This window comes from Mauremys mutica, chromosome 6, assembly GCF_020497125.1.
Source record: "Mauremys mutica isolate MM-2020 ecotype Southern chromosome 6, ASM2049712v1, whole genome shotgun sequence".
In the NCBI taxonomy this organism is placed as follows: Eukaryota; Metazoa; Chordata; order Testudines; family Geoemydidae; genus Mauremys; species Mauremys mutica.
Window position 1 is genome coordinate 86,361,870 of NC_059077.1, and position 507,624 is coordinate 86,869,493.

Here is a 507,624-nt window from a genome sequence, read left to right on the forward strand (position 1 = left end):
TGAAAACCTCTACTTTATACATCAGGAAGAATGAACACCACCACAAAAGCACTCCCCTTGACCAAGCAGAGATAATAGAACACTAGTGACATTCAATAACTTGTAGAAGTTTTGGTAGCATCAATGTGCATAATTTTGTTCAGTGATCTTGGGTCACTAAGAATCTCTTCTGCATAGAGATAATAATGAAACCACGCTCACTCCTTGTATCCTCCAACCTCGGATTCTAGCCACACTTCTAGCAGAATATTATATATCAGAGGGGTGGCTGTGTTAGTCTGGTTCTGTAGAAGCAGCAAAGAATCCTGTGGCACCTTATAGACTAACAGACGTTTGCAGCATGAGCTTTCGTGGGTGAATACCCACTTCTTCGGATGCAAGTAGTGGAAATTTCCAAGGGCAGGTATATATAAGCAAGCAAGAAGCAAGCTAGAGATAACGAGGTTAGATCAATCAGGGAGGATGAGGCCCTGTTCTAGCAGTTGAGGTGTGAAAACCAAGGGAGGAGAAACTGGATATTTAGAGAACAACTAGCCCCCTGCCGGCAATACCTGATGATGCTCTCTTTTCTGGAGGATGTTGGGCACTTCTTAAGGTAACTCGCTCCAAGAAAATTCCAAGATGGGCTGCAACTGAGCTGTGCATGAATAGAGAATACAGCCTTTGATATGCTGGGCAACCCTAGGCTGGGACAGCTGCAAGGAGCCAGCTCCTGCCTTTGGCCGCAGCTCTTTCTTTCAAAATAATGTAGGGGAGAAAATTAAATCTTCTGGTTTAAGAATTTCTGAAGCCTTTGGGTCCTCTAGATAATATTCATTGGGTCACCATGAACACAGTTCAAAGTGGATATGAAGATTTTCTGGTGAGGGTTCCTGGTAAACAGGATTTTATTTTATTTTAAAAAGTTCCAACACAAAATACTCTCCAATTGATAAAACTTATGACAAAGCAAAACAGGAAGCTATCTGTCAATTTACCAATGGCCATAATCAAGTTAGAATTTGCCATTTCACTTGCTGAAAGATCTCATTGAAAAGAAATGCTCTGTGAATTTGTATCTCTGAATGCCATGGCACTGACTCTCTCCCTGGAATATTGCTGAGTCTGTAATTTGTATATTCAGATCATTTTAAGAACTGGGAAGAAAAGATAAGTGTTGCTGAAGCTTGCATCTCTGTTGTTGTGCCAGATGTTTGTGCTTTGAACATGCACTTATGCATTGAAGTTCCTGCAAAAGGCATAAACAATGAAAGTCAAAATAATGAACTCTGATTCATCATGCTTCAGCCAGACTGAGTCAGAGCCAGGAGATGGAGTTGCTTGTGTCCTCATGTTAAAGTATATCTCAGATAACAACCGGTATGTGGAGCTCCTGGGCCAACCCCTTAGAGGACCTGAAGTCACCACTTTCCTCCAATTGTGTGGATGCAGAGCTGTTATTTTATCTGTAAAGGCCACGGGGTATAGACTAGTGCAAGCAGAGTGCTATCAGGTTTATCTATTGCAAAATTATTCCTTGGACCCCCACCACGCAACATGCCCTCCAAGAAACTGATCAGTCCTGCTAAGGAGATCTACATGGATCATTAATTATTCCACCCATCTCCCTGCATTTTGGGTTTTAAAATGAAATTTACTGATAATAAATGTGTGGCTGGTTGTGTCTGTAGTAGCAACAGAGTGATTGATTTAATCTAGAAGCTATAGCAATTGCAAGCAGTAACGATGAATTTATATTGAAAATAACTAAAAAAAATACTTGTTTTTAGTTATTTTATATTTGATAGTTTCAAATGACTTCCATATTTACAGACTGGATACTCCCAAGGGCATGAAGACACACAACTTTGTGAAATGACAAAAAGGACAGTAATGCCTTAGGATTTACTAAAATCTTAACAGATGATGCTCAGAAATTTCTTTTTGATATGTAATTCCCAAACCTAACAAAAGGCTGATTCCTCAATAAGCACTATTTCCAGGCAGTGTGGAATGTCTGGCTGTGATTGTCACAGGAGTTAGATGTCCAACTTCTTTGAATTTCAATAGGAGTTGGGTATCCAATTTCCTTAGGCTCTGAAATCTCAGGCTTTTTGTTCAGATAGTTTAAGTTACTGGTGAAGAAAAAAACCAAAAACAAACTAAAAACCATTTTTTTTTTACTCTGCAATAATTAAACATTTTGTCAGAATGGAATTTCCTCAATTAAAAAAACCAAACAAACAATGTTGGGATCACACCAATCATAAAAAGTTTCAGCCTCAGATCAGAATTTTTTAGAAAGTTACCAGCATATGAGATCATAGTGACAATCCCAATGCAACTTTAACTATAGATTTCAAAGTTGGGAAAGTTTGACTAAGAATTATCAGTGTGAGAACACTAGGTACCCACAGTGTGGAAATTGGTAGGAAATGCTTTGCTTTGTCATGAGTTTAATAATTGGAGAGTATTTTGCATTAGAACTTTTTAAAATAATAACACTATGAAAGTTGTGTGATGCCAATGAGTAGCATTCATTTTTTTGTTTTACTTAGAAGTAGATAGGTATGTCCAGTGGTGAGCTGGAGCCGGTTCCCACAGGTTCCCAAAAACCGGTTGCTAATATTAGACCTCCGTGGAGAACCGGTTGTTAAAGGGCCAGGGGGTGGGCAAAGAACTCCGGTCCGTGGGCCGGACCATCCTGTTGCTCCCAAGATTCCCAGCTGGGGAGGCTGAGGCCCCTTCCCCGCTTCCCCCCAGCAGCAGTGTGGCCAGCCGCCGGCATCAGCTGGGCAGCTCAGCTGAACTCGGGAGTTGTCCTGCTGCCGCTTTTTGAGAGGCCCGGCAAGGTGTGCGGGGGGTCCTGCTGCAAGCTACAGGGCTGGCCAGAGGGGAGGGGAGGGGAGGGGGGGGGCAAGTGGGGCAATTGGCCGGGCCCTGCAGGGGCCCCTGGCCCCACAAGGATGTCTCCTCCGGGCCCTCCCCCCTTCCCCCACCCTGAAGAGCCGCAGCATGGCCAGCAGCTGAGCAGCTCAGCTGAGCTCTGGGCTGCCAGCAAGGTAAGGGGGCTGCAAGCTCCAGGGACGTGGGGGGGAAAGTGGGGCAATTTGCCCCAGGCTCCTGGCCCCATGAGGATGTCTCCCCCCAGACACCCCCGCCCTCCCGCAGAGCTGCAGCATGGCCAGCAGCTGGGCAGCTCAGCTGAGCTCCTGAGTCATCCTGCTGCTTTGAGCTGCCAGCAAGGTAACGGGGGAGGGGGCTGCAAGCTCTAGGGTTGCCGGGGGGGGGGCAAGTGGGGCAATTTGCCCCAGGCCCTGCAGGGGCCCCCTGCCCTGGACCCTTCCCCGCTCCCCCCCTTAAATCAGAACTTTTTATAGGGAACCGGTTGTTAAGATTTTGGCAGCTCATCACTGGGTATGGCCAAGATACCACATCCATTTCAGTTACTCCTTTTTCATCCTCTCCCAGCTTTGTATTATCTCTTCTCCTCTTTTCACTTGCTGTACTCTTTGACACTTCTTTTCTTCTTAGGGTGGCCCCAATTTTAACTTTCGCTGCCATAGGCCCTATAAGCCTTATGGTAGCTAGCTAGTAGCTGGGGTGTAGGAATGCCCTGGCTATGCCTTTTCCCACTCCCAAGTCCTCCTGTGCTCTGGGGATCCTGTAGACAGGGTGGTTCAGAGCCAGTGTCTCTCATAGTCAGCACAAAGTGGTTATTAGACATGCATGAATTAGCTGCTTAGTGTCTCTCTTTCTCTCTGAAAGAAGCAGACTGGCTATGACTGATGTGGTGCTTGAGGCACAGGGCCTTGGCCACTTCAGTGCATCTGTTCTTCCCCCTACACACATTTCTCTTCTTCCCCTCCCCAGCTCCACCCTAGCTGCCACGCCCCATTTTGTGTCTTCTCCCCCCCTTCCCCCCCCCAAGTGAGCATATTGAAGATGAATGAGGCAGCACTAAAGCCCAGGATGATATCCAACAATGATAGCATCAGGAGAGCTGCTGTTGTGGTCTGATGTGAAAGGAGGCAGCTTTAAAACAGCCTTCTATTTGCATACCATTGATCCATTGACTTGTGGCATTTTAAATTCTAATGTTTCTTCCTGGTGCCAAAGGTAAAACCCGTTGCTGCTTAAACAAAGTTTTAGCCTTGCTTTATTTTGGCAAAGACTGTCAAGCTTATTCAAGCTAATTGTTTTTACAGATGCCACATTAAAAAGCAATGTAATGGCATACAATCTGGGCCATGGCATTGCCAGTTAAGTGGGGCTTTTGGTTTGCATAACTTGCTGATTATGACATATTATGATAAACGTTCTTAGCCCGAATCTTCAGGCATCCTCCTGCTACATTTCCATTAGGAGAGCCAATGTGGCTTCCAGTTAGTCCACCCTGCAAAAGAAAGAACAGAGAGAGATCAATAGCATTTACATTTTCCTGGTTGTAAGTATAAGAACAGCTCTATTCATAACGTCATATTTTTTGTAATGGTCGATGGGTTTTTCTGCCCATCCATTATGTCAATGTTACTATTAATGTTGTCCTTGCTAGCACTGTGTTGGAACTGTTTATAGCAATTTAGGGTATTTATGGGAGTAGTGACATTTATGCTGCCACCAGCATGAGTTTATGTCAGTGTTCATTACATTTCACATCCCATTGTTCTTGTCAGTATTCTCTCTGTCAGTGTCACCTCTGCATGTGAAAACACACATTTTATGCTGGTGTAGCCACATTTAAAAGATGGAGTGTCAATAGGGAAAGTCTATACTGCAGGGATTTGGGCTCTGTAGGCCACTGCCCCATTCCCCATCCAGCTCCCCCAAAGCTTTATGTCAGCAGAGGGCAGGAAGTATCATCTGTGACAGTGGTGCTCCTCTATGCCCACTTGAGGTGTCCTGCAGTAAGAGGCAAAGAGCGCATGAGGTTGGGAAGGGATATAGAAATGCCCCTGTCCTCCAAGATAAGTCTTTGCTGCAGTGATTTTTTTAAGACAGATCTGGTGGAAGAAAACTTGAGGAAATGGGAAATCTTGCCCCTTCACTACCCTTTTTCCCCCACAATGCGAATAATAAACGTATGTATTCACTTACATTTTTAAACAGCCTGTAGCTACTCATGGTCATCATTAATTGCAACTTAAGTCCTACGTCCAATGGTTTTGCCCATGACTGGGGTGGCTCAACCTAGGGCTCCAGCATCTGGACTGCATCATGGGGGCCCAAGGCCAATCACCCATCTCCTAGACTTCCAAGCACTCTCCCCAAAAAAGAGAGTGGTGCGGTGTGGGAAAACTTGACTGTCCAGAGGACAAAGTCAGCCCGTGGGATTGTGGAATACTTTTGGTGGCCTCCCAGAGCATGAATCCAGTGGGACTGCATCTACACTGCACAGTCCTAAAACTTGAACCTTGGGTCCTGGTTTGACTCAGGCTCAGACCCTCCACTGTTGTGGGGTCCTGGGTCCAAGTCTTGAGTGTGTAGATAAAAGGAAGGTTAGGCTTGAGCCTGAGTTCGAACGCTGGGCTAACATTGCAGTGTAGACATATCCTAAGGGTATGTCTACACTTCAATAAAAGACCTGCAGCTGGCCTGGTCATCTGGTCATCACTCCGGCTCATGGGGCTCAGTCTGCAGGGCTATAAAATTGCAGGATAGACGTTTAGGCTTGGGCTGGAGTCTGAGTTCTGGGACCCTGAGCTCTGGGACCCCATGAGCGGAGAGGGGAGGGTCCCAGAGCCCAGCTCCTCCAGCCCAAACCCAAACCCACATGTCTACAGTGCAATTTTACAGCTCCATAGCCTGAGCTCCAGGAGCCCAAGTCAGCTGACATGTGCCAGCCACAGGTGTTAAATTGCAGTGTAGACATACCCTTAGAATCTGATTCTTCTAATAAGGGCTGACAGTGTGGAATTGCTCTGTACTCAGCACAGTCTGAGAATACAGTTTACTAAGAATCCCACTCCACTTCAGGCACATGCAAAATGAAATAGCTGAATTGATCTCTTTATTTATGGTGTTGCTACAATGTATAGAACATCTGAAAGCACTCACTTTTCACCATGTTTACGTTCACAGAATCATTTACCACCACACTGGATTCCGGTTGATTTTCTCATTAGTTTCCAAAGCTCATCCTCTCTTCCTGATACCATTTGCTCTGTTCTGTATTTTAGAAAGGAGATCTAATTGCATGTAAACCCAGCTCCATCTCTCCACCACAGCCTTCATAGCTTTATTCCTAGGCATGGTAACTGTTAATAGTAGGCAATGTATGTGGCAGGCACTAACTTATCCAAGGGAGTGCCTTGTTTTCAAGTCCTTTCCACAATTATATAACCACTCAATAACTACTGAAATTGCAGCTATCACCTAAAGGGTGCTTCTGGGATAGCTCTGGGCAGACTTCAAGGTTATCTTACCTCCATGAGACCCTTCATTAGTTAGCCCTGGAGCAGTCATCTCCGGTTATTGATCTTTTGTGTCCTCCCACTGAATTTAATTGCAGCTAAATTACAGGAGCTTAATGATTGTATGAAGGGAGATTTTTTTTCTGTGTGTTTGTGTGTGTGTGAGAGAGAGAAAGAGAATGAAATCACTATGGAAAGCCACCTACCAAGAAAATCACATCTAATAATAATAATAACTACTATTCCTGAACACTTCAACCTCCCTGGCCACACAGATTTAGCAGATTTTAAGGTAGCCGTCCTGCAGCAAAAAAACTTCAGGACCAGACTTCAGAGAGAAACTGCTGAGCTTCAGTTCGTTTGCAAATTTGACACCATCAGCTCAGGATTAAACAAAGACTGTGAATGGCTAGCCAACTACAAAAGCAGTTTCTCCTCCCTTGTGTTCACACCTCAACTGCTAGAAGAGGGCCTCATCCTCCCTGATTGAACTAACCTCGTTATCTCTAGACTGATTCTTGCCTGCATAATTATACCTGCCTCTGGAATTTACAGATCCAGACTAACACGGCAACCTCTCTGATACTATTCCTCACATTCACAAAGTCAAAGTCACTGGTCAGGAAAATGCACAGCAACCTGATCTCCCTGGACACATACTGGAACTTGGCTTCAGATTTGGCTTTGACAACAACCAACTACCTCCTGCACAGGCATAGAGCTATAGTCCAGTGCAGTGGTTCTCAAACATTTTACCTCAACGCCCCCCCCCCGACCTTTACACCTGTCGGAGGGGGGGATGTGGGCAGGGGTAAGGAAGCCAAGGCTGGGGCCACAGTTGGGGGTGAGGGTAGGGCCAGGAGCAGAGCCTCAGCCAGGGGCTGAGTCTGGTAGCTGGGACCCTGTGCGTGGGGCTGGCAGCAAAGGACCCAGGCCTGGGGAGCTGAGGCCAGGAGCAGAGCCCCAGGTGCAGGGCTGGCAGCTGGGGCCAGGAGCAGAGCTGGGTGATGCTTCTTCCCCACCCTCCAAGGTGGCTGGCCCGGGCCCAAGCCATGCCCTCCAAATGTTCCTCCATGCCCCCCTAGAGGGGGGCACCCCACAGTTTGGGAACCTTTGGTTTAGTGACATGGTTGCAGGGCCGGCTCCAGACCCCAGCGCGCCAAGCGCGCGCTTGGGGCGGCGTGCCGCGGGAGGGCGGCAGGCGGCTCTGGTGGACCTCCCGCAGACATGCCTGCGGACGGTCCGCTGGTCCCGCGGCTTCGGTGGAGCATCCGCAGGCGTGCCTGCGGGAAGTCCACCGGAGCCGCGGGACCAGCGACCGCCAGAGCGCCCCCCGCGGCGTGCCATCCCACTTGGGGCGGCGCAATTCCTAGAGCCGCCCCTGCATGGTTGGAGTCAGAAACAGCAACAGTAATATAATCAGAAGGTTAATTACCACAATCTGTAACCCACTGCCCTTACCTCCTCTCCCCTCCTCCATTTTTTGTCCTATGACTGCAGAGGTGTTAGTGGGCCACTTTACCTTGAATGGTCCTTTAGAATATGTGTTAACTACTTATGCCAAACAATCTGTTCTACCTTGTATTTAGCAGTGACACTCTGAGTACCTTTCCCAGATGTGAAGGAGAGCTGTGTGTAGCTCAAAAACTTGTTTTGTTTATCAGCAGAAGATGGCCCAATAAAAAATATTACCTCACCCACCTTGTCTCGCTAACTATTGTATATGTCTAACCTACACATATTTTCATAATACTCTAGATTCAATGGTCAAGGAACCATGTGGGGATAACTACAGCATTTTTCATGAACTAGAATTTCACTCTTCTAGTGGCTACCCCCAATACTAGGGTCCAGTGGGGTTGTCATATTATTGATGACATGGTTGGTAAGAGCTGTAACGTTTTTCATTCCTCTTTAGTGCAGAGACAAGGATTTGTTTGTGGACTTTGTCTTCACTACTTCTGTTAGGCCAGTTCTTTCTCTCATAGCTTTTGCATATTTATAATATGATACGGTGTATTGTCATCTCTAACAAGAACACTGACCTGTGCACAAGTGTCACTGAATTAAAAAAACTACTTGCTAGTATATTTCAAAGGCTCATTCTGCATGCATAGGCAATTACAATTTAAAACCTTTTACCAAGCAGATTAAATGATAGTGTATGTACAAAAGCTTATAAATGGAGAAGCATTACATTATGAATTCATGTACATTTACACACTATGCAGTACAAACTATTGGCACATAATCTACTGCTCCTGATACACAACTTTCAGTGGGAAACTGATCTGGTCAGCAAATTTCAACTGAAAATACAGAACACTATTATAATCACTTGAGAGATACTTCGACAATTAAGAACACGATGTCAAAACACTTCATGTTAGTATATTTTTAAATGCTGATATTCCCCATTTTTGCCACATGCTAAACAGCTTCATCATTTCTGAAGGAAAAAAAAAGAAAAGAAATACTTGCCCAGGTAAAACCAATACAAATCTTTTAATACATTGTCGTTTGATAGCTTTGACCAATAACCACCATGCTAATGTGTTGAAATTAACTTAAACAGTAAAACTGTAAAGAGACAAGATGAGTGAAGAAATATCTTTTATTGGACTAATATCTGTTGGTAAGAGAAACAAGGTTTTGATCTTACACTGAGGCCTGGTCTACAATACGCGTTTAAACCGATATTAGCAGCGTTAAACCGATTTAACGCTGCACCCGTCCACACAACGAGGCCCTTTATATAGATATAAAGGGCTCTTTAAACCGGTTTCTGTACTCCTCCCCGACGAGAGGAGTAGCGCTGAAATCGGTATTACCATATCGGATTAGGGTTAGTGTGGCCGCAAATCAACGGTATTGGCCTCTGGGCGGTATCCCACAGTGCACCATTGTGACCGCTCTGGACAGCAATCTGAACTCGGATGCAGTGGCCAGGTAGACAGGAAAAGCCCCACGAACTTTTGAATTTCATTTCCTGTTTGCCCAGCGTGGAGCTGTGATCAGTACGGGTGGCGATGCAGTCCCAAATCCAAAAAGGGCTCCAGCATGGACCGTACAGGAGATACTGGATCTGATCGCTGTATGGGGAGGCAAATCTGTTCTATCACAGCTCCGTTACAGAAGATGAAATGCCAAAGCATTTGAAAAAATCTCCAGACAGAGGCCACAGCAGGGACTCAGCACAGTGCTGCGTGAGAAGCGTAACGGAAAGCCAAAGAATCAAATGGACGCTCATGGAGAGAGGGAGGGGGGACTGAGGACTCCAGCTATCCCACAGTCCCCGCAGTCTCCAAAAAGCATTTGCATTCTTGGCTGGACTCCAAGTGCCTGAAGAGTCAAAAACATTTTCCCGGGTGTTTCAGGGTGTATGTCGTCAATTTACACCCTTCCCCCCCACCCCCGAAAGAAAAGGGAAAAAAATCGTTTCTCTCCTTTTTTCAATGTCACCCTATGTCTACTGCATGCTGCTGGTAGACGGGGTGCTGGAGCGTTAAACAGCAGCATCCTCTCCTCTCCTCTCCCTGGTGGCAGATGGTACAGTGCAGTAGGACTGGTATCCGTCCTTGTCATCAGCCCGTGAGTGCTCCTGGCTGGCCTCGGTGAGGTCGGCTGGGGGCACCTGAGTAAAAATAGGTATGATTCACGGTCATTCCCAGCAGATGGTACAGAATGGCTGGTAACCGTCCTCATCATAGCAACTGGGGGCTGAGCTCCATCAGCCCCCCCCCCGTCATGTCTAAAGAAAAGATTCTGTACTGGCTGGACTATCATAGCAGCTGGAGGCTTCCTCCCCCTCATTTTATCTCACTAAAAAGTCAGTGTTTCTTATTCCTGCATTCTTTATTACTTCATCACACAAATCGGGGGACACTGCCATGGTAACCCAGGAGGGTTGGCGGAGGAGGGAAGCAACGGGTGGGGTTGTTGCAGGGGCACCCCCTAGAATGGCATGCAACTCATCATTTCTGTGGGATCTCAGGGGCTCTGACACAGAGCGGCTGTGCTCTCTGGTTCTCTAGTACACTTGCCCCATATTCTAGACAGGACTGACTCTATTTTTAGACAAAACATAGGAAGGGAATGACCCAGAGGGTCATTCCCATTTTTGCCTATGCGCCCCCGGCCAACCTCAGCAAGGCCAGCCAGGAGCACCCATGATAGCAGCAGAGGGTACAGAACGACTGATAACTGTCATCTCATCGCCAATTTACAATGGCATGGTAGACGGTACAATATGACTGGTAACCATCTCTGCTATCTTTCAAAGGCAAATGAATGCTGCTGTTTAGCAGTGCAGTACCACGTCTGTCAGCAGCATCCAGTACACATACGGTGACAGTGACAAAAGGCAAAACGGGCTCCATGATTGCCATGCTATGGCATCTGCCATGGCAATCCAGGGAAAAAGGGCACGAAATGATTGTCTGCCGTTGCTTTCCCGGAGGAAGGATTGAGTGACGACATTTACCCAGAATCACCCGTGACACTGTTTTTGCATTGGGATCTCAACCCAGAATTCCAATGGGCAGAGGAGACTGCGGGAACTATGGGATAGCTACAGTATAGCTACTCACAGTGCAACGCTCCGGAAATCAACACTAGCCTCAGTACATGGACGCACACCGCCGAATTAATGTGCTTAGTGTGGCCGCGTGCACTTGATTTTATACAGTCTGTTTTACAAAACCGGTTTATGTAAAATCGGAATAATCCCATAGTGTAGACATACCCTGAGCTGTTCTTCAGCTCTGTGTAAACGCAAAAGCTTATCTCTCTCACCAACAGAAGTTGATCCAATAAAAGATATTACCTCACCCAACTTGTCTCTCTAATATCCTGGGACCAACATAGCAACAACAACACTGCATAGCAAAAACTGAAGTCATAGGTATGTTGCAGTGTTTCTGGAACTGTGCTAAACTGAAATTTTGGGTACCATTGTTTTATCTTGCCTACAGGCTTACAGCATTGACAGATTCACAGCATACCTCAACTAAACATACATAAAATAAGTTTTCAAATGATATAGGATGAGGGTATGTGTAGGGTGGATACATTAAATTCCAAAAATATTTGGAGAATTGCTGCATGCTTATAAGGACAGAATGGAGACAGACAGCGAATGATCTATTTGCATTGTAGTTTATGCCACTTGCTACTTTCTTAGTGGTAGTAGGGGATGGGGACAGGTGCTCTTACCCATTTAAAATGTTTTTGATGAATCTAAGTTCACCTGCCTTTGTCCCATCACGTGGCCCATTGTTAAGTTCTGTCTTTCATCATTCATAATGTAAAATTGCTTTTCTGTTTAAAGATCCCCAGCCACCTCCACTCAGAAATTGCCATGATCTTATGTGTGTCATACTAGTGATGGGAAAGGTCACCCACCAACTATGCAGGCACAATACATCCTATTGTTAAGCAATTTGGGTGCTCGTTGTGAATATATCATAACAGCATGGGAGCATGGTAAACAAACGTCAAATTCTGAATTTCTTTTATGCTTGTGACTGTAACAGTCATCAAAATTAAATGATACACATGAAGGCTAGAGGCATTTCATATGTGTTGCCAGTGGCAACTACTGGGTATAAGATGCTATGACTTTATCAGTAATAGGGATGTATCATTGAGAACTGGCCATGAGAGGGCTGAAGTAATCAGTGGCCACCACCAGCTGGCCCTTTTTTGGTCATGCTGCTCACCTCAGAGACAAAGTCCCCATGCTTTGAGCTCTGAAGATCGGACTTCAGGTCAGGAGTGGACACTGCCCAGCCACAGACTAGTGGCAGTCACCCGTAATTAATCTGGTTGCACCAGATCAGTAATAACCCTGTGGAGCAATTAGATGCCTGGAAGAAAGCTATATAGTGTGGTCATGAACACGAGGCACTACGGACCCTGCTGTGTAAGTGCATTGTTGTGGTAATTGCATGAATCCTGGACTGATACAAAAGTCATTATGGGCCAGATTCTCCCACTCGTATGTCAGTCAATGGGACTGATAACACAGCAAGGCCCTACGCAAAATGAGTAAGGGTTACATTCCGTGTAATTTTGTTTTGGGATATTTAATTCTTAGAAGAAACTTCCCTGATTCCTGCAAACAGCGTGCTATATTCAACCAGCAATGCTGACACTGGGGGAATGTGATGTGAATGGCCAAGCTGAGTTCTGTAGGCAAGCAGACCTCAGGGAAATGGTTACTTAGGAGCCAGCACATGCCTGAGAGGGCTCTCCAGTCTGGTGGATGCCATTATGGATGTTTAATTTTGTCTCCTTTGGTTGTGTGATGGTCTTCAGCGATAATCGCTTATGAAAAGTCTTCTCATATGCTCTGTGCAGAGATTAGCTTTTCTGACCATGAAAGAATATTTGAGGATAAATCACTGCAATAAATCCAATTATTCTTTGGTGTAGTATGTTCTAATGTCATCAGTATAGATTTCCCACTCGTCCATTATCATCAAGGGAGCAATTTTTAGACTTTTTCTTAATCATCAAAATGAGAATTTTAAATTGTAAAATATTATGCCGTGTTAAATAGGGATGTAAATGTCTGATTTACCAAAACCAAAACATATTTCATTTTAAAGCCACAGTTGTAATTTACTGTCTAATTACCTCCAAATGCAAAATTATATAATAAAAGTTAGGAGACCATTTTAAAAGCAGTTTCTCCAATTTTTTATAACCTCTATTTGCTTTGTGGCAGGAATGATCTAAATTTGTACATATGTATATAGTTAGTTAATAGACAATGTGCCAATAAATGACTTGAGATTATGTAGCATAATTCCTCAATTTTTTAGGACCAATAAAATTTGTCATCAGTAATGAAGTGCTTTATCAAGACTGCATTTCACAAACCAAACTCTCTTCCACTCTTAAGTAAAGAGAGGAAGCTGAGAATATATAATACTTTGGTGGTAAATTTTCTGAGTTGTGGGCTGAAACACGGCCCATCACTGATAAGATTAAAAAGAAGTTGAGCACCATTCAAATGAAGCATTGCCAAATTATTAAAAACATCAAATGGTACAAATTCAAGTCAAATGACGAGCTCCATTTTCTAACTAAAAAGGTCTCACTCTCTCAAAAGGTCACCCAACACTCTCGAAGGGGGTATAGTCATCTGTTCTGAATGCCTACCTGCGAGAATCACCTTCAACTTTGACCTGAGTGGGATGGAAGAGACCCCTCCACCCCAAAAGACTAAACCACAACGGCTGGATGATGTTAGACACCCATCTCTCACAGACATCCTACCACATAGCACACCAGATTCAGCTCAGGACAGAACATCATGGAGGCACATAACATGATTGGTGGCCTCTATGTTGGTCAGATGACACAGCATGAGAACTAACCAATGGATTAACCAATAAAACTTGTAGTATACAGCAAATGGCTTCCTCTGGCTGCTCTTTACATCAGCACTCAATAACATACCTTATTTTTAGGCTCTGATTCTGCAAATGTATACACGTGTGAAATTTGCAGTCAATGCTGCTATTTACATGAATAAAGTTAAGCACATGCATGAACCTTTACAGAACCAGGGCCTTAATGCTCAAGTGTAGTGGACTTCAAGGAAGTCAAATTGTTGCCTCATGACAGTGGTGTATATTATTCATTCCCATAGTAAACTCCACCTTTCTGGGACTTATAACTCTGGCATTTAGGCTCAGAATACAGAATGTCAGACCAAATGTTTGTATTTTTTCTAGAAAAAAGAATTTAATGCAGTTACACGTTCTGTAAAACTACAAAATAGCATCGTTTTAGATTGAAATTTTGCAGCCATTTATAATAACACTTTGCATTATTATACACTGTTTTTTCAAGGAACTCAGAACACTTTACAGATATTAAGAGCTAACTGGTGGTTTTGCACTTTGCCCTGTGTAAGGGATGATGCATTCCAGGAACACCCCAAGGGAATGAATTGTACCTCAAAGACCTGTTGTACTCACACATGAAAATGGATGAACTCAAACTGTCTAATTTATTTTGGCATGGTTGCTTTTTCACTAAGAGGAAATATCATCAAGACATAACCAAGATCACTCTTATGTTTCTCAATGTGTTCCAAGTAGTTTAATTATCCACATCTATCAATCTGATGTGGTTTATGTCTAGATTTCCCTTGCAGCATGTTTCAGAGTAGCAGCCATGTTAGACTGTGTATGGTAACACCCATTGCTGCATGTTCTCTGTGTAGGAATATATATATATTCCTACTGTATTTTCCACTGTATGCATCCGATGAAGTGGGCTGTAGCCCATGAATGCTTATGCTCAAATAAATTTGTTAGTCTCTAAGGTGCCACAAGTACTCCTGTTCTTCTTGCAGCATGTGTATTTCTATAGTCTCTCATACAGTTTTTAATTTTTTCTGTCATATTCTCAGCAGTTCCTCAGAAGCATATCAAGGTTTTCTGGGATACAGTGCCTGAGTGATGCAGTTATATGTGCATTTTCTTGGGTGCCAATTCAAGACAACACTTAAGCATATGCTTAAATCCCATTAACTTAAAGTGGCTTGGCTTCAATGTGCCAAAAGTGTGTGTGTGTAAGAGAGAGAGAAAGTGTAATATAATTTCTTAAGATTTTTCTCTTTTCACCTAATTATTCCTGCTGATTTTAATTGCTCACTACTGCTCCCAATGTTGCTAATTTGAGGTTAGAAATACCAGCTATGAAAGAAATATTTCTTTGTAAGAGTTGGAAGACATGAGGATGAGAGACAACATTTTCTTCTGCATTATTCTAGTTTACACTACTCAATGCTCAAGCTGTACTCAACCCCAATCTCTTTTCTTTTCTGTTTCCTCCCTTTCCTCCTTCTCCTTTCTTCCCTGCTGTGCTAGTAGTAATTTGATGCCTATTGTGCAGGCATATCTTCCACCTTAGTGCATGCTTATCTTTCAAGTGGAGCAGATGTTCCCATATGTGTGCCTTCCTTTCCTCTACTGATGCTTTTTCTGTGCAAACAGCAGATTGTATTTCCATTGCCCTTTGTATCTAAAAGGGAAAGTATAGTTGCTTGACTAGGAATTTTTTCCGGCTGATTATCATTGGTACCTATGGACAACAGGACAGACATTTCTCTTCTGCCTTCTTCCCACTCCCCACCCCATCATTAGTTCTGGATCCAGGTGTCTTTTGTTGGTCTTCCTTCTCTAGCTCCTGTCTCTTCCTATGATTTTTACTCCCATGGTTTGCTGAACTATTTTCTACAACTTTTCAGTCTCACAATATTACAAGAACATGCATGAACACAGAAGATATTTAGCCCATTTTTGTCACATTTTACTTATTACATTTTCCTCTGTTCTCTGCATCGCCTCCTGCCACTGACAAGTTCTCCCCGCAGTAGGAAGGCTATGTGCAGCACATGAAGCCTAAGGAACGATACTCAAAGGGACAGATTTTGCCTGGGCCATAGATAGGTTTATGGCAGGGAGATAGTGTATGGGTCTGCCATATTTACAGTTCATGCTCTCAGGTGAGCACAGGGATTGCTTCCTTAAGTGCGCCCCAAGATCAGTGCTTTGGCTTCACACTGCCCTCAAAGCTGTCTGGCTGCACTGCTTGGGACAAGTGGTATCATCTTCAGTCTCCCTGCACACTATGCTGAGGGAGAAATTGTGTCACAATCTCTCCCAGAGCTCCCCAGTGGGTGAAACAGCTCTGCATGACCCCTACTTAGCTAAATGCTACAGTTTGCCCTTGAGCTGTTTCAGCTCTACCCCCTCCAAACCCACGGTTAATGCACACATTATAGCTTGAGAGAGCAAAAGACGGATTCCTGATAGCAAAATGGACTCCTGCTTGTGGAGCAATTAGCAAAATTGTCTGAGAAGAAAACAGATTGTTTTCCCTATCAACATGGATGGGCTCAATGGAACTGCTCATGTGAGTAAAGTTAAGCACATGCTTAAGTCTTTGCAGGACTAGGGCTTTAGTTTCTCACTGTTTTTATTTGTCATTGAATTCTGTAACTGTATTATTTATCTCCGTAAAGCATTTTGGGATACAGTTTGCATAAGTATACTGGACAAACTAAAGATGTATTTGAGATTTAGGGACTTCTCTCCAAACTGGAACATGAACCCAATAACATTCACAACTGAGTTAAATTTCCATACCTATGGTATTCAAGTGGGTTCAGAATGACTTCCTCCACCCTTAGCTTTATTCTGCTGAATATGATTAGATGGTATGAGCTCACTGGGAATATGTATTCAGGACTGGCCACCCCATCTCAAAAAGGATAGTGCAGAACTAAAGGGAGTTCAGAGTAGGGTAAAGAAAATGATTAGAAGCATAGGGAAATAGTCATATGAAGATAAATTGAAAAGATTGTGATTGTGTACTTTATAAAGTCGACAAGTAAGAGGGGACATGATAAAAGAATGAATGGGTCAGTAAAGTAGATAAGGAACTTCTCTTCCCCCTGTCTCATAACACAAGAACCAGGGGACATTCAACGACCTTAAAAGGTGATAAATTCAGAATTGATAAAAGGAAATATTTTCCCATACAATGTGTAATTAGGCTGTGGAACTCATTGCCACAGGATGTCCTTGAGGGCAAGAATTTAATAAAATTCAAATACAGATTGGATGTTTCTATGTATAACAAGAGTATCCAGTTATAACAGCTAATGAAACAAAAGAAGTTTTGGAAGGGATATAAAAGCTCATATTTCAGGGTTTAAGACAATCATTATCTATTGGAGTGTAGAATAAGATTTTAATGGGGACAGATTACCCCACAGCTGCCTATAGTGGGGTTTTGTGCACCTTCCTCTGAAGCATCCAGAACTAGTGAATATGAGAGACAGGATGCCAGACTAGATGGACCTTGGGTTTGATCCAGTCTGTTCCTATAAAATTGCAGGCATTTAAATATGAAGTGTGAACAGAACACACTCTTTTGCTTTTCTCTTTCTCTCTCTCTCTCTCACTGCAGACTAAGCCTCTCACAAGCTATTCATCCATTTAGTCAATAGCCACTTCATACATATTTCAGAATAACACAAAGGTCTTCTCCACCCTTTTTTTGCTGACCTTAGCTGAAGGAGAAGCAGAGTTGTTTTTTCACAGATTGGGATCCTTCAGTACAAGGGTACCTTAAAATAGTCTCGGGAACATCAAGACTGTATCCTTCTACAGCTCAAGGACAGGGAACAGAGGTTAAGGTTTTTTTCCCTCCCTTTTAGCTAATAGCTGTAGCTGAAATCATCTGGACACCACATCGGATAACAGCCATGGGTATTATTACATATTGCAATGATCTTGTAGATTTTTATTAACTATGGATTAATGCAGCATTTTATAGTGTAATACTATAATCTAGCTAAACCCATCACTAGCTCTGTGACTGCAGAAGAGAGAACTTATATGGCAAGGGCGGGCAAACTTTTTGGCCTGAGGGCCACATCGGGTTTCGTAAATTGTATGGCGGGCCAGTTAGGGAAGGGGATTGTGCCCCTTCTGGGACCCCTGCCCCATCCACACACACCCCACTCCCTGTCCCCTGACTGCCCCTGGTCCCCCGCTGCCCCATCCAACCCCTCCTCTCATTCGTGACAGCTCCCCTGGGACCCCTGCCCCATCCAAACACCCCTTCTCCCTGTCCCCTGACTGCCCCTGGAACCCCTGCCGCTGACTGCTCCCTGCCACCCCATCCAACCCCCTCTCCTTCCTGACTGCCCCCCTGGGACCCTTGCCCCCATTCAACCCCCTGAACACCCCTATCCACACCCCCACCCCTGACCACCACCCCAAACTCCCCTGCCCTCTATCCAACTCCTCCTGCTCCCTGCCCCCTTACCGTGCTGCCTGGAGCACCGGTGGCTGGCGGCACTACAGCCGCGCCGCCCAGCTGGAGCCGGGCCACGCCCCACCACCGCGCAGCACAGAGACCGGGTCAGGAGCTCACAGCCCCGCCGCCCAGAGCATTGCGCTGGCGGCAAAGCGAGCGAGCTGAGGCTGCGGGGCAGGGCGGACAGCGGGGGAGGGGCCGGGAGCTAGCCTTGCGGCCAGGAGCTCAGGGGCCGGGCAGGACGGTTCCATGGGCCAGATGTGTGGCCGTAGTTTGCCCACTTCTGATATATGTGCTTCCTTAGGTACTGGTGTTCTACCACTAATTCAAACTATTTCCTGGAAACAGAACTAGAGCATATGGCATTCAGCCACAATAGCCTAAAGTCACCTTTGCATGTGGCAATAACAATCAGGATTTGTGGTGCTCGTTAACTGATTTTTCATAGCTATGGAATCACTATGGAATTTAGGCCATTTTTTGGCTGAATTTGTTTTTGCTGAATTGAAGTAAGCATCCCTTTGACCATTACTTATACTGCATGACTCAGAGTATGAGTGAGACTGTTATAAATATATCTGTCACAGAGGCCATTGAGAAAGCCAATTTTTCCCCTGGAGCAGCGTGAGATATTGAGGGGAGTCCTCTGGTGGCCCAGTTTCCTCTCTGACAGAAAGAGGCTCATCAGAAAAGACAGGCAGGTTCCCCCCTCAGGAGCAACAGGAAGCCTTCAGATAAGGTAACTAGTCTCCCACATCCTGTATGAGTGCTCTAACCATTAGGCTAATGGCTAGAAGCGGGGGCATCAACTTCTCCTCCTCAGTTTTTTGAGAGAAAGGGCTTAGGCCTGGTCTACACTAGGACTTTAATTCGAATTTAGCAGCGTTAATTCGAATTAACCGTGCACCCGTCCACACCAGGAAGCCATTTAATTCGACATAGAGGGCTCTTTAGTTCGAATTCTGTACTCCTCCCCGACGAGGGGAGTAGCGCTAAATTCGACATGGCTATGTCGAATTAGGCTAGGTGTGGATGCAAATCAAACTTAGTAGCTCCGGGAGCTATCCCACAGTGCACCACTCTGTTGACGCTCTGGACAGCAGTCCGAGCTTGGATGTTCTGACCAGCCACACAGGAAAAGCCCCGGGAAAATTTGAATTCCTTTTCCTGTCCGGACAGTTTGAATCTCATTTCGTGGTTGGACATCGTGGCGAGCTCAGCAGCACTGGCAGCAATGCAGAGCTCTCCAGCAGAAGAGTTCATGTAATCTCTGAATAGAAAGAGGGACCCAGCATAGACTGACCGGGAAGTCTTGGATCTGATTGGTGTGTGGGGCGAGGAGTCTGTGCTTTCGGAGCTGCGCTCCAAAAAACGGACACAGAGTCCCAAAAAGGAGGGATGGCAGGCTCTGTTGAAACAACCAGTCCAGCACTGCAGACCGCTCTGGGAGCAGGAGCCTATCATTCCTCGAGTTTAGAGGCGGTCTTTACATCACCGCACACCCTACCCAGCACAGTCCGCGTCCCAGTTTCAACCTTTTAATGCAAAGTCATCAATAAAGAAACCTTTGTAAAGTTACAGTGGAACATGTATTTTATTTTTAAACGTGTGTTGGAAGTGGGGGAAGCAGGGTGGACGGGGTATGTAACTGCAGATGCTAGTCAACAGTAACTTGGTAAAGAAACAGGGGCAGGTTCAGCTTCTCTGTAAAGAAACTGAACAGTCACAGGTCACGCTGCTCGCTGGTACTTGAAGAGTTCCTTGTCGCTGTGCAAGGCGCCTGCATAGGGCTTCACGAGCCAGGGCATTAGCGGGTAGGCTGGGTCCCCAACGATCACTATAGGCATCTGCACATCCCCAAGAGTTATTTTGTGGTCCGGGAAGAAACTAACTTCCTGCAGGCGTCTAAACAGAGCAGAGTTCCTGAAAACACGCGTGTCATGAACTTTGCCTGGCCACCCGACGTTGATGTTGGTAAAACGTCCCCCATGGTCCACCAGTGCTCGCAGCACCATTGAAAAGTAGCCCTATTTCTCAGCAGCTGACTGTGGAAGAGGTGGACGATAAGGTGCGAGGAGTTGACAACGGCCATAACTGCAGCGGGCTCCGTGCTCGCAGTGCTGTGGCGCCCGTGCTGTCACTGAGCAGAAAAGTGCACGAACAGATTGCCCGCAGGCGCTTTCGGGGAGGGAGGGAGGGCGTGATTGACGGTTCAATGATGACAGTTACCCAAAACCACCCTCGACACATTTTTTTCCCCCAGCAGACATTGGGGGGAAATCCCAGAATTCCAATGGGCAGCGGGGAGTGCGGGAACTGTGGGATAGCTTCCCAGAGTGCACCGCTTCCAAAGTCGATGCTGGCCCCGTTACTGTGGACTCACACAGTCGAATTAGTGTATTTAGTGTGGATACACAACTTCGACTTCATAAGGTCGATTCCACAAATTCGAATTAAGTTGATTCGAAATAGTCTTGTAGTGTAGACATACCCTTAGTCACCACACTCAGGAGAGGGTTCACAGGTGTAAATCCCAAACAGAGAGCGGTGCCTCCCTCCAGCCTGCATTTAGGCACCTAAATTCCTTTGAGGAGTAGGGTGAGGACCCACCCCTCAGCATTTTCTATTGTGCTGACTTCTCTGGATCCCATTCTTAGGCACCTAAGCCCTGGTCTACACTACAGAGTTAGGTCAAATTTAGCCTCTAAGTCGATTTTATAATGAATCTGTCTACATAAGCAACCCCGTTCCGTCGACCTAAAGGGCTCTTAAAATTGACTTCTGTACTCCTCCCGGCAAGGGGAGTAGCGCTAAAATTGACCTTGCTGGGTCTAATTTGGGGCAATGTGGATGCAAATCGATGCTATTGGCCTCCAGGAGCTATCCCAAAGTGCTCCAATGTGACCGCTCTGGACAGCACTTTCAACGCCGATGCACTAGCCAGGTACACAGGAAAAGCCCCAGGAACTTTTTAATTTCATTTCCTGTTTGGTCAGCACGGCGAGCTCAGCAGCACAGGTGGCCATGCAGTGCCCCCAGAATCGCAAATGAGCTCCAGCACTAGGGAGACACTGGATCTGATTGATGTATGGGAGAAGAATCTGTGCAGGCCAAACTCTGATCAAAAAGAAGAAATGCTAATATATATGCCAAAAAGCACAGGGCATGATGGACAAAGGCTACAACAGGGACACACAGCAGTGCCGTGTGAAAGTCAAGGAGCTCAGGAAGCCTACCAAAAGACAAAGGAGGCAAACAGTCGCTCTGGGTCAGAGCCCTATACATGCCGCTTCTCTGATCAGCTGCATGGCATTCTAGGGGGGAACCCTACTGCTACCCCACCACTGTCTGTCGACACTTGCAAGGGGGGAGTCTCACATAACACGGAGGAGGATTTTGTGGATGATGATGAGGAGAATGTGCAGCAGGCAAGCGGTAAATCCATTCTCCCCGGCAGCCAGGACTTTTTCATCACCCTAGAGCCAATACCCTCCCAAGGCGGGATCCCCGACCCTGAAGGCAGAGAAGGCCCCTCTGGTGAGTGCACATTTGTAACTACAGTACAGGATTTTAAAGCAATAGTGCTTAATGTTTGATTTGCCCTGAAGACTTGAGATGCATTCGCGGCCAGTACAGCTACTGGAAAAGTCTGTTAATGTGACTGGGGAATGGAATGAGAATCCTCCAGGGACATCTCCATGAAGCTCTCCTAGAGGTACTCTGAACGCCTTTGCAGAAGGTTTCTGGGGAGGGCTGCCTTAGGACACTTTACCACACCAAGCCAGTAGCAAGTAGTCTGGAATGATTGCAGCACAAAGCATGGCAGCGAATGGTCCTGGGTGTTGGTCACATTCAAGCAACATTCGGTCTCTATCTTTCTGTGTTAGCCTCAGGAGAGTGATATCATTCATGGTCACCTGGTTGAAATAGGGGAATTTTTGTAAGGGAACAGTAAAAGGACCCCACTCGTGCTGGGCTGTTTGCGCTTGCCTAAAAGGGATCATCCCTGAGAATAGCTAAGCAGCGGGGGGAGGGGTGAAGGGATCATCCCAAATAGCCACACGGAGGGGTGGGGGTAGGTGTGTTCTGCACATCCACCCAAAAACCACAGCCTCTCCTTTTAAATGGCAAACCCAACTGGCATTGCTTGCTATGGGAAAGGAGGATGCTGCAATCTGAAAACATTCCCACATGTTATCAAGGAGTTAGAAGCCAAATCCATGTATCCTTTGGCTTACCATGGCTGCCTGGAAATCGAATTCTGTTGCCCAGCCGTGTGTGATGTGTCACCATACAGGCAGATGCTCAATATAAAAGGCAAAATGCAACCTTGTACCTAAAGCACATGTGCTGTTGTGAATTGCTTGATTCACTGTGAAAGAGACTCCCTTTTGTTCTCAGAAATGTATCATCTTAAATTTTACTCTCCCTTTTTTTCCTCCCGCAGGTGCAAATGTTTCTATGCTTCCCCTATCATCGCCGTCCCTGAGGTTATCGCAGATTAGAAGGCAAAAAAAATGCACTCGCGATGACGTTTTTCAAGCTCATGCAGTCCTCCCGTGCTGATAGGGCAGAGCTGAATGCATGGAGGCATTCAGTTGCAAAGTCCAGGAAACATTAAGTGAGTGCAATGAGAAGAGGCAGGATGCAATGCTGAGGCTAATGGGAAGCAAACGGACATGCTCATGCATCTGGTGGGACTGCAGGAAAGCCAACAAGAGCACAGACTGCCACTGCATCCACTGTACAACCGCCTGCCTTCCTCCCCAAGTTCCATATCCTCCTCACCCAGACACCAAAGAACATGTGGGGGGAGGCTCCAGGTACCCAGCCACTGCACTCCAGAGGATGGCCCAAGCAACAGAGGGCTGTCATTCAAACAGTTTTGATGTGTAGTGTGGCTACTCTAAGCAATGTGGCCTTCTCCTTCCCTCCTCCCCTACCCCACCCGGGATACCTTATCAGTTATCTCCCTTTTTAAAAAATTAATACAGAAAGAATGCATGCTTTCAAAACAATAGTGGCTTTATTTCCTTTGCCAGCTGTGATCAAAGGGGGAGGGTGGTTGGCTTGCAGGGAGTTAAAATAAAAAAAGGGGGCGAGTTTGCATCAAGGAGAAACACACTCTACTGTCACACCGTAGCTTGGCCAGTCATGAAACTGGTTTTCAATGCCTCTCTGATGCGCAGCATGCCTACCTGTGCTCTTCTAATCGCCCCAGTGTCTGGCTGTTCAAAATTGGCAGCCAAGCAATTTGCCTCAACCTCCCACCCCACCATAAACGTCTCCTCCTTACTCTCACAGATATTATGGAGGACACAGCAAGCAGTAATAACAATGGGAATATTGGTTGTGCTGAGGTCTAACCTAGTCAGCAAACAGTGCCAGCGAGCTTTTAAACGTCCAAAGGCACATTCTACCACCATTCTGCACTTGCTCAGCTGACAGTTGAACTGCTCCTTACTGTCCAGGCTGCCTGTGTATGGCTTCATGAGCCAGGGGAGCAAGGGGTAGGCTGGGTCTCCAAGGATAACTATTGGCATTTCAACATCCCCAACAGTAATTTTGTGGTCTGGGAAGTAAGTGCCTTATTGCAGTTGCTCAAACAGCCTGGAGTTCCTAAAGATGCAAGCGTCATGCACCTTTTCCGGCCATCCCACATTGATGTCAGTGAAACGTCCCTTGTGATCCACCAGTGCTTGCACCACCATTGAGAAGTACCCCTTGCAGTTTATGTACTGTTTGGCAAGGTGATCTGGTGCCAAGATAGGGATATGTGTTCCATCTATCGCCCCACCAGTTAGGGAAACCCATTGCAGCAAAGGCATCCACTATGACCTGCACATTTCCCAGAGTCACTACCCTTGATAGCAGAAAGTCAGTGATTGCATTGGCTACTTGAATCACAGCAGTCCCCACAGTAGATTTGCCCACTCCAAATTGATTCCCGACTGACTGGTAGCAGTCAGGCATTGCAAGATTCCACAGGGCTATTTCCACTCGCTTCTCCACAGTCAGGGAAGCTCTTATCTTGGTATTCCTGCACTTCAGGGCAGGTGAAAGCAAATCACAGAGTCCCAGGAAAGTGGCCTTATCCATGCGAAAGTTTCGCAGCCATTGGGAATCATCCCATACCTGCAACACTATGCGGTCTCACCAGTCTGTGCTTGTTTGCAGGCCCAGAATCAGTGTTCCACTGTATCAACCTGCTCCACTGCCACCATGATGTCCCAATTGCCATCTTCTGTGCTTTCAGGAACATCTGTGTCCATGTCCTCCTCACAATCATCCTTGTACTGACGTCTCTTAGCCAGGTTCTGCACATACTGCAGTATAATGCATGAGGTGTTTACAATGCTCGCAACAGCAGCGGTGAGCTGAGCAGACTCCATGCTTGCCATGCTATGGCATCTGCACGGGTAGAGTTTTGCCAGTAGTTTTGCCTGCCACCATCAGTGACAATGATTCTGAAAAGGAGCTGCCCCAGAGCTGAGTGTAGTGCAGGAAGTGAGAAGGAAGTTGCCCTCACCAGCAACGCTCCACCAGCCCCAAGCCTTGCTCCAGGAACCCCCACAACCTTCACACCCAGAATACTTATATTCAGAACCCACCAGGCCCAGCATTGCTCCCCTGCTCCCAGCAGCCTCACCAGTGCCCCACACCCAGGGCCGCCCAGAGGGGGGGGCAAGAGGGGCAATTTGCCCCAGGCCCTGGGCCCAGCAGGGGCCCCCACGAGAGTTTTTCGGGGCCCCTGGAGCAGGGTCCTTCACTTGCTCCAGGGGCCCTGGAAAACTCTCGCGGGGCCCGGGCTGGGCCCCCAGGGCTTCTTCACTGGTGGGGGGGTCCTCCGGGACAGACGGACCCCCCCGCCACCGAATTACCGCCGAAGCGGGACCCGCCGCCGGAGTGCAGCCAGATCTTCGGCGGTAAATCGGAGGCAGGGGGGGTCCTTCCGTTCCGGGACCCGTTGCCGAAGTGCCCCGAAGACCCGCGGTGGGGGCTGCACTTCGGCAGCAGGTCCTGCTTCGGCGGTAATTCGACGGCGGGGGGTCCCCGCCGTGGGTCTTTGGGGCACTTTGGCGGCGGGTCCTGGAACGGAAGGACCCCCCGCCGCCGACTTACCGCCGAAGCGGGGGCCCCCCGCCGCCCAAGACCCTGGGCCCCCGAAATCCTCTGGGCGGCCCTGCCCACACCTTGCCAATCCAGCACCACTTAAAAAGCCCCAACACCACTATCAGTAGTACCCACTAATCCAGCACCATCACCATCTCCTAGCAACTCCACAAGCACCCCCCCAGACTGACAATCCAGCAACTCTCATAACAGCTCTGCCAGCATCCACAAGCCCCAGAAGCAATTTGTAGCTGAAAAGGATTGTGGGATTTGAGAGGGTGTGGCACAAAATAATGGGTCCTGGATGGAGAAAAGGGCTATAGTAGGAGAGGAAGTAAGTCAGAACTTTTAAGAAACACTTTGTCTAGCCATTTTTTGGGTTGTATTTTAACAGATGTTTTCTATTGACCTCACTGAAGTTAAACTAATGTAAATCCTCAGTGTAAGTGAGATTAGAATCAAGCCTAGTGAGACAGTTAATCTAAAACAAGTTTAGGGCTAGAAGCAGAGTCAGATATAGCCTCCTGATCCAATGGGTGCATTATACTAGGGAGAGGAGTAGGCCAGAGAGGCTCTTCCCTGCATGCAGCTAGGGAGCATCTAGTCCCGCCTCTCTCTGAGCTCCGGCCCCTGTGCTTGTGGCAGTGGTAATACCTATCCACTCCTACCTCTGGGCTCTTGGTCTGGTGGGTCACCATGGGCCTGGTGTGATGATGCCAGGCGCAACGATGGTGGAATCTGAGCATGGTCAGGGTGGGTGAGGCACTTCCAGTATTATCGATGGTGGGTGCCAAACCTGAGTGTTGGTGTGTATGTTCTGAGGGTACAATTAAAACCATGAACCCATGCGGAAGCAGCCTATGACAATAGGGTTAATAATTTTTTGCTTCTTCTCATGTGGAGGCATTAATCAATTGTACAGTACCTTGATGCCACTCGAACTAAAGCTAGGGGCTGGCTTGTGCCAGGATGAGAGTAGTGTAACCGTGCTTTACAACTACATTTGCTTCCAACCCTCTAGCCTTCCACCGAGTGAAATCCAGCTGGATCAGAGAATCTGAGCTAGAACTGGACAAGAAATGGTTCTCTTGTCCTGTGAACATTTTCAGAATTTCAGATAAGCTTCCCATTCTGCATCAAAATAAAACTAAGACCTTTTGATTTTTTTTGCTGTGAAAAGGGAGAGTGCTCCCAGAATAGCCTGGTGGTTAGTGCATGCACTTGAGACAGGGAAGACCCATTTACAAGTCCCTGCTTTCAATCAGGCAGAGCAGGGACTTGAGCCTACACTCCCAATCCCAGTTGAGTGCCCTAACCACCAGGCTCTCACGCTCTCTGAGTTTGACTAGAAATTTCATCCTGGACCTGAGAACTTTTCCTGATGACAGCTTCATCACACTGATATGATTCCATGAAAAGTTTTAGTTTTGACAAATCTGCATGAAAACACCATTTTGATGAAGGCATGCCGGTGAATATAATAGGCTTCATCAGTGATCAAAAGGAGGACTAAAAAAATCTTTCATTTTTATGTGTGAATGCTTAATGATTGGGTGGCCTGATCAGAGCTGGGATTTTTCCTTTCTGGAAACGGTAATAGAAACCTTTGGTTCATTCTATATCATTCAACACATTTGAGTTTGGACAGCACTGATTTCACTGGAAGTGCTCTGGGTTTACACCAGCATGACTGAAAGCAGAATTTGGTCCATTAACTTCCAACCTACCTTAGGTCTGATCTGCATCTAAAAATTAGATCGACCTAGTTCCCTTGCTCAGGGCTGTGAAAACATTTCACACCCTGTAAACATAGTTAGGTTGGCCTAACCCCCACTGTAAATGCAGTGAGGTTGATGAAACAGTTCTCCCATCAACCTAGCTGCCCCCTCTGGAAGAGGTGGATTAACTACATCAGTGGAAAAAAAACCCTTCTGTTGCTGTAGGAAGTGTCTACACTATGGTGTTACAGCAGCCCAGCTGCAGTACCAGAGCTGTGCTGCTGTAGCCACTGTAGTGTAGGCATAATCTTTGCTTTGACTACATTAGATGCCTGCATTTTGGCCAATTTCCCACTCTTGAGTAGTTTCAGTGATGGCTAAATAATTGCTTTATAGATTTCATCTATTAAAAATCCATAAGGTCATTATTGTCTTTAAAAATAAAAAAGCAATATATCTTTAAAAAACCATACTAAAACAGAAAACACTACTTCATTCATAACATTTAAGAGACAATTTGTTTATGCATTCCATCATTTTCTTTGCATGCCAGAAACATAAACCCATCTGAGTCTCTTGCTTGGCTCAAAATGAGAGGTGAGTAGGCCAGGGAAAATTGGTCTCAGCCATATGGTATGGCATGGAAAAAGAATTATTTTCCAAGCCAATCTAAGGAAATTGGGCTGGAATTCAGGCTGTCAAAGTATAAGTTCAAATGAAGATGGAAGACTGTGTATTAAAATGCTGTTTCTTAGCAGAGACTCTGAGTGGCTGTTTTTTAATAATATTGTCTCTTTTAAAAATATATTTTAACAAGATAGAAGAGAGTGTGCTGTCCACTGTGTCATTTATGGCAAGTACATATCAAACTTTCATTGCAAGAGTGGTGCTGACATGTTTTCTCACTAATGAACAATAAAGAGCTCTATAGGAGTTGAGCCCATGTAAAGTTACTGAAAGTACTTAATGGTTGTTTCCCATTTTAATTCAAACAAGTCAGATTCTTGCATGCTGTAAGCCGCTTCATTGTTAAATTTTCCTATATTAAATTGAGTCACAGTTTCCCGTTTGGGCTCTCACTATCTGTCGATGTTATCAATATGCAGACTTTTGCTGACATAACTCAGAATGGAATATACTTTATTTTAACTTTTAGAAAGTTTGATTTCCTTGTAATACAATAAGTAGGATGCATAAATGTGGTAATGCTATTATTTCTAGATCCAACAATTTACCCATAGTTTCTCTTAAGTAATAAAAAACATTTCTCCTAGTACCTAACCTCACACTCACATCTTTCCAAAAAAAAATAATTATAATTGTTGGGCCTATGCCACTTGGCAGCATCCTTTTAAAGAATCTTCATAGTACATTTTCATACCTAACTGGAGAGATGGACTTCCTGGAACATTTTATTTGTTGAGCTATAAGTGCAAGGACAGAGTATAAAAGACATAGTATTCTTTTAGACAATTTCTTCTTGTTATGATAACATCATCTTTTAAGAAAAATAAAAAAGTCCTTAGTTTCTGTTGACTCACATTCCTGGATTAGCTGCATAATTCAGACATCAGTTTGAAAAAAAACCACCTCTGTCTGCACACAAACACATAAACACAGTGGTTGTCATCTATTGTTATAAACATTTTGATAACTTTGGAAAAAGTTAATATTGAATTAAGTCAAGAAATGACATGAAAGGAAGCCCATACCCAGCAGCATGTCTGTGATTTAGCAGCATGTCTGTGATTTATTTATTTCTTTGATGCAGTTGCCAAAGCTATTAAAATAATGCCAAGCATATAATGATAAACTTCAGTAAGATATCTTTGACAATGGAATAGCACCTAAAACAATAAAATGTCATGGTAAAGTGCATTATGTGCTCTAAAGTGCCATGAACAGCGGTTGCATGCCAGCTATGCCGAGAAAGGAAGACAATGGACCATCAATGAAACCCTTTCATACACTCAGAGTGGCCTCTTCACCTTTGAATCATCACAGACTCGCATTCAGGGATAGGCAGATGGACATTTTCATGAGGCTAGAAGATTGCTCCCCAAAACTAGCAGTATAGTTTTACTGGGGGCAGACTGGGAAATAAAAAAGATTGTGTGAAAATTTCACCTGGCAGCCCAGCTCTTTACTTACAGATTTGGGTCACAACATTTTTCTCTTTTTATATGTAGGAGACATTGAGAATATCTGAAACAAGCCAAACATTTTTTGCCTTATTGTAGTTTAACATTTCAATATTGCTAGAGCAGTAGTACTTTGCTGTCTCCTTCTCAACAGTGTGACCTATAAGGTTTTCTTTGAATTTACCAGGTTTAACACATCATCAGAAATTCAGTAAAGTGCATAGACCTATTGGCCCCATTCCTCATACATCTCTCTTCCTCCCATCTTCCTGGTGAATTGTACGGATCTGCCCTGGATCTCCCTTGGCACACATGAGATATAAATTGCCCCTGTGTGGGATCTTCGCTGCTTTTGTTTTGCCAGGCAGAAGACATGCAGTTTTTTTAAAACCTCTTTTGGATCTTAATTACTCACATAAAGCTGCTTAGGATTGTCACTTGAGACAGCAGCAAAAGCTGTAGGTAAAAACCTAACAGTTGGAAGAGTGACTCCTCAGTTTAGTGTAAAACAACAGCATCAGCTAGACACTTCTTAATGGCTTCATTAATGGGGCACAAGTTTTCTGAAAAATCAGACAAAGCCTGACACCTATTGCATCAAGTTCAAACTTCTTGTCCTCACCTTCAAAGCCCTTCATAAATCTATTCCTCCCTACCGGTTCGGTCTTTTGTGTTTTACCGCAACACCCTCCCACCCCGCTTCCTCTGATCCACCAAGAACGTCAGCCTAGTCTGCCCATTTGTCAGCATCTCACACAAATATAGCCATGTCCTTTTCCATGCTGTTCCTTACACAAAGAACGCTCTCTTTGAACTGGTCCATAAGGCCACGACCTCCTCCTTCAACATTCTCCTCAAGACATACTCTGCAACATTGCCTAGAAAAAAAAAAGCCCACCCAATTAATGGTAGCTAGATTATGGGGCATAAGGGGATAGTTGGCACTTAGTCTATAACAATAAAAAAAATGCATATGTACATATAGATATAAACATTTTGTATATATTTGACTGTATATCTCTCTTTCACCCATGACAGCTACGTCTCCAGTTTTCTAAGTCTGTAAGCTCCCTGGGGCAGGGGCGATGTCATCTTATATGTGCAGTGCCCAACATTGTGAGGTTCCAACACTGATTGGGGCTTTCAAGGCAACTGTAATATAAGGATGAGATTTTCAAAGTGCTCAGCATTGGTCTAACTCTGCTCCAGTGAAAGGTGAGTCCAGTTACTGATGTCTGTATTGTATTGTATCCTTCTGTCCTGGTCCATTTTTGATCTACTATGAGCCCGTAGAGTCTTTCTAGCTCTAGGATTGCTGTCTGCATCTTTAATAGCCCTCCTCAGTTCAGGGTTCGAAAATGCTTCTCACATTTTTCCTCACTGTCTCTCACACGTGAATAAGACTAGGGGTTGGAAGGAGAGCGCATTGGTAGGAGAGGTCTGGATTCTCTTTCTGCTGCCAGTTGGTAACCAGCATCTTACTGACTATTTTTATAGTATAGGAGAGATCCAATTTGCTCCAAATATGATGCTAGTACTCCTATTTCCCAAACATGTTATGTTATAACAGTATAGTTAGAGCAATCCCCAAGGAGTTTTTATATGCATGCGAAGTAGGTTAATTCCAATGGGGCCATAGGCAATAAACACAGCCATAGTTTTACAAGTGTAATGAATTTGATGGAATTTGCCTAGTCCCATTACCAAGACTGAACTCTTTTGCATGTGGCTCTCACAACTTGGAACGAGCTGCTGTATCTACTCAGGAAAGCCCAGCAGGGAAGATAGTTGGGTTGCTATGGCCCAAGACAGATGCTTCACAAGAAGTGGGCAGGAAAATGTTCCCAGCCTCTGCTTTCCCTCTAGGAAGGGCTGTCACTCTTTCACTTTCATAAGCAACAAAGTTGCACCTACATTTTAAAGCAATACAGTTTTATGAGAGAAAAGGAAAAGACATGTGGCATATAACAATACTATTGACTGTGTAAGTAATTTTCCTCTAATGTGGCCAAATAGCATTTTCAGGAGGAAAGCATAATTTAACCAACTAGTGACATTCATTGAGCTTTTGATTAGAACCAAACCACTCCTTAAGTTCCACACTCTCTAAAAGGCATTATGAAAATAAATATTCACACAGCACATTTGACATGAGCTACAAATGTTACAGTCACATAGCAAATAGATCTTATGAATAAGAGTTATCATTTCTGTCTAAAAACTGTTTGCTGGATTTGTATTGAACATGACACATAATTTGTTCATTTCTAAAGTCCTCTGTTCAATAAACCAGCAAACATTTTGTGTTCCATGGTTTCATAACATGCTTTTGTGTTTTGGTAACCAGCATGTGAAATCTAAGAACATGGCCTTTAGAAAGAGGCCTGTTTTATATAAAAATTGAGGTGAGCAAAGCTGGTTCATACTGAAGTTTCAGTTCACTGAAAAAAATAAGCTGTTTTGATGAATATGAGCTAAAGCTACTTTTGCTAAGTTTACTTTTTGTTGCATTATGGCTTGATCATATGTGATGGTATGTTGTTAAGCAACTGAATCTGTGATATAACTTTAGAAATTAATGCCAGGAAAAGAGTAAGAACAGGGGTGGGTTTTCCCTTTTCCTCTGAGGGTATGTCTATATTGGCAAGTTTCTGCACCATAAGTTATACCACTTTTATTAAAACCCTGGAATTAAACCGCTGTTGCGTGTCCACACTGTGCTCCTTGTGATGCTGGAGCGCATCCACATTAGCAGCTCTTGCAAGGGCAAAGACTGCAGTGCATTGTGGTAGCTATCCCTCTGTACAACTGACCGCAGGGTGCTTTGGGAAGGATTTGCAATGCCTCATGGGGCAGGCACAGCATCACATGATGCAGGTTTCTCAATCCCATTCTTCCATGGGCATCCTACTACATTGCCAGCTGCTTTTCAACTGAAGGTGGGGGAAGTGTGTGTCTGTCTGAAGTTGGGGAGAGAGACAGTGTGTTTTGGGGGACAGAGAGTGTGTCAGTATGATGTCTTGTAAGTTCAGACAGCGGCAGGAAGCAACCAGTCCTGAGGCAGGGGAAGGGAGATACCCCATCAGCTCCCACCTCCCTCCCATGGCTCTCTGCAGAGCACTCTCTCTCTCTCTCTCTCTCTCTCTCTCTCACACACACACACACACACACACACACACACACACACACACACGCGCGCGCCTCTGTGTTCAACAGCGGGAGCATTCCACATTAATGGTTTGCTGTGTGTCCCAGAGCATATCAGCACAGCATGCAAAGGGGTACTTTGAAAGAGGAGGGGCGCATGTCTCCAGGGCAGCTGAGTTCAAAACAATGAGCTGAGCGGTCACTTGAGGCATTACGGGACAGATCCGGAGGCCAATTACACTGGCAACAGAGTGCTGGAGCCTCTACACAAATAGCCTTACGACTCTTGTCGAGGTGGGTTTTTTGCAGCGCTGCAATTGAGGAGTTTCTGCACACAAAGTGGCCTGGCAGCGTGTACACGTCTGCAGCTTGAGCGCAAAAAGCTACTTTACTGCGCAGAAACTTGCCAGGGTAGACAAGCCGTTAGAATTTTGGTACTCACAAAGGAAACCAGAGTGAAAGATCCAGCCTGCAAATGTTCTCATCCAGTACAGATGTTCAAAATAATGTCCTTTAGGCACAATTCAAAGGCTCCTCGCTGTTTTTTCATATAGTGGCCCTGAAGGTGGTATTGGAAGGATCAGCTCAGTGTAAGGCAATCCTCTGGAGGCTCGGAGGTGGTGATGGTTCCCACACCACTTGTGTTCTATGTAACTGGCAAAGGGTTTATGGCTGGGTAAAAGATGGTGTGGTCAAGGCTTCCCTGCATCCAAGCATTACCTTGAGGCCATTGGCAACAGGGTAAGTTATATCAGGCTTCAGGCTGGTCTAACTTATGCCAGGAGACTAGCTGGGTCCAGACACCCCCAGAAGCATAAATTTGTCTTAAAGCCCCTTTTGCAAAAATCCTTTGTGGGTTGCACTGTGTGCTCCTCAAGGATCTGGGCCAAACATTTTTGACTTGAACAATCAAATTTAAAATGATCCCTGTTTTTTTTTAATAAGCAATCCTGTGTAGGAATAGTAATATAGAACATTTCAGACAATGCCATTTATTCTATACTGCCAGGATTTGTTATGACTGCTTCACACTAACTCATAAATTGGATTAAATGGCCATGAGAGATGCTATAAAGTAACAGCTTCAATAAGCTTTTTTTTTGACCCTTCATTTGCACTATCCCTGAATGACTCTTCCAGCTATTGCTGTAACTCAGACCCATCATTTGTGAACAGTGGAGGGAAGTAGAACAGAAGGGCTGAGGGACAGTCTCTTTTTTGCCTGCCGAGATCTCTTTCTGTTCTAAGTAGAACTCACTGAAAAATTTCAACTAGTCCTAGTTCTCAGGCTACATCTCTAGTTTTCTACCAGACAAACACACCTGCACTACTGATTGGAAGCTCCAGAGCTAGTCAAGAATAATTCCTCAGGCCTAATTCCTCATGCATGTACTTCCTCAGGATGCCGCCACCAGGCATGCACTAATCATATTTGCGTGAGAAAGATATTTAGTAAATAAGACCCTGATTCTGCAAAGTCTTACACATTTGCTTAAATATTTGCAGAAGTTTAACCTAATTTGGAGTAACAAATTTTTTGGAAGCCGTAAGAAGGGTCCTGAGAGGTTACGTATCCTTAATGTCAGTCTCAATAACTATTTTGCTAACATCTTAAATTGTGAAATACTGAAGTTATGCTATCGGTGGCCACAAGTTTATTTTAGTTGTATGTTTTAGACTGCGAGATGACCAACATCAAACCTGGCGCCTTGGTAGAGGTGTCTTTAAAAACAGTTCCTTTTATAAATAATTGGAAGGTCCCAGTCCTGTAAAGAATGACACACGTACTTAATTTTACACACGAGTAGAATATTTGATGGGATTACAGACATGCATCATTAGGCATATTCATAAATCTTTGGAGGATGAGGGCATAAGGGACCGGAAGGATTATCAAGTGGTTAGGGCCCTAGTCTAGGACTCAGGAAGACCTACATTCAATTTCCTGCTCTACTATAGATTTCTTGTGTGATCTTGGGCAACTCTCCTTGGCTCAGATTTTTAAAGGGATTTAGGCAATGCTCTGCTCGGTGTTCACCACCTAACTGATTTAGGAGCATAAGGCTCATTTTCAAGTGATTAATGATCCTAAGTCCCATTGATTTTCAATGAGATTTAGGCTGCTAAATCAGTTAAGCATTGCAACACTGAATACCTTTAACAATCTGAGCCTCAGTTCCTTATCAGTAAACGGGGACAACAGCATTTCCCTACCTGACAGACAGAAAGGAAATATTGGTGACATCATGTCAGTAAACATTTTATGTGGTTTCTACCAGCTGCAATCTCTGTATTATATGTTCAGTCTCTATTCTTTTTGTAAGGGTGACAAGTGTGGAAATCATTCCAACCCCACTGAAGCATGCAACCAAAATGAAATGGTGTAATGCTTGGAATGACCTTTCTGTCTAAACTCTCCCTTCTTGCTGACAACAATAATTGGATTCATAATCGTAAAATAATATGTAATTGGAATTGATTTTAGCTTTTAACTTTTCTAATACACACCAGGAGCTAGCTGTGCTGTTCAATTCATTTCTTGGATCAGTTTATAAGGATTTTTCTCCATTGCTGTGGAAATACGTCTATGCCTCACTTCCAGCCTCTTCAGAGTTGACATTTTTGCTATTACTAATAATTTAGATGAAAAATATAAATAATATCATCAGAGTGAAAAGTACACTTGTTGATGCCATTCCAGCTGTATACACTGCAATTATGAATCATGGATTCCACTGGGTCTTCATGCTTCATAGACAGTCAAGAAAATGCTCATGTTTCTTTGTCTCTTGGAATGGTGATTTCACATCATCTTCTATTTATCATTCCAAGTTGGAAAAAAAAAACACTTTTTTTTTTCCAGGACACAAACTGAGTGGAATCCTGGCCCCATTGAAGTTGATGGAAGTTTTGCCATTGACGTAAATGGGTGAGGATTTCATTCACTGTCTTGTAGAGAATTCTGTAAACTTTCTCAAAAAGAACAGGCGTACTTGTGGCACCTTAGAGACTAACAAATTTATTTGAGCATAAGCTTTCAGGTAAACTTTCTGTAACTATCTTTCTCTTCAAGACATTTTGTCCAAACTGAGTCAATCTGAGTCTCAATTGCAACCACAGGCAGTGAAATCACTTAATAGTACATATCAATAGTATGTTTGGAAAGTACTTTGCTTTACTCTACTGAAGTTTGTATGATTGCAGGGTCAAACTTTAACTGCTGGGATGGGTTTTACTGGTTATTCCAATGAGTATTGCTGAGGTTCAGAATGCCCTGGTTTTTTACACCTTAAAACATTTAAGCCTTTCCTTTAAGGAGCAAAGTTCTGTCTATATGTCTCCAGTGAATGTTTTTATTGGTAATTTTTTCTTTTCTTGAATCTTTCAGATCTTTTCTTTTATGTCCTTTGCTGTGGTTTCTCACTCTACATGGAGTAAAAGTCACTATTGTATATAGGGCTGGTATGAGTCCTAATCACCATTTAAATTCTATTTTCAGGGTTTAAGTGGGTTAAGTGGCACATAGACCTTTTGCTGGCCCTTTACAGGGTGAATTTCACCCTTAAGCAGTTTCTTCTGGCAGCCCCAAGACCAGAGAACAAATAGTAATCTAAACAACTTTTCAATGTTAATATTTTCTCTGTCCCTGTCTGTCTCCTCCTTCAGTTTCTGACTATAAATGAAAATACATTCTTCTGACCATGTAGAGTCATTGGTGCCAAAGACCATTCTGCAGTAGTACCCACTCTAGACCCCAAATTTAAGCCCTGATTCAGCAAGGTACTTAAGTATGTGCTTAACTTTAAGCATCGGAGTAGTCTTATTGACTTCAATGAGACTACCTGTGTTTAAAGTTAGGCATATGCTTATGTACCTTGCTGAATCACAGCTTTACTCCTGGATGAGCAGATGCAATTTCCACTGAAGTACGCCAGCTGAATTTGGCCCTCTGTCACTGTAAGAATCTCTCTCTACATCCCACTTTTAGTTTTTACTTCATGACATAATCCCAAAGGGCAGAGTAGAGTTTGCCAGTTTCAGAAAGGTATAAAGGATCAATTTTTAATATTAAAGCTGCATTTGACAATACAGGGTTCCAAGACAGACCCTAGAATCCTTTTGCTCACACTTCAAGATACCACAGCACCCAAACTTCTGGGGCCCTGGGAACACAGCAAAGTAGACCAGATAATGTCAAGACTGAAGTTAATGAAAATTTTCTCCTTCCATTTTGATCTATTGCATTAATATATAGCAGGTGCTGGTTAGAAGGCAGCTGAAAGACACATTTTTAAAAAACAAAATGTGCCCCTTCCGCTATTTTAAAAAAGTGCTTTTCAACTGAAGTAAAGAAATAGGATGCTACGATCCACTTGCTTCAGGAAGTCTATTAGTTCATCATACATTAACACTTTTTAAGGGGGCATAACTTACCACCCACGCTTATAGTATTATGTTGTTCTGAACACCTGATACTATAGTAACAGAGAGCTATAGTATCTGTCTATTACTATATACTTGGACACTAAAATTGGCTTTCTAAGCCACCAGTATTCACTCTTATCTTCAGGGCAGTTTGCAAGGTCCACTTGTTTTCCAAAGATGGGAAAGAATGGGAAGGTTCTGCTAGGAGTCCTTAAACATGTTTTTCTGCTGTTAGATTATTGGTTAATGTGAAAGGGAGATTACAGGAGTGGTCTGTCCAAGATTGTTTAATTAAAAATTCTCAAGGAGCTCCTAGAGCAAGGGACAGGTGCTCCTTTTTAATGATTTATATGTATAATCTAAATAAATACATAATGAGAAACCACAGTATCTTCTTCGATTCAGGTTAGGAGCTATAGTACCACTGTCACTAAAGAGTGGCAATGATGAATTATTAATGTTGCTCATTGTAGCTGATTTAGTACTCAAATTCACCCTCCTGGCTATGTAAAGAGACAATCTGAAACTGAACAAAAATCGGAAAAGAAATTAGGACATTTTAAATGCATAAACAATATGAAAGGGTTCAAAATTCTGTAATCAACAGAGGTTATGAACTGCACATATAATGGGCTGCATCAAAACTTAACTGAAACTTTGTTGTTACTGAAAAAACAAAATAGGCTAATTCATCAAGAAATGCAAACTGCTTCAATTGTGGCAGCCTTCTGAAACCATGGGATGACACTCAGCATGAAATCAACCCAGCTCTATTTAACTGGGCAAATAAAGTTATTATATGGGGTGCGTGAACCTTTGGCCTTTCATCAGAAGGAGAAAGAAGAAACAGGGAAAGCATTTGACCTTTCTAAACACAAGTCCCACAAAGAAGACATTATTTCTGGAACACAGTTCAGACTTTCAAGTCATGTTTAAAACACACACACAAAAAGTGCTCCTTTGGGACTCATAAGGTTTGACACTCGTTTGAGACCAGACAAGCAGAAAGAGGGAGAGTCCATTAATTTAACTCCAACTTTTACATTTTCTAGATGAGAAAAGAGCCAAATGCTCAGAGCTTAGGCATTGTGTTTGTTTCAAAACAGAGCAAATTGTAGATCCAATTATATTACAGTGTCTGAGGAAAGTGCCATTGGTCAAGTCATTAAGCATACATTTAAGCAATTTTCTTTTTCCTGTCCCCCAATCTTTTTTGAGGCATTTTAATTCTAGATTCAAAGCTCAAGTTTGTGAACCAGAACAAGTCAAGTACTGAAGTGCTAGGACTATGCTCAGAAGGGCTCAAGGTAAGGCTGGTCTTTTCTTTGCTGGTAAGAGTTACATCATCCATCTCAGTCCAACACAAAACAGGCATCATGAAAGAAGAGGAGCAAAATGAATAGCAAAGTACATCTTAGATCACCCAGAGTCCCCAAATACTGGCCTTCTAAGAGACGAATCTGTGCCCTTGTATTTCCCTGCCATATTCTTTTTACATCACAGAGGGAGGGACTGAAATGAATCTGGGCAATTTTGGTCCCATATCAAAATCTTTTTGGAACCTGCACAATGACAAATCAGCATGACAATGTATCCAATTTATTAAAATAAGCAGGAAACCATCATATTTAACAAGCCAGAACTATCACAATGTGTCCACTTAATTACTCTTTTTCATACAAGATGAAAAGCGCTTAACACTGAGCCTCACAACAACGCAGCAGGTGTCATTTGAGGGGAAAAAGAGGATCACCCACCTCAGGCATTGGCAGTAATTTTTGAAAACAAGCTGCACTTTTTGCATCTCTCCATTTAATAAAACTTACTCAGCATCCCACATGAAAGCTTACGGGACAAGTAATTGCATGGTTTACCTCCTAGGGTAGCTCTCATTGTTTTATCACTAGTGAAAGAGCCAAATTGATCACAGCACCATGAGATATCTCCTTCATTCATGTGCCATGCTTTATAGAATGTCAGGACCTGCTGGTACATGGATTTCCTGAAGACTCAGGCTAGTTATAAACATTTGGCAGAAGCTTGCAAAATATGCACCTATTTTACTCACTTGGTGAAGTTAATAAAGGCTGATATTCAGAATGAACTGCAGGTGTAAAGTAATCTAGTCCTTGAACATTTTCAGGTGAGAAGAGCTAACTCAATGGAATTCCACTCACAGAAAGTCTAGCAGAGCAGACAATGTATACAAGGGCTTATATCGGGGTGGCCAAACTTATTGACTCTCCGAGCCACATACGACAATCTTCAGAAGCTTGAGAGCTGGGGCACAGGGCTTCAGCCCTGTGGGAGGCATCTGCCAGGGCTCAGGGCTTCAGCCCACTCCTGCTGAAGCCCCAAGACTCCCCTCCCCCCCAGGCAGAAGCCACTACCCCGCTGCCAGGCAGAGGTCCTGAGCTCCCCCCGCAGTCTGGTAAGTGGAGAATGGGGGCTCCATAAGCTGCACTTTAACAGTAAAAGAGCCGCATGTGGCTTGAGAGCCACAGTTTGACCACCGCTGGCTTATACACTAAGGGCAAAGGGAAGGTGGTGCTCTAAATCTCTGGACAGCAATTGTCTGTTGAATATTTATTACCAGGTTCAATTCCTTTGCAGAATGCAAGATGAGAGATGTTGTGAACTTTGCTGGTATCCATTAAATAATCTACCTAATTCCCCCTCCCCTCCCACAGCCCCCCCATGCATAGTGTCCTTCCAATTACTCTTTGGCTAGCCATCATCCTCACCTCCTTCAAATCCACCCTATTTCTTATGACCAGAAATAAAAAAAATCATTTCTGGTAGATTTGCTAACATAAAAGGGAAAATTAACTTAGAAGAATTTATTCACTTTAAGATTTAAATTTATTTAGTTACACTGGATATATACCTGTTGCTCAGATGGGTTCTTCCACTAAATTAGACTTGGGGCAATCACATTTTTAAATGGACTGCAATTCAGTTAGAGGGCAACAGGCTAGCATTAATACTTGCAGTTAATTGTAGGTTCTAAATTGGAATCTTTACACACAAAAAAAGAAACAAAGGCCTGGAATGTTATTCTATGTCACAGATGCAGAATAAGAAATTAGACAGAAAGATTTTTGTATGGAGCTTTGGAACCTGAGTTTGATATATGTCAGTAAAATACCCAAACTCTGCTAGGCTACCCTTGCTACAATGCAGGATTACAGAACACTTTCACCCCACCAGGAAGACATTTGAGTTCCAGCATGCTGTATAGCAGGGGTTCTCAAACTGGGGGTTGGGACCCCTCGGGGTCCCAAGGTTCTTACATGGGGGTCACGAGCTGTCAGCCTCCACCCCAAACCCTGCTTTGCCTCTAGCATTTATAATGGTGTTAAATATATAAAAAAGCATTTTTAATTGATGCGGGGGGGTCACACTCAGAGGCTTGCTATGTGAAAGGGGTCACCAGTAAAAAAGTTTGCGAATCACTGCTGTATAGTATACGCACAGCTCGGGGAAAAATCCAATACTTATAATCAAGGAAAGCTGAGTGTTTGTATTTCCATTTGAGCTTTCTTGAGGAAATCATTAACAACACAACACTTACAAAGGAGGACACATTTAAGACATTCTTTGTAAACTGAATAGTATTAATGTTAACAACAATTCCACTGGCCTACATAGTGTTCTTTACGGGTGAAACAAAGCCATGGGATTAGGCCAAATATTGTCATGGCAACAGAAAGAAAAAAATCATTCTAAAAGGGTTTCCAATAAGCAAGAACAGCCAGCATTCAGTAAGTAGCCTTCAATAGAAGTTGACATCTGTTATTCATTTGTTGTTTCTAGGTCTGAAGAAAAGCAGGATAATTGGAAATAGTACCATGTTCTGGGAACATATTGAATGAAAGAGGTCTTAATGCTTTTTAAAATATTGGTCTATTTATCCTTAAAAACATTTAGCATGTACCTTTTTTGTCCATTTATGAACTGGACAAGCTAGGTGGAAGTTATCTAGATTCACTTATTTTCAAGCAATGGAAGATCAAAGCAAGTTTCTTGTGTTTAATAAGGAGAAACTACCTCTCAAGCTGAGCAAGGAACATCTTTTTGGACACAGAGGGGTGGAGAAAGAGAAAAATGACAAGAAAAGAAATGGAATGTTCCAGTGGTAAATGTTTAGTATTCTGATTATTATCCCCAATCCAATAAAGGAATTAAGCATTTGCTTACCTTGAAGCATATGAAGCGTTCCATTGACTCCAAAGTCGGACTATTCATGTGCTTCAAGGTAAGAACATGCTTAAGTAGAGCTAGATGACATTTTTTTGAGAGAAAGCTTTTTCCACCAAAAAATGCAGATTCAGGTCAACCTAAACAATTCACTAATTCAGATCAAATTCACAAAATAGTTTTGGTCTAAAAACAGAACATCCTGAGACACTGCCAAACCCCCAAAACAAATCTAAACAATTCATTTCAACATTTTCAACATGAAATGTATCAATTTTTCAATTCAAAACATCATTTTAGTTAAAATTTTACTGTTAATTTGTAGCAGGGGAAAAAAGGATAATACCCATCCCCCCATGAAACATTTAATTTTGGGTTGAATTAACCATTTCGTTAAATACAAAACTATTTTTTTAAACTTTTTCATTTTGATAAAAATATATAAAAATTTGTTTTGGGTCAACCTAAATATTTTTGTTTTCTGGTTTAATAGCCAAACCAAAAAAGTTAGTTATTTACATAGCTGTAGGCTTAAGAGTTTTGCAGGATGACCTGCGTTAATAACTATCCAAATGTCATCTACGAGAAAAGGATTGAAGGGGAAGGAAAATGAGGGACTGCGTAAATCCCTGGGGGACGCCTGGAAGTGTAAGACATGGAGTAGTATTACTGGGCTAAATCCTGAAGTCCCTGACTTAGTTTTTACTCCTGGAAAGCTCTCTTTGATTTCAATGGGTCAGATATTGAGAATGCACAAAGAAGTCAATGGACTTGTAGGATCTGGTCCTCTGAGAATTTTGCTGAATAAGTAAAAACTAAATGAAGACTTCAGAATTTGGTCTGACCCATCTAATGAAAATTTGAGGCCATTCAAGACATTTTAATAGTTTTAAAATAAAAATGATTGTGTCAAAAAACCTCTCATACATTATTATTTATATCAATCAAATTCAAGCCTCCATTGTACAAGGCATTGTACAAATTTAGGGTGAGACATGCGGCCGGATTTGTAAAGGTATTTAGGAACTTAAAGATGCAGATTGGCACCTAATGGGATTTCCAAAAGTACTAGGCACCTATCACCATTTTAGGCACCTAAATACCTTTAAAAATCTGGCCCACAGTCCCTGCCCTCATGGACTCTACAATAGATACTGAATATCTAACACAAGTTGCTGGGTTTTTTTGTTTCTCGTCTACCCCACTTCCATCAAACAAAGAGAAATTTTGTTTTTGAGTAAAATAAATTCCTTACAGTCTAACCATCCAGTCTCACTAACTTAGCCCTAAAGACAATCAATAAAAGGTGCCAATCATTGTATATAACTATGTGGCTAAACATCTATTATTAATCGTTATATATTCTTTTTGTATAATGTACTGGGATCAATAACTATTATCATGCAAAAATCTCCTATGGCATGTGATAGAGTGATTGATCAGAACAGCGGACAATAAATTGATATTTTTTCATTTGGCTGGCTCCTCTACTAAAACTAACAAAGGCATGGGACAGCTGACAAGGCAGTTAATAAGCCCCTGCAAAATAGCAAACACACACACACAAAAGAAAAACGAGAGAGAGAGAGAGCATGAGCCAAATCCAAGGAATTAAAATGCTGATGGGTCATGGGAAATAAGATGCAAGTATAAAAAGATGGAGAGATTCTGCTCCATTTTCCCACCAACACGTTTCAACTAGAAAAGGTTTCTGAGTTTGCAACATGTTGTTCACCATTAAAATCTGATCTTCTCTGCAGCCTGTTTAAATGCCATGTTTAAATGATATTAAACAGACATTTTGTAAGGATCAGTACAATAGTGTTACTTCTCTCCACCGTTTTGTAAAGTTTCCATAAGGCGGCAATGGTATATAAAATAACCAAGGAAAGTACAAGCAAAGAGCCATGTATTAAATAAATGTCTTGGGTTTCAGTTTGTAACATTAAATATAGACACAACATGCAGCTTTTATTTGAATTTTCAGATTATTGTAATTTGGCCCCACCTTTAAAGTCCAATATACTGCTCTACCTCTTCCTTCACTCCAAATTGATAAAAACAGAGATAAAAATTATTAACACTGTTCCTCCTTTTTCCATCCCCAAGGTAAAGCAAACTCTGAGGCAAGAATAAGATGTAACAGTTGGATATATAATGTGCTCTATGCAATGCCAAGTTTGACTCCATTTTGTCAGAACACTCATCCACCTGGGGCCAAAGTTTCGAAGAGATTTCAATTCAGCCTCTGTTGTGTGCATGCAATTTTTCATGCACACTCACTTGTCTGTACAAATGAAATATTTTAGGGGCTTGATTTTCATCTCTGCTTCAGTCCAGATTTTAATTTTGGTGTTCAATTTTGCACCTGCAGTAGCTATACCTTCAATAAACTGCAAATGCAAGTGGTAGCACTTAGACATTTACCTACCTATTTGCAATAATAAGTCCTTGGGACAGATTCCTGGCTCCAGAGGAGCTGTGCTTGGCACAAGCTACTTCTCTGCTTCACTGAATTTGGTGCCAACCTGGTCTATAAATTATGCAGCCTAATGTTTTAACTTACAGTGATTTGAGTGTTCCCCTAAGAACCACTATACTGGCCGGGGTAAATGCAGCATACAGCACTTCATACACCCCCTTTTTCCCCCAGCCAGGCCCCTGGGCCACACACAAACTCCCCCTGTGCCTGGCCGGGAGAATGTAGATTACAGCTAGCTGACGGCTTTTGACATCTGGGGAATCTTCTATATTAGGGCAGATGTCCTTCCTTTGTGACACAAAAGGGATGGAACTGGGGGCCAGGATCTGTCCTACTGAGTCTGAATGCTACTATCTGAATGAAAAAGTGTGGACACAATATTTAAGGGTGCACATTTGCACTTGAAAAATTAGAGACCATTACTGAAAATCAGATCCTATATATAAAAAATATTTGTGCTGAGTGTGCATTCAATTTTAATGGGGTTTGCACTCAGTTTCTATGTAAGTAGTCTTGACAATTGATGATACAAAGCCATGAATTAATGGTTGTGTTCATAAAATTGTATGCATAGAAATAGAGACTAATATGGCTCAATTGTTTTTGTGACTCTTCTTATCATTGCAAGGTCAGACTTAAAATATTTCTGGTTTTCACACACTTCTGTTTCAGTATTCTGCCTCATTGTATTTGTCAGTGTTTGGCTATATAGCAACTTGATATAGGAAAAGAACTGTATTAAACAATTATTACTATCAACAAGACCAAATTCTAAGGCACTTAGGGTGGAATCCATAAAGCTGTTGCAGCACTGAACATCACAACATCTAACTTTTAGGTGCCTAGAAGATCATAGGAACAACACTGAGATCCACAAAGCTGAGTTAAGTGCATAGGCTGCCTATACATTGAATGGCAAGAGAGAGGAGCCTGAGAATGCAATCCACAAAAGCCAACATGGTAGGCGACTCCTAGCCTAAACTAGCCTGTGGGAGATACCGATGTGTAAGCCATTTCCCTTTTTCAAGGTTAGGTGCCGAAGACTGCAAGAACGCACTGAGCTCTGCTTGAGATATACAAACAGGAGCTCATCTCCTGGCTTAGGCACCTATGTAGTTTCTTGTGGGAATGAGCTAGGTGCCTGCCTTGCTCCACACAAAATGGTTGGAGAACGAAGTGCCCACCTTATAACTTTTAGGCCAGTAGTTACAGGGGAGAGCCAGGTTCAATTCCTTCCTCCCTGGCAGAAGAGGAGAAAGATTTGGAACTACAGTCACCCTTCCTCCTCTCAGGAGAGGGCTCTAACCCAACAGATCCTGGGACCCCTGTGTCTCTCCAGCTGAAGCTGTTCTACTGTGGATAAATAAAAAGTGAATGGAGCAGGGGAATTGGCCCCAAAGTCTCCTGCCTTTCTCTCCCCCCCTCCAATTTAGGTACTCTGACCAGTAGACTACAGGATCATCCCCACTCTCTCTTTACATATCTGGCTCAACTATTCAGCCACAGTGGAACATCTTCAACAGGAGACCTTGAGGGAGTCCTATGTCAGAATATCAGAGGTTAGAGCTCTCTCCTGAAAGGTGGGATACCCCAATTCTAATCGTCCAATGAGGGAAGAATTGAACTTTGGTCTTCCACATCCCAGCTAAGTGCTCTAATCACTTAGCAAAAAGTTGTAAAGTGGGCAGCACCACCTCTGGGTTGGGCCCCTGGGGCGAGCCACCAGGGAATTTCTACTTTGAAAAATGTAGGTGTTGGCTGAGTTTAAGTGCCCACAATGTTCAGTGGGAGTTTTGTGGATTTCTGTGGGAGACTTAAGCACATAACTCTGGGGGTATGTCTACACTATGAAATTAGGTCGAATTTATAGAAGTCGGTTTTTTAGAAATCATTTTTATACAGTCGATTGTGTGTGTCCCCACACAAAATGCTCTAAGTGCATTAAGTCGGCGGACTGCGTCCACAGTACCGAGGCTAGCGTCGACTTCCAGAGCCTTGCACTGTGGGTAGCTGTGAGTAGCAAGTAGCTATCCCACACTTCCCGCAGTCTCCACTGCCCATTGGGATTCTGGGTTGAGATCCCAATGCCTGATGGGGCAAAAACTGTGTCGCAGGTGGTTCTGGGTACATGTTGTCAGGCCCCTGCTCGCTCCCTCCCTCCGTCCCTCCCTCCGTGAAAGCAACGGCAGACAATGATTTCGCGCCTTTTTTCCTGGGTTACCTGAGCAGACGCCATACCACGGCAAGCATGGAGCCCGCTCAGCTCACTGTCACCGTACGTCTCCTGGGTGCTGACAGACGTGGGACTGCATTGCTACACAGCAGCAGCTCATTGCCTTTTGGCAGCAGACGGTCCATTACGATTGGTAGCCATCGTCATCATATTCCTGGGCGTCGTCATATTCCTGCTCTTTTAGCCGGCTTCAAAGAGATCGGTCAGGGGCGCCTGGGCAGACATGGGAGTGACTCAGCCAGGTCATTCCCATCTTCTGCCGAGCACCCAGGAGATGACGATGGCTAGCAGTCTTACTGCATCGTCTTCTGGCGAGCAGCCAGGAGATGACGATGGCTTGCACTCGTACTGCACCGTCTACTGCCAGCCTAAGATGTAAAAGATAGATGGATCAAAACAAGAAATTGACCCAATTTGTTTTGTGAAATCAATAGCCTGCTAAACCCAGGGTTTTGAGTTCAATCCTTGTGGGGGCCATTCTACGTGACAGTTGTTTGTGTTTCTCCTTGATGCAAAGCCACCCTTTTTGTTGATTTTAATTCCCTGAAAGCCATGTCATCAGTTGCCCCTCCCTCCGTCAGAGCAATGGCAGAGAATTGTTTCTTGCAAAACCAGGCGAGGCAGCGATGGCAGCGTGGTGACGAGAGGGACATGGTCATAGACTTCTTACAAAGTACAGGCCGGGCAATGTGCCCCTGCAATGTGCACATCATGCTGATGAGCTCTGCAAACACTCTGGCCAAACAGGAAATGAAATTAAAAAGTTCACGGGCTTTTTCCTGTCTACCTGGCCAGTGCATCTGAGTTGAGAGCGCTGTCCAGAGCGGTCACAATGGAGCATTCTGGGATAGCTCATGGAGGCCAATACCGTCGAATTGCATCCACACTATCCCAAATTCGACCCGGCAAGGCCAATTTCAGTGCTAATCCCCTCGTCGGAAGTGGAGTAAAGAAATCGATTTAAAGAGCCCTTTAAGTCGAAAAAAAGGGCTTCGTTGTGTGGACGGGTCCAGGGTTAAATTGAGGTAACGCTGCTAAATTCGACCTAAAGTCGTAGTTTAGACCAGGCCTGGGTTTAGGTGCCTAAGTAGCTTTGTGGATTCCACCCTTAGTTTTCACTCAGTCAAAACTCTCATAGACTATCCTAAAGGGCAGCTGTTGTTTCTAGGACCGAAGCCAATATAGACCATGCCTAGCGTGGACTGACTCCAACTACACAGCTAAGAGAGGTTGAGGAAAATGTCATATAATAGATAACTGGAATTTAGAGAGAGTAAAAGTGAGTGAACTGTAGTTGTCTTTTTTTTTTTTTATCTGAAAGATTTCCAAGTTTTAATATGCAGCATAGAGGTGATTACCTTACACTGTGTGCTGTGGAAATCACCTCAGATAACTATAGATCATATAATAGTGCTTGAAGTGAAATAGGAGGTTGATTTATCTTCATTGTCCATTACTGCAATTCAGTGCAATTTATTTAGGACCACTGTCACTCTGAGGGAAACAGAGTACAAACACATTAATCTTTGGTGCCTGTATCTTGGATACCAGCAGTTGGGATAATTTGTTTGTTACTCTCTGCATGTACAATCTTTTAATGTGCAGCAAGATAGATCTCAGTCTAATCATCTGTAGTGCACTACCTCATCAGCTATTCTGTATTTGTGTATTTGTGTCACATACTGTAAGCATGTGGAAGCTTGTTAAGGTTTGGAAATAAGTGACACCATAGGGCTTTCATTTAGGGCCAGATTGAGGCTCTTCAGACACTATGAGTGTTGGGGAGAGTTTGTCGTCACACCACCGCTTTGAGAGCTCCTGGAATCATGCTCCATATGAGTATTATGCCTCCTACATTGCAGGAGAAGCAAGGCTACTGTGACACTCTTTAAAAGGATGCAGCTTATCATATGACAAAGGTAAAAAATCACAGGAAAAGTCACTTCCTTCTAATGCTGAATGAGGAATTTGATCAGAATAAAGAAAACCGGTCTCCCCTGAAGCTACTTTGTTCCTGTGTCTGCTTCATGATAGGGCTTTTGTTGAGACCCTTTGCCAGACCCTTTCTCTTCAGCTTCCTGAAATAGTTGTAAAGAAATAGCACACATCTTCACCCATCAGCTGCTCCTCTGCGCCCTCACAGGGCAAATTTAGCTGGCTTGCCCAAGGGGGAGGGACTCTTGGCTGTTCCTTTTCCCTCCCCACCCTGCTCACTTTTCATGTAGTGCTTGTAAAGACTGAGATTAGGACAAAATATTTACTGAATCTAAAATTCATGGGAGTTTTAACATGTTTTTTTGTGACATTTTAGATAATTTATTTCCCACTGTTTCCAGCTCCTGCTTGATCCTCTGGGTTAGGGGCAGGGATTAGAGGTACTACTCTGACTGCACTGGTGTTGTCAAAGCAGCAGGTGGAAGACAGGCTATCCAAGGACAAGAGGTCCACCCCAGTCCCCTAGAAGTGTTCCCCTGTGATATTCAGCCTCTGATACTGGCTACTTATAGAAATCCCCGATCCTCTGCCTCCAAAGGAGCAGTGTTTCTCAGTTTCACCTTAAATCACCTCAGCTGTATAATGCACAGCACTCAAAAAAACAAAAAAGGTTTATTTAAGAAAGAATAGAGATGCCATTAGAAACAAAAGTGTGTGATGGAAACATATGCTCACAATACAAAACAAAAATCATAAAATGCAAACTAGGCTCTACACTTAATACTTACCTTTCCTAGCTAATAAAGTAGGTTCCCCTCCCCCACTCACCAAAATTCAGTCTGTTGCAGAGCTGGCTAGATTAACAGGAACCAGAATCCATTCTTTCATGAAAAACACCCCTGCTCCCCAAGGTGTCTCCTCAGTGCATGAATGCAGATTGCCTCTCCCCACTCTGGGTTATCAAATCTCTTGACTTTATTCACAGACAGGATGTTCCCCTGTCTGTTATAAAGTTCCTATTTACCTCCAAGTGGTTTTGATTGTTTGCCATTGTCTTTGGTGGTTTTCCATTGACTGTTCTGTGATGGGGCAATGGTAGAGAATAAAATCTTGCCTTACCTCGTCAGGTGACCAGGGAGGGATGGCAAGTCCCTCCTATACAGATAGGCCATCACCAAGTAATATCACTCCCTGGTGACTCCTTTTAACCATAAGGGCATAAAATGAAATATAGTTACATTGTTCCTTAAATATTACACATATCATACCATGATTATGAACTTTGATCATTTGCATGTTTTCAATAGATACATTACATGTTACCCTTTATGGGCAAATACCCTGTAAGTATGTGATTGTTATAGTGAGATTGTCAGGTCTGAGACAAGTTGTTTGCAAAGAAGAAGGGACTCCTTGCCAAGGAGCTGATGGGTCACAACCCCAAGCATCTATCTACTGCCCAAAGTAGGCTGAGAACCTACAGGGGGTCACTGCTGCCATCAAAATGAGCTGAGCGGGGAAAGGTAGAGAGCAAAGAAGCAGCTGCCTGCAGCTATGAGCTGTGAGAACCAGGTAAGTGCTTTTCTCCTCAGCACTTCCTTCCCTGCTAGTGTTACAGAATTTGATCATATGCTCCTGGCCAGTCACAGCTGTTCTCATCAAGTTCCATTCTATCTGGGTCTCAGGTAGAGAAGGGCAGGGACTCTCTGCACCAAGAACCTTTGTGAACATATAGGCAATTTTCACTCTTGAAGTCTTACTGAAATGAAAGGGTGATATCAGACTGCCACAGCAGGAGGGGTTTCCTCAGCTGCTCTCCCACCCACCACCTCCACTTCAGTCATTTGAAAAAGTAATTTTGCTTTACATGCAACATGAATCAGGTGGAGTGAAGTAGAAATTGACCATTCCTATCCTATGGTGTCACTGGTGCTAGAGGTAATTTCCATTGAATTTAAGTGCCAGCAAGCAAGATTTAAAGTGAATCACATAGGGAGACTATTTGTAGATGGCAGCTCTATGTGTTAATGTGGCATTAATAGCACAGACATAACACTGTGCACTAATGATGAAGAACCTTCATCTTCATCATATAAAGGCATTTCTCTCCATGATGTAGCTCCCATCACATGAAAAAAAGGCTAATTAACCTGCCAATGTAATAAAATTAGAAGCAGGACATTAATAATCATCTAGACTAAGGATCACTTCCCCATATCTGCTGTAGCCAACCTTTCTTAAGGCCTTAACCCAAAAGGAGTTGAGAATCTTCAACTCTCATTGCTGTCAAAGGGTGTAGAGGATGCTTAGCACTTTGCAAGATCAGGCTTTTAGAAAAGACTGAATTTCACATTCTAATCTTGGTCTGATCTGCCAACAGGATGAGAAAAACATGTTTTCAGGGACACAAAGGATATCTTATGGAACAGCATATGCTGAGTGACAGTCATTCCACTCCTCCCCCATTCCTACCTTTTAACCTTGCAAATGTAAAGGATGTAATGGCTTTTGTTTCATTTAAATTAAGCCCCACTGCACTGGTTTCACACCAGGTCTCTAAACAGAACCATTTTAATGTTCTGCCATTCCCAACTGGCTGTCATTTCACAGTCTGTTGTTTATTCTCTAAGACAATATGGAAGATTAATAGTTTTACTGTAAAGGGCTCACAATTACAGTACAAGATCAGTAAAGCTCAACACCAGCTCAACACCTTAATCTATAATAGCCTCTTGTGCAACTTGAAAACACAGGACAAGAAAATGGGAAACCTGAGGTGAGATGTGTACACATTTAGAACTTACGCTTTTCCTTTTATCTGTCTGTCTGCCCAGTCCTCAGTTGTCCTGAGTCCTCCTAATTCTCTTCAACCTTTAGAAACCAAAGAAAGAATCTGACTTGACTCATAGCATTACAGAGAGAACCAATAAATTGCAGACAGTGTTTGTAAAAAGCAGTAAGCTGAGCTAATATGCACAGGGTAATAATAATAATAAATAATAAATAGCAACTTTATAACACTCTTCATATGAAGATCCATAAAAGGTTAAACTCTGACTATCCCTTTGCAGGTGCCAGCTGAGGGAACAGTTCATAGTACCTCTTTCCCTTGCACACCAATGAGGGCCCAGGTAGAATGCTACTGATAGTGCCCCCCCAAAGCATTAGGGGTGGGGACAAATGCTATTCCCAGTGGTGCTTCACCGTTCCAATGGAATGTGCCCAGCTTGGATCAGAGCAGGACTAGGCCCCATCTGCTCACAGCATCTGACAGCAAGCACAAAGGAAAGTTCATGCTATGCCTTTGTAGGGCAGAAGTGCCAGTGCCCTTAACATCTGTGCCTGACCTGCACCTGCCTTTGGCAATTCACAGGCACTTTTCCACACCCTGCCAGCAGTACTCCTACTAGAAAAGCCAGCATTTGGCCCTAATTAATCACACCTGGCAGCACACCTGTGAAAGAGGGAAACATTAGGAACCATGGCCCAGATCCTCAGTGGGAATTAGGTGCCTAAATACTTTTGAGTAGCTGGGCCTGGGTAAATGTTAGGAACCAGATCATCAGCTGGTATAAACAAGTATAGCTTTATTGGCTGAAATGGAGCCACTGTGATTCACACCAGCTGAGAATTTGGCCCTTGGTCTATTTTACTGACATTTACACTGAGGCACAGGCAGTGGTGTATTATTGCCTACGCCAACAAGACCTAGGCCTAGGCCGGCAAATTTGCAGGGGCAGCAAATTTGCTCGAGCCCCCTCCCCAACTCCACCCCTTCACCAAATCCCCGGCCCGTCTCCCCCCCAGGTGCACCGCACTTCCCTCCTTCCACCTCCCTCCCAGGCTTGCCGCACAAAAGCGCTGGGAGGGAGGGAGAAGCGAGTAGTAGCGCACTCAGAAGAGGCAGAGCAGAGGTGAGCTGGGGCCCGTGGGCGCAGGGAGTAACCTAGGGGGGGCTGGGAACCACTCCCCGCCCCAGCTCACCTCCGCTCCACCGCTGCCATCCCCAAGTGCACTGCAACTCCCCTCCCCGTCCTCACTCCTAGGCTTGCCGCAGGGGAGCGGAGGTGAGCTGGCAGGGGGAGGCGAGGGGCGGCAATTTTTTGAGGGCCTAGGGGCGGCAAATTTGTTAATCCGCCACTGGGCACAGGGAGGAATAGTAATGACTTGCTGAACACCACATATAGTAAGTCATTTTGTGGGGAGTCAGGACTAATATCCAGGGCAGGATTCTCCCCTTCTGTCTGACTCCCTGCTATAGCCTCTAGACAAGGATGCCTCCCTCTACCTTCCAGTGGATGAAGATGTGCAGACCTTGGCCGTTGTTCACTACCACATTGCATCCCCCCCGACAGGGAAATGAACACATCACTTTGTTACAGCTAGTGCTTGACTCTTGTACACATCTGTTTTTTTTAATTTTGTTGGGGGACAAAACCCTGTAACAAAGCCACCTTGGTGTCCAAAATAGATTTGCAGAACCACAATGAATTCAGAACAGTGATAATTAGTAATGGTAATTTTAGATTTGCTTCTACACTTTCATAGGCATCTGCCCTGTCTAGTCCCCCACCCCTCTCTCTTTGCCTGCCACACAACCTGTCTGTGCTGTGCAGCGAGAGCCTATGGATCCCCCAGTTATGCGGCATGTTCGAGTCCTGCCTAACCTGTTCCGCCTGCAGCAGATCTGCTGTAGTTTTACTCCTTTCAGAGCTCTCCTTGTATACGGAGCTGGGAAGCAGTATTTGGCCCTACAATCTTTTAGCTAAAGGCCATTATTAATTTCCTAATCTGTGTGTGTGTGTGTGTAACTAGTCTTAAGAGAAGATGATTATTTGGATGTGTCTCAATCTATTTGTTGTCTCGCAGACAAAGGCTGGTTGTTGTAACCTGTTATGAATGAACATGTCAAGGACAGATTAATCTGTCCAACTCTCATATTAGGAAATAAAGCAAAACAATGAAAGAGGAACCCTGATCCCATTGAAATCAGTGGGAATTTTGCCATTGACTTCAATGTGGCCAGGATTTCACCCTGAGAATTTTCCATAAGAAAAGCCAGATTGGACTCACGGTTAATGTGCCTGAGTTTTCTTCCAATGTCAGTGAATGAACCTAGCAAACTGAACCAAACATATAGGAAATAAATAAGCTTTGCTTTGTGACAAGGGAATAGATTATTAATGAATTTGGTGCCCCACTTTGGAACTTGTACAAATGCAAAACACAACAACTCTTGTTTTCATGAGGGACTAGTGTAGCATTAGGGAGAGGGATCATGAAATGGAGAATATCTCCAGTTAACTGTTTGCTTGTCCTGTTTAGCTGAGTAGATGCTATCTGCAAACAGCAACTTTTTGCAATGTTGCCAACTCACACAATTCTGTCACAATTCTCGATGTTTTATTTTTTAAAGTCTTAGATCCTGGATTACATGAGAATCTCAGGTCATTTTTGTTTTTTTGTTTGTTGCTGGGTTGCTATTATTTTGTTTTAAGAAAGTTTCTAGTTGCTAGGATTGAGGAGAAAAGCCTTGACTATATGACCCAAATGCACCCCAAAGACTCAAAACTCAGAATGAAAACAACAAGAACCCCCAAACTATTTTTAATCTCATTATTTTGGATGGACTAACTCATGATTTTTGAACATTTGGGGTGGGCAATACTTGCTTTTTAAATTAAATAAAGAACCCCCCCCCGAAATTGCTATGATGCATCCAGTAGATATTCTTGTAGCTCAGTAAGATTATTTAAGGACTGGATGATTGTGATATATTATAAACATGATTATTCGTTGTTAACAATTTTCTATCCCACTAAAAATAAAGTGTTTTTACAAAAAAATAAGGTAAATTTGAAATATGCATATGATCAAACAGCGTCTCAGATTTTTTTTCCTTTTTGAAGGACATCCTTTTTTTACAATGCATCTATGTATCAACAGCAAAGTGCATCTTAATATCTTTTTTTTTTTTGGAATGGCCCTATTTGTGTCTTACAATGATGTCTGGTTATAAAATAGAATAACAGAGGCAAGAAGAGAAGACAATAAAAAATCTCCCTTCCTATTCCTTGTAGAAAATGAACAGATTTTGGGATGGAAATCCCAATAGATCTTGTCTGTAAAATTCTACATGGAATATTGTTAAATGTTCATAAGGAATCTTTTCCATTAAACAAGAGCAGTGGTTTACTATACAGTTTAAGGGTAGGCCACACAGACAATATAATATGAAATTTTACTAAGCAAAAGGAAAACTAAGGCACAAAGAAACGTTTAGGTTTCATTTGTTTTTTTTAACATTAATTCACCTGAACATTTTTCCAAAAGGCTGACTCTCCCTGAGACTTCTTCAATGTGATGATTACACATTTAGGCATACGGTGCAGGATGTACTGCATCTGGTCTTGCTTAACAGGCACAGACTGAAATACATAAATTAAGCTGTAGTCAAAGACCAATGAGGTACTTTGCTTCTATCCCTAGCAAAGCAATGAAACAAAGATTAAGAAAACAAAACAATAAGATCTAGATTTTTAGCATTGCAACCCGTCCTGAGTAAAAGGAAGCATGCAGTTGCACATCCCTGGAGACAAACAGTGCAGCACTGTGTGAAGAATCATAATTCCTTTGCTGGTTCTCCCTTTGCTCCAGGGGAGAAGTAATTTGCTACAGGCTTCTACCAGTTTAGGTATATGGGGATCTATACCAGCAGCAGAGTACTTCCTTTTTGTACCAGCTCAGCCTTACTGGCATGCACACTGGGGAAAATGGGGTGGAGACAAGGCTCTGCTTATTCCTCACCCAAACCAACCTGAAAGGGGGTTGGGAGTGGGGAAGAGAGATGGCCCTCCATAGGCAGTTCTTCATGTGCAATGAACCATAGTGTGGGTATCCTATTTGGAGGATTATGGAAATGCCCCCTTCTTACTCTGTGAACTATCATAAAGGCAGGTTATAATCCCGCTTTAAATACCTATGTATAGTTATATGGCCCCCATTACTGGAGTAGCCGAGTGTGATACATCTTCACAGATGTATTTATCTTCACATCTATCTGTGAAGTTGGGAAGTACTATTGGCCCCATTTTACAGATAGGGAACAAAGGCACAAAGAGACTAAGTGACTTGTCCAAGGTCACAGGAAGTCTGTGGCAGAAGAGAGAATTGAACCTTCATCTTTGGAGTCCCAGGATGTAGCGTAAGAGAACTACAAGTAATGAACTGCAGAAGTTTATAAAGAATACATTTTACTAGAAAAATCATGATTGCTTCCCCTCCCAGAATTATATAATTATTGGCCAAAGGGAACATAGTTCAAGTCATATTCTGGGATTTTAGTAAAACGTTTCATAATATGTCTCCAGAAGTTGGGCCCATTCAACAAAATACATTTTAATGCAGCCAAATACAAGGAATGAGGGGGACTGTAACCTGGAAAGCAATGACTCTGAAAAGGACTCAAGGGCCATAATAGGCAAACAACTCAACAGTGAGATGCTGTGGCGAAAACAACTGATTGTTGTATAAACAGGGGAGTATTGAGTAGGAGTACAGTTTACCTCTGTAAATGGCATTGGTGAGATCAGTACTGGAATACTGCATCTAGTTCGGGTGTTCACATGTTTTTTAAATATGTTGAAAAAGTAAACAGTGCAGAGAAGAGCCACCAAAAATTATTCATAGGCTGGAGAGAATGTCTTACAATGAGAAACTTAACAAGCTCAATCACTTGTTCTTATCAAAAAGAAGATTGAGAGGTGATTTGATTACAGTATCTAAGGGTACATCCACACTACCCACCGGATTGGCAGGTAGTGATCGATCTATCGGAGATCGATTTATCGCATCTCATTTAGACGCGATAAACCAATCCCTGAATGCGCTCCCCGTCGACTTCAGAACTCCACCAGAGTGAGAGGCGGAAGCGGAGTCGACGGGGGAGCCACAGCCATCGATCCTGCACCGTGAGGACGGGAGGTAAATCGATCCAAGATTGGTCGACTTCAGCTACGCTATTCTCATAGCTGAAGTTGCGTATCTTAGATTGATCCACCCCACCACACCCAGTGTAGACCAGGCCTAAGTACCCTAACTGGGAGAAAATATCAGGTACTAAAGGGCTCTTTAATTTAATGGAGAAAGGCATAACACAAACCAATGGTTGGAAGCTGTAACAGGATATAGATTTTAATGGTGAGGGTGATTAATCACTGGAACAAACTACCAAGGGAAGTAGTTGATTATCCAACCTTTGATGTATTCACATCAAGACTGGACACCTCCCTGGAAGGTCTGCTTTAGTGAACCACAAGTTATTGGGCTCAAAATGGGGGTAACTTGGTGAAACTTAATGGTCCGTGATATGCAGGAGGTCAGACTAGATGATCTAGTAGTTCCTTCTAGCCTTAAAATCTAAGATTCATAAATTCAATTAATTGTTCTTCTCAAGCTGCACTAATGAGTTAATTTTCAGACTAGAGATGTCCCTGAGCTTTCTGCATTGGCTCCACAGTGAACAGCAGAGATCAGGTCATTCTGTGGACAGAGGAGAAGTCCTGGTATAAGAAAACCAAGGATCTATTCCTGACAGTCACAAAATTTGCTGTGTGACACTGTGTAAGTTACTTAACCTCTCTGTGCCTCTATTATTCCATCTGTTAAAACTGAGGCTGCCAATGGGACCTTATTCCTAACTCACTTAGGTGCTTCTGAAAACCCCACTCTATAATTACAACAGGTTTATTTTGATAGAGACATTGTCCATTTAAGTTATTTTGTTTCATGAGCAATTAATGGGAAGAGTTCTCATTTTAGGCAGGCAAATACTCAACACCTGAGGAATTTTCCGGGGTTCAGAATGAACTGGTCATTTTCCACCCTTTCTTCTTTCTGCCAAGTTCCTTTGTACTTGTATTTCTGCATAGAGCTGGCAGACTTGTTAAGAGATTCAGTTTCTCTGGGCATCGCAACAAAGACAGACGATCATCAAGTTTGTTAGAAATTAGCGGTTTCCTTTCATTCAAATTTAATCACCAATGGAGTTTAACTTGCATTTGTGAGGGATGAGGCATTTAAAGATGGCTTTATGGTTACAAAAAACATATAATGATTTTGAAGCTGGAGCCAAAAGGATATCATCAGACAGGAAGAGAATTGTCTCTTTGGTAATATTTAAAATACTTTCAAATCTAAGTGCCTTGGATTGGAGCTTTCTTTCCCAGCTCCTGAATGGCATATTTAGCCCTCTAATGTACTGGGAATTATATCTCTAAACATAATCAGCACAGCAGCTAGTATAGTTTATTTTGAGATCAGCCTGTGTAATTCTGCACCCTTGTTCATATTGCTTAATTTCACTTCGGTCTCTCCCTCTCATTTATTTAAATAAATAATACCATCTTGTTTTCCATATAGATCAGGGGATAGCAGATGACTTAGTTATATTCAAAATCAAAATTTTGAATTTTTTTTACTGAAAAATAAACACTATTAAATTATTCTATTTGTATATTTGCGTATATGTAGTATACACATACGTGCACACATGCACATACAAATTCAAAATCAACCTGAACTATAGAACTTGCAATAGACATAAACACGAGTTACATATACACACAAACTTTCTAAATATAAATTTTCAGAGACAGTTTTTAAAAATAAGCAAATATTTCATTACTTTTAACTCAGTTAATACATTAAACTAAATGTTTCACTGCAGTAAATTGTAGAAATTGTAGAAATGGTGTACGTATGAGCACATATATGTGAATGTGTGTCTGTTCCTATGTTTGTATAAATACACAGAGGGTTTGTCCCATTTTCACAGTTTCCTGCAGTTTAACATTTTAAAAAGCGAATGAGCTAAAAGTCATGTAATATTTATTTTAAAAATGCCTAGAAAAATAATGTATAATGCAAAGATACAGGTAATATATGTTACAACTCCAAAATCTCACTCTCTCTATTAATTAACCATAAAGCCACCTTCAAATACCTCATCCTTCATTGATTATTAATATCTCATTTAATTTGAGGGATAAAGACTCCCATTGATTTCCCTGGGCTTTGGATTAAGCCACTATTTAATTAAAAGCAATATTTTTAAAAAATAAGACATTATGTATCTGCAATAATTAAGAATTTACAAGAAAAATATACATAAAAACAATTAAGGTAAAGTCTATCATATGGCTAAAATAATTTCATTTTTTTTCCTCCTCTCACTTCCACTGGTGTAAATGTGGAGATATACTGATACACCAGTAGAGTAGGGAGGAGAATAAAAAAATTAGCATCAATTAATGTGTTTTGAGGCTGAAGAAATAAGACTGGTGAGTGTATTACTGAAGCATGGTACACATGCTCACATGGTACAGATAAGGTTGAGTTTGAGTTCTAATCCATTCTTAAATCCTAGTCCTGCAATCAGATCCACATATGTGGAATCTTATGGCTGAACAAAGCTGCACTGAAGAAAAGAAATTAGATTAACATGCTTTGTTTTTCCACCTAGAGTGAAATATTTTGGCAAGGTTTGAGAAAAAAAAAGTGAATTGTTTTTTTAGTTATGCTTGTATGAAAAAAGTTATACTCCTCCCTATATAATCTAATAATAAATTCTTCATATGGCTAACACAGAAGTACTAGAAAATAAATACATCAAATGTGGGTTGTTTTATAGAGCTCACTGAGATCTACAGAATAAATTAAGTTCTAAGAAAATTGCTTCCATAGTTTTAAAATATTGAACATTTAAAGTAAGATTTTTTGTATATTTGTTCATGATTTTTTGCAATATATATTTGTTATTAAAAAAAATCAGTATTTTCATCAACATCTTCCTTCTCCTCTAACAAGACTTGGAGTATTGTACTGACAGAGGAGGTGAGGATGAGGCAAAAACTAAAGAGACAAACAGAAAACAAAGATTTTCAAACTGTCCGAACATGAAATGCACTTCCTAGTGACAATGTCTGTAATACAGCTCCTTTCCCAAAATAGAGCCATGTCTAAGAATTGCTGAGGTTACCAATCAAATCTGACTACTTCTGCTAATTCAGTGATTCTCAAACTTTTTCAAACTGTGGACCATGTGGAAAAATTGTTTTACATGGATCGCTTCCCCTCTCAAACTTGATTTAACATCTCCCCTGTGGCAACTCTAGTGCTTCTTTAGAGAGTATTAAGAAGTAAAGATTAAAATAAAGTCATCACATTTGCTACACAGGCTGCTTATTTTCTCTGAGCTCTACATTTATTAGTACCATATCTTCCCTTGCTGTATGCGGCACCTGCTACTCTAATCTCTTTACGTCACTTTACATTGGTTTTGTCCACTTGTGTTTGCTGTGCTCCCAATTATGGTCTAACCTGTAACAACACAGACTAAGTAGCCATACAGTGTGCAGATATGTGCTTAATTTTATTATTTAACTTTTTTAAGTGTCTGGCTCAGCAAGACAGGGTGCTGGGGCCCCGAGCTGGCAGGGAAAACAGGAGCAGAGGTAGTCTTGGCACATCAGTTGGCAGCTCCCAGAGTGGTTTCTGTGATCCAACCCATCACATGGGGTTTCTCAGAACAACTGCATTCACAGCTTCAGCGTTGGCACTCCACCATGTCCCTGAGAGTGATTTGGGCACTGGGCATCCCTTTGGTAGTGAATCTCTAAGAATCATCCAATGACTGGTTGATGCAGAGAAAAAAATTGTACAATTCTTGGACAAATCCAAAAAAAGAAATACTTCAACACAACAATCCATGGCAGACTGGCCAACCAGGTTGAGTGAGTGTGCAGGACATAGTATGTAATCAACAAAAGCATTGCACTCTTTTATCTTTGCCTGCATCCCTGGTCATGACAAAGACTGATGTCAATCCCATTTTCGGCAAGGAAATTGAGTAGGTACAAAGCAAGTTTCTCCCCTGTGTGGCTGATAATGTTTATGAAGGTCATGAAATGCTCATCTGGCCTGTTGGGTAGCACATAATGCAAAATGACAGTCAGCTGACCTACATATGGCACCTCTGGTGCTGAGTCGACGGACACTGAAAAATATCCCACATCTTTGATCTCATTTACAATGGCTGATAGCATCTTCTGGGCCATCCTGATTATCACTACAAAGTTTTTTTTTCTCCTGTTGATAATAGCCCACTTAACTGATTATTCGTGTTATAGTTAGTATGGCAGCACCCATTTTTTCATGTCCTCTGTGTATATATATCTTCCTACTGTATTTTCCACTGCATGTATCTGATGAAGTGGGTTTTAGCCCACAAAAGCTTATGCTCAAATAAATTTGTTAGTCTCTAAGGTGCCACAAGGACGCCTTGATTTATTTAGAAACACAGTGACCATCTACTACCTTGCAAAAACAAACAAACCAAAAAGCCCAGTTCAGTGTATAGGTGGGCCAGTAACAGAAACATTTCCATTATTGTTTCTGGGAACAGGCAACTTGTTAAGATGACCAACACTATGATTCTGACTTCTGATGCTGCTGATAGTTTTCTATCAAGAATGCTAGCTACTAGGGCAGCAGTTCTCAAACTGTGGGTTGGGATCCCAAAGTGGTCAACTATTTTGTTCCATCAAAGAGGAACAACTATTTTGTCGGGAAGCTCTAGTAGCTGGGAGGGGAAGGAGAGGGGAAACAGGGAAGGGAGGAGGGATGACCAAGATAGGATAAGAGGCCTAGTGGGGAGATAGGGGACTGTCTAGGCAGAGAGACTGGGGTGAACAATATAGAGTGAGAATCTGGGAGCTGGGGTAGGCAGAAGATTGGGATTCAGACAGATAGCCCCAAGAGGGAGATTGGGACTGGCTAGGCACAGAGTTTGGGACTGAGGCAAGAAGTTGGGGTCAGCGGTGGGGGGAGACTGAGATGAGTTTCTTCAGAGTCCATGGAGGAATGGGACAAGGACAGGCTAGAAGAGACAGGGCAGAAGGGGTCAAGTTTGAGGTGGAACAGGGGCAGAAGGGAAGCACAGCACAGTCCCCCCAAGAACCTGGAATGGAACCCAAGATTCCCAAATCTCACTGTTCCTTTGTTGTCAGTAAATATTTGCGTAACCCACTGGCAAAGTGTGTGTTCCCTCCCCACTAGTGCTGATCCACATAGAGGATGCCAACCTTCTATTGCTATCAGTACTTCAGTCACTCAAATGGCAGAGATCTGTGCTATGGATCTAAAGGTGCCGAACTTGCTGATGGCCACGTGGATATCAATATGATGCTACATAATAAAATGTGGATTTTTTTCAGTTTACTTTTTTAAAAACCTAAGTAGTTACAAACTACATTATGAGAAGGAAGTAGAGTGGTGGTTGGTCCACCCTCAGTTCATGAAGAGAGGAAAAGCACAGGTGCAGATTAACAGGAACTACTTCCAAGAATCTTTTGGTCTCAGGCACATGAACTGCATGTGTACTCCACAGTGGAATACACAGAGACCAGCACTCAAAGAAGAACTGCTCTTTGAGTAAGGTCTTTCAACCAGTTATGCACCAACCTTACAGGAGTATTATCTAGACCACATGTCTCAGGACATCTCAGACAGTTGAAGGGTGGGACACAAACATACCTTAAGCATACCGAGGGTTGTGCGGGTAGTTAACAGAGTTCTAGGCAGTTATTAGGGGGACAAAATATAAAAAACCCTGAGTAGATATGATGAGGAAAGAGAGCTGCATTACACAGGAATATAAACACAGCCATACTCGGTCAGACCAAAGGTCCATCTAGCCCAGTATCCTGTCTTCCGAGAGTGGCCAATACAAGGTGCTCCAGAGGTAATGAAAGAACAGGTAATCACCAAGTGATCCATTCCCTGTCTCCCATTCCCGGCTTCTGGCAATGGGTGCCTCCCATACTTCTTTGTATCTGGGGAGCCATGACAGACATGGGACTATCACAATTGTTAGACACACACACACACACACACACACACACAAAAAATCACAGTTTTAATTATCACAACTCTAATGGAGTTCTTCCTCAGTTCTAACCTGGCTGTGTCATTTACGGGATTTTCAGGCAGGCAAAGCTTCACATGAGCTGGTATCTCCCCTTGAGTGAATTTCCAGAATAGTCAGGGTCAAGAAGCAATGCCTTTAGACCATCTAGCCTCTTGGCTGTGTAGGAGCAGACCTCAATATTGATGCAATAATGGCTATTAAAATTATTATTATTGTAATGTTAGGTTATTACAAATTGCATTCACCATTACTGAATTTTAATTCTTGGGGAATATGGTAGCTCACATGATGATGTTTTGCTACAGTTGTTGCGTATTATATGAAATGTCAAAGCTAATTAAGGAAATTCCTAGGAAATCTCTGCTTTTTGTAAACCAGTAACAAGCATAAAAAGTGTCAAAGAGGATGACACCTCCATAGTCATAAAACCATATTTATTACTTCCATATGTATTTACAATTTCTGGGATGCAGCTTTACAATGCTATGCTGGAAGCTATTAATAGCAACTAGCAAATATAGACCTGGTTGAAGCTGATGGGTGTATTAAGCACATTTCATTCAGGCTAAAGGAAGGAGCAATTCAATTTTCCTTTGTGTAGTGACAGCTGAAACAATTGAAGCCACTGCCCAAAAGACTGGACAGCTTGTCAAAGCCTGAGCAAAAGCTAAGTCATTTGTGCCAAGGAGGTTCCTTGGAGACTGATTGCAAATACAGAGGCTAGGGCATTGATTGGTTTCAGCTGTGTATGTCTGTGTGTCAGAAGCAGATGGGAGCAGAAAGCCAGGAGAAAGCCAGCAGACAGTGAGAGAAGTCATTGTGAGTGTGGCCCTGAGCAGGGCCAATGAGTGGGGGGAAGCTGATACAAATTACTGGGGCCCCGGAGTCCGGAAGGAAGCCCAGCTTCCCCGGCTTCGTCGGCCCTGTTTAGCTGGTCCACCCTTGCTGGGGGGCCCAAATTTTTTTTTTCACCAGGGCCCGAACCCGCTCTCGGCAGCCCTGGCCCTGAGGGGGAACAGAGACAGAAGGAGGATTTGGAAATTGTGAGCAAGGAAACTGCTTGTTGTTTCTTCCTACTGTGTTCAGAGAAATGGAACTTTGTGTAAATTTTTTGTAAATAAGCAAGGAAGTAAACAAGGACAGAAATTAAGGATTGCCTCAAAGAAATAACTGACTCATATCATCCATTTCTCCTTGTAACAGAAACAATCTGGCAAGACATTGAATATTGGCCAACCATTTGGGCCAAAGGCAAGAATAACTTCTATTTTTCTCTATTTTCTTGTATAGTATGTTTTGAAAGATGTTTATGAGTGATAATTATTCATGCGTTGTACAGAATATTTGATGGGAGTCTTTAAATGCAGGTTGAAAATGTGCTACAAATGATAAGCTGCAACTTTAGGAACCATTTTACCAAAAGACAAACAACCAGTACGAGTGACTTCTCAAAGAACAGGGCATATCCCCTTTGCACAAGACACCAGCTTGGTACACACACAATCATTACCTAAAAAAAAAAAACAATCCCCCACACCTCAAGCTGCAAGATATTTATGTTTTAGAAAAAGCCGAGTTGTGTAAAAGAATGTGAGGATATTCTTCAGAGAAAAGTGATGTTGTCAAAGCTGTAAATTAAGTCATAAAAGTATGCGTCTTTGCCCCTCTTTGCAAAGAGAAAAACCTTTAGTTTTAAACTCACACAAAGAATTCTAGAAATATCCTTATTGAAACTGATTTCAATTCTTCAAATGTTAAGGATAATAATTGTGGTCGGAAAATATTTTACAGACTATATTAGATACTTCTAACTTACGTTTCCTCATAACAATTCCTTCATTGTCCCTCAAATGCTTAAGATACTGTAGCATATTTCTGTTTGTGGTTTTTTTGGATGTATATTTGCAAATATTTGGTATCTAAATACAAGCCCTTCATATAATAAATTTCCTGATGCCATTATTATGTGACTAGTAAGAAGTTTTATGTACACATATAGCTGATTATTAATGTAAGAAGCTCTGAGTATAAAAAAGTTGATATTAATTGGGGAATTAATTATCTGGTAATGTTTAAGCAGCTCCTTATCAAACTCAGGAAGACAAGAAAAACCTCTCCATGGATTGCTAAAAAGAAAAAGACAATAAATTGTTTGATGACCATTTCAGTTTAAAGTTTCTCTCTTTCAGAATCTCTTAAGTTAAGGCTGTTTGAGAGAGCTGAAAGACTCAGGGTACGTCTACACTACAAGACTATTTCGAATCAACTTAATTCGAATTTGTGGAATCGACCTTATGAAGTCGAAGTTGTGTATCCACACTAAATACACTAGTTCGACTGTGTGAGTCCACAGTAACGGGGCCAGTGTCGACTTTGGAAGCGGTGCACTGTGGGAAGCTATCCCACAGTTCCCGCACTCCTCGCTGCCCTTTGGAATCCTGGGATTTCCCCCCAATGCATGCTGGGGGAAAAAATGTGTCGAGGGTGGTTTTGGGTAACTGTCATCATTGAACCGTCACTCCCGCCCTCTCTCCGTGAAAGCGCCGGCGGGAAATCTGTTCGCGCCCTTCTCTGGTCGGTTACAGCTCGGACGCCACAGCACTGCGAGCATGGAGCCCGCTGCGATCATCGCTGCACTTATGGCCGTTGTCAACTCCTCGCACCTTATCGTCCACCTCTTCCACAGTCAGCTGCTGAGAAATCGGGCGAGGAGGCTCCGTCAGCGCGGTGAGGACAGGAAGTCACAGAGTGGCGCAGACCTCTCACAAAGCAGGGTACGCCGCGCAGTGGAGATCATGGTGGCAATGGGTCAAGTTCATGGTGTGGAACGGCGATTCTGGGCCCGGGAAACAAGCACGGACTGGTGGGACCGCATAGTGCTGCAGGTCTGGGATGAATCACAGTGGCTGCGAAACTTCAGGATGCGTAAGGGCACTTTCCTTGAACTCTGTGACTTGCTGTCCCCTGCCCTGAAGCGCCAGGACACCCGGATGCAAGCAGCCCTGAGTGTGCAGAAGCGAGTGGCCATAGCCCTCTGGAAACTTGCAACGCCAGACAGCTACCGGTCAGTAGCGAACCACTTTGGCATGGGCAAATCTACTGTAGGGCTTGCTGTGATTCAAATAGCCCACGCAATCGTTGAGCAACTGTTCTCAAAGGTAGTGACCCTGGGAAACGTCCAGGTCGTCATAGATGGCTTCGGCACGATGGGATTCCCAAACTGCGGTGGGGCTATAGATGGGACTCACATCCCTATCCTGGGACCGGCCCACCAGGCCAGCGAGTACATTAACCGAAAGGGCTACTTTTCTATGGTGCTGCAAGCACTGGTGGACCATAGGGGACGTTTTACCAACATCTACGTGGGGTGGCCGGGCAAGGTTCATGACGCGCGTGTGTTCAGGAACTCTGGTCTGTTTAAACGCCTCCAGGCAGGTAGTTTCTTCCCGGACCACAAAATAACGGTTGGGGATGTGCAGATGCCTACAGTGATCCTCGGGGACCCAGCCTACCCGCTAATGCCCTGGCTCATGAAGCCCTATACAGGCGCCTTGGACAGTGAGAAGGAACTCTTCAACTACTGGCTGAGCAAGTGCAGAATGGTGGTGGAGTGTGCTTTCGGACGTCTCAAGGGGAGATGGCGGAGCTTACTGACTCGCTCAGTAAGTTCCGCCACCTCAGCGAAAAAAATACCCCCGTTGTTATTGCTGCTTGCTGTGTGCTCCACAATCTCTGTGAGAGCAAGGGCGAGACCTTTATGGCTGGATGGGAGGTTGAGGCCAATCGCCTGGCTGCTGATTACGTTCAGCCAGACAGCCGTGCCGATAGAAGATCCCAGCGGGAAGCGCTGTGCATCCGGGAGGCTTTGAAAGATAGGTTCCTCGGAGAGCAGGGTAACCTATGACTCTCCAGTTGATTTACAGAGAAGCTGAACCTGAGCCTGTTTCAGTGACTGTTGACTTCGATCTGCGGTTACATACCCCGTTCTCCAGGTTTCCCCCCTTCCAACACACGTTTTAAAATAACTTTAATGGAACACTGATTATTAATAAAGTTTTCTTTAATTATGAATTCCTGTTCAAGGGTTGAAACATGGACACGGACTGTGGTGGGTACGGTGTGCACTGATGTCCAGACCGCTTCTACACTAGAGGAATGACAGGCTCCTGCTCCTACAGCGGTCTCTGGGGGGAGGACGGTTGCAGGTGGGTGTGCAGGAAGGGGTGGGTTTGCAGGAAGGGGTGAGGGGTGCCGTCTTTGGGACGGAGTTTGGATGCAGGCTCTGGACTGGGGGTTGGGGCGTAGGAAGGGGTGAGGGGTGTGTGGGAAGGGTGAGTATGTGTCCGTGGATGAGGGCTCTTGCTGGGGCTCAGGGCATTGGAGAGGCTCGTGGCTAGGGGGGAAGGGCATGGTAAGGGCAGCCTGCCTTGCCATTTGTGGCTGTCAGGCGCTAGGACCCTGGGGCAGCATACACCTCACAGACTGACCCGGGGCAGCATTCACCTCCCAGAATGACCCTAGTGCCTAGTGACTGCAGTCTGTGTGTGTCCTGCTGTTGATCCTGCCCCCAAGTCTGTACCCTGGTAATGGAGGCTGTCCTATGCAATTAAAAAACCCCTCCCCCCCTTCACACAAAGTCTTCTGACAAGGAAAACGTGACGGAAACAGTGAATAACAACAAACTACTTTTAATACTCAACTACACAGTGGGGGGATGAAACTTGGATTTGGGACTGGGTGATCCAGGAAGGGAAGCACTTCTCACACTTTAGGGAATGAGAGCTGTTTGGTACATGAGCGCTCTGCTGGGGTGGAGTGACAGTTTTCACGGCCCCTAGCGCCCCTTCTTCTTGTGATTTTGGGTGAGGGGGGACAGGACTTTGTGGCGGGGGAAGGCGGTTGCAGATACAGTTCAGGGGGGCTCTCTGCTCCTGCCTGCGGTCCTGCAGAACATCTACAAGGCGCCGGAGCGTGTCCGTTTGTTCCCTCATTAGCCCAAGCAGCGTTTGAGTCGCCTGCTGGTCTTCCTGCCGCCACCTGTCCTCCCGTTCGCTGTGTGAGCGCTGCTGCTGACATAGGGTCTCCCTCCACTGTCTCTGCTCGGCCGCCTCGGCTCTGGAGCAAGCCATCAGTTCCGAGAACATGTCGTTCCTAGTCTTTTTCTTTCGCCGCCTAATCTGCGCCAGCCTCTGTGAGGGGGATGCCGGGGCAGTTCGTGAAAGAGCCGCAGCTGTGTGATGGGAAAAAGGAAGTGATTTCCTTGAAAAGATACATGTTTGCGAACACTGAACACAGTCTAGTCAGTTTCTGTGAACAAGACCATACAGGGCACCTAGTCTCACGAGCTCTGAGGACAAGTTCGAGATTTCGGAATACGCTTTCATTGGCTGCGGTCTTGCACAGGAGATCGGACAAGCGGGGCGGTACAGCTGAATCCGTGTAGCAGCCAGGCCTGGTAAGCACTACACTATAGGCTGCTTAACAGTTAATGGATAGCTGTGCCCTCCCGCTGAAGGCAATCTGTAAAGCATAAAGTCTGACCCTGTTCCAGCCCCTCGCGGCTGTGCACGGGAAAGATCACTGTATGCTTTTCCTCTGTGGCCTCCAACACGTGGCTGTTAAGCGAAGGTCATTGCTATGCAAAGTAAAAGTCAAGCATTCACAATAGTAACAGTACACTAATTGCCCTAATTAGATGCAGCAGTCGCCGAACGAGATTAGCCTGAGGCGGGTCACTCGGAGAGAGAGAGAGAGCGGATGCTGCTCGAATCCCTGCACAGACCAGGACCGTACGCTGCAATGCTGGTGGAGGCAATGATTCCGCTGTACATTAGGATGGCCTGGCACGGAAGAGTGTGCTTCCATGGAGCACCAAATAAGGCACCTCTCCCCAGGAACCTCCTGCGGAGACTTTTCGAGCTGCTCTCCAAGAGCTTCGTGGAACTGTCCCAGGAGGATTTCTGTTCCATCCCTATCTGTGTGGACCTTCTCTTTATATAGTTTTTTAAGCAAAAGGTTTTATATAGTTTTTACATATTTTTTATTCCTGTTTTTTAAAAAATAAATGTTTCCATGTTTATAGCACTTACCGACTGATCCTTCCCCTGATTCTGAGTCCGGGTTAACGGCCGGGGAGGGTTGGTACGGGATCTCTGTGAGGGTGATGAAGAGATCCTGGCTGTCGGGGAAAGCGGTATTGTAAGCGCTGTCGCCTGCGTCGTCCTCCACAAACCCTTCCTCATCTTCCCCATCGGCGAACATCGCCGAGGAACTGCCCCTCGACACTATCCCATACTCAGAGTCCACGGTCACTGGTGGGGCAGTGGTGGCAGACCCACCTAGAATGGCATGCAGTGCCTCGTAGAAGCGGCAGGTCTGGGGCTGTGCTCCGGAGCGTCCGTTTGCCGCTCTGACTTTTTGGTAGCCTTGTCTCAGGTCCTTGATTTTCACGCGGCACTGCGTTGTATCCCGGCTGTATCCTCTGAGTGCCATGGCTTTGGAGACCTTCTCGTAGGTCTTTGCATTCCGTTTCATAGAATCATAGAATTCAAGATCAGAAGGGACCATTATGATCATCTAATCTGACCTCCTGCAAGATGCAGGCCACATAAGCCGATCCCCCCACTCCTTTAGCAAGCGACCCCTGCCCCATGCTTCGGAGGAAGGCGAAAAACCTCCAGGGCCACAGCCAATCTATCCTGGAGGAAAATTCCTTCCCGACCCCAAATATGGTGGTCAGCTGAACCCCGAGCATGCGGGCAAGACTCTCCAGCCATACCCTCTGGAAAAAGGTTAAGAATATCATATCATTGACCCATTGTACTATTTACCAGTATGGCACTTAATTAACCTATTGACTAAGCCCGGTATCCTATCATACCATCTCCTCCATAAACTTATCTAGCTTAATCTTAAAGTCATGGAGGTCCTTCGCCCCCACTGTTTCCCTCGGTAGGCTGTTCCAGTATTGCACTCCCCTGATAGTTAGAAACCTTTGTCTAATTTCAAGCCTAAATTTCCTGACTGACAATTTATATCCGTTTGTCCTCGTGTTCACATTAGCACTGAGCTGAAATAATTCCTCTCCTTCCCTGGTATTTATCCCTCTGATATATTTAAAGAGTGCAATCATATCTCCTCTTATCCTTCTTTTGGTTAGGGAAAACAAACCGAGCTCCTCAAGTCTCCTTTCATACGACAGGCCTTCCATTCCTCGGATCATTCTAGTGGCCCTTCTTTGTACCCGTTCCAGTTTGAATTCATCCTTCTTAAACATGGGAGACCAAAACTGCACACAATACTCCAGATGAGGTCTCACCAACGCCTTATATAACGGGACTAGCACCTCCTTATCCCTACTAGAAATACCTCGCCTAATGCATCCCAAGACCGCATTAGCTTTTTTAACGGCCACATCACATTGCCTGCTCATAGTCATCCTACGATCAACCAGGACTCCTAGGTCCTTCTCCTCCTCCGTTACTTCCAACTGGTGCGTCCCTAGCTAATAACTAAAATTCTTATTAGTCATCCCTAAATGCATAACCTTACACTTCTCACTATTGAATTTCATCCTGTTACTAATACTCCAGTTTACAAGGTCATCCAAATCTCCCTGGAGGATATCCCTATCCTTTTCCGAATTGGCAATACCTCCCAACTTGGTGTCGTCCGCAAACTTTATCAGCCCACTCCTACTCTTGGTTCCCAGGTCAGCAATAAATAGATTGAATAAAATCGGACCCAAAACCGAACCTTGAGGAACTCCACTGGTAACCCCCCTCCAACCCGATAGTTCCCCCTTCAATACTACCCTCTGCAGTCTCCCCTTTAACCAGCTCCTTATCCACCTCTGGATTTTCATTTCGATCCCCATCTTTTCCAATTTAACCAGTAATTCCTCATGCGGTACCGTATCAAACGCCTTACTGAAATCCGTTTGTTGGAGCGCAGCTCCGAAAGCACAGACTCATCGCCCCACACAGCGATCAGATCCAGGACTTCACGGTCTGTCCATGCTGGGGACCTCTTTCTATTCTGGGATTGCATGGACTCCTCTGCTGGAGAGCTCTGCATCGTTGCAGGTGCTGCTGAGCTCGCCCCGATGTCCAACCAGGACATGAGATTCAAAGTGCCCAGACAGGAAAAGGAATTCAAATTTTCCCGGGTCGTTTCCTGTGTGGCTGGTCAGAGAATCCAAGCTTGGACTGCTGTCCAGAGCGTCAACAGAGTGGTGCACTGTGGGATAGCTCCCGGAGCTAGTAAGTTCGATTTGCATCCACACCTAGCATAATTCGACATAGCCATGTCGAATTTAGTGCTACTCCCCTCGTCGGGGTGGAGTACCGAATTCGAACTAAAGAGCCCTCTAGGTCGAACTAAATGGCTTCCTGGTGTGGACGGGTGCACGGTTAATTAGAATTAACGCTGCTAAATTCGAATTAAAGTCCTAGTGTAGACCAGGCCTTAGATAGTCTCGATACTTCTATTTCCTAATTTGAAACAAAATTTCAACTCCTATTCTACCCTGAAAAAATTAAAAGATTATTGCAGAAAATTAAATTAATACAAGAAAAGAGTTTTAACTCTATCTTTAAAGATGCTTTGAGAATTCCCACCAAAAAAAGACAAAAGGAATATAACTATAAAATTAATGATACAACCCTGCTGCGTATTGTAGGATAGTTTCCATTAAGAAATAAATAGAAATTAGGATTTGGCCTAAATTAGCCTAACTGTAGAGTAGTATGAGAAATTAAAACTGCTAGTGTGAGCCAGTTGGAGACAGTAAAATGGGGAAATTGAAGTTAACAAGGACATGAGCCAGGATTATGTTGCTGCTGTGTTTTGGTTAAAACTGGTTTGAGTAAGTTTTTTAATAATTGTTTTAAGAAGTTTGGAATGTTTTATTAAAATGTTATCCATAGACAGTATGGGAAAGATAATCATGCTATTAATTTAAACAATGTGTAATGTAAAGAGTCAGTAAAGAGGTGGTGGAAATATAATTATGGTTAAAGGTAGTTTAATGTTAAGTAGTTTTATAATGGATTATAAAAGGAGTAGCCTAGCTAAACTGCAGGGGAAGCTCCAATTAACATCCAAAGGGTGCCATTAGGTTCCAGGATTATAAGGCTGCACCTCAGTCTGTTGTCAGTGGACTGATCACCCACCCATTGATATACTCCAAGATGAAAGAGTGTAAGTATAATTGTGGTATTGTATTAGTGGTAGTGGCATGTCTATTTGCTTAACTAATCATTTTCCTTTTAAACAAAGTTTGGTTTTTATCACTGAAAGTGTCTCCTTATGGTCCTTTACTAAATATATTTTCTGTAATCGACCTAGATGCTTGAATCTGAAAACTAAATTGGGTTTTATTTCACCCTTTTCTTTAACAACTTGATATTAGTTAATATTCAACATAAAGGTTACAATATGCAGTAGCAAACTGCATATTCATAAGCTGCAGATGCTGCCAAGACCATTCTATGGGGTTGTAGAGCCAATGAAAGTTGACAGCAGCTGACATTTTAATCCAGCCAAGCCCCTGAGAGAGGTATGCCTTCCACCTTCAGTGAGACTATGGAAAAGGAAGAGTATAAATTCCTCTGAAACCTTTAAGCACTCTTACACATGCTTGCTTTCTTATGATCTCAGAACTCTGCTTAGCCTGTTCATCTCACCAAGCAAGCAACAAGACAGATAAGAAGAACCAAAAAGCCACAACACAGCATCAGGAAGACTCAACCTTCAATCCTAGCACTGCTTCTGTTACATAGCAACATTGCTGAAATCTCAGCAGCATTAAGGAGATGGAGTTTGTAAAAGCACTACCAAAAGATTAGATTTAAATTGTTCTTATAACAATTTTAATGGGATATTAAAATGCTTTTGCAATCTAGGATATTAACAGCGTCTCCTGTTAAACACCAGATAGTTTAGATTGTGTAGTCCTGGAAAGGAGATATAAGATAACCTTGATATACAGAGAAAAAATTGTGGGATTTGATATTCATTAATTTGCATGTCTAAAGATTGCTCCTTGAACGGTTTCTTTTAAGTGAGTTCTCTGGGTAAGATTACTTACCTCTGCCAACTTATAAACTATTTATGTTATCCATGATAAACCAAACAAGATTCACAAATCCTTTAAACAAATTCCTTTGCCCATCTATAAACTGTTTTAATTATCTGTGATTCACTGAAACAGGACTCACTACTGATTTTGAGAAAAATATACTTTGATCTTAATTTACCTAAAGAAGTATCTCCATCAGTGAAGGGGAAACTCTTAAAGTATAATTTCCATTGAAAGCTTTCCACAGAGACATACCAAAGAGATTATATCTGAAGTAATCATTTGTATGCTTGTGTACTGCTTGGTTTTATTTATTTTTCTTTTTTCTTCCCCTTTCTTTAATAGTAAAATAGTCATTGTTAGTAATAGTAAGTATTTTGCTTGTCTTTAACTATGGTGTCCCCTTAGGCATTGCAAGAACCTAGGTGACCAAACATCCCTGAATTGGCATTTGGTGCCCTTTGTTCCTTGTTTCTCTAGACTAGAATTTATTTATTTTATTTTTTTCATAATTTGGGGGATAAAATTACTTGGAGCGTCTCTCTCTCTCAATGTCTTTTTCACACACAGACATACACACGCACACGGTAGAGCTCAACCGCTGGCTGGGGACTAGACTGTTGTATTTGGGGCCCACTTCACTGAAGCCTCCTGAGTGTGAACAGACTCAAGACACTGTACACGGCTTAGGTCTTTAGACACACTCTTGGGCAGGGGTGGCTCCAGGCCCCAGTGCTCCAAGCGTGTGCTTGGGGGCGGCAAGCCACAGGGAGCGCTCTGCCAGTCGCCGTGAGAGTGGCAGGCAGGTTGCCTTCGGCGGCTTGCCTGCGGAGGGTCCGCTGGTCCCGCAGCTTCGGTGGACCTCCCGCAGGTGCCTCGCCGAAGCCGCGGGACCAGCGGACCCTCCGTGCTTGGGGTGGCAAAATGTCTAGAGCTGCCCCTGCTCTTGGGGTGAAGTTCCTCTGTCTAACACCCCCTTCTGAGACTCTGTGGACCAACTGCCTAGCCCCTGGAACTACTACAGACCCTTCAGACTCCACCACAGCTTAAGCACACCCTTTCCCAGAACTCTCCAACAATGTAAGTGCTCTGGGTTTACAATTTAACTCTGACAGTGAAAGCAAACAGACAGACTTTGCACAGGATTCTAAACACCATTACTCTTTACTTGGCAATAGAGAAGCACAGCTGTATGCAAAATAAACACACCTGTTTGCCTTTTCCCTGTCTCATTTTCCTCACCACTCTGCTCAAGCCCAAAATACTCTTCTAGAGTCTCCTGGAGGGTCCAGGATCCTTCCCTTACAATTTATGGCTTCTTTTCAGAATCATGGAGCCTCTTGAAGTCAGCTAGCCTTCTCTTACTTTGGCTGGTCCCTCAGTGAAACAGGACATGACTGCTATAAAAGGAACCCTGTCCCTCCTGTCCAAAACTTTCTGTGAGTCCCTTAACTTTATATATCCCTATATCAACTCCTGGTTTATTTGTTCTGATGCTGGGGATTTTCCATTCCCCTGTAAAGAGAAGCTGGAGGAATTAGCTTCTCCCACTTTAAGTTGATCCATTGTCCCAAGATATTTCCACTTAAATAGATGACCATTAAGATTTAATGACTGACTAGTACCCCTACTCTGGCAGAGATGTGCAAAAGTCCCTGCCAGCAAAGAGTGGATTCCACATCCACATGGAGGTATTCCATGATACAGTACAACAATTTCATAATAACTAAGGCTTTATTTGAATTGCAGGATGATTGTCAAAAAATATGTCTGAGTTGTGGACAAGCCATGGAAAATTACAGAAAGGTGATTATGGACTTTATTATTTGTGGTAATAAAGTCCATTATTACTTTTCTGTGATTTTCTGCTGTTGGCCAGCCAGGGCTGAGAGCGGGAGCTCCTGTTCTTGGCTGCCCAGGGCTGACAACGGAGGCTCCCACTGTCCGTCCCCCCCCACGGGCAGGGCTCCATGTTGTTTGTTTATTTCAATGTAGCAATGTGAGGGTTGCATTCAGCATGCTTATTTTAAGTGGAGTCTGTGACATGACCAGGGAAAAATCCTTTGAAATAGAGAGTGTTCTTTATTGCTGTGTAGTCTGGGGAACTCATGCTACAACTATCAATCAATATATATTGTTTTTTCAAAATATCTGACTTGGTTAAAAAGGCAACATAAACTTAAAGACCCTTCTGTCAGAGAACTTTTCCCTGCCATTGTTACAATGAACACCTAAAGGTTGAGATTGTAAGTCACCTAGGGAATGGGAGTTTGAAGTCCAAATGCCCTGGGTGACTTTGAAAATCTCAGCTGAAATTACTACATGGTAACTGAAAGATTTAAGTGTTTTCACTCTTCTTTGTTTGTTTCCTTTGCATGCACTTGTCACTACCCTGCGTACAGCCAAAATCACTATTTACTATAGTGTTTCCCAAGTTGTCTGTGTGGGTCTTTCACACCGAAACAGAGCTGAGAAAGACATTTAGAACAGGAAAACGTATATTAAAAAAAAATCACAAAGATTGGTTAAAAAAACTCAGGAGCAGCTGTAGTGACTAAAAAGGCTTCTAAGTCAATTTTAGGGGGTTGCATGTTTATTGTCTCTTAATGATTCCAATCCAGATCAAATTTACTCAGTGTACAAGCAACATTTTTACTCACTGCAGCCCTGTAAACTCAGCCTGGGATCTGAAAGTCAAGCTGGATTATTTTCTGGATCACATATAATTGCAAAAATATGTATTCTATAATTGACTTAATTCTGTTAAAGAAAGAGTGTCAACATAAAGTTTTATTTTAAAGGTGAACATCCTTTACTATATTACTAACACCACCTTAGAATGTCATTAAAACTCCTATTGTTGATTTATGAGCCATAGTGGAATCCAACCCATTTTTTTCCCCACTCCTAGCTGTATTGGCTCTACAATAGCTAACAGATATAAAGAATAGTAAAATTAGTTTTGTAAGAAAATAAGACTTGGGAAGAACATAGAGAGCAGTTCTATTAAGTAGATGCTGGATCTTGCAACAAACTCCTTGTAGGATGACTCCTACACCCACCTAGAGGTTGTTGGAGAATCAGAGCCATAGTAAGTACAGGTACTATCATTACATACACTGCCATTCAGAGCCTACTGAAGCCAACAAGTCTTCCTACTGATGTCAGTGACAGCAAGTTCTGGACGAGGCCCCGAATAGTTTTTCAGGTCATATTTTGTCTTTGAGAAAATACCAGTGCGTTCATTATGTATCTTCAATATTTAGCACTGACAAAAAACCTGTTCTGTATGAAGAAAACTCACATCATACAACTATGCAGGTATGCAGCTTGAACACCAAACCATTTATCACTGTAGTACATTGTCCAACCCACCCAATGTGTGAGAAAGTTGCGGGGGAAGGAGAGACCAAAAATGTCAGCACCTCTTTTCACAGACATATTGATGTAATTTTAGTTGCTTCAATGTAATTTAAAAAAAAAATCACCTCAATCTTTTTGTTTTTCTCCTTTACCATCTAGAAAAATGTAACAAAAAAAGGGAGAAGTCATTCATTCTATCAGACTCACTGGCCAAAAGTCAAAAGGGTTCAAGGAGAAAAGGAAAAACAAAAATCAAAAATTTCAAAAATCATTTGGCTTTCAAAAACTGAAAATAAAATTTCAGTTTCATTTTGCTTTGAGGTTTCCAGTAGAAACATTTAGCAGAAAATGACATTTTCCCACAATCAAACAAACAAAACAAACCTATTGTTTTTTATGAAAATCTGTATTTCAGCAGGAAAAAATTTCAGCTGAAAATTTTTGGCCAACTCTAATTGTGAATGATGATTGATTTCTTGCACGATAACTGTTATTGGAAATATGTTTGAAATGGTACAAAAAATCTGTTGTCAAGGGCTGACAAATCCATAAATAAGAGTAGCAAGAAAATAATTTGCCACCATATGTACTCAAGCATAATGACAAAACCATGCTATGATTTTTAATCAACCCTACATAGAGATTTTATTATATATGTTAATATAGAGAACAGTGTTCTTCTCATGTCCTAGCTCATTTCAAACCTGAGTTACAACCCACTGGTTCACTATTGAAGAGGTTGCGACTAGTCACAATTCTATCACAATAGCTCAGTGGCTGCAGGTCAGGACTTGAAATAAGTAACTATATTGAGCCGTTCACAAGTTCAAAGACTACTTCTGATCCACCCCCCCTGTCTTCTCCCTCAGGACACTATAACTATAATGGACTCTTATTTGGGACTCCAGACTTCCACTCAAAGTCTACTGCTAGTCTATTAACACTTTCCACCATAGGTGCCAACCTCTCCTCTGCCCGGTGGGTGCTCGATCTGTTCCTGGCTCTGCTGCTGCCCCGCCTTTTCCCACCCCTTCACCGCCCCTTCCTGCCCCCATTCCACCCTCTTCCCCCAAGTTCTTGCCCCTGCCCTGATTCTTCTCTGCCTCCTCCTCTGAGCGCGCTGTGTCCTCACTCCTTCCCCTCCCTCCCAGAAAGTCCTAAGCACTGCCAAACAGCTGTTAGGCAGTGGAAGGGGGGAGTGCTGGGAGGGAGGGGGAGGAGCAGGGACATGGTGCACGAGGGAGGGGAGAAGGGGGAAGCTTGGCTGCCAGTGGGTGCAGAGCACCCACTAATTTTTTCCCGTGGGTGCTCCAGCCTCGGAGCACCAACAGAGTTGGCGCCTATGCTTTCCACCCAATTGAACCAGTGGTCAAAAATCCATTCTCATAGTTGTCCAGAACCAGGGGTTTCATATAAGAAAGTTTGAACTGACACCATACTTTCATCTCCCACATATGTAGTTCACTGAAAGAGTACCCCTTATAATTGTTATCCAAGAATAGCCGGGCTTTATCATTGTTCTATCTTTATTCACACCACAGTGGTTACTAGGGAGTTGTTTTCAATCCCTTTTTGATAGCACTCCAACTACTGAGCTACGAAGCTATAACTTTGTAAGGTAGCAGGAGTAGGAACGTGAACAGGAAGTCTTACCTATGTTAATTGGAAAAGGAGAACATTGTGGCTTACCATTGTGTCAGTGAATGTACAGAAGATGTGATCACTAAGGTCTTGACTATTAGACCCTTACTCAAAGGGCTTACATGCATGAATAAATGCTATTCAATGTGATTAAGGGCTGAACAATTGGATTCAAAAGCACTATTATATAAATAATTCTACCTATCTAATTCACGTGTATTAGAATCAGTACAGTAATACCTAACCAGGCATCAGCCAACTGACTACTTAATTTGTTAATCAACACAAATATCTGCAATATTCACTCATATGAACTAAAGCAAATTATTCAGGTGGACATCAGAATGCCACATATTAATTTCACCCATACTGGAACTAGGGTTGAAATCCTGACCCCACTGAACCAATAAAGATTTTCCCATTGACTTCACTGATGCCAGAATTTCACCCTAGATCACAATCAATCAGAAACAGTAAAGTACTGAGCAACAGTAACCGTTATTGCTATAAGTGCCAGAGCATAATATTTTCTCTTTTTCACTCCAAATCAGGCAGGACTATTCCAGTAAACTAGTTCTGGTTTGGTGTTAGTGAGAGAACATTTCTGAGATGAAAGACATACAGTTGCCTGAAAAAGTACTATATTGGGACTGTGGTGACCGTGTTTCACATCATGTTTTGTTCTGAAACCCTACCAATGGTTGCAGAGATAGGACACTCCACATATCCTCTGTCACATACTGGACATGTTTGTCACTTTTTTTGTTTAATGATCTTTGAGCTTTTCCTACTTCTGGGAGGATCTCCTTGTTGAGCTAACTCCACCTGGAGTGCACCAATGGACTTGGTGTAAGACGCTGCATGTGCTCTGGGATGGTTGGTGAGACAAAGACTTGGTACTTTGACCCTGCATTTTGTTTCTCAGCAAATTAGCTCAAATGGTTCATGCATCTCTATGATGAGCCTAATCCAGCTCTCAGTGAAGACAAATAGAGCTGGATTAGCCCTTATACGAAGAGCAATTTATTAGTAGCTTTAATTTAGCAACAAGTGCTCTGTCTTGTTATTCACACAGCTCCCTTGCTCTGCTCCAACTCAAGCACAGAGCATTTCCGATTTGAAGAATTGCTTTCCCATAATTAAATGAAAAAGAGTTAGTTGCAGCCCTCTGCACAAATTACTACCCACTGAATGCAGAATAATGTATTATAAGTAGTACTACTTTATTCTATTTATTGTACAGGCATTGATGTGTATTGGATTTGTTCTATTTTAGAGACAGTGCCATGGTAACTAGTCTCTCTTGACAAAGGCCTTATGTCAGAGCAGAATAGGAGTACGCAGAAACTGAACTTCAGGTAGCCAGTGAAATCAAGGCTGCTAGCACGAGGCTCACCCCAGAACCACCACAAAAAAACAAGCTGGTGTTGTGTCTGTGTCCTTTTGAATGTATTGCTCACTGGAGACTCATGGATTAGTTGTATGAGAACAAAGGCAAAGGGGAAATAACATTTTCTTATTCTAAGGCAGAACTGATCAAATCTTTGCTGCATTTGCTTGCAAGATAACAGTGTGCATAATTTCTAACAAATTATGAGTCAAGAAGAGGGATTGTTGACATAGATTAGTTATTAACAAGTTTTAAAGGGACAATATCCACATAACACATTTATTTTAAAAATTAATATCCTTGACCAATGTTGCCAATAACATCTGAGGTAATTAACAATGAGAGACATGTAAAATCAAATATACTTTTCCATCTTTGTGTGGTTACAGCACTCAGTTTAGACATCAGTCAGTTTCATTATTATTTAAAACACTTTCTACTGACTTTCATTTCTGGTTGTCAAAGTTTGGGTTTCACAACACTACAATTGAATACTTACATAAGAATGGCCATACTGGGTCAGACCAATGGTCCATTTAGCCCAGTGTCCTGTCTTCTGATAGTAGCCAATGCCAGATGCTTCAGAGAGAAAGAAAAGACCAAGGTATGGGGTTGCATCCCTGAAATCTTGGCTAATAGCTATTGGTGGATCCATGCTACATGAACCTATCTAATTATTTTTTGAACCCAGTTATACCTTTTGTCTTCAGAACATTCCCATGGCAACAAGGTCCACAGGTTGACTCTTTGTGGTTTACACACTGGACTAGGGCTCAGGAGAGCTGGGCCACAGATTGTTTGTGAGATTTTAGCAGAGTCATTTAATTTCTCTGTGCCTGAGTTCCCCATCTGTAAAATGGGGATAATAATACTGCCCTTGCCCCACCTTGTGGCTTCTTGTATATGTAAATGGTTCACTCTACTGAGCAGGGAACTGTATATTTGTACAGCAGTTAGCATAATGAGACTGATCTCAGTTTGGGCCACTGGGTGTTACTGTCATACAAATAATGAATAATATTTATATACATTTTTTACATATACCTCCTGCTTTTCAACCACACTCTAAGTTCTGTGACTACAGTTAAGCCTCCCTTTCAAACATGCTTTCGACGGGACAATCAGCCACACCCAGTTCAGTTTGTAGCCCTTTCCTCAGGGCACTGTTTTAACCTCAACACACAATCAAAAGACAATATGAAATAATGCAAAAAAGCAACAATCCTATTCTTAACTGAGATTGTGGGGTCCTTTGGCCTCTGGTAGTGAACAGGTCTAGATCTTCCTGCTGAGAGGGTCCCCAGGGCCTGCTTGCCCTATCACAGCTTTCTGCTGCAACCACAGGAGGGTGTACTCTCCTCCTCCTCGGCTTCCTCGGGGCACTGGGTCCCTCATTTACCCCCCCCCCCCCCAGCTGGGAATCAAACCCAAACACTAGACGATATCCAGCTGGCTCAACTGCCTGCTGGGCTTCTCTCTAGACCAGAGAAGGCTGCTCCCAGTCCACCCTGGCCCTCAAATGGGAAGACTGCCCTGTTACAGTGCAATACTCATGCAGGAATCATTTTTTAATATTGTCTATAGTTCACAAGTGAAAGGAAGTGTAATGGCATCAGACTTGTTCCTAGCAAACATTAGTTCTGCTCCAAAATTGCCACAGAATTCTGCACATCTTTGCTGTGCTTGCAAAAAAGCAGACATATTATAACTTGCAGACAAGATTCACCACAGCTAATGCCCCAAATAGCCTCCTTGTCTCGTAACAGGAAAGCTGTGCTGCACAAGCCAAAACGGAAGTGCACCAAAGCAGCTTGCACAATGCCTAGCTCCAGGTAGGGCTCTCAGTCCTTCACTTTGAAAAACAAGGACAAAATTTACCACCATTGTGTTGTTTTAAAGGAAAGAATACATTTACTTAACGGCCTCCAAGTACCAGAGACACTGTGTTTGCCTTTCATCTGCTTTCTCTCATTTAAGCAATTTTTAGTCTAGTTTGTTAAATTACTGGTGCTAACAACATTTGTTAACATTGTTCCCAAACACAGTAACCAACAGAAAGACATGACATCAGATGACCTGTACCTATGACGTTTTTGTTTGCAGCGTTATGTTCATAAGTAACAGTTTGGCAGGAATTAGAAAAACAGTCACTTCATCCATTGAAACCTATTGTGGATGGAGGTAGGGAATATGAGCTTCGTATGCTCATCCTATTTTGCCTTTTAAAAGCTCCCACTTCCAGGTTGTGATTGCTTGAAATGGTAATTATAGGATTCGGGATGTCACAGAGCTCTTACATGAATAACTTGAGTGCAGAAAAATCACTTGAATTAAAAGCCAGTTTTAGAAATAGCAATCAAATGCAACAAAAGCAAAATGCGCAAATGTCTTACATGCAGGAATACTGCTGGGCAACCAGGTCTCTGAGTTTCATTGTTACCCACTCTGTTGCTAGGAGACGGAAGGACTATACTTTTAACATCTCTGTAATTGCTGGGGGATCTAGTAATTGGTTTGTGTATGTGCGTGTGTGCCGATTCCCAAAATATCTAAAAAAAGTGACTGATGGCAGTGTAGTCAGTTGAGTAAGATGCTAGAGGAACCGGCAAATGGTTGAGATGATTAAGCCTAGGTCAAAAACATAATTGGAGGTTGAGAAAGCGGGCAGCAGGGCTGAATCTGCATCTTTCTGAATGCTCTCACTGTCAGCTTGTGTGGTTACAAAGGGCTAACCTCAGAGTGGGATAAGTGAGTGAAAGATTGCTTGTGCCTCTGAATAGTGTTTAAATAGCCTATGGAACAATGTAGATTAAATCTGTTCACAACACAAGAGCCAATCAGTACAATAAAGCCAGGACAGATATCTCTGTGTTTTAATCTCACAATAATTAAAGTAACAAAAACCATGCCAGGGTGTGCTTTATTAACTGACTTGCAGGAATGCTGTGCCTAGCAGAGAGGGTGCAGGTGCAGGTACAGGGAGCCTTCCCTCCCCCAGCCCCCATTCTGTGGAGGGCCAGTCACTACCTTGGTTCTGGCATTCCCAGCAACCAAGCCTGGATGAAGTGCCAGCAGCCATGCTAGGAACCCTAACAAGGGCCTGGAGGAGTGAGGCTAAGGCAAGAATATGAAGCCTCTCTGCACCAGCAAAGTTGGGCTGGTGCAAGGGGGCTGAGGGGCTGAACGCTGCTGCACCCTGTTAGAGAAGGAAACAGAGGCTACTTGTATGGATACCCCTCCCCAGCACTGCTGGAGGTATTGTGCCTGCAGCAGGCACAAGGTCTCTGAGAGCAGCTACAGGTGTCCAGACCCTCTCCGACACCCCCACCCAGGGCAATAGCATAAAGCAGCACCTCAGATACAGAAGGTGTAGCTAATGAGCTACTTTATCATCAGTGGGAAATCAGTGCCTGCAGAAACAAAGCTACTGTACGTATTGTATGAAAGGCCAGCTGAAAATGTCATAACATGCAATGAGAAGACAATACAGTGTTATTTATTCACACAGGACTCAAGTCACACATGTCAGGGCTGCCCTCCCCCTCTGAAAGTCAGGGAGGTATCTGGTGCTCCCAGGCACTCATGGGAGTTTCCAGGGTTTATTAGCATGCACTCCCCTCCAAGATCATTGCAGGGAGGGGTGCTAACAGGGAGCACGCCTTACATTCATGTGACCTCTACTACTACAGTAGTGTTTAGCGATTCACAGTGCCGAGGTGTTCCCATGCCCTACTCATCTGAGAGCATGCAGGTTTAAGATGGTCAGAACCACAGGTGTTAGGTAGAGAGCTTGTTCTCATTCACCTGAGATAAAGTGGCTTCATGTGCAACATACTGAGTGCATTTATCGGGCTCAGAGAAAACTTAACTCTATTCTCCCAGTTTCAAATGCCAAATCTTGGTTCTCTCAGGAGACCATATAAAAGAATTTAAGAGCTTTTTATAACACAATTCACCAAAAAGCCACAGCCTGTCTGAGGCTGACATCAAGTCATGACTCAATCCAAACCTAGTAGAGCTTGTCTAATGTCTGGTGATCCTGTAGCTGATAACCCACAGAAGCCTCTTCATTCTTTCCATGTTCTGTAGTTTGAGTAAAAGTAAAGCATCACATGATGTCCCAATGTGATAGTTACTTTGGTGAAACATGGCAATTTATAACATAACCACACACACAGGTATCTGCACTGATAACAAATGGCAGGCCTTTTCAATTACTACACATGAGATTTGTTTCATGAATGATGCTTTAATAACTATAGATCAAATCCAAATTAATGCAATAAATAGTTTGGATCGCAGCAAGAGCTCTGTCTTGTGTCCAGGCGCCTTTCCCATGGAGAGACAGTGGACTACTGAAGAGGAAGTGCCCTTTTAGCAGCAGTGGCTGTGCTGCTGCTCTGCAGCTGCCCAGATTTGCCTCTCCCAAGGAGAGGATCAGTGAATCCACTCCCACACTGCCATAGGATGGCATGGAGGACACTGGAGAGGAGGTGGTACTTTCCCAACTTGAGGGGTGAAGTCTAACCTGAAAAACCAAAATCCTGGGAGCTCAGACAGGGAGACAAGTGGAGGTGCTAGAACTGATTGACAGCTCTGAACCTGAGTTGCTAAGCCCAGCTACAGGACCCTGTTAGTGTTGAAGGAATCCCCACTCCCAGGGCAAGCAGAGATGGAGGTGGATACTGCATAACATCCCTGGTTCTTGCCCCCACCAATCACCTTCTTTGACTGAGGCCAGACTGTTACCCCATTGTTACCTACAGGGCTAAAGGTGTGTCCAGGATGTGTGTGTGGGGAAGACAGAGGTCAGGATCCCTGGAAGAAGGGCTACCACTGCAAAACACAGGCCTATGTGTCCTGAGGACTGGTCATGCTGGGATGGAGCTTTGCTATGCAGGAATAAGGGTCATGAGGAAGCTATAGGATTTGACTAATTTGACTCCCAGTGATGAAAAAATAATAGAATTCTAAAGAAAAAGCAGTTGCGTGGACTATATTGAGTACTGTTTCCTCTCAAGAGGAGGGAGTGTTATTTAGCAGCTAGGGTGCAGGACTGGGTATCAAGCATTCTGGGTTCAATTTCTGGTTCCATTATTGCATACCTTATACTTTTCTGATCATTAATGTGAGTGTAATACTACTTATCTACTTATAGAGGTGCTGTGAGACTATATATCTCCTCAGTAATAAGAAAGGAGAAACATACCAAGAAATTAAGAACACTTACCAGCTGAAAGAAGGAGCAAAGCAGAAAGCAACAAAATGGCTATCTGAGGGCCACAACTGCTTGGCTCTGCCACATTTAAAGATCCAGCCCTAGAACTGCATGCTGGGAAATATGTTCCACTTGGAAGACAACCCTGCACTGGGGGAGTTAGCAGGGTCCAGACAGTCATAAAGGAAAGGGCTCCTACCCAAAGTGATGTTTGTAAATTGGTTTGAGGTTCTGAACTAAAAGGTGCAAATTTGTTCATCCTTATTATTCCAGCCTCAGCAATTCTGACTTTGCAGGACCGCTTTTTTGAAGTCAGTGAAGTTATTCTGTGATTTCCAGCAGTGTGGCTGAGAACAGAATTTGAACCCATGGATTTACACTGGTAACTTGTCTTCTGATTTGTTTAATTCTTGGGTTTGTTGATATCACCATTTGCTGTTAGTCATAGTTGTGTCACCAACCTCCCAGATCAACCTCTACCCTGGCTGAGTGGCAGATTCAGATCATTTTTCACTCTGTAAATGCGCTCTCATATGAAAAGACATTTCCCTCTTTTCATCAGAGGAAGCAGTAACTTTCTACATGTATTGAAACCAACATAATTCCATCATCATGTAATGGCAAAGCTGGCACGTCTTTGAGAACAATATAAGCCCTGCCTCCAGAACTACTTTGGACTAGTAGATGTCAGTCAGGGACAGGTACAGAACATCTTGCACAAGAATAAAATGCTGCTTCTCCCCATAGGCCTGGTAACATTGTAGTCTTTAGTAAGAGGCACACAAAGTATACTGAAGTGGTTTGGCCCATCTCTGCTTTACTTGCATGTTCTTATTTTTGCTTTGAGCTCACAAATTGAAGCAGTAAACATAAAGAAGTTGCCAAAAGATGCTAACATATATTAAACTGTTTTGCACTGTATTTTTAATTAACGTAGTTTCTAATTGGAACATGACTTTGAGCTCTAATCTCTCCTCATCCACCTCTTCCTCTCCCCTATGTGCACATATCATGCACCTCGTTAAGAGCTCATTCAGAATGCGCTCAAGACACGGTAAGTTCCTTCTGCTTTCAGCAGCCTTTTGGTTCCCTGTCTTGGCTCGATTCTATTTTTTTGGTGATTTGTTGTTGATGGTATATTTTTATATGCATATCATGGTCAGTCCAAGAATCTAACATTAGCAATTCCCTCTTTTATTCATTGCATAACATCTACAATACTGCAATACTTGTGATCACACACTACCCTACTGTAGCCAAAGAGGCTCCATGCAGATACAAGGATCAGTCCACACTCAACAAGTTGCAGGTCAAAGCCTTAGATGGCAAACTCTTTGAAGCAGTGATTGTGTTATGTCTTTTTATTTGCTATGTTTGCATAGATTCTAAGGCTGGAAGGGACCACTGTGATCATCTAGTCTCATCTCCTGTATACCTCAGGCCTTAGCACTTCCCCAAAACAATTCCTAGAGCAGAGCTTTTAGAAAAACATCCAATCTTGATTTAAAAATGGTCAATGACAGAGAATCCCCCACAACCCTTGGTAAATTGTTCCAATGGTTAATTACTCTCATCATTAAAAATGCACATTTTATTTCCTGTCTGAATTTGTCTAGCTTCAACTCCCAGACCATGTTATACTTTTCTTGGCTAGATCGAAGAGCCTATTATTAAATATTAGTTCCCCATGTAGGAACTTAGAAACTGCAAGCAAATCACTGATTAATCTTCTCTTTGTTAAAATAAATAGATTGAGTTCCTTGAGTCTAGCACTACAAGCCATGGTCATAGGCGGCAGGTTTGTATAATTTTTGGTGGGGCCCAAAATGGTGGTGCCCCCCCCCCCCCGCTCCCGCCCTGTAAGCCGATATAAAATGAAGCTACAACGCGTCAGTGCCACAAGATTACAAGGGTCAATTAAAAGTAGAAAGTCAGAAGCAGCACTTGCCTACTTCAATATACAGTATTATATTTTGTTGCACCTGTTGTGATGAATTGGGAATGTTCTTAATATTTTCTCTGAATACTGTGTGGGTGCCTCAGTTTTCCCTGCAAGATGCCAACTGAAGGTGTTGGGGACAAAGAGATCAGGTGGCCTCCCTGTCCGGAAGAGACACAGAGGCCAGAGGAGGGAGTGTCAGTTTGGAGCTGGCTGGGGAAATGGGGAGAGACCCAGAACTTGGTTCTGGGCTCCCCACCCCCCAAAATGGACCTGACAGAGGGGTTCTGTTTTCTGTACCAACAAGCTCTGTTTAAACTGTGTTCCCGTCATCTAATAAACCTTCTGTTTTACTGTCTGGCTGAGAGTCACATCTGACTGCGGAGTTGGGGTGCAGGGACCGCTGGTTGCCCCAGGACCAGCCTGGGCAGACTTGCTGTGGAAAGTGCATCATGTGGAAGGGCATGCTGAATGCTCCGAGGTCAGACCCAGGAAGGTGTAAGCTTCTTGCCCTGGAGACAGTATGCTCCAAGAGAGGAGGCTCCCCCAGAGTCCTGACTGGCTTTGTATAGAGTTGTTCCAAAGCATCACAGCATCCCCTTCCACACCGTGCACTTCCCAGAAGTCCGTACAGGCACTGACACTCCCTCCTCCGGCCTTTGTCTCTTTTCCAGGCATTAGGAGGCCACCCGATCTCTCTGTTCTCCAACACCTTCAGTTGGCACCTTGCAGGGGAAACTGATTTGGGAGAAATGAAGTAAAAGCTGCCCAAACCGAGCTTGAGCACTCCTGAATTTTGAGGTGTTCAAATCTGGAAGGCAGGTGCTGGGGGTGGGAGAGGGCTGTGGGCTCCATGGGGGAGCATGGCAGCAACTGTCTGGAGCTGCACGGAGCCAGACACGCTGGTCTGAGTGGCACAGTAAGCGGTTTGGGGGTTGGAGAAGAGTTAGGGGGTTCCGGGGGGCAGTCAAGGGACAAGGAGCAGGGGGGGTTGGATGGGGCAGAGGTTCGAAGGGGCAGTCAGGGGACAGGCAGCAATTGGATAGGCATGGGAGTCCAGGAGGTTTATCAGGGGACAGGTAGGAGGGTCCTGGGGGGAAGTTGGGTGGGGTCTCAGGAGGGGGCAGTTGGGGACAAGGAGAAGGGAGGCTTAGAGAGGGGCTGAGGTCCCAAGGGGCAGTTAGGGGCAGGGGTCTCGGGAGGGGGTAATTGGGGGACAAGGAACAGTGGTGCTTAGATAGGGGGTGGAGGTCCTGGGGGGCAGTTGGGGCAGAGGTCTGGGGAGGGGGCAATCAGTGGCCAGGGGCTGGGATTCAAAGGGCTCTGGGCTGCTGGCAGCCATGGGGAGCCCAGAGCCCTTTAAATCCCAGCCGCGGCCGGGAGTCAGAGGGCTCTGGGCTGCCTGCAACCGCGGGGAGCCCAGAGCCTTTTAAATCCCAGCCGCGGCTGGGAATCAGAGGGCTCTGGGCTGCCTGCAACCGCGGGGAGCCCAGAGCCCTTTAAATCTCAGCCGCGGCCGGGAGTCAGAGGGCTCTGGGCTCCCCGTGGTTGCAGGCAGCCCAGAGCCCTCTGACTCCCGGCCGGGATTTAAAAGGCTCTGGGCTCCCCACGGTTGCAGGCAGCCCAGAGCCCTCTGACTCCCGGCCGTGGCTGGGATTTAAAAGGCTCTGGGCTCCCCGCCGCAGCGGGCAGCCCAGATCCCTCTGACTCCCGGCCGCGGCTGGGATTTAAAAGGCTCTGGGCTCCCCGCGGTTGCAGGCAGCCCAGAGCCCTCTGACTCCCGGCCGTGGCTGGGATTTAAAAGGCTCTGGGCTCCCCGCCGCAGCGGGCAGCCCAGAGCCCTCTGACTCCCGGCCGTGGCTGGGATTTAAAGGGCTCTGGGCTCCCCATGGTTGCAGGCAGCCCAGAGCCCTCTGACTCTCGGCCGCGGCTGGGATTTAAAGGGCTCTGGGCTCCCCGCCGCAGCGGGCAGCCCAGAGCCCTCTGACTCCCGGCCGCGGCTGGGATTTAAAGGGCTCTGGGCTCCCCGCCGCAGCGGGCAGTGCAGAGCCCTCTGATTCCCGGCCGCGGCTGGGATTTAAAAGGCTCTGGGCTCCCGGTGGCTGCCAGCAGCCCAGAGCAGGGGAGAAACCTATCTCCAAATATTGCTGGAGCAGAGCCCCTGACTGTGAATATTCCTGGGGCTAAAGCCCCAGGAGCCCATATAAGTTGGCGCCCATGGGCATGGTTTCTAATCCTTTAATCAGTCTCATGGCTCTTCTCTGAACTGTCACCAATCTATCAACATCTTTCTTGAATTGTGGGCACCAGAACTGGATACAGTATTTCAGTAATGGTCACACTGTGTAACCAAATACAGAGTAAAATAATTTCTGTACTCCTACTTGAGATTCCCGTTTGGCCAGTGTCACACTGGGAGCTCATGTTCAGATGATTCTTCACCCCATGCCCCAAATCTTTTTCAGAGTCTCTGCTCTCAAGGATAAAGTCCCCCATCCTGGAAGTATAGCTTATATTTTCTGTTCCCAGATGTATACATTTATATTTAGCCATGTTAGTGTTGCCAGTACCCAGTTTACCAAGCAATCTAGATTGCGCTGACTCAGTGACCTGTCTTCTTCATTATTTACTACACCCTCAATTTTTGTGTGAACTGCAGACTATATCAGTGATGATTTCATGTTTTCTTCCAGGTCGTTCATAAAGATGTTAAATAGCTAATGGCCAAGAACTGCGTCTAGAAGTACTCTTCTTGAAACAGACCAGCTCAGTGACGAATTCCATTAACAGTGACATTTTGAGACCTATCAGTTAGTCAGTTTTTAATCCATTTAATGTGTGCCATGTTAATTTTATATTGTTCTAGTTTTTTAATCAAAATGGCATGTGCTACCAAGTCAAAGTGCAAGGCACTGGTGAGACCTCATGTGGAATACTGTGTGCAGTTCTGGTCTCCCATGTTTAAGAAGGATGAATTCAAACTGGAACAGGTTCAGAGACGGGCTACTAGGATGATCCGAGGAATGGAAAACCTGTCTTATGAAAGGAGACTGAAAGAGCTTGGCTTGTTTAGCCTAACCAAAAGAAGGTTGAGGGGGGATATGATTGCTCTTTATAAATATATCAGAGGGATTAATATTAGGGAGGGAGAGGAATTATTTAAGCTTAGTAACAATGTGGACACAAGAACAAATGGATATAAACTGGACACTAGGAAGTTTAGACTAGAAATTAGACGAAGGTTTCTAACCATTAGAGGAGTGAAGTTCTGGAACAGCCTTCCAAGGGGAGTAGTGGGGGCAAAAGACATATCTGGCTTTAAGACTAAGCTTGATAAATTTATGGAGGGGATGGTATGATGGGATAGCCTAATTTTGGAAATTAATTTGGCAACTGATCTTTGATTATCAGCAGGTAAGTATGCCCAGTGGTCTGTGATGGGATGTTAGATGGGTTGGGATCTGAGTTACTACAGAGAATTCTTTCCTGGGTGCTGGCTGGTGAGTCTTGCCTACCTGCTCAGGGTTTAACTGATCGCCATATTTGGGATGGGGAAGGAATTTTCCTCCAGGGCAGATTGGCAGAGGCCCTGGAGGTTTTTCGCCTTCCTCTGCAGCATGGGGCACGGATCACTTTCTGGAGGATTCTCTGCAGCTTGAGGTCTTCAAACCACAATTTGGGGACTTCGATAACTCAGACATAGGCTAGGGGTTTGTTATAGAAGTGGATGGGTGGGATTCTGTGGCCTGCATTGTGCAGGAGGTCAGACTAGATGATCATAATGGTCCCTTCTGACCTTAAAGTCTATGAGTCTATATCAACTGTGACAGATCCAGACCAGTGGGGTATACGGGAGCCTGGTCCTATTTGGCATCCAGGAAGTGGGTGGGCAAAGCCCGCCCACTGCTAAAGGACCTCCCCCCAGCCTAAGGGGAGGCTCCACAGGTCTGTGATACCAACTAATTACGGGGGACAACAAATGAAAAAAAAACAGGATCGGGAGTGAGGTCATAGGGCTAAACGAAGGGAACCTGATGGGGACACCGAGCAGAGAACCCTGGACAACGCCCACTGCTCCTCGAAGGCGTCAAGGGAGCCAGTGGACGCCGCCCAGAGGAACTCTGCCTGGATGCGTGAATGGACAGAGGAGCGGAAATAGGTCCCACAGTCACAGGAAATCCCGTCGGCCAACCTCCTCTCCCTGGTTTTGTAGATGGCTAGTTTGGCCAGGGCCAAGAGGAGGTTGACAAGGAGATTCCGCGACTTAGTGGGGCCACGGATGGGGAGTGCATAGATAAACAGGTGAGGGGAAAAGTGCAACCAAAACCGCAAGAGGAGAGCCAAGAGGAGCCGGAACAGGGGCTGCAACCTGGCGCACTCTAAATAAACGTGCGCCAGGGTCTCCTTCACGCCGCAAAAGGGGCAGGTGTTGGGGACAAGGGTAAACCGCGCCAAGTACACGCCCGTGCTCACGGCCCCGTGAAGGAGCCGCCAACTGACATCCCCGGCGGGCCTCGGGACCAGGGCAGAATACAGGCTGGCCCACCGGGGCTCTTCACCCTCAAGAGGTGGCAGGAGGTCCCGCCATTTCGTATCGGGGCGGGACGCGAGGGTGAGGTAGTGAAGAGTATGGAGCACGAGCGTGTACAGATGTTTTCTTGGTGCGGTCTGGAACAGAACCGGCTGCAGATCGGGCAGCCGGCTCGCCGTGAAAGGGCGAGGGGGCCGATTGGGTCCACAGGGCAGGGGCCCGATAAAAAGGTCCACGGGGCCTGGGATGGAAGATGGGCGGGGCGCGCCCTCTCGCAGGACCTGGTCGAGGTAGGCTCAAGCAGCAGGCAGTAAAGCGGCCTTCACCTCCTGAAGTACGCACCGGGGAGTACGAGGTCTGGAGAGCCCCATGCGCTGAGTAAGCATCAGGGGATCCAGCCAGTCTCCCCGGTCGTAGTCCAGGAGGTCTCCAACCCTGGTGACTCCCGCCAAGACCAGCCTCTGGCGCACCGTGGGGGACTCCGCCACCTGCGCACGAAGCTGGGGGTTGTGTAGCAGGGGCTCCGCGAGGAGATCAACCCCCACGGTGGCCGCCACGGACCTGGTCGTAAAAAAGAGCTTCCAGGTCTGGAGGAGGTCTTGGTAGAAGACCGGCAGCCCAGAGAGGTCTCGCGGAAGACCTCTCGGATGGAGATAAAAGAGCTGCCGGTCGTATTGAGCCCTCGGAAGCAGCGGAGGAAGGCGTGCGCCAATACGCTCCACGCCGGACTACCCGCACCATACAGGAGCCTCTGCAGGGCCTGGAGGCGGAAGACGTGGACCTGAGTGCGCAGGCACTTCAGGCCCTGCTCCCCCTCCTCCAGGGGCAGGTGGAGGACCCCTGCAGAGACCCAGTGCAACCCTGGCCAAAAAAACTCCAGAACCGCCGTCCGGAGGTTGGCCAGGAAATCCGGGGCCGGGACCAGGGTGTTGAGGCGGTACCAGAGCATGGACAGGACTAGTTGATTCAGCACCAGCGCCCTCCCTCGGAGAGAGAGGCACTGGAGTAGTCCTGTCCATTTCCGGAGCGCGCCCTCACCCCGCCCTCTAAACCATGCCAGTTCTCCGGCGGAGACGGATGCGTGGCAGAAAGGTAAACGCCACTGAAGAAAGAGTTTTCTGTTCCCTGAGTGACCAGAGCAGGGGTGGCTGCACTAGAGCAATCAGGAACCTGCTAGCACCAATTAAGACAGGCAAGCTAATCAAGACACCTGGAGCCAATTAAGAACTTTCTAGACTCAATTATGGCAGGCAGGCTAATCAGGACACCTGGTTTAAAAAGGACCTGCCATCAGTTAGTAGGGGTGTGTGCAAAGAGCAGGGAGTGAAAAGGGTTGTTGCTGGAGGAGTGAAGAGTTCAAGTGTGATCAGGCTTCAGGAGGAAGATCCTGCACTGAGGATAAAGAAGGTGCTGGGGGAAGGCCATGGGGAAGTAGCCCAAGGAGTTGTAGCTGTCACACAGCTGATACAGGGAACATTGTAGACAGCTGCTATCCACAGGGCCCTGGGCTGGAACCCGGTGTAGAGGGTGGGCCCAGGTTCCCCCCAACTCCTGATCAGACATAGGAGGAGTTGACCTGGTCTGTGAGAAAATCAGAAGGGAAGGTCTAAATTGGAAAGGGATCTGGCCTGTTCCCAACTCACTAGGTGGGACACAGAGACTGTGGGGATTGTACTCAGTTTCCCCCATGCTGTCTAGTGATGAGGTTAGCTGAGTGGATAGCAGGTTTGAGCCACTAGCAAAAGTGGCCAAACTGAGGGCTGCCATGAATCTCTGAGGCAAACAAATCTGCCAATAAGTGCAGGACCCACCAAGGCAGAGGAGGAAGAACCTTGTCACACAACATAATTACCTTCATCAACCCAATTTGTAAGCTCATCAAAAAAAGTGAACAAGTTAGTGTGACAGGATCTATTTTCATCAAACCCATGCTAATTTGCCTTAATTACATTACCCTCCTTTAGTTCATTATTAATCGAGCCCAGTATCAGCCTTTTCATTAGCTTGCCTGGGATCGATGTAAGGCTGACAGGCCTATAATTACCCAGGTCATCCTGTTTACCCATTTCTAAAATTGGCACATTAGCTTTCTTCCAGTCTTCTGAAATTTTTCCAGTGTCCCAAGACTTATTGAAAATCAACATTAATAGTCCAGTGAGTTCCTCAGACACCTTTTAAAAAACTCTTGAATGGGGTGAAAGTAACTGAGGACACTTACTGGTACGGGGGGTGGCTCTGGCCCCTGGAAGGGGCGGGGCCTCAGGTGGAAGGAGTGGGGCTGGGGGGGTGGGTCAGCATCCCCCAGACAGCCCTTGTACTGTGTGCCCGCGGCTCCCGTCTTGATTTAAAGGGCCTGGAGCTCCAGACACCGCTGCTGCGGTAGGGGCAGCAGCGTCCGGAGCCCCGGGCCCTTTTAAATCACCGGCGCCAGGGCAGCTGCTCCCTTTGCCCCCCTCACCTGTCAGAGGCTGGAGGGGTGGGCAAAAAGGGCAGGGACGTTAAAGCGCAGCAGGGACCTTTGCTGCAGCAGCGCTTTAACATTGCCAACCCCCCATCCCCCGTCAGCAGCCCCGCAATGGGGGGTGCAGCAACATTAAAGCACTGCCGCGGCAAAGGACCATACTTAGAGCACTGCCACGGCAGTGCTTTAATGTCCCTGTCCCTTCCCCTTTTGCCTCCTCTGTCGGCGGCTCTGCCGGTACGGACCCTACGGGCAGGGCCGCTGATGGAGGGAGGGGGCAGTAATGTTAAACCACTGCTGTGGCAATGCTTTAAGGACGGTCCTTTGCCGTGGCAGCGCTTTGAGGATCCTTAAAGCATTGCTGCAGCAATGGACTGTCCTTAAATCGCTGCCGCGGCAGCTATTAATGTTGCTGCCCCTTCCCCCCCGCCACCATCTGTGGCCCTGCCGGTACGGACCCTACTGGCAGGGCCCCCAACAGGGGAGGTGAAAGGGGCAGGGACATATGGGCTGGATATGGGCTGGTGCAGGTTCTTACCAGTACAGAGTGACCAGACATCCTGATAAAATTGGGACCATCCTGATATTTAGTTGTTTGTCTGATGTACAGTCGGGACATCATTTGTCCCGATATTTTGGAGGGGGCTGGAATGGATTGGTGACCCTAGCTGGAAGGTTCCCACACAGCTCCTGGGAAGTGGCTTGCAGGACCCTGTGGTCCCTAGGCTCAGGGGTAGCCGGGGAGTCTCTGCATGCTGCACCCACCACCAGCGCCAGCTCCGTTGAGGCCAATGGGAGCTAAGGGGGCAGGGCTTGCATGGTGTGGGCAGCGTGTAAAGCCCCCTGGCTGCCCTTGACCCTAGGAGCCAGAGGGACTTGGTGGCTGCACCTCAGGCAGGTCCCTCTGGTTCTTAGGGTCCGGGACAGTGAGGGGGCTCTGCGCTGCCCGCACCATGAAAGCCCTGCCCCCTCAGCTCCCATTGGCCTGGTTCCAGCCAATGGGGGCTGCGGAGCTGGCGTTAGTGGCGGTTGCAGCACATGGAGACCCCCCTGGCCACCCCGAACCTAGAAGGACCTGCCAGCTGCTTCCCAAAATCCACCCCAGGTAAGAGCTGCTGGGAGCCTCCCCTGCACCTCCTCTCCCTGCCTCAGTCCTCAGGTGAGGAGGCGAGCAGTGGGCAGGGGGCCAGCCAGGGGCAATGGGGCATGCATGACATGGTCAGACACACACTGGGCCACCTTCCCCTTCCTGTTGGGGGCAGGTCCATGCTGCACCACACAGCGCCCTCACCTGACACCTCCCAGACCCGCTATGTCCAGTGCCCCTCCCATAACCCTTCCAACACAACACAAATGCACCGTGCACTGCATACCACCACTACTGCCCAGCATCCTCCCCGCCACTCACAGCCCCACCACAACTGCCCAGCACCCCACACAGAACTCCCCCCACTCCCTAGTTCCCCAACACACAGATCTCCCCCTCCCCCACTACCCAGTGCCCTTCCCCACAGCCCCACCACAACAACTACATAGTGCGCCACACAGACCCCCACTGCCTAGCACCACAAAACACACAAATCTCCCCACTGCCCAGTGCCCTCCACCCCCTCACAGCCCAGCGCCCCACAGACCTCCCAGCCACTCACTCCCCCATGACCTGCCCCCTCCCCATGTCACACTCACTGGCCCTGCTGGGAGGTGAGGTGACTGTCAGCTGGGCTGAGCCAGCAGCGCAGCCAGGGCTGGAACTGGGATCATGAACCCCAGCCTCATGGCTTCAACTGGAGGCTGGAGCCAGGGCCCTGCATACCCGCCCTGTGGCTTCTGCCGGGGGGCTGGAGCTGCGGACATGAACCTCTCGCAGGGGCTGCAACAGGGGCCGCACGCCCCCCTCGCAGCTTCCTAGGGTTGTGCATCCCCCTGCCCCATGGCTCCGGTCAGGGCTGTTCACCTGTGTCTGCTCCCCAGCACCCAATGTGTCCTGATACTTTACTCTTGTGATCTGGTCACCCTATATATAGCAGACATCAACTAGTACCCCATCTTGTGCTATATCTGTTAGGACGTTAATCCATAAGCATTCAAAAATTTCCTTTGAGTTATCCATGACTTGGAAACAGGTAATACCATTTTGACTTACAGTACCACTCCCCCTCCCCTTTTACCCACTCAATCCTTCCAAAATAGCTTATAACCATTAATTTGAACATTCCAGTTGTGTGAATATCCCACCAGGTTTCCATAATATCATGTAGATTGAATTTATGCTCATAAATGAGCAATTCCAAATTCCTCTTGTTTGTTACCCAGGCTTCTAGCATTTGTGCATAGTCAATTCAAGAATTTCTTCTCTTTTTGTCGTTTGGTTTCTTGATTAATTTTGTTCTCAACATCTCAATTTTGTGCACACATCTCTGATCATCCCTCTTTTTATCCTTCTCTTTTGCTATTAATTTAACCCCCACCTGACTGCTCTAGCCAGCCTGTCCCTGAGGAAATTAGTCCACCTTCTACTGAGATGGAGGCCATCCAAACTATAAAATAGCCCTCTCTCCCCAAAGAAGTTGGACCAATGTTCCACAAAACCAGAGCCCTGCATCCTACACCATTTACCTAGCCAGAATCTTCTGCCTTGCTTTGCTAGAGGGACAGGAAGGCTCTCAGAGAAGGTTGCTTGGATGATAACTGCCTAGCACATATTTGGACCCAATGCATAATAAGTTAATTTTTATAAGTGATTCTGGAGGATCTAGTTTGTCAGAGTATGATTGGTCCTCTTCTAATTATTCAAATATCTTTTTATTATTTCACAGGCTTTTATTATTCTTTGTAACATGAACTTTTCCACTGACCTCAAAAGAAATTATGTCCATTAAAAAATACTAACAGGAATAATCAATAAGATACTGTGAATGATTTTTTTAATAATACAGTTGTCAAGATTATTGATTTTACAGTTATTTGAAGCATTTAATACTCAGGGTTGACAGTCTTTTTCAGCACAAAATCAATTGTGAAAGTTTCTAAAACCATAGCAGCCACAGCAGTTGGGTTGAACATTCAATTCCCCTCCTCCCCCCAAGTTTTTAAATAAGTTTATGCACTCTAAAGAGAAGAAAGAAACAGGAAAGATAAAGGGATTTCTGAATACATTATTAATATGTCAAAGACACTGCTGACAATCTTCCGCAAACCATCATTATATAAAGTCACACATAGGTGAGTATGCTTGGCTAGCAGTTTGTGATAGGGAGATAACAAAAGGCTTTAACAAACCATTACAGTTTGTCCAACACTCACTGAAAAGACTGAGATGATCTGCCCGCTTGTTAGCCTCTCTATGTGCAGTCAAAACCAAATTTCATCATTACAGTTGCTGGGGACCAAAGATAATAAAAACAATGCCAGTAATATGAAAATATTAAGTTAAACCTCTCATTTGTGGCGATACTCTAAGTGTGTTGTGCATTTATTAGCACTGCTCTTAGCCAAGTAGGTGCTACAGAACTACAGCTATGACAATTTCTTGCTTTAGCAGAAGATCCTGGATCAAACCTTCATGATTCTGAGTAAGGACCTCATCCAGTATTCCTGTTGCTGGCAAATCTTTCACTGATCAGGTCCTAAGGGCCTCATGGTCCCCTCCACCTGATTGGCAATAAGCAAGGGTGCAGCTCTTTGCTTTATTAATTCCTGCTGCATGCCTGACATCACCGTCCTTGAGAGGGGTACTGCATAAGCTGGGTAACCAGCTGCTACATGGTACCTTGGGCCGCTGTGTTGCTAGAGAGGTGGAGGAGTCCAGTTAGCACAACTGTGTGAACTGTCACGTTGGCCTGGCCTATACTAAAGAAATTAAACCAGTTATAACCCTTAGAATGTTTGCAGAATGCTGCATATACATACAGAAATATCCCAACCAATGTAATACTCAGCTAGAAGAGGTTATCTTTCAGCGGGGTTAATAACTAGTTAAAGCTTAACTAGTTCAGTGTCAATGTGGACACAGACAAGCTGTAACAATTTAACTAGGCCTCCCACTACTGTCTCACAGTGCACATGTCTGGCCTTGCAACATCACCTAGAATGTATGGCCAGGTTTACGTGAAGTGGTTTAAGACAGCACTAGTGTGGATGAGGGGAAAAACATAAACCCACTCAGCATGGGGAGTGTGGATACAATGAATCTTTTCCACTTCAAGTGGTTCTGTGTATCCAGTTCAGTCACAACCAAGTCAGTTCTCTAGTGGAGCCAAGGCCATAATGGCTAGGAGTTTCATTTCAGCAACCAAGATTTGAGGGTATGGCAAACTCCTACTCTATCTGCATCCTGCATAGTCACCATGAAATGGTATAATATGACCCTAAGGGTATGTCTATTCAGCCCATGGAAGCAAGCTGAAGTCCGCCTCTCTCCCTAGGCTTCAGAAGCTGATCTTCAGCCTGAGCCACAACTTCAAAGAGTGCTAATGGGAGCCTTGCTGGCCCGAGTCTGTCAGCCCACACTAGGAGGCTCACTTCCCAGTGACTGAATGATACATTGACAACTAATTTACTAGCACAGATCTTGATGCTATTTTCATAGCATTAGACCAGCCTTGTGTTGGGCTGCTTTTTGCTTGATAATTTCCCCTCAGACTTTTAGAATGACAACCGGCTCCTGCAATCTCAAGCAGATCTCTTGGCAAAGCCAAACAGTTATAGCCATAGAGTAGCAAAGAGTCCTGTGGCACCTTATAGACTAACAGACGTATTGGAGCATGAGCTTTCGTGGGTGAATACCCACTTCGTCGACATGCATCCGAAGAAGTGGGTATTCACCCACGAAAGCTCATGCTCCAATACGTCTGTTAGTCTATAAGGTGCCACAGGACTCTTTGCTACTTTTACAGATCCAGACTAACACGGCTACCCCTCTGATACTTGATAGCCATAGAGTGGCTTTCCTATTGGTATCCTTTAAATCTGAAGGCCTTGTGTAATGCTGACAGACCCCAGTCATTGGCAGGCAGGATTGAATCTGGAGCTTAGTGCATGAGCCTCTACCACCTGAGCTAAAAGCCAACTGGGTGGTAGCTAAGGCTGTAGAGCAAACTCATTAATCTCACTGTCTGTCTCTCTCTAAGTGGTCTCGGTGCCACTAGATGGGACAGAACATCACACCCAGAAGGTGTGTGGATTACACTTAGGTAAATCAATAACCTACAGTGGGATCTTCAATTAGGCGCCTGAAGCCATGTTGAATGTATAAACACTGCTTTTTTTTTATATTACTATTTAGGAGTTTCAGCTACTATACAGGCTGGCCTGGAATTAATGCTACATTTGTTCACAGCATTTGAATACTACATTGGGACAAGGAATAAACCCAAACTCTAATCTTCGCTAGTTTATTAATGGTGCTGTGGATTATGAGACACATTTTGAAAACATGCACATAAATTGTATCCAGAAAATACTTTCACCTACTGATAACCACCTTATTGCAGGACAGCATATGCTATATGGATAACTGTATGACAAACAAGTATTCACATGCACATGTACCCAAATGTGCAAATTTTCCAATGGGTTCACTTTAGGACTTTTTTTTAAATAGCCCTAATTTGTGTAAATACAGGTAGCAAATTTCATAACTGTTTTGTATGTGATGCTTCTTTCATCTCATAGGAGTATAGTACCTGTATGGAACTGTTTTTTTATCATTATTTTAGATTGTAAATATGTCACATTTCCAAGCACATTTAGCCATTCATTATTACCACATTTTTTAAACAGGATTCAAATAAAAGAAAATACCACACAATGTTTCATGAAAATTGTATAACATTTTTAAAGTAATCATCATTGTATCACTTACAGTCTTTCTTTTGGATGACACTGTTTATTGAAAGACATTGTTTGTATTAAATACACTGTAGTACAAGAGACTTTCCATGTCGTGTTGACGGAAGCTGGTCACATGATTCACACACAAATCTTTTAACACTGATACTCAGGCATCACTTCAAAATCAGCCAAGATGCAATGGATCTTTTAAAGCAATGAATTTCTATAACAAACTGCAAAACAAGAACCACTGAATATCTGCACAGAGACATCACAGTAAGAAAAAGAAGGAGAAAGAGAGCTCTAAACACCAGGTCACACTTTTAGTGACAAATATAGAGATCTATATTTATAAGTAGGTATCTCCCTGTCTCTGACTCGAGAGAGAGAGAGCGAGTGGTATCTAGAAATATACATATATACATGAAGTATAGGTAGAGAGCAGGGCTGGGGCAAATATTTCATAATAAATTGAATCTTTCTCTAGTGGTGATGTAATTAAACATCCACACTGAATTGACTTGTATATAAAATTCTCAGCTGCTTGTTCAACATTTGTTTTTCTTTAAGTTGCAGAACAATACATATAAGCTGCAAGATATAGGCCTCTGAAAAGATTTGATTTGATTTTTGTTTTCTTATGCCTTCCTGTCAAACAGCCTTGCTAGAAGCAGCTTCTGCTATACTTGCCCAAAGTATTCTGTGTTTATAAAATACATTTCAGCCAATCTTCAATCAGAACTTTCTACAAGCAAACAAAAAAAATCCATAGACCTGGCCTAGAATGCATAGACAAGAAAATAATATACCCATCATTTCCCATTTCTTCTCCTGAGACATACTTTAAAAAGATGGCAAAATAGTCACTTGGTTGCTGTTGTGAAATTCACAGTGTTTTCCCTGCAACATTGTAGACTTTTTTTTGCTTCATATTTGTGATGAATGTAGCAAAATAAAATAAAAATTAACTAAGGCTCTTCAAGGACCTCTTGACTCAGAGCAGCAGTGGTTCATCCCAGCCCTGACAACAAGAAAATACAGCTTCCTGTGCTATCAAAACCTTCATCTTCAACCAGAAACCCCAACCCCCTCCCCACCCACCCCCACATTCTTACAGCAATATTTGAATTTCTTTTGCAGGCTGTAACAACCTGGAGATAGTCTTGTTATTACGTATATGCACTATAACTTAGTCAGCTAGTGACTTGATCGCTTTATTGGGGTGTTTCTTTTATCTTTAAAGTGTTCTGTGAAAGTCTATATCAAGCACAACAAAAATATCTCCAAAGAGCAGAGAGAGAGAGAGAAGTAAATGGCAGTTATTTATTGAACAGCAGATTATATATAAATATATTGGTTTATAAATCAAAATGAATGAACTCCTATGTAAAAAGAAGTTCCATCATGCATCATGGGGTGCTGTTGCTTTACAAATACTGTTCGCTACAGCTGGTTGCTGAGTTCTGCAGATTTACTGAGGGTGAAGGAGAGAACGTGGGAAATTCCCAATACTAGCTGCTGCTATTATTACTGCAGGGTTTTGGAGTTCTCACCATTGTTCTACCAGTTGAGTTGCAGTCTGAAAATTCCAGCTCATTCTTGGAATTATTTTGTAACTGAAGAGAAGTGCAAAATGCCAGTGGAGCTGTAGTACTGCTGTTGAACAATACAACAATAATAGCACAAAAACAGAAATTATTTTAAACCAAACTTTCTTCTAGGAAGTTTGAAGCCAATCTGTTCATTGCTCTGTGAGACATCATAAATATTAGACAATAACAGAGGGACTGCTTTTATACAATCATTTGGGGAAAAAAATGTTGATTGTTATTTTTATCTCTGGCACTCTAGTATTTCCTCCACCCATGCGGAACTGCATTCACATAAAAAGTTAAATCTTATAAAATAGAGAAAGAAATACCAAAGGAAAAAAGGATTTTGGTTATTTAGCGGACTTTATTAATAACATTGTACCCTAATGATCATCTGTTAGAATATATGTATATGTAAATTTATACATATACACACAATCACACATACTGTATATGCATGTCTGAATATGTATAAATCAAATATTTATAACACACATATACATATATGTATATACCATGTATATATACACACCCTATGCAAACACACATATATATAATATATATATTATATATATATGATCGGTTTGTAGCATAGTCCAGAAAGATTTTGTAATGAGCCTGATTGTCATATTTGCTCAGTGTACAAGATTTAGCTGAAGTTGCAAGCATGACAAATGTCTATACATACACTCACCCCATTGCCATTTGAACGTATTTCTTTTTCTCTTTTCCACTCATTTTGCTACACTTACACCCCTTCTTATGAATAAATGCAAAACTGGTTTAGCTTTAGTTAATAGCTAGTCTACGCTGATTATAGCTTTTGTGGACTACTGTTCACATGTGTGATATAGGCCAAGTTTATTCATATTTTTGGCTCTATAGAACATTTGGTCCTTTAAGTTTGACATACTGATATGCTGTTGCACAGTGTATTCTAACACACTATATTTTCCCCATACATGACTCTAGTCTGCTCTTTTAGTAATGAAAAAAGGATGCCACTAGAGCAACTTGTATTTTTTTTCTTCATTTTTAGTATACATTCCATTTGTTCTTGCAAAACCTACCTGTTTGCTTTTAGGTCAGGGACATTGCTCAGAGAGAATAATATCTTGGAGACAAAAAGGATACATTTTTCTAAAGGGCATAAGGAACTATGACAGAATACAACAGGTAGGAGTTTTGTACCTCCCTTCCCCAACACACAACCCTTCCCTCTTCACACTAAAAGTGTAGTCTCAGTGGACTCTTACACTTCACAATTTCTTTTCCATTTTCTGTTATATTGAAACTGAATTTCTTAAAAACATAAAACTCGATCCCTCAAGAGAATGGGTTTCCCTGAATGTTCAATCTTTTTCAAACAGGGCTATTGCTATTCAAACTTCTAAGACAGCCCAGATAAAATCTTAAAGCCCATTTTGTATGAGTCTTCCTCTTGCTTTTTTTTTTATTTCCAGTTCTAGTGGTTCAGAAATAACATCTGGTTTATTAAAGAAATACTGCATATGGCTTTATAGTTACATTGTTAAGTTTATTTTAATGCTTTTTTTTCACTGACATAGAGGAAGGTTCAACTCCATCACTGTCCAGTCAATTGTTTTATGTCTGAAAACGTTCAAAATCTCTAAGAACTGGCTTTAAAAGCCACTGAAGGAAAAAAGAAAGTGCTTTAATAAATAATATATGCAAGCAAATTATATATTAAAATATTATGGGAACACTTACAAAAATAAAATGCTGAATGTATTAAATAAAATAACCACAACACAAAAATGAAGAACTACTACTACTCTTTGATCTGGCTCATAGTATTTAAAAAAAAAAAGACAATTTTTTGCAGCAAGGCCCCCTCACAGAGGGAGGCAAATGTTCTTGAGGAACAGATAAGATTTCTTTCCATTTGTAAGAATTCATAAGAAAAATAATCCTAAATCTAAATTTTAAATCTTCAGCATCTGTTTGAAAAATAAACATAGATGCCCATGCACTTGCCATCAGCACAGTGGTCATGCATATACTGTACGCACACAATGCCTTTCCAACCAGAAATAAATAAATTACAGAACAGTGGATGCTGGGAATGACACCACTATATCAACCAGAAATTGGTGCTGAACTCAGGGTCTATATGCTATAATGTCAAGTGATAACCGCAAGATCACACCTAGCTGTCTCCAGGGCCTTAATTCTATCATCCCCTGCCATGGCTCAAACATAATCTACTATTTCCATGTTTTAGATTATTTGCGTAGTATCATATCTGTAACAATGTAAAGACATCTGAATGTAGCTAATGACCTCCATTAGCTCCCTCTAATTAAATATATGTTATACCTTTATGGATTTGCTATTCCTATTAGGGTGTACAACAAGATGAGCAATAGTTTCTGCACAAAGGGCATTAATCGACGAAGACCATGCACAATTTTGCTTGCACAGTGAAAAAACGGGACTGGAGAGGGAGAGCAGTAGGAATATGCTGCCTGACAAGCACAGTATCTACAGCTTGTCTTGTCTGATCAAAGTCCTCAGCTTCAACACTTGACCCTGAAATGCACACTGTACATTAATCAGCCTAGCTTCAGCCTGTATTACCAAAGGCTAGCTGGAGAACACTTTTATACCAGTGCTATCACAATATCCTACTCTAAGACAAGTTGAGGGATTGTATTTAGCTTATCATAGTGTTGTGTAATCTAGTGCAATGCAGGAAGCATCTTTTTCTTTTTACCATAGACCATAGTACTGGATGTGATGATGAAAAATGCTAACCAAGCACACTCTTTAAACAATCCCTTTACTCCTCAGACAGGCTCCCAGAGGAAAGCACAGAATCCTTTCCTTCCATTAAATCATTTCAGTGTTTTGAGCGGGGTTGGATGCCATCTAATCCCATGGTTCTTCCATATAGTGGATCACACAATGCTGTTTTCTTTCTATCTGGCTTTATCTCAACTAGAAATAAGCTTCCCATAGAGAACACCAATCTTCTTTTTCCACCCACACGCCGAAGCAAAAAAAGTAGAGGTGAATCAAGAGGAACTCCCGGTATCTGTACAGCAGAAGTCACAAAGTTCGAGTCAAATATTTTTTTCCCTTTTTTCATCCACATCAAAGGCATGAGTACAACAAGGCATTGTTAGTTGTGGTGGGCAATCTGGAGTGTCTGCTGATATAACAGATCAGGTTTTTAAGGCCTTTGTCTATGCAGAGTTACAATAACGCAGAAGCCAGATTGAATAGGAGAGAGAAAAAAAAGAGAGAAACAGAAAGAGAAAAGAGATACGTTTCAATAATGTCAAAAAAGTCAATACTGTGTCTACAGATGGAGAAGTGCACATTGCTTGCCCTTTGAAAGCTTCTCCGCATCTTTGTCATTACTACTGTCAGAGTTAAGAACATATTTTGATGGAGTTCAGCGGCCGTTGAACACATTCATTCACGCAGCCCATAAGAGGAAATGCTAGGAGGCTCTAGCCTAGAATATCCAGGTAAACTGGAGAAGCCTTGGCCAAGTTCTGAAGGAGGGAATGGATTTCTTTGATGTTGAGCCTCATGTGAGGCTCCCGTTGCCAACAACCCAGCATCAAGTCGTACACTTCCTTTGGGCACGTACGAGGTCGCTGCAGAACTCGGCCCTGAGTGATGCACTCGATCACCTAGTGAGAGAGCAAAGAAAGAATCAATGGAGCAATAGATAGGCACTAGCCTGTCTTAGTCGGGCAGCACCGCTGACAGGACTTTTAACGTCCCGATCGGCAGTGCTGACCAGAGCCATTAGAGTCCCTGGGTGCTGAGCAAGGCGACCCAGTGCCTTACATGCCACAACCCAGTACCGGGTCATGACCTGAACTTTGAAAAACACTGGCTTAAACCACTTCCAAAGTGACATCAGCTAAACTGGAAAAAGGCAATCTGGAATAAGAGGGTCCTCGTGGGGAGTGACACTGGTATAGCTATAGCAGTTTAAATTCATACTTTGCCTAATACTGGTACAATTTTCCTCTGTAGACAAGCCCTGAGTGTGAGTGAATTTATTTCTTATGAAAGGGGCTAAACTGGCAGCCCTGTAGACTGAAATTCTCTGTCTACAGAACTGGTATATCACGGGAAACTATGGTATAAACTTCCCAAATCTGTTCCATCAACCTGCCAAAATCCTAACTTGGAGGGACCAATGCCTTTCACCCTACTTACCAGGGTAATTAATTCTGAGGGCTTCAGTTCAGCTTCCACACCCACACAAACCTCTACTGAGACTGAGCACAAGTACTCTAACTATTGGCAATTGTGGTAGGGTTTGTGATACAGACTCCAAACCACATGCTGCATGCCCCTCTCTCACTCAGAACCATCCCCTCCCACATGCTCATAGAGGCATCACAGTGGCAGGTGGTCAGTGACTGGCGATACAAGGGGTCATCCCTGGCAGAGTTTTCCTGGGCTTCAAAGGACTTCCGGATCCCCTCAATTTGTTATACACTAGGGTGGGAAAGCATCATTGTTCTTGAGTCACTTACACACACTGGTTGATACCTGTAACAGAGACTGCCAGAGGCTGGGCTGAAGATACTCCAGCCCCTTTCCTTTGCAAGACTGCAACACCTGGCACCTCAGTTATTGCTCCATACCCCAGGCAGGTTCCTATCTACCACACAACTTTCTTGTAGTCTACTTGTATCATCCTTCTCTCTTAGTGGGAAAAATTCAAAAAGCCAGAGAAAAATGGACCCAAACCATGACACTTGCCATCATACCCTAAGTTTTGGCAAGTCTATAGTGATTTTTATAGTAAATAACATTGCAACTTGTGTGCTATCCTTTCCAATCAGACAGCGATTCCCTTGTGACATCCATATCTTTAGTTAAACTCCATCTGAAGCACATGTTGTTATCCACAGTGCATTATACACACCTCATTGTTTGAGAGCTGATACCATGGCTGTTTGCCATAGGTGAAGATTTCCCATAAAACGACCCCCAAGCTCCAGACATCGCTTTCTGTGGTGAACTTCCTGTACATGATACTCTCAGGAGGCATCCAACGAATGGGCAACATGGTGTGACCACCAACCTGATGGAAAAGAACAAACTTGTTTAAAAGAATTCCTTTGGGTTCTTTGTGAAGATGTGCACAATGAATGCCAAACTGAGGGAGTGGATATTGATATTTTCTATTTGTGCCCATTAACTTTACAGAGCCTGTAAGAACAAATTAGCAAGATACTACTGCCTATTATCATAAATTCATCTCTTAATCAATGCAAATGGATGGCAATCACTACCAAGATCAATTTTTCAATATTGTGGTACCTTCAAAGAAATTATTTCTGAATTATATACTGATTTTTTGGACTTATTTAGCACCTTCTATCCAAGGGACTCAAAGCACTACAGAACAAAACCTAACAACACCCTAACACACTCATTTTACAATACAGAGAGACTAAGGTATCACATAATGAGTTCTGTGCAGACTGTCTTGCACCAAACCCCATTGACTTCAAGTGAGCTCTACAGTCGTCTGTCCATATAGAGCTCATTGTAGAAGTAGGGCCAGAGTGATTTCTCTCTTAATTCCCAATTCCATGCCTGACCCACAAGATTTCTCCCTTCCTCCTATGAAGAACTGAACGTGACCTGGGAGGGGAGAATTGATATTCACCTACAGAAATCTGCAATTATTCATATATTTCCTTTCACTGTGTTCATGACCTTCTAGTATTTATAGTATCAGAGGGGTAGCTGTGTTAGTCTGGATCTGTAAAAGCAGCAAAGAATCCTGTGGCACCTTATAGACTAACAGACGTTTTGCAGCATGAGCTTTCGTGGGTGAATACCCACTTGCATCTGATGAAGTGGGTATTCACCCACGAAAGCTCATGCTGCAAAATGTCTGTTAGTCTATAAGGTGCCACAGGATTCTTTGCTAGTATTTATAGTTCATAGATATTCCAGTGAATAAACTTTACTATTCTGGCAAATAAATTGTCCATGAATATTTTAGTGAAGAATCCATTCCAGTCAACTAGACTTTGAGAAAAGTTAATTTTTAAGTTGAATATTTGCCAAAATTTGAATGTCAAAATGTATAAATAACAAACTGTGATTTTCAAATTGCATAAATAACTAAGCACCAATGTGAATTTCAATTTGCAGATTTTACAATTGAATCTGCAATTCAAAACTCATTCTGTTATTTAGCTACATCAGTCACCCAGTCAATATCATATGACATATCTAATTATGACCTTGATTCTGCATCCACCCAGAATTCATTGAAGGACTGGGGACTGACTAATGCCATGTGATTTTTTAAAAATATTCACAGTGAATTGCTTATGAATTATTGCAGACCAAAATTTATGCACTGAAGAAATCTATAAATAATTTTAAATAATTAAAATATAAAAGAATTCTGCAGCCTGTTTGTAGATAATTTTCTAAGAGACAAAAGTGCAAATTTTATTGAATGTTTTTTTATTACAAATTATTCATTTTCTCCTAAATAGCCTAACCCCCTAGCCCCACTCTTTTGGATTAAATAATCTGATTAATAATGATCTGTAACTACTGGGATCAGACTCTGATTCAGCAAAGTACTTAAGCATATGTTGAACTTCTTAGGAATGCCTTTCTGAAACTAGGCCTGTATGAATATTCACAAAGGATTTTTTATTTTCTTAAACAGATGCACTTTCTTAAAACTAGGATCTTCTTTAACCTTGATTCTTTTTAAAAAAAATGTTTTTATTTCCATTTTCCAAGTGATTTATTGCCTCTTGATATGCCATTTCAACTTGATCATACAAATTAATAAATCCTAACAAAGCTAATTAACAAATCTAACCCAGTATGATCATTTAATGGAATTCTGATTATCTCTGAATTGGAGCTGTTGTAAATGACTCCAAAATATTTTCTTTTTAAAGGCTATATACTTTTTGATTAATATATTTTTTCTGTCTGATAATTTATTTAGTTTATGAAACCACATCAGGACAGATTTTATACTTTTCAAGATTCCAGTCTTTCAGATGATCATTCCTCCTTCTGGGACTTTACATAAGTTGTTATAAAAAATATTTTTCTTGTTCTGATGTCAAAACAGCAAATGATAGGTGAGCCTAATAAAAGTTCAGTCAGGGTCCAGATTACTTCTAAAGCAGTTGGTAAATCTTTCCCCATATATTTATCAGTGCTTCAGTGTTAGTGTAGCACATCAAAAATACAGTCATCACTGTTAGACAGTGCAATCATGCTGCATACACTGCCATAAAAGACCTAGACCATTACTGATTCCATAAAAATACATAGAAGTGCCACAACCGACATAGGCATGTGTTTTATTAATAGACACTCTTTTGCTGCCCCTCAACCCAGATAATATGGGTGGAGCATGTCCACAGTTGGTGCTCAAGCAGTGCACCATGTGTAGCTATCCCACTGTTCAAATCACCACCTTCTGACACTAGGAGTTCTGGGAATGGATAGTAGTGCATTATGGAGGTGGGCTCACTGCCCCCATGATGCAGTTTCTTCCATCCTATCAATCTATGGGCTTCCGACTACGTTTTGTGCCCTTTTTCAACTTCCCTGTAAACTTGGCACCCGCCATCTCTGCCTGAAAGTATGGATCCTGCACTGCTCTTCAGTCTTGTAATAAACATTATGAAGACATCACAGCTGACCCTGCAGTATTTCATGACCTGCAAATCTGAAAATGAATTTGTGGTGCCTGCCCTTCTATGTGCCACTGAAAGAAACAATTCAAGACTGCTGTTGGCATTCATGGAGCAGCTGCACATGGTGGACCATCATGATTGGGCTCGGAAAACAAGCACCGAGTGGTGGGATTGAATTGTGATGCAGATATGGGATGACGTGCAGTGCCTGCAGGACTTTTGGATGCGCAAAACCACCTTTCTGGAACTGTCTGCGGAGCTTGCCACTGCAGTGCGGTGCAAGGACACCACAATGAGATCTGCCCTCACTGGAAAAGTGAGTGGAGATTGCTGTGTGGAAGCTGGCAACTCCAGAGTGCTACTGGTCAGCTGTGAATCAGTTCGGAGTTGGGATGTTCACTGTGGGTGTTGCAGTGATGCAAGTGTGCAGGGCCACTAATTGCCCCCCGCTACGAAGGACCGTGACTCTGGACAATGGGTGGTGAATAGTGGATGGCTTTGCAGCAGTGGAATTCCCTAACTGTGGTGGGGTGATAGATGGGACGCATATCCCAATTTTGACCCCAGGCCATCTTGCAACAGAGTTCGTCAACAGAAAGGGCTATTTCTCTATGGTATTGCAGGTGCTGGTGGATCACCGGGGTCATTTCACTGACATCAGCACAGGGTAGTCAGGGAAGGTGCATGACTAGGGCCCAACCAAATTCACAGCCCATTTTGGTCAATTTCATGGACATGGGATCTTAAAAATAATAAATTTCATGATTTCAGCTATTTAAATTTGAAATTTCATGGTAATTGCAGGGGTCCGGACCCAAAAAGGAGTTGTGGGGAGGGAGTTGCAAGGTTATTGTGTGTGGGGGGGGGGTGGGGGGAGGGTTGCGGCACTGCTATCCTTCTGTGCTGCTGCTGTTGGCGGCACTGCCTTCAGGGCTGGGCAGCTGGAGAGCGACGGCTGCTGGCTGGGAGCCCAGCTCTGAAGGCAGTGCCTCGCCAACAGCAGAGCAGATGTAAGAATGGCATGGTATGGTATTGCCACCCTTACTTCTGTGCTGCTGCCTACAGAGCTGGGCCCTCAGTCATGAGCTCCCACTCTCTGACTACCCAGCTCTGAAGGCAGCAGTGCGAAGTAAGAGTGTAATGGTATGGTATTGCCATCCTTACTTCTGCACTGCTGCTGGCGAGGCACTGTCTTCAGAGCTGGGCTCCTGGCTAACAGCTGCCAGTCCCCAGCCACCCAGCTCTGAAGGCAGCACAGAAGTAAGGGTGGCAATACTGCGACCCCCTTGTAACTCCCCCTGCAACTTCCTTTTGGGTCAGGATCTTCAGTTTAAGAAATGCCTGTGAAATCTGTATAGTATAGGGTAAAAGTGCACAAAAGACCAGTTTTCACAGGGGGGAGACCAGATTTCATGGTCCATGACGAGTTTTTTGTGGCCGCGAATTTGGTAGGACCCTATGCATGACACACACAACTTCAGGAACAAAGGTCTGTATAGAAAGCTGTATGCAGAGACTTTCTTTCCAGACCAGAAGATTCCAATAGAGGTTGTGGAAATGCCCACAGTAATCCAGAATGACCATTAAATGTGCATTTAGCAGATTAAAGGCTCACTGGTACTGCCTTTTTGGCAGGTTAGACCTCAATGAGGAAAATATTCCCATGGTCATAGCAACCTGCTGTGATCTGTATAACATTTGTGAAGCCAAGGTGGAAAAGTTTCCCCAGGCTCAAAGTGGGGCTGCGGTATTTGAATCAGGGAGGCTTTGAGGCAGCATTTTGATAATGAGTCCCAATAATGTGTCTTTCTGTAATGCGTTCAGCCAGGCATTATTTACTTGCTACCTTGAATGATCCCTGTAATGATTCCTGCCTGAGGTTAACTGTAGTCTGCAAACATGCCAATTGCCACTCTGTACGAATTTCTGCTGCAACAACCATGCATAGGACACAAATAAAGAATCATTTAATTTTTAAGACTAAATTTTTATTAAACAGCAATACACAGATTTCCATTTCTTACACAGGACATGACACTGAGCAGCATTCTCTCAAATGAAGCTCTCACAGCTGTGTGTAAGTCCAGCTGTCTTTATGGAACATGTCCCTAGGGGTGGAGTGCAAGGGGTACTGTGACAGGCCGGAAATATGCAAGGAATGTGTGTGTGTGGGAGTTTGAGGAGGGCATGGAATGCAGTTCTGTATGGGCTTCAGGGGGGCGGGTCGAGCATGGATATGTTCTGACTGCAGTGCAATCAGGGACCTGAGCATCTCTGTTTGGTCCTCCATGAGCTTTATCATCCGTTCCTCTATTATCCACACCTGCCCATCTCCTCTCCTAGCTATCCATTCTGAGTTTTTCGTTTATTGTCTCTCTCCATGCTCTGTGCTCACTATCAGCATGATCAGACAATAGCAAAACTTCTTGAAATATGTTCACCTCCTTATCTGATGGAGGTGCTCCGCTGATGTGTAGGAGCTGGCCCTCAAGGGCACATCTGCAGAACCTAAAAACCAATACACAGCATCAGTCCTGAATCATAAAAGTTACATATGCCTCTTTCTCACTTTCCCTTGACAAGCATGCAGTACAGCGAGAGCACTAAACGTGGTGAGGGGGGAAGGTGCAAGAAGCAGGGGCAGCTCTAGGCATTTTGCCGCCCCAAGCACGGCAGGCAGGCTGCCTTCGGTGGCTTGCCTGCGGAGGGTCCGCTGAAGCCGCGGGGACCAGTGGACCCTCCGCAGGCATGCTGCCGAAGGCAGCCTGCCTGCCGCCCTCATGGCGACCAGCAGAGCGCCCCCCGCGGCTTGCCGCCCCAAGCACACGCTTGGCGTGCTGGGGCCTGGAGCCGCCCCTGGCAAGAAGGGACAAAGGATCTGGATGGTTTCAGAAGGGGATCACTACCTGCGCCTTGGGACACTATTGTGAATACTGGCACTGTTTTCCACAGGTGGGGGTGATTGAAGCTGATATCTCACTGCTGAGGGTAACCGAGGATGCAAGGGTGCAGCTGCATGTGTGCAGCTTCAGACTGGGTCCGTATGCCACTTGTCTGTGTGCTGCTTTGGTTCCTGCAGAAGTAATTGCTGATTGGTGCAGCAAAGTTTCCTGCAATGGGGAAAATAAAAAAGCAGCTCTGCCAAGGAACCGTTGGCAGAGGATTGCAGAGTAGCTGCAGGATAGCTTTCTAGAGATCTCTATGGAAGATTCCCAGGAAATCCTGGTGTACATTAACAAACTTTTCTGCAGGATCCCCACTGCGTAGCAGCACTGGGAAATAAGAAGCAAATACAAACAGTACCTAGAGTGTTGTTAATTTCTATCCCTTCTCCCACGTGCACCGTCTAACAAAATAAAGGACACCTCCACCTCATGTCACTGTGCAGTATCAAAGCAAAATGAGTACTTGCTGGAGCTCCCCTCTCTTGCTTCAGGCATGCCAGAGCCAGAATACTGGGACTGGCTAGACCCCTCCAGAGTCAAAAAGAGATCCTGGCTCTTCACGCCTCCAGATGACCCTGTCACCTGTCCCACATCCTCCTCCAACTCGATCTCCTTGACCACCGCTTCGTCATCAGGGTTGACTCTGCTAGCCACTGCCTCCAGTTCCCCCAAAGTATCCATGGGGCTTATGGCAGTGAAGGTGGGGTCGCAGCTGCCGATGGTATGCAGCTCATAGTAGAAGTGGCATGTCTTTAATGCTGCACCAGAGTGATGGTCGGCCTCCCTTTCCTTCTGATATGCTTGCCTCAGCTCCTTAATCTTAGCATGGCACTTCTGCATGTCCCTTTCATGCTCTTTCTCCTCCATGCCACGAGCAATTTGCCTGTAGGTATTAAAGTTCCTATGGCTGGAGCAGAGCTGCGACTGAACAGCCTCCTCTTCCCACAGACCCAGCACATCCAACAACTCTGGTGTAGTCCAGGAAGGAGCACGTTTGCTGGGAAGGTGCTCTGTGAACTCTCCATGCCAAGCAAACAGGAAGTGGAATTTCAAAATTTCCAGGGTGCATGCCTGTGTACCTGGCTGCAGGGCAGCGAAGTTGAAACTGCTGACCAGAGTGGTCATGATGGGCATTGTGGAACACCCTCTGGAGGCCACTTAGGGCAACATAAGCAAGTGCAGTGTCTATACTGACACTGCGTCACTTTAAGTTTGTCTCAAAAAGCTCTATGCCGCTCATCGAAGTGGTTTTATTATGTCAGCATAGCAGGAGAATTACATCAGCAGGAGGAGCATTGCAGTGTGTACACCTTCACTGTTTTGTTGATGAAAACTGACTTCTGCCGACAAAACTGTGTAGTGTAGACAAGGCCTAGGAATCAACATACTCACATCCTTCAGTGCTCTGCTGAATCAGGGCCCATTCATTTCTGAGTCACAATATATCCATCTGGTAGTATAAGGATGTTGTAATTAATTCAATTAATTAATATGAATAATCCTTGGCTGAAAAGGCACTATTAAATCATGGGAAATATTGTTTTAAGTAAAAGTATCATTAATATCAAGATATGTGAACAAAGATCTTGCTTCCTAAACTAAACTAATGAAGCAAACAGCTCCACCCTGCCACATTTACTTACTGTACGAATGATAATTCATTGGAAAGTCAAAAATATTAGTCCCTTAGAAACACACAGTCACTTGCCAGGCCAAAGGGCAAGTGCCAGTAAAACATGATTAGTTGTAAGAAGTTTTTGGTCTCGTTAAATATTAAAGTGGCTCTTTGATCGGCTCATCATACAGCATCCATGATTGCTTTGTTTCAGCAATTTCTTTGACTTGTTCCTTAAAAATTAATGAAAGCTATAAACTGTGAAATATGGTTCTCTTATTTATTATTGTTTATTTATCTTATCAGTGATATGAAGTTTAAAAAGCAAATTAAAAAAAGAACTTTCCCACTCTAATCCCCAGGGCTAGATGCCGCAAAACCACAGTAGAGTTGTGTGGTAGAACTGTGTGCTGATTTAATTAGAATCAATCAGGAAAATAAATACCATTGGTACAATTATGATAGATGACTGTATTTTGGTGACCAAAACTTGGCTGCCACAGCTCTATCTGTCTGCCTTACCTGTAAAAGTAAGACTGATTCATCAGTCATTACGCCCGCAGAGAAGGCACTTCCTGAACTCATGCCATTCTTGCCGGCTGCATTTAGACCAGAAGGGACCCACGCTGTAAGATGTTCAGCACAGCCTCTAAGGGGCTGAGTGCCTCTGCTCCAGTTGGACCAAATCCTGAAAGGTATAGTGCACCTGCAACTCTCACAGAAATCAATGCTCAGCAAGGTACATGTTACAGTTACCTGTCAGGTTTTGGCCCAGTGGGTGCAATATATATACTTACTTCTTTATTAACTATCATTAATTAATGATTCAGCAATAAGTCCCCACTTCAGAAAAACATCATGACCTATGGCAGTACCTAAGTATGCATTTTAGCACATGCATCAGTGCTTTCCTGAACTGAGACCTACCACAGCCGTCCTTTGTCAGCCCAGTAAGAACCACTGCCAAGAGAGCTTTAAGTCTTTATATGCTTGGTAAGCTGAAGGGCCTTGTTATTACACACTGTAAATGAAAAGAAGTAGAATGCATTTTTGTTATTGTTCCAAAACTATAAAAATATCCACGCTGCTTATAACGTAACAGGATTACTCTGGTGTCTTGCTAGCTCCCCTCCTGTCCACAGGGAGAAGTGAGTTGGAGTTTTTCTGGGACTACAGGAGCTATTGGGTGACATCCTTGCCCAGCTCATAGGAACAGAGGAGCCTTTGCAGAAGACTCCTGTGCCCTTACTCATCCCTCTGGATCCTCTGTCTGGGTAAGAAAGACTCTTTGTTTATATTTGTGGGTCTTGATTCAGGCCAATGTAACCTGACTTCCATTGAGGACTCAGTGCCTCTGTAGGGGAAAGTTGTGGAAAGAGGGTTGCGTCAGTGAGGGATGCCTACAAATCCCACTCCTCTTGGAGCCTATAACTGGCCAGCAAACTGGGCAGTGCTGGCTTGGAAAGGGACATAGCCAAAGCACCTGACAAATACAATTAATTAGCATAGTTTCAGGTAGGCTCCACTGATGGGGTTTCCCATGGAGTGCCAAGGCCAGTTTAAAGCTGCCCTCCTCTGGTGAAATCCTAAAGGAAAGTGATGGTGAGAGAGCTGCCTAGTTTTCCATGGGGTGAATTGCCCCTGGTGTGCAATCGCTCTCACTAGTGCAAGGGTGTTCACTGTACATCGTCTTATATCAGAAGGGGTGAATTGAGCCCTTTGTATCCAAAATAAAGTTGATATATATTGTGACAAAGTTCCTCCTCTACCTTGGTGGGTCCTGTGCTTATTGGCAGATTTGCTCGCCTCAAAGATTCACCATGTGGGTCAAGAAACAGTTCAGAGACCTTCCCCTCTGGTAGAAGCCACAGTCCAGGTCAATTTCTCCTGTGTCTGATCAGGAGTTGGGAGGTTTGAGGGGAACCCAGGCCCGCTCTCTACTCTGGGTTCCAGCCCAGGGCCCTGTGGACTGCACCTGTCTAGAGTGCCTCCTGGTACAGCTGTGCGACAGCTACAACTCCCTGGACTACTTCCCCATGGCCTCCTCCCAACACCTTCTTTATCCTCACCACAGGACCTTTCTCCTGGTGTCTGATAATGCTTGTACTCCTCGGTCTTCCAGCAATATGTCTTCTCACTCTCAGCTCCTAGTACCTCTTGCTCCCAGCTCCTCACATGCACACTACAAACTGAAGTGAGGTCCTTTTTAACTCAGGTGCCCTGATTAGCCAGCCTGTCCTAACTGATTCTAGCAGTTTCTTCTTAATTGGCTCCAGGTGTCCTAATTAGCTTGCCTGCCTTAGCTGGTCCCAGCAAGTTCCTGCTTGTTCTGGAACTGCCCCTGTTACCTTACCCAGGGAAAAGGGATCTACTTAATCTGGGACTAATATATCTGCCTTCTAACACTCTCCTGTAGCCATCTGGCCTGGCCCTGTCACAATATATACCAATCAATATGATGCATATACCTTAAAGTATTCTATTCATTTAATCATTAATAATAATGTATCCAATGCAGTTCACAGTGCATTTCATGTAAGGATCTCAAAGCACCTTACTAACAATTTAAATCACACAAAATTCCATACCCAAAGAGGTAAACTGACGTACACAGCAGTGGTGTGACTTGCACACAATCCACAGTGATGAGTACATGGCAGAACGATCACACACCATTGCAGCAGCAGTACATTTTTAACTGACAGTCTTGATTCTACTCTTTGCACTGGTACAGTAATTATCAATATTTTTCATGCCATTCAGTAATCTAAGTAAATTTCATTTGCAACTTGTAATCAGAGCAAAAGCTTTGTGTTCTGAGAAATGTATACATTAAAGCATCCTCTTTTCCGCCCACTCCCCTCACACATCCACACCTCTATGCCACAACACCTTTGGGTAACTCTAAACAAAATTAATTGGAGTTTCCCAAGAAGGATCAATGGGTAAAAATATTAGTATAGGGCCCATTCCTGCAAGGTGCTGAGTACTTCTGAGAGGTCCTGCTTTAGTAGTAGTTGCAGGTGCTCAGCACCTTGCAGGATTGGGACCGTATTGCCTAAAGTGCGATTATAATACTACTGTATATACATCACTTTAAAATAGTCATACATTCTGTAGACTAACATTTCAGGTAAAGACCATCTTTAGTGTTCACTGTAACTAAGGTTATGACAGGTTTAAAAGCATTACAGTTTTAACTTAATAACCTATCACTTAAATATCTGTATTATAGCTGTAGCAGTACCACAAAAGTGACAAATGTATGGATAAAATTATGGTGTATTTTCTTGGGTGCTTACTTGAAGACAAGTATCAGAGGGGTAGCCATGTTAGTCTGGATCTGTAAAAAGCGACAAAGAGTCCTGTGGCACCTTATAAACTAAGAGACGTATTGGAGCCTAAGCTTTCGTGGGTGAATACTCACTTCGTCAGATGCATGAGACAGTTGCCTTATTATGGTTCATTTTTTATTTGAAATTGCACATCCATATAACCCCAATGAGACTGAAGTCCTTGTTTCCAAGTCCTAGTATATGCAACTGAGAACTCACTGGCACTGCAGTGTTCTTATATTACTGCAGTATTACTAGCATATTGGACTAGACCCTAAATCAGAATCTCCACTAATTAGCTCCTGCTACATGCTAAATATCTACAGGGACAGTATGCCAAGCCACTAAGCTGTGATGTCCTTCTCAAAAGAATCACCTCCAGAAGGAAATGCTGCCACAATGTTTCAAATATGAAATGTCACATTTTAGACAATGCAATGTCATTCCACTGGTCACCGCTTTCATCACCCACCACTTACACTTTCAAAAAGAACTTAGTTCTCCTGAAAGATGCCAGATAAGCCGTTCCTGGAAATTCCAGTCCTTTATTTATCCATAGAACAAATACCAGGCTTCGTACTGCCCCACCAATATGTCTCAGCCTTGAACGACAAGAACCACCGCAAGAGTTGTGAAGTTAGTGAACATTTTATGCTTATAGGTTCCTTATCCTTTTTGCTGAGGTTGCCAAATGATGCTTTTTGTGATGCTTTTCTGTACTGGAACTGAAAGTTGTGCCACAGAGGCTACGGAGCAGTCTTCACACAGTAACAACTTTTGGATACCTCCTACTTGGGCAGCATTGGTACCAGTTAGTTGTAAAGGGATTTATATCTAACCACTCACAGATGCTGGAACTAAGGGTGCTAGGGGTGCTGCTGCACCCCATCTTGAAGTGGTTTCCAATTATAGAGGGTTTACAGTTTGGTTCTATGGCTCTCAGCACCCCCACTATACAGATTGTTCCAGCACCCCTGCTAGCCATCCAGTCCCCAAATTTTGGACTGTTTATGAATATTTTTAATACTGTACATTTTTATCATCTACGTCATCTAGCAATGTTGCCTTTATTTGAAATAGATACACTCAACCCCTATACCAAAAAAACACATCTTTTAAGCCACCAGTTTGTTCGGCCAAGGGAAGAGTTATTGTGAACAGGATGCACCCTCAAGTTGTTATTATTGGTATGACATTATAGAAAGAGAGCTCTTAAAATTGGTTGTCTGTGGGACAAAATGGCAGATAAAATTCAGTGTTGATAAGTGCAAAGTAATGCGCCTTAGAAAAAATAATCCCAATTACACATACACTTTAGATAGGGTCTAAATTCGCTGTTACCACTCAAGAAAGAGATCTTGGAGTCGTTGCAGAGAGTTCACTGAAAACATCTGTTCAATGTAGAGCAGCTGTGAAAAACACTAACAGAATGTTGGGAACCATTAGGAAAGGGGTATATAATATGACAGAAAATATCATAATGCCACTATATAAATCCATTGTACACTTACACCTTGCATACTGCCTTCAGTTCTGGTAGCCTCATCTCAAAAAAATATATTAGAATTGGAAAAGGTACAGAGAAGAACAAGGATTATGGATGTGGAACAGCTTCCATAGGAAGAGAGAATAAAAAGACTGGGACTGTTCAATTTAGAAAAGAGAAAACTAAGTGGGGATATGATAGAGGTCTATAGAATCATGAATGGTGTGGAGTTAGAGAACAGGGAAGTGTTAATTACCCCTTTCCATAACACAAGAACTAGGGGTCACCTGATGAAATTAATAGGCAACAGCTTTAAAACAAATAAAAAGAAGTATTTCTCCACACACAATGCAGAACGTGTTGCCATGGGATGTTGTGTAGGCCAAAAGTATAACTGGGTTAAAAAAAGAATTACATAAATTCATGGAGGATAGGTCCATCAGTGGCTATTAGCCAAGTGTCAGGGACACAACCCCATGCTCCAGCTATCCCTTCACCTCCAACTGCCAGAATCTGGGACTGGATGACAGGAGTGGATCACCTGAAATTGCCTTTATCTGTTCATTCCCTCTGAAGCATCTGGCATTTCCCACTGTCAGAGATAGCATACTGGACTACATGGACCATTGATCTAACCCAGTATGGCCATTCTTATGTTCTTATAACTAGGCAGAATGATGTTACAATTGTGTTCACAGTTCTAAAGCTATTCAGAATTATTTCCCCTTTTAAGCTTTCTTGCTTATATAAAAACAAACTATTGTATCTATATTCTTTTAAAATCACATTTCTATATTTTCATTAAAATACTGTATTGCCATTACCCAATTCATTTTTTAAAGAACAGTGTTATACTCACATTTTAATATTGCACTGTCACTACAACACCTATAGCACAAGGGGGCTCTGAGCTGGTTGAAGCCTCTAAGTGCTACTACAGTACAAATAATAAATAATGTCAGCAACCATACAGTGGCCATTAATGCTCCAAAATACTGATATTGTTAAATGAAAGGGAAGGAAAAATATTTCTTAAATTATTGGAAGATATATTGGATTTTAAAAAAGAATTTAACCCCCCTTCCTGCCCTTTTTTACTCCCTTTCTATCATTTCCCATTATTTTTCTACCCCTCCATCCCCTGCCTTTTCTCCTTAGAGGCCAGCCATACTCTTCTCCCCAGAATAACTCATATATTTTGTTTACATGTTGATTCTTCTGCATTGCCAGCAACCCACAGGATTTAGGCCCTCATTCTGCATTGCCATCTGTGTGGCTGGACCATAGCACCCATACGAAGCCACACGGACGGCAGTGGGGCTCTGCGTGGGTGCAGCTATTTGCTCACATGGATCACAATGCAGGATGGAGACCTGGAGATCTAATTCAGAAAAGCAGTTAACCACATGGTTAGTTAAACTTTGATGAGACTTAAGCACATACGTAGGTACTTTCCTGAACGGGGATGAGTTAAGCAGTCGCCTAACTGCTTTGCTGAATCGGAGCCTTAGTTTGTCATCAGGCTAGTACTAATAGTCTTATTTATTTTGTCTTTTAATCTGAACTATTCACTCAACCCTAATAAAACATCCCAGGCAGTGTGCATCAGGATGATTATAGCACTTCGGGGTGGTTTGTGTCACTCATCTTTTGGTCTTGTGTCTTTTACCCCCTCCTAAAGCATGCTATAATTGCAAAAAAATGTTTTGCCTGTCATACTTATTGCTTAAACTGAAAACCTCTTGTCTCTTGATGAGCCTATCCTCTTTCCTTCTCACAAGATGTTGGCAAATGTTTCTCTTAGCACAAGAAAGATCAATAATTGTTTTTCCTTCTTCCATACCCTGGCCATGCAGACAAAGTCAAGGTCTCCTGAAATATCATCAATCCTGCCATGTCCACTTGTGGAAGAGTAGGTGGTCAGAATCCTGGTTAGAATTATGAACAAGATTACTCCACAGTGGCCTTTAACCCTATTTGTACTCATCTTTGTTCAATACAGAGCTCATTCGTAAAGCTCTTAATTAATTCTAGCAATAACTGTCAGAAATCTGAAACGATGACTGGTCAACAGTTTATTGCACTCCATGAATTCTGTTTTCTACAGAATATCTGCATAACATCAGTTCAGAATCACATGTCAATACCTTTTCTTAGGACAAAATTCTCCTCTCCATTTTGTGCTGTAGATGGGACATCCTCATTTGAAACAAGTACAGACTAGGGACTGTCAGTGTGACTAAGCCATCCCTATTGAGGAGTGGAAATAATTTTGCCAGTGGGGCAGAATAAAGTTGAAGTCTTAAATGGAACAAAAATGTTTATGATCATTTAAATCTCTTAGAGCAAAAAACATCTACCAAAAATCTTTTCAATGATTTTTAACCTCTCAGCCTTTCCCTATGTAACCTTAGAGATGTCTTTAACATCAGACCTTCAAGCAAAGGATACACCTGAGGTGAGGTGATCCATTAACAGTGTGATCCCAGGGTTTGGCTTGTATTGCTTTCTAACAATCTTTCTAAAAGTTCTCCTTTTCAAAAGCAATAATACTTTGGATTCACACTGTGAGCCTATATACAGTGGTAAAAAATGGCATCAAATTAAGTTTTGTCAGTGTGGTTGTGGTGGTGTAACTGAATGCAGGATTTGCCCCTCTGAGAAAGGAGAAAAGTCCCTATAAAACATGGGGAGTTGGACTTCTGATCCTAGACCACTGGAGACAAAGCACTCTACATTGTGGAAGGGTGAAATGTTTAGGATAGATGGAGATAAGAATTGTTTAAACAGAACTAGGCCACTCAGAATAACCATTCTCTCCATATTTAGATCCCTCCTGAAAAAAAAACTTCTTCCATAATGCTCACAAGCAGAGTTAATTAATAAATATACCTTTAAAAGTAAGTTATTCCCTTTTCTGGATTTCCCAGTGTGTTCTTTATTATCTATGCCTACCTTTTATGTCACAGTCCTACAAGCTCCTCTGGGCAGGCACAGAAGTCCTGGAGTAACTTGCAAGATCAGGGCCTTAGCTTGTAAGCTGTGAGAGCAGAAGCTGTTTCTTGGACAGCACAAAGCACATGGTAGCCCAAAAAAATAATAAATCATAACTATAGTGGTAATAATGATATGTAGGACCTACTTTTCCAAGGGACCAAGATGAGAGCCCTAAATAGTGGCATGAACAGACAGTGGCTTTGAAAAAGGCCAGGTGTTTCATCCCCCAGACTAGAAGCAAGTTTCCATATCAGCCACACTAAGGCAGAAGAACTGAAGAAATGTTAACTGAATGAAAAATGACAGTCCCACAAAGTAATATATATGGGTGCAATGGTCAGTATTTAGATGCCTCAGGGTTGAAGTGTCTGTCAATTAAAAAAAGAGGGATTTTTTTTAAATGGCATCCATTTCTAGTTTAGACTGTAGATCAGGCTCTAAACTAAAAGTAATAACTATATGGTATAAATTACAGGGGAGGGCAACTGAATCACAATATATTAACAAATTCTTGAGACACCTAGGTTTGTTTCTGGAGATAGAGGGGATTTAGGACTGTGGTGAAAAAGCAGGAAGATGGGATTAATATAACCCAGAAATGGCTGTTGTATTGAACCATATAGCCTCTTCCAGTTCCTAACATGTCCTATATTCCGTTAGCCTGCATCATTATGACATGTTGCCACTGATAACACAACACAGACACAGAAAGTTCTATACTTTTCTAACAAGCAACCACAGTGTCACTTGTACTTTACCAATACCTCCATAAAAGCATCTGGAGGCCTGCTGGTTATATTTATAACACTACTACAGTTGAGAATGGTGATCATGCAGCAGCCACCAAGTAGTTGAAACAATGCTTGTTAAAATTCAGCTGATCCTCATTAGGGTGAATGAGGGTCTAATATTAACCTGTACTTTGCAAATTCAGCCTTTGCAGAGTCTCTATTAGGGTCAAAACTCTAAACTATATTTGTTTTTATTTGTGGTTTTGAGGGTAATGTTATTTTATACTAACTGTGCTCTGTTATCAATATCTAAAAGTAACAGTTACTTTCATTCAGATGCTGAGAAGGCTAAGCAAAATGCCAAGCAAATCACAATTTAGAGGGAAATCTTTACCCCCAATGTCAAGTCTGAAAGCTGTCTTCTGAATACAAGAGATCACAACCTCCCCCATTAAACAAAGACAGGATTAAACAAAGACTTTGGCTACACTTGCACTTCAAAGCGCTGCCGTGGCAGCGCTGCTGCGGCAGCGCTTTGAAGCGCTAAGTGTAGTCAAAGCGCCAGCGCTGGGAGAGATCTCTCCCAGTGCTGTCCGTACTCCACCTCCCTGTGGGGAATAACGTACAGCGCTGGGAGCCGCGCTCCCAGCGCTGGGGCTTTGACCACACTGGCGCTTTGCAGCGCCGCAATTTGCAGCGCTGGAGAGGGTGTGTTTTCACATCCTGCTGCAGCGCTGCAAATTTGCAAGTGTAGCCATACCTAAAGACTGTGAATGGCTAGCCAACTCCCTTGGTGTTCACATCTCAACTGCTAGAAGAGGGACTCATCCTCCCTGATTGAACTAACCTCGTTATCTCTAGACTGATTCTTGCCTTCATATTTATACCTGCCTCTGGAAATTTCCATTACATGCATCTGATGAAAGCTTATGCTCCAATACATCTGTTAGTCTATAAGGTGCCATAGTACTCTTTGTTGCTTTTTACAACCTCCCCCATGTTTTCATTTACAGAAGACCATGTTTTATTAAATTTATTGCAGGTTAACATAGCATGTCTGACTCCATCGGTCATGTCAAGTTACATCATAGGAGAAGAGGGGAGGAAGGGAAAAGAGCTTGGTTCATAGCTTTACTGTTCCCCTAGGAGTCACAAAAACGTTTCTATAACCTACACAGCATGGCAGCACCACAGTTTTCAGCTGTAATGCCTCAGATGTTCTAGGCCTTGGAATTTAGCTTGATATTCTTGACCCACATCTCTTAATGGTTAATTTGTGGTATGCCACTAGCTACATAAGGCAACAAAGTGAGACACACAGGCCTTTAACTCCACAAATCTCTAAAAGATGGGGAATTGAAAAGAGACCTGCTGAGTCTCCATGTCTAGTAATGAAGGGAAAGGAATGGTCTTGTGCTTAAAGTACAAACTGGGTGGTTAGCAACATTACATCCTACTCTTAGCTCTGACACAGACTTCCAGTGTGACCTTGAGCATGTCACTTAGGGCCCGATTGTGGCCTATAAACAACTGGCTGCATTGAGAATGCAGAAGTACATCGCTTAAGCAGGCATTTCTGGAGGCAAGCACAATGCTTCATGGGACATAGAGGAAGCACAGATACTATTATACTCTTTGCTCACCATATACTCTCCCACATGCAGGGTCAGCTCTGCTGGCCTGGGGAAAGAAGGGGAAGTCCTTGCCTGTCCTCCCTGTACACTTTGTCTAGGAATCCTAGGATTACTGACCCCCTGTTCAAGCAAGCAAACAAACAAGTTTCTTTGTGATTCAGTTTCTCTAGATGTAAAATGGAAAATACAAAGGGAAAAATCCCAAGGAAGAATGGCCAGAAAAAATCTTAGTCGCCTTATATGAAAGTTTTTAACTCCTTATTTGTGTCATGACATTATGGCATGATTTGAAATAGATGTGTTAATTCCCAAATGACATGGTCATCAATCATTGAATTTGATGCTTTGGAAATATAGATGCTGATTCTGTTGTTATAAGAGCCAGCCAAATACCATTCATGATTTCTTTCCTGTGAAGTTTAAAACATGTGGGTTAGTCCTTATCAAATTCATACATTTTATTATTCTTTAAACTGTGCTTAAAATATTGTATGTACCATAAGATGACAAAGTGTAGCCCAAACAATTGTAAGTATGTTTTCAGTTTGGGGGCAACATTGGAAATGGAACAGCGCAGTTTGGCTCCATGTTTATTTTTCCACTTGTTTTTAGTAACACAGGCTTCTCCCATCAACTTTCTTGTTTTCCGTTTGGCCAATGGTGCATTGTCTTGTGTTTTCAATGGCACTGGAATTACCAAGACTGCTTTTGTTTAACACTGAGCTGAAAATTATATAGAGGACTGTAATGCCAAACAGCTTTTCTTTTGCCTCCAGAGTTGGGCCAGAACTTTTCCTCTGACATGAAAATTGGCAGGAAGGATTATTTTAGGAAGAAATCACCCCCGGAATTTCCTCATGGAGATTTCCCCACAGCATATCATTGGGGTGGGTGTTTGGCTTATGGAGTTTAAGACTGTACAATCTCCCCCAAAACTGGCAGACCTAGGAGACCTGCCATCTGTGCAGAGGTTCTGGAGTCCCATTTCATTCTCTGGCCTCCAGCAGTCCTCCCAAATTCCTGATAGTGGTGCTGCATTAGAGCCAAGCTAAGGGCCCCCTCTGACCTCAGCTGACCCTGCTCTTTACTTTTTCATGTTCCATAGAATTCAGAGAGTCGGCATGCCTTGTCGAGCATTCCGGTCCACGGAGAATAACAAAAAATGCCACATCTTACTAAGGGGTGCAGCAGGTTCCCCGTTTCCCTCCATGTGGCTAGCCAGCTCTACGGGGCAATGTGTAGGGGGACAAAGCAGTGGCTCTGCCATCTCCACCTCTTTCTGTCCCCTTGGAGTGAGATGTTCTTTGGGGAGCATCTCAGTGACATCTTTGCCCTCCTTCAAATGCAGGGTCTGCATATCTAATTAACCTTAACACTAGCTATGAAAAGTGGGAGAGGTTTCTTACTCCCTTCCCATACTGTATAAAAGCTGATCATGATCCACCCTAGAGGAATAGGAATTCTATTAAGGAAAATGTTCACTGCTTGTGAAACTTTGTAATTATATCATTCATTCCAAAACTTAGTATTAATGCAATGTTTAGGATGATAAATCACACTAAAGTAGGATATTTTAAGGCAGAAAGCTCAATATTTAGTTCTTCCCTCTTCTGTTTTTGTCTTGAAATATGGGCTCAGAGTCTGAGCCAAATTACATTACTTCAATTTTACACTAGAGTAATTAGGATCATCAGTTAGTCCTTTCTCTCTCTCTCTCTGTAAAAAATATGTGTCATTTAGTACAATTTTTAGTATAATACAAATGGGGATTTCTTACACAAATGTACATATAGTAAATTACAGCATTTGCAGTCTTCAGACTTGCTTGATTTTTAAATGTCATTGATATCTACAAAACAAGCCAAGTTTGAAAAAACACTGTTCAGTAATAGTTTGAAAGTTATGAATGAGCCAGGCTGTCAAGATTAACTTTTTTAAATTTTATTTTTAAGATCATCTCAAGATCTAGAGCACTTGAGCATTGTGGGGATTACAAAATAACTTGTAAAAGCTGGATGCAGATAATTTCTTGGAGAATTTCACACCAAAAGGAAATTAGATTGCATGCTTTTTGGGCAGAGACAATCTTTTTGTCCTGTGTTTGTCCAGCACCTAGCACAGTGGGGTATGGTTCATGACTAGGGCTCCTAGGTGCTACAGTAATAACAAATTATAAAAAATTTATCTGAGCAACTGTAAAATGTGGGGAGAGTGATTACAACAGCTGCATTTTAACTTGCTTTCACTATAGTGGTTGTGATAATTCTAATGAAGTTTACATTACTTGTCCTTCAGAATATTTTTCAGTTGCCTGAGATGAAAACTTTTGAAATATTTTTCCATACAGTCTGCATTTCCTCTTAAAGCAGGGGAGGACAAATTTTTTGGCCCAAGGTCCACATATAGTTATGGAAATTGTATGGCAGGCCATGAATGCTCACGAAATTTGGGGTTGGGGTATGGGGAGAGGGGCTCCGGCTCGGGGTGCGGGCTCTGGGGTGGGACTGTGGATGAGGGGTTGGGGGTGCAGGAGGGTGCTCCAGGCTGGGACTGAGGGGTTCAGAGGGCGGGAGGGGGATCAGGGCAGGGGTGGGGTGCAGGAGGGGGTCAGGGGTGCAGGCTCTGGGCAGTGCTTACCTCAAGCAGTGCCCAGAAGCAGCGGCATGTCCCCCTCTCGCTCCTACATGGAGGTGCGGCCAGGTGGCTCTGTGTGCTGCCCTGTCGGCAGGCACCACCCATGCAGTTCCCATTGGCCACAGTTCCTGGCCAATGGGAGCTGCAGGGGCTGTGCTTGAGGCAGGGGCAGCATGCAGAGCCCCCTGGCTATCCCTATGCCTAGGAGCCAGAGGGGGGACATGTTGTGCTTCCAGGAGCCACACAGAGCGGGGCAAGCCCCTGACCCCACTGCCCGGCAGGAGCTCGAGGGCCAGATTAAAACATCTGGAGGGCTGGATATGGCCCTTGGGCCTTAGTTTGCCCACCCCTGTCTTAAAGTCATGGCACTTTATATTGCTCTTTAGACATTTTTACAGTCCATGTACAGTATTATCTAATGCACTCTATGTTTTTATTAATGTTCTACAGTTCAGGTCATAATGAGTAATCTTCGTTTTCTTGCCAGGTAAGTATTATTTCTACTGTGTGTTGGATTTTCACAATGGTATATTCTGGAGTTCTGGCCTATATTTTCCTTTAAAAATAATAATAATTCAAACAAGAAACAAAGTAAAACAACAAACCACTGAAACTGGACTTTGTACAAAACTGGTGATTTTTCCTTCTCGTCCACACTATGCCAGCCCACTGATGGCATGCTTGGGGATGGACACTTCCCCATCTTTGACCTTGTACTAAGGCTGAAAACCCCATTCGTTTTGCCTCCTTCGGTGTCAGAGATCAGCTTCTTCCTGAGACACCTGTCAGTCACTCACCCATCTAAGAGACTCCAATTCCAGCTGTCTTAAATAAAAGCAGATGTATTGGCAAATTATCAAAACGGATAGAAAAATCTCAAAATAAAGGCATCTCATCAGATCCTACAGAAAATATCATAAGAGCAGTGTAGCTGCACTGCCCCTGGTGTAGAGCAGGGAATGAATTGTGACTGGGAGAATCACAATTTGGTCTCTTCTTTCCACAGGGGAAATAAACTGCACCTGCCCTTTTCCTGGCACACCTTACTGCCCCTCTCCATTCCAGCTCAGTTGTGCTGAGGTGGAGAACCATGTCTCAGCCTATTCCCCACCTCCATTCCCCCATTCACCTGCACAGGAGGGAACAGGAGCTCCTGTGATGACTACTCTCCCCGCATTCTGCTGCCTGCAATATGGATAACCCTTGCAGGAAAGTAAGGGAGCTCCTTACAACCTCTTGCTTCTCTGTTCAGGAATGTAGCTAGGGTCACAATCTAGATCTAAGGGAGACAAAGCTTGAGTTACAGAGTATAGATATTTTATTTACAGCACAGCAGATAAAAGTCATTTTCCTTTCATAGCCTAAAATTATGCCTGTAAGATCTGCAGCCTATCTGTACTCCAAACTCCTTTCTCAGTTATTTGGTTCATTCCATTTATATGAAACCTCTGGTACTGTGGTATTGAACCACCAGCAGTCTCTATAGACAGTCTTGGTATACCACAAAATGAAACATTTTAGGAACCAAGCTGAAGGAAGTTAAAGGTGGAGAAGAGGTGATCCATGAAATGACCTTTCTCTTGTGTAGTGATCTAAAGGTCAGAGAACCACTGTACTAAACAAGGTCCTTTTTTGTTCCCAAACATGCCAGGCATGGATATCTCAGCTTTCTATCATCCTCTGAAATCAGTTTTAGCTGACTCTTGATTCTACTTTATCTTTCATCTCTTTCACCTTTCACATAATTCCCAATACCAGTTCATGACAGGTGAGTTGAGATGGTCAAAGGAGTCTGATTAGTTAACGTGATCGTTGTTTATGAATGACGTCCATTTAAACAAGATTGGTGGGTCTGATATTTGACCTACTTTTTAACACATCTGCTTTTTAAATTCCATTGAAAACTATACAGTGAGACAGCATCAATTTGTACAAAGGAGTAGGAGCCCTATTATAGATTACCGCATTTTGTGAACTAGAAAGCAACAACAACAACAATAATAATAATAATAAAGGATTTTTTTTAAAAAAGATCATGAATACTCCATTACAAAATGCACCTCATTTATTTTGACAAGTGTAACTTAGTTTTAATTATTTATGATAATATTTCATAGCCTAGTAGTAAATGTACTGTAGTATATTTTGTAAAAGTAATTAACTCTTAATGATATGAAACCTCACTGTTGCTCTTTGCTATTAAATCTTTGCTGGTAAGTGAAATGGGGCTGCCAGTTTTTGTGTGAGAGTTATTGGGTTTGGGAATTAGTGAAGTGAGAATTAACCACCTGAGATTCTACTGCTTGTGTGTAATTTTCTAAAACAAAAAGTTTCAATGCTCATCATTGCCTAAGGGCCAGAGTTTGAAAAGACGATCAACAGTACAGTATATGACATAATATACCCAAAGCTGCTGTCCAGTATGAATTAATCTGACAATTCATGAGTTTAATGTTCTTTCTAAGGGGTTTCTTAACATGGCACCAGAAATAGCCTCTCTAAGCAGGGCAATGGAATGGAAGAAGGAAAAGGGAAGCCAATAAGCCAGTGTTTTACATCTTGGGAGTCGGGGGAAATTGTATGGCAGGCCAGGAGAGGTGTGGGGCAGAGAAGAGGAACAGGGGAGAGCAGGACAGAACAGAAGGAAAGGAAGGTGTCCTGCAGTGTATGTGAATGGCTCTGGACATCACTGGAATGCAAAATACTCATGAATAATTAGTAATAATTAGAGCTGTGCAAAGAATTAATTTTCAGTTTGGTGGCAATTCCAAAAAATTGGGCGGGAAATCATTTTGTGTCAATCCCAAAATAAACTTTTTCAGAATTTTCAGTGAATTAAAAAGTTCTAAAAAAATCATTTCAGGTGGAACAACATGTTTCCTTGTGATTTTGAGTATTTAAAACTTTTCTTAAAATAAAATTGGAAGGAAATTTCTAAACAAAGTCTTTTCAAATTAAAAATCAAAATGTTTTGTTTCAAAAATGTATAAATGAAACCTTTTGATTTTTTTGGAGTTTTGTTTATAGATTTTTTTTTTACTGAAACAATTCAGTGAATCTGATACAAATTCACAGAATGTTTCAGTTGCCCTGCATCTGCATTTTTCATAGAAAAGTAATAAGAAAGGAGAGGTGAGAATGGGGCAAGCTGTGTGTATTCTCTTTTCTCACTGCAATTGTGCTGATCTGGGTATAGTGAAAGGCAGCTTTGAAACCCACAGTCCTCCTGTGGTGGCCTTTAATACAACTAGCTATAGAAGCCACTCATGGACCCAGGAGTCTGTGTTCCACAGAGCCACCAGTGGTTGCCTTTAGTGGTAAATGGAGACAAGATTGTGGATATTTCTTACTCCTACTGGTGAGCACTTACTTACAGGAGGAATTTCATTGAACTCTGCAGAACTGATTACTTGTGTGAGTAAACATAAACCAGAGTAAGTTATGATTCTACAATGTGGCCTTGGGGAATCAGCAGGGAGCAACAAACAAGAAAAAGGGTTAAAAATAAATAAAACCAGAAATCAATAAAAGAGAAAAAAACAAGATGAGATAGAAAAAAGAATGGAGAGAAAGGGAGAGGCGAGAAAGCAAATGGGCAGAAAAAAGAAAGAGCATCTCTGTGCTATGCTCTGGCATATGAGCACACAGTGGGATGGCCATCCGTCCATCCTTCTTTCTACCACACAGGGAGTGCCAAGGCACACGGGCTGAGATCCACTGAGCTACACATTGCTGAGCACTGGATCCAATGTAACCCTCTCCTCTATTGTATTCTGTCCTCTTGTGGATGAGGGTGGATTGACCTGGGAATGTCGTTTAGTTTTACTGGGGCTGTCTGCATGGGGGAGGGGAGAGCAGGGGATGACTTTAGGTGAGGGACAGTACCTGAGCCTGTAACCTGAGCCAGGAAGGGGGGTGGGGCGAGTTGACACCTTTGCCTGGGAAGCTGGACAAAGGCAGAGAGCCTGCTGGAGAGGTTTTTGGTTTCAGTTTTGGGCTGGCTGGGAAGAGGCAGGGAACCCCAAGTCCAGGGGCGGCTCCAGGCCCCAGCACGCCAAGCACGTGCTTGGGGTGGCATGCCATGGGGGGCGCTCTGCCAGTCGCCGCGAGGGCAGCAGGCAGCTCCGGTGGACCTCCCGCAGGCGTGCCTGCGGAGGGTCCGCTGGTCCTGCGGCTTCAGTGGAGCATCCGCAAGCATGCCTGCGGGAGGTACACTGGAGCCGCGGGACCGGCGACCGGTAGAGCTCCCCCCGCGGCGTGCCGCCATGCTTGGGGCGGTGAAATGGCTAGAGCCGCCCCTGCCCAAGTCTGGGGTCTAAGATCCTTGCCCCCCAGAGGGACCTGGTTGAGGTGTCCTGGTTGTACCTACAAGCCCTGCTTGGGACTGTGTTCCAGTTGTCTAATAAACCTTCTGTTTTACTGGCTGGCTGAGAGTCACGGTGAATCGCAGGAAGTGTGGGGTGCAGGGCCCTGACTCCCCCACATTCTGTGACAGTAGTAAGCCAAGCTGCACTTGGGACTTCCAGTGCACTGGGATACTACAGCATGGTGAGCTGGTGCACTGTAGATTCATACCTTGGCTTGCCGTGCAGTAATTTCCTGTGTAGACAAGTCCTCAGGCTGTGCACAAATATTTACCCCACCTCACATGCTCCCACTGACAAACATACAAAAATACAGTGCAGTGTCCTTGTTCAGGAACAGAGCCAAGGATTATTTATTTATTCTGGAAAGGAGACAAAGTGGAATTGAGTCTCTTCTTTACAAGAGCTCCTATAGGACACAAGTGAAAAATGGCATGCTTTCCACAGTCCTGCAGGTCCCCCAAGGGCACTTAACTGCAGGAGACAATGTATTGCAGGGCCAATTTTCCTTGACTCTTCCGAGGATTTGAATCTTGTGAGTCCCTGTCAGAAGGCCCTACAGGGATTTGTACATTTCAACTATCTCCAGTGAGATTCCTGAGAAAGTTAGCCTGTGTGAAATTCACACAGAGCTCTGGGGAGTGAATCTCAGTGTCCACTACGAATGTAAATCCCAGGGGATTTGCAAAGTGCAGTTGCTGCTTCCGGACATGGGAGGAAGTAATGGACATAGCCTGGGTATATCTGCAGTTTGCCTGTGTGGAATAGCTGCTGTGTTTGTGTCCTACCGTGTGCAGAAGAGCCACCGCTTTTAAGCAGCTTTTAGTCCTCTCCACAAAGCATGGGCCCCACATTTACTAACACAGCATTTACAGCCTCTTATCATTATTACCTATGTCCTCTGTGTTGAAACATTATTATTTAAAATTTACAGATCACAGAATTAACATCTAATACAAATTATATTATTTCTGTCTTAATCTTAAATTCTATGAAAATTGACCCAGGCTATGCACCAAAGTGGAGATCCACCTCTGTGCAGAGAGCCAGCACAAGGCCACACCACTTAAGTCCCTCTTAAATTAAGGCATAGAGAGATTTAAGAGCGCTATAGACCGTGTGCTAGTCTTCTGCACAGTGATGAATCTCACTCAATAATACTTATTGTTCCTGGGATGCAGCTGCATAACAATGAATGTGTAATAATAAATAAATAAATTAAATAATAACAACAGTTATGAGTGCATATAGAGGGGAACCATTTTAAATAACTGACAGAACTACAGACTGCAAGTGGGAGCTAGGATTCAGATGACAGGACCAGAACCTTTCCACAGCATTAAGAAGAAATGGTGACAGAGGATTCTCATTTCAATATTGTTTGAAGGACATTCTGGTACAGAAAGCAGTCTGCAGGAAATTGAGCCTGCTACTGCATCTAGATCTATTTGTTTCATGTAGAAGTGTAAGGAAAAATTGCTAATAATACACTGTACAAATGCAGGGTGGAAGGGTGGGGAGTATTTAATATGTGAATGCATTAACAGAAGCTTCATAATGATGCTCTATTTAACATGCACACTATTTGTACCTAGAGAGGTCTCAAACTAGATTGTAATGACAGGACAAAAAACTTCATAAGATGCATCAAGGGTACTAATGGGAGCTAACTACCCTAAGACTGTAAAGTAACTATCCTCCTCATTCCAAAGCAGATTTCAACAAACTACCTCCTGGGTTATTAATACACTTGGACTAATCTATTCAACAAACAAGAGCTGTTCATAACACAGAATTTTCCCGTCATGACAAATTTTTGCATTTTGAAATTAATTTCCATTCTGAACTGGAACAAAATATTAAAGTCAAAATATTAAAATTTTTCACAAAATGAAACATTTGAAAAGTTTGGAATTGAAATGCTAGACTGGAAAATTTCAGCATTTTCAATCAAAATGAAATAACTGGACATTAAAATGGTATTTTTTGGTTTGAATCAACATTTAGAAAAAATACTTTTGTTTGGAATGGCCACATTGAGATAAAAAATGTGGTTTTGATTTGAAACATCGATCTGAAAAAAAAATGTAGTTCCAAAAAATAAAAAAAAAAGGTCAAAACAAGTTAGATGAAACCACATTTTTCAATGGGCATTTTTTGACCGCCTCTACACAAACCACATTTTTTAAGCGACAGCAAGAAAATTGGACCCCTGGCCACTTCTACAGTTGTGGAGGTCTCAGTGTAAGCGGTGCAATTCGGCTGCACAGGGAGGCTGGGTCATAATTTGGAGAGATCTCACATGGGGTGCAGATCCCTGTATACCAAGGAGCACAGCTCTGGGGGGACTCCCAGAGTATTGCAACACAGGTAGTTTGGCAGTGTGGCTGGGGGAGGAGCTGGAATGGGGCTAGTGGATCAGCCACTACACAACTCCACCAGCTATTGCCCCTAAGAAGGAGGAACACATGACCATAGGAGTTAGTTATTAATCATCTCTGCAGCTTGGTGGGGAAGATTTCCTTCCCTGCTGAACCCATCAGCACAAAGACAAGCTACTCAAGCTTTGTGCTTAAGGAAGGATTTGCCTTATAGAGACTCAAGGGAAAAAAATCCCTCCATTCAGTGGGATCAATAATCCATGTCTTAAAACAACTGGATATTTAATAAAGGACTGAAAGAATACTGTGGGGAATAATCCCACATTAACAATGGGATGGATTATATGACATAACAAATACAAATAAACAATAATTATTAATTAACAAGACTTTTCCATCTCAAATGTCTATGGGGCAGATTACTCTAAAAATGAAAATAATGGGGAGGAGGGAGTTACTGGAACTTGATCAATCTATATCAATCTACGGCGCAAAGAAAACCTGCCAACCACATAGGCCAATAAGTGTCCAGTGGAAACTGGGAGGAGAATTCAGGTTAGAATAATGTAATTTACCAAACTGGAAACTGGTCAAGACATTGGATCTTACACTTCTGCTCTCATGAAAAAGGGCCATGAGATCTTTAATGATTACAAGTGGCCATGATCTCAGTTTTGCATCTCATCTGAAAGCCATGGTCTGCTACTCTCTATTACCTCGTTGGTTGCCAAGAAAATATAATTTCTTAATCTGAGTTTATTCCTTTACCAGTTATCCAAGTAAATTTTGCTGCATTGTCTATGATATTGTCAAATATAACAATATCATGGGGTTTTCTTCATATTTTTGCCCTCTTCCTGCCCACTGGAGAACCAAAGAAATGTCTTCTTTTTTCTAACAGATTGAACTATTTTTGCAGTATATTTTCAGATGGGGGGTGGGGCGCAGGGAACACAGTAAATACGTAGGATAGAAGGAGCATGCGGAATCCGGTGCTCCTGTCCAACTCCTACCCTCTGTTATTGTGCATGCTAATGTTGCCATTATGGCTAACTGCCATTCAGCTTTGCATGGCTCTAGTTAAAAGCTAAAGAATCCATCTTCTCATTCATTCCATCTCTGTGCTGCTGGGACACCACAAAACACTGCCTGCTTTTGTAAGAGCATACTACAAAGGCAGCAATGGCACTGCATACTAATTGACACACTTTAATGACTTATCTCTCTCTCTCCCCCATCCCCTCCTGAAATGCATGCCCCTAGCTGATGAGGTTTGCTACCATGGAAACTGAATCTCCAAATGCGCAAAACCTGCCATATCAACATTTTGAGCAAATTCCACTGGTGAATCTGAAAAGAAGATGGTTAGAGGAAGGGCACAAAGAAAGGGGGCAGAGTAGGAAGTAGTGGCTATGGCAGTAGTACTGGTGGTGTGTGTGTGGGGGGGAGGGGGGGCTATGTATTTATTTCTAGGACATCACACACACCATGAATATAGCGTCCAGAAACATTCACACATATCCAGAGTACAATAAATGGAAAACTATCATATTCTTTCAGTGTCACATATATTGTTGTCTTTAAATAGCTGAGTTAAGCTCTTGTCCTCCTGTTTATAATTTGGAGCACGTAGCCTAATATTTTTACAGACACTACATTTCAGAGGGTGACTGCCAGTTTTTGAAAATATACGGCAGACCATCACAATCATGCTTAAAGGACTGGCGGTGGCTAAACTCCCATAAACAAACAGGATTTCTATTGTTCTGAGACACAATCTGAGCCATCATCTTGCGGGGAGAAGGGGGTTAAAGCACTTTTTTTTTTTTTTTTTTTTTTTTACTACTCATGTTCAAAGGACTTTCTTCAGCAGTCAGGGTCTGTGGCAATGGGAACCCTACAGTGCGCTCATTTCTGTCTCCTTGGGATTCCTAAACAGATTCAGGGGTGGGGAGGAGGGTGCTTTCACCTCTTCCTGAATAATTTCCAAAGGCTCTGCTTTCACAGGAAACTTTCCCCTGCTCCCTCTTTATTTGTTAGCTGTCATGAAAGCAATGTGCCATCTCTTTGGATGTAACCTTTTACGTCACAGTTCCACAGAACATGACTCATTATTGCATTGAGCCTTCATGGAACATAATGTTAGTAAACCTGTTTTGCTCACAAAACAGAACAAGAAAAAATGTTCTTCTAGGGGAATGTTCTTAAGAATTGAGATCAGTTCAGCACTTTTCTAAAGACAAACCAGAGCTGATTATGTCCCAGGCAGCCCCTCTCACACAAAGGGCTTAACAAATGTTTTAGCTCTTTTTTCTGTGTCTGGCATTACTGACAACTCAAACAAACCAGCTTAATGCTGGGAACTCATTTAAGACCCAAGTCAGAATACCTCGTGGAGTTAAGTGGTGTTTAGATTTGAAGCTGAAGTACCAAAGGATACACAACAACAGGCCCTGCTTGGCATTCTGAAGAAGCAAAGAGCACAGAGAAGAGAGGGTTTTTACTCTGCAGCACCAGGCTGGATACAACAATATTATAATTAGCAGGAAGGAGGTTCTTTGTTATGACAGATCTAGAGAGTGCAACCCCATTCCCACTGTGATTCCCCTATTTGCCTGGTACCACCAAAATGAGCCTTTTACTAAAATTTTTGCTTTCTGGGTGCTCTTCCATATGCCCCTTTGGACCTGATTTTGCATCCATTGAGGACACTGGCAAAATTCCCACTGGATTGAAAAACAACAAGATTGGCCCCTCAGAAGCCTGCAATACCCCAGGTTTGCCACAGCTAATGCTAATACTGTAAAGATTACAGGAAATACAAAGGGAGGGATTTAGAGTCACTTAGAGAAATATAACTTAAACTAGTTCCAGGTAACTGTTTTACAAAATCTGCAGAATCTGTGCACAGCAGAAAACAGAACAAATCAAATGAGATTCATGTTATCAAATAACAAATTAAGTTTGATGGCACGCAGGAGCACATGCTGTCCCCAAAGTTTAGTCCACAAAACAATTTCCTATTCAATAGCATTATCCATGTTTGAATGATTAAGTTTTAGTGGGCAGAAATAAAGTGACTTTATTTTTATGTTCCCTCTTCTCTGTTGATAACTGTAGCACTTTCCATATACTAAGCAGTGATTTAACTGGCATTTCAAGCTTTACGATATATGAACAAAGAAGGGGAAATATTTTCATAGTCTAATTATTTTTTTAAAAACCACATTTTCATCCTTAAAATGTAACTATGCTGATTTTGATCTGTAACTTGGTATATAGGGTGGTGTTCAAATATTTGCCATGTCAGATATTTCAAATCATGGACCATCACATGGCTATTTTTTTTTCAAGACACTATGAAATCAATCCTGCAGCTTTTCCTTATCTAAGAAATCGTATTGATTCCTCAGATGAGCGAGTCTGACATGCCCTTGAAACTGGAAAACACAAAAAACCAACCTCAGCAACACTCTCTTAATAACCCCATATTTCGGAGTCAAGAATAGTAGGTTACAAATGAATGTGTTTTGAAGTCATTTCCGATTATAAAGAGAATGGAGAGTACTATGAATACAGGAACTCCTCACTTAACGTTGTAGTTATGTTCCTAAAAAGTGCAACTTTAAGTGAAATGATGTTAAGCGAATCCAATTTCCCCATAAGATTTAATGTAAATGGGCTGGGGTAGGTTCCAGGGAAATTTTTTTCACCAGACAAGACTATACATATATATATACACACATACATACACACACATGCAGTATAAGTTTTAAACAAACAATTTAATATTAACACAGCGATGATGATTGTGAAGCCTGGCTGAGGTGGAGGAGTCAGAGGGTGGGATATTTCCCAGGGAATGCCTTACTGCTAAATGAGGAACTAGCATTTGGCTGAGCCCTCAAGGGTTAACTGGTTGTTAATGTACAAGGCAGCAGGCATGGAGGGAGGGGAGAGAGCATAGCAGACAGAGACAGAGACATGAGAGCGAGAGCTGCACATTTCCCCTTTAAGTAGCTGACCCCAATCTTAAGTACTCTGCCTTGTTAATTAGATCAGCTTGCTGAGATGCAGCTTCTGCCTGGAAGCTCCCTCTGTCCTGAGCCCTGTCGTGTGTCCCCCTGCTCTATGGAAATGGGGTAAGTGGGATGCAGGAGCAGGGGAGAGGGGGACACCCTGACATTAGCCTCCCACTTCCCTCCTCCCCCCGTACAGCAAGCAGGAGTCTCTGGGAGCAGCTCCAAGGCAGAGGGCAGGAGCAGCACATGGCAGTGGTGGAGGGACAGCTCAATGCTGGCAATTGCTAGCCTGCTGGGCAGCTGCAGCACAGGGGACTTAGGGGAGTGGGGAGCTGATAGGGGGGCTGCCAGTCCACCCTGGTCCAAGCCCCCACCAGCTAGTTGCAACGGGCTGCTCTTCCTACAAGCAGTGGACAAAGCAGGTGGCTATCAAACGACGTTAGAAGCAAGCATTGCACAACTTTAAACGAGCATGTTCCCTCATTGATCAGCAACATAACAACGAAACAACGTTAACCGGGACGACTTTAAGTGAGGAGTTACTGTACTGGATTTGTGTGATACAATGTTACAATGAGGAGAGCTCTGGACAAAATTGTGCTTCATCAGAGGCAGTGGGACTGTGCCTATGAAAAGTGTAATGTATCCACTGGCACTTTTGGGTAGGGAGAGAGTATGCATAGGAAGTGGCTACTGCTAAATATTTAAGTGTGATGCCAGTGCAACTTTGCTGACCTCCAGGGGGAATGTGTCCAACCAATCCATACATAGCCCATCTGGGTATGCTAATATTAATGACACTACTAATTAGGGGGCCTTACGTGTGCTCTCCAACACCTGCTGCTAAATTACAGATGTCACTTTCCTACCTCTAGTGCATTTATGCAGGGCCCTCATAATCTGACTTTAAGCGCGTGCCTGAGTGGAAATGTGAGAAAGCTCACTTAAAAAAGAAAGGCCTTTCTGGACTATTGAATAAACATCTTGTACGACAGACACTGTTAATGCATGTATACTGAAAGTACACACTTGGCTACACATAGCGATGACCTTCAAACAGTCAACTAGAGGTTACCCGGATGTGTACTAGGAGAAGGTATCTAAAGTCCATCAAGCACGTGAATAAGTGGCCTGGTTTTCAGAAGTGCTCAGCACCAGCTGGCCCAGAATAGAATCTTATCCATCATGTGCCTCATAGTGGGGACATTTGGTAGAAAATTCCACATTTGGGGGAAGAAGGAGAAAATGTTGCTCTGGTACACAGAATTAAAATAAAATGAGGGCAGCTAGAAGCTGCTCAGAGGGGCTGGAATTTTAGAACAGATCCAGAAGATGGATTAGTGGGCAGGTGGTATAGTGGTAGGCAATGGATAAATGAACAGACATATACTATATATATTTATCACATGCTAGTGTAAATGGTACATATATTATATGTATAATGTGCAGATATAGTATATCTGTACAAGATGTGCATGCATAAGTAATTCAAATTATATATAATACATTATATATATTACATTATGAATATAATACATAATGCAATATACTACCATATAATTATGTACCTAGTAAATACACTAAAAGAGCATCATTTCAGTTGCAAAATCGAGCACTGAAAAGTTAGGAAATGCCAGAATTTAGGTTGCCTGTTCAACCCTAACTCAGCCCCACTGTGCATGTGCATTATGGTACAGTCTCTAATTACATAATCACATACTGTATTTTCAAAAGGACGCCAACTTCATTTAGTGTACAGAATGAACGGTGCACAGGAATTGAGAATATCTTCAATATTTCTTGTTAGTCTCATCATTCAATATGTGGCCCCATGCCTTACTTACTATACACCTTATTTTGTGCAAATGTAACCTGTCTGATCACACACCATCCTCAGGGTTTGATTCTGGAAGCCTCTACTACTTGAGCTACTGAACTAAATACATTAGCTTCTAGCAAGAGGAGGCTGTTATTCTGTGGGGGAGGCCTCTGGGACCAAAAACTGGGTCTGGGTGGTAGATGAGGGAGGAGTCCAGCTTGGATATCTCACCTCCCATTCAGGAGATAGAAGGAGCTCCTGCCTCCTGTGGTGTCCCCAGAAGGAGTGATGGGCTACATGACCATGTGCTGACACTGGGGAGGAGGAGAACATGGAGGAGAACATGGTCAGTGTCTGTTCCTCCCAGCTGCATCCTCACCAGGTGCTCAGGCAGGAGCTGGGCTGCTCCAGGTAGTGTCTGCTGCTGCTGCTGCAGCAGAATTGCGGGCCCAGCCTCAAATTAGGTGTTCATGTTCAGTTATTATTCCGGCATGTGGCCAAAACTTTGCTGATAACACAAGCCACAGAAGGGAAGTGGCAATTTTCAACAGTTTATAACACAGCTAAACCTGAATGGAATGTCATTAGACAAAGAAAATGAACTTCTTTAGCCCCCAGGCTTTCTTCCTATCAAATTTCAAAGGCTTGTTGCAAACAGTGAAGACGTTAGAACTTCTCAAAATAAGGTTGCAAGAATCTTTTATAATGGAAATGTTAGGCAACCTAAATATAGGAGTGTCAACCAACTCGCTCATAATACTAATTACACATGCATGTGAATCCATTCACACACACGCACATATACATGTTTCACACATGCTAAATGGGCAGGTAAGGTTTATTTCAAACTGAAGCCTAGCATATTAACCAAACAGGTCACTGGAAGTAAAAGTTGTGAAGCAGAGCAATAGAACGAGTAAGTCAATTCTGCCTTTTAATTTAATGGTTTTGGCATACTCTGGAAGTAGCAAAGAAGGATTTTTTAAGTAGAAGAAAGAGCAGTGGAGTGAAGCATTGGATCTTGCAAATTATTAGCTGAATGCTAGTGAAATTTTGGAATAACAAGCAAACATTTTGTTTTGTTTGTTTTTCATGGGGGGTGGGAGATTTGCTATTCAGAGGCTAGTCATCTTTGATCTTTAAATAGCTGTCTGGTAATAACTATAATTGAACCTGCCTATGCCCAGCAGTCTCCAGATTCCTTTTAACTCTGGGTAGTTGCTCCGCAAAAGGCAGGGGAGTATCTCTATGTAATTAAAATTACAGCTGCAGAGAGCTCCTCACTGGGATTTCAATCCTGGCACAAATATACCACCACCACCTCGAGGTTACGAAGCTTGGTTCTCAAGTTCCCTGAAGTTTCCCTGTGAAGCTTGCAATGAAGACTGGTCCTAAAACATATACCCAGAGAAATGCAGGAAATAAAGCACCTGATCTGAGTTGGAATTCAAACTGCTCCAAGTCTGAGAACTAAGAAAGATGATGAAATTATGAGGCAAACTTCAAGACAAACGCCTGCCTCATGACTTCATACAAGATAGCTTTTCTGGGTGTGGTAGGGAGAGGTGAACTCGACCTTTTGAATAAGATCAAAAGCAGACTCAGTTTATTGTGGCAGCATCTCTGTGAGGTGAGTGGAAAGAGAACTCTCCCTAGCTGAGCTAGCAGGAATTATGCCGACCCTGTCTCGGGTGGAAGCCATGCACCCCTTCACGGAGGGAATTGACAAAAAAATAAAATTTAATTCTTCCCCCTTCTTGAAAGAAATGATAAAGTGAAGAAACCAGAAGTGAGATACAGACAGAGTATAAGAAGAGCTTTCCTACGTGTTTTCATGCTTGGACATTTTATATTGAATTTACAATATTTATGATATATCAGGGAGAGTGGGAAAAGATAAGGACCAAACAATATTTGCTGTGTCTGACCCTAGTTAGGAAGAACCATAACAATATTATAGATGCAGCAAAGAGTCTTGTGGCACCTAATAGACTAACAGACGTTTTGGAGCATGAGCTTTCATGGGTGAATACCCACTTCGTCGGATGCATGTAGTGGAAATTTCCAGGGGAAGGTATATATAAGCAAGCAAGAAGCAGGCTAGAGATAACGAGGTTAGTTCAATCAGGGAGGATGAGGCCCTCTTCCTCATCCTCCCTGATTGAACTAACCTCGTTATCTCTAGCCTGCTTCTTGCTTGCTTATATATACCTTCCCCTAGAAATTTCCACTACATGCATCCGACGAAGTGGGTATTCACCCACGAAAGCTCATGCTCCAAAACGTCTGTTAGTCTATAAGGTGCCACAAGACTCTTTGCTGCTTTTACAGATCCAGACTAACACAGCTACCCCTCTGATACTTGACAATATTATAGATGGGTTCCAGCTACACTGTTGGGATCCAAAACTAGATCCCAACTCTCCCAGAGTATCAGGTCCAAGATGTAAGCAGCAAGGTCTAGTGTTTGGAGCAGAAGTCAGAGTCAAACAAGGATTTGAAGACCAGGGCACCAGCTACTCTGGTGAAAGCTAAGAAATTATTCTTCTTCATGAGATTTTGTTGAGCAGAACTGTTCAGAGTGGTGGACAGACTGATAAATAGCGAATGTTTTCCCCAAATTTTAAAATGTCTCATTCAAGTATCCATTTCAGAACTAAAGATGGCGCAAACTGATTCAGATAAAACACTTTACGCACTTTTGAAACTGCTCCCAAATATGACGCACACCTGAATCAAATCTTTTTAGAGTTTTCAAACAATGCAGTCAGACTTTTAAAAATGCTCTTCCAGGTACCAGTTGGACTGTGCAAAATAATCTGATGCAGCAGAAAAAAATACTCAGAAGATTTGATAAGTAGGACAAGTTTTGCATTTGTACCCAAATATCTGGATGCGAAATGAACTGAAAATATAATGTGAAGCTATTAATCAACAGAAGCTGAATAGATGCTGAATAAGGAGTTAATATATTCTGTAAGCCTAAATTATCCAGATTTTTTCCTCTTCCTTTTTATTTGTACTGCTTTTATTTAAAAAACTCCTATGAAATTAAATGTAAAGTAATGCAAGATTAAGACTGACTAGTTAAAATCAAAAAAGTTCAGAAAAAGCTATTAATTAAAATTCCAAAAAAAATGTTAACTCAGATGTGTTGCATATAGCATTTTTATTCCTTTTTTTCTGATTAAATGTGTACATTAATATATTACTGTGCATATCATAGACTATATCTCAGGATCTGCATTATAACTGAGTAAACACTGCTGTGCGTTTCCTATCTTTTTGTGATTTTAACGGTGCAATCTTAAAGTTTCATTAAAGTTTTTTAGTGCACTTAATATAGTTGTATGTGTTATACAACCGTCACTTTCCCCTTTCTATTTCTTTGTCCTTTGTACATAATAAAGACAACAAAGACAGAAAGCAGTAGGTTTAATAATGCAAGGGATGGAGGAATATGCAAAGCCGCTCAGATCCAAATTGGCCATTTATTCCAGCTCAAAACTACCACACAAACATTTGTTTTTTAAAACTCAATTTTTCCAAACATGATTAACAGAACATAGTTTTGTCTGTATGCACGTGTGAGTGTACGCAAATAGTAGGAGTTGTTACATTGGTCTCCCGCCATTCATTCTGGGTGAAATTTACCCCTCTGTAGAGGGACAACATAAAACCCAGGCAACATTTAAAATCCATTCAAGCCTTATTTTGTAGACATAAATTGTGTTTAGGCATCATGCTGGCCTTCCATTTTGTTCTCTGGGCACTGGCTTTCCTATAGTATAAATATGAGTCTCCCAAAGACTTTCTCAGCACTAGATTCTCTTCTCCAATAAAGTCCTCTGTGGCACAAGAGTTTGGCTCTAGAATATATGAGGAAGTCAAAATGGATATGGGAAATTCACCTGGCCTAAAAACTCAAAATAAAAAGGCTCCCAGAAATCTTTTTTACTGGTACTTTAAAAGGTAGCAGATAAGATAAGCTATTCTGCCATAGTGTGAAATGAAATATTTATATCTGTTCTGATCTCTCTTTTTCTTTATGTCTACTTGTGCTAAAGATGATTTAAAATGTTGCTTGAAAAATCCAAAAAACAAACAGTTCATGCATATGATATAATACCAAAAATTCAGGACCCTGCCTCTCATCTAACTCACTAGCAAAAAAAATCTTCTAAAGAGAGATCATCATCCAGTTACACTCGACTAAATCTCATCGTATGAACTACTGCAAAAGAACTTAAACAGAACAAACTCTGGAAGATAATTCAGCACATCACCTGCCCTTTACAAAATAATATAGGCACCAAAAAAATTACGTCAGGCATCTGCTGAACCATTTTGCAAAAGAGATGTATTGTTAAGACAATATTGCATTTTACTTTGTGTAGTTAAGCAGAATCCTAAGAAAGGTCGATAGTACAGAGCTACGGGCAAATAATATGTAACCAATCATTTATTTGATGCATGTTGCTTCTTTTCCTGTTTGTAAACTGTCTGCGAAACAATTGCAAACTTCAACCTGATTGATTCTATTGGAGATTTTCAGAAAGAAAATCTAACCGTTTCCAGCAAAGCTGCTTTTTTTTTTGCCTCATGGGGCTGTTGAGAGACTGTCTCTCTTCCTACTTGGTTGTGGGAAAGTGTTGCGTTTAAAATGGGAAAACACATGAATATGCTCCCCAGAGCCTCTTCCCCCTTCCTCTGTAAGTGCGTGGGTCCTGGAGCATGGAGATTTTACCACAGGCTGAAGCAGATTTTTTTCCCCCTTAAATGTATCTATTAAACTCACAGTTGTAGATAGAACTAATACCATCAAAAACAAAATTTTGTGATTCACAGGGTCTATGGGTGAAATCCTGGTCCACTGAAGTCAGTGGGAGTTTTGCCATTGACTTCATCACTGGCCAGGATTACCCTATGAGAATATACATGACTCTTTTTGCCTTTTACCAGGAATTGTAAGGCTACACATCATATTCATTTTCAATATGTAAAGTGAGATCATAGTAAATATTTTGCATTTTAAACTGTTTCAGCTCCAAGGTCCATTGATCTTCAAAAGTCTCTTTACTATCTAAAAATAATATGTTCTTTGTTTCATGGGTATGAATGGTGTTGTTAAAGAGATTCACAAAATGTCCATTGGAGCAGGTTACCAACATTCACTATCTAATCATGAATCTTACAATGTTTTTCCTAAAGCCCCTATTCCTAGAGTTGTGTGACTATGGGTAGAGCAATTTTGGGTGGACATATTCCTGGAGATTTCATTATCTGACATAATCTTTTATTAAAGATCAATCTTACATTCCTCGAGACTCCAGGGCAATCCTTGAGGGTTGGCAAATATAGCTATACTGCAAAAAACAAAAAAACCCCAAACAAACAAAAAAAACCCAGCAACAACCACCCAGCAGCAGTGAGTCTCAGAGCCTGGTTCAACTGTCTTGGGCTCACGAGGCTCACACTACAGTGTTAAAAACAGCAGTGTAGACATTCCCTCTAGGACTGGAGCCTGGCCTCTAAGATTCACTCTGTTCACCGGGGTTCAGAGCTCCCTGAGCTCCAGCCTGAGTGGGAACAGCTACACTATTTTTAGCATCGTAGCATGAGCCCCACAAGCCTGGGGCTCTGACACTCGCTGTCATGGGTCTCTTTGCAGTGTAGATGTACCCTCAGGGAGAACCTTAACTTGCATTTTTAAAAAAAAGGCATTTCTAGTTATGGCTCAAAAAAGAGAAGGGGGTGGGAGGGGTTTCCAAAATATATTCATTTTAAAATCTCATGATTTTTAAGTCAATCCAATGATTTTGGAGGTGCCTTACTCATGACTTTTGAGTGGGTGACAATAATGTAGGAATCCCTTGTTGAAAAAATTGGCAGCACACAGCTGTCAAGAAGAATGTTTTCTATAATGGGGCTGAAGATGGTTTGATCCTATCCACACTATCAGTTATACAATTTTAGCACTAACAGGATACATATTGCTGAAAATTCTTGTCAGCTATTGTTCAGTTTCCCACTGTAGAATTGACATGGGCCTTAGTGTGCTCATGACACAATTTTGAAATGATGGTGCAGCCATAATTCTCTGAAAGGAGATTAGTCTCAAACACATTTCTGACTTCATATGATTCGCCATCTCTCTAGCTCAGATGCAATTCAGTTTCATGTGGTTCTTGGCCCAATAATACATATAAGAACATAGGTTTGAAAACAGTTCCAGGAGCAAAATCATTTTCAAATCTTTTTCCTTACTACTTTCACAAACAGGTTAAAAATGCCACAGTAGGTTAAAAAGGAATCCTTCTGGGTCACATCAAGAGTTAAAATACAACTTAAAAGCTAACTAGATCCCTCAGCAAAGGGAGCACTAGCAGAGTTATGCCTCCATAAACATAAAGCGAAAGTTAATCTACTTGGCATGTTAAACTTTTGACCCACACAAACATACCTGGAGGAATAGTTTGAAAACTGAAAAGATAATATTTATGTCTCATCAGAGAGTAGCACAAAGTTGCATTATTTAGTAAGGAAATCTTTTGAGATGCTTCACTTGCATGATCTCTCAGGGCTGGTACCTCTGTGTTAACATTTCAGTTGGCCTGCACCCCCATGAAGTCAATGGCAAAACTGCAATTGACTTCAGTGGTTCAGAATTGGGCTCAATGTTAGTTGAACTGGAACATAGGGGCACAGCCTGGCTGTAAATCAAATTTCATATAGGTTTGTCACAGAGTTTGGGGGAGACAAGGCCCTGCATCCCCGGCTTCCTGCGATTCACCATGACTCTCAGCCAGCCAGAAAAACAGAAGGTTTATTTAGACGACAGGAACACAGTCCAAGACAGGTCTTGCTGGTACAGACAACAGGACCCCCTCAGTCTGGTCCATCTTGGGGGGCCAGGGAGGCCAGAGCCCCATTTGGGCTCCTCTCCATTTTTCCAGCCAGCTCCAAACTGAAAACTCTCCAGCCCCTCCTCTCGCCTTTGTCTCTTTCCTGGGCCAGGAGGTCACCTGATCTCTTTGTTCTCCAACACCTTCAGTTGGCACCTTTGCAAAGGAGGGACCAGGCCATCAGTTGCCAGGAGACAGGGTGTCGGCCATTCCCTGTGCAGACAACATCACACTGGCCTAGACACCCGAGACAATCACACACCCCTAGACACCCGAGAAATGCATAGGGGAAACTGAGGCACCCACACAGCACTCAGAGAAAACATTAAGAACATTCCCACTTTGTCACAAGGTTCCCTTGGAATATAAATGACCCATAAACCTGAAGAGAAGCAGTTTTGTGTAGGATGCCACTAAGGGACAAACGGGTAGTAATTTCTGTGGGTAAAACGGAGGACACTGAACTAGGTAACAAGATATCCTTCTTCAAAGTGTTTCTCTGCAGTAAGTAAGAAAGAAAGAAAGAAAGAAAGTCCCCACTCTACAGGAGCTCACTGTGGCTTTTTCCTGTGGATTTGCTCCTCTCTAGTCCACTGGAGGGAAGGGAGGAGCATAAGGGTCATTGATACTTTTTCACATTTTCTTTTGGCTACTGAAAAAGAAGAAACAATCTCAGAACCCTGCTGACACCTACGTCTCCTTTAAAATATTGTATGCAGAGTATTAAAAATAAGCAAAACCAAAGGGCTGAGGTGGGCTGATCCGTATTACAAGTCTTTTGGAACACTGAGACCTGGAAAGCAGTGTTTTCACTGATTGATTGGCAGTCTGATATGTAAGGACCACTAAATGTTCAAGAACAAGCGGGCAGCAGTTGCTCTCTTAAAAGTCGTCACTTGGTAAAGAAAAACAGCAGGACAGGGCCTTCTTAAGGCCCCTGGGCAACTGGTCGAACAGCAAGAGTTCAAGTAAAGCAAAGTATACTTAGGTAGTAGGCCCTATTTACATGCAATTTGGGTACCCGTGACTTATTCTGCCAGGTATAGTCCCACCAGATAAGAAGCAGGGGGTTGTTACGAGGATCCTGCTCTTCCAGTGAGCCAAAAATTGATATAGTGAAGAGGCATAAGCCTAGTTATATATAACACACCCTCTGCTTCCTCTGTCAATAGCTTTTTTATACTCATGTATTAATCTATGTAGATTAATCTATGTAATTGATTAGACACGGTCCCTTCACCACCTCCAGCCATCCCCTTTATGTATTATATTTCAGTTTAATCATCACTGTTCCTTTTCCACACTTCCTCACTTCTGTTAGCAGAAATGTCCCCATTGTTCTTGGACCGGGAAAAATGTTTGTTTAGGAAAACTGCCTAGCAACCGTTTTCCCTATTTCAAGGAGAGAGGCTATTTGCATAAAAAAGCCCCCCTGTTGGAGGCTAATGGAGATTCTGTTGAGAGCTGCTCAGTGACCACCTCTCAAAAGAAACCTCCCTTTCCTCCTGATCCATCTGGGTGGCCTTTCTTTGCAGTGTCCACTTCATTTGGAAGGCAATGCCAATTTCCCACAAGGTGCATCAGTGTTCTGCAGTAGTGATGAGCTAATTCTAGTTCCTGACTGTGGTGGAAAGGCTCAGAAAGGTCTGATCCCTCAGGAATGGATTTTATTACCATGCTGTTCCCAGATTTTTTTTTCCATGCTGTACAACACACAAAGTGAACAACTGACTGTTAACCCCCTAAGTTCTGTCATTTTCTAGATGGCTAGCCCAAATGAATGCTTATAGGAGTAAGTACATACATTCCTGCACAGTGTCTTTCTTTTGCCCATCCCCACAATTACAAAATGCTGTAAGTGGGGTGCATGCAGATCTAAGTTTTCTCTATCTGTACTCTGTCAGGAACAGGTACCATAGGAGTCACTACTCATAGCAGTCTATGTCCACAGAATGAGAAGTAAATATTGATTGAAAATTTGCTTTGAAAGACCCTGGGTGAAATTCTGGCCCTTCGGAAATCAGTGCAAAACTTCCATTGTCTTCAATAAGCAGAATATCAAATTAACTCCTTCTCTTATATCTATAAACTAATGTGCAACAAGTTTTGGTTTGTGGTGGGAAGATTTCTGATCCAAGTCCTGTCAGATGCTGAGGGCTTAAATAGGAGTGAAGGCCTTCCAGCACCCCCAAGGAGGTGCTGAGGACCTCCCAAGATCCGGCTCCTGTTTACTGGCAGCAGGCAGACTTTCTGATCAGGATTTTCCAAGCCTCTCCAGTTCTAGGGTTCACAGAACTAATTTCAGGTTGTGAATCACTGCTTTGCTCCAATTTAGACTCACGTGAGTGCTTTTATTATTTTTTTTAAAGGATGATTTAATTTTGTAAATGCATTTTTAAAAAAGATATTCTAAGTAAATGGACATATGTGCTAAGAATCCCAGGTGGATGTCCTACACAATATACGTGCTGGGTCTGATTCTTCTCTTGTTTGTGTCAGTTGGCCGTAGCTTCATTGGAAGCTATGGTATACAATGGTACAAAACAGAACTGATCAAAACCAGAATCTATGTCCCTTGGGAAATTCTGATTTTTGACATTTGTTTTCAAACAAAACTGGAACAAAAAGTAGAAATATCAAAACTTATAGTGGATGAAAAAAATCCAAAATTTTTCAATTTGGAAATGTCACAATGTTTTCACATTATTGATCAAAACAAAATTCTTTTACATTCCCAAATATTATATAAACATTTCCTTGGGTTGAGCCAATATTAGTCTCTGTATTTGCCTGCAGTGCCTCATAAGAATTGTAGTTTGGGTGTGTCATGCCTCCCCCTTTTCCTGGCTACAGGATATCTCCCAAGAATGCTGCCTCTGCATAGCTGAGCCACTATGGTCCCTCATGGATAACCACCTCTAGTGTAAACCTAGTATAGAGGGAGAGTTTCAAAGACACACAGGGCAGTTAGGCACCCAACTCCAATGGAAAATCAAATACCTGGAAGCTGAATCAGGCCCTCTGTATTTGGCAAAATTGCTTTAGAATTTTGTGTTTATAACTCAGCCCTATATTTCACCCTATTTTTCTCTCTGCCATCCCTCTACTTTTTTTTTAAGAGTCCTTAAGCAGAATATAAGCCAGTAAAATTAGAGTTTGATTCAAACTTTCAAGTACACAATGAGCTACTGGTCTCAGAATTAAGCAAAACAAATGCCAAATGCATCCCTGAAGTGAAATGAAGACAATGGAATTGTCCAGTGAAAACAATGGAATTACACCAAGGATGTATTTGGCTCTACCTGCCTGAATTGTGCCCACAAAATGCATGTTTGTCTGTGCACAAGAACCACTTTGTGCACACAAATGAATAACTGCAGGCAGGTAGTACTCAAACACAACATTCTCTATTTCAGGATTACATTTGCAGTGGGTCAGCATGTGCAATTTTATAAATGGTTTTGAAAATGTGATGTGTCTTCTAAAATACTGCATATACATTATAATTACTCTTTCAAAATCAGTTGTGTATTGTATCAGTCTTAGAGATGTCTGTCTATAGTTTCTCTTCCTTTTTAAATCAAAGGAATTGTGTGATAGAATTTTTAAGCTCCTGAAACGACAAGTCTCCAACATCATGAAATCCAAAACCTAGATCTCTCTAAATACAATAGGTCAAACTCAGATGATCAACACAAGCCCAGACAGAGATGAGTTTATTATTGTGTTCTCTTACTTTAGCATCCATAATATCTCTGTACATGGAGGATATATGTACTGTCATGGCCTGTCATTGTTATTGTCTCTGGGCATGGTTGTCAAGGCTCTGGGCATGTGACACTCCTTCCTCTAGCCAACTGTGTTCAGTCAGGATTACGAGGCAAAAAGAGAGAAGCTCTCTGCAAAAGAGTCTTGGGCTCTCCTCCTAGGATATAATATGTAATAATATGGTCTGTGTAAATGTAGAACAGATGGAAACAGAAATAAAAATCAAGTCTATGAACCTGTTAAACCTGTGCAAAGCTGACATGTAAACCAGTATTTGAGAAATGACCACATCTGTGAATGAATAGAGATCCAATACCAAATTCAGCCCTGGCACAAGCAAGTGTAGCTCCATGAATGGTAAGGGATCTGTGCCCAAGTGTGGCAGCTCTAAACCTGGCCACCAGGATATGCCTCTACTCTGTTGTATATACACTCCTAATAACAGTCGTAGTGGTAACCTCCTGAAAGCTCACAATAATCATCTAAAATCTTCTGGGACAAATTCTGGTCTTGGTTATACAAGTGTAAAACCAGAATAACTATATTGATTTTAAGGGAGATACTCATAACTATATTGATTTTAAGGGAGATACTCCAGATTTACACTGATGTAGCTGGCCCATTATTTACAATATATAGGATTATCATCAGTTATGTGAAACCATCGGCACACTGCTGTGCATACTCCAGGGCTATCAGAACCCTCTGTCACCCTCTAGTTCTCTACGCAATGCAATGAGTACGTTGGGCTATGATGGAGGAGCAAAGCTGAAAACACCTTATAGGGAAGGAGATAATTTCATTTGAGCATTAGATGCTGAAATAGCAGCTAATAAAAAGCCTTCAAACTGTGACAATTCAATACACACACCTACGAGGATGCCTTGACAAGCTGCTTGACTCACAACTCTTTCTTGCTTTTCCTCTGTGCAGCCTCCACCAAACTCACCACCATGGGTAAACAGCTGTGTACTGACAGTAGAGAAGTGTCTGCCACTACTGCCATTTGCAAATAGAGAGACACTTGTCCTTTCCTGTAAACATCTATGCTCTGGTGCTAGCCTGGCTAGTTATAGCTCAAATAAATATAAACCCCAACTTTGTCTTTTTTTAGCATCCTGCTGTCATACGTTAATTCTCTTTACAAACACGCACGTTGTCCTGGAAATAGGCTTAGTGAGATCACCCTTGGGTGATTATTTTACTAGCATTATCTTTAACAAACAGTTTGCATGTTGAGTCACCAGAAAGCATATAATGGGCAGTTGCCAGGAATTGAACACTGTACAATGCCTATATATCTGAGATCAGAATCTGGCCCAATCTTATAGTATTTGCTAAGAATAATAGGATTTTCAAGGATAAAGATGACCTGCAAAGGATTTTTTGAATTGGATTTTATTTTTTTATTGCTTTTTCTATGATGTAGAGAGTTGTTGGGTTTTTAAAATCTGTTTGATTTTTACCACAGAAATATCAGGAATGTCAAGTCTGGTCATCTTTACCATTGCTGGAAAACTTTCTTGAGGTCTCAGAAGGGTACTGAGTTCTCGCACATTAACTGAAGGGGTAGCAGTAATGAATCTTTAACAAGGACGTCCTTTGTCCAGTGTGCTCATTTACCATTGGAGTTAAATAGGTGTTAACACAAAACAAACAGACAAAGCAAAACCCCAAATAATTCTATAGTTTTATTTAAAAATTGCTCCCATTCCCCCTTGCTCATCTGATATCGTTTCACTGAGTCGTGATATCGTTTCACTAGTTCTCCAGTCATAACTAGGCTAGACAAGACCTGAATGTCAAATGAAAAATATCAAGGGGTAAAAAACAATTTTTTTTATAAAAGTCTTCCTGGCCCTCTTTAAACATCAAAAGAAACAAAAAATGGCCCAAGCCCTGTTTTTTGGCCTTTGCAGATCACTTTTAAGTGACTCACTCAAAGTCAAGCCAGAGATGGAAAGAGAAACCGTGTCACCTGACAGATTTATTATTATTAAATATTATTGTTGTTGTTGTTGTTGTAGTATTAAACACTAGATTATACTATTAGCACGGAGCCTTTGGTAGATGGAGGTGCAGAGCTACATCATGCCAGTGGAAGCTCCTCAGTGCTCAAGGGAGGGAGGAATTTGTGATATCCCTTTTAGAGTATGTCTACACAGCAAAGAAAAACCTGTGGCTGGCCCCTGCCAGCCAGCTTGGGCTTGCGGGGCTCCGGCTGCAAAGCTGTTTTATTGCCGAGTAGGTTTCCGGGCTTGGGCCAGAGCCCAGGCTATAGAACCCTGCGGGAGTGGGAGGGTCCTGGAGCTCAGTCTCCAGCTCGAGACCGGACGTCTACACAGCAATGAAACAGCCCTGCGGAGTCAGCTGGCACAGGCAAGCTGTGGGTTGTTCTTTGCTGTGTAGACATACCCTTAGAGTGTTGTATATGCCCCACTGCATGGCCAGCCAGATTAGTTGCTACAGCTCTGAATAATTTCTGATCCTTCCCACCCTTTTTTGGGCTGGTGCTCCTGAGAAAGCGTGAACAATTCAGTAACAGCCCCTGTGCTCTTCTGAATGTGGGTCTGCAGTTCTGACTTGCTCTTTAGTGGGCTGTGCAGGTGGAGAAGAGAAGTTCTTACAGAGTGTGAAATTCTGGTCCCAGTGAAGTCAATGACATAACACCTATGGAACTCAATGCAGTAAGGATTTCACCAGAGTCACTGCATCAATCCTGCAAATCTTTGATTAGGTTGGAATGGCATTATATTTAAAACAAATTCCTGTTCGCTTATTCCTGAAACTGTGAGAAACTGACCTTCCTTGCTTCTTTTCTTGTTTATAATAAACAAAACAAAAATGTATATTAAATGTAAGTACAGAGCGGGTACCTGCAAACTTGGATTGGATGCATAAAATGGTTTGAAATAGTATCTCCGAGTACAGGAATGAATACCCAGAAAAGTGATTGTTACCATGATCCAATATCACTACAGCATGTCACAGAGTAGTGCAGATGAGTCAAATGGAGGTCAGAAAGAAAGACAGAAACTCCAAGTCTTAAGGGATGAGAGCATGATCAACAAAAAATAGACATCAGCAAAATAAATAAAAGCCCCCAACCGTTGTGAAATACAAACTCTTTCAAATCAATGCAAGGATGTGCTGCTATAAATGGAATGTAATTCTGCAGAGTGTCAGCAGAGCTCTTTAAAGCAGGTGACAAAGTAATTGCTTGTTAGTCGTCCTATTTTGACTCAGGTGGGTGACAGCACTGGGGAGGAAAAGCCATTGCAATTTCATTGTGTCCTTGGGCACATCTGGTCTGGCTTTAGAAAACTATTGCAGTTTCATTACACGTTAGCATTTGTACTAGCAAATTAAATTTCTCCCCCTCCCCTCAAGATTCCTGACAGACTCTGAAACAAACAAACAAAGGCCCATGCAGCCAATGCCACACCGCACACGCACTAGCCAACAGCTAACCATTATTTCTCTCCACAGTCATCCCTCCAGTATCTCTGTATGGCTACACTGACACAATGCAGAAGGCCATTAGCAATCTGACAGTGTGCAAGGGCTGAGGACCATCTTCATTTAACTAAACATACACAGGGCCGCCCAGAGGGGGGGGCAAAGGGGGCAATTTGCCCCGGGCCCCGGGCTCCGCAGGGGCCCCCAAGAGAAGAGCGGAGGCTCCCGCCTCCGCCCCTCTCCTGGAGCCTCGATGCGCCGAGACTCCGGCCGAGCCCCTGAGCCCCGCCCCGATCCGAGCCACGTGGTGAGGGGGCGGGGCTGGGAGCTCCAACGGGGCATGAGCCCCGTCCCGCTCAGAGCGCCGTGGGGAGGGGGCGGGGCAGCTGCCTCCGCTCGGCGTGGAGCTCCCAGCCCCGCCCCCTCACCACGCGGCTCTGAGCGGGACGGAGCTCAGGCCCTGCCGGAGACGCGCTCGGTAAGAGGCCGAGGCCGGGGAGAAGCCGGGGCCGGGGCCGGGGGGGAGAAGCGGCGGCCGGGGCCAGGCGGGGGGGGGGAGAAGCGGGACCCGCCGCCGTCGAAGCGCAGCCCGGTCTTCGGCGGCGGGGGGCCCCTTCTGTTCCGGGACCCGCCGCCGCAGTGCCCCGAAGGCCCGCGGCGGGGACCCCCCCCGCCACCGAATTACCGCCGAAGACCGGGCGGCGGGTCCCGCTTCGGCGGTAATTCGGCGGCGGGGGGCTCCCGCCGCGGGTCTTCGGGGCACTTTGGCGGCGGGTCCCGGAACGGAAGGGCCCCCCGCCGCCGAAGACCCCGGGCCCCCGGAATCCTCTGGGCGGCCCTGAACATACATAAAACAATCCTCTTTGCTCAAATCTAAAATCTCAATTGATTGACTGATGGGGAGTTGTCTCTGAGTACACTAATTCCACTGTATCGATACACCCACCTGTATGGATTTTGGCAAGCACCAAATCATTTCTTGCAGTGCATTTTGGAGCAGTGTAAATCCCTCCAGTGAGCTGCTGATATAACTGTCAAGTGCAGGGGAAGAATCACCTCCTTATATGCAATTAAACTTTAACTGTTAAAAAACTTACCTGACTATAAACAGAGGTCAGCGCCACCTCAATATCATCTATGGCAGCATCACTATCCATCCCCGCCACTGCCATAATTCTCTGGGCAGCCCTCTGGCAAATCACTACGGGCCTGATCCTTTCAGGACCCCATTATGACTAGCCCCACATGTCCCTGGGCAGGGCTGGCCAGAATCTTACTGGGGAACGTAGTCCCTGATCCTTACTAGCAGCCTCACAGGTACTACCAGTCTGAAAGGTGAGGTGAGAGGCAGGCCAGGGCCCTGTTCCTCTTCTGCATTTGCTCACAGACTGCTGGGTGTGGACCAATGGCGCTGCTTCTCTGTGTGTAGAAGAAATGACTTTAAGGGCAACATCTGTGTGTCCCATCCTCAGCTGATGTAAATTGGCGTAGCTGCTTTACACCAGCTGAGGATCTGGCCCATAAACAGAATCTCTCCCTGTCCTATTCATTCCCCCATTTGTTCTGCTGCCATCAACATTCTGTCTGCCCTTACAGTCATTCATCCCTCTCCACAGACTTACTTTCCCTCCTCATTCATTCCATACCCCATTTATTATTGCACAATTCACTCTTTTACTTTCACTTTCCCTCCTGACTCATCCAGAATTCCTCCTGGTGCTCCAATTGCCATGTGGCCTGTGCTCTCTACAGGCCTGGGGCCATCCAGGGTGGGATCTTGCCCTTTGTCTAAACTCCCATTTACTTCAGTGGGAGTTTTGCCTAAGTACAAATATGGCAAGAACATGCACTGTGGGTCAAATTCAGACCTAGTGTAAGTATGCAGAACTCTATCAAAGTCAATAAAGTTTCACCTGCTTGTGCCAAGTCTGGATTTGCCCCATTTGAGGTTGATGGCATTAGATCCATGTTTCCATCCCTTTCCCATCTGTCCTTCTGCAGCTTAGAATCATCAATTTTTGTTTAAGAGCAAGCGTAAAACAAAGGTGTTTATAATTAAAAATGGCATTGAAAATATAGTACACCTTCTATTTAAGGTTGTTGACATGCTTTACAAACATACATTATTAAGACTCACAATGGTTCTGTAAGGTAAATAAGTCCACTTGTACCAGTTTTACAGATGGGGTGACCTGAAGCACAGAGTGGTGATTTGCCTGGGTCACAGCAAGTAGGGTTGATATTTTAGATGCAAATAACACCCCCCCAGTCCTGATTCTCAATCCCCTGCTGTAATCCTCTCTGATATGAAAAAAAAATACAGTAGAACTCTGTTTATCCGACCTTCCATTATCTGGCTCTCCATATTAACTGAACCACCAGTGCACACACATTCAGAAGTGGGCGATCTCTCCTGTGGCCGCTAGACGGCACTGCAGCCTCACACTTCCCAATTCTCCGGGTTATCTGAATTTTTGATCATCAGATCTGGCCCTGGTCCCAATTGGATCTGATAAACAGGGCTCTGCTGTGTAACCAGTAACCACTACAGTACATGTTTTTTCAAGTTTTGAAATGATGTCATTCTTATATTACAATGATCAAATAGCTTGAAATACCAGATTCCTAAAGGACAAAATGTGTCAGAAATCTGGTTCAGATGTTTACTAAATGCTAGGTTTTGCCCATTGAAAAAAGGAAGAAATAAACAACAAAAACAAAAAGATTTATGGTTTTCAGCTGTTAATTAAAACAACTCAGTAAATATAAATACTACAGTATTTCCTGTGTCTAGCCTGCCCTGCCCCATCCCGCCCATACGTAATAACAGTCTCTTCTCAGGCCTCTCACAAACAACTGTGCAGAATCAGCTCTGTCCTCTTATGGAATCAGCAGCTAAATTAAAGTGGAGATGACAGAGATATTTATCACACAACACCAATACTGATCATTAACGTATACAGTATATTTCATCCATGAGGCTTTTAAAGTCCTTTGCAAATTTGAAAAATGAAACTCTGAGATAAATTCTGACTCCCACGGACGTCAATGAAAATCGTATTGGCCAGCATATGGACATATATATCAGGATTGCTTCACCCACCACTGAAGTGCAACCAACACCAGAGTGAAACAAAGCAAACACAATCAGATGAAGACAGGAAATGCTTATCGTCAGCTATGAACATTTCTTTTTGGATGCTGAGCATATCACCAGTAAAGGGTTCTGCCTTAGTCTCTGTCTCTTTCTGACTGAAATAATTTTCATAGGTGCAGTGCTGTTGCCTACAGATTATATCCATTTGAGCAATCCTCTAGTCTTAGACATTTGTAAGAACACATTTTTATAACACCTATGTGTTGGGCCAAATTTGACCAACCACGGTCCCTTTAAAGATGCCTTTTCTTTTTTGCAGCCAAGTAAACTTGCCAAATTTCTGACCTCTGAAGGATTTTTTAAACCATTTTTAATAAGAAAACTAAAGAAAAGGACTCTCCATCAACTTTTGCCAGGAGCTTCCAAATTTACCAAACTTTAAAACTCAGATTCACCCTCCATATCCAATTCTTTAAGGGTCCAGGATGTGTGGATAATCCAGTTTAAAAGTGACACCAGTATGATCAATGTGATAAGATGACTGAACAAGACCTCAGTTACTCTTGAAAGTGACAGTTCACTTACCCTATAGTAATCAGTACTGTACACATCTCTGGACATTCCAAAATCTCCAATCTTCACCAGCAAGTTCTCACCAACCAGGCAGTTCCGGGTGGCAAGATCACGATGCACAAAGTGCTGTGATGCCAAGTAAACCATGCCGGATGCAATCTGCTGGGCAATGTGCAACATCTGGGACTGGGTCAGCTCAGCTAGAAGGTTGCCTTCTGCCATCAGTACTGCATCTGGTCCATGTGCCCTGCATGGAGCACACAAAAATACGGGCTCATGAAATAAGAGGTCACTTCTAAACTAGAGTGACTGTGGAGTTCGCATTAGGGAAACTGAAAATGTAATAGTGGCTTATTTAAAGGTGATGGGCTAAATTCATGTGTGGTAGGAATGAATTTGTCTCAGTGTTTTTTTCCTTCACTGTTTTCTCTTTCTTTCAGGGTGAGGAAGAGAGGTAGTTGAATATATTGTTTGTGAAAGTAAGGAACTGGAACTAATAACAACACATCCCAACCTAATCTGCTGTGCCCCTGCTGTTCCAGCACAGGGGCCTTTCCTGGACAAAGGCTGCCAGTTGTGCTAACTGTATGGCAGCAGCAGAACATCAAAGACAGAATTTATATTTAGGTCTCTAGAAGGGAAAGGCCACTGCAGTAACACCATTTTTCTTCCCTTTTTCTAAAGCCTAATATCCCCTTCCACAGGGAGATGGGGCATGACACACGTGTGTTGTTTTTTTTTTAATTTAAGGTGAGAGAGCTAACTTTACTCTGGGGAACAAAAACAGAAATAAGAGGAATGATTTCAGATTTTCACCCTTAATTTACCATCCACATGAAGTAGCTCCACTAATCCCAGGTGCCTTTTATTGATTTTCCCATGGGTGGTGAATTCCACCTGATGCACAGGAGACAGGTCACAAAACTCATTCCAGTTGGCACGGCCGTGCCAGATCAGAAAGCTGGGTTTCTTTCACTGGTTCTAGGTTAGCTTTGAAGTACAGCAAGTCCTTAACACAAACTGATTAGCCCATTCACATGAGAAATTAAGAAGCTTTTTGGGGCAGGGATCATGCCCTTGATAGCTCATTGTGGCACAACCAAATATACATATATGACACCTCTGTTGTAACTACAGACACTGTTTTAGGGCAAGCTTTACTATCCATTCCCTGATACTGAATTAAGGCAAGACTAAAGAGGTCAGTGGACCCTGATCATCCTCCATCCTGATGTGCTTCAATATTCTGAATAGCCATTATTTTATTCCACAGCAGCACCTTCTCTCCACATTTGTAGATCTGACCTTCCAAACGGGCCAAATCCTCCCCTCTCTCCTCTTTCTTTTAAAAAACTCTCCCCCACCCAGTGATTTGCTTTCCCATAGACCCCATTCCTCACCCCAAACAAGTACTCTGGATCAATAGGGGTTATGTTTAGCCTCAATTCATCCTTGAGAAGAGGGTATAGACGCTTGGGAAAGGTTTGCAAATTAATCAAATTCTGATACTACCTACTAGAAGTATGATATAAAAATTGCTGGGAGGGAAAAAAACTTCACAGATGAAGTGACAGATCTGGGAGCTAAATGAAGGAAGGTTTGTCACATTACTGGGCCTGCAGTTGGCACTGTGCAGAAAAGCTAGCTGCACATGTTTTGTCATGGAGCATGGACAGCTGTGCAACTGGTGGTAGTTAAAGAAATAAAGGCAGGATGAGAAACCCCAGGCTAAAACCCAAATGTGAATTCATAATGAAAAGCACGGTACATCCTCATCACACAGATTTTTAATAGCCCTCCTCATGAAGGAAGCTGCAAATCTTTACTAATTTAGAAAACTATTTATCTTTCACCACATATTTATTTCTTAATTAAACTTCTGCATTTTTTAAATGTTCAACCCATCTTGCTTATCTTCCTAATTTTCCTTGTTAATCATGAAATCCTTATCTCCAGCAATGCACAGCTGTAAGAGACAGTAGCATAGACTTTGCCTGATCTACATCACCCCTCCTATGCCACAATGGTGCACACAGGGAAGCTTTTGACCTTCAGGATGCGGTCCTACTCCTGAAACGCGACACTATGCTGCAGGAAGCAGCAATACTCAGTTTGGTCCTACATTGGTTAAACTCTGGATTCAGTTTCCCCTGATGGCCTTGGGTGGCGCTGCAGGGTAAGAAATAGATGCTCTTTTACAGACCAATTACAACTAACCTTTCATCTGCAGTACAAACTGCAGCAAATGTGAGAGGAATGACAAATTTAAGATCAGATTAAACAGCTTGTCCCAACATAATCATTTTATGTTCTAAATACGTCTTATTAATAAAAAAAAAACCAAGTTAGCACATATACTGTCTGCTAAGCTGTATTACGATATGATATTTCAAAACCCGAGTGCAGGAGTTACAAAACAACATCTAATCAGAAAATACATAAACAAATAAATAAATATTTCAAATGATGACTAATAAGCATCTACAATTCCAGCTTGTTTTAATGTTAAAATTTTACAAACAGGCAGTCAAGACTGGTATCATTTGCAGAGTGGAGGCAGTGTCAATGTCTCAAAAGAAGAGGTTATAGACAGGGCGGTGATAGGCAATGAAGGGCCATAAAAGTGAAACAAGTAGCTTGCATATCTCCCCCAGAGAAAAAAATCTGCTTTATAGTTCATATAGCCAAAGTCTCTAACTGTGGAACAAAAGGCTCTTGGGTTACTTACACACTGGGGAAACCCTGTCAGATTTACCAGGGCTATCCCAACAGGGAAATGTGGGCAAGCTCCTGTGGGGGAAGGAGGTAGGATGGTAACATAGGGTCTGGAACTGGTAGGGTTGGAAGGCCTAATCGGACACCCTCAACCCTCTGGTGGAACAAGGTGCTGGAAACCATCAGGAAGACTTTACAGAATTTGCTGTCCCCTATGCAAATATTTTCATTTAAGAGCAAATTCTGTCCTTGTTTATTATTATGTGGGGCAGCATGTACTAGTGCATAGAGTACATGCATGAGGCCAACAGATTCTTGGGCTGGCCCATGAGTTATCTACAAAGTGTTTTGGCAGCGACTATTAATTTATGATAGCAGCTCTACTTAGTAAAGAGTTGATTTCAATCTTTGATACCCAGATGCACATCACAGCATATCTTTATAAATGTGCACACTGAGTCAAATCAAGAACTAGCAATATCACTGTGCCATAGTAGATCATTAGTATCATCTAATGCTTCCTTTGTGACAACACACAGGATTTAGCAATTGGCCCCTAATGGAACAGTCCTTATTCATAATTTTATTGCAATAGATAAAGGGTAAAATTTGAAAAAGCACTGAAGTGACTTATGGGACAGATTTACAAAGGTATTTAGGTGCCTACAGACGCAGGCAGGCACCAAGTGGGATTTTCAAAAGCATCTGTGTGCACCATTAGGAGCTTATCTGCATCTTTAGGCACCTAAATACCTTTGAAAATCTTGTCCTTGTGGGCCTAAGTCAAATTAAACTTAATGGCCTAAGTCACTTTTGAAAATGGAACCTAAGATCCTAAGTCACTTAGAGAGAAACCTGGGTGTTTTGATTGATCACATGATGACTATGAGTCACCATGTGATCCTAAAATGCACCAGGCAAGGCATTTCCAGTAGAGATACAGAGGTATTAATGCCATGGTGCAAGGCATTGGTAAGACCTCCTCTGGAATACTGTGTACAATTCTGGTCACCCATTTTCAAGAAAGATTCATTTAAACAGTAACAGGTGCAGGGAAGAGCTACTAGGATGATCAGGAAAATGGAGGGCCTATCTTATGAGAGGAGACAGAAAGAGCTTGGCTTGTTTAGTCTAACAAAACAAAGGCTGAGAAGGGATAGGACTACTCTCTATAAATACATTGGGGGTGGGGGGTAAACACCAGGAAGTGTGAAGAGCTATTTAATCTAAAGGTCAATATTGGCACAAGAACAAATGGATATAAACTGGGCATGAACAAATTCAGGCTGGAAACTATAAGAAGGTTTCTAACCATCAGAGGAGTGAAGTTCTGGAACAGCCTCCCAGTACGAGTTGTCAGGGCAAACAACTTAATTACTTTTAATAGAGAGGTGGACAAATTTATAAGTGGAATTGTAGGATGGGGTTGCTTGTGATGGCAAGTAGCAGGGCTCAACAGCCCTGGGGCTCCCTTCCCGATTATGTCTTACATTCCTAAAAGCTCATGTTTCATGGCTTCAGCTGGTCACCTGAAAAGGTCAGGAAGGGATTTCATCATTTCATCCCCCCTCCCCCTGCCATGTATTCTGGAATGTTTGGGTTGTTGTTTTTTATCTCCTTCCTCTGAAGCATCAGAGATGGCTACATCTGGAGATGGAACACTGGATCGGGAGGACCAGTCCTCTGAGGCATTCTCTTGGTTGCCTGGTTCTTGCACCCATACTCAGCGTCTAACTGATTGCTATATGTGGTGTTGGGAAGGAATTTTCTTCCAGGTCAGACTGGCAGTGATCTTGAGCGTTTTCACCTTCCTTTCCAAGAGCAGTATGGAGTGTGGGTCACTTGCTGGTATTAGCTGGGTATATTTATCAATTCCCTCTCATTGCGGAGGCCTTGGGCATTGTTGCACCTCAGTCACACCTATTTTCTGCCTGTGACACATAATAGTTTAGTCTGCTGGTGGTCCCTTATGGCCTTAAACTGTATAACTCTATACATCTGAAACACAAAATATGCTGTCTTATGTCCCCACCCCCACCCCCAATACTGGATCACAGTCTAGTTAAGAATCAAGGGCAACAAAGAGCAACAGAATGACCTTTTCCAATTTTGAAAAACTTAATCAAGCTTAGGGTGACCTTGCCAGTTAGGATGAGATTCTTGTTTCTTAAAAGGACATAATATCTCATTGTGCAATATAGTTGCTGTTTATAAAATGGTAGATATGCAGAGAGTAGCCGCAGAATACAAAGTATGGTACTAAAATCATGTAAATGTTAAAAATGTTTATTATACTCTTCAAAATAAAACAGTTTGTTTATTGTAATTGAGTTGCACATTCTCAGTACTAGCATCCTCTCCAAGGGCCCAATTTAAACAGATGCAATGGCACTGAAGTCTTTAGGTCTGTATTTGAGTCATAACATCTATCCAGGAACACAAACATAAATAATAAATTCCAGAGATAGGCTGAACGTGTGGATCTAGTTCTAGAGTAGGTTTAAACTGGGGTTTGAGGTTTGCATTTGAGTTTAAATCAGGGATAATCTTTAAGGTCTGATTTCTGATTCAACAGCACCAAATTTTCGTGAGCTGTTCTCATGAGATTTCAGGCCCAAGAGGTAGAAATTTCATGGGAAAAAAAGCTGTTGCAAATGTCTATTATCTTGTAACATTTCGCCTACGTCCAGCGTGGAAATCTCTAATAACCAAGAAACAAACCCAAACCCAATTCCTGGATCTAATCTGAAACAGAACCATAAAAATAGCTGTGGATTTGGGAATAAATCTTTCCTCTCTCTTGAAATTCTTGTAATTTTTTTCCATCTAAGATGTGGATCTGAGATTTCAGTTTTGGCTCATCTTTTATAAATTAAGCAATTACATTATGTGATTCTCTACACTATAAGTCACAAATACAGTAAAAGGTGATTTTTTTGAAATGTACTGACTGTCTTTTGCTCCTTAGATCTTTTATGCTCCAGTACGAGAGATTTATTTTTGGAGTTTCATGTATTCTTTCTGTTGTTATTGCATTTTCCTTTTTCCTTTGCTTGCCCCACCTAGAGTAGTCCTTTGCAGAAAAAAAGCTTGTTCAAATGCCTTTCTGCAGCAAAAGAAGCTGTGAGAAATGCTGTCAAAAATACTGTAAGTTTCAATACTGTAAGTTTACAATAGAGATTGAAAAGGGGATGGGCGGCAAAACGTAAATCTGGATCCAAACTCCCCCAAAGTTCAGAGGTGTTTCCATCCAGGGTTTTCATTTGGGCCCAGCACAGAGAGAAATAAGAAACACAAGATAAGTTGGATTTTGCCAGACTTCATTACTCAAGCTTTGGATTTGAAAAACTAAAGATGATTTGGAATCAGATCCCATTTTAGCCAAGGTCTCAAAGTTTTATAAACAAACACCATCTGCAGAATTAGTCGTGGAAAACTATGGCCAAGGAAACAGGGAACTGGGATACAATCCATGTGGTATAATGTAAAAAATGTAAGGAAATGATTTAAAGATACTTCTAAATAGGCAAAACACTTGATGAGGCAAGACACAAAATCACAAAACGTGAACTAACTGGGTGTTTATCAGGTTTCCATTCTTAGGGTATGTCTACATTGCAAAGAAAGCACGGCACTGAGAGCCTGTGTCAATTGACTTGAGCTCGTGGGGCTAAAATATCAGTGCAGATGTTCTCACTTGGGCTGGAGCCCTGGCTCCGAGACACTTTGCCTCTCCCCAGGTTTCAGAAACACTGCCCCTACTATCACCTATGCAGAATGATACACCTTCATGAATTTACCTGAGGAATTTATTCAGATCTCCGTGCTTCATGTACTCAAAAACCATGATGAGTGGATCACCTTCCACACACACGCCATAAAACTTCACAATGTGCTCATGCTGTAGGTTAGTCAGCAATTCTGCCTCTCGGTGGAAGTCTTTCCGAGCATTATCACTGGCATCTTTCAGTGTCTGGAGAAGAAATGGAAAGGGATATGTAAAACATAAAGAACGTGGTGGTGGGGGGGAGATGAAGGTGCAGTACTATGTCAGGGACAGAGAAAATACATTTTTGGTGTGACTGGTTATAAATATCAGAGCTAGATCAAAGTAAAGTACAGACCTGTGATTTTACAGTATTTCCTCTGCTATATTTCATCACATATTTATTATTACAGTAGAACCTCAGAGTTATGAACACTAGAGTTACGAGCTGACCAGTCAACCACTCACCTAATTTGGAACCGGAAGTACATAATCAGGAAGCAGCAGAGACCAAAAAAAGAAAGCAAATATAGTACAGTACTGTGTTAAACATAAACTACTAAAAAATAAAGGGAAAGTTTTAAAAAACCTGATTTGACAAGGTAAGGAAACTGCTTCTGTGCTTGTTTCATTTAAGTTAAGATCACTAAAAGCAGCATTTTTCTTCTGCATAGTAAAGTTTCAAAGCTATATTAAGTCAATGTTCAGTTGTAAAATTTTGAAAGAACAACCATTGTGTTTTGTTCAGAATTACGAACATTTTAGAGTTATGAACAACCTCCATTCCTGAGATGTTGGTAACTCTGAGGTTCTATTGTATTAATCTTTTCTGTTGCAGTAACTTGTAGAAGCTCCAGTCATGGACCAGGACCCCATTGCTAGGAGCTGGACGAACACCAAACAAAAACACAGTCCCTGCCACGAAGAGCTTAGAGTAGACAAAGGGCCTGAGTTTCTTTTGCTTTACACTAGTGTAAAACCCCACTCTTGAATTGGAGCCTGTGAGTATTGTAAGTTCTCTGAAGTAAGGACTGGTCCCCCTAAAACACTTAGCAGAATTGTAGGTGTTTTAATTAATTGTTTTATGTTGTTGTTATTGCTGTTTGGCATCAAAATTGAGTTAAGCATTTTGCAGACTTATAGGTGATCATCTCTCTGCACAACAGCTTACAAACTAAGGCCCCAATCAAAGACTCACTTTGAGTTCAATGGATCTACTCCCATGCTTAAAGTTAAGCAGAGACCAAATGTATTTCACTTAAAAAGAAATGAAATGCTACTATAATAAGGACCAGATGGAGGGACGATGTGGGATGGAAAGAGGAAGGCTGGACAGCAGCCTGAAGGTTCTACAAAGTTGCCCCTCATTCTTCCCCATAAATCCCAGGATCTGCAGATTTTGGAGACCACTTCTCTACCTCCTCTATGACCTCACAAACATTTCTTACCTGAGAGGAGCATTTCTGAACCTCATTGTGTTTTCTGAGACAAGTGTCCCTCTCCCACAGGTATTACCAGAAGAGGGTGATATCACAGTTTCAGGGTAACTGCACCTGTATTTCCCCCTCTGTGATCCCTCAAATGCACCCACTTAAGGGTTTCTGACTCCCCGCCACCACTTCTCTTTAGTGGAGCCCCACATCTCACTCCCTTCTGAGTAGGATTTTTAAGACTGCACAGCTCCCTGATCTACCTTGTGATTGTCCCAGCAAGCCAATCTGCCTAAAAGACCAGTGCTGCGCTTTGCTTTCTCTTCAAAAAGCTATGCACTGTGTACTGCCAGAAGTTACAAGTCACCACATAGCTCCTTCTCAGCAAGCACATTTGTTCTTAAGGTGAAAGCATTACTGGAAAAGCATATCAAAACAATCAAAAAATGAATGAATATTAAAAAGTTTAGCATAGATCACTCTAACTGCAGCATAGAGCTCTGGTAGGTGCTAGTCATTCAAACCTCATAATGGGGCTTTCCCTGTGGTTACAAGTTCACATCAGTCTTTAGATCAGGAACCAGAAATGAAGGCCTCAAGTCAGTTTAAGATCAGGCTATTTATCCAAAAGTCCTTTCTTTGCCTGTTGGTCTCTGGGGAATCCACTTTGAACCTTTCTGGAGATGTAATAACGTGAGTGATTTGCCTTAATCATCCCCTACTGTTTTCACTAAGGGAAGAGCTGTGCTAATCCTCCCCTCATGGAATGTATACAATCCCTGGCTCACAGTGATACATAAGCCATTCAATTACATTTAAGACAATATTGTCTCCCAAAGATATTGCAGGTAGTTGCCCTGTCACAGGTGCAATACAGATTTTAGCTGCTGCAATACCTACCCATTATACATCATCATTATATGGAGCTAAGTCATCTAATAGCAACATAAACTCAGGTTCCATCTATCGAGACAGAACAGCCATGCTATGGGACCAAGTTATAACACATTATTAGATTGTTCAGGACTTTAGAGTAGTACAGGAACTGAGCTAAGGTCCAGTCTACAGCAAATAATGGATTACAGGGGACATCTGCGTCACAATGTGGTTTCCTGTGATGATTTTATCTGTAGTGTAGTTGGGCCCTCATTCAACTAATTGTCAATATAACAGCTCTAGAAAAATAGTTCATTGTAAAAACAGATTTTTAAAACAAAGCAATTATGAGGACTACTTTAAAAAATAAAATTTGGGGAAAATATATGCTTCTCCATCACACATTTTCTCAGGAAGATTGTAAAAATGCTGACAGCTTTGTTGTCTCAAGATGGCATATTGTGTGTTTCAGAAACTATTTTTTATCTCTGAGAAGCAGCAAAATTATTCTATGATGGAGCAGTTGCTATAGCAACTACACATTTTCCGTCAACCAGCAGAATGAATAATGGCCTAAAACCTGGGTAGACTGTTGAGAGTTTCTGCTACCATGGGGGTTGCTTGAACTTCTCCCCAACTTGCATCTCATGTTTCCCCCCATGTAGCACACACAATAACTTTACTGCATTAGAGAGAGCTGACACTTGTGCATGGAGATACTGGTGCTGAGCAAAAATTAATAAGCAAACAGAATTTACATACAAATGACACAGAATACTGCATTTGACTTGTTCTCAATGTAGCAGGGAAACAGGAGAGTCTTAAAGAAATTGAGACAAAGATGTATTCATTATTAGTGACAAAGGGGCCAAATCTCTGCAAGCAAAACTCCCCCTGAAGTCAACCGGGGAAGAAGGGATCTTTCCCCACAGACAGCAGAGCTGGTCCATGACTGTTGCAAAAGCCCCACCTCTGCTGCACCCTGAATTGTCACAGATAAGAGTCTGTTTGTGTCATAAAATTAGGTTCTCCACTTACGCAGCTGACTCTCTAAGGCTACATTTACACTACGAGCGAGGGGTGTGATTCCCCAGCTCATGTACACATACTTGTGCTAGCTTGTATAAATAGCAGGATAGCCACGGTAGTGGCAGCAGAGGCATGGCTTAGCCATTCCAAATACAAACCTACCTGAGTCTTAATGAGAGCGCACAAGGACATGCACACAAACAAAGGAATCAAATCACGAGCACATAGTCTAAAATATATGTGAGTGCATCTGAGTTTCTGAGATCAGGATCAAGACTTAAACATCCAGCTGCTTAAAATAATATGAGGCATGTGTGCCCATTCCACCCCCATGGGTTCAGGAAGACCAGGAAGCAGCTGCAGACTTGTTCTCCACAGGAATTCCCTCCATCTGACTCTAGTGGGGTCAAGTGAATCCAAGACTATGCCCATGGATCTGTTCCCATGACAGTGACTTATGGAGGGTACTGCAACCCTAAGTCTGCAGTAGTGGTTTGGAGTGGCAACGTGGCATAGAGGGGGCATGTGACTATTCCTCCATTCACTCACCAAACCCTTTGGAACTGCCTTGCAGTAAATAGCCCACCCATGTACAGAGGGTCTGTACAAGGCTTATGCACCAGTTAAAGCTCACTTAAGTCTTTTGTGCATAGGATCTGACACACAGAAAGAGTTCCTGCACACAGTGCACTGTCCAAAAAACGTAGAGGTCAACATATATGAAACCTAACTGGCTCAAAAATAGTATTATTTTCAATGGAAGAAGCATGGATATTTGGATGTGTATATGATTTTATCTACAACCAGGTTTTTCTGAGTCTTTTAGCTCTGAAATCATTTGCTGAATCAATATAAAACTTTAAAATATCTGTCCACCCAAAAGGAAAGTGCTGTATTTTGAGTCAGGCCCAATTCCTTCTATAAGGCACAATAACAGCTATTTCTTAACATGCATGCACAATGCTGTTACGGTTGCCCAGCAACCAGCAGAAGGCATGTCAAAGATCCAGAGGAGCCTCCAATGAATGAAAAGAAGCTCTGACAACAATTTCACATAGGTGAGAAGATGCTCACTCCTGGGCCAACTTGCTCAGCTTCTTTGTTGCCTAAATCCTCCAGAGATAGACATATATGTCGCCAAATATGCACTTCAATTATGATGGTAGAAGCTTTTTCACAGGAACATTTTTAGTTTGTTCTCAGTCCCAAGGGTTTTTTTCTAGGTTTACTGGTGTGAAATCCTTCTAAATTATTCACAACTCTGAAAGGTAGAAATACCATAATTGTACTTTGAACCCTGCCTCAAGATACATTTCCCTTGGAGCCCAATCCTGCTCCCACTTAAATCAATGGGAGTTTTACCATTGACTTCAATGGGAGCAGGACTTGTTCTATCATATGTACAGAAGTAAAGTGGTCACCCTAATAGGAACACAAGATTTGCCATACTAGGTGAAAACTTTGGACCCCCTAGTCCAGGGATTGGCAACCTTTCAGAAGTGCTGTGCCGAGTCTTCATTCATTCACTCTGATTTAAGGTTTCGCGTGCCAGTAATACATTTTAATGTCTTAGAAGGTCTCTTTCTACAAGTCTATAATATATTAATAAACTATTGTTGTATGTAAAGTAAATAAGGTTTTTAAAATGTTTAAGAAGCTTCATTTAAAATTAAATAAAATGCAGAGCCCCCCGGACCAGTGGCCAGGACCCAGGCACTGTGAGTGCCACTGAAAATCAGCTTGCGTGCCGCCTTCGGTACCCATGCCATAGGTTGCCTACCCCTGCCCTAGTCCAACATTCTCTTTGACAGCAGGCAGTTTTGGATCATTCAGATAAAGGAGTAAGAACCCCCAAATGGGCAGTTAGGGAACAGCCTGCCCCCAAAAGGAAATTTCTTCCTAATAGTTCAGTTAGATGGTAGCTTATGCTTAGAGGCTTAGATTCTTTCCTTGGTTATCAGTCAGATGGCTAATAAGCACTACCCTAAGTATAGATTGTGATGAGGCCTTGTACCAGTCCTGGTGCTGTGAACTGACAGAATCGTGTCTGTTAATCCATGGAGACACCTGTCCCTCAAAGCCATTGTGAGCTGAATTGAGAAAGAGCAACAAAGAAGGGAGTGGGCAGGCAGCATCTAAACAGCACCTGAAGTGACTCCCTTTTGGGCTCCATTTGTTCAGGACTGACAAAGGGAGTAAGAGAATGGAAAGGTGCTGATTACGCCACTGCACTGCTAAGTGAGGGAAAAGAGAGGAAGTGTAGATTTATTAAACAATTGGTCAGAAAACAATCTCATCTCTTCCACAAAACAATGAATGAAAAATGCTATATAAAAGCTATGCATTGTTGTTATTATTCACTTATCCAAAGGCTGTAATCTCTAAACCCTCACTTCCTCCCTGCCTCTGATATATCTTTTCAGGGCTACATTTTTCTTTTTTCCCATCAATTTTATTAAACTACTGCAAAGACCTGCAAGCTTCCATAGACCCGTGAGCTTGGCAAACTCAGAGAATGTTTGCAAGAAATTATTCGTTTGACAAATCTAGCCTCCTTTCCTGCTCCCACATTGCAAGTTACTCAAATCTATTTGTTGTTTACATTTACATGAAGAAGATCTGCTGGGATGTTTTACTCTATGGATGGATCATGAATATTCAAAATTTGCACATAGTTGTTTCGTTGTGAATGTCAGATGGGTCACGTGGTATTGTTTCTGTTCCCTAACTCAGGGCTCAGTTCTGCAAAAACGTATGTTAATGAATAGTCCCAATGACTTTAATGGGGCTTTTACTTTTCACATTCAGACCTTTGTGTGTATTGGTAGGACAAAGGTGGGGGGTGGGAGGAGAGGAACTGCCTTTTTCATAAGATGCCCCCAGCAGACTCCAAAATGTGGAGTGGAAATTAGTGAGGATTAGTTAACTATGTTTTCTACTGTACATCCACAGTTGGGATTGGGAACCACCCTCAGGAGCTCCGCTGCTTGGCAGGAGAGTGCCTGTGGAGTAGCCTAGCTACTGCACAGATGCCGCAAGATCAGTGGGGATGTCCCCTTATTTCCTTCTGGAGCACGAGTGGAGTTCGGGCCTTTCTGTGATGCTGATAAACTCTTCCTCCCCTCTAAGGGGAGAATAATTCCAGATATCAGCAGCTTCATAGTTATTGATGTTTTCTCCTTAGTTTTCCTCCTCCCACTGGTTTTCGTTTGGAAGGGCAGAATGGAGTCCTATAACCAAGAATTACCCTTCCCGCATTGAAATGCAGTCACTTCTGGATTTCAACATAGCAGCTTAAGAGCACACCACAATTTTACCTAAAAGCTTAGGCCAGGAAATAATATTGTAAAATGTTGGCAGTTGACTAAGAACCACATGAACCTTTGTGAATAGTTCTTTGTTGACTAGCAGTTACATGTGTAACCTAGTCATGTAGCTGGTTATAGTTTAGGGGTTTTTTAGACATACGAACATGAGGCCCCATGTATTTTTAATGACACTTCTGCCATTATTTTTCACTCCTCGTATTTCAGATAGACCATAAAAGATTTTGCCCCATTGTGACACTGTCATTTTCCCCCACCTCTTTTCTTTATGAAACTCAGCTCTCATTTTATAACCCACAGCAAGATCAAATATCATATTCTCTTGACACTCCATCAGCCTCATGAGCCCTTGCACATATATCACAGGAGTTACACTGGGCTTACTGAACAGGCAAACAGATCATTTACAAATAAAACAGCATTAGCTGAAACCATGAATTAACAATGGAAATCCTAGACTCTCTTACCTTCACCGCCACTAAGATCTTGTCCTGTTCTGGAGAAAGGTTATAGCACTCGGCCAAGAAGACTTTCCCAAAGGCTCCTTCTCCCAGCTCTCTTTTTAGAACAATATTGTGTCGTTTGATGTGCTGAACAACTGTAAAGTGAACATAAAATGCATGTTAGAAGTGAATCTGGGGGAAAGGGTGGGAGGGTGCCCAGATGCATATGTACACTATGGAGGGGGAGGATTTTCCTGTACAGTACTGTGCATGTAGTGGAAAGAATGCCATAGATGTCATTAGAGTTCTGTCATCAGCCAGATCACTGTAAGAAGTGTGTGTTAATATAGTTATAGAGAGGGCACAGTTTATTTGCTTTACAAGACATGGCACTGAGACCCTGGCAGTCATCAGGAGAGAGGTTATCGTCAATAGACTTGGATGACTCCTCTGAATGTGAGTGTGAATATTGCTTTCCCGCAACCAAAAACAAAGGAAAAAAAAGGCAGGAAGTAGACCAAGCTTCTCTCATACCACTTCCATTTTTATTTCTCTAACAGCAGCTGATCCTTTTCATTGAGCTCCAAAGAAAAATTTGGGGAGGAGGGAGAGGGAGGAAACAAAATAAAACATTCACATAATCCAAGAAGATAAAGTATGCCCTCTTTTAATTAAATCCAATCTACTCCATGGCTCTCTGCTTATCGCTTGTTCATCTTAAATTAAACTGCCACTTGCTCTGTCTGTTTCATGCTACAGCTGGGATAAGGCAGATATTTCATTCTCACAAATATGATTTACAGTGTTGCTCGAAGGTAAAAGAAAAAAATAACACAAGATGGTCCAAGGTTTTAGTCAATGTTGCTGATAGAACCTTTCAAATATCTGCTGAAAGAACTCACTACTAATGGACCAATTCTTAAAGCCCTTAAGCATATTTTTTACTCTATCCTTTTGAACACAAAACTTTAATTAAAGGATTTAATATTTAAAAATACTGAACCAGATTTACGGGTATACTCTGGCAACTTTGCACTGTGCTAGCTACATAAAGCAGCCGAAAGCCCAATTTAACTGGTCAATTAAGTTGCGTTTCCAGCTGCTTTGTGTTGCTGGAGTGGCACAAAGCAGACAAAGTGTACTGGTGAATTTGCCCCATTTATTTGGTTTCACAGACATTGAAATTTACCCCTCTGTGGACAGCCAACACAAAGCCTATGCACCACTTCAGTCCTAATTAAGACCTGAAATGTAAATGGGACCTAAGTGGTGCATAGGCCTCTTGCAGGCTGTTTGCACAGGGGTGAATCTCACCTAAACTGTATATGTAATTGCACCCAGTTTGTTGAATCAATACACAGGAAAGTTACAGTGAGCTTTGGATAATTTAAGTTTACAGACCAATCTCTGACCCAGTGCCCGCCCATTCAGATGTTATAGAATGGGAGCAAAGTTCTTTAGAAAACAGCCTATTTACACAGCCATAGGCAGCTCAGGGATGTGCTCCAATGGATACTAGTGAAAAAACCCACATGCCCCTGTTCTTCCTCAGTGTTAGGACACAAGGAGAAAGCAGCCACAGCGTGAGGGGAAATGGACATATATGCCACACACAGCGGATGCCGACCCCTGCATACTGCATACAAATATTGTAGTCATATTTCAATTTGATGCTGAAATAATCCAGCATAGAGCCCCATGGCCACCTGTGCCTCCTCTGTGATTCTTCTGCCAGAGACAAGAGCAAGCCTGTGAAGAGTGTCTCCATGAGTGCTGGCTGCAACTCAGTAGGAAGCAAGAGAAGGAGTTCACGGTGTGGAAAAGAGCCCATGCTACAAGCCAGGATTCTCATGCCTAGCATTTCAAAAGTCCCAACTCCCCACATATAAGGCAAGGAATGCAGGGAACTCATGGCTTCTGCCCTACCACCAACAGGTTCCTACAAGCCAGTGGTGCCCAACCTTTTCTGCCTGAGCACCAAATATGTTATTTCATAAAGGTCAGGGGGCCCCAATTAAGATTTTAGGGCATATTGTCTAGCATGCTCCACTCCATTTGTGATGCAAAGAGAAGACACTTACAAGTTCCCTGATGGAGATTCCCTTAGTATGGGGGAGACCCCAGTAGGCACAGAGTTTGACTCTTTCACCTCCCTTCTGACAGCCCCTAGTGCATGGGTTATGTATAGGAGTGATTGGTATGGTCTGCACTCCAGCTATCCTCAGCTGGCATATGGTCTCTAGGGCACCACAGACAGCTGGGGCAAGTTAGAGCAGTCCTTAGTCTGTACTGGAGTATAGAATCTGGAACCCATAATTGGTTGTTGGTTCTCAGCTTCGACTCTTTTTCCTCCTCTCCTGGGTTTCTTGGTGTGGGTGAGGAGAGCCATCCTTTGGGGCAGGTAGTGCCAGTAAAGCACTCTCTCGGGCTTCCACAGCCTGTCAGGGAAACAACAACAGAGTAGCCAGAACTACTTTCCTCTCATGAAGCGTAGCTGATGGCCAAAGGGAAGCTGCTGAGCAACCACAATAGGGAAGAAACAGTAGATGCTCAGACCCCTCTGGGCCCGCACCAAGGCTGCTTCAGGTGTCCCCTCCTTCCTCCTCATATCAACAGGGCTGATTCAGACATTTCAGATTTAAAATCACAGGGTGTGGCTCAGGAGCACACTTCCCATTCATAATCAAATACACATTTTCTTCCTAACAGTCATCCTTGACTGCCACCATGTCAAGCCTCCAGGGCCAGACCACAGGTTGGACACTACTGACGCAAGCTAGGAATGGCTCCCTGTTTTCTCATGATGGTAGTGCATTGTACCAAAGGATTCCATTTCTGTGAGACTCTGGTTTCAAATCCCTTTATCAGTCCAGTCCTTTAAAGTGTGTTGTTACTGTTTGACATAGATTTTTTTGGTCCTGGTTCTCAAGTGCTGTAAATTGGTATGTTGACATTGAAATCGATGGAGCTATGACAATTTAAACCATCTGAGGATCTGACCCTTTATTTTCATGTCCTCCCCAGCATTGGGATTTTAAAAAAATAAAGGATGATAGAAAGTTATAACAAGAGCCAGGCTTAAACCTTCCCCTGACAGATGAAAATCTGTATTTACTGTCTTACATTCATCTCTATTCATATTATTAAGTATTCACCACAAAATAAATATCGAGTCTGGACTGCAGTCAAGTGTCTTGGAGAAAGCCCAAATTCAGCAAACGTGGAGCATGTTTCAAAAAGAAATTAAGCACCATGCCGAAATAGGGTGCACATTCCTGGGTCACTGGTGCATGACTTAGGCTTTGTGGCTCACAGCATGCCTGAGGTATGCCGCAATAGCCTAAGAGTTCACATCCTGTTGGATCTAATTGCTCTGCTTTCTTTGCCTTTTATTAATTGTTCCCGTTCCGATTCAGCTACTTCAAACTGGGAAATAATTGATTGAGTAAACAGTCCCTTGCCACTAACAGAAGTCTTCAATTACTGCTCATGATATAGGGATATTTTGGAAATGATGCAGTTCAAAACTCTTCAGTCATTATTTGTACAGTTCCCAATGGTTGGTATTAAAAAAGGTTGAGGAGAGTTAATAAATTGACATCATATAGGTTGGTTGGGGAGTGGTCCAATTGTGGTCAGAGAGACCAGACCGCAGTCTCTTTTGTGCCAGTAGATAAGGAGATTCTGAGGAGGCTGGGGAAGGGGTGATCTCAAAGAACATTTCAGTTATTGATAAGAGGCTGGAGCTCTCTTCATCTGAGATTTGGGTCTTTTACTCCACATCAGTTTTCTTGAATATTAGTATGGCAGTGGCTAAGGTGGCATTGGAGGGATTTGAAGCACTCTAAGAGCTACTAGACAGACTAGAATAGACTCTTCAACAGCTTTATCAGCTCAGGGATCTTGCACTTGCCAAATAATGATATTATTGCCACATTCAGGACTCTGAAGGACTGTGACCAGTTGCTCCATCTTTCATCGGGAAGGGGCTTGAAAAGTCCTCATGTCATAGCATTGGTTCCCAGTCAACCATTTCACTTCTTTTTGGGTCTTCCTCTCCCTCTCCCCCCCACATATCATTAAGGACTCTCTCATTTCCTTTCATGGATGAGAGGGACAGGTCAGATCCACTTACCATATATCACATTTTAAAAAATGTGTGTCCCACCTAGTAACTGTTGTTAGGCAGAGAATGTGGGGGAAATCCTGGCCCCATTGAAGTTAACAGCAAAACTTTCATTGTGTTCCTTTTAATATTTTCACAGAGGGATTGCTGATAAACAAATCAGACTTTTTAACTTTGTTCTTTTCATCTCCATTTGAAACACAGAGAAGCATCAGTGTTTGACCCAGTGGTGAAGAGATTTTATTGTCAAGTTTCTAAGAGGACATCACAATGGAGAGTAAAATAAATAAGAATTGTTAAATATTGCTTTACAGAGAACTCACAGCTACAGCAAAATACTCTTATATAAAATAACTATTGGGTAAATAACTTGTCCCATAACAAACTGTCAAATGCAAAACACAGCATCCCATCACTCCAAAGCCGTGTATGTCAACTGCAGCAAAATAGATCTGCACAGAATACGTATTTGCAACTTGTCATATCGTATCTATCACAGTTACCTTTCTGTGCAAAACGGAGTGCTAAATAAATACAAAATGGCAGCGAATGTGACTAAGTCGGCACAGATTAAATATAAGAACAACACACATAAATCAAATATATACAATATGATGTGACAGAAATATGAGCAGAGGAAAAATCCAGTTAGCAAACACAGGGCCCAATCATGCTGCCATTGACTTGGGTGGGAGGAGACTCTAGAAGGAGATATTCCAAAAAACTTTAGAGTCAAATTCTGCTCTTAGTGTGGTTACTCAGGAATTATCTAGGGGTAGGTTTATAAAGGCACAGGTACTCAACTCCCATTGACATGGGAGGTATGGCAGTTGAGACTTTAAAAATCTCCCCTATACTGGTGAAAAAGGTCTCATTTCACTACAGCAACAAGATTGGAAGAGCTAATATGAGTCAAAATACTTTAGGGAAAAATTAGAGATAAAATGTAAAGTTCAAGATAAACTAGATAAACCAGACAAAGCAAATTGTTCAAAACAGGTAGCAGTGTAAAATTATAGCCCCCTCCAATTAAAACAGGGGAGTAGTAAATTGGAGTAGGGTGTGGTGGGTTGGAGAAGAAACAGAGAGCTCCCATTGATATCAGTAGAGAATTCTACATGAAAGGACCTATTCTCATCTCCAAGCACATTTGTAACTCTCATTGACAATAGAGAGAATTAGGCCCCTTACAGTTATTCAGCTAAATATATTACACTCAGGAAGTCATATTTTAAAAGATGCATTGAAGGCCTCATCCTAGAAATACTCCCACTGAGCCTGATGTTTTGTACCTCAGGTAGTCTATTCTTGGTAGTAAGAGCTTACACAATCCTTACACAGCATCCTTCACACACTGGAATGAAATCCTGGCTTGAAGTCATGGACTTGAACTGGGTCAGGATTTCACCCATGGATTGCCGGACACTTTGCAATACAAAATATTAAAATTTAATAACATCTATTTTAACAATAAAAAGCAGCAGCAAATAAAAATGTCTTTTACTTAGATTTTGCCAAGAGAGCGAGAGATAGGTCCTGCTATACAGTTGTATAGATTTTAAGGCCAGAAGGGATTCATTAGATTATCTAGTCTGACCCCTGTATTACACAGGCCACAGAATTTCAGCCAGTTTCCCCTGTATTGAACCCAATAACTCGCGTTTGACTAATGCATATCTTCTAGAAAGGCATCCAGTCTTGATCTGAAGACATCATGAAATGGAGAATGCACCACTTCCTTTGGCAGTTTGTTCAATTGCTAATCACTCTCACTGTTAAAAAATGGTGCGTTATTTCTAATTTGAATTTGTCTGAATTTAACTTCCATCCATTGGTTCTTATTATGCCTTTCTCTGCTAAAGAGCCCTTTAAGTGGTCAGTATTTTCTCCCTGTGAAGGTACTTCACACATTGTAATCAAGTCACCTATCTTTTTCTGTTTTGCTAAACTAAACAAGTTGACTTCTTTAAGTCTCTCACTGTAAGGCAGTTTCTCCAGCCCTTGGATCGTTTTAAAGCTCTTCTTTTCTTCAAAGTGTGGGCACCAGAACTGGATGCAGTATGTCCATATCAGTCTCGCCAAAGCTATATACAAAGGTACAATCACTTCCCTACTCCCACTCACTACTCACATTTTACATTCAAGGATCACATTAGCCCTTTTCCCCACATTGTTGTATGGGGAACTCATGCTAACTCGCTTGTCCTATTTGACCCTTATATCCTTTTTAAAGTCACTGCTTTCCAGGATACAGTCTCTCTAATTCTGCATCCGTGTAAATCTGGAGTATCCCCAGTGAAATCAATTACATCTGTAATTAAAAACAGAATTTAGCCCTATAATGCTTTAAAATAACAGAGTAAGGAAATGTTTTAACATATTTGGTTAAGACTAGAAGTGGGAAACAATGGCTGATAAGAATTATTTTGTGACAGGCTATGCAATGTTAGAAAGATATTTTACAAAAACTTCTTTGCAACAACTATTGTGCAGTGAGATATTTCAAGGCGCTGCCCTCAACCCTCTTTTGCCATTTGAAGCAGACTCAGAATTAGTAGGTATAAGTGACTGGATTGGACTGATTTGATCCGACAGCTTCCCAAACTTGAATAGCATGTGTCACTCACCAACAGGGTTGGATTTCAGCGATAATCCTGTAATGAGGGGCTACAAAAATCACTGTGGATAGGGTAGAGGTAGAGCATCTAGCCTGATGACCTCCTGATTCTGAGGCAGCACCTGCTCTAGGGTTCTCACTGCTTTAGGCAAAGTGGAAGACTTAGCCCCCTCCACAGGCATTCACACACCAATTTAGTGTAGCTAAGCACTTTGCTGCACTTGGACATTGACTGGCTGGTTTACCTTTCTTTACAGAGCTAGCAGTGTCTTGAAGCAGAAATCTTAGCTCATCCCTGAGTTTCCATTTCTTTTCTTTCTGTTTCTGTTCCCTCCACCTATTTATTATTTCTCACCTGCACTAATTATTATTACTGTTACTGTACTATTATTGTTTAATATTTATATTATCACCCAAAACACCAATCTGGATTGGAGCCCTGTTGTTCCAGGCATTGTACAAACACAGAGGTAAAAACAGTCTTTGTCCCAACAAGATTGCAATCTGATTTGAAGCAAGATGCAACCAGGGCATGAGTCATCACCAATGAAGTCAATGGGACTTTTGCCATTGATTACAGTGGGAACCCGATCTAATCTCCAATGAGCGTAGAAAATAATCGGAGGTGAGAGAGACTGAAGGTAATGTTTGCACAGTCACATAGCTGGCTTAACACACAACTTGATGGAGGTATTATTTTGTGAAGAAATAAATAGTATCAGCTGCCCCAATTGACCATCACCTTGGCCCCCCTTAGTTGGCTGATTTCTTGTAGCTGTCGCAGCAGAAGTGAGTCTTGGGGAGGGATTTTATGGCTTAGTTGAGGAAGGGTCTTCCATGCGTAATGGGCAGCATGGAAGAAGGTGCACAGACATTTGTGGGAGAAGTGGACAAACAGGCTAGTGTCAGGACTGCCTCTGATCTGAATTTAAGTCTTTCCAATTGCACTAGACTTAAATCTTCCTGTGCCCTTCCTTTAGAACCCACAGCTTCCACTGCCTTTACAGGACGTTATGCTGGCATAGAGATGCAGCACTGCACTCTTCAAGAAATGGTTCTTGATTATGGATCTTCACCTCTAAGGTTTTAGTGGGCTAGGCTCTTGACCTCTGTATTCAAGAGCTGATAGCTAAGGTACAGACATTTACTAGAGCATATTAGTGGCATCTCTCTAGGTGAGACTCAGTGGTTGTTTTCTTTTAAGGTTTATATTTGAGAGGTTTTGGATTAGTTACTGCTTCTTGCACGGGTTGTGTAGGATTTTGCATATGTTCCTCCTCTGGTATTTATTTCATTTGGCCTACGGGGGGTGCAGGAAGTGGAGGCCAGCACATCCCTGGGCCCACGTCGCTTCCCGCAGCCCCCATTGGCCTGGAACGGTGAACCGTGGCCAGTGGGAGCTGTGATCAGCCAAACCTGCAGATGCTGCAGGTAAACAAACCGTCCTGGCCCGCCAGCAGATTTCCCTGATGGGCTGCGTGTCAAAGGTTGCCAATCCCTGGTCTGAAACAACTGGGATGTATCAGTGAAATGGAGAGCCAAATATGGCTCACCATGTTCCAAGCAGATTGCAGACATTGTGTCACTCTCCTCTCTTGCTTGATTTTTAAAGCTTACTAACACTTTTCAGATACAGTGTGGTAAATCAGCTCTAAGCAAACAATCCTGCTGGATTTCCAACCATCCCTTACCTTTGTGGGTGTATCTATGCAGCTATATGTTTAATATGCTACATAGCAGCAGATGCATTTCTTTCAACAAATGACTGATTGTAAAGCCTCAAGGCTATTGTGTGTGAGTCACTGTGCAAAATGACTGCTGGTATTATTTAATTGTGGCTAATTCAGTCACTCTTCCACGTGTAAGTTAATTGATGTGAGACAAATCTCATTTACCATCACCATCCTTCTCTTCCCTCCCTTCTTTCAGCTCAGATCAGGAAATCTTCTGCCTCAGCATGATACTAATCTTTAGGGATCTACTGTGCTGCACACAGGAAAGAATGAGAATATATCACACAGCACATCTTGTATGACAGAAGCCAGAGGGGGAGAAGGTCTAATACAGGGATTTGGCACACATCCCGTCAGGGAAATCCACTGGCAGGCCGGGATGGTTTGTTTACCTGCAGCGTCCACAGGTTCGGCCAGTCGCAGCTTCCACTGGCCACGGTTTGCCATTCCAGACCAATGGGGGCTGTGGGAAGCAGCGTGGGCTGATGGATGTGCTGGCCACCATCCCGGCCCACCAGGGACTTTTCCTGATGGGTCACATTCCAAAGGTTGCTGATCTCTAGTCTAATAAATACACTGGCTTCAAACTATTAACTCTTTTCTCTCTTAGTTTCCAGAAGTGAGGATTCTCTCTTATATGTTTGATCTCACTAAACACAGGCACCCCCAACTTTGAGGAGCAGGAAATGAAAACAGCTTCATAAATTCAGGAACATTGGGCCAAATTCAGGCCTGGTGTAAGTGGGTGCAACTTTACAAAAGTCATTTATACTATAGTTGTCTCTGCTCTCTTTTTTCTCTTTGGTTTTGAAAGGTGCAGAGAACTGTACCTCCATACGAAGTAGGACAGCAGGATTTACTTCCAACTTTTAAAGATGACTTACAAAAGAAACTTGAAAATTGAATTTAGGCCCTGATCCAGTGAGGGATTTAAACATGCTTAACTTGAGGCCAATCAGACTATGCATGTGCTTAAAATTAAGCGCATGCTAAAGTGCTTTTCTGGATTGGCGCCACAGAGCACTATCAGCTAATCTGCGACTAAACTTCTTTGACCGATGTCTGCTGGACAGTTCTGAGTTCACTGTCACAGCCCCATGAAGTCTCAATCTAAGAAATCTCAGATGTCAGAAAAGTCACAGTAGAATCAAGCCAGCCCACAGAACCCCAGAATAGTCTCTACAGGTTACCTGTAAACAATACAGTACACCACTTCTCCTAATAATTTGTACCCCATTTCCCCAAAGAAACTCCTACAATTCCCAACCAACTAGCTAGGGTTAAATACGTCTCAGTCACTAGGCTGGCTGTTAGGTTAATCCCTTTGCTGCTGAGTTGCTGCCTCCTATTAGGAAAATATAGTATTATTCACACTTCGTAACTTCATTTTCTTTGAGCTACTCCAGGCAAACTGTCATTGGATGGGTTGAGGTTTTTTTCCCTGCATTCCTTGTATTTTAACTACATTATGGCTATTTGATTACTCATTCTTATCATTTCGTCCGTGTCCTTTCCCTGGGATGGATACTGTCACAGGTTGCAGTCAGGCACAGAGGCATGCTGGGAGGCAATGCTGATATTATCTGTTGACATTCTAATGTGGGAGGTTGGTTCTTCCTGAAGAAGAATTACAAAGAGGTAATACAGACAGAAGTCATCTCCCTTGGCTAACAGTTGTGGTTTCACTGCTTGGCCAGGGAAAAGAGAGCCCCATCAGGCTAACAGTTCCACACCCATCACATCCCAACCTCTGTGACTGATAAATAAATAATGGAAACTGCAAAGCAAGAACCATTCCCCTTCACCCTCCGATGCACACTTCAACTGGTTGATCCCTAACATACACTATCAGTGGGGGGCTGCCCTTCCGCCACCCCGGTCCCCTAGTGATCAGATTCAGGAGGAAGAGCTCCCCACAGTCACTCATCAACATGGAGTAAGAGTGGGAAAGACCTTCAAAAATACTTGTGTGTTTCATTAAAAAGAAGACAGCCCATTTTCCACTTTTGGAGACAAACAAGGGGCTAACTCTAATGCTAGGGCTGTAATAAAGACCTGAGCAGAAGGGGTGATGGATGAAACCATTAAAAAAAAATGCAGTGTCTGGGATGCAGGTTCTATGAACTCTTCTCGCCTTCAGCAGTTAAACTCCCAGAGGCAGGGTTTTTGTTGTTGTTGTTTATTGTATTCTATTTTCCTTAGACAGGTTGGTTCATCACTTTTCGAGATCATGCAGCCTACTGGAGTGGGGAGCCAGGCCCAGTCCTATTGACAGGAGCCACAGGAGCGGCTGTTTCTCATTTTATGTCACTTTAATTGTGGTTTTTTCATTTTATTTCATGTTATTCTGCATTTGCAAGAAACACCGGGCTCCACTGATGTGCCCCAAATAGTAGCTTCTTCAGGGCCCTTCATGTAGTTTCAGAATGCCACCACTTACTGAAAACAAAAGCAGCTTCAACCAGCAGCACGTACAAGGTACACACACATTACACTCTCAATTATTGCTCTACTGCGCCAGGTGTATCTAGCACACACTGCAAAGCAGGCAGAGATTAACGTAGTGTAACAGTTTAATTATCCTAGTGTATATGAAATCATAGAATCTTATCCTGCAACCCTTGCTCATGTGATCCTCTAGCTGAAATCAAGTGAAGGTTTGCAGGACTGAACATGACTAAGGGTATGGCTACACTACAGAGACTATACTAACATAGTTAGGTCACCATAGCTATGCCAACATAATCCCATAGTGTAGATTCAGTCTACGCTGACTGAAGGGATTTTTCCATCAATATAGGAACACCAGCTCCTTGAGCGACAGTGGCTCCATCAGTGGATGCGTTCTTCCATCAGTAGAGCTACATGTACAGTGCAGGTTAGGTTGGCATAGCTATGCCATTCAGGAGTGTGGTTTTTTCAGGCTCCTGACCGATGCAGCTATGTCAACCTATTGTAGACCAGGTCTAAGAATTTGCAGAATCAGCCCCTCAATAATTTTAATGTACTTATTGATTTCAGTTTTGTGATTTCGTACATACCCAGTCGTAAAGATATCCCTTCCATTTCCATATGGATGTAGTACATGCTTGGTTCTTCTCAATTAAAATAATATAGTGAATGTCTTTGATACTTTGATATGTAAAAATTCAGCTGAAGAATACTGCTCCATTGACTGCCGGTGTTGTTTTGTGCCCTATGAATAGGGGAGGGATAGCTCAGTAGTTTGAGCATTAGCCTACTAAACCCAGGGTTGTGAGCTCAATCCTTGAGGGGGCCATTTAGCAATTTGGGGCAAAAAAAATCGATCAGGGACAGCACTTGGTCCTGCTAGTGAAAGCGGGGGACTGGACTAGATGACCTTTCAAGGTCCCTTCCAGCTCTATGAGATATGTATATATTTTAAGATACTGTAAAATGTTTAACTGTTTGCATGATAAAAACCTATAGGTTCTTTGTGGAAAAGGTGAGTAGATTTCTATGCCTAGGATGACTATACTCATTGGAAGTTCTGAGATTGTTGAAGCAGTGTTGATGGTCTGAAAAATCTCCCCAAAGCCTGAGTTTAGGCAGGTACGGTGGTGTAACACTGCACTTACCCCTGACTGGGGAATTTCTGTAAATACACAACTGAGTCCTTGATTAGATCATGACTGGAAACTAAACCAAACTATCACACAGCAGGATTTTAAAATACCTGAAAAGATTTCAGAGTCTCCACTGATGGCATCTGGATAGGTAACTATTTTCATGACCATTCAAAGAGGAAACAAAACCTGGCCACACAGATGAAGACAGGAAACACAGAGATGCAGCTTGACATAGGGAATAGAAGGAAATTCCCACAGGTCTCTTTTGAGAAAATTCTAAGCTTTTTCCATCCCCACCCCTCAGGTTTAGCACATCCAGGTAATACTAACCTTCCTCCCCTATAAAAGAGTTCTGGAAATCTGCTGTTTTGTCTAGCTCTGGCCACTGCTTCCTGGATCTTTGGCTGAAGTTCTGATTTCCTGATCATCAGGCTTATAACATGATTGCTGCCTGTGTCTTTATTTCACACTGAAATGCTTTATAAATGGGGAACTTTAAAGACATTATGATTAAAGATTTGAGCCTTGATCCTGCAAAGACACATGTACAAAACTTTATACACTATGAGTAGTCCACAATGGATACTAAAGTGAAGTATTGTAGCAGAAGCAAAAAGCTTAGAAGGTCATGTACAGTGGTAAATTAAGTGTCCCACTCAGACTCTGTGAACTCCAACATTGTCTTTTTGATTCATTAGGACATAGGCTTGGAAGGGACTTCCCTGGTCAGACAGTCCTGTTCCTTTCTATTTTAGACAACCCCGTCGTCATAATCCTATTCATAAATGTATCAAGCGCCATCTTAAAATCAATTAGGTTGTTTGCTCCCACTACTCCTATTGGAAGGTTGTTCCAGAACCTCACTCCTTGGGTGGTTAGAAACCTAATTTCCAGCCCAAATTTATTCATGGCTAGATTATATCCATTTGTTCTTGTGCCAACATCAACCTTTAGCTTCCAAAGCTCTTCTCCCTCCTTGGTGTTTACTCCCATGATGTATTTATAGACAGCAATAATATCCCATGCAGCCTTCATTTTGCTAGCCTCAACAAGCCAAGTTCTTTTAGACTGCTTTTGTAAGAGGAGGCTCATTAACCACTTATCCACCACTTTCATTCACCAGGTCCCACAATGGGACTATCTATAGTGTGCGAAGTGTGATTTTGTGTGGGATCAAGCGAATGGTCTATTGGATTTTTTCTTCAGACATATGATTAATAAGTTTTTTTTTTAAATTGTCATTGACAAGTATGGTATGTTTATCCTCGAGAATGAACACAAATGCACTAACAAATGCCAATTGCGTGGCAGCAGTTATATGTCGGCGGCTAACGCATTACAAAAAGGCCCATTGCCTTTTATGGGAACAGCGGCTCTCTAAAGTGCCAAAGTGACAGCGACCTCCCACAGCCACGGTGCCAACAGCCAACAATATAACCGACCCCTAAGCAGGGCTTTTGAAGCTGAGGCCCATGAGGAAGCTGAGGCCATGCTCAGTCACTGCCATTATGCTTTCAGCACCTATAAGCATCTCTTTTTTGAGTTGATAATTACAACATCCTGTGCCAAGCAGCTGTCACTAAGGAGAAGGAGCTGCCTAAACACACCATAATGCAAGTTTACTGGCTGATTTATCACACTATAATGAACTCAGTTACAGACTTCTGAAGCATGGGATAGAGAAAGAGAGAGACTGAGAGAAACAGCACTGAGCATTTTGTTCTGGTCAGTTAAAAAATGGGAAAATATCAGATTTTATCATCTATGCATGCCCACCCACAGCCGCAGTCCACCATGGCAGCCACAGTCCATCGAAGGCATGTATCCACGGAGGCAGAGAATCCAACCTCCATGTGGATATGAGACCTCCCTGAATGTCAGCATGCACATGTAACAGGGGGAAACATAAAGAGGAATGGCAGGAATGGCTGAATGAACTTTACTCGAGCTCTGACTTACTATGCCGGTATAATGGACATGAGCTAAAAGAAAGTGTTACGTTCATAAGCAAGCTGAGTTGGCAGCTCTGACCAATTATGGACAGTAATTTTTATGGTGATGGCCAGAACACATGTATTATCTTCTATAAAAGCTTCATCAGTGTTACCATAAATCATAGTCACCTCTCTCCCTTTTACTCTTCATTCCTGAAGAATAGTTGCACTTGAATCTTCTGTAACACTCAGTGCAGACTCAACTGAATGTAAATGCGACTCCTGGGTCTCTTCAAGCGAGCAAAATTTGTGAACCAGGGAAGACCTTCTCCTGCCTATCATCTATATGGCTGCTGTTGTTTTTAATACTTCCACTGCCTCACTACAACTGTTGTACAGCATGACATTACAGTACAGTTAAAGTCTCTGTAATCAGCAAGCACAGCAAATGTAGGTCTTTCTCTCTTCATCCTTTTGAATTTAAAACCATTACATACAGCAATATATACCAGCTGGGTTCCTTTACCCCATATTTAGTTACTTTGTTCTGGCATTTTATGGACCAGTAACTTCATAAACAGTAATAACTAGCTGTTATGTGTAACCAGTTAGGAGTAATGTAAGTCAATTGGGGGAGTTTATTACTAAGGGAAATGTAAGGTACTGTAGTTTTTATTGTTACCAGTAAAACAGCTGGATTTTTGGTATAATTCACTCTGAACTGGGACTTGCAACTAAGGAAATGGAATTTGCGTATTTATAGCGAACACAGACTGTACTAAGTCAAAACACTGAGGTAAATGAAGCACCTAGTTATTATTCAGTCTAACAGAGAGGTGTCATCATGGTAGTTTAATAGAATCATTTACAAAGGTTTATAAGTGATTCAGGGCTCTCCTGTCCCCTTCAAATGTTACCAGGAGTAGAAAGGGGGAGTTTGAAGTTGGCCTCAGGAAAGGCTGCTGCATTTAGCATGCTTTTTGTGGCAGTACATGATAAAGAAGCGGACACTTCATTTTATCTTTTATACTCCAACAACCAGAACGTACCTCAAACTATTTCTAGGCATGCTGTGTGTCTAGTCTGCATAACTTTCTGGAGGAAGGAGTTTTAAAGAGACTGGGAAGGGGTTAGAAGCTAAAACAACTATTTACAGACCATTTAAAGTGGTCTCTGTAACGTCCTTCCACAAACATATCTTAAAATTGAACTATAGTTTAGTGTGTTGATATAATCATTGTTTTGGTCATATTGGCTCCCTTAAACATTTCCTTAGACGTGAGAATAGTAACTCAGCTGTCTGGTCCAAAAATGCAAAATCCAAAAATATTTACTAATTTGCATTTTCCTTACAGACAAAATATAGAGAAGCTATATTGTTGACTGTGACTGTATAGAAGCCTAGACAGACACACAGAGCAGAAGATTTGGAGTCATAACTCCAAGGTTCTATTACCATCTCTGCCAGTGACTCATATATACCCTTGGGTGAATTCTTTAATCTTTCTATATCTCATTTTCCCCATCTGGAAAATGGGGATGATAATGATTCCTTACTTAGCTGACGGGAGGATGGTGGGGTTTTTTTGAGGGTTAATTAGACAATGTATATACAGGGCTTTGAAGATCTAAGTATTAAGTACTATGATAATATGAAGCTCTTGTATAACATACAGTTTTCAAAACAATGGTTTAAATTCCTTCTTGGTGAAGTGCCACTAACTTCAATGCCTTCATAGAGAAGTTTGAACATATACTAAGCTACAGTATGTGGTTTCATTCATTTTTATGTTTGTAGATCTTCTGACCTCAGAGAGACGTTTTAAATGTATTAAAATACATTCAGAAATAAGAACAAATGGAAGAACAAAATGTCTCTTACAAAAGGATTTTACAACACTGTTACCTTTTACATTTCCATCACTGTTATCTGACACAAGATGGGGCCCAATCCTGTTCTCAGTTACATGGGGTAAATCAGAAGTAATTTCCACTGAAATCTGGAGTTATTCCAGATTTACCTCCATGTCTGTGACAGGAGAATCTGGCCCAAATCTTGAAAGTACTAAGAAATTCAGAGTATCATACAAAAAGAAATCTGCCATGCATCCAAAGAAAATCATGCTAAGTCTGTTGCTTTGTTAACTGTGAAACATTATTCTCTTACTCCAGTATTCAGGTGTTGGTTTACAGTCTTTTATATATCATTCTGGGAAGAAATAAACAAGCCTTTGGGAGTTAATATTATACATCCAGCACTCCAAAAACTGTTGATATATTTTCTCTTCCATACCTTTCTAAATGTAAACAAGTCAAGATTTCTGAATAGAAGTGCCTGGAATGCTTCTCTCTCATAGTATTCCAATGTGGTAGGTCTTCAGGCTTCAGATTCTGAAAAAGTCCTGTTGTTACAGAAACTGGGAAGATGATAAATTGCATTCCAATGGTAGCAATTCAGCCTTGACACATTTCTTACAGGTGAGGTGAATCTTCTCAGTGGATGGACCTCTTCCTTTTCTTTCAACAAAATTGTTGACCAGAGTTCTCTTAAAAGTAGCAGAGTAGCTATAGGCAATCTGGGAAGAATATATATATTTTTGTGGTACTGAGAAGAGAGTGATCTGATTCTAAGAACAGCTGGGCAAGACTCAGAGCCCCGGCTCAGAATATCCCATAACTCTTCATCTCCAGAACAAGGCCTGGACTTCTGTGGTTCAGACCCATCTCTAGTAAGACAGCCTGATCCAATTTCCATTAAAATCAATGAGAATCTTTCCATTGACCTCTGTGGGAGTTGGATGAGACCCATAATGGCCAGTCTAACAAAGAATCACATGAGGTGCAGCTTGCTGCAGACAAAATATCCTGATTACCTTGAGAAGTTATTTCCTTGAGCCAAAAGGAAATAATAGAAAGAAGGAATTAACCATATGTTATTGATATATGAGGTTTGTCATTGGTCAGGCAGGAAAGTGAGAAGTCTTTTCAGCACAGGGTTAGTGTCTGCAATGAGAAGTGTCAGGGTGAATTGCTGAAGGCTGATGAGATTGAAAAAGGGAAGCAGGGAAAAGATGAAATATGGAAAGGGTGAAGTATCATGAACCCTGGATAAAAGGGAAAAGAGGATGACTAAGCCATCCCAGTTCAAAAGAAAGGAAATCTCTGGACTTCAATTGATTTGTAGCACTAATCAGATTTCCTCCCATTTTCCCACTTAAGCATTTTAGGTACTGTTAATTTAGATTCATTAATCTTGAACAGCCTGTAGCAGCTGCTCAGCAACTGGCCAAACATCTGTCTAGAGAAAGCTCCAATCTGTGAGTTTGCACACCACTCTGATTAAATACTGTCCATAATTCAACAAGAAATTGTCCATTTCCCTGCATCATAGCTAATGTAATAGCTGCTTGTTGTTGCAACCTTGACCTTTTCTTTTATGGTGGGCAACCATTTTTTTGGGGAGGAGGATGCTGTAGAAAAAAAGACAAACTTTTGCTAGCTTATTATTCACAACTTCTTAGTGACTACGCTTTATTTTTGACATGACACATGGCACAACTGCTTGCCTGACGGAAACACTTCTGCGTCCCATTTGGTTATTGATCCTACATCTTCAAAAGTCTGTGACTCTTATGGAGGTTTGGCAGGTTCAGTTCCTTCATCCCCCCGCCCCCTCAGCTGCAGCATGACAACACTTGTCAGTGCACAAGTGGTGGCTGTTGGCTTGGACATTAGATATGGATCTGGAAAGATTACAGAATTTTGCAATAAATTCATCATGATCAAGCAGTAACGGTTAAAGCATTCATTATCCTCGCCAAAGGAATAAGAAAAAACAGGTCTTCACATTTCTGATATCCTGTTGCATCAATGAACAGGCTGCAACAAGCAGAGAAAGTGTGAGCATGTGCTTCAAGGTCTTTTCAGTTGCTATGGTACAGTTTCTTATGGAAAAATCCTTGTTCTGTATGGTGTTTTTCCTGCCTCATTTGGGGATGGCAGAATCGTTCCTTGTGTCACCTGAGAAACCGGGATGTCAGTTTCCACCTATTGGTGAGAAAGAAACTGATCAACAGCAGAATTCAACTGAAAATCTCCTTGGGTAGAACTTTCTGCTTTTGAGGCCAATGGGAATGTTATACCAGAGTGGAAGGATGGTTTTGGCTGAGGTGCTGGATTGAAAATCAGGAGATCTGGCTTCAATTCCTGGGTCTACCACAGATTTCCTGTGTGACCTTGGGCAAGGCATTTAACCCCTACATGCCTCAGTTCCCCATCTGTAAAATGGGAACAATATATCTTCCTTCCCTCATCCTTTGTCTTGTCCATTCAGCCCTGATTCAACAATTTGTTGCATGCAGGCTCAACAATCTGCCAGAGGGCAAAGGACTGCAGGATCAGGGCCTTAGCTTTTAAGCTCTTTGAGGCAGGAACTACCTGTTAGTATACGTGAGTACAATGCCTAGCACAATGAGGCCCAGATCTTGGTTGGAGCTTCAAGGTGCCAATATAATGCAAACAAGAAGTAATAAATAATAAAGAATTGTGCTTTCCTCTCCTTTTAAGGAAAAGAATGCCAACACAGACAAGAAGGAAAAACCCCAGCAATACTGAATAGTCAAGCACAAGAAAATATATTTGCCTCTTATAGGATAAGTGTAATCTATTTTTCTCATAGAGTGTACCAAATATATTGCACAGAGACTCAATATAAATACTGCGTGATAGAGTTATGATAGTGGTAAAAGTAACTGGAGGGAAGGCATTTTCATTATGAGCCCTGATTTCAGGGATTAATTAAGAACATTTATATTTTGGGCTGACATTTCTCCTGCTGTAATTTCCCACCCCAATCCAAATGTAAGTTATTTGTTGTTTGGTTTGGTTTATTTTGAAAGTGTGGTAAAATTCCATCTTGTCATTTTTTATTTATTGTAATGTAAAAAACAATAGTTATAGCATTTTTTGCTATCAGATAACTCAAAATTAGTTTCCTTAAAATGTCAAACTTGCCACAAGCTTAGGTTATGACAATGGCAGATGCCTTATCTGAAGAAATTTAGTTTGAAGATAATAAATGTATAAGCACTTAAAAAAGACAGTCCCTCACTACCTTCTAACAACATTCTGGGATGCAGAGAGTTAACCCAGATATGTGTAAACACAATGAGAAGTCCTTGTGGCACCTTAGAGACTAACAAATTTATTTGGGCATAAGCTTCATGGGCTATAACCCACTTCATCAGATGCATGGAGTGGAAAATACAGTAAGCAGGTATAAATATACAGCACATGAAAAGATGGGGAGTTCCCTTACCAAGTTGGAAGTCAGTGCTAATGAGGCCAATTCAATTAGCACTGACCCCCAAGTTAGTAAGGCAAATCCCATCTTTTCATGTGCTGTATATTTTTACCTGCTTACTGTATATTCCACACCATGCATCTGATGAAGTGGGTTATAGCCCACGAAAGCTTATGCCCAAATAAATTTGTTAGTCTCTAAGGTGCCACAAGGACTCCTCATTGTTTTTACTGATATAGACTAACACGGCTACCCCTCTGAAAACTGACACAATATGCAATGGTATGATTGCCCTCAGTGGACCAAATTCTCTGCTGGTTTAAATGGACACAGCTCCATCGACTTCAATGGAGTGTCATCCTTGAAAACCAAAAGATCTGGCCCAGTATGGCATCACATGCAAATATATACAACCACATTTTTAATGGTTTCTCCTACCTCAACAAAAGAGCAAAGAAATTAAAGGAAAATAAGTGTAATAATGTGACATTAAAGAGACATTTTCTGCAGGGAAATATTGAGTTCAATTACACTTTTTGATTTTCCAGTTGAAAGAATCAAAACAAATTTTCATGTTTGGAATCAACATTTCAAAATTAAATAAGATTTTTGGTTTAAAAGGGTGATTAAGAAGAAAGAAATCCATTTCGTAATATTTATTTGAAATGAAAATTTCATTTAAAAATGGTGACATTTCAATTTTGTTGAAAATGTCCAATTTCCATGCCAACATTTCCAATTTGAAATTTCTGGGAATTTTTTATTTCACAAAAATGGCCAATGTTTCGACTTTTGTTCTGCTTTGAAGTGGAAAGTAACTTTGAAATGTTGAAATTTCCCATGAAAGGATAAGTTTGTGTTTTGAACAGCTTTACTTCTGTGCATTTAAAATCTCAGCTGTAACATATTATTAGCACACAGATTTGGGAAGAGGTTGTGCTAAATATGAAATAATACAGTAAAATCTAGATTATCCTAGTCCTAGATGAATACACAAGGAGAAAAGAAGATATAAGGAGCCTACTTCCTCTATCTCTTTGAATTTTTATGTAGGAACCAAGCACTCAAGGCTTCCAGCACACAAGGAGTGGGTGCCAAGCCTGAAAAAAGAAGCATGTAGGCAGATCTCTACACCAATATGGAGTTCCACGAACTTCAGTCAGAATGAGTTTTTCTCAATTTTATCCAGCAATCGCTACCTTTGGACTGCTAATAAGCAGAGAAAATTTCATCTCTAAAGAACTCTGTTTGGAAAATTATGTGCGACTGTAAAGGGGCTGGGAATGGAAGCCAGAACTCAGCATTAATTGTGCCAGGCATCAACAGCAAAAATTGTTAGCATGATTGGGTAAAAACAAGCGAAGGGCTTGAACCAAAACCCAAGATTTGGAATACATCTGAACGCTGATAGACTTTGTATCCACATCTGAACATTGTTACTCAAATCCAACTCCAGTGAAAATCTGTTATTCTCCACAAGTGAAAATGGAAGCAGTCAAAAAAACAGGCTTTGAAATTTAGCTTTGCATACTGGAAATATGTAATCAATATACGAGCATGGTCTTCCCTTTCACTGAGACAGTACATGGACCTGTTATTCCAATAAAACAACAGAACTTTGGTACGGAATAGTAACTTTTTGTGTTAATCCCTCTCTTTTGGCTTATGATGAATACTGGGCCTTATTGTTCCTCATTCAGTGTTGCCACTGTTTTTCATAAACATTAATAAAACAAAGAAAATCTTGCAGCAGCTCTTATCTACATTTCTATTACTACTGCAAGTCATGAATATTTTCTGAAATACCAGCTAATTAATTTAAGCATCTGAACCAATGATGTTCCCTTTGTTGTTAAGTTTCTCTTACTCCATGCCCCCTGAGCAGTCACCACTCTTTCCTCACAGACATCTCCTGTAGCATAGCTGTAGGCAGAGGGAAAATAATAATAATAAAAATAAAAAACCTGAAGAGCTTTTTGTTCCTCTGCTGTCCTGTACTTTATTGATCCTCGCATATTCCCCAAGATCAGAGACATTTTATAATCATGACCATAAATGAATGCCATCAGGGATTCAAGGGGACTTCCCTCTTTAATATTCAGAGAGACAATAAACTTCAGTTTAAAAGCTATAAAGCCATATCAACATGTGGTTGAAGCTACAGATAGAAGGCCATGCCACACTGACCTCCATTTCCCTTAATTGTGGCCTGAGTTCTGGCTCGGCAGAAAAGTGGCTAGAATTTCCTTCATAACCTGACCAGCGTATTCAATTATCTGGCTGTCAGGATGAAATGCAGGCGGGAAGGAAAGCAGCAAAGAGCAAATCGTTCCTGTGAAAGGCAATTAAAAAGACCTTTAATCAAACACTACAGCTGTTAACAAGTCAGGTGATGTATCAAAAGCAATGGTAACTCTCCCAAATTCTTTTGCTTCTGAACCCCAAATTCTTCTGTCATACTATCAGGGAGGGTAGAAAGCTATTTAGTAACTTTAATTTCCTGAACTTTGGAGTGAGACAGCTGCAAAGTATTGCCTTAATTGGAGACATAATGATACGAAGAGTAAATGATCACTAGGCCTGCCCTTTTGTCTTTCTTATCTTCAATATCCTGCCTTTCCCCCACCCCCTCCTTCCTTCTCTTTGTCTTGAAGAGGAAAATTTGTACACATCATTGTCTCATAGGATGCCACTTACTGGAGCCTTTTCTGGTTATTGCTTGGATACGTGCAAATCATGTGCGTTTGTATTTTTCCTGTAGTTTCCCTATTGTCTGAGTGTATGTGTTTCAGCTTTGTGATGTCAGTCCAGTTTTGTCCCATCTAATGATTTTTATTAGTGATTGTGCCTAAAAGTTTATATTTATTATGACAATTGCCATGAACATTGGTCACCCATAATAACATGCCAGTTGCCTTAGACAATACCTAGAGATCAAAATAATTCATTCTCTGAATATGCAGTATTAAAAGATATTCCTTATAGTAAAGCATGAGGAAATGGAGTGAATATTGTTAACACAGAGGTAATAGTATCTATTTATCAAAGCTAATTGGTAAATTTTTAAGAGTCTCCACAGTATATAGTTTGTTCTTTATTTTCATTATTATGATAACTTATCATTTTAAGAGACTAGATGTATTAATTTCTCTGTATTTATGTACCATGTTATACGCATAATTTTTTTTAAATTCACACATTATTAATATCAGATTTGTTTTTTTAAGTTTGCTTTACCGCCTTATTTCATGAGGGGAAAAATGGAGCTCTTGTCCTAGCTGAATCAAATCATGCTCTTCTGTGGATTATAATAATGGAATTATGTTGACTAAATCTCATCTGCCCAAAAAAGTAATTTTATTTATGGTCACCCTGCAATTTTCCCTATCTAAACAATATGTAAAGGGAATTTCAATAGTTCAGCTGCATCAGGCTGCAGAACTGCTCAGCTGCACAATACTAAATGACTCTTTAATTTATAAAAACTAATTCCAAATAATCTGTTGTCAGAGACAAGCAGAGTTGTCGCTGATCAGAGCTGCAAAGAAAACAGCACAAGCTCTTTTTGGCTGGAATGGGTTCAAGCAGGTTTTGATATATGACTTTCTTAGCATGATTAAATATGGTGTGTTTTTCAGACTATTAATATACTGTGCTCAGCTAGAAGTTCAGCTAGTGCCTGCAACTGTGATGTGACTTATGAGAATTTGCTAAAATTAAGACTACAGAGTAGTTCAGGATGGAGACTTGGAGGGGGTGACGGACCGTTCATGACTGTGGCCTGAGAATGTTCATATTAAAGTTTCTAAATCAAGGGGTATATTGTCTCCTTTTCCTCACCACAGAAGCCTGAGCTTGTAGAGGAGTGTTCAGTCTAAAATCTCCTCCTCTCTTGTATTTTAGACTGCATTTCCTCCAAAATAACTGTCCCTCTCCCTTCTCAATGAGGATGCAACATCTTAGGATGGAAAGAAGCTCATGCAGGAAGACATTTTGTTCTCAATACTCCTCTGATTTTTCTCTCTCTCATTGAGGAAAGTTTCAGGACACTCAGCCAACCTTTGTGTAGTCAGCTGAGGTTTTTTTCTCCTCCACTGGAGACCATGGAACAAGCAAACTGACAAAACTCAGCACTTGAGATGATTTAGCTGACAAAACACAGATTCTGACTTGTGTTTGTATATATTACATACACACACAGGAAACTCGGATACAGCATAGCAAAATATTCCCTCAAAGACTTTTATGGCTGTTTGGAAGGGAATATACAGCTGATGAGGCCAAGAATTTACTGAGGGTGGGCATGATTTTGCAACAACCACCCTATTTATATGGTGCAAAATAAGTATCATATGCTTGGGCAAAGCCCCCTTCTCTAAACCACACAAAAAAGCACCAGTAAAATTCCAAGGTTTCTGCACAAACTTACTTGGCATTATTAAAAACAAAACCTAGTCCTTTTTTAAAAAAGAATTGTATACTTTTGATGCATCAAATTTGATTAATCTCCAACACATATTCAAGGCTTGAGATGACAAAGCTTCCATTAAACTGCTGCTTGTGCATTTTGTTCTGACACCATCCTATATGACTCTGTACATTGTGATTCTTCATGCATACAAAACAAGAAAGTTTACCAGCCCAGCATAGACTTCCCACTGCAGCACAGCATGTAGAGCAAATGTACAGAATGTTTCATGGGGTTAGATTGATTAAGAATTGCTGCACAAACCCCCAATATTTTAGGTTTATTTAACTCTGCAGTTCGCTGTTTGAAATGTCCTATTTTATGCACTTTGGGCCTGATTCTAATCACACTGAAATCAGGAACAGACAGACTTCTGTTGATTTTAATGGGAAATCAGTTATGGATCAAGCCCTTGGAGAGAAGCCACTACTGCATGGAAAATTTGCAACTTCATTCTCTCTCTTTAATTCTAAAAGACCTGCCTTGGTTTGCATTATGTTTATTCACCAGCCTGGCCCAACTTCAGACTTCTCAAGAATACTGTGGCAAAAATGGGATAAATATAAAAATCATAAGCACAAAATCCTATACAAACTGGTAAGAAATATCCCCAGAAAGCATAACATTAGTTACAGAGATGGTTCCAGCTGGCAAACGAGTTGGCTCAGCTAGATAACACAAAAGACTTTTATTAGGTGGAAGAAGGTCACTTTCCAACAGAATAAGGATTGTCAGCAATAGCTGAATTAAAGTTATTTCTCAGTGTACAGCACTGTGATTTCCTACATCTGTGTGGAAAGAAGAAGAATGACATCTGCGTGATCTCCAGAGACAAAATGGCTCAGATATGAGCAATGGGAAACATTCTCCTAGGGTGTGGGGGTGGGCACTTGTACACAACCCTTTGAATTACATGGCTTGATGAGGATTAAGTCAAAGTTTCTATTTCACATCTACATGATAAAAACAACCAAAGGATACTAAGAATCCTTGGCCACGTGTTCTAAAATTACACTGAATGGCGCCATTCATCATTGAATACGTACATACAACTTTTCTTGCATCCACAGGCCAGGATTAACCACAAGGCCAAAGGAGGCATGGTCATAGGGTTGAGTTAACCATTAAGCCTTAGGGGCTAGTCCCAAAGCTCACCCTCATCCCTATCCTGCCAGTCTCACCTGGATAGTGCTATATTAGTTTGGCTTCACTATCTGCAGAGAAGGAGGAATATAGATCATAAGAACATTCATAATTATGTTACATAGGGTTACAATAAAAAAGGACATAAACCTACATGCTTCATAGAATATACTAACCTTTATCAGTTGGGGGTTAGGAAGAAATTTTCTCTATAGGCAGGTTATTACATAAATGCTCTCTTTTGGTTTCTTGTGCCTTCTTTTGTAGCATCTGGTTGTGGATACTCTTAGGATACTGGAAGGACTACTGGTTTGATCCAGTAAGGCAATTTGTACATTCCTGTACTGTGTGGAGTCTACACAGCCAACTATACAGTGGATGAAATCAATGGGAGTTTTGACATGGACTTCAATGGGATCAGCGTTTCATGTGCTGTCGCCTCTGGAGATGGCTCTTGGTCTGGTAGGTGCACTTTTTTACTCTTGCACTGGGGTGAAAAGACCTTTTCTGCTTTGTATGGGATATTGCAGCAAGTCATGGAGAAAATTATTAGACGCACAATACAATCTCAGATTCCCCACAAAAGTAAGTCTAGAAAGACTTACATCATGTAGTAGTACTAAAAACAAAGGACAAATAGCACAGGCTTTTAACAGGTATATTACACAACAAGCAGGTGCTGTGTAAGCTTCCCCACAAAACTCTTTCAATGCAGCCCAGTCCTGGCCTGCAACCCCTCTGCTGTTTCAGTCTCAAACTGCTCTTGAGCACAAACTGCCAATCATGGAAAAATGTGTTGCTTTTTTCTGATGTGAATGGGGATGAGAACAATGAACTCCTCTTGCATGGTTCAGCTGTTCATGTTATTTATTAAATGCAGGGATGGAATTCTTTTTGTTTCTTTTTGGTTGGTTGGTTGTTTCTTTTCTGTTCTTTGTTGCGCTATTTGGAACATGTCCTTTGGTTAATATTGTTTTCGGTTATTTTTTTATTAAGGCAGTCATGGGCCATCAGGCTTTGCGCACAAAAAATGAAAGCACATTATGTTTGCTGTTCAAAACTCTCTCTAAGAAGTCAAAATTACACATTGAATCCAAACACCACAATTTGGGAAAGATCACTCAAGAAAAAGATCTTGAACTATCATTGTGTATAGTTCTGAAAACATCCACTCAATGTGCAGTGGCAGTCAAAAAAGCGAACAGAATGTTGGGAATAATTAAGAAAGAGATATATAATATGTTGCCACTATATAAATCCTTGGTATGTCCACATCATGAAAACTGTGAGCAGATGTGGATGTCCCATCTCAAAAAAACATTCTGGAATTGGAAAAGGCTCAGAAAAGAGCAACAAAAATTATTAGGGTTATGGAATGGCTTCCATGTGAGGCGAGATTAATAAGACTGGGACTTTTCAGATGGAGAAAGTAAATAAGTGTTATTTACTCCTTCTCACAACACAAGAACTAGGGGTCACCAAATGAAATTAATAGGCAGCAGGTTTAAAACAAACAAAAGGAAGCATTTTTTCACACAATGCACAGTCAGTCTGTGGAACTCTTTGCCAGAAGATGTTGTGAAAGCCGACTATAACAGGGTTGAAAAAAGAACTAAATAAGTTCATAGAGGATAGATCCATTAATGGCTATTAGCTAGGATGGGCAAGGATGGTGTCCCTAGCCTCTGTTTGTCAGAAGCTGGGAATGGGTGACAGAGAATGGATCACTTGATGATTACCCGTTCTGTTGATTCCCTCTGAAGCACCTGACATTGGCCACTGTTGGAAGACAGGATCCTGGGCTAGATGGACCTTTGGTCTGACCCAGTATGGCTGCTCTCATGTTCTTATAATACAGATTCGAAACACCCACGTTTGAAAATAATTGGATCTGGAAGTTCAGGGGCGGCTCTAGCAATTTCGCCGCCCCAAGCACGGCAGCACGCCACGGGGGGCGCTCTGGCGGTCGCCGGTCCCGCAGCTCCGGTGGATCTCCCGCAGACGTGCCTGCGGAGGGTCCGCTGGTCCCGCGGCTCCGGTGGAGCATCTGCAGGCATGCCTGCAGGAGGTCCACCGGAGCCGCGGGACCAGCGGACCCTCCACAGGCACGCCTGCGGGAGGTCCACCGGAGCCGCCTGCCGCCCTCCCGGCGACAGGCAGAGCGCCCCCCGCAGCATGCCGCCCCAAGCACGCGCTTGGCGCGCTGGGGTCTGGAGCCGGCCCTGTGGAGGTTTGATAGAGATTAAAGTCCAGATACTCCATTCCTTCTTTTCAGTGCTGGGTTTAGGAAAGATTTTTAAAGTAGAAGGGTGGAGCAAAGCAGGTTTTAAGCCACCTTTACATTTCCTTAATCTGGATCCTGATCCCCAGATGCAACACAGAACAGCCCCATGGAGGCTTGTCCATTTGAATTTCATTGGGTCCTATTGTCTCACTGAATTATTGTCTTTCAATGGGCTTTAGACTTCCAAGGGGCAGATTTTCAAAGATGCTAATGAGATTTTCAAAAGCACCAAGCAGATTAGGCATCTCACTTCCATCAATTTCAACAGGAGTTTGGCATCAAATGTTGTTAAGTGCTTTTGAAAATCCCAGTAGCCACCTATTTACATTTTTAGGCACCTAAATTCTTTTGAAAACCTTGCTCTAATTGACTTTTGACAATGGGACTATAAAAATGTTTCTGTTGCATTTCACTAAGAAGTTAATGGGAATGTTGCTAGCTAGAGTCACTATAAAACCGTTCATCAACATAATGTAACAATTTAAGGCTGTGCCACAGAGTCTTGATCTCAGTTATTTGCTATTTCTTTTCCCTGTAAGGGGTCTTGTACTTCAATTAAACTAACTCCCTAAGCATCTGCAGATAACAGACTTCAGTCATTGTTGGCATCGGTGTTAACTAGAGACATGATCCAGTGAATGTTCACTTAACACAAAACCTGCATGTGTGGTGCCTTCATCCACATAATAGAAAAGTCATACTCTGTCCACATATGGTGTGTCCTGTTATACACATGGCCACACACCTATACATACCTACCAACCCTAAATGGGAACTACTTATCTGGAAGACTGACTGTCTCTCCCTGTGCATTACAGCCACAACTGTGGTCAGCAGAAATGCCTGACTCATCTCAGAGAGAAGAGATGGCTTGTAGATTGATTGATTCTATGGCCAGAAGGAACCACTGTGATCACCTGGTCTCTCTTCTATACCACAGGCTATAGAACTTCCCCAAACTAATTCCTAGATTAGATCTTTTAGAAAAACATCCAAACTCAATTTAAAAATTGTCAGTGATGAAGAATCTACCATGACTCTTGGTAAATTGTTCCAGTGGTTAATTATTCTCACCATTAAAAATTTATGCCTTATTTGCAGTTTGAATTTGACTAGCTCCAACTCCCAGACACTGGCTCATGTTATATTTTTCTCTGCTAGATTGAAGAGCCCATTATTAAATATTTGTTCCCCATGTAGATACTTACAGACAGTAAACAAGTCACCCCTTAACTTTCTCTTTGTTAAAATAAATAGATTGAGCTCTTTGAGTCTATCACTAAATGGTATATTTTCTATTCCTATAATAATTCTTGTGGCTCTTGTCTGAACCCTCTCCAATTTCTTAACATCCTTCTTGAATTGTGGGCACCTGAACTGGACACTGTATTCTAGCAGAGGTCACACCAATGCTAAATACAGAGAGGTAAAATAACCTCTCCACTCCTACAGGATCTCATTAGCACCCAGTTTATCAAGCAAACCAGGTCACACTGAATTAGTGACCTATTCTCTTCATTATTAACCACCCCCTCAATTTTTGTGTTACTTGCACACATTATCAGTGATGGTTTTCTGTTTTCTTCCAAGTCATTGCTAAAAATGTTAAATAACACAGGGCAAAGAACCTATCCCTTCAGGAAGCCATTGGAACCAGATTGATGATGATTTTCTATTTACAGTAACATTGTGAGACCTATCAGTTAGCTAATATTTAATCCATTTAAGGTGTGCCATGATAATTTTATATCATTCTGATTTTTTAATCAAAATGCTGTACAGCACCAAATCAAATGCCTCACAGAAGTCTAAGTATATTATGTCAACACTATCATCTTTATTAACCAAACTGGCAATATCATTAAAAAAAAAGATATCAAGTTAGTTTGACAGGGCCCAATTTCTATATATTCATGTAGGTTTGCATTAATTACATTACTCTTCTTTGGTTCTTTATTAATTGAGCCCCATATCAGCTGCTCCATTATCTTACCCGGGATCAGTGTCAGATTGACAGGTCAATAATTAGCTGGGTCATCCCATTTAGCCTTTTTAAAAATTGGCACAACATTAGCTTTCTTACAGCCATCTGAGTCTTCCCCAGTTCTCCAAGACTTATTGAAAATCAACATTAATGGTCCAGTAAGGTCCACAGGGGCAGTTCTTTTAAAACTCTTGGAGGCAAGTTATCCGGACGTGCTGATTTAAAAATGCCTAACATTTCAGTAGCTTCTGTTTGAGGTCCTCCAGAGATACTAGTGATATAGAGTGTCATCATCACCATATGAGATTATGTAATCTGTTTTTCCACAAATACAGTACAGAAATATTTATTGAACTTTTCTGCATTACTATTGATAATTCTACCATTTCCAACTTTTTGTTCCTAATATATTTTAAAAACTCTTCTTATTGTCCTTAACTCTGCTGGCCATAAATTTATCCTTGTATCTCTTGGCTTTCCTTTTAAATTTTCAACAATTCCTAACTTCTGCTTTATATTCATTACTATCAACTTCCCCTTTCTTCCATATATATATATATATGAATGATAGTAATGAATACTCATTACACACACACACACACACACACACTTTTTAAAGCTGCCTTCACTTCCCTCTACACCAGGACAGATTTTTAACCAGCACAGCTCTTTTACTGATTATGGAATTGTGAATTTTGGGCATCTAATAAAGTATTCATAAATGATCCCCAAATATCATTCACATTTTTCTGATTAAATTCTTCCTCCCGGTAGATTTGGCTCATAATTGTTTTCAGCTTTGTGAAACTGGCCCTATTAAAGCATCTAGTATATATATATATATAACTAGTCTGGACTTTGTTCTGCTTGAATATTATAAATGTGACCAAGTCATGATCACTTGTACCTAAGCTACCATTAATTTTTAGTTCTGTGATCAGTTCCTCTTTACTTGTTAGGACAAGATCTAATATAGAATTCCCCCATGTTGGCTATAGCACTTTTTGAGTTAGGAAATTGTCATCTATAATATTTAGAAATTCCAAGGATGTTTTAGTATTGTCAGCATGAGACCTCCAGCGTAAATCACTCAAACTGAAGCCCCCCATGATCTCGCAGGTTTTTTTCACCCTACACTTTGTAGATAGGTGCATAAGGAACTGTTCATTCTGTTCACTAGTGTGATTTGGTGGTCTATAGCAGACCAACTAGTACTCCATCTTGTGCTCTGTTAGGACATTGATCCATAAGCATTCAAGATCATTTTCTTCTGAGTTATCCGTGACTTGGAAACAGGTATTGCTATTTTGACTTAGAGTGCCACTCCCCCTGCCCCCCTTTTGACCACATGATCCTTCCTAAATAGGTTATAAATGATTGATTTGAACATTCCAATTTTGTGAATCATTCCACCAGGTTTCCATAATATGATGTAGATTTAATTTATGCTCATAAATGAGCAATTCCAGTTCCTCTTGTTTGTTAGCCAGGCTTCTAGGATTTGTGCATAGTCAATTCAAGATTTTTTTTTCTTTTTGTCGTTTGGTTCCTTAATTAATTTTGTTCTTAACATCTTAATTTTGTGCTCACTGAGTTCTCAGATTGTCCCTCTTTTTACCCTTCCCTTTTGCTATTAGTTTAATCCCCATCTGACTGCTCTAGCCAGCCCATCCCTGACGAGATCAGTCCCCCTTTTTCTGAGATGGAGGTCATCCAAACTATATAGCCCTCTCTCCCCAAAGAAGATGGACCAATGGTCCACAAAACCATAGTCCTGCACCCTACACCATTTACCTAGCCAGAATCTTCCAGAATCTTCTGCCTTCTGTCTTCTTTTGCTAGAGGGACAGGAAGGATTTCAGAGAAGACAGCTTAGACATTCTTCTTCTTCATTACTCTTCTGAGTTCCCTGAAGTCCTCTATTATCTGTGAGATATCCCATGATGTAGTGTCATTTGTGCTGATCTGAATCATCACCAATGGATCCTTGACCTTTAACGTCAGAAGCCTATCTCATCTTAGAGCGGCATTTGGTGTCTTAGCTCCGGGAAGGCAGCACACCATCCTGTTGTCCGCCTGTCCCTAGCAGAATGTTCTTTTGATTCTTCTGAGTATTGAATATCCAGCAAGGATTGTCTGTCTACCTTGGATAGTTAGAGAACTTTTTGTGGGTAAACTTGATTTTTTATAGGTTGACCCAAGCTGCCATCCACCCATGTGTCCCGTACATCTCTCAATTCCCATGGACCTGCTGGATCTTGAGAGGTATCTTCCACAGCTCCCTGCTGAGGACCAGATATTGATTTGCAACTTCTAGCTGTGTGGAATTTCTTCTACTTCTCTTTTGTCTGGTGGACACAATCTGCCTATCCTCATCTGTCTCTAGCCATGCGGCTGTGACCTTTGGTGGTTATGAACTGCCAGGCCACCTCTCTGACTTCCTCTATAACTGATTCCTTTGTGACCAGGTCCCTTCCTTCCTTGAACCTGGGGTACTGGTGTTTCCCAAACCTGGTTTGGAATTCTTCAGCTTCTCTGATTTGTAGTAGCTTCTCAACTTGCCCCTCCAAGCCAAGAATCTTTTCCTCCAGCACAACCACCATCTTGTACTTCATGCACAGGAAATCTCTTCTAGCGTCAGGCAGGAAAGAACATCGCACATCCATTGCAGGTTATCACCACTATTCCATCGTTGGGCAAAATGATATCACACATAGCACGGAGTCTCTCACAATCCCTTTCTAAACTCCCACCAAAACTGTCCTGTTAGCTGCCTCTGTTTGTGGCTCTCAAGTTCACCTAGCAATTGATTTTCTATACCAAGTCTTCCCTGCTTAGTTCAGCTCAGCTTTGCCCCTCACCCCCAGGGAGTGAACCACCACTCAGAAACTTCAAACAGGTGGGCTGATTAACACCCCAAGGCTAGAGTCTCATGGCCTTTAGGATGTTCTCTGAGGGGCCCTTCAGTTTTGAAACTCTCCCTTGCCAGTCCTAAGTAGAACTAGTTTATCGAATCAAGACATGCTGAAAGGCCCAGTCTTTTTTCCAAGCTGCGAGAAAAACTGGGAGGGCTCTGGTAGAATATCATAAATATCAGAAATATGTTTTAGCTGCTGGGCGATGATTTATGTTAATTACTGAGTGAAGAGAGTTCCTAGAATAGACTATGTGTATAAATATATTTTTAAAATGTGTCAAGGAGTGCCTACATCAAAGTACTGGAACTCCTTTATAAAGAATGTGTACACAAACTGAAATTAATTAATTAATTACATCAGTTCTGTGGAGGAGTATAGCAGTATCATTCTGACCTAACTATTGTACTGTTATGGGCAACAAGAAACTGGAGCGATATCAATAAGATTAATTCATTAATTAATGTTTGCAAAATGCTTTGAAGGTGCAAACTATTCTGTAGGCGCTAGATAATTTTTTTTTCCTGGCAACACTTTAAAAGTTACATTCCATTTTTTCTCTGACCCTCAGATTGCCCATAACTCAGGAGTGTATCCCAACCAAGCTTCATCTACATCCTGCCCTGGAATTTATTCACATTTTAGCTTGGTCTGGATTTCCTCCTGAGGATGCTGTATAATTGCCTCTTGAAATCATTTTCCACAGGGAGCAGCACAGTCTCCTGTGTGGCCATGGGTATCAGTAGAGTCACTGGCCCAAATTCCATGCTGCAGTATAGCACAGAAGGCATAGTTCAGAAGAGTTCCTGTTTGGATTCTGGACTGATGCAGCACCTTGGCATATATCTCCATAGCTGTTAATGAGCTTTTCCATAGCTCACGATACCCAGAAGACTCTAGCCATTCCCCATCTCACTTCAATACTCCCCCTTACACACCTTTCTTTCCTTTCTACACTGGAGAAATTCTGTTCTTTTCAAGGCCCATTTACTCCCTGTTGAGGTACAGAATCTGCCCCACTCATCTCAATATTAATCATCATATAGTATTAGGAACTTCATTTTCTTATAGGCATTTGTTTGACAAAAGGCATGAAAACTCTGCATAGCTTAGAAACAATGTCACTTCTACTGTAACTGCGAGAAATACTAGTCTGTTTTAATCAACATTTGTTGTGAATTATTGTACTAGCAATCAATCATTTTCTCCAAGCTGATCTTTGGAACGCTTTTGCCTGAGACCAGGCACATCAAGCAAGCACAGACTTCTTAAACGGTGATGCAATAACTGATAATGAATTAGAGAGAATGTACTGTTTGATATAGTTATGAATCATTTTGGCTCCGAGTTTTTTTTATTTGTTTCTGACTCGCTTAACTTAAGATGTATTAGACTTTTTATGCCAAAAGAAAAATATCACATAGTTGAATTCATTATGTGTTGAAATGTAAACTATATATTTTGGAATTTATTCTTTTCTTATTTTACACTCATGTTCTCTGTGTCTACATATTATTTTTTTCCCTCAAGACCTGCATTTCCGGTTGAGCCAAAACTCCCACTGGGGCAAGGAATACAGAACAGTCTGCTCCTGCTCCCATTAACTTCTACAGGAGCAAGAATCACACCCTGGCTCTTAATAATTAAGTTATTTTTATAAATTACATTTTTTCCTACAGATTTCAGAGTGGGAATCTCCTTTTTAATCCACTTAAATTATTTTACAAAATGAACATCTCTTGAATTTCTCAGATACCATGGAGTTGGAGACGGATCATTCGGTCACTGTAACACAGTGTGAGTGTATAGTATTATTTGTCAGGTGCATGTCATTGATTTAGCTACATACTTTCAAGTCAAAATGCTATACACATTTTTGACAGATCTGAATAGTCAAATAACTGAGGCAAATGGCCCAGTTCAATGGTGTCACTGAAGTTACACTTGTTTAACAGTTTTTCTGCCTGTTTTATTGATCCAATAGTGTCCCTGGCTAAGGCCCCAATTCAGAAAACCTCTTAAGCACATCCATCCATTATTCCGCATTATGTATGCGCTTAACTTTAAGCATGTACTTGGGTGCTTTGCTGAAGAGGGATGGTTTGCTTAATCAGAGTCTAATTGAACTGCCAAATTTACTAATGAAGTATCTACTTCAACTGCAGAAGTTGGCACTCTATATGCATTAGCCATTAGGCTGTACAATTCACGTTAGCTCGTTCCACACTGCTTTGCTAACCGAAATGCATACTTTCAGTTTGGATCTTTTTCTTTTAACAAACTTCCAAAAGCATGTTTCACAGGTTGAATTTTCATACAATAGGCTGTTCAAACTACACAGTTCACAAATTAAGGACCAGAACTTGCAATGCTTTTTTTCATGTCAGTCGTCCCATTCACAACAGTGGCCATCCTGGTGTGAGTAAGCAGCAGTGATTTCCCTACACCTCCTCCTGAATTTCCCCAACACCCCCCGCCCAGTTTTGTGAACTAGTTACATGTCAATTTAGTGACTGTTTGGAAATTTGAATTGAAATTGAAATTGAAACATTAATACACACTTTAAAAGAATATACAGTGTATGATAAAATACGTATATCTGAAAAAGTATAATAGATTTGAAAAGTATGAACATAGACTAGCTTCCTTATACAGCTGTTGTTTTTTATGACAATGTCAGTGCATTCATTTCGGTGATGTTGGCCACCCTAATAATTTCAAATGATGATGATTTGTAAGCAAAGTCTAAATGAGCTCTCCCTGACAGCTAGTGATGGGCTGGGGGGAAAGGCTTTAGGACCAGATTGTATTTATATTCACACCTAATCTACCTAGGTATCCAGCAAACAGAGCTGCGTTGCCCCAGTGATAGATTTTGGCTGGGGTTGGGTTACAAATCACTTGAATGCGGCGGGGTGGGGAGGGGGAGATGAAATGTTGTTGTTCTTATTGTATGAGTAAAGGGCAGTAGAACTGTACTTAGCCTGTGCTGATTGAGGGCATCAAGAGAGAGGGTGGAGACCTCTCCCTCTCCACTGTTTAAAGACAGAGCTGATTAGACTCCATAGATAGTCTTTGGTTCTGTTAAGTGACCACTACAGCTGAAAGCACTCATAATCAGGTCTAAGTGCTTAGTCCGGCTGTGGGTACAGTGTTTTTGTGTAAGAGACAGCCCGGACTGCACTAGCAGTGAGGTTCCCCCACTGAGAGCTCAGCTGAAATCACTGAGAGCTGGGTGGAACCTCAAGAGACCAACTCGCAGAGGTCACAGTGGCAGGTGGCAGCAGAAGGTGACTGCGCAGGGCCATTGGCAACAGAGTGGTGGAGTGAACGGTGGCACAACAAACAGCAGTGGCCAGAGAGAACAGTGAGCAGCTGGAGGAACGAGCAAGATGCCTTCTTGCCCCCCAAATGGGAGATGTACTCATGTGAAAGCACCTCTGAACTCTGAGTCTCCACTGACCAAGGACAACACCGGTGAGTGGGATGCAGTGGAGGGAAAAGTGAGGGGCACATTAAATAAACATTTGTTCGTTGGACTATATTCTAGTGACTTTGCTCCAGAATGCTAGATTTGTTACTTGGAATGGAAACTTATATAAATATGTTTCCTAGTAGGCCAAAATTTTTAAAATGCATTATTTGCCAAGGTTGTTATCTCACATCACTGCTATCTTGAGAGGTCATTATGTTGGGGGATTTCTATATTAAACATTTTTATTATTATAATTAATTTTTACATAAGAATGGTCATACTGGGTCAGACCAATGGTCCATCTAGCCCAGTATCCTGTCTTCCGACAGTGGTCAAGGCCAAGTGCTTCAGAGGGAATGAACAGAACAGGGAATCATCAAGTGATCCATCCCCTGTTGCCCATTCCCAGCTTCTGACAAACAGGCTAGGGACACTCAGAGCATGGTGTTGCATCCCTCCCCATCCTGGCTAATAGCCACTGATGGACCTATTCTCCAGGAATTTATCTAGTTCTTTTTTTAATCCTGTTACAGTTTTGGTCTTCACAGAATCCCCCACTCAGAGGCCTCAAAAACTAACCAAGGTGAAGAACATATCAAGAACAAAGAATATATCAACATGTCATCTGAAGGTTCAAGTGGTATATCTACATCCAACCAGCCTGAAGCAAAAATACAGCTACCTACTGAAGAAACAGTGTCTCCAAAACCTAAAGGCAGTTCTCGATGTTTGTCGGTCAAAGTGTTCCCATTTATTGAAGTTACAAAAGATGGCTACTGGTGCACCTCTTGCAAAAAAGCTTACGAAGAAGGAAAGCTTCCCAATACTATAATTGGTAAAAGTGGAGGAGCTTAGTTTGTCAACCCAATCAGAAAAGCCAATGCTGACAAACTACGTGAAAAGGTTGCAAAACACCACGCCTCTGGAGTGCATCAACATGCAGAAAGCCTTATAAGCCCACTTTCGAAGCCAATTTTAGAAGTACTTAAGGAGGCTGTTAAAAATGCTGGAGACACAACACAGTTCATGCAAACAAACATGGCTGTAGCATCCTACTTTCTATTTAAGCAAGGGATACCACACACTACAAACTGGAGGCCAATGTTAAGTGCATTCTCACTCGTTCATCCTGAAGTGGAACACTGGTTCCAAATGAGACCAGCAAATGCTCACTATCTTTCTGCAAGAAACTCAACTGACTGGCTAGAAGCATGCGATGCAACAGTGAAAGACTCTCTCACCTCATTCAAAAAATGAAGAACTCTCACACCATTCAAAAAATTGGCATACATGGCTGATGAATGCACCAATGCAAATAGGCATCAAGTATTAAGTCATTGTGTACATTATCTTGATGTCAGGGGTAGGCCAGTAGATCCATTTCTAGATGTTCAAGTTATAGAAGACACATCGGCTGCATCTGTGACAACCCACATCTTAGAAGAGTTAAATGCTTGTCAATTGGACCCCAAACAGATGGCTGCTTGTGCATCTGATGGAGCTGCAAACTTCTTTGGAAGACATGGTGGAGTACAAGCTTTGCTCAGAGAAAAGTGTAACCCTAATCTCTCCTATACACACTGAAGAGGCCATCTACTCCAACTAGCACTAGTACGAGCTGCAGAATCTTCAAAAGACATTAAAAAGCTCTAAATTTAATGTCTTCATTATATTCTTTTTTCAGCAAGAGTCCAAAAAGACTGACTATCTTGGAAATACAGAAGACACACTGGGACTGAAGTTCAAATTAGTCCAACCTGGGAAAACCTGCTGGCTTTCTTATGAGCGATCCTTGGCTGTTGTCTTAAAATTACTCCAGCCGTTGTTACTGGCTTTGGAAAGTATCTACCAAGATGGCATGGATCTAAGTAGTGAGGCCGGTGGATTACTTTTGCTAATACGTTCAGAGAAGACTATTGCCATTCTCTCTCTCATAAGTCTACTTTTGAAACCACTTGGGTCATTAAACAATGCCATCCAGGCACCTGCTACAACAGTAGTAGTTCTTTGTCCAGCAATAGAAGCTACCTTTGGATCAATCAAAGAGCTATCCATTGAAAACGTACTAAAAGAAGCAGAGACTCCAGTCCAGAAGTTGAGTAATGAAGGCATGTATATTGAATCCTTAAGTGAAGAAGACAAGAAGTGTTTGTTAAGACAACTGAAAAAGTACACAGACTTGATTCTTAAAAATCTACAACAGCGACTTCTAGATTCTATTCAACCTCTACATAGCTTTTACAGATGCCTGTCCTATAAAACACCAACAGTTGAGTGGAGTGAGACACTACCAGCAATGGGGCTGCCATGTGATCAGGACAGAATAGAGAATTTGAACACATAGTGGAATATCATACGATGAATGAATGAAGATTTGACTTCAACTTCTTTTTTATCATCACTAGTGGCTCAACCTGATCTTTGTGTTCTGTTTCCTGGGATGAAAGAAGTAGGAATTCATCTCTTGCTACTCCCAGTCACAACAGCTTAAGTTGAGCATTCTTTTTCATCACTGAGTAGAATTTTGTGTTCTGAAACAAATCCCCTTCTGCCTGATCATGTGAATGAACTAATGAGCATATCAATTGAAGGAATGGAAATACCGGACACACGAGAAGCCACCAAAGATGAACGCATTGCATTCAAGAAGTTCATTAACAGAGTTGTGCAAAATTATAACAAGAAACCAAGAAGGATGTAGACGTAGTGCTTCATAGAAGGCTTGAGTAGCCAACTTTAATTTGTGTGATGATTTTAAAACATGAGTTAAACCTAATAAAATGGTAATGAAACATTTTTCAGTTTTTACTATGGTGCCATACAGCCCACCTTCACCCTCACAGTCTCACCCCTCATTGGCCCTGACACCACCCCCTGTAAATTTGAACCCCCCACCCCATTTCAATTCCTGGGGAAACCACTGGTAAGCAGTAATCATGCAAATAAGTAGTGCAAGATCACACACTGTTCTGAGTGGTGAAATGTAATTGGACCTGGAACATTTTGCTGAAAATGTAACAACTTTCTGCTTTTCTCTTTTACTAAGTGGAAAGAATCAATTTTGTGCAGATCAGCACTGCTTCATGAATGTCTGTCTGGATCATGGTGATCTTTTAGGTTCACTTTTACAAAAAAAAATAGAAAGGAGATTAATTTCTTTTTGGTTTTGAACTTTCCATGGGGCAAAGAAAATAAGTTCTTAAGGCTGAAGACTTCGGTCTTTGGAAGCTCTTATTCCATTTGGATAAAAACTAAAGAAATTAGTGGCCTGCTGAGAACCCAGATGAACAGCAGGTGATAAACATTCTACTTTCAACCAAATTTATTTTGTGATCCATTTTTTGTGCTGGGCAAAGGAAATGTGCAGCCAGATTATTAGCAAAATGCGTAGGACTCAAACTGTGATGGACTAAAACGCGAAAATCTGCTGCCCAGTTGAAGAAAAGTGAAGCATAACTACTGGCGTGCGTAACATTTCCTTCACTGAAGTCTGCAGGACAATCAAGAAGTCATGCATCCTGTGTGGTGATGTATCCAAACAAATCAGCTGTATAAAATGTGCAGTTGAATCTGAAAATATCTAGGCTGACCATAAATATCTTCTGAGTTAAACACACAATTTGATTGGGAAAAATATAAATATATTTCCTTCCTTATATCCCACCATGATAGTTGAGGCTCACTGGAACATCTTGGCTGTCAGTGTCTGAACATGCTAATTTTGGCAGCATGATGTTCTCTGTTAAAGATTCCCACCTTTGGAAACATGTCAATCAGCTGAGTCCAAGTCTTGCAGTTTCAAATCGTGCAGTGAGGCTTTTCCATTTCATTAGGCTTTGACTGAACATTGTTTGAATTTGTTGCTATTTTGTTTTCTGTTTAGTTGGAGGATTAGGCCAGGATGGCTTTTATGAAGGGCAAAACAATTTATAAATGTTGAGCTCTGTATTTTTAATAATTATTATTCTATGGTGCCTGGGCTTGGGGCCTAGCTTGCTAAGAAACTGCCTCTCTGTGCAACAGCATCACCACTGTGACTAGCAGAGACCCTCAGGCCCCCTTGTTTAAAATGGAGATGTCTGCTGGCATCTTATTTTCTGTAAGAGGTTCTTCCTACCCACTTAGACCAACAGAGTTTGTATTTGTTAACCTGTAAGGGGTGTTGAGAAGCCTGTCTCTTCCTCAGACCTTTAGTGAGCAGAAGGGATGTTAGATATAGTGTAGTAGACAGGGGATGTTATTAATGATTATTCATTATTATTACTTTGGGCAGTATTGTTGATTGCAGGTGGTTTGATCTGGACAGTTCATTCCCTGGAGTTTGGTTTTCTTTTCACCTTGGTGTATATGTTAAGTTTTGTAAACATGCCTAGAGCCATCAATCAGTATGTGTGGGGATCTCTGCAAGAATGGAAGATGAGAGCTGCAGCAAATAGGTTTGCTGTTATAGGTGCAGAACTGGGCCTAGATCAGATTAAGCATGACTTAGCCATTGTTCAGTGCCCTGATCATGGAGGAAGAGCCTCAAGGAGGAACTGCAATTCAGAATCACAATTCCTGCTCTGCTCTCCCATTGCTCCTAGGGGGAGTAATTTGCTACCACCCTTCATTTGGTGTCGCATACTCCCCACTTCTTGTGCTAGTGTCCAGCTCTGCTGGCCAGCATGTTGGCTTAGCTCCACCTCCCTGTGTGTCCTCTCTGCTCACCCACTTAATCAGAGTTGTACCAGTCAGGTACAACCAGTCAGATTTGCCAACCTCAAACATTCTGCAGCCAGGCCACCCAGAACCATGAGACTGGCTTTAAAATCCTGAGATTTAAAAAATAATAAATATTAAGATCTTTTCATTTGCCTTTCTCCACAACCAGGAGGGCTAGAAACTTGCTTTTTTTAACTTAAACCCAAAATGATGACTTGACTCCAGGAGCTGGGGCTTTAAGAAGAAACACTAAAAATCACAAGAGTTGGCAACACTCCTTGCTCTCTCTCCTTGATCCCAGACCCACGGCCCAGGAAGTCTGGGTGTTCCCCAAGGGTCAGTCCTAGGACCAATCCTATTCAATTTATTCATAAATGATCTGGAGAAAGGGGTAATCAGTGAGGTGGCAAAGTTTGCAGATGATACTAAACTGCTCAAGATAGTTAAGACCAAAGCAGATTGTGAAGAACTTCAAAAAGATCTCACAAAACTAAGTGATTGGGCAACAAAATGGCAAATGAAATTTAATGTGGATAAATGTAAAGTAATGCACATTGGAAAAAATAACCCCAACTATACATACAACATGATGGGGGCTAATTTAGCTACAACGAGTCAGGAAAAAGATCTTGGAGTTATCGTGGATAGTTCTCTGAAGATGTCCACGCAGTGTGCAGAGGCGGTCAAAAAAGCAAACAGGATGTTAGGAATCATTAAAAAGGGGATAGAGAATAAGACTGAGAATATATTATTGCCCTTATATAAATCCATGGTACGCCCACATCTCGAATACTGTGTACAGATGTGGTCTCCTCACCTCAAAAAAGATATTCTAGCACTAGAAAAGGTTCAGAAAAGAGCAACTAAAATGATTAGGGGTTTAGAGAAGGTCCCATATGAGGAAAGATTAAAGAGGCTAGGACTCTTCAGTTTGGAAAAGAGAAGACTAAGGGGGGACATGATAGAGGTATATAAAATCATGAGTGATGTTGAGAAAGTGGATAAGGAAAAGTTATTTACTTATTCACATAATATAAGAACTAGGGGTCACCAAATGAAATTAATAGGCAGCAGGTTTAAAACAAATAAAAGGAAGTTCTTCTTCACGCAGCGCACAGTCAACTTGTGGAACTCCTTACCTGAGGAGGTTGTGAAGGCTAGGACTATAACAATGTTTAAAAGGGGACTGGATAAATTCATGGTGGCTAAGTCCATAAATGGCTATTAGCCAGGATGGGTAAGGAATGGTGTCCCTAGCCTCTGTTCGTCAGAGGATGGAGATGGATGGCAGGAGAGAGATCACTTGATCGTTGCCTGTTAGGTCCACTCTCTCTGGGGCACCTGGCATTGGCCACTGTCGGTAGACAGATACTGGGCTAGATGGACCTTTGGTCTGACCCGGTATGGCCTTTCTTATGTTCTTATGTTCTTATGTAAGTCCTCACATTGCTCTGCAGGTTTCTGGGAAGAGGGTGAGGTGGAGTTATTCCATCTACTCTCCAAGGTAGCAATGTCAGAACAAGCCACAATCTGGCTTTTAGCAAATTAACAAAATTTGTAAGTGGAGGGCACAGTAAACTAAGGCCTGGTCTACACTAGGACTTTAATTCGAATTTAGCAGCGTTAATTCGAATTAACCGTGCACCCGTCCACACCAGGAAGCCATTTAGTTCGACCTAGAGGGCTCTTTAGTTTGAATTCGGTACTCCACTCCGACGAGGGGAGTAGCGCTAAATTCGACATGGCTATGTCGAATTAGGCTAGGTGTGGATGCAAATCGAACTTACTAGCTCCGGGAGCTATCCCACAGTGCACCACTCTGTTGACGCTCTGGACAGCAGTCCAAGCTTGGATTCTCTGACCAGCCACACAGGAAACGACCTGGGAAAATTTGAATTCCTTTCCCTGTCTGGGCACTTTGAATCTCATGTCCTGGTTGGACATCGGGGCGAGCTCAGCAGCACCTGCAACGATGCAGAGCTCTCCAGCAGAGGAGTCCATGCAATCCCAGAATAGAAAGAGGTCCCCAGCATGGACAGACCGTGAAGTCCTGGATCTGATCGCTGTGTGGGGCAATGAGTCTGTGCTTTCGGAGCTGCGCTCCAACAAACGGAATGCAAAGACCTACGAGAAGGTCTCCAAAGCCATGGCACTCAGAGGATACAGCCGGGATACAACGCAGTGCCGCGTGAAAATCAAGGACCTGAGACAAGGCTACCAAAAAGTCAGAGCGGCAAACGGGCGCTCCGGAGCACAGCCCCAGACCTGCCGCTTCTACGAGGCACTGCATGCCATTCTAGGTGGGTCTGCCACCACTGCCCCACCAGTGACCATGGACTCTGAGTATGGGATAGTGTCGAGGGGCAGTTCCTCGGCGATGTTCGCCGATGGGGAAGATGAGGAAGGGTTTGTGGAGGACGACGCAGGCGACAGCGCTTACAATACCGCTTTCCCCGACAGCCAGGATCTCTTCATCACCCTCACAGAGATCCCCTACCAACCCTCCCTGGCCGTTAACCCGGACTCAGAATCAGGGGAAGGATCAGTCGGTAAGTGCTATAAACATGGAAACATTTATTTTTTAAAAAACAGGAATAAAAAAATATGTAAAAACTATATAAAACCTTTTGCTTAAAAAACTATATAAAGAGAAGGTCCACACAGATAGGGATGGAACAGAAATCCTCCTGGGACCGTTCCACGAAGCTCTCGGAGAGCAGCTCGAAAAGTCTCCGCAGGAGGTTCCTGGGGAGAGGTGCCTTATTTGGTGCTCCGTGGAAGCACACTCTTCCGCGCCAGGCCATCCTAATGTACAGCGGAATCATTGCCTCCACCAGCATTGCAGCGTACGGTCCTGGTCTGTGCAGGGATTCGAGCAGCATCCGCTCTCTCTCTCTCCAAGTGACCCGCCTCAGGCTAATCTCGTTCGGCGACTGCTGCATCTAATTAGGGCAATTAGTGTACTGTTACTATTGTGAATGCTTGACTTTTACTTTGCATAGCAATGACCTTCGCTTAACAGCCACGTGTTGGAGGCCACAGAGGAAAAGCATACAGTGATCTTTCCCGTGCACAGCCGCGAGGGGCTGGAACAGGGTCAGACTTTATGCTTTACAGATTGCCTTCAGCGGGAGGGCACAGCTATCCATTAACTGTTAAGCAGCCTATAGTGTAGTGCTTACCAGGCCTGGCTGCTACACGGATTCAGCTGTACCGCCCCGCTTGTCCGATCTCCTGTGCAAGACCGCAGCCAATGAAAGCGTATTCCAAAATCTCGAACTTGTCCTGAGAGCTCGTGAGACTAGGTGCCCTGTATGGTCTTGTTCACAGAAACTGACTTGACTGTGTTCAGTGTTCGCAAACACGTATCTTTTCAAGGAAATCACTTCCTTTTTCCCATCACACAGCTGCGGCTCTTTCACGAACTGCCCCGGTATCCCCCTCACAGAGGCTGGCGCAGATTAGGCGGTGAAAGAAAAAGACTAGGGACGACATGTTCTCGGAACTGATGGCTTGCTCCAGAGCCGAGGCGGCCGAGCAGAGACAGTGGAGGGAGACCCTATGTCAGCACCAGCGCTCACACAGCGAACGGGAGGACAGGTGGCGGCAGGAAGACCAGCAGGCGACTCAAACGCTGCTTGGGCTAATGAGGGAACAAACGGACACGCTCCGGCGCCTTGTAGATGTTCTGCAGGACCGCAGGCAGGAGCAGAGAGCCCCCCTGAACTGTATCTGCAACCGCCTTCCCCCGCCACAAAGTCCTGTCCCCCCCTCACCCAAAATCACAAGAAGGAGGGGCGCTAGGGGCCGTGAAAACTGTCACTCCACCCCAGCAGAGCGCTCATGTACCAAACAGCTGTCATTCCCTAAAGTGTGAGAAGTGCTTCCCTTCCTGGATCACCCAGTCCCAAATCCAAGTTTCATCCCCCCACTGTGTAGTTGAGTATTAAAAGTAGTTTGTTGTTATTCACTGTTTCCGTCACGTTTTCCTTGTCAGAAGACTTTGTGTGAAGGGGGGGAGGGGTTTTTTAATTGCATAGGACAGCCTCCATTACCAGGGTACAGACTTGGGGGCAGGATCAACAGCAGGACACACACAGACTGCAGTCACTAGGCACTAGGGTCATTCTGGGAGGTGAATGCTGTCCCGGGTCAGTCTGTGAGGTGTATGCTGCCCCAGGGTCCTAGCGCCTAACATCCACAAATGGCAAGGCAGGCTGCCCTTACCATGCCCTTCCCCCCTAGCCACGAGCCTCTCCGATGCCCTGAGCCCCAGCAAGAGCCCTCATCCACGGACACATACTCACCCTTCCCACACACCCCTCACCCCTTCCTACGCCCCAACCCCCAGCCCAGAGCCTGCATCCAAACTCCGTCCCAAAGACGGCAACCCTCACCCCTTCCTGCAAACCCACCCCTTCCTGCACACCCACCTGCAACCGTCCTCCCCCCAGAGACCGCTGTAGGAGCAGGAGCCTGTCATTCCTCTAGTGTAGAAGCGGTCTGGACATCAGTGCACACCGTACCCACCACAGTCCACGTCCATGTTTCAACCCTTGAACAGGAATTCATAATTAAAGAAAACTTTATTAATAATCAGTGTTCCATTAAAGTTATTTTAAAACGTGTGTTGGAAGGGGGGAAACCTGGAGAACGGGGTATGTAACCGCAGATCGAAGTCAACAGTCACTGAAACAGGCTCAGGTTCAGCTTCTCTGTAAACCAACTGGAGAGTCATAGGTTACCCTGCTCTCCGAGGAACCTATCTTTCAAAGCCTCCCGGATGCACAGCGCTTCCCGCTGGGATCTTCTATCGGCACGGCTGTCTGGCTGAGCGTAATCAGCAGCCAGGCGATTGGCCTCAACCTCCCATCCAGCCATAAAGGTCTCGCCCTTGCTCTCACAGAGATTGTGGAGCACACAGCAAGCAGCAATAACAACGGGGGTATTTTTTTCGCTGAGGTCCGAGCGAGTCAGTAAGCTCCGCCATCTCCCCTTGAGACGTCCGAAAGCACACTCCACCACCATTCTGCACTTGCTCAGCCGGTAGTTGAAGAGTTCCTTCTCACTGTCCAAGGCGCCTGTATAGGGCTTCATGAGCCAGGGCATTAGCGGGTAGGCTGGGTCCCCGAGGATCACTGTAGGCATCTGCACATCCCCAACCATTATTTTGTGGTCCGGGAAGAAACTACCTGCCTGGAGGCGTTTAAACAGACCAGAGTTCCTAAACACACGCGCGTCATGAACCTTGCCCGGCCACCCCACGTAGATGTTGGTAAAACGTCCCCTATGGTCCACCAGTGCTTGCAGCACCATTGAAAAGTAGCCCTTTCGGTTAATGTACTCGCTGGCCTGGTGGGCTGGTGCCAGGATAGGGATGTGAGTCCCATCTATAGCCCCACCGCAGTTTGGGAATCCCATCGCGCCGAAGCCATCTATGATGACCTGGACGTTTCCCAGGGTCACTACCTTTGAGAACAGTTGCTCAACGATTGCGTGGGCTATTTGAATCACAGCAAGCCCTACGGTAGATTTGCCCACGCCAAAGTGGTTCGCTACTGACCGGTAGCTGTCTGGCGTTGCAAGTTTCCAGAGGGCTATGGCCACTCGCTTCTGCACAGTCAGGGCTGCTCGCATCCGGGTGTCCTGGCGCTTCAGGGCAGGGGCCAGCAAGTCACAGAGTTCAAGGAAAGTGCCCTTACGCATCCTGAAGTTTCGCAGCCACTGTGATTCATCCCAGACCTGCAGCACTATGCGGTCCCACCAGTCCGTGCTTGTTTCCCGGGCCCAGAATCGCCGTTCCACACCATGAACTTGACCCATTGCCACCATGATCTCCACTGCGCGGCGTACCCTGCTTTGTGAGAGGTCTGCGCCACTCTGTGACTTCCTGTCCTCACCGCGCTGACGGAGCCTCCTCGCCCGATTTCTCAGCAGCTGACTGTGGAAGAGGTGGACGATAAGGTGCGAGGAGTTGACAACGGCCATAAGTGCAGCGATGATCGCAGTGGGCTCCATGCTCGCAGTGCTGTGGCGTCCGAGCTGTAACCGACCAGGGAAGGGCGCGAACAGATTTCCCGCTGGCGCTTTCACGGAGAGAGGGCGGGAGTGACGGTTCAATGATGACAGTTACCCAAAACCACCTTCGACACATTTTTCCCCCCAGCATGCATTGGGGGGAAATCCCAGGATTCCAATGGGCAGCGGGGAGTGCGGGAACTGTGGGATAGCTTCCCACAGTGCACCGCTTCCAAAGTCGACACTGGCCCCGTTACTGTGGACTCACACAGTCGAACTAGTGTATTTAGTGTGGATACACAACTTCGACTTCATAAGGTCGATTCCACAAATTCGAATTAAGTTGATTCGAAATAGTCTTGTAGTGTAGACGTACCCTAAGCAAAATACTTAACTCAACTTTAACGAGATGGTGTGACTTTTTTTAGATGTATGTCTTAATGAAACTCTTAGTTTTCAAAATGGCATATAGGAGAGTTACTCTCAAAGTTCCTGTTTTAAAAAAATTACCATCATATGTGCAATTAGCAATACACTGTAGGACTGGAGCTACAGATTGTAAACTAATTTTTGCTAGTTATACAGATTTGCAAAATCAGTAGCAATCAGTTTACAGTAATTATTTCTAACAATGGACATGTAGCAGCAGCGGCAGCAGCGCTCCTTAACAGAAACCAACCGGATGGGTGAAAACAATTCATAACAAGGATGTGGACAGCTTCTTTTGCACTAAAACAAACTCTTCTAGTGTATTTTTCCAGTTTTATCCAGTAGAATCTGAATTAAGGCACATACAGATAGGACAAATGTTACATTAATGACATTTGAGCTAAGTATCATAACTATTATTTTTCACTGGAGTCTACCCTAACCCTTCCTTATTTTTCAATATTCAATTATCAAAGAAGATGATATTTAATTTGTTAATTTCGGTTCAGATTAAACATTTCATTTTAATCTGATGAAGCACAAGCTTGTGTCATTATTTTATTTACAAATAAAAATGAATTCCATTATGTCACTCAGTTTTTTGCCTTATGTATACATCTAAACTTCCACACTCAGGCATGTGCACTTAGATGTACATCACAGCAGTACACACCTACAAGAGGAAAATGATGGTTGAGTGATTAAGAAAGGCATCAGAAATATCCTGATACACCATGAGCTTCTCGTATGAAGGGGACAGATTTTCCCACATTTTCTAAAGCAAACCTGGCTTTGTATCTTAGCCATTGGCACAAATATCCAGAGGATAAACCACACAGGAACTAGTTAACACCCATGCCAAGAATGTCATTTCGCAATAGTGAGAATGTCTTTAAAAAATAACTGGAGAGAGGAGGTTTGTAACTATGAGCCTGTTGTAACTATAAGGCACTTGAATGAGCTGGTATGGGGAAACTCAAGTCAGTGGAGTTACTTCAGATTTACACTGTTGTGATTGAGGCCAAGATTTGGTTCAGGAACCTTTACACAAGAAACCAAGAGCAAAGATCAAATTTTTCACACAGTTACATGGAAGCAACTATAGTGACATCCATGGGGTTTTCCTGGGGGTAACTCAGGGCAGAATTTGTCTCTTCCAGTCCCAAAGTTTACTTCAGAGCAGATTCTTATCCAAGCAGTGGGATAATTCTGCCCGAAATCACAACCCTTGCAATCCCATTGATGTTTTATGCATCTCTGGTCCTGAACTTTTGTCTTTCACATTACGATCAACAAGGCAGTGTTATTTACTGTGAGAAGTTCCACCCTTAATTATTAAAACATAACAGTAATAGTCTGATATATTCCAAGTACAGAGCAGCTTGCTAAGTGACAATTTAAGAAATTCAGTAGCTATGCACTACTGAATTGATAGGCTTGACCTTTTCAGTCCTATCTCAACAGCTTTGGTGTGTCAGTTTGGTAACTTCAACAATCAGGCATGGCTGCTAAACGCTAATCTTGGAAAAGTCCTGGTCTCAATGAAGGGGATGAGATTGAGGCTTACGATGTCCCTCTAGAATTAGTAAAACTCACAAGACACAAAAAATGACCTTTATAGCATGGCTAGCCATTGCACCTGTGAGGTTTTAGACAGTATAGTTGGTGCCAAGGGAGGATAATTTCTGGAAGGGTTGCCATCTATGTGAGTGTCCTACACTGAAGATTACTTCACTCAAATGTCTGGCCTCATTTCTGATAGTGACATTTGAAAGTCCCATTCCCAAGTGAGATGACTTACAGGGTGCTCCCAGTTCATTGCAACTTTGTTTAAAATGTTCTCATACCAAAGATCATTTTGTCATGTCCAGGCTCTGAGTGCTCTCACCCATTTGAAACTAGATATGTCACAGTTAGCCAGGTACCTACAAACAAAAAGGGCTGACACTTGACTTTAGTTTAAGCAGAAGCAGGTGAACAAGTTTGGTGTGCCTTAAGTTACTCAGTGCATCACAGAATGCAAAAACTCCAAGTGGAAACCCTCAGGCCTTCTGCAGAGGCAGATCAGATAAAGGCAGGTCCACCTGGGGGAGAGGAGTGGGGAGCAGTTTGCCCAGGCCCCTTGTTTGAGAGGGCTCCCAACCTGAGCAGCGTAGCAACCTAGTGCACAGGGTCACGATGGAGCAGCAGCAGGGCTTAAATTCAGCTGGAGCTGTCTGGAGCGAAGTTCCAGTAAATATTTTTAAACTCTTGGGGCTGACTCTCTGAGTCCCAATGCCTCCCGCAGAGGGCTCCAAGAAGTACTCTTTGAGAATTTAAGTCCTGAGCAGCAGCCAATTCAAACCAGTTCACAATGCCTGGAGCAGAGAGCTGGGCCCAGCCCTATCAGACAGGAGATGCTGCTGCAGGATGAATGCCTCTCCAACCATCACCCCCACACAACCTGCACTCTCAGTGGTAATTTCTTTGGAAGAATGGAGGTCCTGTGCAGTGGCGGCTTCAGGCACCAACAATCCAAGCATGTGCCTGGGGCGGCAAGCCACGGGGGGTGCCCTGCCGATCCCTGCGAGGGCGGCAGTCAGGCAGCCTTTGGTGGCTTACTTGCAGGAGGTCCGCCAGTCCCGTGGATTCAGCGGCAATTTGGCTGCGGGTACACCGAAGCCGAGGGACTGGCGGAGCTCCCGCAGGCAAGCCGCCAAATCTGTGGGACTGGGGACCTCCCACAGGCAAGCCCCTGAAGGCAGCCTGCCTGCCATGCTTTGGGCCGCAAAAAAGCTAGAGCCGCCCCTGGCCCTGTGTCAGATATTGTCACAGGCCCTTCAAAATCTCTATGTGACCCTGAATAGAAGGCAGAGGAACCGGAGGCCAACAGTAGGTGAGTGTTCATGCCATGGCAGGATGGGGATGTGAGATGGGCAGAAGCTAGAGTAGAGTCCTGTGGGCTTGCTGGACAACCAGAGGAAAATGGGTGTTTAACCACCGATGGCTGGAATGGGAAATATCACATAGGCATGGATGAGGGAGGGAGGGTCATTTTCAATTGTCTATCAGTACATTCAGTGAATGTCTAGATGAGCATCCAGAATGAAATCAAGGCCAGGACTTCACCTCCACACTTTTGGGTGCTTATGAAACTAAAACTGAAACTAAACCTCACCAGTTCTGATTTTTCATCTTGAGTGACTGTACCAAGAGGGGAAGGGAGCACTATCATGTCTAGTCTCCTCATTCCCAGACTTTTAGATGCTGGTACTTCTCAGGAATGATTTTTTTCAGTGGCAGAAGTGCTGATTTTTTGGTGATGGAATTTCAAATGGGATTTATTATGATTGCTATTTTTATAAACACACACACACACTTCTCAGAGTTGGCGTTGGAGCTTGGTGCTCTGTCTACAGGATTAGGTATTTGACGAGCGGTTAAAACATCGCTGAAGTGGAGAATGAAAAAACAAACTCCACTTGCTACTCACTGCAAACATGCTCCTTCAAATTCCATTTAAATATAGCATTAGTATTGGAAAGTGATTCCACTTAGCCCCCAAAAATGCAGCATAAAAATATTAATCACACAGAGTCCTGCATGACAATAATTTTCCATCATGACAGCCATTGACGAGGCGTCTAATACTTAGGCGACAGCTGTATTTAGGCTGGATAGGGAGTAAACATAAATGTTAATTATTTTACTTGAGATGAGAAACTAGATGACATTTTGAGCTGGTATTACTGTAAACAGGAAAACGGTATGAGAGCTTACAGCTTATAAAAGTATCAAAAATACAAATCAGGAGGAGGTTTGCAGACCAGAGAAGGACAAGTGCAACATTAATAAAAAGTGAGTGAATGAGACAGAGAAAGTATGTGTGAAATTATTCATGGGAAGACCATTTTTGTCTCAGACAATTCAAATTACCCTCTTTATTGGACATGCTCAATGTGGTAGAAGAGACCAGATTTGTCTTGATTATCTTGTGCTATAGTAGTTTACCTGGTTCTCTTTGTTTAAAATAATAAAAACCCAAATATCTCAGACACTGAGAACATTAATGCAGTGTAGCAGAACGTGGAATGACCTGATGTACAGATCTCCACCTTCCTTATCATTCAGATCATATCATGCATAGTAATGTGAAGACTTAAACCCTCATTCTCTACACATTTACACACATGCTTAATTTTATACACTGTGAGTAATTTCATCAGAGTCAGTGATATTACTGGCAATGTGCAAAATCAAGTATATGTTTAAGGGCACGTCTACACAGTGGAGTTATGCATACTGGGGTGGGGGTATTTCAAATAGGCACTATATTAAAGCATGCTAGCAAACTTTTAGTGTGCACCAGCAGAGTCTACACAGACCAATTAATGCACAACACATCAGTGCACTTTAGAAATCACTCCTGCATAGTGCGTGTTGCTGCTCTAGTTAAGGCCTCAGTAGAAAAGACCTGAGTCTTTTCAGGATCAGGACCTGAGATTGTTGACTTACAACTTTTACCGTAGTTAGTGTTGTTCAGTTGTGATGCAATGCTTCTATAGCTGAGCTCCAACCTCCTATTCAACTCAAATGATCTCTGTTTTGGAACAGAGCACATACATTTTTAAAACATTTTTGTTAAAGCCAGAGACTGTACATGCACAGAAGTTTGCTTTCAGAAGAACAATTAAAATGTGTTTTAATGTAGCTGGGGGCAGGGGTACAAGAGCCTAATATTCATACACTTGGTCCTTTATATAACTTTGTAGATGGCATGAGAGCACATTGCTCCAGTTGTAATCCCCTGATGAATCCTATTTTTCATAGGAATTGAGTTCCCAATCACAATACACACATACAGTGTTCTCCTTATGCTTATCAAGTACAAAAAAATTATTTCAGCATAGTGCATATGATATATCAGATTATTTGGAGACCCTTTGAGGATTATTGTATTATACAATAATTCTATATAACAAAAGAACATTAAGATTTGCTGGGTTGTATTCATGCAGTGTTAAAAGTTGGTGTTGCCAAGGCACCCTGACATTCTGCGGTAGATTGTGCTTAAGTGCACAATGTGGAATTATCTCAGGGTTTCACAGGAAAGGTAGGTGCCCTGGTCTTAGGGTGACCAGATAATATGTAAAATCAGGACAGGGGTGGGGTAATAAGTGCCTATATAAGAAAAAGCCCCAAATATCGGGACTGCCCTATAAAATTGGGGCATCGGTCACCCTACCTGTTCTCAGTCTTTCCACTTGTTAAAAAACACATAGCAATCAGAGGAGGGTTCCTGTTACACTCTATAAACTGTCCAAGGTTTAAGGCAAAAGCCCCAGCTTGTGCATCCACAATAAATTTTTGCTGCATAGTTACATCAATTATGCGCATCAATACACAATGTAGCATTCCTCAACCACACACATGGGGCCCGATCCAAAGCCCAGTGAAGTCAACGTGAGTCTTTCCACTGACTTCCATGGGAAATGGATCAGGCAGCCTATGAATTTAAGGAAAAGCTTATACAAAATGGGGCATGTGAAGTGTACAATGTATTAAGGCTCATAACTTGGTCAAATGAGAATAATTTTTACTGGAACACTTAAAGGCAATTGTCATTGATACGGCCATTTCTACCACAATTTTCAACCTCTGTTTAAGACTGTTCCAAAAAAAAATAAAAAAAAATTTCATTTTTTTTATAATGAGGAAAGTAATTTTTTCTCATTCTTCTCATGCTACAAAACCATTTTTTGCTGAAGCATTAAAAAATCACTAGGGACCAAGCCACAACAATTGCAATCCAAAAGGTAAAAGTTTGAGATAGCTATGAATGACTGAAAATTGTGAATTAGAATGGAAACCATTAAAAAACTCTGATTATAGCAATTACTGCCTCACCTGCTATAATATGTTAGTGTCAGTAGTTATCCACAGTAATTGTGGATGACCACAATATATTTATTATTTGCTGTACTATTATATTTAATGTTTCAATAACAGCCTCCCCCAACTTTTAAAATGTTCATTTGCAAAACTAATATTTGTTTTGGAGTTCAGTAACAGAAGCCTGGTGTGCTTTTTTAACCGCTCACTTCATATGCCTCCAACCTGATTGACTGAGAACATATATGTGACAGTTAGACTTACTGTTCATCTGAGGTGAAAACAAAACTTAGTGCTTCATCTTAAATATTAAACACCTTTTTAAAATATAAAGCCTGAACTATACAAAAAAAGCAGAAGAATAAAAGTTGTCACCCTCTGTAATCTCAACACTATTTTAGCATTACTTTTAAAAATATATATATTTCAAAGTGAATTTACATTCATAGCCACAACACAAGTAATTTGATAACAGAATGTATATAACAATACTATGCAAATATTGACTTCTGGTTCTGGCCCAAAGCAAGATTAGTCTTTTCTTGAGAATACACTGGGTCAAATTCATATTAGGTTCAATGGCCAGATCCAAAGGTCATTGAAATCAATGGAAAGTCTCTCAGTGACTTCAGTGAACTTTGTAGGCTTTCTGTGTAGCTGTCTCAATTGACTCCTCACAGGGGCTGAATTTGGCCTTTTGGCTATGACAGATGTAAAGCAGTTCATCCCATGTACAAATGTCCTCAATGACTTGAATACATTTTAAACCCCCCTCCCACTGCCCCTGCAAGTTACATCATTCCCCATTAGCTCGAGTAAAGAAACCCCACTCATGGTTGAGAAAAATAAATGACCAAAATACATATAAACATCTGTACTTACATGTGTCAGGCTTGAGCTGACTGTTGGTGATTCCGAAGTACTGGGGGTTTTCAATGACAGGAATCTTTGTCATTCCAATGATGACAGCATCTGGGCCGCCCTCAGAAGATGATGGAGTGTTACTCCCATTCGAAATGTGATGGAGGGGACTTGCCGAATCATCATCATTGCTGATAACTGAAGAAGGACCTAGAGTTAGAAACAAAGATTCCCCTGTAACTTGACAAATTTTTCCCCTCCCTCAGTCACCTGCTTTGGCTGAGCAGTCTGCCCTCAAGCACAACTAGTTAGTAGCCTTCTTTTTGCTAGTTGGCGTTTTTGTCTCTGGGATTTTGTATGCATGTTGAGGGAGGTGAGAACATATTTCCAGGGCTGGCTCCAGATCCCAGTGCACCAAGCACGCACTTGGGGTGGCATGAAGCGGGGGGCGCTGTGCCTGTCATCGGGAGGGCGGCAGGCGGCTCCGGTGGACCTCCCGCAGGCATGCCTGCGGATGCTCCACCAGAGCCGCGGGACCAGCGGACCCTCCGCAGGCACGTCTGCAGGAGGTCCACCGGAGGCGCGGGACCGGCGACCGCCAGAGCGCCCCCCACGGCATGCCGCCGTGCTTGGGGCGGCGAAATTGCTAGAGCCGCCCCTGCATATTTCATATGGGACTTAAAACAAAGGCTTAGTTTGGTGACTCCTTTATATGCACAAGGATCATCGTTCCATAGAGGTAGCCTCTAAAGCACTCAGATACTATGACTACGAGTGTGTTATAAGTACCTATATTGGTAGATTACATAGACTTGATAGGACTACATCCAATATAGTGGGATAAATACCAAAATGCAGTGAACTCCTCTGTTATTTCCAGCAATAAGCTATAACCTGTATTCATTGCTTGTTTGCATTAGTCCCTACACAGAACATACACAAGTAAGGCCTTTGAAAACAAAGCTGAGTGATGTTTTCCCTTGTCATGGCCTTATTGTGAGACAGGATATGTGTGTGAGATGCATTCTCCCTGATGAGGGAGGTTGTCTGAATTCTGAAGGACTAAGAGGGTTAAGACAACATTCAGAGCCCAGTGGACATGTAGGACCAAAGCAGGTGCTGGGCAAACACACAAGGATGGCAGGGGGAAGGAATCCTCCCAACTCCTACCCTATGCCTCAGAAGGACTGTGGAGTCACTGTGCAGGGCTGTTCCAACACAATGGAATATTTCATTCCCCTTGGCAGCCTGTCAGAACCCAGTATTTGAGTGGCCACTTCTGTTTTGTTCTCTTTGCACTTTATTAATTATTATTATTACAATTAAGCCACAGCAACAGGTGAGATAAAAAGTGATAAGACTGATTAATTAATAGTTATGCAAATTGAGCACTTCTCAGGTGGGTTTAAGGGGCTTTGATCTAATATCTCACAGCCTATGCAAGGTCAGAATAAGTAACCTAGTAATCCAAGAGCTCTCATGGTTTACAGTTTAATTGCTCGCTTCCCTTTAATTCTATGTACGCAACACGAGCTCAGAAAGAAGATCCAAGTCACTAATAAACCTTGGCAGCACTTTCCCTACTCTTCCCACTGAAGAGCCAGCGACAAACTCACATTTTCAAATGGTTTATTTTATGTGATTCTCCTCTCTTGACTGGCTCACAGTAACACCATAAAGACATCTTTATCATTCCATGAGATGGCTTGTAAGTAGGGGATGGATTTGGAGATCCCATTAGACATTCCGCCTTTAAATAATCCGACACAGCTATTTCAGCTGCAGGAACATCCCTGTCTCTCTTCCCCCTCCCCCCTTAAAACCCTGACTCTGGTTTAGCAGTCCATAAAGGAAACCATTTTATTGTTTGAAAAAGTCGTTTTTCCCTAGCCTGAAACATCAGTGGTAATTTTTCAAATGCCTTTCACTTTGCTGGGAAGTCACAGTTGACAACTTTAAGCAATGCATCTAGATCTATGCAATTTATCAAGTGAAGTATTAATACTGATGCTGTTTTTGTCATTCCTGATTTCACAGATCCTTAGAAGATGAATGCTACTAGCAAAGCTACAAGGATTATGCCTGTTTTTGGCAAAGATTTTTATATAATGAAGTCCAGAACACAGCAAACAGTTGGGAGAAAACATTCCTTGAGATGGTATATTAGCTACACATATAATGTCACAACATTATTTGATGTGTGTTTGGGTTTGTGTGTGCATCTGTTCTGCTATAAAACATCATGAAAATGTAGAGAAGAACAAGTAAAGCCTTGCTAAAGTTTTCTAGAAAAAAACACTCCTTAGTCTCATGTCTCTGAACTTGGCGTGTCTCAAGTTGATGTTACCACTAAGCTGCCAGACAAATAAAAATTTTTCTTGTAAAAAATGCCGTCCTTTTTATATTAATGTATCTTTAGTGTGAAGGGCCACATCTATTTTATTACAACAGCTTGTAAGCTTTCTTAGACCTATAACTTAATAGAGGCACTTCTAAGTCCTCTGCAGCCTCTGATTAGCATGAGAAACAAATCCCTTTGTCATTTGTTCATTCCTCGCACGTATACAGGCTTGGAAGGAAGGAGTGTACATTACACATCTATAGGAATGTAAGCAGAATAGTGAAAAGGAAGGCAATCTGCTAATCACATCAATTTTGCGCTGATCGGGACTCTGGCATCCAGTTTTATATGGTAGACCAGTTTTGAATTATTTTTTAAATCATTGCATGTTGCAAGGCATTGTGGTTAAAATGTGGCTGCTTTCTTCGTAAATGAGGTTACTAAACTAAGCCAACTAATTAAACTGGTCCTCTGTGTTATGCCAATTAGATTTTAAAACATTTCTGATATCTTTGAGCAATACCTAAAATATGAGGGTAAATGCTAGACCACAGTGATATGTTATGATCTACTTAATTTATTAGTCCACTTAATCAAGGAACCTTTTTTATACATTCAGTACAGGGAACTGACTGTAAATTACAATTCCTAATAAGCGCACTATATTTACTACCTAGAAAAAAGATAAAACAATGGGCTTTGCTTAGTTTTAAAATACCCATTTCAGTTTTCTACATATCTGTTATATAATTAAAGCATCCATCATCCAAGGGATGGCAAGTTTTTTACATAACAGGAGACAAATAAACTTACACCAATTCAAACATCCACTTCATCAGGGCCCACTGATAAATGTGAATAAACAGGTACACAAACTGTTTTGTTGCTTGCTTATTTGACAGACTAACTGTTTTACATGAAGTTACATTCCATTTCCGCAATGCACTGACTTAATTACATTACAGTCAAAGGCTAGCACTGCAGCTGACACTTCACTGTAGCAGTTTTCACTGTTGCATTTCCAGAATGCAATTTGAATGCGATCACTCCAAGCTGGCAAGAACCTGGAATGGCTCTTTCATGAATCATTTATCCAGAGCACAAATCAAAGGGTAATTTCTTAAACAGTGTCTAAGTACTGTCTCATCCTGATTAAATGGGGTCACCTAAAATTACTTGTCAAAGGCAGAATGAGCAGGGCAACCATTTGCTGACACCTATTATTGATTTTGCTTTCTCAAATCCAACATTGGCTTCGTACAGGAAGAAAATTTTAAACAAAATGTCTCCAATGGAAATGAAATCCATTGGCTGTCAATAGCCACCACTCCAAGGGACAGTTGCAGCTTTTAAGAAAACGCCAAAGAAACAGGAGTTTTCTCCATCCCAAAATGTTCTGCCTAACATCCTCACTGGGTTTTTTAAAGAATATATTTCTTGTCTTAAGAAGATGGAAGCCGGAGCCAGATAAGAAACAGCTGTCTGCCTTGGAGACAAATTATGAGAAAATATATCTTACAGGATTGAGCCTCTCTCTCTTTATTCGTTGTGTATTGTCTGTGCACAAAAGAAAACATGTAGCATGGTTGCGAGCACATTACCCATTTGCTATATGCACATCATTTCCAAGATGTAAGTATGTGGGAAGATTTAGGGAAAATAATTCTTTTCTAAGCTAACTTTCTGCGTGAGTGGGGTGGGGGGAGAAGAGAAAATGAGCCAGATTGTGACTGCTCCTCATGAGATGCATGAGGGTGGGAGGGTACAAAGAGCTTCTCTGCTCCCTGCTGTGTACCCCATAGAAGGACCAGAGACAATCACATTATCAAAAAAGGGGAAGGGGAGGAAGCAGGGCCATAGCTCACACCCATACACTCTGCACCAGCAACATGGGTAGAAGGTTGCCCCATTTGGTGCAATCCTCTGGTACCCCTTGGAGCTTCCTGATGCACAATTGCTCTCCAACTTCTCCTTGGGATAATGCATTTCTGTGCTGTCCCTTATAGTGGCTAGTGCCTTATAGGAACAATTAGGTCCAGACTGGTAATTTTATCCTGATATTTTTTTCTACAGGGTTGTAACTGCATTTTCCTTAGATTTCGAAAAAAAATGTTCTTACAGAATTATATTTTAAAGTACTTTAGATATTCTGACCAGGATCAATACTTTCATGATCATACTATAAGAATAAAGAGATTTTTTTTCTGCTGCCCCATTGTTGTGAAGCAAAAGAGCAGTAATGGATTTTTTATATGAATTCCGCTGGACTCTAGTCACACCATGATTTCTTGGCGTTGGCCTCTGGCTCTTTTCTTGCTCCATTTCTGACTTCCTGTGGTACTTAGCCTCTTGGCTTTGGAGATACGTCTGGCTATTGACTGCCATTGAAGTAATGCATATTACCGTCCCACATGTTAGAAGATGAAAAGAGGTCCAAAATTAAATAATGGCCTAAGATTGACTCAGCTGAGCATGCTCAGACAAGAACACTGACACTAGCACACAGAAGGGGAGAAGCACACAGAGGCTGAATTAGAAAAACACCGCAGCAGATAAATCTCAAAGGCAAGAACATATGGTTTTGGTTTACACCTGGCATAGCCTTGCTGAAAGACATTTTCAGGCTTTGGATCAGATGGTCACAAACAATCCCTTATGTTCATTTATTTCCATCCATTGATCTTGGTTAGAAGACAAATGATGTATGTTATGTGCACTTAAGGTACGTCTACCCTGCAATTAAACACCCATCTTTGGCCCAGGTCAGCTGACTTGGGCTTGTGGGGCTGCAGGGCTGTAAAACTACTGTGTAGACATCTGGGCTTGGGCTCCAACCTGAGCCCGAATGTCTACAGCCCTGCAGTCTGAGCCCCACGTCTGAGTCTGCTGACCCAGGCCAGCTGCGGTCATGTCACAGTGTAGATGTACCTTTGTTGTCTGCTGTGCTTCACAATTTAGCAGGGATAACGTGTTCAAAGCCTAGTGCTTCTCTATGTCCCACATGAAAGAGCATAACAGAACCCAGTGTTGACCATTTGGAGTGATATCCCTTTGACTGGTTCCTTACTTCAAACGATCATTTTGTCTTGACCTCTTTAATATTCACTCTTTGTAGTTCAGTTTGTCTCCTGGCTTCATGCTAGACTGATATAGAATGCCCTACAGAAACAAGTCTGCAATGAGAACTTTTATGTTTTTATATATAGATATAGAGATAAACCCAAAAGTAACCTCAATGGGCCAAATTCTCTGCTGGTGTAAATGATAGTCATTCTATTGTTTCCTGTTGACACTAATAGAGAATTTGGCTCAATGTGCTTCCTTTATGATCACTACAAGGCAATCAATATTTTTGGCTTTGCAGCCAGAACTGCCTGAATTTTCCATGGATTTCTTTCCTCCTGTGTTCAGGTACTGGATCCCTTTGTCACATACATCAGTGTTCATGTCAGCAGGTGAGATCAAGTGTGAGGAAAAATGTTCTGTTATGTGTCTGAGCTCCCTTTTTTGGGGGGGAAATTATAAAAGTAAGGTAGGGGTGTTTAATATGCAGGGCATGATCCCCAGGTCCTTTTTCTTGCAGATAGCCTTGAAAATACTGTAGCATCGGGGCATCTAAAGGAATGAGGCCAGAACACATTATCAAAAAGAATCCAACAGACTTGAATGCAGCCAGAGCTCTCACCCAATAGTACTCGCCTCCCCCAGAGCTGGAAACCAGTGGCTCCACCTCCCAAAACACAAACAAATAAACCAAGTAAGCAAACAACACCAACCCCCACACCAAACCACCCTACCCCATGCAGGGGTTTTACCCTGAGAAAGGAGAAGAGCTAGAGACACTATGATGTCTGCTAGAGACTTTGCTTTTGTGAGCAATTTTGTATGGAAGATGCTGAGATATTACAGTGATGAGCAACTGTATGAAACTCTAAGGTAAAAGATAAATAAAAGAGAATGCTTTGTTTCAATGGCCATTCCCCAGCCTCTCTCAAATCACCCCACCTGCACCCCAGCTATTGGGGAGGGGAAGCCTGTAACAATATAAACCAATTGTCACTAATGTTGACATTTTGTCTTCGTGATATTAAAAAAAAAATCACAGGTTATTAACAGTCCTCCCTGGAAGGCTGAGGGCTGTTCTGGAGACCCATGACACTTCCAGCCAGGGGAAGCTTAAACAAAATATCCTAAATCAGAATGTAGGCTGCTAGATAATATTGGCTTAACACCTTTGAAAATCAGATCACTTGTTCATTAGGCTTTCATGACTCTGTCTTCTCCTGTTATCTCTCATACCTCTCTACTTGCTCTTTCAGCATTTGTTTGGAGGATCCTCTAACTCCCTTCATGGCTTAGCTCTGCCCTACCTGTTATCTTGTTCACTATACACAGCCCTCAACACCGGCTCTGCCAATGATGCCAGCCTTTATAGCCTATTTTGTCACATTTTCCAACAGGCACCTTTGTACTTTCTCCCATGCAATTCCCACCCCCAATACCTGGGAAAAGCTCCTTGTAATAATCTGCAAAATCACTACATTAGCCTCCTTCAACCTCCCCTGTGCTGTGATGCCTGATTATTAGAGCCAGTAAATCATGGCTTTGCGGTTGAAGTCATGTTGTTAAAACAGGGATGGATTTTGCCCATACAAGTATTATGAAGCATTCTCATGTGAAGAGAACAATTAATATAAATGAGAGAGAGAGAGGCGGTCATGCTTGCAAGTGATCCTTCTGTATGACTCTTATGCTGGTGCATCAATTCCATGGTTCCTTCATAAGATCTGGGGTGACTTCTCACCAGATCTTGCATTGGTATTGGCTCATGTTACTTCAAGCCCTTGTTTCCATAGGAAACGTAAGCAATGGCTTGCAGTCAAATCAACCTGTGTAGAGACGTATTAATGGTACTGCAGTACCAGGCAAAAGTAGGACATGAATGCATGTCACCACTGTAACATTAGCTTTTCCTTTCACTGATTTCGTTCCTATATTGATTCTTCCCTTTTTTGTGTATTGTTAAGTATTAAATACATGGCTGTCAAAAAGCACTTACGCAAGTTTCTTTTCCCCATGAGACTCCCATATTTGCTGTAGATTCTAAGAAGTGCTTTTTTCTTCCTGATTAACAGGCAAGATTCATGCTTCAGAGAGAGCAAAGACTCAATATTTCCTGTTATTAAACTAGCATGCACGCTCGTCAAAGCATATACCCCATGGCCAGCAGATTTATTAAACCAGTGTGCAAGCTTCCCACCAGAGCATACACCCCATTTTCAGCTGACTTTTTGAATCCCTATCTCACCGTCTACTCCCTCTGTTCCATTATCCTGTAGTCACTGTTCAGCAAGGTTATCCACCCAGGTACTAAATTCCCTATTTTGAATGTTCCCTCCACATATTTAAGTTCAACAAGTGCAGGCAAACTTTGAAGCAACAATGATCTCAAATAATGTTTAAGTAATTCTATTAGAGTGAATAAGAGAAGAGAGCACAACAGAATAGAAAGTAATAGAATTACATCAACATTATTTTATATGATTGCTGTCTTATATGCTGCACTTTGAATACAGGGAATTGAATTAAAAGGCATAAATAGACCAGAAAGAAAACTAGTATTTAAGATACAAGACAAGCTGAACAGGTCACCCCAAATCAAACCTGTTTAGCACCACCTCAGAGGAGTGCAGCTACTTTCAGTAAATTCAGACACCATCAGAAATCTGTTTAGTGTGACTTCAGTGAAGCTTTTTCTGTATATATGCTTAACCTTTTACTGTACTAATGGCACTGCTAAAGGTCCTATTGCATACCATATGGCTGCCCCAGCATTTATGTGGCAGTGGCAGGCCTCCTTCCTTGCCCCGCAGCGTAGGCTTGTATAATTCAACAGCATGTGTTTCCTATCCCTCTAAATGCCTGATCCACAGAGTATGTGAGTCTGTTACCACTCCCAGCTGGATTGCCTATTTCTTTAGCTCAAGCTATAGAGACTCATGCTTTCAACTCTAGAGATCCCCAATACAATCTAATGTTGGCAAAGATATCAGCCACCATATTTCCACACAGGAAATAAACATTATGGGACTCCTTTTGTTCTCTGAGTACCAGAGAGAGGTTGCCAGAGCTTTTGCTGTCACCACAGCACCACCACCACCACTGAAGGGCACGTCTGAATGGTGTCATTAGCGTATCTGTTGCCACGCCTCCAAACTTCACTGTCAATCAAGCATTTGGAGGCAATATACGCTACCCCTTTTCAAAAGGTGAAGGAAGTGCTGGCAATCAGAGCAGCTCTGGAGATCTTATGCATGATCCAATCCTACACAGGCACAATGCCTCCCTTCATCACTGCTAAAACAGCGGATGTCCTCTACACCGACCCCCAACATGCATGGCTCTGAGTCATAATTAGGTTCTAGACACTGGGGTTTGCAGCTCAGAAGACTTATAGTTGGCAGGTTTATGTATTAACAGGGTAAGTAATTTTCTGCATATCATATTAATTGTTTGACATGGTTTGCCCTCAGTAGCATTAAGCTTGCCCTGCATCACTGCTTTTCTGATAGGATGCACAGAGAAAAGCTTTCTAGAGTTGCACAAAATGTCCAAACACTCATAAAAGTTTGATGAATATGCACCTGAGGTTTTAGCACAGATGAGGAGCTGGTGAACCTCATTTCACCCTTCCATCAGCCTATCTATTCTCCCCCTCTTCACACTCCTCGGACCCTGTCTTCTCCAAAGACATCTAACATACAGGAAGAAATGAGCTGCTCCCAGGATTGTTGAGAAAGCTGGGATGTGTTGTTTGAGATCAAGAACCCTGGAATACTGTGTGTTATTCTGGTTTCCCATGTTTAAGAAAACTGAATTCAAATTGGAACAGGTGCAGAGAAAGGCTACTAGGATGATCCAAGGAATGGAAATCCTACCTTATGAGAGGAGACTCAAGGAGCTTGGCTTGTTTAGCCTAACCAAAAGAAGGCTGAGGAGAGATTGCTCTTTATAAATACATCAGATGGATAAATACCAGGGATAGGAGGAGTTATTTAAATTGAGTGCCAATGTGGACACAAGAACAAATAGATCTAAACTGGCCATCAACAAGTTTAGGCTCAAAATTAGATGAAGTTTTCTAATTATCAGAGGAGAGAAGTTCTGGAACAGCCTTCCAAGGGGAGCCATGGGGGCTAAAACCTAATTGGCTTCAAGACTGATAAGTTTATGGAGGAGATGGTATGAGAAGACTGCCTATAATGTCACCTAACCGATCTGCAAATGCTAGCAGCAAAAATGCCCAATGGCCAGAGATGTGACACTAGACAGAGAGGGCTCTGAGTAACTACAGAAAATTCTTTCCCAGGTGTCTGGCTGCTTGGTCTTGCTCACATGCTCATGGTCTAACTGATAACCATATTTGGGGTCAGGAATGAATCTTCCCCCAGGTCAGATTGGCAGAAACCCTGGGGATTTTTCTCCTTCCTCTGCAGCATGGGGCACAGGTCATTTTCAGGTTTAAACTAATGTAACTGGTGGATTCTCTGTAACTTGAAGTCTTTAAACCATGATTTGAGGACTTCAGTAACTCAGCCAGAAGTTAGGGGTCAATTTCAGGAGTGGGTAGGTGAGGTTCTGTGGCCTGCAGTGTGAAGGAGGTCAGACTAGATGATCACAATGGTCCCTTCTGACCTTAAAATCGATGAGTCTATGAACCAAGCTGCAGGACTCAGTTCATGAACCCTGCCAGAATCACACAACTCTATTTTCATCTTTCATTTAGCTGATCAAGTTCTCATTTCATTTTACCTTTTGGCTCAGATAACAATCAATGTATTTATTACAGTGACATAAGAGGACTAAATTATGTTTCTCTGTTTTGCTTTGATGCAGAGAAAATGCATTACAGTGACAAATTTTAATCTTCCTCATATATAATAATTTAAGTAACAGGTACTATTGAGGGTAATTAAATAATAGCTACGTTAGTCAGCTTCACAGTACTCAATTTTCAACATTGTTAAGTGTCAAAAGTTTAGTCATGCTGATTTCAATGCAATTTCTCTAAAACACACATTCTTCATGTCAAAAGTCTTTTTTGTTTCAAATGCTTTGACTCCTCTAGAGAATGAGGAACAAGCCATTTTAGCCATTTCCATTGGAATTGACATACACAGACTAGCTATTCAAATCTTTTACCAGCTCTTTTGTTTTTGCTCTGAATCCAAAAGAGTCACAGCTGCATATTTGTATTTGTTTCAGTTTTATTCCCGTGTGCTGATGACAAAGGATCTTAGTTCATTCACACACACACACACACACACACACACACACACACACACACACACACCCCTCGAGCATCCCTGAAGTGGAAATACCTGCAAAGGGAGGTGATTAAAATTGGGGCAAACTCTGCCAGGATCTGCACACAGAGTTCACCCCAAATCATTCTAAAAGGCAAGGGGAATTCTGTCCCCTCTCCCAGGCTGAATAAATTGGGTTCTGCCTCTAGAACCCAGTGGAACACCTGGGTCCTACCATCCACATATATGCCCTGTGTCTCTGCACTGGGTCGGGGGCATGCTGGCTAACGAGTAGCATGGCTAGCCCTGGTATCCTACTTCAAGGGAGGTTTTCCCTGGTGCAGAAGCACTGAGGGAAAGGTTATAATGCCAGGATCTATATTACCTTTTTCTTGTAATTTGTACAGGTCTGATGAAAAAACCCTCCCTGCAGCCTGCCCTCATCCCCTGAGACTCCCCACACAGAGGAGAGGGACTGTAGTAAAGAGATTCTTGATCTCCCTTTCTTTCCAAAGCAGGAAGTATTTGCATATCAATCTCAGGGGCACAATCTGGCCCACAAGACTTTGCAAATCTATTCAATATCATGCTTTATATGTAAGTGTTGTTATTCCCATTTTCGAGATGGGGTAGCAGACACAAAAGGGTTAAGTAACTTGCTGGAAGATACAGAGGGAATCTTTGTCAAAGCCACTGCTAGAACTCTAGAAGAACTCTCACCTCTACACCACAAAGCCTCTCAAGAATTATAACATTCTTTCAAGTGCAGGTTAAATGGTAGCTTTAAAGCTGCCTACTGGTTTGTGGCTAGTGGACCACATTTATACTAGCAGCAGTTCAGATGGTGCGACCTATACTGGAATATGATGAATCTGTGGTCCGTCATTATTGGCAGTCAAATGAAACACAGATCTGATCCTAAAGTGTAATAGGCAGATGGTGTAATAATCAATACACATACATGAGTCAGAAAGATGTATGTATCTTGGGGAGCAGACAATGCTAAAGAAAGAAAGAAAATGATTTATCATTTTTAATATAGATCATACAGACCATTTATTATAGCCACCTGCAGGTTTCGGTACCCAGGGAACTTGGGTAATATAACAATCATTTTAAAATACTACACTGCAAAAATATCTGCTATGGGAATAAAAGATCAGATGAAATGTGCTTACTAGAGTCAAACAAAAAGTAATTATTCAGCTAAAATCAAATGCTTATTATTTTCATTTCATTTTAGTAATATTAATGCAATGATTTCTTACCAATGCACTCTTCCCAATGTGAATCTTCCCTTTTCCACTTATGCAAGTGCGTGTAAAAGAGAGAATTTAGTGCTGTGTGGTGAATGAGCTCCTATATATCCACATAACAGATACAACACAGAGAGCAGCAGCACAATTTTTCCCAAATTGCCTTGTCACCATGTCTTAATAGTCATCTGATAGAACTGCAACATTATTTGAAGTTATTAGCTGGCATTATCACAGATCATCTTGCAAATTCTCTTTAACAAACTTTAGGTAGCTAAATTTTGAAGAAATGCTTATTGTTAGTTGTTGTGTACTTGTTTTTATAAACTGAACATATCACTAATAAAGTTATTTCTTTCTGCCTCAATCTGTCCTTGCTGAATCATTTCTTAGATTCAGATTTACCATGCACAGGGCATTCCCACATAAGGAAAATGACCCCAAACATTATTTCATGCCAAAAGATAAAAGAAGCCAGTGGGGGCCAAATGTCCCAACCATGGTGGTCCCTAAATGGATGAGGACATTTGTGCACTGGGATTTGAATTAGGCCTGCAATTGAGCATATATAGCAATAAGACATGACTGGGAGTGCACTGTAGGATACGTGTGCATTCCTCATAGGCACTATAGGTTTAACTACTTGAGAAGTGCCCTAGTAGTCTATTAATGCACAGTTTATAACAGATTATTGCTAGTAGAGTACAGCTCATTCATTTCACAATACATTATTTTAAAAACAGCTCTGAGAAGGGATGTGCAACATATTTATTATAACATCCTTCCACTATGAAAACTAGTTCCTAGTTAAGTATAAGAAAAAATAATAGGAAAACATTATAAATGTCTTTTATTTAGTCTTTTGACTATATTTATTGTATTTTTCTACCTTTGCTCTCTTTTTCTAGGTTTACTAGACTATTTGCATCCTTCCCCTCTACTCCCCTCTCCCAGAAGCCTCACTGCCTTTTCACAGTACTTTGTCAGTCAACAGCGAACTTCAGTTCCATTTGTTTGATAACATATAAATCTGAAAGCTCCCAATTTAGGTTTTATAATAGAAAGGGACTAGAAACACCACAAACTGCTGTCTGGTACTTTGTGATATGCAGGCAATTTAAAACTGTCATTTTTTTCTCCTGCCTTTCACTTTTCCTCTCCCCGCCACATGGTGTCTAGCTGAGTATTCTTCAAATTGATGTGTCCTTCTCTCTGTTCCTCATTTAAAACAATGGATGTTGGGATTTTTTTTCTCCATATGTACATGAGCACCACTGGGATTTGGTGCACAGTTGTGACAACATGAAAAAGATTCACCCAGTTACTCAGAATGTAGCTTTGTAGCTCAATGTCTCAGCCACAGTCTAATTATTCATAATGCACCATTTCTTAATCAAATGTTGTCTCTTTCCCTGCTTGTAAAATATTTGCAACAAGACTGGCTTTTTCAAATGTAGTCTTTATAGAAAATTATTCCCAACTCCCTCCCACCTCCCCACCCCCATTACATTGATAGCTTCTGAACAGTCAGGGGAAATTTGTTAGTTACACAAGCCACATGTCATTTTTTCCTATTTTGTGACACTCAACATTTGCTTTCAGCAAACATTCAAGAGTGGGAGCTTCACATTCATTTTTCTATAAGTATTCACACTAGCAAAGCTCAGCTATTCAAATACTCACAGAATGCAAAAACGAAATGGCTCCAAACCACAGTCAAATGAAATTTCATGTTCAAATTCAAACTAATATTTGCAAAAATATGTTACTACTATTTATTCAGCTCTGAAACCATAAACTTATTTTGCACAGGTGAGCTAAACAATTAGTTACCAGAGCTGGAATGACTTCTAGCTAGAAGGAATGTGGACTGAATTCCAACCAGAAGCCTCTAAGTGAAAAAATCCTCTTTCTCCTGAGCCAACCAGTCCCCTGAGCATTCCCTGCTCTTGAAACTGGCTTGTGAAAACAGATCTAACTCTTACGCTTGCTGGCAATGAAATAGCTAATTATTAGCCAAATCAATAGTGACAGACAAATCTAAAAATGTTCAAAGGTTCAGTTTATTGAAACCAGCCTGAATTTTGAAGACTTTTCCAAAGCCTATCAGAATCTTTTTGGTTTGGAAATCTCAAAAGACCAGGATTTCTTGTGACAGTTTAAATAATTGCTGGCTTCAGCTCATGTTGAAGTGCTGCAGCATCAGTCTTCGGTGTACTGCATGGGAACAAGTAGAGCAGCGTTTGGCTAAGTAGATGCAAATAGTCCTGTACAATATTTTATGCTTGAACTGTCTAACTGCAGAGTTTACTTGGATATGAAAACCACAGAAAAAAGACTTCCTGGTGCTCCTTATATCAGCTATATATTAATGGACTCAAAGCCAGCTCATTCAGGATAATAAGCAGAGCTGAGCGAGCAATTTATTCAATGCATTTCACTTCTTTTCCTACCTGTGAATTTTCTGTGATTCTCTCAGAATTATTCTTTATTTGAAATTAGCTACTGAATAAATGTTGGCAAATAATTTTTGGTTTTCTGGATGGTACATGAGATGGAAGCTGATGGGTGATCAGCACATTTGAAAATCAGGCCACTTATTTAGGTGCCTAAATATGGGTTTAAGATCCTAACATTAGACACCCAGTTTTGAGAGTCCCAGACTAAATCTTTAAGGCTCTAATCAGGAAATCATGTAAGCACGGTGCTTGATTTTAAGCATGTTGGTCAGTGCCCTTTCTGAAAAGAGATAAGAACGTAAGAATGGCCATACGGGTAAGACCAGTGGTCTTCCAACAGTGGCTGGTGTCAGATACTTCAGAGGGAGCAAATAAAACAGGGCAATTTATCAAGGGATCCTTCCCGTTGTCCAGTCCTAGATGCTGACAGTCAGAGGTTTATGGACACCCAGAGCATGGTGCTGTATCCCTGATCATCTTAGATAATAGCCATGAACTTACCTAATTCTTTTTAATGGCTATCTGTTTTGGCCTTCACAACATCCTCTGGCAATAAGTTCCACAGGTAGACTGTGCATTGTGTGAAGAAGTGCTTCCTTATGTTTGATTTAAACCCACTGCCTATTAATTTCACTGGGTGAGCCTTGATTTGTGTTATGTGAAGAGATAAATAACACTTCCTTATTCACCTTCTCCACATTCTTCCCCAACATATTGTGTTCATCTATGTGTCTGATAATTCTGTTCTTTAGTATAGTCTCAGCCAATTAGCCTGGTACTGAAGTTAGGCTTACCAGCCTATAACTACCAGGTTTGCCTCTTGAGCCTTTTAAAAAATCAGCATTACATTAGATATCCTCCAGTCACCTGTTACAGAGGCTTATTTAAGTGAGCGGTTACATACCACTGTTAGTAGTTCTGCAATTTCATATTTGAGTTCCTTCAGAGCTCTTGGGTTAATAGAGTCTGTTCCTGGTGACTTATTACTGTTTAATTTATCAATTTGTTCCAAAATCTTCTATATTGACACCTCAATCTAGGACAGTTCCTCAGATTTGTCATCTGAGAAGAATGGCTCAGCTGTGGGAATCTCCCTCACATCCTCTGCAGTGAAAACCAATGCAAAGAATTCATTTAGCGTCTCCTCAATGGCCTTGTCTTCCTTGAGTGTTCCTTTAGCATCTTGATCGTCCAGTGGCCCCACTGATTGTTTGGCAGTCTTCCTGCTTCCAATGTTTGCTGTCTGTTTTTGTGTCATTTGCTAGTTGCTCTTCAAATTCTTTTTTAGCCTGTCTAATTATACTTTTACATTTGACTTGCCAGAGTTTATGCTTCTTCCTATTTTCCTCACTAGGATTTGATTTCCAACTTTTAAAGGATGTATTTTGCCTCTAACGGCCTCTTTTAAGCTGTTGTTTAGCTATGGTGTCATTTTTTTTGGTCCTCTTTCTGGTTTTTTGTTTGTTTATGCTTAGGGTATACATATAGTTTGAGCCTCAATTATGGTGTTTTTTCAACGTTTCTATGCAGCTTGCAGGCATTTCACTCTTGTGACTGTTCATTTTAATTTCTGTTTAATTAGCCTCCTCATTTTTGTGTAGTTCCCCTTTTTGCATTTATATGCTACTGAGGTGGGTTTCTTTGGTATTTTCTCCCCTACAGGGAGACCACTATTATCGATTGATTATAATAATAATCTATATAATAATCACTATTATTGATTTAGCTTTTTTCACCTCTTGGACCAGATCCTGGGTGCCACTTCGGACTAACTCAAGAAGTGCCTCTCCCCTTATGGGTTCCAGGACTATCTGCTCCAAGAAACGGTCGTTAATGGTGTCTAGAAAGCATAGAATCATAGAACTGGAAGGGACCTCGAGAGGTCATCTATTCCAGTCCCCTGTACTCAAGGCAGGGGTAAGTATTATCTAGACCATGCCTGATAGGTGTTTGTCCAACCTGCTCTTATGTTATCTCTGCATCTCGTCCTGAGGTGACACATTACCAGTCAATAGGGAGATACTTGAAATCCCCCATTATTACTACATTTCTGTTTTTGTAGCCTTTCTAATCTCCCTGAGCATTTTACAGTCCTGATCAGATGGTTGGTAGTTGCTATACTCTTAGCTCTGGTCTACACTACAGAGTTAGGTTGATGTAAGGCAGCTTACATTGACCTAACCATCTACACTAATATGTAGCTCCCACCCATGTAAGTCGCCCACTACATCGACTTAACTTCACCTCTGCGAGAGGTGTAGCACTTAAGTCGACATAGTTAGGTCAACGCAGTGTCAGTGTAGACCCTGTGTTGCTTACATTGACTGTTTCTGCCTTTCAGAAGCCATCCCACAATGCCCCCCACTTACAGTTAAATCGGTGCAAGTCACCTGGTGAGGATGTGCACCACCAACACAAGGAGCATAGTGTGGACATGCAAAGGCGATTTAATTCCTGCAGTGTCTGTACATCAATGTAACTTAGGTCAACTTAATTTTGTAGTGTAGACTTGCCTTATTATTCTAGCACGGAATTTCTATCAATGGAGATTCTATGGTATTGTTTGATTCATTTAAAATCTTCACAATATTTGACACTATACTTCTTTCACATGTAGTGCCACTCCCTCAACAGTGCAATCTACTCTGTTATTTCTATATATTTTGTATCCTTATATTATGGTGTCCTATTGATTATCATTGTTCCATTAAGTTTGTGATGCCTATTTTATCAATAATCTCATTTAATACCAGGCACTCAAGTTCACATATCTTAGTACTTAGACTTCTTGCATTTGTATACAAGCACTTATAAAATTTCTTAATATTTAGTTGTCTGCCTTCATGTAATGTAATTGAATTGGATTATTATTATTTTTTTAGACTCTCTCTCTTCAGTTCCTACCTGCACTTTATCAACTTCTATTCTCTCCTCTTTACTAGGATATAGAATACCCTCTTTAATAAATTCTCCCCTACCGGATGTGTCTTTCTGAACCATGTGCTCCTCCACACCTGTTCCCCCAGCTCTTAGTCTAAAAATCCCTCTACGACCTTTTTAATTTTACATGCCAGAAATCTGGTTCTATTTTGGTTTAGGTGGAGCTCATCCTTCCTGAACAGGCTCTTCCTTTCCCAAAAGGTCCCCCAGTTCCTAATAAACCTAAATCCCTCCTTTTTACACCATCATCTCATCATGCATTGAGACCCTGCATTTCTGCCTACTAACTAGCCATGTGCATGGAACTGGAAGCAGTTCAGAGAATTCTGGACTTTAATCTCTGTCCTAGCCTCCAGACATCTCTCCTACCTTTCCTTATGTCACTGGTACCTACATGTATGATGACTACCACATCCTCCTCAGCACTGCACATAAGTCTGTCTAGATGTCTTGAGAGGTCCACAACCTTCACATCCAGCAGACGATTCACCATGCGGTTCATCCAGTCATCACAAACCCAACTGCCTATATTTTAATAATCAAATCTCCTATTACTATTATGTCTCTTCCCAGTAATTGGTGTTCCCTCCCGCACAGGGGTATCCTCAGTGTGACAGGGTGAGACTGTGACATAACCTGGAAGGAGGGTCCCAACTATGGGTCTCTCAGCTCCAGCTTGATGTTCTCCTTCTTGAGACTCAACAGCACAGAGGCTGTCATTCTGGGGTTGGGATTGCTCTATTATGTCCCAGAAAGTCTTGTCTATGTACCTCTCTGTCTCCTTTAGCTCCTCCAGTTCAGCCACCCTGGTCTCAAGAGCCCATACTCAGTTTCTGAGGGCCATGAGTTGCTTGCATTGAACACACTTATGCCACCTGACCACAAGGCAGATAATCACCCATGCTGCACTCAGTGCAATAAACTGGAAAGACCCACTCTGCTGCTGGAATTCTGCCGCCAATATTTTCACTCTTTCAGAGTTTTTTGTTTGTTTGTTCTTTATGTGTGGTTTGTTTGTTTTTCTTTGGGGAGGATAGGGAGTTTTGGCCTAAGTTTAGATAATGTTTATTAGATGTATCTGGCTCTCACGCTCCATCTCTAAACTCCCTTGCAAAACCCCCATTAGCTGTTCCTGTTTGCTAGCTCCCCAGCCACTTACAAGCCAGCTTTCTAAACCGCTTTCTGAAATCAGCAACTAAAATAATAGGTGTCAGATTTACCCTCAGATTTTTCTTTAAAAGACCTAACAAAGAGTAGCTATCTTTAGTTATTTTATATTTTATACTGAGACAGAGACCACTGGAGTGTGGTCAAGTTAGCATACTCCAACCTCATTTTCCTACCACTTCCACTAGTTATTCACTGATGTAGTTCCTCTAAGTCCAACAGAGCCACTACTGGTATGCTCTGGTGAAGAGAGAGGAGAATCAGGACCTCTGTTTCCAGAGGCTAGGAAGGCCAGCATAAGCAAAGTCATTAATGACTGGAGCCTGATCCTTCTAATGTAAATAACATGTATTACACAGCACTGGAGACCTCATTAGTTCATAGTTGTGTGTGCTTATTTTATTTAAGATTTCTGATGAAACCTGACTGTGCTGGAGGTCTCTTATCAAATGTCACAAAGTAAGCCATACTAATAAACCGGTTCATATTAGCATTATTTACAATGAGCACATGATTTATTAAATACCTCCCCACTGAGAGAGATAAAGCAGCAATAAATGATAATATTTTGTCCTAGTTTATGTTAAATTACTTAGCAGCAGTGAAACTGGTTCCTGTCTCTGTTGCAGTAGCCATTTCAGTGGCTTCCTGTACAAATGTTCGCCCTAGAATACTCAGAAGCTATAGATTTCTTTTCTATACCAGTGATAAGTTCCCTGCATAGAAATTTCTGTCAGTCTGCAACAACTTCAATTCTGAAAACATTTTCTTGTGTACAGCAATCCTGAATAGCTGCAGAGAGCCACAAGATAGCCATGGGAATCACTTCTCCATCGTCCTGCGGGTAACCTGTATCATCATTACCCTCTAATACTCAAAACTCACACTGGCAGCTGGTGCTGCTGTGATTTTGGAAGAAACTGAACAGACAAATAAATAACACTTGCTTCAGTATGGCATTTAGATCATGCCCCCGTAGATATTTTTGGTCTCTGTTTAAAAAAAGAATTGTAATGCTTTTTTTGTCTGCAATGTTTGGACAAGTATTCCACCCTATATGCCCCAGGATAAAAAAAGTGGGATTGGCTCAAAGAGTCATATTTCTTGTTTCCACAAGCACAGTGCTCACTTACAATGGAGTCATCACACCCTGAAAATGCTTTGCAAATGCAGATCTGAAAATTATTCCAGCTGATTTGAGAGCATAAGTAGTATTTGCTTTGTCCCTTCATTTTCACTTAACTTCAGCCTATTTCCATGGGCTGGCCCAGTGCTGTGAGCCAAAACACTGCATGATAAGTTAAAAGAGTCAAGCCATAATGGTGATCTACTTCACCCTCGCTGTTGCTGTTTGGAGCCAACTGCTCCCCAACCACACCATCTTTCAGCTCCTCTGAGACCCACATCTCTCCCCACTTCCAAAAAATCTCACTAATGCTACAGCCAGCTGCCCCAGATGTACTGGTATGATGGCAGCCATACCATGGTCAAGATTCCAATGGCCTCTGATTTTTAACTAGATCTGGTCAGAAAACAGAATTTCCTGAAACATTTTGGAATGTCATTGTTTCAATTTTGCAGGGCTCAAAATGGAACAATTTTTTGTTTCTCAAAATGTTTTGTGAAATACTCTTACAATTACTCCCATGCTGCTCAATGCCTTTGGCAATAATCTCATGGCTATGCCAACTTCTCCCACTTGATTCTCTCTGCTCTGAAAATGTCCTCTTTCTTTCTAAACAGCTGTACAGCTCCCTCCCTGATCAACTGCCAACATCATCTTCTCCCCAACTTCATCCAGCATCCCGCCTCTTCTCTGTCTCTCTCAAATTGCTTCTTAGATTGTAAGCTCTTTGGGGCAGGACCATCTCTTCCTGTCATCTTGCACAGCACCTAGCACAATAGGTCATGATCCTGAGTGAGGCCTCTTGTGCTGATGCAATATAAATATTAAATAATTGTAATATCCATTAATGGAATTTTATCTATTAAAGTATTCCATCACTGCCTCTTCTACCAAAGGTCTGATCACTGCTGTTTCTTAGAAACAGATTAATCAAATAGACCAAATTCACATGGAAATGCAAATACTGTGTATGTGTACGATTGGATCTGTGGGGGGTGATTCCCAGCTTGAGAAGACGTACTCCTACTAGCTGTCAGTGAGCTAGAGCACTAACAACAGTAGCATAGCCGTGGCACCATGGACAGTGGCAGGACAAACTAGCAGCCCCAAGTACAAACCCTCCTGGACCCTGTGGGAACATATTTGGGTGGCTAGCATGAGCTGCTGCCCATGCTACCACAGCTACACTACTGTTTCTGCATCGGAGCTTGATGAGAGCTAGTGCAACTGTCTCTCCTCCAGCCAATACATCCCCACCTCCATGTGTAGACATGTGCACTGACAAGCAGGATCTGGTGAAGAAGATGCTAACGTGATCTTAGTCTCAGCCCTTAAAGGTTGGTAATCTAATACAGCAACACATAATATTTTTGTAATGGTATGTGAATGTGATTATCATGAAGGCATTAGCACTGACAGAAGCAAAAGCACAGTGCAAACTTCCCCAACCAGTGCATCTCTGTACTGATCTGCAATAACGAGCTGCAGAGACTGACAATCATACCAAACTGTAGAAGATCACAAACCTTCTTTTCACTTGCCTCAGTTCAAGATTTGAAACTGTAACGGCTACCTACAAACTCCCTATGAGTCTCAGAGGGCTAGATTTCAGATGTGCCCACGTGTTTCCACAGAAACTAGGCACGCAGTTCTGTGTGTATGTTCACAAATACCATATTTCGACATGCCCACCACATTTTAGTGCATGGATGTGGCCAGGTAGGCACACACCAGTGACAGAGGCCAATAAAAAAAATTCAAAATTCTAGGTTTGATACAATCTTGGAAAAGGGCCAATTTTCACAGATGAGTTTACTATGGTGCATGAATTTTCTGAGCCTTTTTTTAGCCAAATATTTACATATATGCCGTTTTTCATTCAAAAATAGCTTATTAATTTAAATTGCAAATAAAATAGAATTAGGAGAGGGGAAGAAAGGAAAAAGGAAACAAAAAATTGAGTTTGAAGCTGCATGAAAGAAAACAGTGACATGGAAAGAATGCATGTGAAGTGCCCGATTTGCCTAACACTAACGTAAATCAAGAATCACAAAGGTCTAAATCAGCATAAATAAGAGCAGAATCAGACCCACTCTCTTTTTATTAAGCACGATTACATACTTTTGCTAAATGAAGTTTTATGTTGCTGTGCCGGTCAGTTCTGCCATGGAAAGGGAACATCTCATATATATGATTGTACATGAATTACATTAGAAATGGGTTAAAATAATGGATCTACATTATTCCCAAGATACAATGACAAAAAGGTAATTACAGATATTTTGTATCACAGTTATAAAGAGTGTCAGTTTCATGTCTACATAATGTTTAACTGAAAAATCTATAAAATCCATCCTTCTTTCTTGCTGAGACATTAATATAGGATTAAAACCTGAAATTCCTACTTTCTTCATGCCCAGGCAACACTTTCATCCACTTCATTGGGAGTTTTGCCAGAGTGGGGATTAAAGACTACATGACTTGGCGCATAGCAGCAGTGATGTATAATCTGTGTCATCTATCCTTCACTGCTCTTTCATTCACACAGTTGCCATGGGCTCCAGTGGGCTTTACGCACATGTGGGGACTGTAGAACAGGCCTTTACTGGGGTGTTTTTTTTTCACTTGTCTGTGAATTCTCAGGCAAGTTGTGCCCTCAGGTCAGTTAGGTTCTACTCACCTCTCCACTCTAAGGACACGGGAACAGAATGAGTGAAGAGGGGTGAAAAAGAAACTCATGACACCAGAAGGATGGGGGTTAAATAGAGACCATGCAACATGCTGCACCCTTTCTGAAACCCATGCCTCTGCAGTGCTGGGAACATGCCTGGGCATGTGCTTCTTCAGAAAGTTTTAAATAAGGCTCTGAGCCTGCACACACAGACTTGGGAGGAGGTGGTGGCGATCTGGCAGGAAGTAGCAATGGCATCAAGGCGTCTTTAGGCTCCTTCCTGGGGGAATGGAATCCAGCAACTAAGAAAGAGGAGCCAATTATCCCTGGGGATGTGCCAGGTTCTAAAGGGTGGTAACATTGCATTCTGCATGACTCCTCACGTTCTCTAGGTTTTGCAGGTTGCTCCCATTGCGCCATTCCATGCTGTCACTAATCCTGCATTGTTTCCAAGAATGCATCAAGAACTCCACAAGTGCTAATTCATGGATGGTTTTCCCTTCCCGTAAGTTTTCTATGGGAAGCAGGGGTCAGATTTAGACCACAGGAGCCCTGCCCACAAAACTCTTCACATACCAGGGGCCATATTCTCAACTTCTGTATATTGTTGCAACCTGACTAAAGTCAATGGAGCTATGTCAGTTTACACCAGCTGAAGATCTGGCCCAAGAATTTTTCCAGAAGTTCACAAATTGGTTGCAAAAATTCACTCCTGGGCTGAAAATTGTCATATAGGAGAATGAAGATAGAGAGGTTAACAGATCTATCAACATTGTTAAGAGGAGAGCAAAACAGAACCCATTTCAGATGCTACTTTATGTTCCTATAAATAAAGCAAAACTTCATTTCAAGAATGGGATTGAAGCAATTTTTTGATATTTTATGTTGCAAGTTGTGCCATTTTGGCTTTTTCTGAAACAGCAATTATTGTAAGAAAATTAATTACTGTTCATATCCAGTAATAGTTTTTCATAATATGGATTAAAAACTTGCACAGTAATAATCAATATAATAGCAAACACAGATTTATAAATCAGACCAAAGTAGTTATGGTCTTTGAGTTCAATAGTGTCATTCAAACAAATATTTATATATATAAATACATATATATACACACACACACACACACACACTATAGTGTATACCATATAAACTCATCACCTAATGGCCCAGAATGGAACTGGTTTACTAGGTCCTTTAATTTAATAAACACATTTTAAAATGTGCATAAATCACTATTTTACAAATTCTCTAAATGATTTTTTACGCAACAAAAAATCAAACTAAAATTAAATTAAAATCCTTTTATAACTTTGTAACGGTTTTGACTAGTATTGAGTGAACACCACAAAAATAGATTAACAGATTCTAAGGCCAGAAAGTACCCTTGTGATCATTTAGTCTGATCTCATGCATAACACAGGCCACAGAACTTTCCCAAAATAATTCCTGGGACAGATCTTTTAGAAAAATATCCAATCTTGACTTAAAAATTGTCAGTAACAGCAAATCCACCACGTATCTTGATAAATTGTTCCGAAAGCTAATTACTCTTAGCATTTACACTTTATTTCCAGTCTGAATGAAACACAAACTTCAATTTAAAATTAATTTGCTTAATTTTTGTTAGCATCCCCTTTGTGTTCAATTTTACAGTCACTTAGCACAGGTGTAAATGATGACAAAAGTGCAAGGAAATGGAGACTCAGGCTGTGCGGCTGCATGTACAACTGCTCTGTGTAAAAGGTGATGTGACAAAATTTCAGATCAGTAAGTGAAAGTGGATATATTTTATTCCGGAGGGGACACTTACTGATCCTGCACAGACATCCCTCACCAGAGCCTGGAGGCAGAGGAAATTAAGGGTACATCTACACTGCCATAAAACACCCACAGCAGGCCCACAGCAGCTGATTCAGGCTAGCGAGGCTCGGGCTATGGGGCTATAAAATTGCAGCATAGATGCTTAGGCTTGGGATGGAGCCCGGGCTCTGGGATCCTCTCCCATAACAGGGTCTCCAGGCTCTAGCCCAAGCCCATATGTCTACACTGCAATTTTGCATCCCCACAGCCCAAACCCATGAACCCAAGTCAGCTGATGCAGGCCAGCCACAGGTGTTTCACTGCAGCATAGGCATCCTCTTAGTGAGCCGGACAAGGATCAGACTGCAGTCAGGACCACACAGGCAGACACAATCCTTTCGTGTCAATAACTCTGATGACAAAAACATAGACCAATAAATTCCATTGGTTTATTTTATGAAATGTTGCTTGACACAGCCAGGAGACTGAGCTATGGCACTGAGGCCACTAAATAAGCCAGACAGGGATCTGACCAGACTCTTTGCAAAAGAGCCTGCAACATGCATAGGATGTTCCTTATTGTGAGCAAATATGTCTTACAGAAACCTAATTTTTCTTGAAATCATGCCTCAGACAAGACCCATGTGTCCCAAAAAGGAAAAGTTTTACAAGTTTTTCTGAGCTTCTCTTATGCAGCCTAGCTTCCTACAGTACCTCTCCCTGAGGCATTCAAACCATTAGTAGTTAGAGGGATGACAGGATAATTCAGTCTCCATGTCTATACAATCCCTGACCTCTCTGGCCAGACTCCCAACAAGATGCCTTTTTCTGGCATGAGCACCTGTCCACTTGAGATTATTGATGACCCAAAGAATATCACACAGGCTAGCAAAGAGCCATCAGATATCTAGGAGCTTCAGTCACTTCCATCCTGGGTGGAATTCAGACCAGTAAGCAAGAGGTGAAAAATCTATAGATCCCTAAACCACACATCACCCAAAATCACTATATTTGGAAATGGGGTCTCCTGGGAGAGCTGATTTCAACATCTTCAAGTTAAAAGGATACATAGTCCTGATACAAAGCAACAATTCAGCCATGATTTCAAAGCATTACATTTTTATGGCAAGAGTACAGATTTATTCATACCAACATGTGAAGATAAGGGATGGAAAGCTGGGATCCCTTCAAAGGGAAAAAATACAATTTCGCATGAACATTTCTCTCCAGAGAAAGAAACATTTGTTTTTTATGCCATCCTAATAAAATGATTGAGAACTCTTTGCCTGCAAAGAGGCTATGGGAACTTTCAAAGGGAAACCCATGCTGATATATGAGAAGCAATGACTGCATGAGTACACAAGAAGAAGACTGGCCTGAGAATATTCCACTTCAAGAAATATATATTAAATGACTGCCAAGTTATTCTATATAGGAAATGATCTAGGAACTTACTGCAGAGCTATGTGAACTTACCTGTTTTTGATTAGTATTCTTTTACAGAAAAGGACCTTGAATCGGTGATGTCTGCATTTCTTGGTGGGTTTCTTCACTTTTCTTATGACCAACATATTAAAAATTAGAGAAAAACAAAAACAAAGAAAATCCTCCTCTACCTCCCTCCAAAATAAAAGGTAGAGATCACTGATCATCCATTCACATTTTTTTCAGGTTTAGGGCTGGCTGTTAGAAAAAGAGCGAGGACTGACATAGTTACTAATTTAGTGAACACAGGTCTGATTGTCCTGTTTGTTGCACTGATGTATTATTCATTATTTGTATGGCACCAGCGTGAGGAGCCTCAGTCACAGACCAGGATCTCTTTGTGCTAGGCACTGTAAAAAACACAGAGCAAAAAGATTGTCCCTGCCCCGAAGGAGTGCGTAATCCAAGTACTGTACCTCTAAATTATATCACAGATGTAACGCCATAGATTGCAGTGAAGTTACTTCTGGTTTAACAAAAGATATAACCGAGAGAGAAATTAGGCCCATAGAACGGGATCTCTCGTCATATATAGTGCACCTGACTGGAAAACCATTCAATACATTGAGCAATCACGTCCAACAGCCCACAGCAGTCAATGGAAGTCTTCCACTGATTTCATCGGGGACTGGTCCTCAATTGATATACTCAGTTACAAGCCAATATGTGCAGACCATCAGAGAATAGAATTAAGAGTTTTCCCTTCATGTTTCTATTTTATTGCTCGTATTTCAGGCAACATGAACTGGTTTGAAGTTCAGAACCATTAATTCAGTCTAATTTACATTTTGTGTTTATAAAAATATATAGGTGTGAACAGAACATAGTATGTATGTGTATGTGTTCTCCATGGAATCTTCTCAGCAGTTGCTAGGTGTTTAGTATAAGAGAACCTGAGTGAATCTCCCTCTCATTCCTCTGCATATTGGCTAGGCATAATCCTATAGGGAAGTGCAGATATGGCTCACCCTGTTAGCTACTGAAGAAAGGCAGGAAGGGTTGAAGTAAGCAAGGGGTTCTGACCTCCTCTCGGAAATGGATGAAGTCTCCATGCTGATTCATACAGATCTGTCATTGGCCTCAGTGCTCTGGAGAATGAGGCGGTGTTAATAAATCGGTTAACCTTTGCAGGGGTAGATGGAGCTCCTCTTGAACAGAGTTCTACTCCTTACTTTCTTGAGTCATTTCAGAGTATTTCTGAGAAATTGCTCATCTGTCCCCAAGGAGTTTCACAGGTTTCTATTCTTTCACCCTTTATATTTAATATGGGCTATTAGGAGAGTCAGAAAATATGGCCTGAGGTGTGGATCATGATACTTATCTCTACATCTCCATTTCATCAGAACAAATACTGGAAATTTTATCCGCTCCCTTGAGAGAAGGGTATGCCTGCTTTTTGGTTACTCAGGTCACAACTCAGCCATAATACTGAATCCTCTGCTGCTTCTGGATGCACAAACAAAAGCAATTCCCATGAGTGATTTGTATTGTCTTCATTTGGCAAGAAAGAATGGAGATAGATGATGTGACCTATTCTTCCAGAGATAGATCTTGCCGAACTTATCCATTTTGAGGTTGCATTACTGCACCGCACAATATCTGAGGTTTTAACTAAGAATGTATTAATTAAAGTTGTTGCTTATAACTGGAATTGTATGTAAAGTTACCATCATGAAGCATGCAGGCACAATGAAATCACTGGGGCTATGTGAACAAGGTCTGAATCACCAAAATAAGGTAGAGTAGTGGGTTACAGGGAAGGTACCGGCTTAACAAGCAAGTTAATTTTATGCAGCTACTTTGCAGGTAGTACAGCAAGTTATTCATATCAAAGGCAGCATCAACTTGTGATCAGTCATTAAATCTAATGCAAAATCATTTCCGCTCCTGTTTCAAATATGCTTTTCATTGTTTTTTGTTTGTTTGTTGAGATATTTTGTGAAGTTTAGAAGCAAAGTCTTTATCCATTTCTTGCAGTCCTTATAGGATTTTTAAATGCAGCTTTATATTTTGGGATGGATTACATTTTTTAAACACTCTACTCTCTATTTGTTTATGCACATCATCAATATTCCATCTCCTTGTCATTAAAGAGTTTCTCTGACAATGTGGATGCTAAAAGTTTGGATGGTAAACCTTAAGCAAAACTAATTTTTTTACTATCATAACTCCAAAATGTTTTCTCGGCTTCAGCACCCCAGTTCCAATACATTTGCATTAGCAATTTCTGTATATTTTATTTACTTTAACAATTAACAAATGTTTGCCTCAAAAGGGCTTTCATCAGAATAATCCGAACATCTAAGCTTAGAATTTTTTGACTTTTGGGGCCCAATTCTGTAGTTCTATGACATGAAATACTGCCAAACTCAGAACTGCAAGATTTGCTCTGTGTGTTTTAGCTATAGCCTATTAATCCTTGTGATTATTAACACAATGTAGGAATAAAGCATCAGTTACTGTACATGGGCAGTGATGATATTTCATTCCTTCCCTATATTAAAAAATAGGGAATTAAACCAAAAAAATCTATGAACTTGACATTTTATTCTTGCACTATGTTCAAAATGAAGAAATTAAACGGCACTATCAAAAGCAATTATACATATAACATGCACTTGCAAAATTTTTAAATGTGTGCAGTTTATGTTTGTGTCTAATCCCCTCTCTTATAATTTTTCTTTATAAGAACCTTTTTTAAAGAAATAACTGTTAAGATATAATTCATATATATTTAAAAGGAATCATTGCTTGTCTTTTTACCGCCATCTTGGATTATTAAACTTTAAATAACTGAAAAAGTTTAAATCTCTTTTTACTACTTATCCTGTTTACTTTCTTCACTCATCTTGGACAGTGTAATTGGTCAGTTTCACTTTTGTTTCTTGTCTGTTTCACTTTTTCATTCTCCTCCCTAGATGACACAATTCCATTGTGTTTGGGACAAACCCTGCAGCAAAATATTGCATGGCAAAACCCTAAACACTTTTCACTCATTTTTACTTCATTAAAACATTTCTATACATATGACATTTTATTACCCTTCTGATACCCCCTTTTATTTAAAAAAAAAAAGCCACTGTATATTTTGGACCTAAACTAATATGGACAATATCCCTTTGAATTACAATGGTAGAAAGTTATATATAAAGCCTTTTAAAAGAAATAAATGGGCTTTTCATCAGGCTCATTTCTTTTGGATGATGAAGCTCCATAACATTGTCTCCAATAGCACATTTTACATGAGTACTGAGAAAACATGTGTGTAAAATATGCTATTTGACATAGTCACCATGCCAACTTTAAGAAAAATTAGTCATTCCCAATGGCCATATTAAGCTGATTTGGTAAAATGTTCAGGGATCTACAGTCCTTCCAGAAGGGAAATATGGAACTGTATATTTCACAAACGTGAACAGCAATTTATCATGCAAAATCTGAATCTGCCAAATTCCAACTACAGCAATGAAATCCAGGGGAAAATATGATATGCCTATGCAAAAAGGGGAAAACTTGGGCTTGAGTTATGACATAATTGTTTCAACATTCTTAACTTGTTTTTTCTACCTCTATAGGTCTTTCAGGAAACCCAGATAGTTGCTCACAGTGAAACACTGGCATTCAAATCTTCAAAGCACATTATCGATTTTTCCTCCAAAGTTATAAAAAAAAAATCAGCATGGTTTCTCCCAACACCCAAGTAGTCAACATTCTATACCTCTATTTTAAAGGACCATATTATCTAAGGAGTCTCCAAAATAGAACACACCAGCTATGTCAATGTAAAGCACATAAGCTCTGATCCTGTAAACCCAAACATAAATGGGATCCATTTGGGTAGACCACTCTGCCTACGCAAAGCCCAACTAAAGCATTCTCTTGCAGGATCAAGGCCAATGTGCAATTACCTGATCTGACTACACAAGTGTTTGTGTTTACAAATGATATGCGCACACATTTTGTAAGCCATATTTGTAAATTTAGTCCCTCAACTCTTCTTTTTTTAATTTTAAACAGGACTCACCCTACATTGTGGGGAGGGATGGCTCAATGGTTTGAGCATTGGCCTGCTAAACCCAGGGTTGTGAGTTCAATCCTTGAGGAGGCCATTTAGGGATTTGGGGCAAAAATCTGTCTGGGGATTGGTCCTGCTTTGAGCAGGGGGTTGGACTAGATGACCTCCTGAGGTCCCTTCCCACCCTGATATTCTATGATTCAAGAATGTTTGTGTCACAAGGATTTCTGGGTTATTGTGCTAAATCCATCATTCACAAATAAACAAACACATCCATAGTCTGTGCTGATTTATAACATCTGGTACCATACAATAACTGAAGATGCACCCTATAGAATTACATGTTTTCCAATAAAACACTGTACATTACTGGTAAAATACCAAGTGCGTGCTAACTATTTATAGAAAGTACAAGACACACAAAAAATGAATTATAAAACTTTATTGGCCTGTTAAAAAATAAGTCCAGCAAGTACATTTATGTAGTCTGTTCACATTATTAATATAATATTTGAAATAAAAACAATGATTGTCAATTATTTACAAGAAATATAAAATCAGCTTTAAACATATGTTGGAAGTGGAAAATCTAAGATTCACATGTTGATGGATTACAGCAAATGTATTTTTAAAAGATATGTTAGGATGCCTCATTGTCGATAATCATTTGGAGCATTATTTCCCTTGATACATGAGAAAACAGACTTTGGATACAGAGAGGTTATGTTTTCTATACTGAAACTAAACTTTTTTTAAAAAGCTAACCATGTAAGGTTCTGAATAGCAGAGAGAGAAGTTTCAAATTTACTTAAACCTCTATTCTCATGCTTAATTTGTGATATGAGGGCCTGATTCTGCTCTCACACTGGTGTAAATCAGCAGTAAATCCAGTGAAATCAATGGCATTACAATAGTACAAAACTGGTTTAAGTGAGCACACAATCAGACAAACACAGAGGGTGAAATCCTGGCCCTACTTAAGTCAATGGGAAACTTCAGTTGACCTCAATAGGGGCAGGATTTCACCCAGTTTCCACCAATAGTTCAGTACATGCAACTCCCACACCATATACACATCTGAAATCCTACACAGCAGTTCTTGTACGTCTATATTTTTCAGCAAATGTCTGAACTCTAAAGTAACTCAGCTTTCTTGTTCAGATGTGAGCACCATTCAGTTTATTCTATGATTAAATTAAATCCTAGCAAGAGGATATGTGATAAAACGTAAGAAAATGGTAGCAACTCTAGACTCTTGCCTTCATTTTCATTTTAAAGTTTTATCTGGAGTTGAGACTACATCTAGCCCCTTCTGTTATCAGAATGCTGACACTCGGGACTGACCTCTTCAATCAACCCTAATCCCCCTGAGACTCTGCACCTTTAAGCAATGATCTATACATTTTCTGCACTGAACTCAGTGGGTCAGATTTAATTCCATTAAAATCAATGGAGCGACACACATTTACACCAGCTGAGGATGTGTTCTTGTTAATGCAACTGTAATTATTTTGTACAATACAGAAGCAATTAGTTCTGTTTCTAGTTGTGTATTTTAATTCCCACCACTACCATTATTACTTCAGCCTTAAAAAGTTTAAATTCTTATGGGGAGAGCTGCGAAGTGGCCTCAATTAATCCTCTACAGATGGGCCTAAAAATAGCACTTATGTAAGTAAACAGAGTAGTCAAACATCTTATTTCCACCTAACTAATCCATTTGCGTTTGCAGAGCAGAGGATGGTTATGGGTATTAAAGTGCTAGCAGAGACAGAGGCCACTTTTGAAAGTTTTGTCCCAGATATTTTTGTGGAAGCAAAGTAACGACATCTATAACACCAGTGTTCTCTACGTTCCCTACAATGTTGCCTCCCTGCAACAGACCACTTTCCATTTTGAAAAATCACATTATGTGCCCAGCTATTCAGGAACTCTTTCTGCTGCTACTAATTCTAAACCTTGCTCAATTTGGGGCATACATTGTACTTGCGGGCACCTACCCCCATAGTGTGCCAAAGCCCTCCAGAAAGGCATTCACAGCTACTGGGCTCTGGGATTAACTCTTCAGAATGTGTGCACACCCAGGCAAAGGGACCTGGCAGAGGGCAAGAAAGATGAAGATGGGGCTTTCTGGAGAATGACAGGGAAGGACAGTCGGGGGCTACCGAAGGCTTGAAAGGACAGGGAGAAGTCAGAGAAGTCTTTGAGGGTTGTAGGGAAGGAGGGAATGAAGCAGTCTCAAAAAACTGGAACAAGCTTCAGATTAGAGTTGGGTGGGATTTTTCAGACAAATAGTTATTTGTCAAAAATCCAGTTTAACCCAAACTAGTCACACATTTGAGTTAAATTCGACAAATAGTTTTGGCCAAAAAAGAATTGAAAATATTTTCCAAAAAGTTGTGTCAACATTTTTAAAATGAAATGTTTCAACTTTTTTTGAAACAACACCTTTTATAAATTGAGATAGATTTATTTACAAAACAAAAAGGGTAAAAAAAATTAGAAACAAAACATTTTGTTTCAGATTGAATTAAACAGTTTGTTCAGCCTGAAATTGTTTTTTTCCCCAATGCTTTGTTTCAGCCCCAAACCAAGAAGTAATTCACCTCTACTTCAGATAAGCTTTTGAGTATTCTCTGATGTGAACATGGACATCAGTTGTGGTTGTCCAACACTACATCTGCAGAAGAGGATTGCTATGACCTCAAATATTAAAGATGCAACAAAAGAAAATAAACTTCAATGAAAAAGACGTCAGGACTGAGGTTTTGTTTAATCACTTCCAATTTACAGGCCTTAAATTCCTAGCTTTTGGATCTCTACCTCACTGCATCAGAAAACCAGAGTTAGATGTCCAAATGTTGGCATTCATGCCAGCAATTAAATGCAGGCACAAAACTGACAGCTGGATGGAGGATCCTTTAAACACTGGACCTTTATGTTAGGATCAGAATCAACAGAAACTGCATCCCAATACCTGTAACTGAAGGTGCCCATAAAAAGCCTTGTAATCCTTCGGGAAATGTTTTTGGGGGCCATTTGTGGCAGGAGAGAGGACCAGATTCTGGTCAATAACCACAACGAATTAGAAATAATAAATACAGGAAATATATTAAGTGGAATGGTTTCTAGCTAAAATGTGGTTCATAGGTTTCCTGGAGACGTTTCCTTCCCTGATGGGGATGTGCTTCTATCATGAAATTCCCATTTACTTCTGTGGGAGCAGGAGCAGACCCTTATTTATTAAAAGTACCTGATTGTGCAACCCCTCGTTTACACTGGTGAGCAGTACTCCCATTGAAGTCACTTGAGCTATTTGTGTGAGTAACTGCTCACCAACAGAAGGGTTTCACCATATGGCCTTTTAATGCTCTTATCTGTTTGATCTACTAATCCTCATTTTAAAACAAATTATAGGATAAATAAACCCCTTTTAGTGTAATAATACAAATATATTTTTGATTTCCTTTCAGGTCTGGCAAACTTCTAAACTTGCCCTTTAAATGCTTCGTGAACTTTTTATTGCTTAGTGAAATAACATAAAAGCTTTTTAGTATCACATGCTGGATGTTCAGTGACTTTTACCATTTTAATGGCTCCTGCCTGATTCTTGGTCTGAATCTCACTTTATTTTAAAGAGTTGGGAATTCTGTAATTAGGTGAGCCCTTTGTAAACCCACACCATCTGGGAAGATTAGAATCTCTAAAGTGACAGGCAATGTCATTTACAATCAAGCTGAAAAATACCAATTTAGGGTGTATTGCAATCTCCCTGCTTAAAGTTCAGCTCCCTTTAGCTATAAGAGACTAATATGTTCACATAATGGAAAGAAAAGATTTTAGCAACAGGTAGCCTAGTTCCATTATTTAAACATTGTCACTGTTAAAAAAAATAGTAACTAATCACATGCTGTAATCCATAAGGCTCTGTGAATATCTGTATTAAGTAACAGTGCATTTAGTGGCTAATGTAAAAGATATAGTACAAAATACTCAATAAGGATATCTTACAGTGATTGATTGCTAGATAGATAGATATCTATATATAGATATCTATCAATGGTGCGTAAATCAGTTCTGATTTGTTAATGTCTTGGTTACATAGAATCCAAAATACTGTGTCAGTACTCGTAGAGCTATTTGAAATTCAAACCTATTATTGTTCCTTAAAGTTGAATTGCAAAGTGATACAAAATAAATCACAACAGGTGTCAAGTAAGATCCTAAATCATTAACGGAATGTATGTACTAAATTTCCAAACCAAAAATATTTCAAAATCATCTTTTCCTTAACTTAGCTGCCAAATTCTGAGTTTGGCATTTAGACTTTTCCTGGCCAAAAAATAAAGGGTCAGATCCTGATCTCATTTACACAGGAGTAAACATAGACTAACAAACTGTAACACAATGAATTTTCATGGTTGTAATTGAGATTGGAATTTGGTCCAGCAAACCACATCAGTGTTATCCTTTTGTAATTCCATTAACTTCAGTTCAGTTACCCCTGATTTACACAAGTGTCTGAGAGATTAGAATCAGACCCAGTGACATCAGAAGCAATTTAAATAAGGTTGGAGATGCATGGGCAAACAAGATGTCAGTGCAAAAGTCAGTTTAAAAAATGAGTTAAAAGGATCAGTAGGGTAGAAGAGAATAGGTATCTGCAAAACATCTGATTTGAAAGAGCGCTTCCTCATGCATTTGGAAAAGAGAAGGCCGATGTTTTCTGATTTTATTTCCAGGAACAAAAGAAAGGTTGAGCTGATATCACTCCAACTGACCGACTGTGAAGAACAGCCCTAATTGTTGCCCTCCCCCAAATGCTGCTGCCCAAGGAAAGCATGTGTAGGTTGACCTAAGACGTGGAATTTGAACATACACTGAATTCCAACTCCACCTCCATCCATTACACTGGTGAGCAGCAGGAGAAGACACCTCATTGGGAGCCTTTTGGCTTGTGGGAAGGAAAGGAAACACCCCAGCAACTCCACTTCTCATATCAGTGAAGAGGGGAAAGAAATAATTCCTTATTTGGGACAAGATGAGTACAAATGGAGCCATGTTCCCAGACTCAGAGGCAGACTCCTTCAGGGTGGATGCCTAGGGAAGAGTGAATGATGGGTGTGAAAGATTGGAGGGAATGTAAGAAGACAGTCAAAGAGTTGGGCTGAGAAAGAGGAAGAGATTGGGAAAGAGACTTAAAGGTGAAGGAAGGATCATACACAATGAAGAAAAGAAAGAACAAAGGGAAGATAGGGAAAGAAACAAGTAAAAACAAATGATACAATACAGAATATTGTAAAATAGATGAAAGCTAGACACTGAAAAAGTACAGCAAACAACAAACAATACAGAGAGTAGAAATTAAAAATGGGGTGAACGGAAAAGGGAAAGAGAAAGAAAAGCAAATCCAAATAGACAAAGTAATCTGAAGCCCTTCTTTTTTTTTCCCCAAATGTCATATGTTAAAATAAATAATCAAACAACAACATTTATTATCTAGAGAAACCATAAATGGTATATAGCATGTCCTCAACTTCTAACAGACTATGAGGAATTTAAAGTGACTGTTCATTCATTCAAACCCACACATTTGGTGTGTGGAAATGGAAACACCCAATCTTTACAATAATTTATTTCTATAGAGGTTCATCTCAGCCCCTCTTTCTGGGAATCCTCTTAACTCATTTTTTTTAATTTCAAAAACATTTTTCATTGATTTTTTTCTTCTTTCTTATACTGATGTCACCTTCTGAATAGGAAAGCTCAAGTACTGAACTCAGGATTTGGCAGGTATTTGAAATGGAAATGACTTTCAAAAATTATGTTTCAAGCCTAGGCCCTGGTCCTGAAAATGCTTATGCACGTGATCTGTGTATATTTGGTTTGCAGGATTGACACCAAAAGGTGTTATTTTCGCATCTGCATTTTAATCTCCAGCTCAAACCATCCCAGTCCAGCAAAGGACACAAACACATGCCTAAAGTTAAGCACATAGTTAAGTGATATTCTGAACAAGGATGCGCTTAAGTACTTGCTGACGTGCTTTGCTGAATCAACTTACATGTACTAAGGCCTGATCCTGAAACCCTAACTCATGTCATTCTTGCTCACCAGAATCTTCCCAATAAAGCCAATGGGACCACTCACAGAAATAAGAATTACAGGATCAGACCTACATGTTTACTGCTTTAGGATTTTAGGCCCCAATCCACTTTAAGTACATCAACAATCCCACTGAATTCAATGGGACTACTTACAAGTTTAAAGATAAGCACATGCAAAAGTGTTTGTAGAATCTGGGCCTTAAACATATGATTTTTTCATTTTTTAAATTAAAAAACTTTGCAATTCACCTTTAATAAATATTATTTCTAAAAACCAACATCTTTCCAGTTAAGTTCAAACAGAAAAACTTTTTGACAGAGAAAACAATGTAACCAAATTTCATTTAAATGTCATTTTGAAGCCACAGTAAAACCAGGATAATAAAAAAGAATCTGATAGCTTATTTCTGGGCTTTCTTGAGTTTTATAGCAGCCTGAGGGCTGATTTTGCCCTGATGTCTCCAAAACAACTAATGAGCTGTGTGTGTACGTCTAGAATCCTCCAAAAACACAACCCATGTCTAAAAGAGAAGTCCAAAGGATGTGGCAATTCACAGGACAAGAACAATGTCCACTCCCTAGTGTGCAGCTTCAACAAACAAGCTCAACAGCCCCTCTCTCATTTTTTTTCCTTATTTCATTTACCCATCCAGTGGGATCTTATGAAACAAAACAAAACCTAAAAGAAACAAAATAAAATATGAGAAATCATGCTTCACAAAATTCAAGGAAAAATTAACACAAGGAAATAAACACAGATGAACACTAGATAAAGAATAAGACAAATACACATGGAATGCATTTCAAAAGTGCAAAATAAATGTTGAATAAAAACTGTGCATGGTTTATGGAAAATGCATAATTTGCTGTGTTTTATGGGCATGTTTTTTCATTAGTTAATTAAAAATCAAATATTTCAATGCATACTGTTTTATGCTGAACACAAAGAATATTCACAATAAGATGCAATACAATATAACTAGTAGATACAGACTATAGGGGTGGGCATATTTTTATAGGCATAATTATGCTTTATTTATATGGGTATCCTCCCAGCAGTATGTTCTAGTCCTAAAAAGAACAGTATCAGAAGTAGCACCACAACATTTCTATCAAGTTTTAAATGCCTATCAATGCTGATACGCTAAATGTCTGAGGCTATCTGCAGTATAGCATCATGTATTGACTCAATAGTATTATAGGGACAGAGACTATAAATGGGAACAAGTAATGATAAACGCTAGGGATAGTCTTCTACACTGAGCAGAAGAACCTTAGTCAGACCCGCTGCCAAACAAGGAGTAGATGTCGGTAGAACATGGAAGTTTCTGAGGAATCCTGGTCTTAAGGGTGATCATCTGCATGCATCCCCCGCTCTCTCTTTTTGCTGCTGTTCTGGCTGCTTAGCAAAAGAAATTAGGCCATCACACTGCAGTGTTCTTATTAATGCAGCATCAGGTTCCCATATAAACACTACTCTTTACCTTGTGTTGATATGCACAACACTCTACACCAGCTATGCACTGGATCAAGCCCTCAGTGTCCTGACCATCTTTGATTTACTTTGTTATGAAAGAGAAAATTATAACCGAGGAGAAAGTTACCAATTTTTTCATAAAGAATTAATTACCTCTAAAAATCAACAGGCACTACATCAATGACTAAAGAAAAATTGAACATTTTTTTAAATCAGATCAATTTCCCCTCAATTTACCATCAAGCCCAATATGTGAACCTTAACCATGGTTGTCTACAGCTGAGAGCCTTCAGGAAAACCAGTTTGGGATTGGGATTAAATCCATGCACCTAATTCTAAATCATAAATACTTCCTAGCACAGCATCATTTTACACAGGCTGTTGTTGTCTGACTGAAGTTATGTTATTATATACATCACTTTTTATTGTCACCATTGTTTGTTCTAATGACGCTAAAAAAAACCAAGGAAATTATATGAGAATTGGATATACAAGCACTGTATTCCTGCAAATATACATTTCATCAATAGGTCTTTTTTAAGAGATCTTGTCTCAGTAAATTCACAATTTTGTGAAGAGAGCAAACCTTATTTAGACATCAGATCACTCCAAAGAACCAAAGGTTTAGAGCCAAATCCTGGTCCGATGTGAGTTAATGAGAATTTTGCTATTGACTTTAATAGGAGTTGAATTTGACTGTTAGAAAGTAAGTAAAAAAAGTGACTAATTCATTTACAATTCATTTTCTTGCTAATTTAAATCTTTAGGAGATAATATCTTCTGTTTGAGTGTAGGTAATAGCACACATGGACGCCAAACATGCTGGTTATGGATGCGCTACTTCACGTTTTCAATAGGGTGTGTGCAAAATTCCTTTTCGCTGAAACAATCTATGGGATTTAGCATAAGCCAACAAAAACAAAGAGAGAGAGACTTGGCTAATCCACATGCAAAATATAATTTCAGTACAAGTGTGTATCACTTCTGAGCTGCCCAGTTTCTGCACAGGCACTGTTTTTAACTGTTGTGAGAGGAAGGCTTCAGGCTAGATTGCTGTTGAGAGGATTAGTTACATAAGGTAATGTAGTGATGAGTATCTTACCTCCTCCTAACGAATACTATGTTATTGTTGGACTCAATGCTTTTATTACAATTTAGATAATTTTAATCCTGATAATTCTCCTGTTTTCCCCCTTTCAAATAGATAAAGGATCTTAAATTAAATTACTGTATTCAGGCTATGCTGCAGGTCCATGAAGAACTCCATGATGCAGAGTTCAAAGCAATATAATTGCACATTAATACCACTACACTGTATATTAAAATCACTGCAATTGTTCTGTGGTAAATCATTATCTCCGTTTGCTTTATTTTTAAATATTGCTGTTTGGGAGAGTTAACTTGTATATTAGTATTTAATGTTGCAGGATGATCATCACTGTTCTTGGAAGTTTATTGCTAGGACACTCAGAGCATCTGTATGGGCTTTTTCATTGTTAAATCAAAAGTTTCATTTCAAATTATGTACATACATACATACATACATACACACAACACCAACGTTGATTACTGTCCATGAAAGAATTACAAAGTTTTCTTTTCCAGCCTCAAACTTGTTGCTTACCTACTGCAATTCAGTCATGTTAGGCAATGAAAATGTTTGAGAGCCAATTTCATTCCAAGTTTTCATTCAGCAGTACAATTATTATTATTATTGTTAAGAGCAAATAAGTGCTTGGCACTGTACTATACACAAATAGACCTGGGGCCTGCTTCTCCTCTTAGTTATTCCAGTGTGAATAAGAAGTAACTCCTGTGAAGTCAGCAGAAATACACCAGTTTGAAAGTAGAACCAGACCAATGGCCCTGACCTGAGAAGTGTGTATTATAAGGTCCTGATTCTACAAAAATTTACACAAATGCTTAATTTTAAGCACTGGGGTAATCCCCCAAAGGCAATGGACTACTCACAGTGCACAAAGTTAAGCTAAGACCTAAGGCCTCAGTCTTGCAATCGGACTCAAACAGCCAGTCTATTATGCCTTCATGAATTCCCATTGACGTCAATGTTGCTCCTCATGGGCACAAGAGTTTGAGCGTATTGATTCACTTGCAAGGTTGGGGTCTGACAGACAAAGATCAGACAAAACCTCAGTCACATGCCCACGGTGATAACTTGGAATATTTTTCCCCAGATAGAGGTGATGGTGTTACATTGTCATGGATTATTCATAGGATGCTCACGGGAAGAGTTTTAAGAATATAGTTCAAGGACAAGAAGATGGGGGTCCTGATTCACTGAAACAAGGAGGGTAATCTAGGCAAATGGTGTGACACAGCAGATAGCACAAAGACAGAAGGAGACAAGGAAATAAAGGAAGTGGTGAGGCTGGCATCACTGGTAGAGTGACGGAGGTGAAATAGAACATGAAAAAAAAAAAGTTGTGATGTAAAGAGAGTTGCAGACACTGAATGGAAACTTTTAAGTAAAATTTGGTTTCCACTGAAAAAAAAATTGATTAGGCAGGGACAATTTGTTCACCAGTCCTCTGACTGTCGAGTTATTCAGAGTCATCAAGATAGTACTTTAAAAACATTATGCAATGTGGTAGTTAGGAGATGTTGTGTCATATCCTATCTACCAAGTCTTTGATTGGGTTTCTCAGACTTCAAAGAGAGCCAGTTAAGAAGGTTTAGGCAAACAGCTGACATTCACTTGGGCTCACAGAGCTTGGGCTGTGGGGCTGTTTCACTGCTGTGTAGACTTCCAGGCTCAGGCTGGGATCCTCCCACCTCAGAGGGTCTCAGTGCCCAGGCTCTCGACCGAGCCTACAAGTCTACACAGAAATGAAAGAGCCCCGAACCCCGAACCCCACAAGCCCAAGTCAGTTAGCACAGGCCATCCATGGTTTTTCTTTGCTGTGTAGACATACCCAAAGAGAGTGCCGTAAAAAAGCATGCTGCATACTGTGCTTTCAAGGTGGCATTGTTAAAAGCACCTAATTAGGCCAATACTGGGTATTTTTAAAATCATGCCCTCAGTTGATAAAGCACAACTAGGTAGTGCGGGGCAACTATGATCTAGTCAATTGAGCATCAGCAGTCAAGAGTTCTGGGTTCTGTTCTTGATTGTCACTCGGCTCTGAGAGACATTAGTCAAGCAACCACCTAACCTTTCTGTGCCTCATTTTCCATCTCTATAAATTGTGTAGAATAATGCTGACCTACCTTTCATAAAGCACTTTTACCTTATGTTTGAGGAGCCTCCTATACAGTAAAAATAAAGTATTATTATACTGTTATTGTTAATTCAGCTCTTCAAGCACTGATGGAATAAAGCTGATAATTTTGTGTCCAAATCATTGAGGGCCTGATTTCCCAGTTATGCCCCTAATTTTCACATACATTTTAGGCAGCAAATATCCAATCTAGGCATGCCATTGTGCTATTTTCATATACAAATAAGTTGCACAATGGCCAATCACTATTTTAAAAACCAGGCCCCTGAGTGTTCAACCAGATTGGCAATTGCATTCTCCTGAGTTTTATAAATTAGAATTCAGTATTTGACAAATCCAAAAACCATGATCTGTCATAGTCTTACTTTTTATTCACATTAGGGTTTTGATAGATGTGCCTTTGAATCCCTAAACTGCTGGACTTTGAGCCTTTGTCATTAATTTTATTACCTTCAGGGTGGCTTTGTGTTTCAATAAATATGCCAGCTCAAACACAAGTGTTTTAAATTCCAATTTCCTCCCCATTACCAGCACCGTTTTTTTAAAAAGCACTACCTTTAGCAATCTTTCTCTCTCAGGATACTCTAATACAGTGATGATTTCACACTCTTATTATTAAGAACACTTATAATACTTTACACTTGCAACATGTACTGCTTTTACCAAAGGATGCAAATGTTAATTCTCACAACAGCCTGTGAGACAGGGGCCAAACTAAACCCTCAGAACTAAACCAAACATTCTAGAGGCTTGGAACACAAAACTGGATCTGAATTTCACATTAGTCCCCATCTCTGGGCTGAACCAAAACCCCTGATCTGAACCCCCCTTGAATCACAGAGGGTGGGAAGCTGCACTGGGGTTCAAATTGTGAGAGTCCAGCCCATTTCTAATGATTATATTCACTTTACTTCTGAGGAAACCAAGGCAGAGAGCCATTTACTGACTTGCTCAATACGGTCCAACATAAAGTAAGTGGTATAACTGAGAATAGAAATCAAGAGGCTTACTCTGCCTCTGAAGACAACATGGTATAACACTACAATATCATAGGTAGTAAGACTGAGGGCTAATTAGGGTCAAATTTAAATGACAAATTATACCTTTCCCCTGTAATTCACCAAAACATTGCCAAACTTAAAATGTTTCATTCCCATAACTACTAGTATTTCTTCTACTGCTTGAGTTTATGCTCAGTAGAGATGGACATGCAGTTTATCATTTCAGAGATACTGCCACCAGTGAGATTTGCAAATGCTCTTAATAAAATTGGAGCCATTAACATTACTGTTGTAGGCAGCATTCAATCTATTTAATAGTTTGGGTCATTGATTCACAAGTTCATAAAATTAGCAAGGGTGGGGGGGGTCAAACAAAATTATATGTATTTAATAAAAGCACACTATAAAGTTGATCTCATTATAAAATGAATTAGAAGCAAAAGGTAGTAAAATCTGACCCATTTACTCAGCAGATCTGAGTGTGAAAAGTAGGTAGGGTTAATGGTCCCCTGCCCTCCCTGCTATGAACACTAAATATCTAAATGTAGTTTACAGAGGCTTCATATGTTAGAAAGGGTCTTTTATTCTATACCCTTACACTGACACCTTGAAAGGTGTGTTCCTTTTCTAGGCAGTGTGCAGAAGGGAAACAAAGCATGCTCAGCATTCTTAAGGGGAATATAGTGTGTTTCCCAAGAAGAGTCATTACTCACATATCTTCCAGGGCCATGTCCAATAGACATTCCCTTTTACAGTACTGCTGCTGATGTTGTGCTTGTTCAGATTTTTACTGAGAGTCAAGGACATTAAAAACTGCAGCTCAGACCACTTGCTCTCAGAGCTAGACAGTGGGCAGGTTTTGTACAATTTATAATTCAGGCACAGGGAAGAAAGAGGACACATAAGCAACTGATGTTGATACTGAAGATGCGGCAGTAAACCTCAGATACACCTAAAACACAGACAGACACCTCAGCAGAAAGAGATGATGCAAGGAGCCTATACACCCATGCAGGAACAGCTCACAGTGACAATCCTTGCTCATGTTCAGTCACAAGGCGGGTGAGGTCTGGCACCACTGCAAGAAGTGGGCATTAGGCCCAGAAAGAGCAGGGACGACTGTACTGATCAGCAGAACTGGTCCTGTTCAGCAGCAGGAAAACGAGTGCGTTCTGCACCCAGTTCCAGGGCTGCACAGTGGCCACACTCTTCCTCCACTCATAAGGACATTTTGATTCACCAAGACACAATGGCCCTCTGAGCTCCCATTGTGGTTATGCACTACTATCATGCTACCTCCTACTGCAAACCTCATGGTATTGCTACAACTAAAAGGTCATCCATCCTGTCTCAGAGATCAGCTTGCTTAGGGAGGTTGTGGAATCCCCATCACTGGAGGTTTTTAAGAACAAGACAGACAAACACATTAGGGATGGTCTAAGTACACTTAATCCTGCCTCAGAGGAATGGACTTGATGACCTCGTGAGGTCCCTTCCAACCCTATAATTCTATGATCATGAAAAGTCCCATTGACTCCTGATATTCCACCAGAATACTTTAGACTCAAGAAAGAATTGTGTTTTGTATGTAGCTTGTACCTATTATTACTTTTTCTATGCACTGCCCCATTAAATTTATAAGGACTGGGCCTCTGCAGGGGCATATGCCAATTTGTAAGGCAGACTGGATGCAGCATATTTCAGAGAACACACACACACAAACACACACACACACACACACAGCTCTCTCTCTCTCTCTCTCACAAACACTTTACTTCTGTTCTTTCTTATTTTGTTGCTTTTCATAATCTAAAATAAAAAAGCAACCCAGACTGAAAGTATCTGGTTGCTTCTTGTGATTAGAAAAGATGATATGAGAATTCTGAGAATAAGTATTCATCCAAAACAAGAAAGAGTCAGAGGAATTGAAGTGATGAAATGCTAAAAAGAAGGAAAACCACAGAACAGGTAAAATAGACATTTAAAGAAATATGGAATTTTTTTAATTGAGAGAACTGAACAGTATGGTATGTAAATGATATTGAAGACAATGGAAAGAAAAAAATCAATTGTTTTAACACTGGTGTGAATTCCCAATTCACAGAAAAGAGCCTAAAAGTTACTCACTGCATAGACATTTCAAAACCAGAACCTCTACAGATTATCCCACTCTTCATTTGAGTGTCTAAGAAATCAATCAAGACTTCAAGGAATGTTTTCTTAGAGCTTTCAGTAGTCCTTGAGAAGTCAATGCTGTTAAGGAAAGGGGCTGTTTACCTTCTGACATCCCAACCATTTGTGTTTAATATGCTCATCGATATGAATGTTAAACACGCAAATGCACTACAACACAGATGCAGCTTTGACAGGTGTCACTTTACTTCAGTATAAAAGGAAAATTGAAGCACATGAAGGACACAGAGTAATTATGTCTCACGCTCATGAAAAACAGAGTAATTCCTGTGTTAGAAACTATTCAGTCTCTCTCTACCTGAACAGCTGGGCCAATTCTGCCATCAATCTGGTGTGTGCAATTTCCACCAAGATCAATGGGAATTCCAGACATACAATATATGGCCTTCAATCTACAATTGCCGAGCCAGGACCTTCCTAGAAGAGAGAGTGAAGGAGTTGATATTTCTTATTTTGGTACACTCCGAATAGATCAAAGGAATTTATATCAATACAGTATTTCCAATTGTGATTGAGTAATTCTCACACTTTCCCTCAATGACATTTTACTATTATAAGTCTATGAAGTCTGAGTGCCACTTATACTTGTAAAATGCATATGCTAATCACTGATTGCTCCTAACATTTTGCTTGTGACAGCTGCTGGCTCTTCTACTTGTATTTCATTCACTTTTCCTGCCTACAGAAGACCCTTACTATTCATTCAGTTCCATTTGGCAGCCAATACACTCACCACAAGGATTGATTTAGAATGCATAAATGCCATTGTTTTAGGATGGATAAAATGTGGTCCAGTGGATTAGGAGTCAGGAGACCTGGATTCTAATCCTAGCTCAGGGCAAGTCACTTCTTCTCTATGTGCTTCTGTTTCTCCTCTTTATTTCGACTGTATCTCATTTTGTGACAATACAGTGCCAAGCACATGGGATCCTAGTCTCAGTTGGGGCCTCTAGTATAATACAGTTAATAACAATAACAATATTCAAATGGTCTCGCTCCAGAGTGGCTTCTTTCCTCTCCTTTCTCCTGACTTCCAGTAGGCAGGAGACGGGCCAGAACAGCCTGGAGAAGCTGATCTGTACTCCTTTTGCTATAGCTCAGCATGATCTATTCAGCAAAATCGCTATTTGATTCACCCATCTTTCATTGCTGTTTTGATATAACCCAGAATTGGGTTTTTTACCCCACAGAACTGCCTTCTGACAGAATAATAAAGAAAGAGCTTCTGCCAAGAAAATATTTCACTTTTTTGGAAAAAGGAAAACGCTATTACTTCTCCCTTGCCAGAGATCCTACTGGACCAGCAACTCTGTGAAGACTGAAAGAATCATAGGGGAAGCTTAAACTCTGAAGCAGCCTTTCAATACCCCTTATCTGGATTAGCGCCTCCAGTAGGAGAACATGGGGGCTCTGGGGAAGGAAGTCTCCATGAGGATCTCCTGGAATACCACCCCTCTCATTCTATTGGGGCAAGGTTTAGATTCCCAGAATAGTCAGCAGAGTTCACCCACAAACCTGGTGAATCTTGGAAGATCCACAGGCAGACAGGGCTAACCACATCAAGGCTTGGTGGCTCTGCACTGGCTCTGGCCCCGGCCCCTAATGACCTTCCCCCCCTTCTCCCAAGGCAGCAAGGCTATTTGAGTCTGTCCCCCCCCGCCACACACCACCGGGCACACCACTGGGCTGGGCTGCCCCTAGCCCTCCAGGGACAGGGGACTCTGTGGAAAGTGTTATACAACTCTAGACTATAAATCAGCCCTAGTCTTTTTGCCACAACTTTTTGGTGCCAAAGCGAAGACAATGTGCGTCCACCCCAGGGCCGGCTCCAGACCCCAGCGCTCCAAGCGCGCGCGTGGGGCGGCATTTTCCCTGGAGGGTGGCAGGCGGGTCCGGCGGACCTTCCGCAGTCATGCCTGCGGGAGGTCCACCGGAGCCGCGGGACAGCGGACCTCCCACAGGCATGACTGCGGAGGGTGCGCTGGTCCCGCGGCTCGGGTGGACCTCCCGCAGACATGCCGGAGCCGCCGGACCAGCGAACCCTCCGCAGCTGCGGGAGGTCCACTGGAGCCGCGGGACCAGCGGATCCTCCGCAGTCATGCCTGCGGGAGGTCCGCTGGTCCCCCGGCTCCGGTGCACCTCCCGCACGCATGACTGCTTGGGGCGGCCAAATTGCTAGAGCCGCCCCTGGTCCACCCCAGCCTGGCCCTTCCTCGTTCACTCCGCTAGTGGTTTCAGTTCTTTATATGTTGCCTCCCACTACATCATCACTGAACAGTAACCAAATGAACTAAACACAAACTACATCTAATAGGCTATTTGCATCTAAATTACAGCCAAAAAGCCCCTTCTGAAAACTCAGTGAGTTTCTTGTGGGAGAAAATAAACAGTTTTACTAAATGATACTATGTAATTATAAACTTAATTAACATTAAATAAATTAGAGACTTCATCCTATAATGGATATCTAGGTTTAGCTGCTTATTGCCATCCCTACCAGGGGAGGCTATTAGGAAGTAAGTGTTTAGAGTTAAGGCTATCTTCTTATTTAAAACTAATTACATCCCTGCGACAGGAGCTATTGGGCTTCTTATCCACACATCTTGACAGCATGAATTCTTTTCAAAATGTCAGTGTTTGTCTGCCGCCATTCATGGGAGAGCACCAGTGCCAGGCATGTAACTTTCTGAACTGCATGAAAAGCACAAGCGTTAAGCCCTCTGTTAATGCATTTGGACCAAACTCCTGTTCCCATCACACGGCCAAAGACATCAGCTCCTACAGATCTCCTCACAGGCAGTCTGGAGGGAAGGGATCTGGAAGGAGTGGAGCTATCATGGGTTGCTACTGCAGGCTCAGGGCTGCAGGATCCCCTGTGCCTGGTGCACTTTGTCTTTCCGGGGAGAATGACCTTACATTCTAATTAAAGCCAAAGCAATAATGGAAAAACACTTAGGGTGCTGTAGGAAGAGGGGGTAGTGATTTGATAGATGGCATGACCCTCTGGGTCAGTAATGAGCCAATGCCCTAGGTCCACACCAGCTCCATGAGTTTTTCCAATGAGTACAGATCCTTAAGCCCAGCCTCTCTATGCCCAGCTCAGCAAAGACAACATAAGCCATCTCTAAACTGCCCTAATCCTTAGACTGCCAAGCACCAGGCCAATCCTACTTTGCAACAGAGAGCAATTTAAGCATCCCAGAGTTTGCTAGTGTGCAGCAGTGCTCCAGCTATACCCCCTACACCAGGGACTGCAAACAGGCATATGTGGATTCTCTTATGTCAGGAGATTCCTCACCTGGCCAGTTATGCTTTATGGCCATATGTGCTGGCATGGCAGAAAGGAGCCATAGTGGAGCCAAGGATCAGATTCCAATCTGCCCAAATACATTCCTCCTTCTCTTCCTTTCTGAAGAAGGGTTAGCCTAGCTTGGAAAAAGTTGGAGCCAAACAGTGCTGTGAATGGCTGTGCGCTGTTGGCCACAATTGTGTGTGTGGATACAATCTGTGATAGAGCCTAAATGATTGATAGCATGCCGAAATGTCTCTTGTGCAAACAGAGCACTTGTAGTGATTCTCCTGTGTGGAATTAGGGCCCAATCCAGCACTACTAGAGTGAAGGAAGATGTTGTCAAAGACTTTAAGGAACTAGGATCAGGCCATTAAAACTTGCCATGTTTTACCACAGAAGTGAGTGAAATGATTACAATATATGCAAATCAGAATGACCAATTTACAGATAAGACAAAAAACTGTTCTATTACTGATTATTTAAAGGTGCTCAATATACTATATGTAAACATATACTGGATTTACAGCTGTCAAACATTTTTCTAAGTCATTATTTGACTAATTTTGCAGTTTTTCACCAAGTAATTTATGTGACAAATCAATTTTTCTGGAATTGAATCAAATAATAATCAGATTTGGTCAAATAAACCAGTAATGGTAGAATAGATAACATTTGAGATCTTTATGAAAGGGCATGAAGGAAGTTTTATTTTGAGAGATCTTGTGACTCTAGTCCTGTTTGTATTATGAAAATAGATCATGTTTGCAAACGTTAGCTAATGTTTTTAAACACAACATATTCACTAGTCTAGACATGGCCTCTGGGGATACACCCGGCTTTGCTTACACCCAGCAGATTTATGTTGAGCCGTGCACTACACTGTAGAGCAAATGAACAAAACCATATAGCAAACTGCAATCAGATACAATCATTCAGTCCAAACCTAAAACATATTGCAAAAAATATATAGTTTATTTCAAACCTGGCTCAAAACCCTGATATTCACGATCAAAAGAATCCCATAGATTTATTACTGAACTTAAAATGCACCGTGAACTATACACAAGTTTAGGTGTACGTGGTTTTTATTTATGAAAAGAACATATAGTGAAATAAAACTAAAACTAGTTGTAATATTGTTTTACGTTAAGACAGCTGCTCTAAGATGAAATCATTGAGTAGTCACAGAATCACAGAATTATAGATCATTAGGGTTGGAAGAGACCTCAGGAGGTCATCTAGTCCAAGCCCCTTCTCAAAGCAGGACCAACTCCAACTAAATCATCCCAGCCAGGGCTGTGTCAAGCTGGGCCTTAAAAACCTCTATGGATGGAGATTTCACCACCTCCCTAGGTAACCCATTCCAGTGCTTCACCACCCTCCTAGTGAAATAGGGTTTCCTAATATCCAATCTAGACCTTCCCCACTGCAATTTAAGGCCACTGCTCCTTGTTCTGTCATCTGCCACTACTGAAAACAGCCTTGCTCCATCTTCTTTGGAACCCCCCTTCAGGTAGTTGAAGGCTGCTATCAAATCCCCCCTCACTCTTCTCTTCTGCAGACTAAACAAGCCCAGTTCCCTCAGCCTTTCCTTGTAAGTCATGTGCCCCAGTCCCCTGATCATTTTCGTTGCCCTCTGCTGGACTCTCTCCAATTTGTCCACATCCTTTCTGTAGTGGGGGGCCCAAAACTGGACACAATACTCCAGATGTGGCCTCACCAGTGCCGAACAGAGGGGAATAATCGCTTCCCTCGATCTGCTGGCAATGCTCCTTCTAATGCACTAGTCCATTAGGTATACATAAAAACAATACACAGTCTTTGGTCTTTATTCCACAGTTTATGCGACTATATATCCTCTTGTCTCACCTTCATTATCCCAGTCTTGCAGTGAAAGCCACATTTGATCTACCACACAAACTCCTTTTACTTCAACATGAACTGGAATGGAATGCATTAACATTAATCTAATATGAAGGCAGTCGCTTGATACTGTAAATTCTATTGTACTTTTTGTTTGTAAAGATTTTTACTTGTTTTACTTTCTCTTTTTTTCCCCAGCTTAATATACAGAATAATATCCTTCCTTCCTGTTACTTTTTTAGCTGATCTTCATAATTCACCTTTGATATTCTTAACGATCAATAATATGAGGAGTATCACCTCTACTAGTTAATATTTTTATGTTACTGGATTTGGGCTATAAATACAGCACAAGCACTTATTTTACAGCTGTTTAAAGTCATTTGTATTGTTATGCTTTATATTCAGTAATTAAGAGATATGCCTACACTGGAGCTGGAGGTGCAATTTCCAGCTTAGGTAGAGACATACCCTGCTAGCTCTGGCCAACCTAGTGCACTAAAAATAGCAGTGTAGCCACAGCTGCACAATGGTGGGATGGGCTAGCTACCCCGAGTACAAACCATTGGACCATTGTGCAGCTGTAGCTACAGGGTTTTTAGCATGTTACCGACACTAGCTCTAATTGAGCTAAGACTACCCAAGCGGAAAATTGCACTTCCTGCTCCAGTATAGCCATACCTCCAGGATGATTTTGTCCCAGGGCATCTGTGTCACCTTCAGTTATGAATTTGGCTCATAATATTTGAATGATTCCCAGTAAAGTCAATAGACTAGATCCTCAGCCCTGCTATGTCCCATTTTTTATGCTGCTCCTTGGCATAGGAAAATCCCCAGGTAGCCTACAGCTAGGGTGACCAGATCACCCAGGTCAAATATCAGGACGCGGGGGGGGCGGGGGGAATGGGGGGAAAAATGGCGGCAGAGCAAAAGAAAATAATTCCCCACCCCCGATTCCTTCTCCCTCCGCAAGCGCTGGAGGGAGGCCCGGAAGACTCAGGGGAGCTCAGGGCCAGGGTGAGTGTGAGTCCGGCCTGGCCCCGAGCAGGCAGGACTCGAGCGCGGTACCTGTAGGGAGAGTAGGGAGTGGCCTGCGGGGCCAGGCGGCGGCGGCTGTTCTCCCCACCTGGGCAGCGGGACTTGAGAGCAGCCGCTGCTGCAGCTCCCACATCCGCGGGGGGAGGAAGCGGCCGCTGGCCAAACTTGGCGGCTGCGGCTTTGGTGCCCACGAACCCCCCGAGCCCGGGCCTGCTGCGGGGACCCAGCACGCACACCGCGCGCCCAGCCCCTGGCCAGTTGCGTCTGGGCTGGTTGCCCAGCTGGTACAATCCCACGGGCGGCCCTGGAGTGGGGGCAGCAGGCCCCAGCCCCCCCATCCTGCTCGGGTCCCACAGGGGAACGAACGGGGCTGGGCTGCCGATGCCTCCGCCGCGGGATTGCACCAGCTGGGCAGCCAGCCCAGACGCGACTGGCCAGTGGCGGGGCGCAGTGTGCGTGCTGCTGGGTCCCCGCAGCAGGCCCGGGTTCAGGCCCGGGCGCCACGTGCTTGGTCACTTCCTCCCCCCGCGGCAGTGGGAGCTGCAGCAGCGGCTGCTCCCGTGTCCCGCTGCCCAAGTGGGGAGAACAGCCACCGACTGGCCCCGCAGGCCACCCCCTACTCTCCATCCAGGCACCGCGCCCGAGTCCTGCCTGCTCGGGGCCAGGCCGGACTCGCACTCACCCCGGCCCCACGTTCCCCTGCATCTCCTGGGCATGGCGTGCTTGGCAAGAAGCGGGGATTTGGGGAGGGAGCCAATGGGGCGGGGATGGGGGCGGGGATTTGGGGAGGGAGCCAATTGGGGAAGGAGGAGGCAGAGTCGGGGCGGGGAAGGGCGTGAGCCCTTCCAGGCTCCGGAGCCTTTGCTTGTTTGTCCAGTGTCCCGACCTAACATTGGTCGGGACGCGGGACAAACAAGCAAATATCGGGACAGTCCCGATAAAATCGGGACGTCTGGTCACCCTACCTACAGCCAGTATAGCTGGCTCTGCACTTACTCCTGGTCCTCCCAACACAGTGGAAGTTCTGGAGGCATAGAGGGAGTAGGCCTGTAGCACTTTGCACTCCTGCAATCCTAGTCAGCAGAATGGCCCCAGACGGGCCATTAACCAGCTCTACAGTTGCTCTAATATGTCAGGAGCCAAGCAGCTGCCCCCAGGATCAAGGAAGCACAAAAGTAGCCAACCTCTTTGGGACTTGCACTAAGGGTAGCTCAGCCAGAGCTGATGGTGAGACATAATGCTTATACATAGATGACTTGCAAGATCAAGCCAGTAAGGCCAAAATTTCAGACACCAGTGTTAAGCTGTACTTGCAAAGGAACTTGTGCCTGCTGTGTTCAAATGGGAAAGTACATTAGCAAAAGATAATTTTGAGCATAACTCTTTGATCATTGCATGCATATGTGGCATTTCCATGCCCAACTGACACAGACATATTGTGTAGGCACCACTTGGGGACCAACATCTGAAAATACTGCCCTTGAGCATAATCAATAATAAATAAGAAATACATGGAAAGCTAACCCAGCCAGCTATACAGCACTCTATCCTACTCATCAACATAAAGTCTGGATTATATTCTTGCAGATTTTGTATAGCTATACATACAGTACCCATTCATGTAACTAAGAGAATCAAGCCATTTTTCCCTTAGAAATTATATTAACATTAAGGTACTGATTCCACATAGAAAAATAGATTTTCTATTACCAACATTTTATGAACAGCATAAAATCAATACAGTGCATATAAAACTTGTTTGAACCATATTAAACATAACGTCAGTAGAATGAATAACGCAAACTGTGTATTTTCTTTGACTGATTAAGGGTTATGACCCACTGCAAATTTGGATCTGCCTTGTTTAACAGTCATGATTAACTGTGCTCATAACGTCCTACAATATAGCTGAACTCCAGCAGCTCACTTCGGAAATTATGATGATAACTCAGAATTATGTCAAAACTGAAGAGCCTTAGACTGTCTGGATTTTCCTCAGTCTTTATGAACACTTCTGCCTTCTCCAAGGAAGCTGAAGGAAGAAATTATCCCTTCATTTTCTTCTCTATTCCTTGTCCAACTTACAATATATTGCACCAAATTCTTTGCTGCTGTAAACACATGAAACGCCATGGAAGTCAACTGAGCAGCAACCATTTACATCAGCAGAAGATTTGGCCCATTCACTCATTTCTGCTGCTTCGCAGTATTTTTTCAGCTGTGTTCCCAACTGTTCCACTTCTGTCTCAAAAGAAAATGTATATATATTTTTTCAGCTTGAGTTACATTTTAGAAGTAATTTCTTAACCATAACATTGAGATTTTAAAAAGCAGATCCATCGTAAGCATGACCTTAACTCATGTGACAATGAGAATTCTTACTTGTTTTTAGTCAAAATACCACATCTATATTTCATTGGAAATTTTAGATAGGAAATACCATGGCTGAGAATATATTCTATGACATTCCAAGAAGAGGCATAATTAAGATACTCTGGTGCCATTTATTGCATTTCTCAGAATTGGAAAGCTACTGTAGATGGAGACAGGTTTTCATCTCTATTGGATCACTCTTTCTCTGCCTGGAATTAAACTATTGATTCTGGGTCTACCCTTACGATTCCAACACAACTGCAAGAAGTGAGACTGGCAATTCAATAAGTGACAAACTTCTCAGTATTGGGCCATATTGAACCAATGTCCTAATAGGTTTGGAAAAGTTCAGATAACTTCTTATCAGTAGTTGTTGGGGGGTTCCTCCTACCTCAAACTCGCAGCTCTGGAAGCAGAAATGCCTCCAATCTGTACCAAGTCTTATTCTCAGTATGGAATTAGTAAATACTGGAAGTCTCAGGAGACAGCCCATTCTCATGCACAATTTCCAACTCTATTTTACAAACCTTAGAAAAATTAAATAGCTCAAATAAGCATCCAGATTTCTGAGGATTTGCTCGCTACCAGAATTTCAAAACTGGACAGGTTTTCCTATGCATAATATAGCCTTAAGTCCAAATCTAACTATGAAAAAAATATCAATGACTAATTTCAATTCCTCAGAAATTAAATCTTCCAAAATATTTGTATGTTTTGGTGCAGAAAGCTAAAGAGGGATGATCAGAAGAACAAGGAAAAGAATGAATGGTGACCTTGAAAGAGAAATATCGATTGGGTTTTGTCTTGTGAACAGAGAGAGGCGAAACTGAAACCAACCATCCTGAATCATTAATGAACTCCAGTAGCATACTCCTAACTCCATTTCTATATGCATTCAAGTAAAACCTTTCCCCAGACTTCCTCCCATAAGCACACACATGTATACTTCTCATGAAAAACACACCACATGCTCATCCAAGAAATCTTAAAATGCATCTAGGCAGCAACTTGAACGTGTTCCTTATTTCCTTTTGCATGTTTTTAAGAGTCTCTTTTGTAAAATATTATGTTTAGAAAAAGTGTCAAACAACTGATGTGTGTAATTACACATCATACTCACTAGTTCCAACTGATGAAGAAAAGGATATGCCAGTCTTTGAGCTTTTTCATGTGGCCGAGAAACCTTGGAATCAGACATTCCATCTAAAACTTACAGCTTTTCTTTGAAAAATTGGCTTTCCACTATGATGAGAAGATGATTCAAACTGTGGCATAAGTTACATATCAGGAAAGTCAATGGAAGCAAGTGTAATTTGGAGTAGTTTATGCACGAAGAGAGTGTGGAAGGGTGTGGTGAGGAGCAGGAAAACAGATGGGGTATATCTAGGTGCAAGATAAGTTTCCCCTAATTTACTTTACACATTACAACATTCTTCTTTGGGCAACTTTCTGCTACTATCCCTCAAGTAAACCCTTCAATTCTTCTTCTAAACTCTCCTCTTCTTGCTACTCAGACAGAGTATTCCCAAACTTTATCCTTTATTTACTTTCCTTTATTCTTAAAGGTAAGTTTAGCTATTAATTCCACTTTATGCACTCCAGAGGAAACGTCATCTTTTAAGTGCTCATTATTGGTTTGACTAACCCTGCTTCAGACACTGACCATGTTGCAGAATTACTTCTGTATCCGAAGAACAAAAGAACATACAAATGGCCATGCTGGGTCAGACCAATGGTCTATCGAGCCCAGTATCCTGTCTTCTGATAATGGCTGGTGCTAGATGGTTCAGAGGGAATGAACAGACCAGGGAAATTTTTGTGTGATCCATCCTCTGTCATCCAGTCCCATCTTCTGGCAATCAGAGGCTTAGGGATACCTAAAGCATGGGGTTGTATCCCTGACCATCTTGGCTGATTGCCAATGATGAATTTATCCTCCATGAATTTATCTAATTCTTTTTTTAACAAAGTTATATTTTTGGCCTTTACAACATCCCCTGGAAATGAGTTCCATAAGTTGACTGTGCGTTGTGTAAAGAAATACCTCTCTATGTTAGTTTTAAATCCGCTGCCTATTAATTTTGCCAGGTGACCCCTGGTTCTTGGGTTATATGAAAGGGTAAATAACACTTCCTTATACACTTTCTCCACACCATTCATGATTTTATAGACCTCTATCATATCTGCCTCTTAGTTATCTCTTTTCTAAGCCGAACAGTTCTCATCTTGTTAATCTTCACACATATAGAATCTGTTCTATAGTCCTAATCAGTTTAGTTGCCCTTCCCTGTACCTTTTCCAATTCTAATATATATTTTTTTAAATGAGACAACCAGAACTGAACTCAGTATTCAAGGGTGGACATACCATGCATTTACATAGTGGCATTATGGTATTTTCTGACTTCTTAACTGTCCATTTCCTAATGGTTCCTAACATCTGTTAGCTTTCTAGACTGCCGCTGCATATTGAGCAGATGTTTTCAGAGAACTATCCACAATGACTCCAAGATTTCTTTCTTGACTGGTAACAGTTTATTTAGACCTCATCATTTTGTACATATAGTTGGGATTGTGTTTTCCAATGTGCATTACTTTGCATTTATCTGCCATTCTGTTGTCCAGTCACACAATTTAAAAAGAGATCCCTCTGTAACTCTTTGCAGTCAGCTTTGGACTTAACTATCTTCAGTAATTTTTGTATCATCTGCAAATTCTGCCACCTCACTGTTTACCCCCCTTTTCCAGAACATTTATGAATACGTTGAACAGCACTGGTCCCAGTTCAGGTCCTGGGGGGAGCCTGCTACTTACCCACTCCATTGTGAAAACTGACCATTTATTCCTACCCTTTTTTTTCCTATCTTTTAACCAGTTACTGATACATGATTATTTCGCCCATCCTATTTCTTGTGGTTATAGACTGGGTGATGCGGAAAGCCACCGAAGATAGGCCAAGAGGGATCGCATGGGGACCCTCTGGTCATATTGAAGATTGTGACTTTGCGGATGACATCGCCCTGATTTCAAGCTCTCAGATGGACCTCCAAGAGAGGAAGATACATGAGAGGACCTTTCCTTTATCACATGACTGCTTACTTTGCTCAAAAGCCTTTGATGTGGGACCTTGTCAAAGGCTTTCTGAAAGTCCAAGTACCTATATCCAGTGGATCACTCCTGTCCACATGCTTGCTGACACCTTCAAAGAATTCACATAGATTGGTGAGGCATGATTTCCCTTTACCAAAGTCATGTTGATTCTTCCCCAACATATTGTATTCATCCACGTGACTGATAATTCTGTTCTTTACTATAGTTTCTACCAATTCAGTTCAGCTGTGTGAATCTCCTTCCCATCCTCTGCAGTGAGGACAAATGCAAAGAATTCATTCATGGGTGATGCGTAATATAGGCAAGAGAAGGTTGTGCCTACCCAAACAGCCACGAGTGGCCACGCCCATGCTCCACCTGAGGCCAGGCCCCTCCTACCTGCAGTGTGCAGCTACAACTAGGCCCCAGCCCAGGCACTCTGCTCTCTAGGGAGCCTGCTGGGGCCACCCCGGCATTGGGGCCATGCCGCCCACCATGTGATCTGGGATGGAGTGAGGGGGCTCAGCTGGGCACTCGGGCTGGCGCTTGGCGGGGGTGCCGGCCAGCGGGGGGGTCGGGCCAGGCAGCATGGCCTAGGGCGGCTGGGACCATGCTGGCCGGTGTGCTGGGGCCGGGGCTGCGTTGGCTGGCCCTCCAGTGCTCCAGAGCTGGGAAGACTGGGGCTGCACTCCGGCGCTCCAGGGCTGGGAAGTTTGGGGCTGCACTGCCCAGCGCTCCGGAGCCAGGGGGGCTGGTGCCACACTGCCCAGCTCTCCGGTGCTCCAGGGCCAGGGGAAAGCTGCAGGCGCTAGCCTGGGTCAGAGGCCAGTAGCCACAGTGGGAGGGCAGGCTGGGGGTGCTAGGCAGGGGCCAGTGGCCACAGTGGGGGCTGGGCTTCGGTGGGCATGGAAGGGGTGGGGCCTCAGGCAGAAGGGGCGGGGCTGGGTGGGGCTAGCCTCCCCAAGCCATAGGTTCACCCACCACCCCTGAATTCATTTATTTTCTCCACAACAGCCTTGTGGTCTTCCTTGAGTGCTCCTTTAGCACTTCAATTGTTCACTAGCCTCACTGATTGCTTGGCAGGATTCCAGCTTCTGACATACTTAATTTTTTTGTTTGTTTGTTAGTTTCTTGCTGTTAGTTTTTGTGTATTTTGCTATTTGCTCTTCAATTTTTGGGGTGGGAGGAGGGTCTGCCTAATTGTATGTTTACACTTGGCCTGCCAGAGTTTATACTCCTTTCTATTTTCCTCAGTCAGGTTTCACTTCCAATTTATAAGGATGTCTTTTTGTCTCTAACCACCTCTTTTACTCTATTGTTTAGCCGTATGGGCTTTTTTTTTTTTTCCGGTCCACTTACTTTTTTTTTTTATTTGGGGTATATACTGGATACATCTGATAATTTATTTCTACAAAGCAGGCATAATTGGGGGGAAAGAGCATTCTTGGTCCCAGAAGGTCTTTGTTAAACAAATCAGCTACCTGAAGGGACTGGGCCTACAATTATTAAAAGAGATTTCAGCAGATTTCTCAAAAACATGGCAATTTTGTTTTCCAACCTTGGGAAGACAGGCAAACAGCCAAATAACCGTTAATCCAAGGTATTTTCCACAGAAGAGATAGAATCAAATACAGGAAGGGGTAGCAGAAAACTATAGATATGAGATGATTATTCAGTTCATGAGCTGCTATGTAAAGGGAATAAATCCAAGTGCTCTTGCTCTCATTAACACATTGCAGTGTGTTTGTAGAACTCTTACACATATGTAATTTGAAGTGAGAGCTTCTTTGGTAACTGGTGTGTATGTGTGTGTGAGACTGCTTCCATCACTAATGCTATTTCAAATGTCTAGCAATCAGTAATCATTCTTAGAAAACAGCACATTAAAAAAGGGAATATTTAATTTAACCTCCGCTCCAAGGACAATATAATGCCATTGACAGAGGTGAAAATTAGTACACTTGGTGTCAAATTCAGGGGCTTTTCTACAGTAACATGACACTATTAGGCACTATAACACTGTCACCACTTCCAGTCTTAATGGTTCAGGATTCATTTAACAAATAGAATCTTAAGTAATATCTGGTACACAAATGGACTGTGTAACTGGAAGTGAATGCCTGTGATTTCAATTTATACGGTGTAAAATAGTCTCTTTCAAAGCAGAGATTATCCTTTGGCATAAACTCTGAAATATAACAGTTCTGATCTTCATGGAGATTTACAATTTTAACCCTAAAGATAAAACTGCCTAAAAAGATGAAAAGATATGCTGAAGGAACAAGTGAGCTAGAGTATGGAAAGGAAGATTCACTTACACTGTGTTTAAGGAAGAGAGCAAAAGATGAGCTGAGGATTTATTACAGTGAATGACCACAATGTCAAAGAATAGTGTAAAAACCATACTGGAAGAAAGACAAGGTGGATGAGGTAATATCTTTTGTTGGACCAACTTTTGTTGGTGAAAGAGGCACGCTTTTGCGCTACCCAGAGCTCTTCTTCAAAAGCTTGTAGCTCAAAAGCTTCTCTCTTTCACCAACAGAAAATGATCCAGTAAAAGATTTTACTTCACCCATCTTGTCTTTCTACTATCCTGGAACCAACATGGCTACAACACTAAAAACATACTAGAACAAAGGCAGATACCAATGTGTCTTAAATCATAGAAGATTAGGGTTGAAAGAGACCTCAGGAGGTCATCTAGTCCAAGCCCCTGCTCAAAGCAGGACCAACACCAACTAAATCATCCCAGCCAGGGCTTTGTCAAGCTGGGCCTTAAAAACCTCTAAGGATGGAGATTCCACCACCTCCCTAGGTAACCCATTCCAGTGCTTCACCACCCTCCTAGTGAAATAGTGTTTTCTAATATCCAACTTAGACCTCCGTCATTGCAATTTGAGACCATTACTCCTTGTTCTGTCATCTGCCACCACTGAGAACAGCTGAGCTCCATCCTCTTTGGAACCCCCCTTCAGGTAGTTAAAGGCTGCTATCAAATCCCCCCTCACTCTTCTCTTCTGCAGACTAAATAAGGCCAGTTCCCTCAGCCTCTCCTCGTAAGTCATATGCCCCAGCCCCCTAATCATTTTCGTTGCCCTCCGCTGGACTCGCTCCAACTTGTCCACATCCCTTCTGTAGTGAGGGGACCAAAACTGGATGCAATACTCCAGGTGTGGCCTCACCAGTGCTGAATAGAGGGGAATAATCACTTCCCTCAATCTGCTGGCAATGCTCCTACTAATACAACCCAATATGCCGTTGGCCTTCTTAGCAACGAGGGCACATGGTTGACTCATATCCAGCGTCTTGTCCACTGTAATCCCCAGGTCCTTTTCTCCAGAACTGTCGCTTAGCCACTCGGTCCCCAGCCTATAGCAGTGGCATCCAGATGATCAGCATCAGTCGGGCTCTCAGCCCTTTCCTCCTCTGAGCACATGCTATCCAGATTTCTTCTCTTGCAATTCCATCCAAACCCCTCTTCATTCTGGCTTCCACCTTATGAACTCCACTGAAACAGCTCTTGACCTCTTCCTGGCCAAAACTCAGAACCTGGTCCACATCCTCCTTGACTTGTCAGACACCTTTCACACCAATGAACATGTTCTTGAAATCTTCTCCTCCTGTGGCTTCCATGACAATATCCTCTCCCTATATGACCTCTCTAAGATATAGCCTTTCCTATCCATCCACACAGGCTTGTCCAGGCTCTCATCATCTTGTCTCTCAACTATGGCAACATCCTTTTCTCCAGCCTTGACAAATGCCATCTTGCTCTGCTCATATCCATTCAGAATGCTGCTGCAAAGATCACTTTCCTACCCTGTCGTTTTGACCACATCTCTTCGTATCCCTCCCCTTTCTCTATTGCTTCAAATATATGCTATTTGTCTTCATTTTCAAGGCGTTTCACAACCTCTTTCTACCCTACCTATCATCTCTCATTCACTATTGAGATGTTGACTCCTGTTTCCAACCAGCCAATGATATCCCGCATACTTGGGAGGAGCGTCCCATAAATATCCATAAAGCTACCTCATTATCCTCCATAAAACTCTCCTTTGCCACGATGCGTACAAAGACTTGACAACAGTCAGGCCGCCGGTGCATGGAGCCCACTGCCTATCATGCTGACCAATATGGTCTCAGTGTTTCCTTGTATCCCCTGCCTGTCTGTATCCATCTGTTGTCTCTTGCTTTACACTTAGATTCCAAGCTCTTTTTGTTCTGTATTTGTACAGTGTCTAGTACAAGGGGTTCTGGTCCATTCAGTAATACAACCACCACAACATTTCTCATGCCTGTCCAAAGCTTAATATGACTCGTGTTTTAGATCAGGACACGTATATCTGATTCAGCCCAAACTACTAATTTATCCTTCTCTACATGAAGGTACTTGAACCATTACTTTAGAGTCAAGCTCAGAAAATACATACAATTAATTGTCCTGCCAGACTAAGGACCAAAAGCATTGCTGTTGTAAATAGGAGCAGATCCATTTAAGAGGCTCTCCATCCATCTACACCAGTGGTGAATTTGGCCCTAAATCTTCAATCATAACAAGTAAATACTATTTTTCAGGTAGAGAAAACCAAACCAGGTGACTTTGTTAAATTGAAGTTACAAAATTAAAATTCCCTGTATTTCTTTTTCTTTCTTTTACTACTTTTGTACATATGTTTTGCATACTTAGTAGCTTTTTTAAAAAATGAGACAAAACAATAGGAATGCCTCAGAACCATAACCACATCCTAAACAGTGAATCATGAAGAATAAATCCAAAATGAATTCATCCAAAATGACGAAGTTGCTATATAAAAGATTAAAGTATGAACACACTGGAGGAACAAGAATATATCTGAATAATCAAAGAATCATAGAAATTAGGCTGGATTAAGTACACCTAGACCATCCCTGAAGGTGTTTGTCAATCCTGTTTTTAAAAACCTCCAGTGATGGGGGATTCCACAACCTCCCTTGCTAACCTCTTCCAGTCCCTAAGTAGCTTTACAATTTAAAAGTTTTTCCTAAAATTCAACTTAAATCTCCCTCAGTCTACATGGAGAACAAGCGATCACAGTCATCTTTATTACAGCATTTTATGTATTTGAAGACTTATACCGCCACCAGCCTTCTCTTGTCAAAATTAAACATGCCCAATTCACCCCAACCTTTTCTTATAGGTCATATTTCTACAAAACTCTTATAATTTTTGTTGCTCTCCTTGGAACTCTCTCCAATGCGTTTACATCTTTCTTAAGAGTGGTGCCCAAATGTAACGTCAATGTAATAATGTAAAGGTCTGTCAAATTATCAGTAGAAAATAATCCAGGGCCAAATTTTGGAAGGGCTTCTTCAATTGCATACAACACTTCTGAGAGCACAGCCATTTTTATGCACCAAAACCTGAACATGCAGGCCCAGCTACATGCATGAATATGAACAGCTCAATGCACATATACCTGAATTATGCACAAAGGCCCTGATTCAACAAGATATTTAGGCATACACCTAACTTTAAGTACCTGAAAAGCCCCATTAAGTCAACAGCACAGACTTTGCTGAATCAGAGCAATAAAGATGGATTTTTGCACATGTAAACAGACACATTCAGATACAAGTGCAAAATTCAATGCTCTAAATCACTGCAAGTATTTCAGGCAGTAAGCTATTTAAGATCAAGCACCATACTATTATACCTTTCTCATCCAGAACCATGTGTGTTCTTGGCACAATGTTGAGTTAAAAGACCAAGACTCAGATTTAGTTGTATTTAGGTGGAGGAGAGGGTTTAATTTCCTGTGCTATGCTGGTACTATATAAACAATCTCACAGATGGGTATGAAAGATGACATAACCAACCACAATGACTGTTATTATATCATGCTGGTACTATATAAACAATCTCATAGATGGATATGGAAGATGACATAACCAACCACAATGGGTTTGTCTACTGCATAAGGAATCTATACCACCTCTCCACAAAAGAGATTAACCCCCCCATCAATCTGCTCACAGAGCTTGAGTCTTATTTACAGTAACGCCTCTTTACACTGCTCTGGCAGTGTAAAGAGGCTTCAGTACACATGAAAACCAAACCCACAATCTCTATTATGAAGAGAATCTCTACTCACAGGTATGCAACCAGATATTTCACCATAACACCATCTTTAGAGACTAACAGTCTATTGTGTGCAGTGCATTAAAAAAATTAAAAAGGACCTTATATCAGTTTTAAACACTAACAACCCATCATTTTAATTATGAAGCAATAGTAAATATTAAAGGGGCTGAAGTTCCCATCATAACTGAGGTTATCCTAGTTAAATATCCTTTCCAAAATTTGTTAATATTAATTATGATGACTCTGGATATTCTTGATATAAATGTCCAATCTATTTTTAAATCTTGCTAAGTTCTTGGCCTCAGTGACTTCCAGGTTTTTTGCAACTCATTCCATTTCTGCTGAATACTGATAACCCCTAAACCTCTGACACACACCAATACCATCAAGAAATGTCAGTTGACTCTCGCTTATATCAGTGCAAATTGAAAGCCAATAGAAGTTATTCTAGTGTAAAGCCGGTATAAATGAGAGGTGTAGGCAGTGCAGAGTTTTTAACTGAAATGTTTAGGGAGTCATTACTGTAGAAACTGCCATAACTTTGTTGCATTTTACTACGCTTGGAAGAGAGTAAATACATGCTTTTTAAAAAAAAGTCATAAAAAGGTCACTCTTAAGAGAGAGTGATGTCTCATTGCATGAAGGAATTTGCAAAGCTGTATACTAACCAGCCACAATAGCCACCGAGAGATAAAAAAAATACTGGCGGTACCTATGCTTTGGCTTTTTGGCAAAGAATGTTTTATTGGTGTAAAGAATAAGGAACTTAAAGAACACTGAGATAAAGCAAAGGAAAACAGAGAAACTGCACACAGCACACTATAGCAAAATGACAGTATTAACGAGAACATAACACCATGGTGTCAAAAGAATCTTAGCCAAAGATATGTAAAGTATAGTAATGAGGGAAATTGGGAGGCAGCATTCTCTACTGTGGAAAGCGCTGGACTGGGAGTCAGGAGATGTAGGTTCTATTCCAAGTGCTGCCACTAACTGGCTGGGTGATCTTGGGTAGAGTTACTTTGCTTCATTGTGCCTCTGTTTCCCCTCCCATCTTTTATCTGTACATCTGTCAGATGTACTTAGATTGCAAGCTCTTTGGGGTTCTTTCTCTCACTGTGCATTTATAAAGAACCTAGCACAATGGGGCCCTGCTCTTGAATGGGTCCCTGATGCTTTCATGTAATAATATAAATAATAATACAGGGGAAATGGGTGCACTGGGAAAAAAGACGGTTACTCACCGTTGTAACTGTTGTTCTTCTAGATGCATTGCTCCTATCCATTCCAGTTAGGTGTGCGCGCCGCGCGTGCACGGCTCTTCGGAACATTTTTAGCCTAGCAACACCGGCGGGCCGGCTGGGCGCCCCCTTTAGTGGCGCCGCTATAGTGCTAGTTATATACCCCAGCCGGCCTGTCCGCTCCTCAGTTCCTTCTTGCCGGCTACTCCGACAGTGGGGAAGGAGGGCGGGTCTGGAATGGATAGGAGCAACACATCTCGAAGAACAACAGTTACAACGGTGAGTAACCGTCTTTTCTTCTTCGAGTGATTGCTCCTATGCATTCCAGTTAGGTGATTCCCAAGCCTTACCTAGGCGGTGGGGTCGGAGTGAGACGTGGCAGAGTGCAAGACTGCGGAGCCAAAGGCTGCATCGTCTCTGGATTGCTGCACCAACACGTAGTGGGAAGCGAAGGTGTGGACAGAAGACCAGGTGGCCGCTCTACAGATGTCCTGAATGGGGACATGGGCCAGGAAGGCGGCAGATGAGGCGTGCGCTCTCGTAGAGTGAGCGGTAAGACGGTTAGCTGGCACACCAGCCAGCTCGTAGCATGTTCTGATGCATGCAGTGACCCATGAGGAAATCCTCTGAGAGGAGACCGGTTTGCCTTTCATGCGCTCTGCAACTGCTATGAACAGTTGTGGCGAATGCCGGAAGGATTTTGTTCGTTGTATGTAGAACGCAAGGGCCCTGCGGACATCCAGGGTGTGCAGCTGTTGATCCCGACTCGAGGCATGAGGCTTCGGGAAAAAAACTGGAAGGAAAATGTCCTGATTTACATGGAAGGCTGACACCACCTTAGGGAGGAAGACCGGGTGAGGCCGAAGCTGGACCTTGTCCGCATGAAAGATGGTGTACGGAGGACCGGCCGTCAGGGCCTGGAGCTCGGAAACTCGCCTCGCTGAGGTTATGGCGACGAGAAAAGCTGTTTTCCATGACAGGTGGAGCAGCGAACACGTAGCCAAGGGCTCAAAGGGGGTTCTCATGAGCCTGCTCAAGACCAGATTCAGGTCCCAGGATGGAGTCAGAGGCCGCACTGGCGGGAACAAACCCTCTAGACCCTTGAGGAGGCGGGAAACCGTCGGATCGGAGAAGATGGACCGGTGACCGACGGGCGGCCTGAAGGCAGATATCGCCGCCAGGTGCACCTTTAACGATGAGACCACGAGACCCTGCTCTTTAAGTGACCAGAGGTAGTCCAGGATCGTTGGGATAGGTACGATGAATGGATTCATGTCTCTCTGGTCGCACCATATGGCGAATCGCTTCCATTTAGAGAGGTAGGTCGAGCGAGTGGAGGGCTTTCTGCTCTCCAGCAGGACTCGCTGGACCGCCACCGAACAAGCCCGCTCAGCGTGGGTCAACCACTCAGGTACCAGGCTGTCAGATGGAGGGACTGCAGGTCCGGGTGGCAGAGCCTGCCGAAGTCCTGCGTTATCAGGTCCGGCCATAAGGGTAGAGGGATGGGATCTCGTACCGATAGCTCGAGCAGCAGAGTGTACCAGTGCTGCCTCGGCTAGGCCGGAGCGACGAGTATGAGGTGGGCTCTGTCCCTCCGAAGCTTGAGAAGCACCCGATGTACGAGCGGGAACGGAGGGAAGGCATATAGTAGGTGACCCGTCCAGGGGCAGAGGAATGCGTCCGACAGGGAGCCCGGGGCGCGACCCTGGTACGAGCAGAACTGGTGGCACTTCCTGTTCTCTCTGGAGGCGAACAGGTCTATCCGGGGAAACCCCCACCTCCGGAAAATCGTGTGTACCACATCTGGGCGGAGGGACCACTCGTGGGACAGGAACGACCTGCTGAGATGGTCGGCCAGCGTGTTCTGCACCCCTGGAAGATAGGACGCCACCAGGTGAATGGAGTGGGCTATGCAGAAGTCCCACAGTAGCATCGCCTCCGTGCACAGCGGGGAAGATCGGGCTCCACCCTGCTTGTTGACATAAAACATCGCCGTTGTGTTGTCCTTGGAGACGGGAGCAGAAGGCTTGACAGGCGAGGCGAATCGCCCGCAGCTCCCTGACATTGATATGGAGGGAGAGCTCTCGGGGCGACCAAAGACCTTGGGTGTGCAGGTCGGCTAGGTGCGCCCCCCACCCCAGCTCTGACGCATCCGTGGTCAGAGTGACGGATGGTTGAGGAGGGCGGAAAGAGACTCCGGCACACACGACTGCTGGGTCCAGCCACCAGGTGAGCGAAGCGAGGGCCGGCTTCGTGGGCGTAACTACCATATCGATGGAGTCGCGGTGGGGCCGGTACACTGACGCAAGCCAAATTTGAAACGGGCGAAGGTGCAACCTCGCGTAGTGAGTGACGAACGTACACGAAGCCATGTGGCCCAGAAGGCGGAGGCAGGAACGCACCGTTGTCCGTGGGAAAGATTGTAGGTCCCGAACTAGAGAGACCAGAGACTGATGCCGAGGTTGGGGCAGGCAGGCCCTGGCCAAACTGGAATCCAGGACCGCACCGATGAACTCCACTCTTTGCGAAGGGGTCAACATCGACTTCTCGGCATTTATCATAAGCCCTAGACGCTGAAACAGGGCTAGGACCGTGGCCATGTGGGACACCACCAGTTGGCGGGATGGTCCTTGGACTAGCCAGTCGTCGAGATAGGGGTAGACATGTATCCGACGACGGCGGATGGCCGCGGCCACCACTGCCATACACTTGGTGAATACCCTCGGCGCTGTAGAGAGGCCGAAGGGTAGCACTGTGAACTGGTAGTGCGTATTGTTGACAACGAAACGCAGGTAGCGCCGATGAGGAGGGTAAATGGCGACATGAAAATACGCGTCCTTCATGTCGAGGGCGGCAAACCAGTCTCCCGGATCCAGGGAGGGAATGATAGTCCCCAGGGTCACCATGCGAAACTTGAGCTTGACAAGGTATTTGTTGAGCTCTCGGAGGTCGAGTATGGGTCGTAGACCTCCCTTCGCCTTGGGGATTAAGAAATATCGGGAATAAAATCCCCTGCCTCGCAGATCGCTCGGCACCTCCTCTATAGCACCCAAGCTCAGCAGAGACTCGACCTCTTGTAAGAGGACTTGCTCGTGAGAGGGGTCCCTGAAGAGGGACGGGGTGGGTGGGTGGGAGGGTGGGGGCGAAACAAACTGAAGATGGTAACCAGACTCTACCGTGCGTAGCACCCAGTTGTCCGATGTAATCTGGGACCACGCCGGGAGGAAGTGGGAAAGACTACTGAAAAATAACGGGGAAGGATCCGGGGGAGAGACTGATGGGCCGTCCTCGGGCGTCCCATCAAAACGCCTGCTTCGGCCCTTGGGGGGCCTTGGAAGGCGCCTGGGACTGGGTACGCCGATTGCCCGATGGTCTACGGCGGTTCAGTCTGCCCCTGCGTGCATTGTCAGGCCGTGACCTGGACTGATTGAACGGGCGAAAGGGCTGCTGCCTGAAGGATCTCCGCTGTGTCGCAGGCGTGTGCATGCCCAGCGTGCGGATGGCAATGCGCCCATCCTTAAGGGTCTGGATTCTGGAGTCCGTTTTCTCCGAGAATAGGCCCTTGGTATCGAAGGGCAAGTCTTGCAATGTATATTGAACCTCTGGCGGCAAGGTGGACGATTGCAGCCAGGAGATCCTTCTCATTGTTACTCCCGATGCCAAGGTCCTGGCTCCGGAATCTGCAGAGTCCAGTGAGGCCTTGATGGAGGACCTGGTAGCTTTCTTGCCCTCTTCTAGCAGGGCTGAGAACTCCTGCCTGGAGGATGTGGGAACCAACTCTGTAAACTTAGAGAGGGCCACGAAATTATCATAGGCATAGCGGGCCAGGAGAACCAACTAATTGGCTATGCGTAGTTGGAGGCCGCCAGCCGAATAGACCTTTCGGCCCAACAGGTGCATCCTGCGCGCGTCCTTGGACTTCGGTGCTGGCGCGGGTTGCCCATTTCTTTCCCGGTCATTCACCGACTGTACAACTAGGGAGTCCGGGGCCGGGTGGGTGTACAGGTACTCGTACCCAGTCGGGGGTACCAAGTACTTCCGCTCCACTCCGCGGGCAGTGGGAGGGATGGACGCAGGTGACTGCCAGAGTGTGGTGGCATTTCTCTGGATAGTCCGAACAAAAGGCAGGGCCACTCGCATGGGGGCCTCCGCTCCGACCACATTAGTGATCGGGTCCTCGTCCTCGATGACCTCTGCTACCGGGAGGTTGATAGCTTGTGCCACCCGACGAAGGAGGTCCTGATGGGCACGTAAGTCAATCGGTGGGGGATCGGATAACGAGGATCCCGCCACCGCCTCGTCGGGCGAGGAAGACGAGGAATGGCCCTGACCAATGGGAAGTGGCTGAGGCTCGTCCATGGGGTGCGAAGCCGCCGCCTCCACGGGATGTTCCGCCTGCACCGGCGGCGGTGGAACCTCAACCGGAGGCGATGGAGGGGGCCTGCTGACGGTGGCTTCCGGCACCCTGTGGTCGGAGGGCCCCTGTCGCGGGAGGGAGGGGCGCCCTGAGCCTCGTGACAAGCCCAGGGGGTCCAGAAGCCCCATTGCTGAGGACCAAGGTCTTGTCCTTGTGGGTCCGCGCGGTAATCTGCACCGCTGCCGTCGTGTGAAGCGACCGACGGTTGGCGGGAAGGCCACGGGGGGGCAGAGGCGCTCAGGGACTGCGCCGTCGATGCCACCAGTCTGTCCGTGGACGGTGCCGGGTACCGGTGCCGATCGTCTCGGTACCGGGAGCGCGAGCGGGACCTTCGACCGCGAGAGTACCGGGAGGTCGACCGTGATCTCGACCGTCGTCGACGGGAGCGGCTTCGAGAACGGCGTCGGGAGCGATGCCGGGATCCGGACCTTCCTCGGTGCCGACGGTCCGGAGAGCGGGACCGGGACCTGGAACGCCTCCGGGAGTATGACCGGTACCGCGATGAGGAGCAGTACCGGGACTGCGACCGGTGCCGAGAAGGAGAGCGGTACCGGGATGGAGACCGGTGCCGTGACCTTGAACGGCGGGAAGGTGACCGTCTCAGGGATCGGGACCGGGAGCGGGACCTGGATCGCCTTCTATCCCGTTTGTCAGGGGTGGCAGGCCGTACCATGGCCGGTTTTCCCACTGACGGAACAGCCCGCACCGGCGGTGCCGGGGGCTCGGTGCCTCTGTTAGCTCTATGAGCTCCCTCGCCATCGAGAACATCTCGGGCGTGGACGGGAGAGGCAGCTCGACCACGGTTTGCACCGGGGAGCGCGGGGGTACCGGACTCGACGGCCCTGCCGGTGCCGGAGTCGACGGTACCGCGCACGGTCCGTGCGCTGTCGAGGTCAGTGCCGAAGGCGCCGCTGCTGGCTGCTGGACCGGTGGCCTCAACGTAGCAGTCTCTACGGCTTTGGGCTGCGGCTTCCGTTTCCCAGATGGTGAATGGGAACGGTGCCGGGGCTTCGGTGCCGGCTGCTTCTTAACAGTCTCGGTACCGGACCGGCCGGGGACCGCTGGAGCTCTCCGCACCGAGGACGACGGCGGAGCTGAAGGTGTCGGCACCGCAGGGGTAAGCGCCGATTCCATGAGGAGCTGTCGTAATCTAATGTCCTGCTCCTTTTTCGTTCGCGGCTTGAACGATCTGCAAATGGGGCACTTATCTGGCCGATGTCCCTCGCCGAGACAACGAAGACAGGAGTCATGAGGGTCCCCAACCGGCATGTGCCGCTGGCAAGCCACACAGGGCTTGAATCCCGGTGTCTTGGGCATACGCCCGCACCGGACGGGAAAAGAGGGGCTAAGCCCCCCTAATTCCCCCTAATCTATCTAATGACTACTCAACTAACCAATTTTAACAACTAACTATGTACATTAAACACAAAAGTAGAACCAAGGTGAGCTAGGTAAGTGGAGGACGACGAGCACTCCACAGTTCCAACTGGCCGTCACGGGCGGGAAGAAGGAACTGAGGAGCGGACGGGCCGGCTGGGGTATATAACTAGCGCTATAGCGGCGCCACTCCAGGGGGCGCCCAGCCGGCCCGCCGGTGTTGCTAGGCTAAAAATGTTCCAAAGAGCCGTGCACGCACGGCGCGCACACCTAACTGGAATACATAGGAGCAATCACTCGAAGAACCACCCCATTTATAGGAGAAAAAATAGGAATGACTATTCGAAATATAGAAAACAACAAAAAAAATGTGGTGTATGCAGGATTTTACTTTACAGTGATTCAGAGCTGCAAGAGGTCACAAGAAATCCTCAGGAGTCTAGCACTGGACAGAAGTCCTGTATTTGCAACTACTGCCAGCTAAGATGTATAATGGGTGCTTTAGTTTAGCCTACAAGTAACTACAGCATAAGAGCAGGTCAGCAAATGAACCACTGGATCTGACTTTTGAAATGAGGTGCTGCTTTTGGCATATTTTCCCACATGTCACAGGAAAAAGTGAAGACTGATAAAGTGGTGCTTTAGCAGTTGGGGGAAGGGATGGAGGGGAAGTTAGCTTTGGGCAGGTTTTAACCTGGAAAAAGGAACATTTCTGTAAGACTGTTGTGATATTATACAGATGTACTAGGTCTGAAATACCCATTTAATGCCCTTTCACAAGGCTAATGGAAAAATAGCTACTGAAATATACACACTGATAAGTGCAAAAGTAGTAGTGGTATTTTAGTATCAGAGGGGTAGCCATGTTAGTCTGGATCTGTAAAAGCAGCAAAGAGTCTTGTGGCACCTTATAGACTAACAGACGTATTGGAGCATGAGCTTTTGTGGGTGAATACCCACTTCGTCGGATGCATGTCATGCGGATGCAGTGATATTTTAGGTAGTTAGCTCCACCTGCTAAAACACTAACTGGGGAAGCACAAATACCAGACTCCAGGCAAAAGCAATAAATAAAAATAAATATTTTTTTGTTTTATTTTCCTTTTGAACCATATTTTGCAGCAACATCACAAATCAGAGATGTCAACTTTTGGAAACAGAAAATAGCACACAAACATGGATGGGCTCAGGCCAGAAGTCCTTTCTAAGAAACACTCCAACCACAGCACCAGGTCTAGTGTTTAATTAGTCCTCAGTTACTCCTGGGAGCACTCAATCTCCATTAACTCAATTCATTGACCTTATGAGTTCTTCTTTTTTTTATTATTTTAATTAAAATGACAATACCACTGTCCACAGCTGAAGGTAAATTTCTGATGTGTTCTAAAAGATCCATTGGTCTCTGTGTGTGTTGCGTGTAGGGGCATAGTTAAAAATCTGGGGGCAGCAAGTGAATGTTAGAAATATATGCACAGACATTCCTAAAGCGTGTTGTGAATGTGCTACATTCACAGGTCCCAGAAGGCTTAAATATACTATATCATTACACACAATATTTCCACTTCCACATTTGGGACTAGCTATATCACTGGATACTACAGTATCCAGTTCTTTCTTATTAAAGAAAGAAGCATGTCTATTTTATGCTTTTTATAATATAAACAGGATCCCACCTCTCTTTTACAATATGTAGCTACCTAATGTGCATTTACAAAGGAGGAGGTTAATATTTTAGTATTAATACACAGAAGTCAAGGTCTTTTAGCCTCAGATTTAAGGGCTAGTGACAGTTCATACAATAGCTGCATAGTGAGGCAGAATTATAATTATTTGTGGGCTTGTGTATCTTAGGTACTTGTGTGGCTTGTGTTATCATAGTATCTGAACATATCACAGTCTGTAATGAGTTTATCCTAGTAAAACTCTTGTGAGGTAGGGAAGTACTATTGTTCTCATTTTATAGGTGGGGGAAACTGAGACACAGAAAGAGAAACCAACTTGTCCAAGAGCACACTGCAAGTCTGTGGTAATGCACAGAATTGGACCCAGTTCTCTCGAGTCTCAGGCTAGTTCCCTAACCACTGAGCCACTTCCTCCCTTACTGTGCACAGCACACAGTGCCCTATGGGCATTAAAACGTAACAGCTGCATCTCTGAGTTCTCATGCATACCATCCCTATTTTCCATTTTGCCAACTGACCATTTAGAGCATGGGGAGGACACAGCCTGTCTAGCTGTCCACAGTGCAAATGCTAATTAAAGCTTCAGGGAAAGTATTTGGTAATCTGTGGAGGACATGAAGGATATTTCTCTGACATTTTAAAAACACTTCTTACATAGCTTGCCTTGCTGCATATGATGCCCCAGGGCATTCAGCTAAGCCAGACAGTTGAAGAAATAACAGTGGCATTAACCTTTGACATTAAGAGTAAAAATAATCCAGAAGAAATAAGACTTCTCTCAGTAGTTACTTTGCCCACTTTATTATAACATTATATTTTTTAAGAGTGCCAAATAACTTGAACAGAACAGCATAGGGAGATTCCCCCCAAACACCTCATCATTATTCCTTTCCCCATGCCACTTCCCTTTTCTTTTAATTAATCAGTCTCAGAAAGAAATAAAATTTGATCTCATTTTCCTAGATCAGCTTCTCAGTTCCATAGTGGAGGCATCATTCCTCTCGTTTCAAAAATCAGTAAAGTGAGCAGCATTCAATGAGACAGAAAGGGGCAAGGAACAAAAAGAAGAGAGGCTGGGAGAAAATTGCTTGAAAAAATAAAAGCAAAAATGAAAGCATGAGATATACGTAGGACAGACAGAGTGGGTGGCCAAAGAGACAGAGTTAGATTGGTAGTGGCACAAGGAGTTTTCTGAAAAATAAATTCAGGGGTGAGGCCACCATGCTCTTTCCTGAGGTCATAGAGCCCTGTGTCTTCATTTCACCCCACCTCTCTCAGCAACCCCCCAGTTATTTTATGTCAGCAACAGCTGAATGATTTATAGCACATTAATCCAGCATATGGGCCAAAGAGACATCAATGCCAGGGCTGCCTGGTTGCAGCTCAAGACAGAATTTGGGTATAATTTTTAAAGGTCAGTAAATGTGAAGGGCTGAATTGTGTGCAGTCTGAGAGAAGAGGCAGTGCAGAGGTGCACCACTCCAGTGGAGGCAGGAAGACTGGCAGAGCACAGTTACTGTGTCATTGACAGGTGTGGCCTGTGCTCAGCCACCCACATAAAACTAGCTTTGTCTATTGATCCAGTAAGAGACAGGGGCCATAGCAATGGATCCGGATTCATGAAATGCCTGCACTCCTTGTGTAGGAGGGAAATAAGGGGCTCTCTCGCATGCTCTTTCACACTCACACTCAGGCCCAGCAGGTCTTTATTACTTGTTTCCAGCTTCAAACTATGTAATTACAAAGCTGAAACTCATTTCAATTTATAAATCCATCATATAATCTTATGTATTTCTTAAACCCCATACAAAGACATCAATTAGTATAGGGGCCCTTCTTGGACCCACTCTGGTGTCATTAGCCTAAGAAACTAATTCTGTTTTTGTCTTCAATACTTAGGGTTTCCACTATTTTCCCAAAACTAATAATCAGTGCTATTTTTAGCATAATCATTGAATGCCATATTCATGTCTCTTCTGGAGATATGATGGCACTTAGTCAAATGCCAAGGCTGTCCCAGTCATATTGATCGCTAACGGTGAAAAATACATGTCAATTTGTGTGTCTGAGATCTGGAAGGGTCTAGTAAATTCAGATAAAATCTTATTTGAACCTTTTCCTAGAATTGAAACCAAACCCAAACTGAACTTTTTTGGAGGTTCAAGTATGGTTACCTTTTTCCTTCATTATTTTTAATTTCTGTGAAATTAATTTAATTTTTGTACTTCCCAGTTCCATCCAAGATAGCTACAGAATTGGTGAATATTTCAACAGTGATTGTTGTGTAATATTTCTTGCTCATTCAGAAACAGGAATTACCAGAAATCTTGCAAGAAAATCCATTCTTTGAGTTCTATCCCAACTTCCAGTGTCAGGAGTTGAAATCTTATGAGAATGGGAGCATTTCCAGATCAGCCAGAAGCAAAGAGTGTTGAAACTCTTGTTAATAAAGCCTATTCCCATGACAGCTCCAGACCAACATTGCCCAAGAAGTCTGGATAGTTCAGGTAAAGTTCAAAAAAGCATCTAAACTTTTTTTTTTAAGTCCAAATTCAATCTCTGAACTTCTGAGATTCACACACCACTAGTTTGAAGTAAATTTAAATCTGTGCAACTTTCCTCTGATTTCACTCTCACTATTATAATCAGGACTAGTTCCAGTGAAGTCAATGGAATTACAATGGCATCAAGCAGCTCTAAAGAGATAATCATGTGCATCTTACAGAGTGATCTATAAAAGTTAATCTCCGAGTACAAGGTGACTATTTCCTAGTGATGTGAAATTCAATACTGAATGCTTTTACACAGCCACAACAAAAAGGGTACTTCACCGTAATTAGATTGTGGTCTTCTGGTGAAGGAATTGATAAGTATCTGATATGGCCAGGCATTACAGAACTTTATGCACCAATCTAATCTCATTTTCCAGAATCCAGATTGAGAACACGGGATTCCCAAGTTCAGAAACCATGAAAGGAGTTGACCTGCTCAAAGTCTGACAGAGAAATTAGGACAATTCAATCAATCAATCAGTACACAGACAGAATAGATATCTGTCATTAAAAGGTGGGATAACAACTGAGGAACAAGAAGGGAAAAATCCAGGCCACACAGGCAGGTATTGTAAAAGCAGCAGAGCAATATCTTGAGAAGCACAAATGTGTGGTCCCCACTGAGACTATTCAACAGCGTCTGGTATACATTTCTGAAGTGATTTCTGTGAAAGATTTAACAACCTTCAAATAACATGCATTTTATTGTAATCTTTTGGCATTAAACTCTATATAATTAGGCCCAGATTCTGCACCTAAAGAGCACTCAGCACAGCTCAGAAAAGGGGAAAGGGGTGCAAAGGTGATTTTAAGCCACACCTGGGTCCTCCCCTGAATCTGAGGCCAATCAGTGCTGGGCCAGTTCCCAAGTACAATTTCGAAGCTGCTGTAAACTGCACCTGCTGCCAACAGCCCACAAGGACCATTCTACTAGCTGGGGATTGTGATGGTTTAATGACATTGAGGCCACACTCCATTTCAACCAGCCATACAATCTTCAGCAGTGGTTTACAGGGGTGTTGCAAAGGAGCTGCTATGGTTTCTCGGTGCCTTTCAAGGCTGTCCTTTCTACAAGGGAAACCTCAAGGGGCTAGATCTGCTGGGTTTATGTCTTCTTTGCAACAAAGCACATTTAAATACACAGGAGAATTGGAGCCTTTTTCAAAAAATTAACTTAAGACCGTAAGAATAGCCATACTGAGTCAGACCAATGGTCTATCTAGCCCAGTATCCTGTCTCTGATGGTGGCCTGTGCCAGACACTTCAGAGGGAATGAGCACAACAGGCAAATGTCAATGATCCACCCCCCGTCATCCAGTCCTATCTTCTGGCACTCAGAACCTTAGAAACACCCAGAGCATGGAGTTGTATTCCTGACTGTCTTACCTAACAGCCATTGGTGGATTTATCCTCCATGAATTTACCTAATTCTTTTTTGAACCCAGTTCTACTTTTGGCCTTCACAACATCCCCTGGCGCCGAGTTCTACAGATTGTGTGTTGTGCGAAGAAGCACTTCTTTTTGTTTGTTTTAAACCTGCTGCCTATGAACTTCATTGGGAGAGCCTGCTTCTTGTGTTACGTGAGGGGGTAAGTAACACTTCTTTATTCTCTTTCTCCACACCATTCATGATTGTATAGACCTTGTTCATATCCACCGTGACCCATCTATTTTCTAAGATGACCCGTCCCAGCTTTTTAATCTCTCCTTGTACGGAAGCTGTGCCAAATCCCTAATCATTTTTGTTGTCCTTCTCTGTACCTTTTCCAATTCAAATATATCTATTTTGAGATGGGGTGACCATAACTGAATGCAGTATTCAAGATGTGGGTATAACATGGATTTACAAATTATATAGTGACTTAGTTTCCTTTGCATTTCTTCTTTTCTCTTTCCCCATTTGCTTCCTACATTCCATTTCCCCCCCCACCCCCCCCATAGTACCTGTTCTCACTATGGCTGATTTTACTGTGATGTTTAATTCTGAGCTGTAATCTCTTCTGTCTTCCGCATTGCCTTCCATCACATCTTTTTTATCCTTCCCCTTCTTTTTCTGTAATCCCTTAGGGACCAGTTTATAGCTGGCCCTTATGTGGGTGTGCTAGTGTCAGAGGGAGCAAGGACCCTTTCTCAGTTGCATGACCTGTATAAGAGCAGGCCACAATTGTGCCACTGAGCAATTGAGCTACACTAGGACTCTTCCTCCCCTGCAGCTCTGAGGGCACGGTCTACCCTAAAGAGGGCACAGAAGGGTGGGAATTGGGAACCTGCACTTCATTACTTTCTTCATCTAGCTGCATTTTGGCTATCGCTACACTTGCAGATGTGGAGCGCTGGGAGTTAAACCAGCCCTTGGAGACAGCAACAGGGAAAACACTGCTGGGTGTTCACACTGTCAGCTGCAAGCGCAGTGGCATGGACACATTAGCAGTTCTTGCAATGCCACAGAGACAGTGCATTGTGGTAGCTATCCCAGCGTGCTTTTCAAATGAGGGGTGTATGGAGTGACAGGGAGTGTGTTGTGTGTATCTGGGGGGAGAGACAGTGTTTTGGGGGGTAGAGAGTGTGTCAGCATGCTGTCTTGAAGGTTCAGACAGTGGCGGGGGAAGGGGGAAACCCTGACATTAGCTCCCACCCACCCCCCTCCTCTCTTTCTCTCTCACACACACACCTCTGCATCAGCAGCGTTCCAGAATAATGGCTTGCTTTGTCCCGGAGCAGATAAGCATGCAGGCTGTCAGAAACTGAGCTTTGAAAGGGGATCTCCGCATGCCCGCAGCCGAGTTCAAAACAGTGAGCAGAGTGGCCACTTAACTTCAAGGGATTATGGGATGTTTCCAGAGGCCAATCACAGTGCAGTAATGCAACAAGTCATCCACACTGACACCCTGGCGTTTCAGCCAGGGCTCAGCAAGCTCTATGCTTCTTGTGGAGGTGGATTACCAGGGGCGCTCCAGCCATGGAGTCCAGGGGCTCTCAATGCTTTCCCAGTGTGGACACCTCAGGAGTTAAGGTGCCTGAGGCTAATTTAATGTGCTCTAACTTGCAAGTGTAGCCAAGCCCATTATCTAACTTGCCATCATAGTACCAGACCCACAAGGTAAAGCAGCAGAAGTGGTGGGCAAAATCAAGAAACACAGTCTTGAGGAATATGAACTAAACCCAATAAACCATAATAGCGAAGGAAAGAGTGTTGGGGTGCATATCCGATGCAGGCCCTGAATGGGTTAATGTGGGCCTGAAAGGCCAATTATGCTATCTAGCTGACCCTGGAGAGTGGGCCAGACTTAACTGAACATTAGTCCCAGCTTGGGAAGGAGCTGGGTGGTTACTATAAACAGAGGAAGTTCAGGGCAGAAGGGGGCTGCTAGTAAGGAGAAAAGCTACAGTCACTCAGCATAAGGGGAGGAGCATGCCAGCCCTTGGATTGTGGGGTTGATCAAGACAGAGGACAGGCTAGAGCAGCAGAGGCATGCTGGTAATGAGGTGGCTGCCAGCTAAGCCCCACTAAGCTGAAAGGTTGGTTTTGTATATTTTTTGGACTTTGGTTAAAAAAAAAAAAAAGAAACTGTGGCCCCAGCAGGGGCAGGTCTCTGTAAAGTGGTCAAACAGGACACTTATGGCTGGACTTGACCAAAGGACAGTGGGAGCAACTGACGCAAAAGGGTGCTGCAATGCCAAACCCAGCCAGGAGAGGGCATGTTAGGGCAGCAACTTTGCTATTGGAGGGAGAGCCATGCCTGCATGAAAAGGCTTCTTTATAGCCTTATAGAATGGTTGATGGGCCAGGGGTCTGTGTAAAGTCCTTCATATGCCATTTCTGCCAAGGATCAGTTCATAACAACACCACTTTGCACTTTCGCCATACAATCCTTTGCTTCCTCAACTTACAAGCATTAACAAATTAATCTTCCAAAACACCCATAAATGTCACCATCCCCACATTACAGAGGCAGATAGTTTGTACAATCTGCCCGAGGCCACTGTGGTGGTCAGTGTCACAGATGGCATTGGAACAATGATGTAAAACAACATCCAATCTCTGATATCAGCCAGCTCCCTTCTTTTGCTTTTACATATGTGACCCTCAAGGACATCACAGATTTGAGCATGTTAAATTTCTTCCTAAGTCTTATGTATGAATCTCATCGCCACCAAACATCTTTAGTTAAATCTGCTCTGGTAGTTAACAGTCATAGAAATAAATAATACTAAAGCAATTTAAAGATATTAAAGGGATTGACTCTCACAGCACCCCTGTAAAGCAGGTATAGTCAGCATTACCACCACCACTGCATAGATGGGAAAACAGAGGGATGGAAAGTTTAAGTGACTTAATGAAGGCTGCACAGCAAATCTGTATCAGGCCTGGGAAAAGAACCCAGTTGTCCTGCCTCTAATTCCCATATTTTGAGTATGGTTCTTCTAAATTATTTGGCACACAAGACAGAAAGTGTCCATAATGGGCTCTTTGAAGGCTTGTTACAGATACATAAAGAGCTTGAAAACCTAATCATGTTTTGTAAATTACAGGTCTTTTCCAAGGAGGAATTACATAAAGCTTTTAGTTGTGCATCAAATGGAGTACAGCACTTCCCTGGTAATCCTGAGATACTTCCCTTAGTTCATAGGAAGCACAATTCCTTGATCCAGGGTTGCATTAATATTGAGCAGAATAAAAATAAATTGCATGTCTCCTCTTTTCCCTAACAGTCCTTTAATCCACTTGCTTAGCACATTCTCAACTCTCAAGAACACAAGCCAGAGTAAAGGATACAGACTTTATTTTGAAATAAAGATATTTTGAAGTCACACGCTGCTGTGACTGTGCCCCTCCTCTCATCATGCACAGAAAAGTGATGTACATTCAAATGGAGAACACAGTGAGCATCTGCTTCATTCTCTGCTCACAGACAAGTAGGGGATAAAAGACCCCTCTTCCTGGCAATGAATGCTCTTTCCACAGGAATGTGCAAAAAGAGCCTACATATAATTTGTCACATATACAGAATAGAATGACAAAGCAGCCCAATCGCCCCATTATTTAAAGTCATAAATATGATTAGCTGGGCAAATGAGGGTTAAAGACTTAACTATAATGGATGGATGATACATTGTGTCAGAGAAGCTGTTACCACAAGTGCTGAATGACAATATTGGTGATTTAAGACTTCTTTTATTCATATGGTTGTACAGCATTTTTTACTCAAACTAAAATATTGTAAGATAAATGCAAAACATGTCACAACCAAAGCCAAGTTCCTAGCTACACTCTCCTGTATTATCTTTAAGCTGAAGTACAAAATGTAACAAGAGAGTTTGTCAGCAAAAGTAATATACTCTGGTAAAAGATAGGAAGTTTTTTAAGACAGTGGACAGTAATATTGTTTAGAAGATTTTTTTTAAAACTTCAAAAATTGTAAAGAAGGCTCAAAGTCTGTATAGAAGGGTTGGTGAAGTTACTCAGGAAAAAAAGTCACCAAAAATAGATGAGAGAAAACATTTTCTTTACCTATATGCAGGCAGGTACACAAAATAGGAGGTCTTGTTGGACTGCTAACTTGTAGTCAATCTAGTGAAAAAACATAACAGTCTGGCAGTCTGTTTATGATATGTTTACATACAGAAGCCACTATAATCTACTTGCAAGAGCTTGAAGGTCCAGCATTTAAAAAATGGATAAATTGAATCAGTTGTTATATAAAGGTCATTGACTTATTTATGAAATTGATGCATATTGTTATTTGTTCAGACTGGAGATGCAGACTTCCATACATACTCTCATGAGAGTGTAAAAATCATTCAAAAACGCATTCCCTGTTTAGGATATATGAGGTACCTTGAGGAGTAAAAGTAGCCTTTGGAGAGTGTGCTACCAAGCTCAGACTTGAGAACTCTTCTGGCACTGCTTAAGTACAATAGGAATTTCAGACTCAGTCTATTCCCTTTTCTTTAGATTATAGCACAAATCTTAAAGCACTGACAGCAGCTTCACACACAAAAAATCCCTCGCCTCAAAGGAATTAAACATACACATGCTTCCCTCAAGTTCTGTCAGAATCTATTTATTGTTTTCTTAAGAGGGTTCCCCTCCTCACCCCCTTTCTGGTTCCAATAAAAGTCCCATTTGTGTTTGGCCTTTACCAAAGAGCAATTCTCATAATACTGGGGGTCTAATTATTTTTTCCCCTCCCCAGAGTTCTTAAAATGCAAAGAGCATTAGGGACCCCAAGTATCGTCTTTGCGATGTGAACACCTCTATGGCTTATCATCATGTTTCTTACTGATAACAGCTCCTCCCTGTCTCTACAAAAATATAAATTCAGTACAAAAAAACCCTTAATTTTGGTTCAAATTGACATATATTTTTGAACTATTTCTGAATTGAATTATGCTATTTCAAATGTGACCCTCCGAGTTTTTGCCTATATCCAGGCTTTAATCACCAAATTCCATCAGATTTCTTCCTCCTCTTCCATTCTCTCAGTGTCATGTTGATACTAATTAACAATTGCAAAATTAAAAATGGGTTTATTTCCCAGCTGGTCACCTCACTTGTATTTCTCTTCCAATGGTGCAGGTAGACTGAAAGGAGGCCAGAAGTACTCTTCCATAAATCTCCTCAGTAGGGCTCATGAACTCACTCCAGCCCTCTCTGTTCTAGGACCCTTGTGCTCTTCCAGTTTTATAAGATGGATATAGTCTGACATACACCCACCACAACCATTTTCACATCCTCCAGCAAGCATGCAAACCAAGAAGTTGCACAAGACCATTGCACAAATCTTGATGACCCTACTAGTAAATATATTCAAGAAATTAACAGGTTTCTTCAGCTACACTATAACCCTGTGTGAGTGTCCGAAGGTCTCAGCCCCATGTTCAGAAAATGTACAGAAGTCTAGGACAAAGGTGATCGCATTTAGAGCCATCACCAAAAGAAATGGCTATTACAACAGGAAAGATTTTATCAGATATAAGTGCATTTACACGTTTAGTATTGTAAGTACAGTACACATGAAAGTTCATAGTTGAAGTGGGGAGAGAAGAATATTCACATCTGGCATGCAGTGCTGATTATATTGTGTGAGCTTCAAGAACCAAATGCCAAGCAGCCATATATTTTAATTTCCGAAGTTAATCATCAGGACGTTAGGACTCAGCACCTTCCTATAGTCTAAGAGGTAGGACACGACTTGAAGGAGAATTAAGACCAAAGTTGGCAGCTGTACTTTGACACAACACAATCCCCAACTTCAACCACAGTTCACTTCACTTACATGGTTGAGAGGGTTTTTTTGGTTCTCAAATCTACTGCAGAGCTATCTTACTGTAATCTGGAAAAACAATAGCATGGCACAAACACCAAAATGTTCCTGTCCACCATCTCCTCTCAGTTAAGTAAAAACAAATGAGAAACCCAAATACAAGTTATTGTATAAAACTCTGCTGACAGAGATATAGACCGAGCAATACATTATGGCTTTAAGCCACTCGCTATGGTGCACAGGGAGCGTTCGAGGGGGAAAGCTAGCCCCATGGAAGTTCCCAGAAGCCCTGTACATCAGACAGGCACAATCACACCTAGGAGATCAGGAGGATCGTGACCACCATGCCAGTCTTTGAAAGTGTTCAGCATGTGCTCACCTGGGTGAGGCCAGCATTGCTGGACCAGGGGGAAGCTCCAACCTACCCCTTTCTGTCCCTTTATGAGGAGGCTAGCATCACCTTGAGTGCTAGTCTCACAGAATGCTTGGGTTCCTTGCCTGTGACTGCCTCCAGCCCTGAGCCAGGGCACAGAGTGAGTTGGATATGAATGATCCTTGCACATACAAACCCAGGGAAACTTTAGCCCTAAGCAGAGTAGGTATTCTGTTGTACTGGAAATGCTGCTGATACATGCCATGACTGCAAGTAAGACATGAATTTCCCTCCTCATGGGGAGATATTTCCATACTCCATGCACCATTTTACACTGGACTCATACCTCTGACATTTAGAGGAACATATTTTCCCCATTTGCAGATGCTAGCTACATTGGAAGGGATCATTTACTTCTCCTTTCTGCTCATTATCAAGATTAACTACATGCCTTCTTTGGGGTTTTTTTTTTTTCCTGGACTATTGTTTGAGGAAGGGTGGAGAGAATGTTGAATGATGTGGTGATTGAGGGGCTTGCATTGTGTTCCCTCAAGATAAAAGAAAAAGGAGTAAAAACCCTTTGTGTAAACCCTGGCCTGTGTCATTCAGGAAGTTCTCTCTGGTGAATGCAAAATACTCACAGAAGCACTTGGGAAGACATTCGTTTGAAAAGATGATTTTGCCGTGTTTAAATAAAAATTTTCCACAGAAAATTGAATATTTCCTCTTGGCCCAACTAAAACATGGATTAAAATGCACCAATTGTAAATTGACTTTTCCTCATTTGGGGCCCAATTCCAATGGCAAACCACCCACTGATTTCAGGAGCAGCGGGTTTGGTCCTATTGTTTACATGACAGCTTTAAATTTTTAATACAGTATGCTGTGACTGGTGCTTACTGTACAAAATATGATCTCTCCACTGTTACCTTTCTTCCTCACCCCCCCAAGCCCACAACTAGTCTATCTTCACTTGTCTCTCATCATATGCTTAGGCTGCAAGCTCTCTGCTGTAGAGACTTTATTTGTATTACGTACATGTACAGCATCTAGCACACTGGGGACTTGATCCCTGATGGATCCTCTAAACACTACTGTAACACAAACTAATAATGATGATAATAGTAATAATTTGAAAAAAAGTGTCTCTGGAGCTTTGGGCTAAGGATAAACCCAAAGTTGCTAAATTCAGGTCTGAATGCAAACTTCAAACCTGGAAGATATATGGATCAATTCAGAGCTATCTTTATTTTGAAGAATGTGGTCCTTTTCTGATGGAAACCTTCAAGGGCTTGTTTACAGTTAATTATAATATTTCAAGATTACGAAGTGTAATCTATCAATTGATATTTATTTACAGTAAATTAATCCTCAGAGTAAAAGTCCCTACCAGGGACAGTCATTTGAGGCAGCGTACCCAAAGGAGTGAGCATTTTAGCTTGGGATCCAGAACTGTTTGCTATGGTTTGCTCACTGTTTCGATTAACAAAATAAAAATAAACTTCATGTTGAAGTTGCCGCAGTTTCAAAATTTTACTCAGTGACTCACAAAGAAAGAAGTCCTTACACAAACATGCTCTAGGCAGGTTTGTAGCTAGAAAAGCACTGATGCCATAGTGCAGACTGACAGGATTAGTAACTTATTGACTAATTTTGAAAATAAATGAACTTTTCATACCTCTCCCAGACAGGAGATTAACTTGCTAGTAAAGAACGTCTTCAAATATTAGTATGGACAAATAGTAACATAATAAACATGCTATTCCAAGGACACTTTTAGAATCCAAATGCCAGAGATCTTACCATCCCGCCCTACAATTTGGCTCCGGCTTTCTTGTTCTTTCCTAACGCAACCCAGGTTGCTTCAGCATAAAAGAAAACACACTCTAACCCTTTTTTCAGTCCAACATAACTCTTTCTACACTTTGAAACTTTACAGCTTTGTCCTTCAAATCCCCAATAAGGCCCCTGAGGATTCCAACGACTGGGAACAGTGTGCATGTATGTGGGGAGGAGGTGTAGCATCTCAGGCCACATGTCTGCTGCTTTTCACTGACCACAGTTCTTCTCCATTTAAATCTCAGCTGCTCTAGGAATTGTCCCCATCAAGAATCCCCGAGCTGACGGTACATCAGACAAATCTGAATGGCACAGTGTCAGGGCCCAGTCAGAGCCACAAACCACAAAGGAGTTTTTATGGGATCATTTTATGGGATGCATTGGCAGTGTGGTTTGGGGTCCCAGGAAAGATAAAGGGAGATGAGGGGCCTTAGGGATTAGTTATCACCTTCTCCACAGACCCTCAGCCTAAGAACAAAACATGGTCACCCTTTGGTCCATAGTAAATACTCCCTGATCACCTATCCTCAACAAGCGTACAAGTTCTTTTTATAAATACACCTCCTCTAACACCTACAGAAGTGGTCAGAGGGAGTAGTACTGAAGGTTTAAACAAAAATAAAAGGTTCTGAATTTCACTCTTATCACCCCTCAGACAGGGCTGACTGCCATTTCAATATGTACTGCTTCCTATGGTGTGGCACTGCAATGTAAGCTCTAATGCGACGGTGCAGCTCTTGCAGCAGTACCCCAGTTGTCTGTTAGAGCTGCAACACCTGCTTCCAAAATTGTAGTTTGAATTACCAAGTGTGGCTTTCATAATCCAATGCACATCAGAGTAAATTTCCTTTTTCTGGGGCCAGATTCTGCCATCCTACATTGAGTAACACCTTACTTCATGAATAGTCCCATTGGTTTTGCAGAGTAAGGTACTACTAATGGACTTCATGAGGGGGAAAAAAAAAATCAGGCCAGCAGAGAACAGGTGATTGCTTAAACCATGTGTTTGGATCAGAGTTTGGTTCAAGCCCTTTATTTCTGTATTTATCCCCCTCTGGCCAGCTCCTTGCCTACTGTTCAGGTGGACTGATATGTGATGGCACTCTTTCTAGTCTATCATCGGTGCTTCAGGAGCAGAGGCATGTGGGGCGTGATGGTCAGACCTATGACAACTAAGATAAACTTATAAGAAACAACACTTCTTACCTTTCATCCCAAACTTGGAGTGTCTTCCAAACTTCAGAATAATGAGCATTATCACTAGGCCAGTGCACACTAATGCTGCAATCCCCACCACAACATACACCTAAAAGAGAGAGCAAGAACAGTTCAATCTGTTGCATGATGATGAACTGTCTTCAAAAGCAACATTTATTCAGAATAATCCAACTAGGGAAAGTTTTCTTTTAAAGGGAAAAAAAGACTGTCAGATCTAAGAGCACAGAGGGGACCATTATGTAGGCTCTCTCCCATCCTGCAGAGAACAGAGACTCTGCCAATTCCACATCCTGCAGAGGCCTCTTCATGGGTCTGGCACTGGGAGAGGAGACTGAGTCTGGGTGAGCTGGTCAGAGGAGGGGCTGAGTCAGAGGACTGCATGTCATCCACCCCTGCAGTCCTATGGAGCTTTCTGAGAAGAGATAATACAGTGTGAGGTGTAACTACCTTTGACACAGTGTACCCCTGTGGCATAGCCGCTGACAAGGAAACCAGAACCAAAGCCACTGTGCAGCACAGAGCCTCTTCACAGATGGCCCTGACCTCTCACAGATCCCTCAGGATTCTGTGTAGAGTATGAGATGGCCCCTGCTGTGTACAAATCCCACAAGGGACAATGTGGGGGTAGAGGAGGGAAGGGGCTCTGTGAGGTAATGCTCATGCAGATTTGCTGCCCCAGACCCATAGGTCTGAACTTCAGCTCCTACTTTGGGCCTTGATGTCCCTAACTGACAGTAACAGAATGGGGAAACAGACTTGAGATCACTCCCACTGGCTCATATCTGTTAATTGTTGTGGTTTTTTTTAATCCTGAACTTCTTTCCTCCTTCAATTCTATCGCCTGAGGTAGTCCTGAATATTTTAAATTGAAAGAACAAAAAACAAAAAAACTGTATGTACTGAAGCAATATCTAGTTTGTAGCTCCCACCCACCCACAACTTTCTACTCTTCCATAGTTACAATTCTCCCTCCCATTCATGTATCATGTATCCGTGCACAAGGCACAATTCTCCACTGCCTTCCACCTTGTGAAGTAATTCACACTAAACATTAAACTGTAAGAATGACAGTGCTTTACATTCACTTAGTGCAGGTATAAATGATTAGGAAGTGGGGAATTCAGGCCCACTGAATTAGTTGTTTCTACTAAAAATCTCCATGTTATCTTTTAATAGCAACCCCATGAAAAATGGTGCCAATACACAGAATTCTAATTTGATTTTTCATTATAACATGACTTCACTATGAGCGGCAGTTGACTACCAGGTTTATAAATCCAGTGAGAGAGCCTTTCAAATTACCTTGAATTTCAAGTATGTGAAAATCTCTTACTTTGTAAATAAAATTACTGTATTTTAGGTCCTCTGAAAAACAAAAACATTGCACGACAGATCATCTCTAAGAGTTGGTCAGAAAAGTGATATAAATTAAGTATCCACTTTATTCAGTATGAAAAATTACGCACTCTCTTCCCCCTCCCTCCACTTTTTGGAAAGGGCATCTTGAACAATTCTAGCGACAGCTTGGGTACACTGTTAGGTTAGTGTCCCATCACAGCTTCATCAGTTCTATAGTCAAAAAGTCTGCCAAGATTACAAACCAGGAAACAATGTATATACTTACAGTGATGCTATCTTCATTCTCTTTGTTGGAAACATCCGTAGAAGTGATTTGATTACTGTTATTCGTGGTGTCCCCAATATCATTAGGCGTGGTTTCATAATCTTGGGGGGGGGAAAAGGTTGTCATTATTTCAGTTACTATAATACTGCAATGTTTGAAACATTTGCAATTCTTGAGTTCCTTGTAAAAGATGAATTGTTTCTATTTTATCAACTGAGCATTCTGCCGGGGGGGGGGGGGGGAGATCTACAAAGCCAAAAACTTCATTTGCTCCAGACATTGCTTTTTAACCAACGTATAACTCGTCAACATCTTAAAACATAGCATTTTCCTTTCAAATATAATAATCCATTGCTTATTTCTTATGTAAAATTTCAGAGAATGGATCTACACTGTAACATATACTACCGAGAGAAGCTAGAGTTAAAGTTAAGGACGGACTTTTACTATAAATCTGGGTTTGGTTGCTTGTGACTAAAAACAAAAAAGACTGTCCTCAAGATTGAACTGTTGTAGCCTTATACTCAGCCAAAGCCCAAAGAGGAGGGTTTAAAAAAAAAAAAAAGAGGTTTGGGGACTTCTGAGGTATGTCTACATTACAGATGGAATTGAGCCTCCCAGCCCAGATAAACAGACTTGTGCTAGCTTGACTCAAACTATCACTCTAAAAATAGCAGTAAGGATGTTCCAGCTCCAGCAAAGACTGAGATAAGAACCCCAGCTCACATCCAAGGGGTCAGTGGGCTTGAGAGCCTGAGCTGCCACCACATCTACCCTGCTATTTTTAGCACACTAGCTTGAGCCAAGCTAGTGCAAGTCAATATATCCAGGCCAGGGGTGAAGACAGGGGGGCTCACTCCTAACTGCAGTGTAGAATGATCCTTTAATTTATTTTTGAGGTTTTGGCAAAAGCCCATTTAGCTAGTTTTGAATTGTCAAAGTATGAAGGGATAGATCCCCTCATGTTAAAAAAATTTAAAACACATTATTCTGTGTACTATGATAACTCAAGAACATTTTAGGTTCCAAATTGCTAACTTGCCATAGACTTAATCCTGAAAAAAGGTTTTGTGCCAGACATTTCTTAAATTAAATTTCTTCAGACATGATGGACCTCACCCTACTCTTAGTTCCAATGGATAAATCCAGAATAACTCTACTGAAAGAAGAATTTGGCCCAACAAAGTTGTTATTTGAAAACTGCACAATGGATTTATCAAATGCAGGATTTTCCACCAGCATTATTCCAAGATAACAAGGACTAAATACAAAACAAATGCAAAGCTGCATTTATTTCTAGGATTACATACTAAAATGTGTGCATGTGTGTTGGAAAGAGAGAGAAACATTCAAATTAATGTAATTAGAATTCCAATTCCAATAACTATACTGGTGTGATTATTTAAACGTAAAAAAAAAAATCACAATTTTTCCCCCTATTTATACTTTGTTTAAATCCAGAAGAAATTTCAATGCCAAAATTCTGTACATGGAATTTGAAAGTGGGGTAGGATCATTACTGCTGTTTCTGTTCTCAAAACTGCCACAGGGGAGGGGAGGGTCTGCACTCTAATACACTTATCTTCGCCGGGCACTCAGTGCCATTTTGGAGGGGTTAGCTGGGAACACTGGCAACATGCTGCATGGGCACTTTTGGTTTTCATGCCTGTGCGCTTGCAAACACACTTCCTTGCTGCAAAGCATTCTGCATCTCGTATATGGCCATTATTAGGAGGCTGAGTTCTTTGACTTTGTAGCACCTACATGGCTCTCCTTGTCACCAGCTCAACATCTGGTAAAATTGGTATAAAGTAGCCCAGCCAGACCAAGCTGACCCTCCTAGGTCTGCACTAGAATAGGCCAAAGGCCAGGATTTAGTCCAGCTCTAGTCTGTGTGCAAAGGGGCCTACTAACAGTGCTTTCAGGAGACTCATTGTAATTTCCTGACTTTAACGTTTAAAACTTCAACCATAATGTTGCCTTATTTCCCCTCCCCGTTCTTCTCTATAGCTACATATTTGCAGCAGGCATCAAACTGTAGAGAAAGGCAAGGGGACAGCATTCCTCATATTACACCTTGGCCCTGCCTGCATTCCCCATCTGCGCAAGCAGTATGGCATCCGAGAGGTGCTGTGGAGGCTGGCAGTTAATGTCACTTGCACTTTTGTCCTGCCACGTTACAAAGGGGTGGGGGTGTTTGACCTACCCCTTCTGAAAACAGTCCCTATATCTGTTGCTGCATGAAAGGTCTAAGTGTACTTAGGTTCTTGTGGCTACAGCATTTGGCTTTCTCTAGAAGTGAAGTTGTTGGCAATGCCTTTATTATGGAAGCTTTACCCCTTTTATTCTACTTCTACTGCAGGGACCATTATAAGTTCTTGGATCTGTTTTCATAATACAAGAACTAATCACAAAGGCAAGGTAAAACACACATTAATAGATACCAAAATATATCACAATATGACCATCACATTTTCAGAGGGACAAATTTTGGTACCAGAGGGCAGAATTTGGCAACCAATATTTGCCAATAAAGTTTACCCATCTACATATCAGAAGGCCTGCGAAAGAGTATCTGGAGGGACTTATCAGAAGTTTATACGTTGTTCCATGTGCACATCCATTTACTCTGACTCACCCATTGAGTTGGACTTTTAGGGCTTGATTCTTCACTGCCCTGTAACATTTGCAGTCATTTACCAGTGCAAAGGGTCAGCGTAAAAGGAGCACACTCTTTGCAAACCTAATAGAATCATTTTGTGACACTGCAGTGGGTGTGGTTCTATCTGGCATACCTCCTTGTCTACCCCACAGACATGTTGAGAAGATTAACTATTTAAAGAATCAATGTTTGTGCAGTGCTCTGAACATGTAAAATGGTATGTAAATGCCAATTATTATTAGCAACAAGACATCCTGTATTCCAAGTTCTAACCTTTGGATGGTAAGCATTTGTTTTAAAAACATTTAATGGAAAGTTTGGGGACTACCATATGCAGCACAGAGCTAAATCCAGAGGGATGGACCACATACGACGTCAAAGGGCTTTCTCCACACAAAATCCTCAGCCTCACCCAGGCAGTCTGCCTGGCTCAACTACTAACACAAGGCCTAGGGAGGAGAAACGTAAGTGTCCCCCTTTGCCTCTCATTGACAGACCTGGATCTGGCAAGCCTATGAAGTGCTGTCTCATTAATCACCCACACCAAATCCACAGTCTGACTGCCAGAGAGATGCAAAGACCTATCACCAATCTCTGAGGCATGCAGGGGTGTGTGGAGACACTCTCAGGTTTTTTTAATTGAAAATATTTTCCATTCCATCTCCTGGTTAGCCCATCTACTCCATGTTATTTCAGTAGGGTTAAGAGGTGTCCCTTTTGCATCTTGCTCAACTATCTCTATTATTAGCTTTCAAATTTACATTTACTGATCTGTAGTTTAATATCATCCCCATATGGTGGTCTCTCTCTCCCCCATCACATATCCAAGTGTCAATATATGCTTACTCCCTCCTGAAGAGCCTAATCCTGTGAGCCACTGAGTACCCAGTCATCCACTGAAGGAGTTAACAGCACTCAGAAACTTACAGGAGGTGTTTAGTACCTTGCAGGAGCAAGCTCTCAGAATCTGACTTTTTGTCCAAACTTTTTTCCTTTTACTGCTACTGTGACCCAGGAATCTCTTAGTGCCAACTGGAAAGGGGCAGAGAGGGGATGATGTTATCCTCTGAGTCTGGTATTTACATTCTAGTAAAGAGGGTCATGTGAGGTCTCTAATTAAAAAAAAAGCCTGTCTGGTCATCAATATCATTGTGAAATGTTTGTACAGACACTATATAAAGAGTTATGCATATATACCGAAAATTATGTTCATAAGGTATGCAACCAACAAAAGTGAAAACAGATTGTCAGACAAGAGATGTTTATCCAGCTATCTGTTTATATGTAAGCAGGGGCAACCATTGGCATTCTAAGTCAAATGCTAACAAAGAGCTGGCAGAGATTTCAGGAAGAAACTAACAAGAAGAGAAAAATAGCCCAGCAGTGAGGGAGGAGACCCTGTCTAGAGGTGCACATCAAAGGTTTGCTTGAGTATATTTGGGGGGAGAAAAGATATGCCTAGTCATCCCTCACCTCGGAAGTAAATGGACAGCGACTTTACTTCATGAAAGTGGGATCTCCCCCAGACTTTGTTGAAAACACTAGCAAGAACTTTGAGTGAGATAAGCTTCTTTAGACAAGTGGGTAACTTGTTCGTTTAGGATCCAAAGAGCAAGTTATGATTTCATTTTATATGTAGCCACTTGTTCCCAATATTCATATTCACCATTACCTGAATGTTTGTTCTTTGATGATAAACTTATTCTTGTTTTCACTACAGAGCAGAAACTAATCCCAAAGTCATTTCCATGTTAAAGCACTTCTACTAGTGACTCTCCCAAAAACTAATTCTACAGTATTTCCAGTCAGCTCACCTCCATCTCTCTCAATAGCTCATCCCACTAAGTGAACCTATGAACTTGGAATAATTAAGACAAACCATTTAAACTACAAAAGAGTCTCAAAGAAAGCAAGAATTAACAGTTAGTTACTGAAAAATGGTCTAAGGACAATAACGTAAAAAAGGGGAACAATGGAAATATCAGAATAATATTGTTTTTGGGTCAGACTAGAACTTATAGGCTCTTCAACAAGATACTGAAACACATGTATAACTGTAAGAATATCGGTAGTCCTTACTGAAGTTAATGGGACTGCTCATGCATCAAGTTACGCATGTGCTTGAATACTTCTACACAATGGGGTCCTTAGAGAATTATAAAGATCAAAAGCAAAGTACACATAGGAAACTGTCCAAATTACCCAAAAAAAACCCAATACATTTGTCCCTCCTTGGGGGAAAAAAGGGAGGGGAAACTATGCTTTAATATTTCCAAACTACTTAAAGACAATTTGATGCCCCAATTGCACATTTGCTAAAGTTTAATTACATGGAATGGAATGGAATCAAAGCAATACAATTTAAATCAGCTTAAGGAAACTTAAATTATGGGCTATTTCATCCAAATAACCATATACTGAGCAAGATCCAACCCTGCCTAGACCATAAAGGGTAGTTTGAAAGCACTGCTGAAGATGGACTTTCACACTTAGTCAAATACAACAACAGTATTATATAAAAGTAGCCAACTGTTTTGCAGATTTTTCTCTCAATTTTTGGTCCTCAAATTCTTTGTGTACTCCTTTTGGTACTTTTTACAACTAAATTGTAGAAGGTTAGGCTCCAATGCCAACACAATTCAACTTCACAAGGGTTACATGTAACTGTTGTTGATTCATCTTGTAATAGTTTGGCCAGCCATATCAGAGAGGCCAAAAAACATATTACTATCAGGTTAAAAAGAAATTCTATAACCTGGGATAAGGCAATACTTTATTAAGCTTGGATAAAGTTTTCAACAGCACCTAAGTCATACTGACTTTCAATTCATTATTTAAAAAAAAAAAAAAATCGTCCCTAACCCATGATGGACAGCCCAGAGACAGAGAATAAACTGCAGATTTACAAACTGCTCTGCTGTTACGGTACAGATTGAGTCTTCATCAGGGAGGGGCTAACACATTTTGCCTAAATCAGCGCCAACTAAAATACTCTGGGTTCAAAAGCATGACTTTCACTCAGATGTTAGCGGGTGCAAGTTCTGACTATACAAGAGAGACTGGAGAAAAGGGGAGTGGGAGGGGGGTAAAAATAGGGTGAAAAATGAGCAGAGAAGTGGAATGAAAAACCAAAACAGAGAGAGACAGAGGAAAGGCGTAAAGAGGGAAGAGGAAAAAACAAGCTATAGGGGCGCTCACTTGTGCCAGACTCATTTTTTACTGGGAATTTTCCTCTCTCTGAGATGTAGCATAGGCTTCTCTACAGGTGGTAAAACATGCTTTTTATAAACATTGAATCATCAAAATGTTAACTTACAGGAGAAAAGATAAACTCAATCGCCCCCCAAAAATAGAACTTTGAAAGGATCACAAGAGTCGGGACACCAATAGCGCTAATCCTCCATTTGGAGATATTTACAACCATTCTATAGCAGTGCATTTATGTTTCTCCTAGTCTGAACCAACAGCAGGAGAGAAAGCAATAGAAAGCTCTATTTGTATTCGTTTATCTTAAAATAATATAAGTCAGAAAAGAACTATCAAAATAAAGAACATTTGGTTCACCTTAAAATAATATTTAAGTTTGAGCATAACATTCCATCTTTCCGTTTTTGAGTTACTTAATTTGTCATTTCTTTTTTGTACATTTTGAAAAAAAGAAAATCAAAATATATACCATAAAGTTCAGGATCCAGGATTGGGCCACTACCTGAACAGGAAAAAGAGAACAGAAAGAGTTTGTAAATATCTTGCAAATGTGCATGAAGAGTAATAGTTTTTAGGAATTCTGTTCAGAGATAAAAGCTTATTAGCCTTAGCAATGATATTATAGGATATCAATGGTCCACAAATCCATATAACCGAAATACATTGTACAGGCTTTTTATTCAATTACATTTTAATTATTTTCAGAGACATGTAAAATGTCAACATTTCCTTCATATGAAAGATCTGATCTACACCTAGGACTAAACTGAGTTCTGGCAAAGACAGTTATGGTTTCAAACTGAGCCAGATTCTGCTCTGTTACAAGGGTGTAAATCTGGAATAACTGCAGTATATACCATTCCTATTGAAAAAAATCAATGGCAAAACTGTAGTTGATATTAATGGGACCAGAATTTGACCCGTTAACTTCAATGGGAGTGGCAATGACTTGGGTCAGTGTGTATTTGGCCTTGTAATCTATATAATAAGATTCCAGAAGTGTCACTTTCTCCATATCTTAGTCTCAAGCCTAGAACGTCCATTAATCAGCATGAAGTGATGGAACCAGCTACAAGCATGGTTGAGAACTTTTTGGGTTCAGAATATCACCAGGTTCAACCACCAGTGATATTTGTGGTGTTACTGTCCAGTTTTTAAGTTCTCAGCCATTTTCGGCTGTGTACACCTTACAAATTACACCCATATGACAACATGGCTTTTCACCTAGTTCTTAACTTAAATCACCATGAGGAAAAACTACTTTAGAATTGCGATATTGTCAGCTGGCAGGCAGCATATCACAAAAGAATAAGGGCCAAAGTCACTGATAGACTAAGCAGCACAACTTCATTAACTCTACTGCAGTTGCACTGCTAAGGATCCAATTTCATAGCTGATCCCACAGGCAGAACTCTGATTGAACAGAATGAGAGTCCCATGTGCAGGGCAACTAGATAATTAAGCCCTTAGCCAACTAAAATAGACAAAACAAATCTACATTTTCCAATATACAGTTCTGATGTCATTTTGTACTTGTTTCTTATTACCGCATATATCTGGGCATGATCCTGCAAATCTTCAGTGCACAGAACTCCTTCTGTTCATAATATAGCATCAATCGATTTCCACTTGGAAAGGTTTTTTTATTTTACACTACATTTCAAGATGCTCATTTATGCTTATCTGATGTTTTCTATTGTATTGCGCAAGTCCTATACAGTAATCTCCTAATTAAGTTTTCTATATATTTACTGTTTGTTCTACGTGGCTTGAAGGTTGAATTAAAAACATATTTAAACCTTTTAAGTAGGAAGAACATGCTCAGTGGGCATGGTTCTGCTCGGATTTACACCACTGTACTTCAGGAGTAACTCCACAACAGTAGAGTTACACTGGTACAAAGCCATTATAAATTAGGATAGGAACATAGGTAGTTGTTGCTTCTTTTCTTATGCTAAATGCTTGGCAATCTGTTGAGAGAAGTATGAGACTAGGCGCTGCAAAACATCTCTACAGAATGGCAACAGAGTATCAGGCTCAATTTTTAAAATGCCTTTGCAGATATTTTAATGCTTAGAGTTATAATGCAGATTAAGGTGCCCCCATTAGAATGGCCCCATCCAGGTGTAGAAATAAACATCAGGTGCAATGAGCATTTATTATCTAACCTCAAGCTGCTTCTGATGGGGCTTCTCTCTTTGAAAATCTTCATAGATACATTTTTTCCAATATTAAACATTCAAATTATGTGAAAAAGTTGTATATGTTTGCTATTCACAATCTGAAGGAAACAAAGTATTTGGACTAACTCATGAACTCAATAAATAATGGCAAAACTTTTATTAGATTTTAGTGGGACTAGAATGACCCTCAGAATGAAATTAAACTCCTGGTCCAACTATGTAGCATTAGAGAAAGGATTAATTTAACCCACTAGACCACAGATTAATTAAAGCCTTAATCCCTGCCTGTGAAGTAAAGGCTAGGAAGTAACATTCCATTCAGTTACCTTTTATACTGACTAAAGCCTTCATCTGAAAACCCAAAAGTTCAGCAAAAGTCACATTTCTGTCTAGATATCCCTTCATAAAAATTATGATATCAGCTATTATTTTGATATTTCCATGTTTTTTCTTTTTTTACGTTATTGTCCTTGAACTGTATTTCAGTAGCTAAAAGATACTATCAATTCTTGCTTTCTGTGAAACTCTTTGTATTTAAATTATTAGTCTTAGTCATTCCAAGTTATTCCCAGTTAGTGGGATGAGCCAATGAAAGAGGTAAAGTGAGCTGACTGGAAATACTGTATAATTTTGGGAGAGTCATCGGTGCTTTAACATGGAAATGACATCAGAACTAGTTCCTACTCTGTGGCTGGATTTTTCATGGAATCGTTTTCAGGCACTCCTGTCTCTGGATGTGGGTATCTTCTGAAATCAAGATCTAAAGATGTTTTTTCCTCCTTGAAAGGGCTTTTTCAGACTCTTATGTTCATCTGGGAGCAAACGGAACATTTGCCCTTTAGATTGTCATGGGGTGAGGAAAAGCTAGCTGTGATGTTCCCCAGAGAGAGATGCCTTTGGCTGCCCTGATCCTGCAACGAAGGGATTCAGATTGTAAGATCTTCAGAGGAGCAACCGTCCTTGCATGTTTGGAAAGTGCCCAGCACACAGCAAGTGCTACCATAAATAAATAGTAATAAAAATAAATACTAAAAAAAAAAAAAAAGACCAAGAATTCAACTGAGAAACTACATGATATAGGGGCCTTTTGAGATTATGTGACTTTTTAGGCAACCCTTTCCTGGGAGCATTATTATGGAACACTCCCTCACTATTCTAGAACAAACAAAATGAGTTTCAGATAACGTTAGCTCCAGCTAGGATGACACCCTTGGCAAATAATAAATAAGGAAACTTATGTTAGGTAGCTGAACTAATGCACCTTGAACCAATACCTCCTACTTAAATATAGCCTCAAATATAGGGATAGTTGGTGGTTCAAAGCTGTATGAGTTAGAATGGTATTGATCCCTCAAGTGGGATACACATCATAAGATACATGCTGTAGGCAGGGAAAGGTTCAGACTGATTTCTGCTAACTTGCTCACACAAAGATATCTGTGATTTATATATTTTAAAGGCCAGGAACCAAAGCTCCAGATCACAGAAATGGGCCCTTAGTATTTAAAACAAAGGTTCTAGTGAATGATATGGTTCACAGTGATAATTGCAATACCATTAACGTGCTCCAAGTACAAATCAGCTCTCTACCTTTATGCCTGCACTGTCAGCCAAGTTCTCATGTGATACGTCTGTTCTACAAAGGGCACAATGTAGGCTGAGAAATTCTTGGCATGGACCCTATCTGCAGCATGACTGATACAAGTTTAAGGTAGAGTATTATGTTGATATAGATGATCTCATGCTCGAAAGCGCTTGATGCTTCATTTTTATTTATTTTAATCATTCATTTTAATTTCTATAGTTTATGGGTATGGTAGTTTTTTTATTTATCTTTGTTTTTATCTTCAGTGCATTTGCCCATAAGTGATGTAAGAGTCACAGAATCAGTTCAAAGCTTGATGAAGATATGTCACCCCATTAAACATCAGGGCTGGTATTTAATTTCTATCATGCAGGCATGGAAATGAACATAATGCCTGGGTGTGGGCCTATCTTCATATTCAATTGTACAGTATGTTGGACAGACAATGAAACTACACAGTAACGATATCACTGAAAAAATGCCTTTAAAGGGCTCCAAAACTTGTGGTTGTTCTAAAGCACAATAAAATATCAGTGAAACATAAGGAGATTCTATTTTTTACCTTTGACTTTATTTCAGCTTCCAGGGCAGGAGAGATGAAAGTGTAAAAAGGAGGAACCTATATCAACTCTGTAGGACCTGCTAAAGCCCAGTGTCACAAATAGCATTCTGTAAAAATCCCATAAAGAAAAAAAAACTTTTGAGGAGTTTGCCTGGGTAGATGTTTCTTCCTGTTAAATTTTAAGACTGGTTTGTAGCCACACATCGCATATGTAGTGATTTTTAAGATAAGCACAGACAGGATGTGCCTATGGTAGTCTCTTCTACAATGTATTTATGAAACTTAGTTTCCTCAGAGAACGAGGTTATGCTTACAGAACATTTTCTCTGAGATTTACAGCTATATTATGAATTAAAAACTGAAGGAATAAATAAACACTGCCTGTCTAAATGGAAGGATATGTTAAAGTCTGATTTATAATTAAAAATGCCACTACTGGGAAAGAAGGTTTAAGTTTTTAACCTAGAGCAGAAAATGTGCCAATAAAAGGCATTTTGTTCAAAGAAAAAAATTCACTTTAATTTCAAAGTAGCCTGGTTAAACTTATTGGGAAAACTGTTTATTCTTCTAAGTGAATGCAGCCAAGTTAATATCACTTTCCATTTTAAACCGTATGGATGTAAAGTGGACTGTTTTATTGAATTGTTATAATGCACTATTGGAAGCTGCCAGTAGCTGAAACCATGGTCTGTTCCTGTAACAATTTTATTAAGAAAAGGACTCTAGGGGGAAAGGGAAGAGAGAAGCTTCTAAGAGCAGCAGGAGTAACTAGAGCTCTCTGTGTCAGTTCTGTATCTACTCCTACTCAAGCCTGGAAGAGAACTGTCACATACCTCATTGTTCCGGTTAAAACAGCTTGCTACAAGTACTGAATATGGCATGTATTTTCACTAGTGGTAACTTGTAATGAAGGTGAAAGAAATTAAAATCTGAAAGACTAAATACCCAGCTCCTCTATCACTGTGAAATATTACATAGGACTGGACATCGCTATTTCAACTGGCATGTTATTGCTACCTTATGTTTAGGGAAACTGAAATGTACACTAGTGCCCAGATTTTCTGATATAAATGTGCAGTTTCTTGCACAAAAATGCATACACATTTACACACCTGATTTCCCTATGCAATCAGTGTAAGTTTTCATACCAATGGGCAGATAGTTGCCTGCCATCTAGCCACACAACTCCTGTACACGTATTTTTGAAGATCTGGGAATAAAGCATCAAATCAAGACAAACAAAGTGTAATGCCTGCAGTTTAGTGGGTGCCTGTCATATCCTGACTCTGCCAAGGATGCAGTAAAGAGGATTAATATGCAGCGGGTCTCAACCTATTTATCATTGTGGGCCACATATGTAGCTCTGTGTGTGCTATGTGGGCTACGTCCATACATACTACCTGTATGGCTGACTGGGCCAAGTAGCTCCCGGGCAGAGAACCACTGATATGGACCAGTAACAATAGCCATCTTGTCTCTCCTGCCTCTCAGGGCTGCCCGGGGGGGGGGGGGGGGAGGAGGGAAGTGGGGCAATTTGCCCCAGGCCCTGGGCCCTGCAGGGACCCCGTGAGCGGCTCCAGGTTTTCAGTGGCACTTCTGCAGCAGGCCCTTCACTCGCTCTGGGTCTTTGGCAGCGGGTCCTTCAGTGCAGCGGAAGACTCGGAGCGAGTGAAGGACCCGCCGCTAAAGTGCTGCCAATGCCTCAAAGCGCTGCCCCAGTGAGTACAAGCACCGCAAGTGGCAGAAAACAAAAAAAGCCGCGATCAGCCGGACTTAGGCTGCTCTACCGCCGCCGCTTCATTCTTCAGCGGCGGGTCCTCCTCCCGAGAGGGACCCGCCGCTGAATTGCCACTGAAGACCCGGCCCTGCCCCAGGCCCCCTGAATCCTCTGGGCGGCCCTGCTGCCTCTTGGTTACTTATTTTCTCCCTTGCACCCTCTAGTGTCCTAAAGAATGTATTGGTATCTACATGCTGTACTGCACTGCAGAATTTTCATTTTCTTCTATTTTCTCTAGACACTTGTACATGGTCTTATGGATACACAGCTTAGTCCTAGTCCTTCCTAAAGCAGAGCACCCCCTCAATTCATATTGAACTAGCACTCAACATTTGTGGGATCAGAACATATATGTTGGAAAAAATACTTCAAAAAATTTTTTTTTAATTTTGTCTGGACATGGAGAAAAGGCATGGAGAGCAGGATTCATGAAAGAGAGCTACTATGAGGCTCATTTCATAAAATCTAACCGAAAAGCAAAATTTTCAAATGAAAGGAGATTTAAAAAAAAAAAAAAGCAGTTATCTGTAAATATCTACAACAAATTATTTTAAGAGAAAACTTGAAGAGAAAAATAAACTGGCCAGCAGCACTAGCTCTACACAATCATCAAGATGCCATTGCTAATATAGTAAAAAAGAGTACTCACCATCCCCAGGCATTGACATGAAATGAGCATCAACCCTTTTTTCATCTTCTCCATACTCATTCTTCGCCAGTAAGGTATAAGCACCATTGTTCAAATGGGTAGGGTTGTCCAACTGAAGGCAGCCATGGTATTCACTTTGATTGCTAACGTGTATTTTAGTACAGATGTATTCAGACTCATTCAGTATAGCCCCTTCATAGAACCACTGCAATGAGGGTTTGGGGTTCCCTTTCACAGTGAATGGAATGCACCAGTGGTGGTCCGGGGTTGGAGGTTCAATAAATGTGATATTTGGTGCAACTATATTGAAAAGAAGAGTGAATAACATCAGAATATCCTGAACACATTTTCCCCTCAAATTCTTGAGGGCATTTTTTAAAATCATTAAAGCTAAGAAATTGGCAGCCTTGGAAACTACAGCCTTGTGCTTATGGGTGTAGATATTCATAAAGGAAGCCATCAGCTGTGTATGTGAACTGAATTCAGACCTGAAATGGACAATACCTCAATAAAGTCATTCTTTAAAATGAGATGTGTGAACTGGTTCCAATAAAACAAGAACCAACTTTAATAAATCATGCAGGTTCAGTGAAAGTTTTTTTTATTAAGTGCTTTGGTTAAAAACAGGGAATAAGTACTATTTTTAAAAGGGTATTTAACAGTTGGCCAAAATCAGGTGTAATGGAAATACATTCAGATAGGCATGAAAACTTCTAGAAGATTTTCATCATAGAATCATGGAACAGACCTATTAGTTCATTCACTGAATTCCCCTGCTAATGCAGGATCATTTCCTATAGTCATTTTCTAGTACTTTGTCCACTCCAGTTTTAAATTGTTATGGGCTTCTACTATTTCCCTTGGGAGGCTATTCCACAGCCTTGTACATTATCTCACTGTCAGGAAGTTTTTCTTAATATTCAGATTGAATTTTCCTTTGTTAATTGCATCTAATTACATCTAGTTATACGCCCTTGTACCAATCATATTGGTGCCAATCCAAGATTCCTTGTTTACACCATTCCAGTATGTGTAGCATATATCCTCTCCCTTAGCTATTTCATACCCAATTTCAACTATAAAATCATATTAAATTAATCTATAGCTACTTCTCTAACAAAGATTTTTCTCTAATAAGCATGCTCATTTTTAATAAAATGTGGGTTTGATCTGGATGATCAATATCTGAAGCTTGTAAAAACAGCCTACTTAATTCACTTAAGGTAGATTCATACGGGAGCTTAGAGTTAAGGGGTCAATGTTTTATCCCCTGTGCCCATCCTCTCCTCCTGGACTTGACAGATAAATAGATTATTTCAAGGCTAAGGACAAAACTAATATATGCCTGGGAAAAATAATGTTACAAGTTGATTTTTTTTTTAATTTAAAAAAATGTATCAGGATTATTGGCTCAGATGAAAAGTTTTAAAATCTCAAATTATTAATAACAATTTGATCTCCGCCTTTGATTTGTGGGTATTTTTATATGCATATGAAATACACATGCACCCAGGCACCTTTTCACATTTACACTGCCATTTGAACATGGACTTTAGAAATGTACTTTTGGCAGTTCAAACTGGAAGTTGATAGGCAGCTATGAGAGCAGAGATATGTAAGGCCAGAGTAATGAAGCAACACTACTACACAACAACTGCTGGTTGTGCTGTTCCTCAGCATTAAAGGCAATGCAGTTCATACACTTAGGTGACATTCTTGTTTCAACATCTTACATGCCCAACAGAAATATATACCCCAAATATTTTGTGCTGATGTAGCTTAGACATTGTATGCAAGCCTGTTTACGTACAGAACACCACAAGGTCAGCAGAAGCTTGGTCTTCTCCCACAATATTTTCTGCTATACATGAAATCCGTATTCCACTGTCCTTAGATGAAACATTCCTTATGGTTAGGGAAGCAGGATTCTTACTTGTATTACTCTACAAATGAGAAGAAAAAGTATTTGGCTTAAACAGAGTGTACAACAAGGGAGACACTGGGATTAGAGTCCTTCAGCTACCCTTCCTCTTAACCTTATTGCTAGAAAACTGAGTATTATGTTTGCACATTTTATTCCATGTTGTAAATTAATGTACTGGGCCTGATTCTAAGGGTCTGTGTTGATTTACACACATATAATCCCACTAAGGAAGATGCTGATACATGGCTTCCTTTGACTTCATTGAGATCACATCAGCGTAGAATTTGGCTGGTTGAGTTATACCCCTCAGTGGTACTAGTTGAAGGAAAAAGAGAATATTTCTACTCTGTACACTGCACAATCTCAAAACATCCCAAACTTTCAGGTAATGGGGTGTGAGCCAGAACCCCAAGTGCAGATGTCAAAGTCAAAAGAGTGAACACCCCCAATCACTTGGCTCTTCTACTCCCTGTACTGTCATATCCAATCCCTCCCTTCGTCTGCCCTCCTTCCCTTGCTCCATGTGGCCATAGTCTACAATCCTCCCAGCTCCCACTCACTTCATCCCTCACTTTGATGCCTGGCTCACCCTCCCTCTCTCCAGTCCCCTACCATGGCTCTGGATTACGTCTATTTCCATGTTGAAAAGGCCAACTCCACTGCCTCTGACTTTCTTTTGTTAACTACTTCACGTAATTTCTAAATTTTGGACTCATTTTCCCATTTTATTAACCATCTGGGCCTAGAGCCAGACCCTCAACCGGTGTAAATCAGCACAGCTCCACTGGCTTCAGTGGAGCACTGCACATCTACACCAGCTGAGGATCCGACTCCTGATCTTTTCCAGTCTCTCTCTCTCTCTCTCTCAATTCTTGGTCACCGCTTGTTTTTCTACAAATTTATTACTCATCCCCTTTCTTCTACCTCATCATTTACTCCTAAGGTTCATCTCTGCTCTCAGTTCCTCTTAATTTTGCTCTCTCCCCTCCTATACTCCTCCCAATCAATGCTTTACTGTTACCTCACTTTGGGCTTTACACCATTACTCCTGCTGTGGGATCAGCATGGTCTCCCACACCTTGACTACCAAGTTCCCTCTCTCCTCCTTCAGTTCTCTCTTGAAAGCCTCTTCCTATCTTTAATCCTTCCTACAATAAGTTGGTTTCTTCCACCACCTGAACTAAGGCCCATGTTTTGTTTTGCATGTGTTTGAGCATAGGCAGATAGAAAAACAAAACAAAACCACAGTTATTGCCTCAATGTTTTTTTGTAAAGCACTGTGTACATTTACAGCACTAAATAAATCATAAAAATCACCACATGTGCTGCAAAATTAAAGTACATTGGGATGAACTACAAGCAAACTGGCACTCTTAAAACAAAAAAGTTTTGATTCTGACCTCTTAAATTGGTTTCTTAAAATGACCGCTAGTTTGTGTCTCTGGTCTTTAATTTCATGTGAAATATAAAGGAACTTTTTTTAAATCAATATACGAACAGTTAGGACTATTGCTTTAACATCTTAACAACATCCTTTGCTGGGATTCTTCTTAATATGCACTTAAGTGCTGAGCCTGCAATTGAATCTCTACTAAAGGGCTCTAGCACCTGTGGAACCCAATGACTTCAATGATACTCCATGAAGTGTAAGGATCCACCCACGAGTGTCACATTTCAAGATCAGGACCTTAAGAGACTGTCTTTTTTACAACACATAGAACAATGGGGCTACAGTAATACAAATAATAAAAGTGAAATCCTGGCTTCATTGAAATCAACAGCAAAAAGGTGGACTTCAATGGAGTCAGGATTTCACCCCAAGGCTAACAATGTAGAGCACCCACTTGCTTTACTCTACCCGTGAGCAGTCCCATTGAAGTAATTGGTGCTCAGCAGATTCAAGGGGGGAAAATGGATCAATATTCATATTGTGCTCCCCATCAGTACCTGGCCCAGGCCCAGGAAGCTAATGATCCAACCAGCAGACCAAATTCGGTGACAAATCATGGTCACATGCCACGTGAGGCACATTGCATATACACTAAGACGACGACGCAGGTTCAACAGTCCATCCATAGGGATTTAACTGCAGGATCAGGACCTGTTCATTCCTTCTTGGGCACCTGGCATTGGCCACTGTCAGAAGACAGGATACTGGGCTAGCTGGACCTTTGGTCTGACCCAGTACAGCCGTTCTTATGTTACCAGGACCCTTCCATAGAATTGTAGCACTATCAGTTATAACTGGAGGCACAGAAACTTAAATAAAAGCCACTCTCTCAGATAAATAAATGTTTGTTTGTCCCAGAAGCACTGCTGCAGTCACTGTGGATTAAGAATATCTGGGAAATAAATGCAAGGTAAACAATTTGTCATTTTGTATCTGTGATTATGAAAAATAATAAGCTTAAAACCAGCCACACACCATTCTTCAGCAGGTATATCCAGTTTCTGGATAGCCAGCTATTTGAAAGTAAAATGTACCTCATGTTTTGAAACAAGATTAGCGACAACCCAGGATACATTGGGAGATGGCACCCCAGTAGCTTCGCAGTACAGTGTAGTGCTCCTTCCTTCCACAACAGTGAGGTTATAAACACTCAAGTTCGCTGAGGGCAAGCCTGTGACACAAGCAAAAAAATATGTAAGTGTTTGTGTTTGTCATAGAAAGAGAGTAGATATTCAAATGAGCTGTTCAACTCTTTGACAGCAGTCTGTATGTAATCGAAAACTCTGCTTACTCAGCTAATCAGAGATTCATTGTGGTCAGATGCTATTTGGTAAAAAAAAAATGCAAAGAACACATTTGGTACTACACAAGTAAAGTCCTTAAGCAGGGGTAGGGGTTTACTCCACTCTACCAATCCACCTCCCTAGAAAAGGTAGAAAGGACAGTCAGCCTAACTTAGGCAATTGGAGCCTAACTCTAATTGCACCTTTGAAAATCACTCCTTCATTCCTTGAGGGAAAATAAGATACAACTTGCTTTTTTCATTTGTAGTGGTTTGCCTAATTAACACTGTGATGGTATTCCTAGCGTACCCTGAGCTATATGTACATTAAAGGGGAAATCTAACCCACATCATGATGCAGGGTCAGGGGAAAGAGTCCCAAAAACAATAGATTCAGAGTGGCTCCAGTCCACAAAGAGGTCACACACACACACACACACACACACACACGGGGAACCCAGATCTTCAGAGACAAACTGAGTAGGAAGGGAAGGGGCTGTGGGCATGTCAAGGGAAGGAAGGGGCAGGGCCAAAGCAGCTCAAACTGTCCAGACCCTCTGCTCCTCAACTGTTTCAGGGCCATTTCTAGGGTACGTCAGCCACAGGACTGAACTAGCTTGTGTCATTTGCTAGGAAGCTGCTCTAACTTTTGTCTGGATCAGGGCTGACTCCAAGAATCAGGGAGCTGGAAACTGATGCTTCATCCCTTTCACCTGCATTGAGTGGTGTTCTTGTGCAGGAGAGAATCTAGCTCCACAAACCTATTATCGAGCAGATTTTCAGAAGAGCTCAGCTCCCAGAAGCTCCCTTTTAGGCACCCAAATGAAGTGTTCAGGTTTTTTGGTAGAGCTCAACACCCAAAACAATGGCTCTCAGACCAATAGGAATTGTCATGTTTTGAGGACTTTTGAAAACATGAACACTTCATTTAGGAGCCTAAACTGGAGTAGGACTCTTTTGAAAATATGGTCAGCAGCATAGTAGGCCAAAAATCAACTTGTCTTCAGGTACATGAGACATGACAAGTGTCTTTTTTCTGTCCTTCATAACTATACTTTTTTGCTTTGAAAATAAGCAGTACACTGAAAACACAGGAGCTTTGTTATGAGATTGTGCCATCACCCACTATAGAAAGATAACTTTAGCTTTGCCCTCACCATGATGCTCAGCTCAGCAGCAATCTTAGACATGTTTTGTTTGCAATTTATCCTCTCAAATATCCTGCATAGCAAAACAGCAGTATTAGCTATGTATTGTTTTGCAATGAGTTCTCTTTTTCTGCAACAAAGCTTCTCTATTTTTTTAATCAGGGTGGAGCAGTTTCCATCATGCACTTGCAGGTTTACAAGTTTGGTAAGGTGATTTTTTTTAAATTATAAAGCCCCAAAGCGAGTCCCTTATATCTGATTTGTGTTAATTAGAGCACATTAATATGTTGGCCAAAAATTCAATAGAAACTTGAAATATCACTTGAAGTTTAATTAGTTCAATAAAAATGAAATGAAAAGTAGTAATAGCAAAGGCAGGACAAATCATTTTCCAGGCACTGCTTTCTTGCCTAATAAGATTTGAAATCATCAGGAGTATACAATAACTGCTTAGGCAATTCTGCTAGTGTTTTAAGTAGTACTGTAATATGATTCTGATTATAGGCATCATGGGTTTCTTCTATTATGCTCACTTTGTAAATCATACATTGAAGTTTATTGAAACAGAGCTGGATGGCTGTATGCCTTCTGTTAGCGAAGGTGGCCATCTGCTTTTGCTTGCCATGACTTCAAACCTCAGCAGTGTCTGTCACCCAGCCAGGCAGGAAACTAAACTAGATCTTAAGGAACATTTAGATATTAATTATGCTGGATAGGGACCATGGAGGAGAAGTAATGAGATAATTTACCCCATGCAGACACCCTCACACACCAGATCTTAAAACTATTTGACTCCTGTGGTCATAGCTGATTCTGGGAAAGAATTTTAGCCATCAAGGCCTTATTGCCCAGCTTCTTCCTAGCAGTATCTTCTCTGGACAAGACTAGCCTGACATCTCTCATGCCAAATTAAAACTACTCGAAGTGTGTCACTGTTTGAGTTCACAGAGTTCCTAACACACACAGTTTCATATGAACCCTATTATATAAGCCAAAAAAACCAAACAAACAAACCTCAGTGTTGACCATTTACTGCACTACTTGGATTTCCATTAAAATTTCAAGACGGCTTCTTGTGGTGCTTTTTGATTGTTGAACTGGGTGTGGAAGACAAAGTAGCATTTTAGCTACTCGCTAACTAATGCATGATGGCTATATGCTCTTTCTAACTTTGCTACTGCTGGCTGAATTTGTATTATTTTATATAAAAAAAGTGTGGGATGGCACCACTGTTACTATCAAGTGCACTATAAAGAACTTGGGAACTTAGGAATTGCCATACGGGATCAGTCCTGAGGTACATCTAGTCCAGTATCCTGTCTCTGACAATGACTGATGTTTCAGAGGAAGGTTAAAGAACCCCACATTAAGCAAATGGAGAGGGGGGGGGAGATCATCTTCCCCCAGGTCTCATCCTGATCTCTAATAAAGCGAGATTGGTTTAAGCCACAAAGCATGAGATTTAATATCCCTTCCTAACTTGTTAGTATTAATTATGATAATTCTGGATATTCATAATGTCCAATCTTATTTTGAATCTTGCTATATTCTCAGCCTCTACAACTGCAAGTAGCAACAAGTTCCACAGTTTAATTAATTACACATTGTATGAAAAAGTATTTCCTTTCATTAGTTTTGAATTTGCCACCTTTTCATTTAATTGAATATCTCCTTTTGGGGGGTTATGAGACACGGAGAACAGGAGTTCTCTTTCCATTTCTTCTCTTGACCATTTGTTATTTTATACAGTTTTATCATGTCCCCTCTAATTAATCCCAACTATTCATACAAAATGATGGGGTCTAAATTAGCTGAGATCTTGGAGTCATTGTGGATAGTTCTCTGAAAACATCTACTCAATGTGCAGTGGCAATGGAAAAAAAAGCTAACAGAATGTTAGGACCCATTAGGAAAGGGATAGATACAACTGAAAATGTCATAATGCCACTATGTAAATCCATGGTACACCCACATCTTGAATACTGTGTGCAGATCTGGATGTCCCATCTCAAAAAAGACATATTGGAAATGGAAAAGGTACAGAGAAGGGCAACGAAAATGATTAGGGCTATGGAACAGCTTCTATATGAGGAGAAATTTAAAAGGCTGGGACTTTTCACCATGGAAAAGAGATGACTAAGGGAGGATATGATAGAGGTGTATACAATCTTGACTGTGTGGAGAAATGTTTATTTACTCCTTCACATTAGACAAGAACTAGGGTCACCCAATGAAGTTAATAGGCAGCAGATTTAAAACAAACAAAAGGAAGTACTTTGTCACACAATGCACAGTCAACCTGTCAAACTCTTTGCCAGGAGATGTTCTGAAAGCCAAAACTATAACAGGGTTCAAAAAAGAACGATACAAGTTTATGGAGGGTAGGTCCATCAATGGCTATTAGCCAAGATGGGCAGGGATGCAACACCATGCTCCGAGTATCCCTAGCCTCTGTTTCCCAGAAGCTGGGAGTAGACAATAAGGGATGGATCGTTCAATGATTGCCCGGTCTGTTCATTCCCTCTGAAGCATCTGGCATTGGCCACTGTCAGAAGACAGGATATTGGGCTAGATGGACCATTGATCTGACCCTTATGTTCCTTTCTAAGTTAAGCTCTACCAATCTTTTCAACCTCTCTTTACATGATTTTCTCCAGACGCTTGATCATTCTCCGATCCCCCCCTAATTCTGAAATATCCTTTTTGGAGATGGAGCGACCACTGTTATACACACACACACACACACACACACACACACACACACACACACACAGAGTATTCCAGATGAGGATGTACCATTGAGTAATAAAACGGTGTTATGTTTTCTCCATTATTCATCATGCTTCCTAACATCTAATTTACTTTTGTGACCAGATCTGCACACTGAGCAGAGATTTTCATTGAGCTACCCACAATGATTCCTGAACATATACAAGGTTCTAAAGTAACTAAGGTACAGGAGTAGTGCAACTTTTTTCCTTTAATGTACATTTATAAACAATGAATTTTGTTTGCCATCATGTTGCCCATTCACTTAGTTTGGTTAAGTCTCTCTGATATTCCCCACAATCCTCTCTGGTCACAACAAACAGAAGCCACCAAAGCCCTAAAATATCACAGAAAAGAGCCATAAAACTCACCAGAAAAGAAATAGTAAAAGTCTCTCTAGCTTAAGGTTTTGTATAGTGAGTACCACTACAGCATCTAAAAATGTAGAGAAATTTTCACTATTTTTGTAGTTTTGCTAATTGCCACTAGTAAAACATTACAGGAAGATAAAGAAAGGTACATTAATCCAAACAAGGCTCACTGATGGCAAAATGTTGAAAGTGCTCTATACTATATGATAATTTTCTTTCAAATATGGACCCTGATCCCAAAGATGTAATGAATGTGAACAAACCGGTCGAGTTCCATGGGATTATTCACTTGCCTGAAGTTGCTCACAAACAAACATCTTCAGGATCAGGGTCAGGGGTTGCTAAATATAATTTTAAAATACAAAATGTAGAATAAAAAGTAAAAGTGGGATGTCTAAATTTTCACTAATTAGCATAAAGTTAAATAATAGTAAACTTTTATTCAGAACTAAGCATGCCCTTTCACTGGTCCACATGGGTCTAATTTAATAGATTTCATTTAATGATAAAACGTTAGTTTTTAGTGTTTATTTAAAAACCACACACAGCTTTTTTTGGGGGCCCTTTCTTATCAGTCATACCATGGTATATTGTTTCCCTAGAGCAAGTGCTTTGTGCCCCCAAAAGAGAACAGCACCTGTTATAAAGAACATTAGATTGAACGTCCAAATTACACAATTAGCGCAATTGTGTAACTTGGAATTATGTAATATGTACATAATAACTAAGCAATTCTAGCTGTAATACTGTACAGCATATGGAAAAGTAGTCTGTGCAATATATTCAAGGCAATAAAACTTTACTTCCACAGGTAGTTCTTGGATTAAACGTTGTCAAAAAATACCTTCTATTAATCATGAGCACATATGGGCATATTGACTTCAAGTGAGTTGCACCACCCATGGGAACAATACTGAGCTCTTCAACCCTATACAAAATCCTTGGACAGCAAAACTAACTGAGACACTCATTCAAAAAAGGAATATTTACTTCCATAGGCTCCATTAGTGTGCATTTATTACCTGAAGCCACATTACACAGGGACAGTCAAACTCTGGTGGTACAGTAGAACCTCAGAGTTACAAACACCTCGGGAATGGAGGTTTTTTGTAACTCTGAACCATAGGTGCTGACTCCATGGGTGCTCTGGGGCTGGAGCACCCACAGCAAAAAAAAAAAAAACCAGTGGGTGCTCAGCACACACCAGCAGCCCCGCAGATCTGCTCCTGCCCCTCCCCCCAGCCATGATTATCTGTTCATCAGGGGGAGGAGTGGGGGCTGGGGGAGGTGGGGCAGAGGTTTGAGAAAAGGGGCGGAGCCAACGCCTGGGATAGAGCTGAGTAATTCAGCACCTATGCTTGAACAAAATATTACCGTTCTTTCAAAAAAGTTTACAACTAAATCTTGACTTAATACAGCTTTGAAATTTTACTATACACAAGAAAAATGCTGCTTTCCCACCCACACACACACTTTTTTTTAGTAGTTTACATTTAACACAGGACTGTACTGGCTTTCTTTCTTTCTTTTTTGGTCTCTGCTGCTGCAGGGTTCCAAATGAGGTGTGTGGTTGACCGGTCAGTTTGTAACTCTGGTGTTCGTAACACTGAGGTTCTACTGTTAGATAGTCATGCCTCCCATCTCTCTACAGTGCATAGCTAGCAGTACTTCAACAAAGGCAAGAACCAATACTTTGGTTGAAATTTTCAGAGATGCACTGGGGATTTTGCTACTCAACTCCCTGTGAAATTAATGGAACTCATGTAGCTAAATCCTTCAGTCAGCCTTGAAAATCATATTAATAGTACTTAGCACTCATGCATGCACACACAGAGGCCTGGTCTATACTAAGGGGGGGGTTCGAACTAAGGTACGCAAGTTCAGCTACGCGAATAGCGTAGCTGAACTCGAAGTACCTCAGTTCAAAGTGCTTACCCGTCCCCACGGTGCGGGATCGAAGTCCGCGGCTCCCCCGTCGACTCCACCACCGCCGTTTGCAGTGGTGGAGTTCCGGAGTCGATGGGAGCACGTTCGGAGTTCGATATATCGTGTCTAGATGAGATGCGATATATCGAACTCCGAGAAGTCGATCGCTACCCGTCGATCCGGGCGGGTAGTATGGACGTACCCATAGACATAGACTCTGTGTGTGTGTGTGGGTGTGTTTTTAAGGTGAAATCCTGGCCCCACTGAAGTCAATGGTAAAACTTATACTGGCTTCAATGGGATCTCCCCCTATATGTTCTAACCATGTGATATGCACTAACTAATGAATATTCCAACCTGAACCCACGCTCTGTGGCCGACCTCTGTCTCAGTAATAGTACAGCCATGTTCAACCTATTACTGAGACAAAGGTCAGCCACAAAATCTGAGTTCAGATTCAGAGCTACATTTTTCTTGCTGTTGAGATATGAAACCTGAGGAGTTGTGCCATATCACTGGCCAGATTTTCAATTTGACTTATGATATTAGTCATGATAATTTGGACATTTGTAGCACCACCAGTGATATAATGATGTTCTATGATAGCAGAAGAGTTGAGAACCTGAGCCTGAGTTGTCACTTTTGTAAGGATCTGACTATAATAATTTCACTTGTTTTTGTTTTTATTTCTCCTATTATGGTAAGTAACACCCCCCACCAATGTACCTGAGCACAGAAATACAAAAAGCCATACAGAAAAGTTTCACCTTATTAATATCAACCCTCATTCTGTGATCCTTTATGGAGCAGAACTCTATTGCCAAATTCCCACTGAAGTGAACTGGAGATTTGTTCATTTAAAGTCTGCAGCCCTTAGTCTGAAATCACAACTGGATGATGTTAGGCAGCAGAACACAAAAAGTGTTCTTAAACTGCTGGTTTCCAATGCACCAAGTTTCCTACCAAGTTCAAGATATATGTTCAAACCTCAGTCTCTGAGCTAGGAGCAATGTTTCTATAACTACCCGTCTAGCTAGGGCAGGAGCAGAGATGATGGGCTCTGAAAAGACCTGGAAGGACCATCCCCCAGCATACCAAAACAGGATTTTCCTTGTGATAAGAACAGAGATTTTGCTGGGGAGGAGGGGAAAAACTGATATTCAAAGCATTTCTCACAAGCCAATTTATATCTGGCCTTCATTAAGGTCTTTTTAGTCCATAGCTGGAATCTCCTGAAACATCTTCTCAATACAGCTCTCAGTCACAGACTGATGAGCTTAATATGGGAAACAATAATCATCTATTATACAGTATTTAAATTTGTACAACATATTTTCAATACCCCCTGCTTTACAGATATTCTCTACGGTTCAGGGAATACAATGGGCCCAAACCCAGCCTTGCTCACCACACACACAAGTTCCCAAAGCTATTCACTGTTGCTCACTGCATTCTTCATGCTGGCAGGAGACTCCCCCCACATGTGAGTATAAGATTTGCTCTTAAGTGCAACATCTGCAGCAAATATTTTAACTTGCTATTCATTTTATCCAGTCAATCACATTGTTTGGAGGATGGATCTGGTGCTGGTCAAGAAATGAGAGAATATGGCTCCTCAAATTACAATGTACCTTTCCTGGCTGAGGATTAGGAAATATAAAGAAAAATATTTTATTCAAAACAAAAATTGAATATCGTTGTTGGATAAATTCACTTAAAATTTGACCAGTTTCCAGAACACAAGCTAAAATCCTGAAAAATATTTTACATATATGTGCGCGCACACTTTAGGCTTGCATGGGCTTAAAAACAAGGCAAAGGTTGTTGGTTTTTTCCTGAATTGGGGCATAAATCTGGGAATTGCTGATATGATGCACCTGTTGTGTTGCATTTAGCAACCAGCTGCAGCCAAGAAACTGTGAGCTAAATTCAGCCATGGGGTAAGTGGGTACATTTCCAATGAAATCAACAAAAATACCATGCAGGAGTCAACTCTGCTATACCTCTATAGCATTGAAAACAGGATACCCCTACAAGATTACATGCAAAGCATTAGCTACACAAAATAGAAAGCATTATCTCCATTCTCCCTCCCTTTGTGGCTGCAAAGTCCCACCTTTGTTCACATTTAAAGATCCAAAAGATAGAAATATCTCAATGAGCCTTTCACAGAGCTTCTTCCAAGGAGACAGTCGCTCGCATCCATTTCACATGAGAGCTTCAGAGCAAGGTCAGACAGACCAGAGCACTCAGTGCTGCTGTCAGCAGTCTCTCCACCTTGCTTCTCCAAAGCAATCAAATGAATTCAATGCAGCTGAGCTGGGCAAAGCAGACACAAGCCTTCACAGGTGAATTGAGAGCTCTGCTAACAATTTTAATGGAAGCTAATGAAGGCTGGATTGATAGAGTGCAAACCTCTGGAAAAGGACTTCTTGTACAGCAGTTGCTATTTAAAAACACATTTAGTATGGAGCAGTAAAATGTTCATTCTGCTCTACCTGCAATATTTCCTATTCCTATAATTAGGAATACTGAAAATACAGCGGTAAAGTCAAACACTTCAGTATGACAAACATGGAGCTTTTGAACTTTTTAAGTCTGAGGAACAGGACCAGGCAAGATGTTTGCAATCATACAGAATAGTCTCTCACACTTGATATCAAGTGTGCATGTTCCTGAAGGCAAAGTCCTGACCCAGCCTCCATTTTGTAAGGAATTAAGAGAGTCATTTCTTTAGACTGTTGGAAAGGAGGTAGCATCAGTCTTTATCTAGTTACATTACAAGGATGAAATAATAATAATACCTAGATCTTACAAAGCACTTTTCATAAGTACATCTCAAAGTGGATAAGTATCATAATCACCATTGTACAGGTGGGGAAACTGAGACACAAGGGTTAAGTGACTTGCCAAAGGTCACCCAGCAGTCCTGTTGCTGAAGGAGGAGTAGAACCCTGGTCTCTGAAGTCCCAATCCAGTACTCTACCCAGCAGAACAAGCTACCTTCCCTGCTTGCCCTAAATATTCCTATTTCTTTGTTCTATGGCTATTATAAAATACTTCCCTTTCAAACTAACTTAGAGCGAAAGTCACAATTATGAAATGCAATGTTGTTTTTACATTGTGAGGGGCAGATTTTCAATAGTGCATGTACAATAATGTATGTTTAATTTTGCTCATACACAACCCGATTTACACATATATCTAGGTTTGTGCATGAGAATAATCTAGATTTGCACATATGCATCAGAGTTAGTACATGCACAAGTTAGGTACATACACTTTTGAAAGTCTGGTTCCTACTTTCTCCCTCCCTCCTGACAAGAAGCTTCATAGATAAATCATGGTAGTCAACTCACTTATTTTCATTTAAAAAGCTCTTAATAATGAAAAATGTTTTAATTAAGTTCAATTGCATAAGAAAACGTAACTCAACTTCTGAGTTACAGTGTAAACCCTGTTGCTGTCAAAACTCTCATACAAACCATTATTCATGCAGATCTTGATCATAGATAAGAACTAAAACTCAGTACCAAGAGAATAAAAATAGTTTGCCAGCATACATCATGCATAACAGCTATTACTAGGAGCCAAAGTAAATAATACAGAATAGAGGGTGAATGAATATTCTGACAGGTAACACAGAGAGAATGTTTATGACTTTTTTAAAAAGCCAACTAGTTTTGCTTGTTATGTTCTACTTTTGTCAGCCTTATCTGTGAAGTTTGACTGATAATGGAAAAGATTTCAACACTCATTGGATTATGCCTTTTCTTGCTGTTTTGAACTATGTTGTGTTGTGACAGCCTAAGAGCCAATACTTATTTTATTGATTCACTAATATTATTACATCTTTTCTATTATTTAAACAAATAATCATGCCAATCTTTCAATCTGGTTTCATTTTCTCCCTAACATCTAAAATCCATAATGTCTCCCACTCTGTTCCTAACAAAACTCTCTAGCTTGGTATTTCTCAATTTATTTACCTCCAGAATAGAAATCCATCACAATGGCCATTTCCACAGTCTGGAGTAAAGCCTGCGTGAGTCTAATTTATTTAGAACTATCTTAACACTTGCCTATACAAATTACTGGAAAAGGGCTTCCTGGACACAGCAAGAAATGAGCAAACTGGCTTTTAGATCCTAATTGCAAACAAGGAGCAGCACCTTCTAAAATTCTGTCAATTACATAATGCAAGTTAACAAGAGCAAAGCCAAATCTCTGCTGGAAGATTTACAATACTAAGTTCAAGAGAAAAGAGTCAGCCTCTTCTCCATATGAAAACAAAAATCCTGTTATTAAGACAAGTTTTGGGCCCAATCCTGCAGTTAGTTAGATAAGCTGCCCTCAACTGACAGGTTGTATCCATACACAAATTGTGATGCCTACTATCACTGTTCAGGGCAATGGCCCCTGTATTCCCCTTTTATGATTCCTCAAGGGCACCCACTCTAAGCTCCCAGCTCCTCAGCTGTCACCTCACTTGGGTAGAGATCTACATCTCCCCAATCCAGACTGGGGTTTTTCTAGGCTGCACAGGATCCTCCTTACACTATGATATCCCAGCAAGCCAGACTGCCTAAACAGGCCAGCATCTATGCTTTGCTTTCTCTTCAAAGGCTGTAAACAGATAAATTGCCAGCAGTTATGCCACACAGCTCTTTATAAGCAAGCATATTTATTCTTAAGGTGAAAGCATAACAGCGGAAACATATTGAAACAATAAAAGAACTTACATGCATGCTAAAAAGCTTACGAGAGGTCACCCCAGTTCCAACCTCAGGCTCTGGCAGGTGTCAGTCCTTCCAATGCCTCCCAGAAAGGATTGGGGACTTCCTTGGACAGAAGGTCCTATCCATTTGCCGGATCAAAAAGATGGCTTTGAGCCAGTTTAAACTCAGGATATTTATCCAAGAGTCCTTCCTTTGTCTGTTGGTCTCTAGAGAATCTATTTTGAACTAGTATAGGTGAGCCTCACCAGGAGGTAGTACCTCTCTGGGGGGGGTTACAACCTGGCTGATTTTCCTTAATTACCACCCACTCGTTTCAGTTCCTGTAGGAGTTGGGGTAGCCCTCCCCCATGCAGAGGAACACAGTCATAGATAAAGCATTCATTTAAAATAATGGACCCCAAAGGGTTGCAATGTTTGTCCCATATACACCACAAAGTAGTTACATACAATCCAGGTCCACAATATTACATAAACTCAATACCATAGGTCTTTCAAGGTCATTGCAGGAAATAGTCATATCTGGCACAGCTACAACAAATAAATTAGGCTTTTGTGCTCTGAAAATCTGCCCAAGAAACTGACTAGGATACACAACCAGTTGCAAGGAAAAAATAACTTGCAGTGAAGTGGCATGATATAGTAAATATGCAAAACTGGAAGGATAATCAAAATAAATAGATGGATCAAACACACTGCTATGTGCAATATAAGATCTTTGATTAGGTAGATTGGTCATACAAGGCAGAACAATGTTGAGAGTCTAAGACCAGTGGCAAAAACAAAGGCATTAAATGTGAGTGAAAGAAAATTATTTCTTTACTACCTATACTATGCAAACACTGGTAACAGGTGACTCACTGGACAGTTTTAAATTTGTTCATTTCAACACTGAATACAGAAAAATATTCCAAATTTGATCTTTTGATCTGAGGCCAGAAAAAGTACTTCATTGTCAGTAGTTCTTATTGGCTTTCACCATAAATGTGGATTATGGAAGTTCAACTCTAAGCTAAAATTAAATTGCAACTAGCTTTTAACCAGTCCATCAATGAACATTTCAACTACATTAACAAGTACAGTGCCACAAAACCTCACAACTTCTCATTTCACTGATCTGCAAACCTGAGAATTCTAACCAAAAAAACATTTATTAGCAGCACACAGTAGCAAGGTGCCCTATTACCAAGACTTTTACAACTTATACTACAGAATGCTTACTGGTATACTATTAAATATTACCATCAATAATTAATGGCACCTGCCAGAATAAATTAATAAAATACTTTGTCAGACAGTGTCCTCAATTTTTATCTAAAATCAAATTTGTTTGCTTAGTTGCTGATTCAGAAAATTAACCAAATCTGCTGTGATGAATGTAGTAGTAGTCATTAGGGCAAATTAGCAAGGTTTTACTCTGTTAGGTGACAATATAGCTTACAAAGGCCTGAGCACCCACAAAACCTATCAAAGTCAAAAGAAAGGTTAGGGGGTTGTTAATTCACAGGAAGAGGAAGAAAACTGTAAACAATGTACATTTATTACTCCACCAAAACCAAAGGTTTCATTCTTCCTATAGTTAGAAAACAATTAGCCTCTGTTAACTTACATTTTGTTAGAAAATTAAACAGACTAACTTCTTTAGAAAAATATCTGCAGGGATTAAAGATATGGTTAAGGATTAAAGATATGGTTTCTGATTTTCAAAGGGGGAGCCACAGCTACAGTCTATGGAACTGTGGGTTTTCTGAAAATTAAGTCTACATAAAATAAATATCAGAGAGATACTCTTAAAAATAGTAGCTCAATATATGATTTCTTAAAACAGTTTCAGAATACAGGTTGTGCTCACGTGGCTGTTGTGATTTGTCTCCTTTAAGTGTGTCTGCTACATTCCTGGGAGATGGCAGACTTAGCATTTATATCACGCTCTGGATTTGTTTGTGTAGTGTCACCCAAGGGAGTAAACTGTAATGCCATATTACGGTACAAATGTTCACTTAGGGCTGAGCTCAGAGTTAAAGAGAAACACAAGTCTATCCATAATCAAGTTTAAGTTCCATGCACAAACATGAACATCAGAACAGGCACATGAACAATTTGTGGTCCTGTGTTGCTGTTCACACAAGCACCCCTTCTCCTCCTCTCCAGGGTCTCCAACCCCCTTTCCTCCTCCTCCTGCTCTAGTGTAGACCATCTGCAGTGGCCTTTGGAAGGGCCACCAGATTGGCCAGTGACTCCCCCGATCTTGCAAAGCTCTCTTATGTGGCAGGAGGCACACCTCCCACAAGGCACACAGGCTGAGAAACACACCCAAACTTGCTGCAGTCACTCAATGACTCAGTAAAAGTCCCATGATCCTTAGTGCTGGGAACTCAGAAAACTGTGGAGTTAAGGGAATCTCTAGTTACCAGGGGGGTTCTAGCTAAGGATTATGGGGTCCCTATGTTGGCTCTGACCAGCTGCAGCAGAACAGGGACTGTTTTGGCTTCCAGTGTTTCGTGACAACACCCCTGCCTTGTGCCTACTACCCCTAGTTCTTCCAACGACCTGGAAGATGCAACAGCTCTCCCTCAAGCCCCTCAAAGCAGAGCAGCCAAGTTCAGCAGCTGCTGAAGAGAGATTTGCTCAGTGCTGGACTGAGATTACACAGCACTTCAAAGAGATTTGTATTTTGCATCTCATGTTGTTTTTCCCCTGCACTCTTGCCCATCTCTTCCCTTCTTCATCCACTGACACTGCTGGCAACATGGGAGAGCTACTAAATACCAGGATGCTCTTTGCTCTCCAATCACAAAGTGCTCTCTGCTCTGCTTGACACACATAGCCATGACAGGAGCATGTACTCAACAGCATCTATATGAAACAGAGCATTCATCTGATTTCCACCCCGTTCTCCTCCCTGGTTATGGATTTCAGGCCCAGTTGGGAGTGCTGAAAAGAAGAGCAGTCTGGTGTTGTGAAGCACTCACAGAAAGGTTAAAGCTGCAGAGGGCAGAAACAACAGAAGGAAGAAAGGCAGAGTTTATTTCCACCTTCTTCCTGTCCCCCCTCCAATTCACTCTTCTTTGCCTCTTTCCCTATCCAAATCTATCCACTGGGTGTTGCCCCTGCCCTCCTTCCTTCTTTTCCTCCATGCTTGCTTCATTCTGCTCTCTCTCTGCCCATCAAGGAAAACAAAATGAAACTTACTATCTGCTAGTGAATTGCAATTTGAGTCAGAAACAATTGTGCTCAGGAGAGGAATCAAGCCCAACTGGTCCCTCTGCCACTAGGTCTGAGGCTAAGAAATACTTTTTCCAACTAGTAAGAAGTGAAACTGCCTGACAATTTTTCTAGGACCCTGTGGAAGGAAGCAATTGAAGCAAGGAGATGAGAATTATCATACAATGTCTCCTCAAACCAGTAGAGATTGGTATTTTGCCAAATGCTGCAAACTGAAACCTGCAGAGTCTGCTTCACATAACCCATACAAAGTGGACTCTGCAGGGTTTCCCTCACTCTGTTTGCACACAGTTACTGATATCTGCATGGAAAAATACAGGATTATTTGCTTGTGTGTTTTCTTTTTAAACAGGCACAATTTATAGCCTGAGTTTTGAAAATGTGATGCTAATAACATTCATTTTTAAAGGAAAATAAAGATTCTATTAATCTAGGGATTCTGTGAAAGCTACAAATGACATTTTTAAGGTAGGTAACATTTTGGGTCTGTTCATCTTGAAAGCATCCTTTTCAATTTAATGAATATATATACCATTTCTATATTTAGATATTTTATTCTGATGCATTTCTGAGCAACAGTTTACTTAAAAGATTTTTTTCTAAAAAAAACCAAACATTTTAACTAAAGCTCACAATATTAATCCACAAGGTGTAAAGAGTCAGAGGGACCTTCTCCTGAGATTTCATGCAGTGGCAAATATATCATCTTGAAGCCAAGAGCTGAAACTATGGTTGCTTTTCCTGCCTGGCAGTAACTTAACTTCATAATTGTTTTACTTTAAAGTATATTACCGCAGTTGGGGATCTGCATGTCCGAAAGAGGTATCCTCTTGTTGTTGTCATTTATGCAGTAAAAATCCTGAGTTTCTGGGTTAGAAAACTTGGTCTCCTGAAATATCTTGATCCACATAACATCACAGGAACACTTGAATGGATTGTCCACTAGAATCCTATAGCAAAAATTAAATCATTTAAAAATAAAAATCAGTTGACATCATGTGTCTAGAAACACTGCTGTGTAGGTTTTTGGTTTGTTTTTAAATGTCACTCCAATTGCAGCCTAGAAGCAAAATACTTTGCTTAATAAAATTATGGAGCCAGATCCTCAATAGTATAAATGGGTACATCTCCACTGAAGTATTAATCTATAATCCACTTACTCCAGCTAAAGATCTGGTCCATGGTGCTTATCACAGATATGAGATACCACACATGGGGCCAGATTCTGATCTGAACCCGTGAAGTGACTCCATTCACTTCAATAAAATCATTTTGGATTTTTACCAGTTAAATGGAGATCAGAATCTGTTCCATAGTGGATTTTGATCTACTGATTTATAAAGTACACTCCTGAAAAAACTTCATCACTGTATGTGGTGGACTCTTTATGGACCCATTCAGTCCCATATTATGATTAAAGTTTAACAACTCTAGTTGTAAACAAGAATTTCACACACCTTTAAGAAGAAATCATCCATATGACTCTGGAAGATGATACAGTGAAAGGCTTTAACTAATATCAACCAGAACCTAACTAAAAAAAGGGCTGTAACCCACTGTATAAACACCACACAACTATACAGCACACTATATGGAACTTCAATCAGAGTTTAGCCCACCTACCTGATTCTAATTTCAATACTCATGAAAACCTTAGCCCAATGTAATGTGATGAAGCCTGAGTGAAGTATAATGGAGACAATTCAGATGCCTGACTCAGAAATGGTCCAGGATTTCACCTTTTCTCCTAAAAGCACAGGTGAGTTCCAACTGATAAATTTGTCAGCGTTTCTTTGTGACCCCTAAAGACATTTCATTATAAAAAGAGTAATGAAACTCCACAAATGACCATGATGCACATAAGCTATATTCTAGTTGCGAACAAAATCTGTTGCCTTAAGCATTAAAAGCTGCACTCTCATTATTAGGCTGCAATTTAAAATGTCAAATTGGTAGAAAATCAAGACAAACCCATGAGTCAGTTTCTCAGAAATGTAACGTTTCCCCAAGTTTCACACATAAAGGTGCAACTACACTGTAGCTGGGAGTGTGCTTCCCAGCTCAGGTAGATCGATATGCATTAGCTATTTGACCTAGCATTCTAAAAATAGCAATGTAGCCAGAGGTAACAGGGGTGTCAGCTCAGGGTGCATACCTAGGGTTCTGGGTGGGTTTGTACTCAGGTGGCTAGCCCAAGCTGCCACCCATGCTAAAACCATCAACACAGCTATTTTTAGCACACTAGCTCTGCTTGAGCTAGTGTGGGTCTGTTTACTTGAGCTGTAACACCTTTTGTGGATAATTTATATTAGCACAAGTCATCCAGTTGATTTCAATGGCACTACTTGTGTGAATAAGAATTACTTTTTAAAAATCTCTCTTTGGTTAATAATAACCAAGCAACCATTTTCTTCCATTGTTTTAAATGTGATTTAACTTCCCACGGGAGTCACACCATGGTGACATTCTGCAGAAAGGGGAGGAATAGAAGCATGATTGTCCCTTCCATGCACTTACTGGCTCAGTGAGTAGCAATTAACATTTTCATCTCATTTGCTGTAATTCTGCAGTTGCAACTACAATTTTGTTTTTAAAGCAGAATCCTTTCAAAGCGGCTTCTTATTTCCCTTCTCCCCATAGTCTGGAGAACATCTTTCACCTCACGCCTTTCACCCTGGCCTGAAATTTCATTCACTTACACTTTGAGTTAAGTGTCTTCTATCAAAAGTCAGATTTAAAGCAAGTTTCTCACCAAGCACACCCCACCTCTTCCTTAGCTCACTGTCTCTTCCACTTTCCTGCTTTTCCTCTCTCACCTTCATCCATTCTGTCCTCCCCACTTTGCCACTACCAACTCTATATCCTCCTCTCTCCCCACCAACCCTGTTCCCACATGCCTTCTCACCTCTACAAATACCTGTCTTACCTCTACATCCTCTCTATCTTCTTATATGGACCCTCAGCACTGTAGTAGCTAACCACCTCAAACATTAATCATTTATCCTTGCAATGCGCTATGAGATAGGGAAGTAGTATTCTTCCATTTTTCCTAAACGTGGCTCACTCAACATCCATTTCCTCTGTCCCTGCTCCCAAACTGCTGAATGCCTATGACATAAATCCCATGATTACAGTACAAATGTATTCTCTCCTACTCCACTTCTCCCAGATGCTTTGCCAACAAGCACTACTCTCCTACCCGCATGGAACTGAATTCTCACAACCCTTCATTGAACTGAATTCTCACAACCCTTCATTGAACTGAATTCCCACAACCTCTCTTGCTTATTTAGAATTTTCAATTTCCTCCTACAGTCCACATCTTGAACCCTCTTCTTCCTTTGCACAGGATCACACTAACATCTTCAAAAAGATCAACATGATTCACTGTGATCTCACTGAACTAACTTGTAAATTACTACCTTTTGCACCTTCAAATCCCTTTCAAAACCAGTTCAACCATGACACCTATAAAAAATTGGTCACCTGATAACAGAGTGGTTCAGAGATGGTCAGTATAGCTCATGTGTAAACTGAAGTTATTCAATTTAATACAGTGAAGTAATTCCAGATATATATTGACATAAATGCCTGCAGAATTTGGGCTTAGAATTGAAATCAGTACTTTTTCACAGTCACCCTGAGCCAAATCAGGCTATCAGTTACACTTGTGAAATCCAGGGGGCAAAAATGGCTCCATATCTTTTCCTAGTTGTTCAGTTACACTAAGACAATATGTTTTTGTTTCAACATCTTGCTTTGTGCATTAAGATACTGTGCACCAATATAAACAGTATCATCTTTATTGCTGAGATGATATCAGCTACCAAATAGAGAGGTGAAAGTTATTGCCAGATGTCAGGTAAAAGTGCCTTTTTTGGGTGAACACATGCAGAGAGAGGACTGTAAGGAGAGTTTGGGATTTTAGAAAAAATTACAGATACCTAAGAGAACAGATCAAATGGAAGCATTTTTCAACTAGCTATTCTTTCTATTTGAATGCTCAGTGATTACCATATTATGGAAGAAAATTCCAGTGAATGAAGTTCTGTGGACTGTAAAGTGATTACACCCCTTAATCATCAACAGAGCATACCTAAGGGGCATAATCTCATTTTGGTGCCAGGGATTAGTGCACTTCATTTCTCCTATACTCAAATGAGAACATACTCCAAAAGGTGTCTGAGATTACAACACATTCTTCTTGGCTAATATTTCTGATTTATCTACTTTATATCTCCAGGGCCCTGATCTTGTACTGAGCTCTGAGAAACCAGAAACCTTCCCATTTCAGAACAACTTGTTCAGTTTACTGGCTTCTGAAAGTCCCTTCTTTAGGCACCTAGCACTCCCCATGCATTGTATGGGGAGTCTGGATGCCTACCTTGTGGCTGACAATTCCCCTGGCCTACAGGCTCCTTAAGTAGTTAGGTGTTGCAACACTGAGAGGCGCAAACCCTAAACACCAGGGCCCAAATACTTAACCTCTTCTGTGTGTAGGTTAACGCAACCTATAACCAGGAATACCAATAATTACTACACCAGAAGTATCGTACGGCTCTTTTTTCCTATTTTCACATATGATTAAATATAAGAAAGTGATATGTTAATACATATACATACATCCTGCTTAAAAGAGCCTAGAATATAGATGTATGGTTTGAAAACCAGAATAAGCAAAATGTATGTTAATCATATGGTTACAGAATATTTGTAATGTAAAATCTATTTCAGTTCAGAACAATTTTGTTTTCAGGAAAGGAAAAACATTGTTAAATGGTCAAACATAACTGCTGCAAGGCCAGTAAAATACAAGAAAATGAGGAAAACACTTAACATGAAGATCTGCAAGTACTTAATTTCTTACTTCAGGCTTCCACCTTCTTTAATTCAAAAACCAATAGTTTTATGTGAAACAATTTCAAAATAGAACATTTTAAAGCTGACAAGGAAAGGCAGAATTTATCCAGATTAATTTGTGTTTCACTGGAGAGAAAGCAAATGTCATGGTGTTTTGCTCCAGTATTGCATTAAATTAATATCTTTTTTAAACAATGTCATCATCCAAAGGCAACTTACCTTCTCTAAAGACATGGGATGAAACTCTGGTCCCACTGAAGTCAATGGCACCCATTGACTTAAATGGATCAAGCCCTAAAAGCTCTCATACTGCTATTCTATTTCAAACACACAAAATATCTTCATTTTAAAAAAACCTCACTACTTACAGATCAGACAAATTCAGATGGCGGAAAGTCTTCTTATACAAACTGGAGAGCTTGTTTCTGGAGAAATTACTGTAAGAAAACAGAACATTAGATTTTATTAGTATTTCTGGTTTTCATAACCAAACTATAGAAACAGTGTTGTTTTGAAAATTTAGCCCAATCTAACCCCCAAGAAAATCTGTGGGTTTCCTTCCTTTGAGTTCAATAGGAGATGGATAGGGATCTAAAGTCTTCTGATAGCCCAATATGGGTTTGAAGATTCCTAATCCAGCAAGCACCTTGTTTTGACAGTTAGTTTCATAAACAAATTCAACACTGGACAAAATTTTCATCTTTCAACACTTCTAGCCATGCAGAAAAAACAGTGGATTTCATTTCAAAAGGACCTGTGTAAAGTCCAGATGTTGGTTACATGCCAATTTATCCATAAGCAAAATGGGTGTTTCCCATACCTTCTTTGAGTCTGCACTGCACTCTGTGCTCATCTAACCCCAACCACATGCTAGCACACATCCTCAACATAAGCCTTTTAGTTATTCTTTTCAAACCGTGTGTGCAATAAGAGAGAGATCAAAAGGAAAATTGTAACATGCTAACATTAGGGGGTTTTATGTCAATTAAGCATTTGCTGCTTCCAAATATAATTAACCGAAAGGTTCTCCCCAAGTTTTTTAGGATAGAGAAAGGTTCACCTTAATCAGAAATGCCTCACTCCCAAACCAGTAGAAAAATGTTCCCCGCCTTTCCTCCACAAATCAGAAAAGGGATAATTTTTCTTCTGGTTCTATCAGTGCACTAGTTAATAGTATAGAGAGCAGCAGTAAACTGTAACACTGCCAACAGCCCAGTGCAAATCAGTATTATGAGCCAAAATTCTACATGCATTTTATATGGTATTATGAAGGCACGAGAGGGGCTCCATAGTTAATGTTGCATTGAAATTTGCACTTAAACCAGGGATTAATGTAGTTACACCTTTAACCTTGATTGAACTGACGACGGTCTGCCTTAGCCCTCCCTAGATTTGACCTTGCCCAGATAAATCAAGGTTAAAGGTGTACCTTGCATCTGCACCAGGGAAGATGTTGTAAGTAAGAATAAGGTGCCACATGTTCGCTAACCCTGACCTAACCTTAACTTCTTTCCATGAGCTAGACAAACTCTGTGTTAGGAGGCTGGAGGTTAGGTGACCCAGCGCTTTAGGGCCCAGTACTGCAAGCCGTGCCTATATGAATAGTACTTACTCATTCAAATCAGTGGCCTGATCCTCCACTGCCTTGCACCTTACATAGCCATTTACACCTGTGAAAAGGGGGTGTAACATGCTACCTTACCGACCTGTCACTTTGCACAGGTGTAAATGACTATGTAAGGTGCAAGGCTGAGGAAGATCTGGCCCACTGATTTAAGCGAAGCTACTCACAGGAGCACCTGCAATCACGCCACCTTTATGAAACACAATTTTGAAAAATGATAGGAAACTCTATGGGCCTGACTCTCCTTTCGCTTACACCAGCCAAGTAGCTCCAGTGGAGTTACTTCTGACTTATGCCAGTGCACATAAGATCAGAATGAGGCTCACTGTATTTATGGAAAACAATAACAAAAATGCTCAACTGCATTCTTGGTTATGGGCTGACACATTTAGGGCTTTATGACTAGTCTTTTCTTCTATGCAGTTAGGGGGCTTCAGATTTTTCAAACTGACATGTAATTCAATTGAAATTCTTGAGCCGTATGTTATATATATCATCTTGAACTATATTATGTCAGTACATTTATTGTTATATATATTTTTCATAAACTGAGCACTTTATATTGATTACTAAAATCTCTGCTTTGGGCCCTTCAATCCACAGTAAGTGAATAGACAGAGACCAGGGTTACTAGATGGTTGGTAAAGATGCAGTTCTGGAAGGGTAATTAAAAGTTAGCTCCTCAGTTCAATATCATAGTACAGAATTACTATGGCTAGCATCCACAATAATAAGTATATACACATAAGACTTTGTTAACTTAGAGTTAAGGGCCTAGATCCTGCGCTACAGCCAAGATGTGCTCAACATCTTGGGAAGTGAAGAGAAGATGAGAGAGGGGAGGCAAAAGGAGTATGAAACTCATGCACTCTACTTCCAATCCGTTTCTCATTTAATCACAAAAACACAAAAAAACCCTCGTACTAAACATTTACACTGTGATTTAAAAAAAATCAGATCAACTCCCCAGCCCCTGTTACTAAACATGTGTTAGCTAATCCCAACCTAACCACAAACGTTTCCCTACTGTAGATACAAGTTAGCACTGTTAACCTTGATTTAGCTGTTCAAGGTCAACTCTAGCAAGGAGCCTGAGACCAATCTCAACCAGTTATATCGAGATGTTAGCCTGTATTTTCACAATAGGGAAAAGGGGAAAGGCTGTAGTTAGGTCAGGATTAGATATATAGCTAATGTAGGTCTCTTTTCTTAATCTAGTCAAGTCCACAGCACGCAGATAGCACACTAAAAATACCAAAGTAGATCTGAATATACAAAATGTATGCAATTATGTGCATTCTTGGTACATTACAATGGCTTTTTAATGTTTTAGGAAATATTCACTACTTGTGACCTTTATTCCTACAGTTAAAGGTATTAATATAATATAAAGGAAGTGCATTAAACAGGTCTATTAAAAAAATTGTTACTGCTACTGAGTTTATAAATTACAGCATTGCTACAACAGTACTGTTTAATAGCTTTCAAAGGTGATTGTTGAGTAATTTGAGTCTAAGGTCAATGAGAATACCAGAATTAAACTAGCAAGGCTATTAATTACATTTAAGTGATATCTATTGGAGCATTTCACTTTCTGTTGTTTACATTATTACTAAACCTTAATCATTATACTTCAGTTGTGGAAAGGCATTTTGGCTACAGAGGTTTGGCCCAGAAAATAAGTTGATGCCAAAAAGCATTTAAATAGCTGTGTGTTAGTAGATTCATTAGCATCTGATATTATTATATGCTATTATTATTTATGTTTTAAGAATACAGTGTTTATTTTTTAATGAAGCCTTGTGACTGCATTAAAAGATTTCTCCTGTGAGAGGATTACAGCCATAATATTTCTATTAGCAAAATTAAAGTTCATACAATTAATATTAATCTTCATAAGAATATTTGTATGTAAAAAAAATCCCATAAACTCCAAATGGCTAGACATAAACTTTTGCTTTAAAATGAAATGTAAGATTTTTCTTAGTCTTTTGCTGAGAAGGTTACTATTAATTAAATGTGACTGATTTCAGTTTTTCACAATTTTCATTGCCCAGACCACATCTCAGGGTCCATCCTGTTCCCAGTGTCCTAGGAGCGTTGCCACTGATTTCAATGGTCCCAGACTTTGAAGCAACAGGCTCTTTGGGAAGATTTTTTAAACTCATTAAGAAATCATGTAAAGAATAAACAAATGATTTTTTCTACAGAAATAATAAATCCAAAGGCCTACACAGAACTACCTTCATGCTAATTGCTCTGTCACTTTGGTTCATCTATTGTAAATATAACAAGTGGCACTAAGTAATCATTTTTAGTCTTACCCAGGCTTTTTACATGTTTGGCAAAATTACTAATCCCTCTTGTATCACTGCTCTGAAGGAAATCATAATTTAATGACCAATTGTCCCAGGAAAAGCAAGTATATACCCAGCTAGTAGCTCTTACTTTATATGGTATTTCTATGGTCATGCATTGTTATGGCTCTGGTCAAAGCAATTTGTTTTATTAATGATAAGATGAAATAATTTAACATACCTGTAAAATGTGTGTTGCATTCTCCCTCTCCTAGTTTGGACACATAAGGGGTAACAGCCTACTACTGCTACCAGCAAATTGAGATATCATATGTTTTTGATTAAATTACTATTAATTTAATCCTCCTATGACATATTTTTCTTGGAAAGCAAAATTGAAGAAAGGGAATTTATTGTGGTATAACAGCACCCAGTCCTGACCCCAATTCAGCAATCCATCTCTATTACAAAATGCACTCAATCAAGCACCTGTTTAACTTAATACCTGTGTTTAAGTCTCATTGATTCACTCATACACATGCCTAACGTTAAGAAGGTGCTTAAGAGCTTTGCTGAATAGTGATAAACTTAAGCACTTACTTGAATGCTTTGCTGAACTAGAGTTCATGTAATGTGCTAGCCCCCCGCTGCTCATTTCAGTACCTTGCAGAATTGGGACCACAATCCTAAATGTGAGTAGGAGTGAGTTCAGCTCTATGCTTCTCAAAGGACTTGTCTACACTGTGCATAGGTCTGCACTGGGGGTGTGTGTAAATTCTACTCACCAGCATATCGCACACTAACTGGTCCATATGGACCCTGCTGGCACGTGCTAAATACCCTTGGTGTGTGTTAACATGGTCCCAGACAGTATTACATTAATGTTCACCAGGGAACTTTTAGTGTACCACAGCAGGATCCCCATGGGCCAGTTAGTGCGTGACATGCTGGTGTGGACTAGAATTTACACCCCTTTAGTGCAGACTAACACACTGGGTAGACAAGCCCAAACTGAGAGGCACCTATCTTCTTCAGGGACATGTAAGCAAACAAACAAAAACAGAAGAAACTGAGCTGGTCATTTTTCTGAGTTGTTTTCACAGAGGACTCTGAACTACTCATCCTTTGCCAAGTCCAAAGCGGAAATGATCCAGCACAACAAAATTAACAGGCTGCCTCCGCACCACTTGCTTATAATACAGTTCCTCTTTCATGCCAAAGTTATTAGCAAAAGATCCTTATACGCCTCCCTTTTTATGTGAGAGAGGGAAGGGAAGAATGTGAAGAAAGGGAAGAGAAGTAACAAGACCTCTGTGCAGGTCTGTCTTACAAGACATGAGCTGTTCTGACTCACATGTACTGCAGGTTGGTGTTTTTCAGAAATGCCTGACGGGCCACAAACTTTAAGCCTGAATCCACCACGGTTCTGTGAAAACATATAGTGTTAAAATTGTTAGCATTGGTCAGTTAAAATAAAATTGATTAATTAATAATAATGGTTAGAATAAGATTTGGGATTATAATTAACCTAGATCATATGTAATTAATTAAATTGTAACCTCTTCGGGGCAATAACTGTCTTTTTTTAATTCATATTTGTACTGCGCCCAGCGCAATTAGACCCTGCTCATTGACTGGGGCCTATAAATCCAGTTGTAAGAGAAACTACAACTATTAAGGTTAAACAAAAATAATAAGTCAGATACTCACAGATTTTTCAGTCCAACATAAAGTCCAACTTCATTGTCATTGATGCTTTCTAATTTCCGCTGGTTTGCAATGTAACTATAGAAAAACCAAGACAGAGAAAGCAAGTGAAGAAAGCTGCTTCATTACTTGTTCCTGTTATTTAGATTGTCTCAGGCAGTGTTTATAGGTTAAATTTAAAAGGTGATGAAGGTTTCTGACCAACTTCAGTCAGCACGGAGTGATGGTTCTTGTGTCTGCAGAGCTAAATACTTCTTGCCACCTTCCCAAGTATTTAACTGGCTGCCTTGTTGCAGAACATTTAATTTTTACTCAGGGGAAACAATCTTGCACAGAGAGTGAGGTCTTCACACTGAGCAGATAATAAACAAAATTTCTTTATAATGCCACTTTCTCTGAAACCTGGCTCATTACTTTTGCATAACAAGAAGGCCAGACCCTCAACTTGTGTAAATTGTGCACAAGTAGAGTCTGGCCCTAGTTTGTTAATACTGGATATATTTAACATCATCACTCATTAAGATGTTTTTCTCCCTGCCCCTTAGCTGGAGATTTATTTACACCACACTACAATTGGAAGACAAAACAAACTAATCATTCTTGGTTGTATTATGCATACGATGAGCCCCAGCTGAATATAACACAACAGAAGGAGAAAGCATCATGATAGATCAAAAGCATCAGCCAATGCCACTATGCACCAGGAACCTTTTATGTGTCACCAATGTAGCAGATATGAGCATCAAATGACAGTGATGGCTCTGCAGGATTTCTTGGGATAAGAGTAATAGAGTGAAGCCACTGTAAAATAATAAAAGAATACACAGTTCCTTACATAACCTTGTTATCCCATGGATTTTATAAACCAATCTGATTTAAACTCTTGAAACTCATTAAGGGCCAATCCAAAACCAATGAACAACACATTAAAGATGATAGATAATGAAATCCTCCCATTTGAGATCCATCAGGCAGATCTTCCCATTCTCAGTGAAACTGTATTCAAGCATGACAGGGGATGTCATTTAGAATCTTCCTTTACCTGTGTGACCTTGGAAGCCCCTCAGTGCCAACTAGCAGAGGGCACACTATACCTTAACTCACATCAGACCTCACACACTCATTGCCTCAACACACTGTAGTCATGATCTGTACCTAAAAGGTAGCATGTAAGGTGTTATATGCAAATGGATAGTATTATTGTGGGGTGTTTGTATGGTGATGTATAAAGAATAATAGATGTGTGCTGGAAAATATGTTCTTAAAATATGGTTGGCAAGCAGTGCATAATCCCAGCTGTTTTAGACAAAGGAATGTTGTTTCACCTGCTTGACTGTAAAAGCAGCAAAGAATCCTGTGGCACCTTATAGACTAACAGACGTTTTGCAGCATGAGCTTTCGTGGGTGAATGCCCACTTCGTCGGATGCAAGTAGTGGAAATTTCCAGGGGCAGGTATATGTATGCAAGCAAGAAGCAAGCTAGAGATAACGAGGTTAGTTCAATCAGGGAGGATGAGGCCCTGTTCTAGCAGTAGAGGTGTGAAAACGAAGGGAGGAGAAACTGGTTCTGTAGTTGGCAAGCCATTCACAGTCTTTGTTTAATCCTGAGCTGATGGTGTCAAATTAAACTGAGCTGATGGTGTCAGAACCAGTTTCTCCTCCCTTGGTTTTCACACCTCTACTGCTAGAACAGGGCCTCATCCTCCCTGATAGAACTAACCTCGTTATCTCTAGCTTGCTTCTTGCTTGCATGTATATACCTGCCCCTGGAAATTTCCACTACTTGCATCCGACGAAGTGGGTATTCACCCACGAAAGCTCATGCTGCAAAACGTCTGTTAGTCTATAAGGTGCCACAGGATTCTTTGCTGCTTTTACAGATCTAGACTAACACGGCTACCCCTCTGATACTGCTTGACTGTGTCTCCAATGTAAATTGAGCAAGGCGAGGCCAGAAACAATGAAAGTACATTTACATATAAGGTAAACAAAGCCATCAAACTAGAAAATGGGGGAAATGACCACTTAACAACCACGATAGGGGATGGAAGCTGTACCCCCTGGCTCTTGAAACAGAGACAATGGACTTTAGGAAATACAGGCAGAAACAGAAAGTCGTTTTGGCATCCTCACCTGAGGAAGAAAAGAGGCCTTGAAAACTGAGAAAAGTGGGTCTTTCAACCCAGGTGGTGGAAGTCTCTGAGAACTGACTGTAGATGAGAAACTTGCTTAGACAAAGATTGTAACTTGCTAACATTAAGTTTTAGTCACTAGACAGCACATTTTGTTTTCTTTGTAACCTTTCATCTGTCTTTCACTCTTATTTGAAAGCATTTAAACCTCTGTTTGTTAATAAAATTTATTGTTTTATTACAAGAACATTTCTCAGTGCTGTTATATTGAAGAGAAGGGTAAGTCTTCAGCTAACCTAACAGGTTGCCATGCACTCCGTCTCTTTGGAGGCAGTGAAATTAATAACTTCTGTGAGTGTCCAGTGAGAGGGAACTTGGGGGATTGGGGTTCACTGATTGTTAACAGCATGGGCAAGGATTAGACTGGCAGAGGCCTGAAAAGTTTGCTGGCAAGGCAGATGAACTGGTGTGCCAGAGAGCTGACACATAGCTTAGCAGCAGCAAAGCTCTTTCTTGGTGAGGCAGAGCAGTAACACAGTGGCTCACAGTTCTGGGTGGCCTGAGCAAAATATCACAATCTGCTGCTCAGTTCTAGGTGTAGTGAATATGGCTGTGAGGTTTCAGAGCCACATCCCCCACTATGTGGTCAGTGTTCAATCAATAATTAGTACTATAGTTAGACTGGGAGAAGACTGGGGAGAAATATCAAGGGACAGGAATTTAGGAAGATGTATGCAGGGGCATGGGAGAGGGAACCAGAAAGGACATAGAATCAGGGTAAGAGAGATGGGGCAACCAATTTTAGCTGAAGATCAAGCCTGCAACAAAGTTGTAGTCACTACATACACTTACATAACTCTATAATGCCACATAACACACCATAAAGATCAGCCATTCCAATTTGAATCATAAAAGCATTCATTTATTCCATCAGCACCTCCCACTATGAGAATGTGTAGAGCTCTAACATAACTGGAACTAAATCAGCACGTGTAAATCCACTGGAGTGAATCCTTTACACCAGCCAAAGATCTGGCATTAAATGCACAATACATAAAATCAACAGTACAGTTCCTTTACAGAACAAAATGAGGCATGGCTGCTGGAATTAGTGACTCTGGGGATCCTGCCGCACTCCCTGAATTGAAGTGGTTTCCATCGTACACAGAGTTTACAGTTTGGTTCAATGGCTTTCAGCACCGCCACTATACAAATTGTTCCAGCAATGAGGGGACAAATTTCAGGTTTGATGAGTAGTATGAGGTCAAAAGGAGCCCACTCACGCCAATTTAGACTGTAAGTTCTGGGGCAGGGACAGTCTTTGTTCTGTGTTTGTACAACACCTAGGATGATGGGTCCTGGTCTATGACTAGGGCTCCTATGGTAATAACAATAATTGTGCCCCTGGAGAAGGTCAAGCCACTGCATCATCCCAGTGCTGGTGCTAGCTTTTCCATGAGGGGTGGGCTACCCTACCCCTCTGCACCAGCCACCTGAACTGAAAGTTGGGGAGGAATTGCCACAACTGCATGCATGATGGCAGTGCCCCAGGACAAATTCAGGCTGCGTTAACCAGAATTCCTCTCAAAGCAACCACTGCAGTATAGCCTCTTTTTACACAGCACCCTTAACAAAGAAAGGCAAATAGTAGTGTTATGAAGCCCTAAGGGAAGGAAATGGACAGTTGTAGCTTACCACAAACAGGTTGTGTTCTCTTACTACACATTTTATCTTTTGCGTAACACTTTAATTAAATCTTTAAAGCTATTTCATAGCTGAGAGAAAGACAGAGGTACGGCTACTGTAGCATGTATACTAGGAGGGGAAGTGAATAAGATAATCCTTTGTTTAAGCCAGAGAGAGGTTTGAGATAAAAGCTCTTATCTGACTGGAAACTATTTTTACCATCTTCACAACTACTCTACCTTGATGCTACTTATCATTATACATTAATACTCCTAAAAGCTCTGACTTTCAGTGGGCGATGTTGAGAAATGTAATGTGCTTGCCTGGCCTTAAGAATACTCATCCTTTCTCTTACTTAAATGAACATTTTTTAGTGCAACATACAAGAAAAATATCCATACTCCATGACTGGCTGAAGTCATGTGATAAGTCAGGAGATCCCACTGTACACTGCAGCACAGTATAACAATATTGAGGTTTGGAAAGATATTAACCAATCAGAACACATATACCAATTACAGCTCCAAATTGAATCCTCAGCAGTCAGCAATACTGTTCCTTGGATCACACTACAACCAAATCTCTCTCCTACCCGAATGATTCATCAGTTAACAATAGTTGCTTCCAGACCCCTAATTTCATCTCCCCATGGCCATTATGAGGCCTATTAATTCTGATAAAGATCTTCAAAATCGCATTTCCTACTGATTTCATACTTCAATCCACATCAAGTTGTTCACCTCAACACAATTCAAATTGTATAACATCACATACTCATACCTCACTATTGTAAGCCCATTTTAAATCTTATGTTCAAAGACTTATAACTTTTTCAAAGATTTTCCTTTTGAACTGGAACACAACCTACTTCTGCTCAGCGCAAAGGTGAAACATTTGGGAAAAACTGCAGAAAATCAGCAGAACCATGTCTAAATTATGTGAGCATGAAAACAATACATTTTTCAGTCTTTAAAACAATTTGGATTCTTTTGCATTTGAATAGTTCAGAAAAAAGAGGATTCATTCTAAATTTTCAAATGTGATATGTTCATATTCCTTTCCTAAGTCTGATAACATTTGGTTAGCTGAAGTATGTCCCCTTAATTTATTTGATTTACTCCATTTTCTCTGGACAAATAGAATTTAAATTACAACCCTCTGTTTGGAGCTGCAAGGATATTGTTAAAAACCAGAAGTGCACTAATATTAACTACTTAGATACAAGGGAATAATACTGTAATTCCTCTCCAGCAGTATTTCTGCTGCCAGAAAATACCTTTTATGGGAAACATATTTCCTAACACTAAAGAAAGAAAGAAAGAAAAAAGAACAGCAAGCTTTGGTTCATATTGCTGGGGGAAGTTTTGAAAACAAAATGAATAAACATTCCCTGGTGAACAGTCAGTGACGAGTTTCTGGGCTTTAGGGGAACTTTCATTTATTTTTTGTCCAGTCCTTTGGGGCGAAGAGCAGAGCACTCCAGACCTTGAACTAGACTAGATGAACCTCATCATAGACTGGCGGGTCAAGTATGTTTCTAGTCTGTGCTAGAAGAATGCATTAGCACTAGATATGTATGAAATGTTAAACCATGCAAAGCTCCCCAATGTTGTATTTTGTTACAAACTCAAATGTCGGACAAGGTTCATCAGAAGGTTTGCTAACATTTATGAACCTTTTCAGCAAACCTGGGCTGATTTATGAGTATGCATGAAAATCATGTGAAATGTGCAGATGTGACACACGAGATGAAACTTGGCAGTTTCAAATGAGTTGCATTTTGAGTTCCTTTGAAGCCAGGACTCAAAAACAAGACTAAGGGGGTGTGAACTCACATGGATTGAAAATGAATAAAATATTTGTATGAACCTCGTATATCAAAACTTTCAAGTTTCAGACTCATCTAGGCAGCGCCATCCCTGGCGGGGGCAGGGCAGAAGTGACAAATCCATCACTTCCAGGACCAACCCATCACTTCTGGGACCGACTACATCGGCCAATCACGCCAGCCCACAAGGCCTCCCAAAGCAGTTGCCCCAATTCACAATACTCTTGGGACAGCAATGCATCTAGGGCCCAATAATGCAACCCTTACTCAAATAGGGAATCTCTAGGTGCAGGATCAGACTCCTAATTAGATATAACCCCTGGAAGATGCTCCAATACCATGACACTTATCACAGTCTAAATACATAGACAGACAGTCAGACAAATAGCAGGGCCTCTACAAATATACAGGCTTGATCCTGCTCTAACGTATTTCTATGAGTGTCTGCTAATTGACAGCAGTGTTACTAACAGAACTAGAATTCTCCACACTGACCACCCCATATCTCAAGAAACAAAACCTCTAGAAGAACTTTCTACTATCTCAAAAGGGAGAAAAGCCAGAGGCTCAAAGAAGCCCACTATGGATTTTGCTATAGCCAACCTAGTTTACTTTGTGGTGTAATGGGCACTGGTACATAACCCTGAACACTTGTCTATACAGTGCCCTTCGTGTGTACTAGCAGGGGTGTAAATTCTAATAGGTACCAGTGTGTCGTGCACTAACTGGCCCGCGTGGACCCTGCTGGCATGCACTATATGTGCCTTAGTGCATGTTGATGTACTACTGTTTGAAATGGAACAACATTAATGAACACTAGGGAACTTTCAGTGTGCACCAGCCAGGTCCACAGATGCCAGTTAGTGCACAACACACTAAAATGCGTTAGAATTTACATCCCTGCTGGTGCACATTAAGGCGCCGCATAGACAAGCCCTTAGATAGATGACATTCTTATCTAGATACTTTTCCCATGTATCCCTGTCTATTGTCAGGTTACCGTATTTGCACAGAGTACACAGTAAAATTCTGAAAATTCCGGTAAGCTATTTTAAAAAACTAAGGCTACAATCAGTGAAATGTGATAAGGCCTTAATATTAGGAGTCAACAAATTCTGCCATAAAATACTATAATACATTATGGACAAAATATTCAAACATGCTATTTTTTTATATCTAAATTTTTAAGATTTTTGGCAAATCCCTTATTAGGAAGCTTCGCCTATGGAACACTCTCACTATTTGCTGATACCACTCACAAAAGGATAGATTATGAATATTACAGAACAAAAAAGAACTTTGTGTATTTGTACATCTTCATCTAAGACACCTGAGCTTTGGAACTCACTCTCCTCCCCATACGGTCCAACATAGCCGATGTCTGTTAACCATTAGAGCGCACTGCACGTCTAATCCCTTTTCCCAGTCTTTTTGAGAGGAAAGGATGTGTTGGGGTTGAGATATATGAACTTACAATTGGTATCTCTGGCTGGCAGGGTTATTCCACCCCCACTTTTTGGTTTTGGCAAGATGCTCTATTTCTGTCTGCATTAGTCGGCTTGTATTATTAATATAGGACAAGGTGCCCTAGACTCTGGACTGGCATAATTTATGTTCTGTATTAATCTAAATAAATAAAAGAAAATGCTAAGAAAAACAATGGGATTGTGCATACACAGTACTGCCAACCCCAGAAGTTCAAAAGCCATGAGTCAGAAACCCTGCCAAAATCATGAGACTGACCTAAAAATCATGAGGCTTTAAAAAAAAAAAAAAAGATTAAACCATGTACTTTGGTCTGTCTTCTGATGTTTGAACTCCCCCTGCTCGTCCCCAATGCGGGTGTGGCAGCTTTACAGCGTTGACAACTTGACAAATGTTTAGTGAGTACAGTGAGTTTGGTCCCTATTACAGGAGCTCTCACTAGAGGACCCAGCTGAGATTGGGGCCCCATTGTGCTGGACTCTGTACAAAAGCATAGCGAGACTCTGCCCATGACCTGTAAAGCTTACAGGGTAGTGCAACACACAGAACTTAGTTTGTGATATAGGAGCCACCACATCACCTCACTGAGGGTCTACCAAACATCTCTTTGTCCTGGTCTACACAACAAAGTTAGGTAGATGTAAGCTGCCTTGTGTCCACCTCGTTGTGCATGTGTCTACACTTAAATTTGTCTGTCTCCCACTGATGTAAGCTTTCCATTACGCCGACACAGTAATGCCCTCTCCCCAAGCAGCATTGAGCCACAGCCAATGTTGACGTAGTGCAAATGTAGGCAATGCATTACCTATGTTGACCCTAACAGCTATGTCCAGCAGCTACCATACAATGCCCAGCACTGACCGGTCTGGTCACAGTTGTGAACTCCACTGCTCAGGGGTCATGGAGACCAGAAACCCTACCCCCCACCTTTAAAATCCTGTAACTTTTTGAAATGCCTTAATTATCCATCTTGGCGAGCACACCTCGCAGCTCTCCATTGCTGTGTGCAACTGCCCAGCTGACCATGCTGGCTACACACTCCAGATGCGCTCTGGCTTGGAGCAGACAGGAGATATTGGATCTCCTGGGCCCGTGGGAAAAAGATGCTGTGTAAGCACAGCTACAGAAACATAGACCTCTATGAGCAGATTGCACGGGGGATGCAGGAGAAGGGGTACAACAGGGACCAGTAGCAGGGCTCTGTGAAAGCAAAGGAACTATGTTAGGCATATCAAAAGTCTAGGGAGGCCAAGAGTTGATCTAGTGCTGAGCCATAGACATGCCACCACCCATGCTTGTGGTCAATACACACAATGTTGATGCAAGAAGCCAAATATGCACATGCACAAGTGATATAGTAATTGTAGTGGCTTTATGCTGATGTAACTTGTGTCAGCAAAAGTCTGTTGTGTAGACAAGCCATTAGATGAGAACAACTTTTAATCCTAGCTGAGTAGGGCTGGATTCAAATTGGTGACCTTCAGATGAAAGGCTCTATAGCTCATTAACAATGCCCAGAGGCATCTTGTCTCCCAAAAGTGCTAATGTTATATTTTGGGCTTACTTTTTGGAGAGTTTATTTAATAACATTCTGATCTTTCTGAGCTTACACAGACAGGATCTTCCACTCTCTTGGATGCACAGGCAAAATCTCCCACACAATGCTGTCAGTCACACACAAACTAAATCTGTCACATCTTGTTCTTAAAGGGACCACTGCTATTAGCCAGTTGCAAATAATAAACATGCTACAATAACAAAAAACAAATATTAGCACATCTAAATTTGTTTTTACATACAAATATTTTGCAGTATAAAATCACTCCCAGAATGATGTCAGTGTCCTTATCCTAACTCTTAGTATTAAGAGGGTCTGCACACACATCCTTCAAATCCATAGCACAAACCAACCTATTTCAGCTATCGGAGTAACCAGTAAGGTAAGACATGCTGTTACGTTATATCTGGACCACTCCACAGAAAGAGACACAACACACATTGTGAGTGGGTCACACAAATATTTGTAAGACAGCACAGTGCACTGGGCATCAGGATTCTTGGCTTCTCTATTCCTGGCCCTGGAAGCAGATTGTGGCCTAGTGGTTACAGATAGCACCACCATATGTAATACCACCTCTGTTTGGGTTATCTGCAGAGGACTGAACCTCTGGAGGTAAAAGCGTGAGTTTCTGTTCTTTGAAGTAAAGAACAGACTCTCTTATCACAGAAGCAGTAGAAGAGTTATTAACCTCTAAATGTGATTAGTTGCTAGAGGGTGACACAGAATCACACACAGTTAGTTTTGGTTACACAAGCACCTACTTTGACATACTCCTTCTGAAAGACTGTGTAACAAACAGGAAGAGACTTGACCCTATTAGACCTTTGGGTTCCAGTCCGAACTCAGCCTATGGGTAGTGACCTTGTACAAGCTCTCAGTTATTTTATCTTCGAAACTGATGAATGATAGCTACCCCCAACTTATGAAATCTTGTCTGATAGCAAGGGTTGTGACAGGCACAGAAATATGTAGAGCTGTTGCTAGAACTAATGGTAGATTGTTGTGGCAGTAGCAGCTACCATAGCTTAGAGCTAAGGAATCTGTCCCAATGGCACTATTCTGAGCATACAGCCTAATGACTCTGGCTGTGCACCCATTTCCAAGATCTGGCTGTACGGCAGTATTAAGCAACATGATCTAAATTATGTTCTCAGATATAGGTGGGAATCTGAGGGCAGGATGGTGCCCCAGATCTATTGCCTGCAACTTGTTTTCATTTTAATAAATAAAATAGTTGCATTTAAAATAGGTGAAAGAGCAGCTTTAAATTGAATGGTTATCAACAAATGGATTGAAGTCTAACTTCAATTTTTTAAAAAATAAACACCCTAAAACCTATTTTCCTGACAGCAACTTTTGCTGAGGACTAAGAGGGATACAAAAAAGTGTGACAAAGATGGAAAAGGAGCTAAAATAACCTTTCTGAACATTTGTGAATAATCACTAGAGTTGAGCCCCAAGCCTGAAACCTATTCTATGTGAATGGACTCCTGAGTCTACACAGAGTCCCACTGACTGCGAATGGAATAAATTGTAGGATCTAGGCCTTAGTCATAAAAAAGCAAACAGGAGTGAGGCAACATGTATCACTCTCCCATGTAGCTACACCACAAAACTAGGCCCAGGAACCTGATTAAGAATATAACATTAATTTTATACAGTTACTTCTTCCTCTGGGTCACCCACTGCATTTTAACTTTCTTCTAGACTTTACGGGTTGTAGGCTATGTACTGCCAGTTGTGTCCTGTGCAGTGGAAGACATGCTGTCATAATTCATTCTAAATCAAATAAACAATAACAAATAGATGGATTTCAAAATATTGTACAGTCTGTCTTTAGATATGGTAATAAAACAAATAAAACACTAGAAAATATATAATTACACCCTTGGATTACCAAACTGCAGTTCAGAGACAGGGTCACTTGAATAAAATAATTTTGTACTATTGGCTTTCTACCTGCTCACTAGCATATGGAATAGGTTAAGCCAGAGTTGTCTGACCTTGTGAGGCAATGGGTACTTCATCTTCCTGAGTTTTGTGGACAAGGACAAAGTCAAAACAAGAATGAAGTCGCAGAGTTTATTTTTTTCTGTCTCCTTCAAATAAGTGAGGTTTAACATAAAGAGTTAGAGGATTAACATGGCACATAACAAAGAGTACCTTAATAAGCAAGAGCAACACTAATACAGTACTGATTCTAGAAGCTGAGGGATGGGATTGCATGTTGCCAGTTCGCCTGAAAATCAAGCTTTCTGTCATACTCTGCTCTCAGCACCTCTTCCCCCTCCAGTTTGGCACCCCACACTGACCAAAACTAACATTGCACTTCAGTTAATCACTGCAAGCCAAACATTAAATAATAATACAACACGTCAACTATAATTTATCTAAACAGTATCAATTATACCACATTAAAACTGTCTACTTATAAACAATCACTAGAATCTGAGCACCTCCCAATCACTAATGAATTTAGTTTCACAGCACATCTGTGATGTCAGAAAGTTATTTCTCGCCCCATTCTACAGATGGGGAACTGATGTACAGAGAAATGAAGTCATTTGCCTAGGGTCACACCAGAAGTGTGTTGTAGAACTAGGAGCTGACCCCAAAATTCCTGCCCTACATTCCATACCTTAAAACCCCAGGGCCATCCTTTCCCCATCAATTAGAACAGAAAAATATTGGTAATTCTCATGATGTGGCACACTGCTGGCAACCAGAACCCTATATTTGAGGCATTTAAACATACTGCACACTTGGTGCAGCATTTCTGTCACCTTTTCTTGCTCTTCTGAAGCTTTTCTGCTTTTCAGGAGGCAGCATATGACAAAAACATAGTAAAAAGAGTGCAGCAATAAAAATAGTTACAATATTTTCAAGCATCCTTTGAGGCACCAGAGGGAGCGGCCACTGTTATGTAAGTAAATATATCATTTAAAAATGGATGCTGTAGACAGAAATTAAAACCTGGGGAACTTTGTCATTTTCATTCATCCAAGATGGCGGTCTTTAATATTGCTGTAGCTTTGCAATTAGTAAGAACAGGATCGACTCCCTCTGTGAACTAAAATGTAAAACCAATAGCAGAGAATAACTGGCACTGCAGCATATTTAGATAAAGCGACTTTTAAAAGGTACAACTAGACATATTTAGCCCCACAGCCACCCTTGTAGGTGGCAGGAGAGTATACTTTTCTCCCTCCCCCAGAAGCATATTGGTGCTAGCAAGGAGGATTCACCCTAGTGAAGGGCAGCACTGGTTCCTGGGAGAGGTGGTGCCCATTCTACAGCTATACCAGCCCCAGGCCCCCAGAAGAAGCAGGGTTTGATTGCAACAGGACAGCCACTCATATAACTTCTGTCTCCAGAGAATTCTATAAGAACCCTGTGAACCTGTAACATGCCCCCTGATTTGAATGAGGTTCAGCTATGAGAAAACCGAGTCCTATCAAGCCCAAAGATTTTCCACTTCAGAGCTTGCAAACTCAAGCTGTCTCCATATACTTGTAACCCAACAATTGGATCTAACCTAGAGGACTTACACAGCTTTTTAAATACATATACTCTATGTTGTATTAAAGAGATATTTACATTGGGCTTAATCCTGCAAACACACCTGCTTAATTTTGCTACAATGAGTAGTCCCATTGAAGTCAAAAGGGCTACTCACAGTAGTAAAATTAAGCATGTGCATTTGCAGGATCGAGGTCAGTATGTGCTTTTTAATTTTCTCAAACTCATTTTTATACTAGGGATCACATACTTCAGAGCTTGTATATGCTGAACTCATTGTACACGCAGGGTTCTTCTGTCTCCCTCCATCCCCTCCCAAGCTCCCGGTGGATCACCCTCCCATCCCCCTCTATTTCAGAGACTACCTGCAACTTCCCCCATTCCCTCCCTCACACCTGGTACTTGTGCACCCCCCATTTTTCCCCTCACCCTGAGATAGGGGTTTTGTGCCCCCCAAACCTCCACCACCACTGGCCAATCTCCCCCTGCCAGGGGTTCTATATGTGCCCCCCTAGTCTCTCCACCTCCAGTACCTGAGTTCCCCATTCTTCCCTCATGCCAGCAGCTCTGTGTGCCCCTCATTCTCTCTCCCATCCCACCTTCCTCCCATGCCAGGGGCTCTGTGTTCCCTCTTATCCCCATATCAAGATCCCCCAATCTCCACCCCCACCAGGGTTTGTGTGCTTTCCATTCCCCCGTCCTCCCATTCCAGGGTCCACCATTATCCCCACCCCTATGGCACGGGTTCTGTGTGCCCTCCTTACCCCCCTCCTCCCATGCCATTGTCCCCCATTCCTCCCCCAACCAGGGGCTCTCCATGCGCCCCCATTAATCCCTCCCCCCACACCAGAGGCTGTCTCCCCCCTCCATTTCCCCTGATTCTCGGACCTCTGTGTGTCCTCCTTCCCCACCCTGCCTGTACTGTCTCCAGTTCCCCAGTCTGTCTCCCTTCTCCACGCACCTGAGGCTGTGTGCCTGCCTCAATTCCCCAGTTCCCCCCATACCTTCCCATTCTCCCCTTTCCGCCCTCACCCCCACAAGATAAATCATTCAGAGTGTCAAGATGTTAAACTCTATTGGGAGGACAGACAGAGATGAGCAGGGATATTGTTATACTGGAAAGTGTTAATGGATGCCATCAACCAACTGTTTGATCTATTGATCTATTTATGTTAATCAGGTGGCAGAGCCTTCCCCATTCTCCCTCTTTTGGTTTTTCAGTTTTCCTCAAAGTCAGTAGAGTTCTAGCCATTGATGCCTAGAACATCACCAGAAATTCTGTAATTGATCAGATTCAAAGTTCAAAAATTATTGCACTAGAGAGAGACTTATAAAAGCCACCAAGTTGATCGTAAGGCTTCTGCAAGCTTGGCCAAAAATAATTCAGTCAGAACCCTTTGACAGATTGTCCCATACAAACCTTAGCAATCTTCCCTTTTCACTGCTACCTTTAGCACACTAGCTCCAGTAGCGCTAGTGAGTGCCTGGCTGCCACAGCAAGTTCCCAGCTGCTATGTAAACATACCCTTTCTCTCTCCCTGTTTGAGATTCCTGCCTCTTTCCTGCTTCACAGAGCGCTGAAAGCACCTTCAATTTGCCACATCAAAGGCAGTGTTCTGTCACATTCTGCTGCCTTGCAGGATGATCTGCCTCAATGTATAGGAACAGGTGAGCACAAAGCAGAATGTGCACAGGAACATGCCACCTCCTAGAGAGTGCAATAACCAAATGAATTGTTATTTGAAAGCACATAAGGACTGCAGCATCCACACACTTCCTTAGGGAGAAAAGGCTTTCTTACCTAAAGATTTGACAGCGTTCACATTGGGCAGGTTTACACTACCACTCAAGTCAATCTAACTTACGTCACTCAGGGGTGTGAAAAAAGGCTCCCTCCTCCCCCAAGCAATGCAAGTTTCACACTGTCCACACCGGCGCTATGTCAGCAGGAGATGTTTTCCTGCCAACACAACTAACGCTTCTCACCGAAGTGAAGTAAATATGCTGGCGGGAGGTCTCCCATTGGCACAGCGCATCTTCACCAAACATACTACAGCAATGCAGCTGCATCAGTGCAGCTGTGTTGATGTAGCGCTGTAGTGTAGACTAGCCCTGTGTCAGGGTGTGTTTGGAACCTGAATTAGGCAGCTAAATATTTACCCAGACTTATCCCTTCCAGAAAATCAGAATAAATTGTCCTGATCCTCCAACCTTTTAATTCATAGTGATAGTGTCTTGTGTTTCGTGTTGTTATCCAAGGCCACAGCAAAACTGACCTAACTTCTTCTACAAGACCCTTGCATTCTACAGCACTTCAGAATCTGCAGTAGCTACAGATAAACAGGAAAATGCAAGATTCAATCCAATGCTCATTGAAGTCAATGGGAGTGCTCCCACTGGGTCAGGCCCTTATGAAAATTAATATGAAAATAAATAAAGCAATTGATGCAGTACCCCTTCTGATACTTAATTTGATATTAATTTAAATTCATTTTATGTTGTCACTACATTTTTAATCTTCAGATTAAAAAAAAAAAAGGTCAGAGTTAAAAAAGAATTTTAAAAAGTTAGCTGAATTCTGGGCCCACAACCCTTGACAATATCTCTTCCCTTCTAAATTCAGAAAAGCCAGGAAATTTAGAGATCAGACTTCTTCCTTTCATCCTTAGTTCATTCTGCTCAGCCAATATGTTGCCACACATATGCTCTATACCAGTGGTTCTCAACCAGGAGTCCGGGGACCTTTGAGGGGCCACAAGCAGGTTTCAGGGGATCCGCCAAGCAGGGCCGGCATTAGACTTGCTGGCACCCAGGGCAGAAAGCCAAAGGCCCACTGCATGGGGATGAGACGCAGGGCCTCGAGTCCTGCCAAACAGGGCTAAAGCTGAAGCCTGAGCAACTGAGCTTCATGGGGCCCCAGAAGTTGTCCTGCTTCCTACTCCTTGACACTGGTCATAGCTTTTATATGCAGAAAAACAGTTGCGGCACAAGTGGGCTGTGGAGTTTTTAATAGGATGTTGGGGGTGGGGGGAGCTCAGAAAGAAAAAGGTTGAGAACCCCTGCTCTATACATTGGGCCAAATACTTGTCCCATTGAAGTCACTAGAAGTTTTGCTGCTAACTTCAGTGGAGAGAGAATCTGTAACCATGCATCTCCTTAAAGTTAAGGATATGCTTAAGTACTTTGCTGGATCAGGGCCAGAGTTATTAGCACCTTGCAGATCTGAGCTCCACAGACTATAGACTGTAGTAACACAGATTTGCTTCACAGGAGTCTTGCACCCGTGGGTCTGGTTGCAGGGCGAGAATTCGACCCCCATTTATGTCTGGGCATAGATTGTTTATTCAGGCCTTGGACAAGGGAGCAACAAGGGAGGTTTAGGCTGGACATTAGGAAAAAGTTCTTAACTGTCAGGGTGGTTAAACACTGGAATAAACTCCCTAGGGAGGTTGCGGAATCTCCATCTCTGGAGATATTTAAGAGTAGGTTAGATAAATGTCTATCAGGGATGGTCTAGACAGTATTTGGTCCTGCCATGAGGGCAGGGGACTGGATTCAGTGACCTCTTGAGGTCTCTTCCAGTCCTAGAATCTATGAATCTATAAAGCAGAAGTGCATCACCATCTAGATTGATCTACACTAGAAAAAGGACCAACTGGTGACAATAGATGTCAGCAACAGATGCAGATGATCAGGTATTGAACATAATTTATGTGCACGTGTAATCATGTTCAGCTGTTTCAACTGTACCCTGTTGCAATCCATGATTAGCAATGAGTTATTTTTCTAGATATACTAGGTGTCATAGATTGCAAATGTATATTTACAATATGGTTTACTTCATATGGCTCCTTTCACATCTGTGCATTCTGATTCCATAGCACCATGATAAAAAATCAGGTGAAAAAGTATCTGTACATACGTATTTAATTTTTTTCATTTGTTTTCTGCAGACTTAGTTCATGTGAAAGGTGAATAGGGCTGAGACACTGTTTCCCAGGCAGTAGATTCATGTGATTTTTCAACCGTTATATTCTTGTTTTTCAAATCTTCTTAAGTAATGACTAATGGATACAATGAACACTGTACTTGCACATTTCACTTTTTAAAGGAACACTTTCAGAATAAAAAAAATTATCTTTGACATCAATAAAATATTAAAATAGAAAGAATCTTTAAAACGGATCTCTTTTTTTCCTCCATGTATTCTTTACTTTTTTGCACTTATCTATGGTAGGACAATAAAATTAGACTAGTAATTTGTACTTCCAAGTTCTCATGTTCTCATATACTGCAGTGATTGGTTTGCAAACACTGAAGGAGGAAACCTGATATCCAAAATAAGCAGCTTTTGCTGTTACTTTAGAGAATTAATTCAGAGAAAAAAAATTGATTATCATTAGGTTTTGTAAAATTATTTTTCACAAAACCCAAGTTTGGGGTCTGAACTCCCTGACAGCATCCCCTTAAACTACCAGATAATACAGATAAAAAACACCTACTATCTGAAAAATATCAACCTTTGGATATTGAGGGCTGGCCCAAATGCTATTCTACACTGGACTGAAAAAAAGACTCAGTTTAAATTCCATCCTGGCCCTAATCTTCTCCTCCTCAGGAGCGAAGGAACTGGGATTGTGGTTGAGATAACATAAGCAGGACTCAGTCCTGCAGCTTCTAACTTACATGAGTAGTTTATATAGTCCCATTGACTTTATAAAACTATTGGGCAAGTAAGGATGTATAGGATTAGAGATAATGTTTTGTAGGCCCAGTCCTGCATAATGCTTAATGCTTTCTGGAGGGTGCTGAGCTCCGGAACGCAGCACTTCTCTGGAAGCATTCAGCACTTCATAGGAACCCATTCTTAAGGGCCAGCATGACCAAGTTTCCAAAGGAATTCCATCCAGTTCTCACTGACTGGAAGGGAAAGGATTAAAACAATGGGCTCATAAGGGTTACATGGGAAACAAAGAGGAATCTGCACAAGAAAAACTAAACTTGTAATAATTTGGTAATTCCTATATCCTAAAAGGCAAACATATTTTTGAAAATGCTAATTTTCAGCTCATGGTAAGTATTAAAAACAGATACTGAAACTCCTACAAGCACAGGTTTTCCAATGGAATCATGTCTAAATCTTTAACTCCTGGGATGTTAAGGAGTGTCATTATAGTCCATACTCTCTCTAATAATATGCAACCTGATACCTCCAGTTACTTCCTGTCTCCAAATCATCAGGAAGAACCTTCAATTCCAGCTAAACCATAGCACCCTATAGGGCCGAAGGTGGAGGGAGGGGAGTGGGGTTGGGCATCCTTCAAGACAATTTTACATTATATGTCACCTACTGCAAGAGACTAGAACTACAAAATGACAGAGACAAAAAATATGAACTGTACCTTATGTTAATGTAAGTAGGTTTTTTTCAGCACACACTCAGAAGATGTATTAAATTATTTACTATGTAAATTACATAGTGTGCTTTTTTATTAACAATCCTAGAGAGGTTTATATAATTGCATTAGAAATTTACTTTGTGGTTTTTAAATGTACGTACACATAATACACTCTGTATTTTAGAGGGGAAGAGTTGAAAACTCACCTACTATTTTGTTGGCAAGTATTTCATTCTTAAATACACCAGTTAATTTTAAACAGTTGAATTGTCATAAATCAGCATGTTAATGACATGACTTTAGAGCTGCTAAACTAGGCCAGCAACATGCTGTACTGAAAGGAGATATTGATAGAAAGAGCTATGAACAACCACATACACTGATACCCTAACTGTGCATTTTACTAAAGGAAGAATATTAGACCAAAGCTTTAAAAATCTAAGAACTCTTAAGAGGCTCATTTACCATCCTATTGATATTTTAGCTCAAGTGATTTTGCAATGAAATATTTCTGTTCCTTTGTGCCTGTAGTATATGGATTTTGCTCTCTCCTGCTTTTGCTCCTTAGCTCTTAGTGTGAGCAGCAGCTCTGCAATGGCTGATTTTACGATTCTAATTCAGAGTCTCATTTTGGAGTTTATTTTATCAGGAACACCAATATTATGAAACGATCATGTCACAAGTAGGTTACACTCTGTTATGGTACAATAATCTCAGTGTGGCTGCATGCTTTTCAGAATGTTTCCACCACATGCCAGTGCCCTAAGTAACAGGATAAAATCAAATCCAATTATAGGCAAAGATTTTGAAGAATACTTCTATTTTATTTATTAAAATATAAATATGTGTTTGTGCCCAAATCACTGAGGAAGAAACAACATGGCAGATGATCATGCGGAACACACAGGGTGAAAGAAATTCACCCCTCCTCTCACAAAGCCTGGACTTTGTGGGCCTGATCAAAAGTGTATTGAAGTCAACTGAGGTCTTTCCACTGATTCCCAGGGGCTTTGGATCAGGCACTGTGTAAGGAATTAAATACGGACTGGAAAGATGGCATTTGCCTCTAAATTGTCACTTGCCTATGGGCTGGAATAGAAAGTCTCGTCCCCCTAAATCTATGTACTCTATGCTGGGATTTCAAGCTGCTGTATCTGGGTGTTTGTGGATCCTCTAGCCTCAGCCCCAGCTATCCCCCCACAATCCTCTCCTTCCTAATTGCAGCCAACCAAGAGTTCACCATGCACAGTTGTTCCACTCACAGCTTGCCCCATTCTCCACCTTGTACAGTCCCACCAGAGGGATTAAGTCATACACAGGGCCCTCAGCCAGCTCTCTGCATGTGGGTGAGTTTAACCTAATGTAATTTCACATAAAACCTAATCCTTTAGTTATTGCACACTCAAAATTCCCACTGGCTAAATGTCCCTGTCACAAAGTCCTTGCTCAGTCAAACTTCACTGTAAGTCAATGGGAGTTTTGCCCAAGAACTGTAGTATCTGTACCCAAATAAGAGTTGAGTGTGTGCAATAATGCAGAGTTGGCGTCAAGTTTTTCAGAAAAAGGGGAATGACCAGAAACTAAGGGCCTAATTCTATTGTCACACTTACATAATTCAATGGAGTTATGCCAGCGTAAAGCTACCATATATGAGTGGAGAACCAGGCCTGAAGTTTACTGAATACAGTGGAGTAGTATAGCCTATTATCTTATCCTGTTACCTAAAATACAGCAGGCTGTGGAGCATTTCAAAATGTTTTCTCTTTTTTTACTATATGAATGTATCATTTTAAGATGCATTCCTAGCATGTTTAATGCTTGCTGAGTTTCCACACGGAAATGATAGGAAAGCTATGGTAGTCTGGTTTTTAATTTATGTTTGTATCTTAAGACCTGTCCATGATTTGATGTTAAAAAAAACAGTCTACATGTTTTCTATCTTAAATACGTGCACTAATATGCTGGGAAATCAGTGCTCTGAAGTTATTTTTATATCCCCAATCACAACAAAATGTAACGTCACAAGGTGATATAGTGGAAATGGAAAAGATATGGAAAGACAAATGATGATGCTGATGAAAAAATACAGAAAGGAAAAAATCAACTAATAGAAATCAAAATCTAAACAGCAAAATATATGTTTTAAGTTGGTCAAGCTTGCCAAATATATTTACACATGGGTTCTTTTCTCTGTCTTTTCAAATGGAGGAGTTCAAATTCTGAGGAAAAACTGCTAAGTTATTGCTACATTGAAGATATTTGATAATAAGGAAGATGGTAGAGTGATGGTACATGGCATGGAATGATTTTTTTTCCAGGAGAAGCAACCTACAGAACATTAAACAAACACCTGCAATGATCATTCCTGCCATAGCCTAGAAATAACACTTAATTCTGTTATGTGCATTCAAAAATAAATAGATCTACAAAATGTAGGCCCTGCATTACTAGGAGTGAATGTCTCCAGCCCTTCCCTCTGCCATGCACACACACTAGCAAATACAGCAAGAGATTTCCATGTAGTTTTTGGCAAAAAGATCATGGTACCTTGTACACTAAAAATACTGTAGGGAACAATACATCAGTGGCTAGGTATGAGGGGGAACAATATAGCCTTAGAGGTATTTTCCATCTCTAACTTCTACAATTCTGTTATCCAAAATGTGGATCCTTGAGTCTTAATCATGCAGTCCTTTCTCATATAAAATATCTATTCATTTCAATGAGAAGGTAGCCTGCCAGAGTAGAGAATGCAGGATCAGGCCCCAAGCAGGAAAACAACCCTCTACACAGGTCTCAACTGCAGTCTGGCTCACAATGGCTGAAGTTGAAAAACCTCTTGCACCCACTTGTCAAAGCCCCATAAATAATATCATGGTACAGTATTTGCTTACAACTAGGGGGAAATGAGTGTGGTTCTGCATTCACATTCAGACTCAACATTGCATCCTTTCTCGCTACCTTACAGAAAAGGAGCATGTGCAATAGGAGCTTTATACACATACTACCCAGTGAGGAGCCAGTCCTCATTCTACTCTGTCAGAATGCACTACTTCCATTTAAAAGAGCAAAGAAAACAAAATGGTCAAATTTTTGATTGGGGAAAGAGTGACCCATCAAAATTTTCTGTTTGCATGAATAGGAAGAACATATAGAATTGGGACATAAAGAGGCCCTAATTAATGTATTGTCTAGAAGAGAGGTGGGATATGTGTAGTGTAGTAATTCTTTATTGATCTGTAACAATCTGTAAAAGAGAAGGATAAAAAGTGATAGCTACATGTACATTACTGCCTCTCTCAAGAAAAATCTGACAGAGAATTTTCTGTTAACACATTGGCCTTGTATTAAAATCAGCACTATCTGTGTGCTATACTGCTTTATTATCTAACTTATTCCCAGGAAACTGTACCAAGGGCAATTAAGATTTATAATCTAAATGGTTTTGAAATTATATCTCTGGGAAGTCAAGTCTAAATTAAATCATACCAGGCTTTTAGGCTTCCCACGATCACATTTTCCTACTGAGCAAGTGCCTTTCAATGCAGAGAACTTCTCCTCTTACAGATTGTTCAGAATCTTTCCTTAAGCAAAACCTCCTTTCCTATTGTTAGTGTCCTTCTCATAAGGAAATGACTAAAAATAATGGTTACTGCTGAGACTTGCAAAAGAGATGCTGCAAGGAAAATGTGAGCATCATTTCTGCAAGCTTTGGAGGCAAGCAATACAAAATGTAAGTGGTTCTCTCATATCTACATACTAAGGAGATTCTCAGTCTCTTTACCCATACACACTCTCTCCCTCCCTCTCTCTAGGGAGACAAATTGACATATACACATACAAAAAATAAAATGATTAATTATATAAATTCTCTGGTACACACATGTATCGTCCGTGTGTATGCACAGAAAGAGAGAATACACATACACAAGCATAATACAGTATTACAGTATAACGAAAATTAAATAAAATTAGAGCTGGAGAGACAGAGGGTTTCTTCCGCGTTTCTGCCCAGATCCCCGCTGCCCAGCAGGTTCCCCTCCGCTAGCTCGGGCCTCTCCCCGCGGGAGCAGCCAGTGCCCAGCCCCTGCGCTACTCACATGTCGGTGATGTTCTCCCGCTCGGCGCTTCTCTCCAGCACCGGGAAGGACACGATGCCCGGCGCGGACTCGCTGCACCAGATCCGCGAGGCGCTGCATGTGCAAGGCGCCGGGCAGGCGAGCAAAGCTCTCCAGGAGCCGAGCACCAGGCAGCAGAAGCCCCAGAGCCGGGCCAGGCCGGGCCCCTGCCACCTCCTGCGCCAGGACACCATGCTGCCCCGATCAATCCAGCGCTGCCCGCTGCCCCGACGGCCTCCTCCAGCGACCGTCCCGGCGTGTGCGGAGCCTCCTGGGCGCTTCAGAGCGGCTGGGACTCGGGCATCTTGCTGCGGGAGGGCTCGGTGCCGGTGCCGGCCCCGGCTGGGCTCACATGGGCGCGCTGGGCCGGGCAGGAGCGACGCCTCCGCTCCCCGCCGCCTGCCCGGGGCCGCTCGGGGCGAGCACTGGAGGCGGCGGAGCTGGAGGGGAGAGAGACACCGGTGAGAACGGAGCCGGGACTGGCCCAGCCCGGCCCCCGCAGCGTCGGGGGCAGGAGGAGAAACCTGCCCCGAGAGCTCAGCGCGGGCCCCTGACGGGCACCCGCGGCAGGGACCGTCCCCTCCTGGGCAGCTGCCCCTGCAGTGGGGACGCGGCTCCGGCGCCGAGCGCAGCCCGGGCAGCGGCAGCTCCTCGGCTCCCGATGATGCTGCAAAACGTCGGGCGGAGCGGGGAGCGCGCGGGACCCGGCGAGGGCGGCAGCGGGTCACCCGGGCGGGCTGGAGGCTGCAGGGGGGGCGAGTGGCTGATGCTCCTACCTGCGGGGGCGCTGCCTGCTCCGGCCGCTACTGCTGCCTGGGGGAGAGCAATCGGCGCGCTGCTGCTGCCGGGGGGCTCGCGGCTCCTGGCTCTGCCCTTTACGCACCGTCTCCTTCCTCCAGCTGATAATAAAGCAGCCCAGGCTCCTGCTCGAGCCCAAGCTCAGGAGCTGCTGGCAAAGTGACGTGGGGCTGACGCAGAGAGGGGCCGAAACTCCATAAAATGAGCCTGAAATTCCAAAAAAAAAAAAAAAAGACAAAAGCAACCAGGAAGGAGGGAGGGTAGAGAGAGGAGGGTGCCTAGAACAAGATGCCAATAGCCAAGCTGGAGTCTATACACATACAAACATTCACACACACACCAGAGAGAGGTCAACCATCATCAGCACGGTCCCTCTTTTGAACCCTCCGGTCTTTGCTGTGTATGAAATCAAAGCGTGATTTTCCGAACACCAGCAATGCATCCTCCCCATCCCCAGAAAGACACACGCAGACGTGATGTGCATGGGAAAGGGAGCCTTTTTCGCCACAGCGTAGGGCTCCCCGTTGCATTGGCTTGGCTGGATACTTTCTAATACCAACATTATGGCTTTCTACATAGATCTCTCTGTACGGGCTTTCTGTGTCCAACTCACTGAGCATAATAACTAGTTAAGAAACCGTTTTGGACAGCTCACCTTATTGGTTTCTTTCCTTGCTTTTTGAATGCAGTTAGTCCCGCACAGTGTCATGTACATTCCGTGCGCTTGCAAGATTGCGTTATAGTCACCGGAGAAATAAACAGTTTTTCCACCAGCCCTTCCATCCTCGGTGGCAACTATAGATTTGCACATCTCCACTATCTAGGGGCATATATGCATATAATACACAAACATATGCAAAGAGAAAGATTGTTTTTGAAAAGAATGTGATATTTTATGATCGTATAATAAAATGTAATCGTTTTAAGAGCTCAGGTATGTGATGAATGAGCGACATTAAAATGCCTTGTCTGGGAATTTGCCTTTTCATTAGTGGCTCTGTAGGATTTTTTTTCCGCAGTAGTTTGAAAGGAACAGGAAAATCCACCGCAGTGCCTCAGACTTCAGCGAGCTCTGGCGCCACCGCGTGTTTACAACCTGAACACCACAAGCAAAAGAAATGCGCCAGGAGTCTGCGTGCAGTTTACTACTAATCTTTCCGTGTACATCCTTTTCTGCTTCCTCTGGGCTCTGCACTACATCGTGATTCTGATGGTCTTAAATGGAATGCAGAATTGTGTTACTGCTCTATTATCGTTTCACTTTAATGCCGAAATGGAAATAGGGATTAGATATTCTAATTTATGTGAACAAATAGGTGTGTGCACACAAATTAGGTCTCTGTGCAGGCAGACAGGCACTTAACACGTGTACACACAAATATCTGATTTGCATACGTACCTCAGTGATTTGCACATGTAAATTAAGTGCAGTAGCACATACCTAACTTTGAAAATCTGGTCCAGTATGACTAATCCTCTTGTTACCTCCTCCTCTTCAACACCGGTCTCCTTCAGCCAAGCTCCATTGAAATACATTGACAAAGGCCAGTGAATTCACTGCATCACCTTTAATTGAATTTATCCTAATTTGGTGTCCAAGCAGTTTGGTACACGGATTTTATGCCATTTTGCAAAAAATCTGTTGAAGGCCCTATCTTGTCTTAACTTTATATGAACCAACTCAGGATTTTTTATATAACCAGCTCAGGACTTCACGGTAGAATTAAAAAGGCAGATAGGTTGCAGTGGCATTGTTCTAGAAGTATGTATCAAGTGGTGATCATAATGTTTAGAAAACACTTGGCATAGCACTTTTATTAATTGCATGAGCACTCAACTCTGTGTAAGTCTACTCAGGCTTCAGAAAGCATCTAATTCTCACTGGGCATGCTCAAAGATTTGGCACTTTCATACAAAAATCCTGTCATTTTATTAGCATGGCCACATCCATACTATTAACACTAACTAGTAATATTATACCTCTCTAATGTGATGACTGAAGATAAAATAAACAGGCATAATTGGAAATATTGTCAACAATGTTATCTGGTTAAATTAAATTTCTTTTGAATGTGTGTAAAGGTTATAAAATTATTATCCAGATATAAATCTGCTATCAAGAGTACATCCCCCCTTCTTGCCATGTGCTGAAGTATGACATGGCAAACATGGTAACTATCCTTAAATGGGGGAACAAAGAAGACCCAGGGACCAGTCAGCCTAACTTCAATACCCGGAAAGATACTTGAACTAATTATTAAGCAATCAGTTTGTAAACACATAGAGCATAATAGGGTAATAAGGAATAGCCAACATGGATTTGTCAAGAACAATATCATGCCAAACCAACCTAATTTCATTCTGTGAGAGAGTTACTGGCCTAGGAGGTGGGCGGAAGCTGTAGATGTGATATATCTTGATTTTAGTAAGGCTTTTGACAAAGTGCCATGTGACATTTTCATAAGCAAACTAGTGAAATGTGGTCTAGATTAAATTACTATATGGCGGATACATAATTGGCTGAGAGACCATACTTAAAAAGTAGTTATCAGTGGTTCACTATCAAACTGGGAGGGCATATCTAGTGAGATCCCATAGAGATCTGTTCTGGGACAATACTATTCAATATTTTAATTATTGGTTTGAATAATGGAGTAGCGAGTATGCTTATAAAATTTGCAGATTACACCAAGATGGGAGGGGTTGTAAGCACTTTGAAGGACAGGATTAGAATTCAAAATGACTTTGACATTGGAGAATTGGTCTGAAATCAGCAAGATGTAATTCAATAAAGACAAGTACTTCACTTAGGAAGGAAAAATCAAATGCAGAACTTCAAAATGGGGAATAACTGGTGAGGTAGTCATACTGCTGGAAAGGAGATATACCAGTCTCCTAGAGCTGGAAGGGACCTTGAAATCTGGGGGTTATAGTGCATCACAAATTGCATATGAGGCAACAATGTGATGCAGTTGAAAAAAAGGCTCACATTCTGAGGTGTACGGGAATGTTCTATATAAAACCAGGGAGGTAATTGTCCCATTCTACTCATCACTGATGAGGCCACCGCTGGCATACTGTGTCCAATCCTAGATGCCACATTTTTAGGAAAGATGTGGACAAACTGGAGGGAGTCAAGAGGAGAGCAACAGAAATGATAAAAGGTTTAGAAAACCTACCTATGAGGAAAAGTTAAAACAACTGGGCATGTTTAGGCTTGATAAAAAGAAGATGGGGGGCGAGGTGGAGATGCTGATAACAGTCTTCAAATATGTTAAGGGCTGTTAAAAAGAGGAGTATGATCGGTTGTTCTCCATGTCCACTGAAGGTAGGACAAGAAGCAAATGGATTAATCTGCAGTGAGGCAGATTTAGGTTAGATATTAGGAAATTTTTTCTAACTATAAGGATAGTTAAGCACTGGAATAGGCTTCCATTTTTGGAGGTTTTTAAGAACAGGTTGGACAAACACCTGTAAGGGATGGTCTAGATTTACTTGGTCCTGCCACAGCGTAGGGCGCTGGACTTGATGACTCTACATTTCTATGCTTGGTAACAATTATCTAGGTGCCACAGGGCCAAATGAATTTTTAGCTGTCCCTGATTTCTTGTTTTCTGCAGATAAATTTTTGGGCCTAATTCTTCTCTCACACTAGTTTTATGCAAGTCCAATTCTATCAATTTACACCAGTGTAAATGATAGTGTAAATAAGGCTTATTGGTCCCAAATAATAAGAGTACTTCCATGAGTACTTTTTTAAAAAATCCCAATGTATATCTGGGAGAGAAATTATTTATTATTTGTATTACCATAGTGCCCAAGAGCCCTGGTCATGGACCAGGACTCCATTACGCTATATGTTGTACAAATACAGAACAAAAAGATGGTCCCTGACACCAGAAACTTGCAATCTAAGTGCACCTCTACCTCGATATAATGCTGTCCTCGGGAGCCAAAAAATCTTACCGTGTTATAGGTGAAACCGCGTTATATCAAACTTGATTTGATCCGCCAGAGCACACAGCCTCCCCGCCTCCCCCCGTAGCACTGCTTTACCACGTTATATCCGAATTCGTGCTATATCGGGTGGCGTTATATCAGGGTAGAGGTGTATAAAACAAGAGATAACAGATGGATATAGACAGATGGGAGAGTACAAGGAAACAATAATACTGTATCGATCAGCATGATAGGCAGTGGTATCTCCATACCAACATTAATGGAACAATTATTAAAGTATTGTAGAAGTACCCAAAATAAGGATATGTGTGGATCTAACAGATACCTTTGTTAGCATGATTATGAAAAAAACCAAACACTTAGCTGACTATTAAGAAGAAAGGATTGTTCTGCCACCTCTCTGATCCATTCAGCACAGCTTGTGGCTCGTAGACATGATTTTAAGGCAGGAGAAAGCACCGAAACCGCAACACTCCCCAGTACCAGTTTCCTGCCTCCCATCTGTTCCAGTTACTGTTTATCATCATGGTATTGCTAATATCACTTTTTGGGAGAAAGAACGGCTAGACTTGAGTGGATGAGACTAAATGATATTGATGATGTTAATTCTAGGTCTATAAAAGACCACTGTTTTATATTGGTGCTCTAGTTTTTGCCTTATAAACAGGTTCTCATTAATGTAGCAACAATAAAAGTCTTCTATTGTTTTTAAAGTGGGGGGAAATAGCAGCTTAAATGTCTCCTAAGAGAATGTCTCTTAAAAGACATGCTAAAGAAGACAGGATCAAGGAAGCAATTTTTGCTTGGGGAGGAGGAAGGAATGAAAAGAGGCAGAACTTCATCCACATCAACAACATCCCCCCAGACCCAACAGTTTCCTAGTCATGTCACAGAGGCAAATTTGACTCTCCTGAACATCAAGGTGGGAAATCTACACTTCAGATAAGTGAAGGTATGACTTTTTGGACCACTACTTAACAGCTACATATATGGGCACCAGAGCGCATCTATCTTGTTACATTGCAGGCAAAATCTGAAGACAGTGAAAGTCCTAAAATGTTCTCTTGAAATTCCAGGCCTCGGAGATTTAGATTGATCACTAAGTCATTAACTTGTGCCCCCACAAATAAGTGATCTTTTCATTATAACACAGAAATTGTAGAAAATATCAGAAGAAATCAAATATACAATTGTGGGAGCTTCCTGACAGTACTGAAAAAGAATCTTTTTTCTTAAAAGAACAATAGTCAAAATGTTCACACCTGGCATGTCTGAGCAACTGCACCTGCCATTAAAGTCAGTGAGAGTTGTAGGTCCTGAGCATCTCTAAATATCAGGCCACTTTTATTTAGGTTCCTAAATATGGAATCATCCAACGGGAAGCTGGGAAAGGTAGGTAGGAGGGGGAGTCCTGGCTCTGTCTTTGGCTTTGTACATGAGAGGAGTATAGTGCACTATCCAAAGGGGTGAGTGCAGAATGTTCACTGCCCTTTGGGCACTGGGAAGATAGTCATGAGCAAAATTCTTCCCCCGATTCCCAACACAGGCTAGAGGCTTAATTACACAATCTGGGTCTTGTTATTCCAAATGTTCCATTTATTTACTGGTTTGTCTAGCTACTTGATCATTACTGATGTTTCAAATTTTCTGAATAATAGAAGCATTTTCTTCCTCTGTTTCAAATCACATTCTTCATGCTTATTTCCCTAGGAGTGAAGCTGAAGCCTGCCATCTTGTGCTCAAGAAAGTTAACACTCTTTAAAAAAAATAATATTTTTCTATTTGGGAGGGAGGGAGGATAGATTATCTGCTGCACCCTTCCTGTCATCCCAAAATAACTGCATCTATTAAGTCCCTACTAAAGAAAGAATGAAATGAGAGCCTAAGGAAATCATGGTCAAAATTGACTGGACATTGCAATTTCTTCTTGAACCCTCCTCTTTAATATATTGAAATGCTCCAGTACCCAGGGCAATTTTACATTCCCACCAGGCTTCAATGCGATGGAATTTTAGAGGAGGTCCCAATGATGTAATGAAAGAGTAGCACATAATCCAGTCACTCGGCTCATAATCTGGTTCTGTCTGGCAGGGAGTATTAATCATAGGTTCCTGGTAATCTTCGAGCTGTTGCTTCTCCTCAGTAGACATGCTGTAGGGGGCTTTTTTCTCTCTACACCAAAAACTAAACCTTTTGCACAGCTCCCTCTTCTCTTCTAAAAGCATAGAGAGAACATCTCTCTTCTCCCTGGCTGGCACTCACCATTGTTTTGAACAGTCTACTGTTTGCAGCCAACTAAACAATGGGTGTGTTTGAGTATGGGTACGTATAAAATAGGTAGTTCATTTGTAGCTGCACTTTGGACAACTTTAGATTTGCAAACTTGTGAATTCTGTGTCTACCAGTAAAGCATCAAGGAAAAGGAATTCCACACAATTTGGTCAATTTGCTTTAATATTCAGTTCTAGTGTTATTGTTAAGTAGTACATATTTACATTACATTTAATATTATTATCAATTTTATAGGTCTTGCCTACTTCATGGAAATCAATTCCCCCTCAGAGGATCCAATACTGAGCTGAGCTTTGTTCCCTCTTACCTTTATGCCTGTGTTTGCGTGCACATACACAAACATTTTGCTATAAAAGATAGGTGAGTTTTTATGTTTGAATTTGGAAATGTGGAAAATGCCAAAAGAATGATTAAAAGTTTGCAAACCTAGTTGATTTTTTTCCTCACAGCTCTGGAATAGGCTTCCAAGGGATGTTGTGGAATCCCTATCATTGGACATTTTCAAGAACAGGTTCAACAAACACCTATCAGGGATGGTCTAGGTTTACTCGGTCCTGCCTCAGCACTGGGGGCTGGACTTGATGACTCAAGATCTCTTCCATCCCTACATTTCTCTGATTGTATAAAGAGTCCTAGGCTAGGCTGAGCTGATGATGTTCAGAAACCTTCTATAAAACAAAAATGGTGTCCAAAAATGGATCTTCAGTGTCCCTACTTAAAAGAATCAGAAATCAACTGAAATGTAGTTTAGCAGTGTCCCAGAACAATTAGCTCTTACCTATGTACGTTCAGATTGCATATTGCAACAATGGGGTTTTTTGCTATGTGGACACCGACTTGATAGGAACTGAGATGAAGTCATTTTAAATAAATCCCTGAAAAACCAGGAACTAATCATGACTTTTTGATCCCTTATGCTCCTAGGCTATATTTGATCCAGTGACCTAGAGAAGAAAGATTCTATAGCTTATTGCCCAGACTATATGTCACCCAATTTATAGTTCCTGTACATCTGAGAAACATTCAAGCTGAGGGCAGGACTCTCCTTTGCTCATAGAGCTTTCTTATTTCCTTGGAAATTAATGTAGTGACTTGGCTGTCCAATTTCATAAAGGAAGAACACTGCTCATATGGTAGCCTACTCTATTGATGGCTTGGTACACATTGTGATTCTTGTCCATAATCACTGATGCCTTAGCTCCTGAACATGCCTTCTCTTCTCATTCTTATCACAGGTCACCATAGTACACAGGTGATCAGTGAAGGATAAAAAAAGAAATAGAAATCTAGAGTGTCACAAATAATTCTCTCAGATAGATCGATTTTATATGGAGAGGTTCTGAAATCCTAACTGCGACTATAGTGGAATTGAAGAAAGCTTTCTTCCACTACAGTGTCCAAGCACTATTCTGGGTAATGGGCAGTTTGGTCAATCTGATTTGCTTCCATTGGGGGAAAAAAGGACTTTGGTGGCAATTTCTGTTTATTTCATGGATAAGTTCAATAATAGTTGGACTGGAGATGGTTCTATATCAATGCAGTAATACTGGGAAGAAGCATCTAAGTTTTGTCTGCTTCTGCTTACTGATGTTCTGTAGGTAACTGGGGAGCCTATAACCAATTAAATGAATCCATGCTGCTCATGATTTATAAAAGCAAGGATAAGGATGCTGAAGCTATTGTTAGCAGAGATTGTTGGTATTTCTTACACAATAGAAAGTCCCAGTTTCTTTCAAAGAAATGGTTGTCTGCCCTTGCCCAAGAAAGCATCACTTGAGGCTGACAAACTTGTCAATTACTTCCTTTTATCCTTTCTTGGGAAAATATATTTGTGGCTAAGCAGCTCTGGTATCATCTGGAAGCTTCTGACATCCATGACCCCTTTCAGTTTGACTTCAAGGCTGCGTATAGTATGGTGAGTGTGCTGCTCTCCTTGGTCTATAATCTCCCCGCAACAATGGACAAAGATCAGGTATCCAGGCTGATTATTGTCTATGTCTCAGCAGTCTTTGATACCGTTGACCTCAAGATGTTGTGAATTCATCACCAGGTGTGCAGATGCATGTTTCATTGACTATTCTTTCCCATCTAAAAGATTGGGTGGCTGGCCCCAAGTAGGTCCAGCTCCCCTGTGCCAGAGCAGATGTTCCCATTTGAACAATTAAAAGGATGGACAGGAGGAGGATGTCAGGGCCAGGACATAGATGGCCAGGTCCAGTGGTTAGTGTAGGGGGGGGGCCAGCTGGGTACAGAACCAGGAGTTCAGGAGCCACAAATCAGATACCAGGAACCAGGCCAAGTCAGGGTCAGGAGACAGGAGCAGATAGCACTAGGTGAGCAGTCTGAAGCCAGGTAGAGCCCACTTGAATGGATGTCTTCCTATTCCTCCTTCTGACTTAAGTAGAGGCAAGTGGGCCAGTCAGGAGCTCTGATGTTTCTCCAGTCGAGGCTCAGGGTGTGGAGCCTTCTAGTGGAGCTGAGCTTCCAGGAGTGCTGATTCTAGCTGATGCCAGTAAGACACTGGGTAGAGGGTTGGAGCATGATGACCCGCCCCAGGAGCCTTGCAGACCCAGGTTGAGACCCATGGTCATGACATCATCCCCTCTCCTAGGAGTATTTTGCAATATTTCTCAGTGCCCCTGGATAATGGCTTATAGGGGGACTATCCTACTGATCTCCAAACCTTAAGACAAAGCAGAGCCATCAGTAGTTTCTATTAAGTTCAGAGTAGCCTTGCATCACAAAGGCATCTGCCAGCCTGGGCTGCCACTGCATCTATGAAATTGTCAGCTTCTCCTCAATTGATGAGGGCCCATTGGAAGATATTCCACTGGGGCTCTCCAATGATGCACAGCCTCATAGGTGGAGGGATAGCTCTGTGGTTTGAGCATTAGCCTGCTAAACCCAAGGTTGTGAGTTCAATCCTTGAGGGGGCCATTTAGGGATCTGGGGCAAAAATCTGTCTGGGGATTAGTCCTGCTTTGAGCAGCGGGTTGGACTAGATGACCTCCTGAGGTCCCTTCCAACCCTGATATTCTATGATAAGTGAGAAGCCCCTGACAGGACATGGTGCATGTCCCAGTTTGAACTTAGGTGTGGGGGGAAGCCCAGAGCAGTCCCCCTTCCCAAATGTGTGGTGACTCATTTGCCAGGTTCCTTGGGGCTCACACAAGACAGGCAGAAATGGTGTGGTCAGGTTCACCACATAGGTAGTGCCAATAGCATCATTGCTTTTCTTTGGAAGTGAGCTGATGCAGATCCACCTGCATCAGTTCAGTAGGTGGCAAGAGCACCAAGGTACACAAACAGGGAGGCTGTAGGGACCCTCTCTTTTCCTCCCTTCATTCCCATAACTGATCTTCTATGCAGCTGGCAAGGTCCATGAAGGCAGCCAGACACATGGGCATCTCCACACAGGCCAGTTCATCTTCAATCTCCTCCCACAGATCCCTCTGGAATTGGTACCACTGCACTGCATCATTCCACTCTGTGTCCTCAGTGAGACAGCAAAAGTGCGCCTACGTAGAAAGCAATGGTGCCCTTCCCCTGTCAGAGTTTCCGTAGAGTGGCCTCGGCCAAATGGATACAACGCCGGTCATTAAAGATCATTAATACAGATTGGAGGAAGGCGTTCCAATTTGACAGCACTGGACTCTTACTCTCCAGCAGGGAGAGGCCCAGTCCAACACATCCTCTCTCAGCAGACTCACCAAGCCCACCTTGGCCAGGTCAAAGACATAGGTCTGGGGACACAACAGAAACAGAAGGTGGCATTGGTTCTTGAAGCTCTAGAACTGCTGGTGACTCCCATCCAATCACTCTGGTAGGGGTATTGCAAGCCCCTGTTCAGAACAAGCCACTGTAGGCTGTGTCTGAAGCACGACACTCTCCACTCAAAGCTGGCTTACTTGGTCTGCAGTGTTTGGTAATCCATCTGGAGATGGGCAATTCATTCAGATGAGTCTGGTGTCTTCAGAGGCAGCAGTTGGGCTGCTGTTCCATACCTCTTGCACTGGGCCCACCCCTTTGGGGACTATTGTATGGTCTATACAAACTGTCAGAGCTGGGACATAGGCAGCAGGCCTAGTGGGTAGCATAGGTTGAGGGACCAGATCTCACTCCAGACAGAGTTCAGAAACAGGGGATAAGGAGCCAAGCTCAGGAACCGAGGGTAAGATACTAGGAACCAAACAGAATCAGGAAACCAGCAGACAAGAGAAGGTAGCATTGAGTGTGCAGTCCAAAACAGCATGGGTGGAGAACAGTTGGACAGACAACTTTCTGTTCCTCCTTCTGTCTTAAGCAGGGGGAGCAGACCAGACAGGAGCTTCTGTGTTCCACCAATCAGGAACAAGGGATAGAGCTTTATATCTGAGCTGGGCTTCAAGGAATCCTGGAGGCTGGTTCTAGCCAGTTGGGTGGAGGGTTGGAGTGTGATGACCCCCCGGTACCCTGCTGATCCAGGTTTTAGACTTATGGGTCATGACAGACCCAGTGAATCAGAGCTGTGTAAGTGAGAACTGCCAGAGACTGATTATGGTTCCTGGGAGAAAGCTGAAGGGGTTTGCTTGCTGATGTCTCCAAGCCAGGGTTGAGGCCAGGGAGCAGCAGAGGGAGCTGCCTACTGACTGTAAGCCAGGCAGGAGCAACAGAGGGGATTACCCACTGACGGGACCAGGCTTGGAGACCTGGACCCAGAGAAATGATGAAAGGGCCAAAGGGAGTAAGGGATGCTCCCCTGGCAAAGATGATCTCCCAACAGAGAGGCTGTGGGGGTTCTGCTGGAAAGAGTGGGAAGGACTGAGGTGGCTGTCTTGGCAGAGGTATGGAAGAGGCTGGACAAGGAGCACAGGTGTAGCAGAAGGCCATGAAATATTATAAAGAAAGTTTTATGGAATATGTCTGTGGGGAGTATGTTTTGGTTTGGGGGTGAGTAACCCACGAGGGATCTCAAAGAACAGATAAAACCTGCCTGTGAGAGGGGCAGGTTTTTTTTTTAATGGGGGGAGGGTGCAAATAGGTCCAGCCCTCTTGTGCTAGGGCAGCACATGGAAGCAATAAAATATCAGGAGGAGTCAAGTCTGCCTGGGTAAGTTAGGAGAGACCAAGTTAGTGAGAGCAGCCTGGGTATGTGAAGAAAAGTCGGGGGGTCAGTTCTGAGGGAAGCTGCAGGGAACAGAAAGGTCTAGGGCTTTGCTGCACACCCTCTTAGTTCAATCTGCAGGCCAGTGTAGACATGCTCTCAGAAGAAGTGCTTTCCTTGCTATTCCAGTGCGCAGCCAAGACAAGGACCTGGATGGGAGTCAATTGACTGAAGTGCAATGGGGACAATACAGAGATGATGCTGGTGGATGGCTTGGAAGCATTTGCAGAATATGGTAGAGTTGATATTTGATCCTTCTATGTATGGAGCATGTCAACAAAGTTCACAATCTGTTTAGTCTTTAGGAACCTCAATAGCTCCTAGACTCCACTCTTGATCTCCCATAGTGCAATACGAAGCTGCCTGACTATTTAGTGGCATTTGCTTTACTGAGTATATTACATGTGTGCTCCATAGGCTGAAGTGGCTGTTGATTTGTTTCAGGATATATTTCAAGGTATTAACTTTGATCTATAAACTATTTATGTTAATTTTTCTGAATCTGAAGTCCATGTGGGGTTCTTATAGTACTAACTGCAGCTTACCGCATATGGTGAAGAAAGGGCATTTCACTACTGGGGGTTATGCATTCTATAATTTATTTCATACCTTAGCCCTTTATACAAATTGTGAGCATGGAGCAAGGGCTGTGGCATTAATTTTGATTTTTTTTCAGCTGCCTTACCCTTCACTGGATTTGGATTTGTTTTTTATGGTAAGGATTAATTTGTTTTGACATATTAAAATTCTGTGATAGATAATCTTATCAAATGATTGGTTCAATCACACCAAACTCTCAGCATGTCCCAGGCTTGTCTGTTCATCCAATGCCATAGTGTTAAGAGAAACGTTCACCAGAGTGCAATATGATTCACCTGTGTGCTGCATCAGGAACCATCAAGAAGGTACAAATGGAAAATATTTTTTACAGTCTTAAGCTAGTGAAAAAGATAGGGATAATATCTTCTTTTTTCTTAACACTTCAAAAACAAACTGTTTTTGTTATTTTGTGTTATTTTGTTAACACTTCAAAAACTTAAAGTTAGTTCAGGAACTAAGGCATTAATGATTATGGACAAGAGTCACAATGTGTACAAAGCCATCAACAGAATAGGCTATATTCTTCCTTTATGAAATTGGACAGCCAATTGGCTCCATTAATTTCAATTCATTGGCTTTTCTGCAAGTCTATCCATTGAATTCAAAGGGCTTGAAGAGTGACCTATATTTCTAGAGCAGTGCATGAACATGATGATATGAAGTACCAAGATGTCAACAAACTGACTTTATTTTTCATTAAAAATGTGATTGATCTAGACAAACAGATCAAATTAATAATCAACTAGTAAAGTTATCCTCCACTGACTAGCTGCATGGGGCAAAAGATAGGCATGGCTATGGATGGAAATAGAAAGTTACATGTGGTGTCTTTACTCTATTTAGATATTCATGTGAATGGAAGTCTCATTTGTGGTCAGCAAACTAAACATAACTTTAAGGAGTTTTGTTGTTTGGGCTACAAGGAGAATGTGTTTTTTCATAAGAACATAAGAACAGCCGTACCGGGTCAGACCAAAGGTCCATCTAGCCCAGTATCTGTCTACCGACAGTGGCCAATGCCAGGTACCCCAGAGGGAGTGAACCTAACAGGCAATGATCAAGTGATCTTTCTCCTGCCATCCATCTCCATCCTCTGATGAACAGAGGCTAGGGACACCATTCCTTACCCATCCTGGCTAATAGCCATTTATGGACTTAGCCACCATGAATTTATCCAGTTCCCTTTTAAACATTGTTATAGTCCTAGCCTTCACAACATCCTCAGGTAAGGAGTTCCACAAGTTGACTTTGCGCTGCATGAAGAAGAACTTCCTTTTATTTGTTTTCATGCAATACTAGACCTGTCAACTTATCTCAGCTGTGAGCCAGTTTTCAGGTATGCTTAAGAAACAGTTGCTCTGAGAAGGACAGGATATTAGCAGCTCCAAGTAGCATGTAGGCTCATGTCTTTCACAAGGAAAGTTATTGTTCAAGGCACACAAGCATCCCTGTAATTTAAGCCTAAATACTGTATGATAAAGCATGGAAATGGACTTTGTTGAATGAGGCCTAGGTAGAATTTAGAGAGTGCCTTGAAAGGTAAGCAATGTTTTTACTTAACCAATAGAAATTTTACATTTGGGGCATTTCTATACTAGAAAGAGAAGAGCTCTTTAACGTGTTTTATCAGAATCTAGTTTTTAAAAATGCTGCAGTGTAAGCTATAGACAGAAGGGGAGGTAAGCTGAGAAAACAAGTTACCTTGATAACCTAACCATGGGCAGCTAAGATTTCATATTTAGTTGTCTGACAAGAAAATGTGATTTTTGCCAATTTTCATGACCTTGTCTCACTCTCAATGAAATGTTCTGCTGGGTTGGTCTACATTAAATAGCATTGCTCTAGGGTCTGAACAGAATAACTGTATTGGACTACTGTGACATGATTCCTCAGCTTTCTCTTTTTTCTAGTAAGCCTGACTCACTTGCTGCAATAAACGTAGTTTTGTCCTTGTTGTAATATAAATTAAAATGCCTCTGTCAGCATTAAAACCAGTCTTCCATTGTGAGTGAGAACTGACACTGACTGATCACCTAAGAATGAGCTAGACTGGGATAAGCTTCTCCGGGTGAGAAGTATACCTTACTCCTCAGGTAGTGCCATGGATTTAAATGAGGTGGCTGAAAGAGTAATGCACAAACTTCACATGTGTAAGGGTATCCCAGTCTAGCCTAATATATCTTAATTTCAGCTGAAATTCTAGTATGTAAGCCAGATAGCTCACCATTAATATTATTGTTCATCCATAAGGAAACTGACACATAGAAGAGCCTAGTTCTCCCCTATGGCTTGCTGTGACTGCGCACATGAATGTTTTTATCTTGTTCGCCCTTGTTCATTGAATCAAGAGAAAATAGCCTAAAATGTGGCTGGAAAGCAGCCATTCCTAGGTCACTCCTTCCTATCTGTATTGAGTCCATTGCTGGGAGTGGGGAGTGGTCCTTGTAAAAGACTCCCATTTACCACTGCAGTACAATAAGACAGTGCGAACAGTATTTGCACCAAGAGCAATATATCCTGAGAGGCCAGCGACCTCATGGTTAACAGGCTAAAAGCTTTGTTAAACATACATGTGCATTGCCATTGATTGTGGATTTGATGGTATTTAAGTGCACTTTTAAAAGCAGCCACTGATGTAGGGCACACTGTTTTTCTTCCTCATTTAATACCTGTGTAAAGTGACCTAGCAGACTGTCACTTTATTAATTGTAATAATGAGCCAAACCTAGGACACAGTGTGGGATCAAAAGCACTGAAACTATGTGAATATTAGTTGTTGTAGCTTGTTGAAGCTGGCTTCCTTATTCTGCCCATTTTGATCTTCTTGAGAATTTCCCTAACTTGGGCAGCATGAGCCCTCACCATGTTTTGAAAATGTGAATTCCAAATGATAATTTTAGATCCTGTTTCAAAGCTTTGGCCTGGATATGCTCACCTTTTCTTGGAGCAATATGCAGCCAAGACTGAGCTGGTCAACTAATACAAAGTTGATGAAAAGGAAGCATCACCACCCTGAAAAGAATAAATTAAATATTGAGGTATCTAGAAATTTGGACCTTGACTATCAGGATGATATGATTAGTGGAAGGTGATTCATTACAAAGTGAGACTTCTTCTTGAAGTCTTGCTTTGACCTAGTATTGAAAGTTGTTTTTTCTTTTTCTTTTGTTTTTTCACTGTACTATGTGGATTTTTATTATCTGAAAATTCAATAAACACTTAATTTTAATGATAAAATAGATCAGAAATTAATGTAAAAAGTACTTTAGCATATAGCACATATCATATATAAATAATGGGACACTGGACTGGAACTGTGGTTCAGTTATCACTGTTAATAAATAAGCATATAAATTCCATTTGCTTACAATAAGATACATCCATTAGATTCTTCTTCCCGAGCACATTAACCTATATAGGCTGAGCTGACATAACATATTTAGGGAGTTAAGAGAATTAGTGTAATAGTTCTATTTGAAAAGACAATGATCTTGTTAGAATTTTATAAAGATATCTAAGATGAACCCAGTCACCATAGAGTTTTATTCATAGTGACCTAGAAATGCAAATTGTAAGAACACAAGTAAAACTATATTTTAAGTGTAGTTCAGAAAACACACATTTCTACAAGAAAAGTAGCATCCATGAAGATGTGTTCTGACTAGTCCTCCTTTTGGGATTAACTTCCAGTTCTTGGATACCTGGAATGATTCTTGAGTATTCTTGAAGATGTATGAAAATATTTATTAATGACTAGAAAACCATATAACAACCAGTTTCTGTCACTTGTCAACTGCTGGTGTAGTTTCTTCTTTCTCTTCAAATACAATGATTATGTTGAATCCACCTCTTCAATAACTGTATATACATGTAATTGATAAAATCATAGAGCAACATCCAAACCAGTAACTTATGTAAATTGAACAGGATAGGACACTGTCATTCAGGTGTCAGGGCAGAAGATGAAAGGAAGGAAGGAGCATGTCCTAAAGAGTGCTGGGCATTTCCTGATAACTGTGCACAAATGACAAGAGCAAAGGGGATTTCATAAGATTGAGAGGGAATTCAAAGACCTAGGAAGAGAACTGAACACAGGGCTGGTACAAATGATCATATCAAATATCATTCTGCTGCCAAAACCCAGTGAAGAAAGGAAAAGACTGAAATTGGAGACCATTTTGCAGAGGGTGATATCTAGTAGATTGTGGAATAGTTTCCCAAGAGAAGTGTTAGAAGCACCAATACTAGGCACATTTAAAATTAGACTAGACAAAGCACTAGAAAATTATAGTACAGGGAATAGTCCTGCTTTGGCACAGAGATGACCTACATGGCCCAGTAGTTCTTTTTGAACTTCTAATGTCTATAATTATATGATAAGAAGGCCTTATCCATACAAAAACCTAGCTGTTTGCCATTTTTTTTAAATGAAGTGAATATTGAGGCTTTGCCTGTTGTTATAAAACTGTAGTTAGGTTGATCTAACCCTCAGTGTAGCTATAGCTAGGCTGACAGAAGAATTCTTCTGTAGAGAGATGCATTAACTACGTCCCTGTAGCAAGGAAGATCGGGGAGCAAATCATGTCTCTCTCACATATGATATCTTACCTATGCTGCTCCTGGGTTAGTGCAGCTGTGTGGCCACCCCTTATGCAGAACAGATTTTTATTGCTCTAACTAGTCCTTCATATGTATAATTCCCCCAAAATACTATCGGCTACTGCTGGGTTTCAGCAACTGGAACTGTGGATGTATCTAACTAGAAAATTGCCCAGTGGGCTGTTGCAGACACATAATTGACCATTCGACCTCTGGACCACATGTCAGCTGTGATATGAATGTAATAATGCTGGATTCTTTTAAGGTAGTGCATAGCTCTTTGAATTTCAGTTTTACATAGTTAGGCAATTAGCAGGGGCCCAAACAGCCCTACTAACAAAAAACAAACAAAAATAACAGTATGCCAAATGGAGACGAAAGAACAACTCTGAACTGTTCTTAATAGAAGCTTAGAGCAATACTATGCCTCAGACTATGCTGAATTTTTAAAGCCATTTTTATAGGCTATGTCAGTAGCCTTCTGTCTGATGCTAACTACTCTGCTCATCATAGACATGTAGAAAGACAATGGGCCTGATTCAGCACAGACTGTCTACAGTACAAGCGCTAAAACAGCACAGCTTCAGCTATGCTACTGTAATGTAGATGCTTCCTACATCGATAGAAGGGGTATTTTCATCAATGTAGTTAATCCACCTCTCCAAGAGGCGGTAAGTAGGATGACAGAATTATTATGTCAGTGTAACTACTTTGAAACTGGGGAGCTTAGAACAGCATAGAACTGGAGTAACAGAGTTGTGAATCCAGCCCATCATAAGTATTTCCACTTATTAACTCTATGTTTACTAAAGTGTTTTGCACATATATATTGGTTTTCTAATGAGACAAACTATTGAAGTTCTCAGAATATTGACCAGTTTTTAAGAAGCTGCAACTGTAATATGACGTGGTATAATAAATATCCTAACACCTAAATGAAATCTATCTTACATGCCTTGATTCTTCTGCAATGGCACTAGTCATCAGATGGTACTGTTGCACACAGGCTTCCAAATGTTTTTTCTTAGCCTATGAGCAAGTGTTTAGCCTTGAGAAAACACACTGTCCCACTAGTTGATGTAATCCAAGTTCTATGTAAAGGCAGTGGACCTTGGTAGAGGGAGCTGTGTGAACTGCAGGAGAGTTTGCTCACTGTCTTGGTTTCTGACTGCAATCATTTCTTGAGGTAAAGGCTGCTGTCTGGGAATTGAGCATTTGTGTTGGGCTGATATTCCTGAAAAAGGGTTTGCTTGAATGTTGTTTGTCCACCTCTTCTTACGGACTGGCGTACACGTCAGAATAAAACAAATTACATTTAAAATATTCCCAGATTCCATGTCACTGATTTCTCCTCCACACAGAAATTGACCAGCAAGACCCTGGTCTTCTGCTACTGCTCATCAGAGGGACAACACGGGTATGAGAATGGAATACTGGTGATGGAAAGAGTGGCAACAATGTTATAATCAAGGGACTATTTTCAGTCAACAAAAGGAATGCTGTAAAGAGAGGTGATGACATGTGCCCTCCCTGCCCCTCAGTTTGCTGCTTGGCTTGTACTGAGCATGCTCACACAGACTGAGCATGCTCAGTAACAATGCTGAAGCTGGCTGCCCTCACTCTGCCCCCCACTATTGGCAGGCACAGGTCATCTCTGGCTGTAAAGATAATCTGATTTCGCCATAGGAGATTGTTGCGTTCTCATGCGGGACGGATAAAGCACAACAACCAATATGATTGCAAGCAGAATCATTTTATTTCTCCAAGCACTTTCTTTATATACCTTTATTGCAATTATTACACTATAAACATATTATTACTACACAATATTAATTGGCTCTTAAAACTTTGTACATCCCCTGCATTAAGCCAGCATAGGGGTGATAGATTCCCACAGGAGATCATTCACAGTTTAACACTAGACACACTAGAGGCAGGGCCAGTGCAACTATTTAGGCAACCTAGGCGGTCGCCTAGGGCACTAGGATTTGGGGGGCGCCATTTTCTTCGGCAGCGACCACGGCGGCCGGATCTTTGGCTGCCCTGGTCGCCGCCGGCATTTAAGCGGAGGGAGCTAGGGCAGGGGAGCACGGGGAGGACCGCCTGTAGCAAGTAAAGAGGGGGGTGGCACGCAGGGGAACTCCCTGCCCCAGCTCACCCCTGCCCTGCCTCCTCCCCGAGCACGCCGTGGCTGCTTCACTTCTCCCGCCTCCCAGGCTTGCGGCGCCTAAGCTGATTGGCACCGCAATCAGGCGTGCTTGGGGCGGAGGTGGGGCAGGGGTGAGCTGCTTCATTTGTCCCGCCTCCCATGCTTGCGGCACCAATCAGCTTAGGCGCCGCAAGCCTGGGAGGTGGGAGAAGTGAAGCAGCGATGGCGTGCTCGGGGTGCTCGTGCTTCTGTGCAGAGCAGTGGTGAGCTGGGGCAGGGGGGTGCCTCAGGGCGGAGGATGGGGGGATGAGGAGCTGCCGCAAGGGGGTGCCTCAAGGCAGAGGGGGGGAGCTGCCGGGGGGGGGAGTGCCTCAGGGTGGGGTCTCGGGGACGGGGGAGGGCGCAAGGTGGAAGTTTCGCCTAGGGCGCAAAAATCCTTGCACCGGCCCTGACTAGAGAGGCTAGTTGTACAACCCGTAGTCATTTTTGAGAGCACTCACTTATGAGTGCAGTCCCAGTGAAGTAAATGAGATGACTCATGTGAGATATCGATCCCCGAACGCGCTCCTGTCGACTCCGTAACTCCACCAACCCGAACGGCGGTAGCGGAGTCGACATGGAGAGCCGCGGACATCGATCCCGCGCCGTGAGGATGGTAGGTAATTCGATATAAGATACTTCGACTTCAGCTACGTTATTCACGTAGCTGAAGATGCGTATCTTATATCGATTTTCCCCGTAGTGTAGACCTGCCCTGAGACAGTGATCACCAACATGAGTAAACATTGCATAACTGGGCTATGAATAAGGAAGATGCCCTTAATTCATATAGACAAAAGAAGCGGAGAGAACTTCTAAAGGGATTCTATCAAGGTCAGTGGGCCTAAATTTATGAGCTACTCTATCTTTTTGTTTGTTGTCATATCTCTTTGCAAAGTCAGTATGATTTCTTAGGGACACATTCTCTCCTATATAGGAATAACCCATGTAGGGGAAAGACGATAACTCAGCTGAAACTCATGGAATTGCCTACAAATTCTCTTGGTAGGTGGAAGGTGGGCATGGTTTGCACTATGCCAAAGAAGCCATGGATTTGCTCCCTCCCTTCCCTTCTCATATGCATCCCACATTCCTAATTATACTTCAAAGGGAAATCCTGGCCATAGTGAAGTCAATGGTAAAACACTCATTGACTTAAATGGTGCCATAATTTCACTCCATATATTTTGCTGAAGCATACAAGGCCTGATCCAAGGCCCATTGAAGCCAATGAGAGTTTCTCCATCAACTTCAGTGGACTTTGGCTCAGGCCCATATTTCTCAACCAGTTTTTAAAGACGTTTCTTATGCAATGCACCCAGTCTCCACATAAATTCACAACATGTAAAAGCAGTCCCGTTAAATACCCTTGTGTTTTGAATCAATTTGGGGCTCAGTAGTTATTCATGTTACAGAATATGTAATTTGAAGTCACATACTATATGAATATAGCATTGTTATCACCCTAGAAAGCCTAGACCTTGTAACAGTTAAAGAATAAAACAGTACAACTCTCATAATTGCTGGTCAGATTTCTGTACTGAGAGGACAAAGTTGTGGAAACTCTTACAGTTATGTTATACCAAATACAGTTTGTTTGTGCATGTTGTGATTCTCCTTCTTTGTCTGGAAGCTCACAGGCTCAACTCCCAGACAAGGAGCTGGCCTCTTACCCCCATCTGACATCATAATAAATTAGTAGGTAGTCACTGTACTAGCATCCTTCAGATGAGGCATTAGCATAGCACACTCTGGATCATCCATTCTCCAAAATGACACCACAGATTGCTTGGCAGAGATACAAATTATTATCATAAAGAAGAAATGCATGAAAGATACCAGGATTCTGTGTATACTGTAAAAATATTACATTTTCAGGGGGGATATTTGTTCTATGAGAGTAATAACAGGCACCATGCTAGTCATGGTAGTCTATACATAGTACACCTACTTACACTAAGGAGTAGCCATTGTTTCCAACTCCAACGTCACCAAGAGAATGAATACGTCATGTATACCTTCTGAAATCAGCACAGTTTTCTCACTGTACCACTGTAGTGTGATATGATACAGTCACTCATTTAACTGGAAGAACTGAATACAGTCAACATTTGCCTATGCAGGATCTTATTAATTCAATTTTGTATTTTTAGGAATGTTATTTAATAGTGAGATCAAATGGATGATTAATACCTTGTTCTGGCCTTCTCTCAGCTAGTTGTTTATGCATAGCCAGTCCCCTAATGACTGTCATTTCTGCTCTCAGAGCAATGGTCCCAATGAGGCTGGTGTCCTCTATCTGCCTAGAGGAGGAACTTTCAAGCACTTCTATCCATGTAATTCCCAGAAGATAAAGAGAACAGAGACCCCCAACCACTGTGACTCACTCTCAGAAGCTGCTGCAGGTCCCAGCTCAGCAGTCCTTCTCTGCCTTTACTTTCCCCTTCCTTGATTCACTGCATAGTATACAATAATTCGTGCCCTCTGAACTCCGCTAGTCACACTCAAATAAGGGAAAAGGGGGGAAAACCTCATGTCTGTTGGCTACTCCATGAATATTCACTGCAGTAGTAAAAAGTGCCATCTCTCTGTAATTAACAAAAGATTTGCATTTACCTCAATGACCATCCTGGGTACACAACTAGATCAAGAGTCTAATTTTTGAAAGGAATAAACACCCCTATATCAGAGGGGTAGCCGTGTTAGTCTATATCCACAGAAACAATGAGGAGTCCAATGGCATCTTAAAGGCTAACAGATTTATTTGGGCATAAGCTTTCGTGGGTAAAAAACCCACTTCTTCATATTAATATGAGTCTATGGCAATAGTGGAGAGGTGAATCTGGCCCACAATGCCCACAAATCTTAATTTCCTCAGAATAAGAATTATTTTAATGTTTTAACTGGATGGATTGATCACAGACAGTTCTTTGCAAGATAAAAAGAAAAGGCAAAAGAATTCAGTGCAAAAAGACCTTCTCTCCCTTCTCTTCATCCTTACTTCTCTTTCCATCTCCCTCTTGACTTTTCTACATAACCAGCAGCTTTTTCCACAACTGAAATCAACCAGCTTCCACCTCTCACTCTCCCAGAACCTTTCACCTAGATGAAATGTTGGCCAGCAGGTTAATGAAAAACACTGTAAGATCACTTAACTGGGTGAAGCCAGCATGGCGTATTTAGCTTAGAGAGCAATTTTCTCAAAGAAAATATATCAAAACCATCTATTACTTCCAATAAAATATTTAAATCGATGTGTGAAACAGTTTGTTTATTTTTACGTAATAGGTAGATGGGTCAACAAAGCTCATGCTCTATGTAAACCTTTATTCTTGTTAAAAATTTAAAAGGCACGCTTTTAATGTTTTTAACATTAACTTAAGTTGCAGTCGGTCTGTAAAACAATAGGAGAGAGGCTATTAAAAGTATATGAATAATAAAACAGATGCTCTAAGAAAAACTTAGTATCAGAGCTACCCCTACTTCCCTTTGATATAACAGGCTTATTTGGGGACCATTATGCTACTGTCAAGCTTACAAGTGAGAGAAAAGGGAAATTTTAACAACTTATTCTAAAGCAATAGCATCTTAAGTATGCTGTTTGTGTTTCTCCCTTTGGTTATAAGGTCTGATATTAGTCTAAGGTATACTTCACTTTTCTCCTGAAGGCAGCTACAGTGTAGGCTGCAGTTTATTTCTGGGGAAGACTAAATAGCACATAAGCCCAGATCCTGGTGTCAAACAGCCAATCATAGTAAGATCACTCCCTGCATATAGTCTGTGTAGGATCATCCAGAGGTTCCAAGTCAGTATAGTAGCACCTACACTCTCTCCTCATGTTGCCACGGGGTCATGGCTGAGGAGAAAGAGGAAGTGGCTACTACCCACTGGCCCCTTGGCTGCTCTATTGGCGCTTTAAGTCTGTTGGTGGCAGGGGACTGGACCTGACCACAGCCAGCTCAGGATCAGGGGGAAACAAAGGTGGCTTTAAGCCACCTTTGCATAGTAACATGTACTGGTCAGCTGCAGACGAGTAGCTGGATTATGAAGTCTATCCTGGTGCCAGGTCACATGACAAGGGTTTTAAAGGCAACTTTACATCCCATAAAGATACTTAGAAAATGTTTAGTGGGAGAAACATATGGACTGTATCCCCTTTCAGACAGACAGTTCCTACAACTAGTAGAAATATGCTTTAACTTCAGAACCTGTTTGTGGGATAAATCATTAGAACTTGATATAAATCCAAGACTGCACTGTGAACTAATGCAGTTAAGGTGCAAATTTATATAAAACCAATGCAGTCACCAGCCATTGCGTGACACCAATCCCTGCCTCCTCCCCAAACACACTTTGTTTTTAACATAATTTTAAAATAAAAAGCCAGTGTTATAGAAGCTCTTCTTCTGGTACATCTGAAGTTGATGATGAAAACTTTAGGGAGCATATAAGCTCTTCTTACCCATCTTCATGTTTGCAAATCACTATCAACTTCTTTCAAATTCTTTACAGAACTATTTGTTTTTTCTTCTGCTGCCAGCAAATACAAACATTGTCAAACAAAGGCATAGGGCGCTTACCCTGAAATGCCTAAAAATATCCAAACAAGCAGCAAACATGGAAGCAAAAATTATCTCTTGCAACTTAGGCCTTGTCTACACTACAAGACTATTTTGAATCTACTTAAGTCGAATTTGTGGATTCAACCTTATGAAGTCGAATTCGTGTATCCACAGTAAATACACTAATTCGAATTTCTGAGTCCACAGTAACGGGGCTGGCGTCGACTTTGGAAGCGGTGCACTGTGGGAAGCTATCCCACAGTTCCCGCAGTCCCCGCTGCCCATTGGAATGCTGGGTAGAGCCCCCAATGCCTCCTGGGGGAAAAATGTGTCGAGGGTGCTTTTGGGTAACTGTTGTCATTGAACCGTCAATCACGCCCTCCCTCCCTGAAAGCTCTGGCGGGAAATCTGTTCGCGCCCTTCTCTGGTCGGTTACAGCGCGTACGCCACAGCACTGCGAGCATGGAGCCCGCTGCGATCATCACTGCACTTATGGCCGTTGTCAACTCCTCGCACCTTATCGTCCACCTCTTTCACAGTCAGCTGCTGAGAAATCGTGCGAGGAGGCTCCGGCAGCGCGGTGAGGACAGGAATTCACAGAGTGGCGCAGACCTCTCACAAAGCAGGGTACGCCGCGCTGTGGAGATCATGGTGGCAATGGGTCAAGTTCATGGTGTGGAACGGCGATTCTGGGCCCGGGAAACAAGCACGGACTGGTGGGACCGCATAGTGCTGCAGGTCTGGGATGAATCACAGTGGCTGCGAAACTTCAGGATGCGTAAGGGCACTTTCCTTGAACTCTGTGACTTGCTGTCCCCTGCCCTGAAGCGCCAGGACACCCGGATGCGAGCAGCCCTGAGTGTGCAGAAGCGAGTGGCCATAGCCCTCTGGAAACTTGCAACGCCAGACAGCTACCGGTCAGTAGCGAACCACTTTGGCGTGGGCAAATCTACCGTGGGGGTTGCTGTGATTGAAGTAGCCCACGCAATCGTTGAGCAACTTCTCTCAAAGGTAGTGACTCTCGGAAACGTCCAGGACATCATAGATGGCTTCGCCGCGATGGGATTCCCAAACTGCGGTGGGGCTATAGATGGGACTCACATCCCTATTCTGGCACCAGCCCACCAGGCCAGCAAGTACATTAACCGAAAGGGCTACTTTTCAATGGTGCTGCAAGCACTGGTAGACCATAGGGGACGTTTTACCAACATCTTCGTTGGGTTGGCGGGCAAGGTTCATGACGCGTGTGTGTTCAGGAACTCTGGTCTGTTTAAACGCCTCCAGGCAGGTACTTTCTTCCCGGACCACAAAATAACGGTTGGGGATGTGCAGATGCCTACAGTGATCCTCGGGGACCCAGCCTACCCGCTAATGCCCTGGCTCATGAAGCCCTATACAGGCGCCTTGGACAGAGAGAAGGAACTCTTCAACTACCGGCTGAGCAAGTGCAGAATGGTGGTGGAGTGTGCTTTCGGACGTCTCAAGGGGAGATGGCGGAGCTTACTGACTCGCTCGGACATCAGCGAAAAGAATATCCCCGTAGTTATTGCTGCTTGCTGTGTGCTACACAATCTCTGTGAGAGCAAGGGCGAGACCTTTTTGTCCGGATGGGAGGTTGAGGCAAATCGCCTGGCTGCAGTTTACGCTCAGCCAGACACCCGTGCCAAGAGAATATCCCAGCGGGAAGCGCTGTGTATCCGGGAGGCTTTGAAAGCAAGTTTCCTCGGAGAGCAGGGTAACCTCTGACTCTCCACTTGCTTTCAAGAGAAACTGACCCTGGGCCTGTGTCTGTATGTGTCGATTTCGATCTGCGGTTACATACCCCGTTCTCCAAGTTTCCCCCACTTCCAAAGCACGTTTTAAAGCAAATTAATTGTTATGCTCATTATTAATAAATCTTTGTTTTACTTTGCATTTCTGTTCAGGTGTTGAAACATGGACGCATACTGTGCTGGGCACGGTGTGCACTGATGTACACACCGCTTGTTCCATAGAGGAATGACATCCTCCTGCTCCTACATAGGTCTCTGGGTTGGGGGACGGTTGCAAGTGGTCGTGCATGAAGGGGAGGGATTGTAGGAAGGGGTGGGTTTGCAGGAAGGGGCGAGTGGTGCCTTCTTTGGATAGGGGTTTGGATGACGGCAGTGGGCTGCGGGTTTGGGCGTAGGAAGGGGTGAGGGGTGTGGGGGAAGGGTAAGTATCTGTCCGTGGATGAGGGCTCTTGTTGGGGCTCAGGGCAGCGGAGAGGCTCGTTGCTACGGTGGAAGTGCATGGTAAGGGCAGCGTGCCTTAACATTAAGGGGGTGGCAGGCGCTAGGACCCTGGACAAGCATACACATCACAGAATGACCCGGGGCAGCATACACCACACAGAGTGACCCTGGTGCCTACTGACTGCAGTGTGTGTGTGCCCTGCAGTTGATCATGCCCCCAAGTCTGTACCCTGGTAATGTAGGCTATACCGTGCAATTATAAATCCCCTCCCCCCCCCATACACAAAAAAATCCTCTGACACGAAAGACGTGACCGAAACAGTGAATAACAGCAAACAGCTTTTAATAATCTAATACACAGTGGGGGGATGAAACTTGGATTTGGGACTGGGTGAGCCTGTAAGGGAAGCACTTCTACAAATTTATAGCGTGAGAGGTGTGTGGTACACTAGCGCTATGCAGTGGTGCAGTGACAGTTCTCACGGCCCCTACCGCCCCTCCGTCTTCTACTTTTGGGTGAGGGGGGGGCAGGACTTCTTGGCGGGGGAGGGCGGTTGCAGATACACTGCAGGGGGGCTCTGTCCTCCTGCCTGCGGTCCTGCAGAACATCAACAAGGCGCCGGAGCGTGTCCGTTTGCTCCCTCATTAGCCCAAGCAGCGTTTGAGTCGCCTGCTGGTCTTCCTGCCGCCACCTATCCTCCCGTTCGATGTGTGTGCGATGCTGTTGACATAGGGTCTCCCTCCACTGTCTCTGCTCGGCCGCCTCGGCTCTGGAGCAGGCCATCAGTTCCGCGAACATCTCGTCCCTAGTCTTTTTCTTTCGCCGCCTAATCTGCGCCAGCCTCTGCGAGGGGGATGCCGGGGCAGTCCGGGAAAGACCCGAAGCTGTGTGATGGGAAAAGTAACTGATTTCCTTGAACAGATACATGTTTGCGAACAGTGAACACAGTCTAGTCAGTTTCTCTGAACAAGACCATACAGGGCAACAAGTCTCACGAGATCTCAGGACAAGTTCGAGATTTCGGAATACGCTCTCATTGGCTGCGGCATTGCACAGGAGAGCGGACAAGTGGGGAGAGACAGCTGAATCCGTCTAGCAGACAGTCCTGGTAAGCCTTACAGTACATTCTGCTTATCAGTTAATGGATAGCTGTGCCCTCCCGCTAAAGGCAATCTGGAAATCATATACTCTGACCCTTTTCCAGCCACTCCCGCCAGTGCACGGGAAAGATCAATGTATGCTTTTCCTATGTGGCCTACAACACGTGGCTGTTAAGCGAGGGTCATTGTTATGCAAAGTAAAAGTCAACCATTCACAACAGTAACAATACACTAATTGCCCTAATTAGATGCAGCATTTCATGAACGAGATCACCCTGAGGCGAGTCCCTCGGAGTCACAAAGAGCGGATGCTAAGGGAAGCCCTGCAGAGACCAGGACCATATGCGGCCATGCTTGTGGAGGCGATGATTCCCATCTACATAAGGATGTCCTGGCGCGGAAGAGTGTGCTTCCACGGAGCACCCAACAAGGCACCTCTCCCCAGGAACCTCCTGCGGAGGCTTTTCGAGGACCTAAATGAGACCTTTCTTGAATTGTCCCTGGAGGATTATTGTTCAATCCCTATATGTGTGGACCTACTTTTCATATAGTTTTTCATTGAAAATTTTATATATAGCATTTCTATTTTTTTATACCTGTTTTATAAAAAATAAATGTTTACATGTTTATAGCACTTACCGCCTGATCCTTCCCCTGATTCAGAGTCCGGGTTAACGGCCAGGGAGGGTTGGTAGGGGATCTCTGTGAGGGTGATGACGAGATCCTGGCTGTCAGGGAAAGCGGTATTGTGTTCGCTGTCGCCTGCGCCGTCCTCCACAGACCCTTCCTCATCTTCCCCATTGGCGAACATCGAGGAGGAACTGTCCAGGTTCACTATGCCATCCACTGAGTCCACGGTCACTGGTGGGGCAGTGGTGGCAGACCCACCTAGAATGGCATGCAGTGCCTCGTAGAAGCGGCATGTCTGGGGCTGGGCTCCGGAGCGTCCGTTTGCCGCTCTGACTTTTTGGTAGCCTTGTCTCAGGTCCTTGATTTTCACGCGGCACTGCATTGCATCCCGGCTGTATCCTTTCTCTATCATTGCTTTGGAGACCTTCTCGAAGGTCTTTGCATTCCGCTTGTTGGAGCGCAGCTCCAACAGCACAGACTCCTCGCCCCACACACCGATCAGATCCAGGACTTCCCGGTCTGTCCATGCTGGGGACCTCTTTCTATTCTTGGATTGGCCGGACTCCTGTGCTGGAGAGCTCTGCATCGTTGCAGGTGCTGCGGAGCTCGCCCCGATGTCCAGCCAGGACGTCAGATTCAAAGTGCCCAGACAGGAAAAGGAATTCAAATTTTCCCGGGGCATTTCCTGTGTGGCTGGTCAGAGAATCCAAGCTCCGACTGCTGTCCAGAGCGTCAACAGAGTGGTGCAGTGTGGGATAGCTCCCGGAGCTACTAAGTTCGATTTGCATCCACACCTAGCCTAATTCGAGCTAGCCATGTTGAATTTAGCGTTACTCCACCTGTCGGGGTGGAGTACCGAATTCGAACTAAAGAGCCCTCTAGTTCAAATTAAATGGCTTCCTGGTGTGGACGGTTGAGCGGTTAGTTCGAATTAACGCTGCTAAATTCGATTTAAAGTCCTAGTGTAGACCAGGCCTAAGGGACATTTGCAAGGTCAAAACATTAACTCTCCCCTTAACCACCACCACCCCTTTATTCTTGTCAAAAATTTAAAAGGCATGCTTTTAATGTTTTTAACATTAACTTAAGTTGCAGTTCAGCAGCTTCTCGTTGGAGTCTGTTTTTGAAGCTTTTCTGTTGCAAAGACAGACTCCAGCGAGAAGCTGCTGAACTTGAATTAATATGCAAACTAGATACCATTAACTTAGGTTTGAACAGAGACTGGGAATGGCTCGGTCATTATACTAATTGAATCTATTTCCCCACGTTAAAGTATCCTCACACCTTCATGTCAGCTGTCCAAAATGAGCCATCTTGATTATCACTTCAAAAGTTTTACTCCCTTGCTGATAATAGCTTCTCTTAATTAAATTAGCCTCTTACAGTTGGAATGGGTACTTCCACCTTTTCATGTTCTCTGTATGTATAAATATCTTCTTACTGTATGTTCCATTCTATGCATCCAATGAAGTGGGCTTTAGCCCACAAAAGCTTATGTTCAAATAAATTTGTCAGTCTCTAAGGTGCCACAAATACTCCTGTTCTTTGCAGAATTAGTCACTCCAAAAGTTTGTAAGCACAGCTCAGAAGTGATATCAGAGGGTAGCTAGCTGGAAGAGTATAATACTTCCCTAGGTTTGGGATAGCTCTCACTCTAGCTTTATGCTATATCCTAGGCATTTTGTTCTCTTGGATGACACAGGATCTGAAAACTGACTGCCATTTTGTGTCTTCTTACCAAGATGTAGTAGCATTTCTGATGAAACCTTGTCAAGGCCATGTTTTTCTTGCTTTCATGCAGCTCAGTGCTTTCTCCACTTCCTCAGTGGACAAAGGCTGGAAGATGTCTTCCTCACAACAAAAACATAGCAGCATTGCTCCAGCCAACAGTCTATGAGGTCTACAAATCGATATGGGCCAATTTATATAAAATAATTCATGAAATCCCCATACCCCATTTCCCACCTGCAGTGAGTCATTTCAATGGCAAATTCATTTTGATAGTGAAGTACCCAAAATAATTTTTTGGCAGTTAAAGTAACTGGCCACTTGCCCATTACCTGCTTTGTCCAGGAGTAGACAAACTCTTCACTATATGCTGATACCGTATTTCACTGTCCAAATTGTTTGTCACCTCTACATTTTAAAAAAAATTAGGAATTTTTACCTGATTATAAGAGATCATGCCCTGCAAAGCCTGAACTGGTGGATTTAAGTTAGACCTAAACCAGAGTCTGGCTCAAATGTCCTGATGCTGTGATATTGGTTGTATTTCCTAAAGAGGAAGATCAACTTTTCTGTTGGTTTCAAATGCACTGCCTTTCTCATAAACATCCCTGGCCTCTGCTCCTATTCAAGGATATTTTGTCTTCCCTTCAAATTGTATATTTTAAATTTGTTTTCTTTCACTTTGAAAAGAACAACAGACTCTGATGAATATGTCACCTACAAAGCCCACATTTATAGCGGCGTGATTTACAGGGTGATGCCAATTGGTAAAGTTACTTGTATGGACCAGTCCAGCACCTTAAAGTGTCAGGAGGAAAAGCTCAGAACTTCTCTTGATATGATTCAAGGGCTGGGAGAATTATTGTTGTTACAGGAACTTTTTTTTTGTTATCTCAAAAAACAAAAACAAAAGGCGGCAACAAAATAAAAAAGAATAGTTACAAATTATGAGTGGATAGGTCCCATTCTCCATCTTCTGAACATGGGAGAAAAACATGGTGTACCATACAAGTGTGGTATGTTGTAACTACAATTTTTAAACTCCATTTTTTTAAGTGTAGTTTATTTTTTATATTTATATAGTTCATATTTTTACTGCTTCCTGTTTCTGTTGTAAGTTATGGACAGGCACAGAATTCAAAATGTCTAATGTTTATGGTGCACATTGTTCATTTGGAACGGAGGGACCCCAAACTGCCAAAAACACACAGGCAGGAAGAGGTTAAGAACCTTCCCTACCTGCAGACAGCAAAACCAGTCTCCTGAGCTGTGAGATGTCCATTATGGAGAGACAGGGCCTCAAGCTTCTGTAGCTAGTGAGGGCAAGCTCAAGTATAAAGAGGAAGAGACAGGAAAATGAGTGGGGAGAAGAGCTTAGGGTTTAGGAATGACGACTTTCTGCCAGACTCACAGGAGCTAGTTCCAGGCATCCTCCGAAGGACTTAGAACTTTCTGGAACACAACGGAGGGAGCTAGAGGCAGAAGTCCTAAGTGCCAAATATTTTTTCATATTTATGGAGTTGGCTTTTTAGTTGAATTGATTTCAGCTACTGCTGCTGGGGTCAAGGACCAATCCAGGCCAATTGAACTAGGACTGTGCATGAGGCGATGTACATCATTGCTGACAAGAGCTGTCCATGTTAGAGCCTGATCTTCCTATGTGCTTTCCTCTAGATCTGAGAGATTGTACAGACAGTCCCTTCTGTCCCCGTCTCACACAACTGCTCTGATTCAGACATTACTGAGTCACCTTTGGACCATGTCTAATGTTAGAAAACATCACGAGAAGGCAATAGGCTGAAATTCCAAATATCTGACTTATTCAAAATTAATATTTAGTAAAATGTATAGGTATTAACAGTTTGTATCATATGACATTCCAATATCAGGGGATTTTCTAATGAATGCTTTACACAGACAGAAACACACACACAGTCAAAAGCCATTTTTCATATACAATATAGAAGATGCAGGTTGTGTAGCTGTCTGTCTATAGTATCCTAAGTCACACTGAAAGAGTTGTGCTTGTTGAATGCAAAGGACTGAGGACCCACAGACTGGGACTGCAATACTTTTCTTTGTATTACTGTAAGAGCAATAGGTCAGGGAATAAACTATTAGTTAACCCAAGTCATCTGTAATTTAAGATGAGAACTACAGTAAATAGTGTACATCGGCCAAACTGGACAGTCCCTATGTAAAAGGATAAATGGACACAGGTCACATATTAGGAATGGCAATATACAAAAACCTGTAGGAGAACACTTCAGCCTCCCTGGCCACACAATAGCAAATGTAAACGTAGCCATCTTACAGCAAAAAAACTTCAGGACCAGACTTCAAAGAGAAACTACTGAGCTTCAGTTCATTTGCAAATTGGACACCATCAGATCAGGATTAAACAAAGACTGTGAATGGCTAGCCAACTACAAAAGCAGTTTCTTCTCCCTTGGTTTTCACACCTCAACCGCTAGAAGAGGGCCTCATCCTCCCTGATTGAACTAACTTCATTATCTCCAGACTGATTCTTGCCTGCATATTTATACCTGCCTCTGGAAATTTCCATTACATGCGTCTGACGAAGTGGGTATTCACCCACGAAAGCTTATGCTCCAATACATCTATTAGTTTTTAAGGTGCCACAGGACTCTGTTGCTTTTTACAGATCCAGACTAACACGGCTACCCCTCTGATAGTAAACAGTGTGATCATCATAACTTGCCTTTCTAGAGAGATATGAGGTAATCTCCAGCCAAATCTAGCCTGGGAGAAATTCAAAAACAACAAAAAAGGACTTTAATCCTTTCCTGAATCGCATCATATGCTTCTATTTACCTGAGGGTTGGTGATTATATCTGAAACTTACAGTTATAAGAAATTCAAGAAGAGTTTTTAGAGTGTAAGAATGTGATAATAAAGTAGGTTTGTATTCAAAACAATGCATATTTAAACCTAAATGCTAAAAAGCAGTTAAGTGCAGCTTTTGATACTATTCACAATAGACACTAGCCATTTCCAGTTAAGATGGGAGTGAGAGATAAATTACAGTCATGTACTAGTAAGGGTCTCTTGCTGCTGAGATAATGTCGATGTGACCTGAACAAGAGGGGGAAAAAAGACAAACTGGGATTGTCTTTAGTAAATCAAATACATGGGCATGGGTAAAGTATTTTCCTTTAAGCACACCACCTATGTATAGAGACTGTAAAAGTGCATGCAACTTTAGGTCCTACTAAATTTTTTCCCACTAATTACAATGCATGGGGGTCTTAATAACCCTCCAAAATGAGTTGTAATTGAAAATGATAATACCTTACTGAAAAAAAATTGTTTATAGAATTTCTGATACTTTGCCTGTTCTATCATATCACATCAGATTTGATTTAAACATCAGATTCATCTGGATGTAACACCATATAACAAGATATGAAGAGATCGTAGTCTGAAAGGCTGCAGTTGAAAGTGAACAGATTGTGTTAGGAATGTATAAAAAAATCCAGCTGAGAGAATCAGAATTATTTGTGTGTTAATGCTGTAGTTTGTTATGTTTTGGCTGTGGGATAACAAAACCTCAGTAAATATAAAATTAATCCATGGGTTTCCTTGTTTATTAGTTTAGTACCCAGAGGCCCAATCAGGATTAGGGCCCTGTTGTGCTGGGTGTTGTATAGACACAGAACTAAGACAGTACCTGATCCAAACAGCTTACATTCTAAATAGAAACAAGGCATGACATGATGGCAGGGGAGAGGAACTATAGGGTGACACTGCTAGGAGCAACAAGGTGCATACTAGTTGAATGTACAATCTGAAAACTCCACTGACTTCTAAAGGAGATTTGCGCCATGTGAAAATTGCAGGATCACAGCCTTCCAATGGTGACAAAATATGTTTTTTAAACTTGTCATGATCTGAACTATGAATCTTTACAATTGTTTAATTATAAGAAATTGAGAGTTGCCAGGAGTTTATATTAGGGTCACTGTAACAGTGTTGATGACTCACCAATGTGGCGCCTCCTGCTGGTCATTTGGGATGGAATTAGCTCATCCAGCATTCAGAGCACCTCCTGGTGACCAGTGACTCGCCTGCCTCAGGCCCCCATGTCCCTCCTGGCCCTCAGTGCCCTTTACCTCAGGGTTCTGCCCCTTTTAAAATGTACATACCACTTGCAGGCATAGCAAGCCCTGCACTCCACCACAGGCCTCCTGGCCCTGGCACTCGGCTTCTCATGCCATTCCCTATGGCTCCTCCAAAACTCCCGTCTAAGGAGATTTACCAGGGCCCACTGTTCCGCTGCCAGCCATCCCAACTGTTCCTGCAGGGCTCACTGTGCCTTACAGTGTCACTGCTGGGTCTCCTCGACCTCATGCACCAGTCTCTCAAGCCTAAGGTGACCATTTTTTTCAAATTTAAAACCAGGACATTTAAAATAGCTCAGCCAGCATGAGTAATAGTCACTGTCGTAGAATATAAGTTGAAAAATATTGCGGAGTATGCTTATCTTTTTTTTTCTTTAAGTGAAAGAATACAATAAAATGTACTTCTTTTATTTATATTATATATTATGAAAGTAATTTTGCGGAAAAAAAACAAATATTTGATATGGGTAGATTAGTACATAATTGTATACTTAGGATTTTGGGATCCAAGTAATAAAGAAACAAGTGTAGCAGTAAAACAAAATGGTTTTAATAAAAAATGGTACAAAAGTACTTAATCTACATTCCTAATTTTGCTTCTTATATTTTTGTGAAGAGTGGATTGATTTTAATAATAATTCGTTTTCCTGGATGTTTTTATAAAATTCCATGCAAGTTTGGTTAAAATTATATTTAGTAATTAGCAAACATTTCAAAGTTTCAACATGTAATTGAGTTTTATCACTGGACCAGATATTGTTCATCAAAGTTAAAAGACGTTCGGCAGGTGCATTGGTTCCTGGTAAACAGAGACAATATTCTACCAATTTGCCAATATTTTTGTAGGAAACATCATTTTCACTGAAGGCTTTGAATATTTCAATCCATCTGTTCGATAGTGGTACAGAAATTTGTCTCCAGTGAGTAATTTTTTCATCTGTAATGTAGCGCAGGACAAAGCAGGTTTCATCAAACAGTTCATCTTCTACTAAATTGATTTCAGAAAAATACTGAAGAATGTAATCACTGCAAACTTGAAAGTTGTCATGGGTGAGTTTAGTGTTTAACAAAACCCAATTGAATTTTTCGGTATGCTTAATAGGTCTTTCCCATTCCTCTAGATATTGAATACATGTGTCATAAAATTCTACCACTTTTTCTTTGAAAATAGCAGGTTTTAATATGCCTTCTTCCTCAAGCTGCTTCAAATTTTGCTGCACCTGTAACGGCAAGAAAACGTTTGCTTTTCTGTCAGCTAATTTTGTTTTTAAGTCACTGTAAATATTGCTAGTTTCTATAATAGAAATCTCCTGTCCTTCTATTTTCAAAATAGCATTGTGGAACATTGATGACACGTTATGCAAAAAGTAAAGCCAAGACTCTGTCTCTGAATTATCAAAATAATTTGTGATAATTGTGGGGCTCTTCTCGTTTGAGGCAAAATATGATTTTAAGGCAGGATATATTTGTAGGACATGCTCAATCGTGGGTTGTAACGCCAACCATCGTGTGGCACTGTATCCCAAGACTTTCTTATATTCGATGTCCACGAATTCACAAAATTCTTTCAATTCATTAACGTGCACTGTATATATATATATAAGTATGAATAAATCTTGGTGATGAAAGTTTGCACATCAATTGGTACACAGTCGGCTGCAGTTTGTATAGCATTGTTCAAAATATGAGCGGCACAACCAATTCTCACAAGCTCTCTTCCACCCAAATTTGATTTCAGCTTGGTAAAAATGTTATTTTTCCCACTTCTTCGCATTCCTCCAAAGTTAGTATTGGTGTTGTCAGCACAAAATCCAAGTACCTTGGTATCTAAATGATACTTTTTTAACACTTCCAAAATATAATCAGTAACTATGTCAGATGTTTCGCCTGGCAAATCTCTTACTTCCAAAATTTTGACGTGTATTCCAGACCGGTATGAAAAATATCTTATTATTATGGGAATCAATTTTACTTCCTTGTGGTTTGATGCATCCGAATAAATAGAAATAAAATTTGCAGCATCTAAATCCTCTTCCAATAACTGTTTCGCATAAGGCACCAGCACATCGGTAACTATTGCCTCGCATTTTGTTCTAGAACATGTAAACCTGGCATCAAAACATGTTTTAATCAGTTTGCAGGTACAATCCATTGATCGGAATGCAACACCATGCATTACTGTGTGGTACGGCCATAAACCTTCAGCTGCAGCTAGTTTTCTTTCAGCATCTTCAAATTGTTTTTTCTTAAAATATGATTTCACACTGACTTGCAATTGCTGCAGACACGGCCCGTTTATGTTTGACTGTTTGTATGTGGTTTTCAATGTCGGTTTTTCCACTGTTTGCAATAGAAAATATACTTCGGCATTTTACACATTCCACCTCATTATTGTCATTATTAGTACTTGCTTTGATGAATGTATATTTCGATTTTAACTCGTCATTGAAGATGCACTTTCGTCGTTTTGGCGCCATGGGTGTCCAAAAATAAACAATTATTACAAACTTCGTCGGATGTCGGTCTTGGTCCGAGGGGGCGAAGTCACCGGTCCAGGATCAAGGGGGGCGAAGACGCCAGTCCTGCTCCAAAGGGGCGAAGGCGTTGATCCTGGTCCAAGGGGGCGAAGTCATCGGGTCCTGGCGAAGCAGCGAGGTGCGCCGTGAAAATGGCGGAGCGAAAAGCTCGAGTAACCGAGAAAGCGCGGAGCTCTGAGGGCCAGTGTCACGGTCCGAAGATGCCAGATCACTGGTGCCTGTCCTGTGCTGCGGAGGGCCTTTTATAGTCCGAAGCTAACACCGAATTGGTCGATTTTGGCGGGCTCTGTGTGATGACGTCATCATCGAGTTCCCACGGTCGGGCTGTATGTAATGCGCGGGAGTATTATCGAAGAGTCGCCACGGCCACAATATAGTGAGAGTGCGTGTGCTGAATGCCGAGTATTGCCAAGATCCAACAACGAGAACCGTCATGTAAAATAAAACTAAAACTAGGATAAATTAATAAAATTGATTTAGACTGGTTTATCAAGGATTGATTTGATGTACTCAATCTTTTGATAAATTAATAATTTTTGATTTTGTAGTCCTAAACTGTACTGGTTACATCTCACGACTAACCAGACCAATGTCCAAAAAACCAGTACTGTACTGGTAAAACCAGTACGTATGGTCACTTTACTCAAGCCTCTCTGGCTATCGGGAGGCCCCTTTCCTCAGGGGACCTGACTCTGGAGCCCAGCCTGGAACGGCACAGGAACCCTCTGCGAAGAACACCTCCGCGTAACCCCAATCCATCAACCCCCACACTCTGGGTTTCCCCTCCCAGGGGAACCCCCAACCCTGTACACCCACCTTGCCTCAGTGGCTACTGCCAGTCACCATCTAGCCCCTGCTCACTGGGGCAAACTGCAGTCTGTCATGGCCACTCATCATTGGCAAGGAGGTTGGACCACCTGCCTCTGCCTAACCCCAGGGTGCACCTCCCAGCCCTAGTACCCACATAGGCCTTTATCAAGGCCTCAGCCTGGGGAGTTGCCAGGCTGCAGCTCCCCAGGTCCTCTTGCCCTTCCCAAGCAGTGCTCTGCTCCAGGTACCCTTTTCTCCCAGGTATCCAGGTCCTTCTCTTTCCACAGCTAGAGAGCGACTGACCCAGCTCCTCCCTGAGCCCTTATAACAGGGCCAGGTGTGGCCTGAGTGGGGTGTGGCCCCAGCTGTGACTGCTTCCCCAATCAGCCTAGCCTTTTTCCACCAGAGCAGGGTAGCTTCTTTTTCTGTAGAAAAGAACCTCAGTTCTGCAGAAAAGAATGTAGGGGTTACAGTGGATGAGAAGCTGGATATGAGTCAACACTGTGCCCTTCTTGCCAAGAAGGCTAACGGCATTTTGGGCTGTATAAGTGGGAGCATTGCCAGCAGATCAAGGGACGTGATCATTCCCCTCTATTCAGCATTGGTGAGGCCTCATCTGGAGTACTGTGTCCAGTTTTGGGCCCCACACTACAAGAAGGATGTGGAAAAATTGGAAAGAGTCCAGCGGAGGGCAACAAAAATGATTAGGGGGCTGGATCACATGATTTATGAGGAGAAGCTGAGGGAACTAGGATTATTTAGTCTGCAGAAGAGAAGAATGAGAGGGGATTTGATAGCTGCTTTCAGCTACCTGAAAGGGGGTTCCAAAGAGGATGGATCTAGACTGTTCTCAGTGGTACCAGATGACAGAATGGTCTCAAGTTGCAGTGGGGGAGGTTTAGGTTGGATATTAGGAAAAACTTTTTTCACTAGGAGGGTGGTGAAGCACTGGAATGTGTTACCTAGGGAGGTGGTGGAATCTCCTTCCTCAGAGATTTTTAAGGTCAGTCTTGACAAAGCTCTGGCTGGGATGATTTAGTTGGGGATTGGTCCTGCTTTGAGCAGGGGGTTGGACTAGATGACCTCCTGAGGTCCCTTCCAACCCTGAGATTCTATGATACAGTCACATTTGATGTTTCCTTGATGAGATCACAAGTTAGATTGGTAAAGGTAACAGTGTAGACTTCTGTAAGGCATTTCACTTGGTACTGTGCACCATTTTGATTAAGAAACTAGAACGATACGAAATTAACGTGGCACACATTAAATGGATTAAAAACTAGCTGACAGGTCTCAAAATATAATTGTAAATGGGGAATCACTACTGAGTAGGCGTGTTTCTAGCTGCATTTCACAGAGATTGGTTCTTGGCCCTATGCTATAACATTTTTATCAATAAACTGGAAGAAAATAAAATTATCTTTTATCAAGTTTGCTTATGACACAAAGATTGAAGAATTGGTATATAATGAAGAGGATAGGTAACTGAAACAGAACGATCTGGACCGCTCAGTAAGCTGAGTGTAAGCAAACGTGTTTTAATGCAGTCAAATGTAAAGTCATTCATCTAACAACAAGGAATGCAGGCAATACTTACAGAATGGGAGGCTATCTTGGGAAGAATTGACTCTGAAACAGACTTTGGCATCATGGTGGATAATCAGCTGAACTTGAGCTCCCAGTGCAATTCTGTGGCCAAAAGGGCTAATGTGATCAATGGATATATAAATGGGCGAATCTTTAGGAGTATGGACATTATATTATCTCTGTATTTGTCACAGGTACAAGCGCTTCTGGAATACTGTATCCAGTTCTCATGTCCATAATTCAAGAAGGATGTTGATAAATTGGAAAAGGTTCAGAGAAAAGCCACAAGAATAATTAAAGGAGTAGAAAGCATGCCTCATAGTGATAAACTAAATAGATTGAGCTCCTGGAGTCTATCCAAGAGAGGGCTAAGGGGTGATGTGATTACAATCAGTACATGTCTATATGGGGGGAAAATATTTAATAATGTGCTCTTCAATTTACAAGAGAAAGATATAACCTGATCCAATGACTGGAAACTGAAACTAGATAAATTTATAGCTCATCTCAATTGATTAGACTCTGCCTGTTGGTATGCATACTTCCACCTTTTCATGTTCTCTGTATGTATAAATATCTCCTGTCTGTGTGTTCCATTCTATGCATCCGAAGAAGTGAGCTTTAGCTCACGAAAGCTCATGCTACAATAAATTTGTTAGTCTTTAAGGTGCCACAAGTACTCCTAGATAAATTCAGACTATAAAGAAGGGGCAAATTTTTAGCAGTGAGGGTAATTAACCACTAGAACAAGTTACCAATTATTGTTGTGGATTCTACACCACTGAAAATTTCTAAATCTAGGTTGGGATATTTTTCTAAATGGCGTGCTGTTTCTCACAGATAATAATTCAGGTCCCATGGCCTGTGTTGTACAGGAGGTCAGACTAGATAATTACAATGATCCCTTCTGGTCTTATAATCTATTTCAGCAGGAGTGTTTCCTTGGCATAAAAGCAAACTTTTATTGAAAATGTGAATAAGTATCATTGTGGATATTAGAAAGCTTGACATAGAGTTTTTAAGATTCTATGTTTAGACTTAATCTTGAGTTTAAAAGCAAAATCTGTTTTAGAACTAACAAGAAGGAAATGGTTCTTCAAAGTGCTTAGATATTCTTAAAGTCATTCTAGTTACTTAACGTACTTACAAGTATCTTTTGCATGAAATCATTTTGGAAGGTGTTACAGATAATGATAAATGCTGAGCAAAGACGACACAATAGTATTACTTTGGTCTAACTCTTGGTGAGTTTCCTAATTTAATAAAATGTCCCAAGCCACCACCTAGAGACACCAAAGAGTACTGTTTATGAGGGGTGAAATTCACAACCTCTGCATCATATAAGTACCAGTTAAGCCTATTTGGAGGATATAGTATCACAGAGAGCTTAGGCAGACCCTCTGCACATAAATCTTGGAAAATAAAATATTAAGATTCTGGTTTACCAATTTGGTGCTTCCAAATACAGTCAATGTGGACACTTAGTGTTGAATTATGATTGTTATGATAGGCTGGGGCAGGATAAGCTTCGGTAGGGCTTTGTAGATGACTGACCCATGTAAATATTTGAAACAAAACCTGAAATCACTCAAAAGCTTACCCAATTTTGGGATTCATCACAAATTCAAAATGCATTACAAATGTTTTGGCAAAACATGGTCAAGTTTGTCAACCTTGTGAGTGATTGTTATTTTTGAACAAACCAGGACCAGTTTATGGTTTTGCACCAAAACCATGCAAATTTCAGTATTACAGGATTCTGATGTAAGAATCAAGCAATACTTGATTCAGCATCAGTTGAGTTATGCTTTGAGATTTGGGCTGGTTTTAAACTGAAGCACAAAGCAAAATACAGACTGCAACTGAAGAAAATATGTGCAGGAGGCCCCGACCAGTGAAATCTCCCATTTTCATATGGCTCGGTCTCTAGTTCCTTTCAGTGTGCTTCTATGCATTCAGGACCTTTACTAAATGTAAGAAAAGCTCATGAGTTCCAGAGCTGAAACATAAGAATAATTACTGCTCCTTTTGGTGGAGGAGAGGATTATGACGTTTAACATTTGAAATTAACCTAGTACCACAAGCGTACATTACAGTAATTATGATTTTATTATTTTATTATTCTTTCACATAAATAATGCAACTTCTTTAATTATGCATTTCCTTTAAGAAATCACAGTGGAAACTGAACCTCATAACTACGAACCATGCTCTGTTTAATTTTTACTACCTCTAAATTAACAATAAACATTTTAAGAAATGAAAACAGCTTTATAGGAAAAATAAAGGTTAACATTTTAGAAATGAAGAATGATTTCAGAAATACTCCCACATGGATCTATCAAGCAGCCATCACTCTGAAAGCCCATCTCAATAGATACATGCCTCGTTGATCAGAAAAGGAAAGTGGCACCACAAAAATAAAGCACTACATACAGTAATAACAAAGTCTGACTTAACACAGTCATTATTTTGCCATTATACTAAAATAGCATCTAATGCATGTAGTTTATTTTTAAACTTAATAATGCAAACCCTAAATTGCTAGTGAATCAGACCTAGGCATTTAATCTCTTTCTTGATTCTTATAAAAAAAGGCTGAACTATTTTCAATTGTCATGGATTTCACAGAAAAAGTAAAGTTGACCATTTGCCGTGAAAGGTATGGATGTGATCCATGAGCACTCTCATGGGGGCAGGGATGGGAGTGGAGGAGAAAGGTAAGAGTGGGTTGTAGCCTGCTCTTGGGTTTTCTAAGGATACGTCTACATTGCAAAATGAAATTAAAAAATGTTTTAGGGTGTTTAGGTTTGTTTACCTTTCAGTAAAACTGAAGTGCCTATCTTTACCTTGGGATAGCGCATGTGTTAGTTACCCCAAGGTTAAAAAAATAAGCATCCTTTTTAGTGATGAAGACAAGGCCCTATGGCGTGAACTCAAGCTGCTGACTCAAGTTAAAAACAGAGTTGCTGTCCTCGCTGCTATTTTTAACCCAAACTAATTTACAGGTTAGCTAACCTGAGTTACTAACACACACACACACACACACACACTTTTTTTTTTCAGTATGGACATACCCTTGGCAGATTATACAGCCCAGACCACTTGAAGCACCAGGTCACTGGAAGGGAAAAGCAAACACAAGAGTTTAAGGAGACCTGACTCTCCCAGAGAAAACAGAACTGTATTATCTGAGAAGGGGGAGCACTGGGTGCCATTTCTCTTAAATTTTGGGACTTTCTTTTCCTTTCACCCTAGCTGCTCTTCAGTGGTTTAATCTGCAGGGCTTCTTTCAGAAACCAGAGGTACACAGCCACTCAGAAGTCGGGGAGAGGAAAGATATTCAAGAACCTAAGAGAAAGGGAAGCCCTTGGGGTAAACAGTATTATTAACACATTTGTTCAGGTACAGCTTGCTCAAGTTTCAAAGAGGACAGGCTCCATTCTCATAAGTTCGTGAGTATTTTTCTCTCTGGTGGCCCTCTTTACTCTAAAATAGGGCAAGACTGAGAGACTTTAAAGTGAGAGATACATGGGGTGTAACATGTTGAGACCAAGGCAGATTCTACATTCGGAAATATTTCTGCCAAACAAGGACCTCTCCTGTATGAAAGCAGAACATTTCATGTGCCTGCTGATATATTTTACACTACACTCAAGATTCCAATTAATCATAACAGAAAAGCTACATGTGATCACTATCTAGAAGCTTCATCACAAATTGTGAGAAAGAGAACAACTGATTCTTTTACAACTTCCTCTGTGGGTGTTAGTAAAAAAGCTGTTTGATACAAAAAACGCCCTAGATATGAGAAAAATGGTCATTTTTAATTTGATGGAAGCATGAATATCTGCAGTTTGCCTCTCAATGCTCTGGATAAGAGACATTCACCCATAAATACAAAATGTACTCTCCAACTGTAAAAATTCCAGAAAGTTTGTTTAAGCTGATTTTATTGCAAATCCTGTTGTATAAAATAATATATTTTTTTTTATTTTCAGAATTTTTCAACTTAAAGGTCCAAGAAGCTATACAATAAGGAAGTATTTGTTTCTATGGGGATATTCTGAATCGTGCTGGCACCATATAATTCATTGTTTGGTGGATTCTGGTCAGGAAGAGGTGTTTACAAAATGTAATATATCAATCTCCATGGGGAAAAAAAATACAGCCTTATTTATGATCCAAAAATAATTGTATCCCTAAGTGAATCCCTCTGTCATTCTGCTCCTAGCTCTTGTGACTGTTAATTTAGAAAATTAGTTTTATTTTGCTCTGTGATAGACAGTTGCTTTGTTAAAGTGTCTCAGTGTCAGTTTTTAGAAAGTCAGTTGCCCACTGACAATACGAAATGGAATCTAGATGAAAGAGCACAATCTGAAACCTAATAACACCTCTGGTTCAGTGGGTGGCACTCTATGCTTCCTTCTTTCTCAGTCATCCTGACATTTCTTAGGCTTGCTCTGCCTCATGAAGCTCAGCCTACTTGCTAGGAAGCGTGATGTACTATCATGAAAATATCAGCATTCACTAAATGGATAATATCAGGTATTTCTAAAAATCTATTCTGAGAATTCACATACACACACTTCCTTCACTCTGTCAGTGAGTTATTTATGATTACCTCAGTTGTGCTTCCATGGCATATTTTATGAGGATTAGCCCCAATGATTGCTCCATTATATTCTTCTTACATAAATTCCACCCAAAGTACCAACTAGATAAAGTAGCCTTCATTTCCTATCCTAACCCATTGCACAGTATTGTTGCCTGCCTTTAAACAGCTTCTCAGTTCCACCTCAAAAGTGGCTCCCTCGCTACTTCTACATCTTTAGAAAAGGTGCAGATGACACACTCCACACCACCATTCTCTTAGCCTTGTTGTTGTGCAGGAGGAAAGGGAACCTCTCCCCATCACAATCTGCTCTGACAAGTCCCACCTGCATTGTTTAGCAGTAGCAGTGTTATTTTCTTTTTATCTTTCTTTTGTTTCTTAGTTTCTAGGCTTGCTATTACGTGAACTGAATGTCCATCTTCCAAAAAATGCTACTGCAATATTGCAAATCCATCCAGTTCTAGCTACCAATGTCCTAACTGCAAACCAAATAAACCAGGTAAGTATCAGTTGTGGAGCTGGAAATCTTGCTTTAATTACCATCAGTCCAAACATGATAAGAAATACAAGCCTGACAGTTTTCTCTATGTGGATCAATACTCTCTCTTTTCTGTCTTTCAGCAGATTTCCAGTTTTATATGGCATGACAGCATTTCCCCTGTTCCAGAATGACTCTACATATTAGGTAACAACCTGGAACTTGGTCATGTGTTTCCAGAAACTCTAAGTGTGTAATGCATGTATTTCATTTCCTGAAATCAGTGTCAGTGCCCTTAGACAATTTACTATGTTTTCACTTCTATCCCCAGCATCCAAATACCTGTAGTTTTAGAGTTTTCCCTACAAAATATTTTAAAATAACTAGTCTATTATTCTCATTCGATCACTACTGTCCTCACATGGATCTCTTTAGGGAAAAACTTCTCCCCTGCCCACTAAAATAGTTCAGATTCCTCCTAAGTTCTCTCTGTAATAGCTAGTGCAGACATGTTCTCTTCCCCTCCCCCCGCACCTCCCAAAAAACCCCAAACTTGTACTACATTTTAGTAGACTGACCATACAAAAGCATCAGTCTAGGAAGATCCTAAGCACATATTAAACTACTAGAGTATCATAGTGATAGGAGAGCCAGTATAACAGATTAGTTTTAAATGGTGGTAAAATGTAAAGTGAGGACAGGGAAGAAGATGGGAATGAATGTGATAGAGAATGGGTTGATAACCAAGATAAAAGACTCAGTTCAAAACTATCTGTTGTGTGCCCAGGTTGGATATGAGATTAAGTGTAATCAATATTTTTATTTAATTTAAATGTATAAAAACACTATGTGCCTATCTGAATGCTCCACTTCTGACAAAATACTTAAAAATATAATACAGCAAAAAAGCAGTAGCAGCACACCCCTAGCATATGATTGTAAGCAGAGTCAGGATGAGCCCCACCCTGACATCTGGTGGTAAATTATGGGGAGCGCGGAAAGAAGTTTCGGTTATTTGCATTGGCACTCCCACCCCACTTAGCATACCGCAAAGCAGCATGGGATGATTATTTTCACAGCTGTGGGACCCCCAATTTCGTTGTTATTGGGGCAGGAGCAATGAAATGTTGTCACCCTGACTGGGTAAATGGGGAACTACAAAATTGTCTTGTGATGGGGGGTTTCATTGTCAGCAGGATAGCGCTTGCTAGACGGGGGACATGGGTTCCAAAACCCATTGGAGAGAGAGGCTGGGGACAGGTATCTGTACTTGGTGGTGCAGGCTCCTTGTGTGAGCCAGAAGCACCAGTTCCACCTATGCTTCTCTCCACTGTGGAATGTCAGAGTTAATTTTTGATTCCCTTAAGAATCTAGATGCAGGTTACTGAGCTGAATTCACTGGTACTGGGGCTCCCCTACTATGAGCTGAAATCACTGAAGAGCTGGACTTGCTGAGCTGAGAGCACTGTGCTAATGAGTGGAGCTGAAATCACTGAAGAGCTGGACTTGCTGAGCTGAGAGCACTGTGCTGATGAGTGGGGGAGCCTGAAGCAATACTGGCAGAGCGGAGTGGAGCAGTTTGTGCAGCCACTGGGTGAGTGGAGCTGAGCAGCTCGTGAGGACGGCTGGAGTGGATCACAGGACAGCTGGTGGACCAGAGCAGCTGGCAGAGTGGAGCAGCCCACAGAGTAAGCGGAGCTGAGCTGTTTGCGGGGACGACTAGTGGAAGCAGAACCCCACGAAGAGGCAGGGCAGTTGGCCCCGAACCACGTAAGGTGCCCCTTTCTACCTAGGCTGGGGAGGGGGACCTCTGCAAAGAGACTCTTGAACTCTGGGCTGCCTGACCCGGGACAGAGACTTTTGGATTGTGGGACTTTTGGGACTGTGGGTGATTTGGGGGGTTGCTGGACTCAAGGGCCCAGAGAGAAGGACACGGCCCAAGTTGCTGGGGTGGGTCTTTGCTCACGGTTTGACCTATGAACTCCAGTTGAGGTATTTTCCAAATTTCATGCTTGTTGTTTATCTTATGTAATTAAACCTTTTCTGCTACACCAAGAGTCTGTGCTTGCGAGAGGGGAAGTATTGCCTCCTTGAGGCGCCCAGGGGTGTGTGTAAGATTTTCCCAGGTCACTGGGTGGGGGCTCGAGCTGGTTTGCATTACGTTGTGGGGAAGGGACCCCTAGGTATTGAACCTGGCCCTTGCTGCTATCATTTCAGCCTGGCAGAGGGGTTACATGATTATACTAAATGACAGGCAGCAGAAGATATAAACCAAATTCCCAACTTCCCCGCTACGTCACCCCTAAAAATATAGTTTCTTATGTCACGCTCCTAAACAGATGGGCCTTGAAGCATGCTCTGAAGGTCAACAGATTCAGGCTGATTAGGACCAAGGAGGGAACTCCTTCCAAAGGAAAGGGATGCACACAGAGAAGGCCCCGTTAGCAGCCCTCTCTCATTTGGACCAAGTGGTTCCAGCTCCAGCACCTCTGATCTCAGCTGTGACAAGATGGCATGAGGTAAGAGGTGGTCTCTCATGTAGGAAGTTCTTAAAGGTTAGTCTGCACACAAACTTGCACCACATCGGGAAAGATGTAAACTGAAACTGAAAGTTATTTTGGTGCAAGGCTGTGTGTGTGAACACCATTATTTCAGCATAAAAGCTGCTAAAGGTGATTTAGGTAAAGTTGGTTGTTACCAACCCTAGTTGCCATCAATTTAGCCACTTCATTCCAAAATAAGAATGTCCACACAGACTTGCACCAAAATAACTAAACTTGTTTTACTTAAAACTTTTGTTATTTTGGTGCGTGTTTGGACATAGATCAGCCACAAGTCAACACTGGATGCAAGGTAACCTTTACAAGAGATGCAGTTCCAACTTTTAAATAACACTTTTTAGTTTATCTTTCCACTTCCTTATGGGTGATCTGCTGTCCATATAAAACTTGTTCCTGACTGAGAGAAATCTAACTTCTTTTTATTTCTTAACCAAAACGACAGAAGGTGATTATTTGAAAAGTCTTCTATTTTTTTTCCTCCTCCAGCCTTCCACTACATTTCTCAGGGAAGGTGGTGCACAAAACTCTACTGTATATTATTGTCTTCCTGTTCTCTTTGGATTGTCCCTTTTAAAGCTTCTGGTTCAGCACTTCATTATAACTCTTGGTTTCTTCATTTAGCAAAGAGTGGAAAGTATATTCTTGAACATGTTTGCTAAATCCCGTTTGCAACTCCATCCAACAGTGTTTGTACCCCCTGTCTGCTTTTCCTAAAACATTCACGTAAACATTCACGTAAATTCATGGGTATTTGCAACAAAATTGCTGACTCAGCCATCATATATATCGATGCCTTCTAACACCCTCACTCCCAAATTGGCACAAAGCCAATATTTATATATAATAATTTTATATATGTTAAAGTATTTTATACAACATATAAAATAGCCACTATATACCTAGTGGCAGGAAGAGAATAGGAAAGTGAGAAAGGCAGTGATTTTCAAACAACTGAGTAAATTACAGCTATTCGGCATTAGCTGTTCTCCCCATGTACAGAATGGATATTAGAAATGAGCCAGGAAATAACAGTGGAAGTCACTTATAGAGAATTTGGTTGCAGTGACATTCTGCTTACTGGAGATAGTCGAAGATCAGAACAAACTATCTGGTGAGTGTTATCGGTATGTGATGAAACCTTTATTCAACAAACGGTATTTTGCCTGCCTTTGAACTGGACAAATACCAGAAAAGTGGCAAATAAAATATTTATTAAGAAAAGGAAAAATTGGTGAATGTTTTAATCAAATCCGAATGAACCAGCTCTATGGCTTTTAGTGAAATGGGGTCAAAGTTCGCAGGTACTTAATCACGTCACTTAACTTTCCCTTCTCTGGAGTGAAACAGTTTCCATTGTGCTAATATCTAGTCCCTTGGTACACATCAGTTACCACCTGCCAGATAAATGATAAATATCATATTCCAAGGGGATTTTCCCCTCCCACTCCTACATGAGCAGTTATCACTATAACATGTGGAAGTGGCTAAGGAGGAATTTTCTGCTCCTGAACTTTCCCTCAGTACATATATTCTAGAGAAAGAAAGGGAATGTGCACTGTAAGAATTATGTATGAATCAGAGATTCAACTTGTTTATAAACGACTCTTCCCTACCAGTAAAGGTGGCACTCCAAAAATTCATTACTGAGCAGAGGAACTGGTATTGGAGGGGCTTTGGAGACCTCTCCTTCAGTACCTGTCACATGGCACTTAAGCCAGAAAAGTTGGGAGAGTGTCTGCTGCTGTTTATTTTCTAAATAATTAGCAATAAACATGGAAACATTAAAAAGAAACTGTTATAAATGGCTAGATCTTCCTGAATTAATTCCTGCACTCTGCAATAAAGCTCCAAAGACAGAGCAGTTTTTCTTCCCCTATTCTGTGCCTCTGGTCTGTTTCCTTTGGAGTCCCGCTGGCCTTTTGCTTGTTGTCTGGATAAAGATGTGCTGCACTTAATCTTGACCAGCATTTGATATCTCCCCAGCTTCCAACACCCACAGGCTGCACAGCCCAATTTGCATTACACAGGAAAAAAATATACAAATTTTCTTACATTAAAATTGTGAGAAATTTTCAAAATATTTGTCAGCCTTGACCTAAAATCCACAGTGTTATTTCATCTAGTTCCAGAGTCAGTTCCCTTCTGAATAAGAATAAATTTTAATTAAAACAAACCCCACTTTACAATTCTTAGAATGAGGTAATGTTCTCTTTTTACTCTGGAAATTACATAAAATGCAGCAGCACATGTGATGTGGAAAAAAGATTAAATGAAAATACATATTTAGGTCGATCAGAAGCGATAATATTTTCATGAATGAGACACCTGAGAAAACAATTGATTTAGCTCTACATACACTGAGACTCTTAGCCTGAGCCCTAGAATCATGGAACAGAATTTAAAGTTAATTCCAAGACTGGTACCCTGTTTTGTCCCTTTTTCATCACTGCATCATTATCAAGGGTGAGGATAACTGGATTAAACAAACAGCCAAGGGAATCTCTGGATGGCTTAAAGCAAGCTCTGGTGGCTGTCCCACCTGCTTCTGCCCTACACACTGGTGTAAATGGTGTTCTGGGTGCATGACCAGAATGTGCTTGCTACAGTGTTCCTGGCCTAGTGGAACATCCTCTAGGGGAGGCTGTTACTGTCAGTGCAAATTCAGACAGCTTCAGGCTGGTCTTACTTGTGCTAGGGGCTGCACCAGCTCCTAGATCAAGAAGATAGAAGAGTGTGAGAAAACCATGTATGCTGCTCCCTCTTCCCCAGGTGCACCAAATTCAGTTCCAGTGCAGCTGAGGATCTGGCCATCAACTATTTAACACAGCAGCTCTCAAACTGTGGCTCAGGACCCCAAAGTAGGTCGGGACCCCATTTTAATGGGGTCGCCAGGGCCAGCATTAGACTTCCTAGGACCCGGGGCTGAAACTGAAGCCTGAGCTCCACCCCCGGCTCAGGGTCTGTCCCTCCACCCCACCCCACCCCTCTGGGGTCATGTAGTAACTTTGTTGTCAGAAGAGGGTCATGGTACAATAAAGTTTAAGAGCACCTTATTTAACATCTCTAACTATACCTTGCACTTACATTTTTTATGTTCAGAACGATGCTTTACAAATATTTTCCAGTTCATCTTCACAAGAGAGGAAAGTGTTATTACCCACATTTTGCAGGTGAGAAAACTGAGGCAGAGAAGTTTATGGCCTGATCCTGCAAGGTATTGAGTGCTCTCAACTCCCTTTGATTTTAATGGGAAATGTTGGTGCTCAACACCTCCTAAGGCTGGACCCCAGTGTCTTGGCAAGGCTCGTGTACAAAATCAGTGTCACAGCTGAGATTAGTAAGCAAAACTTGCTGATGCCCTGTCCCATTCCTCAATCATAACTGTCTCTGCAAGAAAAATAAGGTAGAAGGTAGACTCCACAGCTATACAGTATTAGAGATGTAGGAATGTATTTAAGAGAAAGATTGTAAAATAGTCCCTTTTTTAAAAAGATACACTGATCGCCATGGTGTTTTATTCCTACTATAAAACCATATATGGACTGGACAAAAGCAAATGCATCAGTAACAACATTAAGCTTACACATTGTAACACAGGGGGAAAACAACCTTTGTGCAGGATTATTTCTGTTGTGGAACTGATTTTTAATAGATTGTCTCATTTTTCTAACGAGTCTGTTACATAATTTGACATGATGGATATTAAGCTAGAATGGATTCTAGGTACTAATAATGAGAGAATAAGAAAGGAGAGTATCTGAGGGCTCTATTATACAAAAAATGCCTGAGTATTGTGCCAAAAACTGGCAATTACACCCCAAAAGGAGTAGGAGAATATACTTATAAAGGCATTGGATAGAGCACTGAACTGAGATTTAAACAGGCCTACTCCCCGCTCTGCTGACCAATGATGCTGACCAAGTCATTTCACTTCTCCATGCCTCTGTTTCTCCATCTATAAAATGGGGGTAATGATACTGACCTTCTTTGTAAAGCACTTTGAGATCTAAAGCTGAGAAGTGCTATATAAGAGCTAAGTTTTATTCATAGTAGTGGTATTATATATTGTCAATACCATAAAAGTCCTTGCATAATTAATAAGGTCATGCAAATACTTAACACCAAGGGTGATGCTTACTACTGTGAGTAGCCCCACTGTAGTCAATGGGACTATTTGCTTGCAAACACTTATGACCAAGCATAGATCAGGACCCTAAATGTGAAAGTATGTTTTCAGAATGTCTGAGTTTAGTTGCTTCTAACTGCAGCAAGGCATTTGCTCAACTAATTACGATTTATTTAAAAGTGCTTTGTTTTCTATTTCCTACCAATCAAATTAATGATGGATATAACTGATTTTGGCTGGGATTTTCAAAGCCACCTAAGGGAGTCAGTGGCCCAAGTCTCACTGAAAGTGAGTGAGTTGAGTGCCTAACTCTCTTAGGTCTCTTTGAAATCCTCACCCATAGAAATTATTTTGAGTTTTTTAAATCCCAATATTTTACTGTTTTTTACAATGGTAAGGACAACCAGAAAAAAACACAGTCAACACTTACCACAAATTAAAGTAATTTTTTAAAAAATTAAATATCCAATAAGGAACAACAAGAATAATACAAAACACACCTAGGGTGGCAGTTCCAAAAGTGCCCAAATGATATAGGAGCAATGAAAATGAATGGATGCCAGCACTGATCCAAACTGCATTCCAGGAAAGCACATCCCTCAATCCCATTGAAATCCCATTAAAGTTAAGCATGTGCTTAAATGCTTTGCTGAGTAGGGATGGACTATTGAATTGAGGTCCAAGTGAGCTATTTTATGGAGCCTAAACAGTGTAGTTATAGCAGTGTCTGTCCCAGGATATTAGAGAGACAAAGTATCTGAGGTAATATCTTTTATTGGACCAACTTCTGTTGGTGAGAGAGACAAGCTTTCAAACCACAAAGAGCTCTTCTTCAGGTCTGGGAAAGGAATTCCCAGCATCACAACAAAATGCTGATTGTGGTGTCGAGGAAGTTGATGCTAGTGTGGGAGTGTTCCAGAGAGAGTTCAATGGAAGGGTAGTGGCTGTTGAAGCTGTGGTGGAAATCTATGAGGGAGTTTAGGTCATCTGTCCAGAGGATGAAAATATAATCAATGTATCTCACATATATCATTGGAGCATAGTCCTTCAAAATGCTGGGTACCCTTAACTCTGTAGGACAGTGTTCTACATAATAAAGAATGCACCTCAGCCCTAACAGATCTGAACCATTGTCTATAGCCAGATTTTCATGCTAAACCCTGAAATCCTGATTTAAATTCTGTACAGATCTTTATGGGACACTCATACATCACACAATCACTGCAATACATGTTGCAGGCAACTTTCTGTTGTTACAAATATCTAAGATTGCTATAACTGAAAGAGATTAGAGAAACATATTTTTCTTTCAATTAGACAGTAGCAGATATGATTCCTATAGAGAGAGAGTTTAAAAAGTACTTTGAGATCTTTCAGGATAAAAGCATCTACATAAATGTATATTACTAATAATAATCATCATCATCATGCATGACATGGATTGTCACTCATTTGTGAGAATCAAGAGAACCAGGAAGCTATAGGGATGAGTAAATACAGAACTTGATCCTGCCAGGTGCACAATTCCCTCAACTTCCATTGTCCTCAGTACTAGTTGAGGGCACACAGTACGTCATCAACTGGCAGAATTGTGCCCCAAGTTTCTAATGCCCATGACGGGGGTTCAGGAAGGGCAGCTTGCCAGGAAGCCATATGTGCCAGGTTATAACAGTTTAATATAGGGGGCATAAATCACACTCAAATCCCTCACCCAAGGGAAACATTGCTAAGAATGTTGGGGGTGGAGGGGATCTTATCTAAAGAAAGAGCATAGTAGCCATTTATCAACTTGAAGAGTTTCATTGAGACCTTGAGGGGGAGCAAAGGGAGGAGGTAATTGAACACATTTGTTTAATGATCTGGAATTTTTCCCAAATGAAAGTTGAAAATTGTCCCAGTTTGTTATTTTTCCCAGTTTGTTACATTGAAGTCTGTTTTGGTCATTAAGGAATAACAGACCTCATCACCTTTTAGCTAGAAATAGTTACATAAATGAATGCTGCACATTAGTTAAACTATAAAAGATGTATTTTTCATAGTTTACCCTTACATTTTTATTTTATATTGATACCTGGTTTAGAAATGTATCTTATGCTTCTTACGTAATCTTGTAACTAACATTTTCCTATGTAACATCTATACATTAGATTTCTTATTAGCTTTTTAACGTGTAATTAGGTCAATGAATAACTTGATGCACCATTTGCTGTTTTGCAGATTGTAATGTTTTTATTTATTTTTAGGTGCATGTAGTTAATGTGTAGGAATCTTTGGTTCTCATTCCAATGGAGAGTCTTTTATTCTGATGTTCAGTATCTCTGCTTCAGACTGATGGGACTTCGTATATTACCCTATCCAACACACAGTCATCTATAATTTACTATGCAGTTACCATAAACATAATGTTTTTTCTATAAGTAACTGAAAATAAGCACTAGCAATAGGTAGGGCCCTACCAAATTCATGGCCATGAAAAACTCATCCCGGACCATGAAATCTGGTCTTTTGTGTGCTTTTACCCTATACTATACAGATTTCATGGGGGAGACCAGCGTTTCTCAAATTGGGGGGCCTGCCCCAAAAGGGAGTTGGGGGGGTTGCAAGGTTATTTTACGGGGGTCGCAGTATTGCCACCCTTACTTCTCCACTGCCTTCAGAATTGAGTAGCTAGAGAACGGCAAGTGTTGGCCAGGCACCCGGCTCTGGAGATGTCACCCAGCTATCAGCAGCACAGAAGGAAGGGTGGCAATACCATACCATGCCACCCTTGCTTCTTTGCTGCTGCCTTCAGAGCTGGGCAGCCAGAGAGTGGTGGCTGCTGACTGAGGGCCCAACTCTGCAGGCAGCAGCGTATAAGTGGCCACACTATACTATACCATACTTACTTCTGTGCTGCTGATGGCGGCAGCTTTGTCTTCCGCCGCTCTCCAGCTGTCCAGCTCTGAAGTCAGTGCCGCTGCCAGCAGCAGGGCAGAAGTAAGGGTAGCAGTACCGCAACCCCCCATACAATAACCTTGCAACCCTCTCCCCCCCACACACAACTCCTTTTTGGGTCAGGACCCCTACAACACCACGAAATTTCAGACTTAGATAGCTGAAATCATGAAATTTATTATTTTTAAATCCTCTGTGAAATTGACCAAAATGGACCGTGAATTTAGTAGGGCCCTAGCAATAGTAAATCACAACTGGGGAAATGTATTCCTATCTAATCTCAGTGCTCAATGTATTTATAGAAATGACATACAGAGAAAGAAAATCTGGGTGTTTGCCATTGATTCTTAGAGATTTTGATAAGATAAATAGCAAACTTACCTTTCAGTTTTGGTAGTTAATCTCATTGATAAAATGAGACTCACTAATGCGAGTAAGGCAAGCAGGATTTAGCCCTCAGTATATACGTGTGCTTGCTTAGTAGAGGAGATTTGCGAGAGTGTGATTTTCACCAAATTTAGAAAGCAAAGCTCTGGGAAGTGGGCTGTAGATGAGATATAAGGCCTGATTAAGATCTCAGACCAGCGTAAAAATAGTCCTCTAAATCAACAGAGTTAAACCAGGGAAAGTGAGATCATGTCACACCCATTCAACCTATTGAAGTAAGGTCTTGATTCAGCCCAAGGTTTCTCCATCACCAGTGAAGCACAGGGCACAGAACCCTGGTGGTGGAAAGCCTGCTTGAGGAACAGTTGCAGGAGCACAATGCACCTGCAGGCTCCCATCCTTCTAGGAGGCCCACATCCAGCCAGCATAGACTCAAAGCTGAGTACCATGGACTGGGCCTGGGCAGATGCAGGTCAGCCAGAGGATGCACTCATTCAGCATATTCTCTTGGACAACCTCCAACGGGCAAGGCTCACGTGGGTCCTTCCTGGTGGAACCTCCAGGGAGAGATCTAGTTCTCTCTGGTGGGAAGTACAATTTGACACACACCCAAACCTCACCCTTATTGGAGTAGGAGATAAGTGGAGCCCTTAGGGCCTGATTCTCTTATACCATTCATAAACCAGTGTGACCCCTATTGACTTTTTGGAGTTATGTCTGATTAAAGCAGTGAACGTGACAGGAGAATCAGACTCACTGATTTTAATTTTGCACAGATCTGATGATATCAAGAGAGCAACCCAGTGCAGGGGGCTGGAAATGATGACTTCTCGAGGTCCCTTCCAGACCTACATTTTGATACGTCTATGATTCTGCTGCTATCACTGGTCATTTGGGCAGTCAGCTGATCATGTTATTACAAAAGTTTCTGATCATATATAAAAGAAGTAAACGTAAACTTATTATCTATTTACCATGATCATTGCAAATATACTGCACCTGATTCTGATCTCACTTGCACCAGTTTTGTACATATGTAGCTTCACTGGGCCAAAACTGGTCTCAGTTACCTTATGTAAATCCAGAGTAATTCCATTGAACTCCATAGGTCTATTACAAATTTACATAGACTAACTGAGAGCACATCTAGACCATCTGCTTCACTGGAATAACACCTGATTTGTAGCAGTGTGAGATTAGAATCATGTATGTGTTGAAACTGTATGTATACATACTGTATGCAACTATATATCCAATATAATATATAGTTATAGTGGAGTATAATATGAGGCTAGAGTGCCTGAATGTGGGGTGTAGTATGAAAAATGAAGCTTTATTTGCATGTTCACACCTGAAACGTAAATGCATAACAGCTGTTTAGGTATCTCAGTACTTTTCAGCAATCTCACATTCTTCACGGGTGTAAAATATGTAACACATCATAATGGACTCTATGGAAAACCTGTATTATACAAGTGATTGTAGAGAGCTGTCCATTAATAAATGTAATTTAATTTAAAACAGAGGCCCTGGATCTTCCCTTCATAATAATTTTCCTGTGAGTGGGGCCCAAATCTCACATTGAGGAATCACTGTGAAGAGCTTGGTGGGAGAAATGTGCCCTCTGGCAGTTGGATGTACTACATCCAGAAATCTTTTAAATCCTAAGAGCTTTCAAAGTGTGGGAGCCCTGAGGGCAACAGGATGTAAAACCTTAGTCTGTTTATTATTATGTTTGGTTCATACTAGACATGGCGTTTCATTTCCCCACTTCAGTTCAACTGAAGACAGTATCAATCTATTTGTTTTGAATAATTGTTCTTTTACAATAGTCCATTTTGGGTTCTGTACTGAACTGAATAGAGAATGTTGGAATATTGAAATGTGATCTGGTAGCTAGAGCAAGGTGTAAGGATTTCTGGGTTCTTCTCTAGTTTCTTCTCTGACTCACTGTGCCACCCTAAGGGAGTCACTGAACGTCTCTGAGTCAGTGTACCCATCTGGGAGTAGTTTATGAACAGGATAAAGTGTGCTATAGAAATGCAATTTTTAAATCTTTATGCAACTTTGTGGTGTTAACTTTCACACTCTTTTTGCTTTTTCAATGCTTTCCCTTCTTTTTGCCTCCCAATGGAATGAAATGTTGAGGTTATTCTTCCAGGGCTGGATAAGATCACTTGTTTAATTTGCTGCTGAGAGCAAATTACACAGGATTCTCCAGTGACCTGAACAGCATGTTCACATATGACAAAGGCTGGTACAGAAGAGTAGAGGTTCTAGTGCTCTAAAAAGAGGCAAAGAAAACTGGTATTTAGAGATGAAGCTCTGGGTTCAGGGTCTTTGGCAGGAATACCCAACGCACCTAATGAAGCAAACTAACCAGACCAAAAGTTACCAAAATCAGGTTTCTCAGTGATAGACACAGTACAAGAACATTAAGAGAAGAGAAGACAAACCTTGCCTTAAAAAACCTGTTTGCTGAAAAATGAGGAGTCTTTTTTCAATAAGGCCCACAGCACTGAGCTTTATCCAAAGCTCACTGAAGACAATTGGAGTCTTTCCACTGACTTTGGATCTGGCACACTATCTGCAGAGAGGAAATGCAGAGTAACTTCTTTCCACGCAATTGTGCTCCCAGCAATCCAAAAGGCCTATTCCTGGTATTAGATTACCAGATGCTCAGGTTTTTACTAATCCGTTAGCTATTACAGCTGCATTCCATGGTTTTTATAAGAAGTGCTACAGCTGTGAATCCATAAAGTGACTCCTGAAGCGATGACTGACTTTGGAGATTACCAATCCCATCTCCTTCAGAACAGGATGGAACTTCCCCAGAGGCCTCATATCACTGGAGGAAATCCAGGATAACCTCATACTGTTTAATCCTAGCAAGGCTTTGGGAGAGGGGAGAAGAGCAAACAGCTTTCCCACTGAACTCTGTGAATTCTTACCCCTCAGGTGTTCCCTGTTCTCCAGAAGGTTTCAGCAACTTGCTGCCAATAGTTTAACAAAAGGCTTGGACAAAAATGTTCTACCTTAGACTGTGATAAACTGTATGTCCTAGTGGTGCAACATGTGCTTGGCCAGAGAGGTGGGAGAGACAGGGGAATATTATACACACACGTGCACACAGATACATGCACGCAAACAAAAACACTTTCTCATGCTATAAACAAAGAAGGAAGCACCAGCACTTACCAAAAAAAGTTATACTACGGAAATAGTCATACTTTGTCCTTAAAAGCCTACCCAGGCAGGTGTCAAGGTAGGTGAGGTAATGTCTTTTATTGGACCAACTTCTATTGGTGAGAGAGACAAACTTTTGAACAGAAGTTAGTCCAGTAAAAGACATTACCTCACCAACTTGTCTCTCTAATATCCTGCTACCAACACTGCTATATTCAATATACTGTAACAACACTGCTTATTCAATATATTGGTAGTGTAGTGGAGAGTTACATTTCAATAGGAAGGAAATTAATATCCTTTAGAAAATTCCTGCCATATGATTCAATTCAGTGTATCCCAAAGGCAACAAATTTGATCACTTTGGTGGTGTTTTTATGAGCCCCAGAAATAAAATTCATCCCAGATAAGGATGAGTTAACAGTAACCGGAAAGGGGATGACTCCATCACAGGCAAGACAATCACCTCAACTATTCCTTCATTTTGGTAGTGGAATTTTAACAAGGGACTTCTGGGAGTCCCCTCCAGCTCTTGCTGGATGGTATTTAAGAAACTGAATCCAATGTTTATGTGAATGATGATCTCTTGTCTCTAATGGCAAAGAAAGGCCAAAATAGACAATGTGTTTCCAGTTACACACCTGTCTTCTTATTTAATACAAAGCGGAAATTCCTACTGAGGTCAAGTATCAGAGGGGTAGCCGTGTTAGTCTGGTTCTGTAGAAGCAGCAAAGAATCCTGTGGCACCTTATAGACTAACAGAAGTTTTGCAGCATGAGCTTTCGTGGGTGAATACCCACTTCTTCGGATGCAAGCAGTGGAAATTTCCAGGGACAGGTGTGTATATATAAGCAAGCAAGAAGCAAGCTAGAGATAACGAGGTTAGATCAATCAGGGAGGATGGGGCCCTGTTCCAGCAGCTGAGGTGTGAAAACCAAGGGAGGAGAAACTGGTTCTGTAATTGGCAAGCCATTCACAGTCTTTGTTTAGTCCTAAGCTGATGGTGTTAAATTTGCAGATGAACTGGAGCTCAGCAGTTTCTCTTTGAAGTCTGGTCCTAAAGTTTTTTTGTTGTAGGATGGCCACCTTAAAATCTGCTATTGTGTGGCCAGGGAGGTTGAAGTGTTCTCCTACAGGTTTTTGTATATTGCCATTCCTAATGTCTGATTTGTGTCCATTTATCCTTTTCCTTAGAGACTGTCCAGTTTGGCCAATGTACATAGCAGAGGGGCATTGCTGGCATATGATGGCATATATTACATTGGTGGACGTGCAGGTGAATGAACCGGTGATGGTGTGGCTGATCTGGTTAGGTCCTGTGATGGTGTTGCTGGTGTAGATATGTGGGCAGAGTTGGCATCGAGGTTTGTTGCATGGGTTGGTTCCTGAGCTAGAGTTACTATGGTGCGGTGTGCAGTTGTTGGTGAGAATATGCTTCAGGTTGGCAGATTGTCTGTGGGCGAGGACTGGCCTGCCACCCAAGGCCTGTGAAAGTGTGGGATCATTGTCCAGGATGGGTTGTAGATCCCTGATGATGCGTTGGAGGGGTTTGAGCTGGGGACTGTATGTGATGGCCAGTGGAGTCCTGTTGGTTTCTTTCTTGGGTTTGTCTTGCAGAAGGAGGTTTCTGGGTACACATCTGGCTCTGTTGATCTGTTTCCTTATTTCCTCGTGTGGGTACTGTAGTCTTGAGAATGCTTGGTGGAGATTTTCTAGGTGTTGGTCTCTGTCTGCGGGATTAGAGCAGATACGGTTGTACCTCAGTGCTTGGCTGTAGACAATGGATCTTGTGGTGTGCCCGGGATGGAAGCTGGAGGCATGAAGGTAGGCATAGCGGTCGGTAGGTTTTCGGTATAGGGTGGTGTTAATGTGACCACCACTTATTTGCACCGTGGTGTCTAGGAAGTGGACCTCCCGTGTAGATAGGTCCAGGCTGAGGTTGATGGAGGGGTGGAAGCTGTTGAAATCATGGTGGAATTTTTCCAGAGTCTCCTTCCCATGGGTCCAGATGATGAAGATGTCATCAATGTAGCGTAGGTAGAGAAGGGGTGTGAGTGGACGGGAGCTGAGGAAGCGTTGTTCCAGGTCGGCCATAAAAATATTGGCATATTGTGGGGCCATGCGGGTGCCCATAGCGGTGCCACTGATCTGGAGATATATATTGTCATTAAATTTGAAATAGTTGTGTGTGAGGATAAAGGCACAGAGCTCAGCAACCAGTTGTGCTGTGGCATCATCAGGGATACTGTTCCTGATAGCTTGTATTCCATCAGTGTGTGGGATGTTTGTGTAGAGAGCCTCTACATCCATGGTGGCTAGGATGGTGTTTTCTGGAAGGTCACCAATGCATTGTAGTTTCCTCAGGAAATCAGTGGTGTCACGGAGATAGCTGGGAGTGCTGGTAACATAGGGTCTGAGTAGAGAGTCCACATATCCAGACAGTCCTTCAGTGAGAGTTCCAATGCCAGAGATGATGGGGCGTCCAGGATTTCCGGGTTTGTGGATCTTGGGTAGTAGATAGAATAACCCTGGTCGGGGTTCTAAGGGTACGTTGATTTGTTCCGGTGCTAGTGTAGGGAGTGTCCTGAGTAGATGGTTGTAGGTACAAGTGCTGGCAAGCCACGCTGTCTCTGCATTGAACCATTCAATAGTACAGAACAGACATTCTGTTATGCTAGCTTTAGTCACTCAGGACAATGGCCCGGTGAGGCCGGTGAGGAAAGCCAGCCTTAACCAATCAGAATGAAGTAAACAGGTGTATCAATCATGTAGTAGTGAATAACCTGTATGTATGAGAGAAGTGAATAAAAGCAAGAGTCCGGGACTTTCCTGGGACGCCTCACTGCAGCTCTGTCTCGTCTCTGTTTCCCGATACAACATCTGGTGACCCCGACGTGATCCAGACACAGGACCCCCGACTCATCGGCTGGCTTAGCCTTGGTGCACCACAGCGCAACGCGCTCCCTCGTGAGTAATGGGGGGGGATTTATCCATTGAGCAAAAAGATCATGCAAAAGAGTTATTGAAGCTTATCAAACAGGACGGGTGTACTGCAGTATCGTTACGGCACTTGGAGGAATTGCTCCGAGTGATTGAGTATAAGTGCCCATGGTACTCGAACCGAGGCTCCCTAGATCACTCCGATTGGATAAAGATCGGAGAGGCATTGTTTAGGGAACCTCGACCCGAGATCCAACATATTCTGTTGTGGCAGCACTGTTCAGCTGCGGTGGGGAGATTAAGAAAAGAGGCGTCCCCCTCCGCACCTCCCTTGCTCTCGGTAGAGGCACCTCCCGCCTATCCCCGAGTGCTCCCACCAGCCCCTTTTTTAGCACCAAAAACTTCTACACCAGTGGTGGACACCCTGGGGCAGAAGTCCCTTCATCAGGGTGCTGTCTGTGCCGCCCTTGCAGCGGCGCGGGCGAGCGGGCAGGACCCCTTATTGGAAGAATGGGAGGGAGAAATCCCTTTGATGTTTCCCCTGTCTTATGACCCTCCCAATGAGGCAGGTGAGGTGGTAGCTCGGCACTCCACCCTCCCGTACTCAGATGCTGCAGGGATCTGGCTGCTGTGGAAGGCTTGTAATGACAGCTACCTCCACCTAGCAGCCTGTAAAGAGGAGAAAATAGCTCTAAAAGAAAAACTATCCCAATTGGAAAAAGGGGTAAAAAATTGGAAAGTAATGGCTCATTGGGAAAAAGAGGCTTGGGACCCCCGAAAAACATGGAAAGAAAATATGTGAAACAACCATTGTAAGCTGCTCTTTTAGGAATTAAGGGTTATAGTGCTTAATATTTATCAGGGTTTTTTTTGGGTTTTTTTTGTGGTTGGTTGTTGTTCACAACTGTTGGGAAAATGTAAAAACAAACAAAACAAAAAACTGCATCAAGATTTTCAAGCCTCTGCTGCAAAAGCAGAGAAATAAAAATGTATGTAGTACTCAAACCCAGTTAAATGCCCTTAAGGTTGGGTACAGAGAGTTAAAACAGCACTCTCACATCTTACAACAGCAGTAACATCAAAAAAAAAAAAAACATTTGAGACCCCAGAAGGGGCAGGTTTTTGGGACCCCTCTGGAGAGTGGAAAGGGGACTATTTGGGTAGATTCCTCCTCCCAGGGCCACAATGCCATTGCAACAGTAACAACAGTGCCTGCTTCTGCCTCAGACCTCCAGGCCATGGCAAAGTGGCTGGGGATTTTAAAGTGAAATTTATTTATTTTTGCACCACTTAATTAGCATTTGTGCAGCCCCAAGTACCAAACACACTGTGGCAGAGACTAAGCAGGGTCTGCCATGTGGAAGCACTGTGCTAATTTATTTTTAAGCTTTTATCTTTCAGGCTCTAAAACCAAAACATCAGGAGAGCTGGTACCAGCTGAAGAGTTATAAAATACCATGGTTATAGTGTCGCGACAAAGTCTATGTTCAGTGTTCTGTGTTGCATGTTCTCTGTTGCATGTTCTGTGTCTGTCTCTAGTGGTGTCCTGTGCTAGCATTGGGTCCAATACTACACTAGACAGAGCAAATGTCTTTTCCTCTCTCTACTTCCCCCATGTCCATCCAACTTATCAATCACCACTTGTGTCCAAAAGACTTTGGTCCCCAGTGCATCAGGTTTATTTTTGTTAGGTTTTCCACACTTTTCTCTATACACTCTGGTTCTACTTCCCCAAGTCCTAAAGGGTAGTTCTTGGGTCCCCATAACCTGTAAGACCTTGGCCCATAATTGCAGGGCCCCATCTTTCAGGTCCCCAAAAACCTCTTAAGTACAACTGTTAAAAATAGGAAATTCTGCAACATTTTAGCAAATAAATGTTAGTTTAAGTCCAAATCAGCTTAATCTTGCATGACAACTGTGGTCCTCCTACAAAATCTTATTTCTTGTGTGTGCTTAAGAACCTCAGAAACTTTTATTGTTTGATGGCTATTGCAGCATCAAACTTGGACCTCATCTTATGTGTCAATGTACCCAATTATTGTAATGGTTATGGTTTTATTGTACTCCCAATTATTATAACTATAATTGTTTGAATTTGTGTTTAGGTTATATCTGGTCTTTAGTCAATTGTAATGGTTTTAGTTATATTCACCTGGTTATAATTGTTTGGTTTGTTTACAATAGATCACCTGTGCCCTACCATAACAACAACTACTGTAATGATCATAGATCAAGGGGCAGAGTGTTAGCAGTCCCCAGTAGATAAATGTAAATGCAATGTCAGTACTGTTTTTACTAAACAAATAACAACTTATTACTGGTATAATATATTCTTTGGATGGTCCCCAACCACTACTGGCATCCTACCAGTAATGCTACATCCCTTGATAGTTGTCTTAGTATTAAATTGTATTTGTATTATTGAAATGTTTAGCATGTGCTTTTGGCACAACCCATGTTGCCTCACAGTACCTTCTTTTAAACAGGTTACATAGAAAGTGACACTAACGAGTATATGTATATCGTAGTGTCAAAAGGGGGATTATGTAGGGATATTAAAGAAGGTTTATATTAAACATGGTTTATATAAAAAATAATTTATTAATTTATTGTTAATTAATACTTTATAACTTAAGGTTTATGTTAGAAGTAAATTTGTGATGATTTATTGATTTATTCTTAATTGATACTTTATAACTTAAGGTTTATGTTAGAAGTAAATTTGTGATTCCCAACATTTAGCCTCTAACTTGCAAGCCACCAGCTGTGTCTGTGTGAACCCTGCTCAAAGAGATACTTGGTATAAAACTTGTTAAGCTCAAAGAAATACTTTGTATAAAACTTGTTAAACATTAATTAACTCTAAGTAAGCCAAAACAGTAGCTGTTATAGTGTATAGATAGAGACCCCCACCCTCTGTAAGTTTTCATCTCACTTTATCTTTGCTTGTTAAAAGACAGGGAGTCTCACATAAATTGGTAACACCCCAAAAGGTAAAAAGACAGTGAAATAAATGTGATTAAGATAGAGAATGTATGTGAATGAATGCCTAGTTTAAACAATGAATGAATGGTTAGGGAGTCACCAGCCTGAAGAATTCAGTGTTGGCTGACAACATGGAGCCAGCCACCTGCTGATTGATTTAGCAACAGCAAAATGAAGCAACTCTCATGAACTGACATAGGGAAAAATCCCTATAAAACTGGACTCTAAAGAATAAGGACTTTGAGTCTATGGTTCTGCTGCCAGCCTCCAAGAGCATCAGATGCATCTGACACAGACTCGGCTCCATCCTCATGACCAAGATACCTGGCCAGTAACTTGGCATGAGCAACATCTAGGCTGGTAACTATAACATCTATACAGAACCTGAATGAATGATTGTGTGAATGAATATATGTGCGTGTGCAGGTTATACAGGAACCTTTACCTTTCATACCTTAAAGGACCCCCGTTTCAGCATGACGCAGCGATTACCCCTTAACTTTTGCTATTTGCTCTCACCAACCCCGCTGCCAGATGTGCTTACAGTATTTACGGACGGAAGTCCACACCGTGGGGTTCTCTCTTGGCGTGACCCATCTACTACTCACTGGTGTTCTCTGTTTACCCTACCCCAAAGCTCCGCCCAGCGTGCTGAGCTGGCTGCAGTAATTTTAGCCTTTAATCGTTTTTCTATGCAACCGTTTAATATTATCACTGACAGTTTATATGTAGCCAATGTTGTTTCAAATATTAGTGGTAGCTATGTGTCACCAGCGCTAGATAAAAATTTGCTAGCTTTGTTTTTAGCATTGCAACATCTCATTCATTCCCGTACCGATCAGTTTTTTATTGCTCATATTCGAAGCCACCAACCTTTCCCTGGCATGTTGACAGAAGGCAATGCCCAGGCGGATGCCCAACTCAGGGCATTCCCTTGTACTTCTATAGAAAGTCATGCCCTACATCATCAAAATGCCAAGGCATTGGCTAAACAATTTCAAATCCCTCTCTCTAATGCTCGAGGTATTGTTCAACAATGTCCTCAATGAACCCTTAACCCACAGGGTCCTCCCATAGGGGTAAATCCCCGTGGTCTCGGAGCCAATCAACTTTGGCAGATGGATGTTACCCTTTTTCCCCCCTTCTCCCCTTGGAAATACCTGCACGTTGTCGTCGACACGTTTTCTGGTTACACTTGGGTAACTGCCCAAAAAGGGGAGGCTACCAAACATGTTTGTAATCACTTGATTCGCAGTTTTGCGGTAATGGGCAGCCCCGCTGAGTTGAAAACCGACAATGGCCCTGCTTACTGTTCCTCCGCCATGGCCGCATTTTGTGCCCGGTGGGGCATTCTCCACAAATTCGGCATTCCTTATAATTCCCGGGGTCAGGCCATTGTTAAAAGGGCTAACCGCACCCTAAAGGAGGCCCTTACTAAACAAAAACAAAAAGGAGGAGTGCCCCTATCCTTGCCAGATAAGGAAGAATGGCTGGCTCGTGTCTTGTTTACACTGAATCATTTGAATTTAACTTTGTTTAATAATCAGTTTTTATCTAGAGCCCAGCGCCATTATAGACAGACCGAGCCCCTTCCGGCGCCGAAGGTGATATATCGCAAGTTGCCAGAACCAGAGTGGAGCCTGCCTGTGCCACTCATCACCTGGGGCCGGGGTTACGCAGCAGTGTCAACTGAAACCGGCCCTGTGTGGGTTCCCGCTCGCTTTGTGAAGCCGTGGAGAGATGGCCTGGCATCAGGGGCTAAAGAATCCCATTCCGGATTTCAGTCTAACCCTGACGGATAGGGTGGACAAGATTGACAAGGCCCGAAAGCGTGGCACACCTAACACTGCCATAACTTGGGGGCAGGTCAAAGCTTTATCACGGCAGGCTGAACATGTATTAGAGCAAACTAAGGTGGATAAGACTACAGAAAATTACTTTCTTGCGCTAGTAGCCAGCTTAAATGCTAATTCTCTTTGTTGGATTACGTACATTTGTGTGACCGTTCTGTGTTTGCCGCAAGGTGTTGCAACCCCTCTCCCTTCCACCAATGTGTGGGAGACATTTATTCTGCCATGGGGTATTGCAAAATCGAGCGGCTATAGATTATTTACTTATGCTGCATCATTATGGATGTGAAAAGGTTAATGATATGTGTTGCTTTAATATTTCTGATCATCATCATTCAGTTGAAAATCAACTCAAGATAATTAAAAATTTAACAGATCAAATCAGATACAATCCAGACCCCTTCTCGGGATGGTGGGATTGGCTCTCCTCATGGCTTCCTAACACTGGGTGGTTGCATCAGCTTGTCACCTTTGGAGGACTCACTGTACTCTTACTTGTGCTATTTTGCTGCGGCATTCAGTGTGTCCCCTCATTTGTTTCTCTCTTCATTAAGGGCTGTCCGTGGACTAACCCAGGGCCCCCTCGTAAGTATTAGTCATGTTAACAAAACAAAAAAGGGTGAGATGTAGGTACAAGTGCTGGCAAGCCACGCTGTCTCTGCATTGAACCATTCAATAGTACAGAACAGACATTCTGTTATGCTAGCTTTAGTCACTCAGGACAATGGCCCGGTGAGGCCGGTGAGGAAAGCCAGCCTTAACCAATCAGAATGAAGTAAACAGGTGTATCAATCATGTAGTAGTGAATAACCTGTATGTATGAGAGAAGTGAATAAAAGCAAGAGTCCGGGACTTTCCTGGGACGCCTCACTGCAGCTCTGTCTCGTCTCTGTTTCCCGATACAACAGATGGTGCAGTTTCTTAGTGTATTCCTCAGTGGGATCTGAAGGAAGTAGCCTGTAAAATTTGGTATTGGAGAGTTGTCTGGCGGCCTCCTTTTGGTAGTCAGACCTGTTCATGATGACAACAGCACCTCCTTTATCAGCCTCTTTGATTACAATATCAGGATGGTTTCTGAGGCTGTGGATGGCATTGCGTTCTGCACGACTTAGGTTGTGAGGCAAGCGATGTTGTTTTTCCACAATTTCTGCCTGTGCACGTCGGCGGAAGCATTCAATGTATAGGTCCAGACTGTCATTTCGACCCTCAGGAGGAGTCCATGTGGAGTTTTTCTTCTTGTGCTGTTGGTGGGAGGGTAACTGTGTATCAGTGCGCTGTTCAGTGTTGTCCTGGAAGTATTCTTTGAGTCGGAGACGGCGAAAGTAGGCTTCCAGATCGCCGCAGAACTGTATCATGTTGGTGGGGGTGGCAGGGCAGAAAGAGAGTCCCCGAGATAGGACAGACTGTTCTTCTGGGCTGAGTGTGTGGCTGGATAGATTGACGATATTGCTGGCTCTATAACTCTAGCTCAGGAACCAACCCATGCAACAAACCTCGATGCCAACTCTGCCCACATATCTACACCAGCAACACCATCACAGGACCTAACCAGATCAGCCACACCATCACCGGTTCATTCACCTGCACGTCCACCAATGTAATATATGCCATCATATGCCAGCAATGCCCCTCTGCTATGTACATTGGCCAAACTGGACAGTCTCTAAGGAAAAGGATAAATGGACACAAATCAGACATTAGGAATGGCAATATACAAAAACCTGTAGGAGAACACTTCAACCTCCCTGGCCACACAATAGCAGATTTTAAGGTGGCCATCCTACAACAAAAAAACTTTAGGACCAGACTTCAAAGAGAAACTGCTGAGCTCCAGTTCATCTGCAAATTTAACACCATCAGCTTAGGACTAAACAAAGACTGTGAATGGCTTGCCAATTACAGAACCAGTTTCTCCTCCCTTGGTTTTCACACCTCAGCTGCTGGAATAGGGCCCCATCCTCCCTGATTGATCTAACCTCGTTATCTCTAGCTTGCTTCTTGCTTGCTTATATATACACACCTGTCCCTGGAAATTTCCACTGCTTGCATCCGAAGAAGTGGGTATTCACCCACGAAAGCTCATGCTGCAAAACTTCTGTTAGTCTATAAGGTGCCACAGGATTCTTTGCTGCTCCTACTGAGGTGTTGGTCAAGTGCCTAGTAAATCTGACTCCACACCTTGTGCATCCATCTCAGGTTGATTAGTATTATTTATTAAAGGCTAGCCTACAGACAGCATGTAGGGCCAGGCTGTACTTGGCCTTCTCATAGATGGGCAAGGTATAGGAGGGTGCAAAGATTATTCACTTCGATGTCCTCCCTCCTTCCACCACACATACACAATGCAGAGGCCAACTACAGTTGCCATTTCTTCACTCTCCTGAGCACAGAGGCTACTAGTTCAAGCCACATCAAAGGAAGAAAAGAAGAGATGAAGTGATGGGCAGGCTGTCAAAAAAATTAACTGTAACACATCTTTTCTGCATTTTTTACCAGTGGGGATCTCACCTTGCACAATTTGTTTTTCACACTTTGGCCCGTTGGCTGTTTGGCACAAGTTTCAGCATGAGTCACATCTTAAACCATCTTCCTTTGATCTTCAGATTGTTTTAACTGCTTCCTACTGTACTGCTTTTTTTTAATTTGTGGGATGAGAGGCAGATATGTTCCAGTCTATGTATCTGATGAACTGGGCTGTAGCCCATGAAAGCTTATGCTCAAATAAATGTGTTAGTCTCTAAGGTGCCACAAGTACTCCTGTTCTTTTTACACCCATAACAAATGTAAAGTATCCACAGAAACCATCAGCTACACCTGTTTCTGTTTGTTTTGAATGGTCTGATTTATATTTAAAATACCTCTGTTAGGTGTGTTATGTTCTTTCTACAATATCCAACTTATTCATGAGGAACAAGAGATTTTATTTTTACAAGAGCAGCATCTGGGTTGGGTTTAGTAAGGGAGCTTGTGAAAACCAAATATTGGCACGAAATTCCATACCTTTAGCACAGAAGAACAAAAAATAAGACCCACAGCAGTTTGTGCTGATTTATTCTTTGATAAAATACTCGTTAACATCCCTTGCTCCATTTTCATACTAAGAAAAAGAATTGCCAAGTTTAATTATCCAGCCTTTAAAAATTGTGCTCCCTCTGACTGGGAGAGGAAAGGGGATGGTATGCTCTGGAGCATAGACAGGGTGAGATCACAGAGGTAAATTCCAGAAAAGTAACTGGATGCCAAACTAAGAAGTTCAAATAAAAATAGGAAGAGACAAAACTAAACAATGTAAGGCCAAGATTTTCCAAAATGGGTACTTACAACAAGGCCTGATTTTAAAAGATGCAGAGCTTCCAGCAACTCCAGTTGACCTCTATAGTTGCTGCTGGGTATTTGAAAAATCAGGCCTTTATTTAGGGCCAGATGCTCTTACCCCTACTCACACTGAGTGAAATCCTGGACCCATCAGTGTAAACGGCAAAACTCATTGATGTAAATTGTGGCAAGTTTCGCCCACTAATACCTTACTGCACAAGTTGTCCCACTGAAGTCAGCTGCCCATGAAGTAAGGCGCTATTCAGTTTGAGTATGGTTATTAGAATATAGACTTTTGATAATGGGCCAAATTCATAACTTCATGTAAGTCAATGGTGTTAGATCAGAGATGTAGTTATCAGTGGTTCATAGTCAAGCTGGAAAGGAATATCACGTGGGGTCTCACAAGCTCAGTGCTAGATCCAGTTCTGTACAATATCTTCATCAATGATTTAGATAATGGCATAGAGAGAACATTTATAACGTTTGTGTATGATACCAAGCTGGGAGAGTGTAAGCCGTACGGCCTGGGCTACCGCCGCGGCGGCGGCGAGGGGGGGGGTTTCCCTGTCTCTGTCTGGCTGAGGTCCGCGGTACGCTCCTCAGGCCGGGGAGCGCCGGCAGGAGTCTCTAGCGTACCCCTCTAGCGGGGGAACGCTGGCAGGAGTTCGCAGCGCACCCCTCAGGCAGGGGAGCGCCGGCAGGAGTCTTTAGCGGACCCCTCTAGCAGGGGAACGCTGGCAGGGGTTCGCAGCACGCCCCTCAGGCAGGGGAGCGCTGGCAGGAGTCTTTAGCGGACCCCTCTAGCAGGGGAACGCTGGCAGGAGTTCGCAGCGCGCCCCTCAGGCAGGGGAGCGCCGGCAGGAGTCTTTAGCGTACCCCTCTAGCAGGGGAATGCTGGCAGGGGTTCGCAGCGCACCCCTCAGGCAGGGGAGCGCCGGCAGGAGTCTTTAGCGTACCCCTCTAGCAGGGGAACGCTGGCAGGGGTTCGGTTCCACGCACCTCAGGTTCGGCCGGATAGACCGCGGCTGGCAGCTCCAGCTCCTCCACGGGTTCCGGATCCTCCTGTCCCTCGGAGCACTCGGCGCCAGGCAGTCCCGGGGAGTCCCGTCCGTCCTCTTGGTCGGGCTTCCCTTGGTCCCGCGCCTCACCGGGGTTGGCAGCCAGGTCGGAAGGGAGCAGCGTGGCGTCTGCCTCCGTCTCCCTCCGTTGTGCTGCCCCGACTGAGCAAAGGGCCCCGCCCTTTGTACTCCGCGTTCCGCCCCTCCCGTTGCTGGGGTCGGAACAAACTTGGCCTGGCCCCGCCCCCTCCGGTGGAGAGTGCGGTGGTTTCCGCTCCGGCTCGGAGGGAAGCCACCCTGGCTTCCTACAGAGAGATTGCAAGTGCTTTGGAGGATAGAATTAAAATTCAAAATTATCTGGACCATCTGGAGAAATGGTCTGAAGTAAACAGGATGAAATTCAATAAGGACAAATGCAAAGTATTCCACTTAGGAAGGAACAATCAGTTGCACAGATACAAAATGGGAAATGACTGCCTAGGAAGCAGTACTGCAGAAAGGGATCTGGGGGTCATAGTGAATCACAAGCTAAATATGAATCACCAGTGTAACACTGTTGCAAAAAAAGCTAACATTCTGGGATATATTAGCAGGAGTGTTGTAAGCAAGACACAAGAGGTAATTCTTCTGCTCTACTCCGTGCTAATTAGGCCTCAACTGGAGTATTGTGTCCTGTTCTAGGCGCCACATTTTGGGAAAGATGAGAACAAACAGGAGAAAGTTCTGAGAAGAGCAACAAAAATGATTAAAGGTCTAGAAAACATGACCTATGAGGGAAGATTGAAACAATTGGGTTTGTTTAGTCTGGAGAAGAAAAGACTGATGGGGAACATGATAACAGTTTTCAAGTACATAAAAAGTTGTTACAAGAAAGAGGGGGGAAAATGTTCTTGTTAACTTCTGAGAATAGGGCAAGAAGCAATGGGTTTAAATTGCAGCAAGCGAGGTTTAGGTTGGACATTAGGGAAAAACTTCTTAAAGGTCAGGATAGTTAAGCACTGGAATAAATTGCCTAGGGAGGTTGTGGAAGCTCCGTCATTGGAGATTTTTAAGAGCAGGTTAGACAAACACCTGTCAGGGATGGTCTAGATCAGTGGTGGGCAAACTGCAGCCCGTCAGGGTAATCTGCTGGCCGCCGATTCCTGCAGCTCCCATTGGCCGGGAATAGCGAACCACAGCCACTGGGAGCTGTAGGCGGCCGTTCCTGCAGATGGTCAATGTAAACAAACTGTCTTGCGGCCTGCCAGCAGATTACCCTGATGGGCCACCACTGGTCTAGGTAATACCTAGTCCTGTCTTGAGTGCAGGGGACTGGACTAGATGACCTCTCAAGGTCCTTTCCAATCCTATGATTCTAAATAGGGATTGAGGTAAGGCAGGGCCTATGGAAGCACAGCTCCCTCTCCTCTGTGAAAATATCAGAGATAGATAGATTAGATAGATAAGGAGGCTGAGGATTATTAAACATTATTTCATACAGAAGGGAGCTGATGCCATACTTTAGTTTCCTGGAGAGCTTTGTATATCCTCCCAAAGAGAATGTACTTGTACTGTGTGAGTACTTCGGAGTTCACTCAGTCAGCAGCTACAGAAGATTAAGGATGTGAACTGGATATAAGACACAGAAAGGGAACTTGCAGCAGGAGGTAGTTTCATCCCAAAGAGCTGCTCTCTCATTGCTTTGTAGCTCTAGTCATGTTACTGGCATGAGAATCATGTTTATACTGTAAATCCTCATATTATAGTTTAGCTCTGTGTTCCTTTTTAACTTTCAGCTTTCAAATTGCTTCACTGCAGAGGGGATTATGTCATATTTTACCAACCATGACTGTAAAAGCTAATGGCTGGGAATGTGCTTTTTTTTTTTTAACTGTTTCTGTTTAGTGCAAGGAAGTAGATATTACAGCCTTGGATATGCTTCTCCAGGGTTCCTCACCTTTAAAAGGTGAACACTGTTTATTTTCTGATGGTTTTAGGTTTTGTTCAGAAGACAAAGAGTTCTTCTGTAAAGACTTGAACTCTTGGCCCTTTATATAGAATTGAAGCTTGAGTCAATTTTACAGCAAAGTACTCCATTAATTTCAGTGGAGTTACTCCTGATTTATACTAGTGTTAGTGAGTGGAGGATCAGGGTACATCTACATAGCAATTAAACACCAGTGGCTGGCCCAGTCTGCTGACTTTGGCTCATGGAGCTCAGGCTCCAGCCCGAGCCCAACTGTCTACACAGCAATTTTACAGTCCCACAGCTCAAGCCAGGTTATCCCAAGTCATTTGACCCAGGCCAGCCATAACCATGTTGCAGATCTTTTATTCCAGTGTAGCCATACCATCAGGCCGTGGCCTGTTGCTGCATCACACTGCTTACTGAGTGACTGTAGGGCATTGCTCATTCTCAAACTTTGATTAATCTTTTGTGTGTCTATTTGTTATTATTATTTACATGACTCCATATACATGCAGGACATGTCACAGAACAAATAAATAAAGATAGCTTCTCTGCACAAAGGAGCTGACAATCTTAGACTTCAGTCCTGCAGTCAGATGTGTGTAGTTCTTGATCTCACACAAAGCCCCACTGAAGATATAAAACTAAATGTAAAACATTCCTATTTCCATTGAGCAAGCAGACAAAACCCTATGAGACAACCTAATTTAAAAAAAAATAGCATGGTGGGTTAACTTAATCTTGCAATTAGACCATCACTGCGGCCCACTCATTGAAGGACACAAGTTCTGAGGAACATAAATTTATTCTTTCCCTGCTATTAGCTCAGCCATCCATGCCAACTGAAAGGCTCTGGATCAGACTAAAAATCTGTTAATTATATTAGGGGATGAAGGTCTCTACTCTGTTCTCATGTGATGCTGAGGGTCATCCATACTTGGAAAATATTGTTTCTTTTCTCCTCCCATCCTGAGCTGTCATTTCAGTCTCTGTAGAGTGATACTATTAAAATGTTGCCAAATTCAATCCCAGTGTAACTCCATTTAAGTCTCCTTTGGTGTAATATAATTGACATAAATAGGGTGGATAGAGCAGCATCACTATCACGTGATTGGAGGAGAAAAGGCGTCCCAGCTAAGAGTTACCTATCCACCCCCTTTTCTTTTGCAAAAATATCTGTCCCTTGACTGGCTCCTCCATTACTGAAGGCCAAGGCAAGCGGTCAAGGAAATGACCCAACAATAACAATTCCCTTTTCCCTACGGGGTAGAAAAGTCAGCTTAATAATACTTAATAAATTTGACAGAAAATCTATCTTTTAGAATGTCTTTAAATTTGAAGAATGCAAGAAAATGCACCTGGTATTTCATAATTTTCTGGGGAAGAACACCTGGACCTCCCATTTTTATTTCAACACAGATTTTCCATCCTGGTCAAGTCTAAATTATAATGTTTATAAACAGGTGGGGGTGAGAAGCTGTATGGACACATACTTTTTGTTGGTGGGCTTTGGGCTGCCTGGGCACAAAGAACTTTTTTCAAAAACATTTCTGTTCCTGTCCTCAGTCTCTTTCTCTTGACACATCCCATCAACACATAACATCAAGATCTGTCACAATGGCCACCTAATATAAAATTTCTGAAGTAAATTGTAACCCATTACGATCTGTAATGAGACAAGCAAACAGAAAACAAGTTCAATTTAAGGACAGCAAACAGACTGATAAATATGGCACTTTGAAAGTTTATAGTTGAACAGCCATTGATTTGGGGAACATACACATTAGGGTTAAGCTGTTGAAAAGAAAAGCCAAGAGGGGAGATGAAATGGAAAGTTCAAGCTGCAGGATGACTGATCAGTAGATGACCAATGTGCTAGACTTGCAGGACAGGTGTGAGATGGGTGCTGTTTAATTGCCAGTATGGAAAAGACCTGAGCTGTGAAGGGATCCTGTTGCAGACTAAGCTATACATAGACTGTATATATAGATACACAAACATAATAAACATATACACATAAGTAATGAGGATGTGTCAAGTAGGGCTGTGTGGACTATACCAGGTTACCCTCTCCTTCCTTCCCCCACCTCCTGTTGCTTTTCTTTTGATTTTTTTGGATGTCAGGCTTATTTTGTGATATTTCTGCCCCTCTCTGCATCAGTCTCATGTCACTTTGCCAGCAGATCCTGGGTTTGGGCAGGAGCAAGCGCCTGGACTGCTTTATTATCGTCTGGAGGAAGGAGATGATGGGTAAAGGGAAGAGCCAGGAGCCCCAGTCCCTCAGGCAGTAGTAATAGTGACCTGAGTCCTTTCCCACCAGGCAGAGGCAGATTTACCATGAAACAAACAGTGCTGTGACTGGGGGCCCCCAATGACAGGGGGCCCCCAAAATGCAGGACAAATCTCAGCTGACAACCTGCCCCCCGAGTCCCGGCTGGCGGTGCAGCAGAGTTCAGGCAGGCAGACTGGCTGCCTGTATTCTGTGGCCGGAAGCGGCTGGCTGCTGGCACGTCTCTGAGTGCCCCTGGTGGGGGAGGCCACAGCACACGGAGACACACTGTCCCCCTCCTCCCCCAGCAGCAGCACAGCAGGGCTAAGGCAGCTCCCTGCCCACACTGCCTCCCTCCCTCCATTCCGTGCCACTCCTGGAAGTGGCCAGCATGTCCGTGTGGCCCCTGGGGAGGTGTCTCCGTGCATGGCTCCTGCCCCGAGTGCTGAGTCCGCAGCTCCCATTGGCTAGGAACTGCGTCCAATGGGAAACTGTGGGGGTGGCGCTTGTGGGCAGCAGCATGCAGAGACCCTCTGTTCCCCCCGCCTAGGAGCCGCTGCCAGAAGGGTGTGCTGGTCGCTTTGGGAGCTGCGCCACCCAAGGAAAGCTCTGCCCCTCTGATCCATCCCGCACCCTAACCCTCTGCCCCATCCCAGAGCCCGCACCCAAACTTCCTCCCAGAGCCCACATCCCTCACCCGCTCCCACACCTCAACCCCCTACCCCAATCAAGGGACCTCACTTAATTTTCATTTACTTCCTATTACTTATAATAGAGGAGGAGGAGGAGGATGAAGAAAAAAAGAATGAAAAATGGGGAGGAGATAAGAGAGAATGTTCTTTTTCTTAGCTGGGTCCTGAAGGGGGGGGGGGGCAAAAATGAAGCTGTGCACAGGGCCACGCTAACTCTAAATCCGCCACTGCCACCAGGTAGCAGTGGCAGAAGTAGGCACAGCCCCAGCTGATAGAAGCTGTCATAGTTTCAAAAATAACTGCATCTTTGACCCCAACCCCAGTCTTCCTTGATAGCACCCAGGCCTCTCTCAGTGACAGACACCCACATCTCTCCCCCTCCAGACTGGGGGTTTAGGCTTGCAGTCCCTCTGCACCTCACTGTGATTTCCCTAGCAGGTCTGAGCAGGGTCCAACTGCTGTGGGGGACCTTTCTCCAGGGGCTATAACAGTTACCAACCAGCCTTCACAAAGCAAAATACATTTATTCAGATGCAAAAGCATTATAGAGAAAAATATGTTAAAATAATAACAGAACCTACACATGGCAATAAGCTTACCAAAGGTCATGCCCATCTCCAACGCAGGGCTCTGGTAGATGCCAGCCTTTCAAACCCCTCCACTGGGTTTCCTCTCCTGGTTGCCAGTTGAGTTCACATCAGTTTTCAGATCAAGAACCCGAACCGCTTTGGGATAGTGAAGCCATTTCTTTATGCTGGGGGGGCCTTTGAGCTGTGACCCCCATCACAGGTTATCACTAGTCAGTGGCTCTGGGGGAAGCTTCCAAAGGCTGGGCTTCTACACAACTGGTGCTGGGGACTTTACATTAATCACTCCCTAGTAATTCCAGCTTCCTTAGGAAAACCACCCACAGCCAGGCAGGAACACACCAATACACATCCCCAACATGAGCCCTGTGATGGGGTGGACTAGGCCCAGAGGCCCCCTGCTGGAGGCCTCAGGGCCTTGCCACACCCAATCCCAGGAAAGGAGCAATAGAGGAGTCCTTCAAGCAGCCTAGAGTGATTGCAAGGAAACAGCCAATCAAAGAGGCTGCAGGGAGCAGCCAATCAGGGCCCAGGAGGGCCATATAAAAAGGAGCTGCCACACCAGAGGTGGAGCTGGAACTGTGTAGATGATGTGCTTGGCTGGTTAAAGGGATGGGCAGCACCATAGATAGCTCAGTGCTGGCAGGGACAGGTGGAGTGAAGAAGAGCTTCTGGCTGGCTGCTGGGCCTGAATTTAAAAGAGCCCTGAGCTAAGAGTGAGGCACTGGTAGAGGCTGAGGTCATAGGGAAGTGGCCTAGGGAATTGAAGACAATTTTGTTAAAGGGACAGGGTGGTGCATGGCTATTGGTCTTTGGGTGCCTGGGGTGGGTCTTGGTCCTCCTGATACTCCACTGAGGGAAGTGGCCTACTATTGGACAATGATACACCTTTGGAAGGGGGAACTCAACTGTTAAGAGGCCAGGTGGAGAGCTGGGGTTAGAAGTGACGAAGAAGGTGAAACCATCACCTCCAGGGAAGAAGCCCTAGGGATATGGCTTGATGCCAGGACTGTTTATGGTGCAGACACACCTGACTAGAAGGGTGCTTTTCAGAAGTGGGTTCCATGCTGTTACAAGCTGCAAAAATGTGTGAAGGACAGAACCAAGAGTCCCAATTCCCCTGGCATCAGTGGCTGGAGCAGGTAGCACCCACACAGGTAGGAGCATTGGCCCCCTACAGCCTCCAGCCCAGGAGTTCTGGGTGACCCATTGCCTACCCTGCTGGCTCCTGTGCCAGCCCCACTTCAGCTGGTGTCTTGCAGCATGGTTGGGAGCTGATGAGCTGCCTCTGCCTGGGCTGTGCTCAGAGCCATGTCTCTGCTGCAGGGGCAGCTGCCTGGATGGGGACATGTCCCTGCTGTACCTGTCCCAGGGGCCTGTGCTGGGCTCCTGGGACAAGTGCTGCTACTCCTGGGTGATTTCTCCTCCTGCCCTGATGCTGCTGTCCCAGGGGCCTGTCTGGGCTCCCTCTCTCTGGTTGGTTGGTCTCTCTCCCCCTCCTCCCCCAGTGCTCACCCCCCAACAGCACTGGGGAGCCCAGGCAAGGAGCAGAGGTCACTCCTGCTTGGCCCATGTGAGCCAAGCTGGGGCTGGCACTGAGCGAGCCTGCCAGCAGCAGGATGCCAGCATCTCAGCTGTTCTGAAGCACCCAGGAGGCTCTGCTTATGCCAGGATGGTTATGGGAGGGGGCAGTGGGCAGTGCTGGATTGATCAGGGCAGCGTGGTGTCATGGTGGAGGAGGTAGCAGGGGTCTGGCCTTGCCTCTTTTGGGGCTTCTGGTGCTGGGCTCCTGGAGGGCTTTGCTTGCCTGCCCCATGCCCTCCACATGGAACATCACACAGATCTGGTGCAGTGAGCCAGCACAGGGCTCCTTCCCAGTCCTGGAGAAGAATATGAGAAAATCACCAACATGCGTAGCCCAAGGGTGAGCACTGGCTGCTCCTGCGAGGAGAAAATCAAGCTACTGGGAGGAGAACCTCCTGGGCACCAAGGAGGAGAAACCCACCAAACATGGAAGGCTCTGTCTGTCCAGACAGCTGCCTGGTTGTGCCACAGAGTGTCTGCACATATATTATGCAATGGATTCCTCACTGGTTGGTTTTGATCTTATTTTTTAACTAATGCCCTAGTGCCCTGGTCTGTCCATTTAGCTGTGGACATTCCCTGTCCAGGCTGAGAAGGAAAAGCCCAGCCCCTTGCTGTACTCAGGCCTCAGTAAGCCTCTGTTCAACCATTGTTAGTTTCTCGTAGGTACCCCCTGTGATAAACTGTGGGACCACAGAATACAGTGCAAAACCATGTAGCTGTCATTTAATAAAGTTGTACTACACTAGTTTCTGACTGAGATCGTGGGGGCTGTGCACTGTACAAGTGAGAGAAAGTCCCTGCCCTCAAGAATTTACAAGTGTGAGATAACACAGCAAAGGGTGGGAGGGAACCAGTGTGATGAAGACATTTACCCAATGTCACACAGCAAATCTATGACAAAGTCTTCTGACTCCCACTCCAGTGCCATAGCCACTAGACAATACTGGCTCCACAAAGTGCTAAATTAATGTGTCATGCCCATTTGCTGCCATTTTGCTGCCATGGCCTCTGCTCGCTAACCCACAACTGGGATGTTTGCCTCCCCTCCCAATCCTCTAGATGCCTCACTGTACATTCATTACTTGAGATGGGTTAGGAAAATGAGTAAATGGTCTCATGTATTTAGTCTTTTTGTAGCAGTAATCTGGACAGTAAATATGATTAAAACTGAAATCAGCCATAATTCTGTTCTTAATAGTGATCTTATGTGCAAAGTTATAAAGAGAACATGGGCCAGCTTCATTCTGGTTGCTTCCATTTAGCTTGTTACCCCTCTTTGCACACCTTCACCTGGGTTAGGCAGAATCCCAGTGCTTGCACCTCTTCAGAACATAGGCATGGGGAGTATTAGCGTGGTCAAATGTGCTACATATCCCAAATGGGACCTGTCAGAGCAGCAGCTTGGGATGAAACTTTGAGTATAAATGTCTCTTTAAATGTTAATGAAAAACTAATACATTTCTCTGACATCAATGGAATGACATGAGGAGTACCATTTCTCAAAGTTTATAGGAAAATGAACCAGGTATAATACATTAAAGCATCATTCTGAGCATGTAATCTTTCAGCCATTGTGCATGCTGAAATACAATTTACTTCAGTGGAAGTCCTACACATGGCATGAGATTGTGCACTAGAGATTTGTGCAACACACAAAGGGGAGGCAGAGGACAAAGGTGATTTTAAGCCCCCATGCTTAGGATTTGGGGGTGGGGATGATTGGGAGCCAAAACAGTACATGGTGTGACTTAGGCATACCAGGGAACAGCCCTAAATTACTGTAGTCCTGGCTGGGTTGCTTATGGGAAGTTCTGCAATCTAGAGGTGCCCAGAATCCCTTCAGTAGCATATGCTATGGCCTTGCCCCAATGTACCCCACAGACTGGGGCTTCTGAAGGTGCCTGTGCAATGCCTACGCCGGGGGAATTCTTCTCCCAACTGTTGAAGGGCTTTTACACCTTAATTTGTAAAAATAACAGTACAGAATAGACTAGGCTGCTGCTAATTGCATTTTAAAATTCTGAATTTTAAAAATACTCCTGTATCTTTACAATTGAAACCAAACCATGCACATTTCTTACTTTGCCCAGAAAACACTCGCCCAATAATTCCTATAGCCAATGTTAAGATAGATCAGACTCATACTGGTCTTATTGCAAACTGTGGATTTACAGATTTCTGTCCTGCGGGTAAAAAAAGCCAGAGGAAATACCAAATCAGAGTCTTAGGAATGGTGCGGGTGGTTATGGGTTTTAGATGTTGAAGGGAAAATAAAGCCTAGGTGAAAGATTGATATGTTCATTTGTTTAAGATCTCTACATCCTAGAGAGCTGATGGATAATATAAGCACTGGATCTTGGACAAACACAACATACCATCCACAGTAAGCAAAAGCATTATACAAAAGGTGTTGAAATCTTGTATTTGTCAAACTTCACATGTACTGAAAATAAAAACTTCTGGAAACAAGAGTGCTGCCTTAATTTACAGATGAATGGACATGAAATAACATTTTCATAGAGAGGGAGTTCTAGTAGCTTTTGAAAACCCTATTTCATTTTATAGATCTGGTCCACTTTCCAGAGGTGCTCAGCCTGGCTTTGGAGGAAATACGGATCCAGCCATCCAGCCCCAGGTTAACTATGAAATTCAAGTATTTTATAATAGCCAGATAACTCCATGAAACAGGAATGTTTAAGTGGAGTATATTTTGCCTTGTATTGTAAACAAATAAGTTGAATAACTGTCTTGTTAACATCCAACATTTTAATGAAATTAGCCTCCCTTCTAATTCCTTACAAAACGGAGGTTTGGACAAATGCTTCTATTCAACAATAGGTGTACTTGGGGATTTCAGGAAGGCATATTGGGCTAAAATAATCTCTCTTCTAAATCAATTGACTCCAGAGGGATTACACTAGTGATTAATTCTATTTGAGAGCAAATTGCAGGCTTTAATATTTTTTTAAAAAACCCTACAAATTCTTTGCCAATGGTTTGTTTGCATTCTGTCAATCCAACCCTCATTAGTTTGTATTAAAAATGGTAGCAGAATTCTTAATTCACCTATTAGGTTTGTGTCTGCATTAGCCAGCTCAGCTGCACTGAGTTCATCTGATTGCTTTGGAAGGGTGAGCTGAAGAGACTGCTGATCCTAGCACTGAGTGCTCTGGCCTGTCTGATCTTGTTCTGAAACTCTCATGTGAAATGTGTGGTTACCACCTTGGAAAAAGCTCTGTGAAAGAACAGATTTGAGGTATTTCCGTGCATTGGGTCCATAAATAGGAGTAAAGGTGAGAATCACCATCCAGGACAGGAGGAGAGGAGAGAAGCAATGAAAAGCATGTTTTTTTTTATTTTCAGTACTCCCTTCTTACTAACTAATGAAGTACCAAAGCAGAGACAATAGAACTGGTAGGGATGGACAAGGAAAGAGATTATTTTTAATGCTCTGTATATTGATATTGAGTCTAGGAAAGTTGTGACTGAATGAGTGATTCTGTAACTCCTAAGGACATGACAAAAGGAAAATGGGCCAAAGTTCCCTTATAACCATTTCTTTTGAGTTGTAGCAGGAATGAATTTAGCCCATGCATGCTCCTACTTTAATATAACAAAGGGATTGTTGTGATGGCAGTTGCTTATCTTGTTAATTCCAGTGTTCTGGTTTTTGAGGTCTGAAAGCATTTCTTTCTGGTAAGCAGTGCTGCAGGAGGAGTGGGGTTTTAGGAGCAATTTGAATGTGACAAGGGTGAGGCTAGATGATTAGGCATTGCTGCTGATTAATGTCATAGCACATAAAAACAGATGGCTACCTTCACTAATAGATTAGTTCACTAAGGGCATGCAAACATTTAACTCTAGTACTAAGTACGGTCATTTAGTTCTGCCTTGATCACTTTCATGCTTGTGATAAAAATGAATATGACAGAATAAAATATACTGTATCATTTAATCAGGATCCCACTCTACAACACTATGTAAAGCACTAGTGGTGAATCCCCAGGCAAAGAGCCAGCACAAAGTCTCTGCCCCAAATAAACCTTATGGGCTCATCCTGTATTTAAAGCAGTAGACTTTTGTGGTGCATAGGCTTTGTGCTGGCTTTCTGCACAAGGGTGAATTTCACCCTAGAAGTATTGCCTAGGTAGGTACTGGGCACTTGTGCTGACTTTAAGCATCTGGAAAATTAATGTATCTTGACTCTCCTATTAATGCCTCCATGCATTTTCATTGAGCTAATTAAGCTTAGTGCTCTTTCAAGTACAGATTGTTTGTTTCTTTTATTACTGAATCTTTTGCCAACCTTTTAATGTAGAATTCACATGAATCTGATATTAACTTTAGCTTTTATAAGGCTTATACTTAAAAAATTCATACTTTGCCTGTGTTGCATAAGAGCGTCATGCCTCTGATTGAATAAAAAAACACTGAATGTGATAAACTGAAACAAAACATGCTTAGAATTGCCAACAGGTTGTACTCATTTTGAAGTCAAAGCTATCTTTCTATACTGGTGATACAATAAATAATCAAAAACTACCTTTTCTAATTTATTTAATGTTTATTATCCATACAGTAAAGCATAGTTTTGAGGAACTGCAAAAATAAGTCATCTCCTCTGCAGCTGAAGTCAAGTATTTGTTGACCAACAGACTTTAATACTCCATACAAGATATTGGACCAGCTTTTCAAAAGACTTCACATTGGCCTCCTTTTGTGCAATCACTTGCATACACTTATTTTGTGCTCTGTCACTTGTGCATGACAGTGACGATTCACTCATGTGAATTGTCACTTTCATGCACAAATCAAACAGAAAAATTGAAAGTTTGGTCCCATGTGTCTAGTCCAAGTTAAGAATAGAAATGGCCTGTATAATTGTAGTCTTAAAGCTACTTTTTTAATTGTAAGTGTACAAAATCCAAGCCTGATGACCTTCATATTTCTTACAATTGTAAGACATGAAAATTGCCACTCATGTGCTTTATCTCAGTACTCTGTGGGATGAAACATCAAAGCTATACAGCTTTTTGTTGTAGCATCACACATGTGGTTGCTATAATACACTCCAGTAGTCACTTAGTGCTATGGAACTTCAGCTGTATGGATAAATGGTAGGGGTGGGAAAGAAATTAGGCTACAATATTTTCAATAATTTATCTAACAGATGAAAAATACCTTGGACTCAAAGGGCTGTTCAACCTGTAGCACTTCTAACAAACAATAGTTTTGCAGGACTAAGGTCTGCTGTATAGGGCCCCAGATTTGGAAATTGTCCTGAGACATCAGAGCAACTTCTTATAATGGAGGACAACTGACAATCTCTTATTCCAGACTTACCAATATCTTAATGAGTCTGAGATGATTTTGACAGGAAGGGAAGGAAGGGCAACCATGGAAAAAGACTATCCTATAGCAGTAATCTGTTTGGTCAGTTTACTGCTAACAGTACTCTTAAAGTTGTGTGACTGAACAGAATAATTCATCTGAATGTCTGTCATTTCTATTACATGCATGCACTTTACCTATGTTACTGGCTTGCCCTGAGCAAATCTGAGCATTTACAAACTCACTGTTGTTGGAAAAAAGTAGCATCATACTACTGTGACACCGCAGGAGTACCCTCTGTCACACTTCAGGCCAGCTGCACCTATATTCTCCATCTTTGGTTCAGCAAGGGTCTAGGCTTCAGGCTCCCCTGGACATAACCTCTCTTCAGTGGAGACATGCATCTCACTCCCTTCTGCCTAGGATATTTCTAGGCTGTACATTCCCTGACTATACTATGATATCCCAACAAGAGACTCTGACTAAGCAGGCCTGCTTGCCTTCTCTCAAACCATACAGAGAAAAATAAGTTTTGGAGCCCCTAACAGTACCACTAAGAGTTAAAATGTGATCTGCACATGCTATTCAAGGAAGCATGAAGATTAGATCCACACCCAAGAGTTATATCAGCTATGCATGAAAATGAACATAATTAAATCCAGTCCTGACATTTTATTAAATTTCAAAAGAACTGAATTACTGTGACCAAAGCCATTTAAAAATGGAACAAGGTTAAACATGTATTGATCAGATCTTTATAATAGAAAAAGATTTGTAAACAATAGAAGATACTGGCTTAGGTTTTCCTACCTGTTCTTTTTATCAGACTAATTTCTTTTCAAATTTATGCAGGACAAAACTAAACTAAACACTAAGACTGGTTAGAAATGAAATAATGACATTTTGGAGCAAGATTAAAATTGAGGCAAGTTTAAAACTTGAGTTGCAGGCAGGGGGCGGGAGAAACAATCATGTGTCTTTTGCCATGTTTGCTTCTGTTTAATATGAGATGTGATTCTGGTAATAAAAAAGAATGTGCATCTCTGTCACATTCCTCACTCCAAACAAATGTGTCTAATCCTTAAAATATGGGTTTCGTTTCATTTCAGCTGGAGGGCTTTCCAAACATAGGGCCAAAGTCACATCTGATTTAAGAGGGGGCAACTCCATTGGAAGTGGATTTGCAGTCTCTTAACCCAGGACTGAATTTGGCTGAATTTCTGAACGTTGTTTGTGAATGACATTAGGAAAAAAAGAGACTGTGAATCTATGATTCTATGACTGAATATTTCAGTACTGAAGTGCCAGTCTATTCATTTTAGTGGCCCAACATTATTAATTCATTTTTGTTATAAGTAGCAGTTACCATAATGAATACATGTGGTCTTGCTGTGGTTATCATATGAACTTACATAGACATTTCATTGTATTTAACAATGATTAATGAACACTTAAGAGATTTTCTTTTACCAATATAGTGGCTGAATATGAGTTCTATTTAAAACAATCTTCTAAATCACCCTGACTTGTTAGGCAAATCCCTCCATATTAACTTAAGTCAAATACTATATTGGAAAGCTGGAAGAATATCTCAGTTATGGGTAGCCCCTGCTCGGTTTTCCCTCTGTAGCACAGAGGTGCTTTGCAAAAGTGTCTCCAGCAGGTATGGAATCTTGTGCTACCTAATGAGTCCTGAATTTTTATTGTCAGAATATCTCCCAAGTTATGCAACTGCAGTGTTAAGCACACCTGAGGGTGAAAGGCAGCAAAGATGGCCTTACTTTCCCTTTTTCCCCAGTTCTCGTATTTATGTGGCTTCACCTTCCAATAGCTGAAAACAAAAAATAATTGTCTTTTCCTGTCCATTCTGTAGGAGAAATTGCTTGACTATAGTGTTTTGTTTGCTAGTGTATGGTGTAAAACATGGTTCTCTACTGGGTGGGACAAATCACAGCAGTAAAACAGTGTTGCCTGAAATCCCAGACCAGAGTCCTGGCTCTAACTCAGTTAATATGTTGAGATGGAGAAGTATACTTGGACTCATTTTGTGCATATTCACACACAAAATAATGACTATGCAGCCTGACTGGCAATAACGGAGTGACATACAATGGAGATCAGGGGATTTAATTAATTTGCTTGGGAGGTATTTGAAATACTACGTGTTGTTGCTCGGGGGGACGTGAACAACATTTAGCAACAACTTGAACCTCCCGGGTGCTTGGGTAAGTAAATGAGCCAGACAAGGATTTCTCCACAACTAGTACCTCACACATGCATGTACACAAACATATGCAACTACTTGGGGTGCTAGAGGGGCTATAAATTACTACTATTTCTGGTGTCCTTCTCTAGTGTGCTAAGCACTTTCCAAATGTTGCAGAAGCCATGAAGCCTGCATTGTGGAACTCTGAGTCTAAACATAGACAGGGGAAAGAGAAGCAACAAACTTAAAGCTGTCAGGGGCATGATTTGCTAAGGGGGAAGTTGCTCCCCATCCCTTGGTCTCTTCCCCCCCCCCCAACTTTAGATGAGATCATTAGGATAGCAAATTTCTCCCCCTCCCGGCAGTTTTTCCAAAATGATGCCCTGTGACTTGTTAAAAAATGCATAGGACAAACATTATACCCAAATTACTCTAAGTGCAACAGTGTCAGTTATCTGGCTTACATCTTTCTCCCTCAATAATGAAGGAACCCAAGTGTTTTTTAAATCTGGGGTCTTCATACCTAGCCAAACATAATGTACTTGTGCAAAAGAAATGGGGAAATGTTCTTGTAACTGTTCTCTAGGACTGAGCCATTGCTGATTTTCTGCTTTCCCCTGGTCTGAAGTGCTCCCTCACCCTCTTCCTGATTGGTTTATTCAAGTATTCCTCCTGGTTATAAAGATTAGGCCTTCCAATTAGTGAACAGAAACATGTGATTTAGGTGACTAATCAGAGCCATCCCTGGTTATTTATAGCAGACAGGCCATAAACAACCTACAGCCTAAAATTTGTTTGGCAAATCATTTGTGCCAGTGATTGAAAATAGCAAACAAATCTGAAAGAGTTATAACCTGTTTGCAGATAAGTTGTGAAGATAAAAAGAGGAGTCAACTGAAGAATTTAGCATTTCATGTTTAATGCTGTACAAAGATTACTACTTTTAAATCCTGATGAAGAGTCTGCAAAGGTGCCTTTTGGGAGGGAGATTTAAATTTTGCTAATGAGGAACAAAATATGGGCACACTGATAATCAGACTAATAGCAACAACTATGGTTATCAAATTTATATTATACAGTGGCATGGGAGAAGGAATCAACAGAAGAGCATCTCTATTCAAATACCTTGTACCTCCATGCTCTGAAAGAGCCAGAAGAAAATACATTCAGATAGTTGGTTGTGTGAGCAGTGCTGAGCAAGTGAGAATTCTTCTTTCATTTTAGTTAATCTTGTAAAGAGAGGGACAGATTTTGGGCTCTGCTATGATCACTTTTTGCCAATGGATTGGCAAAGGGGCCTGATTCTTCTATTTTTCACCAGTGTAAACCCTGTGTAGTAGAAGAGAATCAGGCCCAAGGTATGGGGATCAAGTTTTCTAGGCATCTGGGCCCAACACCTTACCAGGAGTTTCTTCACCTTCAAGGAGACAGGTGTATAACTAAATATGTTGCATGCTGCTATTGTCTCTCTGAAAACCTAATTCAGGGGAGTGACAAAAGTACCTTTATAGTCAGTCCTCACACACCTTCTGGAGAACAGGAAGCCCCTGAAGGTAAGAACTCAGAGAATTCAGGGAGAAATCTGTCCCTGTCTCCATTCCCCCTCCCAAAGACTTGCTAGGATTAAACAGTATGAGGTTATCTTGGAGCTTCTCCAGCGTTATGAGGCCGCTGGGGAGGTTCCATTCTTTTTTGAAGGAGAGGTGAGTGATAATCTCCAGAGTCCAGCATCACTTCAGGAGACACTTAATGGATTCACAGCTGTAGCACTTCTTATAAAAAACAAGGAATGCAGCTGTAATAGCTAATGGGTTAGTAAAAACCTGAGCATCTGGTAATCTAATACCAGGGATAAGCCTTTTGAATTGCTGGGTGCACAACTGCATGGCAAGAAACTGCTCTGCTTTTCCTCCCTGCCATGGCCTTCATCTAAATAAAGCTACTCACCATTCAGATTAATAGGTTCTCTAATGCAAGTTTTGTCCTGGTTAGTTCCATGAGGTCTGTCTCTGTGGGAGTTTGGACATTCTGCACCAGTTACAACTTGCAAGTGATCTTTATGGGTAGCCCTCCCTGGAGAATATTAGTCATCAGGTCTGGAAGTAGGTGCTCTGGGCCCAGATCTTCAATTCTAAACATTAGTTTTGTTTTATTTCTCTTTATATGCTTAGACATTGAAATGTTTGGCTCACAGGAGCAGTCTCTCACAGGGCCCAGGCCCACCAGTGTCCCAACGGCAAGGTGGTACAATAGACAAGAGACCTTTTGCATTCCTAGATGTGCAGCTGTAAATCTTTTTACATTAATTGAGGCACATCAGGACTGAAAGTACTAAGAAGATTAAAGAGACATGAAAGCTCACGCCATAAAGCTGGGTACAGATATGAGTAAAACAAACAGTAACATCCCAATACCATACTTTCTGTTCCATATACAACTGGCAAATACATTATATAAGTACAAAAGTCAAGATGACCTATTAGAAAATAAAAAATATGCTATACAAGGGTACAGAGACAGGTTTCTGGTTTCCTGCTAGAAGGAAGGGGAAGGCAATATCCCAGGTAAAGGCAGTAGAGATTTTGTAGTCTGCAGCCCATGAGTGTTCCTAGACAGTGTGACCTCTCACATGTTGTAGGTCTCAGGACATGGGACAGGCAGTGCCAGAGGGCCACAAAGTTCTGCACAGTGCCTTCTCTCTGGGGAGTTGAGCCCCATTCAATAGAAAATTATCATAAAGGGAAGATCTAGCAACTCTTTTTTTTTTTTTCAAATGAAATGGCATTTACTAGTGAAGTGTCCTATAAACAAATGTACAGTATGGGCTTTCTGTAGATTGCATTGTGGTGCATTATATGTCTTTGCATTGTGAATGGGAAACTGGAGTTTAGGCACTTCAATACTTTGCATATGTTATGCATTTACTTTTTAAGGATCACCATGAAAATAAAAATGTCATTTTTCATACTGTGCTTAATATGTCACAGACAGCCTAGATTAGGCAATTTAGCCTCACTATGCCAAATTGCATATTTTAAACAGAACTTTCCCCTTAATATGTAGCATAGTATTAAAAGGAAAGCTTCATGTGGCATATAGTATGAGTCAAATTTTGACATGGGAGCAGGGGTGCACAGTGGGGAAGAGGACTTACAGGCTTTTGGACAGGAGGCAACCTCTCCCAAGAATGGAAGTTGGCCAGTGCTGATGGTCATGCTCAATGCCCCCCATAAGTTGTATCTGATCAGTGATGGTCCTACCTCCCTGCGGTTGACTGAACACTGCACCTCAGCGAGTACCTCTGGAGGCTGTATGCCTACTTAGATTGTAAACTCTTTAGAATTGTGATAATCTTTTTACTATGAGTTCATACTGCACCTAGCACAATGGGACCCTGATCCACGATTGGAGATTGTAGGCAAATAATAATAATCTTACCATCATTAGGCATAATGCTACACTACTCCTACTGTGGGTCCCACTGGAGGAGCCCCTCTGTACCAGTTATATACACTTTCCCAACTTTTCTGTCTACATTTTATAGAAGTAACCTTCTCAGACATGTAGTGCTCTAACCACAGACTATAAACAAATAGTAAATGCATTAATAACAAAGGCCAAGAGGTATGTTTTCCATCTGTCTCGATCTTATCCAAATCTCTAGACATTATGGTAAACACTCAGATTTTCAGTCTTCATCTGCCACTTCTCAGCAGACAGTGATAAACTCATCATGTGGGATTAGTAAGGAGTAAGTCTCCCCAACTGTGATTTATTATTGTTAGTGTGTATTTTCAATTACTCGCAGACATCAGAAATGTTAAAACTATGTTTATGGTAACTGCGTAGTGAATTATAGATGGCTGTGCGTTAGGCAATGTAATATATGAGATCCCATCAGACTGAAGCAGAGATATGTAATGGTAGAATACAAGGGTCTCCATTTTAATGAGACCAAAGGTTTCTACACATTAACTATCTGCACTCAAAATAAATCAGAACATTGCAATTTACAAAATAGAAAATGCTTCACCAAATTATTCATTGACCTAATTACATATTACAAAGAAAAATGCAGTCCAACTTATTTATGGTGCATAATAGCCAGAGAGGTAAAAACCCACTGCATGCTATGGCAGTGTGTATAGAAACACACTTGTCTTACTGGATCAGCCCTGAGGTCCGTCTAATCCAGCGTTCCGTCTCTGACATTGACTAGTAGCAGAAGTTTCCGAGGAAGGTGCAAGAATCTGCAGTAAGCAGATATGGAATAACCTGCCCCTCTCCCCACGCCCCATGTTACCCTGACGTCTAATAACTAGAGATTGGTTTAAAACCTGAAGCATGAGGTTTAATATCCCTTTCAAAATGTTTATCATTAATTGTTATAACTTTGGATATTCTTGTTATCCGGATAAACGTCTAGTCCCTTTTTTAATCTTACTAAATTCTTGTACTTCCCAACTTTCCACAGAATAATTACACATTGTGTGGGAAAGTATTTCCTTTTACCTGTTGTGAATTGGCCACATTTTAATATCATTGAATGTCCCGTTATGAGACAAGGGGAGCAAAATCTCTACCTTTTCTAGACCATTCACTATTTTATATACTTTTATCATGGCCCTTCTTATTCCTCTCCTTTCTAAAGTAAACTATCCCAGTCTCTTCAGTTTCTTTCTAAGAAAGGCTTTCCATGCCCCTAAACATCTTCATTGTCCTTTTCTGAACCTGCTCTAATTCTGCAATAGCCTCTTAAAATTGTAAACACAGTATTGCAGATGAGGACATACCATTGACTTACATAGTGGCATTATGAGGCTTTCTGTATTGTCCATCATGCTTTTCCTTATGCATCCTAACATCTTGTCTGGTTTTCTTTTAAACCACAGCTGCATACTGAGCAGAGAACTTTATTGAGCTAACCCATAATGATGCCCAGGTTCCTTTCCTGGGCTGCCATGTCACAGTTTATTTAGAATGCAGTGAGGTGTAGGAGTAGTTTAAAGGCTTAATTGCATTTATTGACAGTGAAATTCATCTGCCATTGTGCTACCCATTCACCTAAGTTGTGTATGAATTTGGGCCTAGTGTCTTTGGTCCTCCATTCGTGGTTAAATTACAGCTCAACGGAGAACAACTGCACAGGGAAAGGAAGTGGTGCCCTGCTTGTGCACTGCAGGTATTATGTGTAAGCTCTCCAGAAGTATTGAGGTGGGGCAGAAAGGGGTAAGAGTGAGAAGTGGGTCTTGCTACCCTTTGAAAAGATGTAGCCAATGCACTCTCCATTGCTGTCCCTTTACACTATCCATTGTACTGTGAGGCTGTGCTTTGGCTTTGTCTTCCTAACCTGTCCAAACAAGCCCTCACTACAGACTAACTAGTCTGGCTGCACTGGCCATAACCACCTCTTGCACTGTGTGTGCACTAGCAGGAAGATCAGCATGCATCGTCAGCTCTGCAGTAATGTGGCCTTCAGTAATCAGTAAAACAGTAATAACAGCATATACTTGTGCTATGAACTTTAAACTCATGATTAACTCTATCCCTGTTCAGCAAAACATGTGCTGAACTTTAAACACATGCTTAGTTGCTTTGTTGAATCAGGGCCTAAATGAACTTTACAAACAATAACCTTTTGAGAAAATTACAAAATTGAAATGCTTCTTTGTTTTGTTCCACATAGCTGTCCTCGGACTTCATTATTGATCTTATTCAATAAACATGTTATGCTGAGAACAATCAATGAAGTGTCATTATTCCTGGCTATAAACTATATCAGAATAATAGGTTGTAGAGATTGGTGACTAGGTTTGTAGATAATAGTTTCTATAGACTTTATCAAAAGAAAATTTGACTGGAGAGGAAAATGAAGCCCTAAATAATCCTTACGATACATGTAAAATGGTATTAGAGTTTTGGGGTCCAAGACATGGGAATCAAAACAAAGTATAATAGGTAAAATGGAGGGTGGCAATTAAGAAAGTTTAAACTAAGGGAAAATTTGAAACACAAATAGCTAAAGATATAGGGCCTAGTCTTCACACAGCCTTTTATTTTGCAGGCAGGGCCGGCTCCAAGCACCAGCGCAGGAAGCAGGTGCTTGGAGCAGCCAATGGGAAGGGGCAGCACATCCAGGTCTTCGGCAGCAATTCAGCAGCAGGTCCCTCAGTCCCTCTCAGAGAGAAGGACCAGCTGCCGAATTGCCGCTGAAAAATGAAGCAGCGCGGTAGAGCTGCTGCCAATCACGGCTTTTTTTTTTTTTTCTTCACCGCTTGGGGCAGCAAAAAAGCTGGAGCCAGCCCTGTTTGCACGTGCCTACAGGTTACATCCCAACCCCTTTGCCAATAGAGGTTAGTGAACTTTTAAATATAATAATGCAATAAATTTCTCACATTAGTATTTTGTTTAATCAATGCAGTAGGAAGGTGGTGGTGGAAACCATTGATATAACTTGTACAGTATGGATTTTTATCTATTTGAGGCCTGGAATTTTTGTCAAAATGTCAGCAAAATAATTATAAAAGGCTTATACTAAATATTCATGGCACCCCTGCCACCCCACCTTTCTTTCCCATTTTTCAGCTAGCTCTGGGGCTGGCCAGAATTTATATTAAAAACAGACAAAAAACATATATGAAAACTCTTACAATTTCCTCCCTATTTGTTGACAAGCTCTAACTGTTTTAGAGTAAAGTTAGTGCTTAGAAGTAGTGGTGGATAGACAACACTGGAAATTGCCTTTTCTGTGAGTAGAGAGAACTTCAGTGTAAGCGTCCTCCACACTGTGACTCAAACCTGATCTAGAGGTGAAAGTTGTATGAGTTAGACGAGAAGAGTCCAGGATGGATGCCTGTCCAATCCTTGGCTTTTATCTTGAGACTGCCAACAATTGTCATGTGCTAGTTGTAATGTGGATACCCTGATTAGTAGAAATTACACACTGGCTACCAACCAGTGGCCATCACAAAAGCCTCCAAAGAAACACAGGATAGTACTAACTTTGGTTACTACCAATAACCAAAAATATATTCTTGTACAGATGACTAATAGGTGAAAGCTTCCATGTTCCATTAACTACACTCTGAGCCATCCGTTCCCTCTGCAGTTATAATAGGGGATGTTTTCAGAGGCACAAATAGCAGTTAGGATACTAACTCCCATTGAAAGTCAGTGAGAGTTAGTCTCCTCAATGTCATACGTGCCTTTGAAAATCTCACCCATAGTCTGAAAATAGCATATTTTGCAATCATTAAGTTGCACATGAACTGTTGAACAATCCAAAATAATACACTTATTACAGTACTTGTGGATTTATCAACCAATAATAATCATGTGAACCAGCATCTCACTTTGACCAGATTGCCTTACAGTAGGTGTGGATGCAATATAGGAATCCCTTTCTGGTGTTCATCAAGTACAAATCTGAAACCTGTAGATGCAGCAAGTTTGCCTTTGCTGCTGTAATTGGTGTAGCAGGACAAGAACACTGGTTCATTTTACTCAGGTAAAGGTGGAAACATCACAATAATAATGTTTTGAAGGTCACAGACTTCTAGTCAAGGTCAAGCACTAGAACACAGAAAAACAATATTTTAATTACATTTGAGGGAAAATAAGTTTGACCAACTCGGGTAAAGGGGCCTTTATAATTATCATAAACATACAGCTAAGGGTAGCATAAAATCCCTCCTTTACCTGTAAAGGGTTAAGAAGCTCAAATAACCAGGCTGGCACCTGACCAAAAGGACCAATGAGAGGAGAAGATACTTTCAAATCTGTGGGGGAAAGTTTTTGTTTTGTTCTTTTCACTTGTATATCTTTTGCATAAGGCGGGAATCCTTTGTCCCTCTCTGGGTTCCCACCCCCTCCTTCTCAATGGAAAAGCACCAGGTTAAAGATGGAGTCCAGTTCAGGTGACATGATCACATCTCACTGTAAGACTTTATTACCCACTTGCCAGCACACAGATATACAGGGAGACTTACAACTAAAACAGAGCCATCTGCAGACAATTGTCCTGGTTAATGGGAGTCATCAAGATTCCAAACCACCATTAATGGCCCACACTTAGCATAATTACAATAGGCCCTCAGAGTTATATTTTATATTTCTAGTTTCATATACAAGAGTGGTACATTTATACAAATAGGATGATCACACGCAGTAGATTATAAGCTTTGTAATGATACCTTACAAGAGACCTTTTGCATGAAGCATATTTCAGTTACATTATATTTAAACTTATTAGCATATTTTATAAAATCATATAGAATCATCACGCCCTCCTTTTGAACTTACTGTCAGAGACTTGGACACTGACCATGGCGGCAGTATACCTAAAATTCATTTTCGGGCTTCTCTCTGGGGCAGACACTTCTGTGTCCCCCTAAAAGGAAAGAGACCCTGATCCAGCTGTAGGCTCACAGCTACCGGCTATGACAGACCTTTCACTGGCCAGCAAAACTCACCCCGCCCCCGCTCCCCACTTTCACTCAGGTTAGGCTTGCTTCCAGCTACAGAGTCCTTGGGGATTGTTCCCATTGCAGCAGTCACCAGGATCCCAACTTCCAGCTCCAGGATACATGGCTCTGTGCACCTTTTCCACTCCTACAGCAAGTTCATGCTTCTGGGTCTTAATTGCTTTGTCTTTTAAGTCCAGGGTTTGCTGGTGAGCAGCCTTTTCTTTTTTTCAGGGCAGCCTTTTCCCAGGCAAATTGCACATCAATTTTCATTTGTCTTCCCTTGAGACCATCATTTGATGAGCTGGGATACCATGGAGAACCCCCTTCTGCCAGACACAGACACCCCTCTACTCCTGTCTTGCTAAGTTAGACACTTCAGTCAGCTTCAGCACAGACACAGAGGTTGGGCCACACCCATTTGCAGTTTACTGAAACTGAGATGCACTCAGCTCAGGGGCTTTTTAGTTAACAGAGACTTTTTCAGTGCCCAGTGTTTAGCCTTTTGGGGCAATTTGCAACTTGTGTAGTTATAGCTCTTTTTTATCTTTACTTATTTTGCTTTCTTTTTTGTTCCTATTTTCCTTACCCGAAATAAGCAAACAGAAAATAACAAACCAGTAACCACTTTGCCTGTTCTTCAGCCACCACACTTAAAACTCACTTTAAATCACTACCAGTATTTTAAAGCAATCAGCTGTGCACAGATCCTGCTCGACTAGGCCACTGTGACAGGTTGGATCACAGAAAACCCCTTGGGAACTGCCAACTGATGTGCCAAGACTGCTTCTGCCCCAGCACCCTGTGTTGCTAAGCCTGTCCGCTCCAACACAGACCCAGGGTCTGAATTACTTGCCCCAAAGCTGCAGACTTAATTGAAAGCAGCTAACAGAAGTGTTCTTATCTTTAGCACTCAGATGCCCAACTCCCAATGAGGTCTAAACCCAAATAAATCCGTTTTACCCTGTATAAAGCTTATACAGGATAAACTCAAATTGTTTGTCCTCTATAACACTGATAGAGCGATGTGCACAGCTGTTTGCCTCCCCACAGACACTTCTGTGTCCCCCTAAAAGGAAAGAGACCCTGATCCAGCTGTAGGCTCAACTACCGGCTATGACAGACCTTTCACTGGCCAGCAAAACTCACCCCGCCCCCGCTCCCCACTTTCACTCAGGTTAGGCTTGCTTCCAGCTACAGAGTCCTTGGGGATTTGTTAATAAGTATGTGTTAATAAGTATGTGTTAATAAGTAAAAAGTATGTGTTAATAAGTAAAAAGTATGTGTTAATAAGTATGTGTTAATAAGTAAAAAGTGATTTTATTAAATACAGAAAGTAGGATTTAAATGGTTTCAAGTAGTAACAGACAGAACAAAGTGAATTTTGGTGGCAGTGATACCATTCCAAGGACAAGGAAGAATTTGTGCCTAGGGGAAGTTTTTAATCTAAGCTGGTAGAGATAAGCTTAGGGGGTCTTTCATGCGGGTCCCCACATCTGTACCCTAGAGTTCAGAGTGGGGAGGGAACCCTGACAATAACTCTTCTGTTTTCACTGGATAATGCTACAGAAGGTAGCAGCTTAACAAAAAAAGGGAAAAAAATAGTTAACAAAACTCAAGAAAAAATCCTGCTGCTGTTGAGACTGATAAACATGTCTATCTTGTATAGACAACATGAGTGCCATTGTGCCAAGATAATAAAATGACTTCCAGCTGCAAATATTTAGCACAGTTGCTACTGGGCTTTCCATCGGGGTGGAGAGTACCCATCTTGGTCACTCATTATATTAATTATTTATTCTGCGAGGATAGTGTACTTGACTCTATAGAACACACAAAATGAAGACCATCCCTGCTCCAAAGAGCTTACCACCTGCTCCGTACAATAATCATATTCTACTCAGGTCCTTATACCACCTCATCACTGTAGTATTTCATTCTATATAGGTTCTTACACTATGCTCATCATAGTACTAAAGCATTTATCCAACATCACTAACATCTGTTGCATGTTGTTCTCTCTCATTTTTTTCCTCTACAAGGGGGAAATTATGTGAGGCTTGGTTTTGTTTAATTTTTTATGTATTTTATGTCTACTGTAGTGTGGTATGTGTGTGTCTGTTATTGAAGGTAAGGGCCAAGAAGTGTGCCTTGCACTTTCAGTGGAAAAGGTGAGGTTTGAGGCAATTCTTAGATCCTAGGGGAATATGTTACATAGTATCCGACTAGGTCTAGACAAAGCTCTGTCTCCAGCACACACAAGCTGTACCCTTGTGTAGGACAGCTCTGAGAAGCAGAGCTATCCACCATGGTACTCATGCCAGAACTTCAGGCAATCATGTAGGTGTCCTGCTCCCAGACAATTGAGTGGCTACCATGGTCTTAATTCATATTTCAGATAAAATCAATAGAGGTCCATGATGAAAATGTAGTTGCACATTTAAAGATAGGGTTGGCCACATCTGGGCTCTCATTTAGACATTGTGAGCTGGCGACTTTCCCACCAGCTATTGGACACAGTCCACTTGCCCTGTGTATGGTGAAAATATGCCCCCTTCCTGGGATTTCACTTTATTACAAACAAATGAACACTGAGACAACCTAAAGTCTCGTCCAAGCCTTCACCCAGGGCTGGCTCCAGGCACCAGCTCAGCAAGCAGGTGCTTGGGGCGGCCAAGGGGAAGGGGCGGCAGGTCAGGCTCTTTGGCGGCGGGTCCCTCGGTCCCTCTCAGAGGGAAGGACCTGCCGCCGAAATTTCGCCAAAGGAGAAAGCGGCGAATTGCTGCCAATCGCTGCATCTTTTTATTTTTATTTTTTCCCACCACTTGGGGCGGCAAAAACCCAGCCCTGCCTTCACTTTAAGATTGGCTGCTCCTAGAGCTTGGCTTCCCCTTTGCCTTAGACCCAATATTCCTCTCCCAAGGCAGCCTAGCTTTAAATCCTGCTTCCTCTTTGATTCTCTCCAACTGGAGGGCTCTCCTTGCAAGCTTCACATTGCTTGCAAGTACTGCAGGCAGGGCTGGCTTCAGTCCATCTCCAGGACAGAGCACTCGCACTTGCCTGTGCCAGTCCAGTTGGGGTTTGTTGTCCACTCCACAGGCAAACAAGAGTGAGCACTTGGACTCTACAGAGCAGGCATGTTTTCAGAGGTATTGAGCACCTGCATCTCCAGTTTCATTCAGCTGGAGTTTTTAGTGCCTACCACTTCTGAAAATCAGGCCCAGCGGTGACAGGAGGTGGGTAGTTAGCACTTTTAACTGCTGCCTTTTGAAACCGTTAGAATGCATGTCATTGCCAGGGCAGGCATATAGCTCAGGCCTGTCTTTCTGAGTGTGGATCTCTCTACTGCCCCCACCACAACTTTGTATCTCATCATCAACACTGTGACCATAGTCACCCAAATTCTGTCCATGCAGACTGAACACCCTTCCTCTGAAGCCCGGCTCTCTCCCCACCCTCCCTTCGGGAGGGACTTTCATATTGATGCTGACTTCTGGAATTTGCTATCATCCTTTTGCTGTGTAGAAGTCCCACTGCTGCTGTGGTCCTAATTTGCGTGCACACAATCACTGGCATGTGCAGGGTCTGGCACTTAGCATACACATTTTAAGCTTTACAGGCCAGATTTTCCCATATAATGCAGCCACTTTTCATTAGCACAATCTGGTCTGAACAAATATTGTTTAGCCCCTGTATATTAACTTGTGCCTACAAGTTAGTATGCTAAAAATAGCACAAGCTAGGGATTATGCTCACACAAAAGGACCCATGTGCAAATGGAGATCAGGTTGAGTCTCTGTTTAAAATTTGGCCCCTTATGACTGAGTTTTTATTACTACGCTGTAAGTTAATTTTAAGTTCTCATCAGGTCTTTACAGGGCTCAGCTAAGAATCTGTCAGTTTATCTCTGGCCAAATCAATTGTTTTCTCAGGAGTCCTATCCAGCTAAAATATGTATGTTTGTTCAATTTTTTTTTCATTCACATATGGTGTTATATATTGTGCAATGTCTAAAATAAGAGAAACATGATATCATTCTGAAATGTACAAAGCAGGGCTTGTTTAAAATTACTTTTCTGTACCTAGGGAATAGTTGTGGAAATAGATTAAATCATTAAGGAGTTTATATCACATCTAACAAGTATGTTGGAAGGCTCTGAAAAATTTAGTGTGAGAAAACTTGTCTCTTCTTCATATATGTAAATCAAAAGGGTATGTTCAGCTTCCAACATCCAGAGGCTGGGGAATTATCTGAGGCTTGATGTCCAATATCTATATTAAACAAGTATAGTGTATCTTCATGCCAAAAATGAAGCAATGGGACAATAGGACTTCAGAGAAGGCAAGCAAGTAGAATAGAATAAGGGCAAGGAGTGAGTATCTTTGGTCTCTGGAGCTGTCACATGAAGTGCCAGAACTAAATCAACTGTGCCCAGCATTTTTCTTTATCTATTTCCAATTATTTAGAAATTAAACTGCATTACAGACAATCTCACAGCTTCTCCATGCTTGGGAGACCTCCAGAGTTCCCTGAACACAAGCTTCCTACTTAAGGACAGGAATTAGTTTCTGTGGTGGCACCTTTACTGGTCTGGAAGAGTAATTAACAAGTTAGCTATAATCACATATGCAGCTTTTCACAAACATGCTAGACAACTGGAAGGCATTTGAGGTGTTGTGGTTTTTGTTTTTGGGTTTTTTTGTCAGTTCAAAATTGATTTTTTTCCATTAAAAAATTAAAACTGAACATCTTCAGTGAAAAATGAAAAGTTTTGGCCAAAAAGATGTGGTTCAGAGGGTGGGGAATTGGTTTTCTGACAAAAGTATTGAAGACTTTGGAGGATGCTTTCCATGTAATTTTTTTCTTTAGTTGCAAAATCCAACTTTTCATCAGAAACTTTTTTGACAGAAAATGTTTTGACCAGCTGTACCACTAACACACTGGACATTCCCTTTCCTTCTCAAGAGCCTATGTTACTTGCTGGTCCATTGCTCCAAAGTCCACTCTGTTTAGTTGTTAGCAGCTTTGAGGATTTTGCATCTGATGGCCGCGGTAGGAGTAGCAGAACAACTGGAAAACAGCACTGAGCATTGGGGAACAGCAGTTTTTGCAGTGATGGACATGTAGATTGCACAGGAAGTTGGAGCTGTTGATTATTTTCTTTGGACCTAGCTGTGCCAGCGTCGGTCACAGTCATTAGAGCCTTACTCTCTAGTAGCCCCATTCAGTCCCAGGGTGGTTCAATTGGAGCTGCGCTTTGTACTTTTTAATGCTAATGAACGATCTGCCAACAAGTGAACTCCTTACAGCAGAACTCCCAGGAAAAGAGGAGAAGTTCTTGGATTGCAAGGGACTGGGCACCATGCTTGGAATTCTTGGGAGCTACTTGAGTTGTGCCACTCTCTAGTCGTTTCTGCATCTCTTGCAAGTTCAAGCCCAGGGGAAGCTCAGCCCCTCACACTTCTGGGCTACTAGTGAGTCATATAGTACATCTTTGCCAAATGAGACTCACAGTCTAACCCAACAGTTGATATTAGCTCCTGATGTATAAATTTTTTATACAGATTTGTTGTTCTTATACTTATAGCTCATTCTTGCAGTCCTTACAGATGCAAAGCTCCTAGTAAATTCAAGAGGATTTTTTTTTTAGATTAAGGATGGTCCTATGGGTAAGGCACTAGATCACAATTAAGCACATGGGGTTCATTTCCCAGCTCTGCTATGGAGTTCTGTGTGGTTAAGGGCAAGGCACTTCTTCTGCCTCAGTTCCCCACCTGTAAAATGGGGAAAGCAATGCTTCTTTTGTCTGTTTTTTATCTACTTCAGTTAAGGCAGGAACTGCCTCTTACTATGTGTTTGCACAGTGCCTAGAACAATGGAAGTCCAATATCAAATGAGTCCTCTAAGAGCTACTGTAATACAAATAGTAAGAATAATAAATGCACAAAGTTGGCATGATCAGGACTTCGGCATGTTGTGACAGCTTCTAGAAGTGACCCTTAGCCCAGATTTACTGTAGCTATGTGTTTTTGTCCTGTATCTAGGGGGGAAAAAAAACTTCAAGATTATTCAAGGCTTTTTTCCCCCTTGATGTGATGGTCTGGAGAGCTAGGAGGAAGATACATAAGGGTATAATGGGCTTTATTATATTCTCATTTATACCAGTCTTACAAGAGTGAAAGTATTGATTTCAATGGAGCTACTGTCTGTTACACTGATGTAAATGAGGAGAAGTGGACTGTATGGGTCAGATCCTCAACTGGTGCAAAGCAGCAGGTTCTACTGACATCACTTTATCCCAGGTGAGGATGTACCCCTACACCTTTATTTTCTACTGGGTGAAATCTCGACCACCCAGAATTCAATGGTAGTTTTTCAGGAACATTGTTGAAAACACTCTTCATTTAAAAATATTAACCTTTTAGTTCTTTAAATCTGTGGTTTGATTTCGTGAAATGTTTCTTATTAATGTAGAGTCAGGGCATCAGTCTTACTGGCTGTATGAGGCTGAGTTTCCAGTGACTTTTTAAAAAGAAATGTATTGTTAAAGGTGTTGCATTATTTCTCTGAAAAAAATATTTAAATCAGAATTGTTGTATACCTGTGACACTTGGCTAATTTCTGATGTTAAACAGAGAAATCATTTTAGTCATTAGCACAGGAAGTACTTCAGGATGAGGGTTAAGTGAGGAGCACTTTGACATTTATAAATGGCCAAAAAACTTAAAGGAAGAAACTTATCCTTTGTGAGCATAGAGGAAATTCCATCCAAAACCCAAGTGGGTTATTGGACGGAATGTACCTGCTCAGCTCTCCTCTACCAGCTCCTATTGGCCCCTGCAGATCAAATCTCCAGCCTTGGAATTGTATTAATTTTCATTGCTTCCCATGTTGGAGAGAATCTTAGGTAGACCAGGCAGCTGCTCAACATGGTCCCTTCCAGTACCTGGGAGGCAGCCAGATCCACAAAGGTACTTAGATGTTGCTATGCTAAATGTCACAGCAACTAACCTTTAGATGCCTACCAAAAAAAAAATCACAGGAACACTGTGATCCACAAGCTTGCCTCAGGCACCTAGGCTCCCTATACAATAAATGGTGAGAGAGGAGGAGCCTTAGGATGTGATCCACAAAAGCCAGCACTCTAGGCCAGGAGCCCTCTAACCTAGTGGCTCTCAACCTTTCCAGACTCCTGTATCCCTTTCAGGAGTCTGTCTTGCGAAACCCCCAAGTTTCACCTCACTTAAACTACTTGTTTACAAAATCAGACATAAGAATACAAAAGCATCACAGCCACACTATTACTGAACAATTGCTGACTTTCTCATCTTTACGACATTATAACAAATCAATTGGGATATAAATATTGTACTTACATTTCAGTGTAAAGTATATAGAGCAGTAAAAACAAGTCATTGTCTGCATGAAACTTTTTTTGTAGTTACTTCGCTAGTGCTTTTTATGTAGCCTGTTGTAAAACTAGGCAAATATCTAGATGAGTTGATGTACCCCCGGAAGACCTCTGTATGCCTTGATTGAGAACTACTGTTCTAACCTACCAATGGGAGATGCCAATGTCAGGGGAATATGCTAAGCCCCACTCCTCTCATGGAGACAGGTGTCTCTCTCTGCCAATGTTTTACAACCAGGAACCCCTCTCCTGGAGTAAGGAGGCTTAGGTGCCTCAGTGCTGTCTTGCAGGAAAGAGTTAGGCATCTGCCTCACTCCATGTAAAAATCCCAGTACTTGTCTGGGATGTAGGAGACACAGATTCAGTTCCCCCTTCTCTGTCAGGAGTGCGCTACCTGCTGAGCTATGGTATATTCTGAGTTGGGGCTCCCTCAGTCTCTCCTGTAGAAGCTGTTGCACTGTGGATAAATAAAGAAAGAGTGACTGGAGCAGGAGGACTGGACCCTGGGTTTCCCACCTCCCAGGTGGCTGCCCCAACCACTATGGAATCATTCTCTTTCTCTCCCAATGACTGTGGATAAATAGTCACTGGCCAGAGAGAAAAATGACTCTGTAGTCCAGTGGTTAGGGTCCTGCCTGGGATCTAGGTGGATGAATGCCTGGCTTTCCCCAGTTAATGAATCGCTCTGGGGTTATGTGGGAGATAGGCATCTGGACACCTAGTATGAAGCAGTCATGCATGTACCCAGAGGAAGAAACATAGGTACTGAGGGAATTTTTACCCAGAAAACTTAATTGCAGCAGCCGTTTAGGCACCTACAAGGTTTGGCAGGAATATTGTGGAACACAGTGGAGTCTAAAACAGGGACTTACATGCCTAAACCCTTTGTGAACCCCACCCTCAGCTCCTCTGGGGGTGGATGCCAGTCTAAGAGAGCTCCCCAGAGCCCGAATCCCATGAAATCTCTGCCAAGCAAGCTAAGCCAAGCCAGATCTCTCCCTTCCATAGGAACAAAAAGCCCTGTATTTGATGATTGTTGCATATTTAATCAGCATTCAATGTGTAATTCTCTCAATTTACATAAAGTTCGTTTTGATTGAAGTCCATGTTGCCGATAAGTATCATAGTTAAGCTTTTGCTGAGCAGGAAGAGCCTCCATACAGCAGACCAGCATGGACCACTGTGGAATGACACCCTGGAAAAGATAATAGGGCCAAGGATCCCCACATACATTATTTGTATTCATTTATCTCCTAGAACTAGGCTTGCCCATTTTCTCTCTCTACTTCCCCCCCCCCACCTTTCTTTTTATAACTGTACAGGACTGATGCACGAGTACGGATTTTATACATCTTTACAGTCACAGTTGCATTCTATCAGTTGTAGAACAAACTATATTACAGCCTCTGAGAAGCATTTTTTTTTCTTCCTTTCCATACCCCAGTAAATTAAGATATCTGATGTGGCAGTTTTATTCTGAATACTGTCCAGAGTGATTCTAAATGCAGTCTGGCCCATATTAAAGAGCTATTGCACTCTTATTACCTCATTAGATCAAATACAGAATTTTTCCCCCCCTAAAATTAACATGAACATTTAGGCCCTGATTCAGAAAAGTATTTTGCACATGGAAAGTTCCATTGTCTTCCATGGGCATAAATTTAAGCAAATGGTTAAGACCTTTGCAGAATCAGTAGCTTCATTCAGATCTATACATCAACTCTTTGTAGTCTTTTTTGAAAACTACTAAGAAGTTTTATACACATTTACAATTCAAATTTGTTTACAGCCAAGGAGACTCGTGCTGAAATCTCTCTCACCTACACCCTATAAGTTTCTGGAACTTTCCTAGTTCTTCTAATTAAATTAAAGCCTAGAGCAGGGAGTACCAACCTCTGGCACGTGGCCTGTTAGGGAAATCTAATTGCGGGCCAGGACGGTTTGTTTACCTGCAGCATCTGCAGGTTCAGCCAATTGCAGCTCTCACTGGCTGCAGTTCGCCATTCCAAGCCAATGGGGGCTGCGGGAAACACCGGCCAGCACATCCCTCGGCCCACACCACTTCCCACAGCCCCCATTGGCCTGGAACGGCAAACCACAGCCAGTGGGAGCTGCAATCGGCTGAACCTGTGGATGCTGCAGGTAAACAAACTGTCCTGGCCCGCCAGCAGATTTCCCTGATGGGCTGCGTGCCAAAGGTTGCCAATCCCTGTCCTAGAGATTCATCATTCAACTTATGACTGAAATTTAAAACTTACATTTTTTATATAAGTGGAGTGACACTGAATTGACAATCATTTCAGGCAGTGCTCGGAAGACAAAAAAAGCTGGTTTCTTTTATATTTGGGGGACATCTGTTCTCCTATCTGCTTCCAGGAGTTCCTTGTTTGCCAGCCATGCGAAGCACAGTATCTTACAGAGATGGAGTATTTTGTTACATATACATTCCCAAAACATTTTTTAAGTTTATATTTTCCAGACTGCAGACTCTTCATATCCTATTATGTTGTGTTACATCCAGAAGAATCTGATGCTCTCAGGCATAATCTGATGTGATGTGAAAAGATAAGAGTTTAATTTGTCTCCACAATATGCTGGTTATGGAATTCCTGACACTGCCTCAAAGACATTGGGTTTGAGTGGTACTCCTCTCCTCCCCCCCCCCCCAAGGTGGTACAAGTTCAGTGGCAGGGACTACACCTCATTTTGAGAGGGATAAAACTCTCATGGATGGCAGTGTGATAGTCTTTGGGGGTAAAAAATTAGCAATATCTAAAGTTGCATTCACTTTAAACATCCATGTACTTTTAGAATGAATAAAGTTAAGACATTTGAAGCCAGTCAAAAGGCTGAATGTCAAAATTTGGATTTTTAAAAGTTTTTGCCCAGCTCTAAGTAAAACTTTTAGTTCCTTATTGCAGGTCACTGCTGTATTACCAGATCTCCACATAGCAAAGGTCTCTATCACTCAATTCTAGTTTATAATTCCTCCCATTTTAACTGGAAGAGGCCAATGTAAATGAGGCATCAACAGCCTCACATTACTCTTCAAATTCCAGTTTCATGGACAGTTTCACTGTATACTTTGAGAGTTTAGTCCTATTCCAGCAATGAAAAGCAGCCATAAACTGATTTAATATGCCAGTTATGCCAGCAACTGGGGATGCAAAGCAGCAAATTATGGCTGATTTGCATCCCCAGAGAGGGGTAAAGTAATTCCAGTGAACCAGTGAATCTGGCCCTTTGGCTGGTTGAGCAGTTTCTTACAGTTGAAACCTTCAGGTCAAGCCAATAATCCTTTGATAAAGAGAAACGTTTAATGCAATTCAGGCAAATACCAAAGTACTTATAATTCTGAGTTTCTGATAGAAGTGAGGTTATCTTTGGAAGAAGCCAATCCTTTCTTCTTGCATTCAGCATAGTTCAAGATTCCTAACTAGACAAGATGGGAGCTGCAGCAAAGCATGTAAATTATATCTGTGTTGGGTTGGTTGATATTCTGTATATGCCCAATCTGGAAATAAAAAGGTTCCTGTTTGTAGCATGTTAACACCCTTGTGATGAAGGCTACTTGAGGTCTGACTGCCAGCATTGCTTTATTATTTATATACTTTTAAAAGCATAGCCTCATGGTTAGGATTCTCACCTGAGAAGTCACAGATGCCTCTTCAAATCTCTTCATCTCATCTGGCAAAGGGAGGATTTAAACCAGCAGTCTCCTGCAGCCGAGGTAAGTGCCTGATCACCAGGCTATAAGTTACGAGGGCGATTCTCCTCCCTCCCCTGTTTCATGTAAGTTTGCTCATAGGGGCCTTTGGTGGGGCGATGACTCACCAGAACGGCACCTCCTGCTGGTTGTCCAGGGAATTAGCTCTTTCCAGCCCAGAGCGCCCTCTTCGGCCCCATGTCCTTCCCAGACCCCATTGCCCTTTGCCCAGGGGTTCTGCCCACCACAGTACCTCCTCACTCTGGGTCTCCCTTCCCAGGGGAACCTCCAACCCCATATCCCGCCTTGCCTCAGTGGCTACTGCCAGTCTTCATTTAGCCCCCACTCACTGGGGCAGACAGCAGTCTATAAACCACTCATTATCGGCAAGGGGGGTTGGACCAGCTGCCTCTGCCTATTCCTGGGCTGCCCCTCTGCAGCCCTAGAACTTTTTTGTGGGCCCATAACTCGGCCTGGGGCTTTGCTAGGCTTCGCCAGCTCCCTCTGCCCTTCCCTAGCAGTGTTCCACCCTAGGTACTTGCCTCAGCTCCCAGGTAGCCAGGTCCTTCTCTCTCAGAAAGCTAGAGAGAGAATGCCTGTGTCTTTCAGTCTCTGGCCCTCAGCCCTCTTATAGGGCCAGCCATGGCCTGATTGGGGCATGGCCCCACCTGTGGCTGCTTCCCCGAATCAGTCTCTCTTTTCCCAGCTGTAGCCTTCTCCAGGGCTGTTTTAACCCCTTTGGGCAGGAGCAGGTTGGCCACTCCGCTGCAGGGCCCAATCTGATAGGTGAGCTCCGAGCATGCTTACTGAATTGGGCTTCACAGGCAAGTTAGTTGAAGGAACACCTATCTTCCATTTGTTCATGCATTACTCTGAGGCTTATGTATCTGGACACCTGGCACAGGGCTGTAGTCCTCATGCCCAGAGGCAGAAACATAGGCATCTAGGGAACTTTTACTGCAAAAATTTAAACCCCAATGAATTTAGGTACCTACAGGGTTCAGGAGCAGCTGAGTGGGGGGGCGGGTTGCAAATCCAAGTGTAGCCTGATTCTGGGAATTAGGCTCTTCAGTCGTTATTAGACACCTAAGACCTTTTGTGAATCAAGCTCCTAACATACAACACAATTTGTAGCAGCATTAGACAAAAAAACACAGTCCAAGGCTTGATCCTGCATCCATTCAAATTAATAGCAAAACTCCCATCAACTGCATTGGTTCAGGACTGAGCCCATAGTCTGAATCACAATGCCATAGATTTTTATTTGGGATATTCTTTGGTCTTATTTTGCCATTGTGTTTTTGAATAGCATTTTTTTTAAACTACCAAAGTACGAATATCCTGCTATTGCTTTATAACTCTGCTTTTCATGGATTTATATAACCATGCAGACAAAAGCCATGCAAGGTTTTTAAAGAATCCAACATCACACTCCTATCACAGCTCAGATGTGGTTCAGAGATTAAATGGTCAATTATGTGCCTACAACAGCCCATTGGGCAATTTTCCAGTTAGATACATCCACAGTCACAGCTGCAGAAACCCAGCAATGTCAGATAATATTCATTATGCCCATGGAATGTTAAAAGACTAGGGAAAATCAGCTCATGCTGCAGTAAATAAGAGTGAAACTACAGAAGTGAAATTTTCTACATGCTTTTTCCTACTGAACTTTATATCATTAGTTGTACTCAAAGTTACAAGTGAATATTTTATATTTTCTGCTTTATATGAACTGCCTAGTACTATGCAATGACACCACAACTTGGTGTGTGACTGTGTCACTTGAGCTGGTCAAAAATGTAAAACTTTTTTCCGTTTAAAAAAATACTATTTTGTCAAAACCAAAATGTTTTGCAGAAACATGTTTCAATGAAAATTCTCAGGTCCAGGATACAGAGAGGATAAGGGAGAGACCTAATAGACTAAACCTAGTAGTGTCCTAGATGGATGTGTGGGAGACTCAAGCTCAAATTCCTGCTCTGAAGCAGGCAAAGCAGGGATTTGAACCTGGGTCTCAAACATCCTCTTTTAGTGCTCCAGCCCCTCGGCTAATCTCGGGCCTCTTGTTCCTGCGTTCTTTAATGAAAAGTTTCAAAAAGTTTCATTTTTATTCTGCATCAGAACAAAGACAAGTTTCAAAACATTGACATTTTTCACAAAGCAATTGTTTTCCAACCAGCCCTACTCATCACAAGGGACCTATCCAAGTCCCAGGGTGGTCTTTCCATTCAATCCAATGGGCATCTTTCAGTTAAACTGAATGGTACATGGATCAGACTCTAAGTCTCTTAGCTTGAAGCTACTATCTCATCAAGGGATACTAACACTACACATTGTATTAATGAACTCCTTATTATCTGCATTATAGTAGCACCAAAAATGTGCTAAGCACTGTACAGACATAGGAAGGCGCAGTCCCTTCTTGTTGTATCAAGCAGGCAAGGTACTAACAAACTTCAACAGGACTTTATTTTTAAAGTGGAATCCTCTTTACCAAGCTGCTGCTGCACCCTCTGTAACTCTCACTCTGTCTCCTCAACTCCTCCTTCCTGTTTTCTGTCCTTTCAGACTCCCGACAGCCAGTGCTCCCACTTCTAATAATCACAAGCAACATGTAAACAGCACACTTCTTCAAAGAACTCTGGGTGCTTCTTGTCCAACAGAGTTGTTATGCACTGATTGGATACTACCATCATGTGCTCCTCCTTGCTAAGCTGGAGTGGAACCCGAGCATGTCCTTGCTTCTTTCAGGGACAGAAGGTAATCTGTAATTATATTTTGTAATTACAAAAATTGTAATGAAGGAGGTCATTAGTGCTTCTCTCCCATTGTCTCTGCATCTAAATTTATGAGGTGTGTCCTCTCCCTTCTGCTCAGCTATTGGAGTAGCATATGTGGCAGGGGGGAGGTGAGTGTTTAGCAGGATGCTGCCAAATATACAGGCCGTTGGATTTAAGACAAAGGAAAAACTACATTTACAATACAAAGGCAATTAAAATAAGGCAGGGTTGTTTGTTTTTGGTCATGCTTCTACGCTTGTCCCTTATGTTAAAACTCTCAGGGCTTGGCTACACTTGCAAGTTAGAGGGCATTAAATCAGTCCCGGGTGCCCTAACTCCTGAGGTGTCCACACTGGCAAAGCACTGAGAGCGCCTGGACTCTGCAGTTGGAGCGCTCCTGGTAATCCACCTCCACGAGAAGCATAAAGCTTGCTGTGCCCTGGCTGAAACGCCCAGGTGTCAGTGTGGATGATGTGTTGCATTACTGCACTGTGACTGGCGTCCAGAAATGTCCCATAATCCCCTGAAGTCAAGTGGCCACTCTGGTATTTGTTTTGAACTCAGCTGCAGGCATGCGGATATCCCCTTTCAAAGCTCTGTTTCTGACAGCCGGCATGCTTATCTGCCCTGGGGCACACAGCAAACCATTACTGTGGAATGCTGCTGCTGCGGAGGCAGGCATTTGTGCATATATGTGTGTGTGTGTGTGTGTGAGAGGCGGTGGGGGGGGTCTGCTGCTGTCTGAACTTACAAGACAGCATGCTGACACACTCTCTGCTCCCCAAAACACTGTCTCTCCCCCCATATACACACAACACACTCCCTGTTACACTCCATCCCCCCTCATTTGAAAAGCATGCTGCAGCCGCTTGCACACTGGGATAGGTACCACAATGCACTGCTCTCTGTGGTGTTGCAAGAGCTGCTGATGTGGCCACACCACTGCGCTTGCAGCTGACATTGTAAACGCATGGCAGCATTTTCCCTGCTGTTGTCTATGAAGGCTGGTTTAACTCCCTGCGCTCTACATCTGCAAGTGTAGCCAAGCCCTCAGAGATCACCCAGGATCCATTACAAAGATCTTCAAGCTGCAAAGTAATCCAAAATACCAGGGTCAGTTTTTTCACTGGCTTCCCATCAGTGTTAGAAGTTAGTGGTTTTGTGTTCTCTTGGCTGATGAGAGATTTTATTTATGTTTTATGCGTTGCACTCCTGAGTCTCCATAAATAATACCCTCGAAGCCCATTTGCTTCATTTGAGACATTTTAACAAACTATTGACCAAAACATTATCTCCTCAAAGAGAACTATTACACCAGTTCCTTTAAATCCATAAATATATTATGTATGCTCAGACTATATGGATTTATGTGCTTGAGGAAAGCAGGACCTAATGGATGTAATTTATGGTAAACATGTGAGATTTATATACTTATTTATTGATAGTGATAATCTATTAATAATTGAACCACAATTTCATGCCCATTATTTATACATACTCTTCCCAGTCACTCCTATCTACTCTGTATTATACTATGGGTATTCTCAGTACATACTAGCAATACATTTTGAAGACAAGGCAAGTTAGTTTTTTTTTCCCAATTTGAAATCAATTGGGCATCATAGGTTCAAAAGTTTGACTTGAATGTTGTTGGAGGTTTTTCTTGGGGTGGGGGAGAAAGATGGAAAAGATCCAACGTGGGGGGAAAAGGAGACAAATATGGAGCAGGCAGTTAACAGAATGAAAGTCCCACATGGAGAAGCTGTGACAAAGAGAAACAGAAGAAAGGAGAGAGCAATTCTAGGGTAAAAATATAAATATGATGGACAAGATTATCCACTGTGCTCTGCTTCTTTTTTTTTTTTCCTTTCTTTTGTGTGTGGCTAATGTGGTACAAAACCAGCAGAGAATGACCATAAATCTCTCTCTGGGGATATCTCCTTCCTTGGGGCATCCCTAGCAGGCAGAGAGATTGTGTGGCTCCTAAACCTCACTCAGACTGCCTTTGCTGCAGAGATGGAGAAAAGAAATGGCCAGAGAGTGATGAACTCCAACAAATCCCTGCTGGTGTATGGTCCTTTGGGGACCATAGTGATCTGGGACACAGTAGAGCAGCTCCCAGGCTGTTCTAACTGGCACCCAGGGTTGGAAGCATATAGAGAATCAAGTAGCCATAACCTGCTCCCTGATAGCACTCGCTCTGTGCTGTGCCTAGCAGGAACTGAACACTCCAGAGCATAGGTGCCGGCCCATGCTCCTCCCCAGGTCCCACCCCCACCTGTCCCTTTCCCCCAAGCCCACACCCCCATCCTGCCTCTTCCCACCCCCACTCTGCCCAGCCCTGGAGCACCCACGAAGTCGGCACCTATGCTTCAAAGACTCTGGGCTGGTATACGTACTTCCTTTCAAAGGTTAGTAAGATCAAACTAGTTTTGTGAACTTTACAAATCCAAAGAAATACTTCAAAGGTTCACAGAAGCCTGAACTCCATATTTAGGGCCTGATTCTCTAGGGAGTTATACCAGTCTGTGCCAGTATAACTCCACTGACATCAACATGACACTGGAGTAAAGTGATGAAGAATCAGCCCCTTAGTTTTAAGCAGCACCACCTTAACTCTTTCCTATTCAGAACATTCCTCTATAACTTGTCTGGTGTACACTAAAAGCCTATCCTTCAAGAACATTCCTCTATGAACATGACAACAATTACACCACTACCATGTTTCAAACCTGTTCATTTTTTAGCTGCTCCACTAGTTCCCACTTTGTGTTTTGTTATAGTGGGATTAGTGCTTTCAGTATTTGTGAAGGGTTCACACATCTCACAGAATAATTTTAAAAGGAGCAATTCTGTTTTTTAAAGTGGCAGCTCCATGGACTTTACAGGGATGATACAGCTGCCTGTTTGAGAATGTGCAGACTGAGGAAGCAGATTAAGTCCTTATCAGGGCAACATTGACACCGTTATATTAGGTTAAATAGTACCTTATTCCATGAGTCATTCCATGGATGCCATTGGGACCATTGGTGTGATAAGGGTATCAGAATCTGGCCCAAATATCACACTTATGTTGGTTTTACACTGGTGTAGCTTCATGAATTCCTGATTTATCTCAGTGTAAGTGGGATGCCCTTTGTCATGAATCCTGATTTTGGTCTCTTTTAGGATCCTGACATTCTCTTCTTATTGACTTTAACTCCCCAAAGATCCCAAGCAACCATCAAACATACTCATTTTAACATCTTTGTGGTCATCATTATTGATTGCATAAATAATGCAACTAGTGGCTTGAGTACTGATTCATTGACATACTTTTAAAATTACACTTCGAAGATCAATGGTCATCATATTGGGACAGGTGAAGACTAGGAAGAAATCTTTGTGATTTCCGTGAAGTGTATTTTACCTTTATTATATTTTATCTAATGTGTCCAAACTAGAGATAAGCCTGAACCAAAACCACAGAGCCAAACATCTCCATACTTTAAGGCAGGGCCGCCCAGAGGGGGGGGCAAAGGGGGCAATTTGCCCCGGGCCCCGGGCTCCGCAGGGGCCCCCAAGAGAACAGCGGAGGCTCCCGCCTCCGCCCCTCTCCTGGAGCCTCAGCACATTAAGCGGCATGTCTCTGCCGGGGCCCCTGAGCCCCGACCCGCTCCGAACTGCGTGGTGAGGGGGCGGGGCTGCGAGCTCCGGGCTGAGCTCAGCTGCCTCCGCTCAGCGTGGCGCTCCCAGCCCCGCCCCCTCACCACGCGGCTCTGAGCGGGACGGAGCTCAGGCCCTGCCGGCCGCACGCTGCGGCTGTTCCGGCGAGGCGCTGAGGCTCTGGGTGAGGAGGGAGCCGGGGGTAAGAGGCTGAGGCTGGGGCCGGGGCGGGGGGGAAGCGGGACTCGCCGCCGCCGAAGCGCAGCCCGGTCTTCGGCGGCAGGGGGCCCCTTCCATTCCAGGACCCGCCGCCGAAGTGCCCCGAAGACCCGCGGCGGGGACCCCCCCCCGCCGAATTACCGCCGAAGACCGGGCTGCGCTTCAGCGGCGGGTCCCGCTTCGGCGGTAATTCGGCAGCGGGGGGCTCCCGCCGCGGGTCTTCGGGGCACTTCGGCGGCGGGTCCCGGAACGGAAGGGGCCCCCCGCTGCCGAAGACCCCGGGCCCCCGGAATCCTCTGGGCGGCCCTGCTTTAAGGAAGTTTTAGAAACCAAAACCTGGCTCTGAAGTTTGAGGCTATCACTAGAGCAGTACAAAAGAAAGCTCTGGGTTCAAACATCTCACAACTCTGTGGCATTTGAAATCAAGATCTTAACTCAAAACTGAATTTTGCAGCTCAGCACAATCTCTATACAGATTATCTGGACCAAATCATTGGTCCTGCTACAGCCCTTTTGCATGTCTTTGATGGCAAAGAGGCTCTGTAAAGCTGATTTAACCAGGCAGCTTGAGGATTGCCTTGGAATAGGCATAATAGAGAGACCCCCTTTTGCAGGCTGTGGTATAGGTATGTGTTGGGGACACAGCCAGAGAGAGAGCATAGCCAGAGTGTGACTGTGCTCTGATGATTCCCAGACAAGTAATGACCTCTGAGGGAGCCACTATCCAATGGCATAAATTAGAGCTGCCCTGAGGTAGCTCTAATTTAAACCAGAGGCTAACCCTACCCCTTGCAGCCCAGGGATTGAGGAGCACAAAGGTAGCATGCAGCCACTTTTGCCTTCCCCTCAGGTCATGCACCAAATGTTGCTTGGTGAGCACTGAAAATTTGTTTTAGCCTTATTACTTTTTTATCATTTTGTTTAATACATTTGCTTGTAACATTCAAAGTAAACTCTCAGCTTTCAAGTTGGTGGTGTATCTATGACTATCTCTAAATCCTGAACCCACTAGCATAAAGGAGATTTCAGCTGCAGTGAATCAAGACTTTGATACTACAGATTTCTTGCTATGTTTATAAAATAAAAATAAAAAAGACTGGGTGCATTCACAGAGAATGTTGTAGCAAACATCATTGTCTTGGCTAGTTATCTTTAAAAGGCCCAGAAGATCAGGATGTTATTTACTACTATTATCATTATTATTATTATTAATTATTATTATTTCTGTAGTACCCAAAGTTTCTAATCAGCATCCGAGCCCCACTGTGCTAGGTGTTGTACAAATACACAGGAAAATATTGCCCGTGCCTAAAAGTTTATGATCAAATTTAAGACAAGATGCAACAAATGAGCATAAAAATCAATAGGGAAAATAGAGGGTGAGTGTATCAGTAACAAGTCTAACTATATAGTCAAATTCATGGGCCTGAATCATGTACCAAAAGTATATCATTGAATATCAATAATTATTAATATTACTTCTGAAGCATCCAGCAGTACGGCATGTGTTGAATAGGGACCATCCAAAGTCATGGGTCAAGTTTTTCCATAGTGAGCACCTAACATGAGGCTCCTGAGTCCATATTTAGACATGCTGAGCACCCAGCACCTCCCATAGGCTTTGCGGGGCGCTCCTCAGTGCCTTATTTAGGCTCCTCAATATGGATTCAGAAGCCAAACTGGGCACACATTGTGGAAAATCTTGGTCGAACTCCCATCCCATCAAAGAGCAGAATTACAAAAGGTTCTGAGGAGGTTTATGATGGGTTCTTTTGATCAGTGAGAAAAGGGCAGCTGAAGTGATATGAGGACTGCAAGAAATAATATCCAGTCCTAGGTGGCTGAGGAAGCTCAACATATGCAGTCTTGAACAGTGATTTCCAGCTGTGCAGATTGCTTCCCCATTGAGGCTCCTCTCTTTCAGGGAGCGCTCGAGGAGTGGGAGGGACCTTCCCCCTTTGCATGCCTGTTGCAAAAGCTAGGGACAACTGGACCTGATTTTCAGAGATACTAAAGCACTTGCAGGCTGTGGCTACTGGGTTCAGTATCTTTGGAAATCAGGCTTTTGTGGTCTCTGCACTCAAGGAAATACAGACACTGCTCCTAGCAGGGTAAGCTTCTCCCTCCAACTCCAGAAGGTGCACTACAAATAGCTTCTTCAGTGCACAACAGCAAGCAGTTTTACTGCTCCTACAAACCCCAGGAACAATCATCATCATCATGGCAATCCCTCAAATCGAGAATGATCTCTATCACGGATTTACATATGGGTCCTGCTGCATATTCTTGAGTACCAGCTGCTGGCATCTGATCTATTTCATAGAGCAATTTTTAACTTTTGATTAAATTTTCAAGGGACAGCTTAGGCTTTTGGCTGAAAATTGAATTTTGTGCTGTTTCCAATAGAACTTTTTTTTTCATTAGCAAACTGAAAACCTACATCAAAAAATGTCAAGGAAAGCAGACACTTTCCACAAAAATGTTTATGTAATCAAATCCCCAATTTTCTGTTCAAACTAAAAATTTTCAGCTAGCCCATCTCTCTCTCTCACACACACACACACACACCCCTTGCTCTTATAGAGTACTTCTGTAACACATCATCTCAAAGCCGTCCGGACTGCTCTGCAGCTCCCACTACACAAAACTGTGCCTTAAAGGCACAGCCAAACCAGAGCAATTAGGCACTTAGTCAGCCAAGGGAGGTAGTCAATAGAGCATCTCTTGGGGGTATTTGAAGAAAAAAATTAGATAATAAAGAGAATAAAACAGGATGCAGCCCTGTTGGCTGAAGGGGCTTGGATCTAGTGAACCACAGGAGATTTTGGGGTCTACAGTCTGATTCATTTCTTTATTTACCTCTTTAGAGCAACAGGAACCATCACGCATCAACTCTTCAGAAACGTAACCCGCCTATTAAAGAACAGCACAGTGTTGCTGTGTTTCAGGATTCTGGCTACACCAGTCTTTCCTTTGGGAGAGGGAGAAGGGACAAAATTGAGCAAATTTCCATCAGCCTAACTCTCCTCCCATCACTGAACTGCCCACCCCTACACACAAATAGATTTTGATCTCTTTGGGGGCCATTAGGATTTCAGCAACTGCTTTCAGTGGGCCCAGCAACCTTTGTATTTGATCAGCTTGGCTCCAAGCAGTATCGCTTCAATTAGCATAAATTATTAATTTATTACAGAGCATTTCAAGGGAAGAGAGGAATAATTCAGCTGGATAAAGACATCAGCTGTGAAACTGAGAGCAAGTTGGAAGCTCTTATTTATGGGATATCTGGACTCAAGCCTCAGCAGTTTAAAACACTTGGCGATGGCCCAGATCAAAAGCATGGACTCGAAAACTCCTGCACGTTGAGGTGCTCAAAATCAGGATTTGGGGTGGGCCAATCTCTAAGTAATTATTTAGATCAGATCTTCAGCTGGTCTTGGCATCAGTGGAGCTATGTTGGTTTTTTTTTTGTTTGTTTGTTTTTTTAAACCAACTGAGGACCTGGCCCAGAGTTGTTTGGATTTTTTCTCCTTTCCACCCTCTGAGAAATGTTTATTTTTATGAGAGGAACGCGTAAGTAACATCCATACCTAAGCACTAAGAAGCACCAGAATATAAAATAGGCATGGTTTTGCTAAACATCCAGAGCCATTTCATATGATGGAATGAGACTAAAGAAAAACAACATTTTGCGAAAAACAAAGGGGAGAAAGACCAAACACCCTGGGAAAAAAAACCTAAATACTTCTCAGTTTTGTCTCTCCCTCTCCAACTAATTTGCTGCAAAAAGCTGACTGTAGTAGGGAAGGCAAATATCCCCTGGGGAAAATGCCTCAAAGTTCACAGTTTTGTTAAGAGCAGTTGGTATAATGGAGTGTTAGAGTTCCTGGTCTTCCACGGTTACCAGAGAGGAACAGGTTGTGTTTCAGCAGGGAGCTTAAACATAGGAACTTCTTGGTTATGGAGTTCTCTATTTGCTGCTTAAATCATGGCTTTTTGTGTTTGTGTCCTCGTGCTAAATGGTGTTAGAAGCAGTGGTGAGCTGGAGCCGGTTCCCACAGGTTCTCAAGAACCAGTTACTAAAATTAGACCTCCGTGGAGAACCGGTTGTTAAAGGGCCAGGAGGTGGGCAAAGAACTCCGGTCCGCGGGCCGGACCATCCTGTTGCTCCCAGGATTCCCAGCTAGGGAGGCTGAGGCTCCCTGGGCCCCTCCCCCACTTCCCCCCAGCTGCAGTGTGGCCAGCCACCGGCACCAGCTGGGCAGCTCAGCTGAGCTCAGGAGTCGTCCTGCTGCCGCTTTTTGAGTGGCCCGGCAAGGTGGGAGCGGGGGGCTGCTGCAAGCTCCAGGGCTGGCCAGAGGGGAGGGGAGGGGGCAAGTGGGGCAATTGGCCCAGGCCCTGCAGGGGCCCCTGGCCCCACGAGTATGTCTCCCCCCACTCCGGCCCCTCCCCTGCTCCTCCCCCCCCCCCCTTAAATCAGAACTTTTTATAGGGAACCGGTTGTTAAGATTTTGGCAGCTCATCACTGGTCAGAAGTGAGTGAATCCAGAAAGGAAAAGACGCCCCAGCCTGCAGGGGCGGCTCTAGGTTTTTGGCCGCCCCAAGCAGTCATGCCCGGGAGGCGCCCCCGAGCCGCGGGAGCAGCGGACCTCCCGCGGGCATGACTGCAGAGGGTCCACTGGTCGCGCGGCTCGGCTGGACCTCCCGCAGCTGCGGGCGGTTCGCTGGTCCGGCGGCTCCGGTTGAGCTGCCGCAGGCATGCCTGCGGGAGGTCCAGCCGAGCCGCGGGACCAGCGAACCGTCCGCAGTCATGCCTGCGGGAGGTCCACTGGAGCCGCCGGCCGAGCGTCCCCTCCGCAGTCATGCCTGCGGCAGGTCCGCTGCTCCCGGGGCTCCGGTGGACCTCCCGCAGGCATGACTGCGGCATGTCCGCCGGCCCAGCCTGCCGCCCCCCCGGGAAAGGGCCGCCCCAGGCGGGTGCTTGCCCCGCTGGGCTCTGGAGCCGGCCCTGCCAGCCTGCCAGGGAGGTGAATGAGTGAGTAATAAGGAAAAGTGAAAAATCGTGGGGGGAGGGGGGACCTGTGAAATCAGCAGGAAGGAGGCAGACCCTTGTCTCAGAGCAGCAATGAGCCAATCACATAAATGGCCATGTTAGAGAAGCTTTGATTTTGGCAACTCAAACAACTGACTGTGCTGGATCTATAGATTTGAGCTATTCTGGATGGCTTCTGCTTTCAGAGAAAGTACAAGAATACCAGGTCAATGCCCTAATATTTGCCGTAGGTGATGCTGTAGATGATATCCTCTTATGCCCTACCCCTCACTGATAAGGAAAAGAAAGAATATGCTAAAGCGAAAGTCTTTTGGTGCCCATTTCATAGGCAGACAGAATATTATATGTGAAATGGCCAGATTTAATAGAAGGTGCCAGGATCAAGGGGAAACAGCTGAGGCTTTTATTACTGCAGTTCACAGTCTTGCTGAACATTGCAAAGGTGGTATATTAAAAGAACTAATAAGAGACAGGATAGTTGTTGGTAGAAGACACACCAATTTATCAGCATGGCTTCAGTTAGACTCCGATCTCATACTAGCAAAAGCAAGAAGCCATAAAGAACCAGGAATGTGACTTACATGCCAGCAGCATGGGGGAGACTGCATCAGAAAATACTAACACAGTAAAGAGGAGGGAGAAGTGTGAAAGGAGCAGACATACGCAATTCACAACATAAGAACACTGCACAACTAGAGAATGGAAGGGGGAAAAAAAAGAATCTTAATAGGAGCAAAGGTTGGGAAAGCTGGGAATGCGGCAAGATGCCAAGCCACAGCTCGCAGCAACATCCAGCAAGAGAGGCAGGATCTAGGAAATGCCAAAAAATGAGACATTTTTTATGCATGCAAGTCACCAAGAGTATTGGAATCACTCCAAGAGAAAGTGTTTTCAGATGACAATGAGTCCATACTTATAGGAATTATATCCTCAGTAGAATAGGCAACTGATACACTAGCATGAATCTAAACAGTCAGAACCTTATATTCAAAACTGATACTGGGACTGCAGTCACCGTTGTTTCAAAAAATATTATAATTGATCCCAGGCTGGAGATCTGCAAAGACCAAATAAATTTTGTGGGGCTACTAACAGTAAATTGGGGAAACTGGGGTAAGGATGGAAAGTTCTTTATCAAACATTATATGTAATAGACTGACAACTCCCCATCTCTGAGAGAAACAGGAACACATTAATGGCAAAAAGCAAACTATATAAGAGATGTATCAACACGTCTTCATAGGGCTAGGAAAGCTGTTAGGGGAGTATAAAATAAACCGGTTGCTGTCAATGATTGTCTTTTGCTCTTTCAGCCCCACACTGCATCCCTAGACTCTTGCTAGGGAAAGTCAAAGAAAAACCTGAGTGACAGATATGGGGGTTATTTCCCAGATGGAAGAACCAACTGACTTGTATGTAGTACCAATGCCTAATGGCAAAATTCCCCTTGCTAAAGAATCTCTACTTTAACTACATTCACCACTCAGTTTGGAAGTACTGTTTCCATTATCTTTCATTTGAGAACTCTTCAGCACCAGAACATTTCCAAAAGAAAATCTGTCAGATCACGTTGCGTTTACCTGGCATCTTTGCCATATAGATGATGTGATGATATATGGCAGAGATAAAAGTGAACAGGATGGCAACTACATACAATTTTATACTTCCAACAAGCTGGCCTCGCTGCATGAGAAATGTGAATTTGGAAAGTAGCAGATACAATTTACAGGACATTGTGACGGGGGCTACCTGACCCTTTGTGGACTCCTGCAGGAGGCCCTGCGATCCTAGTACACCCCACCCCACAAAAGGAGCAGCAAAGATAGATCCTACATACCTGCCTAGAAAGGCTGCATGGAAGCAGCCAATCAGAGCCCAGAATGCTCAGATTAAAAAGCTGCAGGGCCTGAGCAGATCAGTTTGTGGCTGGAACAAGACGGTTGACGAAGGAGCTTAACTGGCTGCATTTACTGGCCCTAGGGAGAGAAGACCTTAGAACTTTAATCTAAGGTAGTGAGTGGAGGTGAAGGGACCAGGTGGGGAGAAGCCCAGGGAATGTACCAGCAACTAATTAGAGACAGCCGTATGTGGATGCTGTTTATAGAGTCCCTAAGTTGGTACCCAGAGTAGTGGGTGGGCCCGGGTTCCCCCACCAGCAAAGCGGCCTAAACCCTGGGAAGGGGCAAGGCTGCTTTAGAAGCCTGAGCAAAGGACTAGATTTAAAGAGCCAAGACGTGGGACTGAAGCAGGTGAGAACTGACAGTTTGGTGAACTCTTTGCTATCCTGGAAGGGGTCCATTTTTTGTGTGTGAGTTGGCCAGAGGGCTGAACCAGTGAAGACCTGCCTAGCAAGGCATTACAGTACCACACCTGGCTGCCAGGAGGCACTCCAGAGGTGAGTGCCCTGTCACAGACATGTACTTAGCAAACAGGGAATTCAGACAGATTCAGGCAAACTGAAGGCATTACTCACTTTACCTGAACCAAAGATGTTTCTGCAGTAAGAAAATTCCTAGGCATGACAAATCATTGAGGGAAATTCTTACCAAATTTAGCTCATCTATCAAAACCCTTAAGATATCTCCTTAATGGTCACAAGAGGTGGATCTAGGATAGCCCACAACAAAAAACACATTTATTAAAATAAAAACTACTGACATCTCCGCCTGTTTTGGCACAATATTCAATAAACTAATCAACAGTGGTAGTAGCTGTGGATGCATCTTCATATAGTTTAGGAGCAGTGTTCACACAAAAGCAACCAGAAGCAGACCAGAGAGCTGTTGTATTCATATAAAGAAGCCTCACAGAAACAGAGCAGTGGTATGCTTAAGTGGAGTATGGGCCTGTGAATGGCTCAGTGTATATCTGTTTGCTTGAATTTTAACACTACAACAGACCACAAGCTCTTGGTTGCATTATTGGGTTTGAAGCCACTGGCTGACCTCCCACCTAGGATTCAAAGAATTTGACTACAGCAGATGTGCTTTTCTTTCAACACTGAACTCATACCTGGAAAAGCTTTCATATCAGCAGATGCTATCTAGATCCCCAATTAAGCAGCTACCAATGGAAGAAGAAAAGGCTTTAGGGAAAGATATCAAAGTCTACATTGATCTTGATCTGGCATTAATTCTAGCATCTGCCAGCTGACTTTAGCAAATTAGAGATGAACAACTAAAGGATGAGATTTGTCAGAAACTGACTCAACTTTGCCAGAGAGGGGCGGGATTGAAGGAATCAAGTTCCAACAGACATCCTACCATATTGGTACAATGAAAATGATCTTCACGTGGCTGATGGCCTGCTTCTGAAAGATGGTGCATTCTTATCCCCATGGTACTCCAGAAACAAATGCTCTCCAAAACCCATCAGATACATCAAGGTATAAACAAGTGAAGGCATGAGCACAACAATCTGTATGGTGGCCCAGTCTGGATAAGCAAAGTCAGACCTTATTAGAGGGCTATGAGATAAGTAATAAGGGGGGGAGGGGGGGAAGGCTGGGGAAACCCACCAAAATCGTTACTCTCTGATAAGTTACCTGACAGACTTGGCAGCAGCTAGCTACAGATTTATTTTTCTGGAAAGGACACATACATTACTGGAGTCAATTACTTCCCTAAATATATTGACTTGGCTGTACTTACAGACTTTCTCGGCACACATCATCCAGAAACTAAAGTCAGTATTTCCAAGGCATGGAGTTCCTGAAGTGCTCATATTTGATAATAGGTCTCAATTTACCTCCAATTCCTAGCATTTGCACTTTGATTTTGAACATTGCAATAGTAGTCCACATTACACCCAGAGCAATGGGAACTGAAGAAAATAGTGCTGACTTTAAGATGACTTCTACAAAAATCAGTGGACCCACATAAAGCACTCCTGATATATCAGTCAACAGCACTTATCTGGCCTGTCTCCAACAGAACTTCTGATGGGAAGATGACCAAGAATCCTTAACCTATGGCACCAAAATAGCTAAAACCTAAGTGGCCTTACCTGAAGGAAATTAAAAAATAGGATGCTGAAGTAAAAGTTTGGCAGCAACAAAACTTCAGTGTTTGACACAGAACTAAAACATTACCTGAGCTGAGACCAGAGGACAGTGTTTGGCTCAAAAGCTGGAATTGTTTGGAAGTTGGCAGAAATTCCCAGATCCTACCTAGTGGAGACTCCAAAAGGCTGTCCCAGAGGAAATCAGGTTCATTTTCAGTATTTGCCAACACAATAAAGAGAAATCAGAGACCTTCAAATACTCTGTCAGAAATTAACCCTCTCCACAGCGAACTCTATGCACAAACTCAGCTGAAGTGAGAATAATGGTCTGGAAGACTGATCAGACCCCCCCTCAAAGATTTGATCTTTTAAAGAATACTGCTCAGGACTATTTAAATGCAATTGGTAAGGGGACATAGTAGTATAAACAATTTTAAGTAATTTGAAGTTTATTTTAAAGGGGGGGTATATTGGTTTATAATTTAAGTTTTAATATTTTATTATAAAGAAAAAGAGATGTGGTGTGATTATAAAGTTCCTGGTTCTCCACAGTTACCAGAGGGGAGGACTAGGATGTGTTGCAGCAGGGAGCTTAATAAATGTAGGAACTTCCTGGTTAGAGAATTCTCTAGTTGATGCTTAAAGCATGGCTCTTTGTGATTTATGTCTGCACATTACAGGTAGCACTTGCCAAATTTTTCCATGGATCAAGTTTGCTGCTAATAGAGGATTGAAAATATCTGCCTCCCCTCCACCCCACACCAGTTTCAGAATGTAATGTGGAAATTTACTTACAGAATAGGCTTAGAATAGTCCTGTCCAACTGTAGAAGGGGTAGAAAGAGGAAAGGAGCATCCCCCTTTCTTCTACCCCTCTGGAGGTGGGGGCATATTCCTTGAACTTCCAATAGTTGGGTCTGGTTGAGATGCACTTGGTGGAGTACCCAAAATAGGAATGCAAAGATGGCTGTATGCCACCTTTATACTCTCCACACACACTCCTTTTCCTGGGGTCTACTGGGAGTTGGTTCAGTCCCCAGTACAAGTTAGAGCAGCCTCAGGGCTGCTCTAATTTATACTAGCTGGTATTAACCCCAGAGGGATCACAAGAGACAGCAGTGCTTTAGCCCCTCCCCTGCCCTATTCTGGGATCTGCTAGAGATAGTGGCACAAAGCCAGCAATATCAGCTCTGCTGCCCCACATGGGGATATCTCTTTGCACTACCAAAGATCTGGCCCCTTGAGTGCAATGATTACTTGAGGCTAGTGCTGACATAATAAGCCTAACCCCAGTCATAATAAATTTAACACAGATAAATGTTATCAGCTGTGCTGGGATAGTTCATATATTGAGATTATCCAAGCACACAGTCACTAATGTCCTGTGATTGAGCAGATATGTTTAATCAAAGATCAAGACAGAAGGATAATACTAATAACCAAGAAAATGAAATGTATGAAGAATATTGTTTGATTATATGATGTGGACTAAACAAGAATTGAGTGTAAATTATATTTACTTCCTAGCTCCCCCAGAAATGGCTAGAGTTCTTCTGAGGCTATGACAGAAACCAGTGATCTAACTACTAGAGTTAAGGCAAATCCAAGTGAAATACTGCCATCAAGTGCCCATTTTACATCATCACTGAACAAATTGCTTCAGCAGCAGCACCTGTACGCAAACAAGCACAGAAGCATGGCAACTCTGCTAACACACAAATCTATTCAGAGCAAGACATAAAATACTTAGGCCTGGTCTACACTAGGACTTTAAATCGAATTTAGCAGCGTTAATTCGAATTAACTGCTCAACCGTCCACACCAGGAAGCCGTTTAATTCGACCTAGAGGGCTCTTTAGTTCGAATTCGGTACTCCACCCCGACGAGGGGAGTAGCGCTAAATTCGACATGGCTATCTCGAATTAGGCTATGTGTGGATGCAAATCGAACTTAGTAGCTCCAGGAGCTATCCCACAGTGCACCACTCTGTTGACGCTCTGGACAGCAGTCCAAGCTTGGATTCTCTGACCAGCCACACAGGAAACGACCCGGGAAAATTTGAATTCCTTTTCCTGTCTGGGCACTTTGAATCTGATGTCCTGGTTGGACATCGGGGCGAGCTCAGCAGCACCTGCAACGATGCAGAGCTCTCCAGCAGAGGAGTCCATGCAATCCCAGAATAGAAAGAGGTCCCCAGCATGGACAGACCGGGAAGTCCTGGATCTGATCGCTGTGTGGGGCGAGGAGTCTGTGCTTTCGGAGCTGCGCTCCAACAAATGGAATGCAAAGACCTACGAGAAGGTCTCCAAAGCCATGGCACTCAGAGGATACAGCCAGGATACAACGCAGTGCCGCGTGAAAATCAAGGACCTGAGACAAGGCTACCAAAAAGTCAGAGCGGCAAACGGACGCTCCAGAGCCCAGCCCCAGACATGCCGCTTCTACGAGGCACTGCATGCCATTCTAGGTGGGTCTGCCACCACTGCCCCACCAGTGACCGTGGACTCTGAGGATGGCATAGTGTCGACGGGCAGTTCCTCGGCGATGTTTGCCGATGGGGAAGATGAGGAAGGGTTTGTGGAGGACGACGCAGGCGACAGCGCTTACAATACCGCTTTCCCCGACAGCCAGGATCTCTTCATCACCCTCACAGAGATCCCCTACCAACCCTCCCCGGCCATTAACCCGGACTCAGAATCAGGGGAAGGATCAGTCGGTAAGTGCTATAAACATGGAAACATTTATTTTTTAAAAAACAGGAATAAAAACTATATAAAAACTTTTCCATATAAAACTATATAAAAAGAAGGTCCACACATATAGGGATGGAACAGAAATCCTCTTGGGACACTTCCACGAAGCTCTCGTAGAGGAGCTCGAAAAGTCTCCGCAGGAGGTTCCTGGGGAGAGGTGCCTTATTTGGTGCTCCGTGGAAGCACACTCTTCCGCGCCAGGCCATCCTAACGTACAGCGGAATCATTGCCTCGACCAGCATGGCAGCATACGGTCCTGGTCTGTGCAGGGATTCTCGCAGCATCCTCTCTCTCTCTCTCCGAGTGACCCGCCTCAGGGTAATCTCGTTCGGCGACTGCTGCATCTAATTAGGGCAATTAGTGTACTGTTACTATTGTGAATGCTTGACTTTTACTTTGCATAGCAATGACCTTCGTTTAACAGCCACGTGTTGGAGGCCGCAGAGGAAAAGCATACAGTGATCTTTCCCGGGCACAGCCGCGAGGGGCTGGAACAGGGTCAGACTTTATGCTTTCCAGATTGCCTTCAGCGGGAGGGCACAGCTATCCATTAACTATTAAGCAGCCTATAGTGTAGTGCTTACCAGGCCTGGCTGCTACACGGATTCAGCTGTACCGCCCCGCTTGTCTGATCTCCTGTGCAAGACCGCAGCCAATGAAAGCGTATTCCGAAATCTCGAACTTGTCCTGAGAGCTCGTGAGACTAGGTGCCCTGTATGGTCTTGTTCACAGAAACTGAGTAGACTGTGTTCAGTGTTCGCAAACATGTATCTTTTCAAGGAAATCACTTCCTTTTTCCCATCACACAGCTGCGGCTCTTTCACGAACTGCCCCGGCATCCCCCTCACAGAGGCTGGCGCAGATTAGGCGGCGAAAGAAAAAGACTAGGGACGACATGTTCTCGGAACTGATGGCCTGCTCCAGAGCCGAGGCGGCCGAGCAGAGACAGTGGAGGGAGACCCTATGTCAGCACCAGCGCTCACACAGCGAACGGGAGGACAGGTGGCGGCAGGAAGACCAGCAGGCGACTCAAACGCTGCTTGGGCTAATGAGGGAGCAAACGGACACGCTCCGGCGCCTTGTAGATGTTCTGCAGGACCGCAGGCAGGAGCAGAGAGCCCCCCTGAACTGTATCTGCAACCGCCCTCCCACGCCACAAAGTCTTGTCCCCCCCTCACCCAAAATCACAAGAAGGAGGGGCGCTAGGGGCCGTGAAAACTGTCACTCCACCCCAGCAGAGCGCTCATGTACCAAACAGCTCTCATGCCATAAATTTTGAGAAGTGCTTCCCGTCCTGGATCACCCAGTCCCAAATCCAAGTTTCATCCCCCCACTGTGTAGTTGAGTATTAAGAGTAGTTTGTTGTTATTCACTGTTTCCGTCACGTTTTCCTTGTCAGAAGACTTTGTGTGAAGGGGGGGAGGGGTTTTTTAATTGCATAGGACAGCCTCCATTACCAGGGTACAGACTTGGGGGCAGGATCAACAGCAGGACACACACAGACTGCAGTCACTAGGCACCAGGGTCAGTCTGTGAGGTGTATGCTGCCCCGGGTCAGTCTGTGAGGTGTATGCTGCCCCAGGGTCCTAGCGCCTGACATCCACAAATGGGAAGGCAGGCTGCCCTTATCATGCCCTTCCACCCTAGCCACGAGCCTCTCCGATGCCCTGAGCCCCAGCAAGAGCCCTCATCCACGGACACATACTCACCCTTCCCACACACCCCTCACCCCTTCCTACACCCCAACCCCCAGCCCAGAGCCTGCATCCAAACTCCGTCCCAAAGACGGCACCCCTCACCCCTTCCTGCAAACCCACCCCTTCCTGCACACCCACCTGCAACCGTCCTCCCCCCAGAGACCGCTGTAGGAGCAGGAGCCTGTCATTCCTCTAGTGTAGAAGCGGTCTGTACATCAGTGCACACCGTACCCACCACAGTCTGCGTCCATGTTTCAACCCTTGAACAGGAATTCATAATTAAAGAAAACTTTGTTAATAATCAGTGTTCCATTAAAGTTATTTTAAAATGTGTGTTGGAAGGGGGGAAACCTGGAGAACGGGGTATGTAACCGCAGATCGAAGTCAACAGTCACTGAAACAGGCTCAGGTTCAGCTTCTCTGTAAATCAACTGGAGAGTCATAGGTTACCCTGCTCTCCGAGGAACCTAGCTTTCAAAGCCTCCCGGATGCACAGCGCTTCCCGCTGGGATCTTCTATCGGCACGGCTGTCTGGCTGAGCGTAATCAGCAGCCAGGCGATTTGCCTCAACCTCCCATCCTGCCATAAAGGTCTCCCCCTTGCTCTCACAGAGATTGTGGAGCACACAGCAAGCAGCAATAACAACGGGGATATTTTTTTCGCTGAGGTCCGAGCAAGTAAGTAAGCTCCGCCATCTCCCCTTGAGACGTCCGAAAGCACACTCCACCACCATTCTGCACTTGCTCAGCCGGTAGTTGAAGAGTTCCTTCTCACTGTCCAAGGCGCCTGTATAGGGCTTCATGAGCCAGGGCATTAGCGGGTAGGCTGGGTCCCCGAGGATCACTGTAGGCATCTGCACATCCCCAACCGTTATTTTGTGGTCCGGGAAGAAACTACCTGCCTGGAGGCGTTTAAACAGACCAGAGTTCCTGAACACACGCGCGTCATGAACCTTGCCCGGCCACCCGACGTAGATGTTGGTAAAACGTCCCCTATGGTCCACCAGTGCTTGCAGCACCATAGAAAAGTAGCCCTTTCGGTTAATGTACTGGCTGGCCTGGTGGGCTGGTCCCAGGATAGGGATGTGAGTCCCATCTATAGCCCCACCGCAGTTTGGGAATCCCATCGCGCCGAAGCCATCTATGACGACCTGGACGTTTCCTAGAGTCACTACCTTTGAAAGCAGTTGCTCAACGAGTGCATGGGCTATTTGAATCACAGCAAGCCCTACGGTAGATTTGCCCACGCCAAAGTGGTTCGCTACTGACCGGTAGCTGTCTGGCGTTGCAAGTTTCCAGAGGGCTATGGCCACTCGCTTCTGCACAGTCAGGGCTGCTCGCATCCGGGTGTCCTGGCGCTTCAGGGCAGGGGACAGCAAGTCACAGAGTTCAAGGAAAGTGCCCTTACGCATCCTGAAGTTTCGCAGCCACTGTGATTCATCCCAGACCTGCAGCACTATGCGGTCCCACCAGTCCGTGCTTGTTTCCCGGGCCCAGAATCGCCGTTCCACACCATGAACTTGACCCATTGCCACCATGATCTCCACTGCGCGGCGTATCCTGCTTTGTGAGAGGTCTGCGCCACTCTGTGACTTCCTGTCCTCACTGCGCTGACGGAGCCTCCTCGCCCGATTTCTCAGCAGCTGACTGTGGAAGAGGTGGACGATAAGGTGCGAGGAGTTGACAACGGCCATAAGTGCAGCGATGATCGCAGCGGGCTCCATGCTCGCAGTGCTGTGGCGTCCGCGCTGTAACCGACCAGAGAAGGGTGCGAACAGATTTCCTGCCGGCGCTTTCAGGGAGGGAGGGCGTGATTGACGGTTCAATGATGACAGTTACCCAAAACCACCCTCGACACATTTTTCCCCCAGCAGGCATTGGGGGCTCTACCCAGCATTCCTATGGGCAGCGGGGACTGCGGGATAGCTTCCCACAGTGCACCGCTTCCAAAGTCGACGCTGGCCCCGTTACTGTGGACTCAGACAGTCGAATTAGTGTACTTAGTGTGGATACACAAATTCGACTTCATAAGGTCGATTCCACAAATTCGAGTTAAGTAGATTCGAAATAGTCTTATAGTGTAGACGTACCCTTAGTGTATGGACCAGATTCTGATCTCATTTACACAATGTTAACCCAGTGACAGCACTGCAGTCAGAGTGATGATTTACACCAGTGTAACTAACTGGTTCTGTATATGTGCCTGTGTACATATACAGTCTATTCCTTTTCTTGATGTCCTAAAAAAAGATTTCAAATCCACGGGCTTGATTGGGACCTAGAGTACCTAGCCCAAGGCTGCAACCTGTGTCAGAGGAAAGTTCACCCATAGACTCATAGACTTTAAGGTCAGAAGGGACCATTATGATCTAGTCTGACCTCCTGCACAATGCAGGCCACAGAATCTCACCCACCCACTCCTGTAACAAACCTCTAACCTATGTCTGAGATACTGAAGTCCTCAAATCGTGGTTTAAAGACCTCAAGGTGCAGAGAATCCTCCAGCAAGTGACCTGTGCCCCATGCTGCAGAGGAAGGCGAAAAACTTTCAGGGCCTCTGCCAATCTGCTCTGGAGGAAAATTCCTTCCCAAGGGGGTTGTCCCATTGCAAGGCCCCCACAAAGAGCTCTACTAATTCAGAGCATCCCCTAAGCAGCACTTACTAGTAGGGCTCCTATAAAGCTCTGATCACAAATTAAATCAGTTCTCCCTAGCAGAATCCCAGCAAAGGGTGGAGGTAGAAACATCACCTACACTCCACAAGGTATGAATCTCCCTAGGCATAGCTGTCCCTGCTGAGAAAGGAGATGCAACCTATCCCATCAGGGAGATATCAATCCCTTAACATTTTTCTTTCTGGTTTTATGATCATCCTCATTACCACCTTGCACAAAATAAGGCTAAACATTGGTACAGTGTCCACATCATCTCTCTAGAACATTAAGCATTATTTTCTCTTCATATTATTATTTTTTATTTATTTAAAAGCACTTCTAGTACCAAACACGTATAAGTACAGGGTGCTTTACAATCACTGAATAAACCAAGTTCCCTGCCTCAGAGCTTGTAGTGCAAAAGAGATGAACAAAACGAAAGATGAGACAATATAGCAGGGAACAGAGTGCACAGAGAGACTATTAGTGACGAGGAGAAGGGAGAAAGGATTCTTGGATGGAGTGGTTTCGAAAGGCAGAGAGAGAGGAGTCTTTATGGACAGAAAATGTATGATTGTTCCAAGTCCAAGAAGCAGCATGGTATAAAATGGGAAGCTGAGAAGGAGAGAAAGGGAACAGGGAAGTTGAGAGATTGGGAGAAGCATAGGAACTGAGTGGAATAGGAGAAAATGTAATTGGAGATTAAAGCAAGAGCAAGATTATATAGAGCCTTGTTGGTGAGGACAAAATAAAGTGAGACCCTAATGTAGGCAGGAGGAAGATTGTGTAGGGTCTCTAGGTGAGGACTAAGAGCCAGAATATTATGTGTCAAGAGAAAGGAAACCAATAAAGCTTTCCAAATGATGTGATCAGAGTGATGGAACAGGAAGATGATTTTTATCACCAGGGACTGGCATAAACTATTGTTAGTGTTTTTAACTAAATATTTACCGTATATACCGACTGGCATTAGAGGGCTGTTGTGTTGTGTGCTATGCACTCTCAGAAAGACAAAATGCAAATCCTTCAGGGCAAGGAAACTAAAATACTAGAGGGAAAATATGACAAACGTGCCAGAAAAGAGGTTACTATAAATCAAGGTAACAGATACCCTTTTTCTGTGCCCTGGTTATAGTAATTGGGACAGTGAAGAAAGGCTGAATTTTGGTATTGATAAAGAGGAAGACAACATGAGATTTAGCAGGAGCCCAGATATTGAAAAGAACTCCTAAGCAGAAGATGAGCCCAATAATGTTTGAATTCAAGTCAAACCTTTGAACTCACAATGGCAGAGTGAAATTCAGATTTATGCTAAACAAGTGTATCCATCCATACTCCTGACTCAAATGTTTGTCCCATTATTTAGTCTTTCTTGGTCAGACCATATTGCCGCTAACCCGTCAGCTATGAGTGCCTATGACTCTTGGTCAAGAGCAGCCACTTGCAGCCGGGAGCCAGCTACAGTCCACATAAGAATAATAGACATAGTAGTGTTTATATCCATTTTGCAAGCCTCCAAGTCAACAAAAAGACAAACAGCTGCTGGTAATATGTTTTTAGCTCAAGCAGTACATCTACTGCTTTACACTTTGATAGCCCTTGGTTCAAGTCCCAGCAGCAATATGCTACAAACAGTGGCCAAATTCTTCTCCTGTTTACACTAGAGTAAATACAAAGTAACTTTATTGTTTCAGTGGAGTTACTCCAGGTTTACACTGGAAGAACTGAGAGCAGAATTTGGCCCTCAGCCTCTAGAACATACTCCAATGCAATAGAACCAGGTAATTCCTCTGTTTGCATTAAGTACCCCCAACCCCCAGTCACTGCTACAGCTATAGTGTGAATCCAATCCATTATGGTTTAATTCTGACTATCTTTTCTGCAGCTGGTTTAGGCAGATATGGAAGTTAATTTTCTTCCATTGGAAACTTTAAAGTAGTTAAGTATTAAACTGCGTAAAATAAATAATCCATCACAAATAATTGAAGCTGTCCCTAGAGGAGTTAGTGTTAGACCCCGTCTACACTGGCAAGTTTTTGTGCAGTAAAGCAGTTTTTTGCACTGTAACTCCCAAGGTGTACACACTGCCAAGCCACTTAGTTCACAGAAACTGGGCAGTTGTAGTACTCTTAAAAAAAAAAAAAACACCCCGCCGAGAGGCGCAGAGCTTTCTGTGCTGGGGCTACAGCGCTGCAGTGCTGGTGTAGACCCCATCATGATTACAGTGCTGCAATTGGCCCCTATGAGGTGTCCCATAATGCCTGTTCTCACCTCTCTGGTCATTGGTTTGAACTCTACTGCCCTGCCTTCAGGTGACCAACTGTCATCCCTACCCCATAAATTCCTTTGGAATTATGAAAGTCCCCTTCCTGTTTGCTCTGTGATGCGTGCAGTGGTCTCAGCGCATCTTTCCAGGTGGCCATGCCTGCTCCATGCACCAGGCGATGCCCCGCTTGGAGCAATGCTGAGTTGCTGGACCTCATCAGCATTTGGGGAGAGGAGACTGTCCAGTCCCAGCTGCGCTCCAGCTGTAGGAATTATGATACCTACGGACAGATTTCACGATGCATGACAGAAAGGGGCCATGACCGGGACACACTACAGTGCAGGGTCAAAGTGAAGGAGCTGCGACACGCCTACTACAAGGCGTGGGAGGCAAAACACCCCTCCAGTGCTGCACTCACAAGCTGCTGGTTTTACAAAGAGCTGGATGCGATACTCGGTGGTGACTCCACCTCCACTGCAAAGACCACCGTGCATAATTCAGTGGCTCGCATACCAGTCGAGAGTGGACCAGGCCAGGAGGAGGAAATATTGGACAAGGATGTGGAGGGACAGGGGGATCCAGAGGCAGAGGATGACTCAGAGGTGTAACTTATTGACATAAACTGTGACCATATAGATCATTGTTGCAACCAGGGTCCTATGGTTGCACCAGGTCTTGTACAGAGAGGTCAAGTGGGGTGTCTATGGAAAGGCTGTAATTTGTTGGCTATGATTATGCTGTCTGTATGTGTGTATCATTTTTGTATTTGAGGTTATGAATATTGGCTATGTACTTGTATCTCAATGTGTTTGATTCTAAGTAGCATTTGGTCAGCTTCTTCAGAAAGGACTATTCTCAGTAAGTGCCCAATCAAGAAACACTTAACTGACCATGGAATTTGGGAGACGCCAATCCACATCTGAGCTTTCCTAGGAACATTCAAACTAACATATAAACAATGGCATCAGCCCACAAAAAGCTGGATTATTCATGGATATGTGACTTGCCTGGTGGCTACAAACTCCATCTTGTTGCACAGAACAAAGGAGGTTCCACCCACAAGAGAGAAAATATAAAAGGCCCTGGAAGCCTCTCCATTTGGTCTTCAGCTTGCTTAAGAGATGGCCGCTTCACCCCCAAAGAAATGCCTGTAAGAAACTGAAACAAAGGACAGTAACTATGGGAGTGTCTTAGTGATTACTGGTCCCAGACTAGGAAGGAGTCCAGTCTGTGAAAGAAGCTAATAGGAACATCTCTGGGGGGTGAGATTTCATCTGCAATCAGTTTCTTAAATATAGTAGGCTTAGACTTGCATGTTTTGCTTTATTTTACTTGGTAACTTACTTCTGTCTGTTATTACTTGGAACCACTGTGCACAGCTGATTGCTTTGAGACACTGGTAGTGATTTTAAGTGAGTTTTAAGTGTGGTGGCTGGAGAACAGACAAAATGGTTACTGGTTTGTTATTTTCTGTTTGTTTATTTTGGGTGAGGGAAAATAGCACAATAAAGCAGGAAAATGACTTCCAGTGAGGCAGCTACAAAACTAGAGCTGGCCATACTGGAAGCACAAAAGAAGGCAAAAGACCACGAATTTCAAATGAAGCTCAAAGAAGCAGAGGCAGCCAGGGAGGAAGCTGCTCACAAAAGAGCCCAGAGGCTAGGACAACAAGATGCTCAGCAAGAGAAGGAAAGAGAGAGGTGGCTAGCTCTGGAGTTAAAAGACAAAGAAATACAGGCCCAGATTGAGGCCCAGAAGCATGAACTGACTGTTATGGAGTGGAAGAGACAAAATCCTTCAGCAACTGTCTCCTCTTCCCCAAAAATCCACAAATGGGAACAGTTATGTCCACAGTATGATGAATCCAGTGATATTGCTGAATATTTCATCACCTTTGAGAGACTATGCACCCTCCATGCAATTCCTGAAGATCAAAAGATGACCACATTGGTAGCAAAATTGACTGGGAGAGCTCTGGACATAGTCAATAAGATGCCAATTGATGATGCTTCAAACTATGGTAAATTTAAGGAACTGGTTTTAAAACCATTTCAGATTACACCTGAAACCTACAGGGTTAAATTCAGGAGTCTTAAGAGGGGATCTGGATTGAGTAATGTGGCTTATGTAAATGAAATGAAAGATTTGTTAGACAAGTGGGTGAGGGGGGAAAGCATTACAAGCTTTGAGGGAATGTGTGATTTGGTTACTCAGGAACAATTCCTGAATATGTGCCGTGATGATGGAAAACAGTATTTGTGGGTCAAAAAGGTGGATGCAGTGGGTCGATTGGCTGAGTTTGCAGACTCTTACGAGCAGTCACAAGCTGCAATTAAACATAAACCACTGGCAGAAGGGTACAGGGTGTTGTCAGACATCACTGGTGTGATGTCTTCCAGATAATCTACTGAATGGATAGTAACCAATTTATCAAATATTGCTGTGCCAGGATGTAGTATTGGTATCCAGACACTGAACAAGATTGTTTTGAATAACATATGCCTTAGTTAGGATGCAGTGTCAGTAGCCCAAATTATGACTGGTATAGTTACTGTGTAACAATTTCTTTACCAATTTGTTTTTCCCTTGCTTTCATGTTGTTTGCTGCCATTCATTTGTTAATTTTTACCTGTGTGTTGGTTAAACAGTTTAGCAATATTATGCACATTGTAAATGATATAGAGCGATAATACAGTAATACAACAATAATACAACACTACAGCAGTAATATAACAATAATAGTTGCTTTTACACAGTAGCCAAATTCAAATTAACTGACAGTAATTTCTAGCTGATTGCCAACTTAATTGTTCATATATGGTAGATTGAAGTGTATTTGACCAGCCTCTTATTTATAAAGCACTTCATTTTTCTTTTCTTGATGCTTGGGGGGTTTCTTCATAGTATACTGATACGATCTGGTGTTTTTGTGGTGTGATGTCTTCTGGTGTCTTTGGTCTGTGGGATGCAACTTAAACAACTTTTGTTAGTTAACATAGTAAAGTTTTTTGTTTGTTGTTTTTGTTTTCAGTAACCCAAACTTAATACAAAGTTTAACTTATGCCTCCACGCGGCAAACGAGCCCCAGCATGGAGCAATGGCAAGTTGCTGGACCTCATTAGTGTTTGGGGGGAGGAAGCTGTGCAGTCCCAGCTGCGCTCCATCCGTAGGAATTATGATATCTTTGAGCAGGTATCAAGGTCCATGCTGGATAGGGGCCATGATCGGGACGCGCTGCAATGCAGGGTTAAAGTAAAGGAGCTGCGGAGTGCCTATTACAAAGCCCGCGAGGGGAACCGCCGATCCGGCGCTGCCCCACGACCTGCCGTTTTTACAGATGGACGCGATACTTGGGGGTGACCCCACTGCCAATCCGATCACCATTTCGTGGCTTCTGTTGTGTTATGTGTGTGGGAAAAGTATGCTAAGGTGAGGACTGAAAACTCCTTCAGTGTGTGGGAATTACTGTCTGGATGAGATAATGAAAACAATGCTACCCTGTTAACTGTTGCCATTTTTGCCTTCCAAAAGTGACCTTGACTGCTGGACTGACCAGATCTACCACTGCACAGAGACTGCAGAATCTGAGGAAAAAGCCCCGAAAGACCAGGGAAGACATGCTGAAAACAGTTATTGATCACTCTGCTAGAGAGAGTAAACAGCTGCAGCAGTGGAGAGAAAGTGAAAGCATGATCCGCCAGAGACATTGGCGGAGAAACGCTGTGGCAAAGAGGAAAAGCACAAACCAGCTGCTAGACATCCTGTCGCGCCAAGCGGACTCTCTCCAGGCTATCGTAGACATGCAGGCAGAGCAGTCCCGTGCTGCTACACAGCCCCCCCGTCCCAAATTTTTTTCTCTTCTGCCCCAATGTCAGCTCCAAACCCCCTTCCCCAGCATCCAGGTTCTTACCACCACCAGCTGCCTCCAACACCTGTACGTTCACCAACCAGCCCTGAGAACTACGACCCTTACCTTCTTCACTCAACCCCCATCACCATGCAGTATATGCACCCTGAAGTGCAGCAGCCATTGCACAGCACTGCAGACAGGACATATGCTCAATTGTGACTGTACAGTTCACCAACCCACACCCCCTGCCCTTTTAGGTTCCTGAAATGTTGTGTGTCTGTCAATGAAGTTTTTTTTCTTTTCAATAAAATAAATCTTGGCTTTGAAAACAGTCTTTATTATTGCAGATAGTGAAAGATACCTTATCCCAGTAAAGAAACAGTCACTGCAAATCATGTTACGGAATAATAGAATCCTAACAGTGTAACCACTGCACTTCACTCCCATGCAAGGCAGCAAACATTACTGTTGGCTTTCAGCCTCAAATTCTTCCCTCAAGGCATCCCTAATCCTTGTAGCCCTGTGCTGGGCCTCTCTAGTAGCCCTGCTCTCTGGCTGTGCAAATTCAGCCTCCAGGACTTGAACCTCGGTGGTCCATTCCTGACTGAATGTTTCACCCTTCCCTTCACAAATATTATGGAGGGTACAGCATGCGGATATAACCGCTGGGATGCTGCTTTCCCCCAAGTCTAGCTTCCCATACAAGGACCTCCAGCGGGCTTTTAAACGCCCAAAAGCACACTCCACAGTCATTCAGCACTGGCTCAGCCTGTAGTTGAACCGGTCCTTGCTCCTGTCAAGCTTCCCTGTATAGGGTTTCATGAGCCAAGGCAGTAACGGGTAAGCGGGGTCTCCAAGGATCACAATGGGCATTTCGACGTCCCCTACTGTGATCTTCCTGTCTGGGAAATAAGTCCCTGCCTGCATCTTCCTGAACAGGGCACTGTTCCGAAAGATGCGTGCATCATGCACCTTTCCAGGCCAGCCTGTGTAAATGTCAATGAAACGCCCACGGTGATCCACAAGTGCCTGGAGAACCATAGAGAAATACCCCTTCCGATTAACATACTCTGATGCTAGGTGGGGGCATGCCAGAATAGGAATATGCGTCCCATCTATCGCCCCTCCACAGTTAGGGAAACCCATTTGTGCAAAGCCATCCACAATGTCCTGCACATTCCCCAGAGTCACGGTCCTTCTTAGCAGGATGCGATTAATTGCCCTGCAAACTTGCATCAACACGATTCCAACGGTCGACTTTCCCACTCCAAACTGGTTCCCGACCGACCAGTAGCTGTCTGGAGTTGCCAGCTTCCAGATTGCAATAGCCACCCGCTTTTCCACCGTCAGGGCAGCTCTCAATCTTGTGTCCTTGCGCCGCAGGGTGGGGGCGAGCTCAGCACACAGTCCCATGAAAGTGGCTTTTCTCATACGAAAGTTCTGTAGCCACTGCTCATCATCCCAGACTTCCATGACGATGTGATCCCACCACTCAGTGCTTGTTTCCCGAGCCCAAAAGCGGCGTTCAACGGTGCTGAGCATTTCCATGAATGCCACAAGCACTGTAGTGTCACACGCGGCAGGTGACTCGATATCATCGTCGGACTCCTCACTGTCACTTTGGAGCTGAAGGAATAGCTCAACTGCCAAACGTGTTGTGCTGGCGACACTCATCAGCACAGTCCTCAGCAGCTCAGGCTCCATTTCCCACAGAAATCACGATTCACAGCCAGAGAGTAAAAAACTGAAAGACACTCACAATGGCGCCAAACGTTGCCAGAAAGACAGAATGCTGGGATGTGAAGCGATGCACCACGGGGCGTTGGCACAGGAAGCGGAATGACCCACACACTTCCTTCCCCTTCCCACAATACTCAGCGCCAAAATGGGACGAGGTGCTCTGTGGGATAGCTGCCCACAATGCACCTCTCAATACAGCGCTGGAAATGCTGCAAGTGTGGCCACACTGTAGCGCTGGTAGCTGTCAGTGTGGCCACACTCCAGCGCTGGCCCTACACAGCTGCATGACCAGCGCTGTAACTCCCAGCGCTGCAACTTGTAAGTGTAGCCAAGCCCTTAGTTTGTTTACAATGTAATAGGGACAATGTAACAGGACCGAGTCTTTTATAACACAAGCTATACTTTTGCAATTGTTGTATAGACATTCCTTTTCATTTGAGGTGTATTACTAATATTTTATACCAAATGTAATGCTTAACTGCTAAAATAAATGCTCACAATCTTCTGTGAGAAGGTGTATTGCTTTTCCCCCCCACTGAACATTCTATGTTAGCAAAAGAGTCAATAACATAATTTTTACCAAGCTTTTTAGAGTTAATTTCTTGTGATACCTATTTCACTCTTGTTAACTGTTTAGAAGCACAAACTTTAACAACCACTGCTTCCCAGTAACATAACATAGCAAAAGAAAAGCCGTAAAACTTAAACCAACTATAAAATTAAACCAAAATAAATTTTAAATACAGGTCCATGCAAATACTTTGAGGGTATTAAACTTTCATGATGCTTTGTTGTGTTTGGGAGCCAAAGGTGGAAACCTGTTGGAAATGTGGAAACCTGTTGAATTTGTTTGGTTAGCTTTATGCATAAATTGTTATTTTTAAACATTTTTGCTATCACATTCTTATAACTGTATTTAAAAGTTCAAACAAGTTTATAAAAAGCCCAAACAAGAAATTGACATTTTGTTAATATTATCTTTACCTTAATGTTGAGAGTTTCCCCTTACATTTTTTCTTTGAATAACAAATCAAAAAAGCTTAAAAAACAAACAAAAACTGTGATTAATAAAAGAGAATTCTTTTTGCTTGCAATTGCATTATTTGTTGAGGCAGGAATATATGTACATATATTTATAACTGAGACGTTGTTGAACTTTGAAAAAACAAATGGTATTCATAATATGAGGGTTATACCCCAACCACAATATTAAAATAGTGTGGTACCACTTATACTCTCTTAATATTTATAATTGACTTTTGTTGCAACAAAATAAAAATAATAAAAAGTAGTCATGTGACACACACAACACAGGACAACATACATGACATACAGGACTAACTTACAGTTAAAAACAAATGGTGCCAGAATTCTATTTATAACTATACAAAATAAGGCAAACAAAAATACAAAATAAACAAAAGGGTTAAACATTTAAATAAGCAAGTTATTACCTTATTTAAAACTTTTAATAAAAATTGATAGGTTATTTGCCACATTTCTTGTATTAATTTAGTAACTTAAGGCGTTTTTATTACTTTATATCAAACTTTATTTTAAAACTCTGCTATCTGGAAATAAGGAAAGCCCATGTTTCAAATCTTAGTCAGTGGTTAGGATTAGAAGCAGAGTCTGCATTTCTGTTGCTTGGCAACCATATCTTCAAGAAAGTTAGGAATAATTCCAGCTGTTGCATTCCTGAAGGGTTAAATTAATTAATTAACTGGATTTATTTAAAGTAAAGTTTTTACCTTGTTTTCTTTTTGTTTCTTGTTTTGTTCTGTTTTCAACTGCTTTATCTTTTGGAGGTTTCTGTAAAACCTATAACATTTAACTTTTAAAACAGAGAAAGAGTCGAAGTGGGGAGAGGCAGGGGAAAAGTAAGGAGAGGCGAGGAGGCTGAAGAGCTACTTAGTGAGACTTGAGCCAAGAGAGATTAACTCTTAAGGTACAGGCAGCAGCAGCAAGTTTAGCAAACTGATAAAGGATATAAAAGAAAACATACTGGTATGTACAAATATTTGAGAAAGAAGCTTATATTTTTAGCTGAGTGTGGTTCTGTGGGTAAAAGCAGTTGGGAAACTGCACCCTGGGTTTTTATCCTGGCTCTGAGATGAGAGTGGGGGTCATTATCTGCTCTTGTAAAACCTGAATTTGTTCCTCCAGTGTCTTGTTTTTGTCTGCATGCCAAACAGATTGCAGGAGTGCCCTTTTTTTCCTGCAGTTACCTGTTTTGGGGCAACAACATATGTTAATGCATCATTTTTAGGTGTTAACCTGCTCAATTCTCCAGCAACAGGGCAGATCTCATTCTTGTGCTGCAGGGCTGAGGCGAGCACATCACACACTCCCATGAATGTGGCTTTCCTCATCCGAAAGTTCTGCAGCTACTGCTCGTCATCCCAGACGTGCATCACGATGTGATCCCACCACTCAGTATTTGTTTCCCAAGCCCAAAAGCGCCATTCCACTGTGGTCAGCACCTCCGTGAATGCCACAAGCAATCTCGTGTCGTAGCTAGTACACGTGGCGAGATCAATGTCATACTCCTCTTGCCTTTGTAGTTTAAGGAATAACTCACTGCCACTCGTGACGTGTTGGTCAGAGTGTAGACATACCCTTAGATAGTAAGTCAGAAACAAAGA

The 507,624-nt window shown here is 42.5% G+C and overlaps 1 protein-coding gene and 1 long non-coding RNA gene across 2 annotated transcripts; both read right to left on the reverse strand.

Moving 5' to 3' along the window:
• Positions 1-29,955: 29,955 nt before the first annotated feature.
• On the reverse strand, positions 29,956-50,937 carry LOC123372212. The gene is made up of 3 exons (XR_006580170.1): positions 50,737-50,937; positions 50,441-50,507; positions 29,956-30,092 (listed from the first exon to the last, which is right to left on the reverse strand). It is a non-coding gene; the product is annotated as an uncharacterized LOC123372212 (long non-coding RNA).
• A 50,732-nt stretch (positions 50,938-101,669) lies between these two features.
• On the reverse strand, positions 101,670-371,889 carry NTRK2 (neurotrophic receptor tyrosine kinase 2). The gene is made up of 18 exons (XM_045021743.1): positions 371,568-371,889; positions 370,774-371,231; positions 349,067-349,141; positions 348,711-348,782; positions 343,804-343,872; positions 339,368-339,525; positions 324,153-324,289; positions 321,555-321,687; positions 319,745-320,044; positions 313,458-313,490; positions 307,120-307,220; positions 305,484-305,583; positions 222,185-222,373; positions 168,737-168,867; positions 161,643-161,815; positions 155,140-155,374; positions 104,593-104,751; positions 101,670-103,336 (listed from the first exon to the last, which is right to left on the reverse strand). Exons 2-18 carry the CDS (start codon positions 370,983-370,985, stop codon positions 103,151-103,153), a joined length of 2,463 nt encoding a protein of 820 aa, XP_044877678.1. The 5' UTR covers positions 370,986-371,231; positions 371,568-371,889; the 3' UTR covers positions 101,670-103,150.
• Between the last annotated feature and the right edge of the window lie 135,735 nt (positions 371,890-507,624).

Coding starts and splice junctions, on each gene's coding strand:
- NTRK2 (XM_045021743.1), bottom strand. CDS start 370,985: ATGGTGTCCTGGCGCAGGAGGTGGCAGGGGCCCGGCCTGGCCCGGCTC. Junction 324,290..339,367: donor CATGCAGATCCCCAACTGCG/GTAATATACTTT, acceptor CTTGTGTCACAG/GCTTGCCCTCAGCGAACTTG. Junction 104,752..155,139: donor ACAGTACTGATTACTATAGG/GTAAGTGAACTG, acceptor CTTTTCCATCAG/GTTGGTGGTCACACCATGTT.